At 44.7% G+C, this 554,116-nt stretch overlaps 3 protein-coding genes across 4 annotated transcripts; 1 reads left to right on the plus strand and 2 right to left on the minus strand.

Annotated features, from left to right (window-relative positions):
- Positions 1–239,311: 239,311 nt before the first annotated feature.
- On the plus strand, positions 239,312–423,773 carry PTPRZ1 (protein tyrosine phosphatase receptor type Z1). The gene is made up of 30 exons (XM_074984108.1): positions 239,312–239,393; positions 286,185–286,250; positions 331,990–332,169; positions 334,728–334,876; positions 336,375–336,470; positions 336,722–336,788; positions 339,926–340,083; positions 343,784–343,934; positions 356,010–356,194; positions 357,152–357,278; positions 365,718–365,761; positions 367,866–371,424; positions 381,786–381,930; positions 391,128–391,219; positions 395,289–395,374; positions 400,164–400,184; positions 400,343–400,439; positions 401,657–401,739; positions 402,948–403,082; positions 405,989–406,123; positions 407,341–407,504; positions 409,910–410,045; positions 413,545–413,691; positions 414,866–414,959; positions 415,461–415,534; positions 416,706–416,834; positions 418,127–418,273; positions 420,257–420,399; positions 421,688–421,823; positions 422,763–423,773. Exons 1-30 carry the CDS (start codon positions 239,336–239,338, stop codon positions 422,901–422,903), a joined length of 6,945 nt encoding a protein of 2,314 aa, XP_074840209.1. The 5' UTR covers positions 239,312–239,335; the 3' UTR covers positions 422,904–423,773.
- Positions 423,774–435,578: 11,805 nt separating this feature from the next.
- On the minus strand, positions 435,579–486,288 carry AASS (aminoadipate-semialdehyde synthase). 2 transcript variants are annotated; one of them, XM_074984109.1, is made up of 25 exons: positions 486,231–486,288; positions 483,242–483,463; positions 475,918–476,094; positions 474,388–474,472; positions 473,342–473,409; positions 473,094–473,240; positions 471,148–471,226; positions 470,929–471,056; positions 470,584–470,732; positions 467,995–468,117; positions 467,740–467,851; positions 467,242–467,301; positions 467,076–467,143; positions 462,784–462,902; positions 453,973–454,002; positions 452,173–452,302; positions 451,123–451,233; positions 450,637–450,745; positions 448,816–448,956; positions 445,257–445,424; positions 443,140–443,235; positions 440,727–440,842; positions 439,684–439,772; positions 438,296–438,472; positions 435,579–436,768 (listed from the first exon to the last, which is right to left on the minus strand). In XM_074984109.1, exons 2-25 carry the CDS (start codon positions 483,452–483,454, stop codon positions 436,650–436,652), a joined length of 2,814 nt encoding a protein of 937 aa, XP_074840210.1. In that variant the 5' UTR covers positions 483,455–483,463; positions 486,231–486,288; the 3' UTR covers positions 435,579–436,649. The 2 variants fall into 2 exon arrangements, with proteins under 2 accessions (XP_074840210.1, XP_074840212.1); XM_074984111.1 differs by lacking the exon at positions 453,973–454,002.
- Positions 486,289–546,143: 59,855 nt separating this feature from the next.
- Positions 546,144–548,711, minus strand: FEZF1 (FEZ family zinc finger 1). Its single transcript, XM_075005433.1, has 4 exons — positions 547,932–548,711; positions 547,686–547,820; positions 547,339–547,471; positions 546,144–546,448 (listed from the first exon to the last, which is right to left on the minus strand). The coding sequence occupies exons 1-4, from the start codon at positions 548,709–548,711 to the stop codon at positions 546,144–546,146; spliced, it is 1,353 nt and encodes a 450-aa protein (XP_074861534.1).
- Between the last annotated feature and the right edge of the window lie 5,405 nt (positions 548,712–554,116).

Raw genomic sequence — 554,116 nt, forward strand, 5'->3', positions numbered from 1 at the left:
GCCATGTCTACACACGCCCCTCCCTTTTGGAAGGGGCATTTAAATGACATGGATCAGAACTGGTTAATGAGGTGCTGATATGAATATTCAGCACCTCATGAGCATAACAGCAGCCAGTTGCACTTCAGAAGTGCTGCTTTCGAAATGCAAACTGGCAGTGTAGACATGGGCACTTCAAAATAAACCCCACACTTTGAAATTCCCTTATTCCCAAAACCAAATTGGGGATAAGGTAATTTCGAAGTCCAGGGTTATTTCCAAGTGCCTGAATCTACATGGCCAGTTTGCATTTTAAAAGCAGCACTTTCAGAGCGCAACTGGCTGCAGTTATGTTCATGAGGTGCTGAATATTCATACCAGCACCACATAAACCAGTTCTGATCCATGTCACTTAAAAGCCCCTTTCGAAAGGGAAGGACATGGGCAGACATGGCCATGCTGTCTAATGCACAAGTCCCTCTCTATTGAGAAGCTCACAGCCTGCGTTAATATGCTTGCAAAATGTTCTCTGGAGGTTTATCTTCTCATCTATATGGAAAATGATTATATTGGTAACTCTTATTAGTAATAGATACATGACTTATCTTTTTTCAGTATATTATATTGCTATAGTGGGCTTTCAAGCAAAAATGTAAAGTTGAAGAGCCTGTATATGATTACTACATTAACCCTGGCTGGGTCCACACAAGCCCCTTCCTTTAGAAAGGGGCATGTTAATGGATGGGTTCGAAAGATGCTAATGAGGCACTAAAATGAATATGCAGCACCTCATTAGCATAATGGCAGCCACAGCGATTTGAAAGTGCAGCTTTTCAAATCATGCGCTGCCCATGGAGATGGGACCTTCCAAAAGGACCCCCCAGTTTTCGAAAGCCCTTCTTCCTATCTGGTGTTAGGAAGAAGGGCTTTCGAAAACTGGGGGGTCTTTTCAGAAGGTCCCGTCTCCACAGGCGGTGCACGATTCGAAAAGCTGCACTTTCAAATCGCTGTGGTGGATGTTATGCTAATGAGGTGCTGCATATTCATGGCAGCGCCTCATTAACATCTTTCAAACCCGCTCATTAACACGCCCCTTCCGAAAGGAAGGGGCTCGTGTAGACCCAGCCCAGTTGTAGTGCAATAACATCCAGCAGCCTTAATTAGATCTGTGCTGGTCAATGTACATATAAACACAGAGCAAGAGACAATTCCAGCCCCAGTGTTTGCAAACAAAAGTGTTTGCAAACAAAGGTAAAACAGGACAGAGTATGGGAGCCAAATAATTATGTGGAAGGAATGGGAGGAGGAGGACAAACCTGGCCACACAGAAGATCTCTGAACATGCCGGAGGTCTGGAGTAGGGCTGGTTGGAACATTTTTGAATAAACAGTATTTCATCAAAGTTGAGACATTTTACTGGGAAGGCTTTTTGGTGAGCAAAAGCAAATTAGATAGACCCTATAGGCTGGTGCATAGGGCACAGGTTAGGACTGGGTAAGAAACAGGTTCAAGTCCTTACTCTAAATCAGAGGTGAGCAAACTATTGACATGAGGTCCCAGTTTTGTCCCTGCCATTAGCAGGGGTTCTGGGCCTGTGTAATATAATCCAACCTGATAGAAATTTTGTTTGCTCATATGGGGAAAAAAACCCCAACTTTCAGCACATGTAAGAAAATAAGTATGTGGGATGTAAAACTTTATTAATCGGTATATAAACGTGAATACACGTGCATAAAAACAGAAATATATGTCAATATTTTTAATGAGAGAGATGAACCTGAGACCCAGCAGACAATTGCGCTGTGCTCCCACTTATGAAATTTCATGCCCCTCCCAGAAGTCCCACCATTCACTTTGCTCACTCCTGCTCTAAATGCAGTAGAGTGATTTAGTATGAAAAATTCTGCCTTCATTTAGGCTAAGTAGTAACTATAATGCATGCTTCCCATTCCTCAGACCACTGCCCTAGCCCCTCTGCCCCTGGATACATACCCATTCCTAATAAAAAAGCAAAAGTTTTTATCTTAATTCAGACATTTTGATGTCATTTTGTTTTCACAAAAACATTGAAAAGGTTTTGGTTTTGTTCCACTTCAGAACAAAAATAAAAATGTCAAAAGTTGCTGCACAATACAGCTGTCATCCTTTGTCCAACTCTAGTTCGGATCTTTTATAAATAAAATAAAAATTAGAAATAAACAGGAGCTATTTATGATATCAGTAATTCCACTGGTCATCTTGGCTGCGTCTACACGTGCACGCTACTTCGAAGTAGCGGCAGTAACTTCGAAATAGCGCCCATCACGTCTACACGTGTTGGGCGCTATTTCGAAGTTGAAATCGACGTTAGGCGGCGAGACGTCGAAGTCGCTAACCCCATGAGCGGATGGGAATAGCGCCCTACTTCGACGTTCAACATCGAAGTAGGGACGTGTAGACGATCTGCGTCCCGCAACATCGAAATAGCGGGGTCCTCCATGGCGGCCATCAGCTGGGGGGTTGAGAGATACTCTCTCTCCAGCCCTTGCGGGGCTCTGTGGTCACCGTGGGCAGCAGCCCTTAGCCCAGGGCTTCTGGCTGCTGCTGCTGCAGCTGGGGGTCCGTGCTGCATATACAGGGTCTGCAACTAGTTGTTGGCTCTGTGTATCTTGCACTGTTTAATGAAAGTGTGTCTGGGAGGGGCCCTTTAAGGGAGCGGCTTGCTGTTGAGTCCGCCCCGTGACCCTGTCTGCAGCTGTGCCTGGCTCCCTTATTTCGATGTGTGCTACTTTGGCGTGTAGACGTTCCCTCGCTGTGCCTATTTCGATGTTGGGCTGAGCAACGTCGAAGTTGAACATCGACGTTGCCAGCCCTGGAGGACGTGTAGACGTTATTCATCGAAATAGCCTATTTCGATGTCGCAACATCGAAATAAGCTATTTCGAAGTTGGGTGCACGTGTAGACGTAGCCCTTGTGTGCAAGGCATGGAAGGTACCAGCGTCTAAAATAAGCAATAGTTGTTTTACTTCTGCTAGCCCTGAGTAAATGTGACAGTGAGGAGGATGTTCATGTCATAAACTTTCTGTGAGATACTGTGCAGATTAGATGAGAAAAATGTGCTGGAAGTTTAAAAGACACCACCAATCTCCTCTGAGATCAGTCAAATACCAGTGACTGGTCAGGGTCACAGCAGTAGTGATAGCAAGCTGTGGAAGAGCAAGAATTTACCTGATACTCATGAATCTTCCACTTACTTCCATCTGCCAGATCAATTTATGAGGGAAGTAAAGCCTTGACCTAAATTTATGTTGAACATTAAGAGAAAGCAAGCTTGGGGCATTCTTTTGTTTGCTAAAATGTTTGCCAAGAAATGAACACAATGATGCCATCGATCACAGTATGGTTTTAGAAAGACCTCTTTTGGCAAAGACGTTATTTTATATATATATATATATATATATATATATATATATATATATAAAACATACACACACACATTTGGAACAACAGCTAGTTACATTGCAGATACGATTTATTTTCACAGCATTTTCTTTACTGTGAATATTTGAATACAGAAAATACTGGGGCTGGAATATGCAGCGAAAGTTCAGAAACAGATGGAAGTGTAGTTTCAGATAAGTTGGCAAATCTCTGCAAGGTGCAGGTGATAGAATTAAATGCTGTAAGTCTTATATAATCTAGTTAGTAAATCAATGCAAAGGCTAAGAGCAGGGGGCTAGGTTTGTGCAAGCTTGGATTCATTGTTGCTGTTAGCCTTCCACATAACAGCCATGACTAGAAATGGCTTCTTGGAATGCTGTAGACTGCACATCTTTTCTCTCGCATGTGGTCCTAACCAGGAAGTATGACCTCCAGCCTGGAATTCTGCATTATATTCTGGCCTTTGGATGATCATGAAGGCCACCAGGAAAAGGAAATGAGAATTAGCGTCCTGCTTCTTAAATGAGACAGCCTTGAGACAATATATCATGCCAGTGATTTGTGCTCTATATTGGCTCCAATTCCAAATCTGTCTTAGGATGCTGCTCCTGATCTTTAAAGCCCTCTGAGGGTTATGCCAGGTTCTCAGAGAGACTGCCTCCATGTCCCTGAGAAGCAACTGTACAGTAAATGATTCTGGGGGATACTGATTGCCTCTTGCTCCCAAAGCCAGCAAATGATCACTTACAAGTGCTACTGTGGTGCACTTTAAGAACATAAGAATGGCCATATAGGATCAGACCAAAGGTCCATCTAGCCCAGTATCCTGTCTTCCAACAGTGGTCAATGTCATATTCCTCAAAGACAATGAACAGAACAGGTTATCATCAACTGAACACTCACCTGTCACCCGCTCCCCACTCTGACAAACTGAAGCTAGGGACACCATCCCTGCCCATCCTGGCTCGTAGCTATTGATGGATCTGTCTCTCTTCTGAAACCTGTTAAAGTCTTGGTTGTCACATGGGCACAGCAAAGCGTACCCTATAGTACATCTCACCTAGGAGGAATCTGGCTCTAGCCAGCAGAATTCTTGTAGCATATATAAGCAGGACAATGGTCTCTTTATTGTGAGGAACTTTTCTGGTTTATAAAGTACCCCAGTGAAGTAGGCGAGTAAAAGAATCTGAGTCCTTGCTCCTACTTTCTTTACCCAGAGGTCTCTCTGAACACGAGGGCTTCCTTTCCACTCTTCTGTGTGGCAGAGTCCTTGTAACCCTAACAAGCATGGGGTCAGGATTCTTGGGGACTCAGCCCCCAACTTTGTCATGGCCACTTAGGTTAGGGGCTAGGGTGTCCCCATTCTGTGGTGCTCTCACCACATTGGATGCTTCCCTGAACCACTGATGGTTACATACAGTTCAAAGCAAAAACAATTCATTAAACAGTGATCACTTTAAAAATAAGGAAAAAGTGGGAAAGGTCAAAAGGAAATTTATAGCCCCTCTCTAGGCATAGGGACATTTCCATCAGCCATCTCTGGAATGTAATGGCAGGTCACAGCCCATTCCTCACACATTGAAGGCCTCATTTTCAGGCCCTGCATGTGTAGCAGGATTTTGTGGGCTGGACACTTGCTCTGGCAGTGGTCACACACTTTCAGGCTGTAGAGCCATTTCTACACAGGCAAGATCTTCCAGAGGAATGGTGCCTTCTTCCGGATGATCTAAGGAGCATCTACACATGCAAGGCGCTCTTCCAGAAGAAATCCAGAAGAAGGCGCCCTACCTTCCGGATTCTGTACTCTGCTGCAGAATCAGGAAGAGGGCCCTCTTCCTGAAGATTCTTCTGGAAGAAGGCATGTGTAGATGCTCTGGGACTGTTTCTTCCCAAAGAAGTGGTCGGCCATGGCGGCAGCCCACCGGAGAATGGGGACTCCCTAGGCGACCCCAGCGGGCCTCTATGGTCTCCAGGTCCTGCAGCTTTTAAACTGCAAGGACCCAGAGACCCTATGGCAGGAAGCTGAGAGTGTGAGACAGACAGCATGTGGAGGGCTGCCTGCCACACTCCCCTGGGTCCCCACAGTGCCCAGCGAGCCTCAACCCACAGAAATGGGCAGCAGGCCAGCACCCCACACTGCTCAGGGGAGCCCCAGGAACCCAAGAGGGCAGCCAAGCCAAAATGGAGGTCCCCCTCCTGCACTGAGCCAGAGCTCCAGGACCTCTGGGGGCTCTGGTGTGATGAGGAGGTCCTTTGGGACACCAGTGGGCACCAGAGGAATGCCTCAGCCTTCGCCTGCATCGCCCAGGACCTGGCTGCCCATGGCCACCCCTCCCGGACACCAGAGCAAGCCAGGTGTAAGGTGAAGGAGCTGCAGCAGGGGTACATGTGGGCCCAGGACAGCACCTGCACATCTGGCTGTGTGCCCGCCAGCTGCGCCTTCTACCAGGAACTTCGGGACCTCCTGGCTGCGGATGATGCCTCTCCACCCCGTGTCACTGTGGAGACAGCCGCACCCGAGCCCCCTGATGCACCGGAGGAGGAGGAGGGACCCACCACCGTGGATGTCCCATCTGATGGGGAGTCCACAGACAGGTCCCTCAACATCGCGCTGCCCTCCACCTCCCGCAGTCAGGCCCCCTCCAGTCGGGCATCACCCGACATATATGAGGCCATCTCGGAAAAGTGCTCACCATGACAAAGCCCCGTAGGGGAAGTGGGACACCCGGGCCCCAGCCCTGGGCCCCAAAACCCCATAGCCTGTCTCTGGGTTGGGGCCAGGCTGCACCCATGCCTGTGAGCAGCACCCGGCTCCCTCCCCCAGAGAGTGCCCCCTGAGCATGCCGAGGGCCCCTCAGGCAGTGCGGCTGCACCCAGACCCCTCCCCCCATGGCTTTGCCCCCCCCCAGCCCGCAGGCCCATTGCCAGGGTGAACCACCATGGATAGCGCTCCAGCCCCAGCACTATGCCCCAGGGGCCACCGTGGCGAGTGCACGCAGGCCCGCATGGTGACATCCCCTGGCACATGGCTGTCCCATGGGTCTGGGGAGGGGGCAACCACCCAGGGCAACTGGGGCCATGCCACCCAGGTTCCGGATGTGGCACTGACTCCCCCATCTCCCACCACCCTCTCTCTCTTACAGCAGCAGCATCTGAGAGCCGGGGCAGCTGGATGAGGAGACCAGGGCCTGCCAGCCCCATCCAGGCCAGAGGACCCAGCAGCCCACTGGCTGGGTCTGGACCAGCCCCCACAGCACAGCGGCCATGGGTGCGCTGGACCAGGTGCAGCCACCACAAGGATGAGGTTGCCGCCTACGCCGCAGCCCTCTGCCACCAGAATGCTCTTACTGAGAGGCAGCTGGCCGTCAATGAGGCTGAGCTGCAGTGGAGGCAGGACACAAAATGGGAGGTGGTGGGGATGCTCCGCACCATGTGCCCCGCTTCCCCTTTCACCCAATCCCTCCCCACCAGGCCCCCTCCAGTGGTGGCCATGTGGTATCCCCTCTGGGCTAGGTCTCCCCAGCCCCCAGCCCGGTCCCCTCCAAATTGGCCCCTGGGGTCCCCTGAGCCTTCCAGCTCCCTCCCTCCATCCCCCCCAGTGTGGCTGGGCCCAGACCTGAGGTGGGGCTTACCTGGAGGGCAACAGCCCTGACGGTGGATGTGCCCACCCTGAACTGCTGCCCAATGGACTGGTAGTTGTCTGGGGTGGGCAATTTCCAGATGGCGATGGCCAGGCGCTTCTCTGGGGAGAGGGCCAGCTTCACCCAGGTATGCTGGCGTCGTAGCATGGGGGGCGAGCCAGCTGCAGATCTCGAGGAAGGTCTCTTTCTTCATCCGCATGTTCTGCAGCCAGCGGTCATTGTCCCACTCCCCCATGACAACCCTGTCCCACCAGTCCGTGCTGGACCTGTTGGAGGGGGCCTGGCAGGGGCAGTGGGGGTTCAGGCCTGGGCCTCTGTCTCCACAGGAGGCTGAGGAGGGTGGCCAGGAGGATGGCTAGCTTGTGGATGAGGGCAAGCTTGCTGTCTTGCAGCTGCTGGGGGTCCATGCCTGCTGGTCGGTGAGTGCTGGAAGGGGACCTGGGTCTGGCTTGCTGTGCACAGACATGGCTGGCCTCAGAAGCGTTTGCAGGAAGGGGCTCTTTGGGTGCAGCCCTTTAAGGGGCCATTTGGCCAGCAGCCCCGGAAGGGCTCCCTGGCTATGTGACCCCGTCCACGTCGTTTCCTGCCTTGTTCTTCCAGAAGAGCACCAGTGCATGTGTAGATGCGCTCTTCCGAAAGAAGGGGTGGCTCTTTCAGGGGCCTGTTTGCTGTGCAGATGCACTCTTCTGGAAGAGGATCTGCTGGAAGACATCTTCCAGAGGATCATCTTCGAGAAAAAGTGCCATGTGTAGAAACGGCCTAGGTGACAGGACCCTTCTTCCCAGCATCAGCCCCATCCCCCTTCGAATCCCCCACTGGGATTACAATACCCCTCTAAGTCTGGCCTGCAAAGCTTCTTGGTTGTGGGCAACTCCCTGTACTGTACCTGCTGCCCAAGGTCTCCCCTTGCTCTCCCCAGCTGCTCACTGTGCCTGGCTCCAGACTGCTAAAGCTCCACCTCGACTCCAGCCCCAGCATTGTTGCTATGCTGCCTTCAGCCCTTAGAGCTGTTTTCCACCTTTTGCCTGGCTCTGGTTGCTGCAGTTCTCCTCCCAGCACAGAGCTGCTCTCTGGGCTTCTTCTGTAGCTGTATGATAAAACAGAAAACAGTTGGTTTACACATGGCAATTTTAGCAACATTAAGACCTAGTGGAATTAACCCATCTAAAGCAGTTAAACTCTCTAATTGGCTGCAACAGGTTGCAAGTTAATCAAATCAGCTAAGGTGAAACCATTATTACTTGGGTGCTGCAGATTCTCTTGGCTGGCTCACAGGAAAGACAGCGTTTAAGAAAACATTCCCTCCATCAGCAAATTCATTAAGCTCAGCCATATGGAGTTTGCTTGCTCTGAGAAATGATCAGGTTGTCTGTTATGCAGCACCTCTGTGATTTCTTTCTCATAAATGAAATTCTAACCCCCTTCTCTCGACTCTCACGTAGACATCTTCGAGGTTTACAGTCTGCATCTCCAAGCCACAAATATTAGTAAATTATGAACAAAACTACAATCTCTTGCATTCATGGCAAGACTGGGAAGCCTTCTGTTCAAGGACAGCAAAATGTTAGGGAGGAAGGGAATAAATCAGCTGGGATCTTGGAATCCTTTCTGTGTATCTACTCTGGGGTGATTCTTTAAGCATTCAATGTAGAACTTTCATTTAATTGAAAAGGAAAGGTTTCCAGAGGCCTGCTCAAGGACACCCTTCCAAGAGCATTAGAACTCAGCCTAATGCCATGTTGCCAGAGCAGAGATCAGCCAGAAGACCGGCACCCTTTCATGTAATGCCTCCCATCTCAGCACAGGAGATAGTTATCTTTGCCCGGACTCTGAGAGTTGTGGCACTGGGGGGGCATGGCCTCCTGAATCTGTAGTCCTTCACACTTTCTTCCCACCATAGATGAAACCCATCTTCCATCCCCTCATTTTTTTCCTGCAGGATCAAGCCGTCAGGCTTGTTTAGACCATAAATCCCATTTAGATTGTGAACTCCTAGGGGTAGGCACTGCCTTGTACATGACTAAATAACTTGTTACCATTTAACAAATAGATACATTATTAACAATGTGGCTGTAAAATAAGATTATATTATGCAATTAGGATGGAAAAATATTAGATAATATATTTAATAGAAGAGACATTATCCATTTTTCTTTCAATGGCCTGATTACAAATATGGGTGCTAAAGAAGGAAGGCTGAAAAACCTAGGACCTGTGAGAACCTGGTTGGAAAAGTTATGCCTTTCAAAGAATGCTAATTAATCTGAGCAATTTGGATGACCTCACTGAAGGATGACTTAATAAAATATAAGATGACACAAAAGATGCATCTCTCACCGAATCATTGTAAGAAAAAAAATAACCAATTTAAAAAAATAAAATACTTTGTTCTTTGCTGCATTTCCTTCCCGGTCTTGGTGTTCTTGTGGCCTTTGCCTACAAATGTATGGATCTGTAAGTTCAGAAAGGACCAAAGTGGCCACATAGTCTGACCTCTGGCATAGCTATGGGCTCCCATCTTTTAATTCTTGACTTGAATTAATTCTGTTGTACAGCCCAGTTGCATTTGGCTGACAGAAAGAGAACGAGTTCTCCTGGTTAAGATATTCACATCCTAGAATTTTTCTTCGTGAATTGGAACCACTGATTCTATACTCTCTGAAGGCCCAGAGCATGATCCAGTGTCCATTGTAGTCAATAGAAATACTACCGCTGACTTTAATTGGCTCTGAGTCAGGCCCTCAGGAGGACCTTGAGATGCAGGCCCGCTTCTGAATGGTTTGATGTGCTGGGACTGTTGCTTATTGAACTGTGGCTGGTTGTGTCTCTGGTTCCCCTGAATGTTTGTAGTGTATATGACCTTTGACTCACAAGTTAGTCCCGAGCCATCGTTTTTTGTCACCCAGAAGTCACCATGCAATCTGTAATCTCTGCTCAGACATGTAGCTCTTTAGACTGAAACACCAGGCCCCTCTTTGCTCCACCCTGTCAGTGGGCCTGTGTTTAAGAGGCCTGGAGCTCTGGTTGCCACTGCTGCTACTTTGGCAGTGTCAGTGGTTGGGGCGCTGGGCCCCTTTGAATTGCTGGGGCAGAGCTGCTGAGATGCTGCATGTAGCTGTGAGGAAGTGCAGGGGCCCAGTGTCATGGTCCAGGTGGCACAGAGGGATGAAAGCCCCTGGCCCCACCCCTTCTGGGATGAGAAGCCAGATGACCCAAGGTCCTTGACAACCGTTGGCCCTGTTGGATAGATGTGATGAGTGAGGCACAGTTGAGCAAGTTATGCTCACTTCTGGCCCACGCAATCAGGTTTTTATGAGAAATAAAAGTCATTTAGGTATAACCTTACTTCCATAGCTGGAAGCTCTGGAGCTGTGGAGGGAGCACCTGACACCCATCCAAAGCCAATTAAAATTAGTGGCAAGTCTCCCATTGACTATGGGCAGTGATTCAGACTTGCAGTTCTTTAGCAGCTCTTATTGGCCAAGGTAGCAGCAATTTTCACAGGTAATCACAAGCCAAAAAAACACACACACAAAAAAAACAAAACAGATGGTCCACCTCATCACTACTTTCTGAGTGGTTTTATGAGCCTATTACAAAAGAAAGTGTGGCAGGTATTCTCCCTGGCCAGCAATCAGAGCAGAGGTAAAACAGGCTCTGCACTGTTGTAATGGATGAAATACGTTTAGTTATGTGCACAAAGGCATATGAAATGGGTACCACCAACAGAAACACACGCTGCCCCCTAGGTGGCTGTGGCCCCCAGTGCTCACTTTACAGAGAAGGCTGCCTGTGACCCCTGGAACTGCTTTTAAAACATGTTCCTTGGTTAGATTCCTGCTGCTGAGCAATTCATTTTATATTTTAATAAAGAGTGATATGGGATACACAATTGAATATCATTATAATTCAATCTACAGAGTTCCTGTTGATCTCTTTAACAGGGAATTCTGTTTGAGTACTTTGTGAATGACAGCAAGCCCCTGGCACTAATTTATCAGAGAGCACAAGTATTCAGTCATGAACCCTTTCTTGTTACTTATAGCCAGGAGAGGAAATCTGAACCACAGTCGTATAAAATGTGAATTCTGCCACATAGTGTAAAGCCAGTAAATAGCAGTGGAAATACCAGAACAGGTAAAACCGCTGCAGTTTCATTAAAAATAAAAATCAAGGTTAAATGGGATTTCATTTTAGTCCCTTGATCTGTTCTACTTTGAAGGGGTTTTTGTAACAGATATCTGTAACGCACAACTCAAGATTTACTGTACAGTACAGCTGAAGGAAGGTTTCTTCATGGCAGAGATGGGAGCTGAGACTGCCTTGGCAGCAGCTGTGTTCTGGTATCTGATGGAAAAGTAGGATTATATTTGATAGAATATAAAAGAAGGATTTACAGTGCATCAGACAGAGGAGGGGGTTTACAGGAAAATTATTTGCCAGGGATTACAGGGGCCATAATCCTTTAATATACCCAGTAAATGTTGCTTTTGAAGGGAAGATAAATAAAACATCTATTAACAAATTGCAACCTTTTGGAGTGTGGGTTTGTGTGTGTTAGTTCCCATAACAGCTTACATGATTTCCAGTTAGTCTTTGTTAAAAAGACACGACAGCCCTGTCAAAATACGCATTGTAGGGAGAGCATGGCACAAGCACAAAAATCTCAGTTGCACTTCACGGAGAGGGAAACAATGGAAAATGTTCAAGTTCTTTATCTAGCGGAGTATTGACAGACACTCCCTGCCAGGAAGTCATAGCTGTAAAGTCATTGCCTCCACTTTGGCCAACATATGAGATTGTTCAGAGAGTTTGAACTCAAGGTTCCACAGTCTTCGGACATGCGTGCTGGATTTCATTTGTGACATAACTTGGCAGAATGCATTGATAATATAGTGATGCTTCATAACTTCTGTTTATTAATTAAAAAGTAATACAAAAGTGTATAATGCCATCTTCTGCTTCCCAATCACATCTAGCCTTTCCTGCCTATCTCAGAAGTTCGTGTTGGAGGAGCAGCGGGACTGACAGAATTGTCAGGTCCCTGGACAAGGTGTGTGTGTGGGTGACTGACTCTGTGCCTGCAGAAGAGGCAAGGCTAGGAGCTAGTATCCCTTGGGCAGCCCTCAGCAGCAGCCAGAGGAAGCTGCACAGTTCTCTAGTGGTAATGTTAAGGGCCTGGAGCTCTGGCTGGGAGCCCTGGCAAATAACAGGGCCCCAATGCAGGTACCCCACTTCTGCCTCCCTGCCCCCATCAATGGGCTTGTGCAGGAATACAAAAGGTTACAGACCCATTCAGTTTTGGAGTAAGGCATTGCAAACCCCCCTGAAATCCTACAGTGTATCCTCCAACAAAGGATATTTCCTCCCATTTACAGCCGCTGCCAGGGAGCGTTGGCACGCATGATGTGGAAGTCTGCCTAGGCAAGAGATGGAATTCTGGATTCTCTTTGGCTCCCACACATTCATGGCAAATTTTGCATTGATTTATGCTAATGAATTTGATTCCAGCTTACATATATTAAACTCATAGGTAAAACCAGACTGGAAATTCAGAGATGTGGCTGATTTAATGTGCCCTTCTGTAATAAGACAATTCATAAAATACTGTACAAGAACTCTTATAGTAATATATGGTGATGCACATCTCATAGAACTGGAAGGGACCTCTGGGCTGTGTCTACACGTGCACGCTACTTCAAAGTAGCGGCACTAACTTCAAAATAGCACCCGTCGCGGCTACACGCGTCGGGCGCTATTTCGAAGTTAACTTCAACGTTAGGCGGCGAGACGTCGAAGTCGCTAACCTCATCAGGGGATCGGAATAGCGCCCTACTTCGATGTTCAACGTCGAAGTAGGGACCGTGTAGACGATCCGCGTCCCGCAACGTCGAAATTGTGGGGTCCTCCATGGCAGCCATCAGCTGGAGGGTTGAGAGACGCTGTCTCTCCAGCCCGTGCGGGGCTCTATGGTCACCGTGTGCAGCAGCCTTTAGCCCAGGGCTTCTGGCTGCTGCTGCTGCAGCGGGGGATTCATGCTGCATGCACAGGGTCTGCAACTCGTTGTCGGCTCTGTGGATCTTGTGCTGTTTAGTGCAAGTGTGTCTGGGAGGGGCCCTTTAAGGGAGCGGCTTGCTGTTGAGTCCGCCCTGTGACCCTGTCTGCAGCTGTGCCTGGCACCCTTATTTCGATGTGTGCTACTGTGGCATGTAGACGTTCCCTCGCAGTGCCTATTTCGATGTGGTGCTGCGCAACGTCGATGTTGAACATCGACGTTGCCAGCCCTGGAGGACGTGTAGACGTTATTCATCGAAATAGCCTATTTCGATGTCGCCACATCGAAATAGGCTACTTCGATGTAGGCTTCACGTGTAGACGTAGCCCTGGAGGCCATTAGATCCAGTCTCCTGCCCTCTTGGAACGACAAAGCACCATCCCTGACAGATTTTTTTTTTATCTATTTGCCCCAGATCCCTAAATGGTCCCCTAAAGGAGTGAACTCACAGCCGTGGGTTTAGCGGGCCAATGATCAAACCAATCTTGGCCCAGTGAAGACAATGGGAGCTTTGTCACTGACTTTAAGAGAGCCAAAATCTCACCGTGCAGTTTCTGTTATAAGAGAGGAATTATGCCCCATAGAACGCTAAGGAAAATGTTTGAGGTGTAACGTGAGGGTCCCCTTCGTCCAACTTGTCCCTGTTTATCCCTCCATGAACAGAAGTCAACACCACACCATTCCATTTTATTCTGAGAACTTTCTTTCCATTTCTGGACAAAGAGTTTATTGTGGGATTGGCCCAGTGTGTTTTCAGTCTTTCCAGGGGTTGTGTGTGATCTCTATGGATCCCAGCCAGTGATGTGAGTTAACGTGTCAGCTCAATTACCAAAGAGAAGAAAGATCTCTACTGGAGCTACGGCAACTGTCTTAGGAAACTAACACCGGCAAAGATCTTCTAGTCTATCAGATATAGCTGAGCTATAGCCTGTATTTGGACAATACTGAAATTACATTGTTTACCCTATCGGACAGTTTTCTTTTAATTTTTCAGGAGAAAGCACTGCTCATGAAAGGAAGGGACTAACATTACTCACTCGATCTAGGCAGGACATGGACAGACCTGTGCAAACGTCCACACAAATCTGATCAGTCTGAAACTACTGTATTCCCAGGCTACTCCCCTCATTGGCCAGCATAAACAGAAGTTGTCCAGCTTGTTGTGTTTGCTGGTGGATTCATTTTGTGTGGAAAATGTCCTCTGCAGAATGACCACCAATTGTATTATGGACCTGGTGGTGTAAAGTGCTGAATATTTTCTGTAAAGGACTTTGTGCCCTTGAATCCCACTGAAGTTAATGAAAGATGAGAACAGGCAGGATCTAATCTAAACTCCAGCTGAACTCTAGTCTCCATGGGTCTAGCTACATAGCAACTGAACACCTGCAGCTGGCCTGGATCAGCTGACTCAGGCTCATGGGGCTCAGGCTGCAGGCCATTAAAACTGATATGTATACATTAGGGTGCTGGCTGATGCCTGAGCTCTGGGTCCCTAAGAAGGGAGAATATCTCAGAGCCCAGGCTCTGGGAACTCAGTGCAATTTTTTTTTCCATGTAGATGTATCTTTTTGCTTTCTCTCACTTCCACTGCAGTCAGAGCTGGCCCAGTGGGGTTCAGCTGGTGGATGGGGCCCAAGGGGGCACATTGACCACAGGGTCCACCAGTGAGTGGTGAATGCTATAGTCAACTGAAGCATGGGGCCTGACGGCATGGGGCCCAAGGCAACTGTCTTGCTGGCCTTGTCCTGTGGCTGAGCCTGACTAGTAGCAGTAGTGAGCCTCTTCCACTCCTACATCTTGGAGCATAGGACATTGACAAGCATTCACCAGCAAAATTCCTATCAACTTCAATCAGAGCAGATCAGGTTTGACCCATTTTTCCATGTTTGGCAGTGTTTAGCATTAGTATTCAGCAGGGAAGCTGGAGCACATGTGGGACTGATTGTCACTGCTGCTATTTAAAGTTTTCCATCTGATCAATCAGAAATTTAGCTTTGACATGCATTTCCCCAGTGAATTAATCTGCCACATGAAAAGGTCTTCAGATCTTAAAGATGCTTGTGTGGATATTTTCAATGTGTGAAGCCAAAGAATTGAAACTGAGCTTAAATTTGTAAGGCAAAATTTCATCCTGGAGTGAATTTTCACAACAGTGGGAAAGAAGTTGCAAAAATCTGAGTATAGTGTATCCAGTTTTCACAACAGAAGCACAAGGGGCATCGGGTGTCACTTGCTCGATCCAGCAATGTGAGTATAAACAGGTTTGATTTATAAAGAGAAGTTACATTTGTTTCCTGTAGAAAAAATATCCCTGGGTTATTATAATGGTGGTCTGTATCATGTGGTAAAACGAAAAGTTTCATCTTATATTACAGTCACGGGCAGTGAGTATAATAGGCCAGCAGTGTAGTGCTGTTACAGTCACCGGACTCCTGGCGTGGAGGGTTGGGGTGAAATTTTTGCTTTATTTTGCCCTATGCAGGTTCTGGGGTGGCTGAGGAGGCTGTATGTGGTATTCAGCTTCCTGGGTTCACCAGTAATCTCTATGGGCTGCACCACCCCTCCGCCACTGTGGAACCAGCATGGGGCATAGCAAAAGCATCTGTGAAGAAATGCCTTTCCCCAGGGTGGCTTGGACCTGCAGAGGAGAGGCATGGCTGCAGCTGGCTCAGAGCTCCTCCAGGCAGGTGGAGGGAGCTTGGGACTTTGGTCAGCCTGGGGCATCTCCAAAATGGGTGCGTGTGGCTCTGGCTGTGTGGGGACAGGGCATGTCGGGGCTCTGGCTGCAGAGGTGGATGCATAGGAGGAAGGGCTAGAGAAAAGGGCCTCCACCAGCTGCATGTGATTGCTGTGAAACAATTGTCCATGGTGAACTAGACTCAGAAAACTTTTCTCCATGCTCACTCAGGCACACTCTGCCTTTTGCCTGTAACCAGTGGGACATTTCCTTGTCCTTGGCGTGTAACCAGTTTGAAGAATTTTTACATAGCAATTCATTGGAATTAACATGGGTGACAGGTGAGCTCTGTCTCAGGGACACTAGCCTTCAGCCCAGCCTCTATGGCCCAGGCCCCACGCATCCAGCCCTCTGCTGCCCCCCCTCACAGTGCTGCCTGAGCACCTCCAGTCCCAGAGCACCTGGTTCCCTGATTACAGTGCGATGCCCATCCATGTTCCACACTGAGGCCCCCTCCAGTTTGCTGCTTCCCCCTTGGACCCAGCCCAGGCAGACTGCTCCTAGGGCATCAAGCCAGTGGTTGTGCTTTGGGGTGGACGGGGCTGCCCAGCAATGGAAGGTGGTGGGTACTGGTACCATGCTACCATCACTCCTGGTCTGGGGGCAATGGGGACACTCTCCCAGTGCTCGAGCCTCCCAGCAGTAGGGCTGTGATGCTCAGTACTCTGGGGCTGGGAGCGTGCAAGGCTGTTTGGGAAAGCCTCGCCTTCACCAGCCAAAAATACGCACTGCTCATGTGGATTAATGGATGACTGGAAGTTTCTGCATCCTTTTAGAGCCCTGCAAATATTTGAAATCCCTTCCTCTGGTTGTCTAGTTTGGCAAGCACGAGCACCCCTCCATTGTTGTGGTCACTTGACTCTCCTGGCTCCACACTCTAGAGGCACTCTGCCCTGTGCTAGTAAAGAGATGTTGGAACTCTTGGGCTTGTGGTTGGACAAGGCTGGACGAACACAGCAATGAGCCTGTCATACTAGCATGGCCCTCTATGAGCAGATTGCATGGGAGATGCCTGAGATGGGATATGGCAGTTATTAGCAGTGGTGCCATCTGGAAACCCAGGTACTGTTGCAGGCATACCAGAAAGCCAGGGAGACTAGCAGCCAATCTGTTGCCAAGCTGCAGACCCACCCCTTTTGCGAAGAGCTGCATGCTGTATCAGTGGAGACCCCACCATCACCCTGAAGCCCCTCACAGCAACTTCCAAGAAGCCTGAATCACAGGCTTCTGGTGTCAACAGTGAGGATGACACAATGGTGGAGAAATAAGAGCCAGGGGATGGGGGGGACATGTGACTAGGACACCTCCTGCTATGCTGCAACCAAGGACCTGTTTGAGACTCCTCTACAGTCCAGTCAGTGCTGGTAGTTTGAACATGGATGAACCCGATGAAGGTGAAGGAACCTCGCATAAGTGTGGGAATTTATTTCCCAGCACAATGATGGCAGCCCCAAATCAGTGGGACACAGCTATTGACTTTCCATTAATTTACTCTGACTAGAGGCAGTAGCAGGACAACAAAGAGAGGTCAAGTCGTTATCTGCTTTTCATTCCCCTGTAGAGTGGGCTGGGAGCGCACATGATGAAGAGCAGTTTGTTTGTGTGTGCAGGGATTCTTTTGAATTCTTTTTTAATTCTTTTGAGAGAATACGATGAAACTTCCATGGAGCTGCTCTGCAGTCATCTCCAAAAGGTTTCTAGGGATGGCTGCCTTATTTCTTCCTCTGTGGCACAACACATCCCCATGCCCTTCAGTGATACCTTCAGCCAGCACCGTTGCAGCACGTGGGCTGGCAGTGTACGGATTTGGCAGCCTTAAGGATGCCAGTGGCAGCTGTGCTCTCTCTGCCATTATTACCCTGAGGTGTGAGGTACCAGATAAAATCACCACCACTTGCAGAAAATGGTGCCAGTTTGCAGAGCCATCACCCTATCTGCAGAGTTCCATGCAACTGAACAATTCCCTCCTGTTCCCTCTCCTCCGGCAGCCAAGGTCAGCATGGCTGGTGCTGTCATTCACAAGCACTCCCAAGCTGAAGCATCAATAAGCATGTCTTATTGGAAGCTTAAGGGGATCCAAGAAGTGAGTCCTGCATCTTAACTTTTGCCTTCCATTGTGCTTTGTCAGACAATGGCACCTCTGGGGTTTTGTCTGTAGCCATGGCCATTGCAATCATATGGGGTCCCCGCTCCTCAGAGTGCCTGAGCCAGATGAGGAGAAAGAAGGGGATTTGGAATGACATGTTAGTGAAATTATGCATGTCAGAGGCCTACTGGGTAAATATTGCAGACTGCATGGAGAAAGACAAAGCAGAGAGCAGTAAGGCATGAGAAAAGGAGAGGGAGATGCACCGGACGTAATGGTCTTGTCTGTCACAAATGAAAATGCTGCAGACTCTTGTGGGTTTACAGACTCAACAGTCACAGGCTCAGCTCTCTTTGTAGTCTATGGAGAATGCTTTCAACGGCTCTCTCAATGCCGAGCCACTCCTATGTCCATTTTTCCCTCTTTGCTACAAAGATATTACGTAGGCCAAAGGAGGTAGCTATAATTATCGTTCTCTCCCTTACCGAGATCCTGTCTGGTCACTACACACCATCATTGTCCCTTCAGTCTACCCAGAGCGCACTCAGCTGTCATTCTGTACCTGTTGAGCCAGTAGATGAACCTTTACTTGGTGCTATTGAGGTGTTTAGTGTACAGCTTCATAAGCAACACTGCAATTTAGTTCCGGAGGTCACAGCAGTCACAAATTCCTTACTGTTACCAGGCTTCTTCAGCTGTAGCTCTTGGTGGCTAAAGCTATGGTTGAAGGTAGGACTGTGCACCCCTGCCCCAGCTTACAGTGCGAGCTGCCGCCGGGGCTGTGCCCTTGTGCCTCACAACTGAGGCTGCAACAGAGGCCAAACACCCCCCGTTTAGCTTCTAAGGACTGAGTACCCTTATCTTGCAGCTGCATGCAGCTGTGGAGCAGGTGTTGTATGGCCCACCTGTGGCTGTGCACCCTTGCTATGGCTGGGCTGTATGACCACTGCTGTGGCTGCAAGTGCTGGAGCCAGGTCTATGGCCCCTCCAGGGCAGTGGGGGCTCATCCTGGTAGGACCCCTCCCCCCCAGACTCCAGCTGTCATTCCTCCTCTGTTACTAGCCCTTGCCCCTCCCCCCTGTTATTTTTAGCAAAGACACAGACAGGTCACAGACTCCCATGAATTTTTGTTTATTGCATCCATGACTTTTACTAAGAATAACCATGACAAAGTTGTAGCCTTATTCATAAGGCAGGGGAGCAAGGGGTAGGGTAGGTCCCCTAGGATCATTTTTGACATTTCAACATCCCCATTGGTGATCACTGCTTAGGAAAGAAAGACTGTGCTTGCATGTTTCTAAACAATCCTTGTTTCTTAGATACTAGTGTCATTCACCTTCCCCGATCAGCTGACAATGATTTCAGCAGAGTGTCCACCAACAGTTGCGTAACCATAGCAAAGTAACCCTTTCTGCTCATGTATTCTGCGGCAAGATAGTCTGGTCCCAAAATGGGGATGTTCATGTCATCTGTCGCTTCACTGCAGTCTGGGAACCCCATTGCTGCAAATCCATCCCTAATGCCCTGCACTTTGGCCAGATGATAAATGGCTCTGCACACTGGCTTGACAATGACCCCCTCCACAAATTTTCCAACTTTCAACTGATTTCCCAGTGCTCACAGTGTAAACACAGGTTCTTTGCCACTGATAGGAAAGCTCTCATTCTGGTGGCTTGCACTTGAGGGCTGGAGTGAGCTTGTCACCCAGGTCCAGGAATGTGGCCATGCACATCCAAAAGTTCTGCAACCAGTACTTATTACGCCTAACCTGCCTTATGCTGTGATCCCACCAGTCGGTGAGTGTTTCTCAGGCCCAGAAGTGGCACTCAGCTTCTTGCAACTGTTCTATGAATGCGAACGATAGCCTTGAATTCTGTCTTGCTACATCTAACAGCAACCTCTCTTCCACGAAACTGTCACGTTTCTTTCTGAGTTTGTCCTGCTTGCCCCTTTACAAACACCTGAGGACTGTGGCTTGTGCTTGCAAAGCTTACAATAGCGTGGAACTGTGCAGGCTCCATGTTTCTGCTGGAGATGGCGGACAGTGAGGAGGGCTGCATGTGTTTGTGGGATTTTTAAAAGAAGTGCAAAGATTATGGGATGTGGATTACATTATAGGATGGAAACCATGGGTGGTGGGTGAAGACTCAGCTGGGGAAGGCTAGCTTCAGCCCTGACCCTCCCACTGGAGGGTCCACCCCTTCCACAACACTCTACCCACCCCGTAGAGCCAACCCCCAGCCCTGCAAAGCCTCAGGCCACATAGTATAACCCCTGCCAGTTGTGGCATGGCCCCACACTTCCCACCCAGCCATACCCTGGCAGCTGGAGACTTGAGCAGCTGCACGGCAGCCCCTACCCTCTTGGGCAGTCTGGGAGTCTTGCCTACGTTACCTGCTGCCCGTGAGGGAGATAGCTGTACACTGTAAAGCTGCTCCCTTGCTCCTAGTCAGCCCTGCATGATATGTTTCTGCCTCAGCATGTGTAACCCACACACCTTTGTATGGTTCACTGTCCCATGTAGTGGCACCTAGACCACTTCAGAGAGAAAAACTGAGCATCCTCAGCGGAAAGCCAGCTGCCTTTTAGCTCAAACTGTAGAGGTGTGTGCACTAAGCTCAAGAAGCCGCAGGTTTGAGTCTGAGTAGCCCAAAACTTCCCAACAGGCAGTGCCCTGGAGAGTGGTGGATGCACACGGGGATACCTCTCCATGGTACAGTGCATTGAGCATGTACTCAAGCACTCAAGGTGAATGCATGCAGGGCAGAGCAAGGAGGCAAGTATCAGTTCTGTGGGAATTCTGCAATTTTACTAAGCTCCAAATACAATAGCAGAATTCCCCCACAACTAAAGCAGGCATGCACATAAGTGATATACTAACCAGGGCAGCTGTAGCTGAGGCTTTGCTTTTGCACTGGTTTCCAGTCTACCTGGAAACATATTGGTATTTTTGAAAAACCTGGAACCTGCTTATTAGTACCGCTAGTTTCCCTACAAGACTGGGTAATCAGGCCCACAGTTCCTACTGACTTGGCTGAGCGTAGGTAGTCCATCGTGTCCGACAATGACGTCTTGAGCTTGCACAGGCTCATCGGTTGTGGACTCGCATGTGGCTGAGGAGTCCAAGCTTTGAACGGCATGGGCGTTCACAGTGGGGACGAGGGAATTGTCCTGGCTCTGTTAGGGAAGCTGCTGCTGTTGCTTTCTTCCTCTCACGAGCCTCAATGAGGCGTATGCGTCACTGCTCTTCAAAGTTGTCTTATGAGTGTCGTACGAGAGCACGCCAGCCTGTTCGGTCTTTTGCATGCTGCCCTAGCTGATCTGGTTTTAAACCAGCATGAGCAATGTTGGCCTTCCTGAGGTCTTTATACCTCTTGCGAGGCCCACCTTGATTCCTTTTGCCCTGGGAGAGTTCACCGGAGAGGAGTTGCTTAGGGATTCTTGACTCCGCCGTTTGTATGACGTGCCCTGTCCAGCGAAGCTGGGCTTTCAGAATCATGGCTTTGATGCTCGCGGTTTCTGCTGTGTCCAGGACTTCCAGGTTCGGAACTCTGTCCTGCCATCGAATGTGCAGTATTGACCTCAGGCTGCGTGTGTGGAAGTGCTCCAGCAGTTTTATATGTTTTTTGTACAAGGTCCAGGTTTCACAGCCATACAGGAGACTGGTCAGGACTACAGCCTTGTACACTTTCAGTTTAGTGGACTGACTTGGTTAATACAGCTGTTAAAGCTGTTAACCATGAGCCACACACATACAGTTTTTAATCTTAGCCATGCTGCTGTGCGGCGTGCATCCACCAGGTGGAGCAGCTCTGCTAATTCAGCCAGGCCTATGCTTTTGGTTGCTATTTTGTCTCCTCTTGCAGGGACTTTGCTAAATTCTACATAAAGAATGCAGTCAGTCCATTTGCTGATGTTCGTCTAGTTTGCAGTGGATAAAATGTTAAAGGAAATTGTGCATGGGATTTCTCCAATGCGCTTTTCGACTCTAATTGCTGCTTCTGAGCAGTTTTTTGCTCTAATGGCATTTTACAATTAGGAATCATGATACCAAAGCCAGAGTTCAGGAAGCATTTGCACTGAACTGGCTTAGTAGATAAAAGACCAAAAGAAGCCCTGGAGTAAGAAGAAGAATGCCAAAATAGAGCCTGGGAATTGCAGGTCAAGTCCCTAAGATTACTAGGTTGGACCGATCTGTGTGCAATCGGCACTACAATACAGAGGCTGGCTACTGTAATATAAGCCTACAGCTTGATCAGCAATTTTCTCAGCCGTGAGTGTGACCAGACTTTAGCAGCAATATCCAAATTATTGCTGTCTTTACTGATACAAATACAGATGTGAGCAATTTGCTCTCCCAGAGGAGGAGAAGAAGCTGGCCCCATCTGCCTGCTCCTTGTGTTCTGTGAAGGGTCTCCAGTTGTAGGGATGAAGAAACGGAGAGCTATCAGAAATTCCCGTGTTCATGTGAGGGATGGAATAAGCAAAGTGGCTAGCCTGAGGGTGGGTGAAAAATGTGCCCGATGTCCTGCCTGTGACGAGTTCAATGCTCTCTGCATTCTAGTGCACCAGGCCCTTATTCCAAGGTAAATTAAATAATGGGCTAAATCTGCCTTTTACAGATGTGTGATTACCTGCAAATTGTACCCCTCTACCTGGCACTCTGAATAGCCAGCTAAAAGGAGGAGTTACAGATATCAGCACTGAAGGATATGCCTGCAATCCAATGCTCAGGAAAAAATGGCTACATTAAACCCCATAAAGCACGGGAAGAGAAACAACATCACGCTTTGAAAAGTAGAAAAATCACAGTGTCAGTGACATAAAAATGCTGGATTTTACTCTTATTTAGAGCTCCAGGCAAATCAAGATTACCATTATTGAGGTCAATGAACAAACCTCCCTCTCAAAAAGAAATAATTTAGCTTTGTGGTAAGACAGACCCATCTGCAATGTTCACCCATTGCTAAGGGTGGTGCCATAAATAAATGCCAGGGCTACATTGAAATAGCAGAGGGTCATAGCTCCCGGAATATTTCTTTGTGGAGACAGAATTTGCTTATTCTTTCCAGAGATGTCCTAACCCTTTAACGCAAGATGAGAAAATGACTACTATCCTAGGCTTTACAGGGCTTACATGCAAATAAGCACACCCATGCACACAGCCACGCCCCCCCACTTGAATGTGCTATTTTAAAATAGGGTATTCAAAGGAAGGTTCCCTTAGAAATATTACAGAAAAAACAATGTATTTGGAAAGTACTTTAGCCATTGGGTAAGACGTGCTGGGTTGCTAATAGGTAAATGGGACATACTAGAGTCCTTTCATTAAAGTCACATTACAAATCACAAAGGACATGCAGCAGGGAATGCTGTATTTTATATTCGAAAGATATCAGTGAAGATCAAGACAGAAACATAGAAAAGTGAGAACTAAGGCCCAAACTGTTTATTTGGAAAGTGGTAAATCTCATTGCACGAGGAATAGCACCAATTTTGGAATAGGGGAGGTTTGGACAAGGAATAGTGCCTATTTCGAAATAAGCCATAGTGTGCCCAGGGGCTGTCTTTTGAAATATGTTCTATCTGTGTGGATGCTGTGGCTGCGTCTACACCAGCAAATTCTTTCAAAAGATTTTTCGAAAGAAGGGGGCTCTTTTGAAAGATCCCCTGGAGTGTCTGCACACAAAGGCTGTGGCCATGCTAACAGCTCATTTGGAAAATTATTTCGAAATGAGGGGCAATTTCGAAATGCGCAGGAGAGCGGCTACGCAGCAACTGCTCATTTCAAAATTAAAAGGCGTTCATTTCGCAATGGTTATTCCACTCCCGTGTTGGGAATAACGCCTTCTTTCAATGTTAATTTTGAAATGAAATGTGCATAGCCTCTCCCTGGCTGCCATTTCAAAATGAAAGTCCTCCACAGAGCCGGCCCCTGCCGCCAGCAGCCAAAGCTCTATGGCTGTCAGCTGCAGAAACCCCGTGCAGGAAGCTGGGAGTGCTGGCAGCCATAGGAGCACGAGGTGGCCAGACGACACTCCCAAGCACCCTCAGAAAGCAACACCCCACCGTGGCCGGACTGATGGCCAGCAGCCAAGACCCCCAGGATCCCCGTGGAGCCAAGGGGTCCAGGCGGCAGGGCTCTCAGGGCTCTGGGCAGCCCCCAATGAGGAGGGGGGTCCTCTGGCTGGAAGCTGAAGTCCAGGACCTGCTGGCTGTCTGGGGGGACAAGGACACCCTGCTCAATTCAGAGGGATGGAAGAGAAATGCAGACACCTTCGTCCATCTGGCCAGCAACCTCGCTGCATGGGCCACCCCCTCCAGACCTCCGACCAGGTCTCCTGCAAAGTGAAGGAGCTGCAGCAGGGCTATGCCTGAGCGAGGGACACAGAAGGCAATTGGGCAGTGTCAGCTACCTGCCCCTACTTCAGGGAGCTCCACCAGCTGCTGGGACCCAGGGAGGCTGCACCACCCAAGGAGACCCTGGACATGGAAGAGCTGGAGGGGCAGGGCAAGGAGCCCCAGCCAGGACCCTCGATGGCACCCCCTCCTGTAGGCCCCAAAGCACCTGATGGCACCTGGGACAGCAACAGTGGGAGTGAGGGACTGCTGTGCACTGCTGAGCCCTCTGAGGGCCCTAGCCAGGCTACCTCCACCTGGGCCTCCCCAAACCACCCAAGGAACACTCAGGTAGGACCAGGGTTTGGGTTCCCTGGTCATGTGGGGGAGGGAGCAGTCCCCGACGCAGCCAGTATGGCCTGGGCACACAGCCACGGACCAGGGACCCGGGGATGGCTGCCATCGCTGCCAGGTGGGGCCCACACAGGGCCATGGGCTGCCATGAGGGTCAGAAGCCCAGGACAGCTGGGGCAGTCACTCTAATGGCCCCACATTGACAGACCCCACGGGAGACAGGCCACCACAGAACCCCTCCCCACAAACAGGGTGACACGGCGGTGGGGACAAGGCCATGGGCCCACGGTACCCAGGCTCATGACTGATGGGGCGCCACCCTCTCGCCTTATGTCTTCACAGCCTCAGCATCTGCCAGCCACCCCAGCCCCCTGGACATGCCTGGGAGCCCTGCAGCAGCAGAGGAGGGTGAGGGGGCGACGTCTTCCCAGACCGGGCGCCGTGGTGGGAGGAGCCGCCACCGCAGCCAGGCAGATGGTCTGGCAGCAGCCCACATGGCTGCATGGCAGGGGCAGAACCACTTGCTGTGGGAATGGCTCTCCATGAAGCAGGCGACCTGGGACTGGGTGGCCGGGTATTTCGACACCCTGACCCAGGCCGTTGCCAACAGCCTGGCCCAGCCGCCCGCCCCATGGATGGCCTTTCCCACAGCACCCGCCTCTGCCCCAGCCCCCACTTCCTCCCCGGTCTACTTCTCTTCCCCGGCCCCCCCATGCCCCTTCCGCCCCCCCTGCCCTGGCTGCTCTGCTCCCAGCCGACATGACCCGGCCAAGTGGAGGGAGCTGGCACGCTGGCTGTGGCCAGGTGAGCCCTGCCCATCTGTGGCTCCCTCCCCTCCTCCCTGTGAGTCTGAGCCGTGAGATACCCCGGTCCAGCCCTATCTCCCTGTTCCACCTGCCCCATCCTGGCCCTGCCATGGTTCTTGGACCTGGGGCGGTCGTGGCTCCAGGGGTCGTCGTGGCTCCTGACCAGCCACTCCAATGGAGGACTGAGGGCCCCCCACATATATGTAGTTAACCTGAACCCCTACCCCCCCCATAAAAAGTCACATGTTCTTTGTGTTCTTAAAATAGCAGTGGACTTTATTTAACTGTGCTGTGTCCTGCCTCGGGTGGGGATGGCAAGGGGGGTGCTGGTGGGACAGGGGTGAGAACGAGGGTTGGGGGTTGCATGGCGTGAGCCAGGCCAGGTCACGGGGGGTCCCAGGCAAAGGTCTCCCGGAGGGCCTCCCACATGTGCACCCCATCCCGGTGCACCTGGTAACACAGGACTGCACCTGGCTGCTCATAGTGCAGCATGGCCTCAGCTGCCCAGTGTGCCACAAAGATCTCCTGCTTGCTGTCCACGAGGTCGTGCAGTGCACAGCAGGCGCCCATGACTGTGGGCACGCTGGGCAGCGCTACCTCCAGGCACGTCAGGAGGCACCTGAAACGCGCTTTCAGATGGCCGAATGCCCCCTCCACGGTGTTCCTGGCCTGGTTGAGGTGGGCATTGAAAAGGTCCTGGCTCTCATTGGTGTGTCCCGTGTAGCGGTTCATTAGCCAGGCCTGGAGTGGGTAGGCAGCATCGGCGACAATGCAGGGGTGCATGGTCATGTCCCCCACAGGCAGCTCCCATGGGGGGATGTAGGTACCCTCTGCCATCCTGCGGCAGAGCCAAGAGTTCCACAGGACATGGGCATCATGGGCCCTGCCCGGCCAGCCCACACAAATGTCCGTGAAACGTCCTTGGGCATCCACGAGGGCCTGGAGGACGACAGAGTGGTAGCCCTTTCGGTTGATGTACCGTCCCCGGCTGTGTGGTGGAGCCCATATGGCGATGTGAGTGTTGTCCAATGCACTGATGCAGTTGGGGAATTGCAGCTGCTGGAAGCCGGCCATGGCAGCGTCCACGTCTGCAAGGCGGATCAGGTGGCACAGGAGAATCCTGTTGATGGCAGTGACAACCTGTAGGCGATAGAGGGCACAGGTGCCTGTGAGTGTGTGATAGCATATGGGAGACCCCCCTCGCCAGGACCCCACTCCCCAGGGCCCCTGGGACCCCCCTCCCCGGGATCCCACTCCATGGGGCCCCGCTCCTTGGGACCCACCTCTCCCCAGGATCCCACCATGGAAGTGTGGCCCCATGTGCCTTACCTCAAGGAGGACAACCCCAATGGTGGCCTTTCCCACCCCAGATTGGTGGCCAACTGAGTGGTTGCTGTCCGGGGTGGCCAGCTTCCACTGGGCAATGGCTACTTATTTCTCCAGGGGGAAAGTGGGCCACTTGCGGGTGTCCTGGTGGCAAAGTGCTGGTGCCAGCCAAGGGCACAGCTCCATGAAAGTGGCCCGAGTCATCCAGAAGTTGTGGAGCCACTGGTCATCATCCCACTCTCCTAGGACAATGTCATCCCACCATTCCCTGCTGGTGGGGTACTGCCAGAGGCAATGGCGGGGCTGGAACAGGGGGTGCTCTGGATGCACCATGGGGGGAGCCTGCAGCAGGTCGGCCACATGTCGGGCAGCACGTAGCCTCATACGGCATGCTGTCAGGACGGCCATCAGGATGGCCATGACGTCCAAGGTGTCCCCATCAGTGAAGTGCTGCGGGTCCATAGCAGGCAGTGGTGTGGTGGCTAACCAAGGCTCTGCCGAGTGCTGTGCTGGGGGTTGCATGCTGCAAGCAGCCAGGGTCCTCAGCATGTGCAAGGGAGGGAAGTGTGTTTAGGCAGGGCCCCTTAGTAGGGTGGCTGGCCCATGCTCCAGGAAAGGCTTGTCGGCCATTTGACCCTGCTCTTGCCATTTCCTGTCCCATTATTTCGAAGTGAAGCTGTGGCTGTGTAGCTGCTCCATTTTGAAATTACTGGGAGTCTTTTCGATATTGCGGATCGCAACACTGATCTGCATTTCATGTGTAGTCGCTCCATAGCACTTATTTCCAAATAGCTTATTTCGAAATAACGGATAGGGATAAGCCATTTCGATGTCACTCCCTAGTGTGGCCACGGCCAAAGTGTTCTTTGAAAGTAAATCAAAAGAATGAGGCTCTCCTTTTGAAATCACTCTTCCTTTCCTGTTTCAGGAAGAGCACTCCCTTTTGAAAGTTTCTTTCAAAAGAAAATGTGTGTAGATGCTCTGCAGGCCCTTTCCTTCAAAAGAACAATCTTCATGTGGCCCGATTTTCTGACCCTTGACCCGTTCTTTTGAAAGAGCAGTGGCTGTGTGGACACTCTCTTTTGAAAGAGCAGATCACTCTTTTGATCCCCTTTTTTGTGTGTGGATGCACCCTTTCAAAACAAATTTTTTTGAAAGAGAGATTCCAGAAGGGCTTCTTTCAAAGAATCTCTGTAATGTAGACATAGCCTGTATGTATAACTAAAGGCTATTTCAAAATGCATTCAGTGTGTAGCAGCATTAATTCAAAATAAGCTATTCGGCCATTTCTACACATGCCACTTTCCCACGCCTCATTAGCATCAGGTCACGTGATTTGGAGTCTGGAAGACGTTCTTCCGGACTCCAAAATGCTGTTTAGAAGCATGGCCCCTGGGGGGTGGTCTTCTGGAAGGAAGTCCTTCTTCCAGAGGCCCCTTCTTCCTGAAAATTTTTGGGAATAAGGGATCTCTAGAAGAAGAACATCCTTTCAGAAGACCCCCCCCAGGGGCCGTGCTTCTAAATGGCATTTTGACGTCCGGAAGAACGTCTTCTGGACTCCAAATCACGTGACCTGATGCTAATGAGGCGTGGGAAATTTGCATCCGTACCTCATTAGCACATTTTGGGCCGTTTATTAGCATGTGTAGAAATGGCCTTCCAGAATAGCTCTTCCTGAATAACTTATTTCAAAATGAAGCTGCTGTATAACTATACTCTTAGGCTACATCTACACTGAAGAGTTTTTTCGAAAAAGCCGTGGCTCTTTGGAAAAACCCTGTGGCGTGCGTACACACAACACGCATTCTTTCAATATTAAATTGGAAGAACGCAGCACTTTTTCTGGCAGCCCACTTCCTCTCCCAGGTGAGGAAGAGCACCTCTTTCTGAAAGAGTCTTTTGGGGAAAAAAAGGTGTGACGACACCCTGTGAGCCCTTTTTAAAAGAGAGCAGTCCTCACAGCACTGAATTTCCCATCCCTGGCCGGTTCTTTTGAAAGAGCGAAGGGTTGTGTGGGTGCTGTCTATTGAAAGAATGGATCAGTTTTTTTGATCTGCTTTTTCTGTATGTGGACACGCTCCTTCGAAAGAAATTTTTTCCAAAGAGATCTTCCAGGAGAACTTCTTTCAAAGGATTGCTGTAGTGTAGACATAGCTTTAAAGTGCTCGATGGAGCAACAAAAATTAGCTACTGCTTTTACTGCTCCAGCCAGCAATGAAATATCTGTCTCGCTTTGTGAGAAGGCTATACTAGCCTTTCACCTGTCAACAGAGATCTCTATTTGCTTCCACAGTCTTTGCTGAAGGACTTAATGTATTTCTACACTGCAATTAAACAGCTGTGCCTGCTCTGTGTCAGCTGAAGAGGGTTCAAAATGCAGGACTGCAAAACTATGGTGTAGAACAGTGGTGAGCAAACCTGCAGCCTTAGTGCCAGATGCCTCCCAATGGGGTTCCACCTACTATGGGGCTGCTCACCTCCCCCTCCCCTCCCCCACACCTCTCACACACTGGGGCACCAGAGCTCCACACTTACCTTCTCCTCCTGCTCCCTCACAGCACTTTCAAAGAAGCCGGAATCACTGATTCACACTCTGTCCCAGATCCTCGCCTGCCCTCCCAGAGCTGGAATGCCACCAATCAGCTGACTGCAGTGTTCCAGTTCTGGGAGGGTGGGGCAGGAGTGGGGACGGAGTGGAAATCAGGCAATTTGCATGCTCCAAAAGTGCTGGAAGATAGGGAGGTGAAGGAGGATCACTCATACGGCCCACCTTCTCCTTGTGGTTGCCCGTCCCTGGTATAGATTTTTGAGCTTGGGCTGGAAACTGGGCTCTGGGACCTTCCCTTCACTCTTCCTCTGTGCCCATTCCATCCGTCCCCCTTCCTTTATTCTGATTCTCCTTATATTGCTTCTCTCTTTTGCCATCTCCTGTCTCTCCCATCCCCCGTCACTAAAAGATTTTAATTTATTTTTCAATCCTCTTATTGTAATAATTCCTCCTGCCTATCGCCCTCTGGCTTTTCAACCTCCTGTACTACCCATTGAAACAGAGCTCTTTGGGGAAGCTGCGCTTCATGCCAATGATTGATAGAATGTATTGCTGTCAGCAGGAACAATTCAGCACAGTTGGGATCAAAGGATTTCTTTTCAAATATTACTGGGGTGGGGGGGTGCGTTGAGATATCATAACAAAGAGTCTGGAGGGGTGTATTAAAACTGCTTCATGTTTAAAGAAGAGATGGAAAGTAGAAAAGACTGGGAAAGGCCCCAAAAATGGGAAATGATGGGGTTCCTGCTCAGATGAGTTTCTAGGGGACCAGTTCTTACCACTCAGTTATTAGAACCAGGCTTAGACCTAGCTCTTGGTCCTTCCTCAGGACCTCAGTTCTACCAAGAGTAGATTCCTCTGCTGTTAACCCAGACATTTTTTTCTAAGCGGTTCCCCCGCAGCCCCCACATTTGTTACACACCAAGGTTATGGCCACACAGACAAGTTATTTCGAGACAATAGCCGTTATTTTAAAATAACTTTGCTGTCATGTACACCAGTGGTTCCCAACCTTTTCACTTACTGTGGCACACTACAATGAGACAAACAGTTCCATGGCACACCCACTCTTTTCAGCTGAATCTATTGCTCATAAACACTATCCCTCCCCTAAGCCTGTTGGAGCTGTGAAGTGGCATTTAAACCATATCCCAGTTCCAACAGGCTCCTGGCCTCCCTCACGCTCCTCTTGCCCCAGCAGGGGTAGGTGGAGTGTACTCCCCTCCAATCCGTTCAGCCAGGAAGCAGCATTTTCCCTCATGGTGGCTCTGCAAAGAGCCACTGTGGGGGGAAAGTATCAGAGGGGTAGCCGTGTTATTCTGGATCTGTAGCAGCAACGAAGGGTCCTGTGGCACCTTATAGACTAACAGAAAAGTTTAGAGCATGAGCTTTCGTGAGTTAACTCACTTCTTCAGATGCTGGTCCTGGAAATCTGCAAGGCCAGGTATAAATAGGCCAGAGCAAGGCTGGGGATAACGAGGTTAGCTCAGTCAGGCAGGCTGAGTTGTATTGTCATCAGTAGATCTGGAGGTGTGAACTCCAAGAGAGGGGAAGCTGCTTTTGTATTTAGCCAGCCATTCACAGTCTTTGTTTAATCCTGAGCTGAGGGTATTGAATTTGCAGATGAATTGTAGCTCAGCAATTTCTCTTTGGAGTCTGGTCTTGAAATTTCTTTGCTGCAGGATAGCTACTTTTAAATCTGCTACTGTGTGTCCTGGGAGATTGAAGTGCTCTCCTATGGGTTTTTGTATATTGCCATTTCTGATGTCTGATAAATTGCATTGTAGCCTCCTGCTACAGGACAAGCCCAAGAGAGAAACCAACAGAACACCACTAGCCATCACCTACAGTCCTCAGCTAAAACCTCTGCAGCGCATCATCAGGGATCTACAACCCATCCTGGACAATGATCCCACACTTGCACAGGCCTTGGGAGGCAGACCTATCATTGCTCACAGACAACCTGCCAACCTAAAACAAATCCTAACAAGCAACTATACACCGCACCACAGTCACTCTATCTCAGGGACCCATCCATGCAACAAACCTCGTTGCCAGCTCTGCCCACATATACACACCAGCAACATCATTACAGGACCTAACCAGATCAGCCACACCATCGTGGGTTCATTCAGCTGCACATCTACCAATGTAATTTATGCCATCATGTGCCAGTATATGCCCCTCTGCCATATACGTCAGACAAACTGGACAGTCTCTACGTAAAAGAATAAATGCACACAAATCAGACATCAGAAATGGCAATATACAAAAACCCATAGGAGAGCACTTCAATCTCCCAGGACACACAGTAGCAGATTTAAAAGTAGCTATCCTGCAGCAAAGAAATTTCAAGACCAGACTCCAAAGAGAAATTGCTGAGCTACAATTTGTCTGCAAATTCAATACCCTCAGCTCAGGATTAAACAAAGACTGTGAATGGCTGGCTAAATACAAAAGCAGCTTCCCCTCTCTTGGAGTTCACACCTCCAGATCTACGGATGACAATACAACTCAGCGTTCCTGACTGAGCTAACCTCGTTATCCCCAGCCTTGCTCTGGCCTATTTATACCTGGCCTTGCAGATTTCCAGGACCAGCATCTGAAGAAGTGAGTTAACTCACGAAAGCTCATGCTCTAAACTTTTCTGTTAGTCTATAAGGTGCCACAGGACCCTTCGTTGCTGTGGGGGGAAACTGACCAACCCCCCCACCAGTTGGGACACAGGCAGCCTTGATTCTTGAGCGCCAGCTGTCATGGGGTCATCAGCTTCCCCGCACAGTGGCTCTGCAAAAGCTGCAGCAAGGGTAAATTGATGAAATCTTATGGCACACTAGGACGGCTTTCATGGCACACCAGTGTGTTGCGGCACATCACTTGAAAACCACTGGTCTACACTATGCACACACTATTCTGAAATAAATTCAAAATAGCATGTGCGTTATTTCAAAACTGGTAAACCTTATTGCAGGAGGAATAGTGCCTATTTCAAAATGGGTGTTCTTTAAACACAGAATAACGTTTATTTCACAATAGCTATATCGCGATTTCAGAATAGCTATTGGCCACGTCTACACTAGCTCCTTCCTTTTGGAAGGGGCATGGTAATAAGTAAGTTGGGAAGATGTTAATGAGGCGCTGCCATGGATACGCAGTACCTCATTAGCATAATGGCATCTGTGCATGATTCAAAAATGCCACTTTTGAATGGCATGCCACCCCTGTAGATGGGGGCCTTCCGAAAGAACTCCCTGGACTTCAAAAGCCCCTTCTTCCTAAAACCAAATAGGAAGAAGGGGCTTTCAAAGTCTGGGTGGGGGTCCTTTCAAAAGGCCCCTTGCTGCACAGGTGGTGCGTGAGGCTGCCATTATGCTAATGAGGCACTGCATACTCATGGGAGCACCTCATGAGCATCTTCCCAACTCTCTCATTACCATGCCCCTTCCGAAAGTAAGGGACTAGTGCAGACGTAGCCATTGTGGAATAGCTTATTTCAAAATAGGGCTGCTGTGTAGCCGTAGCCCAACAGGCCCAGCCTTAGGAAAAGGTGAGCAAGGTGGCTGCCTTGGGCCGCACACCTTCAGGGCCCTGCACTCCAATTGACTATAGCATTCACCACCCACTGGGTGGGCCTTGCTACCAGTGTGCCACCTTTGGCCCCACCTATCAGCCGGGGTCTGGTGGACCAGCTCTGCACACCAGAGTTAAGACTGTTCCCATTATTAATAGGCAATGCACACTGACTCTAACTTTGTCAATTTCAGTGAGCTTGCCTGGCTTATATCAGGGCTAAATTTGCAGTATGGAGTTTTCTAGATTGCTGGTTGCACAGTTACATACAATACTAAAGTAAATATTTAACTAATTTAATTAGTGTATTTAGATTTTTAATTTACACCTCTCCAGAGCGTAAAGCACATACACAATTCAAATTAATGAAAAGCCAAAAGCATACATCTAATAAACCTAATGGCACAATTAACAGTCCTTTCTACTCCTTTCCTGCAATCCACTCACCCACACAGATCTACTCAGTGCTTCCTGGCTGTCTCATTGAAAACCCTGGAAAACACATGGGCCTTTGCAGCATGCCTGAAGAGTTAACAACTTCAGACTCTTTAAGGTGTGTCTACACAGCAAAGTTATTCAGAATAATGCCCCCTATTCCGAAATAAATTTGTGAGGATCTACGCAATGCACCTGCTATTTTGAAATTATTTCAAAATTGTGGACAGTTTCTTTGGAATTTGGTAAACCTCATTTTATGAGGAATAGTATCTATTTTGAAATTGACTGACTCTAACTTTGTCAATTTCAGTGAGCTTGCCTGGCTTATATCAGGGCTAAATTTGCAGTATGGAGTTTTCTAGATTGCTGGTTGCACAGTTACATACAATACTAAAGTAAATATTTAACTAATTTAATTAGTGTATTTAGATTTTTAATTTACACCTCTCCAGAGCGTAAAGCACATACACAATTCAAATTAATGAAAAGCCAAAAGCATACATCTAATAAACCTAATGGCACAATTAACAGTCCTTTCTACTCCTTTCCTGCAATCCACTCACCCACACAGATCTACTCAGTGCACTCTGGCTGTCTCATTGAAAACCCTGGAAAACACATGGGCCTTTGCAGCATGCCTGAAGGGTTAACAACTTCAGACTCTTTAAGGTGTGTCTACACAGCAAAGTTATTCAAAATAATGCCCCCTATTCCGAAATAAATTTGTGAGGATCTACGCAATGCACCTGCTATTTTGAAATTATTTCAAAATTGTGGACAGTTTCTTTGGAATTTGGTAAACCTCATTTTATGAGGAATAGTATCTATTTTGAAATTGATATTTTGGAATAGTGGCTGGGTAGACGTGGAATACGGGTTATTTCAAAATAAGTTATAGCGTGTTCTAGGGCTCTAATCCAAAATAGGCTCTATTGTGTCTGGATGCTCTATTTTTAAATAGATGAGCACTATTTCAATATGCATTTTGGCTGTGGCCACACTAGCCACTCATTTCAAAAACAATTTCAAAATGAGGGGCAATTTTGAAATGAGCAGGAGAGCGACTACACAGAAATTGCTCATTTTGAAATCAACTTCGAAACTAAAAGGCCTTCATTTCTAAGTCATTATTCCACTCCTGTGTTGGGAATAATGCCTCCTTTTGATGTTGATTTCAAAATGAAATGTGTGTAGCTGCTCCCCAGCTGCCATTTCAAAATGAAAAGTCCTCCACACAGCCGGCCCTTCCCCAGAGCACAGAGACACCCTGGCTGGCAGCCAGAGCTCTGTGGCTGTCAGGTATGGGTGCCTTAAAGCTGCAGACACAGAAGCCCTGTGCAAGAAGCTGAGAGTGTGCTGGCAGACGTAGGAGCACGAGGTGGCCAGACATCACTCCCAAGCACCCCCAGAAAGTGACACCCTGCCATGGCTGGACAGATGGGCAGCAGCCAAGACCCCAGGATCCCCGTGGAGCCAAGGGGTCTGGGTGGCGGGGCTCCAACAGCTCTGGGCAGCCCCCAAAGCGGAGGGGGACCCTTTGGCTGGAAGCTGAAGTCCAGGACCTGCTGGCTGTCTGGGGGGATAAGAACATCCTGATCAGGACGGAGGGGCCAAAGAGAAACGCAGATGCCTTCGCCCACCTCGCCAGCAATCTCACCGCAAGAGGCCACCCCCTCCAGACCTCCGACTAGGTCTGCTCCAAAGTGAAGGAGCTGCAGCAGGGCTATGCCTGAGCAAGGGACTCAGCCAGGCAGTCAGGGCAGCGCCGGCTACCTGCCCCTACTTCAGGGAGCTCCACCAGCTGCTGGGACCCAGGGAAGCTGCACCACCCAAGGAGACCATGGACATGGCAGAGCTGGAGGGGCAGGGCGAGGAGCCCCAGCCAGGACCCTTGATGGCACCCCTTCCTGCAGGCCCCGAAGCACCTGCTGGCACCAGGGACAGTGACAGTGGGAGTGAGGGACTGCTGTGCATTGCTGAGCCCTCCAAGGGCCCTAGCCGAGCTACCTCCACCCGGGCCTTGCCTGAACCACCCAAGGAACCCTCAGGTAGGACCAGGGTTGGGGTGCCCTGGTCATGTGGCATGGGGGGCAGTCCCTGACACAGCTGGCATGGGCCCAGGACCGGGCATGTGGCTACAGGCCAGGGACCCAGGGATGGCTGTCGTCGCTGCTGGGGGTACCCGCATGGGGCCATGGGCTGCCACGAGGGTCAGAAGTCTGGGAGGGTTGGGACAACCACAATAATGGCCCCATGTTGACAGACCCCACAGCAGACGGGCCACCCCAGAACCCCTCACCACAAGCGGGGTGGGATGGCGGTGGGGACAAGGCCGCTGGCCCACAGTACCCGGGCTCGTGACTGATGGGGCACCACCCTCTCCCCTTATGTCTTCACAGCCTCGACATCTGCCAGCCACCCCAGCCCCGGACATGCCTGGGAGCGCTGCAGCAGCAGAGGAGGGTGAAGGGGCGATGCCTCCTCAGACCAAGCGCCGTGGTGGGAGGAGCTGCCGCCGCAGCCGGGCAGATGATCTGGCAGCAGCCCACACAGCTGCATGGCGGGAGCAAAACTGCTTGCTGCAAGAATGGCTCTACATGGAGTGGGTGGCCTGGGACCGAATGGCTGGGTATCTCAACACCCTGACCCAGGTCATCACCAACCACCTGGCCCAGCTGCCCGCCCCATGGATGGCCTTTCCCGCAGCCCCCACCTCTGCCCCAGCCCCCACTTCCTCCCCGGTCCCGTTCTCTGCCCAGGCCCCCCCTCTGCCCCAGCTTCCCCGTGTTCCCCAGCCCCCCGTGTCCCTTTCACCCCTCCTACCCTTGCTGCTCTGCTCCCAGCCGACATGACCCCCACTGAGTGGTGGGAGCTGGCTGTGGCCAGGTGAGCCCCGCCCATCCGTGGCTCCCTCCCCTCCTCCCCGCGAGTCCGAGCCCCCAGATACTCTGGTCCAGCCCTACCTCCCCGTTCCACCTGCCCCATCCCGGTCCTGCTGTGGTCCCCGGACCCAGGGTGATTGAGGCTTCAGGGGCCATGATGGCTCCTGACCAGCCACTCCAATGGAGGATTGAGCCTCCCCACGTATATAGTTCACCCCCGTTGCCTCTATGTAAATTGTTCACCCCCGTCACCTCTATGTAAATTGTTCACCCCGCCCCCTCTATATAAACAGTCCCATGTTCCTTGTTTTCCAAAAATAGCAGTTGAGTTTATTTAACAGTGATATGTGTCCTGCCTTGGGTGGGGATGGCAAGGGGGGTGCTGGTGGGATGGGGGTGAGAACGGGACGGGGGGGTTGCGTTGAGTGAGCCAGGCCAGGTCATGGGGGTCCCTGGGCAAAGGCCTCCTGGAGGTCCTCTCGCATGTGCACCCCATCCCAGTGCATCTGGTGACACGAACTGCACCTGGCTGCTCATAATGCGGCATGGCCTCAGCTGCCCAGTTGCCACAGACAGCTCCTGCTTGCTCTCCACAAGGTTTTGGAGAGCATAGCAGGTGCCCATGACTCTGGGCACGCTGGGCAGGCCCACGTCCAGGCACAACAGAAGGCACCTGAAACATGCCTTCAGATGACTGAATGCCCCCTCCACGGTGTTCCTGGCCTGGTTGAGGCAGGAGTTGAAGAGGTCCCGGCTCTCATTTTTGTGTACTGCATAGGGGTGCATTAGCCAGGCCTGGAGTGGGTAGGCAGCATCAACGACAATGCACAGGGGCATAGTCACGTCCTCCACCGGCAGCTCCCATGGGGGGATGTAGGTGCCGTTTGCCATCCTGTGGCCAAGCCATGAGTTCCACAGGACATAGGCATCATGGTCCCTGCCAGGTCAGCCCACACAAATGTCCATGAAACGTCCTCGGGCATCCATGAGGGCCTGGAGGACGACAGAGTGGTTGATGTACCATCCCCGGCTGTGTGGTGGGGCCTGGATGGCAATGTGGGTGCTGTCCAATGCACCAATGCTGTTGGGGAATCCCAGCTGTTGTAAACTGGCCATGGCAGCGTCCATGTCTCCAAGGTGGATCAAGTGGTGCAGGAGGATCCCGTTGATGGCGGCAATGATCTGTAGTGGGTAGAAGGCACAGGCGCCCGTGAGTGTGTGGTAGCATAAGGGGGGTCGCCTCCCTGGGACCCCACTCCCCCAGGACCTCACTCCCTGGAACCCCTCCCCCCCACAGGGACACCACTCCCCAGGGCCAGGGTGGTCAGCTTCCACAGGGCAATGGCTACTCATTTCTTCAGGGGGAACGTGGGCTGCATACAGGTGTCCTGGTGGTGAAGTGCTGGTGCCAGCCAATGGCACAACTCCATGAAGGTGGCCCGAGTCATCCAGAAGTTGCAGAGCCACTGGTCTTCGTCCCACTGTCCAAGGACGATGTCATCCCCACTGGTGGGGTACCGCCAGAGGCGATGGCGGGGCTGGAACAGGGGGTGCTCCGGATGCACCATAGAGGGAGCCTGCAGGAGGTTGGCCACATGTCGGGCAGCACATAGCCTCATACGGCATGCTGTCAGGATGGCCATGATGTCCAGGGTGTCCCCATCAGTGAAGTGCTGCGGGTCCATAGCAGGCAGTGGTGTAGTGGCTAACCAAGGCTCTGCTGAGTGCTGTGCTGAAGGTCGCATGCTGTAAGCAGCCAGAGTCCTCAGCATGTGCACGGGGGATGTGTTTGGGAGGGGCCCCTTCGTAGGTGGCTGGCCCCTGCTCCAGGAAGGGCTTGCTGGCCATTCGACCCTGCCCACGCCATTTCCTGTCCCATTATTTCAAAATGAAGCTGTGGCTGTGTATTCGCTCCATTTTGAAATGACTGGGCCTCTTTTCAATGTTGTGGATTGCAACGTCAATCCGCATTTTGTGTGTAGTCGCTTCCTTTTGAAGCGGCTCACTTCAAAGTGACGGAGAGGGATTACCCCCTTTGACGTCACTTCCTAGTGTTGCCGCAGCCTTTGTGTGTAGATGCACTATTTTGAAATAAGCTATTCAAATAAATCTCTGCAGCTGTGTCTACACTTGCTCAAAGTTTTGACATGGCCATGGTAATGGCCAATTCAGAGAACACTAATGAGGCACTGAAATGAATATTCAGTGCCTCGTTTGCATGCTGCCAGCTGCGGCACTTTCACTAGCACGCAGCTTGTCTACAAGGGGATCCTTTTTGAAAGGGCCCTGCAAATGTTGACTTTTGACGTTTGCAGGGTCCTTTCCAAAAGGACGCCCATGTAGATGAGCCATGCACGAGTGAAACATGGTACTCTGAAAGTGCCGCGGGTGGCAGCATGCCAATGAGGCACTGAAATGAATATTAGTATTCTCCAATTTGGCTATTAGCATGGCCATTTCGAAGTTTTGGCCAAGTGTAGACATAGGCTACAGGAATAGCTTATTTTGAAATAACACTGCTGTGTAGACATAGCCTCAGAGACACAGTGAGTGAGGGAATACCTTTTATTGGACCAAATTCCATTGGTGAGAGCAACAAACTTTGGATAGGTAGAATTAGGGCTCTGTCAGGCCATTCCAAGATGTCCTTAGCTGTAATCACCTCTCTGTTAAAGCTTGAAGATGCAGCTGCCTACAACTGCAGCAGGAACTCACAGTGGAAGAGGAGGCTTTATTGGTACCCAGGACTCAAAGCATTTAGGGCTTTCCTGGTTAAAACTAACTCTCTGAATTACACAAAGAAATTAATTTGAAATCTGGTGTGGCTAACAGCCAATCTGTGATGTGTAGATGAGTTACAAATCTTATACAAACACTGAATTTTGCAATTCCTGACAAGTAGTTAGGGTATGTCCACACTACAATAAAACATCTGGGGCTGGCTTGGGTCAGTTATTCAAGTTCTCAGAGCTCAGGCTGTGGGGCTTTAAAACTGCCAGGTGGAACGTGGGTTGGATCTTTGGCACTGTGACTCTCTTTCCTTGCAAGGTGTCAGATCCTGCAATGCCATCTGAGCCTGAACACCTACCTGCAATTTTGTAGCCTCTCAGCTGAGCTTGTGAGCTCAATCATCTGAGCTGGACCATTGGCAGGTGCTTTATTACAGTGTCAATATAGCCTGAGGTAACCTCCAGGTGAGTATTTTCTAGCTAATGGCAGATTACGAGCCAGGGTAAGTGCCGGAAGGCATTACAAATGAACTGTACTGTAGCATTAATGAAGTTGTTTGTGGACTATTTGAAACAGACAATTAACTTGATTTTGACAGAGATATTTAGCTGCATCACAAAGGTGCTCCAGGTTTACAGATTCTGCCAGTGTACATCAATTTATTAAGTCATGGTCTAAAATCACTTTGATCATTGCTTATCATTTGCCATAGTGAACACAGAAGACTGAAAATAATGTGTGCTTATCAGTGTTGGATCCCATTAAAATGGCAGTTAAGTTAGAGATGTTTGAGCCAGGAAATCTAGAACTCAGAATATTGTAGGTACCTGCCGTCTTCTTCCCCCCACCAAGAGACTCTGAGGAAAGTTTCAATAGCATAGGTAAAATGCCATTTATAGCCTAACTATAGTTATGCTGATATAATTGCACTGGGGAGAGGCGTAGCTCAGGGGTTTGAGCATTGCCTTGTTACAGCTAGGGTTGTAAGCCCAGCCCTTGAGGGGGTTATTTGGGGGTCTGGAGCAAATAGATGGCAGGATGGTGCTTGGTCCTCCCAGGAGGGCAGGAGACTGGACTGGGTGACTTCCTAAGGCCTCTTCCAGCTCTGTGTGATGTGAAGCTTTGAGTGTTTGCTCACCATAAGCCAAAGCTTTACAGCCTTGACTTCAGCAGAAATTTGCTCTGAACAGCAACCAAAGTATTCATCCTCTTCAATGTTCATTTCTGAGAATAGGTGCCTGTTTTTAAATGAATAGTTATGCTATTTTGATTAATATAAGATTCTTGTTATCTTCACATGATATTGGGGTCCAACTTTGCTCCCAGAGAAATCAATGATAAAATGCTCATTGGCTTCTGTGGGGAAAAGATTAGGCTAATATAGACTTGAAGTGAACTCTTGGCTTCACTGAGGTCACTGGAAGACTTGACACTGGGGGCAGCAGGACCAAGAATTCACACTTAGATCCTTCATTTTTGTTACACACACACACACACACACACACACACACACAAATATTCAATGGCCTTCACCTGTCAGGAGAGCTTCTGCCCAACAAAAGACATTTTAAGGCTCCAGGGCTGAAGCTTGGTACCATTACACGACCAATGCACATGTCATTCCTGAAAAAAAAGAGTTAAAACAATCTCAGCTCTGAGTGAGAAAACTGGGAGCATTGAGGTAGCATTATTATATTGACCAACACTAGAGGACTGAAGGGTCTGACTATTTCTCCTGTACAGTTTTGATATACTGAAGCTTCTGCTGATCTCTCTGCATCAGCAACTAAATAAATATCAGACTTAGGGTGACCATCCTGGGACAGTCCCTTATTTAAACTGTCTCACAGGCATCCCGACTTTTTTTAAAAAATGGACAAACTGTCCCATATTTTGTGGGGCTCCTGTTCCCCGACACCTGGTGTCTCAGGGCAGCAGCCTCTGCTGCAGACAGCTGCCCAGTTCTGTGGTGCCCTGGGCCTTGGGGTGGCAGCTCCTGCTGCAGGGGAGCTCCTCTGTGGGGCAGCTGCCCCATTCCCCAGCACACCATGACAGCAGCCCCCTCTGCCAGTGAGCTCTGACACAGGGTGGCTACCTCATTCGTTACACTCTGGTGCCTTGGGGAGGCAGCTCCTGCTACAGAGAAGCTCCTCTGTGAGGCAGCTGTCCTGTTCCCCAGTGTGGCAGCCCCTGCTGCCAGGGATTCTTGCTTCAGGGCAGCTGCTGCATTCCTGCCCCACTCCTCCCATCAGGAGGCTGTAGAGCCCCTATTTTCAACACTCACCTTCGGCCAGGAGCATCCTCCGCTCCCTCACATGGGAAGGCTTCAGAGTCCCCATCTCCAGTGCCTCACCATGGGGCAGTAGCCCCCATCACCAAGGATCCCTGACATAGGACTGGAGCCCTCCATCCTCAGGGGCTGGTGTCCCGCATGTGCCATAGAACAATGTGATCATCCTAATCAGAATTCTTAGGTGACTTAGCTCACTTTCCATGTGGGAATTGGCCTCTTGCGGCTTTGTTTCACATGCCAAGAACACTCGTTAATCAGGGGCTTTAAAGGGAAGTTCATGTTAAAGATCCAGTCTATAGGGGCAAACAAGCTACAAGCCAGTTTAAAAAGAGCCAATCTAAGTGAGTTAGCAAAGCAAACTAACTGGAAAGGGGAACTTTTTTCTTACTCAGAGCTGTGCTCCGATGGTGATTACCAGCACTGGGATTCTACGCTGGCACCGGGTTGTTCTTCATTATAGATGCCTTCTTAATTTCCTTCTTCCACTCCTGCTCTGCATCTTCCCTGCATTCTCTAGGCACAAAATACCTTCCAAACCACTGCTTACTTAGCTACCTCCTCCTTTTTCCTGAGCGTTTGAGCCAATGCCCTCTGACATCTATGGGAGACTTTGTATCGTTTTCAGGGTGCATTGAATTAGCAACTTAATTCTTAATTAAGTCTCACGCATCTGATGAAGTGGGTCTTTGCCCACGAAAGCTTATGCTCCAAAATATCTGTTCGTCTATAAGGTGCCACAAGGCTTCTTGGTGTTCTTGAAGCTACAGACTAACACGGCTACCTCTCTGATACTTGCAACTTAATTCTATTCCTAGAACTTCTTCAATGGCGTTGACTTGAAATACACACATGCTGCACACACAGTTACCAGAGTCATCAAAGTATGCACAAGGCTAAGCTAACTGCAAAGTGTATACAAAACTAAGCTGAACGTTGCCGCAACCCATTCTTTTTATTTGTCACCTTCATTCGCATCACATCTTGACTCCCACCTTCCACCCCTCTGCTCTCTGATTTGCTCACCTTGATAATTTTTTTCTGATTTGTCAACCTTGATTACTGTTTTTGGTTCTCTGTGCCTTAAATATTGAGTCTGTTGTGGCTATGGTCTGGCTATGGTCTGCAGAAGTGGGTCTGTCCCACGAAAGGTCATCACCTAATAAATTATTTTGTTAGTCTTTAAAGTGCTACTTGACTGCTTTTTGTTTTGTTAGTGTATAGACTAGCACAGCTCCCTCTCTGTTACTATCTAGAATTTAGATTTTAAAGTGCTTTGAGTGTGAAGTGGGAGCAGGTGGAGCTGCTGTGATACATCTCCTGTGGAGCCAGGTATGACACTGCAGGCAGGGCCAATCAGATGGGGTAGCGGGGTAGGTGGGCCTTGGCCGCAAGCTCAAAAAAGGCCTCAAATTTAGACACTTGTTAATATCCCTAAGTAATTAGTGCATTTGCACAGAAAAAGTCTAGAAGAGCATTTGTTAAATTAAAAAAATATTCCATTTATGTCTCACTCTTTTTTAGTGCCTTATTTTATTTTCATGCATCATCATTTTTAATTTTTATTATGTCTAGGGGCCTCAGAAGATGGAAGTGACCTGGCCTCTCTAGACCTCTGTGAGGACCTGGTTGCAGGCAATTCCTCCTTAGTCTGCATGGTCAGCGTAGGAGAGCCCACAAAGTTAGCTCAGTTGTCACTCTCTAAACAGAAAACTAAGGACAGCACACTGTGTGCCTTTAAATAAACAAAACCAACTTCAGAGGTAAATGTTTAGTTGCACTGTTTGAAGGCAAGGCCTTGCCCTGGCCTGAGATTCTATGCTGGTACTTAGGCGCAGCTCCTCCTCTGTGCTCCGTCTAACCTAGCTCTCCCCTGAGAAGAAGCATCAAAGCCTTCTTAGCTAACCTCATGGATGCTAAGTCGTCAGGTTCTGCTCCTGTTCCTTTTAGGCCCGTGGAAGAATAAGTCTTAATGGTCACCCAGCCAGAGCAGGATGGTGTTAGGATATCAATGCCTCCAGCTGTAGGTAAACAGCCCCCGAGAGACTACATCACAAGGAGCCTTGTCTTTTTCTCTAAATTACCAAGCATTCCTTTGGGCTGTGGAAAAAAAAAAAGCCCTAATAAGTTGCAGAACTGATGTGAAAATATCAAATATTTTCCAAAAAATTTTTTTTTCTTTTTGAAAAGCTCCCTAGAAAGTGTCAGTTGAACAGTAATTTGTGTGTGGGTGTGGGCTGGGAAAGGGAGGTGGATGTTTTGACAAAATAAATGTCAATAAACTATAACTAGTTATAAACTGGAAAAAAACAAAACTGTTTTGCACTTTGGGTGTAAAGACACTGATATTTGGACATAATTCTGGGCAATTACTTGTAAAAACTCATACATCATCCTTGATTTTGTGTGACTGAATTCAGCAATATCAAAGAGAAAGGGCATGGGGACTTTATTCAGAAAAGAATATTAAAATCCTCATTTGGTTTATATAATTTGTTATATAACACATGAGAGAATAATTCCATCATTGTGAAAGGCCACTTTGACCTTGAGAGATAAAAATAACAGAATTATCAGACACAGATATAAATTCAATGTATTGAGGGATGAGTTAACACACCTTTTGTAAAGGAAAATCTTGCTTCACCAATCTCTTAGGGCTTGTCTACACTACCACCCTCCTTCGATGGAAGGATGGTAATTAGGGTGTTGGGAGTTTACTAATGAAGTGCTGCGCTGCATACGCAGCACTTCATTAAGCAAATTCCACCCCCCCCCCGACGGCAACTTCGAAGTTTGAAACTTCAAAGTACTGGCTCGAGTCTAGCTGCGGCTCACCCACCTGTACTTCAAAGTGCTGGGGCAACTTCGAAGTCCCTTTACTCCCAAAATTTTGAGGTGTAAAGGGAATTTGAAGTTGCCCCAGGACTTCGAAGTGCCGGCGGGTGATCAGTACCAAATGAGAAAATTTTCTGGCACATGGGAGGCCAATATTGTCTCTCAGCACTACCAATCCTTTCACTGCTTACTGGGCTCTTAGAATACATTTAGGGATAAATTACAGCTAAATAACAAAATAGAACACTGAGAGCCAGGACTGGTGGTTGTAAACAGACTTTAGGGAACTACAGGAAACTTGGTACTCCCATAATAGGTGGGGTCCTGGCTAACTAAAATCATGCCAGATTATAGATGTTGCTGGACCAGAAAGTGCTGGACTAGGCAGATTCAACCTGTAACAAATTCACGGCCATGAAAAATACATCATGGACAATGAAATCTGGTCTCCCCTTTTGAAATATGATCTTTTGTGTGCTTTTAACCTATACTGTACAGATTTCATGGTGGAGACCAGAGTTTCTCAAACTGAGGATCCTGACCCAAAAGGAAGCGGCAGGGGAGACAAAAAATTATTTTAGGAGTGTCATGGTATTTCCACACTCAGTTCTGTCCTGCCTTCAGAGCTAGGTGGATGGAGAATGACAGCTATTGGCCAGGTTCCCAGCTGTGAAGCTGACACTCTGCCAGCAGAAGCAGAGAAGTAAGGCTTGTAGTACCATTCCATACCACCCTTACTTCTGTATTGCTGCCTTCAGAACTGGGCATCTGGAGAATAACAACAGCTTGCTCGGGGCCCAACTCGGCAGGCTGCAGCACAGAATTAAGGGTAATAATACCATACCATGCCAGCCTAACTTCTGAGCTGCTGCTGGCAGCACCACTGCTTTCACAGCTGGGCTCCCTGCCACCAGTCACCTCTCTCCAGCTGCCAAACTCTGAAGGTAATGCCACTGCCAATAGTAGCACAGAAATAAGCACTGTAACCCCCTCCCCCTGACACACAATCATATTGTGACCCCTCCTCCCACAACTCCTTTATGGGTCAGGACCTCTTCAGCATGAACATTTCAGAATTAAGTAGCTGAAATCATGACATTTACAGTTTTTGAAATCCTATGGCTGTGAAATTGACCAACATTTGGTAGAGGCCTAGTCACAGGATAAGAGGAAAGGTCCTTTTATGAATCAGTAGCAGTTAAAATATGGAAATCAAAGTCGGAATGAATGGGCAGTTTTCACAATCGAGAGAGGTAAATAGCAATGTCCCCCAAGGATCAGTACTGGGACCTGTGCTCTTCAATATATTCATAAAAGACCTTGAAAAGGTGTGACCAAAGAAGTGGCAAAATTTGCTGCTGATATAAAATTGCTTAAAATAATTAAGTCCATAGATAGCTGTGTAGTGTTACAAAAGGATCTCACAAAACTGAGTGACTGAGATAACAAAATGGGAGGTACAATTCAATGCTGATAAGTGCAAGTAATTCACATTAGAAAAAATTCCAACTATACATATGTAGGATCTGAATGAATTCTTTCCTGACAGCTAGCTGGGGAGTATCTCCAAGAGCACATTTATTTATGTGAACATACAGTGAAAGACACAGGCCAGTGGGCTGCAGTAGTCTGATAGAAGGAAAATATATTGGCAAGTGTATGAACAGTTTTCTGTTCCCTGAATAATCCAGATCTGTCAGGAACTAGTCAGAATCAATCAGGGCAGTCAGGCCAACTAAGGCACCTGACTAGGCCCACTCATGCATCTGACAAAGCACATCTTTGCCCACGAAAGCTTATGCTCCAAATTATCTGTTAGTCTATAAGGTGCCACAGGACTTCCTGTTGTTTTTTAAGACACCTGTAGTTAACTAGGAGGCTTTCCAGAATCAGCTAAAGCAGGCTAATCAGAACACCTGGAGTCAACGATGAACTAGTTGAGTGGTTAAAATGGGCTACCCTTAGTGTACTGTGTGAGGAATTGGGAATAAGGTGGTATGCTGTGGAAGACATCAGGTACCATGAGGAAGGCACTGGAAGGGGCTGTTTGGGGAAGTAGCCTAGAACAGGACTATAACTTAGGTAGTGAAGGAAAAACTACCTGTTGATGCTGCCATTAGGGGTCCTGGGCTAGAACCCGGAGCAAAGGGTGGGCCACAGTTCCCATCAACCCTCCCCATGCCACCACAGAGATACTCCCTGACAGGGACCACTAGGACTAATGGGGAGGTCTCATATCAAATCCATAGCATGGCCTATGATGAAGTTGGTTCAGGAAGCTGTGACCCTTGCCTCACAAAAGGGACAGTGGCTATGTTGAAGGCCTCAGTGAGCTTCTGAGGCACCACCTAACTGCTTAGAAGTGCAGGACCCAAAAGGCAAAGCCAGAGCTCTCCCGTAACACCTACTCTGGTTAGAACACAAGAATGGTAATACTGGGTCAGACCAAAGATCCACCTAGCCTAGTATTCTGTCTTCTGACAGTGGGCAATGCCAGGTGCCCCAGAAGGAATGAAAAGAACAAGTAATCATCAAGTGATCCCTCCCCTGCCGCCCATGCCCAGCTGCTACAAACAGAGGGTAAAGACACCATCTCTGCCCATTGTGGCTGATAGCCACAGATATACTTATCCTCCATTAATTTATTTAGCTCTTTTTTGAATCCTGTTATAGTCTTGGCCTTCACAACATTGTCTGGCAAGAATGTTCTCTACATGAAGAAATATTTCCTTTTGTTTGTTTCATACCTGCTACCAATCAATTTCATTGGGTGACCCTTAGTTCCTGTGTTCTGGAAAGGAGTAAATGATTCTTCTTTATTCACTTTCTCCACATCAGTCATGATTTTTTAGCAGGCAGTGAGGTTGCCCTGCAGATAGGAGCAATGGATGGCAAGACAGCCAGAACAGCCATCCAAAACCATTGCTCAAATGGTGGAGCTAACAAGGTGCCTTCTTCCCCAGGTTGGAAGTGAACTCACACAGAGGCACCTTTGAACCCAGGGTCCTTACTGACCCAGGACAACCACTGTGCCTGGGATATGATGAGGAAGCAGAGTGGGCACAGGAAAGGAAATTTTGGATGTGGAACTCAGGAACATGAGGTACAAGGTACTGCCCCATGCACTCTGGTGTAGGTGTGTCCTGCTTATGGCTTTGTGATTATGAATCTTGTGGGTGGCATTTTACCTAATTAATATTGCGTGGCTTCCCTACTGCCATTAAAAATTTCTTTTCTACACTCACACTCTGTGAGTGGGGAAGTATTACTTCATGGCAGTACCCAGGGATGAAGTGCAATTTTCCCAGGTTACTGGGTGGGAGCTTGAGCCAGTTCTGTGTTGTATTGTTGAGAAAGAACCTCTAGACATGAACCTGGTCCTGAGTGCTGCCATCTCCACCTGGTAGAAGGGTTACACATACAATATGATGAAGCCTAGATTAGGTGTTACAGAAATCTTAGAGTCATTATGGTCTGAAGAAGTGGGTCTGTCCCATGAAAACTCATCACCTAATAAAATATTTTGTTAGTCTTTAAAGTACTGCAGGACTGCTTTTTTGTTTTCTGAAGATACAGACTAGTTGTGACTATTCGTTGTGGATACTTCTCGGAAAACAATATGCAGCAGCAATTTAAAAAGTTAATAGAATGTTAGCAAGTATTAGGAAAGAGATAGATGATGAAAGAAAAAAATATCATAAGGCCAGTATATAAATCCATGGTGTGCCCCATACCTTGAATACTGCATGAGGTACTGGTCTCCCCTTATGAAAAAGGTATCAGAATTGGAAAAGGTACAGAGAAGGGCAATGACAATTATTAGGGATATGGAGCAGCTTCCATTTGGGAGGGATTGAAAAAAAAAACCCTGGGATTGTTCCTTTTAGAATATAGATGGCTATGTGCCAGATGTCTATAAAATCATGAACAGTACAGAGAAAGCAAATAGGGAAGTCTTATTTGTCCCTTCACTTGACATGAAAACTAGGTATTGTATAAAGCCTCTGCTCAGTCTAGTAACTTTCATTCATTGCTGGTTTTACCCTTGTAAGTTCCTGTAAGCTTTGTTTTATAGATGTAGCTTTGTTCTGTGTGATTGTGTTTTGTTTCATCAGCCAGTTTCTTCCCCTGAAGTGAGCTTTCCTTTGTGTGAGTAAGGAAGGTGCAACTGTGGTGTGTGTGCAATGGAATCAATCCCTGATGTCAGCCTGTCTGGACAACCAGCTGCTAGGAGTGCCTGGACGGCCAGAGAATAATGAGAGCTGCAAAAGAATCCACCCAAGAAAAAAGAGAGACTTGTAGAATCCAAGGGCAGGAAGGGACTTGGGGAGGTCACTGAGGCCCCATCAAGTGAAGACCAAAGTCCCATCTGCTGTTAGCTGATGGCTCATGGTCATAGAGAGTCCATGGAAATTGGGACTGGACTGAAGCATATAAAAGAAGGGTGCAAAACTATAGGAGCTCTCTTTGTTCTGCTTCTTGCCATCAACTCTCTGCAGGAGTTAGACTTGGCTGGCTGGGGAGGCAGGAGGAGGCCCAGGGCCCTGGCCTCAGGCCCCTCCCTGTCTCTCCGGGATGGATAGTACTGACTGCTTCTGAGTACGACACTGACAAGAAAGAGAGCAAACAGACAAAGGGGTTAAACAATCAGCTCATGGCCCTGGACTCATGACTGCAGCCAGACACACTGGACCCCCTATGCCTTGGCTTCCTCCACTGTCCCTATGCAGCTCTTCACCTGTGTAAGTTCCCCTGTGTAAGAGTATGAGTGGGCGTGGGTGTGTGCTTGAAAGCTAGTTCCTCTTTTTCCTTTAATCCATCAGTAACATTTAGTAAAATACTTGTAAGTGTAACACTGGGGTGGTGTCTAGTGGAAAATTAGGGTAACACTAGGGACACTCAAGGAAATAAATTGGCAGCAGGTTTAAAACAAACCAAAGGAAGAATTTCTTCATACAAAGGGAACCAGGGAAAACTATAGTTGTGGGATATTCTGAAGGCCAAAAGAAGATAAGTTCATGGGGGGTAGGTCAATCAATGGCTATTAACCAACATGACCAGTGACCCAACCCAACTTCAGGTGCCTGTAAACCTCCAACTGTCAGAAGCTGGGGTTGTGCGAGAGAGGATGGAGATTGCCCTGTCCTGCTAATTCCCTCTGAAGCAGCTGACACAAGCCTCTCTCAGACACAGGATACTGGGCTGGGTAGACATTTGATCCAGCATGGCCATTCTTATGTAGCCTTGGCAGGGTAGGGAATCATTTATCCCAGAGTAGTTTTTTGTTTGCTTTAAACCAGAAAATTGGGATTAATTTTTGAAACACATATGCAAATAACTTTCATAGTGCAGCCTCATTATTAGTTACATCAAAATTCAATACCTGACTAAACAATCCTAGCTGGATGTTGGCACAATAAAAGCAGAAATAAATTATTCATATGTGTTAGTGCAAAGCTTCGCATAAGGGATTAAACTGGAGTGACTCATTTTCAAGCTCTCTTCCTGATTATAGGCATTTCAATCATTCAATCAGGGAGGAGACATTAAGGTAATAAGGGTAGCTCAGGTGCCCCATAAGGACCAAAGTTAGAAAACCCTGTCAAAGAAACTAATTGGAAAAGCAGTTTATATCTGAAATAGTGTTGTGCTGGAAGGTTTTCATGTCTGCCATCAGGTGATTCTGTAATTTATAGACAGTCACATGTCTGCTTACAATTCAGGCAAGCACCCTAAGCACCCTTCTCTGACTCAATGGAAGAAGTGCTTAAGCCCAAGGAACAGGGGAAGCCTGATCACTAGCTAATGAGTTATCTACACTTCACATTCTACCATGGTACAGATATATCACTGCAGGCTGTGCTGTGACAGCACTTTGGCATAGATGCTTCCTATATCGATGGGGGGCTATCCTGTCAGAAGAACACAGGCATTTCACTGAATGTCTGCCCCATCAACTTTCGTTGGTACTTCCTGCACCTACAGGTAACGGGGAACCAGGTGTTAATTACAGAGAGGGAGCCTGAGAAACACCTGCCACATTGAACTGAGTACACTTTAAATCCTTTAGCAAGGATCCATTGGAGGGCAAGTCTGGCACCTGCTTCTGGGTGCTTGATGCTCTTAAGCCTGCCCTCGAATATTAGGTGCCGAGGGAGACTTCCCCCACTAGTTGCTAGTGCCCAAATATCTCAGCCACCAGAGACTTTCCCCAGGTGGCTGCCAGCCCCCGAATATCTTAGCTGCTGAGGGAGAGCTCCCCCAGGTGGCTCCAGGACCCTAACCACATGAAAGCTTCCTGGCAGCGTGTTCAGCATGTCCTTCTATTGGTTCAGGGTCAAGCCAAGTGATATGAGTGAGGGAAAAGTTCCAGCCTGCGTGGCACCTCTCAGTGAGGGAAGGGAAGGGATGCGGGGGTCAGGACAAAATGTGAACGTCTGAAAAGAAGTTTCTCTTCCTGTCATACAAGCACGAACCCCACCCACAGCCTAGCTGCCACATGGTGCAGGGGCAGGGTGGGGCAGGCAGTGGCTGGTGCCAGGCAGCCAAGAAAAAAAAGATAGCTAGCAGAGGTAGACACAGAACCACAGACCCCACAGCCATGGTACTAGGAAAGAAAGAAAAAAGATTTTTCAGCCTCTTATACAAGCATGACCCTATAGGTGCCAAATTGAAATGGTCTTCCTGTTGCCTAATTCCTGCACACCTGAGAGCAGAAGAGGTGGAAGAGGCCGGAGTGGAGAACTGTGGGGCACTGTAGGGCACACATGGGACATCTCTGGAGGCTAATGAACTCGAATTAAAGACATGGTGCTTCCTTACTCCCCTTAATTTGGAATTTTAGATTTGACCTGAATGCTACACCTGTCAGGTTCCGATGGTATTATAATATTGATATTATGTCAACTTAAGTGCTCCATAAGTCGAGCTAATGGAATTTACAGTGAAGAGAGGCACTTGGTAAAATTGGGCTAAATGCCTTAAAATTGATATTATCTCATAGTGTAGATATAGCCATATTCTTTTGGTGTAGACCAGGCCTAAGTCATATGGTCTGAGGTTTTCCCTGACTGCACTTGTGAGGGCAAGAGAGGATCATTTAGCAAATTCTGTGTTAGTGGCAGAAAGGCTGGCAAAAAGCCAGCAGATTCTGAGAGAAGCAATTGTGAGTAAGATGGAATAGAGGCAGCTATCCTTGCAGTGTAGAACTGCTTGGGAAGGCAGATGTGTACATTGTGAGCCAAGAAATTGCTTGCTGTTTGTTTGTATGGTGTTCAGGGAAATAGGACTTTGTGTAGGTTCTTTGTAAGCAGATGGTAGTGCACCAAAGAAATACCTGATGTGTATCATGCCTTGCTCCTCCTAATGGCAGCGCCTCTGTAATGCCCCAAATATTAGTTAACAATTCAGATGAAATGGACACTGGTGTATTTAGACACAAAATGCTTTAGGGGAGAAGAGAGAAGTCCTGCCTTACAGTACTGAAAGGATTATAAGACAAATTTAACCATCCTCAGTAAAAGAAGGTGTGAAAAGTGACCATCTATCCCATATTGAGTGGGACGGTCCCATATTTGGGATGCCAAAGGGTGTCCTGACTTATTTTTTAAAAGGGACTAATTGTCTCATATTTGGGCTGCCTCCCCACCTCCCTGCACCTCAGTGAAGCAGGGGGAGCATGGGCACCTGCCGCTTCCCTGAGGCTCCAGGGGATCGCTGACAGCTGCCGCCTCCTTCCCGGCTCCCCAGGTCTTGGAGAAGATGCCCCTTCCCCCCTGACATCGCCCTGTCCCATTTGTGGGACCGGGAGGTATGGTCTCCCTAGAGATTTCTCATAGGCTTTGCGGAGACAGTATTTTAAAGAAGAATTTGAATGACCATATGTGTGGTCCACTGAGAAAACATTTCTGGAATGTAGGTCAGTATACAAGAAAATATGAAGAGGAGAATAGGAGAAGGATTAACAGGAGCAAAAGGTTTAATTTACGCAGTTTAAACCCTTGTGCTCCAGATGGAGAATAGGTCATCTGTAAGTCTCCTCCACTTCATTTGGGTGGAATAAAATTTCCAGTAAACTGGTCTAAGTTCTGATGCATCTTAAAGCACTGATTTTAAAGGAATTTCTCACTAAAATTGACAAATCGTTCTCAGCTACACTGCAGTATTTCTTCAAGATTACAATTGTTGCTCTGTGAACATGTCTGAGCATCTCTGGCCCCCTGAAGGGTTCAGGGGCCCAAATCTACCTTCAGGTTGTCACCATTCTAATGGCTGGTAACTGGACTCTAGAGGCCCCACCCCCTGTACTGCCTCTTCCCCCAAATACCACCTGATTTACTTCTTCCCTTGAGGCCCACTCTGTTCTCTGCCTGTCTCCTTGAGATGCAAAAGTATAGTTCTGTGAATTGAATAGGTACACTTTCCCACAAGGATGGCAATGTTAGAAGCATGATAGATGGATACTTCTGTGTTTTTGGGCTTGATGTACTTACATAGAGCAAAATTGTCTCTTCTGATCATTTCATTTTATGTTTCCACTCATTGTAGTGTTCCCCACATGAGAAAGGAGGACTACTGAAGGCTAGATCTTGGTGTCGATTGGAGAACAGAAATTTGCCAATCATTTGCAAGCAACCCTCTGAAACTAATCTAAAAAGAGTACACAGTGGCAGAGGATTAGGGTACTTGCTTATCTTTTACAAGAGCTACATACCTTTACACAATAGTGCCTTGCTGCAATTTTATCAGAAAATTGTTTTCAGCACTTGAAGAGCAGCATTTTATCTTCCCAGCTCCACAGTTAAACTGCAACAATAACTAATTTAACACTCCTGTCATACAATGAGGGTGGGGGGAGAGGAAGGGGAAAACAACCTCACATCTTGCCTTTCACACAAAGTATTTGCTAACAAGTGATTCTGTTGTGTTTGCAATTTGAGGTAGCGAAACAAAAGCTGGCCTCCCTTACAGCTGGGCTCACCCATCCATGAAAGCTTCAATACTGTCTTCATTAAAGTTGTAGCTGCAAGCATAATCTAAAAGAAAACATTATGTCTTTACCTGTCTTAATCAGCATCACTCTGCTGATGATGCCAAGTGACATCAGCTGAGAAGCTGGCCTAGGATTTCATGAGTAAAGGTATTTCTCAGGAATACATTCTTTTCTTTCCTAATTTCTTGTTTAAAATCAAATTGATCAACTACCTAAGACAAAATAAATACCAATTTAGTAGATCAGTTTTATAGATTCAGAGGTTTGTAAAAATGTGTGATCCCATAGGTTGAGTTCACTGTGCATAGGTAATTCAAATGGGTATCCAAATCTTTCAGCATCAGACATTTTACAAAAAGATTTTACTTCTGCTGCTCTTTCAGGTGCATCTCCTGTCTTTTAAAGTATGTGTATTACAGATGATTCAAGCGATCCACACTCCAACACTGCATCTCTTGTTAGAGGTGCTGAAATACTGGAAAAAAGGAAAAAAAACCAGCCTAGAGATGTTCCATTGATTATGGTGCTTCATGATTGACAACTACCAAGACAGAATCAGGACGAATGGAAAAGGCTTCTTATTTCATTCATGCAAATCAGGATATTGCATGCATGTTGAGAGAGGAAAACTATAAATAGAAGGCTGCACATTTTGCCTCTTACATGTTGATGTTCTGAGCAACTGTCTGTTTTTGATCTGCCCTGTAAAACTAGCAAACTGGAAGAGAGAGAGAGAGCATGTTACAAGTGTAAATCTGTGGGTGAGTATTGTGTCTGATCACTTTGTGATGAGATATGCTCATTGTATATATGCGGGAAGGCGAAGAAAAACCTTCACTTGTCAATGTCTCCGAACACTGTGTTCAGCTTTTCCCTGCAGTAGAAGTGCACCCACACAAAAGGTAATAACCTGTGCTCAGTCATCTGTCTCATTATTATTTATGCCGCATGGATCTAAACAACATGGAATTGTTTAGGCGTCATATACCGTGAGGGGGAGTGGAACTGTGTAACCCATATTAGGCTGCAAAAGTCAAATTCTCCCTGCAGTTACTCTGGTACAGGGGTCAACAACCAAAATAGCAAGAAGAGCCATTTCTCTGTGTGTGTGTGTGTGTGTGTGGTAGCAAACAAAATAATCTCTTTGTATCCTATTAGCAATCAGAAATATCAGGTCTCAGTCTTTAAAAAAAAAAAACAACCTGAAAACCTCTCCAGCATACTGGAGAACTGAAATGGGAGATTTCTCAGCCCTCAGTTGAAGCATGGTGTAATGGGGTGGCTACCCTACTCCTGCAAAGAGGAGTTATTGGAGGCCAGAGGGAGCCTGCACAGCAGCCTTATCCAATTAGGGGAGGGCTTAGAACCAGCCAATCATAGGGCAGGTTGCTGGTGCAGCCCTGCATACAAGAAGCTGCTCCTGCAGCTCTGCATCAGTTGGCTCCTCTCCAGGGGGAATTGCAGGATTCTCTCTCAGCAGGAGCCAGCACTTACTTAGGGGAGCTGGGGAGAGGCTCCAGCCTGATACCTGCCAGCCTGTTGGCCCTGATGCAGAGATCCGGAAGGTGCAAGAGGTTACAGAGGAAGTGGTCCAGGGAGAGATACAGTAAAGGGGAGAGAGGAGGAGGAGGAGGACAGGACAAGGCTGCCACCAGAGTGCCCCCGGGCCGGGATCCAGAGCAGTGTACCACACCTAGCCACACACCAGCGTGGCCATTATGGGCTGTAGTTTGCCCCTGATTTCCCTGAGGTTGACTAGACTGAGGCAGGAGCTGGCCACAGTGGTGGATTCCCTGAGACAGAACTGCTGAGTCTCCTGGAAGTGGGTAAGAGCCTAATAGAGTGGGCATTGCTGGAGGGCCGTGCCTTGAAGGGGATGCTGCATCTAGGGAGCGACACAGGTCCAGAGAGGAAATTGTGAGGCCAGAGTGGCAATGAATGTCACAGCAGCCAGAGGGAGGCGCTGTGCTGGAGAGCAAGCAAATTCCCAAAGTGACCAGCATGAGGCACTGTGGTGGTGAGTTCACTCTGTGGCAGGGGGAATTGTGGAATTTTTTTCACTAAACAGCCCAGAATTTTCAGTGAAATGTGTGTCACAAGCTGGGGAAACTTTAAAAACTTAAGAGAATTAATTAAGGAAGTGGACTGGACCAAAGTGCTCAAGGATCTGAGTATGGCAGAGGTTTGGAATTACTTTAAGTCAGAGGTGCAGAAGCCAATCTGAAATCTGCATCCCAGGCAATGGGCGGAGGGGCTATTGCAGAGAAGATTGCAGATCAAACTGGCTAAGCAAACATATCAAGCAGGTTAAGAGAAAGCAGAAAGCTGACAAATAATGGAAGGCTCAGCAAGGATAACTATTTTCTTCGGCTATGGTTACGCTGAGCCCAACTGCCGGCAGCAGCATGCAAATAGGAGGTCTCAAAAATGCAAATAGCTGCTCATTTGCATATTCGTTCACTGGCAGATGCGGCCACTGGCACAAAAGAAGCTGTGTAAACATGGTTTTGCTGGTGAAACTCCCACTTTGTTGGCAGCCTCTTATGCCTATAAAAAATCAGGTATAGGTAAAAATAGTGGCCAGTGGGCTTCTGTAGTAGAGTGTAGTATGTGACCACTTGGAATGGTCCAGGAGGAGTTACCGTTGGGAATTGTTGAAATCACTGTGGAATTATTCAAAGGTCTCCTATGGGTTCCTATGATGGAGATGTCACCAATGTAGCATAAATAGAGGAGGGGTGCTAGGGCATGGAGCTTCAGTTCTCTCTTTCTCAGGAGATAACAGAGTTTCTATTCAGTGTCTCCATTTCCTCTCTTTCAGCTAAGTTCTCCCCTTTCTCCTGATACTGAAACCCTGCAATGTGTCTAGGTTTACCAGCTTCCCCAACTGGACAGACCGGGTGCCATCCATGGCAATGCTGTCTAATCCATCTCATCAGAATAGTTGGCAACCCTAATTGTGTCATGCAGGTCTGTGTGTGTCCTCTTTTGAACTTCTTTCTCTAATTGGCTACGTCTACACGTGAAGCCAACATCGAAATAGGCTATTTCGATGAATAATGTCTACCCGTCCTCCAGGGCTGGCAACGTCGATGTTCAACTTCGACGTTGCGTGGCACCACATCGAAATAGGCGCTGCGAGGGTACGTCTACACGCCAAAGTAGCACACATCGAAATAAGGGTGCCAGGCACAGCTGCAGACAGGGTCACAGGGAGGACTCAACAGCAAGCCGCTCCCTTAAAGGGCCCCTCCCAGACACAGTTGCACTAAACAACACAAGGTACACAGAGCTGACAACTGGTTGCAGACCCTGTGCCTGCAGCATGGATCCCCAGCTGCCACAGAAGCAGCCAGAAGCCCTGGGCTAAGGGCTGCTGCCCACGGTGACCATAGAGCCCCGCAGGGGCTGGAGAGAGAGCATCTCTCAACCCCCCAGCTGATGGCCGCCATGGAGGACCCAGCAATTTCGACGTTGCGGGACGCGGATCATCTACACGGTCCCTACTTCGACGTTCAACGCCGAAGTAGGGCGCTATTCCGATCCCCTCATGAGGTTAGCGACTTCGACGTCTCGCCGCCTAACGTCGAAGTTAACTTCGAAATAGCGCCCGACGCGTGTAGCCGCGACGGGCGCTATTTCGAAGTTAGTGTCGCTACTTCGAAGTAGCGTGCACGTGTAGACACAGCTTTTATCTCCTTGTTCTGGCTTCTTTTCTATACATCCCTTCTGTTCCATCCCTTGTGTCCTTCCTAAGTGGCTGCTCATTTGCATATTCACTCAAGGGCAGATGCTGCCTCCAGCTTCCATCCAAAATGTATCACATGATCCACTGTCTATAGCCAAGCTCCAGGATACAACCATATCTGCACCAGTCCCACCAACTGAGACAAAAACCTACAAGCTCTTTATCAAGCATTCTTAAAACTTAATTATCCACTTGGGAAAGTAAAGAAGCAGATTGACTGAACCAGACAAGTATCCGGAAGTCGCCTACTTCATCATATCCCCAACAAGGAAAATAACAGAACACCACTTTTCATCACCTATGGCCCCCAGCTTGAACCCCTCATTGACAACCTACAGCCTAAACTGGAACATGATCCATCAATCTCACAGGTGTTGGGTGACAAACTAGTCCTCTCCTTCAGATAGTGGCCCAACTTCAAGAAAATACTTAGCAGCAGCCACGCACCATACCACAGAAGCCCTAACCCAGGACCATAACCCTGCAACAAACCCTGTTGCCAGATTTGTCCACTTATCTATACAAGTGACACCATCACAGGATCTAACCACGTCAGCCACACCTTCAGGGGCTCATACACCTGCACATCCACTAATGTGATCTATATTTTCATGTGCCAGCAGTGCCCCTCTGCCATGTAAATTAACCAGCCTGGCCAGTCTCTGTGCCAAAGTATGAATGGACATAAACCTGACACCAGAGGTTGGAATACACATAAACCTACAGAGGAACACTTTATCCTTCCTGGACATTCAGTAATGGATTTAAAAGTAGCCATTCTCATTCTAAAGAATTTTACCACAAGATTGCAGAGGGAAATATCCAGACTGGAATTCATTTGCAGATTTGACACGTTTAACCTAGGCCTCAACAGAGATCTTAGCTATCTTATGCATTATAAGGGCAAACTCATCAACCTTTAATATGCACAAGAATGGGACACATCCTACAAGTGACAGGTCACCCTTCCCTTTTTTTTTCACTCCTTCCTTCCCACCTTTCTTCCCTGCTGTACAAACCCTGGATTCTATCTGTCTACTCCAATCGGCTGAAGAAGTGGGTCTTACGCACAAAAGCTCATGACCTAATAAATTTGTTAGTCTCTAAGAAGCTACAGGACGACTTGTTATTTCTGGAGCTACAGACTAACACCTCCCTGAGACTATTTCTCGTGCTGCTTCTGTGAGCCTGGGCTATAGCTTGCCCTACAAAGACATGTGACTAGGCCACCTGATGCTGGAAACCATTCTGGATGCTGTGCTTTTCTACTCCATGGGAAAGTTAACACAATGTGAGTTGGTAGATACCTCTCAGGGGTGTCCAAATGTTTTAAACCTAATAAAGGGAGGAAACATCTCAAGAGGTCACTGTGTAAACTTTCTGCATAGTAAGACAGATTTATCTGAGGCTTTGGTCCACTGAGGCTGTGTGCTGGGTCAAATCCCTTTGACTGAGCGTTCCCAGGGCTGAGTGGATCTCAGTGTCTATGTGTCTGTGTTGCTCTGCTGAGAGCTGTGACCCCGACTCCGTGCCAATGCTGGAGGAGACCAGAAGATCTGGCTCAGCAGGGCACCCCAGAGCCAGAGCAGGGGTTTGTTTAATTTTTGGTGGTGCTCAGAATAATACCAAGTCCTGACACCAGCTCCTGCCTACCTTGTAAGTGCATATATATATATATATAAATAACAAACAGTCCCTCTCCCCTTCCCCCCAATACACAACACCAGGGCTCCCTACACTTGGGTCACTACCCCTTTAACTTGTGCTGAGGTATCAACAGCTGGGTTCTCCCTTTATTTGTGACCCTGTGGCCTGCTTGAGGTGAAGGAGCTGCAGTCCAGTGTAGGAGGAAGCAGCAATGAGAGGTGGGTCAGTTCCCCCACATGATTGCAGGAGCTAGGGGTGAAGGAGGTGCCGGGGGTAAGAATGAAGGGGCACAGTAAAGCAGGCACAGTGCTGGGGCTGGGGCGCAGGAGGCAGATGCAGGCACTGGGAGAAAGCAGGCATAGTACAGGGAGAGAGATGCAAGGAATGGGGGGAGTGGAGCGTAGAGATCCTATGGGGGACTAGGGACAATGGGGGGTGCCATGACCTGCCACAGGCACCAAAATGCAAATTTTCTTGTGCAAGATACTCACCCAAGAAGCCCCCTCAGGCAGCTGGTCGTGTGCAAGTTCTATCCTCTCCTCTCGCTGTCCTCAGGGGAAGGCAGGGGAGTTCGGAGGTGGGGTTGCCAACCGTGTCACCCCCCCTCCCCTCTTTTCTCCCCTTCTTGCACACAAGTACAGAAGCCAGGGATCACCTGCTGTGAGCCTGCTGCCTTAGGTACCAATCAATCGTTTGCTAGCCCTTTGCAGCTCCGCATGAAGCAGCTCTCAAACCCTGAGAGACCTTGGCCTGGGAATATTGCAGGAACTAAGCACTGAGCCATGAATCTTCATGGGGCTGGGACACAAGCAGCCCATATAACTGGCTGCTTGTGCCCCACAGGGCAGGTAGGCAGACTCAGGATATGGGTATAATCGGCACATCATGTGATAGACTCAAGGGGATCTCTCTGACTGAACCCATTAAAATGCAGTCTTCATAAATGTGAATACGCTTTTAAACCTCTGGGTGGTTATCCAGGCCTCACGGTGGCTGAGGCCCTGAATAAATACCTTCTTATTCAAATTAGCCTAAAATGCTCCAGAATTTACATGTAACGGGGGGCCTTGCACCCAGCCCTACTGGCCTTAGGCCCCTGGCTTCTATGGAGAGTTGTCCCTGCCAACAATGTAAAATTGTTGGCAACTCTGAATGCCCCCACATGGCAATCACCTTCTTAACACCCTTTTCTTGTTCAGGCTCTTGCTTTGTAGTTTCTCTAGTGCCTCAGAAGAACCTTCACATTCACACAGAGAGGGCTCACTGGAGCCAGTGCCCTTTGGCTTAAAGCCACTCATCACAGTGGAGCCAATTTTTGCCTTTCACTTCAGTATTGTATAATGTTTATCCGCTGGTGTCTGGAAAACCTCGAAAGTTTGGACCTAGCTGTCGAATGCTATTGGGAAGGAGACAGCTGACAAAAACATTTTGGCAGCCACTATGTTTCTACCACCAGGATTACACTGAAAAAGGAAGTGATAGACAGCAGTATTCACAGTAGGTTCATGAGGGATGGGGAAATAGGAATAGACACAGATATGTAACATTCACATGCACTGGATGAGCCTGAGTCTCTGGGAAAAGGAAGGTTAAACGTGTATTTGTTCTCGGCTTACAATACTTGCTATGGGTTGGGTGTTTGAACACTGGCCTCTTTTATTTTTATTTACTTATTTATTTATTTATTTGTGGTGCAATGTACTGGTGACTCCAACCATTTGTGCCTCCAGTTTTATGGAAACATGGCCACGGCTGCGCTGAAAACTTGGTGACATATGCACTGCGTTGCTACATGGGAGAAAAATGTATATTTAAGTGTGCAACATACAAAGATCCTTTTTGCCACATCAGTATGAGGAATGAGACTGTATAAGCTCAACAGCATTAGCTCTTTTTACACCAGTTGAAATGTCCTTGCTTTTGTCACTTGCTAGGGCTTTTTTGTATTATATCCCCTTGTCAGAATAAAATAGCTGTTATAAAACCACATGTATCATTTTGCCATTTGAGTCTCTCCTTTTTTTCCTTTTAGATTTCTAATTCCTTGGGTGGAGGATAGTGGGAGGATTAGGTACTGAAAAAAAATCCAGCAGTGCCCACATCTGATCCAACCTCCTTGACAACAGCAGAAGTGTTATTGTCAAACTTTGCTGCTCTAGATTCTCACCAGCCAAATATGTCTTTAGCAAGATCATTTTCTCTGATGGCTGAAGAGGCTTTAAGTGTTTGACTATCATATCATCCATTTGAACTTCATTTCTCTGTGTTGTGGAAGTGAAGTGTCCTGCTCAGAGCAATGTAGGGAGAGATTGTCGGAGTCTGTGTTAATGAGCAGGGAGTTGGAAGCACAGTATAGCAGGCACATTTATGGATTTGCAGGAGCCATACGTTAAGAAAGCTATGAACCAGTGACAGGTGGCAGCAAATAAAGGTGCAATTAAAGACATGGAATTTAAGATGAGGAGCATTATAGCAAACCAAGGCAGAGGAGTTGATCAGTTCCCCAACTTCAAGCAACAGCATCAGTAAATAATTTATCAGAGTCACAGAATACTAGAACTGGAAGAGACCTCAAGAGGGCATTGAGTCCAGTCCCCTGCACTCATGGCAGTATCAAGCACCACCTAGATCATCCTAGACAGGTGTTAAGCTAACCTGTTCTTAAATATGTCTAATGATGGAGATTCCATAAGCTCCCTAAGCAAATTATCCCAGGGCTTAACCATCCTAACAGGAAGTTTTCCTAATGTCCAGCCTAAATCTCCCTGGCTGCAATTTAAACCCTTTGCATTTTGTCTTATCATCAGATGTTAGGAAGAATATTTTTTCCCTTCACCTTGTAGCACCCTTTTAAATACTTGAAAGCTGTTATAATGTCTCCTCTCTAATGTGTACAGAGTTCTGAAAACAGATGCTGAAGTGCTAAGTATTATTAACCTTTATTTTATTATCAGAACCATGGTGAACTTATGAAATCTATCTAGTGTTGTGGCACTGGCCTTTTGTTTGGGCAGTTCTCATATGCATGCTGGGAAAATTAGTTCTCAGAACTAGGGAAAAGGAATGTCTCAGTGGATGCTGTTATTGACTCTTTCAACACATCTTTTAAATGATAATTATAATAAGGGAAATGAAGACCAAAGAGAACGGTATTAAAATGTGATTAGGGAGTTAGAAATGCAAGTGTCAATAGTTTAATTATTTTTCCCCAAGAGATGGCAACTAAGAAGAATTAAAAGATTGCAGTATAATACCCAAATACTATGATTTTTAAATTCTGTTGTTCAGTTAGGGTAGATTGGTTTCCTAATAAAGTCACTGAATATTCCAGTGATTCCATCAGTACAGTCATTCAGAATCTTAACTGGACAGTGTTATTTTAATTACTTATTTCATTACTAAAACTGGTCCATAAATTTCACATCAAAAGTGAATGTTTACCATTTTTTTTCAGCCAGTTCTGTTTATTGTCTGGATCCTGCAAAGAGATTCCTGTGGGCATATGAATCTGCAGGACAGAGAACAAAAGTTGTTGTGAAAGGCCTGACCAAAGCATATATCAGCAGGGATCCATGATCTGTATGTTTTAAGTTTTATTTAGTACTTAAAACAAATGCAGCACAATAGTCTGTGCCTTAGGATGCACCATTCTGTCAACGTGTCCCCGCCTCCCCACAATGCACACACACATTTAGCAATAATGCCACTGAAAACTGTGAAATGGTGCAGTTACAGAAAAGAGAATTTACTCTATGGAGTTAGATTTGACATACAGAGTCACTAGCTATTTACACTGAGCACTGATTGCCAAGAAGTAACAAGTGGCTCTAACATGAATTGTGTATTATAAGTAGGTCACCCTCATGACTGGATGATAAAATAAAATAAAATTTGAATTTCACCCCAGGAGGCTTCAGATAGAATACTGCTTGGGCATATTGTCAGTTTAGTTATCTAGTATTTACATAGGTTTGATGTGTGTTTTTAATTATAAGCATATGGTGAATGTTTTTTGTAGAATATAGTTGCATTCTGCTATGTGTATTTTGAAGAAGCTTGACTTTGAATAGTACTAGTTAAAAAAAAAGCTCCAGTAGTGCAGAATAACTACTAGCACAACTAATCATAGATTCATAGAATTCTAGAACTGGAAGTGACCTCAAGAGGTCATCAAATCCAGTTCCCTGTCCTCATGGCGGGACCAAGCACTATCTGTATAATCCCTGTTAGATATTTATCTAACCTGTTCTTAAATATCTCCAGTGATGGTCAAGGCAATTCATTCCAGTAATTAACCACCCTGACAGGAAGTTTTTCTTAATGCCCAGCCTAAACCTCCTTTGTTTTAATTTAAGCCGAATCTTCTACACGCATTGCTTACAAATCTTCTCTCAAATTTATTCTTCACCTGACTAATGGTTATCATCATGCTTGGGCTCCTCATCCTCACTGGACCACGAACTAACTAGATCTGTAACATCTGTGTCTAGATTCCTTGTCATCACTAAACTATAAATTGATTGGGTCTGCTCTATCTACGCTTGATTGCTGCAGCTCTTCTGTAGACTCAGGGTTATGTCTACACTACAGAGGCACAGCTAGGCTGCATGTACGCTAGCAAGTTCCTTCGAAAGGACGGCTTTCGAAGCGAAATGTTGAAAGACGGCCTTTCGACAAGGAGCGTCCACGCTGCAAACAGGGCCCGAAGGCCTGACCCGCTGTTTCAAAAGGCCCCACTGCACTTTCGAAGGAGAGCGTCCATACACCCCAGGGTGTTCTTTTGAAAGTACAAGGCCAGGAAATGCCGCAGGCAGGGTCACAGGGCGCCAAAGCCCTTCTGGGGCCATCGCCAGCCACCCCTTAAAAGCTCCTCTCTCCCCCAATCCCGGAGCCTCAGCCTGCCCATGCTGAGGACTGGCTAGCTGTCCCCAGGCAGGCAGGCAGAGAGGGAGTGAGTGGAGAAGGCGCCCTGGGCTCCAGTGGACCCCCGATCAGCTCCCCCCTCCCCTGCATTGAGGCCAGGGCCAGCATGCTGACTGTGGTGCTGGTTGCAGTGCTCCATACCACAGTGGCCACCCGCCCAATACCCCCCACCTGGTTCCCTGGGTCATCCGCCGCTTGTGGGGCTTCCCTACAAACAGCGACTCATGGGACCGGCTGGTGCTGGAGGACTGAGGCAGTGACCGGTGGCTGCAGAACTTCAGAAAGACCAAGGGGACATTCCTGGAGCTGTGCCACTGGCTCGCCCCAGCCCTCCAGCACTGTGGCACCTGCATGAGGCCAGCGATCCTGCTCCAGAAAAGGGTGGCAATCGCCCTGTGGAAACTGGCCACCTTGGACAGACACTGATCCATCGGGCACCCATTGGGGGTGGGCAAGGCCACTGTCAGGGCCATCCTGAGTGAGGTAATCCATGCTTAGATCACATTCCCACCACAGGTGTGGGGCAGGGGCAGAGGGGACACCCCAGCATGGGGCACCGTTGGGAACCAGGAGATGGTCCCTGCTGGAGAGGAAGGCGGGGATGGGGCAGCAGGGATGGGGATGGAGACGGGTGGGCATTCAGGGGGCGAGGGGATGGTGCCCCAGGGAGGTGGGGACAGGCAGCCACGCTGCTTTCCAGCCCACACTCACGAGTATGTTCTCCCCTCACATCCTGCACATTGTCCGGGCCATCAGCAAGGCCTTCCTGAGGCAACTGATCCACACTGGGGACCTGGACGACACCATCCGTTGCTGTGACGAGTTGGGATTCCCTAACTGATTTGGGGCGCTCGACAGCATACACATTACCATCCAGGCCCTGGAACACAGCAGCAGGGCCTGCATGAATCGAAAGGGCTACTACTCCGTTGTCCTGCAGGCACTCGTGGATGCGAGGGGATGGTGCCAGGGTGCCAGGGTGTTCCACGATGCCAGCGTGTTCGGGAACTTGGGGCTGGGCTGCCAGATGGCTGAGGGTAACTTCATGTGCTGGCAGGAGCTCCCTGTCAGGGACACCACGATGCCACCCTGCATCATGGTGGGTGCAGCCTACATGCTGCAAGCCTGGCTCGTGAGGCTGTATACGGGACGCACCCAGCCAAGCCAGGATGTTTACAACAGGTGGCTGAACCATGCCCCCAAGACAGTTGAGTGGGCATTCAGCTGCTTAAAGGGGCATTTCAGATGTCTCCTCACCAGGCTGGAGGTGGGCCTCCCCAGTGTCTCAGCAGTAGCTGGGGCCTGCTGCACACTGCATAATCTGGTGGAGGCTAAGCAAAAGCCCTTTGTGCACAGGTGGGCCACTGAGGCAGGGCCCGTATACGAGCAGCCACCTGCATCCCCCTGCCACGAGGCCCAGCAGGACGGGGTGCAGATCTGGGAGGCTCTGAACCAGGCCTTTGCCTGGGGGCCACAGCGACACCCCCCACCTTCACCCCACCACCGCCCCTAAGCACACACCCCCCACCACCGCCTCCAAGCACTCCCCCCACCACTCCCACACATGCACAGGGGACACAGGGTTAAACACATCTAAACAATAAACAGTTTACTGTTCACTGTACACTGGTCTGTGCCTCTCTGTAACCATGGGAACTAGGTACAGGTGAGTTGGGGGAACCACAAACTGGGGGCTGGAGGAACTGCAAACTGGGAGCTGGGGGCGGAAATATGGACGGGTGGTGCAGCCCAGGGAAGCTGGACTGCAATGCCCTGGGAGGGCTGAGGGTTGGGGCAGGTGGCCTTACTTGTCCACTGGGGTTGTGGGATGAAATCTCCATTGCCCACACCTGCTTCTAACCCCCTGTGTCCTGGGGCACCATCAGGGCAGGGCCAGGGCTGGGGAGGTAGGGGCGAGGCTGGGACGTGAGTCCTGTGGCCTCGCTGGGGTCAACGTGGGGAGAGTGGGGGTGGAGTGCCATCTCCTCATGGCCTGCTGTGGCCAGCAGCATGTGGGACAGCTGTATGTGTCCGGCTGCGGGGAGGTGGGGTTGGGACCAGGGCAGCAAGGTCAGGCTCATGGGAGCGGCAGCGTGGGGAGGGAGGTTGCGGGACTTGAGCTGGTGGGCAAGTTGGAGGGAGGAGGACAACAGGAGGACTGGAACTGGGGAAAGGTCGGAGGGGAACTGGGTGATGTGGGGAATGGGGGACAAGTGGAGGTGGGAGGAGCAGGGACAGGAGTGGCTCACAAGGGGAAGGCAGCTGGGGCCAGGTGGCCGGTCACGGTGTCTCCCAACCTGTCCCAGGCCCACCGCGCCACATCAAGCCACTCCTGCAGCATGTCTATGAGGTCCTGCAGGGTTGTGGTGTCGGCGGGGTCCCCCACCTCCTCCTCCTCAGTCTGGTGATACTGGCAGATGGCCCAGCAGCACCCCGTGCTGTCCCTGGTCAGGGTGTAGGCTGCTTCCCATTGCCATTGGTAGTCGGGCTCCCTGGCTTATGGATGGGGCTCAGCTGGCTGCCAGAACTGTGGAAACAGAAGAGGAGAGGAAATGTGCTGTTAGTCCCTTGTTCTGGCCCCTGTGTCCCCACCCCTTCCTGTCCCAGGGTTCCTGCAATGACCGCATCCCATGGTTCTCCACATGGGTGGCATGGGTGTGGGCTCCCCTCTGGTCCCTCTATGGCCTTGTGGCCCATAGTGCTGTCCTGGCGGCGTGGTGCTGAGTGCTTATGCATCAGTCCCCCAGGGCCCAGGGGGCATGGCCGGCTGGGTTCCACATGCACCTGGGCCAGCGGCAGTGTAGGTGGGCTGCGGCCACACCAGGTGGGACCGAGCACCCCCTCCTCAGGCCCTGGGGTGACCGGTAGACATGACACCTACCTGTGGGTCCCTCTGGCAACTTGGGTGAGGCATGGGTGGAGGGGGCCTGGCTGGACAGCCCAGATGGGACGTTGATGACGAGGGCCCCCTCGCTTAAGCCCTCGTCATTGCTCAGGGTCTCCAGTCGGCATACCGGCTGCAGGCACCTGGTGCCGGCCACCGGTCCCAGGCAGTCCTTGCCCTCTGTTGCCGTCTCTGGCTCAGTCTCCAGATCGTCTGTGTCAAGCATGAACGCCAGGGGTCCTGCCTCCTTGGGCTCGAGGAGGTGGTCCAATTCTTTAAAGTACAGGCAGCTGGTGGGTGCTGCCCCCAACCGTCCAGCCACATCCCCGGCCTTGCAGTAGCCCTCATGTAGCTCTTTTACTTTAGATCTCACCTGATCCAGGGTGTGGGTGGGCTGGCCCTAGCTGATGAGGCCCTTTGAAAGCCACTCAAAGGCCATGGTGTTGCAGCTCTGGACCCCTATCTGGTGGAGGACCTCCTCATCTTCCCAGACGGAGAGGAGGTCCTGGAGCTTGGCCTCCATTCAGGAGTGGGGCCAGTGCTTCGGGGTCTGGCTCACCTCCTGGGAGGATGCCCTGGTCTCCATGGGGAACCCCTGGGGTGGGTGAGGGTCTGGCTGGCTAGCCATGGAGCTGAGGAGCACAGCAGACTAGCAGAGGCATCGTCGCCGGGAGTGGGCTCTACAGCAGCGTGGGCTCCCTGCTGCCTGCACACTCTCTGCTTCCTGCCTGGGATTTTGCAGGGGCCTGCATCTTTAAACGCAGGCAGGTGCTGGAGCCATAGAGCTCCAATTGTGCTGTGAGCGGCGCTGCTGCCTGCCAGCTGATCGGAGCCATGGAGGACTCCCTTTTTCGACATAGCCATCTGCAGAGCGTCCACACTTGCTTACTTCTGAAAGAGTCTTTTGAAAGGCGGTGCTCTTCTCACTGGGGGAACAGAGGACCAACTTTAACGGAACAACCCCATTCGTTCAAAGTTAAGTTTGAAAGAGCTTGTTGTGTTTGTAGACGCTCTGTGGGCAATTTTGAAAGGCGGCCTTCCTTCCACGTTACTTTCGAATGTACTTGCTAGTGTAGACATGGCCCTAGGGCGTTGCAGCTATGCTGCTGTAGCACAAAAAAAACAAAAACGAAAAACAAAAACAAACCCAAGCACTCCTTGCAAGGTGACAAGTATCAGAGAGGTAGCCATGTTAGTCTGTAGCTTTGAGAACAACAAGAAGTCTTGTGGCACCTTATAGACTAACAGATATTTTGGAGTGTAAGCTTTTGTGGGCAAAGACATGCCCCATCAGACGCACGAGTGGGAGGATGGCCCCCGAGTCTATAAGGTGCCACAAGACTTCTTGTTGTTCTCCAAGCAGTTCTGTAGCACCTTAAAGACTAACAATTTTATTTATTAGACAATGAGCTTCTGTGGGTAAGATCCACTTCACAGTAGTGCTGACACTTGCTACAGCAACAAAAGGAGTTCTTTCATTGACGTAACAGTGTCTGCAGAGAGGCTTACGTCTGCTTAACTATGTCTCTGACAGTGGTGAATTTTAGCGATGTAGCTAAGTCAATTTAAGGCTATAGGTGTTGACCAGGACTGAATGAAGTTTCAGTTTACAAGAATGTGCTGAAGGGTCTTCCCTTGAATAGGACCCAGAAGGTTTGGAGAAATAAAGGCTAGACAGGAAAAGGTTGATCCTTGTTCAATTTCACTGACATTTGCTTTTTGGATTCATACCCAAGCAAAATTGTAAATGAGTTTCCAGGTTTTCCAGACTGGATTACTGCACTGTGCTCTATGTGGAGCTATACTCGAAGACTATTCATAAATTTCAGCTTTTTCAGAATGCAGCTCCCTGTTTTCTTGGCAATTTCATATATATATATATATGGAGCATATTACATGAGTGGTCCATAAACTTCACTGGAGATCAGGGTTTATTTTAGCTGTCACTCAATGTATTTATTTTAATGTGTAAAGCAACATATGTTTTTGTTCTTGGCTGTCTTAGGCCTGATTCTACTGAAGTCAATGCAGACCTCATTGGTGCAGAGACTTTGGGAGGGTTTTTAAACGTGCCTGAGTAGGATCGTGTCTCACTGAAACTCAGTGGTCTTGGGCTTATCTGAAAAATCCCATCTGTCTCTTCATGTTCTTTCCCAGCTGTTAAGATCAGCCACAATTCTTGAGTTAACACATCCTGGACTTAGATTGTTAAACGTGCAGGCTCCTAGCATGGGATTCTCAGCTAAGTGCTCTTGATGGGAACTTGACTTTCCTGCTTACAAAATACAGCCTGAATCTGTTAGGTTTCTCAGACTGCTCTGAAAGCTCTCTCTCTTCATGGGCTTTAAACTTGTATTGGCTAGGAGGAACAGAGTAATAAACTACTTGGAGAAAGTTGTTTTCTTTCTAAGTTTGACATTATGTTACCTCTGTGTGTGATTGATCAATATCGTTCTGTATTTTTCTGGTTTGGACTCAAGGGATAGGAGGTGCAATTTCATGAACTGGAAATAAAATTAATAACAGTCAGCATGAATGATCAGTGTGTAGGATACCTAATTAATCACAACTGAGTTGCATTTTCAAAGAGAGACACATGCATTCAGATGAACAACTCCTGTTAAAGTCAAAGCAAGAAATGCCTTAGGGTAAGTCTACACCCTGCCTCAAGCCAACCCGCCTTCCATCCACACACAAATCTGACTAATCCAGGGCTTGGGCACAAGGTCCCAGGATCCTGTGGAGCTTCAGGTGCTGAGCCCAACTTAAGATTTAACCCAGGGTCTGAGTCCTGTTGTTTTACAGTATAGATGCAGTACCACTTGACTCAGATCCTAGAAGTCCTCCAAAACTATCCCACAATTCCAAGGGTCAACTTTTTTGTCCTCTGTATCCCAAGAATCTTGAATCTGCTGTATGGTTGTGTCTATACTACCCCCTTCCTTCGAAGGAAGGATGGTAATTAGGGTGTTGGGAGTTTATTAATGAAGTGCTGCGGTGCATATGCAGCACTTCATCAAGCAAATTCCCCCCTGCGGCAGCTCTGAAGTGTTAAACTTCGAAGTGCTGGCTCCTGAGTAGCCGTGGCTCACCCGCCGGTACTTCGAAGTCCCTTTAGTCCTCAAAATTTTGAGGAGTAAAGGGCCTTCAAAGTACCCTGGGCACTTCGAAGTACCGGCAGGTGAGCCGCAGCTACATGCGAGCAGACACTTTGAAGTTTAACACTTCAGAGTTGCCACAGGGCAGAATTTGCTTAATGAAGTGCTGCATATGCACCGCAGCACTTCATTAATAGACTCCCAACACCCTACTTACCATGCTCCCTTCAAAGTAGGGAGCTAGTGTAGACAAGCCCTATATAAAGCATAAACAATTACCCAAAGCAGTTCAAATAGCCTATTCAAGGCAGCGTGGATAGACAAGTTTACCTATAGGGCACCATGGTCAAAGGATTACAGCAGCTAGGTTTCAAGTAGGCATAAGGGAGCCTGGGATATTGTTGGTTTGACTCAGGACTGCATGTTGCAATGTAGATGTTAGAGATCCACATTTGGAGGCTGGGTTAGAAAAATTTTAATCTAGGATGAACAATCAGTGCAGATGCTCAGGCCCTGAGTTCTCCAATGAAGGGTCAGCTCACTAAAGTCCCACTAACCCTTGTCTCACATTAAAGTGTGAATAGTAACAGAGAGGGAGCTGTGCTAGTCTATATACTATCAAAACAAAAAAGCAGTCAAGTAGCACTTTAAAGACTAACAAAATAATTTATTAGGTGAGCTTTTGTGGGACAGACCCACTTCTGTCATTACTGTTTTTGGTTCTTTGTGCCTTAAATATTGAGTCTGTTCTGGTCTGGCTATGGTCTGAAGAAGTGGGTCTGTCCCACGAAAGCTCACCTCATAAATTATTTTGTTAGTCTTTAAAGTGCAACTTGACTGTTTTATTACAGTGTGAATGTAGGCGACGGCTCCAACCCTGTCCGTACTTCTGTACAATGTCAGGGGATTCTCTGGCAGGGTCAGGATTTAAAGCCTACACATCCATTTGAAAGTGTTACAAATCAGTTAGTTTTTTAAGCATGGAGGTGCAGATATATAATAAGTGGCAGAAATCAGTTAAAAATCGTGTGATAATGCAGGAAGGGAAACTGTTTAATACTAAACAGAATTGGTTTATTTTAAACTGTATCACATTAGCACATGAAAGTGATTCTAGTCAGGCTTTTGAGGAATTTTGTGCACTATTTACTTCACACAGAAGGTGAATGGTTTTAATGATGTAACACCCGTCTTGTGTAACATATAACACTGTTTAACAAGTAAGAGAGATAAGGAGGACTTGTGGGAGAGGAACGGTTATGGCGAAGACGTATCAGCATTTTGTCTGTTGCTATGTTCAGCCAGCTAGGTTTCAACAATAAGGTGCTCAAATCTGAAGATAAAATATATGTTCATAGGGAGAATATGTGGCTTTTAACCTATTCTTTGGGGGTGCTCGGATATTCCTGTGATAGGTAGTGCTGCAAAGCTCAGTTTTGAGATTAATATTAATGACTTGCTTTACACATTCTTGTGCACCTAATTAGACTGAGATCAAATGAAGTCATAGGTGCCTGGGGATGAAGTGAAAAATCTTATAGCATAGTGTAATTTGTTCAGACAATGAATGTCTGTTAGGGGAGTTTTAAGCAGATGCAATGTTTAATTGGTTATTTTTAAATTTAATGTGCAGAGTTTTTCCAGCTTGACAATTATTGTCATGCCAACTGCCTGACTCCACAGCAAAAATATATGGTTGTATAGGAGTGGTGCAGCAGTGAAATAAAGAAATTACAATTTTACATACATGTGGGAAGAATGTCATTAAAAATGTCACATGCCAGCTTTATTGTGAGATTAATATGTAGCTGTAGTCAGTGGAGAGAGTCTAAGTGTGCACTTCCAAAATCTAGAGCAGTGGTCCCCAGCCTTTGTGCACCCAGGATTGCTTTTTGAACATAAGGACAACATGGGAACTACCCTACCCCTTCCCCAAGGTCCCACCCCTTCTTCAAACCACCTTCCCGCTCACTCTGCCTACCTTCTCTCCCTTGTGTGTCTGCCCCCACCCTCACTCACTTTCAGCAGGCTGGGGCATGGAGTTGGGGGATTCTGGGAGTGAGGGGTTTGGGTTCAGGAGAAGGTGAGGGGTGCAAGCTTGGGGGATTAGGTACAGGAGAGGCTCTGGGCTGGGCAGAGTGTTGGACCCAAGAAGGGGTACAATTTGCTGGCTCTGGTGTGGATCAGCCTGAGGGAGATGTGAGGGGGGGCTGTCTCTGAGAGGAGGGTCTGGTCTGGGGTGGAGGGTTATGGGAATATGTAGTGCTAGGTCTGTAAGGGGGTTGGAGGTTGTGGGCAGTACTTACAAGAGGCTGCTACCACCAGTTGAAGCAGAGCTAAGACAGCCGTCCTGCCTGCCTTAGCCCTATGCTGCACCTGGAAGGGGCCAACTTGCCCATTTGGCTGCTGGGGCTAGGCTGCAGAGGGCACGTGGTTCTGCATACTCCCCCCAACTTGAGGCTGATGCAAGGACTTGTAGGTTAAGTGGCACCAAACCAGCCTGGTGGGGCCCTGGGTTAGTACCTAGTGGAATGGGTGGGCGTGGATTCCCCTATCTGCCCCGAATGGTATCTTCTAGCTGGGGTTGCCCTGCTGAGTTACACCCATTGGGATAACTGCCATTTTGGGCACAAACCACTAGTTGGGAGACTTTCCCTTCTGACCACAACCTCCCAGCTACTTTTGTCCAATGAATTCATCCCTTCCATCCCTATTTCAATGACCCAAAACACAATAATAACCTTTGCTGTTTGCATAGTTCTTCCATTTTTGTCAGCTGTGGTGACTAGACTCTCAAACAGTGGACCAACTGCTGCTGATTGTAGTACTGGGATGTCTCCACCATCAGCTGAAGCAGGAACCAAACATCAATTGCCTGGTACAGTTTTACTGTATTTGTGAGACATGTCATCAGAGACAACTCAGGTCTTTTTCTGTGCATAACTTTGAAACTCCGAGACCATTCTTTCTGCACATCCTGGTCTGATGACTTTCAATGGCTCCATTGTTCTGAAGCTAGCAACAATGTATTTTGTTTCTACTGTTTCACAGTGTTAGGGCACAAACTATTTTTCACTAAGCCCACAGATGAAGCTTTCACACTGCCCAGATTCTCTAATTAGAAAAAGGCTCGAGAAAAATTTGAGCCATACTAAGCCTCTTTCTGTCACACAAAAGCATCTGACATTTTCCAAAGACAAAAGAGAACACTGATGATGTGCTAGCTTTTCAATACACTCAGATAAAACAAAGAAAAGAGGAACAGCCTAATCAAAGTTCTAAATACTATATGTTCTCTTGACAGACAAGGACTCGTGCTGTGAGGCCATTATACCAAACAAGGTGAAAATCTGCTTTCAAGTGGACAGGTTGACTTTATTCAACAGCTTTGTTTCCAGGCAAAATCTGATCTTAATGTTTTAAATGACTGAAAAAAATTCAAGAAATTCACAATCCAGTTATCCAAAATGAGATAATGGGAATCATGGCTCTTAAAATTGTGAGGGATACTCATGGAAAGGGTTATGCAATTATGGAAGATAAACCAGACTATTTAAGCAAAGAGCACATAGCTTCACATCTGTGATATGGGGCCGATGACATGAAGGCTGCATCTACACCAGCAAGTTCTTTTGAAAGGTTTTTCAAAAGAAGGGATCTCTTTTGAAAGGTCCCACAGAATGTCAACACACAGAAGAGCATTCTTTCAAAAGTAAATGGAAAGAATGTGGCGCTCCTTTTGAAACTGCTCTTTCTTTCCCGTTTCAGGAAGAGCGCCCCCTTTCAAAAGTTTCTTTCAAAAGAAAACATGTGTAGACACTCCACAGGCCCTTTTTTCCCTCGAAAGAGCAGTCCTTATGGGACTTGATGTTTTGATCCCTGGCCCGTTCTTTCAAAAGCTGGGGCGGGGGCTGGGGGAGAGCTGTGTAGACGCTCTCTTTCGAAAGAGCAGATCACTCTTTTGATCTGCTTTTGTGTGTGTGTGGATGCTCTCTTTTGAAAGTTCTTTCAGAAGAGATATTCAGGAAAGGCTTCTTTTGAAAGATCTCTGTAGTGTAGACATAGACGAAGAGTTCATTGGATGGTACGATGCAGCCTGCACATCAGTAGATATAATCATATCCATAATTAATAACATATTATTGAGTTTGAATCTGCAGGTCGAGAACTGTTATGGACAATGATATGACAGTTCCATCAACATGTCATGCTTAGTATCTGGGTTAGCAACCAGATTGCAAGAGGAGGATCTGCAGGTGACATATACTCATTGCTACAAGTGTGCTTTGCTTTTGACATGCCAGGGAGCTATTTAAAATACAACTGTAGGAGATACTAATGAATATTTTTACAAACAATTCAGAGTTAATTAAAAATATCACTCAAACAAGATACTATATTTCAGGACATAAAGTCTGAGGTATTAAGTACATCACCAAGCATCCATGTCCTCTCTCCGACAAGATGGACTTCCTGTGCCAAACTACTTTGTTTCTGAGAACTACTTTGTTCTGTATGCAGCCTGGGAGGTTGTTTTGGGAGAAACAAGAGTTCTTGAAATGAGAGCTGAAGTTGGTGACATATTAGCTCAAAAATTATAACTTCCTCACTGGAATTTAGCTAGTTTAAATGTGGTAGGACATCTGTCCAAAACAGCAAAGTTCATATGTTTCAGCAGTAAAAGACCAATCTCTTCTGAAAAATAGCATAACAGTCACTTCAGTCCGTGTAATTGGATGAAAACTACAATTTATTCTGGGAACAAATTCACCAGAACAGTTAGAGATAGCTGGAATGCCTGAGCTTCCAAGGTAGGGGAGAACTCCCAACAAAGTGCAAATGGCAGCAGATGAATTTAGCTACCTAAATGCAGCAAAGGAATTTTATAAGTACTTCTTCAAATAAATTGATTTACATGTCCAATATTCAATATTTGAATAGAAATCCTATACAATTGTTCAAAATCTCAAAACGCTCATAATTCCAAGTTTAACATGTAATTTCAAGACATGTTTCAGTTATATGGCTCTGATTTCAATCATGAGCTAGGGATTACTCAGTTTATCAGTTACAAGCCAGCTGTTAGTTTACAGAAATATTTTTGAAGGCAGTTCAAAAGTATCCAAAGTGGTAAAGTTGACAAAAATGATTTGGGTGGAACAAGCAACCAGTGCTATCTAATCTGGTCTAAGGGCTGAGCCCTAGAGCTGGTGTGGAGACAATATTGCAGTGAAAAACAGTGCAGCAGAACCAATGAAATTTCCCCTTTCCCAGTGAAATCACTATGATCTGGGCTAATGATGGAACCTCAGGACAAAGCATAGCAGTTAAAGGCAGAAGTGGTGCCAGCAATGAGCAGAAACAGGCAATAATGGCAAGCAACAGTCAACAGAGGTGCTGGCACTGTTTACTGCACCCACCCTGTGCAAACTGTGATATATGGCCTTTCACTTCTAGTTTCTGGCTTCATGTGATTATGTGGGAATATCCATTTTTCTTGTGTTTTTAAATTAATGTCTGTAGCTTCAAAGTTGCGGAGAAAAGCTTGAAAACATGAATCCAAGGCTATGACACTACAACAGAGTAAAAGAAACCCACATGGACAGTGTTCTTTTTAAATAATGATTTTCTTGCGAGGTTTTATGACCCAGTCTATGATTTATGAATGCTTTTTGACAATACTGTTTATGTGTGATTAACTTGATGTCAGTGGACTATTTGCATGCTTAAAATTAAATCTCTCTCTCTCTCTCGAAAGTTGGCACATTTGGGCCAAAATGAGATTTAGATGGAAAGAACCCTCTGCTGATAATGAGAACTTGGGTGCCACTTTTGGATAAACTAGATGATTTTTAAGTGCCTGATTCTGCAAACCCTTATCTATATGCTTCACTTTATGCCCCTGAATTAGGACTTGTCTTCACTACTGGCCAGATTGATGGGGCAGCGACTAGTATAGACACAATAAATCAACCGCCTGTTGCTCTCCTGTCAGTTCTGGTATTCCACCTCAATGAAAAGCAGAAGGGGAGTCAATGGAAGAGCACATCCTGTTAACACACTGCAGTGAAGACAGCATGATAAGTAAATCTAAGTACATCAACTTTCACTACACTATTCATAACAGCAACGAAGGGTCCTGTGGCACCTTATAGACTAACAGAAAAGTTTTGAGCATGAGCTTTCGTGAGCACAGACTCACTTCATCAGATGCAGCATCTGATGAAGTGAGTCTGTGCTCATGAAAGCTCATGCTCAAAACTTTTCTGTTAGTCTATAAGGTGCCACAGGACCCTTCGTTGCTGTTACAGATCCAGACTGACACGGCTACCCCTCTGATACTTCACACTATTCATGTAACTGAAGTTGTGTAAGTTAGATCAATCTCCCCCTGTGGTGTAGATCTGCCCTTAGATATGATCAATAGCCCTAGCAGTGCTTTCTTTGTGCAGTATTTGCCGGTACAAAGTACCGACACCTTGGCAGCCCCAGCTGTGGGACTGGCTGGGAAGAGGGATTGGGGAGATGGCTGAATACCGACTCCTTTTTTTTAAAAAAATAAAAAAAATACTGTGTGCAAGTATTTGAAAGTTTGGGCCAACATTTACAATGGTTATTGCACGTCTATTCTTAATTCTAATTGAATTGGTTGATAAACTGCAAATTCTGTGCTTAGTCCCTACAGCTGCGTCTACACGTGCACGCTACTTCGAAGTAGCGGCACTAACTTCGAAATAGCGCCCGTCGCGTCTACACGCGTCGGGCGCTATTTCGAAGTTAACTTCGACGTTAGGCAGCGAGACGTCGAAGTCGCTAACCTCATGAGGAGATAGGAATAGCGCCCTACTTCGATGTTGAACGTCGAAGTAGGGACCATGTAGACGATCCGTGTCCCGCAACGTCGAAATTGCTGGGTCCTCCATGGCAGCCATCAGCTGGGGGGTTGAGAGATGCTCTCTCTCCAGCCCCTGCGGGGCTCTATGGTCACCGTGGGCAGCAGCCCTTAGCCCAGGGCTTCTGGCTGCTTCTGCGGCAGCTGGGGATCTATGCTGCAGGCACAGAGTCTGCAACCAGTTGTCAGCTCTGTGTATCTTGTGTTGTTTAGTGCAACTGTGTCTGGGAGGGGCCCTTTAAGGGAGTGGCTTGCTGTTGAGTCCGCCCTGTGACCCTGTCTGCAGCTGTGCCTGGCATCCCTATTTCGATGTGTGCTACTTTGACGTGTAAGCTGCGTCTACACGTGCACGCTACTTCGAAGTAGCGGCACTAACTTCGAAATAGCGCCCGTCACGTCTACACGCGTCGGGCGCTATTTCGAAGTTGAAATCGACGTTAGGCGGCGAGACGTCGAAGTCGCTAACCCCATGAGGGGATGGGAATAGCGCCCTACTTCGACGTTCAACATCGAAGTAGGGACGTGTAGACGATCCGCGTCCCGCAACATCGAAATAGCGGGGTCCTCCATGGCGGCCATCAGCTGGGGGGTTGAGAGATACTCTCTCTCCAGCCCTTGCTGGGCTCTGTGGTCACCGTGGGCAGCAGCCCTTAGCCCAGGGCTTCTGGCTGCTGCTGCTGCAGCTGGGGGTCCGTGCTGCGTATACAGGGTCTGCAACTAGTTGTTGGCTCTGTGTATCTTGCACTGTTTAATGAAAGTGTGTCTGGGAGGGGCCCTTTAAGGGAGCGACTTGCTGTTGAGTCCGCCCCGTGACCCTGTCTGCAGCTGTGCCTGGCTTCCTTATTTCGATGTGTGCTACTTTGGCGTGTAGACGTTCCCTCGCTGTGCCTATTTCGATGTTGGGCTGAGCAACGTCGAAGTTGAACATCGACGTTGCCAGCCCTGGAGGACGTGTAGACGTTATTCGTCGAAATAGCCTATTTCGATGTCGCAACATCGAAATAAGCTATTTCGAAGTTGGGTGCACGTGTAGACGTAGCCGTAGACGTTCCCTCGCTGCTCCTATTTCGATGTTGGGCTGAGCAACGTCGAAGTTGAACATCGACGTTGCCGGCCCTGGAGGACGTGTAGACGTTATTCATCGAAATAGACTATTTCGATGTCGCAACATCGAAATAAGCTATTTCGAAGTTGGGTGCACGTGTAGACGTAGCCTACATTCTTTATGGGTAGCATTTCAGATGTCAGCTCAATTATCTGTTAGCTCAGTTGCTTTGGTCAGTTGTCTCCACTGATTTGAAAATTGCAATTTTCTTTAATCTGTGGTTCATTAAATATACTTTCCATAAATATCTGTCATGTGATACACCTCTGAGACACCTCCCTGCAATATCTGGTCTGTAATTTGAAATGTTTTCTAAGCCATTGTGGAGTGATCTGCAATATGAATCCACCAAATACTTTAAAAATGAAGGTTTTCCTTCATGCTTGCCTGCTTTCAGAATCATTGTTTTCCCAAGACAATTAACCTGAATCATTTGAATCCAGGTTCCTTCACGTTAATATTATTTTTATTTTGTGTCCTCATAATTTCATTAGCATTTTGCGATGGCTTCATGTCCTCGTGTAGGTGCCAATATCTCTTCTACAGACCCTCTGAGGTTGAACAAATTGAAAGCTGTTCAAAATAAAATTTTTTTTCTCTCAAAATATTCTTATCTGCTAACTATATCAAACTTCGTTTTTTAAAAACCCAGAAAAGTCCTGAATATAATACAAATGGCATGGCATTTTGCTTATGGCTTGTACAAATCTCTTCCCTACAGGTTATTTTGTCATTTCATGGTTATAGTTTTTCTGATTGGATGAAAAGAAAACAGCACCTAATGACATATGAATAATATAGGTCTATGTGGAGAGTTAGCATGTGGCATTTTCAAACTGCAGTAAGTCAAAATGCACCATGGAGCCTCAAGTGTGTGACAGATGGGATTTGCACTCCTGTTTGCCATGCATTAGCTCTCTGTGTTGACAACTGCTGAGAAACAAGGAGGTTGTTTTCATTCATACAGATTTAGACCTGGAAGAAGGACTAGCCGGCATTAACCATCATAGAAAGAAATGACTGTTCTGTAAGGTAAGAGGCATAATCATAATTTGGGACTTGGTGACAGAGAACTGGTCAGTGTCATGTAACACACGCCAACAGACCTGTATGCAGGCCTAGAGGCCTTGAAAAACAGCCTGCAGATGTGAGAGAGCAAGAGCAGGCACTTCTATTCCTGTGGCACAACCAAGTTCCCCTCCCTATGTTACAGCCTTGAACCCCACAACCATAAACACTAGCTAGCCACAACAGCCCCTAACACCTGCGTTTAGATGTGGGAACCAGAGAGAACCAGTAAGCAGGGCAACTTTGGCTTCAGCCCCTTGAGAACATTCAAAGTGGCGTTGAGCCAGTATGTGCACACCAGTAAACAGCTAAGGGATAAAATCACTGAAAGGTCCCACCCCTAGCTGAGTTTTGACCAGGGACTGAGCCTCAGGCGCACCCTGGACCTTTTCCCCAGCTGGGGCAATGTCTGCTGCAGCCCTGATGTGAGGTACTTTGGAATCAGAATTCCCCATGGCAGAAAGGGATGTAAGCATGCCAAATAGCCTCATATATATATATATATATATATATTCCTGCTGTACTTCAATTACCAATATGTACCTTGTGAATAATTTGCTGTAACTTGGAGTAGATAAGATTAATAAAGTACTATTATCTCTAATCCCTTTGCACATAGTGGCACCAATTTGTGTACTAAATGGGCCAAATGAGGTGTTTAATGGAGGCTGGTAATGCCCTGAATATGTTTATGTTACTTGTATGTCTGTGCCATGTTTGTATGTGGAGTTATAGATATTGGCTCTGTAGCTGTATTAGAAATATTTTAGAGCCAAGAGTACACAATGGGAGGCGTGATCTCCACCCCAGCCCAGGTGATGGGTTACACAAAGGAACAGATTCCCGGACATCCAATACACATCTCAGGAATATGGGACTGCCATCTGAAATGCATTCGATGACAGAGTGCCACAGCAGCCTACCTGGCTCAGGTGACCCTGATACTCAAGGGCCTATGGGAAGAAGAAAGGACTGTGTGGAGTTGGTGAAATAGGATTTAGGAACCTCTGGCCTGAGTAAGGGGGTGTTGATGTGGGCAGTTTGGATTAGCTGGGAAATCTGTGGGTTTGCTTGTGTAGCTTCTGGCTGGCCAGTAGGGCTGGCAGAAGTACTTTTGTGGCTGGTTTGATTTGCCTTAGTGAAAAGAAAGTCACAGTCTGGGCTCTAAGTGGCCCAGATTTAAGCAATTTACCCTCAGTTGATTTCCTTAGCTGTGCCCAGAACCCCTGTCATATTACAACTTGATATCTTGAAAAGACATTGCTCTTTCTTCTAAAGACACACTGCTCTTTCAGCTCTGCCCCTCGCCCTCTTAAATCATTCCCCACACACCATCCCTTCCTTTGCAACAAACGTTTAAGGTAAAGAGAGGGTCTCTGAATTCTTGGCCATTCTCCTCTATGGCCATTTGCAACTTAACATCTTGCAGTCTAGAGCTGCGTCAACATTACTTTACTGTTTTCACAAGTATGAATAGTCTGCAGTGAGACTTGGCAATGTGGGGTGCAGCACAAGACAGGCCGGGTAATATTATCTAGCATATAAACAGCAATTTTAATCTTCAAAGCATTTCACAGGCAGTAACTCATTAATCCCCTAAAGATACCCATGAGGCAGGCCAGTGAGTGTTATCCCCTCTTACAGAGAAGTGCAGAGACAGAGTCACTGTCAGTGCCAGAATTGTAACTCCTTCATGCTCAGCTTTCTGATTGGTGCTTGAGTATCTAGACCAGAGGTTCTCAGCTTATTGGACTGCACTCCCTTTCTCTGTGTCAGTACGTTTATGCCCCCCACCTTGCCCCACAAGTATATATACTGACATATAGTATAGAGGAGCGTCACTTGAAGGAGTTTCTGAATCTTTTGTCTTTCACTTGAATTAAATTTGATATTTGTTGCACAAATGAGCCAACAATCTGTTGTAATAAGGGCAAAAGCAAAGCTGCAATTTTGATCTGCCCTTCTGAGAGGAAAGCAGGAGGACAGTCTGTGCTGCCCCCATGACCCAGGCAGCTCTCATTGGCTGGAAACTGGCCAATGGGAGCTGCAAAGCTGTGCTGGGCTTGGGGGCAGCATGTGACTCCCTCCACACGGAGTCTTGTGGCATTCACAGAAGCATGTCCTCCACAGCCAGATGCTTTGAGAGATGTGCGAAGGTGTGGAAGATGGGAGCCTGCCCAAGGCTACTTCTGGGCTGCAGGATGGTGGTAGGCTGAATCCGGCTGTTTGGTGGGACCAATGGTTTTTTCTTAGGAAAAAAGGTGCTGGAACTCTGCCCCCCCACAGGATTAACCCCTCCCCATGGCCCCAATCTGCCACCATGCTTAACCGCCCCCCCCGACCCTCAGCCCCAGCTCGCCACAGCCTTAATCCCTCACCCCCCAGCCCAATCCCCTGCCAGGCTTTAGCCTCCTGCCCTCCCCCACTGCAGCCCCAACCCACTGCATCCTTAACCCCCAACTCCCTGCTGCCAGCCTTAACTCCAGCCCCAACCCCCCCCCAGCTTTTAACTCCACTCCAGCTGCCCCCAAAAAACCCAGGATTCACTTACATTTCAGAAGGAGCACCACACAATGCTGCTCCTTTGCCAGCTGCCATGTTCCCTTCCGCATGGCTGTGCAGCTCACCAAAAACCCTGGCTACCCCACATACAGAGCAGCAGGGGCAACTCCCTAACCTGCTGTGCTGAAAGAGTAGGACTCAATTTAATTTAATGGCTGGCGCCATCCATTAAACCAATTAAATTGAGTTCTGCTCTTTCATCGGCAGGCAGGAAGCTGGAGGCTGAGTGGTGGGAGCCACAAGTAGCTGCTCAAGGAGTCACATGAGGCTCAGAGCTGCCTAGCCTCCTTTTAATGGCATTCTGCTGTGTTTCACCAGAAAAAAAAGCCCTGGATGGGACCGATCCAACCTGTGAGCTGTATTTTGCCCACGTCTGCTTTGTATAAAGATACACAAGAGTAAGAGAAATCCATCAAAATGCACAGCGCCATCTAGAGACAAATGCACAGCACCATCCGAAGACCTGAGATATCTGCAGGAGTAAGACTTGCTAGTATGTATTCACCGCTGTGAGTAAAATGCACACAGTAAGATTTTTCTCCCTAAAGCTTCTCCAACCTACTCCAGAATGCATTCTCTGCCCCCTCTTCAAGTTTGAGAACCTTTGCTCCAGACCACTGTTTTTATTTCTTTTATACCCCTCCATTGATATTACACCCAGCCAAATCCTGTTTGTTTTTCCTGTTCAGTATACCTCTGGACTAACAAAACCTTTGTTCATACTTGATGATCTGTTACCTTGACTACAGCAACTGCCTCCTCTCTGGGTCCCTGATTCACATTGCTCCCACCCACTATTTCCAAAATGTTCCTGAAGAAAGTCACCTTCCCTCCCAGTGCTGCAAACTCCCCAATCTCATGTCTTCTGTGGCTCTCTACCTCTTTCCTTATTGTGCATAAACTCCTTGTAAGAGAAACTTCTAGGTTCTTCACATGTGGGCTCTGTTCTATTTACCCCTCTTCATGCACCCTTTGATCCAATAACTTGACTTTCTTGTTCACTTACCCTCTTCCCATTCATGACGCCTCCCTTCACATTGCTATCCACAGCTTCATTCCTCTAACACACTTGGAAACATGGCCTCCTTCCTCTTCAAACCTCACTACTTTTCCTTCTCTGACCCTGTCCATCCCCATCGTGTTGCCCATTGACACTCTCATGCCCAGGTGTATTCGGAGAACACCATCTACCTCCTCACTCTCTGAAAAGCAAAATTCACCCAGCAAATTAATGGAACTAATCAACATGAATGACTGCACCTGAGCCAATGTTCCAAGATTCCCACCAGCCTTTGCTTCTTTTCCTTTTTAACTCATTAGCCGCTCCCTCCCTTCCCATACTCAGCATTCCTGGGTGATTTCTATCTTGACTTGTTGGATCAGTCACCTCTCTGGAAGTTGGATGGTTGGCTGCTCAGAGTGGACTTCTTATCTTATTTCCATTAATTACCTTTACACAGAAATAGATAACACAAAGGCAATCATTGCCAATATATTATTGTTTAACATTCTTACTATAGTAGTGTCCAGAAGCCTCCCGCAAGTGGCGTCCCCTTATGCTAGGGGTGGTCAAACATACCTCAAAAGTCCAGTCCCTGTCTCTAATGAGCTAATCGAGCACACCTGAATCTCACAAAAAGCTTCTCAAGAAATAGACTTCTTTGTGGTTGCACACAATCAGTTGTTCCAGTAAGGAAGTTGTGAGTGTTGTCTCAGCTACTTGCATGGCCTGAGGACATCAGTGAAACTGCACACTTATTGTAGTGTAGAAATATGCATCTTGCTTTTTATTTTGTTCATCTTTTATTTAACTTACCCCAGAAACCCTGTTGAACAAAGGGAAGGGAGAGACAAATTGAGATCAAAGAACAAAATCAATTATTGAATTTCTGCCTTAGGAGACAAGGTTTTTTTTAAAAAAAAATCTGCTACTTTACTCCTGGGGTGATGAAGATCATCCTTGCTTGGAAAGTTAAACTTATCTCTGTTTTCAAGAAACAGTGGGGTTCTTCTGTGACAGCAAAATGTGAGCCCCTGGGGTGCAGGACACACTCCATTCTGCCAGTGGTGTGCTTTATTCTCATGCATTTCCCATACTAGAGCAGTTCACCCTCTAAGGACCAGTCAAACCCATCTAAATGCTTGTAAAATATTCTGCAGACACACTTGTGCCAGCCAATTTAAAGTGCCAGCTCCTTAGCTGGTGGAAATCAGCTTAGCACTATCACCTTCAGTTGGATTATTTCAGTTCACACCAGCTGAGGATCTGATCCCTTGAGAGATCCAGATGCTATCCGTCTCCATATTAGATTTTCCAAGAACTGCTTCCTTGTGAACTATGTTAGGCTGGACAAACCCCTCTCCCACTGCTGTAAAACAGTATGCTAATAGTCATTTAAAATCTCCCAGAATCCATTGCTTTTTGGGAGCTCTGCTAGGAATTGTAAGGTAGGTATCCAGAAAGCTTTGCCGTTGAAATGGTTTAGAAAAGCACTAGAGTGGATGCAGGGCAAAAGTACAAGGGTTCTTAACTAAATCAGCATGACTAACGGGGACAGTTTATTCCATCCAGTCAGTTCAACTACAAGTTGTTTAATTCCCTGGTGTACAGACAGCGTCTCTGTTTCACTACACTCTGAACAAGAGAAATGTTCTGCTCTGTTTGTAAGGGGCAGGTTTGCATTGCTCCTTGTCTTGTAATATTACAAACCAGGCTATTCCTCAAGTGCTGATTTTTACTAGTATGTTTAATGGGGACCCATGGACCTTACTCTCTTTGCCTGCAGCTCCTTTATAGGGTAAACCCTGTGCTTCTTTCTCTTTTATAGGGCTATAAAAACGTCTCACTAGGTCGCAGCTCGTTGGAGTTACGGTTTTCTAACTGCAGACAAAGCTAGACTTGTTCAGAGTGCTGGCCAAATTTAATTTATTGGGGTATTTTCTTTTTTCTGAAAGATGAAAAAAATTAAATGGTCATAAAATAATTTATCATATTTAATACATGAAAACTGTTAATTATGTCTATGCTTCATTAGATCTTCCTGGTCCCTGGCAGCCTTCTAGCTTACATCATGTGTCATATGTTCTGCCAGAATAATGCAACATTCAAAAGAATTCTCCTCCTAACACTATTAGGGAGCCAACAGGGTCAGCACTTTAGATAGCACCAGTCCTGTCACATCTGAGCACACATCTATACTTACCAGAAGATAGACCCAGCCTGGGTCAATCGTCCAGAGTTCAAATTAGTGCACCTACTGGGAATGTGCAAAATTGAACCATCAGGGCTCAACAGCCAACCCTGGTATTCCTCCTTCTCGCTAGGAGTAAGGGAGGTCGATGGAAGCATTTCTCCTTTTAACATCCCTCTGTGAGGATGGCCTGATAAATTGATCTAAGATATGTTGATTCCAGCTATGCAAATGTAGCTGGAATTGCATATCTAGGGTCTACGTTCAGGCCTAGTGTAGACCTGCCCTGAGTCACCACCACCTGAGTCTTAGATTTCCTTCTCCAGGACTAATCGAGGCAGGCAGATAGCATCGTTTAGTCAGCGAGGCCTACATGTTCAGCCCCTCTTGAAAAGGGAGAGCAGGCCTTGCATTGGTCTCTGGACAGCCCCTCCAGCACTTGTAACTTGGTCTATATCAGCAGTGTCCAATAGGAATTCAAAGATCACCACACTTGTGGTTGTTGTCTTTCCACATTCGCCACAGCCTCCACCCCACAACTCTAACTGAATGCCCTCTCCCAGAGCCAGGTAGTCACAGCCTCCCATCTAAATAAATTCCCTCTCCCTCCCCTAGAGCCAGACACGCCTCAGCCTCCTCCACTCTAACTGAATATCCAACCCCAGAGCCAGGAAACCCCAGTCCCTCGATTCTAAATACCAGTGATTCAGCAGAGCCATCAGGGCTACCACTGGAGCTGCCTCTGGGATCACTGCTGGAGATGCCACCATGTGCTCGCCCCACCAAGCAGTGGGGGGTAGGGGTGGATGGCACTCCCTGCATGCTGCTCTCAGGAGCTGACTTACTGTGTTGTGGTGAATGTGGCTGTTGAGCCACAAGTGGCTCTTGGAGCCTTTAAAATGTAAAGGCTCGAGAGCTGTATTTGCCACAATGCGATGTCCTATTTGCCACGTGCAGTACGTGGTAATAGTACTGGAGACTGTGGCTCCACATGGATAACTAGCCTAGTTTGGATGGTCTGGAAATGCCCATAATGTAGGACACATGGCAGAAGGAAACTAGATGGGATCTGAGAGCTGTGTCCCACAATCCAGGCGTGAAAACTTTCCTCAGGAAGCCCAGAACTGTAAACAATTGTTTACATTCTGCCACAGCAAGAGAGCTTTACTGGGGGAAGTTAAATTGGCCACGCCCTGCCGTCCCAGTTTGTCTGCCTCACTGACACTCAAACTCCATGAGACACTGACAGTCTACACCTTGCTATAATGGTAACATTCAGTGCACATGAGTTCCTGCATTCACCAGAGGCACTTCTCTGCAGTGTCCAGCCCCTGTCACTGGACAGTTTCAGGAATTATGAAATATGCTGCCTCCAAAGAGACAGTGCACACCCCAGCCCATTCTTTAGCTGAGGACCCACCCTTCATTTTACTGTACAGCATGGCAATGATTTTGTGGTAAAAGCAAAAATGCGTTCATAACTAAAGGCGACTTCTACGTGAAAGTAAGCAAGGGCAATGGAAACAGAGCTGGGTACAAATAAAACACACTTTCTAGTGTCAAAAAATTAATAGAGTAGAGTCCATGTCTCAGGAAATTTCTCACTTCTCAGCATCCCTTACCCACTTAGCCAGGGATCTACCTTTCATAGATTCTAAGGGTGCTGGCCTCTTTGTCCCTTATGCAAAGGGTAAATAAGGGGTTCTCTCTCCTTCTTATATTCAGTAAACCTTCAAAATATATTCCTTTAAAGTGCACCATAGAAAGATTTTCTTCCCTGATGGTTGTGCTCAAGGAAGCTGATGCCATGCTGTGTTCCCATCCTGATACCTGGTGTTTACCTCAGCTGGAAATGTCCGTTGTCTCTGGCTTACAAAGCCAGCTCCATGCAGATTGGTTAATCTGCATGCCTTTGTTGGGGACAAACCCTGTTGATCTGCTCTACTTAGATTGCTTGGTTTGGACATATTTTAGGAACATATTTCCAGTACATTTTATACCCTAACTATACACATATCACACAGTTAATGACCAGTTTTCATGTGATGCCTTTTGGGATATATTTTGGATAACTATTATGAAAACTCTATTAAGTGAGGTGAATTTATCAGGCCTGGGAGCAGCTGTAGTTATAGAACAGTGAACTCTTTGCTGGGGGGCATGGAGGGGCTCAAGAGCTCACACTTGGACTTGATTTTCAGATTCTGCTCCAGCTGGTTTGCACAGAGAGGGATGGCTAAGAATGGGGACTCCTGAGTGCCCTAATACTCTAGCAGCCTCTATTTGATGGATCAGCCAGGTGGGGGGGAGCTGAAGGTGGATTGGCAAGGTTACTTTAAGCCACATGCACACCCCTGACTCTGGGGCCATTTAGAACCTGCCATAAGCTTTCATCAAGTGGGCTTTAATTTATGACAGAAGCCTAACTGGTCCTCAAGCCAAAGAATGCATATGGCTTAAAGCAGCCTTTGCTTTCCAACCTCAGTCCCCTGCCATTTCTAGGCTGAGCACAGCTTGGCCATACCAAAAGATACAAGTCACTGTTACAAAATATGGGTTAAATTTATGTAGGCAGGAACCTACATACAATGTATAATCCCTCCCCTGCAATGCTGACAACCTACTCTCAGGGATGCCACAAGTAGTAGGACAAATATGCAGTAACGGAGGAGGACGTACAAGGGATCTCTAATATGATCTCATGGTTATTCAGTTACGATGGTTGATGGTTCCATTAAAGATGTCTTTTTTTATACATAAATGGTGAAAATTAATTCACTTCTTGCAGGCAGAGTGCAAGCACCGTTTGGCATATGTTACCTTGCTTTTTATTGCTAGATCTGTTTCACTGTGCAAGAAAATGAGACTGCTCATGACTCATTAATGTGTCAAATCACATTAAGGCACACAGCAATTCGAAGTGTGGCTGCAGTCACAGCGACACACCAGTAGATTATTATTTATCATTTTGATCTACAGAGCTCTTTTGATGTTCTTGGCACAAAGAAATAGAGACAGTCCCTTCCCCATCGAGCCTACAATCCAAGGGCTTTCTTTTTTACACATAGTGCTGTGTTAGGACCAGGGCAGGGCTGCATTGTCTGAGAGAGATGCAAAGCGAGCACACCAACACTTTCAGAGGGTAATACAGTATACACACACTGGCATGCCAGGCCAACTCTGTCTTGTCCCACCATCTATGGGGCAATGCCCTTCCTCAGGGCTCCACATGGACATGCCAATGGGTCATCAAGCCGGGTGAGTGAGGAGGCTTCTTGTGGGCTTGCTGCACCTGGGCAGCTCTGTCCAGTTGTTCAGTCTTGTAGTTTATACACAGGATAGCTAAACTATGGTCCTACCTCAAAGCAGAGCTGATCTCAGTTTTCTTAGTAAATGTTGTATCTGAGATCTGTTGTTCAGGGGATTATTGCTACAAAAGTGTTTCCAGAGTAAGAATATGGATATTGAGAGGGTCGCTGCCAGCCCGGCAGAACATTCAAACGTAGCAGGCGCCATGGGAGAAGGTGGGAGGAGAAGATCGAGAAGGTGGTTTGGAGTTTGGGTAACATGAGGTTACAGAGGGGGAAATGAAAGCTGAGATGGAGGTAAGGACAAAGCACATAGATCTTTCTAGATGAAGTTCAGAAGCTTGAGTTTCAATTGAAGGGCAGTGAGAAGTCAGTGAAGGACTTCAAAGTGTGTGTGTGTGTGTGTGTGAGAGAGAGAGAGAGAGAGAGAGAGAGAGAGAGAGAGAGAGTGAGATGGCCAGAACTGAAGCAAGGGAGGACGTAGTGGAGGGGCATGGCATCACTGTGCCTTGCTCCAGCTGCTGAGGCAGTGAAGAGCACAGAAGAAACAGAGATGGGTTAGGCCACAAAGAAGGTGAATAAATTATTTTAATATTGCTCCTGCATAAAATGCACCAATTCACCCTATTCCATGCTGCTGTCATTTTTATACCAGAGGAGCAAGAATGTATCATGTCCTACTTTCCTAGACAGCAGGCTGAAGAGTTCCATTACTCTCTGGAGCAAGCTTGGAAGCAAGGGTCAGAGTGCAGGGAGGAAATGGCTGAGAGCAGTGGAACTTCTACTGTCTCCCCAGTGCAGAAGGGGGCAGTGTCTGCAAGCCAGGGTGTAGAACAGTCAGAAACTTGGCACTGCTTCCTGTGCGCACAAGGTGTCTGCTCCTGGTATGTTGCCAATCACATGTGGTATCTGCTATACTCACAGCAAATCATTTCCCTCCTGGAACAAGAAGGAACAGGGGAGGGAGTTGTGACACAGAGTCCCCTTCTCCTTTTGGCCGTACAAACTGATGCATGACACATCTCACTACTGTATTGCTTCACTCATATTTAAATGTGTTGATCCAATATGATACAGCATAATATAAATTGCCAATGTTTTGATATTCAGAGGCCTCACTCTCACCAATTAGTGGTGAATAAACAATTCACAATGAGCTATGGATTCAATTACGAGCTGTAGGCAGCCATGCCTAGTGCTCAGCAGGAACACGAGTCCAGCATCAGAATGAGTCTGAGGCCAGGGTCAAAGACTGGAGTCAGAATCCAGAGCCCAGGGTCAGAACAGGTTACCTGGAATTAGGTGAGACAAAAGCAGTACTAGGAACAAGTGCTATCTCAGCCTTGAGCAAATGTCATGAGCTGCTATAGCTGCAGCTGGGCTTAACAACCAGTCCACTGACTCCTTCAGCTAAAAACTTCCTACCTGGCAGGGTGGTTAAACACTGGAATAAACTACATAGGGAGGTTGTGGAATCTCCATCCCTGGAGATATTTACGAGCAGGTTAGACATCTATTAAGGATGGTCTAGACGGTGCTTGGTCCTGCTGTGAGGGCAGGAGACTGAACTGGATGACCTCTCGAGGTCTCTTCCAGTTCTAATGTTCTGTGACTCTATGATGCTATAATCCAGCAGTGTAGCCAATTAGATAGCCTGCTACAGGCAGCTGCACTTGTTATCTTGCCTGGAGATGGGCTTTGGTGCAGCCATGATTCTTGACTCACAATGAATTTAGGTCATGACTTTCAAAAGCAGTTAATAATTCTGAGTCCCTTAACTTAAGATACATTAAACAGGTCAGATTTTAAGAGGTGTCTCAATGACAGCAGGTGAAAATGAAGGCATTCCAAATCTCTAACCACAGTTGAAAATCTTGGCCTTAATCTCTTTGTCCACTTGCAGAACATCTGAGCAGATCACATTTTATTCCAGCTTATTCATCATTTCAAAATTAGTCATTTTTAACTATGACTCACTATTTGGTTTGATTGTGATTATAGTTCACTCATGTATTCAACATGTGGCATTGGAAATCCAAGTTGAGTTATTAAGCTGGGATTGCTCGGGGTCCTGATAAGACTCCAGTCTAATGCCCACTGAAGTTAGTGGGAGTCTTTTGCTTCAGTGAATGCTGGGCCATGCCCTTGATGAGAATAACTTCTGTGATCAGGAGAAGGTCTTGATGCAGTAATTGTTCTTTGACACTCTCAGGGAGTCAAAGAAATTCATAGCAAAGAAGTAGATAAGCAGGATCAAAAATCTCTAGGATATTTAAAACCATTTTCTTCCTGAACCACACGGGTTTTTCGCAAAGCTTCACTTCTCACAACGCGATGACTATAAAATGTATTAGCTTGGGGAAAAGTGTAAATTTACTTTTGTCTTATCACGTTTACACAATGTGATTGTGTGTATGAGCACATATGAGCCTAGCTGTGAAGGGTAAGTTTCAAATCCTTGTTTGATTTGCTCAATTCGCTCTGCACTAGGCCTCTATAAATGGGTTTTGGGAAACCTGTCTCCCTGCTGAGTGAAGCTGTATCAGTTCTCTTGCAAAATAAACCATGTCTTGTGAAAATGCTTCTCATTACATTAATGACACAATGTAGAACAGTAGCCTCAGACTCCCAGATGGTAGGCCATCCCTGGCCAGAGCAGTTTCACAATCTGACCTGGGAGTATCATTGGGCAGGAGGGGTCCTGTCTGCTCCCATTGCCCAAGCCCCACCCCTTCCTGACAATGCCTCGCCGTCTCCCCACATAGCAGCCCATCCCCCAACAGCACAGCCGCAGAGGTAATGGGGAGGGGGTAGCACAGGGCAGCAGTTGTAGTCCCTGAAGTGGTGGGAACTGCAGGGAAGTGGAGCACTCTTTCTTCTTCGTCTTCATTCCAGGCCCCCTCCTCAGTAGCTGCTCGGGCTACGTTCTTCAGGGGACAGGGTGCCACGGGGAAGAGGGCGGGGCAGGGGAAGGAAGGGGTGGCACTTGGGCAATGGGAACAGACAAACACAAGGATTAAGGAATGTCATTGGAAGGAGCCCTCCCATTGACATTCTGCAGGGGAGACAGGAACCAATGTCAACAGCTGCAAAATTGATTTTAGGTATGCAACTGGCATACCTAAAATTGCATAGCAGCCCTTCACATTCCCGGTAAGCGTAGATGTAGCCTACGCCTGCTAATATCATCCGTGGGTATATAAGAAATGGGAATGTCAAATAGGACTAGGGAGGTGGTATTATTTCTATATACAGCATTAGTGAGACCAGTACTGGAATACTGTGTCCAGTTCTAGTGTCCACACTTTTAAAAGGGTGTTGAAATTCTGGAAAGAACACAGTAAAAGAACTAAAGAAAGACTTAAGGCTTGAAAAACTTGCCCTGGAGTGAAAAACTAAAGGAACTCTAACTTATCTGAGTCTAGCATTGACTTGATCACAATCTACAGCCCTCAACAGAATGGGAAGATTTCTGATAATAAAGGACTCTGAGGCTGCATCTGCACTAGCAAGTTTTTTTGGAAAAGCCAAGCCTTTCTTGAAAAAACCAGAGTGTCTACACACAAGATGTGCTCTTGCAATCTGAAATTGAAAGAACATGGACTTTTTTCTGGCACTCTTTCAAAGGAAGTTTTTTTGGAAGATCTCTTCCGGAAGAACTTCTTTCAAAGGCTCACTGTAGTATAGATGTAGCCTAATAGCATAGAGAAAGGTATAACAAGATTTATTGGCTAGAAGCTGATGGTTGACAAATTCAAGCTAGAAGTAAAGTCAAGTTTTAAACTGTCAGAGTAATTAACCACTGGAACAATTTATCTAGGGTTGCAGTAGATAAGAACATTAGAACATAAGAACTGCCATAGTGGGTCAGACCAAAATTCCATTTAGCCCAGTATCCTCTCTTTGAACAGTGGCCAGTGCCAGGTGCTCCAGAGGGAGTGAACGGAACAGGTGGGCATCCAGTGATCCTCTCTCATTTCAAGTCTTTAAATGAAGACTGATATTTCTAAAAATCTGTTCCAGCTCAGTTATTCATTATAGGCCTGAACCAGGAATTACTTGATGCAATTTTATGGTGTTATGCAGCAGGTCAGCGTTTCTCAAATGTTTTGTATCAGAGATCAGCTGGCTGCCTCTCTAAACCATGTCTGGGAGAGCTCAGGAATCAGCACTGTACCAGATCCTTGAGAAGCATTGGCCTGCATGCTCATAATAGCCTCTTCTGAACTTAAATACAGTAAAATTCCTTTGACCTGGCATGTCTGGGATCAGACAGGTGCCGGATTACCAAATTTTCTGGACTATTGGACATCATCACCCCGCAGTCCTGCAGCTTCTTCACCACCCTCATGCCCAGCTGCAGCTCACCACCCCCATGCGCCCCCAGCTTCTTCACCACCCCTGCACTCCTCCAGTTTCTTCAGTCCTGCATGTCTCCAGCTTCACCACCCCTGCATGCCCGGCTCCAACATCCACATGCCCCAGCTCAACTCTACCCTCCTGACCTAACCCACCCCAGGCTTAACCTCCCTGCCCCCTCTCATGGCCCCAACCCACCACCCAATCCCCTGGACGTACATTAATTTCAAGGTATGCGAGGGTTGCATTCCATGCAACCCTCATGCATCTCAGGGAATTACTGTATGCTGGACCATCAAATTTTGCCAGATTATCTCCATATATGGCACTTTTTTTGCAAGATGCTGGGCCATTAGGATTTCCTAATCATCAGAGGCTAGATTAAAGGAATTTTACTGTATAATAATTTATTAATATTTAAAAGTGTAAACCTAAAACTCCTTTTCGGTGAGCATTTGAGCAAGAAAAATTCAGTATAAACTGGGCTCATTTGAAAAAATGAACAATTTGATTAGATTTTTTTTGTTATTGTTTGGTTGGTTTCTGTTTTCCCAAGAAAAAGTTTAAAATAGAATTTTGCAGAGAAATATTTTTAAAAAATCATTTTGAATTTTTGTTCCATCCCTCTTTCCTTTCACTTTTTAGCCTCCTCCCTCCTTTCCCAGTAAGCAGGAGGAAGAATATACAAAAAGAATAAAAAGAAAGAGTGAGTGGGAGAAAACAAAATATTTTCTCTCACTTTTAAAACTTTTCTTCATCATTTTATATTGGGAGAAAGGTAAAAGAATGAAGGATATTTCCCCCTCCCTATCTTTTCAAACTAAAATTTTTAAAAATATATTAGATCTTCTTTGTTCAAAGTGGCATATGCCCCCAAATATTTCTATAACAATAAGGTTTTTCTCTGAAAAGTTGCATTGACACTGAAACTCTCTTTTGGGATGAAAATTTTTTTAGTAACTATGATTTTCACATACCTGTGATTCTGAATTTCTCCCTTCTTTCTTAGTAGTTAGATGAACATCAGGGTTTAAAAATGATTAAAACTCATGTTGGTGAACAAGCACAAAATGATTAATGATACACAATATGAAATGCTGGTGACCACTTGAGTTATCTCACTAGTCTTATAATATGCCTTCTTTGGTTTGATTAGGTTTTTTTTCTTTTCTTTTTTTTTGAGATATTTAAAAATATCCAGCGAGATTCTTCTGCTGAATGGTGTTCAAGCATGAACCATGCCACTCTTATCCTCTTTAAATGTGCTTATTTTTTTGCATAGAAGCATGCACCAGTTCCCCATACCAATTTCCTTCCAATGGAAATTTTGCCTTAACACACATTTCAGGATCTTTGAAGTTTATAACTAGGTGCCATGCTGAACTACAATGTAATTCTTTTCAAATATTGGCACTCCAAATTCATGTTGTTCCTGACTGGCTAAGACTTGCTTCGCTGTTTCAGAAATGTTCCAAGTACCCTGGTGATGTACTTTGTGACAGTCATTCTGAGAACCTTAACACTGCAGCAGTAATCCAACACTTTCCCCAGCAACCTCTTACTCACTAAAGGCATGACTGATAGCTTTCATACACAGAACTACTTCAGCATCAGTCTGCTTGGGTGTCCACTAGTGCCCTGTACATTGAGCCCTTAAAGAGGAATATATATGTTCTGCACAATATTAAAGGTTCCTAGTCAGAGTTGCAGGCACTTTTTAGAAATATGTAAAACACAGTCCAATAAACCTACCATCATGGGCACAGGCAGCAAAGATCAAAGCAATCCTCAGCAACCTCCACTCGCATGCCTTTCCTCATTGCATTCCTCCCACCCCTAAATGCAGTCAAGGAGAAGACTTGTGCAGCATGCCGATGTAGGGAATGTGGCAGAAGGAATGCAGTGCTGCTGAAGGCTGGGAGGAATGAGTCTCCCAGAGGTCATCTGCATGAGAATGCAAAAGGTGTGCATGGGTAATACCTTCTCAGGCAAAGCCTAATGGGTAGCAAGTAAGCCATGAAATTTGGTCTATTATAAACATGTAGTTGTAAAATCACAATTTAAGCTGACACTTAATGCGGGAGTTGTAAGATCTCACCAATGCTCTGGGTTGTTGTGGGGGACAGGGCAGTTGCCTTAGCTGTGTAAGACATTGATTACACAGGGTTTCCTGGTTTAAAGCATTGTGAGAGAGAAGGGGAAGGGTACTGGTTGAGCTAGCTTGCTGAGTGCCTTGGCCCTGCCTATGCGTTGGCCATATAGCTATAAGCCTGGCTTGACTACCCCTCCCCACCTGTTGAAAGATAGAGCTGGATACTAGGGTGTTTGTGAAACCCCATGCTAAAGGTACCAAGAGCTGAAATCACAGAGTGGCAGCTGAGGCCACACAGAGCTGAAATCACTGGGTTCTGCCTTAGGGCAGTCCCAAGCAGTGGGGTTGGGACCGGCGGACAACAGCAGGACCAGCGAGTGGCTGGTAGGAGCGGCAGCGACCACTGGGCGGCCGGTAGGAGCGGCGGCGGACGACGGCGACCGCTGGGCGGCCGGTAGGAGCGGCCGCAGACGACGGCGACTGGCAGACGGCTGGTGACAGCAAGCGGAGGCTACAGACAAGTGGACAGCTAGTATTGCCCTGGTGACGTATCTGTGGGCTTTGAGTTTGGAACTGCACCGCAGAGGGTACACCCTGTAACTGTGTGTGGAAAAGGGCCAAGAGCCCCAGGAAGAGACTGGGTTCTACTGCATATGGGGATGGTATTTGGGTAAAAGGGGTTTTGTCTCTTCTGTGCTGAGATATACTGCATCTGTCGTTGTAACCTTGGGGTAGGTTACGGTCATTAAACAAGCCATTTCTATCTCAGACTCTGTGCTTGCGAGTGGGGGGGAGAACCGCCTTACAGGCACCCAGCACAGGGGTGAAATTGTCCCAGGCCACTGGGTGGGGGCTCGAGCTGGTTGGTTGCATCCTTAATAGGAAAATCCCACAAAAGTTGAACCCGGCCCTTCTGGCAGGCATCTGGCTTTAACAGAAGGGTTACATAAGTGGGGGCTCGTCCGGGATCTCTTTTGCTGGGTAGTACCCCTCGCAAGCACACATATATATATAACATTGTAAGAAGCAGTTGTTGTTGCGGGATAAGTTAGAGTTTATACCATGGCTGGCCGTATGCTAGAAGAGTGGTGTGAGGAGTTGGGTATTGACCCTAGAAATTGTCTATTAGTTTTAGGGATACCTGAGGGTATGGAAGATGGCCCAATTGAAGCCCTTTTAACAAAAGCCATTGATTCTCTAATGAGGTGTCGCATACGGGAGCATAGACCTCAAGTAGACGACAAAGCATTTGTGGTGCTATGTGAATTGCCAGTAGCTGTGAACTCTTTGCAGATCCCAAGTGAGATAAAGATTCCCACTGGCACTTTGCAACAGGCCCTGCTTCACATGCTGTATTTGAGGAGAAGATGACAGCCTTTTTGGCACAGGAAGGAAAGACTATGGCTGACGTGTCAAGTCTACTGAGTGCTGAACCATCGGCCCCTGGCCCTTCTATGGATGTATGGGCCAAAGCTTTGGGACAAGCATTGGAGAAGGTCCTGCAACCTCATCATGAATCTAGTTCATACTGTAAGTTACGCTTATTTTCAGGTGGTGCGGTCCCAATACCCGGGGAAGAAGCATTTGAACCCTGGTTAGAACATACCACTGAAATGCTCCGAGAGTGGGCAGTACCTGAAGCTGAGAAGAGAAGGCGACTGATAGAGAGTCTCCGGGGTCCCGCGCTGGATGTCATTCGCACGTTGAAGCTGGGTAATCTGGAGGCTAGTGCAAATGACTGCTTAGAAGCTCTCAATCATGCCTTTGGGAGGACTGAAAATTCAGAGGAAGTTTATTGCAAATTCTTGAGCACCAGACAACAGAGAGGCGAAAAATTATCAACCTATGTTCAGAGGTTGGAGAAACTACTGCAGAGAGTTGTCTTGCATGAAGCCATCACAGCGGAGCAAATGGATCGAACTCAAGTGTCCCAAATTGTGAGGGAAGCGCAATACCAGCACCCAATCCTATTCCACCTTCGGTTAAGGGAACGACTGGCGGCCCCACCCAGCTATTCGCAATTAATTAAAGAGATCTGAAAAGAGGAAGAAAGGCAGGCCACCAGTGAGAGCGGGGGCACTCAACCATCCAAACATGGCAGCACAGCCCCCTCGCAACTCTCCAAAACATTGATGGTGAACGGTGGAGAGGAGCTTGCCCAAAGAGTGCAAGACCTGATGGTGCAGGTGGACGAACTGAGGGGTGCTGTAGGTTCAGCCCGGGCACCAGGGAGTGGTGAACAGCTAGCAGCAGCGGTCCATAAGACTGAGCTCAGGACAGCTACTTCTGCAGGCCGGCCAAATATAGGATCCTTCTTCTGCTACAAATGTGGTCAGGAAGGACACACTGCAGCAAGATGTCGAAATAAGGACAATCCAACACTGGTGTACCAAAAGCTGAGGGCCACCTGGGAAAAGTCGGGAAACGGCTACAGGGTCTGGGAAAGGAGCCGCCCACACCCTCGGGAAGCAAGGGCTCCCCTAGAAGAGACAGACCCACGGCTTTCCCACGAGGACTAATAGGACCTAGAGCAGAAGTCAATGTGAAAATAGAAGGGGTGGAATGTACAGCCGTCCTTGATACAGGGTCTCAAGTGACGATCATATTCCAGTCATTCTATCAACAAAGGCTTGGGCACCTGCCTATCCAGCCATTGACAGGTCTTGGCCTGTGTGGACTCAGCCTGAATGAATACCCTTATGCGGGGTATATCATCGTGCACCTAGAGTTCCCAGAAGATGTGGCGGGAGTAAGAGAGGAGGTGGACACAGTTGCCTTAATATGCCCTGACCCCAAGGGGATCTCTGACGTGTCGGTGCTCATAGGGACCAACTCCAGTCTCTTTAAAGTACTGGCAGAATATTGCAGACGACGGGCTGGGGACCAATACCTGAGCACCCTAATGATTCATGCACTTTGTGCTGAAGCCTACAAAAAATTTGAGGATTCTAAACAGGAGTCGTCTGAACTACCAATGGGTACCCTGAGGTATGTGGGCACAACTCCCATAGTAGTGCCTGCAAGGACAGAGCAAGAGGTACTCACTAGGAGTACCTGGCTAAAGAGCAGCGGAGGGACTCTAGCTATGGTAGAGCAAGCAGCTCATGGAGGCCTTCCTGAAGGAGTGCTGATTCCCAGTGGAGTTATAGCCTTACCCGCTGAAGCCCAGGAAGAGGTGACTATACTAATTGCTAATGAGACGAGTCGTAATATTGTTGTAAAGCGAGGGCAAAAAATAGCAGACCTTTTTGAGCCCGATGCAGTGGTAAAGCCCCAGTGTGGTACTCCGGCCCCAACGATAGATCCAGAAAAATTCGACTTTGAAGATTCACCACTGTCTGAGGAATGGAAGACGCGGTTAAGGGAAAAGCTTTGCAAGAGAACAAAGGTATTCTCACTGCATGAGTGGGATGTGGGATGTGCAAAAGGGGTTGAACATAACATCAGGCTGCATGATTCTCGACCCTTCCGGGAGAGATCTAGGAAGATCGCCCTTTCTGAGATGAAAGATGTGCGACAGCATCTTCAAGAGCTGGCAGAGAATGGCATCATTACAGAGTCCTGCAGCCCATATGCTTCACCCATTGTTGTGGTCCGTAAAAAGAATGGAAAAATCCGGATGTGTATTAATTACCGCACCCTAAACAGCCGTACGGTGACTGACCAGTACACTATGCCTCGGATCCAAGATGCCTTAGACTGCCTGCTAGAAAGCCAGTGGTTCTCAGTTTTAGACGTTCGAAGTGGATACTATCAGATTCCTTTGGGGGCAGAAGATAAAGAGAAGACAGCCTTCATCTGCCCATTAGGGTTCTACCAGTTCGAACGCATGCCGCAAGGGATTTCCGGGGCACCAGCCACATTCCAGCGTCTTATGGAGAAAGTTGTAGGAGACATGAACCTACTGCAAGTCTTGGTTTACTTGGATGACCTGATCGTATTCGGAAGAACATTGGAGGAGCATGAAGAAAGACTTCTTAAGGTCTTCAACTGGTTGGAGGCCTATGGGTTGAAACTTTCTATTAACAAATGCCAGTTTTGTAGAACATCGGTGAAGTATGTGGGTCACATTGTGTCCCAGGAAGGTGTGAGTACTGATCCAGACAAAATAGAGGCACTGGTCACATGGCCACGTCCCAACAATTACTGAGAGCTTAAAACCTTTCTTGGATTTAGTGGATATTACCGTAGATTTGTGGAACATTATGCGTCCATTATCAAGCCTTTGAATAATCTCACTCGTGAATATACGCTCAACAAGAGCAAGGCTAAGACCAAGGGTAAGGGGGGGCCCTCAAGACTGCCAGGGCAAAAGTGCAGTGGCCCTCTAGAGCCTTTTGGATCACAATGGGATGAGAGGTGTGAGAAAGCTTTCCAAGAGATCATTAACTGCCTAACTCATGCTCCAGTCCTCGTGTTTGCTGACCCAAACAAACCCTTTATCTTGCATACAGATGCCAGTTTGGAAGGGTTAGGGGCGGTGTTATACCAAGACGTGGACGGCAAACATAGGCCTGTGGCCTTCGCTAGCCGAGGATTGTCTAACAGTGAGACCCGTTACCCGATCCACAAGCTGGAGTTCTTGGCCTTGAAGTGGGCCATCACTGAGAAGTTTCGTGACTACCTATATGGTGCTAAGTTCCAAGTATGGACAGACAACAATCCATTGACATATGTATTGACAAGTGCTAAGCTGGACGCCACTGGGCAGAGATGGGTGGCTGCCTTGGCCAGCTACAAGTTCAGCCTACAGTACCGATCGGGCAAAAGCAACATTGACGCCGATGCATTGTCACGACGCCCACAGCCACCAGAGATTGCTGAGATTCCTCTAGATGGAGTAAGAGCCATTTGCAATGGAAGTTATCACAAGTCCCAGGCCCCTGAGGCTACGTCTACACGTGAAGCCAACATCGAAATAGCTTATTTCGATGTAGCAACATCGAAATAGGCTATTTCGATGAATAACGTCTACACGTCCTCCAGGGCTGGCAACGTCGATGTTCAACTTCGACGTTGCGCGGCACCACATCGAAATAGGCGCTGCGAGGGTACGTCTACACGCCAAAGTAGCACACATCGAAATAAGGGTGCCAGGCACAGCTGCAGACAGGGTCACAGGGTGGACTCAACAGCAAGCCGCTCCCTTAAAGGGCCCCTCCCAGACACAGTTGCACTAAACAACACAAGATCCACAGAGCCGACAACTGGTTGCAGACCCTGTGCCTGCAGCATGGATCCCCAGCTGCCGCAGCAGCAGCCAGAAGCCCTGGGCTAAGGGCTGCTGCCCACGGTGACCATAGAGCCCCACAGGGGCTGGAGAGAGAGCATCTCTCAACCCCCCAGCTGATGGCCGCCATGGAGGACAGGGCAATTTCGACGTTGCAGGATGCGGATCGTCTACACGGTCCCTACTTCGATGTTGAACGTCGACGTAGGGCGCTATTCCGATCCCCTCATGAGGTTAGCGACTTCGACGTCTCGCCGCCTAACATCGAAGTTAACTTCGAAATAGCGCCCGACGCATGTAGCCGCGACGGGCGCTATTTCGAAGTTAGTGCCACTACTTCGAAGTAGCGTCCACGTGTAGACACAGCTTGAGAGTTGCATTGCTGAAACTCTAGGTTTACCACCCGAGAGTGTGCCGTCGGCCTCTGTGAACTATATTGCCTTGGATCAATCGCCATTGCCTAGGCTCAATGCAGCGGACTGGCAAAAAGCCCAGTTGCAAGATGCCGACATCCATGACACCCTACTCGCAAAAAGAGAGGGGCAAGACCCTCGAACCATTGTTCCCTCCACTCCGGGAAGTAAAATACTACTAAGGGAGTGGAACAAACTGAGACTGATACAAGGTGTGCTGCAGCGGGTCACCGTAGATCCATTGCAAAATCGACGAACACAACTGGTACTACCGACCCAGTACAGGGTTCTGGCCATAAGGGCTCTGCATGATGATTTCAGACATTTGGGTATGGAAAGAACACTTAAGCTTCTCCGTAATAGGTTCTATTGGCCCTGGATGGCTGAGGATGTACGCAGAAAATGTGAGACGTGTGCTCGATGTGTTCAACGCAAAACTCTGCCCACTAGAGCAGCCTATCTGCAGAGCATCACGACCAGCAAACCCTTGGAACTGGTATGCATTGACTTCTTGTCTCTGGAGCTGGATAGGAAGAATATTGGAAACATGTTAGTGGTAACTAATCACTTTACCCGATATGCTCAGGCCTACCCCACATGGGACCAGAGAGCCACCACTGTGGCACAGGTATTGTGGGAAAAGTACTTCTCAGTGTTTGGACTCCCAACTCGAATACACTCTGACCAAGGGCGAGACTTTGAAAGTCAACTCTTAAAGGAGGTGCTAAGAGTGGCAGGAATAAAGAAGTCCAGGACAACCCCTTACCACCCGCAAGGGGACCCTCAGCCAGAACGGTTTAACCGAACCTTATTGGATATGCTGGGGACATTGCGCCCGGAGCAAAAAGCGGCCTGAAGTCAACATGTTGCTTTTTTGGTGCATGCCTACAATGCCACAAAGAATGATGCTACGGGAACCACCCCGTATTTGCTAATGTTTGGACGAGAGCCCAGACTACCAATAGACTTATGTTTCGGGGTGTCAGGGGATGGGGAAGGCTATAAGACACATTTGCAGTATGTTTCCCAACTAAAGGAAAAGCTGCGGGATGCCTACCGTTTGGCTATGGCAGCTGCCCGCAGGAACACCAATCGTAACAAACACCGGTATGATGCAAGAGTGCGCTCTCAGGAGCTCCAACCTGGTGACCGAGTTCTCCTGCGAAATCTAGGGGTTGCTGGTAAACACAAGATTGCTAATAGATGGAAGGCAACACCCTACCTGGTGGTAGAAAGACTTAAGGACCTACCTGTTTACAAAATTAAACCTGAGAGCGAATCAGGGCCAATGAAGACCGTACATAGGAATCTCCTACTGCCTGTGGGAGAGTTGGTTGGTGCATCTGCAGAGATGGACTATGACATACGACCAGGTGCAAGGTCACATCCATTACCCAACACAGGCAGTGGGTGCAGTGGAGATGATCTTCCCTTATACAGCACCTTCGAGAGTAATTCTGAAGAGGATAAAATTCCCATGGAACACCCTAAAGTGGAAACCAGATCCCAGAGTCTATTGCATGAACCTGGGGAAAGGACAACACCTTTGGCACTAAATCCCAGAGCAGAAGTGTTTAGGCCCCGGCCTGGGGACCCTTCTTCCACAACAAGACTAGTCTGGGATGATAAACCTGCCCCAACTGCCAACAGTTTGGAGGAGAACCAGGCATGTGCAAATACACCCCCATTAGCTGATGGAGATGTTTTTGTCCAGGATATCCCAGTCTGTGAGCAAGAGACACAAGGACCAACGCGAGTGGAGGGGGAGTCCGCGGGTGGATACCCCTTCCCCCTGCTGCCAGAGGAGGACACTGTCCCTGTTATCCCCATCCTCAATAGGCGAAATAAAGCCATAAAGCCCATAAACAAACTAACTTATGAGGCACCTGAAGTAGTTGGGGAAAATGTAATACATCTGGCACACAAACTTGTAAAAGCCATAGTAAGCTTTCTCAGGCCATTAAAGGGGAATTCATGTGGATGTTATAATCAAAACAGTGTTTTGCCGGGACGTCAGATTCTCAGCTGGGGGTAGGATGTAGGGAATGTGGCAGAAGGAATGCAGTGCTGCTGAAGGCTGGGAGGAATGAGTCTCCCAGAGGTCATCTGCATGAGAATGCAAAAGGTGTGCATGGGTAATACCTTTTCAGGCAAAGCCTAATGGGTAGCAAGTAAGTCATGAAATTTGGTCTATTGTAAGGTGTGCATGTGTGATACCTTTTCAGGCAAAGCCTAATGGGTAGCAAGTAAGCCATGAAATTTGGTCTGTTGTAAACATGTAGTTGTAAAATCACAATTTAAGCTGACACTTAATGTGGGAGTTGTAAGATCCCACCAATGCTCTGGGTTGTTGTGGGGGACAGGGCAGTCGCCTTAGCTGTGTAAGACATTGATTACACAGGGCTCCCTAGTTTAAAGCATTGTGAGAGAGAAGGGGAGGGGTACTGGTTGAGTCAGCTTGCTGAGTGTCTTGGCCCTGCCTATGCCTTGGCCATATAGCTATAAGCCTGGCTTGACTAACCCTCCCCACCTGTTGAAAGGTAGAGCTGGATACTAGGGTGTTTGTGAAACCCCACGCTAGAGATACCAAGAGCTGAAATCACAGAGTAGCAGCTGAGGCCACACAGAGCTGAAATCACTGGGTTCTGCCTTAGGGCAGTCCCAAGCAGTGGGGTTGGGACCAGCGGTGGCTGGTAGGAGCAACGACGGCGACTGGCAGGTGGCTGGTGACAGCAAGGGGAGGCTACAGACAAGTGGACAGCTAGTATTGCCCTGGTGACATATCTGTGGGCTTTGAGTTTGGGACTGCACCGCAGAGGGTACACCCTGTAACTGTGTGTGGAAAAGGGCCAAGAGCCCCAGCAAGAGACTGGGTTCTACTGCATATGGGGATGGTATCTGGGTAAAAGGGGTTTTGTCTCTTCTGTGCTGAGATATACTGCATCTGTCGCTGTAACCTTGGGATAGGTTACGGTCATTAAACAAGCCATTTCTATCTCAGACTCTGTGCTTGCGAGGCGGGGGGAGAACCGCCTTACAGGCATCCAGCACGGGGGTGAAATTGTCCCAGGCCACTGGGTGGGGGCTCGAGCCGGTTGGTTGCATCCTTAATAGGAAAACCCCACAAAAGTTGAACCTGGCCCTTCTGGCAGGCATCTGGCGTTAACAGAAGGGTTACACCTAAAAGTCAGTAGATCTGACTTTTCTATGCCAGTAGAACCATGGGAGCAAATTCCTGTCAACAGCCTCTAATAAGGAGAGGCCTGGCAGTAGCCCTTTTAAACTGAGTTGGCTCCAGTTTGAGTGACTGCACCAGTCACAGTGGGGACAAAATTGTGGGGGGGACAAGGTGATGTCATAAAGGTGGAAAACAACACCCTGGGCTCTGCTTGGAAAACCAAAGGTAGTAATACAGCTCATGAGGCATTGGTGTGATGTACTTGCAGCAAGATATCCTTCTTTGCTTTCCAATGGATTTAAGGTATAATCTCATGTAGAACATACTTCATGAGTCTGATTTTGAGGTGATCAGAGCTGGGAAAGGTGGTAGCAATGTCCACATCAGAAAGGAATGGGACAAAGTTAGAGACACGACAATAGATCCATGGTGTCCAATGTGGTCACCACTCACCACATGTGGCGAACAGGACACTGCATTGTGGCAAATATGACTTTCAAGCCACATGTGGCTTGAGAGTCATATTCTCCACAGTGCAGTAATGCAGCTTCTCCTGAGAGCCACACACAGGGACTGCTCCCACTCCACGCATGAGCCCCACTGCTGGGAGAAGCACATGGTGGCAGCGCCGGTGGCTCTAGTGAGTTGCTTTTAGAACTGACACTGTGGGTTCCTGGCTTTGGGGGGCGTTCAGTTAGAGCATCAGGGGGCAGGAAAGGGTGGAGGATGCCTGCTTCTAGGGAAGGGCATTCAGTTAGAGAGGGGAAGCCTGGCTCTGGGGAAGGGGGAGGGCTGGTAGTGCCTGACTCGGGGTAAGGCCATTCAGTTAGAGTGGGAGGTGGGGGGCGCGCTATGGCAAATATGGAAGATAACAGCCACAAGTGTGGTGATCTTTGGATTTCTATTGGATACTCCTAGAATAGATGCAAAACAGCTATGTTGACCACTGCAGCTGGTTAATTATCCAACAAAACCAAGGGATCTAAATCACTCCCTCAAATTGCAAACTCAGTTCATAGACTGTGCAGATATTAGCATATCTTCAGGTTGCTTCCTCTAACCTGTTATAATTACTTTCATCTTATCTGGACTAATACCCAGTTAGCTCAACCTCATCCACTTCTGCCATCAGCGTTCTGCTGCTCCGTGATGGGAAATAATGCCTTTGTTGACAGTTTTTCTTGAAGAAAAAGCCATGTAGATGCTGTGGGGGTGGAGGGCCAGCTCTTAACAGACTGGGCTTCCGGTTCACTGGGCAGCCCCGTTTGCTGAGCTTCTGATTGACCGTCCTGTTGAGAGAGCAGTTGGGCAGTCTGACCGCTCTCTGTCAACAGAGCGGATCGCTCTTTCGATCTGCTTTTGTGTGTGATCTCTTCCGACAGTAACTTCTGTCAACAGATTGCTGTAGTGTAGGCATAGCCCTAGTGTTTCCCCCTAATTACAGTCAAGCTGTGTCTTATTTACCCCATTCATCTCCTAACGTTCTATAGAATATTCACAAAGCAACCACTGAACTTCTTAAGCACAGGGCTCAACTCAAGGGTTCCCAAAGTGCTGTTTCATAAACAGGCATGCTAGGAATCCATTTTATCTGCCTTTTGGTTCCTTGGCTATCCCTTTCCTTCCCCTTCTTGGTATGATTCTACCAGCCTTGTGATTTTCAGTGGCCTTTTACGCAATGAATTTGCTTCATCTACAGTGTTTTGAAGATTCCAGTCACAAGTCAGAATATGAAACTTGTGTCTTGATTCATTAAAATTTCCCAGGGCGTTTTAGCTCTGAAAAGCTTTTCTAATAAGTCTGGCACAATATGCTAACCATCCATTTATTTCAACGCTGTTGCCTTTGGATACTGCATAGCATGGTCACAGAAAGACTAAAAGGTATGGGAGTGAAAATGCACTAATTAGATCACTGACTATTCAGGGAACTAGATCTTTCATCTCTGGCAATGCAATGCAATTAGGTGAGGTCCCCCACAGTACACCACAGGCACAGTCAGCTGATACTAATAGTTTTTGTGCAGTAATTGAGTAAACAACTGACCATCACAGTGACATTAAAATTCTTCCATTTGCACACTTTCTTCCAGAAGTCATGCTCTATAATACGGTGTTATGTGTACAGTTGTCACAGCTTGTTCATTCTACTCTGTCCCAATCTTATTTGCTTTTCTTACAGCTTGGCACAGGCTCTGTAAACGCGGACTCTGATCTTGTTTACGCAGGTTTTACATCTATTCACATCAATTGCAGTTATTCCTGATTTCCAAGCCAGAAGTGAATGTGTAAGATCAGGGTGTATATTACACATCCTGAACACTTGTGCCCAGCCTACAAAAGATGTGAGCTTGTTATAGCCAGCAGCTATACAGACTCATGCTTTCAGCTCTGGAAGTCCCTGGTGTTGGCGAAGATGGTGACTGTCACAAATGGAATTTTTTGACAGCTTATTATACAGTAGAGTAATCCTTTTTTGAACTAATGACACCCTCTATATAATGATCTCTAAGCACTCTGTAGATAACTAACTTTGTCTCATTGTACCCCTGAATCTTAACAGTAACAAAATAAAAAATCAAATTATGTAAAATGGATACAGAGCACTTTTATTTCAAAATGAGATCAATCATACCTAATTTACCCCCCAGTAACTAAAGGTATGAAGTTAAACCAATTCAGTTATATCAATTCCATCTTGAGCATAGACAAGGCCTAAAGCTATAAACTGAGGTAATTTGCACACACAACATACTCCTGAGTTCAGATACACTACTGTAAGTCTGGTGTAATATAGTACGAGTGTAAACGAGAGCGCAGTTATGAAAAGAAGGGCTAAAAGAAGGCACAAATAAAACACTAAAGGTGGTCAGAAAAAAATGGGCAGAACCAAGTCAAAAACCAAACTGTTGACTCAAAATGGTATTTTTTCTGGAATTTTCCTTTGTGGAGAATTTCAAATATTTGGGATTTTGTTCCAATTCAGAATGAAGCCCAATTCTGAAAATTTGAAATTGTCCACAAAACAGAGTTTCTATCTTCTGCACAGCTGTATTAAACAATCTTGTGTTACCTCAGACTGTACCTCATATGTGGCCCAGAGAATAAGCTGAACCAATTCCAGATCTAGGTTTTCCACATGACAACTTTATGGAAGAATAAAAGTCTAACATATCTTCAAAAATCAATTTAATCTAATCTGGGACCAGAAAAGTGAAAACAACCTACTCCTATGTTTATTGAGTGATATCACTATGGCTGAGGTGTATTGTTTGGATTTCTCAGCTGAGCATTTCCACACTTTAACACAGCAAGATTTGTTTAAATGTAGCCTTTAATTTGAATTTCCTGGTTTTGTAATGCTTGCTTTAGGGATTTTTATAATTTGCTGTAATGTCCTTCCCAATTTACTGGTATATCCTCTCAACCTTAATGTCATTTTAGTGTTCATTTTCTTTTGGACTATGTGTACATACACAGACAATATTAAAATCAGTTTAACTGCCTTTGTTTGTATCAAAAGTAATTGGCTTTCATATACTTGGTTTTGTAAAGGGTTTATCTACATGTGAGTTATTCCAGAGTGATTCCACACATGGAAGCTCTCATTCCAGAACAACAATGCCTTTTTCCAAGTTAGCTTAATCCGTTTCGGAAGGCACTTCTGTTGTAAAGTAAAGGTGTCTGTGCCTGGCATTATTCCACAGCAGCCACTCTACTTGAATTTTACAACCTGTCTCACTCCAGAATAATTTTCATTTCTAGAAAAGAGTGTAAGTTACAGTTGCCCAGTTAAACTTACATAAGAAACAAAACAAAACAAAAGAAAATAAAAAGCCCTTGCCCTTATTACGTGTTTTTTCTAGCCCAACCTTTTCTTCCTGGGTTAACCTAATCCTCTCTAAGCAGCCTGCCAAAAAAATGGTATTTAACATTCTGAAAGATCCATCATGCAACAAGGAACAGGTATGGGCGCAAAAGAATGTATTAATACTTGCCAAGTAAAAGTACATTCCCGATAATGGAGCAGTAGAACCTGTATGATTACTAGGGTTGCCAAATTTCTAATTACACAGAACTGAACTCCCTAGCTCTGGCTCCTCCCAGAGGCCCAGATCCTCCTTACTAAATTCCTAAATTCCTCCCACTCTCAGTGGCTCACTCTGACTCACTTTCACTGAGGTAAGACAGGGGTGCTTGGGTGTGGGAGGGATGAGGCCTCTCAGGGAGACAGGCCCCAGGCTGGGGCCAAAAATGAGGAGTTCATGCAGGAGAGGGTTCCTGCTTGGGAAGAGGGTTGGTGTTCAGGATGGGGAGAAGTAGGGATGTAGCCTCTAGGGTGGGACAGGGGATGAGAGTTTGGGTTCCAGAAGGGGGTTCCAGATGGAGGTCTGGGGCCAAGGAATTTGGCATGCAGGAGAAGGCTGTAGGCTGAGGTGAGGAATGGGGTGAAGGGCTCTGGGCTGGGGGTGTGGGCTCTGGAGGGGACCAGGGAAGAGGATCAGGATGTGGGAGAGGGCTCTGGGTTAAGGCAGGGATTTGGGGTGCACAGGGTTGATTCAGCTGGAGGTGCAGGCTCTAGGTGGGAATGGAGATAATAGGTTTGGGGTACAGGAGGGGGCTGTGAGTTTTGGGGGGCTCAAGGCTAGGGCAGGGGGTTGGGTCATGGATTTACATTGGGCATCTCCAAAGAAGTAATTCAGTGAGGCTAAGGCTGACTCCCTTCCATCCTGTCTCCACACTTCATCCTGGAAGCAGACAGAAAGTCTGGCTTCTAGGTGGCAGTGGGAAGGTGGCTTCATGTGCTGCTCTTGCCTGCAGGCACCATGGTTCCTAGCCAATGGGAGTGTGGAGCTGGTGTTCAGGGAAGGGGCAGCAAGCACTGCCTCCTCACCTCCCCCATCCTCATAGGAGCCTAAGCTGCAGGCAACTTCTGGGGTATAGTATGGAGCCAGAATAGGTAGGTACTAGTCAGCCTTTGTCCTGAAGCACCACTGACCAGAATTTTTAGGGCCCAGTTAATAGTACTGACCAGAGTCATCAAGATCCCTTTTCAACCAGGCATTCTGGATAACCAGCTTCTCTATACTTCACAAAGAGGTGCTTCAAAAACCACAGGAAAATAAAGGAAAAAGGGTTGTAAAGATGCAGCCTGGTTTTGTTACTCCACTTTTGGCACATCTGCTAAGCTATTGTTTTATATCAGTCTGTTCCTAAAATCATTTAATACTTATTTTTATTAAAGCCGCACACAAAACAAAATGGACTGCCTATGTCTTTAACCACAGAAATAGTAAGGAAGGGTTGTCCAGTAGTTAGGCTGCTAGCCTAGGTATTGGGAGTCCTAGATTCAAGTCTTATCTCACCATACGCTTCCTATGTGACTTTGACTAGATGAAATCCATGAAGCCTCTTAGCTAGCTAACTCTCCCACTGTGATCCAGAAAACTCCTGTGGAAATTTTTGTCAGTCTGCAAGCAAGAATACCAACCTTAGGGCAGACTGGTAGGAACCAGGGCATAAACCCCAAATTAGATGAGAGATTTGTATTTAGATTTTACCAACCACTTATCTCATATAAACTCCTCAGGCACTAGAATGGCCTAAAAATGGAGTCATAGGTGGTACCCTTAGATATTCTGACTTATTTTGACACACAGACAAGCATACCTTTGTGATAAATGAACATAAGAACATAAGAACGGCCATACTGGGTCAGACCAAATGTCCATCTAGCCCAGTATCGTGTCTGGAAAAGAAAACAAAAAATATTTATTTGAAGGGTAAAGCAGATCAACATAGATACACAAATGAGTTACAACCTTACATTTCAAAAACAGCAGGTTCTATAATGAGCTAGTTGTATTTGACCTTTATCGTTAGCTCAGGATCCATTGCTTATGCTTCATAAATCTTATTTTCCAGAGTCTAAGCAGCACAGATATCCACTTCCTTTTTCTTGGACATTTATGTCCTTTCCTGCACTTGTGCTCTCAGCAGCATATTCAGCTGACAGGAGCAATTCAGTTGCATGACTCATCTTCCTGGGGGGTTGGAGAGAGGACAAAGCAAGAAACATGCCTTGTTCTCTGTATCAGATGTAACTCCCTCTGTTAGAGGTCAACACTTCCCACTACTTTATGTTATTTTACTGTCTGGTAATTTACATGGTCACAGATTACCCTAATGACATGGAATATCTCCAAGAGCTGGAAGGAACCTTGGGAAACCAGCTGGTTCAGCCGCCTGCCCTCTTGCCAGGGCCAAGCACCATCCCTGGCATCTATTTGTCCCCCTACTTAAATGGCCTTCTCAAGGATTGAGCTCACAACCCTTGCTTTAGCAGGCTAATGCTCAAACCACTAAGCGATCCCAGGGATACACGTTGGCTGTGGAACTAACTCATGGCCATAATTCACAAGCATTCACAAAAGTCTAAACACATTCATATACAGTAACCTCCTGTTTAACCGGTATTTGAGTAACCGGCACTCTCAAATCACCTGCATAACTCCTGTGCTCTCTCTGTCCAGGTCAGGTCCCCTTGCGGTGGCTACAAAATACTCTGTAATAAGCTGGCACCAATACAATCTCATTGGTTTAGGTGGAAGTAGCTCTCCTAGAGGGACATTTAGATGGTAACTGACAAACCTCAGGTCTTGGCAACCTGTTCCCTAAAGAAATTAACAAGACCTGCTTAATCTAGCCCCATTAATCATGTAGTTATCTAACAAATTAAATAGACAACAGACACTACCTCTCTCCTCTGAACCCCACTCCTGCCTGATGCCAGTGTGGGGAGCTGCCTGCTCTTAAAGGGGAAAGCTGGCAGCCCAGGGGAGACCCACTCTGGAGCCAGCTGCCACACTTTCTCCCCTGCTGTGGGACTCCACCTTGGAGGGCTTTGCAGAGCTCTGGGTTGGGAGATGGCAGCTGCAAACCTGCCTCCTCCTGTCCAGGCTCATGGGTGTCCTACAGCAGAGCACACAGCCGGGAAGAAATGAACAGGGAGCGGGAGGTGGGTTTGTGTACAGCCCTGCCCTTCGGGGGGTGGGAGGGCGTCCCATTCAGCACACCCTGCATCTTTCCATGCTGTGTGTGAGTGCAGATGGCAGGCTTCTCTGTACTCCTACCCAGGGTGAGTACTGAACTCTCTTATCCAGAATACTTGATTATGTGGCAATCCCCTGGTCCCGTGGCTGCCGGTTGAGTTTACTGTAGTATTCATACTTATTTTACCAGTGCTAACACACAAGTGAACCAGACAGATTCCAGCTATAGATGTGTCAGTGCTCAGCTAAGCCCTAAGGACCTTGCCATGTGCTTGGACCTGTTCTGCCAGTCACACCATAAACTCACTCAATGCCTAAGTTCCTCAAAATAAAGATTTTCTAGGGCCTATGTCCCTGCTTTTGGCACGTCTAAACCCCAGGGCAATTTATGAACTTGGGAAAGACAGGCTTTCAGCTGCCCAAGAGGGCTGATCTAGTAGGTGCTCCCTGCATGTGCCTGTTGAATTGGGCTCTATCAAAAACAGGATGGAGGAGGAGGTGGTGCTCCTATTATACTTATGCCCACTTACGATAAATGAACAGGCTGGGAAATGAGCTAAAGGAAATAACTGTGTAGCCTGGGAATTGGGGCAGCCAACTAGGGGGCAGGAGACCCTGGCTTCAGTCCCCTGCTACAGTCACTCTTTCAGTATTCATACAGAATGGAGTAAATTCAAGAGGACAGAATGAGCATCCCATCAGAATAGCTCATCACTCACTAAGTAAAGCACTCTCCTGAGAGCTCAGTGCCTCTTAGTCAAATCAGTTCTTCCCCTTTCCCCCTGGCAGAGAGGAACTGACTCTGGGTCTTCCACATCCCTGGCAACTGCTCTATCCACTGAGCCAAAAGCTATAAGGTGGACTTTGCCTCCCTCAAGGCATTTTGTGTGGAGTGAGACAGGTGCCTAACTCATTCCCTCAAGATACTGCAGCTTAGATTCTGGTGCCTATCTAGCAAAAAAGGTGGGACTTAACACATAGACATCTCCCATTGACGAGCTTAGGCTTGGGTACAATGTAGCATATTACTTTTGGTGTATTAAATCTTTAGGCACCTGTCTCTGCCTGTTCATTGTTTGGGAGCCTAACCTGGTTTTGTGGATCACAGTGTTGCCTAGGTGCCTAAAATTTTCTAGGTGCCTAAAAGTTAAACACTGTGATGACGGGCATTGCAACCGCTAAGTCCCTTCATGGAGACCCCCCTCTGTGACTCAGTTTCCTATCTGTAAAATGGAGATAATGGCAGTGCCCTACTGCAGAGAGCTATTGTGAGAACAAATACATGGAAAGGTGTGAAGTATCATATACATTGTTAATTCAGCCCCTTTAAACACCTTAACTAGCTAGGTTTTAAGTACAGGTGTGAAGTTCATACTATGTCTTCATGGGATAAAATGAAATATTGGCAGAGGAAAATATTGATTAAGAATATGACATAGAGAGTATGTGTTCATGCTGAGAGATGTAGAGTAGTCACCATTGAGAACAGTCTCTCTCTATCCTCTTTAGAGCTCCCTTTCAGAAAGCTGAAGACTGATTTCAAATTGCCCCTCAGTCTTCTCTTCTTCAGACTAAATAAGCTCAGATCTCTCAGCCTCTCCTCACAGGTCATGTGCTCCAGCCCCCTAATCATTTTCACTGCCCTCCGCTGAACCCTCTCCAATGCGTCCACATCCTTTTTATACTGGCAGTGGGGCCCAGAACTGGACGCAATACTCCTCACCAGTGCTGAGCAGAGGGGAGTAATAACTTCTCTAGATCTGCTGGAAATGCTTCAGTATTTGTTGTATATAACTGAGTAAGCATGCAAATTTCATTCAGTACTATATGAAGGAAACTTACATAAGTAAAAAGGGTATCTTCCCAGGCTACATAAATTGCTAATGTATCACATGATTTACTGCAAGACCTCGTGATAACTCTGTTCAATGGGTAATAAGGAGTGTCACATGCAATTCCCAAAGTTCTCACAATAAACCATACATCATCTTGCACAATAATAAGCATGCCATTATTGATGGCCACCCATGTGCATGTTATGTGCTTTCATGCTCTATGTTAGATCCTATAAAATAGATCCCTTGTGATACTTTATCTGTGAAGAGCATACACCATGGAGAAGCTCACACATAGGGGAAAATAAAAGCATTTTACAGAGGAACAGATTATTAATGGGTCTGGAGACTGTTTCCTGTTTCATTAGTACTTGACAGAGTGAATTGCAAGGTCAATATGATTTTTAAAAGAGATACTAATTGAGAAGACCATTACATGAGTTTAGTAACTCCCATGAGTTACTAATTTCTACATGTCATGTAGTGCACATGTAATTAACCTGAAAAGACCTTTGAGAAGCCAGTTTAGGGACCATGAGAACTGAATTTCTGCAAAGAATTGGCAATTCTATGCAAATATGCACTAATATGAATAAAACAAAAAGCAGTCAAGTAGCACTTTAAAGACAAGCAAAATAATCTGTTAGGTGAGCTTTCGTGGGACAGACCCACTTCTGCAGACCATAGCCAGACCAGAACAGACTCAATATTTAAAGCACAGAGAGCCAAAAACAGTAATCAAGGAGGACAAATCAGAAAAAAATGATCAAGATGAGCAAATCAGAGAGTGGAGGGGCGGTGGAGGGAAGGTCAAGAATTAGATTAAGCCAAGTATGCAGATGAGCCCCTATAGTGACTCAGAAAATTCCCATTCCGGTTCAAACCACGTGTAAATGTGCCAAATTTGAAAATAAAAGACAGCTCGGCTGTTTCTCTTTGAATAGCGGTGCAAAAATTGTTTTTCAGTAACACACATATTCTTCAGTCATCAACAGAATGGCCCATTCCATTAAAATGTTGACTAACTGGTTTGTGGATCTGGAGTGTTTTGATGTCTGTTTTGTGCCCATTAATCCTTTGTCTAAGGGAGTTAGAAGTCTGTCCAATATACAAAGCATCTGGGTATTGTTGGCACATGATGGCATGTATGATGTTAGTACAGGAGCATGAGAAAGTGCCCGTGATTCTGTGAATAACCTGGTTAGGTCCAGTGATGGTATTTCCAGAGAAGATACGTGGACAAAGCTGGCAGCGGGCTTTGTTGCAAGGAAAGGTTCCAGGACTGGTATTCCTGGGGTATAGACTGTGGCTGTTGGTGAGGATCTTCATAAGGTTGGGAGGTTGTCTGTAGGAGAGAACAGGCATGTCACTTTAGCCTTCTGGAGTGTGGCATCCTGATTGAGGATAGGTTGTAGGTCTTTAATAATTTGTTGCAGTGGTTTGAGTTGGGGGCTGTAGGTGATGACCAGTGGTGTTCTGTTCTTGGCTTTTTTGGGCCGATCTTGGAGTAGCTGGTCTCTGGGTATTCATCTGGCCCTGTTGATTTGTTTTTTTACTTCTCCTGGTGGGTAATTCAGGTTTATGAATATTTGGTAAAGATCTTGTAGTTTTTGGTCTCTGTCAGTTGGATCAGAGCAAATGCGATTGTATCTAAGAGCTTGACTGTAAACAATGGATCTAGTTATGTGTGCAGGATAGAAGCTAGAAGGGTGTAGATAAGTATAGCAATCAGTTGGTTTTTGGTACAGTGTGATAATAATCAGGCCATCCTTGATTAGTGCTGTAGTGTCCAGGAAATGTATCTCTTGCATGGAGTAATCAAGGCATAAGTTGATGGTGTAGTGTAGATTGTTAAAGTCTCTGTGGAATTCTTCTAGAGTCTCCACACCATGGGTCCAAATATGAATCAGTATTTCATTGTACAGTGAGCAGCAAACATACCTGAAAAAATTATGGAATCATAGAACCCCAGGGCTAGAAAAGACGTCAGGAGGTCATCGAGTCCAGACCCCTGCCTACAGCAGGATCAGCCCTAACTGAATCATCCCACCTAGGACTTTGTCAAGCTGGGACTTAAAAACCTCTAGGGATAGAAGTTCCATCACCTCTCTAACACATTCCAGTAATACATTCCAGTGCTTCGCCACCCTTGTAGTGAAGTAGTTTTTCCTAATTTCCAACTTACACCTCCCGCTCTGTAACTTGAAACCATGGCTCCTTTTTCTGCCATCCATCGCTACTGAGAACGGGCTCTCTCCATCCTTTTTGGAGCCTGGCTTCAGGAAGTTGAAGGCTGCTATCGAATCACCCCTCACTCTTCTTGTCTGCACACTAAATAAGTCCAAATCCCTCAGCCTCTCCTAATAGGTAATGTGCTCCAGCCCCTAATCATTTTTGTTGCCCTCTGCTGGACCTGTTCCAATGCATTCACAACCTTTCTGTATTTGGGGGGACAGAACTGGACACAATACTCCAGATGTGGCCTCAGTAGTACTGAACAAAGGGGAATAATAACTTCACTAGATCTGCTGGAAATGCTCCTCTTAATGGACCCCAATATGCTATTAGCCTTCTTGGCTACAAGGACACACTGTTGACTTGTATCCAGACTCTCAGCCACTGTAATCCCCAGGTCCTTTTCTGCTGCACTGCTACTTAGCCAGTCGGTCCCCAGCCTGTAACAATGCCTGAGATTCTTTATCCCAAGTGCAGGAATCTGCACTTGTCTTTGCTGAACCTCATCAGGTTACTTTTGGCCTAATCCTACAATTTGTCTAGGTCACTCTGGACCCTATCACCACCCTCCAATGTATCTACCTGTCCCCCTAGCTTAGTATCATCTGCAAATTTGCTGAGGGTGCAATCCATCCACTCATTAGGTCATTAATAAAGATGTTGAACAGTACTGGCCCTAGAACTAACCCTTGGGTCACTCCACTTGAAACCAACCACCAACAAGATATGGACCCATTGATTATTACCCATTGGGCCTGACTGTCTGGCCAGTTTTCTATTCACCTGACAGTCCATATATCCCATCCATACTTCCTGAACTTATGGGCAAGAATATTGTGGGAAACTGTACCAAAAGCTTTGCTAAAGTCAAGGCTGATCATATCCATTGTCTTCTCCATGTCCACAGAGCTAGTTACCTCATTGTAGAAGCTAATCAGATTGGTCAGGCATGACTTGCCCTTGGTGAATCCATGTTGACTGCTCTTGATCACATTCCCCTCTTCCAAGGGCTTCAAAATGTATTCCTTAAGGATTCTCTCCATGATTTTTTGAGGGACTGAGGTAAGACTGACCAGTCTATAGTTCCCGGGATTATCCTTCTTTCCTTTTTGCCTTTTTCCAATGACCCAGGGCCTCTGAAAAAGTAGATCATCTTTATATCTTTCAGCATAATTCTCTGAGATTTCAAACTATGGATAGGCATTTGTCTGTTTAACCTGCTGTCAGATATGCATGCTAAGATCCTTGTGCTGAAAATTGTTAATTCCCCTTGTCTTTCTTGTTGTGGGGTGTGAAACCCTACTCCTGTGGCAGTCAATAGGAAAGATTGTTTCCTTCAATAAGTCCAGAATGTCACTCTTACTCTTGTCACGTATTTTAAATGGACTCTTTGGGCAGGACTTTAAGGCTACGTCTACACGTGCCCCAAACTTCGAAATGGCCATGCAAATGGCCATTTCGAAGTTTACTAATGAAGCTCTGAAATGCATATTCAGCGCTTCATTAGCATGCGGGCGGCAGCAGCGCTTTGAAATTGATGTGCCTTGCCGCCGCGCGGCGCGTCCAGACGGGGCTCCTTTTCGAAAGGAAGCCACCTACTTCGAAGTCCCCTTATTCCCATGAGCTCATGGGAATAAGGGGACTTCGAAATAGGTGGGGCCCTTTCAAAAAGGAGCCCTGTCTGGACGCGCCGCGCGGTGGCAAGGCACATCAATTTCAAAGCGCTGCTGCCGCCCGCATGCTAATGAAGCGCTGAATATGCATTTCAGAGCTTCATTAGTAAACTTCGAAATGGCCATTTGCATGGCCATTTCGAAGTTTGGGGCACGTGTAGACACGGCCTAAAAGATACTTAGGTTCCTAACACCCACTGATTTAGAAACCTGAGTGTCTTAAAATCCTGGCCTTTTGTGTATACTTATATTTTCATTTTCCAACATTTGGGTGGGAAAATTCTCTGTTTGACTTATCCCAGTTAAAAAAAATGGAATGGACCATCATATTTTTTGTAAACACCAAAATTAAGCAACTACATGCTTAATAACTGTAACCTTGTTCTTCAATAAATGTTTCCATTGTTGGTTACCCTTAATCATCACAATAATTATAGTGTAGTTGGATGGCAAGTTCTTTGAGGCAGGGACAATGTCATGAAGATTTAATTGTTCTGTAAAGAAAGTAGGCTCATTTTTGGACACTACGGCTACGTCTACACTAGCACACTACATTGAAGTAGCCTGTTTCGACATAAGAACATCAAAATAGGCTACTTCAACGCGTATCATCTACACATCCTCCAGGGCTGGTGCCATCAATGTTCAATGTCAAAGTAGCAACAGAGAACGTCGAAAGGAGCCGCCCCGGAAGGAAATGTGGAGCATCCACACACACAAGTGCTTCCCGTCAAAATAAGGGGCCAGCAAAGCCCAAAGCCACTCCCTTAAAGGGCCCCTCCCAGACACACTCGACCTGCACAGCATGAGATCCACAGAGCCGACAACCGGTTGCAGACCCTGTGAACGCAGTATGGACCCCCAGCTGCAGCAGCAGCCAGAAGCTCTGGGCTAAAGGCTGCTGTGCACGGTGACCGTAGAGTCCCACAGGGGCTGGACAGAGCGTCTCTCAACCCCTCAGCTGATGGCCGCCATGGAGGACCCCACTATTTTGAAGTAGCGGGATGTGGATCATCTACACACGCCCTACTTCGACGTTGAATGGGAATAGCAATTTCAATGTCTAGCCGCCTATCGTTGATTTCAATGTCGAAATAGCACACAGCGCGTGTAGACACGACACGTGCTATTTCGACGTTGTGCTGGCTACTTCGAAGTAGCTGGTTAGTGTAGGCGCACCTTATAAAATACAGATTATATTTCATTTCTAATACTTTAGCATAGTGTGAAAGGTGACATTCCTTTTCCGAAAGATTGTATTTATTGCTTGTCCATGGCTTTTATCTAGTTTTAAAACTGTTTTCTTTATTAATGGATATTAAAGGTAATTTTATTTTTACAGCCAACTTATTCTTCCACTTCAAAACTGAGGCAAGAGTAAGAACTATGAGAATACAAGTTTTCTCACATGAAAGATTTAAAGAATTACGTCTCGTCACTTACTAAAAGGAGGCAATTTCCACATGTTGAAAAATGATGTGCAACTCTTTTCCACAAATGAGCAGGCCTCGTGCATGCGATGAGAGGAAGTCTGGCTTTCAAAATCACATTCTAGGGAAATGGTTCAGCTGTGTCTTGCCTTCACACTGTTCAAAACATGATTTTGCATATGTCTTTGTGAAGAAGTGAGGAGTCCCTTTGACTCAAAAGTACATTAAAGAACCATTTCATTCATACAATGATGATGCACGAACTACTTCATTTTACACTTCTTGGGTTTGCAGCCCAGGAAGTGTTACCAGCAAACAGCAATTATTCAATGGCTTGATCTAAAGTACAATGAGTTTAAGGAAAAAAACACATTGACTTCACTGAGTTTAGGAAGCCCAAGTGTAGAACTGGATGCATACCTAAATACTGTGCACTTCTGCAGACAGTCATGACTAAATACCACCACCAGCACCAAAGATATGTACTTATTTTACCTGACTCTTTTTGTATTCACTTCCAATGAATATGCTAAACTCTTTTCAGGCAGGAATACTAACCAAAACTTTAAAGTTTAAGTGAATCTTAGACAATAAAGTGAAACAAATTTTCATCTTGCAAGCACCAGAAAGCTGATTCCAATTTACGCTCCACAAAGTAGGGAACAGAAACAATATCATGTCATCAGTATCTTCAGTCAAAACCAATCAGCACAGTTCACATTTTGAATACCTTCAATTAGATGCTCTTGCATAATTTACAGATAACAAATAATTCATATAAGTCATCAGATCAATAATTTTGAATCACAAAAGTCAAAGGATTTTTTTTGGAAAATAAAAGAAAAAAGTATGTTTTCTTCAAAAGATAGTGTTTTTCAAAAATATTACTATTATTTTTATTTCAGATTTCTTAAAATGTTTGTTTAATTTTTATTAATATATTTAAAAATAATTCTATCAAGTGTATTTTTCTTCATCCTTATAAATTCTCATTTTTCTCTGTGTTTTAACACAAAAAGGCTATAGTCAACTTGGTTCCCAACATTTTCTTCAAGTGAATTATAAGGATGATTATTTTGTAAGGAAATTAAAAGTTTATTATGAACATAAAATAATTATTTAAAATAATGTTTGAAGAGGTGAACCTCCCAATTCAGTTGCCCATTAATTGATGACTCATCTGCATCTTTGCCTCAGGCTGTGTTACACTCACAGGTTTTACACCCTAAATCTACTGCAACAATTTTCTCCACTTGTTTTAAAAAGGCAAGTAAGCAGATTTTTTGAGGGCTGGGCTTCTTGTCAACTAGCATTTTGTTGGCAAAACTCGCAGAGTGTTCACATTACAAAGGCTTCTGTTGACCTTAAATCAACAGAATGTGGCACTTTTGTTGACAGCGTTCTGCCATTCCCAAATGAAGCAGAATGCCTTTCTCAACAGATCTCTGCTGACAGAAAGCCAGTGTGGAGGTTCCGGGGGGCCTTCTGTCCACAAAAAAGTCCTCCATGGCACCAGCCAGCTGCCCTATCCATGGCAATCCCAGCTCTACGGTCCCTGCCTCTGGTCCTTCTTAAACGTACAGGGAGCCCTGGCAGGAAGCTGAGTGTTTGGCAGCAGCAGAGGCACAGTCTCCACTCCCACGCAGCCTTGCAGCCACTCCTGATGATGAAGCCTGCACAGATGGCCAAAAGCCAGCCACCCCGCAACTCCCCAGGGTCCTCTGGGGACCAGCCAGAGGGGTCCCAGGACTTACCCTGGAGCATAAAATGCCTGGCCCCCTCCTGAACCCAGCTTGAGATAGGGGACCTCCTGGCCATGTTGGCTGAGGAAGATGCCCTCCTGGACTGCGTATGCCTGGCCAGGCAACACCTGGCTTCATGGGACCACCTGGATCACACCATGGAGCAGGTGCGAGCAAAGATGAAGGAGCTGGCTGGGGGTACACTCAGGTCCACAATGCACAGTGGAGATCAGAGCAAGACTGGCAAGCTGCCCCTACTACAGGGAGCTCCATGGTGACACCTCCTCCCAACTGCCACCATGAACACAGCAGAGGAGACCTGCACCAGCCAGAGCCTGAGGAGGAGCCAGAGGCAGAAATGGTGTCCAAGGACAGCGGGAGCATACTGATTATTGCCCTGGACTTGGGTCCCTACAGCCAAGCCACCTCTGGGGAGTCCCCAGACCTGTTTGAGGGACACTCCGGTAAATGCCTTGCACATCATACACCCCAGAATGTAGGGGCCGGGCACAGATGGTGCATGCTGCAAGCCTTGCCAGGCCAGCTCAGGAGGGACCTTGTGCTGGGGGCCTAGCATATGGAACCATGGAAGTTTCTCCCACCCAGACCCAGCAAGTAGCCCCCAGACACAGGTGCTAGCCTGCTGCCAACCTCTCAGGAGGCTAGATGAGCCCCAGGCTCCAGGGAAGGCAGGGCCCACCAACCCCTGCTGTGGCTGGAAGTGGGCTAGCCACACAGGTGCTGGCCTGACCCCAGACACACTGTCGAATGTGGCTTCCAGCACACAGGTATGCCCGCAGGTGAGAGGCAGCATCCATTCACGCAGACAGTGGTGTGAGCCCCATATGTGTTTGGGCCCTGGAGAGGGCCAGGCTGTGCCCAGATCACCCACCACCCATGCAGGGATCCCTCTGTGGCCAGACACACCTCTTGACTGCTGGCCCCTCAAGTGGGCGGGAGGTGGGGCACAAGAGTCAGTCAGTTCCCAGAGGCACTGTGCAGTCCTTATGTGGCAGGGCCTGCTGTGCAAGCCACACATGCCAGTGTTCCCAGGACATCCTCATCCCATAACCCGAGAGGTGTTGGTTGCTGCTCATAGTGGGGGTAGGGCCTTAGGGCTTATGCTGCATGTATGACTCACTGTCTCCCCTCCTTGTTTTCCTTAAAGCTGGACCCACACCAAGTGAGGGCTGAGCCAGCTCCACCTCCCCACCAGGGCATCAAGCCCCAAGGCAGCATCAAAACAAGCTGTCTCCTCCCCTCCCACTGAGAGGGCAGGCCTGTGGTCGGAGGGGATGTTGTCAGGCAGAAAAGGACCTCCAGAGAGCCCACATTGCTACCTGCTGGAGGATGACTGACCTCCTCGAGTGGCAGCTGTGGGACAATCAGCAGTGGTGGTCACAGACCTGGGACCAACTGATGTCCCACTTTCACATCACCACTGGTGTCCGGTGGGACCTGCTGGCCCAGCCACATGTGGCTGCCACCCACACTCCTCCCGCCACTGTCACTCCCCGACCAGCCACCCACAGGCTGTCCTGGACCTACTCCAGTGGGCAATGGCCAGGGCTACACTCCTGATCCGAGGCCCTCCCTGCTTCCCCTGCCAACCCAGACCCTGTCGCAGTCCCACTGCCCCTATATCCCTCTGTGTTCCCAGCCCCAACGGGAACCCTGAAACAGTGGCCACCACCCTCTTTTTGGACTGGTCCTCCTCATGCCCAGTCTCAAGCCCTCCCATCCAAATTTTGATGCCCCCACGCCCTGTCCCAAGCCCTCCCACTGTATATGCTAACCTTTATTGCACTGTGTACATAGTTTTTCATGGCAATATTTATTTTACACACTTTTATCTATGATTCAGTAAAAAGTTACTTGTTCAACCCCTACACATCCCTCTTTATTGTGGGGGCTAGAGAGGGGTGAGGGGGAAAAGGGAGGGGTTGTGGTGGGGACAGGGTAGGCCTGTGGGCCCAAGGCCCCTGGCAGGGGTGCTCTGGGGAGGGAGGGTCATTGGGCACTGCAAGAGGTCTCCCTTAGGGACTGCCAGATCTGCAGCCCATCCCAATGGGCTTAGCGGACTGGAACTGTGACCAGCTGTTCATAGCCATGGCCGGCATCTGCCCCCCACTCTGGGAGGAAGGCCTCTATCTTCCCCTCCACCTTGTTGTGCAGGGCACAACATGCAGTCATGATTTGGGGGTTGTTGTGCTCCCCCACATCCAGATGGGTGAAGAGGAACCTGAAATGTGCCTTTAGGCAGCTGAAGGCACACTAGGTCTGTATCCATGCCTGGTTGAGCCAGGCACTAAACAGTTCCTACCTCAGGTCCAGCAGCCCAGTGTAGGGCTTCGTGAGCCAGGCCATGAGGGTTAGGTGGCATCCCCCACAATGCAGAGTGGCATGTTCACATCCCCGACTGACAGCTTCTGACAGGGGATGAAGATGTCCTCCTCCACCCTCTGGCACAGGCCAGAGTTGTGGAACACCCATGTTGTGTACCCAGCCCAACCACATGATGTACCTGTCAAGGAACTGTCCCTGGTGGTTGACCAGGGCCTGCAGAATGATGGAGTAATATCCTTTTTGGGTTGATGAACCTGGCCACACTGTGGTGCTGGGCATGGATCAGCATGTGGGTCCTGTCAATCTCCCTTGGGTAGCTGGGGAACCCCAGGGTGGCGAATCTGTCTGCAACCACATCCACATCTGTGAGATTGATGATCCTCCACAGCAGGATGGTGTTGACGACCATCATGACCTGCAAGGGGAGGAAACCAAACACACACATCAGGGACTGAGGGAGGGAGCCCCCTGCCATCTCCTCCCCCCAGGCTCCCTGTGTGAGTGTGTGTGGGGGGAGTCACATAGTTTTTAGATAGGGTGTGTGTGGGCATGATGCTGCCTTCAGACCTCAGCAGTTGGAGGGCAGTGTATGTTGGCTGGGAGCCCAGCTCTGAATGCAGGCCCATTGTCAACAGCAGCGAAGAAGTAACGATGGCATAGTGTGGCATTGCTATCCTTTCTTCTCCACTATTGCCTGCAGAGCTGGGTGCTCAGCACCCACGTGCTGTAGCCATCCAGCTCTGAAGGCTGTAACACAGAAGTAAAGATGGGTTTGGATGGTCTTGCCATCCTTACTTTTGTGCTACCCTGTTTGCTGAACTTCCAGTTGGCCTTTCCATAGCCAGAGCAGCCCAGCAGTCTGGCTGCTCTCTGTCAACAGAGTGCATTGCTCTTTCAATCCACTTTTGTGTGTGGACATGATCTGTCAACAGAAGTTTTGCCAGATAATCTCTTCTGACAGTAACTTCTATCGACAGAAGTGTATAGATGTAGCCCCAGTGATTTGTTTGCATCAGTTGCAGATCAAGGCTTTCATTATGAGGAAAAGACCTAGAAACATAATAAAAACTACCCAAACAAGCTGACAGGGTCCTCCTTTACACCTCTGTAGTCCTGAAATGGAGAGACAGGAGAAAGGGAAAACTTCCATGGGCCTGCAAAGACCGATTCCAACCTCATTCTCAAAATGAACGATACACGCAAGAAAAATTACTCATTTATTTAAAGCTTACGAACCTGTGCAAGGCATGTTGGAATGAAATGCTGGATACAACAAAAGGAAATATCTGCTTTGAATCATTATACACAAGAATGAATCACAAGGTCAAAACATGAGATTTTCACAGAGGATTTGTTCAGTGGGGTATTATGCTGCTCTTCATGCCTTCCACAAGGAATAAAACAAAATGTGTTGTATAGTTAATATCATCCATATAAAGCATGTGCTCGGTGTAGCCTTGCACACGCCTTGTCCCAATTATCATCCTTTAGTGCATTTATTGCCCCCATGCTAATAAGATTTTTAACAGTGAAGAGAAAAAGTAGAAAAGTATGAACTAGTTAGTGGAATTAGGAAATGGTATCAATTTAAAGCACCAAAATGTATTTTCCCTTTCTGCAACACACATTCAATTATTCTCAAGAATAGGGAAGAGTAGGGAGAGATGACACGTTGGAGGCTGTTTCTTTTTGAAAGTACTTTCAAGTAGGTTAAATCTCATATGATTTGGCAGAATCATTTACTTTTCTCTTTACTTAGTGGGTAAAGGAAGAAATTAAATACTCCAGTTGTATAAAATTCACAGTAGGCTACAGAAAGTAGGTTAGAGCAACACTGGGACTGTAGGATTTCATCCACCTTCTTTTTTCCAATTAATTTTCAAAGCTTTTCAATACCACTTGCTGCCTTGTAAATTCTTGTTCTAGCTCTTGTTAGTTCCTCATGCCCTCTCCATTATATAACTTTCTCATCTACTCCTACATGCTGGGCTTGAATTTCTGATTTCATTTAAATTAGTTTTATGCCAAGGTAACAGCTGAATATTGTAATAACAATAGCTTGCATTTATGCAGCATTTTCCATTCCGTGAAGGATCTCAAAGTGCTATACAATTACTAACATATTAAAAATCATCAGACTCCTGTAGTGTATTATCATCCCCATTTTACACATTGGGAAACTGAGGCACAACACTTAAGAAATAGCTATTTCCACATTGGTGCTTTACTATGGACCCTCAAATTTGAACACTTTGGCCTGAGTGACTTGCCCTAGGTGACAGAGGAAATCTGATGCAGAGCTGTGAATACAGTTCAGGTCTCCTGACTCCCAGGTCTGTGCTTTAGCCACAAGATCATCTTAAAACAAAAACAAAAACAGGAAATTCCATCACAGTGGATCAGCAGATATAGATCAACTCTACCTATCTATCTAGCTAGCTAGCTAATTGTACTCTTTAGCCTCAAACTTTTTTCATTGCAGTTTTAAAGCTTTCACAAACAGAAGAATTACGAATACTTGGCACTTCCACCTACAGAACAGTTTTATTGACACAAGGGCCAAGCATTTCAAATACAACTAGTGATTTTTGGGAGATGTGTCAAATAAAGATACTTAAGCACAGGGGCCAGCTTCCTCCCTCCTTCACCTCAGCCCTTCCCCGCCACCCTCACCCTTGCTCCATCTCACCCACCTCTGATCCGTCCCAGCTCCCTTCCCTCCCTACTCCCACCACACTTTTTACCGCCCTTTACCTCTTGCCATTCCACACCATGGCTTTATCTCTTGCCATTCCACACCACCCCTGCCCTGCCCCTTACTACCCAGTTCTATGCCTTCACCTGAACACACCCCATCCAGCTGATCCCCAGCTGCAGAATAGCTGATCACAACAGACAAGCGGCTCTAGGAGGAAGTGGGAGGAGCTGATCAGCAGGGCTGCCAATGAATGGGAAGGCCTGGGAGGAAGGGGAAAGCAGGCTGCCACTGGTTGCTAAGCACCCAATATTTATTTTATTGTGCTCCAACCTTGAAGACACTCATGGAGTCAGTGCCTGTGATTTGAGGGGTGACTTTAAGGGGTTGGGTGCTCAGTACTATCTGAAAATTGAGCCACTTTAAGATGTCTCAGGCTGGCACCCAAACAAGGAAGCTTTCAACAACATTACAAAACTTTTGCCTAAGTCACTGAAAGTCAGTCGTATCTACACTGTAGAAGGGGTGCATAGGATAAAGCATGTACATTACTTTTCTAAGGTCACATTGGGGAGTTGGTGTCAGGTCTGGGAGTAGAACATAGTTCACTGCCTCTCAGGCCTGTGCTTGGATCACTCTTATGATCAACACTTAAACAATATGGTTGTTCAAAACAAAGTAACCAGGAAGGGCTGCATTCCATAGGCATTCTGAGCCCCCGGTGATAAGATGCCGAATGTTATCTGATTTCCACAGCTTTGTACCTGAATAGATGTAAGAAACTATTATTATTAATTGACTGCTGACTCTGCTCTTGGCATGTGCTAACATAAATATAAATCCCTGCCTCAGGGATCAGGTCGTGCACACAAACAGTTCAGACATGCATAGAATGGAGATATGACTGTGAAGAGGACTAGGAGATACTGTTTCTAAGGTTTCATGGACAAAGTGTGCTCTGAGGGGTTATCTGAAGGCGGAAATGAGCATCAATTGGTGCATAAGAAAGGACTGGCTTCCATGTATGAAAGCCAGGAAAGAAGTAGGACTGTAGATGAGTAAAAGGCAACTAGAACTAAGGGAGAAGGATATAAAACTGAAGTCCTGACTGCTTGTGGTAATTCAGGAGGGCACTGCAATTTTCAAAGGCAAAGGCAGGATGTTAGCCTTGTGAGCCTGCCCAGTTCTGATTTGGCTGGTTGCAATTTCCTGCTATTTCAGTTACAAAAAATGCAAATGAACAAGGCAGCACATTGCTGGGCACTGTATTAATCTACATAGCAACAGCTAGCAAACAGAGGGCTCTACAGTCCTTCCACTCAGGAAAGAGACACACCACCATAGATCAGAGGGAGCATGAGGCCATGGGGTGACTGGTGCAGCAGGCAGGAGGTTGGAGCCTGGTGGGGAGTAGATTGCAGAGAAAAAGCTGAGTAGCTTGGATGCTTGAACTGAGAAGCTGAGACTCAGACTAAAGGCTTGCCTACACTTACCCAGAGATTGATGCTCCAAAGGTGGATCTCCCAGAGGTTGATTTAGCGCGCTAGTAGGAATGCACTAAATCAACCGCTCAGCATTGTTTCGTCGACTCAGTAATCAGAACAAATGGGTATTTTGGAGTGGTCCTGCAAACAGAAGAGTCAGGTCTGAGCTAATCAGGCAGGACTGGGCTCTGGATGGGGTCTTCCATGCCAGTGCCTGCAGAAGAGTGTTAGCCTGGACTGAGTACTTTTGGCACCAGGCTGTAGGGGCCCAAAGATACTAGACAGCAAGTTAGGGAATGTTGGTTTATCTTGTCAACACATAAGACTGAAAATGGTACAACCCCTTGGTGTGAACGAAGTTGTGCTGGTATAAACGTGCATATACCAGCACAGCATTCTCCTATATCCCTTTGTACTGATATGCCTACACTAGGGCTTATGCTGGGATAAATATAGCAGAGTTAAAACTGCTCTCCTAGCTGACATAGTTATAGTGTGGAAACTAGTCTATAAAGCAATAATTAATTATACCACTTATAGGCTACGTCTACACGTGAAGCCTACATCGAAGTAGCCTATTTCGATGTGGCGACATCGAAATAGGATATTTCGATGAATAACGTCTACACGTCCTCCAGGGCTCGCAACGTCGATGTTCAACATCGACGTTGCGCAGCACCACATCGAAATAGGCGCAGCGAGGGAACGTCTACACGCCACAGTAGCACACATCGAAATAAGGGTGCCAGGCACAGCTGCAGACAGGGTCACAGGGCGGACTCAACAGCAAGCCGCTCCCTTAAAGGGCCCCTCCCAGACACACTTGCACTAAACAGCACAAGATACACAGAACCGACAACGAGTTGCAGACCCTGTGCATGCAGCATGAATCCCCCGCTGCAGCAGCAGCAGCCAGAAGCCTTGGGCTAAGGGCTGCTGCACACGGTGACCATAGAGCCCCGCACGGGCTGGAGAGACAGCGTCTCTCAACCCCCCAGCTGATGGCTGCCATGGAGGACCCGGCAATTTCGACGTTGCGGGACGCGGATCGTCTACACTGTCCCTACTTCGACGTTGAACGTCGAAGTAGGGCGCTATTCCTATCTCCTCATGAGGTTAGTGACTTCGACGTCTCGCCGCCTAACGTCGAAGTTAACTTCGAAATAGCGTGCACGTGTAGACGCAGCTATAGCTGGCAGCCACAGTAAAGCATGCGTTACTATTTGCCAGGTTCTGTATTTGTGGGAAAATCCCAAGGGCTAGAGACTGAAGGGCTCAGTGCTTGGAATTCTTGCAGCCCTTTTCTCTGAGCATGTAGTTCACCCAGCACACTGCTAGCCACTCACAGGACCGGTGTACTGCAGCACTCAGAGCGACTTGATTGCAACACAGCTTCATTTCCTGTCCTGCTGTGTAACGTTGTACTGTGGTAAACAGTTGGCACAAGCCATCCTAGAGGTGGATGTATTTCAGCAATGGGTGAAATAATTCATGTATTTCATATAAAATACCTTGTGTTTTGGGAGGACAAAAGGCGTAAGACTATTAATGTGTCTCTCTTTTGCCATTGCCATCCGCTTTCCCGTAATGTAGCTCTTGTTACAATAGTTAGCCTTTTTGACACCAGCAGTTAGCCAAAACACAGTATCCTACAGGTTGCTTCACTTAGGAGAAGTTGATGATGGAGCTACTCATCTTTCACACAACTCTGTTTATTGACAAAGAATATAGAACATGCTGTTTTCTTGAATGCAGGAGAAATCGAACAGGAGGAAAACGTTTTCTGCTCACAGTTCCAAGCCACTTTCCAGGCAGCACTTCGCCCAAATCTCTCTTTGCCCAGCCTTTTCTCAGATGCTCATCCCCAGTGTTGCATCTGAGCAAGTCCTTAGTTCTCTGCTGAGTTTCTCTCCCCTTCTCTGATGTTTCCCTGGCTTTTGTTTCTCACTCTCAGACACACAACTCTTCTAAAATAATACCCAGTGAAGTGCATTTCCCATCAGTTTCTTTCATATGCTTTCATTTTCTGGAAACACATGCCTGTGTTATGAATGAAGGATTCCTGGCTTCATAAAAGAGCTTAATTTAGAGATCCCCAAACTGGGGCATGCTTCTGGTGCGGGGGTTGGGGGGGGAGGCAGCTGGTCCTGGGCCAGCCCCAATGTGGGACGGGGAGGAAGCATCATCCAGCTGCACTACATCCCAACTCTGCTCTAGCCCAGCCATGGTCCTGGTTTCCATCTCCACCCCTAGTCTCAGGGCCTGACCGTGGCCTTGCCACAGCTCTGTACCAACCCTGGCCCCATCCCCACCTTTAGCCCCATCCTTGGCCTCCCTTACCTCTCTCCATGTTCTCCTTCCAGGCTCTGGCCCCAGCTCTGGAGGGGGCACAGAAGAGGTAAGTGAGGACATGATGCTGAAAAGCTTGTCAACCACTGGCTTAATTGTTTCTTACTTTTTTCCCAAATGAGGTTTGGCTGTTACATCCATGGGAGCAAGCAGCCTTGCTGAGCCCCTGGGCAAGTGGGGGAGCCCAGCTTGGGACTCCTGGAAGAGGCAAGGCCTTGGGTGGCAGAGGCAGGCTGGGGAGACCAGCCCTCAGTGTCGCCCAGGGAACGTCCCCACCAGGAAGCTCTCAGAGGTGTTCTGGTGGCAATTTAAAGGGCCTAGGGCTTGGACCACTGTCACTGCTGTGGTAGTGGCTGTGGCAGCAATGGTCACAGCTCTGGGCCACTTTGAATTACCAGGGCAATTGTCTCCCCTGCCCTCCCCGCTCTGTTGGCAGACCCAGTTACATCCACCAGCTTCAAGGAGATTTAACCCAACTCATAATAATACCAAAGGATCAAGAAAGTCTCATGACATAAAGATGAGAGCTCTCTTGAGCAAAACTGTGGAAAGCTAGTTACCGCAGAAGCTGTGAATCACCTGAAGCCATAGTCGTTTTGAAAAGTTAAAAATGACAAAGTGTGCTTCATTGTAACCCAGGTACTTCTGGAAGTCGGACAGCTGCAATGAACTGGGCTGACCATCTGTGGATGACCAGTGGGAGATTACTTTTGCATTTATTTGAAGTAACATACTACAGTGAGTTGTTTTTGTCTCTCTTCTGCTGAGAGGAAGTTCACATGTGGGAAGGAGGTTTCAGTGCCATTGCCAAAATTTACAGCTCTTTTGTATCTTCCTGGGCCTTGTGCAGCACAGAAGGCCTGAGGCCTTTTCTGACATTAAGAGGCTAAAATATGTAAAGACTCTGTATGCTACAGTGGCTTCTGGGAATGGTTTCAGCACTTTGTATTCTCTACGTATTTTGTGCCTGTTCATCAAAGGGTAAACATTTCAAGCTAAATTATTCAGAAGGGATTTAGCTTGTGTTTCCCTCGTGTTCTGATGAATACAAATGTGAAGAGAGAGAAAAATATTCTGTGTCCCACTTTGTGTGTTTCTATTTACTGGTTAAATTGAATTTTTTTTGTGGAAGGGGACCATCCAGCTGGATGGCTTTGCCTGCTTTCTTCACCACCGCAACAGAATCTCCTGCCCACCTCCTTCTCCACTGCAACAGGATCTTCACAGAGGCTACTGTTACTTTGATTTGGAGAGGCTACCTCAGGGATGGAAATGAGAAATATGAAGAGGATCTGGAGCCACATTAAAATCACTGGTGGCTTCACTACTAAGCCTGCTATATTGGTGATGTTTCATCAACAATGGTGGGGCAAAAAGTAATATTTACGATATGGTGGAAAGAAACAAAGTGGTGCAGCTGGGGAGTAGTTTCCCAGCATCATAATACAGAATACAGACTAAACTCTTAGTAATAATCACTCCTTTGAAAGAAATGTTCCACAGGAGGTACTCCAAAGGAAATTGCTCCTGGAAATTTATTCTATAGGCTTTTTCAATAGTGTGATTTAAATCTTTTAGATACCACTGGTTCTACCACTGGTTTTGGTATTGCTTCTGTGTGCACAGTCCATATCTTTCCCCACGCCCCCACACAATTAGAAAAACTTCACTACTTTCTGGAACTCTGAAAAACTAAGAGAAACCCCAAGACAGACTTCCTAATTCGTAGACTGCACATCCAAAGCACCTGGCCTGCTTAGCCCCATTAGTGAGATGCCTGGAATTCCATGTTCCCCATAAGTTCCTTCCTGCAGTGCTACCAGGATAGTCACTTCCAGTACACCCAGACCCTTTGCACCACCAGGACTCCAAGAATGGGCTCCTGAAGGGTCATGCATTCACTTGTTTCTTCCAGGGGACCACCCATCTCATCCTGCCTGTTTCACTGCATTATAAAGGTTCAAAATCTAATATATGTGAGGTCTTCCAGGTTGCTTATTCCTAAGGGAGGTGAATAGGAAAGGTGCAGAGTCACCTCTTTACAGCTTAGAAACGCATCAAGAAAATTATGCGCTTCTTGTGGCTCTGCATAGGTTCATAAATGAGAGTAAAGTTCTTGGGTCTTGGGGCAGGGAGGGTTAAGTGAATGCCATATACCACTTCCTTCATCCCAAAAGCAGGTGAGCAAGGAAAAGGTAGAGCCCTGGACTCCATTTTCCCTTCATGTACTCACAAATGGAGACAAGGTACAGGCTATAAACCAGCAACCAAGAAGGACTCTCTGGAATGTTCCCATCCTTTTTAATAGAGTATGCCCTAAGCTGTGACACAATCTATCTTTAGGGGTTTATAAGAAAAACTGGGTCAGACTGTTGCACCATTCTGACACAATTTAACCTCTATCAAAACAAAAAGCAGTCAAGTAGCACATTAAAGACTAGCAAAATAGTTTATTAGGTGAGCTTTCGTGGGACAGACCCACTTCTTCAGACCAACTGGTCTGAAGAAGTGGGTCTGTCCCACGAAAGCTCACCTAATAAACTATTTTGCTAGTCTTTAAAGCGCTACTTGACTGCTTTTTGTTTTGATAGTGTATAGACTAGCACGGCTTCCTCTCTGTTACAATTTAACCTCTGATTTTGTTTCCATTGACTGCTAACTTACTTTAGGCCCCAGTTCAGCAAGGCACTGAGAACATGCCTACCTTTAAGCAGATCAGTAAGCTATTGACTTCAGTGGATCTACTCATTAGAGCTGGTTGGAGGACAATAATTCTGTTCTGTGGCTGCTGTTGAGGGTTTGAAAGTTATCTTAGTTCCATGCTGGAACAAAACCAAAACCGTTTGAACATTTTCATGAAAATTGGATTGCATCAGAATCTCTGGTTTTGGCTCAAAACCAACAGTGACAGCTCTATTCATACAACCTGCTAGCCCCTTTTCTACAGTGAAACAAATCTCAAGTTTGAATCAGGTAGAGAGGGGACCAATGCTCTATCAGGCTACAGAATCTCTTTAAAATGTCTTGACAAAAATCTCTGCGAAATGCTTCAGCAAAATCTCTTTTAATCCAAAAATTTCTGACCAGCTGTATTGCTTGTGCTTAAAGTTAGGCACATGTTTAAGTACCTTGCTAAATTGGGACCTTTAAAATCAAAATGCCACAACTTTCTCTGAGTGTATGCCTAAGTGAAAAATTGTAATTATACATTAACAAACTCTTTTTGTGGAATCCTAAAAGTGGAAGGAACCTCTAGAGGTCATCATATCCAGCCCCCTGAAATCATGGCAGGACTTAGCACCATCTGGATCACCCCAACAGGTGTGCATTATGGGAGATTTTTAAGAGCAGGTCAAGAGGAGCTTCCCCAAGCTCCCTAGGCAATTTATTTTAGTGCTTACAATGAGGAAGATTTTTCTAACGTCCAGCCTAAGCCTCCCTTGCTGTAATTTTCAACCCATTGCTTCCTGCCATATCATCAGAGGCTAAGGAAAGTATTTTTTTCTCCCTCCTCCTTGTAACAACCTTTTTAGGTACTTGAAAGCCGTTATGTCCCATTTCAGTCTTCTCTCTTCCAGACTAAACAACCCCACTTTTTTCAACTTTCCCTCACCGTTCACGTTTTCTATGCCTAAGTCAATGTGGTTCCAAGCTACAGGAGCAGAATATAGGCCATTTACTGTAAATAGATACATTTTTTGTAATAAGCAGAGCTTTATGCTTGGATACTGCAATGCCTGGAACTATGTCATACAAGATACAGAAAATAGATAGACCTCCTTCTACTTTCTCGGGATAAAATTGGACATACTGTTCATTCACTACTTTTTCCTCCAGGACACCATCATTCAGAAGCATATGTTACAAAGAAACGTGCTCATGTAAAACAGGTTTCTTTTCATAACTATAGGAGAAGTGCTGTTTTTCATCTCAGATAATTAACTTGTAATCACAGAACACTGGGTTCTGCTATGTGTTTCTTGTAATGTAAACAGATGAGTCCAAATTAAACACAACATACAGCGTTACCAAATATCACAATCTACCTGGCCATAGGTAACATGAAAAACAATATTTTAACAGTTTGTGGTAGCTGGTATTATAAAAGCAAGAAATTATTATTTTTAGGAGACTAGTTTTGAGAATTACTTTAAACATTTGTGTAAAGTCATTTTTTTCTGGTATTTTGCTCTTCTGTTGTTAACTATGAAAGGGTGTATCTACACAGTGGCCTTATTTTGAAATAAGATATTCTAGAAGAGCTATTCCAAGATAACTTGTTTCAAAATAACACTGCTACACACAAAAACACATTCAAAATATCACTTAGCTATTTTGAAATGCAGTAATCCCTTGAATACCTTGAATTTCACATAAGTCTGGAAGGGCTTGTGGGGATGGGTTGGGGCCTTGGGAGGAGGCAGGGGAGTTAAGCCTGGGGTGGGTTAGGGCTGCAGATGGGGTAGGAGGGTGCAGCTGAGCTGAGGCATGCAGTGGGTTGGACCCGGGCAGCAGGGGTTAGGGTGGGGCTTCAATCCAGCCAGGGGGCTGGAGCTGGGGTCGCGGGGGTCGTGGTAGTGGGGTTGGAGCTGGAGCCCTGCATACACATACACCAGGGGTTGGGAGCCCTGGGCACAGGCTGAAGCCAGAGTCCCGCGTGCTGGGGGTGTGTGAGCTGGGGCTGTGGGGGATTGAGGTGGTGTTGAATGGGGTGAAGCGGCCCCGGGGGAAATAGCTGGGGGTGGGTGGGTAGAGCCTCATGTGCCTGCAGCATCTGACAGCTGGAGCCCTGCATGCACTGGTGGCTGATGGCCCAGTGCATGCTGCTGAGGTGAGCTGGGGAAGGGGGGATTGAGCTGGGTGGAGGCGGGATTGAATGGGGGCGAAGCAGGGTGGGTGTGGGTTGAACTGGCAGGGGGCTTAGAGCTGCTATGCATGCCGCCGGCAGCTGACAGCTGCAGCCACACATACAGGGGAGGGTGAGCTGGGGCTGCAAAGGAGAGGAGTTGATCTGGGTGAAAGGGGTTAAACGGGGAGTGCACCAGGGTGGGGTGGTTGAGTCGGGGGGGGGGGGTTGGAGCCCCATGCAGTGCACTGGGGGCTGGGAGCCAGATCCGCATGTGTGAGTTGAAGCCAGAGCCCCACACGTGGAGGTGTGAGCTGGGGCCGTGGGGGGAGGGCGGGGTTGAGCTGGTGGGGCATTTTACAGGGGTGAGCTAGTGCACCTGTCAAGTGGTGCTGCTCTGGGAAGCAGGAGGAAGGAGGTTTTAGCCCGCCTGGCTGCCCACAGGGGCAGGCAGCTAGACAGGCTAAAAGCCTTCCCCCTACGTTCCCAGAGCAGTGCCTAGGGCCACTCTAGGAAGGAAGGCTGAGAGCTCAGCAGCTTCACGTTGTGCTAAACTCACATTAAACCAAGTTCCGCACAACGTGAAGCTGCTTAAAGCAAGGGATCACTGTACCAATCAGGGGGCCAGCTGAGTAACAGCGGGGTCATGTACTCTGGATTCGCATACTCTGAGACCTTACTGTACAGCATTTACACACATAGGCTACATCTACACTAGAAGCACCTGTCTGCAGAAGTTACTGTCAGAAGAGATGTTCCAAGAAAACTTCTGTCAACAGGTTGGGTCTACACATAAAAGTGGATCAATCTTTAGATCCTCTCTGTCAATGAAAGGTCCCCCTGGAGCATCTACACAGCTTTTTTGTCCACAGTTTCTGTCAACAAAACACATTTTGTGTGAAGATGCTCTGTGAGTTTTGTCTGCGAAACTCTCCAGTGTAGACGAAGCCATAGGCTATATCTAAACTCCAGGCTTCTATCAGGACCAGAGTTCTCTTGGTAGAAGTCTGCGGAGTTGGAAGTGTTCTGCCAACATCCCTGTCTTCTTCATTGCACCAGGAAGAAGGGATGTCTCAGCAGAGGGAGTTTTCCCTGACATTCGTCCCCATGTGAATGGGCCAAATGTCGGGAAGGCCTCTCCTGACACAGTTGTCAGCAAGAGGTATGCAAATGTGGTGCACAATTTGTCTGTCTTTTGCCAAGAGTTCTTGGCTTCCTAGACACAGCCATATAGCCTATTTTGAAATAGAGCCATTGGGTGCACTATGCTTTATTTCGAAAAAGGCTTCCTTCCCTGTCTACATAGCACCTATTTCATAATAGTGACTGCTTTTCTTGAAAGAAAAAAAAAAAAGAGGTGCCAGTACTCAGCCATCTCCCTGCCTTGCCCCCAGCCAATTCCTTGGTTGGGGCTGCCAAGGTACCAGTACTCAGTACCAGCAAGTACCGGCAAGCATGTACACACACGCACACGCACAACTGGAATTACCTATTTCATAATAAACGCAATACCCCATAGAATAAAGATTACCAATTTCAAAATAAGCTAATGTCGCATTGTGAAGATGATAGGACAGTTATTTCAAAATAACTTTGCGGTGTAGACCTGAATTATTTAAGCAAAACATTTGAAAAGAGGAGGTAGTATAATCTGTACTTGTGTTTCTCTATGAAATACAAGATTTCATAATGAATTACTGTCACAAATGCTTGTAAGAACTGTTTAATCCTACCTAACATGAGATATTGTGTCCACCATTCAAGCTGAAATGAAAAGATCTTTACACAAGTTAGAAATCTACTTTTGCTGCAAACTAGATAATTAGAGGTCTTTATTATCATTGTTAGATTTAAAAAAAAAAAACTATAGTAACAGAAACATTATGGGAAGGGATCCAATGTCATACTCAATAGCTCTTGGCATTCCTAAATCCTTTACAAAACTTATATCTTGCTCTACAAGGAAAATAAACAAGATTTTAGTGGGGCGGAGCAGCCACCCCACTACCCAAAAGGGGAAGAACCCTTCTGGGAGCCATTTTGTAGTGAGCCTCACCCCTCCAGTCACCTGACCGGAAGTCAGGAGGTAGGGCCAGGGCTCTAAAAGCCCAGCCTGAGGACTCAGTCGGGCTGAGCCTCCAGGGGAGCCAGAGGATGGTTCTGGGCTCTCTGCCTGGGAGGCTGAGGGCTGGATTGGGCTGCTGGGGCACCAGCTGGTCCAGGCAACCCACAGATCCCAGCAGGACCTGCTTGAGGAAGACCAGCTGGAGCTACAGGACCAATCTGAGTACTGGCCTCAGCCTGCACCCCAAGCCACCCTGATGCAGCAGAACTGAGAGGCCACACAGGCTGGGATCAGGCTATCTAGACCCCATATGGACCTAGAACCCTGTGAGCCCTGAGAAGTTGGCAGGACACTGGGTATGTGCTAAAGGGAGACCGGGGAATGGCCAGGGGGTAAGAGGACCATTAAAGGGCCTCGGGTCAGCATGTTGCAGTTTAGATTCTCCACTAACCTGAGCAGCAGCTCATGCTGCTGTGACCAGGGTGGGGTCACATCTCCCCTGCCACCCTCCTGCCGGTTGGCAGTCTCCCCCACTTCCAGTCAGTACAGGCAGTGTCTGTGCCCTGTGGGAACTGTGGGAACTGGTTGGTTGCCCTGCCCTGAGCCAGGGCTGGGGTTCTCCTGAGTGAGGAGGCAACCTGGGTGTGTTACTGTCCTGCCCTGAGCTAGGGCCTGGAGACTTCATCGAGACTATTGTTTGCTGCCCAGCCCTGGGCTAGCGCCTGGGCTGCCCATGAGTTGTTTGGTTTGTTGTCCCACCCCACCTCAGGGCCAGGGCTGTTTTGGTTGTTTGCTGCCCCACTCTGAGCTAGGGCCTGGGCTTTCTAAGACCATTTGTTTGTTTCGCTGCCCTGCCCTGCACCAGGCCTGAGCTTCCCTCACTTTGCAGCAAGGCTTGGGCTCTTTTGGTTCATCGCCCCACCCTGAGCTAGGGCCTGGGCCTTTAGCGAACTGTACGTTGGTGGCCCTGTCCTGAGCTAGAGGCTGGGCCTGCTGTGAACTGTGTCTGCTGCCCCACCCTGCACCAGGGCTTGGGCTCTTGAGGACCTGTGGTGGTGGTCCACCCTGAGCTAGGGCTTGGGCCTGCCTCCTTGATACGGGAGCTAATTTTCCCAATGCCCACCTGAAGCAAGGCGGGGCTTTTGGAACTAACACCTCGAACCCACCTGAGGCAAGGCGGAAATCAAGAACTATTGATTTGGGGGTTGTTGTAGTATCCGTGGCAGTGGGGTGGAGTGACCCCAAAGGAAAAGAACCTTTCCGGGAGTGCGAACTGGCTACAGAAATGTACAAAATAAGAGCATGTTTCCTTGCAAAGAACTGAGGGGGCTGGTGCTGAGTATATAACACCTCGTTAAGGATATGTTAAAATAGAAACATCAACAGTAAATTTTCTTTGTACCTGTCAGTAATATCAGACATTTCCACTTGGGATAAACTGAGGCCACATGTCACAGAAGTATCAAAATAGGAACAACCCAGAGTGTTTTTTTATTTTTTATATTGTGGATTTCTACTCACGTACTCTTGTGTTGCCAGCTCAATAAATTGTTTAAGCAAACATTTTTAAAAAAGAGGTGGCATAAAAAAATGGGTACACTGTCTAGTGAAATAATGAACTGCTATTGCCACTGTAGATCATTCAGTCAATTCTATTCTGCAGTGCCAATGCTGGAAGCACCTCATATATTTTCAGTAATGATAAACAAAAACTAGATTTCAAACAGAATAAAAGTAAGTACAAAGAAAACAAATGAGTGAAACCATGGTCTTGTTTTTAGAGAGTTAAGGACACTTCCAAGTGCTAATGGGAAGTAATTTCATAGATGGGAAATACAAGAAGTGAAAAGAGAGTATGAAATGACAGTCCCAGTGGATAGTAGTTGCGCAGGACCCTTTTACGCAGAAGGACAAATATTTATCAAGGACAAATATTACTAGCAAGTTACTCAAAGAACCTGGAGAAGGGCAACGCAACTGATCAAACATTAAATAAATATGTATCAGACTGGTAGCCATGTCAGTCTGTAGCTTCGAGAACAACAAGAAGTCTTGTGGCACCTTATAGACTAATAGATATTTTGGAGCGTAAGCTTTCATGGGCTTATGCTCCAAAATATCTCTTAGTCTATAAGGTGCCACAAGACTTCTTGTTGTAAATCAATATGCTGTCAAACCAGCAGTGAGTCAGGTTAGCTCATAAAATTTAAAAGATTTTTTTAAAACAGAATCTAAATTGCATTCACAATATCGGCGTATGCCACTAGATAATTGCACACAGAGTAAGTGCATACTCACTGAAATTAGGTAATTTTGTATACAGAAAATCCCCTCTTGGTATCTGCACATAGCATGGGAGCTAGGTAGGCCCCTTCTATTTAAAAGTGTGGCCCAAAAGAAAGAGCTTAGATATCGTGTGTTGCTAGTAGTTGAAAAAGGTGCATTGAAGCTTGCCTAACTGAAGCAGAAGGAGTCACACAGATACCTGCAAAAACAAAAAGCAGTCAAGTAGCACTTTAAAGACGAGCAAAATAATTTATTAGGTGAGCTTTCGTGGGACAGACCCACTTCTTCAGACCATAGCCAGACCAGAACAGACTCAATATTTAAGGCACAGAGAACCAAAAACAGTAATCAAGGAGGACAAATCAGAAAAAAATGATCAAGGTGAGCAAATCAGAGTGGAGGGGTAGGGGAGGAAGGTCAAGAATTAGATTAAGCCAACTATGCAGACGAGCCCCTGTAGTGACTCAGAAAGTTCACATCCCAGTTCAAACCATGTGTTAATGTGCCAAATTTGAATATAAAAGCCAGCTCGGCTGCTTCTTTTTGAATAGCAGTGTAAAAGTTTTTTTTTTCAGTAACACACATACCTTTAGGTCATTGACAGAATGCCCCATTCCATTAAAATGTTGACTAACTGGTTTGTGAATCTGAAGTGTTTTGATGTCTGTTTTGTGCCCATTGACCCTTTGTCTAAGGGAGTTAGAAGTCTGTCCAATATACAAAGCATCTGGGCATGTTGGCACATGATGGCATATATGATGTTAGTAGAGGAGCATGAGAAAGTGCCTGTGATTCTGTGGGTAACCTGGTTAGGTCCAGTGATGGTATTTCCAGAGAAGATATGTGGACAAAGCTGGCAGCGGGCTTTGTTGCAAGGAAAGGTTCCAGGACTGGTATTCCTGGGGTATCGACTGTGGCTGTTGGTGAGATCCTCATAGGGTTGGGAGGTTGTCTGTAGGAGAGAACAGGCCTGTCACCTCTGGCCTTCTGGAGTGTGGCATCCTGATTAAGGATAGGTTGTAGGCCTTTAATAATTTGTTGCAGTGCCTGCAAGCAACCCAGAACAACAAGTGAGAACACTGAATTGTGAAGAATAGTCCAAAGTTATCTTTCTAAATCTCTGATTCTTGATATACTGATGCAAGTACAGCTGCCATGCTCTGGATAACAGAATTGCTCTACTAATATGAAATTACAAGGCCAAATACCGTCCACCCATAAACTGAGCAATGGCTCTCAAGGATAAGGCCCTGATTCAGCAAAACAGTCAAACATATACCGAGTCTACAGGAGCCCTTTTCTTTCGGAAGGAGCATGTTAATGAGTGGGTTCGAAAGACGCTAATGAGGTGCTGCCATGAATAAGCAGTGCCTCTTTAGCATAATGGCAGCCACAGCAATTCGAAAGTACAGCTTTTGAATTGTGCACTGCCCATGGAGATGGGGACCTTTCAAAAGGACTCCCACCAGTTTTCAAAAGCCCCTTCTTCCTAACAGCAGATAGGAAGAAGGGGCTTTCAAAAACTGGGGGTGGGGGCTTTCAAAATGTCCCGTCTCCACAGGCGGCATACAATTCAAAAGCCGCACTTTCAAATTGCCATGGCCACGATTATGCTAATAAGGCGCTGCTTATTCATGGCAGCACCTTATTAGCATATTTCAAACCCGCTTATTAACATGCCCCTTCTGAAAGGAAGGGGCTCGTGTAGACCCAGCCATGATGAAGTACATTTTAAGCGCCTTGCTGAAACAGAGGCTAAAAGGGCAGAATTTGTAGTTTATTGCTGGGAACCTTTTAATTTTTGAAACTGAGTTAATATAGTTTCAAATAACCCTGCACCAGAGCCCCTGTGCCAATATTTGACTTCAGTTCAAAGAGATACACTTTACTATTTACTCAAATCCAGGCCAGCGTCTGATGACTATTGGATGGCCTGTGTGACTCGTGGAGAAAGGAGAAATGATGGATTATTTCTGTTAGAAATGTTTGTGGTATCTGGAAGGACTGCTGCATCAGGCACCTGAAGATCAGCCCCGCGCAACAAGAGACAGAGGAGAGAGAGAGAATTGTTATTGATACTAAGTACAGCAGTAGGAAAAATAAAAAAACCCAAAACCCTCTGTTATGTAATGGTGCTGAAAGTCATCTGAACCAGTTTGAAGAAAATCAAACCACTTTGCAGCTCCACCTTGAATTTTCCTACAAAAATAGAAGGCAGGTTTTCCTGGGGAAAACTGTAGGGGTTATCATGAAGAGCTGTGGCTTGCTGCCAGAACCTGTTGGGGCATCGAGGTGGGTGAGGTAATATCTTTTATTGGACCAAATTTTGTTGGTGAAGAAGACAAGCTTGCAAGCTCACACAGCTCTTCAGGTCTGGAAAATGTACCTGGGAGAAGGGTGTGGGGGGATGGTGGGATGTCCCATTAATTTGCATGATACTTTTCAGAAATAAGAAGGCATTAGCCCTGCAACGAGGGCTTTGTAAACTAACAGCTGATCTTGTTGTCAGGCCTGAGAACATAAACATCAACATGTTGCCAGCTCTCAAAGAAAGTGGTAGAGAAGGGAAACCCAAGGACTAAAATAATAAACAAAGCTGTGAGTCATAGGCTATGTATACACCAAAGAGATCTTTCAAAGAAGCTGTTCCAGAAGATCTCTTCTGAGAGAACTTCTTTTGAAAGTGTGCGTCCACACACAAAAAAGCACATCAAAAGAGAGATCTGCTCTTTTGAAAGACAGCATCCACACAGCCCCTGCTCTTTCAAAGGAACGGGCAAGGGATTGAAAAATCAGGTACCACGAGGACTGTTCTTTTGAGAGAAGGGCCATGTGGAGCGTCCATACACATTTTCATTCAAAGAGAAGCTTTTGAAAGAAGGTGTTCTCCCTGAAACAGGAGTGGAAGAATGCTTTCAAAAGGAGAGCAGCGCCCTTTCAATTCGCTTTTTGTGTGTAGATGCCCCACAGGGTCTTGGGGAAGAGCCCCCTTCTTTCAAAAAATCTTTTGAAAGAACTTGCTAGTGTAGACGCAGCCATAGGATATTGTTCCGGAAGCTCTGATATTTGTGTCAGAGCGTACAGCGACTTTAGCCGCAAACTGGACAAACGGCTTCTGGGGATTTCCAGGGCAGTGGATGCCAGATTAATTGTTGTTGAGGGAACACTGGGGTCAGGTTCAGAACCTAGTGCTGAACTTGCACCCTGCTACACTAGTTTATGGGTCCATACAGTAGTGATGTCACTTGCCCAACCATCCACAGACTCTGCAGAACGTCCCAGAGCTGACTCAGTGGCTACCGCCAAGGGCCTGAAGTACCTGCTATACCCCCTGCTGGGGGGGGGGGGATAGTCAGCCCTTTGCTGAAGCAGCAGGAAGAATCAGAAGGTCAAGCACCCTCTCATACTTGGGAGAAATTGGTAAAAATATACTAAAATCTTCTGGGGGAAAAAAGCCTTTTCACATCAGTAAAAACCCGAGACAAGGCTACAGTGATGTAAGAGAGTTAACAGGAGGATTAATAATGAAAAAGAAGAGACAACTTAATGGGGAAATGCTGAAAGATAAATTTCTCAGGAGAACTGGAGGAGAAAGATGCTTTGAAAAGACATCAACCTTCCCCAGGACTGACTGGTCAGGGAAAAGAGAAGGTATTCTTGTTCTAAAATATGTTGTCTAAAAGTAAGAACCTGTTCATTTTATAACAGTGGGAACAAATTTGAAATGTGTAAAGTTATTGCCACTGTGCCGCCTGCTCTCTAAGGCTGTGCCTACACTAGCAAGCTTTTTCAGAAAAGCCAGGCCTTTTTCGAAAACCTCCACAGAGCATCTACACACAAAATGCGCTCTTTCAATCTGAAATTGAAAGAACATGGCCCTTTTTCCGGTGGCCCTCTTCCTTTCACGGATGAGAGAGAGCACCTTTTTCTGAAAGGTTCTTTCGGAAAAAAAAAACATGTGTAGACGCTCCACAGGCCCTTCTGTTGAAAGTGCAGTCCTCCTGGTGCTGGATTTTTTGATCCCTGGCCTGTTTTTTTCAAATGAGCAGGGCCTGTGCGGACACTCTCAATTGAAAGAGTGGATCAATCTTTCAATATGCTCTTTTGGTGTGTGGATGCAATCTTTCGAAAGAATTTTTTCCGGAAGATCTCTTCCAGAAGAACTTCTTTCAAAGGATCACTGTAGTGTAGACACATCCTAAGGGTATGTCCACACAGCAGTCTTATTTCAAAATAAGCTATTCTGGAAGAGCTATTCCGGAAGAGCTTATTTTAAAATAAGGCTGCTACACACAAAAATGCATTGCGAAATAGCCCTTAGCTCTTTCAAAATACAATGTTCACACACTCAGAGCCTGCTTAGAAATAGAGCCATTGGACATGCTGTGGCTTATTTCAAAATAGGATCTACTCCTCATAGAATGAGGTTTACCAATTTCAAAATAGTGGTTGTGTCATGTAGACACTAGGATAGCGGCTGCTTTGTGGTGTAGACTTCAGAGACCCCAGACTCCAGTTCAGCAGAGGGCCTATGCATTTGCTTACCTTTAAGGATATTCAACTCAGCTCTCATTTGCACACTTTTCCCTCTTCCCCATACCCCTTTTCTTTCCATTTAGTAAAACCCCTCTGAAGCAAACCCATCCTCCCATAATAGAAAAAGTGGAACCAAGGTATCATTTTCTGCCAACACACTGTTTCCTCTGTTTCTGTGTTCTTCCCCTTCCTGCAACCTGCGGCCTGTCTTGTCTGTTTAGATTGTAAGTTTTCCTGGTAGGCACTAACTACTGCTCTGTTTCGATAGTGCCTAGCACAACAGGGCCCTGTTCTTAGCTAGCCTTTCAGCACAACTGTAATAAATACATTAAATAATAAAAGTAATAACATGCTTAAGTCCCATGAAGTCAATAGGACTTAAAATCTTGACTAAAGTTAAGCATGTGTTTTAGAGCTTTGCCGGACAGGGATGGACTGCTGAATTGAAACCTAATGGGCCTCATGCTGTTTCTAGTAAAGGCAAAGAAAAGGTTCTCATTGATCTAAATGGAAGATGCACCTGTCCTCACTCTAGTCTAGCTCAGCTCCAGCTATTGCCTGTTCTAGGGTGCATTTTTCAAACCCAACTCTGCCACCACTACAGGTCATGCTGTTAGTTTTATGTAAGATACTACAGGGGGCAATGTCATCTCTCTGTCTGTTCTGTCATTGGAATTAGTCCATGTTTGTAAAATAAGTCAGTTTGCAGAGTTCTTCCTTTAATATTTGTGCAAATGTGAAGGCAGGCGGAGTGTGAGCAGGAGACTTTCCCATATACTATAAAATGATCTATATACTATCTAGTGTCAAAACTCACCCTCTGCCTCAGGTTTGATATTATTACTAAACAATGAATAGGAAATCATCCTCCAGCTCAACCCTTCTTCCAGCCATGACTCCTTCCAGCTCTTCCACCCATTCCCTAGGACCAGTCTGCCGAAGGATCAATGAACCACATCAAGAACTGTTATAAATCCACATGGCTCCATGGATTCAATAGAGTTACATTCATTGACTTATTAGGGTCTGACCCACTTTTATCCTTTCCCAGTAGCTCATCTGTGAAGTCTGTGTCCTTCCTGGAGGACCTGCCCCCAAGTTTCATATTGCTGACAGTGGCTATGGGGCAGATGTAGTTCCTGTCTCTAGGACGGGGCATTAGCCCCCTATTGCCCATGTCTATTATGAAATGTCCACTCTTCTGACACAGATTACATGAAAAAGTAATTCCATGTCTTTACCTCTGATGTTGTGATTTACCTCAGGACAAGTAACAGCGATTTGGGATGTTCAGTAGCAATCTGTTACATGAGTATACGTGAAATTGTGGGGAGAGGGGAGGTGCCAACATTATTGTTCCTCAACTGAATGTGACTGAAAATTGATATGCAGCATTAAGCTACAATTTAACATTGTTGTTCAATGTTAAACTGCCACCTAATGCTTACAAAATAAAAGAGGGGGTAATAGAAAGTGCTGGAAAACTCACAGGAGCCTTAACTGAGGAAGGATAGTACTTTCTTTCACAGGAAAATAAAAATACAGTGAAATTGTTTCAATATCTCTAAATCTGTGAGTTTTGTGTTCATACTGGGGTGAAAGTGATACTCAGCAGGCAATCTGACATACTGATTGCCCTCATGACATTATCTTCAGTATCATTCCTCTCCCACCCATTGTCAGTTCTGGTCACCTAAGCCAGTGTATCCCAGACTTCAAACATTCGCACACTCCTTTTGGTACATCAGACTTCTCAGTGTACCCACTCTCCCAGTGCTGTCCCAGAGCTTATCTCCTGATTTCTAGCAATGTTATTTCTGCCTTTCGCATAACACTAGTGGTATGCATGCCACCCTTTGGGAAACACCAAGCCATTCCTCACCGTTTAAATCCCTCCTTCAGATTCACTTCTTCCACAATACACTCAACTGAGTCACCCAATATATGCACAGACGAGGCTACATTTAACCAACCTATCTAGGAGTACATACACTTAAATGAAGGAACCATGGCATCTCATTGCTTCAACACTTGCCCTTCCTTTCCTTCCGTATGTTATCCCACCTAATCTCATCAGTGTTAAAATGAGTTTGTGAGCCCTTTTGGGACAGACACCTAGCATGTTCATTTGGGCTACGTCTACACGTGCAGCCAACATCGAAATAGTTTATTTCGATGTTGTGACATCGAAATAGGCTATTTCGATGAATAACGTCTACACGTCCTCCAGGGCCGGCAACGTCGATGTTCAACTTCGACGTTGCTCAGCCCAACATCGAAATAGGCACAGCGAGGGAACGTCTACACTTCAAAGTAGCACACATCGAAATAGGGATGCCAGGCACAGCTGCAGACGGGGTCACAGGGCGGACTCAACAGCAAGCCGCTCCCTTAAAGGGCCCCTCCCAGACACAGTTGCACTAAACAACACAAGATACACAGAGCTGACAACTGGTTGCAGACCCTGTGCCTGCAGCATAGATCCCCAGCTGCCGCAGAAGCAGCCAGAAGCCCTGGGCTAAGGGCTGCTGCCCACAGTGACCATAGAGCCCCGCAGGGGCTGGAGAGAGAGCATCTCTCAACCCCCCAGCTGATGGCCGCCATGGAGGACCCAGCAATTTCGACGTTGCGGGACGCGGATCGTCTACACTGTCCCTACTTCAACGTTGAACGTCGAAGTAGGGCGCTATTCCTATCTCCTCATGAGGTTAGCGGCTTCGATGTCTCGCCGCCTAACGTCGAAGTTAACTTCAAAATAGCGCCCGACGCGTGTAGACGTGACGGGCGCTATTTCGAAGTTGGTGCCGCTACTTCGAAGTAGCGTGCACGTGTAGACGCAGCCTTGGTCTCTGAAATGCCTAGCAAAATTTTGCTCACTATAGCTGTGTCTACACGTGCACGCTACTTCGAAGTAGCGGCACTAACTTCGAAATAGCGCCCGTCGCGGCTACACGCGTCGGGCGCTATTTCGAAGTTAACTTCGACGTTAGGTGGCGAGACGTCAAAGTCGCTAACCTCATGAGGGGATCAGAATAGCTCCCTACTTCGACGTTCAACGTCGAAGTAGGGACCGTGTAGACGATCCACGTCCCGCAACATCGAAATTGCCGTGTCCTCCATGGCGGCCATCAGCTGGGGGGTTGAGAGCTGCTCTCTCTCCAGCCCCTGCGGGGCTCTATGGTCACCGTGTACAGCAGCCCTTAGCCCAGGGCTTCTGGCTGCTGCTGCGACAGCTGGGGATCCATGCTGCAGGCACAGGGTCTGCAACCAGTTGTCGGCTCTGTGTATCTTGTGTTGTTTAGTGCAACTGTGTCTGGGAGGGGCCCTTTAAGGGAGCGGCTTGCTGTTGAGTCCGCCCTGTGACCCTGTCTGCAGCTGTGCCTGGCACCCTTATTTCGATGTGTGCTACTTTGGCGTGTAGACGTACCCTCGCAGCGCCTATTTCGATGTGGTGCCGTGCAACATTGAAGTTGAACATCGACGTTGCCAGCCCTGGAGGACGTGTAGACGTTATTCATCGAAATAGCCTATTTCGATGTCACTACATCGAAATAAGCTATTTCGATGTTGGCTTCACGTGTAGACGTAGCCTATGATAACACGAATAGTTCTGCTTCAGTGGTGGATTCAGCTGCTTGCACATTGTTTTATGTCAGGATCTGCTGGACCAATCTGTTCCACACCCTAGAATTACTCTTACTGGGAAACCCAGTTTAAAATTTCCCCTCCAACGTTTGCTGACATACTGAGTACAATTCTGTGCCACTTCCATTCAGCAAGGATTTTATGTAGCCCATTGAGAGGTTCAGGACCCCACTCTACAAGCTCTAGTTGAGACAAATTCCTAACATAGCAGTTTCCATCAGAAAATGCTGATTGGATAAAGTTAAGACTTTTGCAGGAATGTATCAGTTTCTTCAAAATAATTTAAATGGTTCGTGTCAATAAAGTTGAAATATTTTGTTTCAACTTTATCATTTCTATTTATAGCCTGGCTCCATCTTCTTTGGAAGCACCCTTCAGGCAGGTGAAAGCTGCTAACAAATCCTTCCTGCACTCCCACCATTCTTCTCTTTTGCAGACGAAATAAGCCCAGTACCTTCAGCGTCTCCCCAAAAGGTATGGTACCCAGTTCCCTAATCATTTTTTTCTTGTCTTCTGCTGGACTTTCTCCAATTTGTCCACATCCTTTTTGAACTAGGGGTGAGGGTCAAAACTGGATGCAATAGACCAAACATGGGTCAGCAATGCCAAAAGGAGGGAAATAATCATATCCCTCAATTTGCTGACAATGCTCCTTCTGATGCTGTTAGCTTTCTCATAATATGTTGTGAGCCTTCTTTTAACAAGAGCACACTGACTCATATCCAGCTTCTGGATACATGATACAGCTTCTGCTGTAATCCCCCAGCCCTTTCCTGTGCAACTACTGCCTAGCCGACCAGTCCCCAGCCTCTAGCACTGTGCTGTCCATATTGTCCTCCTTCTAGGAACCTCTTCAGATGTTCTATTTACTGCTCACAGAACCCTAGAAGGCGCAAAAGCTCTATGAGAGCTTCCCTCTGTTTGCTGATGACTCAGTTTGCAAATGGCTGCTTTTTTACAAGGCTACATGATCAAAGCTTTCCCTCCAATCAAGCGCTCAAAGTCTGAGACAAAGCACTCCCAATTAGCACTTTTCAAACAAGCAAACCAAAAGTCAAACAGCCCCTGCAACTAACTCCAGTCAATCAAATGGTGACAGAAGACAGACACAGCTATTTTGCCCCAGCAGCTCACACAACAGCTCCTCTAGGGTGTGTCTACACTAGCCAGCTACTTCGAAGTAGCTGGCACAACGTCAAAATAGTACACGTCACGTCTACGTGTGCCATGCGCTATTTCGACGTTGAAATCAACGTTAGGCAGTGAGACATCAAAATCGCTATTCCTATCCGAAGATGAGAATAGCGCCCTACTTTGACATTCAACGTCGAGATAAGGCGTGTGTAGACGATCTGCATCTTGCTATGTGAAAATAGCGGGGTCCTCTATGGCGGCCATCAGCTGAGGGGTTGAGAGACGCTCTGTCCAGCCCCTGCAGGGCTCTATGGTCGCCGCGTGCAGCAGCCCTTAGCCCAGGGTTTCTGGCAGCTGCTGCTGCATCTGGGGGTCCATGCTGCGTGCACGGGGTCTGCGCCTGGTTGCCAGCTCTGTGGATCTCGTGCTGTGCAGGCCAAGTGTGTCTGGAAGGGGCCCTTTAAGGGAGCGTCTTGGGGCTTTGCTGGCCCCTTATTTCAACGGGGAGCGCTTGTGTGTGTGGACGCTCCGCATTTCCTTCTGGGGCAGCTCCTTTCAACGTTCTCCATTGCTACTTCAACATTGAACATCGATGGCACCAGCCCTGGAGGACGTGTAGACGATACAGGTCGAAGTAGCCTATTTTGATGTTCTTACGTCAAAATAGGCTACTTCGACGTAGTGTGCTAGTGTAGACGTGGCCCTAATGTAATATAATAGATGTTGAAAGAGTTTGAAAAAGTCATCATGAAATATTTCAGAATATTTTGTTTTGCAAAAGACTGTGTGGCTGACTTTTTGTCTCACCTCCAAACAAAACCAAATTTCAAAACCTTGACATTTCAAGGGGGAAAAGAATTCTATTTTCCACAAAGATCTTGTCTCAACAGATTGTGGAAATTTGAAGAAGAAAGTAATGTTATGCAACTCTAAAAAGTGCACATTCTCCAGATTTAGTAATAGCCATTCACATGTATGAAAAGCTATTTATTCTAAAACGTTACTTATTTTGTTCTGGTATAATTGAAGCATGAAAAGATTACACAAGAGTCAATCTTTTAATGATTATTACTGAGAGCAAATAAAATTTTTATGGTTCAGACCCAGCAATGTAAATCAACAGTTGCAGATTTATTTATATTTAACATTGCAAATGAGCTATCTGTGATATGGGGCAAGTTAACAACTCAGCACTCCCAAGAATCAGGACCCTGACTGGTATTTCTATTACTATTAGCAAATGTTAACAACAGCAATAAAAAAATATTAAACCAGGGGGTACAATTTTTTCCATCGGGGAACATCAAATTTCTATGTGTTCCAGGTGGCTGAAAACAAAATAGCCCCAAACCCCACCCCTGCTTAAACCCCTCACAGTGCCAAACTGCTCCCCCACCCCCAGGCTTAGACTGCTCCCTTGCAGCCCCAAATCAACCTCAGCCTTAGACCCCCTGCAGCTTCAAACTGCTCCCAGCCTACAGCCTTAAACTCCCCACAGCCCCAACCTGTCCTCTGCCCAGCCCCAGTCTTAACCCCCACTTGCATCCCCAAACTGCTCTGCTGCTGGCCCTGTGCCCCACTAGGAGCTTTGCCCCCAGGGCCGGTGGTTGCTTGGCATTCTGGCTGCAGGGGCTGTGCCGCAAGCCCAGGACGCAAGCCAGCTCCGTGCCCTAGCTGCCAGGGCTCTATGGCAGCTGGCCCCACAGCAGCCAGCTCCACAGAAGCTGGTCCCACCACAGCAGTCAGCTCCATGGTCCAGATAAAAAGGTTCCATGGGCCAGATTCTGGCCTGCAGGATGCCTGTTGGACACCCCTGGATTAAACTGAAGGACCAAGGACAAAGATCCTAACCTCCTCGCAGGTCTCCATTGACAAGAGACAGAAGAGCATTCAGTTCCAGCAATGATAAGCATAGCAGATACCCCTTTACTAAGATCACTTGAAACCAGTATACGCACATAAACTCTTTGCTACTGAAGAGAGCTCACTTCTTTCTCAGTGGCATAGAAGCACAGATGTGCAACCAGGGAAAAGCAGTATGAGAAAAAATAAAAGAAATGTAATAATTCCTTTAGAACTCTTCTCACTGATGTTCCTTGGGGTTCCCTGACTTATCTCAACAGATTTTTAGTCTTATTGTCATATCAAGCTCAGCCACAGCGTCTCCCTGCAGAGTACCACATCCATTCTGGATGAAAAGACCAGCAGACGACTGCAGTGCCTGTTATAAAGCAAACCCACCAAGCTTGCTAGCAACTCAGGACTTTTGTTTTCAGACTTTTGTAGTTTTCCTCAGTCATAGGCAAGCACGCATCGGGGCAAAGGGACATGTAGAGTGAAGGAAAAAAATATGACAAGAGGAATACAAATTGGAGCCGGCAGTGCAGCTCATGGTGAAAAGTGTGCATTAGTAAATAATGGGTAGAATTGGGCAGAGCATTTTTGACTAAAAGGAATTTCTTCAAAAGATGCTGTTTCACCAAAGCTAGTGTTCGGTGGAGATATATCTGTTTTATGGCATTTGCTTTGGGTTGGAGGGAGGCAAAGAAATTCTGTGGCCTGCTGGTTCTGGTACTGGCATAGCAGATCCACATTCAGGTACCTGCCCTGCCTGATTTGGAGTATCAGGAAAAACAAAACAAAACAAAACCAAAACCCAAAACAACAAAAAGCCCCAGTCCACTCTAAATCTGCAAGAACTTAAACAGGGAGACTTCCATACACAAGGCCAGTGCTATAAATGGCCCTCCCTCCACTTCCTCAGCTGACAAGCTCAGGTTTTTGTCTAAAAGCCCAATGGCCCCGCTTTGAACTGACAGACAACCTCATTAACCAATGAAGTCAGGAGTAAGCCACTGGTGGGCCATTCAGAGACTTGCCAATGACATCCCAGCAGCCAATCATCTGGGGCAAGAGAAGATCCTGGCTTGGGTCCAGGCCCATTTTTCTACTCACTGGGGTCCACAGTAAGGTGGAGGATTATTGTAACTTGTGTCCCAGGTGTCAGCTCATGGCTCCCCAGGAGTGCAAAAGTCCCACGGGTCCTTTACCTGTAGTCAGGATCCCCTTTGAGTGATTCACTCTGGAGCTGGTATGTCTCCTCCCAGAGTAATGCTGGCTACTGTTGGTCTGATTCTGATGGATTATGCCATGCGTTTTGCTGAGGCCATCCCCTTGTGAAACACCAGTGCTTGCACCATTGCAGCAGAGCTTGAGAAGCTTTTCATCCTTGGGGATTTCCCTGCCAGAGTCTCACTGACCACTAATTTCTTCTCCAGGGACCCGAAAAACGATGCTCAGTGTGCCTCCCCTTTGGGAGCTACACCATTAGAACCTACCAATTCCACTGTTGGGAGCAGCTATTAAGGACGTGTCCCAGGCATCCATGAAGTTTTTATCCTTTGAATTACTATATGGCTGACAAACCCATGGGCTGTTAGACATAATGAAGGTGGCCAAAGAGCACACCCCATTGATGACTCAGAGACTCTTTCCGTATGTCATGCAGTTACAGGAGCACATAGTCCAGGTAGGAGACCTCACAAAGGAGAATGTGTGGGCTGCCCAATGAGTACAAGAACATATCTATTACTGGGGATTCTGGGATTGTATCTTTGAGCCCAGTGACTGGGTACTCCATCTATTCCCTGGGGAGGCGTGGAAGCGCCTCACCTGCTGGCAGTACCCTTACAAAGTAATCCACTAGAAGAAGAAAGAAATCTACCATATGACTTCCTGAAGCTCTGGTGGGAATGTAAGAGGCTGCTGAGCATTCTGTATGCCCCTGCACTGGTGTTAGGTCCACTGGTCCCTGAGGCCACAGACTCTGAGCAGTCACAGTTGACAGAGCAGTGGAAACAAATCCACATCCTGCTAAAAGCCTTCCCCACACCCTTCACTACAGACCCCAAGCTAGATCTCCCTTGTCCAGCACACTGTCCTGACAAACTCTGGGGAGGTCATCTGAGAAGCTTTCCAGCCCTTCCTGTGGTGGGCGTGGGAAGTCATGGAGAATGAAGCGCAGGCAATTGTACAGCTACGAGTTGTAGAACAATTGCAGAACAGTTGGCACAGCCCCATTCTGCTGATTCTGAAGCCTAATGGGGCCCACTGGTTCTGTATTGATTTCCAGAGCGTGAATGTGATCATGAAATTTGATGTTTACCTAATGACCTAGATTGATGAACTCCTTGCCTGGCTCAGGGAATCCCAGTACATCACATTCATATCCCTTGCTCTCATGAAGGACTACTGGAAAATCCCCCGGACTCGCACTCCCAGGAGAATACAGCTTTTGCCACCCTGACAGGACCCCATCACTTTCCTCAGGTGCCCTTCAGTCTTCGTTGCGTTCCAGCCATCTTGAATCCACTGATGGACTATGTCTTACAGCCCCATATGGCATATGCTGCAGCCTGCTTGGATGACGCATTTGTGCATAGCTGGCATTGGGAGGGCCAAGTGACAGCCATCTTTTGCACCCTGCAAACTGACAGGCTAACGGCAACTCCCCCAGAAGGTGACATGAAACCACGTGCTTTGGCTACGCCCTGCAGGGGAGTATGCACACTCTCCTGTGAGGAAGGTCGAAGTGCTGCAGACCTATGCAGCCCCAGCCACAAAGATGGGTGGCAGTTCCTGGGGCTGGCCAGGTATTACCAATGGTTCATGCCCCAGTCTGCTTTGGTTGCAGCCTCCTCAATGATCTCCTTACTGAGGACTGCCCCCTTCAAGTTTTCTGGACAGCAGAGTGCAATGACACCTTTCTGGACTCTCATGATTACAGACAGTGGTACAATAAAAACAGGTGGCATCTCATTTGAGCATCTTCCCTTTGAACCTCTTGCTGTCATAACACTTACGAGGGCTCCATTGTACTATAATGCACCAATGACAGGTTTTGAATTAGAAAAAGATTAGGTCAGTTATCATCAATTTACTAGGTTTTGAGTACATTTTTATAGGCCGTTTCAGTGTTACAGGTACTCACCTCACACAGGGCTGCAATATGCCACTTAGCATTATCTCTAACTAAATAATTCTTCCAGCATTCACACATTTATTCAGCTTTCCACAGCTCAAATTCCACATTCTTTACCTGACAATAAAATAACCACCTTAATGATGATTGGATTATGCTGTAACACAATAGGAACAACTGTGCATTTATGCATGCTGAGGCTAATTACATCTATAATAAATAACCAGCCACTGTGAATTACATGGTTCTAATACTACTGAGGAGTCTTAGTAATGTCAGAAGCCACGAGACGAAAGCTCAAGTGGTTTGTGCAGTTACCTGAGCTTTTAAACAGAATTATAGCACTCCTAATTCAAAATAGGTTTAAGTATTTCATACAGCGCACGGATCTGAGTCAGGACTCATGCCGTGAACCATCTGCCTGTCTCCCAGCCTCCACAGACTGTTTCCATCTCTCCTCTCCCACCAAGCTCCTTGGGGGGCGTCTCCTGCATCCCTCCCCTGCATCAAATCCCAGGGCTTCTCTAGTCCTATTAATGCCTCCCCCTCACACACTACTACACCATCTTCCCCTGCTCCCTCTCAGCCTGTTTTCTTCCCCCACAGTGGTTTCACCATAGCTAGAATAGCTGCACCTTCTCCTGAGGGGTTTGGTTTGCTCTCTTGCTCTACCAACTATTGCTACTTCAGCAGGCAGCTTCTGAATCTATTACTGTAGTCCATGCTACCGTAACCCTGCCTTTTCAATAGAACCGTTTTACTCAGGCATACAAATGCCTCAGGTTAGATTCTCCACTGTTACACGAGTGCGAACTCATTGAAGAAAGTGAGGTTGTCTTCATGCAGTGGAGAGGCGAATAGGACCAATATGTTAAATGTAAGCATCCTCTTCATTATAAGGATGGGCAATGTGTGCACATGCCTATGCAGAAGGGCTAGTCACTATTTAGCATGTCAAAAGACAGAAGTCACACTATGTATTTGATCTTAAATATTTAATGCCATGAACCTTGACTCACCTTTAAAGTTGCATCACTGTGGGAAGCTTAAATCAGAAACTGTTCTCTCACTGAAGATTTTGACACAGCATGGGTGTTGCCTATAAAGCAAAAGGAGGTGGCAAAGAAAGAACAACATTTGCTACTAATTTATATAGAGGATTCTGTCACAGAGAGCCAACTGTATCTTACAGTAACAATGTGATATTCAGAGGTACTGATCACCCATATTTAAATCAATATCAGCTGTGAGTGCTAAGCCTCTTTGAAAATCAGATCCTATTGGCTTGTTTATGCACACATTGATGTTAATGTCAAAAACCCCCATTGACATCAGTGGAGCAGGAACAAGACCTTTATGGTTGACTTTTATAGCTTCAAGTTTCCAAATGTAAAGCTGTTTGAAGTTACAGATAAAAGAAATGACAGCATTTGAAACTTTACGAATAAGAACTGCATTTATTAATCACACTGGAAGATTTGCCCAACGTTGCTTGGGTCCTTAAGTCAATTATTTTGTGTTTCTCTTCATTTAAATCATTGATCTGGGGTTGTGCTGGGGATGAGGGGTTCAGTGCGCAAGCTGCCCCAGGGACAGAGGACAACCCCAGCCCTCTCTCACCGCAGCAGCTTGGGGCCAGGTGAGGAGTGTCTCTTCATGGCTGCTCCAGCTGCAGTGGGCATAGCAGGAGAGGGTTGTATGTCCCCTGGCTGGGACAGACAGACAAACAGACACTCAAACAGACAAACTCTCTGAATCATATCGTATATAACTGTCCATTTCTCCACCCCGGCCCCCTACGGCCTCATGGGACTATAGTTGGATGGTCCTCATGTCTGGTCCCTCTATGGTCATTCTACAGTATAACTCTCTCTTACCAGAATCATCATATTTTTCCATTTTATGAGAAACAGTCAAATTCCAAGCACATCCCATTATTTTGGCACAACCAAATTCTTAGCTTGATTTTTAAGTAATGATAAGAGGAACCTGTGTACCAAATTTGATGGTCCTAGCTCCTACCATTTAGGAGTAGCTCTTGAACAAATAGACTCACAGATGGACAGACAGAATGATGGATGGACACATATTCCTACAATATATAGTAATTATTCCCCCTTAGGAAAGTGAACATGTTAGAGCACCTTTGGTTTTTCTAATTGTGGTTGCTCAATGACCCCTTTTAGGCATTTTATGCAACATTCTCTGATTCTTTCCATTAAAGGACCCACCCTTTCAAAAACAAAATAAATGTGGAGTATAGGTGCACTTGATATTTTAATTCATTGACAAGTGGGATTTTTGGAGTGGCTGCATTGTGATGCAGAGTGTGATATGTTTTAAAGTTAGATGGGATGATCAGCTAGTCTGACCTTCTGCACAGCACAGACCATAGGATTTTACTCAGTGGTTGCTGTATCAAACTCATAACTAGACTTAGTAGATGATACAGATAATTTTTAAGGGCAGGATAGAGATGTCACCTGCACAGTGAAGCAGCAGAGTGAGCTAGGCATGGCCACAGCAACAGGGGGAAACTAATGTGTGGAGGGAAGGAGTCAGTCCTGGAAGCTGAGAAGAGTGTAGAAACAAAAGGGAAATCTCATTCCATACTGTGCAATAAGCCCTGGCTTTAATTTAGGTTTGAGCCCAAGCTCCCCTTCCATCCACACACAAATCAGTCTGAGGCCTGGTCTACACCAGGGAACAAAGCTGATCCCAGATATGCAATTCTAGCAATGCCATTAGTGTAGATAAAATTGACCTAGCAGGATTGACTTTGTTCCCTGTTGTAGGTTGGAGCTCTTCTGGCTCATGCCAGTGTTCCTCATTCCATGTGACAGTGTGGAGTACCAGGGTTGACAGCTGAGCCCAGAGAGATCAGCTTTGCCCCATGTTCACAGACACAGCAAAATCAAACTCCAGAGGATCAGTCACAGCATTGTGTTGTAAGTATAGGCATACCCTACCAGTCAGCAAGCACTAGGAGCCCAAGTCCTATGACTCTGCTAGAGAGGGTGTGTCAGAGCCTGGCTACGTCTACACTACAGAGATCTTTTGAAAGAGAGCATACACACAGCCCCTGCTCTTTCAAAAGAATGGGCTAGGGATTGCAAATGAAGATTGTTCTTTCAAAAGAAGGGCCCAATGGAGCATCTATATGTTTTCTTTCGAAAGAAGCTTCAAAAGGAAGCGTGCTTCCTGAAATGGGAAAGGAAGAGTGATTTCGAAAGCAGCACTACATTCTTTTGATTTACTTTCATAAGAATGCGTTTTGTGGGTAGATGTTCTATGGGATCTTTCAAAAGAGCCCCCTTCTTTCAAAAAATCTTTCAAAAGCACTGGCTAGTGTAGAGGCAGCCCCGAGTCCTGCTGTGACTCAGGTGAGAGCCCTATCATTTCGCAATGTGGATGCAGGTAAAAAGGCACAACTACACATGGTATGAATGTTATATTTTTGGAATAGGTAGAATTTAAATTGGCTAGAATTGCAGTAAAGAGCTGTAGTGTCTGGAGTCCAGGGTGTGGCTGGACAATTGGTGGGCTGTGGCAGTTTATTGTTTCACTATTTACCTAGTCCTCCCTCCATTTGTTTCATTCATCTGTTGTGCCTCCTGATAGTCGTAGACTTCCAGACAAGAACTGTCCTTTTATTATGTATGCACAATGTCCAGCACTGTGTAGTTCTGATCCCCAGTTGGGGCTCCCTAGATGTAACTGTAAGACAAATAAACAGCAATGCCACTCATAAGGGATGTGTTCTCAGAGCAGAATGCAGGGAGTGATATGTACAATCTAGTGCCAGGCAAACCTTCCACAATTCAGCTCAGCACCCAGAAATGTGAATGCTTGTCAAATCGAATGGCAGAGACAGAAACACAGAATTGTATGGATTGATGGATTTATAGATTTTAACGCCAGATGAGACCAATGTATTATCTAACTCAAGGGTGAGCAAAGTAGGGGGATGATATTTTGTAAGGGGATCACAGCACGATCGGCTGCTGGGTCTCAGGCTCATCCATCTCATTAAAAATATTGAAATATGTTACGGTTTTTATGTATGTGTATTCACATTTATATACCGATTTATAAAGATTTTACACTGTACACGCCTATTTTCTTACACTTGCAGAAAGGGTTTTTTTCTTTTGTTTTGTTTTTTTCCATATGAACATAACAGAAATTTTCATGAGTTCGGATTACATTAGAGTGGTTGGGGGTGGGGGTGGGGGCTGCTAAATGCAGGGACAAAATGTGAGCCCCAGCGTAAGAAGGTTGCTCACCCCTGGTCGAAGCTGACCTCCTGTATGATATAGCCCATAGAAGCCATTTGGTCTTGTAGTGAGCCCAGTAATTTGAGTTTGACTAAACCACATCACCCAGAAAAACTTTCCAGCATGATTTGAACACTTCATGAAATGGAATACCAAGAACCTCCCTTGCTAGTTAGTTACTGTGGTTAATCACCCTCCCTGTTCAGAATGTATGCCTTCTTTTTCATTTCAACTTTTCTGGGCTTCTAGCCATCGATTCCTGTTATGCCATTTTCTGCAGGAGCCCTTTAGTAACTAGTACTTTCTGAAGGTACTTATATACCATAATTATGTCATCTCTTGATCTTCTTTTAGAAAAGCTAAATAGATTGAATTGGTTAAGTCTCTTGGTGTGAAGTACAAACATATAATAATTTTTGTTGCCTTCTAGGGAACTTTCTGATAATGCGGTGACAAATGTGATCTACCCTGGTATGTGCTGAAACTATTAGGTGCTGTGAGTTAAAGGGTAAGGACTGAATTCCAGCATTCTATTTTATTTTCAGTAAAAACATTTCAGCAACTAACTACCAGTGCAATGTCTATTGTGACTAAATTTCACAAAAGAAGCACCATAGCAAGAGACAAGACCAGAGAAAGGATAACCAGCTAATATTTCTCAGAGCCATAGGACCTGTCAATAAAAACCCGTCTCACAGCCAAAGTTCTAATAAATGCTGTGTAAAATGGCTTTTTGCAGACTTAGGACCTATCCAGAGTGAAAGGCAAGAGCTTCACTTCTGTTGGGAGTTCTGTCAGATGCCCCTTGAATCCAGAACATTCCTGTTGGAGGCTGGGCTCCTGGACTTAGGGCAAGCAGTTTTCCTGGTTTCTGAGAAAGTGCTGGTTAATCCCATGTTAGCCAACTGCTGGGTGGGGTCTATGCATGTCAGTTCAAATGCGTTTCCCAATGAGAGCTGTAGATTTGTACAACCTCTTACGGGAAAAAAGCAGTTTTTATGCTTAAGAAACAACCAGATGATAATGTGCACTGCCTTTGTCACACTGTTTCAGTTACCATGGAGTTTGAAGGGATGTTGATATTTCTTCTGCCTTCTGTGTGTTTGCCTAGAATTCAGAATTTCTGCCACATCCCTTCATACTAAAAAAAACGGTAAGTTGTGATTTGTCAAGTTTCAATTGGTGGAATAGAGCATATATAGAAGAGAGCATATTAATATATATTGATGTCCTTCTTTGATGCATTGTCTTTTGTCCCTTCTTTCCACAAGATTCTATAGTACATTTTTCCCTGTTATATAAGCTTTTCACTACAGAAAATAACATGTAGCTAACCATATCTCAGCAGAAACCTAAACCATACATCAACTCATGGGTGCCTCGCCTTGTCTTGTTGACTCATCCAGCTTTGTCCTTGCAGATTGTTTACTGAGCATTGCTTGTGATTGCTCATATTCTAAGGTCTGAAATTTGCAATCAGTTACAGGGTATGCACGGATATTCAGATTTTATCTGTATTTCTTACAGGTGAAGAACAAGTTATTACTCTTGTACATTAATTGCCCTTGGGTTGATTTCATATTGAAAAAGAACTTCTACCCAAATTAGTCGTAGACCTCAAATACCACAGTGATTAGCATGTTATAAGAACCTAGGACAGATAACTGGATTTAAGGCCAGAAGGACCTATTATGCTTATGTAGACAATGTAGGCTCCTAAGACCAGTTTTCAGAAGTCACTTAGAAATTCATAAGCATAAGTCATATTGAGAGTTATTGGATCTGAAGCACCTAAATTCCCAAGTCACTTTTGAAACTATCACTTTGTCTCCTAAGTCACTTAGACATTTCTGAAAATATTAGCCCAGTCCAATCTCCTGCATAAGATGGACCATTGAATTTCACCCAGTAATTCTGCATGAAGGCCATAATTTCTCATTGAATGGCTGGCTGGCTGGCTGGCTGGCTGGACTTTCCATATGTAGCAATAGAAAAGTGTATGCTTTCCTACCTTTAGAAAAATTTCCTGCTATTCTCCTGGTTCTTTTCTTTCCTCTCCTTTTCTTTTCTCGTAACAAGAAGCTTTGATAGGTAAGTGCCCTCTTTTTGCATCTGTGTGCATAAAACCAAATAAATACATTGTTTAAAATTTCAGTTTTGAATTGTCTGGATTCCTTGTAACTCCAGGTTTACATCCCAGCAAAAACAACTCATCCTTTCATTGTATGGGACAAATACATTATGCACTTTATTCTTTTCTGCCAAACTTTTGAAAACCTGGGGTTCACTATGTTCATTAAAGATGGTGGTAGTATCTTGGACCAATGTTCCCGTCAATCTTTTCCATCCCATAATAATTTTTCTATGTGCACTGAGCCATGTGCAAATGTGCACTATCAATGGAAACAAAGCCTAGCAAAGGGCGCTCTGCTAATCAGCTAGCTAGCATTTGAATCTCTCCTGAGAAGCCACGCAAGTACACATCTCACAGCGAACACAGTCTTGGGATCTCATCCATTCCTGCCTTCTTGTGCAATGTATTGCATCTTGGCTGTCTTCCATCTCTATAACCAAGAGGTTCCTACAATCAGTGGTGCTCAATCTAAATAGTTGCAGAGTTCTTTGGAATTCTTTCTGATCTTAATTATAAATGTAAAATGAAGGATAGAAAGGTAGAGAAATGGTTACAATTTATCCCAATATCTTTCTGAGTGGATCATAGTCTAAAGCTTTCCTAGCACTCGGCAAGAACACCAGTCATGACTGTGTGACCCAAACCTTAGCAATGAATCACTGTTAGTCCCTGCAGGAAATAGTTGTAACAGTTCCTCCATAAATTGAAGGAAAGAAAGATTAAGTTCATAGCACAGAGCCATACCCTGAACAACCATTTCTTCACAAACAAAACTGTGATCAGAATATAACTTAGTAGTAGCATCCTTCAGTCTACATAGACTATGGATCGTGCCCTTCGTAGTTCCGTTTGGCATCCTCATTTGCAGCATCAGCTGTGACTGTGAAGACCCACACAAGAGTGACAGTCCTTGCTGCATCTGTTGCATATGTAATGGGTGTCTGGCAGGTCCTTGCTGTGCTTTCTGTGGGCTCGCTTCTCCTTTGCTAGCTGTCTGATCCTCAACTCACCCTTCTGAAGGCCCTTGTATAGTTCCTGCCTCCATCTGCTGCGATCGTCTGCCAGCTTCTCCCAGCTGTCTGGCTTGAAGTCTACTTCCCTGAGGTCTCTCTTGCAAACATCTTTGTAGCGCAGCTGGGGGCGTCTGGGAGGTCTTTCGCCAGAGGCTAGCTCGCCATACAAGATGTCTTTTGGGATCCTTCCATCATTCATCCTGTGGACGTGGCCAAGCCAGCGGAGCCGCCGCTGCCTGAGGAGGGTGTGCATGGTTGGGATTCCAGCTTGCTCAAGGACGATAGTGTTGGACACTCTGTCCTTCCACGATATTCCAAGGATGCACCTGAGGCAGCATAAGTGGAAGACGTTCAGCCTCTTTTCCTGGCGGGCATACAGGGTCCAAGTCTCGCTGCCATAAAGGAGGGTGCTGAGGATGCAGGCTCTGTAGACCTGCATTTTGGTGTGAGTGTACAGCTTGTTGTTATTCCACACTCTCTTGCTGAGTCTGGACAGAGTTGTGGCTGCTTTACCAAGCCTCCTGTTTAGCTCAGTGTCCAAGGACAGGGAGTCAGTGATGGTGGACCCGAGGTAAACGAACTCGTGGACGACCTCTAACGTATAGTTGTCAATGCTAAATGATGGAGAAACAGCGACGTCCTGAGCAAGTACATTTGTCTTCTTTAGGCTGATGGAGAGCCCAAAGTCCTTGCATGCTTTGGAGAACCGATCCAGAAGGCTTCTGAAGCTGGTCTTCTGTGTGTGACACGACAGCAGCGTCATCTGAGAACAGCATATCTCTGATGAGGACTTCCCGCACCTTAGGTTTAGCTTTCAGCCTTGCAAGATTAAACAGTTTCCCATCAGATCTTGTGTGCAAAAAGATGCCCTCTGTTGAAGATCCAAAGGCGTGTTTAAGGAGGAGTGTGAAGAAGAGCCCGAACAGTGTCGGAGCAAGGACGCATCCTTGTTTGACGCCGCTCCTGATGCCGAAACATCCAATAATGTGCCATCATATTGGACGGTTCCTCTCATGTCTTTGTGGAAAGACTGGATCATCTTGAGTAACCGTGGCAGACATCCTATCTTGTGGAGCAGTTTGAACAGTCCATTCCTGCTGACCAAGTCGAAGGCCTTGGTTAGGTCGATGAAAGCAATATAGAGTGGCTTCCTCTGCTCCCTGCATTTCTCCTGCAGCTGCCTCAGAGAGAAGACCATGTCGATGGTAGCTCTCTCTGTGCGGAATCCGCACTGTGATTCAGGATACACCCTCTCAGCAATCTTCTGGAGTCTGCCGAGGATGACGCGAGCGAACAGTTTACTAGTGATGCTTAGGAGGGAGATTCCACGGTAATTGTTGCAGTCGCTTCTGTCTCCTTTGTTCTTATACAAGGTTATGATGTTAGCGTCGCGCATGTCCTGTGGAACCTCTCCCTCTCTCCAGCACAGGCACAGTAGCTCATGTAGGGGTTCCAGGAGAGTGTCTGTGGCACACTTGATTACCTCTGGTAGTATACCATCCTGGCCAGGGGCCTTTCCTACTGCAATGTTGTCAATGGCTTTCTTCAGTTCATCCACAGTTGGTTCCTGATCCAGTTTGTCCATTACTGGTAGGAGTTCGACAGCATTGAGGGCTGAGTCGACCACAATGTTCTCGCATGAGTACAGCTCGGAGTAGTGCTCGACCCAGCGCTCCATCTATTTGGCTTTGTCAGTGATGACATCACCAGACTTGGATTTCAGAGGTGCCATCTTGTTCTGGGTGGGTCCTAATGCCTTCTTGATGCTCTCGTACATTCCCCTGAGCTTACCAAAGTCAGCACTGGTCTGGATGCTGCTGCATAGCTCAAGCCAGTAGTTGCTGACACAGCGCCTGGCCATCTGCTGTACTGTTTTTCTGGCTGCTCTGAGCGCTTGCAGGGTATTCTGGCTCGGCAAACGTTTGTACTCCAGGAGCGCAGCACGCTTTTTTCCGATGGCTGGAATCATCTCATCAGAGTTAGCTTCAAACCAGTCATTTGTGTTTCTAGCTCTTCTTCCAAACACCGACAAGGCCGTGTTGTACATTGTATCCCTCAGATACTGCCATCTGGATGTCACATCAGCACCCCCAGGGTTGCTGTGCAGATTCTCCTCGAGGGTCGCTTTGAACTTTTCAGCTCTCTCTGAGTTAACCGTCTTTCTGGCATCGATGTGGGGCCTTCCAGTGGGTTTAGAGCAGTGCAGCTTCTTGGGAATTACCTTGAGTTTGGAGCAAACTAACGAGTGATCTGTATCACAGTCAGCACTATGATAGCTGCGTCAGAAGGACGTTTTTGAGGTTATCACGTCTAGAGATGACCACGTCTAGTTGATGCCAGTGTTTTGAGCGTGGGTGTCTCCATGACACTCTGTGCTGTGGCTTGGTTTGGAAAAATGTGTTTGTGATGCACAGATTGTGGTACATGAAAAGTTCGAAAAGACGTTGACCATTTTCATTCATTTTTCCCACACCGAAGTGGCCTAAGCAGGAAGGCCACGAGTCACAATCGGCTCCAACTCTTGCATTGAAGTCACCCAGAATGTACAGTTGTTCGTGAGCAGGTATTTGCGCTATGGCAGCACTAAGCACATCATAAAACTTGTCTTTTACTTCCAGTGCGGCGTCCAGGGTTGGGGCGTAAGCGCTGATCAGGTGGACAGGACTGGCGTGAGTTTGAAGTATGACCTGAAGGAGTCTTTCTGATCCACCCATGACTAATTCCACCATTTGTAGAAGGGTGTTTCTGATGGCAAAGCCAACGCCATGCTCCCTGGGTTCTTCACGGGCTTTACCCTGCCAGAAAAAGGTGTAGTCCTTTTCCTTTAGAGATCCCGAATCTGCAAGACGTATCTCTTGCAGAGCAGCAATGTCAGCTTGGAGCCTCTTCAGTTCCTCATGGATGACAGCAGTCTTTCAGGTGTCGCTGATGTCCTGAAGATCTTCAGTCAGACCTGTCAGCATGGTCCGCACATTCCAGCAAGCAAGCTTAAAACTTTGATGTTTTCCTTTTCTTGTTGATTTTCTTATTGGTTTGCCTGGTGCTCAGCTCTCAGGTCACTTGTCAGGTTTGGGAACCTTAAGCCTCACGCACCCAGTGAGGCAGGTGAACTGTGGCGGGACAGTACCCTATTGGCTGGGGGCTGCCCAGCTTGAGGCGGGCGGTGACTGTCCAGTGAGATGCGATGATCTCTCCCACCGTCAGAGGCAACCCCTGGCACTTGTTCTATACACCAATCAAGCAAGAGCTTATAACCGGTATCTGTTACCTCCCGTGTTGGTTCAACGCTGTTAGCGATGCTGGAGTACCTCTCCAGGCACGAGCTTGGGCGATTATTGGGACGCTGGGCTGCCCAGATGGCAGTGTTCCCCTCTCAGCTTTACTGATGTAGTCCAAAGGAGAGGATAACCTCCATGTCTGGTACCAGCTCAGCTGCAGGAGTTGCCGGGTCAATGCCAGAAGTTGGCACAGAACCGCCTTAGGACTCCCCTCTGGATTTTCTGTCAGGGTTTACTCCTTCAGCCTTGCTCCCTTCCAGGATAACCCACAAGGCAGTGGGGCTCAGAATATAACTATACCCAAGTTAAATCTACAAATCACAGCCAGTGTCCAAGAAAAAGACATACTAGCTGAATGATCATCCTTATAAATCAACATATGGGCTGTTAAATAATTCATTTGGAATATAGATCACCTCACCCACACAGTGAGGTATTATGGAATATACAGAGTTGCTTTCCTGTTTGAAAACAAAACCAAGACTCTTTCTAGGCACCTATTAGGTATTAAAAACGCAATGGGAGAAATTCTGTCCAGAGATACGCGGTCAAAGCTCTCACTGTGTTGCAACAGCAGCCTAGCACAATTTGATCCTAGTTCATGACAAGACCTTCTAGGCACGATGGTACTACAAATAAATAATAATGCTCCCCCAACATGTCAAGGGATGCTAAGTATCTTGGTGTAGAATTTGGTTCAAAGTGACCTGGAGAAGCACAGAAACTGTTACATATTTAAAGCAGCCATTGGCATCATGTGTAGTGACTTAGCTTGATCTTGTATAGTATTACATATTTCTTTTGAATATGTAACAATTAGGAGTCTGTGATATGTTTGTATTTAATCAAAGCAAAAGTACAGCAGAATTATTACTTTGATTGTAGGAATACAATATAATTTAGGATATAATGGACATTAAGGTAAAGTTTTTCACAAACAGGATGAACTTTCCTATGATATGATCTGCAAGAGGATACTCTGCATTACTAAGGAGTGTACTCTCCTCTCATTACAGTACTTAATTGTTTTCAAGCCACAGGTCTTGGATAACAAAAGCTTATGAATTCTTTATAGACACATTAAAATTATCAGTCAAACATGCTTGAAAGATGTTGTGAGTTGTTATTCTTCAGATAAATAAATATCACACATTCCATGAGAAATGAGGGTCTGTAGAATTCTATTTTCTCACACACACTTCCCAAACATTTTCATCCTACGCTGCTTGCACTTCATTTTTAATGTAGTACAGTCACCGTTGCTGACAACTTTTCAATTAGGCCAACATTCTGCTCTTGGCTGCAAATACTAACCCTAGTGTCTAGTCTTCTTTGCTGGGCTGGATGCAGACAAATGTGCAGAGAACAAGGAAAGACTCTCATCCCAAATCCAGGGAATGGTTTCACAGTGGTTCATTGGCCTGTTGGCTAAAAAACCACAGCCATACTTAAAAGGAAAAAAGCAGCCCAGTAGCACTTTAAAGATTAACAAAATAATTTATTAGGTGATGAGCTTTCATGGGATAGACCGACTTCTTCACATCATAGCCTTACCAGAACAGACTCAATATTTAAGGCACAGGGAAACAAAACTAGTAAAAATAGTAATAAAATATATTATATTATATTATATTATATTATATTAAAAATAGTAATAGTAAAGGTCCTGCCCTTCCCTGCAGTCTGCCCATTCTCCTATGTCGCTCTTGCCTCCGTGGATGAATGTTCAGAAAGTTCCTGTGAAACTGAATTCTGCACTACTCAGCAAGAGCCACTTAAACCCTGCACTTGGTTCAGTGAGCTGCACCACAGACCTCATTCAAAGCCCACTTAATTCACTAGGAGTCTGTAAGAGTCCCGAGACGCCCAGCCCTTGGCGTAGGGCGGGCGGCACCCAAAAAGGGTTAGGACACCAGCCCCGCACTCAGTTCGGGGCGGTCAGCAGTTCACTGTTACAATACAATACAGGCCCAGCCCTCAGTCTAGGGCAGGGCAGCAGTTCACAATCGCAATACAGTACCGGCCCAGCCCTCAGTCCAGGGTGGGGCAGCAGTTCACAGTTGCAACAAAATCCCGGCCCAGCCCTCAGTCCAGGGCGGCCAGTCGCTCATGTCAATATCATTGGGATAGTCGGGAGGCGGTAGCACGGTGGGCCTGAGGCGATCCTGGGCCTGAGGGCTGTAGGGATCCGCCGGGACTCTGGGGCAGGCCGCTCCTGGGGCTTCTTCCCAGGCGGGGGGTCTCCGCCGGCGTGAGGGTCCTGGCAGGTCTGGGAAGTCCGGGTAGTCCCCCTGGGGCATCTGAATCCGGGATTGTTCAGAGATGCTGGGGGCTTGCTCCTCCGGCCTGACCGGGCGGTGACAGGCCCTCTGCCCTTGGCGCTGGGGAGCTCATGCAGGCGCCTCCTCCCTGCCCGGAGGCCCAGGCTTTCATGGGTCCCGAGCCCTGCCCTTGGCTCTTCTAGCCCTGGGCCCCGCCCTCTGAGGAGCGGGCCTCTGGTGTTCTGGCTCCAGGCCCGCCCACCAGGGCCTCTGCGCAGCCTCCTGTGCCTCTGAGTCAGCAGGAGGCCATACTGACTCACTAGAGTCCTTCCACTGACTTCATAGGACTTTGGGGGCAACTCTACAGCGTCAAGGGGTGTGTTTACATGGGGATAAAAGCCCCATAGCACAACTAGGGATGGCCTGGGTCAGCTGATTTTGGCTTGTGGGGCCTGGACTGAGGGGCTAAAAATTGCAGCATAGACAGTCAAGTTCAGGCTGGAGCCTCAGCTCTGGGACCCTCCACCCTCACAGTGCCCCGGAGCTCCAGCATGAACAAATTTCTATTTGAGCCTCACAGCCTGAGTCCCACAAGCCCAAGTCAGCTGAGCTGGGCCAGCTGTGCGATTGTTGTGTCCATGTAGCTATATCCCTAGGTAAGGGCTGGATTTACTCTTGAGTTGTTTTAGTAAAAGCCCATCAAGTTAAATGAAATTGCACTGGTATAATGAGAAGCACTCTGACCCATTACAATGGGTGGAAGATTGCACAGTTGTACTCACTGTAAACATTGCACTATGTAATTCAAATGAAAAGCATATGGTAACTTAAGATCTTGTGATGTGTCTCTGTATATATGAAAACTGTGTAGATCTATACATAACCTCTTGATAGCCTATGATTATGAGCTGATTTATTATTTTTTAATTCTAAGCCCTCCAACCCCATCCAAGCTCCTTCCCATCTTGTTCCAGTATAAAGAACAAGTCTGACTTTGTGAAATGTTCTCATTTTTCTCATCCTGTGGAGTTACAGTATGTTGTCTTTATAATGAGTATATGATGCAACTGGCAAGTGTTAAATAGACGGCCACCTACTGTGTGATAATGGGGGTGGTAGTAAAAGTGCAGTAAAAGTCCATCAAATAAGGGACCAGATTCCTTAGGCAACAGTAGAAATCCCAGGGATGAGGCAGTCGAGCATCATTTCCTGCTTAAGATAAATAGCATTAGTATCCAATCAAAACAGTCTGGAACCACAGGGGAAAAAATGTAGACCAGGTTCTGAGACCTAAATGTGAAGGGACCCTATTAGCTGCACTTGTTAAATGTCCACAAAACAATGCATAAATCTGAAGAGCAAGCTGCTTGGAAAAATAAAAGCACTATATAAACCAGTTTATAATTTTTACAGTTCCTCATTGCAGTTGGCAATTACGGACATAGATGATCTCATAGTCTGCTGTGTGCCTGCCAGATAGCTAGCATGCAGTTAGATGCCTTTGTGCTCCAGACCATAGAAACCTGCATAAAATTGGCCTTCTTTCCTTAACAGAGCTGCATGAACAAAGCTGAGTTTGTTGCTGACCAAGAACTGAAAGCTTTGTTTTGTAAGACTCACTGAATGTATCACACTTTGCCAAAGGAGAAGGTCCTCATCAAGAAAGAAAGAAAGAAAGAAAGAAAGAAAAGCGGAAACCCAACAACAAATCAAAGTGCATACCCTTCTGGTGGATATTAGTGTATAAAGTGGGCTGAAACTTTTTTGAATACTAGTCACCTTTCACAAGCTGAATAAAAATGAAAGAAAAAGGAGCTTTAATTAATGGGATGCCTTTTGATTTGTAGAGCAAAACTGCCAGAGCAGATGTACCAGCAAAGAGGATTAGATTGTTCCTTCTCTGATGCACTAAAAATTCCTTTTTCCCCATTGAGGAGAGGCTGCCTTTAGTGTCTGAGTTTCAGCACTGCCAAAGAAACTGTTGTATTAGGGTACAATGGGCAGCTCTCACAAGACCAGACAGAATATGTGAGGAGAGAGCTAATATTCCTTTAAAGCTAAGGTTGATTCCACTTTAGTATTTAAAAGAGGTCCAACTAAAAAAAGAATTTCTGAGTCTGAATGCACACAAAGCCCATCAAATATGCATTAAAGAGAATCCTGAAACACTCATAAATAATGTTCATCTTTTTGAAAAGCTCATGTGGCATAAGTCTATTAAAAATTTACTCCTAATTTTGTTTGACTTATATATTTTAATTTAGTCAGTTCACTTTTTTCTAAGCACTTCATCTGCAGTTGTAATTCTCCATTAATTAGATTACAATAATGAACTGCACATTTCAATGATTAATTTCGGTTGGAAAAATCAGAATGATTAACAAATCACATGACTATTTCAGTGCTAAAGCATTTAACATATTTTAACCTCTACTTTGACAGACAATCATTAGAACGCAGTTAGGATTTGATGTCACTGAAGACATTCTTGGTCATCTCTGTGGTGCTCACTTGGAAGATTACACATTAAAACAAGCCAGATTTATCCAGGAGAAGGCTGACCTGCTGCTGAAATTAAATAAAAGTTCCATTTCCATGTTTATGAGCTGTTTCCATGGTAAGTGTGTGTACATGAAGGCAGGGAAGGAAAGAGCATTTTGCTGACTGCCCTAAACCATTAGGTTTTGTTCTGAAGGAATGAGAAGAAATGGACCTTCAGGCCACAATGTTTATTTCCTTCTTTCCTGTAGCTGTCCTCTGAAACAGAGCTGTCAGCTAAGGCTACTTGTACAAAACACTTCCCTTACAAGGAAGGTAACTTGGACCTCACTTTTCTCTTGCCATAGTCAGCAAAAGGCCTACCCTGATCTCAAATTCCCTGATAACATTACAAAGGGCTTGGACATATGTGGTGGTTGAGCTGATAATGTCACAACATTCATCCTGGTTAGAAGCCTGCAGGTGCTGGAGTGGGAATGGCCTTTTCTAAGACCAGTGGGCCGGTAAGTATGAAAGCTTTTTCCTTGTATCCTAAAGCTGTGCAAAATTGGTGACACTCCCTCAGCACACTGCTAATGCATTTCTATAGGTTTCAGCTACAGCTACAAGGAGAAAGCGTAGCCTTACTGTATTAAAGATAGAAATTCCATGTAAGAGATCCAGGCACAAGTAAACAATTTTGGGCTTCAGTCATATACCACACCCAAGGTCTACACAAATAACATTCTGAGAGGTGAATATGGCAACATTACTAAATTCAGTTTTGCTTCTGTACGGATTTTTGTTTTTTGCTTCTTTTTTTTTCTTGTAGTGCCCTAATGAAAAGATAGGGAACATCTCTGGAAGCAATAGGATCATTCACAATAATAGAGCTCCACAGTTGTTTTGTACCTATCCAACCCTCCTCCTTTATCTGGGCTTGGGACTGGCACGGAATCCCCAGAAGCTTCATGGCACAGTTGAAAGGGCCATGCCCTGTCCTAAAAGGAGCTGGAGAGGTAAGACCTCCAAATGGTCCAGAAAGACTGTGTAAGGCTCAATAAACCAGGGAGAAAATACGAGGAGCAACCAATGAGGGCCCAGATAACTCACATACAAGAAGGTGCAGAGCTAGAGTGGGTCAGTTGCTGCTGGGAGCTCAGGGAGTAAGGAGTGTCCCCGGAGGGTTGAGAGAACTGTAAGTGTCCTATACAGAGCGGCTTCTACCAGGACCATAGAAGCCGGAGGAGCTCCTTGGCTGGCAGTGGAGCTGAGCAGCTGAGGGCCAGGTAATGAGGGCAAAGAAGGTGCTGCGCCCATGTGGAAGTGTTGCGAGGAAATATAGCAAAATTGGTGGAAGTTAAAGTGGCAAAGCAGGAGGCTGCTGTCTACACAGTCCCTAAGTGGGACCTGAAATAGTGGGTGGGCCTGGGTCCTTGCCACCTGTCATTGAGGAAGTAACTGGACGGCAGGACTGTGATATGTTCCTTCCCCCTCCCAGAAGCGGGAAGCAGACAGTGATGTGATTGGAGGTTCTGAGTCACAAAGAGGACACAGCAGTTCTAGAAGATGAGAAAAAGGCTGTAGGCAGAAGTGATGGTGTGTTGACTGTGGACAGGAGTGTCAGCCTTGAGCCAATCCCCAATGCAAGCAGGAGGGGGTGCCAGTCTGGCAGGGAGGGATGTACCAATGGCAGATACATAAAGGACATCAATATCCTCTCTTGAGAGAACTACAGCTAGATATTGAGGAGGCCATAAACTCATTCTTTTTTAAGCAGCAGAACTGAGTCATTTGGGGGTCAAACTCTACTCTTTCACATTTGTAACCCTGCTGCACCTTGGATAAAATCTAGCTGGCTGAGGTTTAATTCAGCAAGGTGAAGAATGCTTGTGGTTTGGGAAAAAGCACTGGTGTGAGAGTAGAATTTAGCCCTACAAATATAAATCCAAATATATGACTTCTATCTCAAGTGTAATGAAATTCATTCCCACAGATTTCCCATGAGTTTTGTGTTTTCAAAAAATCTAATGAAACAAAATGCAAATAAATGAATTGGTTTTTTTTGTTTGGTTGGGGTTTTTTTACAAAAAGCTTGGCCATAATTTTCTTAATGCTGTTCTTAGTCTTTCTAGTCAGTCATCTGCCAGATACAATTGCTAAGTGTTGTTTGCGGTGATGTAGGGGTTTCATGTTGACAGGGTTCTTTTTCACCACTGCATCCTCACAAGCTGAGCTAACATAATCCAGCTATTAGTATCACGGTTGGGGGCTGTAAACTGGCATCGATAGCACCTGCTGTTTCAATCTTGAAAAGATCTGTATTTACTAGGAGTATGCAGACAGTTGTCCAGAGGTCAGAGCTCTGCCTTAGTCAAGTCTAGAGACAAACCTTTAAATAGAAGCGACATAGTCAATCTACAGTGGTCATTCTTGAAAAATAAAGTCAATAAATTCTGTATCAAGGTATTATGCAGTAAATGCAGAAGGCAAGTGGCAAACACCAGCAATTTGGTTAACTCGGGAGCCATGTCTACACTGTGTCTACTTCTTCGAAGGGGGCATGGTAATCAGCCAGAGCGGAGAATACTAATGCAGTTCTGCAATGAATATGCAGCACCTCATTAGGCTAATTCTCCCCATGGCAACTTCAAATTTGCAAACATCGAAGAGCCAGCATGCCATGTAGCCATGGACTCTTCGAAGTACCCTCACAACTTTGAAGTGCCCTGTGGTGAGTAAGGGAACTTCAAAGTTGTGCAGTACTTTGAAATTCCTGCAGCTACATGGCATGCCACACTTCTCAGTTTGCAACTTCGAAGTTGCCGTGGGGAGAATTAGCCTAATGAGATGCTGCGTATTCATCGCTGCATGTCATTAGTATTCTCCGCTCTGGCTGATTATCATGCTCCTTTCGAAGAAGGGGGCTAGTGTAGACCCAGCCTCAGTATAATTTCTTTCTCTACACACATGCACAAACACACCCGCACCCACCCACACAACACACCATCCATCATTTGAAAGCAATTTATGTCTATTTTAAGATCAAGCATGAGATGGAGCTATCAAATGATGCCGTTACCATAGAAACAGTAATAATCAACAATATCATCAACACATTAAAATGACCAATTTGAAATAGTTTCATTTGTTTCTGTTAGCTTAACAGTTTTATGTTTTATTTCAATACATAAAATTTGATTTTTGTGACCACAAAGCATTGCAAGAACAGTCTAACAATAAATTTGTATAGGTATTATAGAAATGGAATAGCACTAGTGATATCATCATTATGTTGGTGTCAACATCATCTTGTTCATCACTGTGATTCTCTTTAAAGTGCATGAGCTGTCACGGTCTTCATTACCTTATCTTACGAGGGTACATCTGACAAGGGTTGGCTTCTTTATGGTCAGTCCTACAATCCCCCTGCTGCCTTTTGAGTGTTTGATGACAGTTTTCTCTGTTCCAGTGACACTCCAAGTTCTATTGAAAGAACCAAAAATCTGATGCACAGCAAATTGCCCACATTCAAAGCTATTGTGTACCTCTTCAAGGTGAATTAACACATCAAGAATATAGATCAATATCCAGCTGGCAAAACTGGATCTGTCTGCAGTAAAGAAGTATGAATACATGGCAGACTGTGTGTATGCGAAGCTTCTTATCAGCTTTTTGCACTACAAAGACATTTAGAAGTTAGTATCTGCACAACCTGGAGAAAATTAATGCCAAGACTTAAAAGCAGGAGACTGGGCATAGATCCATGTCTGAAAAATCTCCAGTATTGGTACCATATGCTCAGTTACAGCATTGTGAAGCTCTTTTAATGATATGCTGCAAGGACTCAATATTAACAGACTTAAATACCTTTTAAATTTTCAGTGCTGGAATTACATGTGTACTTCTTCCTTGTTCACCCTGTTTAACAAATGGATAACATTTCATAGCACTCAGGGCCTCACCTGTTAGTGGAGTCACATAGGGCATGGATGAATTACTTACCAACAAGCACTTTTTCTGTCATAAACAGAATTACCAAGGAAGTCTAGCAATCTCGCCTTTACCCAACCCTTCCAAATATGTTCAGTAAAGCAGCGCAGGTTGTGAAAACCACCCAGGCAAATCAGGTTAATTTGGGAGAGTCCATTTCCCTTGCTGAGCAACAGCATCTGTGGTTTCAGTGGCAGGCTGATGTCCTAGGCATTTCCTTACAAATCAGCACCATGAGACAGGCTGTGATTATGTCAATTGGTATGACATCCACAACCAAGCTTCCACACAAACTGCCACATGGCAGAACTTTGTAAACACAAGACAAACTATTTACAATGCTCATTTCACCTCCATACAGAAGAAAAAGGACAATAAACTATCTAAACTCCTTTATGCCACAGGGAGTTACAATTATGGTACCCTCAACTCACCAGAAAAATTAATCTTTCCAACCACAGACTTAGCCCAGAAAAAGAATCTGTCCTATCTTTGGGACTCTCTTTCTGCCTGACCACCCCTATGAACATGATACAGTTTTGTGGCTACCTGGAAGACTATTTTTGCCATCTCTGTCTGAAGGAATACTTCCAACACACCAATGAACATTGCACTGACCCACAATATCCCTCCTACCAAGATTACAAGAAGACTTGCTTTATATGGACTCCTCCTGGCAATCTTAATGACAGTCTGGACTTCTACACTGACTGCTGCTGCAAACATGCACAGGATGACATTGTCAACAACAAAAAATCATGTGACACATAACCTCATCTGTGTAGAATGTAATGCTGTCCACAGCCTCAAACACAACTGTGACATGATAATCAAAAATGCCGTCAAAGTGGGTGTTGTAGTCACCATAAATAGGTCAGACTATGAAAAGGAATGCAATTCACCAATATTACATTTTACATACTTCTTTCCTCTGATCCCACTGAGAAATATACCAAAAGACACTATACCATCTGCTCAAGAAACTCCCTGCTTCAGCTCAGGACCAAATCCACAAAGACTTGCCTCCAGTACCCTAACCAGGAGTATTCTATCTGATCCTCAGCATCCATAAACCCCATACATCCTATCATTTCAGGAATAAGCACCCTTACAGCAGGATTATCTTGCTGTGTTGACTCTCTTCTTACACTACCAAAACAAAAAAGCAGTCAAGTAGCACTTTAAAGACTAACGAAATAATTTATTAGGTGAGCTTTCGTGGGACGGACCCACTTCTTCAGACCATAGCCAGACCAGAACAGACTCAATATTTAAGGCACAGAGAACCAAAAACAGTAATCAAGGTGAGCAAATCAGAAAAAAATTGATCAAGGTGAGCAAATCAGAAAGTAGAGGGGTAGAAGTGGGTGGGGGAGGTCAAGAATTAGACTGAGTTAAGTATGCAGACGAGCCCCCATAGTGACTCAGAAAGTTCACATCACGATTTAAACCATGTGTTAATGTTCCGAATTTGAATATAAATGTCAGTTCGTCCACTTCCCTTCTACAAAGGAGCGATAATTTCTTTTCAGTAACACACATACCTTCAGGTCATTGACAGAATGCCCCATTCCATTAAAATGTTGACTGACTGGTTTGTGGATCTGGAGTGTTTTGATGTCTGACACCAGATCCACAAACCAGTCAGTCAACATTTTAATGGAATGGAGCATTCTGTCAATGACCCCAAGGTATGTGTGTTACTGAAAAGAAATTATCGCTCCTTTGTAGAAAGGGAAGTGGACGAACTGACATTTATATTCAAATTCGGAACATTAACACATGGTTTAAGTCAGGATGTGAACTTTCTGAGTCACTATAGGGGCTCGTCTGCATACTTAACTCAGTCTAATTCTTGATCTTCCCCCCCACCCCTCCACTCTCTGATTTGCTCACCTTGATTATCTTTTTCTGATTTGTCCTCCTTGCTTACTGTTTTTGGTTCTCTGTGTCTTAAATATTGAGTCAGTTCTGGTCTGGATATGGTCTGAAGAAGTGGGTCTGTCCCACGAAAGCTCACCTAATAAACCCTGTTGTGCTGTTTCTCTTTGTGAGGGGCTGGGACTTATGCCTCTGGGAAGGATGAGCTACCAACCCTTGGCCCTGGTGTTGGGTCCCCTTGTCCTTCATCAACACTGTGACCGAGCTTGTGCTGGTGCACTCTGCACTGAGAAGAATACGCTTGGCCCTGTGGATGGGGACATCTCTGGTAGAAGCGCTGCTTCCTTTAACAAAACCTTGAGGCATTGAGCTCTATCTTTCAGGGTCATTGGCTTGATGCTTTTGCAAAGTGGGCAGCGATCCTGCTGATGACTGTCGCTCAGGCACTTCAAACAAGTTGAGTGAAGATCACTCTTTGGCACCTTGATTATCTTTTTCTGATTTGTCCTCCTTGCTTACTGTTTTTGGTTCTCTATGTCTTAAATATTGAGTCTGCTCTGGTCTGGATATGGTCTGAAGAAGTGGGTCTGTCCCACGAAAGCTCACCTAATAAACTATTCTGCTAGTCTTTAAAGTGCTACTTGACTGCTTTTTGTTTTGATAGTGTATAGACTAGCATGGCTTACTCTCTGTTACCAGCACAGCAGGGGTCATTCTCCCACTGCTCCTAAATGCATGGAGACTTCTCAGGAGGTTCAGGGGGTGGTGCAACTGCCTTGAGTGCTGGAACCATTCTGGGTGGCACAGGGTCTTCTTCAGGTTACGGTGCCAATGAATCCACTCCCAAGGCAGGTACCTATTTGTCGCCCCCCTCAGCGCAAACCTTCCATGCCGGCATCTCTGCCTACACCTATGGTGCTGTCAGAAACCACAGTACTGTTGCCAGCATCGTCCTGTCTGGTGTTCCTGCAGGTGCCATCAGGACTGACACTGCCTTGGTCTTCAGCCTCGGAGGCCTTGGGTTCAAGTCTGATTCATACCACTAGTAGGAGAGTGAGGGAGCTCAGGGCAATCAGGTTGGCTTGCAAGATGGTTTGGGAGCCCCTAGCAGGGCATTGCATGTCAGTGAATAGAGATAACAAGACAGCAGTGTATTATATCAACAGACAGTGAGTTGCATGCTCCTCTCCCCTGTGTCACAAGGCCATCAGGTAATGGGAGTTCTGCCTTCATCATGAAATTCTCCTGCTGACCCCCAACTTACCCAGAGTCCACAGTACCATAGCAGATCACCTCAGCAGTCCTTCATGAACCATTCACCTGGACTTTTCTGAGTTTGGGGCTATCCCTGGAGGACCTGTTTGCCATTCACCTCACCTCAAAGTGCTGCAAGTTTTGTTTTTACTGGAACTGGAGTCCTGGGTCCTTGGTGGATGCGTTCAACATGTCCTGGATAGGCCCTCTGTGGTATGCGTTTCCTCTGTTTCCCCTCATCCACAAGGTCCTCCTCAAAATTTGAGCAGACCAGGCCTCATTAACCCTGATGGCACCAGTGTGGGCCGGGCAGCATTGGTACACAGTTCTGCTGGATCTGTCAGCGTGCAACCAGATAACACTCCCGTTACGCCCAGACATGTTGACACAGGAGGAGAGGTGGCCTGCTGTCCCTTCACCTCACAGCATGGAAGCTTCATGGAACTTTCCTGTTTGGATCCAGTGAGGGAGGTTATCTTAAATAGTAGAAAACCCCCTATGAGGGCCACTTGCTTGTCAAAGTAGAAAAGATTTGTGGTTTGGCCATGCTAGAAGGGGTTGTCTCCCTTGCAGGCCACAATTCCCTCAATTCTGGATTATCTGTAGTACCTAAGCCAGTAGGGGCTGTCCCTGTCCTTCATCAAGATACATCTGGCAGCTATTTCCACCTTTTACCTTGGTCCAGCTCTTTCATTGGTTTTCTTAGACCCCTGTGGTCATGAAAGGCCTGGAGAAGGTAAGGCTGCCAGTGTAGGACCCCTTAACCTGCCTGGGACCTCAATTTGGTTTTGACCAAGCTTATCAGCCTTCTTTTCGAACCTCTTGCTTCCTGCTCCCCTGCTGTTTCTAAGTTACAAGAAACCCTTTTTGATGGCCATCCCATCAGTCATCAGGGTGTCTCAGTTGAGGGCCTTCACAGTAGACCCACTCTATATGGTGTTTCACAAGGACAAGGTTAGATTGAGACCTCATCTGGCCCTCCTGCCAAAGGTGATCTCCTCTTTCCATGTCAATCAGGATAGCTCCCTACCTGTTTTTTACCCCAAACCTCATGCTACACCAAGGCTGCGTCTACACGTGCACGCTACTTCGAAGTAGCGGCAGTAACTTCGAAATAGCGCCCGTCACGTCTACACGTGTTGGGCGCTATTTCGAAGTTGAAATCGACGTTAGGCGGCGAGACGTCGAAGTCGCTAACCCCATGAGCGGATGGGAATAGCGCCCTACTTCGACGTTCAACATCGAAGTAGGGACGTGTAGACGATCCGCGTCCCGCAACATCGAAATAGCGGGGTCCTCCATGGCGGCCATCAGCTGGGGGGTTGAGAGATACTCTCTCTCCAGCCCTTGCGGGGCTCTGTGGTCACCGTGGGCAGCAGCCCTTAGCCCAGGGCTTCTGGCTGCTGCTGCTGCAGCTGGGGGTCCGTGCTGCATATACAGGGTCTGCAACTAGTTGTTGGCTCTGTGTATCTTGCACTGTTTAATGAAAGTGTGTCTGGGAGGGGCCCTTTAAGGGAGCGGCTTGCTGTTGAGTCCGCCCCGTGACCCTGTCTGCAGCTGTGCCTGGCTCCCTTATTTCGATGTGTGCTACTTTGCCGTGTAGACGTTCCCTCGTTGTGCCTATTTCGATGTTGGGCTGAGCAACGTCGAAGTTGAACATCGACGTTGCCAGCCCTGGAGGACGTGTAGACGTTATTCATCGAAATAGCCTATTTCGATGTCGCAACATCGAAATAAGCTATTTCGAAGTTGGGTGCACGTGTAGACGTAGCCCAAGGGAGCAGAGCTTACACCCCTTAGACATCTGTACAGCCTTAGCTTTTTACATGGACAGGACCAAACCATTCAGGAAGTTGCAGCAGCTCTTTGTGGCTGTGGCAGACAGAATGAAAGGCCTCCCTGTCTCATCCCCAGAGAATTCTTCCTGGGTGGTGGCTTGTATTAAGGAATGCTGTAAGCTGGCAGGCATTCCCCCTCTTCTGATCAGGGCTCACTCTACGAGGGTGCAGGCCTTTTCAGCAGCATTCTAAGCCCATGTCCCTATTCAGGACTGGTCTTCCATACATACATGCTCAGCCCATTACATGATCATGCAGCATGCTAGGGAGGATGCTACAGTGGTCAGGGTGGTATTACAGTCATCCAAGGGCTCCAATCACATCTCCTGACGTCAGCTTGCATTCACCTACATTGGAATGAACACGAACAATCACTCAAAGAAGAAAAGGCAGTTACTTACCTGCATAACTGGTGTTCTTTGAGATGTGTTGCTTATGTCCATTCCAAAACCCTCCTGCCTTTCCCCACAGTTGGAGTAGCAAGAAAAAAAAGAACTGAGTGGGGTGCAGGTCAGGCAGTGCCTATATCAGGTGCCATAACAGCATCACTTGAAGGGGGTGCTGCTGTGACCCAACAGCTACTGGCTAGGGGAAAAATTTTCCTGCAACTGAGTAAACTTCCGCATGCACACCTACGTTGGAATGGACCTGAACAACACATCTCTAAGAACACCAGTTATGGAAGTAGTAATTGTTGTATCTTCCTGAAAACAACATCCTCACAACCATAGATGTAGAAGCTCTTTACACTAATATGCCACGTAAGGATGGACTACAAGCTGTTAGGAACACCATCCCCAATGGCAGATCTGATGGCTGAACTATGTGACTTCATTTCCACTCATAACTATTTCCAATTTGGGGACCTGAAGCTGTTTTGGAGAGGCCTTGCTTGGGGCAGTGGCCACTTGAAGCCTGTTGTTGGGGTTCTCTGGGCACTGTCCAAGCTCTGGGGACTGTACCCTGCCTCCAGTGCCCCTTGAGCCCTACAGGCTGTTGGGGTATGAGCTTTGGAGGCTGCCCTGGCCTGCAGTGCCCGCCACGCCCTGCCAGCTGTCTGAGGGGGGCAGCCTCTTGGGATTGCTTCGTCCATCTGGCCCAACTCCAGCATCTACTCTGTATGGCATGCCAGCTGCCTGGGGGGGCGGGGGGTCAGGCACTGGGGGCTTCCCCATCCTCCAACATTCCCACACCCCATGCCCTGCAGGCTCTCCAGGGTGGAGGGCAGGCTCTGGGTTAGGGGCCGAGAGGTACTTACCCTGTCTGGTGGCAGGCAAGATGGCAGAGTCCCAGCCCTGGTGGCCTCTCTTGGTGCTGCAGCTGCCCTTACTGGCCACTCTCAGTAAATAACACATACCTCCTTTCTGTGTCCTGCCCTTTCATGTCCCTCCTCTCTCTACCCCATCCCTTCCCATGTTATGGGAAACAGCTACATTCCTGGTGCTTCCCATTTTCCAGTCACAGCTGAATATGACCTCGTTTTCTAAAAGATGAGCTTACAAAATTGCATAGCCATATTGTGGACATCTTTATTTTTTAATTGTAATGAGAAAGGAATGCCACGTTCATCCTCTTTTCTGCATAACTTTACAGTGAGTTTATAGGTACAACCATGTCGGAAAACGGGTTTCAAACTGGAAGATAGCTATGAAATTGTGCTTTTATTTATCAATTTTATTTTAAGGATATTTGCTTTTTAACTGCAAAATGTTGAAAGAGCAACAGAACGCACCCTTCTTAAAAATGGCTTTCCAATATCTTCAATAACAAAATGTAAACCTAATATTTTGGATTTGTGATGGAAACTGTATTTATAATACAATACGTTGTGAAATAAGTTTATCAAAGTTGCATTTCTATAGCATTACAAGCACTTCACTTTCATTTACTATTTCATCAGATCTATGTATCAGATGTTTTGTTTACTTATGGTTTACCTTGACTCTGTTGTCTATTCTGTGGCAGTGTTAAGATTGTGCTTATTCTTTCAATGCTTAGTTTGTGAAGTGCTATAACTCTCAATTCCCAAAATGTTTAATGTTATTTTATTTTTTACGTTCTTGAAAGGCAATATATACTCAAATCAGTCTTCTTGTACTGCAACCCTAACTTTATCTTAATGAAACTTTTAGTCTGAGATTTAATATTCCAGAGTTTTCCCTTGGGCTTAAAATAGGAAATTACTATGGTGATATGATGACCTGATAATTGATAATTGATGTTTGACATTGAAAGGCAGCCGCAGCCTGTCCCACTTGTTGTGTCTTACTTCGAGTTATATCCTCTATTCTTGTTGGGTTCTTCCTGAATAAGCACTATAATATCTTAATATAATATATAATGTATATAATATAATATATAATGTGCTCACAAAAGCTCATGCTCAAAACTTTTCTGTTAGTCTATAAGGTGCCACAGGACCCTTCATTGTTATAATATCTTTGAACTTCTTCAGCTATCCACTTCTTTGCTTTCTTCCTACCCACAATGTTCCTTGAAGTATTGCTGATATACTTTGGTTGACTTCATGTTGTCTTTGCAAATACAGCTTTTCAGCTCCTAACATCATAGTTTTCAACTATGTAGAAGACACCCAACACACAAAACAAACACTGTACAAAATCTCTACTTGCTTCAGTAAAACTTTAAAAGCCAACTGAAATAAACCTGTTTGCTTCTACAATAGTTTTTGCCTTTCAGAACTCTTCAGGTACAACCTTGAACTCAGGACCTAAGAAATTTGAAGGCAAGCCTTTATCCAGTAAGGTACATACTTCTTCCACCTCTAACACTTTCCTTACCACCAGAAACATCACCTCAGGGCATAGTGCCCTTGCTTCCTTATCATCTTTAAAGTACAGTGAAAAGCGGCCATACCTATGAGTCATCCCATTACCCAATATCAGAGAGATAGCCATGTTAGCCTGTATCTTTGAGAACAACAAGAAGTCCTGTGGCACCTTATAGACTAACATATATTTTGGATAGTAACAGAGAGGAAGCCGTGCTAGTCTATACACTATCAAAACAAAAAGCAGTCAAGTAGCACTTTAAAGACTAGCAAAACAGTTTGTTATATTTTGGAGCATAAGCTTTTGTGGGCAAGGTCTTTGCCCATGAGAACTGATGCTCCAAAATATCTGTTAGTCTATAAGGTGCCACAGGACTTCTTGTTGTTCCTGTTACCCAATGTTTTCAGAACCCACGGCAGATGCAATGTAACTATTTCACTTCAGATGGTGTCAGAAGTAAATCACTAGGAACACAGTAATTCTGTTTGCTCAAGAATTAAATTAAAGTTAGCGTGCTCTTGTCTACCACTGCAGTTTATTAGATTTAAGCACACACAGACATAAACAAAAGATTTAGAACATTCCAGATATTTACCTAACATCTGGATTGTTGCTGCATAATTAACAGCAGGTTCACAGTGACCAGTTGCTCACCAGCCAGGGAGAAAAAGTGTCAAAGATATCTTTCAAGATGGCTTCGGAGGACTGCTCCAAAGTAGACAGTATTAACTTGTCTTTGGTAACTAACTTCTACAAAACACATCATAATGACCCCTACTGAATCCTCACTTTTCTAGCTTTTAATATCAGAGATATCTAGATTCAAGGTTTCCCATCCACTCAGCTTTTCAGTCTCACTTGTTTACAGCCTGCCAGTCCCCTCCTACCATTCTGATCCAATGCTATCCCTACTTTTTTTGTTATTAGTTCTGTAAAAACAATTGCACGTCACAAAAACAGGGTATCAGGCATTTGTCATATCCTGAACAATAACAGAAATAGCCATACCTTTTTATGGTGTGCTGTTCAATGAAGGCATATCTCTGTGGGAGAAAGAAACAAGCAATATGTGCAATGTGAAAGAGGGGTAGGTAATGGACAAATTTCTTCCTGTATGGATGAAAGCAGCTGTGGAAGTAATGAACAAGGGAATGAAAAGTTTTGCAGCAGGAAAGATGAGACAAGTAATTCAGAGTGAACAACATCAGACATCTACCTCTTTTCTCAGTTAATACATGAAATGTGTTAAGCCACAATGTTTATTAAATTTGTTTTTTGGAATCTGTGTCTTTGAACTTTGTTTTTGTTCATTTTCTAATTAAAACCATAGAGAGAAAATTGCTAGAAATACTTCTGCACAAATTGTTGATCTTGCAGACATGAACATTTTTTCAGGAATTGTGATTGGATGAAAAGTTCCTTAGTATTAGGTGCATCCACCCTCAAAACTATTTTACTCTCCATATTATATCATAAATGATAAATGGGGAGTCCCAAGCCTACTGACTTGGGAGATACAAGGAGCAGTTGCCTTGGGGCCCAGCAATTCAGAGGGGTTTGGAGCTCCTGCCATCTTTAAATCACTGCTGGAGCACTACAATGTGCTCTCTGGGTTATGCTAAGGGCAGGAGAAAAGCCATGTTGTATGCTCTGGGCAGTGCTGAGGGCTGGCTGGCTTTGGCCCTGCCCCTTCCACCCTCAGCCCCACCCCTTCTGTGAGCATGGAGCCAAGCCCCACCATCACCTTGCCCCGGGGGCCTGCAGAGACTGTCAGCTCGCTTGAGGAAACCAGAATGTCTCACTATTTTCAGATGAGGTCTCACCTTAGTACCTTGAACAACAGTAACAATACTTCCCTATCTCTACTAGAAATACCTTGCCTGATGCATCATAGGCTCTTACTAGCCTTTTCCACAGCTGCAGTGTCTGCAGATTAAACCGATCTACTGCATTTCTTTTGTCTAGAAAATTGGTTATCTTCTTAAAGAAAAAGGTCAGGTTGGTTTGGCAGAATCTACCCTTTGAAAAAAAAACATGTATTTTATCCCAAATAGCATTTCCCTCTATGTCTTTAATTACTCGCTCTTTCAAAATTTGTTCTAACACCTAGTCTGTAATTGAGGCCAAATTAACAAGCCTGTATTTTCCCACATCATTTTCCTCCACCCCACTGTTTTAAAATATAGGTGCCCTATTTGCAATTCTCCAGGCAGAAGGTATGACTCCAAGTTTATGAGGTCAATAAAAATCCTTGCTGTTGGGCTTACGGTTCCATATGCCATGTGGTTTAAAATTTGTGGCTGGAGATTATGCCACCCTGCTGATTTGGTTCAGGTAAGCCAGTGGTAGGCAACTTGTGAGACATCAGGGTTCTATGTGTTGACCACAAGACATTTTGTTTACTGTGGTCCATGCAAAGGGTTGCCAGAGACTGTTGGTTTCCATCCATATTATTTTTAGCTACTGGCATTACTAAAATGACATGCACATAAAGCAAGGGCATGTGAAGTGAGATCTGTGCTGATTGCACACAACATTGGCTGTAAGAGCTTTGTGCACTCCCTCTGCAGCCAATCAAAGTGCTGCTATGGTTCAGTTGGAACATCCTGCAAATTACTGGTATGCAAGCACAGTTAGAAAAAGTGCCCTGTCCTAGGAGACCATCCCGGTTACAAGAATCTTGGTGTCCGTTGAGATGAAGGAGGGCCACTCATGCAGCCAACTCACTAATCTAGGATGCCCATCACTGTGCTAAAATGCTTGAGTTTACACATGGTAATCTCTACTTCCATTTACTCAGACCCACTAGCCACACTGCCACTACCCCCAAGTTTCTCATTACCCTTGTTCAAAATTTAGACAAAAGATAATCGTTTAGGTGTTGGGCCATACCATTAATCTGTATCCCATTCTCAGTGCCAAATAGTCCTAGTTCTTCATCCCTCATTTTCTTTTTCTTTATATCACTAAAGAGCCTGTAAATATTGTTTTTATTTCCTTTGCAAGGTCCAGCTCTGTTTGGCTGTTGACAGCACTCACTTTTTCCCCTGCACTTTCTGTGTCCGAGAGGTAGCTTTCCTTGCTGATGCATACTTTCTTCCATTCCTTGTAGGTATCCTGCTTTCTCCTGATATGCTGTTTTGGCTACTTGTGCGTCCATGTGGTCTGCAACCCTTCCCTGCAAGTTTTTTCACCTTGCTTGTGAGAAAATATTGGTCATTACAGAACTTTAGTTTCTAACTGTTTAAACACATTCTCACAGCCTGGTTGGAGGCCACTGCATAAAAAGAGTGGCGAGGGAATGAAAGAAAACCCTAGATAATAGAACTGGACAGTAAACAGTTTTCCCATCACATGGGATTTTAAATAAGTCTTCCCTTCCCAAATTAGGCAAAAAATTCAAAATGGACAAATTGTTTACAATCCAAAATACAAACAGATACATCAGTTTGGGTCAGGCAAAAAAATTTACATCAATTTAGACCATTTTTATTTTATTTTATTTTTACTATTGTTTCAGCTTTAAAAGAAAAATTGTGTCCACTCAGAAAACTGGGATTTTTCATCTAGAAAATGTTGAACTAAAACAGACAATTCTGAAATGTTTTTTCCAAAAAACAATCAGAGCCAATATTTCCATGAAACATTTGTTTAGAGGAATCAGCAGTTTCTGATGAAAAAATTTCCAACCTGCTTTACTATACAAATGGTGAATGATTTGGACATAGGTAGACCAGTACATCTGTCCCTGAAGTCTAGATATCTTAGATTTCAAACAGGAGACAAACATGTGCCAATGGATTTTGAAAAACCAAGCTAGTATTGTGTTACATGAAAGGTTATCTTGCTGTATAGGAAGAAAAATGAAAACCGGCTGTCTTGTTTCCCCATCTATGAATAAATCTCTCCTGATATTTATCTGGTGTATATTTTTTTAAAAGTATGTGTTGGGAGACCTCATCTCTGGAAGGTCTTCTCATTGTGTCAGCTTCACAGAGCTTTGTAGAGCAGGTAAGGATGAATGTGCAAAAAAAGGGGGAAAAATCCCAAATATAGCAGAAAAATAGTGTGGATTTGGAATTAGGGAATTCAGACCTAAACTGCGCTGACATCATCTTAGTGACGTCTTATAGGGCTTCTGTATAAAAATCCAATACAGTAAGGCTATGGCTACACTAGAGAGTTTTGTAGAGAAAACTGGAATTCTTGCCAACAAAACTCAGAGCATCTAAACATAAAATGAGTTTTGTCTACAGAAACTGTAGACAAAAAAGTTGTGTAGGTGGTCTGGGGGCCCTTTTGTTGACAGAGCGGATCAAAAGATCGATCCGCTTTCATGTGTAGATGTGATCTGTTGACAGAAGTTTTATCGAAAATCTGCTCTGATAGTAACTTCTGTAGACAGATGCTTCTAGTATAGTAGTAGCCTAAAAGCTGTGTTACCTGGCCCGGGATCAACAGGAAAGCCCTGTAAACCAGCATTTCTAATTTTCATGGAAACTCTAGTTCATCGTTCAGTTGCCATGGCACCAGCAGGATCCCTACCTGACTCCATGTGGCTGGAATCAGCAACATGTGCCGCCTGCTCCTAGGTGGAGGGACAGACACAAAGGGTTCAGAGTGTGAGAGAAGATGTGGGGCATGGGCTGTGGGAGACAGATGAGGTGCAGAAAGGGGCTTAGGACATGAGGTGAGGTTGCAGGGGGGGACTTTGGGAGGTGCTCACCTCAGCAGCTTCCCACAAGCATCAACCTGTCCAAGCTGTTCCCAATGGCGGCTCAGCTAGGTAACTCTTCAAGCTCCCATGCCTCACCATGCCCTCAGCGCTGGCTCCACAGCTCTCATTGGCTGGGAACAACAGCTAATGGGAGTAGTAGGGGTGACACCTGGGAGCTGAAGCAATGTGCAGAGCCACCTAGTCATGCCTGTGCAGGGAGTAGCAGGGGACAGGTTGCTGCTTGCAGGGAGGCACCCGAGGTAAGCACAACCTCCCCAGATCCACCCCCCAAAAAAAAAATCCCTCCTGCGTCCAACCCCCTGCTCTGATCCCCTTCTCTTATCCAAAGTCCATTCTACAGCCTGCATCTCACACCCTCTCCCTCAGCCAAACTCCTGCTCTTAGAGTTAACTGGAATTTTCACTTATTGGTACCCTTCATTCGCCCAACATGCTGCATAAACAAGTTTTTCCTGTATCTGGATTCATGATTAATAAATGAAATGCCTGGGTGCATTCCTGACTGGGATAAGGGGGGCTGAGACTTGGCATGTAGCTCCCTTGTACTATCCTGTCTGGCACAAAGGAGCCATAGAGCAAGTATGAATCTGGCTTCCAAGCCTTAAAGTGCACTCTTTTCCCATGCAGTATGAATTTGTGTCATGTACCAAGACAAAATGAGACACATGCAGATTAAAGAGAACTCTTTTAGCAGTAGCTCCTGCTTATCTCAGTTCCTGTATTATAATTATAGAAAAAAGCTGCGGTACTTCCAATATCATAGATCAGTGGTTCCCAACCTTTTCACTAGTGCTGACCTCCAATCATGCCCCCAAACCATTAGTGGGCCCCCATCAAAGCTAATTCTAACTGCTATGTACACTTCATTAAATGAGAAAGGAAACCACACCATAGATTTTTAGGCAGCATTTAATAACATTATTGGAAAATATTTAATTTAAAAATAATAATTGATTGTAACTTTGCAATTTATTTAAAACTTATTTTCTATGATTACTCTTATTTATCTTTTTTTTTTCATGGACCTCCTGCAATACCCTGGCGGACCCCCAGGAGTCTGCAGACATCGGGTTGGGAACCACTTATAGGGCCAGAAGCTACTATTGTGATCCTCTGTTCTGACCACTTGCATAGTCATCTCTTCCAGAAGGTAGTTCTGTTTGAATTAGCAGATCTCTTTTAAGAAAATAAAAAATCCAATCTTGATTTCAAAATTTCCAGTGTTGGAAAATCCTCCACAATCCTTGGTAAATTGTTTGAGTGGTCTATTGTCCCCAGCATGATGTGGTAACCATTGGTAAATAATTGCCTTTTAACAGTAATCTCTCTACATAGCTTGGAGTTACTAACTACATTAAGTCAGGACCCTTCAAGTAGGACACACCTCAGTAACACTAATGCTCAGTAAACTTCCTTATTAATGTGGCTGTCCCATCCTAGCAGCTCTGTCCTGTCCTGTCCTGTGCCTTAGAAGGGGCCAGTTTGAATAGTCTCTGGGATTATCATTAATGGAAATAGTTTCTGAGAAGGGGGGTGGGAGGAGCATTTACAGAAGGCCAACCTGCAAGCAAGAGAGAAGAACCAGTTCTGCTGGCCATTAAAGAAAAGAGAAGGAGGCTGTAAGGTATCTAGCCTTACAGCCAAGGTAGCCAAGTTAGTCTGTATCTTCAGTAACAAAAAGAAGTCCTGTGGCACATGATAGACTAACAAATGTTTTAGAGCATAAGCTTTCATGGGCAAAGACCCACTTCTTTAATGGCCAGCAAAACTGTCTGTCCTCCCTTGCTTGCAGGCTGGTCTTCTGTAAATGCTCCCTCTCACCCCACATCTTTGAAACTATTTCCATTAATGCTAATCCCAGTGACTTCAAAGCAGGTTTTTGCCCACGAAAGTTTATGCTCCAAAATATGTTCGTCTGTAAGGCGCTGCAGGACTTCTTGCTGTTTTGCAAGGTATCTGTTTCTCCTTCATATCTCCAAGTACCTCATTCACACTGAAAAAGCTAATGTCCCCGTTAGCTGTGTCTATGAGTCTTCTATGCGGCATCACTGATCTAGAGACATGTTGCCTTTTGGGCATCCATGGGCATCCCTCATGGAAAAAATACTGAGAGGTGCCAGGTGCCTGATCTCCATGGAGCAAATTAAGTTTATAATTAAATGTTTAGTTTCATTCTGGAATCCCTTATTTACGCTGGAAGTATTAAGGCTTTATCTTGAATTGGCATTTTAATTATTACATAATGATAGCTGTTATAAAACAGGGAATTTGAACCTGAATCTATTACCAAGCACAATTTGCAAGGCTGCCAACAAAACACATGAAAAGGGAGATTGTCATTGTAGCTTGTTCTTTGACAGTCATTCATGTCTCTAAATTTCTCATGTCTCGTTATTCTTGCACAATGCACAGAATTGTTAGTCAGGTTTGGGGTGCCCAGTGAACCACAATTAAATGTATAGAGGAAACATAAACAGGCAAGTCATGCAGTGTTCATTCTTGAGTGCAACGTGTAGACAAAATGCAAGCTGAAGAAAAATCCTTTTCTGCTGCCACATTACTGGTTGTAAGAAAGCTATTTATTCGGTGATAGCCTATCCTTGGCCCATTTACCAACACTAGGGGCACATCTCCACACTGGGGAAGATTGGCACTGCCATGGTCAATCTTCCAGAGTTTGATTTAGTGGGCCTGGTAGGGATGTGCTAAATCAAACTCATAGGGTGCCCCTGTCAGCGCTGCTACTGCTGCTCCTTCCCCCACCCCAAGGGAGTTGACAGAAGTGTTCACTCCCATTGACCTTCCACAGCGGAGATGGCATTAACGCTGGAGCTAAGGTACATTAACTCCAGCTACATAATTAGCATAGCTGGAGTAGCATAACTTAATTTGACCTTCCCCTTCAGTGTAGACCTAGCCTAGGTCAAGGGTAGTTTCAGCACACCCTGCACACTAACTATGGCTGGTGGATTTGTCACTTTGCTCCAAGTACAGTAACACCCCAAACTATGTGGGGGTTGTGTTCCTCAGAACCCTGTGTAACTCAAATTTCAAGTAAGTTGGGGGAAGGGATCCCTCCCTCCTCCTCCAAGCCCCTGGGAGCCTGGAGCTAGGCACAGCAGCACATGGTCACTTTCCAGGCACCTACTCAGCCCTGGGGAACTGGGAGCCAAGTGCAGCAGCGCTTGGTCAGTTTCCTGGCTCCCACAAGCAGCCAGGAACCAGGAACCTGACCAAGTGCTACTGCACCTGGCTCCCAGCTCCCTGGGGCTAAGGAGCTTCCCCTCTCCTTCTTCCCTCTCATCCCAGTAGCGGTGTCCCCCTGGGGAGGAAGTCAGGGGGAAGCTGTGCCCCCCCCCAGGCTCCAGCCATCCGCTTCCGCCAGCTGGGGCAAGTGGGCAGCTGGAGCCCGGGTTTTCGAAATTTGCATTAATATGATTAACATGTATGTCAAAATCATGTAAAGCAGGGGTTTACTGTAGCTCATAAGGGAAAAAGAAGAAAAATGCTGGGATGTAAGTAACGTATTTATTGGTCTATGACCCAATAAAAAGAAGGAAAGATGAGGATCTAATAAAGGTGAAGAGGGATGGGTTTGTGGTTAACACACTACCCAGGAAGTCAGAATATCTCTTCCACATGTTTTATCTGTGACCATCCTGTGGCACTCTGTACCTCAAAACAGAAACCTGGAACTCCTATGGTCTCCACTGTCACAAAATTATAATATGTTTTATACAGAAGTAATCCTAGCGGCATCGAGACCTCTATCAGCCAAGGCTGTAGAGCAGAGGATTCCCTCTCACTTCTCTCCTCTTCTTAGTGGTCTCAGTGCCTCTTAGGTTACACCAAGTATGCGTTATGAGGTATCATTTAAACAATCCTGATCTGTTGAACATTAATATTCTGTTGGATTCTATGTACTGTCATTGCATGTGAAGCTATCATGTTTTGCTATATGTGTGTTACTCAAACATGATGTAAGGTTAGGAACACCCATGGCCCACCTTTCACGTACAACAGTGGAGTAGCCAGACATACTGATGGCCCATTAAAAAGAAGCCACTATCCCAGAAAGTAGATGCAATGGAGACTTCTCAGTTATAGCATATAGGGGATGGAGAATGTTTGACCAATGTGGGTGAAACCCCATCTCACAAGTAAAGATTTTCCAGCAAGATGGAAGAAACTATAAAAGAGGGCAAAGATTTTGAACTGAGGAGCAGGGCTGCCTGGTGCCTGCAGGGTAAGGGGGCACAAGGAGGGACACCCAGAGGGGCAGAGATAGAGCATTTTAGCAATTAACATTTTGGCAGAGGTATAAGGTGGCAATGCTACCACAAATCACCTCTGCAGGGGAGAGTGATCCCAGGCTGAAGGAGAATTCCAGCTTGTACATTGAAGAGCTCTGACCTATTTAGGATGAGATGCTGCTTGACTAGGATGACCATCCATCTCATTTTCTCCAAGACACTCCTGTATTTTAGACACACACACACACACACACACTGATGAGCTTCCCTTTCCCTGAGTCTGTGCAGCTGCAGCTACAGGTAAAATCAATCAGGAGCTGGCCACATAGTGTGTGCAGAACATACTTACCGGCCAGTATAGGCAGCAGCAGGAGAGGGAGCCAGGGGCCCTGCCACAGAGGTCAGGCAGGGTACATTTGGGGGTAGGTGAGTGTGTTTTGTGCCCCCCCTCTAATATTTCAAGGGGGACCTGATGCTCCAGCAGTACTGGGCAGTCCCTCTGTGAGGCAGCTGCCCCTGTAGCTGGGGAGACTGCTGAGGGCAGGTAACCCAATCCCCACCTCAGGGCAGCTTCCTATGTAGCTGCCTCCTCAGCTAGGGAGTCCCCACAGCCAGGGAGTTCTTCCTTGAGGCAGCAGCACCATTGCCAGTCCCGCAAGGCATGGGGCAGCCACAGCAGCCCCACTGTCAGTGCCCCAAGGTGTGGGGTATCCAGGGAAGTCCCCCTTCAGGGTGGCAGCCCCATAGCTGGTGTCCTGAGGTGTGGGGCAGCCAGGATCCACAGCCACCCCTCACAGTCAGGGAGTGACCCCCGCATCCCTCCCCACAGGGTGGCAGCCCCCTCAGGAAGCCACCGCTGGAGCCAGGGAGCATCCCGGCAGCATCCCCAGAGCCTGGCAGCATGGGACAGCTGGCAAACCTCCCCCCAACATCTGCAGGGCAACTATCCCATGGGGCGGCAGCTCCCTTCCAGTGCCCTGCAGCATGGGGCAGCCAGAGAGCTGCATTTTTTTGGCAGCTACAGCTGGGAAGCTGCACCCCCACCCCTGGGAGTCCCGTATTTGGCCTAGGGAAATAGGGTCACCCTATGCTTGACTCAGATCCTCTTAGTTTGTAGAACTCAGACAGTTAATTTATTCTAATGCTTAGATAACCATCTTTGAGCTCTAGGCTTTCTACTTACAACCTTTCTTGCTATCATTACGCAATCTGTTTTACATTTTACCTAAAACAGAGTGTTTTGGTCGCAGGGCTGGGAACAGCAGCTCAGGTGACAAAGGCGGAGGCACACCCAATTTCCTTTGTAGATGTAACACAGAGAGGATCTGAAGAAGTGGGTCTGTCCCATGAAAGCTCATCGCCTAATAAATCATTTTGTTAGGCTATAAAGTGCTGCCTGACTGCTAGTTTGTTTTTGTAGATGTGATGGACTTAGGGCTGGTCTTCACTGCGGGCTAAATCAGCACCCCTGCAATCAATGCAGCAGGGTGAATTTAGCAGGTCTAGTGAAGATGCGAGGAGTCAATGGGGGGCACTCTCCCATCACCTTCAGAACTCCATTGACTTACCCTATCACATAGACAAGGTCTTAATGAACTGACACTGGTCAGGCTTTTGACTAGTGCAAGATGGTACATTTCTGGAGTACAAAACCAGGGAGTCTGGGACAAATGGCTGGAGCCTCCCCGGTGTTGGCTCATGAGTGGCTGGGAGAGGATTCCTGTAACACCGATGGAGGTGTCTCTGCCAGTGGATGCCTGCGCAAGAGCTGTGCTGGACAGAGGTTTGTGGCTTCACAATAGTGCCACAGTGTGAGAGAGAGCCCCGGCTGCTGGGACAGCGGGACCGGCAATCCGTTAGATCAGGGTGCACCTGAGGAATGCCCATCACGCACACATAAGACACACTTTTCTCTCTGTTTCAGTTTCCCCTCTGTGAAATGGGGACAATGATGCCCTTCACTTGCAGGGAGGTGGTGAAGCACTGAGGTGCTATGGTGATGAGTTCCATGGAAATACCTATAAATAAAGTAGCCTGAATGCTTAAAATAGCAGATCAGAATTATAAGCATTGACATTCATCAATCGCCAGCTCCTTGCTGATATCAGTTAATCAGCTGAATGTCATGTTTAGATTGAAATAGATGTTAAGTTGTGAAATACCCATCCTTTCCACCCTACTCCAGAGCTGAACATAGGTGTTCTGGGTATTGTAAAGAAACCTGCTGCTCTGACGGCTTTTGTATAGATCATGAGAGACCCCCATCCATGGTGGAGTAGCCATTGGTGTGCAATCTCTCATTTATTGGGAAAGTGTTAATGCTACTTTGCAGACAATATTACTCTTCCTCTGCAATGGGGGATAGATATATTGGAGTAGATTCAAGCAGGACTTCTTTTATGTCAGATAGTGAAATGTAATTTGCGCATATGCACGCACACACACACACACACACACATGCTCCAATGTTACAGAATTAGGCCCACTCCCTGGTGTTATATGGATGGGATGGACCTTATAAGGACACAGACATCCATAGTTAATTGATGCTCATCTTAGTGAGGTAAGTTAGTAATTATGATATTCTCAGTTCACAGATGGGAAATAGGCAGGGACATCAGAGCTGCGTCTACACGTGCACGCTACTTCGAAGTAGCGGCACCAACTTCGACGTTAGGCGGCGAGACGTCGAAGTCGCTAACCTCATGAGGAGATAGGAATAGCACCCTACTTCGACGTTCAACGTCGAAGTAGGACCGTGTAGACGATCCGCGTCCCGCAACGTCGAAATTGCTGGGTCCTCCATGGCGGCCATCAGCTGGGGGGTTGAGAGATGCTCTCTCTCCAGCCCCTGCGGGGCTCTATGGTCACCGTGGGCAGCAGCCCTTAGCCCAGGGCTTCTGGCTGCTTCTGCGGCAGCTGGGGATCTATGCTGCAGGCACAGGGTCTGCAACCAGTTGTCAGCTCTGTGTATCTTGTGTTGTTTAGTGCAACTGTGTCTGAGAGGGGCCCTTTAAGGGAGCGGCTGGCTGTTGAGTCCGCCCTGTGACCCTGTCTGCAGCTGTGCCTGGCATCCCTATTTCGATGTGTGCTACTTTGACGTGTAGACGTTCCCTCGCTGTGCCTATTTCGATGTTGGGCTGAGCAAAGTCGAAGTTGAACATCGACGTTGCCGGCCCTGGAGGACGTGTAGACGTTATTCATCGAAATAGACTATTTCGATGTCGCAACATCGAAATAAGCTATTTTGATGTTGGCTGCACGTGTAGATGTAGCCCAGGTGTCTTTCCCAAAGCCATAAAGGGAATCATTTTCAGAAACAGAATTTAAGTGTAGAATTTCCTTTACATAGCTCATTAGATCAGGCTTTTCTCTTCTGTAGTCTGAAATCCTCTGACCCCACTGTCCACCCCACCCCCCGCCCATCCTTATAAAAGCTTTTGGACTTTTGATTCTTGAAAAGCTATTTATTCATTCTGTGAAAAATGCCTTAGAATGACCGTTGTTTGGCTTCCCTGTGTGCAAATCCTCTAAGTAGATGTTTGCCCACTGAGCTGGCCTGTTAGAGGCCCACAGAGCTGGACTGGTGGTGAAGAATGGAGCTTTGAGCTGATTCCCAGTTACTCAGGAGCTTCAGTCGCAGGACAGGGAGAATGAGTGGAACTGAGAGCAGAACTCCTACCTGCAGAGGGACAGTCATCTCACCTATTTCTAGATCTGCAGGGCAATGAAAAGTTGGTTGTGGCCTCTCAGCCAGACAAGATTGAGGGAAGTAGTGTCCTTTCTGCTTAAGGTCTGTGGGTTGGTAAAAAGTCTCTCTTGATGCCTGCCCAGATATGTTATAAGCCTGCCAGAGCCCATCAACCACAGTGCACAAATTGACTACAATTTTCTCTTTAAAAATTATTTCCAAATACAATAATGCAATTTCATGGGGGCTTATGTGACATTCTGCTTGCTGCTCGTGGATATCCATTTGAAGTCAGCAGGAGTTCTGTGTATGGAGGAACTACGCTCTTAGGTTTATACACTGTGTATTTATTTGTGGTTGCCATTCCCCTCCCTGGTTTATATATGTTTTTGTTTTCACAGTTCACTGTTTAGAAAAAAAGACACATTTTAGTTATTATACCCAAAAGGCTTTCAACCATTCTCCAAAGACTAAGTACAAGCAATGGCCCTTCATTTGAGCTCATTCCCAAGAGTCTTCCCTTGCTCTGTCTGTATTTGCATTTGTACTAATTCTCAAAGAAAGCCTTTTGCTAAAGTATTTTCCTGTAAAATCTCTCAGAATCAGCAATCATAATTCCAGTGATGTCAGGATTTAATATATAAATGTACCTGGGTCCTGAGGTGCATATTTCCAAGACTGCTGGGATTGCACTCCTTATGTGTGCGCTTTGATCAGTCTGAACGGTGTGCTTGTGAACCTAAGATACACGTGACAAGTAACTGCATAATTCCCTTTTATTCAATACACAGAGAGGTACATTCACCCGAAACACACACACACACACACACACACACACACAGAGAGCAAAGGAAAAGTACACCAGCCCAATTTATTTGAATATTAACATTTAAGAGACGCACTTGGTCCATTAAATATCACAGATTTCAGTCAGTTTAATAAAAGCACTTGAAACAAACATCCTTGTAATGCCCATAAGCGACCACCTGGCCCACTGACACGGGTGGGGCGGAGCTGGCACAACCGGAGCAATTGTAGTCTGGGGCCTCGCATTTCAAAGCGGTGGGGAGCTGTAGGCCCCTTTGAAGTGACAGCAGCGCTGCTCTGCTGCTCCATACAGTGGAGGGGACAGCACTGCTGATTTGCATAGTCCCTGCCCCTTCCACCCTTCCAGGATGTGTAGCTGGGCCCTCCTCCCACCTTGCCCCTGGGGCCTACAGTGGCTGTCAGTCCTGCTGATGTTCTCTCTGTACTATGGTAAAACCCCGTTAATTCAAAAGATTTGATTAACTATATTGCAGCATAATGTTTCTCTAAACAGAAGTTCGCTCTTGTATTTATTATTTTATTTTGGACATTTACAAGGCAATGATCTATAAACCTGTTAATACTTCCCAAATAGTTTTTTTCTGTTAAAAAGGACCTACCAATAGACTTGATTCTACAAAGCCTCACATGTAACTTTGTTCACATAAGTATTCCTATTAAATTCACTCATTGATAGGCCTAAGTCTCTGAAGGATCAGGAACTTAAAATGTATAGTATACAATGTGGAAATATAATCTTTGACAGCATATAAACTCTGCTAGCAATTTTACCTGTAGTGAAAAAATGTATTTCCACCTAATCTTCTCATATTCTTAATGCTAACTCCACAAAATTTGCAACCTCCAGCTCTAACAAATGAGGAAAAGATGATGGAGAAAAGCACAGTTCTATTCTTTTGTTCTATTGTTCTATGTGTTCTATTTAAGTTCTATTGTTGCCATATTCTACTATTTGGAACACACGTTTGTTTTCCTTTAATGGACCTTCCTACCATGCCACATATCGGGTACATCTACACTAGCTGGCTACTTCAAAGTAGCCAGCACAACGTTGAAATTGCATGTGTTGCATCTACATGCACTGTGCGCTATTTCGATGTTGAAATTGATGTTAGGCGGCAAGATGTCGAAATCACTATTAGTGCCCTACTTCGACGTTAAACGTCAAAATAGGGCGTGTGTAGACGATCCGCGTCCTGCTACTTCGAAATAGCGGGGTCCTCCATGGCGGCCATCAGCTGAGAGGTTGAGACATGCTGTCTAGCTCCTGCGGAGTTCTATGATCACTGCGCACACCTGGATTTCCTGTTGCAGGAAGCTGAGAGCGTGCAGGCAGCAGCACACACACGTGCTAGCCCTGCACACTTTCCAGAGGCCCCGAACCATGCATCCTGCACCATGGCATCCAGCCAGCCCCCAGAGCACCCCCAGGGCTACCCCCGAGGGGACCCAGGGCCCCCCAGCAGCCAAATGGGGGTCCAAAAGTGGGGGCCTTTCCTGGTCAGAAGCCGAGCTCCGAGAGCTGCTGGGGCGCTGGTGTGAAGAGGAGGTGCTCCATGTGACGGGGAGCAAGCAGTGGAATGCAGAAGCATTTGCCTGACTGGCCGAGGGCCTGGCCACCCAGGGTCATGCTGCCTGTAGTCCAGATCATGTCCACAGCAAGGTGAAGGAGTTGTGGTAGGGTAACACCCAGGCCTGGGACTCAGCCAGCCGGTCTGAGGCTGACCCCGCCACTTGTCCCTGTTACAGGGAGCTCAGGGCCATCCTGGGCCCCTGGGACACCTCCTCCCCCCAGCCCACACTGGACACCACATCTGAGCAGTCCCAGCAGGCCTTGGAGCCAGAGTCCAGGCTGGAGGCCAGCCCCCCACCTTGGGGCCCACCCAAGGAGCCACCTCTCAGGACGGCAGAGGAGGGGTCCAGCAGCAAGGAGGGGGATGCTTCTCATAGACCTCCCCTCTCAAAGCACCAGCCAGGCATCCACCCACTGGGGTTCCCCCGACCACAGCAGTGGACGGTCAGGTACATACCCCACAGGGCACACACCCTCGGGCCATGGGGCGAGGGCCCCAGACATGACCGGGGTCCCCACACACCCCCAGCAGACCCCGACCCGCAACTGCCCAGCCACAGCATGGTCCCAGGATGGCGGCATGGCCATCAGCACCTGTCAACACCCGTACCCATGGACAGCACTGTGCCCTAACCCCAGGGACAGGGGGACCATCCAATGGGGCCACCCAACAGGGACACCACACTCACCGATGGGGGATGGAGACCCAGCACCAAAGGGGGGGAAGGTGGGCATGGGCCATGGGCCAGGGCACAGTACCAACAGCCTTCCCCTCCCTCTTTCCCTCTCCGCAGCTGCACCATCTAGGCTCCAGGCAGCCAGACACCCTCCATGGTCCCCGAGAGCCCTCCAGAGATCAGGCACCACCAGCACCCGGGGACACCGCCGAGGCCAGGATGGGCACACCACCGCCAGACCCAAGGGATGGCCCCTGTGGACCCCCAGCTTCATGGCAGCAGGTGGCTGTGGCTGAGGAGAGGCTGCGGTTTGACTGCAAGGAGTCCACCTGGTGCCAAGCAGTGTGGCAGGAGTTCATGGGCATATTCTAGGACATAGCCGGGTTGCTCCAAGAGGCCGTCACCTGGCTCCTGCTCCCCATTGCCTCCCTCCCGCCACTCTCCCTACTGCTCCACCCAGTGCCCCTCAACTTGCCTCACCCACCGCCCCACCTGCCTCACCCACCCCACCTGCCACCCCACCTGCTGCCCTGCCTGCCAGCCCCCCAAGACTGGAGCCCACTGGGGCTGAAGACCAGCCAATGGAGGCATCCCAGCCATACCTGCTGGTCCTCCCAGCCCCCAGTCTGCCACTCCAGGGACCAGAGACAAGGGGGAGCCCATGACCCATACCCACCGGGGTCATGCCCCTCTATGCCCACCCCAGATTGATGGGCCGATGGCTGAGCCATCCACTGGCCCCCCATTTGTATATAGTTGCTCCCCTTGTATATAGTTGTCCCCATTTGTATACTGGTTCCAGTTTTTGTTGCACACATACTAAACAGTTCTACCAGATTCAATAATCAACAGTTTTATTTTCCAAAGAACCTGAGACATGTGCTTGTTGGGTGGGGATAGTGTGTGGGCATTGGGGGCTGTGTGCGGGTAGTGGGGGCAGTGTGTGGGAGGCCCACTGGGAATGGCCAGGGGCATGCTCAAGGGTCCCCCTGATCAAAATGGGACTGCAGGGCCTCACAGATCTGTACCCCTCATGGTGGGCCTGGTGACTGGGTGCAGCGGCTGGCTGGGGGAAGCCCATGCCGGCATCGACTGCCCACCCCTGGCTAAAGGCCTCTCCCTTGCTCTCGACAATGTTGTGGAGCATCCAGCATGCACCCACAACCTGGGGGATGTTCTGGAGGCCAACATGCAGGCAGGTGAGGAGGCACCACCACCGGCCCTTCAGGCAGCCAAAGGTCCTCTCCACCACCTGGCAGACGTGGTTCAGTTAGGCTTTCTAGCACTCCTGGCTGGAGGTGATGTGCTTGGTGTACAGGTGCATGAGCTAGGGCCGGAGGGGGTAGGCCACATCCACCATGAGGCAGAGGGGCACTGTGGTGTTCCCCAGGGGGATCTCCCTCTGGGGGATGTAGGTTCCCACCTCCAGCCGGCGGCACAGACCCAAGTTCCGGAAGACGCGGGCATCATGTGTACAGCCGAGCCAGCCCATGTACACATCCTGGAAGCGGCCCCAGCTGTCCACCATGGCCTGCAGGACCACGGAGTGGTAGCCCCTCCAGTTTATGTATCTTCACCCACTGTGGTCCAGGGCTTGGATGGGGATGTGGGTCCCGTCTAGGGCCCCAAAGCAGTTTGGGAACCCCATGGCAGCAAATCCAGCGACGGCTGCATCCAGGTTCCCAGGTCCTCTGTAGCAGCATGGCACTGAGCGCAAGGTCCACCTGTGGGGAGGGGACATAAGTGCCCATGAGCTTGTGCAGCCTCCCGTGCAGCACTTAGCAGGGCGCTTGCTCCCTGGGTGACAACTTGGAAGGCTTACAGGTGCTGCTGCTGCTGCTGCTGAGGGTCCATGGCTGCTGTGCATCGGTCTAGAAGAGGTGGCTAGTGCTGTGCAGACCTCATGCTGTGCAGGCCGTGTGTGTCTGGGAGAGGCTTTTTAAAGGAGCAGCTTGCTGTTGCCCCAGAAGGGCTAGTCCGCTTTCCTGGCCCCTTATTTCGATGGGGAGAGCTTTTGTGTGTAGACGCTCTGCTTTTCCTTCTGGGGTGGCTCCTTTCAATGTTCCCCATCACTACTTCAGTGTTGAACATCGATGGCACCAGCCTTGGAGGATGTGTGGACAATACGCATCAAAGTAGCCTATTTTGATGTTGTTACTTCGAAACAGGCTATTTCGCCATAGTGTCCTAGCGTAGACGTAGCCATTATGTCCTCATTTACAGAATAACGCCACCATTTGGCACTTCTGGCAGAGAAGTTTCTGAACATAACTATTGCTCATTGACACAGAAATTGTGAAGCAAAATGCTACCAAAATAACATGATTGTCAAATAATATCTATATTACATGTATATTACAAGCCTTAACTGCTTAATGTTTAAACCTTTGTACTTCGGGTGGAGCAGAGGTCATCTACTAGCCTCCTCCACTTCAATCTGTCTAGGGACAAAACTTTTAGACGATCCCAGAAGTATCCCTGTTGTTGTCATTCAGTCTCAGTAGATCCTTTCCGTGTTGTCTGAGGTCTTCCTCTTTTGCATTTTCCTTCTGGGTTCCATTTGAGAGCTTGATGAACCATGCTGGATGATGGTTTTCTGTGACTGTGAACTAATCATCCCCACTTTCCTCTCTTGATTTGAAGGTCAAGTGGCTCTTGTCCTGCTCTGTTCCAAAGCTCCTCCTTTGTGACCACGTCTTGCCATTTGATACAAAGGATTTACCTCAGGCGTCTGCAGTCTAATAATAATATGGAACACAATATGAAGAATATAGGAAAATTCAAACATTTTCCCTTGATGTTGAAAGAAACTGCTGCTTTTTCAAGTTAAAATACTTTTTTTGTTGTTTCAAAAAAGTATTTCGCTTCTATACATATTGAAGACATTGTTAAAGAACAGTCCCTAGCCATGCACACATAGAGATTATCCCTGTAATGTTGCCAAGGTCAGTGCCTGAATGGATGATTTGCCAAGTAAGTGCCAGTTGTGTAATATATACTGTAGCAGGCATGGAAGCAGATTTCATTTCACACCCGCCTTCTGAATTGGGATTCTTTACTTCTTTTGTGCCAGTATTGATCTCTTTCCCATTCTGTGCTCTTTCTTTTCACTTTCATGCCCTCACCCTGAACATGTCAGCTGAATGTTTCATTGTTTGCTAAAAACTAGAGTTGCTGAATGTGGATTTCATGGAAGTTTCACAAGAGAGACAAACTACAAAATCTCAGTGTGCTCTATATCCAAAGTAATATTATCTATGCTTCAACAAGGTCCTTAACATATTATTTTAAATCCTAGGTCAGTTAACTTGCATATCTTACAAAAAACAGCAAAAAAAAAAACCCAAAAAACAAACAAAAAAAAAAGCCCTCTCGGGAGGTACTTTCCTCCTTTTTCTTAACTATTTCTATCTTTTATTTTCTCCTTGTGTCTAACTTTCTCTTTATCCTCTCTCCTCTAACCGTGCACTTTAGTTTGCGATCTTTTTCTTCTTTAGTGTCTCAAATTTCTATGCTGTTTTATGTCAATATTTTCATCCTTTCCTGATCTTTGTTTCAGAGAGGCCTCTCTCTGGTCTTGACATGGGCGTACACAACCTTGTACCTGCCTTTTGCAAACATCTGACTCTATGTTACAACTGATGTGTGCCTTCTGAACAGCCTTCACAGAAGACTCTTAAAAGTGCACACAAGTGTTAGTAGTAACAGAGAGGGAGCAGTGCTAGTCTATATACTATCAAAACAAAAAAGCAGTCAACTAGCACATTAAAGACTTAAAAAATAATTTATTAGGTGAACTTTCGTGGGACAGACCCAGTTCTTCAGCCCATAGCCAGACCAGAACAGACTCAATATTTAAGGCACAGAGAACCAAAAACAGTAATCAAAGTTGACAAATCAGAAAAAATGATCAAGGTGGGCAAATCAGAGAGCAGACGGGCAGGGAGGGAGGGGGAAGTCAAGAATTAGATTAAGCCAAGTATGCAAAAGAGCCCCTATAGTGCCCCAGAAAATTTGCATCCTGGTTCAAACCACATGTTAATGTGTTGAATTTGAATATGACAAAGAGTTCAGCAGTTTCTCTTTCCAAAGCAGAGTGAAAATTCTTTTTCAATAAGACGCAAGCTCTTAAGTCATTAACAGAATGGCCTGCTCCATTAAAATGTTGACTAACTGGTTTGTGGATCAGGAATGTTTTATGTCTGTTTTGTGCCCATTAACTCCCTATCTGAGAGAGTTTGAAGTCTGTCCAATATACAAAGCATCTGGGCATTGTCACATGATGGCAAATATGATGTTAGTTGAGGAACATGAGAATGCACCCATGATTCTGTGAATAACCTGGTTAGGTCCAGTGATGGTATCGCCAGAATAGATATGTGGACAAAGCTGGTAGGGGGCTTTGTTGCAAGAAAAAGTCCCAGAACTGGTATTCCTGTGGTATAGACTGTGGGTATTGGTTAGAATCCTCATAAATTTGGGAGTTTGTCTGTAGGAGAGAACAGGCCTGTCACCTAAGGCCTTCTGGAGTGTGGCATCCTGACTAAGGATAGGTTGTAGGTCTTTAATAATTCATTGCAGTGGTTTGAGTTGGGGGCTGTAGGTGATGACCAGTGGTGTTCTGTTCTTGGCTTTTTTGGGCCGATCTTGGACTAGGTGGTCTCTGGGTATTCATCTGGCCCTGTCGATTTGTTTTTTTATTTCTCCCGGTGGGTAATTCAAGTTTATGAATATTTGGTAGAGATCTTGTAGTTTTTGGTCTCGGTCAGTTGGATCAGAGCAAATGCGATTGTACCTGAGGGCTTGACTGTAAACAATGGATCTAGTTATGTGTTCAGGGTGGAAGCTAGAAGGGTGTAGGTAAGTATAGCGATCAGTGGGTTTCCGGTACAGTGTGGTACCAATCAGGCCATCCTTGATTTGTACTATAGTGTCCAGGAAATGCATCTCTTGTGTGGAGTAATCGAGGCATAAGTTGATGGTGGGGTGCAGATTGTTAAAGTCTCTGTGGAATTATTCTAGATTCTTGATACCATGGGTCCAAATCATAAAGATGTCATCAATGTATCTTAAGTAGAGGAGGCGTAATCGGGGACGAGAGCTGAGGAATCATTGTTCCAGGTCAGCCATAAATATATTAGCATATTGTGGAGCCATGCAGGGGCCCATAGCAGTTCCACTAATCTGGAGTTATAAATTCTCCCCAAATCAGAAATAATTGTGGGTGAGAACAAAGTTACCGAGGTCAGACACCAGATTGGCTTTGGTGACATCAGGGATGGTATTCCGTCTTTGTGTGGAATATTAGTGTACAGAGCCTCTACATCCATTGTGGCAAGGATGGCGTTGTTAGGAACTTTTCCAATGTTTTGTAATTTCCTCAGGAAGTCGGTGGAATCTCTCAGATAGCTGGGAGTGTTGGTGGCATAGGGTTTGAGGAGGGAGTCAACGTAACTGGATAGTCCGGTGATAAGGGTGCCAATACCCAAAATGATAGGGCGTCCGGGGTTTCCAGGTTTGTGGATTTGGGAAAGTAAATAGAATAATCGAGGCTGGGGCTCAGATGGTGTGTCTGAGTGAATAAGGTCCCAAATAGCAGCAGGGAGTTCCTTAAGTAGTTATTGTAATTTCCTTTGGAATACCAAAGTGGGATCAGCAGAGAGAGGTCTGTAAAATGTGGTGTTGGAGAGTGTTAGTAGCTACTTGGATTTTGTAACTCTGTTGTTCAAATGCAGATGTGTGTTAGCCCACTGTCAAGGGCTGGAAGTACAGGAAGTCTCTGAGAGTAAAAGCGTATCTTTGTATTTGACTGAGCTAGGGAGTAAAATTCCTGTTACGCAGCTTACACACAGAGAAGTTAGGTAAAAATGTAAATATCTTGCTGGAAAGCAGGAGTGTAACACTGCTGTATTTCTTAGAACTAAGAAGGATAACACACCAGAACTCAGAAACGCAACGCAACAAAGCAGTCTGTTTCCTAAGGCAGAGGCATGCCCTGATTGAGGGATTCATCCTCAGCTGAACTGCACAGGCCAAGCAGGAGTTCCAATGCCCTGTGGAGATGAGAGAGAGAAAGAACAGGTTTGTTCCTGGTGGTGTGAGCTTTGCCTAAGGGTCCTCGACATCATTTGACCTTCTCCCCACCTAACGAAAAGGCTGAGAAGGACTCAACTGAGAGTCTTTTATTGAGGCTCACTGGAGTAGAACTCACTGATAACCAGGCCCGAGCGTTAGTCCTGCTGTGTCCCAGTGTCCCTGAGGAAAGAAACTGCCTTATTGCATTAGCAGTGAGTGCCCCACCTCCCCACTAACAGCTGAAATCACTAAGAGCTGTGCTAAGTGTTAGGACCTCAAGACATCCCAGAGGCTGCAGCAGATGGGACAATGATGGAGTGAACAAAGAGAGAGCAGAGTGAATGGCAGCAGTAGGCCGCTACCTAGAGTAAAGAGTGCAGCAGCAGAGGCATTGCTTAGCAGAACTCATGTGCTGACCAAGGCCCACAACTGCAAGTGGGGTATTGTGGAGGGAGATGGGAGTGGTAAGTTAAAGGGACATTTTTCGTCAGACTTTTGCTCTACAGGATGAGAGACTGAGCAAAAGGACGCTGTTCAACATACTCTGCGGTCAGTGACTTGCTCAGTCGTGTTTTTGAATTGTGCATGTACAAGTTCTCTTTTCCATACACATTCTCATTGCTTGTGAGAGGGAAATTGTGGCTTCTTAGAGGTGGGCAAGGTGGTGTGTAATTTCCTAGGCTATTGGGTGGGGGTTTGAGCCAGTTCTGTGTTGTATTGTCATAAGGAACCTCTTGATATTGAATCTGGTCCTGGTTGCCACAACGCCACCAGACAGAAGGGTTACATAGATACCATATGGTCCACATTTAACCATAGATTTTGTTTGATCTTATTTCTAAAACTTAGATTATTCTGGGTAATTTTCATGTTTTTCTAACTTTCCTACTGCCTAGTTTTGTATAACAAGCAATTTTGTAAATTGCTGTGTAACTCCCCTCTTTGTATTTTTTAAACAACAGGAGGTAATAAAACCCAACCAATGAAATGTCAGGAAATGAAGAGTCAAGTAAGCCAAAGAGTTACCCCGCCATATGATCCATCACCTTGTCATACCTGACTTGTCTGGATACCATTGAAACATACATCATATGTACATCTTTTAAGCAGATACTCCAATGCTTTTCCTGAACGAGGTATTGCTTTTGGAGTAATGCAGGAAACAATGTGACCACTACTTAATGCGGAACTGGGCCTTTGCCCCACTCCTATAAATTCTTGTCCCTTTCAAGGATCCATTAAAATAATTTAATACCCACCTATCAGACCCACTTTTTGGATTCTGTGCCATTTTTTTTTAAGCTGACTGAGGCTGAATACTTTCTGGGTAGGTCACATTTTATCTATTCTTCCTTTCCCCAGCTGCATTACTGTGCACACGTAGTCTCTGGGCCAGATTCTTATATGCTGTTTATCTCTTTGTGCACCTCTTCCATTGGCATTTGATTGAATAATCTGGCCTGGGATCTCATCTCACCTCTGTATAGAAAGATTCTGCAGTGATATAAATTCCAGCTTCCTGCACCATTCCTCCTCTCCAGTACTAGCTCACAGGGCATGGCCAGGACACAGAAGGCCTAACTTCCCTATGCCATGCCATTCGCCATTTGCTGTTTTGGCTTTTGCCAGTTAACATCTGGCATAAATAGCAGCAGTTTGAAGTCTGCTCTAATTTATGGAGAGAGATAGAAAAACATAGAGCTGGGGTAAGAACAGGATGTAGTAACTTGCACAAAACTTTAGAGGGAGGCTGTAAAGGCAAGACTGTCCCCTTCAGGGTAGTAAGTACCAGTGGTCAGCCAGCTCCTCTTCCATGGTATGTCCCTTTAAGTGCTGGGTGTTTGAAAGAAGGAGAAAACCTAGGGGTTGGGAGAGAGGAAAATGGTCCCACAGGAACAGTCAAGGCTTGGAGAAAAGCCTGGATACTGTTTCTGTAAAGGCCTGGGGCCAGGAACCCTGAAAAGTGCACATCTCTGACTGCAGAGCGGGGAGAGCTTTGGGTGCTACCTGCACCCCTGTGAAAATCTCTCAACTCTAATTGGTTGGTTTCTAGCCAATAGGGGACAGTGGGGATGGGGACAGTGCAGCACAATTTCTCAGCTCCCATTCGCCTGTTTCCAGAGCTCAGAGATTTTGCTGGAGGCAAGGGTGGTACAGCACAGTTTCTCAGCTCCCATTGGCTGGATTCCAGGCAACAGCAGCTGGAGGCAGGGGCAGCACATTGAAAGGGAACAGAGATTTTGCTGGCGGGGGAGGGGACAGGAGCAGTGCAGCACAATTTCTCAGCTCCTGTTGACCAGTTTCTGGCTAATAGGAGCTGAAAGATTTTGCTGGGGGCAGAAGCAGCACACAAAGCAAGAAAGGAGCATGGAACCACCAGCAGGCTGGGGCTGCTGGCAGGCAGGGAAGCCTGCCTGAGAGTGCTGCTAGGCAAGAGCTGCTCAGCTAGGTGTCTCCCCAGACAGAGTCTGCCTCTGGCACCTCACCCCACACTGCACTCCAGCTTCCTCCCAAACCCTGCACCACCTTCCATGCCCCTTCCCCAGGCCAGAGTCCTGTCCTGCACCCATATCTACTCCTCGACCCTGCACCCCAATCCCCTGCCTGTGGTCACCACCTAGACCCTCTGCTCCCCCTCCCCCTAACCCCAGGTTACAACTCATTCTCAGACCTTGCACTTGCTCCTGCATCCTTTTCCCAGGTCAGAATCCTCTCCTGCCCCCATGCCTTTTCCCCATACCCTGCCCCAGCTCACAACCCCCCCTGCTTCAACCAAACTCCTTCTCAGATCTCACACCCTATCCTACACCCCAGTCCCATACCCCAATTCCCTTCTACACCCAGCCTCCATCCCAGCCCTCACACCACTCTATAGAAAAGTGAAGCCCTTGACCACTTTCCAACATCTCGGAGTGGACCTCTATCAAAAATTATTGCCCACCCCTGCCCTAGTTCCCTGTTCTGACCTGGCTTTGACACGGAGCTCTGGCATTTGACTTCTGTCTACATGCATGACCAGCTTGAGCATTGGCCTGTTATACTTAGTGTTGTGAGCTCAGTCCTTGAGGAGGGCATTTAGGGGCCTGGGGTAAATAGGTTTAAAAAAATGGGATGGTGCTTGGTCCTGCCAAGAAGGCAGAGGACTGGACTCCAAGACCTCCTGAGGTCCCTTCCAGTTCTATGAGACGTGTATCTCCATATATTATTATTACCCATGGTCTGGTCCCCTGACACCCTGCAGGAAAGTAAACTGCTGCAAGGAGCTGCAGAGCCATGCTTAGCCAGCAGGGAGTGCTGCAGGGCAGTCATGCCCTTTTACAAAGCAGTGCAAATTTCAGAAGGGATGAGTAACTCTTAGAGGCAGCGTGAGGAAGTTAGCCTTTGTGCACATGGCTTGAATGCTGGTTGCAGTTGCAGCATCTCTGAAAAAAGCTCTCTCAGTAAGGAGCCAGTTTCATTTTACAAGACTGAACTCCTTTTGTGTTATTAGCCAGAACATGGTACACAGAACACTGGGGAGTGCAAAATCTGAGGTGAGGAACTTCCCTGTTTTGTTGCTTGAATTAATTGTACTAGAATGTGATGTGGTGTCTCGTTGCTTTCTGAATTCCTTCTGAATCATTCAGCGGTATGGTGTACTCCTGATTACAGATTCAGAAATGGTTATTTGTGTTAGAGTCCTATGAAAGTGAATTTTTAGCATCAGAAAATCCATCATAAAATGGCCCAGAGAACCACTGTAGCCTGAAGAGATCAACTTTCCACCTCTCCTTCATTTACCCAACGGTATCTCTCACTATTCTCTCCCCTCTCACTCAAGCCCAAGGCTTCCCCCCTCCTTTTTCTTTTCATCATCACTCACCCATCTTTTTCTGCTTCTCATTCAGGCCATTGAGGCTCCTTTCAGTTTCTGCCCCTTCGGCCGTTTCTCACCCTGTCTGTGACTTGTTAGGTACAATAGATCTCACTCTGCTTTTATTTCTCTGAGTGATTTGAATAATCACTCCTCCTTTACTACCTCATAGGCATCTTAATGGGGCTTGCTACTCAAAAGGTGAGATTTCCCAAAGAGCTGCTCCACTCCAGAATGGGGCAAAGTTCCTTGTGAAGTTCAGTGACCCCTTCTAAATGAAGGCCCTGACTGAATTTATGGGCACTATGCATTTCTCTATTGTATGAGAATGTTAAAGTTGTTAGTGAACATTTTATCTGATGAGCACATTACATTCTGTGTTATACTTAAATTTACTTCACTTGGTCTATTCTGCCACCGTGATTCATTCTGGGCAATTCTTGATTGATTCTTAAGTAACATTTCATTGCTACAAGGGACCATGTGGTAGGCTTTGATGAAAACTGTCATGCAGCATAATGGCTAACTATGTGCATTTAAAACAAAAAAGCAGTCAAGTAGACTAACAAAATAATTTATTAGGTGAAGTTTTGTGAGACAGACCCACTTCTTCAGACCATAGCCATACCAGAACAGACTCAATATTTAAGGCACAGAGAATGTAAAACAGTAATCAAGGTGGACAAATCAGAAAAAAAAAAGTATCAAGGTGAGCAAATCAAAGAGAAGAGGGGCAGAAGGTGGGGGGGAGCCAAGAATTAGATTAAGCCAAGTATGCAAACGAGCCCCTATAGTGACCCAGAAAATTCCAATCTTGGTTCAAACCATATGTTAATGTGTCTAATTTGAGTATGAAAGAGAGTTCAGCAGTATGTCTTTGAAGCGTGTTGTGAAAATTTCTCTTCAGTAACACGCAAACTTTTAAGTCATTAACAGAATGGCCCACGCCATTAATATGCCAACTAACAGGTTTGTGGATCAGGAGTGACCACAGCTTTCTCTCTCTTCTGTTCTACATGCATTTAAAAGCACAAACCAGTAACACAAACAAAAAAGACATACAACTGGGTGAGCCAAATTTTCAAAAAGAGACCTTTCATATTGTATCTGCAGCATGTGAGTGTACAACTTCAGCATGCAATAATGAAGCTTCCAATTACCCACTTTGTGTGGATATATAGTTCTCACCTGCTGTTTGATTATGTAATGGGTCAAACAAAAACCCTAGCCTGATCAGTCCCTAAAGTTTAGTGGGGTCATTATGGCTGTTAATGGTGTCATTCAAATACATTCCTAGTGAGTATAAACATGACAATTTATGGCAAAATAAACAAAGGAATGCTTTTCAAGCTCTATAGGAAAAGACAACTTCCTTCTTTTCAGATATGTGAAACCAGGCAGTAGGGAATGGACAGGCTTACTTTATATAAAGTAGCATTGAATATGCACCACAAATCCAGCAGTTTCAGATCTGAATGTTCTGAAAGTTCAGTAGGATGTCAAATATTCCATTGGCCTGGGTCTTACCGTAAGGTCATAAATCATGGCATACAGGCTGGTAATTGCAGTTTCTATTTAGATGGCTTGGTCATTCAGGCCAGTGAATCATCTGGCATTTTCCAGTCCCCACCTCTGTACTGTCCAATGTCACCAGGGTTCAGATGAACATTAACAAATTAAATCTAATAAGGAAGCACATAGTTAATTCTGACTGTCATATTGCTAAAATTGTTAATGTTTTTGATCAATACTCGAGATTGCTCTGATGCCAGTCTCTTGCAGAACTATGTCTATTTCTGTTAGGATCTGAGCAGGGGTGTTGAGTGAATAGTGAATCTATTTTTGGTTCATTATATTTCCATTTGATACAGATATGGATCACTGGAAGGTACCTTTAAAGAGCAGAAAGTCATATTCTATTCTTTACCCATGACCTGATCATGAACCCACTAAAGTGGATTGCAAAAATTCCTTTGACTGAAAATGAGCAGGATCCAGTTCTATAAAGTCAGCCTCTTTTTCTTCATCCTTTACTTTTACTTCCCCACTTTCTCATACTTCTTTTTCTCCTGCATTTACCTGTATTAGTGCTAAATTATGCTGAGACCAGGTACTCTAGTGCTTCCTATTAGGAGAGAGGCAGCTTTGGGGGCATTTTTGTGTACCAGACACGCCCCATCCCATTTTTTCTAGGACCATATAAGATAAGCCATCTAGTTACTTAAAGTGACTTTGATTCTTAATAGATGAGTAACATCTGACTCATGGCTCTACTTTTCTGAGTGTTTGTCTGGACAAAAATCAGGCCAAATTCTTTTCTCATTTACACTGGTGAATCCTATCAGTGTCAGTAACCATGTCTAAAAAAAGTCTCAGAGGGGCAGCTGTGTTAGTCTGTGTCTGCAAAAGTAGAGAAGAGTACTGTGGCACCTTAAAGACTAAGGGTATATCTACACAGTAAATTTATTTTGAAATAACAGGCATTATTTTGAAATAACTTTCCTAGCGTCAACACACCACAACCGCTACTTTTAAATCATTTTGCAATAGTGGCTTATTTTGAAGTTGGAAAACATCATTCCGACTGCATCTACAGTACTTGTCCCTTTCAGAAGGGGAATGTAAATGTAGCCTATTGAAAATGCAAATGAGGTGCTAATTTGTATATTCAGTGCCTCATTTGAATAATAGCAGCCACTTGCTGTCCCAGAAGAGCTGCTTTTGAAATGCAAAATGGCCATGTAGATGGGGTTCCTTCAAAAGGAAGCCCTGCTTTTGAAAGTAGCCTTCTTCCTAATTTTTTCTATTTCAAAGGAACATCACCTAGTGCAGTAGCTTGGGCATTAGCCTGCTAAATACAGGGTTGTAACCTCAATCCTTGAGGAGGCCATTTAGAGATCTGGGGCACATAGACTTTTTTTTTTTTTTAAAGATAAAAATATCTGTCAGGGGTGGTGCTTGGCCTTGCCAAAAGGGAAGGGGACTGGGCTCAATGACCATCTGAAGTCCCTTCCAGCTCTATGAGGTGCATGTCTCCCTATACACAGAAGTTTTTTGCATTTCAAAAGCAGGTCTTCTGAAATGGTGAGTGAATAGCATTATGAAAATGAGGTGCTAAATATGTACATTAGCACCTAATTTGCATTTTCAATCAGCTGCCTTTACATGCCCCTTCTGAAAGAGAGGGGTAGTGTAGACACAACCTTTATGAGAAATAGTGCCTATTTCTAATAGAGAATCCAATGGCTCTATTTTGAAATAGGCTGTATGCAGGCAGATGATGTATTTCAAAATAGCTATGTGTTAATTCAAAAATAATTTTTGTGTGTAGTTGTTATTTCGGAATAGCTCTGCCAGAATAGCTCATTTCGAAATAAGACTGCTGTGCGGACATACCTTACAGATTTATTTGGGCATAAGCTTTTGTGGGTAAAACCCACTTCAGCAGATGAATTGGAATGGAAATAGAGAGGCGGGGATCTGATATGTCTGATGAAGTAGGTATTACCTATGAAAGCGTGTACTCAAATAAATCAGTTAGTCTTTAAGGTACCACAGGACCCCTCGTTATTTCTCTGAACATTGTTAATACATGGATACCTTCTCCCACAGACTTTTATTTGCAATATTCCTTCAAAACAGTATGAAAATGTCCAAAATATTGAAAGTATAAAGAGTAAAAAAAACTGTGCAGTAATAATCAGTGCCGATACTTATCTTCAAGTCCAAATGTCTTAAAGCACTGGCATCAGAAATGTGATTTTTTTTTCTTTGAAAGACACAGAAATTGTGGCTGTATTTAATCTGCCAGTGAACCCATGACAGTTTTGAATTTGCTCCCATTGACTTTAATGGAAGCAAGATCAGGCCCATTTCCTCCCCGCCTCATCTCCTTCTACTCCCCCACAGTATATTTACTTGTATCACATACATTGTTTCACAAACAAGTTATTTTGGGTAAATGCAGATCACATCGATCAACAGCCATCTCTGTTCTGCATTTGGATTCCACTAGTGTGCATAATTTTGCTAGTCTTTAAAGTGCTACTGGACTGCCTTTTTGTTTTGATAGTACATAGACTAGCACGGCTATCTCTCTGTTACTTATCTCTTTAGGGATTCTTACTAAAAGTGACAGTGGACTGGAAATCTCTCTCACTCCAGCTTCCCAAGCCGTAGACTCCATCTGTTGTCATGGCACTGAACCTAGTGGTGAATAGCAGCAGGCTTAGCTTTTGATGTTCATAGGATCAGTAGAAATGGCTGATGCTATTGTGGAGAACTTAGTCATATGACTAAATCTACCTGAGCTTTATGCAAATAAACAGCTGATGCATGTTTAGTTGGTAAAATAATAGCTCACCACATCCCTATATAAATGCCACATTCTGGGAAGGGTGGAGGGAGGGAATTCACCAGGACTCTTCAAGTTTTTGTATTTCTGTGATGGTTTGAATCGAGTGCGTGCAATTAATTTAAACTGTTCAGAGCCAGACCAAGTCTGGGCAGTATGTAATGTGATACAGTAACAAAAATAAAAGTAACATAGTGGCTGAAATACAGTGGAGAGTCCATAATAGTTTTCACAGGCGTATGTTTCCCTGAAACATGATTAGTACAACCTTATTTATAAGGCCATCTAATCAAAACACTTCAGAATTTAAAATACTATTCCACAGACAAAATTGTGAAGCCTTTACTGACACCTTTTTCAGGCAAAATTCACATTGGAGCTAATTTTGAGAGGTCATGAGTACTTAGTAATTACACGTACTCGTGAATGCTAATCACGTATAAAGACAAAGCTCTGAACAAACATCAATTAAGCTTCACAACAGCCCTTTTACTGGAGTGAACATTGTTTGCCGATAAAGATATATGTAACCATTCAAAGGAAATGAGCCAGGGCCTGACAGCAGATGCATAAGGGGACAACAAATATTGATATTCTGGCTAGCTTTTTCTAGTTGCTTCATCTTTCTAAGCCGCACCCCATAGGATTTATACAGGCCCCTTTTACTATAAAGGGCATTATTTTTTCCAAAATTAATTCTTCTCCTAGAAAAATCATTGTATATTTCTCATAGGAAATCACTATGAAATCACTATGAAAAAGTGTTGTGATCTGACACTTGCTTAAAACTGGTGCCTTGTCATGGGCAGTATCTTCAAGCAAAGAAATTCAGCAGCCAGTTTTAGTGGCATTTTCCCATCAATTTTTCTGGCATTATTCCAGATTGCCATTGGTGTAAAAGAGCCCTTCTTTTTATGAATGCCTGTAGCATTCCTTGTAGCTGAATTAATAAGTGATTCAATTAATTAATCTCTGCTTAGAAATGGCATGTGAATGCAGAGCCCAGTTTTGCTGCCCTTCGGGTCAGCCTGCAAGGGTTCTGGCCCAGAGTTCTCCCAGAGAACAGAGGTGAGGGTGCCACAGCTCATTGGCTCTGGAACAGACTGAGGGAAGAAGTCATCTTGCTGTGTGTTGGTGGGGCTTTTTTCTGGGCTTTTAGTGGTAAGCTAGAATATCTGAGGCTGATTTACACCTGTGCTACTTTAGGTGTAGCTCTGTGACAGTTGTTACACTGGGGTATGACCCTGTGGTAATGAAAAGGTCCTGCTTCACCACTGCTTTAGGTTTTTTAGTGTTTATTTTATTCAAACTGTATAAATTAGATGATATTCTTGGTCTGGGACAGCCCATCAAAAATTAGAAGTTCATGCTTTTAAAAAAGTTACCCTGGGCCAGTTAGATCACTGTCCTTTTGCCTCTGCCTGACTTCTTCCTCCAAACTTTCAGCTCATAGTGTTGAGTACATCAGGGTCAGCAACCCCTGGCATGGGTGTCAAGAGCATCAGGAGAGCTGATTTTCATCAGCACACAAGGAGGGAGCTCAGCCCTGCCCCTCCTCCCCCATGCAGCTGGGAGTTGCTCAAAGCCATGCTGCCTGTGGATCAAGAAAAGGCCAGCTAATGCAACCAACCACCACCTAAACAGTAAAGCTCTGCATCTTAACGTATCTATTAAGGAAGCTGTTGTAAGTAGGACTATCAGTGACGTTAAAAAGTATCACTGGCACTCAGACCATACATGGAGGTCAAAAGGTCAAATTTCAGCACTCTGCCTTAGAAAGGTTGCTGACCCCTGGAGTAATGTTTCCTCTGTAATAAAGCTATCCGTGTGTGTGCATAGCACGCCCAAGCCTTGCAAGTGTTACTGAAATGGTGCGGGATAAAGCATCTGCTGTTGAACTTTGTCTATCAAGTTACTTGGTTCATGATAAAGCTGCGTAGGATCAGGAAAAGGAAACAGCCATGCTGTCTGCATCTGATGACAGGTTTAGGAGGTATTCCTACCGAAGACCAGGGGTACGCATGAAGAGGGGAGCATGCATGGGCTAGGCCCCAACAATAATGAGCAGGGTCAGAGGACTCTTCTGGCCCTGGGGCCTTAGCAGAGGCAGAGAGCTTCTCTGGCTTCAGGGTTCTGGCAGGGGTGTATAACATATCCCCCAAAAGTGACCAAATTGAAATTCCTGCATGTGCCCCTTCAAAGACAAATTGATTTGGGTGGCTCTGACTATCTGACTATTCTTAGTGGTCTAGAAACCACCGGGGCACTTCATATCTCTCTTCAACACTCAGTTCTAAGTGGGACTTCAAGTTCCTGGAGGAGGAGCAGGAGGGTGTGACTACAGGGATTGCTCTGCATGAGTGGGATGTTAATCAGCACCACAGCATGCTGGGCCAGGAAGGGGTATGTGCTCCCTCAAATTCCATAGGTTAGAGGGGCAGGGGGCAGCCAGCAGGGCCAGAGCCTCTCAGTATCTGGAGGGACTAGGAGGGGGCAGAGTGGACAGACACCCACAGCAGAGGTCAGCCCCCCCATTCAGAAGCAGTGGTGGGAGAAGTGGACAGACACAGCCCACTCTGCATGGAGGGGCAGGACCACCCCTGCACTCATTGCCCAAAAGCAGAGTGATGTAGCTGGGGCAGCAGAGCAGGCTGAGACTGTGTTGCTATGTTTCTCCTGCCACTACCAATGAGGGTGGGAGGAGCAGACCTCCACCGCTGGTCCCACTCCACTAGTCCCCCAGGCTGCATCACTCAGAGAAGGGGCTAGGGGAACAGGTGGGGCAGGGTGCAGCAAGAGTGGAGAGGAGGAGAGAAGAGGGTGGAGGGGCAGAGCATGGGCCTGAAGAAGTAGGGCCTGAGGTTGAGTGGGTGGTTGTCCTGGCCCTTCCTCAGCTAAGGTGGGTAACATGGCTGGTGGCCCCCATGTTGTCCCTCAGCAGTCACCTATGTATTAGCTTATAAGCCCCTCAGGGTGGTAGCTGCGGCATGGTTCTTCTCTCACTAATCTTGCACTGATGTGACATTGTGGAATTCAGGGCTGCTCTAATTTGGACCAAGTAGCTCCAGTTCATGTTGTGGGAACCAGGGATCAGCATGCTATGAAAACAATGAGAAGTCCTGGGGCACCTTATAGACTAACATGTTTTGGAGCATAAGCTTTCGTGGGCAAAGACCCGCTTCATCAGATGGATCTGATGAAGTGGGTCTTTCCCCATGAAAGCTTATGCTCCAAAATATCTGTCTATAAGGTGCCACAGGACTTCTTGTTGTTCTCAAAGATACGGACTAACACGGCTACCTCTCTGATACTTTTGCTGTGGTTCTTTTTACCTTTTTACCAGGTGTCTACTGGTGCTCAGGGCAGTAGAAGTGTGGCATGTGGCAATACAACAGAGGTCTGCAAAATGGTGAATGGCATGAAGAAAGTGGAAGAGGAGGTGTCATTTACTCTTTCTCTTAACACAAAAACTAGGGGTTACTCCATGAAGTTAATAGGCATCAGGCTTAAAACAAACTAAAGAATACTTCACACAATCCTCAGTCAACCCGCGGAACTCATTGACAGGGGATGTTATGACAGCCAAAAGTATAATAGTGTTCAAAGTATTTATGTTCATGGAGGATAGGAATGTCAGTAGCTGCTAGCTACGATAGCTACGCCTCTGACTGCCAGAAGCTAGGACTGGATGATGGGGATGGATCACTCTGTAACTACCCTGTTCATTCCATCTGAAACATCTGTCATTAGCCAGTGTCAGAAAACACAATACTAGCTTAGATGGACCAACGGTCTGACCCAGCATGGTCATTCTTATGTTACATAAAACTGTCTGCAACAACTGTACATGACCAATGATTGCCCCACTCCTGAGGTACAAAGACCACAAAGCTGTATTATTGATCCAGCTGAAGATCAGCACAGTGTGAGTCAAAGAGGCCAGGCCAGGCCCTTGCCAAAGAGCTGAACCTCACATGTTGTGTGGCTTGAACCTGATAATGGAGAAGGGAAATTTTCAGTAAGACTATGAAATCCTTCAACCTCTGCACTAAGTATTAGCCCAGAGTTTACAAATGGAAATGTGAATTATGTGTATTTTATAAAATCAGATAACACTCTTACATTTTACATTATAGAACACATCCATCATAAACACTTACTGCATGCGTACACTATTATCTGAAAACTGTTTGCTTAGCAGGAATGTGTATGTTACAGAAGCAGGCTACGTCAGAGAAATTACATTCGCTTTTCATTGCCTTGGTTCTGAGTGCCACATTTTTTTCCATTCATTACATGGAGTAGTTCCTTGCCCCAGAGTAATTCCATTGGTTTCAATGTAGCATCTCATCCAATAAGGTGCTACATAAAATGTGGGCTGGGAGAGGAGCAATGATAAAGGGCTAGATGCCAGTGTTTTATTGATATTCATTTTCTATGGTAATTACAGTATGAGCCACTTCGTATCGAACACCATCAGGTAGGAGGATCTGGCCCCAGGGTAAAATGAATGCAGCAATATTATTGTGTCTAGAACATCTTTCCTTTGGTATTAATGTGTCATTCAAGTTGCTATATCCTGTAGCTATCTTGACAATATGGCTCTCTGCATCATTAGAAGCAGCTTTGCCAATCAGCATAAAATAAAATATAAAATACGGAGTCAATAGCAATGAAATATGTGCCACTAAAATATTCTTCTAGAATTGCCTGGAAACCTAATTTGCTCTCAACTGGTAAACATTTGGGTAGCTAATGGAGAATTTTTAAAAATTGGATTGATCCAGACAAATGCATTTAGGTTCACATTGTGGATTTCATACTCATGTTGGTGAGCACTTACATGACAAATTCCATTGACTTCAGCTATTCATCAGTAAGAGAAAGAGGATCAGAGTCTGGCTCTGTAGTGAGATGGTAAATTTAAAAAAAAGTGTAGCTGATGCATCTCAGTGACACACATTCTGTTCAGGCTGCCAGTCTAAAACAAACTGATGTGCTTGCATTGCTTGCCTGGGGTTTTGGTCTGCACCTCAAGTGAAATCCCATTCACCTTAGAGGTGGTAATTTGTTGAAAGGATTGGACTCCAATGGATTTTCTTCAGGGTATGTTGAAATAATCATCTGTGCAACTCCATTTAGGTAAGATATTGCCACCTGCACTTGTCATTTACTTATTTGTTATTACTCTGATCTGTATTAGTATAGGCCTGAGAAGCCCTAATCATGAGGGAAACAGCCTTATTTGGGACAGGCACTGTACAAATGCAGTAAAAAGAGATGATCCCAGCTTAAGGAGTTTATAGTTCAATATGAATGCCAATTTCAAATGTGAACAAAAACATTCCACCTATTTTAACTTATAAAGAAACTGTTGTAGTTTTAGTGCTAGCTGAATACTTTAGGAAATTTTGCCTTTGGTGAGGTTTCATTGGCGATAACGGAAAGTGAAATTGGTCCCGTTGCATTAAAATAAACTACAGATAGAAAGTTTTCTTCACTCAGTCTTACACAAAATTGAATGGTTTCCCAGTTTAGAGTAGCTTTTAATACAGACGTTCTGCAGTGGTGTTTATCACAAGGGTCCCAATACTACCACAATGTTGGAAGTAAAGAAAATGTGCTCTTGTGTTTACATTCGGCCCCAGGAGTTTAGAAAATAGGGCTCTGAATGAAGATAAAGGGAAACGCATGTTAGGGCAAAATTTGGCCCTTAACTCTTAGGTGATTTGGGACATGTCAACATGACTCAAAACAATTTTGTCTTTTGAGGATTTAAGTAATTGTTTGGGAAGGTCACTGAGCAGTTCCGCTGTTCTTTCATACTTCTGCCTGGAAAGAAAATCAAATGGATCAAACAAAATAAAACAGCTTTAGATCAAAATAGTTTTTAGCTGTCTTGAAGCATATTGATGGACCCTACAGAAAAAAAAATACATACCATGGCTGTGTCTACACGTGCCACTTCTTCCAGAAGTGGCACAATAATAAGCTATCTGGAAGATACTAATGAGGTGTGGATGCAAATTTTCTGTGCCTCATTAAAATATTGGCACATGATTTGGAGTCTGGAAGAAGCTCTTCCGGACTCCAAAGTACACGTGCAAATGCGTAACAGCAGCGAAGGGTCCTGTGGCACCTTATAGACTAACAAAAGTTTTGAGCATGAGCTTTCGTGAGCACAGACTCACTTCATCAGATGCTGATCTTGGAAATCTGCAGGGCCAGGTATAAATAAGCCAGAGCAAGGGTGGGGATAACAAGGTTAGCTCAGTCAGCAAGGGTGGGGCTTACTACCAGCAGTTGATCTGGAGGTGTGAACACCAAGGGAGGGGAAGCTGCTTTAGTATTTAGCCAGCCATTCACAGTCTTTGTTTAAGCCTGAGCTGAGGGCGTCAAATTTGCAGATGAATTGTAGCTCAGAAATTTCTCTTTGGAGTCTGGTCCTGAAATTTCTTTGCTGTAGGATAGCTGCTTTTAAGTCTGCTACTGTGTGGCCTGGGAGAGTGAAGTGCTCTCCTATGGGTTTTTGTATATTGCCATTTCTGATATCTGATTTGTGTAGATTTATTCTTTTACATAGAGACTGTCCAGTTTGTCCGATGTATATAGCAGAGGGGCATTGCTGGCACATGATGGCATAAATTATATTGGTAGATGTGCAGCTGAATGAACCCACGATGGTGTGGCTGATCTGGTTAGGTCCTGTAATGGTGCTGCTGGTGTAGATATGTGGGCAGAGCTGGCAACAAGGTTTGTTGCATGGATGGGTCCCTGAGTTAGAGAGACTATGGTGCGGTGTATAGTTGCTGGTTAGGATTTGCTTCAGGTTGGCAGGTTGTCTGTGGGCAAGGACTGGTCTGCCTCCCAAGACCTGTGAAAGTGGAGGATCATTGTCCAGGATGGGTTGTAAATCCCTGATGATGCGCTGTAGAGATTTTAGCTGAGGACTGTAGGTGATGGCTAGTGGCGTTCTGTTGGTTTCTCTCTTGGGCTTGTCCTGTAGTAAGAAGCTTCGTGGCACACATCTGGCTCTGTTGATCTGTTTTTTCATTTCCTCAGGTGGGTATTGCAGTTTCAAGAATGCTTGGTAGAGATCCTGTAAGTGTTTGTCTCTGTCGGAGGGGTTGGAGCAAATGCGGTTATATCTTAGTGCTTGGCTGTAGATCGTAGCTGTGTCTACACGTGCACGCTACTTCGAAGTAGCGGCACTAACTTCGAAATAGCGCCCGTCGCAGCTACATGCGTCAGGCGCTATTTCGAAGTTACCTTCGACGTTAGGCGGCGAGACGTCGAAGTCGCTAACCTCATGAGGGGATTGGAATAGCGCCCTACTTCGACGTTCAACGTCGAAGTAGGGACCGTGTAGACGATCCGCGTCCCGCAACGTCGAAATTGTGGGGTCCTCCATGGCAGCCATCAGCTGGGGGTTTGAGAGACGCTGTCTCTCCAGCCCGTGCGGGGCTCTATGGTCACCGTGTGCAGCAGCCCTTAGCCCAGGGCTTCTGGCTGCTGCTGCTGCAGCGGGGGATTCATGCTGCATGCACAGGGTCTGCAACTCGTTGTCGGCTCTGTGTATCTTGTGCTGTTTAGTGCAAGTGTGTCTGGGTGGGGCCCTTTAAGGGAGCGGCTGGCTGTTGAGTCCGCCCTGTGACCCTGTCTGCAGCTGTGCCTGGCACCCTTATTTCGATGTGTGCTACTGTGGCGTGTAGACGTTCCCTCGCTGCACCTATTTCGATGTGGTGCTGCGCAACGTCGATGTTGAATATCGACGTTGGCAGCCCTGGAGGATGTGTAGACGTTATTCATCGAAATAGCCTATTTCGATGTCGCCACATCGAAATAGGCTACTTCGATGTAGGCTTCACGTGTAGACGTAGCCCGTGTGATGTGTCTGGGATGGAAGCTGGAGGCATGAAGGTAGGCATAGCGGTTAGTGGGCTTACGGTACAGGGTGGTATTGATGTGGCCATTGTGTATTAGCACCATGGTGTCCAGGAAGTGGATCTCCTGTGTGGACTGTGCCAGGCAGAGGTTGATGTTGGGGTGAAAGTTGTTGAAGTCCCGGTGGAATTCCTCCAGAGTCTCCTTCCCATGGGTCCAGATGATGAAGATGTCATCAATGTAGCGTGAGTAGAGACAGGGTGTTAGTGGACGAGAGCTAAAGAAGCGCTGTTCCAGGTCAGCCATGAAAATATTGGCATATTGAGGGGCCATGTGGGTACCCATAGCTGTGCCGCTGATTTGAAGGTATATATTGTCACCAAATCTGAAATAGTTGTGTGTGAGGATAAAGTTACAGAGCTCAGCCATCAGACGTGCTGTAGTATCATCAGGGATACTGTTCCGGACAGCATTTATTCCATCTTTGTGTGGGATGTTGGTATAGAGAGCATCTACATCCATGGTGGCTAGGATAGTGTTTTCTGGTAGGTCATCAATGTACTGCAGTTTTCTCATGAAGTCAGTGGTGTCTTGGAGATAGCTGGGAGTGCTGGTGGCATAGGGTCTGAGGAGAGAGTCCACATAACCAGACAGTCCTTCAGTGAGAGTGCCAATGCCCGAGATGATGGGGCATCCAGGATTTCCAGGTTTGTGGATCTTGCGTGGTAGGTAGAATAGTCCCAGACAGGGCTCTAGAAGTGTGTTGGTATAAACCTGTTCTTGTGCAAATGCGTGGCATGCGGGGATCTTCCAGAAGGAAGCCCGCCTTCCGGAAGCCCCTTGTTCCCCAAAATTTTGAGGAAGAAGGGGCTTCCAGAAAGAGGGTTTCCTTCCAGAAGATCACTGCAGGCCACCCATCCGCATGTGTACTTTGGAGTCTGGAAGAGCTTCTTCCGGAATCCGAACCACATGCTGACATGCTAATGCTGTGCGGAAAATTTGCATCCGCACCTCATTAGCATCTTCCGGATAGCTTATTGCCGTGCTGCTTCTGGAAGAAGCAGCATGTGTAGACACAGCCAATGAATGTAACAGGCACCCTTTTTGATGTGAGCATAATGGGAAAGGGAGATATGGGGTATTTTATTCTTAGCGTTTTCTCCATTCAGACTTCACTACTTTATTGCTGCTATGTAAGTTTCAATGAAAGATACACTTCAACAGGCACATACTCACTTCCCTCCAATCTTTCCATGGAGATGTTTTCTCCATGTCACCAAAAGTGGAATCCTCATAATGTGATGGGGTGGTTCCCCAGCACTGGCAGACAGCGGGTTAAAAACACCCCAGGAGAGGGCTGAGGCTGGAAGCCAATCACAACTGGGCCTGAGGCAGCCAATCAAAGCCTGGCTGGGCAGTGTGAAAAAAAAAAAATCTTCGGACAGAGATGACCACAGCTGCCTGTTAGGGACAGTATCTTGGACAGAGCAGTGCTGGGGAAAGTCAGGGGAGTCAGGGAAGCACTAGCCTGTCCCACTCCCCAGCTGAAAGCCTGATACAGGAGCCTGAGCTGGTGCTAGGGCTGCAGAGGTGCAGCCAGGGCAGAAAGAGGCAGCAGGGCCAGCCACCCTTGCCAATGGTGAGTGGCCAGTTCAGACTGCAGCTAGTCCCTGAGTGAAGGTGCTAGATGAAGAACAGCAGTGGCTCACTGAGACAAGGTGGGCTTAGGAGTGATTGGTTTCCTGGGAGGGGAGGACCACAGAACATCGGAACAGCTGTGGAGCAGTACCTAGGGGCAGGGGCACCGCAGCCTGGGAGGGACGTGGGCATGGATGCAACATGGTAGCAAAGAGGGGAAAAGACAGATAACACCAAATGAGACACTGGCCAAAAAAAGGGGCCCTGCAGCCAAAAGAGTTAATTTCCAGATTGACTGGCAGGAGGTGACGTGGCCGTGAGTCCGACCCTGTTATGCAGAACCAGAGGAGAAGAGCAAGAGTGGGCAGCAGTTTAGCATAATCAGATAAACCCCTTGAAATATAAACATTACATAAGATGCTGTGTTTTGAAGGCAAGTACATTTTTGTTCAAGGTGTCCCATAATGAGAGCATGGTGATTTTTGGTTAACTAGGAAATTCATTAAAAAATGCAGTTCTGGGGTAAATTCAGCCAATATCGGGCAGGTAGGAGGAATTGGAAAAATCAGAATGGTTCACTGCAACATTTTCTAAACAAGCCAATTTGACATTTTTATAAATACCTTGAAATATTTAAATATACATTTAATTTCAAAATGAACCTTTTCGTTTTGAAATGGCATTTCAAGTTGACATTCAATGCATTCATGATGGAGCTGGGTTTTTCCATTTCAGCAAGAAACTAATTCAGTCTCAGTTCAGAATGAGCTGCTCTTTGGGGGATTTGTCAGTTCTGCCACCAAACCAAAATATCAGCTGTACCTCCTAATGTGTATATTCCACACTAGGACCTCAGTGAAGGCAACTAGAGTTTTGTGATTGATTTCAGTGGAGCCAGGATTTTCCCCATTATGTCTACTCTGCCTCACAACACACAAATTAAACTATATATTATGTACAGTGAGTCAGCATCCAATTGAATTATCCTCCCACATGGGAAGTATATTCAGTTTTGCCCCACTATGCTTTCTGCTTTCCTGTTGAAAGGAAACTAAATAAGGCGTATTTGGGGTGTGGAGAAGTAGGGCTGCAGCGTGTTTAATGCCTTCCCTGATATGTTCCAGAAACATAGGGCGATCATATCTCTCTCTCCCAAATACAGGACAGGGACGTTGAGGGTGAGGGGAGGCTCATCCAACCCCCAGGGAGCTGGGAAGGAGGTGGCAGCTGCCGGTGCTCCCTGGGAGCCCGGGAAAGCAGCAGCTGCCATCCCTCTCCCAGAGCCCTGGGGAAGCAGCAGCTGCCCACACTCCCCCTGCTTCCCGAAGGCTCAGGGAAGTGAGTCCTGCCAGCAGCTTTGGCAGAAAAGGTCAGTGTGGGGAGGGCCCAGATACGGGACAATGAGTCCCTTTTAAAAAATAACTTGGGACACCTTTTTGGTGTCCCAAATATGGGACCATCCCGCCCGATACAGGATGGACGGTCAACCTACAAAAACACCACTATAGCTATAGGCAGGGCTAGGCTCTATGGTTTGGTCAGAGCTGCATGGGGTGGGAGAGGAACAGGAACCACAATATAGCTGCTTCCCATGCCACTGCTCCCCCAAAGTCTCTGCAGACAAATAATGCTTTAAGATAACAATATAAGCAATATCAGGGACAGAAAAGGCCACCCAGGTTTCTTTTTAGAGAGATAATAGCTCCTACTTACTCCAGGGCTGATCCCCTTACAGTTTGGGTTAATGCTCTTCAGCCTAATGTAACAGCTGTTGTTTAGTAGCATTCATTCCATGCCTGTGCATGTTAAGCAGGGAAGGGAGAAAGAGGACAGAGGTGTTTGGATCCCAAACTTTACTGTTCACTTTATTGATCAGGTCCCTCCTCCTTTAGACACATTCTGCATGGTACTTGACATCATTTAGCGCTAGCCCTGCTATAATCTGTTACTTTACTTTTGTTGTCCACCCTACATGAGGATTTAATATTTTTGGGGGGCAGGGGGGGTAAGAGGAGTAGTACGGAACCAGCACCAAATATCCACCAGCAAATGATACATCGAAATCACGCTATTTGCTTTACATTATTCTGATACAATGCTTTTGCCCTCATTTGACCCAAGCAGCTAGTCAAATTTTGAGGTCCTGATGATATTTCAGTTGAAAGTGGAAATGGATGGAGTCTGTATTTAGTCTGATGGAATCGTCTGTGTGCATTGCTTGTAATAAAGCGCCATGTCTTTGAAAGCAGCCTGAACCAGGAACCAAAGGAGCAGTTTCTCAATTTACAGCCGCTTCAACCCAAGCCACGTCAGCTAACATCAGTGCTGTGCTGTGCTTCCTGGCAGTGTGAGAGATAGGCACTGACTCCAAGGATGCACCAATTCTAACCTAACCCTGGAGAACCCATGCCACAGGACAAAAATGGCAGGTGTTGAGCATCCCCCTCAACCAGAACCTTCCCCCCTACCCCCCAGCACCTTCCACCTGCTTGTGGGCCTCACCAGTCAACACCTCTTGCTGTCTCTCAGTACCTACCACCTATTGTGGATCAACTATTTCAGGGAGTCAAGAGGCAGTGGTGGGAAGGGGAAAGGAGCGAAGACGCAGCACGCTCGAGGGAAGAAGCACAAGTGGTCAGGGAAGAGGTGTGGCAGGGATGAAGCAGTGGTAGGAAGAAGTCAGGTGGGAGTTGGGCCTTGAGAGAAGGGGTGGAGAAGGGGCAGTGGCAGGAGAGTCGCCAAATGGAAACATCCCCTGGCAGTTTAGAAACTCAGCACTTACATTAGTGGATTGCTGCGTGTGCCCACAGGGGCCACAGCCAACGTATAGCCCCTTCAGGGACTCCGGTCAGTTTGGGGCCCACAGAAAAAATCTACCACCATAGCAGCACCTGGTCTGAAAGAGCTCCTCTTCCTGTCACAGCCCCAGGGCTGTGGAGGACCTCTGAGCCAAGGCTCAGAGCTTCTTTGGGTTTTGGGACTGCAATGGCTCCTTTAGTGAACAGAGGCCCCACAGAAGAGGAGAGGAGAGAGCAGAATGGGCATGGCCATAGGTAGAACAGGGTGGGGCTACAGGGAACGGGGTGGCACAAGACATCAGAATGGAATGGAGTGGGTCCATGGGTGGGGCTGCAGGCAGAAGGGTTGGAATGGAGGCAGGACTGGAGGCAGAAGGAGTGGCACCACCCCTTGCTCTGACCCAGGAGATCTTAATTCAACTTTGCTTACAGGCTCCTGCTTGCCTGGCACTACACTCACTCTTTTCTCTCTACCCCAAATAATATTCAACTTCCTGGAAAGTTAGCATACACCTTTTGTCTTTCGTGGGGGCTGATGCTTAAAGTTATGTTAATTGAAGGGTAAGTTCACACCTCTCAACCTTAACCGGGTTTTAACTCAAACAGGGTTTCACTCTGCATAAAGTATCCTTCCTGCCACATTGCACTTCTGCTGTGCAATGAACTTCAATTTATTTATCTATTTATTTTTGGTCAGAATAACCTTTACTATATCAACCTGCTGCATCATTGTTATATTAAGCATACATCTCAATTTGATCATTGCTCCCAGACTAAGTATTTTTCAATGTACACTCATATTATGCACTATAACTGATTGAGCAAAGAAAAATATGCCTTTCTACATATGCTGCAACTAAATAAACAGCTATTTAAAGTGCATTATTTAATCTATTTTCTAAGAACAGGCTATTAAAGATTAAAACCAACCAACCAGTAGCCATTCAGGTACTTGCCTTCCAAAGTATTTCTGCATGTTACGGCTCACTGAACCAGATTCTTTATTGCCTTGCAGAAGTGTAGTCATTTGAACATGTGCTAAGTGGTATAAAATGTTATCCTCCTGATCTAGTAACGTTTGGCACTCACATTGTACTGGTGTACTTTAACTGGCTACATGAAGTACAAAGAATCAAGGTCTAAAGATTTTAGACAAATATTTCCTATATTTACCATATTCAACAAGAAACTTTACAAGTATTATTAGAGAAACAAGTACAAGATATTTTATTGCTACTGCATGTTTCTTTTTCCTAACAGTTGAACCATAACAAGATTTGTATTATGAAAATTATTGCTCTCAAGATAAGCAAGCTTGCCAGAACTTAAGTAGCATAACATTGCTTGTGAAATTTAGCTTCATTTGAATAAAACAATGAGAATGTGTGAAACTGTTCTCTGACATGTTTGAGCACATTGGTGTATACTCTGGCAAATTTAGCTACTCTGACTGGTTGGTAGTTGGATATGTAATCATATGTAACTACAAGATTTACTCCTGTTTTTTAATGTGTGACCTAGACATGTGGCCAAGAACCTTTTTTTTTATATAAATTCCTTGTCTACCAATTCTAGTAACAGAATCTGTCTCATCTTTTGAGGTGACAAGTTTCTCAGGGCTACTGTCATCTTTGGACCTGTAAACCAGAGAGAGAGAGAGAGAGAGAGAGAGAGAGAGAGAGAGAGAGAGAGAGAGAGAGAGAGAGAGAGAGAGAGATGGGTCTGCCTCACAGCTCACAACCCTTCTGGAAGAACAGAAGCCTAATCGAAATTCATGGTAGCCAAGGTAGCAATACAAAGGTGCAAATCCTCACCCTGTTTTTTTTTTTAAGGATTTTTCCATAATCCAGAATATTTTCAATACCCACACATGAGTTGGTTGGAGATTAAAAGGTGAACACAAAATCCAGATGTTACTGCTAACATGCACTATACCAAAGAACTAGAGAGAGCAATTCCTTGATTGGTAATAGCTATCTTGGAGGTGCCAAATATTCAAACCTAGAACCATCTGTAAACTGAGGGAAGGAACAACCCATTTGTTCCAAATGATGAAGGGGTAGACCATTACAATCTGTGAACTGTTCATGTACATGTAATGTCTATTCTTCAGTAATACCTATTAGCAAATCTTCCTGCCTCTCATTAATAACAGTTTAGCTAAATGTATTATGTCACAACTAACTAATTCATAATTGTATGCACACCCACATAGTAGCTGTAGGTGTATGTTACTTGCTGAAAAACTTGATAATGATTTTGCATCTTAAAGGTCTTTCGCCTAAATCATTCTTGGTACTTTACAAGCTTTGCTAGCTATTGTACAAATGCTACCTTAAATATTTATCAGGCCTCTATTACTGCAGTATCCAAGCTCCTCAGTCCTTAATGTGTTTATCCTCACAACATCCCTGTGCCATAGAAAGGTGCTATCATCTCAATTTTGCAGATGAACAAATGAATCTCAAAAATACTAAGTGACTTGCCAAAGATGACACAGGAAGACTGTGGTGGACCAGAGAACTAATGGGGATTCTCCAGATCCTGTGCTAGTACACAAGCCCCTGGAACATATTTCCTCCCCCAAAGAGAAAGAAATCATGTTTCTATCATATATTTCACATGAACATTACCTCTATGCAAGAGTTTAAAACAGTAGAAGAAGAAAAGATAAGTACTCACAGTGTTGTTGGCAGATCAGTGAAATAAGGTACTGGCATGAATTTTGGTAGAAAAAAGAAAATCACCTGCACACGTCAATGGGAGCTTTAAGAGGGTAGTATAAACTTAGCTCTTTCCCATATTTTGGATTTGTTTGTTTGCAAAAGCCAGTAATGTTCATGAAAGTCATATAATTGGGCTGGATGGAGCTGAATGAAAAATTGACAATGGACCAGTCTTCCATCACAAAACTCAGATTTGATAGAACTCCTTCAGCTGAACAGTTCCCTGGCTGCCCTATATTTCGAGGCAAAAATCAATTTCAATTGTCCTGAAATCAAATGGAATTCTTTTAATAATTCTGTGTCATGGAAAATTTCATATTTCTAACTTACACCAATTTGGAATGAAATCATTTGAAAAGTGAATATTTTTGTGAAGTAAAAAATGCTGGTTTCTGCCCAGCTCTAATAATGAAATTGATACATTTGACAAAAGCATAATTTAACGCCAACTCAGTAAACTGAAGAGGAAACACATTAACATTTGGAGATGCTTTAGAGAGGAATTATTGATGTTACTAAAGATGAAAGGGCACTACCTTTTCCATTTTAGTGATCACTTTGCTATGTATCATCTCTATTAAGCAACTTAAATTCTCACAGGATTTTTTAAAAAAATTCTTTTTGTGGACCAAAGGCTGGCAAGGTCTATTGCTTAACTGACCAAGATAAAAATCTGCCAAAGTTTTCAAGTACAATTTTGTCCAACCATAACTGAAAGCTCACATCTTGTTGGCAACTGATCTTTGCTGACCCTGTGAGTCATTGCCTGGGAAAGGTTGGTCTGACTATTTTTAGATGCTAGAGAAGAATATTTTTTGTATCTGATTTGTGTTTTTTCCTATTTGACAACTTTAGCAATTGGTTTTTTTTAAATCCATCAGAAGTTATTTTTCTATCTGTGTACAAGTATCATGGTCATATTAGCAGAAATGAGCACATATGTGAATATTCCAATAGGAGCATATCTTGAATACATCTAATGATGGCTATTATTAAGGGGAGTTCATGAAAATCAGGAGGCCCTTACTGTTTGCTTTTCTTTCCCCATTGGCTGGCCAGTGGATTTCAGGAAAAAAATGAACATTTCAGATCAATGAGATTTCTTTCTGGAATAGCTGCAGTTAAATATTAAATCAGTTTATGTTTGAATTTTCAATTTAAAACTAATACATAAAATCTAAAATCAATCTATATACAACTGCAGAAGAAAAGTTTAAAAAATATTTCATTTAGCAACAGTAAATGGCCTCTAAAAGTTAGTCTTATCTAAAAAGTCTCCTGTGAAGAATGATCAACAGTATTACCCAACCATAAGTATAACAAATTATTTCAGGAATTTAACATCTGCTGTGTTTTGTAGAGTTGTGATCTGTGTGTGTGTGTACACTGAGCTGTTGATGGACAGATCTCAACTTCTAAGATGCCTTTGATGAGCAACTAAACCAATCCTTGATCCACAGAGCCAACTACAGATGTCACATAAAAATCTGCCAACTGCGGGTGTTGTACATTCTTTTCAGAGCTCATGTTTTTCCTGTAATGCCTGAATACCTTGACTCTGGAAACACTTGAGAGCTTGTACAACGGTTTGCCACTGGGACAAAATCTGTCCTGACCTAGAATTTCTAGATCACAGTCATATGCTGTTGGCCTTTAAGGTGTCTTTATAGCACTTGTACTGACCACCAAGAGTACTTTCCAGAAGGAAGCTGGCCACAGAAGACCGTCTTTGGTATCTGTATTATCCATCCTCATAACATGACCAATCCAGTCAAATTGTTTGTTCATAAGCACTGCTTCCATGCCCCTGACATCACACAATTTAAGATCCTCTGTATTAGGCATTTTGCCCTACCAATTCACATGGGCAGTCTTCCTTAGATAGTGGATATGGAACTGACCAAGTTTCAAAACTAGTAGCAATATATTGTCCATGACTTGAGCCATGCAGCAGGATATTCAGGGCAACTGCCTGGTAAACTGCTACCTTAGTATGGAGTTTAATGCCACAATTATTCCACAGGCATTTGGAATTCAGTCTTCTGAAGCCAGTGCTTTCTTTGTCTAATCAACCAGATACATCCTCCTCCACATTTATACTAGAGGACAGTACACTTCCGAGGTAGTGGAACTTGTCAACAGCCTTTAGGACAGTAGTGGCAGCAGTGATCAATGGAGTACTGGACTCTTTCCGAACAGGCTGAGGCATAAATTCTGTGATCCTTGTAATAAAAAGGTCACAACATCTACAAATTAAAGAGATAAAAATTTGGAAAACATGGAGTCAGTCAAGAAATATTTGATTAGATTTGTGACACAGCCAAAACAATTTGCTCTTGAATGGAACTTGACCTATTAGATCTTAGTTTTTAAGACCTGTTGTTTTGTTTCTTTTACTGAGTTAAAAATATGGATACCGTTGAAGAGAGTGGTATTTTGTTTGTCTTTGAGGTATGTATATGTGCTTTTAGTATGTACTTTAAGCAAGCATTGAAGATTTCTAGTTTTCTTCCTTGTAAATACACGTTGTAGTGACTTGCATTAATGAGTATACATTTTAAAAATAATTGAAGCTTGTAATAATATTCGGACTTTTGTTTTTGTGGGTGCATAACTCAAACATTCCATAACTTCTTTTTCAAAGGGCAACGTAACAAGCTGTTAGTCAACAAATGGCTATATGCTAACTGTTCTCTATTGTGTAGTGTCACAGAAAACATTCTCTAGTAACACAGCTCCAAGTTCTGAAGTCTGTCCTTACTGGAAGTTCATATACGTACTAGCTGGGTCTACATGTACACATCCCTTCGAAAGGGTGAAAATTGAAAGAGGGCATTCGAAAGCATGGCTTTCGAAAGGGAGCTACCACACATTAACAGCGGATTGACGGCTTGATGCGCCCTTTCAAAGGGCTGCTATGTTTTTTCAAAAGGGAGCACCCACACACCTCCAGGCACTCTTTCGAAAAAAGGGGGCAGGAAACGCCACGGAAGGTGTCCCGTGGCCAACGAGCTCTTCCGGAGCCACAGCCAGCCACTCCCTTAAAGGGCCCCTCCCTCCACTCTCCACCCCGCATGAGCTGAGGGCTGCCCAGCTGTCCCCAGCCAAGCAGAGCCCACTTGTGCTCCAGGATGCAGTTCCAGCAGCAGCTTCTGTATGAGGACACACTCATCCTGGACACCCTCCTGGCAGTGCTCTGCGATGTCATAAGAACATAAGAACATAAGAATGGCCATACTGGGTCAGACCAAAGGTCCATCAAGCCCAGCATCCCATCTGCCGACGGTGGCCAATGCCAGGCGCCCCAGAGAAGGAGAACAGAAGACAAGTGATTTATCTCCTGCCATCCATCTCCTGCCCTTGTTATGAAGGCTAGGGCACCATACTTTATCCCTGGCTAATAGCCATTTATGGACCTGACCTGCAAAAATTTATCAAGCTCTTTTTTAAACCCTAATAGAGTCCTGGCCTTCACAGCCGCCTCGGGCAAGGAGTTCCACAGGTTGACTGTGCGCTGTGTGAAGAAAAATTTCCTTTTATTAGTTTTGAACCCACTACCCATCAATTTCATTTGGTGTCCCCTAGTTCTTGTATTATGGGAAAAGGTAAATAATTTTTCTATATTCACTTTCTCCACACCATTCATGATTTTATATACCTCTATCATATCGCCCCTCAATCGCCTCTTTTCCAAACTGAAAAGTCCCAGTCTCTCTAGCCTCTCCCCATATGGGACCCTTTCCAAGCCCCTAATCATCTTAGTCGCCCTTTTCTGAACCTTTTCTAATGCCAATATATCTTTTTTGAGGTGAGGAGACCACATCTGCACGCAGTACTCGAGATGTGGGCGTACCATAGTTTTATATAGGGGAAGTATGATATCTTTTGTCTTATTATCGATCCCTTTTTTAATAATTCCTAACATCCTATTTGCCTTACTAACTGCCGCTGCACACTGCGTGGATGTCTTCAGAGAACTATCCACTATAACTCCAAGATCCCTTTCCTGATCTGTCGTAGCTAAATTTGACCCCATCATGTAGTACGTGTAATTTGGGTTACTCTTGGACTGTGTGGCCGCTCTGCACAGGACACGGCCAGCCTCCGCCGCCCCCACAGGTGCCCTGGCCCCTCTGGAAGCACCCCAGCAGCACCGAATGATGGGAGTGCCTGACCCTGGGGTAGTGGGATGACGCAATGTGGCTCAGGAACTTCCAAATGTCCAGGCAGACCTTCGACAAGATCTGCCACTGGCTCACCCCTGCACTCTGGCACCAGGACACCTACATGCGGCCTGCTCTCACCCTGGAGAAGCAGGTTGCAATTGCTATTTGGAAACTGGCCACCCTGGACTCCTACCGCTCCATGGGGCAACAGTTTGGGGTAAGAAGGCCACCATCAGGGCCGTACTCATGGAGGTTATCTGGGCCCAGGTCACATGCCCCCCATGCAGGCATACACAGGCCACCTTGACACCACCCAGCAGGCATTCAACCTCAGCCTCAAACACACCTGAAATGATGTGCAGTGAGCTTTCAGGCACCTTATGGGGTATGGAAGTTCCTCCCCAGGAGGTTGAAGGTTGGGGTCCTCAATGTGCTCCAGGTGACAGATGCCTGCTATGTCTTCCACAATGTTGTAGAGGGAAAGGGCAATGCTTATGTTTGGGGGGAGGGGCAGTTGGGTTGTTGCCAGCTATGCACAGGTGGGAGCTGCGCCCATCCACAAGGCCCACTGGGACAGACTCCAAATTAGGGAGGCCTTCAGGCAGGCCTTTGCTGCCGGCCACCTGTGACCCACACCCACATCCATCCCCCATGCACGTCCTTCCCTCAACATCCCCCCCGCCACCACCACCAGCACCTCACCTGCACATCCGCCACCCACCATCCTTCCCCAAAGAGCACAGAACATGGGGTTGTAAGCAATTAAACATTTATGAACACTATGGAAAGTAACTTGAAACTGTGTACAAGGGGCAACAATGGTGTACCAGGGGTCAGGAGGTCTCTTAACCTGGAGAAAGGCAGGAGGGTTCCTAACCTGGAAGAGGCCTGGTGGGGTTCAGTCCAGGGCTGGGGTGGTAGGCTGCGAGCCCCATTGGCCCTGGGCTCCCCTGCAACCCTGGGTGCAGGGTCCTCAGTGGGGAGGGGAGGGGTGGGGAGCAGCAGCAGGTAAGGCCATGGGAGGGGCTTGGTGGGGGGACAGCAGCAAGCATGGTGAGGGGTCAGCAGGGGGGGCGAGGAGGTGGGCCATATTGGTTGTGTGCTCCCAGAGCATGATGCTGATGCCCCCCAGGGTGGTCAGGAGCCTGTCCCATGCTCCCCTCCACCGCTCCAGATCAGCCTCGGTGAGCTGGAGGTGCAACTCGACCACCTTGGCCTGGTGGCGGCTGGCCGGGCCCTCCTCCTCTTGCTGAGGGGCCCTCCAGCTGTGGACCCGAAGGCATGCCATGAGGGCGGGGCCTGGGTGCCCACAACATCTGCTGGGGGGCTCTCTGGGACCAGAGACAGCTCAGGGCTCTCCCAGCCCCTGGATGGTGTAGCTGTATGTGGAGAGGGACAGCGTGTTGGTACCATATGATGGCTGAGGGGGGAGCAACCGTGGGATGGCACCCCCTTTCAGGGCACCTGTCCTCCTCCCAGGCTGGCATCACCCCCTCAGGGCACCTGCCCCGCTCCCAGGGCTGGCATCCCCTGCCGCGGGGCACCCATCCCCACTCCCAGAGCTGGCACCTCCCCTTGGGGCACCTACCCCCTTCCTGGGGCTGGCATCCCATCCAATGTTCCAGCAGCTGGGGGGTGTATCTTGGGCACATGGGGGTTCCCAGCCTGTTTTGAGTGGTCCCTGGGAGCTGTTCATCCCCGACTGCCTGCCGCCCTGAATGTGGCTTGCAGCACTGTCCACCAGTGGCGGGTGCTGGTCATCACCTGCAGACCATCACGGGTTGCCGTTTACCACACTGGGCTGGGAAGTGTGTCCTGTGCACAGCTAGCTGGCTGCTGCGTCACCCCCATCCCAAGGACAGGGGTGCATGCCTCACTATGTATGTACTTGAGGTTCCCTCGGTGACATCTGGGGATGCCCGGCTCCCAGTCACCTGGCTGGAAGAGTGGGAGAGGATTTAGATCATGAGGTTCCCCTCCTCATTCGACCACTCAGTGGTCACGTCAGCCTCCTGGGTCTCTGGTCTGGGCTGCTCCTCCGTCTCCAGCTGCAGCTTGTCAGCTGGTGTAGACTTCAGTATTTGACCCATGCCGGTTTGGCCTTTTTAATAAAATAACGCACCCTTTATCCCTCGACCCATTAATTTCATGTTTGGTGCTTACTCATATCTTTACCAGTAGTACCACACTGTCCCCCTAACTCACTAACTTGTGAGTAAATAGGCAATTGAAAATCATGGCAATAACTATGCCAGTGCTCATGTTTAGACTAACCTAGGGTGAATTTCACCTTTCTGTGCCTCCGTGTTCACAACTCTAAAGCAGAGATAATGAATGATGTTTGGAAAATGTGAAAAGGGAGTTACAGTTAGGGTGGTATCATTTTGTAACATGGCAAGTCCCTCAATGAATCGAAAGACAGAGCTTAGCAGGTAAATCACAGTGGAACAGAAATTAGATGGTATGTATTTAATGTCACAGATATTCTTGATATGGCCAAATATTACTAATCTAAGTGGAGAGTATTGCAGCTTGGTAAAACATGCTGCAATACTGTGTGAATACGTATAAATTGTGACTGGAACAGTTACATGAAGCTATGCTGTTCAGAGTGTACAGTTTCAGCCAAAGATTGCTTATTCCTTAATACAGTAATCTTTGTATTTGTTCTGATCAGTAAAGAAGGGGGTAGAAAGTTTTTTTTTGGACTGAATATTTGTCAAGAGGTGATTAAAACATAGTTAAAGGTATCAGCTAGATACCATATGGCTATTTGAATTCCTTCCCATAGCCAAATACAGACACACAGCTGCCAAAAGAGAGCCATGTGATGTGTAAGTTGTGCTGGCCTTGGAACTGTAATGCTATCTCAAATTTTAAAGTATTTTCTCCTGAGACTTAACATATTAAATGTATAGTATCAGAAGAGTGTGTCTAACTCTTTTGGGAACTAATAGCACTTTTCAGCACATGATGACAACTCTGTTATCAAGACCTGTAATTCTGTCTTCTATCAGAAATGAAAACTGACAAGACCTTTTGTTGGATGTAGTAATCAAAAGTCATTCAGTTGGATCTAGCATTTTTGAAAGGAAAAAAGTCCACTTTCAATGTTGATTTCCCTCACTATTTTTTGTTTCCCTTTTAATATACCTTGGGACAAATGAATTCAAGCTACGTTGGGAAACATTACTAAGTAAACCATGACAATGATTTAACATCATATTAAGTACGAAACTGTAGCTCTCATATAATATGAAGCCATATTTACTCAAGTCAGCTGAGATAATAGAATGAATTTATGACCGTTATAAAACTCTAGCAACATATTGAATCAAAAGAGAGAGATAAACTTCACTGACACTTTCAATTTCATATCTTAATTAAAAAGGCAGTTAAAATTTGCTACTTAATGTTGATACACCTTAAAAGACTTGATGGTGTTATAGAATCATAGAACACTAGAGCTGGTAGGGACCTCAAGAGGTCATCCAGTCGAATCACCTGCCATCACGACAGGACCAAGCAACATCTCTGGACCATCCCCAATATATGTCCAACTAACCTGCTCTTAAATATCTGATATAGTTATCATTGAGGAAGATGAGGAGAAGCTAGTGAAAATGGTACAGGTGTTAAATGAAGAAGGGAAGCAGTAGGGACTGATTATGAGCATCGATAAAAACAAAAACAATGGTATTTGGACATAAGGAAATAGGAAGGAAGATTAGTGTTGATGGCACTGAACTAGAAGATGTAGAGAAGCAACAAAACGTATGATCTAGACCGTAAGAAGGAAATAGCAACTAGAATAGCGAAAGCAAGAGTGAGTTTGAAGGCGATGGATAAGATCTGGAAAAGCAAAGCAATTAGCTTAAGAACGAAGCTGAGTGTCTTGAAAACGTGTGTATTCAGCAGCATGTTGTACGGATGTGAGACATGGGCGATAATAAAAGATTCGAAGAGAAGAATATGGCATTGGAAAGGAGCTGTTATAGAAAGATTCCAAGAATAGGATGGATGCAGAAGGTCACCAGTGAGGAAGTATATAGAAAGATACAGCCGAAAAAGAACCTGCTGCAGAAGGTTATAAAATGGAAGCTACAACTATTTGGGCATATTTGCAGAATGAACAACGAACGATAAATCAAGACCCTGGTATTCAGCATAATGGATGGTTTGAATAGGAGAGGCAGACCTCCCCCCCAGAGAATGGATAGATGATATACTAGATTGGTGTGAAGCTAGTCTACAGAAACTGAGCCACTCTGCACTGGACAGGGAAAGATGGAAGGAAATAGTGAGTGAGGCATCAGACACCAACGGGCGCTGAGCCCACAGTTATTGATGATGATGATGATGATGATGGAGATTCAACAACATCTCTAGGTAGTTTATTCCCGTGTTTAACCACCCTGGCAGTTAGGAAGTTTTTCCTCATGTCCAACCTAAACCCTCCTTGCTGCAGTTTAAGCCCATTGCTCCTTGTCCTATCCTCAGAGGCCAAGTAGAATGATTTTGCTCCCTCCTCCTTGTAACCTCTTTTAGGTACTTGAAAACTGCTATCATGTACTCTCTGAGTCTTCTCTTTTCTAAATCAAACAAGCCCAATTCTTTCAGTCTTCCCTCATAGCTCATGCTCTCTAGACCTTTAATCATTCTTGTTGCTCTTCTCTGGACTTTCTCCAATTTCTCCACAACAAATATATTTAGAATTAAATGCAGGGCATAGTGAGGCTGTATTTGACTATTTTATTATATTGATAGATAATATTCTTATTCATTGAAAGTTTAATTATTGGGACAAAGTCTGTGAATGGACAGCTTTATATGTTAAGTAATATTTTCTATAAATTAGAAACTAAAACATAACTTTCAGCAAGGTTTGTCATCTTTTAGCCTATTTGTAAGAGATGCTGAAGAGAAGACTTCTTGATACAGGAAAGAAAAGAGTAACCTTATGTAAACAAAAAAGGACTTTGTAAAAATCAGTAACGGTGCTGAAAATCAAAGGATTCACTGCAAAGAAAGCAAAAAGATTAGCACAACACAAAATTTGATATGATTATGGAAAAGATAACCACTCAAAACAAGTTTCAGGAAAGGTGAACATGAAAATAGTTCGCTCCAAGGGGGAAAAATGGAATGCAACAATAAAAAGTAGTGTGTCAACAGTGAAAAGGACTCATTTAGATTAAGGACTAACATAATTTTGGATTAAATATTCAACATCAAACCAAGAGGGTAAAAAATGGCTCAAGATTAGACAAAGCAAATACAACAATGAAAAGGGGAGGGTTCAGTAGAAAATTAAAAAAGAAAAGGATGCCATGTTCTGGTTAACCTGGAATAAAAAGGGCATATTGCCTTACCAAAAATATACCAATGCAGATAAAAGAGGGAAAATGGAGGGAACTCTGACACAAAAGGGGCTCAGCACAAACACAGGGCTTTTTAAAGTAAAGTGCTAAAAGATATGTTTCTAACCATAAACTCAGTCTCTTCAAGTGTTACTCCTGCCTCAAGCTGTGGTTTTGTCTCATCTTCTCTATAGCAGGAGAGAGGAACAACTGAAACTGGGGTAACTATAATTATTGTATCAGTTGATTAGCAAACTTCTGTAGCAGATATTTTAGCAAAGTTCAGGCTATGTCTATGCATAGACACCACACACACACACAAAAAAAACCCGTAACAAAAAAAAAAACAGTAAATAAGCACTACACAAAGCTGCAGAACTCAAAACTGTTTAAATATGAGGAACGTGGTGGGCTGTTCAGGAATGTGGTCTATTGTCTAGTTGTACTTTGTCTAACTATGTAGACCTGTGCAAAGTGGATATGAAATACTATCAGGATTGTATATGTCCTCTTACCAGATGGGCACTTTAATCATGTTTTTAAACTAGAAGTGACAGTTATGATTTTATTTTACCTTCTACACAATGCAGGCTGCAGACTCTGTAATAATTCCTGTGTCAGCTGTCATAAGCTGACAGAGATGTCAATAATTTTCAGTTGAATTAGAGTGCATCATAGCGAGACTTTAAGTTTAATTAAAAGACTTCAGGGGAGGAATATCTGTGTGAAGGGGCAGACTGGGTCCTGAAGTCCCCTGCTGGAGGCTCACAGCCTTGCCACACCCTGTTCCAGCAATCATAAAGGAGTCCTCTAAAGGAAGCTAGAAAGTCAGATGAGGGAAGTGGACAATCAAGGGCCAGGAATGCCCTATAAAAAGGGCTAAAGCACCAGAGCCAGCTCCTTGTGGTGGAAGTTCTCCAGGCGTGAGGACCTATTGGACTGGCTGCTGGAGTGGAAGCAGGACCTTGGAGAGCTCAGTGTGCAAGGGTGATGAGACTTGTAATGCTATAGAAAAAATTGATGGACTGATGGTAGAGCCCTAACCTGAGGGTGAAGGCTTTTGCCTCCAGGAAGGGAAGCCCTGGGGGCATCACTCCCTTCTCAAGATGGGCATGGATTGTGGTGGACCTTTGGTGAGGGCACCATGATAGGTCCCTGTTCAAGGGATACCCTGGAAGGGGATTGTTGCTATCTTCCTGCATGAATCCTCCAGAGGGCTGAGAGGTCTAAGAGATTTTGAGGAAGTGCAACTGTGCAGACCTGCAGAGTTGACCAAAGAGGGAGCACCCCGTGTTCCCTTGAATTTTTTCTTTCAACTTCTCTCCTCTCAGTTGATATTCCCCTATTTATATCTCCAAATACTGTAGTAAGATCTCATGGGCTCTTGGTCACATGATCCTTAAGTTGTTTACAGAGAGCCTGATTCCCAAGCTCCAGTTCCCCATTCTGTAGGTAAAGTCTATATATTCTTTTTTTCTGGATCTATGACCTTGTTTTTGTCTGAATTAAAGTTACTAGACCAGGTGTAAACCAGTGAAGATTCAGGCCTGGACTATGTGTTCTCTGATCCTGTGGTATCCTTTAAGCACAGGCTTCTTCAGAGATTCCTTATCATGATAATAGAAGTGATCATGAAGATGAGAAGTATTGTACAGATATAGTGTTATTGAACAGAATTATTATTCCTTCTCTGAGTACAAATTTTCCAGAGACGATGTGTATGGAAGGTGAGGTGTTTTTGGTCACTATACACATTAACTCTACTTTTGTACCATTTATGCACGCATGTCCGGGGCCCATTAGACCGGGCGACTGCCAGAAAATGCACTTCTTTGAGTAACACAGAAATCAGGTGATGGAAGATGTTGAAGATTTTCACTTAGAAATATCTTGAAATACCATCATTTGATGGGAAAGCTTATCACATGAACAATAAATTATATATAATAAATTATTCTGGTAACAAGACTGGGGCTGTATGGTAATATCTTTTATTGGACTTGCCAGTCCTGCTGATGAGGTGGGGGCAATGAGGTAACTGCCACTGGGCCCTGCATTTCAAGTGGGCCAAAGTATCTGTGGTGGCCACTGGACTCCTGGCCCCTTTGAAATGCTATGCCAATGCCCTGCATGCAACTCTGAGGAAGCACGGGGTGGAGGGCAGGGCTGACTGCCCTAAACCCTACCCCATGGTGGGGAGATCAGCCCCCCCTCCCACCTTGCCCCCAGCCACTGTCAGCTCTGCTGGGACTAGCTTGCCTTAAGTCTCCAATATCCTGATTCCAACAACACCTCCTTAACAAGACTGTCATACAAAGCAAATCTTTCTCCTAATGAACCAGCCTCTGCTCTTATGTGTATTAGTAACAGAGGGAGCTGTGCTAGTATATATACTATCGAAACAAAAAGCAGTCAAGTAGCACTTTAAAGGCTACGTCTACACGTGAACGCTACATCGAAATAGCTTATTTCGATGTAGTGACTTTCGATGAATAACGTCTACACATCCTCCAGGGCTGGCAACGTCGACGTTCAACATTGACGTTGCGCAGCACCACATCAAAATAGGCGCTGCGAGGGAACGTCTACATGCCACAGTAGCACACATCGAAATAAGGGTGCCAGGCACAGCTGCAGACAAGGTCACAGGGCGGACTCAACAGCAAGCCGCTCCCTTAAAGGGCCCCTCCCAGACACAGTTGCACTAAACAACACAAGATCCACAGAGCCAACAACTGGTTGCAGACCCTGTGCATGCAGCATGGATCCCCAGCTGCCGCAGCAGCAGCCAGAAGCCCTGGGCTAAGGGCTGCTGCACACGGTGACCATAGAGCCCCGCAGGGGCTGGAGAGGAGCGTCTCTCAACCCCTCAGCTGATGGCCGCCATGGAGGACCCCGCAATTTCGATGTTGCGGGACGCGCAACGACTACATGGTCCCTACTTCGATGTTGAACGTCAAAGTAGGGCACTATTCCTATCCCCTCATGGGGTTAGTGGCTTCGACGTCTCGCCACTTAACGTCGATGTTAACATCGAAATAGCGCCCAATACACGTAGCCATGACGGGCGCTATTTTGAAGTTAGTGCCGCTACTTTGAAGTAGCATGCACGTGTAGACACGGCTAAAGATGAGCAAAATAATTTATTAGGTGAGCTTTTGTGGGACAGACCCACTTCTTCAGACCATAGCCATACCAGAACAGACTCAATATTTAAGGCACAGAGAACCAAAAACAGTAATCAAGGAGGACAAATCAGAAAACAAATGAACAAGGTGAGCAAATCAGAGAGTGGAGGGGTGGGGGAAAGGTCAAGAATTAGATTAAGCCAAGTATGCAGACGACCCTCTATAGCGACTCAGAAAATTCCCATCCTGGTTCAAACCACGTGTTAATGTGCCATACATTGTTTAACATGCTGGAAGATACTGAACCTGCACAATAAGACATATCAGCAGTCTGCCGCTTAACCCAGGCAACATGTCCTACATTTCTAAATATTAATGATCATTCCTTGTGTGGCTTTTGTTTCCTCAGAAGTTCAGAACTCTCCAATGTGCTTTGTGTGAAGCCAGCTTGTAATGCCCAGACAACCAGGTGCTGGAATTGTCAGCAGCCAGAAAACTGAAATGAAAAGCTGACACAGGAATTTTTATTGTGTGTGTGTGTGTGTGTGTGTGTGTGTGTGTGTGTGTGTGTGTGTGTGTGTGTGTGTGTGTGTGTGTGTGTGTGTGTGTGTGTAAGTAGACAGGAGAATATGCTACCTGCACATGAGGAATAAGAACTATAAAGCATGAAGTGAAATTACACTTCAGTCTCTTCAGCCATTAAAAGTCATGTCACATACCAACTAAGTGGGTGGTTCAGCTCAGATGGGAACAGTATTGCAAACAAAAATGTATTAAAATAACAAGTTGTATTATCTTCCATTTCTTGGGATTTGGTATAGTGTGGTGTATGATATGAACTCCTTATCATATGAAGGACAGGATTATGATTCCATCTTCTAAGCAGGAGCTATTGAGCACTTTATTACAAAACACCATTTTGGAAACCAAGGCATCATAGCTGCAACAGACTAAGCTTCTTTCAACATATTTTTGTTGTGTGGCTAGCTGATGGCTATGAACATTTGCAGTCCCAGAATTGTCCTTTCATCCTGAAATCAGTGCTATTTATATATGCCTATTCTGTAACAGATTTTCAACATACGATGCTGATTTCACACAAATGCTGAAACTCAGAATACTAATATTTTTCTTACAGGGTCTTACTTTCTGGAGCATACTATCAGTGAGGTTATTCAGTCAGAAGATCATCGATCAGGCAGTCACAGTCCAGAAAACTGGTATAAGGGAGTCCAATACGGTCATCCCTTTGCTGAGAAGAAACTGACACATAGAGCACCAAAATTACATGCTTTGAAGGAGGCTACAGTTTCCTCATGAAAAACTGCAACAAATGCTCATTAAATATTAAGTGGTTCATCTTACAGGAGAATCTTGTAGCCTGACCATATTGTCATAGTTCATCACAGTCTGTGACCTCATTCCCTTCATCCCCTTTCACCCACTTCAAATATATTCAGTATTCTTTAATGCTTCCTGTCATAAAGCAGGGAGAAAGGTTAGAGCAGGGATTACGGTGCTGGCTTGGGACAGGGGAAATGGGGTTCATGCCCTTCTTGTGTGATCTTGGGAAAGTCACCTAGCCTTTCTGTGTCTCAGTTTCTGATCTGTAAAATGGGAGTAACACTTCCCTGCTTCAGAGGGGTGGTGTAAGGATAAATACCTTAAAGACTGGGAAGTGCTTTGGGAAATAGGCAATAGCATACAACACTATAGTGCTTACACTGAAACTACTAGGCTTAATCATACTATTATGTTCACAGGATCCCTACAAGTGTGGGTGATAGGCAGTGCTTAATTTGTTATGAAAGCAATGCCTGGGCGGAAACAATTATTGCACTTTCAGAACTGATGGCAGCAAGCCCACAGATGCTGGGGCTACGAAATACCAAACTCAGAGGTGCCTTGGCTCAGCCCTTGCAATCCTGGGCACAAATTAAGCACAGTTGACAGGCAGACCCCACCAAGGGAGCAAAGAGGGAAATTCCAGTGGAGCCTGGAGTTCTGGCTGTTGTTGCCCTGTGGCCAGAGCTCTAGCCCCTTGGAAGTGCTGTGGCAATGCTGCTCTGCCATTATGTGGCTCTGGGGAGATGCAACTGTGACCAGAGCGGCACTAAGTGCTGACTGCCTTAGACCCCACCCCTTCTGCCCTTGGCCCTGCCTATTCTGTGGGTAGAGAGCTCTGCCACCCTCCCACCCTGCTCAGGGGTGTGGTACCTATGGGCCCTAGAGCGGCAGTGTCGGACAGTTGTTCGAAATAGCACCCTGTATGGGCCACGTGACCATCCGCCCCATATTAGGCGGGACAGCCTTGTATTTCTGGAACCCAATTTATCTTAACAAAGGAGCTAATTTGCCGTGCGCAGGCGCGGCCGCTGGCCAAAAGGCACGTATTCACACGCTCTCCTACCATGCTGAAGGGCAAGCCAGCCGGGCACCCTGCTCTTCGGGAGCTCCTGCTACCTGATTCTCAGCTGCCCCGCAGAGGTGGCAGCCCTGTTCCGGGTGCCCCGAGCAGCCAAGGGGGTCTTCCGCAGGGGCGGGAGCCCTGTTCTCGGTGCCCCGAGGCATGGGGCAGCCGCACCCCCTCCCCTCCCGGCAGTCCGGTATTTGGGGTCGGGAAATATGGTCACCCTACTTATGGGGCACAGGAGCGATGTGTACAGGAGGAGCGCTAAGGGCTACTCAGCCAACGCGTAAGCCCGGCATGCAAAGGGGAACCGCAGCAGCAGCAGGCCTGCTTGCAGCACCCCTGAAGGTGCCTAACCCAGGTGGAGGCGGGCAGGCGGCAAGGCTGGGTGGGGTGCACACTTAGGCGGGTACCGCCTGGAGCTGGCCCTGCTGGGCCGCCACCGCACTGGCTCGCTCAGTTTTCGGCGCGCCCTTCCCTGGCCCGAAGGGACTAAGTCCCACCCGCAGACGTACAGCGGGGGCCCTCGGCACGCTCCGCTGGCTGCAGCGCTAGGACCCCGCGCGCCCCTCTCGCTCTCCTCCCCCTCCTCCGCACGGGCGCGCGCGCCGCGGCGGGTGGGCGCCTCGCCCCTGCTGCTTCTGCACGGCTGGGCGCGCGCCTTCCCTCGCCTTTTCTCCCGCACGCCCGGCAGGCAGCTCCGCCGCGGCCGGCTGAATGGGAGCAGCAGGCTGGGGAGCGCGAGCCAACGTCCCGGGGATGCAACACGGAGCCTGGCCCCGCTAGGCTCCCGCCCCGCCCCCTCCTCTCCTCGCGCGGGGAGCGCTTAAAAGGCGAGGCGGGAGGCTGCCGAGCCAGTCCCGCCGCTGGGAGAGCGGCCGCGGAGAGCCACCGCCAGGCGCGGGGCGAGGACGCGTTGGAAATGCTCCTTCTAGCGCGCTGGCTCGCGGGCGTCCAGCTCCTCTGTGTGCTCCGAGCGGGTGAGTGGGCTTCGCGCGCCGCAAGCGCGGGGTGGACCAACTTGGCGCCTCCGCGCTCTCGGGCGGGGCGCTGCCTGCGGCCGGTCCGTGCCGGCGCCTTGGTTCCTGGCCCTCCACGGATGGGCATGGGGCTTCGCTCCCGCCTCACCTGAGCCTCTAGCTGCTACAGGCATACCCCCTCGGCCTCCCTCAGCGGCTCGCTCCCGCTCCCACCACGCCCTAGCCTGAAAAGTGGGATTGCACCCCCAGAGCAATTGCTGGTAGCCCAGGAGCCGGGCTCAGCCTCTTCCGAGGCCGCTCTGTTCCAGCTCTTGGCACCCCCGACGCGGCACGCTGAGCTCCCACGAACCTTTCTTGTAAAGGAAATGAGAGCGAGCCCTAATTCAAGGCAACAGCGACAACAAGCAACAGCTTGTCCCGACAGTCCATTAGCTCTTCCGTATTAGTTTAGCCAGCTTTCTCTTTAGGCAGTTACCATTGTAAAGCATATCAGCGAGGACTACCCCCTCTAGTCTAGAAAGAAGGTAGTTACCCACTTGCTGATTAATTCGGTCATTGCCCGAAACAGAAGGGGATACTGATGGCTTTAGAAGCAAAAATGCATTAGCCCACATACTCCTGTTTCACTCCTACTGCATGCAGTATTGGCTGTCTGACTTTAGCAGGACCACTTACATAACCAGATTAATTTTGAACACATTCAGATTAATGCACAATGCATCATGAGAATCCTGAAAGTTGATTTGTAATTCAAAAGCAGGTATTAAATTAATAGTTAGCTGTTATAATAGCTATCTTAAATACTTTGTCATAGATACTGAAATAAGTGTTTATATATATAATTTGTTATGATGATGTTAGGTCCTGCTAGAACATATTGGTTAAATTTCACATACTTATGTAAAAATAAGGTCTTCTGTCATTGTCATCTGTCTGCAAAACCAGTTTTATAGTAGAGCTCTCATGTTAAAGTAGACATTAACCTACATTTTTTCATCCAATAGGCGGTGCTGCTTCTGGTACAGTGAATTTTTATAAACAAAGATCAGTGTCACATGTTAACAGTGCAATCTATTTCACTACTGTAGGAGAAGTTCTACTATAATTATATTTTATGATCTGACATATGAAGAAGCTAATTTGAACTGCTTTCAAAAAGCTTATTCTAAGTGGATTATTTGTAAATTTGACAGGTGCATCTGACCTTTAAAGTATTTTACTTATTTGAAGGCATTCTTAACTTTTCATAGGCCCTAATCACATTGTTAATTCTAAAAAAGCAGTTATTCTAAAATAAAATAAGTCAATAGACCATTACACTTTTTCAGTAAGCTATAGCAACATCTGAACTGCCAAAATATACTTGTTGTTTTAGTTCATCTCTCATATTCCTAACTCTTTTCCAAAGAGTAATGAAAATTCCTATTTTAAAAAACAAAATTAAGACTTAAGCAGATTTAAGTGTGTATGCTGTTATAACCCTGTGTATGATATAGAATCATAATTAAATTTGACAGAAAAGCAACGTTATTGGAGTGTCTGTCTTGCAGGCTAATGTAATCATGCTATATTCTAAACGGTGGAAAGGTGCTCAGTAGAATTTAACTCTGTTGGGTAGGGTAATAGATTTTTTTCCCCTTAAATGTTTGTTCTTTATGTCTCAGTGTTTTTAATAATGTAACTTTCTAATGCTAAGTATACTTGAGTGAGTATGCTATATTCTTCAATACAAAAGCTCTGCCAGTAAGTAGAAACCAACATTTTTTTTTAATTCACACATCAGGTATAATGCCAGATGCTACTTCATTTTTTTCTCTCCTGACAGATTCACCATTGTTTCCAAATTTGGCTTGAAAGGGTCACCCTTCTTAGAGGTGATGGATGATTTGGTCTCAGTGGTGGTTCATTCTGAGGACTGATGAGCCAGACTGCATAACATGTTGAATGATGTGATTGTTCCCATGAATGGATACACTGTACAGGTTATAAAACTGATTATAATTAGATTTCATTTGACTATCTTCCCTCTGTCTGCAACTCAGACTATTTTTAAGATGGTGCTTGTAAGATTAACTTTTTTAGTTTTTTTTTTAAATATAATTTAATTTTGCTTTTTCACAGTAAAGATTTGTTTGAATGATTGGGTTAAGTAAATTTTATGGGTCCTAGGGCTTTTTTGTATTGGATGAGCAGCTGCTATTCATTCAGTTATCCAGCAGCAGTGTCAGCTTATTTTCTGAGTGGAATGTTGGTGATGAGCGTGGTAGAGTCTAGCTTCATTATGAAGGCAGTGAGTATGTTTTCAAGAATCTCTCTCATCTTATCCTCATTGGGAGATAGAGAACTTCCTTGAAAACTTAGTGTGTTTATATATGAAATTACAAGCAAATCGGGAACATAGCAAATATGTGTGTGTGTGTGTGTGTTTGTAATGTGGGCACTCGTATCTTACAGTTAAAATCCTCATGTGTCAGGAAAGTGAGCTCTGGGATTCACTTCTACTTCAGAGTTTTGCCATGGACTTCAATGGCAGCAGTATGCGATGCTTAATCTATGAAAAATACATAAGGACTGGCTCATTGCACCCATGAGTAAAACTATAGAATGGGAACAGGAGTGTGATGGGTTGCAGTCACAGAAGATGCCTTGAGATATTCTCCTGGTGCGCTGTATATGCCATCCACCTTTTTGCTCTCTGAGGATCCTTGCCACCCTGGTTTGCTGAGTCAGATCCTCTTGTTTCCCCAGCCAAGGCACAGGCCTGGAGTTTTCCTCCCGCCCCCTCTCAGAGCAATGCTGGCACTGTTTCACCACATCTCTAGGTGTATGCCATTCTAGGGCACAGCACCCAGGAAATACACCCCCTGAAGGGATCAAATCACCAGATAAATCAGTCTCTCTGTACAAAAGATTTGTGCAGGGAGAAAACATTAGGTAAGTGCCCGTTATCTGTGAAAGGGAGATATTCACAGTGGTAGTCCTTACCATGTAACAACAATTTACTCTGGCCTTTATTGCAAACAACTGAGTTTTTATTAAGGAAAACAGTAGGGTTTAAGTGGTTGTAGAGAAGGTACCAAATCAGAAAACACATAGCTAATTTTATTCTTGTGAGTTCTTACCTCAGACAGCTGCCTTTATAGCAGGTGAAATCTTCAGGGTCTGAAATGGTCCAATCTTGACTTGGCTCCCCCCATAAAGTTCTCTGTTTTTTCTCAGGGTGTCTAAGGCAATTTCCAAGGCAGGCTGAAGACAAAAGATGGAGGAGCGCTAGGGACCTCTTTATGCCTGAGAGTGAAATCACCTGTACCTGTCCTTTTTAGGCAATTGGCCATTGCCTACCAACTGGTTTGAACATAGACAGCAAAGTTCTTCTGATGTGGATTGGCTCCCATTAAAGGCCCTTTGTTGGCTAAGTACTTCTATCGTCTCACAAGCCATATGCTCGCTATAGGGCATATACGTCTCCTGTGGGGGTCTTCACAGAGGCACACATTTGGAACACAAATATGTAAACATAACTTCAATTACAAAATGATACAAGCACACAAGTAGAATTTACAGATTCAGCAGCTTATGCCATTGAAAGTGATAGGTCACAAGACAAGTTTTGTCCAAAACATCTCTGAACCCTGCATATTTATATTCTTAACCCATTTTGTGCAAAGCCTGAGGATGTGGCGTCTATCACAAGGAGGAAGAAAGCTCTTTTTTGTTCCTTTGGTAGTGAGTAGAAGGCATGGGTTTCCTCTGCTGTACTATTGGACAAATTTATAATGCCTGTATTGATACCTGTACAGTAAACCATCAAGAAGCATGATTTTAATTTTCACTTAACTTGCATTAACACAAGTGAAGTGCAAATCGAATCTGCTGCCCCATCCCCCTCAGCCCCAGCTCTGTGAGAGCCCAGTGGGCACACAGCTGCTTGCGGGTGGCTTCTTCCAGCTGGGAGAAACCACAGCGCAAGTAGCTGTGTGCCCCCCACCTGGAAGAAGTTGGGGGCTGTGTGGCTAACCCCTCAGCTGTCCGCTCCCCTAGTCAGCCCCCCACCCAATTTATGCAAAATTTGATTTACGTGGAGGTTACCCAGGACGTAACCGCTACATAAATCAAGGGATTACTGTACTAGGGATAAATAAGACATTAGCCGTGTCTACACGTGCATGCTACTTCGAAGTAGTGGCACTAACTTCGAAATAGCGCCCGTCATGGCTACATGCGCCGGGCGCTATTTCGAAGTTAACTTCGCTAACCCCACGAGGGGATAGGAATAGCGCCCTACTTCGACGTTCAACGTCGAAGTAGGGACCGTGTAGTCGTTGCGCATCCCGCAACTTTGAAATAGCGGGGTCCGCCATGGCGGCCATCAGCTGACGGGTTGAGAGATGCTCTGTCTCCAGCCCCTGCGTGGCTCTATGGTCACCGTGGGCAGCAGCCCTTAGCCCAGGGTTTCTGGCTGCTGCTGCGGCAGCTGGGGATCCATGCTGCAGGCACAGAGTCTGCAACCAGTTGTCGGCTCTGTGTATCTTGTGGTGTTTAGTGCAACTGTGTCTGGGAGGGGCCCTTTAAGGGAGCGGTTTGCTGTTGAGTCCGCCCTGTGACCCTGTCTGCAGCTGTGCCTGGCACCCTTATTTCGATGCGTGCTACTTTGGCATGTAGACGTTCCCTTGCAGCGCCTATTTCGATGTGGTGCCGCGCAACATCGAAGTTGAACATCGACGTTGCCAGCCCTGGAGGACGTGTAGACGTTACTCATCGAAATAGCCTATTTCGATGTTGCTACATCGAAATAAGCTATTTTGATGTTGGCTTCACGTGTAGACGTAGCCATTGTCCCACTGAAGTCAGTTAAAGAACTCAGATCACTGTGACTCCTGATGCAGTGAAGTTTTATTTGGATAGTACCAATTACTGTACTTCAGTTCTTCAATGACACTACCTGTGGAGTATGATGCTGTTCCTCCAGGATCCATACAAGTATCAGGATCTGACATTATGTAATTATGTGCAGGCATTATTCTATAATCAGAATAAAAATGTCTTATTATAAAAGCAAATAAAAAGGATCACTACCCATCATTCAGCACTGTTTGTGGTATTTTTTTTTTTTTTACCATGAACAAGAAATCATTGACACGAATTGCATTTACTCATCTAATTCACTCTCATTTTACATTCACGGTGACTTACTGACTTGTATGTAAATCAGTTAGCTGTCAGATTTTGCAGAATTTGTTTGTGTCTATCTTATGGTGAAATCATATTGTGGCTTCCAGAATTTAGCTAGAGATAACTGAAGAAGTATTTTTAAAAATCAGAAACACATTTTTAACACATTGTATTACGAAGAATGATTTTTGAGTTAAAGCATCTTTAATATTGCGTTTATCTGAACATGCTTCATATTGTTTTGTGATTCTCTGTGCCCTCCTTTTCTGAAAATTTACATATTTCCCTAATGAATATTAAAAAAACAAATCACCTGGAATATAGCTCATCTGTACTTTGCCATTGTTAAATTCCACCCTCATGCCCTTTAAAACCCAATAGGGAAATCTTCCAATTAGTAAATGATACTTTTGTTTTCATCATGTGAAATGCATTGCTTAGTTTTAATTCAGTATGTAGCATGAGTGCAACAAGCTATTATCAGTACAGAAAATAGCTGGGTTATTAAAATAATTCATTTTGTGTTTTTTTTCTAATGACTTCAAAGTGTTTATTTCCAAAGCTGAGTGATGGAGGTGCAGTATAAGCAATGATCTCATTACAAATCCAGTAAACTCTTTCATAGCCAGCATTGTATCTTCTGAAATCTTAACCGGCATTTTAAACATTGAAAATTTTACTTTTTCCATATTTACAGTGTAGTGAAAGTAAATACAGCAAACACAGTATAGCTATGTCTACACTACAGAGATCTTTTGAAAGAAGCCCTTCTGGAAGATTTGTTCAGAAATAACTTATTTTTAAAGAGCGTGGCTACGCACAAAAATGCAGATCAAAAGAGTGATCTGCTCTTTTGAAAGAGAGCATCTACACAGCCACCATTCTTTCAAAAGAACGGCCCAGGGATCGAAAAATCAGGCCATATGAGGACTGCCCTTTCAAAAAAAGGGCCTTCAGAGCTTCTACGTGTTTTCTTTTGAAAGAGAGGGTGCTCTTCCTGAAAGCAATTTTGAAAGGAGCACCACAGTCTTTTGATTTACTTTTGAAAGAACGCTTTTTGTGTGTGGAAAGAATCCCCTTCTATCAAAAAAAATCTTTCGAAAGAACTTGCTAGTGTAAGTGCAGCCTATAATTTTACAGCGTACGGTACTACAGTTGTTGGTAAATAAAGTATTCGGCATATGTTTTATGTTTGTTTCTTAATATCTAATCTTGTTTTTCTTTAGCATTATTTATTGCTAGGTATACCTCTCTGTTACCCAGAATATTTAACTGTCTGGCAACCTCCTGGTCCTGGTGCTGCTGATATGAAAGAGTTTACTGTAAGAAACTTTGTGAATGTATTTGCTGCATTGTACTTTGATATGTACCCCTAATACTTAGCAATTCATGGGTGTGCAGATGTGAAAGCCTTGTTCAAGTATGTTTTTATGATCATTATGGACCCTATAATATATTATGTGCATATTCACAACCTCATTTGGATTCAGTATGACTTGAACTATGTAAAGAATTCAGAGTCAGGCTTTATTGCCTGGTGTACATTTCTTATTTGAAACAAAAATATCAATATATTAATGTTGATGTATTTTATATTAGATGATATCAGAGTGGAGAGCTTTTATTATCTCTGCTTTTTTACTTAAGATGACACGCTTATCTTATTACATGTTCTCTATGGATATATTTAGCTAAGTAGAATAAAAAAAAAAGCATAAACATGAATTTCAAGGAAATTTCAACAATTTCATCTGTTTGCGGCTATATTACATTTGATTTTATGTACAAAAAGACTCCATACAAGTACATTCACATTTCAAAGTTGCTATATAGAGAGTGTTGTTTGTATGTGAGTATATCTGGAAAATTTTGCAGAAGTTACTGAGAGTGTTTATGAAACTTTAAATGGCTTAAATGCAAATCAGTATTTATGCTGTATACAATTCTGGGTGTGATACAGGTAGAAACTCTCTTGTCTGGCAACATCCCTTGGCCTACAGGATCACAGATGTTGGTGGACCAGAAGCACCTGGAGAAATTGAGGGCAGGGAGTCCCACTGTGGGAAGCCCAACTAGGGTCAGGGAGCCCTGCCAGGAGCCCCATGGTGGAGAGTTGTCAGGAAGCCCAGCTAGGCTATGGTGCCCCACCAGCAGCCCCCACAGTAGTTGGCATCCCAGACGGGGCTGAGGGGGCCTAGCAGCCCTGCGGCAGGAAGCCTGGTGGGAGTGGAGCATCCCCTCCCACCACCAGGCAGCCTCAGTGCAGGCAGACTGCCGTGGCCAGAAGGGGAGCCCGGCCAGCAGGCTAACGGTTCCCCTGCGGGGCAGCCAGGAAGCCTGACCCCCCGCCCTCGTCCAGCACCACTCAGGTGCCCAGGGTGCCAGATGAGGGAGGTATAACCTGTGTATATAAAGTAGCTAGCACAGTCATTTTTTTCCATTTTTAATGTGATGTAAAAGTAAAGTTTTCAAAGCAAGCTATGCAGCGCTACTTAAGCTTGTTTAAATGTATTTTTGCACTTAGTTCCTGAAGACAAAACCTAATTTTATATAAAATTATGTCAAAATAGTTTGAATATTCTGTTTTATAATACAGCTATGAATTAACAAGCAATCTTGTAGTACCTTAAGACTAATAAATTACCCACAAAAGCTCTTGAAATATTAACAAATTTATTTATTAGGTAATGTGCTTTCGTGGGTAATTTGTTAGTCTTTAAGGTGCTACAGGTCTGCTTGTTTTTGTGAAGCTGTAGACTAACACGGTTATCTCTCTGAGAAAATTATGAATTAGTATATTAATATGCAACTATGTATTGCCTATTCTCCAATTAAGGCTATTTTCTTCATTTCATGCACTCATTTAAGTGGTCATTTCCCAGTATGACTTTTCTAATTAGGAATTTAAGGGTGAGCAGATTCTGTTGTTTTGCTGGCAGTTTTAATTCCTCATCAAATGGGCGGTGCTCCTCAATATTTCCCCAGTTTTCCTCTAGAGGCAGCCTGAACTAAGGAACTTTCAAGTTTTTTTGAAGGCTAAAGCACATTTAAGAGAAATTGTAGTCTTTAAAATCATTCCTTGGAGAGGCTTGATTCTGTACCTATACCACATGCAAAATTTCCATGATTTCAGTGCATGTTCAAAGCTAAAAGCAGTATTGGACTGGGTGCTGGATTGAATACTACACAATTAGTGGAAAAACAGGTGATTATAGATTCTCCTAAAATTAATTAATGCAGTCTGTCTTTTAAAAGTGCACAATATCTTTTTCATTTCCAGACTCATCCCCAAATTAGCTATGTTTAATTCCAGCCATTTTGAAAACTTCTGTTCTATGCATTTTCTCCCCACATATGGTATGTTGATATGTGCTTTGCAAATAACGCAGAAGTGTCCTTGGGTACCTTTTTGGTGTAATTTACTTTGAAGTTTGGATTTTTATTGCATGTTCTAATATTATGGTGTTTGTCTTGTACAATTAAACCCAGGGAGCCTGATTGCTTCTCGTCTCCCTTGTTACTTTGTTGACTTTACTGAAGTTACTACAGGTTGAACCTCTCTAGTCGGACACTCTTTTGTCTGGCAAAATCCATGGTCCAGCATTATTTTAGTTAGCTGGATGTCCACGTATTATGAGTGTGGCCAAGTTTCCCGTAGTCTCAAAGTTTGTTTATAGCCACTAGTCTGGCTCTCAGTGTTCTGTGCTGTTACTTAGCTCTAATTTACCCCTAAATGCCTTTTAAGAGCCAGGAAACAGGGGAAGTCTTGGTAATGCTGGTAGGCAATACTGACCTCCTATAGTTCATTAAATTCTCATGTTCAGCGCTGGCCAAGTGCTGAGGGTGCTGGATTAGAGAGGTTCAACCTATTGTAATTATTTTTATAAAATAACTGAAGGAAGAATTATGCCCACAATGAGCATAGTTGATCTGACTAAGTATGGCCATTCTTGCGTACTCAGCTTTCTCACCAAAGGTTTATCTAGCCCACAGTGTTGTCTTCTGACAGTGGCCAATGCCATGTGTTCCAAAGGAATGTACAGGACAGGTAATTATCAAGTGATCCTTCCCCTGTCCCCCAACTCCAGCTTCTGACAAAAATAATAATAAATTGAGCATTTCAAGTAGAAAAGGATGCTGCTCTGTTTGTGTCTGCAATCACATATCCAGAAAAGCCGTCCTTCACTTTGAAGGGAGGGAATGCAGACTGGATCCATGGCCACGTTCATAGCAGCTCTGTTGATATTCAGTATTTCCAAACCAAAATATTTAAAAATCATGAGATTGTAAAATATGTTTTGGGGCACTTTTTGTTTTCTCTTTTTTGAAGTGATTAGCATCTACTGTTTCAAGCAGGGTTTACTCCACAACCGGGAGGGCTAGAAAATTATTCATATTTTGAAAAGGTTACGTTTTTAACTAATCATGAAAGTAATTGTGTGATGCCAGGAACTGTGGCTGTAAATAAAACCCCAAATATTACAAGACCTATAATAGCATTGCAAGAGTTGGCAACATTATCTGCTTCTCATGCTGGGGGAAGGATTCCTCATTTCCTGCCCCTAACCATTGTGGAGAATCTTCCCATGTAACCCAAGCTGTTCACATGAATGAAAAGTTGCCCTGAATGGAAGAAACAGACTCTTTAGATAATACACTTTATACTAGGTCTGTGTAGGTCATTCATACGTTCCCTGACCTCATCCACAAAGCCGCTACCTCATCCACATGTAAGTTTTTTTTTTTTTTTTTTTTTTCTAAAGACTTACTTCTTCTGTGTTAATTTATAGTGAATCAAGTGCAGGATGATACCCACATATGCAGAGTCTCATCAGGAAATTTTGCAAGGTTCCTCCATACAGGGTTTTCAGACCCCCTCCTACATGTATTTCCACAGAAAAGAGCAATTGTCTCCTCTTTTTCTTCTATATTGTTCTTCATATAGTTGGCATTGGGCTTTATCCCTTTCTATATTCCTTATTTAGTTTTGTGTTTCTTATTTTACTTTTGTTTTAATACTGAACTTCATCTACATATAATGGTAACTTAATCATAATCAATAGCAGTTTTTGTTACAAGGACTGGGTAAAAGGAAAACATAGGTTTCCTGTTTTTGTTTCTGTGAGTTTTATTTTCTGCACCATTTTCTTATCATTTTGTATGGGGGTGTACAGTGTTTGGCATCTGTAGATGAGAGGAACAAAGCACACTGGAACACAGATTAGTCGGTATTATACACAGGAGCATTCATTCAAGTGCAGATAAGAATACATTTAAGCAAAGAATCATTCTCCTCATCCATTAGTGATAAATAGACATACAAAAACGATTTTGGGAGGCTACCCAATTCCTTAGCTCTGAATAGTTTTGTATCTTTCCTGAATTGTGCTGTCAGCTGTGGGATTTGAATTGTGCAAACTGGCAGAGAAAATGCACTTCCATCTAACAGTATTCTTCACTGACGAGGTGGGGAGCACTGCCTTTTTTATGTGAGGTGATCTCACTGTGACACACAATCCACTAGGCATGGTCTGAGTGGTTTGACTACCAATTAGAAAACTCACTAAATATATGCAGCCAGGAAAGATGGATATATACTTCCCTTTGGGAATGTGTGCACATCTTAAATGATGTGACTAACATTCTCATCTGTTTAAACGTTTACTATGGGGAAAGAGATTCATAATGTGAAAAAATTACTAGGCCAATTTATGTACATTTAAGCTTCATCTAGTCTTGCTGAATGAAAGAAGAGTGTCAGATAAATCAGATAGCAATGATAATGCAGTGGTACATAATGGAATGTTTCAGGTTACATAGTTTGAAAGAAATAGAAACAATACAAGAGGACTTGTGTTTTTTGTTTCTGGTAAATAATACGTAAGTTAATGAGTTGACTGAAATAGGATCTACAAATTTTATCCTTAATAGAGATACATGTTGAACCTCTCTAATCTGGCACTCTCAGGGCCTGACCAGTGCCGAATGAGAGAAGTTGCCAGACCATGGGAGGTCAATCTCATCTAGCCCCATCACCAAGACTTCCACTGCTTACAGAATATTGAGAGCTGGGACCATGGGAAACTAGGACATACCCATCAGAAGTGGTTGTCTGGGAAACTCAAATCATGCCAGATTACAGATGTTGCTTCATGAGAGAGTGCTGAATTAGAGAGGTTCAACCCCTGCTTGCTGATATAACTTTATCATAGACTTTTTGTGGTAAAGCTGTACTTATAGACACTGTTTTGTTTTGTTTTTTTTAAACAAATGAATGAGCTCTGTCGTTGACATAAATAAGAAGAGGATTTCAACCACACACTCTACTCAAAGGAATTTGCAGTCTGTGAGCCAAGTTATAGCTTTTTTCTCCTTAAGTATGTAGTAGAGAAAATGGACGAAAGAAGTATCCCAACTTCTTCCCCATGGGGAAGAAAGGTAACAGTGAATGAAGTCTCTTCTACCATCCTCACTCAGGATATACTTGCCTTGCAAGCCATCCAACAACCTTTGAACATAGTATATGGGTGAAATAGCCTTACAGAAAATATCATCTTCAGACTAGCTGTGAAAAAGTAGAATTTATGGCCTTCTGGATTTAGTGGGCTCCATTCTTCGTTACACTTAACGATGATCCAGAATGCCAGTGGAATCTTCCACTTGGACATACGTGCTGGGTTCTGCAATTTGCTTGCTTACTTGCATGTTTTGGTGCATATGAAGTCAGTTCATCTCCCATTGAAGCCAATGGAAACATTTCTGCTGATTGCAATGGATCTTGGATCAGGGCTCCATAGCAAGAATTTGGCCCAAAGACTTTATTTTACTCTTGACAGTAAATTACAAATACACAGTGTATTTTGTGAATGTCACTTTCTTAATGTTGTTATTGGGGTAGTGATGCTAACCTAGTGTTCTAGTTAAAAAGAAGGGAAAAAGTTGAATGAATGAATAAACTACCCTAATAACAGTTTCATATAAACAGTCATCCAGGCCAAATGGGTCTCTTGTGTAGCACTACAACTATTACAGTGCTGTTTTTTTTTGTGAGTACTGGCATCTCTGGCTGGGAATGGAGAGCTGGCTGATTACTGGCTCCTTTTAAATTAAAAAAAAAAAGGGGGGGGCAGGGGGCACTGTTTCATTGAAGCAGTACAACCTGTGGAAGCAGCCATGTGATGGCACAGTCAGTTTTGTGTGGTTACCTAAGCCTGTTATTTCTCAGAACTGGAGATAAAGATTCTGCTCAGTAGAAATGCCACAAAGAAGATTTTAAAAGGGCTCTGCCCCCAAAAGACTGAGACTGCACCACAGTATGACAGCTACCAGGGATGTAGAAATTAATTAATTATGACAGTGTTTTCCAGTCTGAGGGTCCCCACTAGTAATAGTGACTCCAGGACTCCTGTCCAGATAAGCTCTTTGCAATAGGGTCCATGCTATTTTATGTACTTGTATGGTACAATGGGATCATGAATCCAAGATTTTGATTGAGCCTTAGGGTGTTACTGTAATATAAATAAGTGGAAATACTCAGGATGGGAAAGCCCTTTGGTTCCTCAAACACAGTTTGTTCATTGAACTAAATATAATCACTGGAACCTGTTTTCTCTTTTGAATGGGTCTGTGTAGTTTATAGGTATCATTAATATAGTTAATTTTTTCTCATCATCATTAATGATATCACTGTCTTCTGAAGCAGTATCACATCTCCTTGCTGCAGAGCTGCTTGAGAGCATCTCTCTCATTCTTGCTTGTTTGTCATTTTGTAGCTTGGTCTATGGTGCAGAATTTACCCCTGTATAAATCAGGCCGCTGTACATCAGGCATGTGAAGCTTTGTGGAAATTGGGCAGTCTCCTAGGGATTGCATATCCCAGAAGTCCATGCACATTTCAGTCCTGGCAGATCTCCATTTCTCTGTATCAGAAACAGAGTTGGTCTGACGAAAAAGCGTATGCTGCACCCTTTAAGGGTGCAGTTGTGTAACTGTTACTAATTTGCATCCCTGTGTTGGGAACTCTGTATTGCACCATCCCAGCAACAGATCCAAGATACATTTTGCTTCTGGGCAGATATAATACCTCCCAAGTTCACAGAGCATGCAGCAGCTGCACCAGCCTTAAGGCGAGTAGAACATGTGCTCCTTTTCACAGTGAGCCAGTACCACTGAATGAAGTCCCCACTCAGTCACTTAGCTTCTCTGCTACAAAATAAGAGTTTCCATTGACTCACACCATTCCATGTCTATCACCACCCCAAATGCAGGGTAAAACCTTAACGGCTCAGTCAAATGCCTTAATTAGTTTGTGCAACTCTGAGCAGAGATGAAGCATTAGATAAGTCCCAAGAGTTATGATTATTTGACACTTACGAAACATTTCTCAATAATCTTTTGAAATGGGCAGTTATAACTTGTTTAAGATTGAAGAACTTTTCATTAGTCGAGAACAGGAAGTAACTATTCAACTTACACTGGTGAGAGAGGTTTATGGAACAACTACTAGTGCATGACAAAAAGGCAGAAACACAGATTTATTATTGCTATCTCCAAAACTAGATGTGCAACCTCTCAGGTGTTAGTGGCAAGGTCTTAGGGTATATGTAGTTACATGTATTTATGATTTGAGGAAAGATAAGATAATATGAAGATTTTTACTTTCATGTCGTCTTACAGAATGTTTTTTAACTCACATGTACATAACTACAGGGTTACAGTCAAACAGCGTTATTAAAAAAGGGCAATATGAGTGTGCCTAAAGTGTCCAGATAGTAAATATGAAAAATCAAGATGGGGTGAGGGGTAATAAATGCCAATATAATAAAAAGCCCTAATAACAGGACTGACCCTATAAAATTGGGATATTTAGTCACTGTGGGCATGCTTTGCCTTTCTTTGGAGAGTGAATGCATCTATTGCATGAAAAAGCTGTATTAATGTGCACCCATGTTCTGCTTTTAGCTGGGCTAGTTCATCACCTTAAAGAGCGGGGGAGAATTTTGCAAGGAGACTGCACATTGAGGCCTGAGGTCAGTCAGGCATGAGTAAATACTGTATGTGTTTAAAATTCATGCTGCCCTCCTGATCCCTAGTTTGTGTCTTGTTGAGCTCCTGAATGTTGGTGTTGCTGTGATATTTTTCCAAAAGCAAAATCTTAGGGGGCCATCTTCTGCTCTGTATGGCTTGTGATGGATGTGTTCTTGCTGGTTGTAGGCTCAGAAACAGCATCTGCCAAAATATATCCTCCTACTATTAATTTTTCATGAGACTATCAAAATTAAGGAGAAGAATACTAAAGGCTCTCGGGTATAAAGCCGTGCAGTATTTGCTTGTAGTTGCTCTATACTTAAGGCCTATTTATGGATATATATTTAAGTACAATTAAAATAAAGGCATTACAGAAAAGCATTTAATTTTAAAGTTGTATGGATACCTTTTAGCTATTATACTCATATATCCCATGCCAAACAAAGTGTTCCCAGGCAAAGAATATTCAAATACATTGTTTACTTTTATAAATTGCTTAATAGTTTCTTAACATTTGAATAAGTGAAAAATAATCTTCAATATTGCTCCTTAGGGAAACAAACATTATGGTAATGTTTTTACATAAAAATAAATTATTAGCAGTTTTCCTCCATGTCACTTGTGGACATACATAAACTCAAGAGGTAGTGTATGAACACTAGTTGATTTTCACACTTCATTTAAACAACAAAATGATCTACAAATACAGGTAGAGTCTCTTTAAAGACATCATCATCATCATCATCATCATCATCAACAACCATGCGCTCAGCTCCCGTTGGTGTCTGATGCCTCTGTTGCTATTTTCTTCCATCTTTCCCTGTCCAGTGCCAAGTGGCTTAGTTTCTGTAGACTGACTCCTCACCAATCTTCTATATCATCTACCTATCGAGGATGCGAGTGACGTATGAATAAATTTGAATATTGATTAGGTCAAGTCAATCACACCAGAGCAATGGACTGGACTAAAACTGAGTCCTTACCAATGCTCCCAGGATTTTACCCCACGACCCTGCTCGCCGTCTACGGTGGGTCTAATCACAACGGGGTTTCAGGGTGTGTGAACTGCGCTGCTGCGGTGTGTTTACCCAAGGAAGAAAATACAAACAAGATGTCAGGTTCAAACAGGGAGATAGGGTTTATTTTATAACTCAAAAGTATGAATTTTGGTAAGCTAAGTTGCACAAAATGTATAAGCCCTTGTTTTTGTGGAGTAGACACAGGACTTGAATACTATGGGTTATAGCCTTAAACAATAGGTAACTGCTGTAACAGCACTGCTATCTAATCCCTCAGCTACTTACTGTGCTTCTGGGACGGACCGTGCAGCCTTCGATGCGTGCTGTAAAATGGAAAGATTAACTTCAGAGCTGAGTTGTATTTATTTATTTATTCCTGGATCTTCCTGAGGTTCACCAGGTCGCTCAACCCTTGGCCGACTACCGCGGGGAGCAGATCCCTCCTACATCTTTCTTGATCTTGTCCATCGCTCTCTAGATGAACAAGGAAGATGCTGGGTGATATAGGATCTCCTTGTCTCGTACCTCTATTCATTCTAAACCAACTTCCCAGCTCACCGCACGTTCTCACCGTAGCCTCCGAATTGTCATTGATATCCTCCTTCAACAACCATCTGAGTCTATCCACTCCATACAACTCCAATGCTGCCCAAGTCGCTTTCTGATCCATACTGTCAAATGCCTTCTGAAAACCAACAAAGCAAGTGTAGATGTTCTTGTTCTGTTGTCAAGCTTTCTCCACTATCAATCTTAGTGCCAATATCTGCTGTATGGTACTTCTATCTTTCCTGAACTGTGCTTGCTCATCGGCTAGATGTTCTATCTGCGCTTCACAGACATGCAGGATTTTTAAAGCTGAAATGTTATTACTATACTTAGTGATGTATTACCTCTGTTTTACAATTATTCTTGTGTTTTTGAGAAATATAACTATTTTACGTACTAGAAGGAGATTTTCATTCCATAGACTTTGGCTAAGGTCTACACAATGCATAAGCACCTGAGTTCTCATCCTGGCCTCTGCAGTCACTGGCAAGTTATATAAACGTTCTTAACGTTTGTAGTGTACTTTCAAAAGGAAGATGCTATATTAGCGTTTATGTAGCATGATGATGATCAAAATTCTACTGCCAGGAAATGATATAGACTCCTGCTCCAGAGTCAGTGGAGATACACAGTGTATGTACAGAGAAGCAGACTTCCCTTTAAATGGCAGGCACAGTAGTTCCTATATTTGTATTCCCTTTACACATTGTCAGTATTTTAACCAAAAGCTAACATTACGTTTGGAGTTAATTTGGAGGGGGGGCGGGGCGGAATGCAGTCTGACCTAGTGATTCACACATCAGACTTAAAGACATGAGACCTGGTTCTGACTGCCACTGGCTTACTGTGCAGTCTTGTGCATGTCACTTTCCTCTATTATACAGACTATAGGATAACTGCCCAACATTTTTAAAACTACTTGGGGATGACAAGTGTGATATAACTGCAAAGGAGTAGGGTTACTATTACAAGTGTTCCTGCTTGTGCTGACAAACAGCCCTTACATCCCTTTCCTTTTCATCTCAATGTAGTGGTTTCAATTTACATGAGTACATTTAAAAGTCATAGTTATGTTTATGCTGGGTCAAGCCAAGTGGTCTGAAATCTTATTCCCAATATATTATCTCTAAGAATGTTTTCTATGAATATTAGAACATCTAGGCCAAATAATTTTAAATGCTATGTTATTGATATCATCAAGCACTAGGTACTTTTAAGAAGTAATCAGATTCTGAATGGAAGCAGTAAGTGAACACTTCGTGGCATGTTGCATCCAAGACAGCTAAGTGAAAACAATATGACCAACTTGATGTTCATTTGTGATGTCAACCATGCCACAACATAGCTGTAGTTTGTAAAGGGACAACTTAAGTTCAGTGGGACATTGATAAAACAGGTGTGTCTTTCTCCTTTCATTTAATGACGATGCATGCTCAAAAAGGCTTTTGGAACACATTTAAGGCTTAGGGAATTCTGGTTTTCCCTCGTGTGGCATTCAACAATGGCATTCATAGTCACTGTTTGGCTCCTCGTAAGGGTAATATTTGGAGAAAACAATAGGACCCAGATGAGTTTTACATTCAGCTCTGAAACATGCAAAACAAGGATACATCTTTCCTTAGCTGCCGTTTCAGTTCTGCGTGGTCCTGGAACACATGTTCCAAAGTATCATCTTCCTACTTTCTGATCTGGTGTGCTAATGTTTTGTTTTGTGACCTCTACACTACAAATCAGAAGATATATTGGTCACCATTCAAAATTTGACATTTTACCAATGGTTTTTATAGGGCAGTGTCCCAAGATATCACTACTAGTTCCCAGTCTAACTGTGTGTGTGTGTGTGTGTGAGAGAGAGAGAGAGAGAGAGAGTGTGAGTGTTACCAAGAGTTAAAACGCAGTGGTAAACATTGACTTTGTGACAATAACCCTTGCTGCTATACTCAGCATATATTCTGCTCTATTTATGGCAATCCTGCACATCAGCCAGAAAAAGCTGCAGTCCTAGTATTCCCTCAAGTGCAGAGATTTGGTTCTTCCTGCTTCCCATGTACATACAGGAAAGGGATTTGTCTGTGCATGAGGATATATGAAGTAGGGTGTGCTTAGGTGAACACCCTGTCATTACTCTATGGAGATGAGGTGGTCTCCGTTCACACAGGGCAGGAAACTGATTATCTGAGAAGAGGGAGATGGTGGAGGAACAGAGGCAGGCATAAAAGAGGGAGAGAGAGAGAAACCGAGTCTGAGGACAAAATGAGATAAATAGGAGCAGAGTACAAGAGTGTTCCCAGGGATGGAGGGAAACCAGGGCTGAGCAAGAAGTAGCGTAAGTGGAGAGGCTGAGACTGAGCAGAACAGACAATGTACAGGAGAGGGTCCAATCAGCTGGAAGCTGGTCAAGCAAGTTTTTGTTTAGTGGTGTGTTCTTGTATGTTCCTGATCAGTGGTTCTGGTCACATCCTGTCGTCCATTTATGCTGTCCAGAAATTTGAAACAGGAAAACCAATGGTACATCAGATCCCTGCGGTCTGGCCTAATGTGCGCCCTTGCAAGCAAGAATCACTGGAGTCCAGGAAGTCATGAGTGTCAAAGGCTGGGGCTTAGAAACCACCAAGTAAGATACTTTTGGAACTACAAGAATAACCTAAAAGAGGACAATGTATTCATAGATATAGGTCTAGTCATTTATTTAGACGGTTTCATTTAGTTAAGTACACTTAGCAATCATAGGGCTGGAAGGGACCTCAGGAGGTCATCTAGTCCAGCCCCTGCTTCAAGCAGGATCAACCCCCACTAAGTCATCCCAGCCAGGACCTTGTCCAGCCGGGATTTAAAAACCTCAAGGGATGGAGAATCCACCACCTCTCTAGGCGACGCATTCCAATGCTTCACCACCCTCCTGGTGAAGTAGTTTATTCCTGATATCTAAGCTACACCTCTCCCTCTTCAACTTCAGACCATTACTCCTTGTTCTGCCATCTGACACCACTGAACAGTTTCTCACCCTCCTCTTTAGAGCTGCCCTTCAGTAAGTTGAAGGCTGCTGTTAAATCACCCGTAAGTCTTCTCTTCTATAAACGAAAAAAGCCCAAATCCCTCAGCCTATCCTCATAGGTCTTGTGCTCTAGCCCCTTAGTCATTTTTGTTGCCCTCTGCTGAACCTGCTCCAACAAATCCACATCCTTTTTATACTGGGAGGCCCAAAACTGGACACAATATTCAAGATGTGGCCTCACCAGTGCCGAATAGAGGGGAATAACTACTTCTCCAGATCTGCTTGAAATGCTCCTCCTAATGCACCCTAGTATGCTGTTAGCCTTCGTGGCTACAAGGGCACACTGGTGACTCAGATCCAGCCTTTCATCCACCATAACCCCTAGGTCCCTTTCCATCGTACTGCTGCAGAGCCAGTCAGTTCCCAACCTGTAACAGTGCTTGGGATTCTTCCACCCCAGGTGCAGGACTCTACACTTCTCCTTGTTGAACTGCATCAGATTTCTTTTGGCCCAGTCCTCCAATTTATCTAGGTCACTTTGGATTCTCTCTCTACCCTCCAACGTATCTACCTCTCCCCCTAGTTTTGCGTCATCTGCAAACTTGCTGAGGGTGCAATCCAGTCCCTCATCCAGGTCATTAATAAAGATGTTGAATAACACTGGCCCCAGAACGGAGCATTGCAGCACTTCACTTGAAACCAACCGCCATCCAGATATTGAGCCATTGACCACTACCCGTTGGGCCCGACCATCAAGCCTGCTTTCTATCCCTTTTATAGTCCAAGGATCCAATCCATATTTCCTTAACTTATGGACAAGAATGTTGTGGGAGACTGTATCAAGGTATATCGCATCCACTGACTTCCCCATGTCCACAGAGCTTGTTACCTCTTCATAAAAGCTAATCAGATGGGTCAAACAGGACTTGCCCCTGGTGAATCCATTTTGGCTACTTTTGATCACTTTCCCCTCTTCCAAGTGCTCCAAAATGGATTCCTTGAGGATTCCCTCCATTATTTTCCCAGGGATTGAGGTAAGGCTGACCGGTCTGTAGGTCCCTGGATTGTCCTTTCCTTTTTTAAAGATGGGCACTACGTTTGACTTCTTCCAGTCATCTGGTATCTCCCCTGATCTCCAAGAGTCTTCAAGGATAATGGCCAAAGGGTCAGCAATGATCTCTGCCAATTCCCTCAGTACCCTTGGGTGCATTAAAGCCAGACCCATGGACTTGTGCACATCTGGTTTTTCTAGACAGCTCAGAACTTGTTCCGTCCCCACAGATGGCTGCCCTCCACCTTCCCATACGGCATTGTCCAGGACTGTCATATGGAAGTTGACTTTGTCCGTGAAGACTGAGGCAAAAAAAGCATTGAGTACTTCAGCTTTTCCTACATCATCTGTTACTAGGTTACCTCCTTCATCCAGTAACGGCCCCACACCTTCTCTGATAACCCATTTATTGTTAACACACCTTCTTGTTACTCTTCGCATCCCTTGCCAGCTGCAGTTCCAATTGTGTTTTCGCTTTCCTGATTACTGCCCGGTATTCTCCAGTTGTATGTTTATACTCCTCCTTAGTTAACTGTCCATGTTTCCATTTCTTGTATGCATCCTTTTTGAATTTAAGCTGACTAAGGATTTCCTCATTAAGCCAAGCTGGTTGCCTACTGTGTTTTTGCATTTCTTAGTATGCAGCGGGATGGCTTGTTCCTGTGCCTTCAGTAAGACAACTTTTAAAATACTGCCAGTTCTCTTGAACTCTTTCCCCTTCATCTTCATTTTCCAAGGGATCCTGCTCATCAGTTTTCTCAGGGCATCAAAGTCTGCTCTCCTGAAATCAAGGGTCTGTATGTTACTGCTCACCTTTTGTCCAGATCCTGAAATCTACAATTTCATGGTCACTGCAGGCCAGGTTTCCTCCCACTTCTATTTCTTCTTCTAGTTCTTCCCTGTTTTGTGAGCAGCAGGTCAGGTTGCATACGGCCCCTGCTCAGTTTCTTCAGCACTAGTATCAAAAAATTATCCCCAACATTCTCCAAAAACTTCCTGGATTGTCTGTGTGCTGATGTATTGGTCTCACAACAAATGTCCAGATGATTAAAGTCTCCCATGAGAACCAGGGCCTGTGATTTGGAAGCTTCACTTAGCCTCATCTGTCTCATCTCCTGATCTGGCGGTCTACAGCAGACACCAACTACAACATCACCTCTGTTACTTCCACCTCTGTTTAACCCAAAGACATTCGACTGGATTTTCTCCTTCCTCATACTGGAGCTCTGAACAATCATACCTCTCGTAACATAGAGTGCAACTCCTCCTCCTTTTCTCCCCGTCTGTCCTTCCTAAACAGTTTATAACTTTCCATGACCATGCTGCAGTTATGTGAATTGTCCCACCAAGTCTCCATTATTCCAACCACCTCAGACTTGTTTGACTGTGCCAGAGCCTCTAATTCTTCCTGTTTGTTCCCTAGGCTTCTGGCATTAGTGTACAAACATCTTAGAGAAGGGGCCGATTGGTCCACTTTTCCCTCTTCACCCAGGAAACCCACTTGATTGTTCCCTCCTCATTCCCCACTTAACCTTAGGGCTTGTGTCACCTTCCCCCGAAGAACCTAGTTTAAAGCCCTCCTCACTTGGTTTGCAAGCCTGCCCGCAAAGATGCTCTTTCCTCTCTTTGTGAGGCGGATCCCATCTCTTCCCAGCAATCCCTGTTCACAAAAAAGAATCCCATGGTCAAAGAAACCAAATCCTTCCCTCCTACACCACCTACGCAACCACACATTTACCTCTGTGATTCAACGATCCCTATGCGGACCCTTTCCTTCCACGGGGAGGATAGATGAGAACACCACTTGTGCACCATATTCCTTGATCTTCCTTCCTAAATTTACGTAATCTGCCATGATCTCATCAAAGTTTCTCTTAGCTGTATCGTTGGCTCCTACACGGAGAAGTTAGGAAGAGGTAGTAGTCTGCAGGTTTAAGCTACCAAATGTTTATGTGTAAATACACATTTTTCTAATTCTCTTATTAATTGTCTTATTATTCTGTTGTTATTCTTCATCTGTTAATTTTGTATGTAGGTCAAATTCAGTTCCATTTTTTCTAGAGTTTAAATAAAATCCCTGTTACTTTTTTTGTTTTACCATTTTTATTATCTTTGCTTCCATTTAAATGACACCATCCCACCCCTAGCTCTCTGCTGCTGAGTAAATTGTACCTCCACTGTGATAAAACAAAGAAAGCAGTCCTGTAGAACTTTAAAGACAAATAATAATATTAGGTGATGACCTTTTGTGGGACAGACCCATTTCTTCAGATCTGGAGAATAAATGAGGGGGAAGAAACTTGAGGAATCTGCTAAATGGTGGGAAGAAAGGAGGCAGGAAAAAACCCTCTGCAAGTGTCCATTAAGTGGGACGTCTGCCATCGATGTAAATTTCAAAGGTGGGGAATTGCCCTTGTAATGCATAAGATAATTGAGATCTTTAAGTCCACAGTGACAGGTATCAGACTTAAAAATGAATTCTAATTCAGCTGTATCCCTTTGTAATCTGGTCTTAAAATCACTTTGTTGTAAAATGCAGCACACAGTCATCAATAATCATCAAAGCTAAAATGTTCACGGGCAGGTTAAAGTGTATTCAGATCCCTAATGTCTCATTTGTGTCCATTCATTCTTTGGTGCAATGATTGGCCAGTTTGTCCAATGTACGTGGCAGAGAGGCATTGCTGGCATATGATGGCATATATTGCATTAGTGGAAGTGTGGGAATCTGAGCCCCTGATCGTGTGACTGACATAGTTAGGTCCAGTGATTGGTATCTGTAATGTAAATATGGAGACATATTTACACTGTGGTGGCACGCTACTAAATCTTGGTCAGTAGTTTAGGGATGTGGTGACCCTCGGATGTATTTTGAATTATAACACAATACCACTAGTCTCAGAGATCTCTTTGCATCTATATGGTCACTGGTCACCCCAAAAGTGGCAGGGAAGAGCCATAACTATGGCCCTGACCATTCTACAGCGATCAGTGAAGCCAGCTGTGAAAGCAGACAAGGTGCTGTAGGAAATAAGTTTTATTCCCCCAAGCACCAGGTAGCTTCAAGAGACAATGAGACTCTCTGAAGAGCAGTGACTTTCGCTGCACTGCTGGGATTGTGCCTGTCTTCAACAACACTTTCACAGAGCCCAGTTCAATTGATCCTGAATATATTTAAATAGTACAAATTGCAAGTAAAGCTCTAAAACAGGCCATGAATGAGAGCACTGTTGTGCCCAAAGGTTTTAAATTATTCACGGGCGTGTTGAATGAAAACATACCTACCTTTATGTCTTAAGTAAGGAGACCCTTATCAGAAAACATACAAAACACCTACTAAAGGGAGATTTTTCCAGTGTGTTTAATGCCCTCTGATAAATGAGTAATTTTGTAAGGAAATTCTGGGCAATTGGGCAAGGAACATCATTAACTATACTTCCTAGAAGCCTCTATAATGGTTAGTAGAAAATTTCAGAAATTTTGCAAATCAGAGCAACAGTTCCTACAAAACTCCAAATGCCCATTTAGCTAAATGAGAGGAGCTGTAAAGAGATTTGCTCACCAAAGTCCTATTAAAGGACAAGGAATTCATAAAGATTTCAGTAGTAACGGTTAAAACAGTATAATCTACTGTTAAAATAGGAGCTCCTGTCTGAAAGAGCAGCGTCAGAAAGAGGGTAAATCCAGATTATGTAGTTTGTGACAACAGTAATTTTCTTTTATTCTATGTCCTTGAGGAAGATGTTATCCTTCAATTTATATTTGTATTGCATTCCATCCCATGGGAGCTGTAATATGATGGGGTTTCTAGCACAGCTGAAGAAATCAATCCAGGGTATCTTTGCTTAAATCTGGGCCACTTACAGCCCCTGGCTGGGATTTTCTTCTCACTAAGTCATATCCAATCAGCCACAAAAGCACCTCTACCAGCCCCACTGGCTAGCTAGAAGTCACACAAGCAAACCTCCAGACTTCCCAGCTGCTATACTAGCCCAGACCAACAGCCCCCAACTCAGGTGAGAGGTTATTAAACCTATTTCACCAACACACACAGATTCTCCCAGGCCTCAATGGGTCCAGCCACAGTCGCCGGTCAATATATACTTGGATCTTACCCAAAAACAACACCCTTTCCCGAATCCTTTAGATCTAAACATCTAAAGGTTTACTTATGAAGCAAGAAACAACAGGGTTAGAGAGAAAAATTGTTAGTGATACTTTGCATACATCAATTACAGTTACTGATGCAGGCCAGCGATGTTCTATGCTTATTCTTGAAAAATCTCTGAAAGTCCATCTCATAAGGGGCATGATTCCAGGTTACAGAGTCTTATTTAGTGGAGAATTGGAGACCTGGTGAACTGGAGCCAGCATGCTAGAACATGGAACCTTGGAACAGGAACACAAAGACAGAAGACTTCCCAAGATGGACACTGCTAGGCCCCTTACATAGTTTTTCCTGTGGAGGGGGAAAGACCTGTCTTCCCATCGGCCATTGGAGAGTCCAAACCACCTGACTCAGGTAGGCTGTTCTGGCAGACGCCATTGGATGAATTCCAGGAGAGAGCTCCAAATTCCTGATATGTGTATTGGCTATCTAGTCCATTATCCTGACTGGGGCTGAGTTCACATTTTTTACTGTGAATCTTAGACCTAGAATATTTCTAGCACAGGTACAGAGCTAAAATCTATAACTTTACATACAAACATGGCATAGACATATAAGTAGCATACGTAGATTCAGGGCATCCTCAGCTTTCGTTAGACACCTCACACTGCTCCCCTGCCAAAATACTAGGTGGCAGTAGACACAATGGACATACAGATTTGGCTTCCATATCAAATATAAAAATCCAGTCACATGACAGGAGCCAAATCTAGTCAGCAAATATAGTCAATAAATAATAGCAGTTAATAAAGAGACTGAGACCATCATGATCATTATAAACTGGTAAACATCAAAAAATGTAGTCTTGTTTTGTTCTAATGTATAAAGGTGGTGTTTGAAACACAATTGGGGGAAAAACCGTATGGTGTGTTAGCATGTTATATTTACTCATTTAAAAAAACATACCAGTGGCCTGACATTGTCCTACTCTGTAAAAAACCAAGGCCCATGTTCTATTCCAAAACGAGACTTTCATTACCCAAGCCAGCAGAGGCTGGTCATCTGAGGATGCTATAGGGTGTATTCTGAGCATTACAGATTGAGGGACATTGCTGGTTTTCTAAAGTAGTAGTAGCTAGTCTCTAGTCCTAGTATGTTTTGTAATTGGCACATAGAATGAATATGAATATCTGAAGAAAGGGGAAAAACTTAAGACTGGGGCTGAGAAGACCTTTGGTGTTAATGTGAGAGTGGAAAAAAGCTAGTGCCAAAAAAGAAGGGAAGATTGTATTTGTGCTCAGAGAGGACATATTCAGAAATAGGTTTAAACTATATTTCAGCATGATTTTAATTGGACACAACATCCCTAAGGGCTTTCTGATGCAATATATATTATAAAATGTACTATTTTAGGAATTCACTGAGGGCTGTAGTTGTAAAGAAATATATGCTTGGCTGGGTCACATTCGTTCTCAATAATAAAGATGATGTGTGTTCTACTTTGTGTTCTGAAGGGAAAATCCCCAATTTTTTTCAAATCCAGAATTTAGTTATGGCCATGAGCAACATATTTACAAAAACAAGGTTTGTGACAAAAGATATAATTTCATATATCCTAAACTGCTCTGCAAGAAATTGGTGGAGAAAATGTTTTCATATTAATGATGTGTAAATTGAAACGTTCATGTGCAGTTATAATCCGTCATGGGCTATACTATTGTCCGTTGTGTAGCAAAAACATAGTAAGACTGAGGCATCTATAGTAGAGCTCAAGTCATTTATTTAATATCAGTTATTGGTTTGCTTGCCATCAGCTAATGGACTACCAGAAGACGGACTACACTGGCTAATTTGCATATTTGTGGCAGAACTCAAGCCATGTAGATGTATTTCTGCCAGCAGAAAAACCCTTTGTTGGCAGCCCTTTATGCCTGGAAAAAATCAGGCATAAGGGACTACCAGTAAAGGGGGTTTTTGCTGGTAGAACCACGTCTGCACAGCTTGTTCTGTTGCAGATGTGCAAATTAGACTCATAAATGTACACGTTACCTACATGAATATACGAGTCACTATTTTGCATTTTCAAGACTGCTTATTTACATTACACTGAGCCCTAGTGCCGACAGTTTGGACACAGCCTAAGACAACCTATATCCTGGAACTTGTACACTAGAATTCTGCAAGTCCTTGGCAGCACGAACAAAAGCTTTAATTTTAATGCAGTGTTTCATGAAGAATTTGAAGGAATGGGAAGTATCATGATCAGATTAAAGAGCAAGGAAAAGAGTAGTAGCAGCTAAATATGTCCTAGTCAGTTTAGGAGAAACAAAAGCTAGCTACGAATACAGGTTCAAATTAGGACGACAAGATATCAGGACCATAATTTATAATGCCCCCTCTGTGGTTCATGTCAGGACACTTATAGCGCTGCCTCTTCAAAATATTTTGGACACTTGGAATGATAGTAGTCACCTTTTATCTTCTAGTTGTGGGTTTCAGCTGTGCACCCCTGCACAGAACTAACCAAAATTTAGGCCATCTTTTTCTTAAATTGTGATAATTTACATTTCTTTCTGCTCTGATGAATGCTATGTGTTTGGGATTAGTAATATAAACTCTATAAATTGCACAAAATGGGACTGAAGATGCTATTGCTAACTTCTAACATTTCATGTATTAAGCTTTTTGTTTATTACATCAGCCATTTGAGATGTTCTGGTAAAGTGGTGTTTAGTATTATTGTTTTTGTTGAGGTAAAAAGCCACAGAAGAAAGAAGTTAGATCAGTGTTAAGGGTAATGATAAGCAAAGGGGAAAACACTATCTATTTGAGAAGGTGGGTTTTTCCTGGGCTGCTCTCTGAATGCCACCAAGGTAAGAAATACTGAAGCTTTAAAGAGGAAAGGAAGTTCTGTCTGCAGAGTTTGGGTATTTGGAAAACCACCTCCTTCAACAAGGTCTGCCCCGGGAACTTAATGTAAGTCCATTATATTTTTCCATTCAGTAGTTTCAGTGGAGAAGGAATAGCAAATCATCTTTGAGACTTACCCTCTAGTTCTCTTGTACATAGAACTGCTCTTTGTTTTCACTGATTTGCATATTCAGAACGTAATTAGATGTTGGTACTAATACATATGGTTTTTAAAATGGAGCAACTGAAGTGAGGAAGAGTATCCTAGAATATCTATATGCCTGGGGTTTATTCAGTTTATCTCTAGGGTGCAGTCAAAAAAATGGACATAGGACGTGGATGTTAGAACATGACAGTCCGAATCTACTGGTATTTAACAACAGTAAATCTAATAACCACATACTGTAACAACCAAAGAGAAAAGTAAAACTGAAATAAGGTGTAATGGTGTATAAGTAGCATCCTGACTGAGACAGAATTAAGCTGTATTAGCCCCACCTTGTCACACGCAGAGGGTGTTTCAGGCTCAGGGAGCATGTTTAAATGAAGATGTTCAGTGCAACTGGTGGACGAGATTCCTGGCAAGGGGTGACTTGTAGGTCCCTCTGTGGTAGAAGGCCTGCAACAGACAAGGTGAAGAGAGAACTATGGGAAAACTCCAGGAATGGAATTTGCTCCTGTCCTGTGTTGGGGCCCTAGGAAAGGTGCAAGATGGTAGAGATGTAGCCCCATGGGTTAGTCTCTGTTGAAGGATGAAGGACTGGGAAGAACCTAATATGGACAAAAAAACTCAAGCCTGGAATGTGTGGAAGTTGCATAGTTTGTGTTGTGTCTAGATTTTGTGTTTTGCTAAGGGACTGCAGAGGAAGTTCTGTGAACTGTTTGTGGAATAAGAGAGTGAGCTGAAGAGGAGTCCAGGATGAGGGGAAGATGATGTGTTAACTCCCAAGAAGATGGACACTATTTATTTTGCTTACTGATACCTGGGGAGGGATGGAACTATAGTGTGACATGGGTGAGAGGCCTGGATCACAGAAGCCCTGAGGAAGAGGGTATGGCAGAGTTAATGAGTTGCTGCATCCTCCTAGGAAGTGGCTCTCTGGCATGGAAAAAACTACGAAGCAAGGCAATAAAACACACCAGTACTCTACCCAAGCCCACTATGGAATACATAACAGAGCAGATATCTCTTAATGAATGAATGAGACTCTTAATCCTCTATTTAATAAACTGGTTCACTGCCAGTATGTGAGCTGAGAGTCCATTCATCCAACCGAGAATTTGGAAATAATCCAAGTTACTGTAGGTTAAATTTGAATGCAGCCTCTCTGTTTCAGCCTGATTTTGCATTTAATTGATGCTAGCGAAAGCAAGGAACATAACATTAGAAAACTAATGTAGAATGTGATTTCTTTTAATTAATACAACATTCTAATCCCTCTTTTATGATGCACCTCACTAAGAGACTGACTTTCCCTGAGAGGAATCACTGTCTATAAAAGTTATATCATACTGTCAGTTTACAAAGCACTTAAACTTAAATAAGACCTTTTCCTTTTATGTGTCTAATTATGAAAAAATAAACACAAGATACAGGGCATCTATTAAGGAGAAGGAGGGTGTGGTCATGAATAAAGATGAGAAATAGGGAGAATAGATTTGTCCTTGCTGATTAGAACAGGGAGACTCCACACAGGGGGCTGAGGAATGAAATCGAGATTGAAAAAAGGTAGCAAGGACAAGAAAGTAGATGAAAGTCAAGAGTTTAAAATGCAAGAGTGAAAAAAGGAGAATTTGGAATGGAAGGAGGTGGGAGCTTGGTGGATGTTGTTTTGCTTTTCAAAGAAATTGAAAAGGTCTCGGAAAGATAAGGCATCTGGAAAAAAGAATGTAAGAAGGAGATTGAAAATCTATGGCCTATTCTGGGCCTTTTCATTGGATGAGCAGAAGTTTCTTCAGAATACTGTCTTCATTTTGATGATAACTTCTGCACACAAATGTAATATATTTGATCACTTTTTAGTTTACTTCATCCAAAGTGAAATTCACCCTTGTGCAAGGGGGAAACACACAACCTATGCACAGTCCCAGCCCCATTTGGAGAGTGGGAACTTTTGGCTGGGCCTACTACTGGTCTACACGGGTGAATTGCATCTCCTGCTAAAGTGGGTGTGGCTGTCATCCTGTCTCATTTGATGCAATAATATTGTATTTCAAGTAGCCATTCTGACTTTTCCCACATAATGATCAAATAATACTTCCTGAAATACCAGATTAGTACTTGGTGAATGCTACTTCAAGGATAAACTGATGGAGTTTACTGAGTGATTGATAGAACAACATTAAACCTGATGTCTGTGTTGCCAAACATTGAGACCAGATAATTGGAATTTCTGCCCTACATTAAGAATGTCCTATATTTCCAAATTAATTTCTGTTGGTAGTTGAAGGATGTTCTGCCATAATTTAAAACAATATCTCCTTACACTGAACTAAACTTTCCTTGCAATATTTTTTTCCACTAAAGCATGCTGTTTTGTTCATATTCTAAAGTTACTCAAGTCTTTTATTTATTAATGTTTATAAAATGTGTTCTGAAACATAGGGAGGTAGAACAGGGAAACATTTAGAGTAAAATTTATTTTTGAGTGTGTGTCAGGGATTACAGGGAGAACAAAGAATATGAGATGCTTATGTCCTATTTTGAGGATTTATGTGGGACTTAATGCCATGTAGGACTTCTGCTTGCCATTTGCAGAGGAGTAGATTTTTCCCATTAGAGAATTTTAAAGGGTCGGATATTCTCCCCTTGTGGAAGCCTGTGATTCACCACAAGGAGTCTCTTCTGCATGTTGTGCTCAAAAGGGTGGATTCAGGCATCTGTGCAGGGGCGATCACATAAGATGTGAAGCCCTATGGGCTTCCAGGAAGCCAGGATTCATCTTTCTAGATCACAGGTCACTTGCAAGAGCCCCATGTTAGTGCTTTCCATTCTCTGTGTCTGGTAGCATGAAGCTTAACAGCTGTGCTGCCATTCGTTCACCCTATTCTCTGCCTCCAGGAAGAAGCCATGGTAAGGTGTTGGTGCTGACCCAGTTCTGAGGAAGTTCTTTCCAATCTTTGACAATAAGTTTTAACAATAAAGGAGCCTGTAATATTCTTTGTTCATTGGATTAATACCATTTCTTTCTAATATTTCCTGGACCCTGACACATTTATTTATGCAACAGAGGATTCAAATAGTAGTATTATAGTATGACTGCTACATCTGCTAGTCTTGACAGTGAATCAGAAGCTACAGTTAGTGCAGAATACAACAGACATGGCCATATTATGTCAGTACTCCGAAAATGGCACTGGCTTCTTGCTTACCCCCGACCTGTAGTTCTGCATGCTGATTTCAGATTTTCAAAGGTGTATACTTATTTGGGCTCAATTTTTCTCAAATGACATCTCTCTTTATGCACTATTGCAATAGATGAGATCAGCTGTTATGCTTGTGCTTGCAAGTTTGAACAACAGAGCATTTTTCATTATTGCTAATGAAACATACTGTATATCATCAAACAATCATTGCTCATCACTTGCAAAGATGTATTGTTTTTTCTATGGGACACTCTGCTTTACTATTAATAAATATAATTGGCCTTACTCACAATTGATGTTCAGGGAAGTCAGGATCAGGCATTCTGATTAGAGCTTTAAACAATCTTTGCATAACTTGTCACAGAAACTAATAATTAACCCTGAACATAGTACATTTCCAGCCTTAAATATCAAAAAGAAGTATGTTCAGTTTGTAATTATTTTATGGGCTATAGAAATAGACTCAGATGCAGAAAATAAGAGTTCCTTGTATTAAAACACAGGGTGCTTTGTTAAACAAAAAGGACTTTAAAATAGGATTGGTGGTATAGGGCTTTGTTAAGAAAGCAAGCAACATTTTTGTTACAAGATAACACTGGAAGTATTAGAGAGGTAGCCATGTTAGTCTGTAGCTTCGAGAACAAGGAGTCTTGGGGCATTTTATCGACTAACAGATATTTTGGAGCATAAGCTTTCGTGGGGAAACACCCGCTTTGTCAGATGCATGAGTCTTTGCCCATGAAAGCTTATGCTCCAAAATATCTGTTAGTCTGTAAGATGCCACAAGACTTCTTGTACTGGAAGTATTTTGACAGTACTAATGTAGTGAGAGATACAAGGAGGCTGCCTCTAGATGGCAGAAGCTGCAGAGAAGATGATTTTTGAGTCCAACAGTGGCAGGACTGTGAAGGGGGCAGACAGGAAGTTAATTTCTAAATGAGGTGTGGGAGGGGTATAAGGCAGGTGGAGGCTGGTAGGCAGGAGCAGGTCTTGCACATCTCTCATTTAGGTTCAGATAGTGCTACCCTTACTTGTATTGTGTAGTACCAAAACCACACCATTTGTGAGTTTTTTGTTGTTTTTTTTTTTAAGTACCTATGGGATTTAGGAGCACAAGTCCCAATGGGAGAGTTGGATTTGGGAGACTGGAATTCCTTAGGTGCATTGGAAAAAATCTTCCTTAATAGAATATGTAAATACAGGTTCAATAAATGCTGTAGCTGTCCTGCACTCTGTCGAACTCCTGCGAAACTTCTACTGAACTCAGAATTGACAGTGATATGGCTGTTCATGGACATGGTGCATAGCATAGTGGCAGCCAAGGTCCTTACCTGAGGGCTTGTTGCTGTACTTGTGTGTCTGTAATTGTTTGGGGCACATCACAGGTGACGAACACGAGTGCTCATGTTCAAGGTGAACACAGTGCTCATGAGAAGTAACACAGACTGGAGCACCCTATTCATACACCCTCTGCCAACTCTGGGGAGTACAGCTCAGTGTCCGATTCTGCATCTGAACTCTGCCACCCAGGACTGTCTCTCATGCAGGTGATGTGCTAGCTTGACTGGAAGCCTTGAGTTACACCATAGAGGCTACAGGAAAAAAAATTCAATGGGTACAAATGTAAGGTGTTACACTTAGGGAACAAAAAACAAATGCAGCAGTACAGAATGGAGGATAACTGGCTTACCAGCAGCATTGCTAAGAGGAATCTGGGATTTCTAGTAAATAATAATCTCCACATGGGTCAACAATGTGATGCTGTTGCAAAAAATTCAGTTCAGTTTTTAGCTTCCTGTGGGTCTGAGTGCTCACCTCCAGCCCTACCCCACCTCCTCCTCACATCTTTCTGTTTCTTCTTCCAGAGTTTCCTACATGCCCTAAAACAGGTGATTGCAGTGAGTGGGCATCATTGAGAGGAAAGGGGAAGAATTACTTGAGGTGGCCACCTGCAGGTGATAAGCACTGAGTGGGAAGCAGAGTGCTGGCTGCCAGCAGGCCACTCTTTGGTGGGTGCTCCAGCCCCAGAGCACCTATTGAATGAATGTGGAGAAACTGGAGAGGATCCAGAGGTGATCAACCAAGACAATCAAGGAGATGAAATGCAAGCTCTATGTTCCAAAGGCTGAAGCAACTGAGTAACTAGTTTGAAAAAGACGAGATTATGGGGATGTGATAGTGGTCGTCAACTACTTGGAAGGTTGTCATAAAAAAGATAAGGGAGAATTGTTCTCTCTTGATGCCAAAGGTAGGACAAGACGCAATAAGTTCAAACTACAGCATAGCGGATATAAATTAAGTTTCAAGAAAAACTTCCAACCTGTAAAAACAGTAGGACGACAGAAAAAACTGCCTTGCAAAGTCAAAGAAACTGCTTCACTGGAAGCCTTTTTAAAAAGTCCGGCTAGCAATCTACCTTGGAAGGCTTAGAGAGAACATATCCTGCATCTTTACCAGGGTTTAGACTAGATGATTGTTGTGGCCACTTTCAGTTCCATGATTCTGTATTGATCAGCAAGCCAAAACTGAGTTTTATTCATTGCTTGAATAAAGATTGCTTGACTGAGCCCAGAATGACTTAGAAACAATGAATATTTTGTGTTGGGAGGATCGGTACACCAGTTACAGCAAGAAACATGTTATGTCAAAAGGGGGCTGGTTTAAAAACCAGACTGTACTAAGTACCAGAGAAGTAGCCATGTTACTCTGAATCTTCAAAAACAGTAAGAAGTCCTGTGGCACCTTATAGGCTAACAGATATTTTGGAGCATAAGCTCTCATGGGCAAATACCCGCTTCGTCAGATGCACGACTCAGATGCATCTGTTAGTACAGTCTATCCTATGGCATTTTATAGGCTAAGGACAACCCTTTGACCAAGCTGGGAGGGCCGACATATATGCATGTTTGTCAGCTGTTTCCCTGTTGCAATGACATCATGAAAAGAACCTTTTGTGGTATTTGCAGAAAAAAAGTTGTTTTTGTCTGGGGCTGACCATTTCTAAACTGTTTGTTTGCTTTCACAATTGGTCATGAGTTTAATATGGTTAGATATTGTTTGCATAGTAAATATTTGATACAACTATCTCTAAAAAAAAAAAAAAAAAAAAAGTAAAACTTTATTTCTCTCCCCACATTAGCTAATCTGAATCATGAGTTCTGAATTAAGTTTTCTGAGACAAAAATATGCATTGTTTGACAATTTCAACACAAGCCCCTAGCCAGTAAAGGCTTGGCTTCCTGGTCTCTCTGCAGACTTAGGTAAACTTCCAGAGACTTATGTGAATGGAAGGAGTCTGAATCTGTGTCCATGGCAATCTGTTCAATGTGTGGAGGAAGTTACAATGGTGTTAAGCCATTAAAAGGATCAGTTATTTTCATGGAAAGCAGTCAAGACATGCTTTGCATTCAGATAGCCAAGTTAATCTGAGCTCGACATCATTTATTAAGGGTTTCTCTTTGAAAGAGCTTAATGCCACTCACCTGCTACACTGGAAAGATGCCACTTATAATATGAGCATAAACAACAGTTAACATAAACAGTTAATAGAAAAGTAGGAGAACAAATACATCTCAAAACCAAATAAATCTCATAAGTATGTAACTTCCACTGTGAAAATAGAAGCATATCTACAGTAAACGCTCTTTCATCCAGTATTCATTCAACCAGAGCTCTGATATCCAGCACAAACATGCTGTTTTCTGCCCCAGTCCCGGCCAGCTTCCAGGGGCTGGAACTCCTGGCTCCCCTGGTCCTGGAGCAGCCAGCTTTCTGGCCCCAGAGCTGCGGCGTTCTCAAGGCACAAGAGCTGCAAGCTTCGCAGCCCCAAAGTGGCTGACGTTCCCCCATGGTCCGGTCAGCTTCCAGCACTGGGGCCAGTGGAAGAGCCCTACTCCCTGCAGCTGCCTATGTGTGGTTAATTGTCCCATGTAGTGGTGCCTAGACCACATCACAGAGGAAGAATAAGTGTCCTTTACAGTCTAAGCTGAGAGCCAGCTGGCCTTTAGCTTATGCTGTAGAGGTGTCTGCACTAAGCTCCAGAGGTCAAAGGTTCAGGTCTACCTGTGGGCAGTTAAACCAGCGTTCCTCTGTGCCCCAGAGCTCCCCCGTGCTCCAGCCCACTGATGTTTCCCCCATACCCTGGCCTGCCAACATTCTCTGTCCCAGCCCCGTGCCCCAGGGTTGCTGGCAGAGCCCCACACCTCAGACCCACCTACACTCCCCCACACCAGCCAGCTCCCAGGCCTGCTGTCAGAGCCCCACATCCCAGGGCCTGCCAGCAGAGCCCAGGGCCTCCGGCAGAGTCCTGCTCCCCAAGGCCACCGGCACAGCCCTGTGCTCCAGGGTTGCCCGAGTTCCCCCTGCCCCGGCTGGCTCCCAGCCGTGGGGCTGCTGGCAGAGCTCCACACCCTGGCAGAGTTCCCCAAACCTGGTGCCCCAGCCTCTCTGGGGCTGGAGCTGCTGTTGGCGCTCCGCACACCAGCCAGCTCCCAGTTGTTGGGCTGGCGGGGACCCCTGCCGTCCTGCCAGGGATCCCACAGCTGCTTCTCCATTAAGTGGCATATCTGGCAACCTCCCAGTCCCAGGGTTGCCAGATATTAAAGTGTTTACTATATGTTATAAAGGCCCAGATTCATTGCTTAGTTTCTGCCAGTGAAAGTTGACTGATGCCAAGCTGTGAGCCCCTAGCAGCTGGAAATCTACAGCACAAGGCCCTCCATTCCCATTCCACCATTGAGGAGGGTGGGGATGGGATTGCCCATATATACCATCAGATAGTCACGGGAGGGCCCGGGGCAGCCAGAAGAGATTTAGAATCTCCCATGGAGCATCCACCAGGGCATACCCTGGTCAAAGGGCATAACTGCTTCCACATACCCTGCCTTGTGCCAGGTCTGAATGCTTCCAGTGGCATAACTGCTCCGGTGAGAACGGAATGGCTCAAACTGCATCCGCATCTTCCCTTGGAGGAAAACTTAGTCCCATAGGCATCATTTTGGAGGTTGTTTTTTTTTTTTTTTTTGGTAATGTTTAATAATTGCATTAAAACAGAGAGCAAGAAGTATCAGCTGCATGGATTGTTTTTAGTAACCTTGTTATCATGAAATAGCTCCATAATGTAAACATAGCCTAACAGATTTATTTGGTTATAAGCTTTTGTAGACAAAACCCCCTTTCGTCATATATGTGTTGATGAAGTGGGGTTTGACCCATGAAAGTTTATGCCCAAATCCAGTTTGATACTGGAGCTTTGAGCAATCCTACTGCTCCTTTAAATACAAGGGTGCAGCTCCTCCACCTTTTTCTCTCTTCACTTGTCTTTCTTCATGGTGTATACCAATGTACAATAGCGTTCCAGTCATATGAATTACCCCACCAAGCCTCTGTTATTTCAATCACATTCTAATTCCTTGACTGTGCCAAGACTTCCAATTATTCCTGTTTGCATTACAGGCTTCTTGCATTCATGTGCAGGCACCTAAAATAACTAGCCAATTGCCCTGCTTTTTCAATATGATTCAGGAGGCTTCCTCCATTTCATCCTGCTCCTTGTGTTTCCTCTCATTATTCTCATTAGGTCACTATCCCCCATAGAACCTTGTTTAAAACCCTCCTTGCTAGGTTAGCAAACCTGCCTGTGAAGACGGTCTTCATTAGTTGGATCTCATCTTTCCTGGCAGTCGTTGTTGCTGCAGTAATGTCCCATGGTTGAAGAATCCAAAGCCCTCTCTCTGACATTACCTGCACAGCCACTCATTTACCTCCACTGTTTTGGTGGTTGCTACCTGGGTTAACTTTTCTTCAACAGGCAGGATGGACAAGCACATGACTTCCATCTCAAACTCCTTTATTATTCTTCCCCAGACCATGTAATCTGAAGTTACCTGCTCAGTTTCATTCATGGCTTTATCATTGATACCCACATGGACAAATAGGAAGGGGTAGAGTTCTGATGGCTTGATCAGCCTTAGCAAATGTTCCATCACATCCTGAATTCTAGCACCAGGCAAACAGCAGACTTTTCAAGTTTTCTGATCTGGACAGCAGATGGATAGGTCCAACTGTTTACATTCCCGATGATCTATTTCTCAGTCTCCACCTTTGAAAATAGTTTTAGTATAAGCTCTTGCACCACATAACCCTGAGTAACTATCTTCACTGCTTAGTACCCAGCTGTAGATCGGAATAATGAACAGGAATCCACTGAAACATAAAGCTTGCATACATGCTGAGTTTCCGAAGGTAAATAAATTAGACTTGGGCTCCAATAATTATTTGGATTTTGATTAAGAACTTTTTTACCTTTGGAAAAATGTTGTGTATGAACAGGATTTGTTGTATACAGGTTGGCCTATATCAGAGGTCAGCAACCCCCCGCAGCATGTTGTTAAGAATGCCACATGAGTCAGTGTTCCTCAGTCTGTGAGGCAGCTCAGTCCTGCCCCTCTTCGTCCATGCAGCTGGGAGCTTGCTCAAAGCCATGCTGCTTATAGATTAACAAAAGACCAGCGAATGCTACCAACCACCACCTAAACAGTAAAGCTCTGCATCTTTGTTAATGAAGCTCTTGTAAGTAGGACTATTAGTGACACTTAAAACTATCATGTTGAATAGTAACAGAGAGGGAGCCATGCTAGTCTATATACTATCAAAACAAAAAAGCAGTCAAGTAGCACTTTAAAGACTAACAAAATAATTTATTAAGTGAACTTATGGTCTGAAGAAGTGGGTCTGTCCCACAAAAGGTCACCTGATAAATTATTTTGTTAGTCTTTAAAGTGCTACTTGACTGCTTTTTTTGTTTTAAAACTATCACTGTCACTGGTATTACATAGAGGTCAAAGGTCAAATTCTGGCACTCCATCTTGGAAAGCTTTCTGACCCCTGAACTAGATTCTGATCTGTTGTCAAATACCCTGGATTCAAACTAGTGTGTCTAGAAGCAGAATTAAATCCCATATCCTTAAAGTAATATAAACAAGTGCTGCCAAGTATGTTTTTTTCAGAAGGTCAATTGCAACTTGACATGTCCTGCTGATGAGAGAAAATGGAAGTGTCATTGACCAGGTTCCTACTGGTCAAATAGTACCTGAAGAGCACAAGGATATTAATATGTCCTAGAGATGTATTATTGCAATGTTTTAATTTTTTTCCAAAGAAAAAATTACAAGTAAAAGTATTACTGGATTATCCAAAGAAAGCAGAGGTGTGGAAACTGGGGCTCAAATCATTTAAATAAGTTTCCTCTAAAGTCTGAAGAGACAAAAACTTCAGTTTCTCTTTTCATAACACATGATCCTAAGGCCATGGAAATCAGCTGGAGTTTATATACTGAGTTCCTTGATCTTTGGATGAGATTTATGAGGTAATGTTTTCAAAAGATCTAAACATGTTAGGCTTCTAAATTCTGTTTTCAAAGGGGATGTAACTGTGTAGGAGCATAATACCATTTAATTTATAAGAGATTTATACTCCCAAGTAGAGCTGTGTAAATAACAGGGTTTTTTTATTGTCAGTTCTGAAATATTAAAAACAACAAGTTTTGAATTGATCCAAAATTATTTTTTTTAGACTTTTAGCAAATAAAAAAGTTGGTTTAAACATGGTGTGGGTTAAACAGCATATTTTGTTTAGCCAAAAATGATTATATTTCATTTTATTTTTTGAGCTTTTGCTACCTTATTACTATTTAAACAAAAATCAAAGGACATTTTGAATTAAATTATTTCACATAATCATTATAGCTCATTATGCATCTTCTGAAAACTATTTATAGTATATACTGCCCAAATCCTTTCCTACTGCCCCTTCCCCCCCGCACATCCCCATGAAGCCTGGCTGAAAGTCATTGGAAGTACAGTAATTTTTATTATTATTATTATTATTGTTTTGCTTTCCTGGGTGACCAAGAGCAAATGACTGTAAATAAATAATGGCTATGAAATGCCTAGTTTTGTGTTACAGTGTTGAGACCATGCCTTGTTCTCAGACTTTATCTAGTTTTTGTTGAAAATATTTAATTTCCTTGCACTAGAAAGTCAGAGAAAGAGAGCCAAGATCTGTTTGCACTTGGTTAGAGAGCTTTGACAGCTGAATGGCATGATATGTGAACCTTCATTTACATAGAAACTAATTTGAAACCTATGAGAGACGAGCTGAGGTGAAGTTTCCAGTTTAGTGTTGCAGACTGCTAGATGGCAAGTAGGAAAAGGTCATAACAAGCATTTTGTGGCTCAGGAGACAAACTGAGACATGGTACAACAACACTTCACAAGAATTGATGAAGGGCCATTTTATTATCACAAGGTTGGATTATAGGGGGGATAGTGATTGCAAAAAGGTAATCTTTCATAAATTCTGTAGTTGATTAAACACTGAATCTTTGCTGAGAAAAATTAAGTTTAGTTAGGTTGTAGCCCATCGTCCTGAAAGGCTGTTCTTTCAGCATTTTGGGAAAACTTGACTCTAATTGTAAAAGTTTAACTGAATTCAAAAGACATTTAGGGAGAGAAAATATTAAGTGTTTTCTGAAATTAGCTGAATTTTGTCTCTCTTCAGGTTTAGCTGAAATGTGCGCAAATCGGCTTTGCTCTTTTTTTAGTATTTTGTACCATTTTCTGTTTGGTCACATGGGTTTGCACAACTCCTGAAGAGCTTCTCCTTCAAGTTTCTCCAAGGGCAAATGCATAATACTATGTGCAAATATATGCAAAGTTTAACGCATGATTCCTTAGCCCCACAGGAAGGCTCTTATGCAGCTCTTGTAAATTCAAAAAGGGACAGCGAAGTAGAGTTTCAGAGAACCAGGGTGAGTGAAAGATTATGTCTGAGTTCCTCTCATAGATTCTTTTTCTCTCACATATGCATATCTAGGGGAGCCAGCATTTGGTGCTAAAAATATGCCAGATTGTAACAGTAATATAAATAGCAGTACGCTAAAATGAAGAATTGAAAGTGAGTCCAGTAGAAGAAATATCAGGAGCATATATTTAAGAATTGCTGTTATCTCATTATCTGCAGTATTCATTACACTCAGACTTTACTAACACAGGGAAAATTGCAAGTTCTGAGGTCCTGGTTGTAGCTTTCTAAGGTCAGTGAACCCTCTAAGTACAACCAGTGTACAACTCACGAACATGTTTACAGGCGTTTAGAAAGGTAATGAAGCTTTATTGTATAGAATTGTGCAGCACATTAATTTATTACTGATGTAAAAACATCAAGCCCTTATTGGGCTGAGGACCAGGTGGCTGCTGTCCTACAGAAGTTAGGAAGTGAGAGCCTTGTTAATATCCGTGCAGGATCTAATTGCCTGAAATGGGAAAGACAAGGCCATGATCTCATGCAGTGGGGCCAAGTGGGCCCCGAAGGTGGGAGGAGAGCCTGGCTGTGCATCCCCAGGAGGAGGCAGGGCCAATGGCAGTCAGCTTTTAGTGCAGCTCAGACAGCAGCACTGGCCCTCACCCCTTCCCTCAGCCACGTGGAGCTGCAGAGCAGTACTGCTGCAACACTCCAAAGAGAGCCTGAGCTCCGGGCCTCTTTGATGTGTGAGCCCTGGGGCAACTGCTTCCTTTGCCCCTCTGTCCCCTAAGTCAGCAGGCCTGATCTAATGTTCCCCTATGTTGGCTAGTGAGCTGGCTGGAAATAGAGGGGAGTGTGTGTGTTTTACCCTCTCCAATGAAGCTGTCCCTAGGAGCTTTGACATAGCCAGTTTTACTCCTGCAAACTTAAGAGTGTCTCCTTTGTGGATTCTCTAATTCATCTGTGCTTTCAAGAGGTGGATTCTAGCCATTGCTGAGAATAGGGAGTTGGACTCTATACAATCTGCTTCCCCTAGCCTACTTTACTAAGGATATTGACAGATTAAAAATAGTGCAGGCTGCTAGTAAATTGCATAACGATTTTAGCAATGCATTCATTATGATAAATGTTTTCCCCCAATCATGTTAATTGCTTGTTATTTTTTTAATAAGTCAGTAAAGGCTAAATGAAACCTCAGGAAATGTGGATGTGCATTCAGTCTGTAGGCTGGGAAAAATGTGAGACCATCTGCACCAATGATTCCCAATCTTTTTCAGCAACACAGCGCACTTCAATGAGACAAACAATTCAGCAGCACACCCACTTTTTTCAGCTGAATTGATTGTTCATAAGCATCACATTTACTCTCATTTAGTATGGTTATGGTCTTTGTAGAGAGATTTGCAACACAGTAGTGCATACAACAGGCTGAAAAAGGATCAAATGCATTACTGCATTTCAAATTCAACATAAAATACAACATTTTATAGACACATTTTCAAAATCTGCTCAACAGCATATTTGGGATGTTGAGTAAACAAGTGTCCACTGAAAGGCGGCTCTGCTCCCCACCAGCCCTTTGGAGCTTGGAGGGGGCTGATTTTATAAATATTATAAGCCTTGTGCCATACATCCAGTCTCTCACTGGCAACAGCCTAAAGAAAAATCATTAAATTCAATAACAGAAATTTGGGGAAAGTGATGCCAAGGATGGCCTAGAAAGTAGCCAAGAAAAATGATAAATTACATCCGGAAAATACAATAACAATGTAATAGTTTGCACCCTCTTGGGCACACCGGTGCTTATGAACTCATTAACTGTATGTTTCCAGGCTTCTCTTGAATCCATGTGTCTGTTTCTTATTGACAACATGTTTTAATGTACAGCTGCAAAGTAGAGCTTACAATGGAATACTTTTAAGTCTATACAAAACTTGATCATGTCCCTACTGGCTGGGTGCACAGAAGAAAGCAGATAGGCAGGCATTATTCCAGTCTGCTTTGTGACGGAAGATAAACCCGTGAAAACGCTGCTGTGGGACACTTAAATACAAGCCTTGTCTAGACTCTGAACCTGATCTTGCTCTCCTTAAAATCGATGGGTTTTGCCTATTTCAGTTTCACTGGGACCAGAATGCAGTTCTCTAAGAGCTATTAATCATAACACTGCTAGTTTGACTGAATTGTTTTCTGTGGGAGTTTAAAAGTTATTTTAATTTTCTAAAGTGTTCTTCATGCAATCTCTTGACATATATGCAGATCAGTATTAAAACCACACAAATGAATATGGCTTGGTAGAGGTGATATTTACAATAAGGTATAATATTACTAAGCACTAATATATTTTTAAAACTTCCAAAGGCCAGACAGATGTGCCTGCTAACGCGTAAGCATAATTACATGACATTGTGTTTATAGTACATGTGTTAATGAAACTACAGTGCTGAAATGTCTTGTTTGTTTGGATAGGGAAACCTAAAAGTTTTTATACTGGGAATGCGTTCAGATACAAAGATTAAAACGCAATGCACTCCTTTGTTTTGCTTACAGTCAATATTTTTCTACCTATACTTTCCTAAGTACTGAATTGTAATGAATGCAGATGTGGTTTTCAGTTTGCCCGATGGAACACTAGTGAAGCCAATGAGGATTTCATGGCTATAACTAAGATCGAAATTTGTCTCGTCATTTTTTTTCATAAAATCCATTTCTGTCTTAGTCCACTTTTTCCTAAGTGCATGAAATCAGGAGGACTTATCAAAACAGTAATTATTTAGTATTTTGGGCGGGGGGGGGGTTCTTCATATTCTTTATGGAACCTTGAGAATTTCCATCATTTTCCCTGCCTTTTCCATTATAGAGCCACGTCTGGTCCCATTAAACTCAGTGGTAGAACTCCCATTGACTAATGGTAGCAACGTCAGTCTCCGTATCTCCATCAAAGATGGGCTCTAAAGTAAGTCCAGCCCATCTTTAGTGCTTTTTAAATTAGATTTTGGAATTACAGGAAAATATCAAGAGACTTGAGATTTCCCAGAATCAAAACACTTTTACAATTTGAAAAATAAACTTCTACTCTGTGTGTACAGAACATCAGCCCTACAGTTATTTTCAGATCACTCCAGAAATGCACAAATGAGATGTTCTCTAAACATGTCCAGGTTCTATAAATAAGTTATTTGATGACCAATTCATATTTAAGGGGAAATGCTATCCTAGGCTTGTTAGACATGGACCAGAAACTGCAGTCCATGAGAAAAGGTTTTTTAACTCTGGGCGCTGCTGATTCTGGTAGTGGGAGTGGTTCCCAGTATAACTAAGCCCTAAAGGCCTGTGTATGATACAGGACCCTCCTGACAGTGTCCTCTTGGCAGCAATCTGTGCAGTACTATGTGCTTTGGCCATACCCCAACAGGCCTCCCCTGCCCTGAGCAATGCCTCCTCTCTTGCAGCTTGTAAGGAGGATCCCCAGAAGCTGAGACCTGAAGCTATCCACTTCAGTTTCTGTACCATGGTTGGATCTGAGATATGATGCCACTCTGGACCCTTTGTCCAATGTCAGTAATATAAAGGGGCCAAAACAAATGAGGGTCACAGGCATAGAAATCACAAAACAAAACAGCAGTCCTGTAGCACTTCAAAGACTAAAAAAAAAAGTATTAGGTAATGAGATTTTGTGGGACAGACCCACTTCCCACAAAAGCTCATCACCTAATAAATTATTTTGTTTGTCTTTAAAGTGCTACAGGACTGCTGTTTTGTTTTGTAAAGATACAGACCAACACAGCTACCTCTTTGTGACTAAGCATAGGAATGTTTGCTCTTAGTTGCAGAATTATTCATTATTTACTTTTGAAGTTTAATAAAATTTTGGGTCTGAATCTCTCTTACTTATCAGAAGTAAATTAAGAGTAACTTCACTAAGGTAAATGAAGCTGGGCTGGTAGTTTAACTCATGAAGTAAATGGGGGTGGGGAAGGGTAAACTAATGTAAGTGATAAGAGAATCTGGCTAGTTTTATACCTATAGTTGTGAAATTAACTATCAGATCTTATCATTCTCAGCCCTGCACTTTTAACCAGAAAACCATCTTCCTGTATTTTCTCCTCATGACTATGGAATGAAATGCGCAACAATGTCAACAATAAATGAGTCAACCTGGTAGTTATCCATTTTGATCAATGTAGCCCCTTGCCAGAAATGTCCCTATGGAAATGCAACATGTTTGTTCAGAAATAAAATTATTTTCACAGTCACAAAAGGAAATTATTGGCTTCCTTGAAGGGTTGGAATAGGGAAACAAAAAACTTTTGTTATTTTTTGCTCCTGTCTGCCTTTCATAGTAAGGTAGTCATGCAACTGGCTAAAACATGGTCCTGTGACTCATCCAGATAGCTGTATGAATAAATCAACAAGCTGTGGAAACATGTTCTGCACCTTGAAGCAGTCATAAATACACATACAATATTTTTGTTTTAAAACTTCCAGGTATAGAGTTCAGACTGTTTTTAGCTATTGGCCGAAATACTGTAGGATAATTTTACAAAAGCCGCATCAATGTCCAATTTTTAAAATTAAGCATTAGGTCCATACGTTTGGTTGATGATGATGCAGATTATACTAACTTTTTTCTTTTAATGTTGTTTTCTTCCACTCAATTTAAAACAAATCTTTGCATTAATCACAAGAAAATATTGTATTTGTCTGCGCGCGTGCGCACACACACAGTTTTCTCTGACTCCCTTCCTCTCCCATGCATTATTTCCATCAACTCCTCCTTCCCCAAAAGCAGTTCTCCGTCTCTCACTTTTTTATATATATAACATTTGCAATTTTCAGTTTATTAACTTTTTCTATTGCTTTCTTTCCCACATTTGCAGTTGTTAAAATGGAAAGTGTAGTATTTGTAAATCAGTTTTCTGTGAGCATTTTGTAAAGAGTACAATAGGTGAATAGCAGAGTAAAGAAGGTGTATGAACTTAGAAAGTCCTTTGGCATTTATACAGGCTTACCACAAGATTTACTCAGTCTAAAAGTGTATAATGCACAAAAAAAAGTGAATCCTTCTCCTTTTTTTCTTGTTCATTGAAGCTATTACTCCCTGTCTATCAGACCTCTGTATGGAATTTAAAAAGTGTTGGTACTCTCTCACGCCCAAACTCTGCTTCATTAGCATATGAATGCCCAATAGATTGTTTGAAGTAACAGTTACCAGCACAATAGATAAAGGAGGAAATTAGAGCCGGCAACTAACACCTGGGAATCAGGGCTTAAACAGCTTTCTTTTACAGATTGATTAAAAGAAAACAATAACAAATGAATGTTGACTGAAAACTGGTACGGAATAAGTGTTTATGTACATAATGCATGGCTTGGCTGTCACTTTCAGTTATTCTATCCATGCAGCTCATTACCACTTGGCATCATAAGGGACTGATCCTGCTATCTTTGTGCACACCAAATTCTTGTTGACTAGAATGGATGTTAGACTTGTATAAAGGTTGCAAGATTTCAGGAAAAATAAAGGAGTTGGAGTCATGTAGATGATACAAATATCAGAGAGGTAGCAGAGTTAGTCTGTATCTTCAAAAACAACAAGAAGTCCTGTGGCACCTTGTAGACTAAAGTACATGCTGACAAAAATTAGCCACATGTATCTACTCCAGGGAAACAACTGGAGAAAATATTGCAATATATGTAAAGTAAATATTCTTGCCAGGAATCCATAATAAATGTGTTCTATAATCAACAATATATGACTGTGTTTTCCTAAGAATTCTTGTGACCTTGCTGAGCTAACATCTTCGTTTTTGTAAAATTTTTATCTATGGCATAATATGACTAGGTCTGTACTAGAATCGTCTGACAGAGTGCATCTGCACAAAAAAGCAGATCGACAGAGCAGTCCACTCTGACAGAGAGCAGCCAGACTGCCCCGACCTCTGTTGACATAAAGGCTGACCGGAAGCTCTGCAAACAGGGCTTCCCAGTGAACTGGAATCCCTTTCTGTCTACAGAAGTGTCTACACTACACTTCTGTTGACAAAACTCTGACCAAGTGTTACGCTCCAAATTTTTGAGGGATAACACTGTCAAAACAAATGCGGAGTTTTGTTGACAGAACACTTTGTGTGTGTGTGTAGACACCCTGTGAGTTATGTTGATAGAAGGCCCTTCTGTTGACAAAACTCGCTAGTGTAGACACAGCCTATAAGCAGAATCTTACAGCATCTTACAGCATTTTTCCCAAAGAAGACAATCCATACACACCCTTGATTTGCTTACATAGTTAATTGTTACTGCAGTAAGTTGTAGCACGGGTTGAACATATTTCCCAAAGGAGAAATGGGATACCTCGTGGAGCTAGTCCGAGCCTTCCTTAACTGCACCAGCAAGGGCTGGCCTGAGCCTCCCTCCTGCAGAGGGCTGGGCATCACTGTATCACCTGAGTCTAGTCTGTTCCACCCCACCGCAAAAGGGGTCTGGGCTGGTGTCACTGGTCGCTTGAACCCTGCCTACCTTGATTTTGCATCCCCCACAGCAAGGGGCTGCCAATGCTACTCCCCTGCTGAGCACATTCCTCTGCTCCCCACATTTTACAAAAGTAGGTATTTGTCCCATTTGCTTTCACCAACTAATCAATACTTTCCTGCCTATTTTGCCTCCCAGGCAAACTGGACTGAGGAATAAGTGACATTTTGTCACAAAAACTAAATATTTAGGTTGGTTCCCTGCCCCAAGAGACCAGTCAATTACCCCAGATCAGATGGAACCCTAGATTTTTCACCAAAAATATTGTGGGAGCCAGTTCTATAATAAACTAACTGAAGGTAGGGTGACCCTCTGTCTTGTATTGGGTGGGATGGTCCCGTATTTGGGATGCCAAAAAGGCATCCCAGCTTTCTTTTTAAAGGGACTCTTTGTCCCATAGTTGCCCCTGCCTCCACAGCCTTGAAGAAGCGGGGGGAGTGCCAGCAGCTGCGGCTTCCCTGGGGCTCCTAGGGAGTGTGGGAAGCTCCTTGAGCTTGGAAGAGCTGCCCCTCCCCCTATATTTCCCTGTCCCATATTTGGGACAGGGAGATATGTTCGGCCTGAGTAAAGGTTTTAGATGAAACAACGAAATGAGTTATTTGAGAGGTTCAGGCATAGACAAAGGTGAGTTACAGTATGTAACTCCAAATGGTGGCAGTGATGTACTAAACTGATACTTCTCCAAAAGCCCTTTCCAGGATACCCAGAAGAGGTCTGAGGATCTCTGCTTTGCATCTGGTACTCTTCCTGGTAAGAGTTCAAACAGTCCAGAGATCCAGGATCTTTTCTTGAATCCATACTTACAACTGCTTCTCACAGCAAACCAGCTAAGACTGTCACTACCCATATGGGTTCTTCCATTGATAACAGAGTGCAGAACATGTTTTGAGCCTTTGACCTCTGATCCTCTCACACAAAGACTGCTTGCTTTGAAGTTGGCACCTTTTTGTTAAAATTCTCCATTTGCAGTCCACAAGGCTTCTCTTTTGATTGGCCGTTTAGTTATAGGGCCATTCATAATATAAATGTTTACTACAACGAATACAGGTAAGTAACTACAATGCAAGTTACAACCTACTAGTTTTCAAGACATTTGAACACCAAACAAGCTTGCATACATTTTACAGTTGCTTTGATCTACTAACAAACAGGTCTGGGGCTCAGGAATGAGCAGATACTTAATCTGTCAGAGTCGCAACTAGTTTGTGGATTCATCCTATTTTCTTGTTAGTGATGCTCTCCTATTTTTTTTTTTTTTTTGTAGATTTGGTTTATGGATACTATAGACAGCAGAGAAAAATGATTGAAGAGGTTGACTGGTCCTATACAGGTAAATGCATTATGTGACTGAAGAGAATACTTTGATTTGAAACTTCATCTTTGCTATTATAAATCCTGGACCCTGGCAATCTAGCTATAGCTAAAATTGAAGTGGGCACTGAGTTATACATACAGAATGAAATTAAGTCTGGAAAGTTTCAGGAACAAGTTCTGAGTCAGCTACTATAGAGCAGACTAGATTCTTTGTTTTCATTGAATTTGTTACCATAAAAAAGGTATGGCCCTTATTAAGCAAAATGGTTTTAAGATGCAACTACCTCTAAGACTTGAGTAGTCCCTTTCTATTGTTAGTCACTCTTTCACTTCACCTCTATGTTATATGTTGGGGTCTGTGCAAGACAGACAGACAGACCACAACTAGTGAGGTCTTAGTGCAGATAAGTTTGCTAACGCTCAACTATGTCCACTGGGATTCTGTAGGATTCAGCTTTGAAGCAGCTGTGAGTCTCTTTTTCCACACCAGCTATCTCACTGGTTTAACCATCCTGAGGATCACTATCTGGCACAGAGCTCTTGCTTGTGGGAAGAAAGGACCTTAGTACTGCTTGCGACTTACCCATTTGTATTTAGTATAGAATATAGAACTTCAGGATTTGGCTCCTCTATTTTGATAAAAGAATAGTCATCTTTGAGACATATTGAAATGATGATTTTGTTCTAGAATATTACTTACATCTTACTCTGAAGCAATTTAAAAAAAATGCCAAGTAACTTACTGTAGCTGTCCATAGCCACCAACTTTTTGTATGGCTTTAAGTTCTTTAGTCACATTCAAAAGGCAGCAGTTTATATCATTTTGCCAGGAATCTGGCAAATTTCAACTTTTAATATCTTCAGTACTATAACTTTTTAGATTTTTCTATATCTAAAAATAGAGCTGAACTGACTGTACTGTCTGTCTCTCAGTTTGTAAAACAACCTTTTTTTCCCCCAGGGTAAAATATGTCTAAGAAGTTTGAGCCAAGAGAGACTAGAGGCAGTCAAGTCGTAAACCCTTTAACATTGAGTTCATAGTGGAAACACCTAGGCTATGTCTACACTAACCAAAAACCTCGAAATGGCCATGCAAATGCAAAGTTTACTAATGAAGCGCTGAAATACATATTCAGCACCTCATTAGCATGCGGGAGGCCGCAGCACTTCAAAATTGATGCGGCTCATCCAGACAGCTTCTTTTCGAAGGGACCCTGGCTACTTCGAATTCCCCTTATTCCTATGAGCAGATAGGAATAAGGGGACTTCGAAGTAGCCGGGGTCCTTTCGAAAAGAATCCCTGTCTGGACGAGCCATGCAGCGGCGAGCCGCATCAATTTTTGAAGTGCCGCGGCCGCCCGCATGCTAATGAGGCGCTGAATGTGTATTTCAGCGCTTCATTAGTAAACTTTGAAATGGCCATTTGCATGGCCATTTCGAAGTTTTTTGGCTAGTGTAGACACGGCCCTACTCAGACGTATTGTGCTACGGTCTCCAGGGGTGAGATCAACCAGCAATGACATTCCTTATTCAGAATCCTTCTTGGTCTTTTGTAAACATTGCTCTGTATAAAAGACGTAGGGTTGATCACAACAATTACATGAACTCAGAGGTCAAATACTGATCTCGATGGAAAGAGCTACAGGTTGAATCTTTCTAGTCCATAACACTCTCATTCAGGAACATCCGTAATCTGGCGTGATTTTAGTTAGCCAGATGGCCACTGATTACAGGTATGGCCAAGTTTCCCCCGGTCACATATGATTTGTTTATAGCCACCAGCCCTGGCTCTCCATGTTCTGTGCTGTTACTTAGGTGTAATTTACTCCTAGATGTCATCTAACAGCTCAGTAAGCAATGGAAGTGTTGGTAATGCTGCTTGACAATGCTGACTTCCTATGGTCCTGCAAATTCTCTCATTCTGTACTGGTTAGGTCCAGAGGGTACCAGACAAGAGAGGTTCAACCTGTAGTATTGCAGTGGGAAACAATATAGGATTCAGGGAAGTACAGAACCTCCCCTCAGGCCACAAAACACCATTAGAAGTGTTTTCCAGCTGCTACAGCTCCCTCAGGAATAACATCTCCAATCCGTAACAAGAAGTCCTGTGCCACCTTATAGACTAGCAGATATTTTGGAGCATAAGCTTACATGGACAAAGACCCACTTCGGCGAATAAACTCAGTGCCTCATTAGCATGTGGGCTGCTGCAGCACTTTGAAATTGAGGCGGCTCGTCCAGACGGGGCTCCTTTTCGAAAGGACCCCGGCTACTTCGAAGTCCCCTTGTTCCTATCTGCTCGTAGGAATAAGGGGACTTCGAAGAAGCTGGGGCTCTTTTGAAAAGGGGCTCAGTCTGGACGAGCCGCGTCAATTACGAAGTGATGCGGCCGCCTGCATGCTAATGAGGCACTGAATATGTATTTCAGCGCTTCATTAGTAAACTTCAAAATGGCCATTTTGAAGTTTTTGGCTAGTATAGACACGGCCAAAGTTTTTGTTTTGTTAAAACTCAGCATTTTTAAGCTGGTCACATGAATTGTTGAAGCCTGACTCATGATTTTTTGAATGCTCGGGTTGGCAGTTCTAGGTACTTACATATGCACTCGCCTGTCTGTATGTGGAAACTAGGATATTAGCAAATACACTTGCATTCACAGGTTTGAATGCACAGCCCAAGCTGAAAAAAATATACTTTGTTCAGACACAAATTATGCTTGGATTTGGTACTCTTGAGCCCTGAGCACTAAGGGGTCTAAGAAATTAGCATCTGTGGCTACTACTTGGTGAGTAGAGTTGCCAACTATCTATTCAAACAGTCTAAACACCCCGCCTTGCCCCTTCCCCGAGGTTCCACTCCCAGCTCAGGCCATCTCCCCTCTATCACTTGCTCTCTTTCACAAGGCTTGGATGGGGTTGGGTACAGGTGCGGGTGCAGAGTCGGGCCTGAGGCTGAAGGGTTTGTAGTCAGGGTGGAGCTCCAGGCTGAGCCTGGAGCAGAGAGTTGAGTTGCAGGAAGAGGCAAAAGCACCAGGAAGGAGTTTGAAAGCAAGAGGGGACTCGGGGCTAGGACAGGGGATTGAGATACAGTGGTGCTGGATATATTTTTGGAGTAGGGGTGCTGATCTTCTGATATCAGACTTAGACCTGTTGATATCAGGTTGTCAGCTCTTCTGCACTGGATGGCTCAAACTCCATTGTTGTAAATCGCTTCTAGCCTATCCATTCTAGGAGAGCTGACAACCACAACCACCTCATTCTAGGGTCACAGCTGAGGTTTGCTGCAGAGCCCTGTACTGGCCGTGAGACCCTGGGGCCTCAAGAGCCAATGGCACACCCAGCAGGGTGGGTGGATAACAGGACTCCCAGGTGAGCCGGAGGAGCCTGCAACAGAGCCAGTGGGGCTCGGGGGTTGGAGTGGCAGAGCCTGTGGCAGGGCTGGTGGGACCCAGGGAGTTGTGGTGGCAGAGCCCACAGGAAGGCCAGCAGGACCCTGGGGAAGCTGACTGAAGATGGGTGCAAACCTGGGGCTGCCGCAGCACCCTCAAACTCTTACTTCCTGTGCCTATAATGAGGTGCAAGGGGGGTGAGGGATGCAGGCTTCACGTGGGTGGCACTTGCTTCAGATGGCTCCCAGAAGTGGCCGGCATGTCCAGCTTCTATGTTCTTGTCTGTTCATGTGACTCTGTGCCTGGTTGCCGGCACCAATCCACCCACAGCTTAGCCAGTGGGAGCTGCAGACTCATAGCTTAGGCCGGGACAGTGCACAGGCCACCTCTACATCTAGGAGCTAGACGTATCAGTCACTTCTGGGAGCCGCTTGGGACCCAGGCTGGTGGTGAGCCTGCGTTAGCCCTCCTGTGCTGGCATCTGGACTTTGTGTTTGAGGCTGATTCCAGGAGACTCCTGGCCAATCCATGAGGACTGAAAACTCTATCTGTGAGAGTTCTATGGGCCTTTTGGGCTCTCCAGTCACTGAGTTTATCAGCATGAGATAGAAGAATTCCCTCTCGTGCAGTTGCATAATTCACTTTAGGAAGCCTATGCAAAAATAGGAGTCTGTAAGTCTGTTCTGCTGGGTTTGGACAAATGCCACAGTTGTTTGTCTAGGCTAGGGTTGCTGTATTTCAGGCTGTTGAAAAGAGGACACCCCCTGGAAGGAGGGGAGGGAGCTAAATGGGAAGAAGGGGTGAGTAGCAGGGTGCTAGAGGGGATGTCTGTGGTGGGGATGCTTACTGGAGGTGGTAGAGGGGATATCTGTGGTGTGGTGGGGTTACTTACTGGAGGTGGGAGGCAGTGTAATACTGGCAGGACAGCAGGCACAGTTCCAGGACACAGTGACAGCTGTCAATTATCACCTTCTTGTAGGGGCCTGGGTGGGATCTGGTTGCTTTGGGTTGCAGGAAAATGGACTGATCCGTAAGTGGACCCATCAGGGCTCTTTCTGAGTTACAGCGTCCCTACTGTGCAGAAGCCATGGACATTTCAGGTTGTTTGAAAAATCCACCTGGAAAAAGAAAGGAAGCTCGAAAAAGAGGCTGTATCGCAGGAAACCAGACATATGGTAATCTTATATCTAGTCACAACCTTTAATACAGTTCTGGAAGGTGCTCATCTATTAGTGTTGATTGTGGTAAATAAAAAGATATAGAATAAGATAGATAAAAGAGTAATTTTAAAACTCCCTTCCAAAATTTCTGAAAATAACATTTAATAATAAACCACCTTCATGTACCATGGTTTTGTTCACATGTTTCAAATTAGGCTCTTAATAGTAGTTAAATTATATTGTAATGGCATACATGTTTGTTGAAAACACTTTGTAATTCTTATTAGGACCCGATATTCAGTTGTGCACTAAACTATGTATTTGCATGCACAGATCTATAAATCTGGTTTGAATATTTGTGTTGAATTTTGGAGGCTCAAGAAATGTAAGAGCATTTTGCAGCCGTATCTGTAATGCATGAAGAAGAAAACAGTTATGTTATTGAGTAAATATTATTTTAGTTGGATTCATAATTGACCATTAAAATATCAGATGAAATGACTTTGTACAGTGTGCAACATTTCTAAAATAGTGACCTACATTAAGGAATAATCAAACTGATAATCTTTCAGAAGAAAGTATTTCAAGCAACTACATTTGCTGAAATTGGTTATTTGGTGGACTATGAACATTTATGCATATGTTCGATGTGCAGTACTATTGCTAAGATTGGCCAATCCTATATTACTTCAATGTGTAAAACAAGCAACATGTTTCAATTATTTTGGTGGCATCCACATCAAAGCTTTTTATGGATGCTATGTTTCAATCCATAATCCACGACTGGAAGATTTCTAGTGCGATTTGTTGTCTATTAAATTGTGCTTAGATTACAATTTTTAAATACCGTTTCCAATAGAATGGTTTCCCCAGCAAAAGTCCGGTGAAGAAGAAGGAATTTATTAGTTGACTAAGAGAGATGGCAGGGTGTTGACACATGGGAAACCTAGGGTCAAGAGCAGCCAACAGCATTCCAACATTCCAGCATTATAGAGTCAATACATCCAGACTCCAAGGAGAGGGTGCAGGTCATGTCATTTTTGTATTTCTTCCTGCTGGTTAGCTACCATAGCAGTACTGGTATAATGTCATCAGACCTGATATTTTTGTCACTTTATAGGAAATTAATCAGTGTGATTGTATCCACATAGTTTAATAATAAATGACCTGATAAATCAGTGCTGTAAGTTGCAAAGAAAAACCTATGCTGCTGTGCTTTGGAGGGTCCCACTGTAATGAAAGATAGAGCATAGGAGACACACAAAAAAAAGTATGGATGATTGGATTAGCTGATTTAAAAATGACTAAGCGTAGACTGTCTTCATTTTTTCAAGTAGGCTGTTCGCTCATCCAAATGCTTCTTGCATGAGAGCTCAGACCATATTTTTATGTCAGTGGCCAGTGTTGTCACTGATAGCGCCAACTTTTTGTCAGTCAGTTCAGTGGCTCATTAATTATAAAGGCTAGTACATTAGTCTGTTGATTGGGCAGACTCATGATTCAGACACAGAAATTACATTACGCGTTTCCAGTGCATCAGAAGGCTGGGGTTTTCTCTAGTATGCAATTATGTGCAAACATTACTGGCCAGGGAGAAAACACCATTTTAAATCTCTAGATGGACTGTGTCAATGAGAAACCAAGAAAAAACATTGGTTAAACAAATGAGAAAATAACTGTATTTATGGTCAAATATCTCTGGCCCTTATGTTCCTATAAAACCTATGGTTCTAAAGAGCCTGTCAAATGAAATCTGCCTCTTTTGTTACAGTAGAATCAGTCACTGAGTGCAAAAAGGAAGGCTCATAACAGCAAATTACAGCTTATTTAACTTTGATCTAATCAACAGTTTTTAGTATTAATTGGGTGGAAAACCAAGTACATGATGCACATATTGTTCATAAATTGGGCTGTTGGGTCTTTATAAATTGGGCACATGGCCTTTCAGTCTTGGCTGCTTGTAGTAGATTAAAGCAACAAAGATACAAAGTGTGACCTATGAATAGCTTAATCTCATTTTTGACCCCAGTTTGGTAATGTTTTATAAATTTCTGCCCTCGGATGATTTGCAGTTAATACTGCCAGGGCCCATCCCTACCAACACACAAACTATACAACTGTGTGGGTTACCACAAAATTGCCCCAAATTTCATGCTGCCCTAGCAGCTGCATGGTGCACATCAGCTTTGGTGGTCAGACCAATCCCCCAAGTGACCCCCACATGGGCTGTGCGCAGCCTCCACTCGCAAGATGGCCATGAGTGACATGAGCCTATGGGCTAGAGGACTCAGGAGGAGCAATGGGTAAGGAAAATCAGTGGTTTCCCCTTTAATGGCTTAATTTGTGCATTGTTGAACATCATAGTCCTGGGAACTCAGAACCCATTCTGTCCACCTTACTCATGCTCACAGGAGCATCTTAACCCAGTGGGATTGCTCATGGAGTGTGTCTGGTTATGAACTTATTTTGGTGTCTGCTTTCATGAGAAAAGGCAATCTTGTTAGCTACAGTGAGAGTACTTGTTACTTGTATAAATCTTTACACCACGAAGAAGAGCCACACAGTTGATGCAGTCTTTAATTCAGTGGCAAGTGTTACATCTCTCAGAACAGATCATGGCACAGATAAGACACAGTGGCCCTGTCAGCTTTCCCTTATCCCCAAGATAAGTGGTATAATCAGGGACTTTAGGCCAGGTACATCCCCTGTGTAGGTGGGTGGAGAGTAGGCAGATAGTGGGAGGAGCACAGACAGGGCATAGCATGATTTAATATTGCACAGTTTAGAGCTTTATAAACCTCAAAGGAACACACGTGCATTTTCCCCTTTTATTTTTGTCCTGTTTGATAGGATCCAGTTTGAGGCAGCTGAACAACTGTTTAGAGTCATATAAGAGAGGGGAAGCATAGAACATTCCCTGTTGATGAAAATTGCTGTCTTTGTTTATTTCTGAGCATCCTTAAGGATTTGCTGCATCTGATGCACATATTTTGGGCTTGTGTGACAGTGATGTGCAGCTGTGCGGGGCCGGAGGACAGTGCATGGAAGCACTTGTACCTCTAAAAATCAAAATTACCCCCTGCCCCCATGTTTCCTTGTTGCTACAGTGAGGTGATAATTTGCTGCTGCCCTATACCAGCATCAAAAGACAATACTTCACCACAACCTCATCTGTTCTGGCCAAAGTGCTAGTGGGTGTATAGCCTTGGCTCTGCTCCTCCAACCAAATCTTCCTCTGTGGGTGTCTTGCTCCCTTCCATGTCCCATTACAGGCACTCAGGCTAAGGGATAATTGTACCTATAGAAGATATTTTAAAGACTTCTTCAGAACACATTCACCTGACTTCCCCTTTTTTTAAAAAACAAGCAAACATAGATTGTATGTTTTGTCCTCTTTATTTCAGTACAGTGTGAGAAACTCTATATATGAGAAGCTATATCTTTTTATATTTTCTTGCACATCCAAGTATCTTGCCCACCTCAAAATTTTAATTCTTAATTTGTTCCTAGGTACATGGGTTTAAAGTGCAATGTTATACTGAATATTGAGAGTATGAAAATGAAAGTTTTGTACTCAACAGCTCTGCTTCTGTGCATATTCAGAGTCACAGATGCTCATTTTGGTGTCAGAATAAAGTGTTTACTGCTCATGCTCCAGTTAGGTCTTCAGATCCAATACAGTGAACAAGAAATGAGCTGGCTTCTATTCCTCTTTCCTGAGCATTAAGAACAGAATTGTTTACTGTGTTCTGTATAGTGAAGCCTGTGGAAAAAGTGTCCACACTGGTGGAGTTATCAGCATGCTAGTAATGACTTGGTTTGGTTTGCAGACCAAGGTTGGGCTGTTCCAGATCAGCAGAAGTCTCTTCTACTGATTTTAAAAACAAACAAATGCCTACCCTAATTTATTAGTGTAAAAGATAAAAAGGGCACTAACTATTACTGCAGTATTTCAATGTCACATAGGGTGGTTGGAGTTGCTCCAGGTATTTACAAATTATTTTGTAATGTTTCAAGTAACTAAGGCTTTTTAGAAACTACTTTTAAAGTTTCTGACCACTCTTCCATGCGTACGTACAGTGAAGACAGATAAAAGTTTTAAGGTGTTGGTTGGGTGAATTCTCTACCTTAGTTTTTTTTCTTTTTTTTTTTTAAAGCAAGTAAAAATGCCATTAGTGTCCAAGACAGTATCCCTTAGGTTCTCAGGAAGGATAGAGTTCTGTTTGGAATATGTTATTTGTGAAGTGAGCCTTGGAATTCTGAGTAGAGCAATCTCTAGGAATTAAATATGTGACACAGATTCCCAAACTCTTTTTTGATCTGTCACATTACCAGGCTTCAGAATATTCAAGACAGGGTGAAGAAGGTGTCCTAAAATTGCATACACTGTCTATGTACTAGGAAGGTTGAATCAGATGTGAGAGGTGGTACAGGACAGGAAAGCTGGGGCAAGGAGAAGGAAAAGACAGAGACAGTGGTGAGATGCTTTTCATGAAGAGAAACAAGGACATGAGACGGAACCAGAATGCAGCATAAAAAAGCAGTAGCTGGGAGAGTTCTTTCAAATGTCCCATTCAGGCCAGCATTAGATGTTGAGGAAACGGGATTTGGAGGAAACGCTTTGGAGCATCAGGAAAAGCAGATAGGGAGTTGAAACCTACTGCTGCTGGCCTCTTGTGTGGATAAGGCAGTGCAGAATTTTGGGCCTAGAGGCTGAACCCCTAACGCATGATGGGGAATCTGGAGAACTGGGTAATGTTCCCTTGTTTGCCGCAGACATGCAATGTAATAAGCTACTTTTACATATTATGCCCCATCTTGAGACAAAATCTATAAAATGGGGCTAGTAGTACTATACTTCTGCATGAGAGGCAGGGTCTGTCCTCTGGAGATTTGTTAGTTGGTATTTCTATGATATGTTACAAATGTATTTGTTCAGTATTATGAGCTGTGCCTCAGCTCCTCCTCGTGAGTTAGACTGGGGTTTAGAGCAGCGCTTGAGCGTGTATATATGAGCTTTTTAAACTCAGTGCCTGAGGTTTCTCGAGCCACACCTTTCATTGTATCATCCCTCCCCAGCATTTACACTGGTGACTCTGTATCAGAGAGCCATGTTAGTCTGTATCTGCAAAAACAGTGAAGACCTGTGGTACCGTATAGATAGATGGATGCTTCTGATGAAGTGGGTCTTTGTCCACAAAAGCGTATGCTCCAATCAGTCTATTAGTCTGTAAGGTGCCACAGGACGTCTTGTTGTTTATACTAGTGACTCTGTACACACTGTTTGACTCCTTCTACTGTGAAAACAACCAGTATTTTTAAAAGCATCACTTGCTTTGCTTTTTTTCCCATGAAGCTGATGTCTCTTTTCCCTATATTAAATTATCTCTGCCTGGCTCTGTGGTGTCTTCCTGCCAAGTCCTTCTGTCTACATACTCGTGATAAAATGAAAAGCAGTCAAGTAGCACTTTAAAGACTAGCAAAATGGTTTATTAGGTGAGCTTTCGTGGGACAGACCCATTTCTTCAGACCTGGCTATGGTCTGAAAAAGTGGGTCTGTCCCACGAAAGCTCACCTAATAAACCATTTTGCTAGTCTTTAAAGTGCTACTTGACTGCTTTTTGTTTTGATAGTGTATAGACTAGCACGGCTTCCTCTTTGTGATAAAATGACTGTCACTTTGCTACTTCCTGCAGACTGTATTCTAGGGAGAAATGCTTTCCAATAACAAGCAGCAACTTAGGTACTGGAGAAGGAGACAGATGACTGTTTCCTTGGCTATCCTGGTGTTCACTCTCTCCCCAGCTGCCTTTCCCAAAATGTCACAGACACTCTCCAGCATGGTTACCATGGTGCTTTCTGTTGGAATGTCTGCAAGAATTCATACAACCCACCAGCAGATCAGTAACACGTTTTAAAAGGTCATATAAGGATTCCAGCCATTTACTTACTCCATGACAATTTAAAGGACATTATAGTAGGTGCTTTTTGGAGTTCCTTTAACATTGGGGTTACCTGTCTAGTACCTCAGACTCTTCTTACTATTTTCCCCCTCATTGTGTATATAATCTATAAACTACATGTGAGCTTTTCAAATCAGCTGATCAGTTTATAAATATTGGCACTGCTGCAGAATAGTCAAATCCAACTGCTCCTTTTGCTCATTATCTTCAAAGCATGTCCTCACCACTCTTCTGTCTACGGTGGTGGTGGTGGTGGTGGTGGTTGTTTTTTGTTTTTGTTTTTTTTTTTTTTTAATTCATTTTCATTGAACAGGTCTTTATCCCCTAATTTTCACAGTCAGACATGATTTGGCTACCTTACAGTGGGTATAATATCTTGGTGATATATTTCAATTGATTTTCTTGTATACTGAAATACAAAAAACATATTAGTGTACTGAGCCCTCCATTAAAGAAATTGTGAATTGAGCTATTTATCGTCTAGTGCTCTTACTTAGTCCTATACTTTTTTCCCAAAGGGTACAGCGGGGATGGAAAAATCCTCATAATTGATTTTCTCTAACCTTTTTCTGAATCTGGGATGCTGTGATTGCTAGAAGCATGAGCTGTTGCATGTAGTTTGGTGACCTGAATGTTAGTACATCTATGGGGGTATTTACATTTTCCAAGAAAGTTGTAGGGGATTTTTAGCTGTACACAAACTCTAAATTGTGTTTAAGGTCCTATATACCTCTTTGAAAATCTAGCTCTGCTCTTCTTTCCTCACCATGCAGTATGGTGTAATTTTAAATAGGAGGAGAATGTAACTCAAATGCCTAAAATGGAGTAGGTAAAGCCTGTTTTGTGGAACTCTAGATAGATCCATATTGGCCTCCCCCTCTGCCTTCAGTGGTGTTGCTGGTCAGAGAGTCCTTTTGGCACCTGAAGCTCACAGGTACTGGAACAATTTGCCTAATGAAGGTGTTTGGAGCCATTGAAGCAAACTGTAAATCCTTGATATAATAGAAATTGCTTCAAACCAAGGGGTGTGTGGCAGCGCCCCTTGCACCATTAGGTGCAGCACCCTTGCTGGTGCTTGCACCTCTTTCAGGAGTTCCTAACGTTACTTCATCCAGGCCCATTTGGCATTCAGAAGTGGCTGCAGGGGACCTAGCAGTGTTAGATGTCAATCCAGTGTGGGCTAATGACTGGTAAAGTGGACTGGGGGGGGGGAGGGCGTGGCACTGCCTGAATCTCCTGACCTCACAACCACAACTCCTGTACCAAAGGAAGTCCAGTGTTTTATCCAATATACCTAATGCCAACTTTCATTGTTTTAGTAATCTAGTAGTGATACTTTAGTAATGGTAATTACTAAATTGATGTAGGTTTTACCTTTTACTATAGGAACATGAAAATCAGACTCCAAAAATCTTTTTTCCTTCTGTTGTTCTGTCATCTATGGGCAGGTCTACACTGGACCTGAAAGTTGATCCTAGATATACAGTTGCAGCTAAGACAATTGCGCAGCTGCAATCTACTTACCTAGGATCAACTTATCTGGTCATCCTCTCTGAGGGAGGTTGACAGAAGAAACTCTACTGTTAGCCTTCCTTACTCTTTACAATATTGAGGAGTACAGGGGTTGACTGTCAAGCCTTGATAAATCGATCTCCATGCGTCCCCACAAAGACTACTGTTACTGAATGTGATTAATGAAGGAAAAGTCTGATGTTTCGGTTTGTTTTTGCTGGTCATTTAACAATACTTGTTTGTACAATCATTTTCCATTCTCCCTAAGTAGTAAGCTAGTTTCCTTTTGTGTTCATGAGGGCCACTTGCAAAGCAATGCAGAGGAGATTGGAAATGTAATCAGTAAACTTCCGTGATTGACAGGATTACTCAGAAGGAGGTGTAATACCTGAAACTATGTTCATCTAATTTTTTAAAAACTGACTGATTTTGGATTGACAGTGTCCTTTTAAATCTGTACTGGATATGAATACTGCAATTTAACAGTGAAAAAGCTTCAATGTAAATGCAGTTCATATAGATACAATGCTCCCTAAAAACCAATTTATAAATCCTTTTCATGGTTTTCATTAAGCAACGTCAAAAACAAACACTTTTTGTATTAAGCAACTCAAGTAACAGGCAGTTTGCAGAGTTATTAATTAAAAATTAATACTGTCATCCCATAGGACGTACTGTTTGTGCCATCACAGATGCAGATTACATTTCAGATCAATGGAGCAAATTTTTGTCCAAAGAAGCCTTTGAAAAAAAAACCCTCTGAAACAGCAGTTGGTTACAGTTGTCCACAATGGTTAAATCATGAAGCAAATTAGGAATTATGTGTCAGTATTCATTATTTTAATAGGGGTTTAGCAAGGTTTTCAAACAATGTAAGTAGATGCCAGGCTTGCAAAGCAATGACCCTCTTTGAAACAATACCTCCAGCAGAGACCAGAAAACAAAAAATTCAGTTGACTTATGCATGGTTGTCAAGTCAATACTTCATAAATATCCAAAATACAAATCACATTTCTTGAGTGGAAGCTTTGTCTTTTCTTTGGCTCCCTCATAAGGTGCCCTTTATGTGCTCATTAGACCATCACAGTTGAAAATTTGTAAATTAATTTTCAAGGCCCGCTACAACAAGCATTTCTAACAAAGGACATGACTTATTGCTTATGTCAACTTGTTTACAGCATCGTTGTGAAATAAAATTTTGCTTTTCAAGACCCATTAAAAGATAGGGAACTTAAATTTATTTACATCATGTTGAATGAACTTTCTTCACATCCTAATAAGTGAAACACAACACATTATACTGGCAACCCATCAACCTTAATGTTTGTTTCACTGTAACGTCTGAAGATTTACAACTGCAAATTTTTGAGCAATCAGCAGCAGCATGATTAGCTAGGGAATCATAGTGGTTTGAGTGATCGCCATATTTATTGTACACAGCTAAGCAGTTTGTCTTGGTACAGAATTAAATTGCATACCTATTTAAAGACAAGACCAGGTATTACATCTTGCTTGCTCTTTACTCCTTAGGCATGGGGATGTAGCGGTGGAGCATATATTTTATGAAATGGCCAGGTATTTCTTGAAACTAATTTAAATTCAATTGTTGTCAATTATAAAAGTAACAGAATATTGACAAGAGTTGGAGTGAACAAAAAGAAAATCACATTTTGCTGTGAGACTGAATTTTCCTCTTCGTGCCATTGTCCCGGGTTTTTGCACTGCTTGCTGCATTCACGGAGACAGGAGTGGGACAGTATCTAGTGATGCAAACATCCATCAGAAACGATCTAGTGAGAAGAAATCCTCCTCGGGCTCCCCCTCACTGAAAGTCTGCTGCTGGGGAGGGGCAACTTACCAACCCACAGGACAGTCTGTGTGACTCATCCCCATGCCCTGTGAGCACCATTAAGCAGGAGAACCAGACTAGATGCTCTGTGATTCCACAGATGAACTGGCTGCACGTGCTCCATGAATGTGAAACTCCAATGAAGCTGAGCTACTGGTGACATTCTCTGGTCTTGGCTGCTCCTAGACAATCTATGTTGCTTGTTTATAAGGAAAAAACCTCCATGGGATGCCACAGGAGAATGATGCTCTTTGCCTCTGGTTCCACTCCTGGTCTGCTCTCTTCTTCCCTTCTCTCCTTCTTCTTCTTCTCTATTCACGCCTTCTGTTTGGACTCCTAAATCAGTCGTCACAACTCTGCACAACACAGGGATCTTGCAGATTGAGAGGGGGCAGGGCTGAGGAAGACTGCATGAACTTAACATAAGAACATAAGAATGGCCATACTGGGTCAGACCAAAGGTCCATCCAGCCCAGCATCCCATCTGCCGACGGTGGCCAATGCCAGGTGCCCCAGAGAAGGAGAACAGAAGACAATGATCAAGTGATTTATCACCTGCCATCCATTTCCTGCCCTTGTTCTGAAGGCTAGGGCACCATACTTTATCTCTGGCTAATAGCCATTTATGGACCTAACCTGCAAAAATTTATCAAGCTCTTTTTTTAAACCCTAATAGAGTCCTGGCCTTCACAGCCTCCTCGGGCAAGGAGTTCCACAGGTTGACTGTGCGCTGTGTGAAGAAAAATTTCCTTTTATTAGTTTTGAACCTACTACCCATCAATTTCATTTGGTGTCCCCTAGTTCTTGTATTATGGGAAAAGGTAAATAATTTTTCTATATTCACTTTCTCCACACCATTCATGATTTTATATACCTCTATCATATCGCCCCTCAATCGCCTCTTTTCCAAACTGAAAAGTCCCAGTCTCTCTAGCCTCTCCCCATATGGGACCCGTTCCAAGCCCCTAATCATCTTAGTCGCCCTTTTCTGAACCTTTTCTAATGCCAATATATCTTTTTTGAGGTGAGGAGACCACATCTGCACGCAGTACTCAAGATGTGGGCGTACCATAGTTTTATATAGGGGAAGTATGATATCTTTTGTCTTATTATCGATCCCTTTTTTAATAATTCCTAACATCCTAGTTGCCTTACTAACTGCCGCTGCACACTGCGTGGATGTCTTCAGAGAACTATCCACTATAACTCCAAGATCCCTTTCCTGATCTGTCGTAGCTAAATTTGACCCCATCATGTAGTATGTGTAATTTGGGTTACTTTTTCCAACATGCATTACCTTACACTTACCCACATTAAATTTCATTTGCCATTTTGCTGCCCAATCACTCAGTTTGCTGAGATCTTTTTGTAGTTCTTCACAATCTGTTTTGGTTTTGACTGTCCTGAACAACTTGGTGTCATCTGCAAACTTTGCCACCTCACTGCTTACCTCATTTTCTAGATCATTGATGAACAAGTTGAACAGGATCGGTCCCAGGACTGACCCCTGGGGAACACCACTAGTTACCCTCCTCCATTGTGAAAATTTACCATTTATTCCCACCCTTTGTTTTCTGTCTTTTAACCAATTCCCGATCCGTGAAAGGATCTTTCCTCCTATCCCATGACCACCTAATTTACATAAAAGCCTTTGGTGTGGGACTGTGTCAAAGGCTTTCTGGAAATCTAGGTATATTATGTCCACTGGGTGCCCCTTGTCCGCATGTTTATTAACCCCTTCAAAGAATTCTAATAGATTAGTTAGACACGACTTCCCTCTGCAGAAACCATGCTGACTTTTGCCCAACAATTCGTGCTCTTCTACATGCCTTGCAATTTTATTCTTTACTAGTGTTTCTACTAATTTGCCTGGTACTGATGTTAAACTTATCGGTCTATAATTGCCAAGGTCTCCTCTAGAGCCTTTTTTAAATATTGGCGTTATATTGGCCGTCTTCCAGTCATTTGGTACCAAAGTGGATTTAAAGGATAGGTTACAAACCACTGTTAATAACTCCGCAATTTCACATTTGAGTTCTTTCAGAACCCTTGGGTGAATGCCGTCTGGTCCTGGAGACTTGTTACTATTCAGCTTATCAATTAACTCCAAAACCTCCTCTAATGTCACTTCAATCTGAGTGAGTTCCTCAGATTTGTCACCTAAAAAGGCTGGCTCAGATTTAGGAACCTCTGTAACATCCTCAGCCGTGAAGACTGAAGCAAAGAAAGTACTTTCAGGACAAAGAGGTGTCAGTTAGAATGGATTGAATGTCCTAGCTGTGCAACTAGAGCTGGACAATCAGCAGATTTTATTGGTGTGCAGATAATGGTGGGGGCAAAAATTGTTTCAAGTCAAAGTGAACACAATTGAAAAAAATTATCGGGGGAGGAGGAATCAAATTTTGTTCAGCTCAAGAGAATGTTTTATTTGTATTTTGAGCATTTGCTTACATATTGCTTTTTAAAAGTAAAATTAAAGAAAATTTTGGAATGAAAAATAATTTTGAATCAAAAAAACAAAGTCCTTTTATTTTGAAAATATATTGAAAAAGGAATTTAACTTAACCCAAGTAATTCTGTTTTTTTACTTTTATTGCATCCAAGATATACAGTGGAGTTGACCCTAATTAATACAATGTTTTAGTGCTTCCAAGCTTGCATTTTTTACTGGAAAAATATTTTGCTTAAAAATTTTGCGCATTTGTATGTGCATTAGCTACAGAGAGGGAGGGATCTGGGAACAACCACCACCAAAGATGGAGGGGCAGGAGTGCAAGTCCCTAGGGGAGCTGTGTTGTGAAGAGCTGGCAGTAAAGCTGGGAGCTGAGGGGGGCATGTGGACAAGAGACAGACATCTGAAGATGTACAATTGATAGTTGTAGATCTTCAGATGTTCCTCCTAGCAGACCCCCTGAGCTGCACATATAGGAGGCAGATCCCATGGGAACACCCTGGATTTTATTCAAAGACAAGGTTGATGCAAAAGAACTGATGCTGAAGAAGTCATTTTTGTTCCTTTTACTCTACAGAAATTATTCTAAACAGGTCACATTATCTGCAAGTATTGCCGCGTTCTGTTTAAAATCAGTTTAAAAAGGCTTTTCATCACCTCTTTCGCACCAAAATTCCTATGAGTGTTGTGCAAATTGTACAGGAATAAGCCCTTAATCTTGCATCTTCAAAGTTATACTGAAAGGTGTATCTACTACTTGTGCCTATGTGTAAAAAGAGAATTTTACTCTTGTTAATTACTCTGGTCTTTCATACACAAATACTAAAAGAAAAATAAATAAAAAAATACACTCACTTTGTCCTCTCGATCCCTGGGTGTCACATTGTAACCCATCTTATCTGTGTCCTCCTTTTAGGCCAGGTGTGCTCTACCACTTACGTTGGCAAAACTTATGTTGCTCAGGAGTGTGAAAAAAAACACACTGAGCTATGTGTGTTACTCAGACACAAATGGTAGTGTGCATAGTGTTGGTGGGACATAGCCCCACAGACATAATAAAATTACCTCTGTTAGCAGCAGCTATGTCTAGACTAGAGGGTTTTGTCGGAAGAAGATTTTGTCAGACGATGTCTTCCGACAAAATTTCCATTGAAAGATCGTGGGCGGACCCCATGGCAGATCAAAACAGTGATCCATTCTGTAGACAGAGAGCAGCTGGAATGCCCGGCTGCTCTATCAGCAAAAACAGTCAATGGGAAACACAGCAGACAGGGTTTCCCGAACGCCCTTTCTGTCAACAGAATGCCCCCCACCATCACTGAACATCCAAACAGGCTTCTTATCGAGAGATCTCTGACAGAGGAGCTCTTCCTTGTGGCAAGTGGGGTACAGCTCTGGACAAAAGTGCTGCATTCTGTTGACCAAACACCCTTGGGAATCTGGACGCTTGGTTTTGTTGACAAAACAGCTGTTTTGCTGACAAGACCCTCTACTCTAGATGTAGCCCGAGAGAGCTACTACAGGAGAGATCTTGCGGCAGTGTGGCTGCATCATTGCAGCTGTGCTACGGTAAGTAAGCCCTTTCATACAGACACGCCTCAAGCTTTAATGTTTTCCAGAGAAGAAAATGCCGCAAACATTGGTGCTAAACACATAATGAATAAATATGTATATTGAAATCAAATTTTGCCCTCATGTACACACGCATAGATGCACTGATGTTAATGTAAACCTGCTCATCTGACTTCCTGGCTAGGTCTGCATTCTAAAATAGTGTTGAAAGAGAGCATAAAGTGAGGCATCTCTAAATGTAGGTGTTTAGTTAGAGCTGAATTTCCCAAAGATTTACTGCTTGTGACCTTCTAATTTCCTGTGTGAGTTTTGTTTGGTTTTGCTCCTCTACATTTTTAAGAGGAAATTTTGTAATCTCTGTTGGACAATCTCTCTGAAATTTTCCCGGGGCAATCCTACCTTATATTAATGGTCAGGATCTCCAGAACATTGCTTATGTAGGCATCTTTGGTAGAGAAGTGAAACTCGGCTAAAGATGGGGCAACAGACAGTGTTCGGATTTCTAGTCAGTGTTCATGTTATAAGTGAAAATGTACATGCTGTGCCCACAAACCTGATTTTTTGGATTTGTGTCAAGTCTGTGGGGGAGTGTGTATGGTGCCTTAGCCCTAATGTTTTCTGCATATTAATATTATATGCTTGGCTCATTATGGGTTATTGTGGTTTGGGGCTTCATCTATTTTCCCTTGGTTTTTTTCTGAATAACTTTTATATTACTAAAAACACTGAGTTCTGTGTTTGATAGTCCAGAAATTATATACAATCTGTTGATACAGAAATTACTCAGTCAGTATTAAGTTGCATCGGAGGTCTCGTAGCACATGCACAGCATACTGTTTGGAGTTAAGTGATGTAAAACAAGTAATAACTATATTAAATATTTTACATTGGATACTCATGTTATCTTTCAATTATATTTAAAACTGTATTTCCTTGATAATGTTAAACTCTGAGAGTGGCATAGAAACATGTTATATTTTGTGATTAATGGCATGTGAAGTGCTCTGCAGACGACAAGGTAAATTCTGTGGCCTGAATTCTCACTTCAGTGGGTCTGCTTCTGGGGGTTTGAGTGCAAGATTGGGGCCCAGATCACACTGAGGACTAATATTATAGAGAATGATTACTGTAGAGTTAGATTATGATTTAATTTGAGTTTCTGAAAAGAAACACTTTAAACTGTCATATTTTAATTATTTTCCTGTATATGCGCAGTAGCAAAGATAATGGAGATCTCTTAGGGCCTGGTTTCTTTGAGATCTTCACAATGTTTTGTGGAGTAATGAAGATGTCCTTAATATATTGTGAATTCTCTCAAATCCCTGTTACTTTTTAATTATTTGTGCAGTACACAGCTGTAAAAGGTAATCTGCACAGATACTTGATGATATTTCTTGGCAATTCTGCTTTTTTTGGTAGTAAAATAGTTGTTAGGGTTACCCACAAGCTTATGACAAGGGGCCTAGAAGGTTCTATTTTTGGTAGCCGATAATAATTTAGTTCAAGAAATTCTACCTGTCAATATTTTAGCTCTTAGAGGCCAGTACTCAACAGTATGAACAGAGAAGATGGTTGTCAGGAAGATTTTCAAGAGCTTAATTCTGCCACAGGACAGTTTTATTATATAAATGTGTTACTGAGGACAATTTGTTTTTAAAATAAGTACATAAAGGTATAGAGACCCACAGGAAACAAGAGAAGGGAAGCATAGATAAAAGCAACAGAACTATAACAAGTTATCAGAAATCTGCTACAGAAGCCCTCCAGAGACAGGCAGCACAGTTGGAGTTTTCTGAATGCAGAGGAAGGGGAGCAGGGAAGCATCTCTGTGCAGCATATCTTCTTTAGGGCCTGATTTATATCTAAAAGGCAATAATTGTGCTGCTCCAGAAAGCATTGACTCTCCTGTGCATCTTGTGCTTGGGGACAGAAATACTGAAGGTGCATATGCAGGGGAGGGAGCAGTATATGCTCATCTATTACGTGTCTGCCACTCTCCTAGCTTCCTCTTTAAAACTGGTAAGTCTCCTATTCAAATATAATAGTCCTCACCTTGAAATAGCTCAGCTAGAGAAAAAATTTTAGGAATGTTGCTGCAATATTTATTTTTGATCCTTGGATGGTAGGGTGGGGAAAGAAAATAACATTTGCTGCTCCTGATTCTCTGCTATTCTTCTGCTACCTAAAATGAAGGAAGAATCAGTGAGAAATATTTTTCTTTGCTCAAGTGTAAAATGAGATAAAAACAAATCTTTCGCTATGTTGGTCATATTAGGAATAAAAAAATATGAGGTTACCATAGAAAATTGATAAGAAGGATTGGAATCTTTGTGACAGAACTTTGCTAAAGCTTTTATGAAATTAGAACACAAAGACCATTCAAAATAAAACTGTGTTTCCGCAGAAACTTATTACACAGGTGCCAAGGGATGCATTTATTCAGTGCATCATGACTGCAATTAAACTGTCCTTTACTACTGCAAGCATAAATTCCTTTGAAAGGCAGCAATAGAAACGCCCTGGGTAAGCCTGCCCTTGGGGCAGAGTGGGTTGCCCAAGGCTATGTCTACACCAGAGGATTTTTGTTGACAAAAATGGCATTTTGTTGACAAAACCCGTGGAGCGTTCAGATTCCCAAGGCGTTCTGTTGACAGTAAATCAGTAGAATGCAGCACGTTTGTTGACAGTCTTATGCCACTTGCCACGAGGAAGAAGGACCTCTGTCAACATAGGCTGTCAACAGAAAGTCGGTCTGGAAGTTCTGGGGGAGCAACTTCTGTCGGCAGTAGAAGCATGCAGGATACTGTGCAGGTTGCCCTGGGGGACACCCTGTCCACAGTAATTGGCACTCTATGGTTCCTGCTGCCAGCTCCTCTTAAAGGCGCAGTGAGCCCTGGGAAACCCTGTGGCAAGAAGCTGAGGGTCTGGAAGCAGCAGAATTTCCATCTGCGGCCCCCCCGTGCCCTTTCATCCACTCCTTTCATCTGATCCTTCCCAGATGGCAGACAGTCACTCCAAAACCCCTGGAACCTTGACGGAGGAGACCAAGGGGGTCTCAGCAACCATCCCATAGCACCAAGTAGCAGGCACCTTCTGGACCAGGCCCAAGGTACAGGCCCTCCTGGACTTATGGGGCAAGGAGGAGACCCTCCTTTACCCCAAGGTGAAGTGCCACAATGTCCTTGCCCATGCCCAGATGGCTGTCACCCCACCCACAGCATGGAGCAGGTCCAGGCAAAGGTGAAAAACTTTGCCAAGGTCTATGCACAGGCCTCCCTGATCCACACCCATCCTGATAGGCCTGATGAATTGGAGTTGTGCCTGGCTGCTCAGACCCAAAGCTGGCATCCACCCCTCACCCCAGGAGGAAGGCTGTGTTGAGCAGGGCACAACACCTGGCTACAACTTGTGGGATGTTGTGCTCTTTCACATCCAGGTGAGTGAGCAGGCACTGAAAGCCTGCTTTGAGGGGGATGAAGGTGCACTCCAAGCTGCATCCAGCTCTGTTGAGGCAGGTATTAGTGTCTGGCTGGGGTCCAGCTGACTGGTGTAAGGCTTCATGAGCCAGGCTGTGAGGGAGTAGGCCTTGTCCCCCACAATGCAGAGTGGCACCTGCAACTCTGTGACTGCCAGCTCCTGGCAGGGGACGAATGTGCCTGCCTCCATCCTCTGACACAGGCTACAGATGTCCTCTGGTCTGAGCATCTCACATAAACGTCAGTGAATTGTCCATGGTGGTTGACCAGGGCCTGCAGCACCATGGAGAAGTAGCTCTTGCAGTGGATATGCTTGGCTGTGCTGGGCTCTGGGGCATGAATGGGGATGTGGCCCTGATGCAGTTCAGGAACCGTAGGGCAGCAAATGCGGTCACGACAGCACCCACATCTCTCATACAGATGTTCCTCCATAGCAGGATGGCTGTCATGGCCTGCAAAGGGAGGGGATCGAACACGTGACAGGGACTGGGGGAGGGATGCCCTGGGGGGGTTCCATGTCCCCTCTGACCCTTTTCCCCTGAGCTGTCTGGAGTCCCCAGCTGTGAGATTGCCCCCTGGGTAGCAGGTCTATGCGAGGGTGGGATGGCACGGTCCTCCCCAGGGATGGGGTTCTCCCCTCTTCACACCCTTGCCCACTTCTCCATGGGGATGACAGGCCTCAGCAAGGTGTCCTGTCTCGGGGGGGTAGGAGCGAGCCAGGCACTGAGCTCCAGGAAGGTGGCCTTCTGCATGCAGAAGTTCTGGAGCCACTGCTGATTGTCCCACTGCCCCATGACCAGCCAGTCGCACCAGAGAGAACTGGTGCAGTGCCTCCAGAGCCACTTGCGCACCCAGGGGTGCAGGCACAGGTGTAAACATCTGGCAGCCTGGAGGAGTTCCTTGAATGTGGTATTGGGCCACCCTCCACGAGGAAGAGGAGGATGACCATCAGGAGATGCAGCAGGAGCTGAAGCATCTTTGGATGGGACCAGTGCAAGCTTAGGGGCTGCTCTGGCACCATGGCTCACTGGAAAGAGCTGTCTTCCAGGAAGCATCGAAGCCCTGCTCCAGTGGCTGTGCTGTCCCCCGTGGAGACATGGGTAGAGAATGGGCAGCTGGTGGGGACCCTTTAAGGGTGCATGTCACCAGGGCTCCTGAAAGGGATTGCTGGCCAGATGACCATGTCTGCCAGTGTTCCGGGTGGCCATTTTGTCAAGAGAGTGTCCAGACAATCCAGCCACTCTGTCAACAGTGCAGATTGAAAGAGCGATCCACTTCGCAGTCTGGACGTGATCTGTCAACAGAAGTTTTGTCAGAAGGTATCTTCCAAAAAAACCTCATTAATAGCTTGCTCTAATCTAAACATAGCCCAGGAGAGGTGAGTTTATCCATCTGATTGATTGATTGTCAAAAATGTATAACTAAGTATAATTTCTCCACATTGGCGATTGGTATGAAAGCTCTTAGTTCAGAAAGCAGATTCTTTAAAAGTGAGCATAATCCTTTTTATAGAACTGCAGAAGAACAAAAGATATTCAAACAAAATTTTAAACTAGGAAAAAGTTTTTGGGTTTGTATAGCAGCTATTATGTAATTTACAAAATGTTATCATGTCAAGGCAGAGGAAAATTCTATTCAGTGGAACATTTGTAAGGAGTGTTTTTTGAAGCCTGATAGTCTCAGTGACCGAATAATCACATAACAGAGCTATTGAAATATGACACAATTTTGGAAAAAGAATCTTTTATACTTCCATTGAAATTGATGTCACAATTCTAAAGGAGCCATTATAACTTCAATGGGAAAAATGGGAAAATAATGGTTCAACTGAAATTACACTGGGTCCAAATAAAATAATGCCATTTCAGTTCAAAAGGCTTGTATGACATTTTTTGGGCTTTCTTCTCTTTGCTTATAACCTATTTTTATATATTTTCAGCATGTGAAAGGTGAACTCCCATCCCCCTGAAGGAAATCAAGTAAAAATGGATAAAGATAAGGGCATTATTTTTTTACAACACAAAAGTTGCATGCTGGGCCGGAACAGTGGTGCATGTAGTCCCACATGCTGCCTCCATCTGAGTCCAATTACAACTGAATTGGAAGAGTGGACAAAAACACCTAAAATGGGTTCATCTAACATCTGCAGTTGTTAACTTATGTCCTCAAGCATGCAAACTTAAATTGCTTGTACTTTTTTATCCTACCTAAAATAAGAATAGATGCTCTTATTAATTATAAAGCTTCAATCTCTTTTTCACATTCTGTTTGTGAGAGGTTGTTGCTCCTGTGGTGCAGTCTGGGAGCTGTGGGAACTGTCATACCTCTCTAAGACACATAGCTGAGCTAGGAACACAGCCAGCCTTACCAGAGGCATTATCATCAACCACAACAAGAGTAGGTGCTGTCACCCAGATTGAGCTACCTGAGTGCAAACGGCAAACACCAGCTAATTTCCCTGCTCCTCAGGCATTCAGACACACATCTCCACTGGAGTATAAACCCAAAATCACACCATCTTGCACTGCACAGGGATCTGTACATTAATCTGTAAGAGCATTAATCAAGTTTGGCCTGTGCTCAGTTTGAAAAGGACAATGCACACATGCATTAATCTGGCTGAGATTTTTCCCCAGACACATTAGTTTGGGTTAAAACAAGTTCATTAACTACAAAGAGAGAGATAACAGACAGCAAACAGATCAACACGTATTACTCAGCAAATGAACAAAAACACAAACTAAGCTTAAAATACTAGAAAGATTGGATATGAATTAGCAGTCTCTCACTCTGGCTGATGATAGGCTTGCAATTTCTTGTGGTGCAAGTTTCCTTGTGTTGAAGCTTGGGATCCCCACTGCGTTTCCAAGTTCTTATCCTTTAGCGCTTCTGTCAGGTGCTCAATTAAGAGGGAGTGAAGAACAACAGATGGTGTCACTCCCTTCTTTAGTATGTGGTGGGATCCCTTTGCTCCAAAAGCAGTCCCCAGACCCGTTTGTGGAAAATTACAGCTATCCAAAATGGAGTCCAGAGTTATATAGGCTGGTCTCAAGCCACGTCAGAGTGAGCTCAGCCATTATCCATAGGCTGTCTGGAATGTTCTCTGGAAGGCTCACCATGTGAGGGTGGGTGGGGGCGGGAATAAGCTTCTGCTAAGGCCCATTGTTTTCTGTAAGGGCAATTTACCCTGCATGGGCCCTTCACAACCAGCTATCTAAACTGGAAGAATCTTGCCTAGTGTGATTCTGATGTGACTGCATTTGAAATACAGCTACAAAATCAATACATATAACTTCAGATACCAACATGGTCCATGCATACAAATAGGATATTCAGCAATTCATAACTTCTCCAGTGACACTTTATATCTTGTACAAAATGCATCATACTTATTCCCTAATTCGGTGTGGGCGTGTGTTATAATAATAATACCACTGAAGAATATACAGCATGGGCAGTAAAATTTCTAGAACCTAGAATTTGTGATAAAATCAGTTTTATTTCTGTCAGGTCCTTGCATTTCAACTGTTTTTAAGTTACACCTGAAGCTTGAGGATGTCCTTTTTTTAGTCAAGGGTAAATCTTGACCTTTTTCATCACTATTTGTGAAATTATGACATACTAGACCCCTCTGCTGTAATTTACTGTTGTGAGGTGTTTTTTTTTTTGTTGCTTGCTTGTTTGTTTGTTTGAAAGCACTATAATAATGGCCTATATGCAGAGCCCACTGAGTTCATTAATTAATACCCCTCTGAGTGAGGGCAAAATTATAATTACTAGCTTTAGTGATATGCAAGCCATAATAATGTAACCTACCTGATAAATTGAAGAAGTTTTTTTGAAGAAGGAGTTTTTGAGTGAGAATAATGTTTGTATGGAACTTACGCAAATTAGTGTTTCATTAACATTCAGCACAACTGTCTTAAAGAGTAAATAAGCACCATAATAAGAGTAAGGGAAATAAAATGAATGTGCTCAGGGATGAAAATATGTTATAACTGACCGGGAGAGAGTCTGTGAAGGAGAAGGAAAATGACAGGGAGTGGACTATTTTTTTTTTTTAGGTAAATCATTGCAAAGATCTGGATCTGTACCAGAAGCAAGAATAGTGCCACCTTAAAAACCTTTTCTAAATACTGTAGACTCTACCATGTAATAATATGGACTAAAAATATGAAATTGCTGTGGTGAATTTCTATAGACTTCCTCTCTTTTGACCATGAACTCAATTCTGTTTATAGTTGCTTTTATGCCTATGAAGATGAGTCATGTGCTAACCCTGGAATATATCAACCATTGCTTATTGAGGCAAAGCTAAATACTGCATTTCGAAGCCAGTGATCATTTTCCCCCCTCCTCCTTTGCTTCTGCTGATCAGAAGAAGAGTGAGAACAAGTTGCTCCTACTTTGTGGGAGAAGGGGTACATCCTGGGCTGCCAGTCTTCTTGCATCTGTTCTGCACTAGGAGGGGAGAGGTCATCAAGTCCGGTCCCATGCACTCAGAGTGGGACCTATCACCACCTTGAGAGGTTTTTATTTTTTTTTAAAAAAAGAATTGATTTACCTCAGATCCCTGTGTCCTCAAGGACTGAGCTCACAACCCTGTGTTTAGCAGGCTAATTCTCAAACCACTCACCTGTCCCTCTCCTCCCAGAAAGTCTAGGCCAGGAGTGGTATTTGAACCCATGTCTCCCTTCAGAGGGCAGAACACCTACAAGGAGAGCAGCCTCTTAAGTTTGGCACCTTAGACCACTCGTCCTTCCTGACATTGAGCTCTACTCACAAGCTCTGCTCTTCACTTCTCTCATCTTCTACTCGCACAGGTGCTAATTACCTGGGTACTCCAGGGCTGGAGCAATCCTGGAAAATTTTGTGGGTGCTCAGGAATGCTCCCCCTCATTTTTTCCCATGCATGCGCATAATGAATTTTGTTGTGTGCACCAATATGGAGCTGATGTACGGCTGGGATGGGGCCAAGGGGTTTGGTACATGGGAGAGGTGAGAGCTCCAGCTGGTTGTTCAGGCAATGGGAAGCAGGGATGAGGGGTTCAGGATGTGGGAGGGGGATCAGGGCTGAAATAGAGGGTTGTGGTGCAAGGGCTGAAGGCTCCGGCTGGATGTGCTGGCTTGGGGATGGGGCAAGGCATGAGATGTTTAGGATGCAGGCTGCTCCAGGGCTTGAGATGGGAGAGGGGACTCATTGCAGCCTTCTCCCTGCCATGGCAGCTCTGGGGCTGGGGAAGAGGCATCTCTCCCCATGGCAGCCTTAGCACCTGTGCAGCCCTTGATAAGTTGTTGTGTGGCTACATGGTCACATGCAGCATAGAGGGCACTTAGATGCTCAATAGTCACCAGCCTCAGCTGCTCAGTGATACTGCTGCCAACCAGCTGTTTGGCGGTGCCCTGCAGTCAATTTGGGGCACTGTCAAGCAGCTGATTGGTAGGTTGGAGCAGGGTGAAGAGCAGCAAGCAGGGGAAGTGGAGGAGCTGGAGGCAGGAAGAGACAGAGTGAGAATACCATCACATTGGAGGGAGGTGGCGGGGGATGGAACAGATTAAGCAAAGGCCCTTGGGGAAGGGGCCTCAAGGAGGAGCAGGGGAAGGCGAAGGCACCCTTGGGCAGTACTGTGGGTGGGTACCTATGCCTGATAGCTTTGTGGCTTTGTCTTCAGTGGTTTTCTCTGTATATTTCAGATGGTTTTCAGCTTTCCCATCTATCGTTGCGGTTGCAACGCAAGAGCACACACCAAAAGGATTTTAATAGTAACCGATTGTTCCTTTAAACTCTCTCTGTCGCGGCCTAATTTAGAGTTGACGCATGCTTTGATTTCACTTTTTCTCTTATCTAGCCATTGCTCATTTCCAAGTACGTCATGACTGTGCAAGGATGTAAAGGGGAAATGACCTTTCAGTGACCCTCCCGCCCACCTCGGAAACAATATGCAGCCACTTATTCCCTTCCCAGAGCAGGGGGGTGGAGAGGGAGCTGGGAATAGGTCATGGCTTATTTGTACCTTTGTTGCTCCCATGAGCTGACAGAGGGAATGCCATAATTCATTGCTGGTACTGGTGACTGGCTGCTCGTAGGTATGAGGAGAGAGTACAGAGGTCTCAGAAGGCCATCCCAAATTGTGCCTTAGATGGGCATCCCAAATTATCCCTTGCTCAGGGCTGGGTCTAACACCACAGTCTAGCCCTAAGGATGATATAGGGGATTATTCAGGCCTTGGCTGGGCTGTACCTCCTTTGTGGAGAGGCAAACTGTACATTGGCAATAAACTTAATTTTAAACTTCATAAAGAAATGTGGCAGGAACCATAATATTATAGAAAATAAACTAACATTGAATATTTGCTTAGGAAAATAAACTGTAAATTGCAGTCACAATAAGGATTATTTTTTTCCACAAATGCTGTCTCACCAAGGAAGAGGGAATCAATTTCTCCTCTCCCTAGCTGCAGTGTCCGGCTTCACCTTGGCTGTCCTGCCATCTTCTCACTCCTGCTTGTGATGCTTCCTTGCTTTGATACTGTGTGGTTGCTTCTCTTTCCAACAGGTCCAACCTCTTTCCCACGCACTCGAACTGTACAGAAAGTCCCCATCTTACAAACAGGTTGTGCTCCAAAAGTTCATTGATAAACTGGTTATTTGGAATTTGGAACAAATTTTCCCATAGAAACAATATTATGAATGGTGATTAGGTTCCCAGCCCATCACCCCACAAAAGCCTGTTTACCCCCGTAGTGTAGCTGAAATAGTGTATATTTACAATGAACATTTGTAGAAAATAGTACTGATGCAATGCTAGTAATTAAGCAAAGTATAAAAACAATAAGATAAATTTAAAAAACTGTTTTAGTTAACCTTGAATGCAAGTACTTGAGGAAAGGCAGGTTTCATTAGAGGAGAATGAGAAGGTAGGTGGAGATTTGGAAGGGGACTTCTGGGCCTCTCCCACCTGCTGGCTCAGTACCAGCACCAGCTCTGGCAGCCTCCAGCCCTCTCCTGTGGCAATCCCACCATGTGTTCTGTGCTGGTTCCTACAACCCCCAGCCCAATCGCCATCAAGAGCCACTTCTCACTGGCTGCTCTGGAGTCCTGCAGCCCACACTCATGCCTCTCACTGCCTCCTGTTGAGCAGGGGCGGATGGGGTTGTTTACGTTCCTCCAGCCCGCACTCACACCAGTCACCACCACCTGGGCCTCTTGCCTGCTCCCGGACACTGCAGGTGAGTGCTCGTCTGTGTGGGTATTCATAACTCAGGGAGTGCCCGCAAACATGATTCTGGGATGCATTAACGGGTGTGTTGTGAACAAGACAGGAGAAGTCATTCTTCTGCTCTGCTCTGCGCTGGTTAGGCCTCAGCTGGAGTATTGTGTTCAGTTCTGGGCACCGCAGTTCAAGAAAGATGCGCAGAAATTAGAGAGGGTCCAGAAAAGAGCGACAAGAATGATTAAAGGTCTAGAGAATGTGACGTATGAAGAAAGGCTTAAAAATCAGGCTTGTTTAGTTTGGAAAAGAGAAGATTGAGGGCAACATGATAGCAGTTTTCAGGTATCTAAAAGGGTGTCATAAGGAGGAGGGAGAAAACTTGTTCTTTTTGGCCTCTGAGGATAGAACAAGAGGCAATGGGCTTAAACTGCAGCAAGGGAGGTTTAGGTTGGACATTAGGAAAAAGTTCCTAACTGTTAGGGTGGTCAAACAGTTGTCTATCAGGGATGATTTAGACAGTACTTGGTCCTGCCATGAGGGTAGGGGGCTGGACTCGATGGCCTCTCGAGGTCCCTTCCAGTCCTAGTATTCTATGATTCATTTTGTCAGTGTCCTGGGGTCAGCCTCACCATCACATGCCCTGTGCCCTGCCCAGCCCTGCTCTTTGCACATGGCCTTCATGCTGTAAGTTATTCTAGCACAGCTTGCGCTGCCCACTTGCCTTTCTTCCACCCCAACACTGCCACTTTTTGCGTCATTCTTTAACCACCTTCCAGCTGCCATCTCGACAGCTCAGGCTCTCCTTTCATTGACTCTCTCTCTCTCTCTCTCTCTCTCTCCAGGACATCATTTGATGCTACTGCATCACATGATAATACCGGGGCCAGAGCTTCCATGACTCTTCCCTGTACATTCAGATTCTATTTGCAACTTCATAGCCTTGGTTATCTGTGTTGTTAGAATGCTCCACATCACTTGTGAAATCCTGTTAGTGGTTTGCAAACACACCTAGCTGTGCATCTGTGGGTTAAAGGAAATCGTTTCCTTAAAATGTTAGTTCATCAGAAACATGAGTCACTGAAACATAACTAGTTTTCAACGTAATATGCATATCTGCAAAATTAAACAAATACCATCAGAGGAGAGAATGCATTTTCTGTCTCTCTTTTCATATTTCTATGTCACAAAATTATAACTTGCTAATTAACTGAAAAAATAAAGTCTATATGTTAGGGCTAAAAATGAATTACCTTAAATACCTGGCAAGTGTGGTGGATCATGTCCTGCCCTGTTGCCCATTAGCATCACTCATGTAAAGGTTCAGAGGAAACAGGAGAGTAGTTTGATCAACTTTCTCTAATGATCTCCCTCCTAAGCTAACCACTTATCCTACTAAATGCATCACTAACGTGACAACAATCTCCTGTGTGTTTCTGGTGTACAAGTGTTTGATTATATTCTAGCTTCCTGGCCAGCAATAGCCAGACTTGGAAGGATATGAAGGAAGGGGAGGAGGATGAGCTAGCTACTTGTTGTTAAATTAAAATAAAGTTATCCACAGGAATTTTTCTTCCCACATATTTGACTCAGTATTTTCCTCACTGCTGTGTCCCAGGAAGGAAGACTTCCAGGCCAGCAGTAATATCATAATGCTGAAGGTTGCAGTGCTGCTTTTTATCTCTGTATTTGTACTCAGGACTTCAGCATTTTATCCAGTGTGGTGGTGCAGAGGAGAAAGTTGTTTCTTGGCTTTGCCCAGCAGCGTCAGTAATTTTTTGTTTTTTTTGTTCTGCTGTGCCATATCTCTGTAGCAGTAGACAGGCTGGTGCACAGGATGATTTTTTGGGGGGGAGATGGGGATGAGGGGAAAGGAAGAGACGGGGCTGCTTTTTTTGTAAACGTGGACCACAATTATTGTTAATATAAAGGAGTTCAAAATAGTTGTGCAATGAGTGTACATAAGAGTGTAATTTAAAAATTGAGTGGAAACAGTAGTTGGTAAAATTATTTTGTTAAAGCATACTAAAAATGTATACAGTAATAAAGGTTTCATAGAAATTACCTTCCATGGTCTTGCTATGATATAAGTGAAAAACAATTTTCTCTTGTCTCCCCCCATTTCCCCCCGTTTCATGTTGCTAGTTGCCAAGGACATGCTGGGGAATATAGTCCCTTCCCTGCTACAGGACCAGTTCTCTAGGACTTGCTCCCAGAATAACTTCGGTTCTGCCATCATGCCCTGCAGGCTCCCCCTCACAACACATCAAGGAGGAAGAGAGAAAATCAGGACATGTAGTGGTGCATTCACACCCTTCACACCCATGTACGCACTCACACACACACACACACATGTGCAGGCCTGCTAGGCATAGTGCAGGTGATGATTACGTAGCTTTATCTAGTACTGAAGCGTCCTTAGAAATTTACAGAAAAGTAAGATGACAAGACTTCTGCCCTGAAGAACTAACAAACATACTTTTTCTATGGTTGTGTTTAGGCTAGAGAGTTGCACTGGTTTGACTAGCACTGTACAATTAAAACTGTACATGCTCCCATATTGTGGACACAATTATATATGTATAAATGTACTTTATTCTGGTCTAGTAATTTCTATATGGGAAGGGAAATAATCTATTCTTGTGTATAGCACCTTTACGTTAATGTATGTATATCCACTAAGAGTGTTTTACCAATATATTAATTAAAACAATTCCTCCAATCTATTAGTATACTAGTGAAAAACCTGTGTATAAGCCTACGTTCGTGGTACAGAACTTCCAGGGCTTATAGGAGCTAACTTTCTTACAATGACTACAGCTATTTTGTATGTTGTTATTTTAAAGATTTTCTTCCAAACTGATAGTTTAGAAATTTGGATCTCCAACCTCCTCTCTTAATGTGCAACACCTCATTTCCTAATTCTTTAGAGCATATTTCTCCTGGTGACCATTACATTCAATCTGTGATGTTATATCAAAGATATGGCTTTGACCCTGCGCTCTTCTCAGAAGCCATGCTTTCTGGGGGTAGCAGGGGAGGAAGGGAGAGCTTCTGCTTCAGAAACACCATAGAAAGCATGGCTGCCTAACACAGCGAAAGTACTAAATTTTGTGTGATTTGGAGATGACAAATGGCCCCTGTAGAATTTCCCAGGCTTATTGACACCTTGAACTAGATGTCACTCAAGGGTAGAAGATCATACATACCCTTATATTCTGATGGCAGAGGTTGAGCTTATTAACTTGTTTGTGTTGGGTCATCCAGCACATGTCATTTACTCAAGGCAACCAATGATCATAGTGTAGTTACAAGTCTTTATTTGTACAGCACTTACTGGTTTGTGGCCAGAGGTTGGAGTGCGTGTGCGTACAATACAAATAAACTGATATGAAAACATGAAAGTATAAATAAACAGCTAAAATATGTACCAGACTATCTTTTCCACGTGGCTTGTCCTGATTGCATCAGGGACCAGCAGTTGGCAGCCACCAGACTGAAGGATGCCTACTAGGGGATTTTGTTTGTTTGTTTCATTTTAAATACACCATCCTGTGTTATCAGCAAAAAATACACCAATTGCCCTGCCTTTTATATTTATACACACACCAAAATAAATTCATAATATGACTTAGTACAACTCAATAATATTTATAATTGCAGACTTCAGTAAGAATTGGACCTGCTCATATGAGGACTGAACTTGCCTTTATACACGTTACATGTTAAACCTCTAAAATCTATGACTCACTGGTCCAGCAACATCTGTGGTTTGGTATGACCATGGACGTTGCTGGCCCAGAGAGCCACAGAGCCCTGAGAATGGTGGCTGGAAGATGGGGGTACAGTAGCATCTGTCCATGGCTCCCAGACCATGGTGCAGGCCACTGCTTTCTTAGCCCCAGCTGTGGGCTACAGCTCCCTTGACCTGACTGCAGTCCACTCATCTCCAGCTCCAGCAGGTCTGGAGAGCATCATCCAGTGGCAGGGGTGAGGGGGAAGTGGTGGTTCTGCATCCAGGGCTGGGGCACAGCTGCCCACAGCAGGGCTGAGGAGCTGCAGCTGTGGCGAGAGAGCTGCAGCCTATGGCTGGAGCCAGAGAACAGCAGCCTGCAGCAGGGCTGGGAAGCCATGACCAGGACCAGAGAGTAGTGCTCTGCAGAGGGACCAGAGGACCAAGGACCGTTAAGAGCCATGGCCAAGGCTGGGTAGCAGTGGCCCTGGGCGAAGGCAGGGAGCAGAGGCCAAGACCAGGAAGTGGCCAGCGGATGGGAGGAGAGCCTGAGTGTGTGGCTGGAGGCCAGCAGGGGATTAACCTCCATGGGCAAGCAAAATGGCTGGTCCAGGAACACTCAGGTCCCAAGTGTGCCAGACCAGAGATGTGGAACCTATACAATGTTATTGAAGTTTTCCCCAGTGGTCAGACAGTTGGTCTTCCATATTATTGCACCTGACAAAGCACTACTAGCTACTTCTGGTTTTGAACTCTTGACCTAATCATGGGGAACCAATTGGTAAAACCACAAGAAATGAGACAGTTGCAAGAAAGATAATGTCACTATTTTAGTCCAAAATGAGGCATCAAGAACTCCTTCATTCTATTTCTGGTTCTGACCTGACTCTCTCTCTCTCTCTCTGGTTTTTATAAGTCACTCAGCTATTTAATACTAAATTTTTTTTCTTTATTTTTTTTTTGTCTAAAGCGGTGAAGATAACCTTAAGTTAGGGGGTAATGAAGCTGGGTGATGGACGGGGGGATTTGTAAGTGGTGGTAGGGAGAACCACAGCAGGAGGACAGATCTGTGGCGGGGAGTAGAGGAGAGCCCTTGTCTGCTGAAGGAAATGTAGGACAGGCGTCCATTAGTGAGGTGAAAAAAGAAGGGATGTGGACAGTAACTGGAGCTAGTGCTAGAGAAATGAACACCATAGAGTGGAAGCAGCCTTGGAGCAGGAAATGCAGCCCAGTAATAGCTAGACCGTGGGTTCCCAAACGGGGAGGTGTGCCCATCCTGGGAGGGCATGAAGAAATTCTGGGGGGGCCACGAGGTGACCCAGCTCTCCCATGATTCCACCCACCTAAAGAAAGAGCCAGCATTTGCTTCCAGCTCTCGGTCCTGCCATTTTATGTGGGTGACTCGGTGCAGCCGGTATAAAAAGAAGGCTGCTGGTGAAGACCCACGTACAAAGGTAGGTGAGTGAGTGTGCATTGGGGAGGAGGAGGATGGGGTTAGATGAGGGGCTGAGGGTGCCTGGTTTGGGAGAGGGGGATGTAAGAGTCAGGGGCTGATGGTGCCTGGCTTTGTGGGAGGGGAGGGGCTTGGGCGGTCAGTCAGCTTGTGGGACTTACAGGGCTCAGGCAGCTGCACCCAGCATTGAAGGGCTCAAGCAGCTCGGGTGTGCAGCTGGACCCAGAATTGTGGGACTCAGGTGGCTCAGACTGGTGGGTGGGTGGCTGGCCCTAGCAGCATGGGGCTTGGGTGCTGGATAGCATGTGAGCGTCTGGTCCCGGAGGTCCCATGAGTGTCTGGCTCTGGCGGTGTGGGGCTCAGGCAGGCAGCTCTGGCAGTGCAGGTCTCAGGTGAGCAAGCGGCTAGCACAGGCAACTCTGGTGAGTAGCATGGGGCTCAGGCAGCTGACCAGCTGGGGCTGCACCAGGCACCCACAAGGGCCAAGAAAACTAGTTGTGCTTATTTTTAATTTTAAATAACTTTTATATCAAGTTTTTGTGGTTTTTTTTTAAATTACGAATTGAATATTTTGTTAAAGTGGAGGTTGGATGATGGTAAAAAAGAGGTGGCGGGGTAAGGGTTTCTCAAAAATCAAAAGGGGAGTGTGATGCCGAAAATTTTGGGAACCCCTGAGCTAGGGGAAAGTGTAAAAGAGACGTCCAAACAGGGGAGATGGTCTTAGTGGGAAAAAGAAGCTTAAACAGCAGCATAGTATTGGATAAATCTCAATTTATGCAACGATGTTGCAGTTTTTCTAGTCCCAGGATATTAGAGAAACAAGGTGAATGGGGTAAAATCTTTTATGGGCGCAACTTCTGATGATGAGAGACAAGCTTCTGCTCAATGCTAGTTTTAGTCTTAGAACGTAAGAACCATCCTGGATCAGACCAAATGTCAGCCTGGCCATGATCCTGTCTTTCGACAGCAGCCATTACCATGTGTCCCAGAAGAAAAGAACAGAGCAGGTGATTACTAAGTTATCTACCCCTGTCACCCATTCCCAGCTGCTGTCAATCAAAGGTTAGAGACACCATCCCTGTCCATCCTGGCTAATACCCATTGATGGATCTAAACTCCATGAATATATTTAGTTCTTTTTTGAAACCGGTTATCAGTCTTGGCCTTCACACCATCCTCTGGGAAAGAGTTCCAAAGGTTGACTGCCCATTCTTGGCACCAATAGGTAGAATTATTCTACTCTGATAGAATTGTTTAAGGTCACTTACTTTAAAAGTAACAATATTAAGATATTTTAGCTAAGGTAGTTCCAGTATTATTTGTTGCGTACAATGCACATGCTTAATGTCCCATACATTTGCAGTATACATTACTAGAAATAAGGGAAGAAGAAGAGATGGAAAGGAAAGGAGAAAACCAGGCTGAAAGGAATGAAAAGAAAAGAAAACCTCCATATCGCTTCTTTATTGTCTTTCAGCTATAATTCAGCTTTAAAAACAAGTTTTCTTGGGTTCCATTTCTTAGATAATGGGGATGGGGTGCTCAAGAAAACCTAAAGTAGTTTCAAGTGCCTCTTCCATGACTCTTTTTCTGCACTCCTGTTCCACTCATGAGCTACATCTACACGTGAAGCCTACATCAAAGTAGCCTATTTCGATGTGGAGACATCGAAATAGGCTATTTCGATGAATAACGTCTACACGTCCTCCAGGGCTGGCAACGTCGATGTTCAACATCGACATTGCACAGCACCACATCGAAATAAGCGCAGCGAGGGAACGTCTACACGCCAAAGTAGCACACATCGAAATAAGGGTGCCAGGCACAGCTGCTGACAGGGTCACAGGGCAGACTCAACAGCAAGCCGCTCCCTTAAAGGGCCCCTCCCAGACACACTTGCACTAAACAGCACAAGATCCACAGAGCCGACAACTGGTTGGAGACCCTGTGCATGCAGCACGGACCCCCAGCTGCAGCAGTAGCAGCCAGAGGCCCTGGGCTAAGGGCTGCTGTACACGGTGACCGTAGATCCCCACAGGGGCTGGAGAGAGAGTGTCTCTCAACCCCTCAGCTGATGGCCGCCATGGAGGACCCCGCAATTTCAATGTTGCGGGATGCGCAACGACTACACGTTCCCTACGATGTTGAACGTCGAAGTAGGGCGCTATTCCCATCCCCTCATGGGGTTAGCGACTTCGACATCTCGCCGCCTAACGTCGATGTTAACATCGAAATAGCGCCCAACACATGTAGCCGTGACAGGCGCTATTTCAAAGTTAATGCCACTACTTCGAAGTAGCGTGCACGTGTAGACACGGCTATGCTGTGCTGCCTACTCCAGAAGCAATATTTCATGTGACCGATGAGGGATGGTTCAGTTTGGGAATAGAGTCAAACTTGTTATTTTGCATGACCTATTTCTCCCATCCTTAATCCCTGCAACTGTGACTCTAATCTTATAGGCTGTGTCTACATGTGTCAGATCTTCTGGAAGAACAATGGCTTCCTCCAGAAGATCTGGGGAGTGTCCACATGTACAAGGTGCTCTTCTGGAAGGAATCCGGCAGAACACGCTGCTTCTTCCAGATCCCTAACACTGGTTTCATAAGGGGAATAGTGCCTTCTTCCAGAAGAAAGTATGTGTGGACGCTCATGGACTGCTTCTTCCAGAAGATGTGATCCGCCATGGCAGCTCCTCATGGAGCCTTGAGACAGTCCATCAAGCCCCTGGGGGCTTTATGGTGCCTGGTTCTAGCAGTGGTTAAAGCTGCAAGGACCCAGAAGCCCTGGAGCTGGAAGCCGGGGCTGTGAGGCTGGCAGCACGTGCTGGGCTGCAGCAACTAGTCTACTGCCACCGCAGAAGTGACAGCCAGCAGCCAGATGGTCAGCAGCCAGCCCCCCCGCGCCCCCTCCAGATGACTCAGATGATGGCAGCTCTGAATGGGAGCAGCCATGGAAAAGGAGGGCTCTTCGCATTCTGGCACGAGAAAGATGTCCTGAGGGACACATCGAGGCTCCATGGAAATATGCCCTCTTGGCCACAGCTCTGACTTCCCTTGGCCAACCTGCCCGGACCGCAGATCAGGTCCGGTGCAAGATTAAAGAATTGCGCCAGGGATACGTGTGGGTCAGGGACAGCAGCCACCACTCCGGGGGCAGCCCAGCCAGGTGTTCTTACTATAGAGAGCTGCGGGACATGCTGTAGGGGATGACGCCTTGCCACCTCGTGGACACGGCAACCACAGACACCTCTTCCACACTGAAGGGAGAGGACGGGGGCTCCTCCAAAGAGGTTGGGGAGGAGGGCGAGCCATGGGCTGCCCACCACTAGCTCCCTGTGCTCCCCACCCCATTGGGGCCCAGATGGGGATCACACACCTGGGGTGGGAGAGGCAGCTGTGGGCGCTGGGGCTTACGGCCCTCTACCCCATCCCTAGAGTAGTGACCCCTCCCCTCCCATCCTCTCCCCACCCAGCTTGTTATGCCCCCATTGCCCAGCTGCCCCCTTGTAAATAGTTGACTCCACTCTCTTGTTTTATATCAAACCTAGTTTTATTGTTCATAGAGTACGTTACCTATAGTTCACTATGTGTGTGTGTGTGTGTGTGTGTGTGTGTATGTGTATATATATATATATATATATATATATATATATATATATATATATATATATATATATATATATATATATATATATATATATATATATATATACAGTTTTTGTTGGTACATCTGTGTCCCTTTTCATTTGGTGGTGGAGGAGCAGCTGTGTTGGGGGCCCAGATCAGAGGTCCCTGCTGCAGAGCTGCCAGGCGGGGGCCACAGGTGGCTGTTCATACACTTGCAGCAGCAGGGCCAGCCTGCCCTGGTGCTGTGTCCTCTCATGTGCCTTGATGAGGTTGTGGAGAGCATACCAGGAGGCCATGAGCTGCGGGATGTTCTCCACACCGCATATCGAGGCACATGAGGAGGCATCTGAACCTTGCCTTTGGGTGCCCAAAGGCACACTCCACGGTGTTCTGGCACATCCCAGGCAGGTGTTGAAGAGCTCCTGGGATGGGATCAAGTGCCTTGTGTAGGGTGCCGCAGCCACAGCTGCAGGGGGCATGAATGGAGGTATGTATCCCCTCAGAGGGTGCAAGAAGTGTTCTTGTTAGCAGCAGCTACTAATGGAGAAATGCTTTGCAAATATGTCAAGGTGAAGAGGCCACTCTCACTTCACAAGCAACCATAGTGCCCATCTTTAAAAAAGAAAAGAAGGACAATCCAGGGAACTATAGACCAGTCAGCCTTACTTCCATCCCTGGGAAAATAATGGAGGGGATCCTCAAGGAATCCATTTTGGAGCACTTGGAAGAGGGGAAAGTGATCAAAAGTAGCCAACATGGATTCTCCAGGGGCAAGTCCTGTGCGACCAATCTGATTAGCTTCTATGACGAGGTAATAGGCTCTCTGAACATGGGGAAGTCGGTGGATGTGATATACCTTGACGTCAGCAAAGCTTTTGATACAGTCTCCCACAACATTCTTGCCCATAATTTAAGGAAATATGGATAGGATCCTTTCACTATAAGATGGATAGAAAGCTGGCTTGATGGTTGGGCCCAATGGTTCGTGGTCAATGGCTCAGTATCTGGATGGCAGTCAGTTTCAAGCAGAGTGCCGCAAGGCTCGGTTCTGGGGCTGGTGTTTTTTAACGTCTTTATTAATGATCTGGATGAGGAACTGGATTGCACCATCAGCAAGTTTGCGGATGATACAAAACTAGGGGGAGAGGTAGATATGTTGGAGGGTAAAGAGAGAATCCAGAGTGACCTGGATAAATTGGAGAAGTGTAGAGTCCTGCACCTGGGGTGGAAGAATCCCAAACATTGTTATAGGCTGGGGACTAACTAGCTAAGCAGCAGTACAGTGGAAGGGGACCTAGGGGTTGTGATGGATGAAAGGCTGGATATGAGTCAACAGTGTGCCCTTGTAGCCAAGAAGGCTAACAGCATACTAGGGTGCATTAGGAGGAGCATTTCGAGCAGATCTAGCGAAGTAGTTATTCCCCTCTATTCAGCACTGGTGAGGCCACATCTTGAATATTGTGTCCAGTTTTGGGCTCCCCAGTATAAAAAGGATGTGGATGTGCTGGAGCAGGTTCAGCGGATGGCAACAAAAATGATTAAGGGCCTGGAGCACAAGACCTATGAGGATAAGCTGAGTGATTTGGGCTTTTTTCGTTTATAGAAGAGAAGACTTAGGGGTGATTTAATAGCAGCCTTTAGCTTCCTGAAGGGGAGCTCTAAAGAGGAGGGTGAGAAACTGTTCTCAGTGGTGTCAGATGGCAGAACAAGGAGTAATGGTCTGAAGTTGAAGAGGGAGAGGTGTAGCTTAGATATTAGGAAAAACTACTTCACCAGGAGGGTGGTGAAGCATTGGAATATGTTGCCTAGAGAGGTGGTGGATTCTCCGTCCCTTGAGGTTTTTAAGTCCTGGTTTGACAAGGCCCTGGCTGGGATGACTTAGTGGGGGTTGATCCTGCTTGAAGCAGGGGGCTAGACTAGATGACCTCCTGAGGTCCCTTCCAGCCCTATGAGTCTATGAAACCAAAGCATCCCAACCTCCTGTCCTTTTTTTAATAGTGAGCTGAAGTAATTTACAGTACTTGCTCCTTGTTTCAGAACCACTTTCCTTTGGTTTCCGATTTGAGACTGAAATTCTTCATACATCATGTTTCACAGGGAGTATCGGTACGTGGTAAATGAACCACATGTTGTACACCATCACTGAGTACATGAGAATACAATGTACATAGAAATGGTTTACAAGCACTCTCTATTTGTGCATGACAGTGCATCAACCCTCGGAAAAGAACCTCTTTTGTAGTATTGCAGCGGATATCATAGCTTGTCTTTGGAACACAAGCATGTGTCATGCATCTGACGAAGCGGGTCTTAGCCCACGAAAGCTCATGCTCCAGTATATCTGTTAGTCTATAAGGTGCCACAGGACTTCTTGTTGTTTTTGAAGATACAGACTAACACGGCTACTTCTCTGATAGCTTTTCTTTGAAATCTTAACGCACCTTTTTACCTATCTCGATGTATTATGTACTATCATATGACAGCTATTTTTCTTCTCGTATTTTAACACAAGACAAAAATGATTTTGGGGGTGGGGAGTGGTCTGCTGAGAAATATTGTATGATGGGGCATATTTCAAAAGGTCATAGAAGACAAGAGTAGATCACAGGGTCAGTATCTACAGCTATGAGTGGAGGGATGCCTCCCCTAAGCGTAGAACTGCTTGGGAATTTTTATGACTTTTTTTCCCCCAAGACAAATACTGATTCATCAGTTCCTAAACTTTTCCTGGAAACTTACTGGTTTTGATTAAACTTCCCTTGGGAAGTTTCTCAGGTCTAGGATGGAATTGAGAAGTTGAAGTGGGCACATGGGGTATGTGAGAACCAAGTTTAAATTTCCCTGTGCATCACTCAGAGCAGGGACTTGAACTTTTCAGATTCCCTGTAACTGACCTAACCACCACTGCTATTAGCTGTTCTGCAAGTGAATTTTTTTGTGAAAAAAGTTAAAAAGGCCTTGTCGTTCAGCACCAAAACAAAAACAAGTGTCAAAATCTCAAAATTTGTCACAAAATGGAATTCCTGCATTCCTGCCAGCTCTAAATGGGAAGAGGGAAGGAGAAAAGTTAAATTTGAGAATCAGCCAGAGAGAGAGACTGAAAGTCAGCTCTGTAGACTTTTTTTCTCCCAGAACAAGATGAATAATTTTACTGTTATAGGCTACTTTTTTTGTAGTTTCTTACCTGTTGTGTTCATTCTCATTCTGATTCATTGTGAAGATTCAGATTGCCTTCAGATTACAGTTTTTATTCCTTAGTTTGACAACAAAGACTGTTAGCAGAGAGGTAGCCATATTAGTCTGTATTCCAGCTCACCAGGGCTGCGTCTACACGTGCACGCTACTTCGAAGTAGCGGCAGTAACTTCGAAATAGCGCCCGTCACGTCTACACGTGTTGGGCGCTATTTCGAAGTTGAAATCGGCGTTAGGCGGCGAGACGTCGAAGTCGCTAACCCCATGAGCGGATGGGAATAGCGCCCTACTTCGACGTTCAACATCGAAGTAGGGACGTGTAGACGATCCGCGTCCCGCAACATCGAAATAGCGGGGTCCTCCATGGCGGCCATCAGCTGGGGGGTTGAGAGATACTCTCTCTCCAGCCCTTGCGGGGCTCTGTGGTCACCGTGGGCAGCAGCCCTTAGCCCAGGGCTTCTGGCTGCTGCTGCTGCAGCTGGGGGTCCGTGCTGCATATACAGGGTCTGCAACTAGTTGTTGGCTCTGTGTATCTTGCACTGTTTAATGAAAGTGTGTCTGGGAGGGGCCCTTTAAGGGAGCGACTTGCTGTTGAGTCCGCCCCGTGACCCTGTCTGCAGCTGTGCCTGGCTCCCTTATTTCGATGTGTGCTACTTTGGCGTGTAGACGTTCCCTCGCTGTGCCTATTTCGATGTTGGGCTGAGCAACGTCGAAGTTGAACATCGACGTTGCCAGCCCTGGAGGACGTGTAGACGTTATTCATCGAAATAGCCTATTTCGATGTCGCAACATCGAAATAAGCTATTTCGACGTTGGGTGCACGTGTAGACGTAGCCCAGTTGTCACTTTTGACATCTACGACAATACTTGCATGTGCTGTCTCTCAGGCATAAAGATATGAATTGGACTATCAAGTTTGAACTCCAGTTCCCTTTGAAGTTTGCCTGTGACTTGCTGTATATTTAACTACTATTGCTGTTTGATCAACTATATAAATTCTCTGTAGTTGCTTATCTGTGCTTTCAGGCCAGAACATGAAATCAGCATAACCAATGTCCCTACTTATTCCTATGTTCAAATAATATTCCTCATATTGCTCTTTTTTTTTAAGAGCAGTATACATCAAACTTTGCAAACTATTTTGCCAATTTTGTCTTCCTCTGGCTCAATATCAGTTGCTTGTGATTCTGCAGTTGTAAGCAGTGATAATACTCTTTGTATGTCTAGCTTTTCAGTTGCAGCAACTGCTGGAATATAGGGAAGAAAAGTCTGCTTCAAAGTTTTCCAGTTATTGTTCATACTTCCTACCATGTATAGTGAATGTAGCGGGTAATTAGTTGATCTTACTTGGGAGTCTTATCTCTTCTTCAATTGCACTTTTGAAAATGCCTTTTCTTTCATTCTTCACGGATTTCAGTTAACATTCAGGACACCATAGAAAGATCAGTAATTTTTTTCTCAACTAGAGAGCAACAGAAAAACTCTGTTTTTTCCTTTATTCACAACAGGAAGGAGATCATCCTGTTACAGTAACTATGTGTAATATACCATTGGAAAGGTCTCACAATTCGGTGACTTTCTCCCAGGATATCAGAGTTTGCACGTGCAGTAGACTTTTGGTAACTGAAAGTGGGTAGGCAGTAAACCTGGTTGGGGAAATGAAAGTCACAGTTACCTTTCTTGCAAAATTCGTGCCAGTTTTGGATATTTATTTTTAAAAATGTAATTCTTTCCCCCCCTCCCCAAACCAGATATACAGCTGTACTGGGGCTTTACTGGGCTGGTGAGGGGAAAACCAAACATGTGCTTCCTTTCTCTCTTGTGCCCACACATCCTTACTTACTCAGACCTTCCCAAGTGCCTGGGCTTTTTCTCTCCCACACTTTCTCCAACCTTACTCCCTCCTTGCCTACCCAAGCAAGAAGCTGTCATTCCTTCCTGTGCCCCAGCCTTCTCTCCTCTCTTTTGCCAGTCGCACTTCCTCTCTTTTCATTCCACCAGCCTCTGTCCTTTTCTGTTTACTTCAAGTGTCTCCCCCTTACCTTAGGACTGGAGGGTCTAGCTACTTGGCCTTAGCCATACTGCATTACTTGTGCCCAGCTTTCTATATAGCTGCACTAACTCAGGGCAGCGTGGAGGAATTATAATGGTCCTGTGCTTCCTGGGATACTCTAGGGCAGGTGTAAAGAAAGTCAGCCTAAGATACGCTACTCCAGTTATAAGAATAGTGTAACTGTAGTCAATGTAGCTAAAGTTGACTTTCTCCGCTCTCCCCACAGTGGGGGTCAATGGGAGAAACTCTCCCTTTGACTTCCCCTAATCCTTGAATGCAAAGAGTACTGGGGTCGATGGGGACGCCTTCAGTGTTCAATTTCGCACTAAATTGAACCCCAGAAGCCTGTTCTCCGCAGCATTGACACTGTGGTAAGTGTAGATGTACTCAAAGAAGGCAGTTGAGAAGAGGAGGAGCTACAAGAGGAGGGGAAGCAGCGGTTTGGCCAGCCAGTCAGTTAAATTGAATTTGGGATAAACTTGAACTCAGAAATGTCATCTAGGAATTTTGTACTGTTCCTAAAAACTGGAACAATTTTAGTAAAGTGCATAGTCAGTTCTTCATAGCTATATAACCAGTACAGTATTGAGGAATACAGAGTGGACTTGAAGATATCTGAGTTAACTTTCTTTGTTATAAAATGCAGTCACCTTGGACACTCCTAGTAAGTACTAATATGCATTGTGTGGCCTCTTGAACTCACTTCCAGCCCCACATTTCTCTGCTTCTATGTGCAGATGGTATTTTGAATTCCTCTAGTCACTGTTTTAGCATGAAAAATGTTTTACTATGCCCAGAATCCTTTGGGGGAGGTCTTAAGAGTGGAATATTAGCTCCATGCCACATGTTCTGGTTTTTTTTTCGTACAGAAATCCCACAAGAATGCAAGATATTACCTTGCAATAGGAAATCTTGTCAAAGTTCACAATTAGTCATTTCAGACATTGTCCACTATAATGGGTGTATACGTGTTTGGATAGGGCTGGAAGTTTAGATAGGCTGGCAGCCTCCAGTTGTCTGGTATTTAGTAAGAAGCTATATTCCACACCCCTGGAAATCTCAGCATTGAATCTAAAATTCCATTGTGAGCTCTGTTTAGTTTGCTTATATATTGGAGCTGACAGTTTCATCTATCAAAATTTCAAATTCATGCCCACATTACTTATGCACAGTTAGATGACATTGGTGTCCTATTTAACTCGTTTCCTGAATTATTTAGCTGAAGCTTGGTCTAGCTGTCTGTTAATCTGTCTAATTGTAGGGTTTCATACCCTGAACCCCGCTGTTTCCATGGCTATAAGACTACTGGACCTCTGACCCCTTTCTCTGGCCACTCAGTATACTACTCTGTACTGTACAGCCTTGTGCCTTTACTTCCTTGGGGGGAAAATCACACATCTTACACCTGATTTTAGACTACGATCTACAGATGAACAAAGCTTACCCTCCGCGGGTCATACTGGGCGTAGTACCTGCAGCTCTTCACTTTAGAAACTTTTGGCCAGCACTGAACAGGGATCACAAACTGCCTTCTTAAAACAAAGTGTGTTTAATCTTAACAGCAAGGCCAAAGTATAACAGCACAGGTCTTTTAAACACTAAAACAGTCTATACACATGCCTAAATGTTGAGGCAAGCCAATCTTACCCCAAATGGTTGGCCTCTGGGGCTCAGTCTGTCTCTCCAACAGACATTCTGTGCCATGTCTTTGAGGGCCTGTCTTTTTCTTAGTTCCTTGTCCTGATATTTATGTGCTTGGATCCACTTGCGGTCACAAGCTGGGACTCCATTACCGTTTTGTCAAGCTAGACTATTAGACACAGAACTTAAAAATGAATGGCCCTGCATTGTTGCATATATGTAAGTAAGGTGACTATCTGAAGCCATTGTGCTTTTTCTAGCTTATGACCAGACAACCCCTGCTTGAATTCCCCTTGTATTCATATAGTAACTACCACTTACCTCAATCAGATAAACAGAAAGACCATGTGTAATATTCCTCAATATGAATACTCACCACCAAATCCCCTAGTCATTGCCATGTTATCTGAATGCCTTCCATTTATTCTAATAGTAATATCTAAGTCATCAACAGACTTTGTGTATTGATAAATTCTCTGCCACTTCTCCCTTTGAATGATGAAAATTCTGATTAGGGTGAAGATTTTGTTTTTGGTCTTTTAGATTTAATTAATTTTTTTTCTTTCAGTGTCTTGGTTGGCAGGGTGTTTTTTTGTGTTTTGGTACAAAGAAGCAGCATCATTGTGTCAGCCTTATAGGCTGTGTCTCCACGTGCTGCTTCTTCCAGAAACAGCACGCTAATGAGCTATCTGGAAGATAATAATGAGGCGCAGATGCAAATTTTCTGCTCCTGATTAGCATATCAGCACATGGTTTGGAGTCCAGAAGAAGCTCTTCCGTATTTCGAAGTACCTGTGCAGACACGTGGCCCACGGGGATCTTTGGGGAAGAGGAGCTTCCGGAAGGAGGGTTTCCTTCCAGAAGATGCCCTCAGGCCACGTGTCTGCACGTGTACTTCGGAGTCCAGACGAGCTTCTTCTGGACTCCAAACCATGTGCCGATATGCTAATGAGGGGTGGAAAATTTGCATCTGCACCTCATTAGCATCTTCCAGTTAGCTCCTCAGCGTGCCGCTTCTGGAAGAGGCAGCACGTGGAGACACAGCCTATAAGACTAACACAATGATGCTGCTTCTTTGTACCAAAACACAAAAAGCATTTGCAGCATTTTCCAAAAGATGATCAGACTCTAGATTTGCTTCACTTCCTCTGAGTGTTTGTTCCATTTCTATAGTACATATTTTAGCCTATAGTTGGTGTGCATGAGTGTGTGTGATCTGCTTTGTCACCAGCCAGAGATTATTTCATCGTAGTTTTTGTACATGATTTTTTTAGGTGGCCTAAAAAGAAGATTCTCTGTGTCTAATATTTAGGATGTAAGTCATATTCATGCATATTATAATATAAATGAAGATTAAAAAGGACAAGTTTTCTGCTAGGCTATTCCATTCTATATTTTACCTTTTCCACATGCAAAAGGTAAGAGTATTGGCTTGCAAATTAATGTTTGCCTGTTATGTTTTGATATTTAGGAACTTTGAACCAAAAGAACTGGTGGAAGAAATATTCAGCATGCAATGGTGCCAAACAGTCTCCTATTAATATTGATGAAGATCTTACACAAGTAAATGTAAATCTCAAAAAGCTTAAATTCCAAGGCTGGGAAAAGGAAAGTTCAGAAGACACTTTCATTCACAATACTGGCAAAACAGGTAAAATGTCTGATTTCATGTTTTGAGTTAATTAGGGATCATGAAAATGAAATGTGGTGAATAGCTGATGTTTTTAAATTGTATGTTTTTTCTTATAGCCTTTGCCTGACAGATTTTAGCGTTTAGGAAAAAGGCCAGGTGGTGAAAGCAACCAAGCATAAAAGAAAGCCACTAAAAATAAAGTAAACAAATGGAAATTATGTGCACGGTTAGAAATAGCCAGAGTAACCTCATCATTAGCATCCCATAATGAGTACTTATTTTGAAGCTAAATAATAATTTAGCATTTGCACAAGATAATAATTACTAATACACTCATCCTTCATTGAACGGGTACTTTACTTACAAGTACTCGCTTAAACTCGAGACAGGTTCACTTACCTTTGTTCACTCTACAAGTGAACTCTCCCCCGCTAATACGAGCCTTACCCCAGCCCCGCGGCTCCAACCCTCCACAGCCTGACCATCCCCACCGGCCCCACAGCCCCAAACTGCCACAACGCGACCCTCCACCCACCCCACAATGCCCACCCGCAGCACCTACCCTCCCCCCCAGCCCCACGGCAGCCTGACCCCCCTGCCCTCCGCTGGCCTGCGGCAGCCTGACCCCGCCCCATCAGCCCGTGGCAGCCTGCCCCATACCTCTGCTGGTCCTGTAGCAGCCTGATCCCCTCACCCTCTGGCGGCCCCATGGCAGCCTGACACCCCTCTGTTTTCTGGCAGCCTGCGGCAGCCTGACCCTGCACCTCTGCCAGCCCATGGCAGCCTGACACCCTCTGCCGGCCGATGGCAGCCTGACACCCCGCCTCCCCTCCCCACCAGCCCGGTAGATCTAACCTGTGGCAGCCTGACACCTCAGCCCCCCCCAACCACACACCCAACCTTCAGTAGCCTGAACCCCCCACCCACCCCATGGATCCAACCGGCCACCAGGTTTTAATCCTCCCTCCCATTCATGGCTCCAAACTGCCCCCAGCCTTTAACCTTTTCCAACCCCTCAACCCAAGGTTCACTTACCTTTCAAAAGCAGCGTCACCTGCTGCCACTCCTTCCCCAAACTCAAGGAACCAATCAGAAACTTTTATTGTATTTTAATGAGAATTTAGTGTCCCTCTTAGGAGTTTCTGCCTACAAGCACAAAGTTGGGAACCAGTTGTGCTCATAGAGCGAGGGATGAGTGTAATACCTGTTCTGGAAGATGCAGTTAAGATACAAAAATCATTTTTTAACATATCATGAATAATCACCTAATCCGTCGTAAGTAGTTGATAGAATTTGTTACTGAGCCAAGGCCGCTATTTGGATCTAACATTGTGGCGTTCATAAGCTGTTTCCCTTTTGGAGAGGGGAGATGGTCATTTGTTTAGGCACAGGAGCTGGAGTAAGGACATTTAGATTCTATGCCATACATGCCCTGTGTAATCCTGGGCAGGATATTTAATTCCCCTGTGCTACCATTTCCATATCTTTAAATGAGATGAATGGCTCTTCCCTACCTTACCAGGAGTGTTGTAATGGCAGATTCTTTAATGTTCTTCAAAGGGAATTCAGGTCCTGCACCACTGCAGAAGTTGAAAATATTTGAGGGGAGGAACTTGGCATTCCAGCCAGACCTCCTTCAGCTTTCTTCATGGCTCTGAGGGAGGAAATTTAGGAAACTGAGAATCCATAACTTATGTGTGAAGCGAAAAAAAAAGAGTACAGTGCAGATAATCTAGTCCAGCCCTCTGCCAGTCTAGCGTTTGTTCTCCACAACCTATTGGTATTCAGCTTTTTGCCCAGTTAATTATAGTTAGCAGGGACAGAGCTTCCACCACTTCCTAGGGAGACTATTGTACAACCTTATATAGCTCATAGTCAGGAAATTCTTCGTGGAATCTAGCCTACATTTTCCTTTTCTTTGGCTTCATCTGCATGGAAAATTCAAGCACCTTAACCACCCCACCCTCCATCCAACACCATGTCATTAAGGAGTAAAGTGTCCTTAATCTGTTGTCACATCAGCCTCTTCCAGGAAGTGTCCCATGTCCTAGTGTAGACAAGCCCTAAGTGTTATATCCCTGTTCCTAGTTAAACCCCTTCTGTCATGCTCAATAATTTCTTAATCTGTTCCCGTTTGCATTATCAACACATCCTCTCCCAGGAAGTTTTTATATCCTAGGTTTGCAAGGATAGGACATTAGGGTTTTGTTTTATTAGAAGCAGGACTTCACTGGTAGGCCAGCTTTCTTGAGCTTTTGTTTACTGTAAGACTATGACAGGTTTCAGATGGATTATAAAACATTGGTTTAGAAGGGTACATAAAAATAATTCAGCTCGCAGTATGGCTGTTTTAGGAATCACAGTTTGAAATAAAGTAAAATACATTTCATTTTGTTACTAGTGGTTACGATGCTCCCAGCTGGTTTTCTTTCTTAGTTGAATAATCCACATTCTGTCAAGCTACTTATGAAATGTAAGGCGACCCAACATATGTTTACCTTTTAGCTAGTAATGGTGATGTATTTGAATCGCAAAGGCACAGACATGCTCATTGACCATTCTTTTGTTCTCTTTAGTGGAAATTAATTTGACAAATGATTACTATGTCAGCGGAGGCGGCTTAGAAACAGTATTTAAAGCAAGCAAGATAACTTTTCACTGGGGAAAATGCAATATATCAGATGGATCTGAACATAGTTTAGAAGGACAAAAATTTCCTCTGGAGGTAATGAATTGTAATTGACTCAATACTATATAGTCGTGCAAATAATCAAGTTACTTTTAAAGATGTTAATTTATCATTTGATTATGGTGCATTGTGTGTATATAATCATCCTTCAAATCCAAATGAGTAAAATTTAAATTTTATTAATGCAAATATGAATCAAGATCTTGTGTGAAGCACCTGGAAGTTCTTGCCACTGACTACAGGTCTTTCAGTATACAACTGTACAGTAAACTCAAGTGTGCATGTTCACATTCAGAATTGTTCAGGAGAGATGAGTACAAATCTTGGTATCAAAAACAGGGGCTAGTCCTGCAAACTGAATATAGGCCAAATTACCAGAGATGATCAAATACGTGAGGGTTACACAGGGTCCATGAGCCCATTCATAGTCTATTTTAGTAAGTAACAGGGCAGTATGTATCTCTGTGGGGGACAAATGAGGGGATGCAGTTCTCCAGGCTCACTCTTCTCCTCCCAGTTGCATGGGAAATCTTTAGTAACAAACTTCTAAGGTGAGTAGTATGGTCCATTCAGTCTTTTGGACTGCATGACCCATTTGGACTTTCCATTCAAGCTCCTACCTTATGTCTTCCATCCTGCCAGGACACCGGGGGTGGAGCTTCTTCAGAAATCACCCCATGGCAGAACCGTGGAGTCACAAACTCTTCCCAAAAGTTGGGGCCCAGAGTATAGTTGGTCATGGAGCTGTCCATGAGTGAAGGTACAAGGATATAGAGCCTGAATCAAGCATACAGTTCCATCTGACTCCGGGCTGCAGACGAGACAGGATCAAAGATCTCGTTGCATTACCTATACAACTCTACTTTCAGTTGAGGATGGATATAGTGGGATAAATTCTGCTCTCCTGAAGTCAATAGGGCTGCATCTACACTATAGTCCCCTTTCAAAAGGGAATGCAAATAAGGCAAATCAGAAATACAAATGAAGCACCAGTTTATTTATCTCACTTCATTTACATAATCACATTTTCAAAAAAGTATCTTTCGAAAGAAAAACAGCAGTGTAGATGGTGTTCTTTTAGAATAAAACCTTGTTTTCGAAAGCATCCTTCTTCCTGAAAAAAATTAGGAAGAAGGATGCTTTCAACACAGGGCTTTTGTTTCGAAAGAACCTTGTCTACACTGCCGTTTTTCCTTCAAAAGACTCTTTCAAAACTGTGATTATGCAATGAAGCATGAAATATGTAAATCAGCTTTCCATTTGTATTTCTGATTTGTCTCATTTTCATTCCCCTTTCGAAAGTGGACTGTAGTGTAGATGCAGCCTGCAAGTTTTGCCATTGGCTTCTCCAAGTAAGATTGCAGACAAGCAATGAGAGAAATATTGAAGATGCATTTATTAGAATCAAAGTTTGTCATTGCTTCAAGATTTTTCTCAGAGTAGGAATAGCTGAAATAAAGAATTGTTCAGAGTCCTTTAAAGATTTTTTCTATTACGCTTCTGGAAATTGAAGATCTAATCTTTATATTTACAGATGCAAATCTACTGCTATGATGCAAATCAGTTTACAAATTTAGAGGAGGCAATTAAAGGAAATGGGAAGTTACGAGCTTTATCAATTTTATTTGAGGTAACCATTTTGTATATCTGTGACATTAATTTTGCTTTGAAATATAGTAACTAGTATGAAGTTAAATGATTCTGATATATATTAAGATAATGAAAATATGTGCATATTTTTCTAATTTATTTTCCACAAAAACAGTTTGGCAGATAAGTTTGATTATTCTTTAAATCTCTGTTACCTGTTCAGATAACTTATAATTTTCATCTTTTTAAATTAAACCATGTTTTTAATGAAATATGCAATTTCTTTAACAGCTTGGCCTGGAAGATAATGTGGATTATACTGCAATCATTGAAGGAGTAAATAGTGTTAGCCGGTTTGGTGAGTTTATCTCCTTGCTTGGTTGGTTATCGATTCTGAACATAAATGCAAAACCTATTGAAGCTATTGGGAACCACGAACTTCCCAAAGCTGGATTTGGTCACTTTTGTTAAAACCAAATAAAAAATGTCACAAATTTCTTATTTCCCAAAAACTGATTACCTGAGGAAAAAACAATGTTGCAGCAACTTTAGTGTAGACAGTTCCTCAGCCTGCCTCCTCAATTCCTTTGTCTATTAAATGAGACTAAAAATACCTACCTTTTATAAAAAGTCCTCTGAAATATATGGATTTAAAATCTAAAGTATTGATTTTTATCATGAGTAGTTATTATAGAATATGAATATATGTCATAAAACATTTAGCCCCCAGCATGGAAGCAGATGTCTGTCTCCAAACACAAAACAAAGTGATGAACTGCGTAGCTTATAAAGACAAGGTGCATTGTATAAATCAGCTAGGATTCATTATTATAGATTGTTCTTAGCCTTTCAGGATAGGATAAGAAGCGCTGGTCTTAAACTGCAGCAAGAAAGGGTTAGGTTGGACATTAGGTAAAACTTCCTAACTGTCAGGATGGTTATACACTGGAATAAATTGCCCAGGGAGGTTGTGGAATCTTCATCACTGGTGATATTTATGAGCAAGTTAGACACCTATCAGAGATGGTCTAGACAGTGCTTAGTCCTGCTGTGAGGGCAGGGGACTGGACTTGGTGACCTCTCAAGATCCCTTCCAGTTCTGGTGTTCTATGATTCTCTGGTAAAACTCAACTGAAATTTCTCAGAAATGAAATAATATTTTGAAATTTGTTTTTTCTTTTTCTGAAATGAACCAAAAGTAAATTTTCGAACCGTCACAAACCAGAAATTGGGTGGGAAGGAGATACTCTTGTTTAGAAAACATTTTCCATGGTGGTTCTCAAAGGAAATACGCACCCATGGACATAGAATCATAGAACACTAGGACTGGAAGGGACCTCAAGAGGACATCAAGTCCAGCCCCCTGCCCCAGTGACAGGACCAAGTACTGTCTAAACCATCCCTGATACACATCTATCTAACCTGTTCTTAAATATCTCCAGCGATGGAGATTCCATAACCTCCCTTGGCAATTTATTCCAGTGTTTGACCACCCTGACAGTTAGGAACTTTTTCCTAATGTCCAGCCTAAGCATCCCTTGCTGCAGTTTAAGTTCATTGCCTGTTGTTCTATCCTTAGAGGTCAAAAAGAACAAGTTTTCTCCCTCCTCCTTATGACACCCTTTTAGATACCGAAAAACCGCTATCATGTCGCCCCTCAATCTTCTCTTTTCCAGACTAAACAAGCCCAATTCTTTAAGCCTTTCTTCATAGGTCACATTCTCTAAACCTTTAATCATTCTTGTTGCTCTTTTCTGGACCCTCTCTAATTTCTGCACATATTTCTTGAACTGTGCTGCCCAGAACTGGACACAATACTCCAGCTGAGGCCTAACCAGCGCAGAGTAGAGCAGAAGAATGACTTCTCATGTCTTGTTCACAACACACCTGTTAATGCCTCCCAGAATCATGTTTGGTTTTTTTGCAACAGCATCACACTGTTGACTCATATTTAGCTTGTGGTCCACTATAACCCCTAGATCCCTTTCTGCTGTACTCATTCCTAGACAGTCTCTCCCCATTCTGTATGTGTGAAACTGATTGTTCCTTCCCAAGTGGAGCACTTTGCATTGTCCTTATTAAACTTCAACTTAAACTTCATGTAGCTACTGAGTGAAATTAACATTCTTGTCAGTTCCAGTCAGCACCTTCTTATGATCCCAGGATCTGCAAATCCAGGCCCAGAGACCCCAGAACTTCCAGACACATCTCATAGAACTGGAAGGGACCTCGGGAGGTCATTGAGTCCAGTCCCCTGCCCTCTTGGCAGGACCAAACACTATTCCCACCCACCCCCTTTTTTTTTAATCTATTTGCCCCAGATCCCTAGATGACCACCTCAAGGACTGAATTCACAACTGTGAGTTTAGCAGGCCAATGCTCAAACCACTGCTCTTTCAAAAGAACAGGCCAGAGATTGAAAAATCTGGTTCCATGAGGACAGCACTTTCAAAAGAAGGATCCACAGATCATCTACACATGCTTTTTGTAGAAAGGATCTTTGGGAAAAAGGCGCTCTTCCTCACCTAAGCGGCTATATCTACGCTACATCAGTCCTTCAAAAGAAGTTCTTTTGGAAGATCTCTTCTGAAAAAATTTCTTTCAAAAGAGCATGACCACACACAAAAAAGTGGATCGAAAAATTAGTCTGCTCTTTCGATAGAGTGGCCATACCTCTCAATGGACGACTGCTCTTTTGAAAAAAGGGAACTCAGGGCATCTACGTATTTGTTTGTTTTTTTTTTCTGAAAGAAAAATCTTTTGGAAAAAGGTGCTCTTCTTCATCCGGAAGCAGAAGAGGGCTGCTGGAAGAAGTGCCTCATTCTTCCAATTAAATGTCAAAAGAACACAATTTGTGTGGAGATGCTCCATGGGATTTTTCAGAAGAGCCCTGACTTTTTTGAAAAAACTCACCAGTGTGCACAAAGCCAGAGGGGGAAGAGAGCCACTGGAAGAAGGGCCACATTCTTTAAATTTCAGATCAAAAGAGTGCATTTTGTGTGTATATGCTCTGTGGGTTTTTTTGAAAAAGGCCTGGCTTTTTGAAAAAAATTGCTATCATAGATGCAGCCAGAGACTGAGAGGTACTGTGAATGTGAAGTATGGAGCAATATTGTCTCTGAGTTTAGTAGTGGTGTAAGTCATTCAGCACCTCTAGGGAGCCCCAGGTTTAAATACCAAAGAAATAACACTTTTCAAGCTTATTGCTGTGATGAAAATGGAAGTTCTGAGTTTACAGCTGAACTACAGCCTCCCATAAAGTAGTTCATTAGAAGCTTCAGCTGACCCAGTAGTATTTTTGCTTTAAACATTTTTGTTAAACCTGAAGTGCAAAGGGTCCAACCTTTCATAGGCTGAAGCCCCATTGAAATCTGGTTCCAAAGTCCTCAAACACTCCTTTGTTTTACTGAAAGTAATTTCCATTGCGCAGCTCTTCTTTTGTTTTATTCCACTTGTATTTTTAATCTTCACAATTTGAGTATAAATGTTTTGCAGGAAAACAGGCAGCCTTACAGCCATTTGTTTTGCTGAACCTTTTGCCGAACTCAACAGACAAATATTACACTTATAATGGGTCTTTGTCGACACCTCCCTGCTCAGAGACAGTTGAATGGATTGTATTTAAAGATACCATTAGCATTTCTGAAAACCAGGTAAATCATTTCATCTGTGTAAGAGAAATAATTGTTCTCATTTGCAAGAAAGAACAGTTTTCACATATGGGGTAAAAGGGCATGACATTAATTTCTAGCCTAATAACCTACCGTTTCTTGTGTTCAGCTTTTCATGTGTATGTGTTTAAATTAAAATCTGTTTGTGTGGGTAATCTCTCCTCCCTGCCTCTTTTTTTTTTTTTCATCCATAGCTAGATTCTGATTATATGCCTGTAGAAAGGCAAACTCCTCCCTCAAAGTAAGCAAGCAAGAGGCACTGGAGGAATGGTGACTTGGGGTAACATCTGTAATTAAAAACCCATGGGAGGCCCATGACAGCTGACCTGGGCAACTGGGGATCAGGCTGAGGGCTGTTTAATTGTGGTGTAGGCATTCATTTGTGGGCTGGAGCCCAGGCTGTAGGACTTTGTGAGGTGGGAGGGTCCTAGATCTTGCATTGCAGCCCAAGCTCAAATATCTGTGTTGCCGTTAGACAACCCCTTAGAATGGCAGAAGGGAACCTACAGCCCCCAGTCTGGATACAGCCCATGGTTTGCTTTGCTCTGGCCTGTGAGGCTTGGGGCTCCCTCACCACAGGAGCTGGTGCTGGTACACTAGACCAGGGATCAGCAACCTTTCTGAGGTGGAGTGCCAAAATGTGACCTTTTAACCTCCACATATGGTCTGAGTGCCAGTGACGCTTTTTAAAGTTACTAATAGTTTTACTTACAACAGCTTCTATAGCTGCCAATTCCAGCAATGAATATAGTAGTTGTATGTAGAGCCCATGCCCCTTGCCCCTTTGAGTCTGCCGACAAGACTATGGATTTAGACATTTTTCCTCAGTTGGACCTGAAGGGAAACCAGCAATTTGTTGCATGTCTTCAACTGCTGTGACACAAATTAATTGTTGCCAAACCTAAAAATGAGAGGAACAGGCTGTCCAGTTGCAAGCTCTAATGTAGTTTTTTTTTTTTAAATTAGATCTTGTATTACTTATCTTTAATGTCCGTTGTGAACCTTCCTCTGAGCCCCCACAGAGATATGTGGTAATTCACATTTCCCAATGAGCTACCTCAAGATCCATTTCAGCCAAAACTGAAAGAAATTACTATACAGGTATCCCCGTAAGAACACAAATATTTTCTGTACAAAGAGAACGACAACTGATCACAAAGCATTCATTGTCTGTCACTACAGAAAGGCCTGGACGGTCTGGCTGGTCTGCTAGCGCTTGCTAAGCCAGTAATGAGTGCTAACCCTCTTGCTCCTGAGGTGAACACACTCTTCAGCTGGCAGAAATGAAAGGCTGTGTCTGTGTCCTCTCTTTGTGCTTACCTTTTACAGCTGTAGGCATCTTGGACTAGAGCTGGACAGGAAAAAGGCAGCGGGTGAGAAGGGTCAATGCCAAGGCTTAAAGTGGGACACATGGCAGGACTGCTGGCCAGAACTCCTCTCCCAGCTCTGCCCGTACACCTCCCCACTGCCCTGCAGCTCTGTGCAGCACAGGGGGAAAGGGGAGCCAGCAGCTATGCCCACTTAGCAAGACGCACTGGGGAAGGGGCCCATCAAAAGCCAGTCTGGTGCATGATGCTCATCTGGGCAGGTGTCAGGGAGGAAATAACACCCCATGTCCCCTGAAGATAGTGGGGGTGGGGCGTGTAGCCCAGGACCCGGTCCTGCCCCCAGCTGTTCAAGGAGTAGTGATGGGTCCTACTATGGGACACCCTGTGGGATAAGCCACCTGTCTGCTACTGAGCAGGATAAGGGCTTTCCCTGTGTATTGTGGCGGTGAGGGCACGCCAACTCAGCCTGGTATTGCTAGAAGTGCTGGCACTACTCACGTGACCCCAACCCATGAGAGCCTTCCCAGTGGGGTTCTGGGGCTAAAATCCAGGTGTCCTGACTCCCCCTCCTGCTGCCTAGGCCTTGGACTTGTGGTCTCCTCCAGGCTGAGTAGCCAAGCGGAGACAATGAAAGCTGCAAGTGACTTGTGAAGGCCTCAACTGCAGTCAGGCAAATCGGGCCTGGATCCAGCCCCCAGCTTGGGCAGTGCTTTGTGCTGGTGGTGGGGACATGGATGGTTGCCTAGTACTGTGGTTGATCCAGCCCCACATGCAGCAGGGCAGCACAGCCTAGGCAGGGACAAGGCAGGATGGAGATGCTCCTACCAGGAGGAGCCAACCCCAGCCACCTGGTTTGCCTCGGTGGGGAGGCTCTGAGCTTCCCATGGCAGAGAGGGGCTCTGAGGCTGGTATGGCTGGGTGGGTGGTGCTGCAGCCCTTGCTGCAGGGTGGGTGTGACTGGAGACCCAGCTCTGCTGCCAAGCTTGGAGCCCTGGCAGAGCGGCTGGGAAGATGGCTCTGGGGGCTGAGGGTGGAGTTTGTGCATTCCCCTGGCAGCTCTGCGTGCCGTAGTGTGCGCCCATGCTGCATGGGGGAAGATGGATGGGGCTGAGCGTCTGCCTCGTGTGCCAAGCAAAACTGGCTCACGTGCCACTCTTGGCCCACCTGTGCCGGGGATTGCGGACCCCTGCACTAGCCACATGCAGGGGTACTGAATCCCTGTGCAGCCACAGCGCCAGTGCAGCTCCCCTCCACCCCCCAACCTGCCCTGCTGCTAGGGGCAGCCCTGAGCCTTGCAGGCCAGATCGAAGCAAGCTGCGGGCTGCATCCAACCCATGGGCTCTGTGCTGGAGGGGCGATGCAGGGAAGCTGTGCCCACTGTACTGCTTGCAGCTGTACCTTGTCACTCCCATTGGCCATGAATCTGGGCCAAAGGGAGTAGTGTGGGAATAGTTCCTGCCTCCGGCTGGGGGCACAAAGCCATCTGTGCTCCTTTTGCTCCTGCAGCTGTGCCAGGTAGGCACCTCTGTCCCCTGACACCTCCCATGTCTCCACCCTGCCCAGGCCTCCCCCTCCCACTCCTTCCACTCAGACCTCTCCACCTGCTCCTGCACCCCACCTTCTGCCCAGACCCCCACCTCTACACAAGCCCACTCCTGTATCCACCTGTCCAGCCTCTCCGCATGCTCCTACACTTGACCTCCTGCCCATACCCAACACCCATACCCACTCCTGCACTCTACCTACCATGCTGCCCCCTCCCACACACTGAACCCCTCATTTTGGGCCTCACCCTAGGAGCTGGGGGAGGCCCACAAAACCTACTTGCCCTGGGACCTCAGAAGAATTAATCTGGCCCTGGGGAGGGGCCCTGAGCCGTGGTGTCCTCTCCTACCCATGGGGCTGGAGTTTGAGGGAAAACCTGGAACCCTGAGTTGCACTGAGATAAGTTAATGCCTTTTTTTTTTATTTCTGCTTATCAATCAGGGGCCACATCCGTGAGATTTTTGTGGGGGTTTTATGTATTGTTGTATTTTCTTATTTATTTTCGGCTTCTCACTTGCATGTGACCCTTGACTGATTTTTTTCAATGGGTCATTGGCCCCGACCCAAAAATGTTCCCCACTCCTACCTACCCCTGACCCTCAAAAGCCAAGTCAGCTGGCATGGGCCAGAAAAGTGTCTAGTGTCTAACTTCAATGTGGAGATACCATCATACGTGTGTCTGAATCATAGTGTTTGCTGCAGTTACTCTTGAGATAAGAAAAACTACATGCCTCTTTCTGCAGAATTGTACACCAGAATCCTGTTAATTTTTATGGCTGAAAGGATGTGTGCTGTCTTTTCTTTTTCAGTTGGCTGTGTTTTGTGAAGTCCTTACAATGCAGCAGACTGGGTATGTCATGCTGATGGATTACCTGCAAAACAACTTTCGGGAACAACAGTATAAATTCTTTGGACAGGTGTTTTCCTCATACACTGGCCATGAAGAAATTAATGAAGCAGGTATTTACGGAATAGTTACTACTGCAGGCTTCACAGATTATAAAGCAGTTTTCATTATAACTATTGATCCCAGTAATAGGACTGGTCTTAACTTGAAGAAGAAAAGAGCTTACTAGCACATAGGTTTAAGAGACAAATTAGTACTCATAAAAAAAGTGCCAAATTAAATGAAGTGGAAAATGAAATTCTTGCATCTACAGAATACATGTAGTGAAGAGGACATCGGTCCAAGTATCCCCAGGCAGTCCTTTTAGTTGCTTCAATGCTGCTCAAAGCCGCCATCTTGAGGATCACACAATGTTGTTGTAGTCATGTCAGCTCAAGGATTTTAGAGGGACAGTGTGGGAGAGGTAATATCTTTTATTGGACCAACTTCTGTTAGTGTGAGACATTCGAGCTCGTGAGCTACACAGAGTGCTTCTTCGGGTCTGGGAAAGGTCCTCAGTGTGTAAATACTTGGTGAAACAGAAAAACAATGTCATGTATCATCTTAGACCAGGGGTCTGGAACTGAAATAAAGAGAAGAGCCATTTTTTCAGTTACAAAGTTAATACTTCAGGAGCTGCAATGCACATGAATACGAGACAGTCCTTAATAAATAACATCAAACTGTACTTTTTGTCACACCTAATTTAAGAACAGCATATACACAATGATTTGTACCACTTAGACGGTTGTTACCCCAACCTCCAGACTTTTGTCTGCCTCAACCCCCAAAGCCACTCCCCCATCCCCAAGTTTAACCTGCCTCAGCTGCCCTGCCCCAGCTTTCCCACTGAACCCAGATACTTGGCTACCCTCCCCTGACCCATGTGCTCTGGGTTCCCCCCAGACTTTTCAGGCCAAAACGTGCCTGCAGTGTTCCCAGCTGCCCCCCACCCAGTGGCACTGGTGCTCTACTTACCAGTTCTCAGGGCCAGGAGTGGAGCGGGGCTGGGTTTTTGGGGAGCTGAGGTTTTGCCACAGTATACGAGTCCAAGCTGCTGCGGAGTGAGGAGGAGCTGGAGGTTGCCATGCTGCCAAGGAGGAGGTGCAGGCATCGCGGGAGAGAGAAGCTACACTTGCAGGAGGCTGCTGCATGGCTCCGGCAGGGCAGGCACGGCTGCCCCTGCTCACTTCCCCCACATTCAGTGTGGGTGGCTCCCTGCACTGCCCCTGCTGAAAATAATGGAACAAAATGAATTGGTTTATTTCAGCAGGGGCAGCGCAGGGAGCCACAAGAGGGGGTCAGCAGTGGCAGCGCTCGGAGCCGCAGGTTGCCAACCTCTGCCTTAGATTAACAATTTTATTAATTAAATAATAAGCTTTCATGGGTAAGACCCACTTCTTGTTTAAGGTAAGTAGTTAGCACATATTCTAAGAGGGATCATTCAAAGTAAAGTGGCCCATTAACACCCCTGCAGTCAGAGGAGAGAAAGACTCCTTCATTTTCCACACTAGTTCTAGTCTCTCTTGCGTGTCCAGTAGCATCTCAGAGGAGACCATCAAATTCATTTAATTCCTAACCAACTGCAAAGAGAGAAGCTAGGTCTAATCAGCCATAATGCAGCCGCTGTGAGTCATTTTCTGTAAATATATATAGCATCCAAGATCAAATTGTGCTCTCCATTGTACATACAGACTCTCACTTAAATCATTAGAAACTACATTGGTATAGTATGTGGGAGCAAAATTTGGCACTAAATCTGTAAATTATGGATTTATAATCACAATCACAAAATTATATCTAAAAAGTTGAGGGAGAGGAGGAGTGGTAATTTTTACCTGCTCTGATTCCGTGAACATTTCCCACTGGTTCTGATACTTAGCAGGACTTTGTGTGTGGAATTTGCAGGGAAGTCAGTAGATGCTCTGAACTAAGAACTCTTACAAGATTGGCCCTTACGTATGATGCCTATATATGTGATGTTATTTACGTGAAAATGCTTCTACATGGGAAAGATTTATAGCCTCTTTGCTATAATTAGTGAAAATGACACTTCAGTTTTGAGCCCATCCTTTCAACCTCTTACAAACTTCTCGGGTTTCTCATAGTTTGGTCTCAGTCAATAAGTGATTCTGTGAGGGGACAAGCTTAATAAAAAGATGCTGTGCTTTATCTCAATTTTTCAAATGGAGGAACAGGAAGGGGTGAAGAGTGGAAAGCATTTAATAGTAGTTAGAGTTGAGGTGCAGTAGTGACCCATACTGCTGTTTTAAGGCATCACACTTTTCATATGCATTAACACTTTTGTTTGAAAAATATACATACATTATGGAGAATAACTATGAGCATGTTGACACTACAGCTCTGGGTCAACCTAAGCTAGGCCATCTTTCAGTCAGTGTAGTAATTACTGTGGTGGCTGATACCCATGCTACCTTCCTTCTGTCAGTAGTGCCTTTAGTTGCATTATTTCAGTGATGGCAGGGCAGGCAGCTGGAGGAGTCAGCAGCAGCAATGTTCAGAGCTGCAAGTGGCTCCAGAGCCACAGATCTTCAGCTTCATGGACCAGATGTAAAGGCTTCCTGGGCAGGATTCTGACCCCCAGGACACGTATTGGCTACCACTGGTGTGGATCTTGGTTATAACCCTTTTCTCACAGGGAACGTGAAATCAGTTCATAGGTGTCTCTGTTCCTCTATTTCCCACACAGCTGGGAAAAACCTGACTTCTCACCCCATGTGTTCAGGAGGTCCAGCAGTTCTGCATGGATCAATAGCCACCGCGGGAAGACTGATCTGCAGAAGCCATGAAGGCAGAGAAAACTGAGAAAGCCAACAGGCATTCAGCAAGGGATAAGAAGCCCAGCCAAGTGGGTGGGGGCGGGGGAGACAGGCAATGCCTTTTTAAATTCCTGGGGCTTGTGGGAAGGTGGTGCAGGTGGTTTCTGCCCACAGCAATGGCTACCTGCGGGAATGGTTTCCCAAATTCTTGGGGCTTGGAGAGAGTGATGGGCAATCCTTCCCCTGAGTGGGTTAGCCTATGGTGAGAAAGAAAAAGGCAAAGCTTACAGCACTGACTACCTTTTCAAATTCCTGGGGTTTGTGGGGGAAGGGGAGATGTCTTGGTGCCTTGGGAAAAAGGGAGCAGAGCTTACAGCACTGACTAGAGTGACTCCCTATCTGTGAATGACGGGAAGCCTTCCTGGAGGTCAATAAAGTCAACAATACCTCTGCCTCCTACTCAAACACTCAATTTTGACCTTGAAGCGGGGGGGAGCTGAGTGAAAGTCATTCATTTATTCATTTGGCTGGAGTAATTATTTCAAGGTAAAAGCCCTCTTATCCCAGATTGTCAAGCTTGGTTGTGTGAACACTTCGGGGAGGGTGGGGGAAGGTTCAGAAAAAGGGTTTTCTTAATTCAAAAAAAAAAATAAAAACAAGTGTAGACAAAGCCTCAAAAATGTGTGGATTTGCTCAATGAACTGCAGAGGTATATTTGTACCTAGTTACTTCCTGTCTGCACTGCCAGGCAACGTTCTATTACAAAAATGCCCTTCCATTACGCACATGGGGAGAGGCTATCTAAAGTTAGTCAGTCAGTCACAGTACATGTATGTAGGAAGTAACCTCAATCCACTACTGAATAAATATTATGTACTCAGTATCCAAAATGCTTGACAGTTGTACAATTAAAGCTTCGTATTTAACATTGCATGACTAGATTTTGACTTTTCTGTAGCTTCCAGTTTCAGACTAGTACAGTAGATATTTTCACCCATGATTCATACACTTCCATAACAGGATATTTTTTCATTGCAATAAAAAACCTCCTGCACCTGAGGTCAGCTGACTTGGGTTCTAAGGCCTCAGGCTTTGGGGCTAAAATTGCAGAATAAAAACTCAGGATGGGGTGAGAGCCCAGCAAAGTGGGAAATGGTCTCAGAACCCAAGCTAAATCATCTACACTGCAATTTTTAGCTTTACAGGCTGACCCTAGTGAGCCTGGGACAGCTCCCCCAGACCATCTGTGGCTGACATCTAGGGCTTTGGTTGCAATGTAGATGTACAGACACAGAACAAAGTGTTTTCCACCTATTGAGTTTCCCATCTATTGAGCTTACAAAATAAATTTGTTCAGCTCTTCATGTAATTTGTTCTGAAATAGCCAATTAGAAATTTAAAGTTGCTAATTGTAGGTTAAGCATTCTGCTCTGCACAGAGGCAAAATGGAGGACTAGGTATGGGTAATGAAAGGTCCAGATATTCCTTATTGTGTGCACATATTTCATAGTTCCACTGTAAGGAGGGGAAAGGATGGTTACTCTTGATGTGAATACACATAGCTTCCTCTAATAATTACATCAGCTATGTATCAGAGCAATATTTATCTAAAATGTGCTCATTTAAGTACTTGAATCTGCAGCATTTGAGGAGCAGTTGCTTGCGGATTGTTCTGAAAGGATCTTGAGGAAGTTTGAAATGCTGAAATATAAAGATTAAAACATGAATGTCTAACTTCAGTAACAAACAGACTGATATGTCATTTATCTTCTATGTCCAAGAGAAACCACAGCTGATATTGTCATTCACAGAAGTAGAATCTCTGACTTCCCTTCAATTAACACAAGAGAAAATGCAACATGAGCCTTATTCAAGTGCCCATTTAAAAAGTTCAAATTATTAAAAAAAGTATATTGGGGCTGTATTAGTCTGTAGCTTCACAAAACACAAGCAAACAAAAATCGAAGCAGTGCTGTAGCACCTTAAAGACTAACAACTTTATTTATTAGGTAATGAGCTTTTGTTGGTAAGGCCCACTTCATTGTTTTATATTTTCTTTAGAACTAGAGCTCTGTGAACCTCAGCAATTTGCCTTTAACAGACTTCTTGCAGATACTGTGTCAGAGCCTCAAGCCTAGTTATGGCAATTTAGCACAACTGAGGTGGCCTAAAGGAGACATAACTCAGCCACGAATCTCCAGTGGAGAATTGTCGTGCAAGAGTTTTGCAATTCGGCCTGTTGCATTTTGGGACACGTGACATGCATCCTAGTCCAGCAAAAGGCATCACAAATTAGCTTTCCAACATAGGTGCCAACTCCTTGGGTGGCTCAAGCACTCACCAACAAAAAAAATAAAGGGTACTCAGTACCTTCAGGGCCAGACTAGCCTTGTGCAGACCCCAGTGCCCAGACAATGGCCCTGCCTCACACTCTGCCCTGAGACCCTCTCCCCCTCCCACCACACACACTTTGCCTCTTTTCCCTGAGGCCCTGCCTGCCACTCACATGGGGAAGGAGGTAGAGGAGTACTCATCAGCAAAAACAGTCAGCCCCTGTGCTTTCGGGTAATGACACATCACTAAAGCTGAAGCGTGTCACATGACCTGCCATGGATTTCATACTTTGCAAAAGCCATATCCATCCAGCTGTGTTAGTCTGGAAAGAAAACACTTAGCTTTTTTTGCATACCAAATAACATGCATTGAATCATAAATAGATTAATTATGCAGGAAGAACAATTATAAATGTACATAGGTAGCTGAAAGTCTCCAGAACTTTAGAATGTGTCCACAGTGTCCCTAGGGCTGGGTTTTGTGTACACAGCTCAAAGTTAAATGTATAAGGTAACATCATTATTTTTTAGCATCTGTCAAGAGATAAAACCCGTCAGAGTTAGACAGCCCCTGCTCCCAAGACCTTAGCTCGACAAAGAGAAGATACTGGGCAGTCCAAAGAGGGAACACTTTATGTTTTACTATTTATTTTATAATAAACTTGCGTTTTGAGACACATTTTTATGATCTAGATGAGTGAGGGAAGAACGGTGGCTCATTGGGACAGGGAAGTCATTTCACACAAAAGAGGCGTAGCATCAAGAAAGGAAGAGAAGACCTGATCCAGAGCCCACTCGTGCCAATAGGAGGACATTTTCCATAGATTTCAACATCTACTAGTTTAGACCCAGAGTGAGTGTGGAGAAAGCAATGAATTGTGGCAGTAAAGTTGGTATTATGAGCAGAATGTAGTTGGCCTGGGAGGCAATAAGTGACTTTATTATTTTAAAACTGCATGAATGTCATTTGGGAAAAGTACTTGAGGGATATTTTTCACGTAGGCTAGCAAAGTCCTCAGGCTAGCAGCTGCCTGCAACCCTTGTCCCACTGGTTTTTTTGTTGGCGTTGTATTATATGAAGATGTTTCTGTTACTTTATTTGATGCTCATGGCTCTGCCTAGCTCCTTCTCCTACACAAACCCCGTTACTCTGAGCCCTATGATCGGGTAGTCTTCTCATTCCCCCTGCCTTAATCTTCACACCCTCCAAACTGCTGGACTACTCTTGTCCAGCAATTCTCCCTGCCGCTGCTCTCTTCCTCTGGCTCACTTTCTCCCATTCAGCTGCTAGAATGCTGGAGCACTCCCTCTGCACCCTCTGGGCTCTGTATCTGCTGTGACATCTCTGACCCATATCCCCAGCAGCTCTTAGGGCAGTTTTCCTGTGTCAGCTGCCAGCTTCTGCTTCTCCCTTCTGTGTCTCCTGTCCTTCCCAGTCTGCTTAGGCTTCTGCTTGTGGCTCACTTCTCTGAGTCACAGAGGCCAGGCTCCTGGCCCCATCCATCTGATCTCCTTGGCCAGCTTAGATTGGGTTTGATTTCCTATCCTGGGGGAACCTACAGCTCTCAGGGTTCCTGCTTGTGCAGAAGGGAAGGGACCTGCTGGTTGGCTGAACTGAGCACTATATTTGATTATTTAAATTTTATCATCCTTATCGGCATTGTTCATGGATAGGAATGCTACAGCTACAACTTTCAGTAGAGATGACTAAAAATATAGTCACCTGATAATACATAGGAGTTTCACTCCACTTTCAATTTCAACCTCCCCCTTTCACCATGGAAGGACTCTGAATTCCCATGGGAAGAGCCAGTTGCTTCCCAGTTCAACAGAGCCATTTCAGGCAGTTGGACAGAACACTGAGCAGAGGTTTGTGTCCAACCTGTTTACAGCATCCCTTTTCACAGGCCTTGGGTGTGCTGCTCCTCCTGCCCCAGCCTGAAGTGGTGTTTGAAGTGGTTTTTGGTGAGCCACGTTTAAAATTTAGTTCAGTAGACTCAGTGCCTCCACTGTACAGAGTTCCAGTGTCTGTCCCTCATGATTGGTTACCATTGAAAAGCCAAACCTCCTCTCATTATTAGTATTGATTGCCTTGTGCCATCTAGCGGGCAAGAATGATAATGGCAGTTGGAGTAATTTAATGTAAGTGTAAGTGGTTTGAAAAGACAATTCATTATTTTATTAGTCACATTTTCTCATACTACACCTAAAGGAATTCACTATAATGAAGACATTAACACAGCTGCACTGTACATCCAAAATATGAAAATATGCACAGCTGTAGCTTTTAGAATAAGTTATAAAAATCATCAGTGTGTCCTACTGAGGAAATAATAAAAACATGCTCATTCACGTTCATTGGTTTATTTGCTCATAAAAAAAAAAAAGAATGTGTAGGACTTCCCCCAAGTCTGTTGTGGAGAAATGTGCTTGTGGCAAACAATATTTAGTTGTGAAGGCCCTTCTCTGGCAAGTAGAAAAGATCGTGAAAAGTTTTAAATTACCTCTATTGCAAACCTTCACAAGGTTTGTCCTCATGGAATCTTTGAGGAATTTAGCTACTAAAATCTAAGAATTCCCTACTGAGAATGTGTGAAACATGAATTTTCAAAAGCTTTTATAACTTGCCCAAAAGGTATATGTTAAATTGTAGGTATCTTGGTCCCGGGAGATTAGAGAAAGGAGGCGAGTGAGGTCACCTTTCATTGGATCAACCTCTGTTGGAAAGAAAGACAAGCTTCCAAGCTTACACTGGTACACCAAAGCCACGACCCAATGAATTTTAGATCACTGTTCCAAAGAGGTAATACCATCCCCTCACCTTACAGAGGTGTAAAGACAAATTAATTAATGTTTATGACATACTCAGATACCATAGTGATGAGCACTAGAATAAAGCCCACGAGGAAATTTATTTTTGTCTGCAAATTTATTTTTGTCTGTTTACATAGAGTACCTTAAATAAGATGTGAGGGCACACATTGAACGGTCAGGTTAAAACAAAAATTGAATACCTGCACCAATAAAATCTTAACAGATGACTTTACAATGCTGTTGTTTCATGGTTACAGCATAGGACTGGAGGGCCAGAAGTGTATATCCCTAACCAACTTGACCTCTTGAACTTTATTTTTGTTTCTTTTATATACATACAAACAAAGCATATCTAAAATAATGCACATGATGGAAACAGTATATAAATAACAAAATTCAATGCCTATTAGTTTCAAAATCTGGGGGGAAAAACGAAAAAACCCTGAAACCCTCGAGATCATGCAGGGCATCAGTTATTAATGATTAAATAGGTCAGTAGGTAAGAACATAACCTATCAGTATCAGAGACTACCAGATACTAACTTGCAAAAGTATGGAAGTTTCATGCACAACCAGACATCCTCATATATTTTTTCCAATAATTTCTATTACAGTCATGTTTTCCATTAATGTAGTAGGCTGCTTGCTAAGCCAGTCTGCGTATAAGGGAGACATTTCAGATTTCTACTGTCTCAATTTAACTCTCTTAGTCATGAAAATAGTTATTTGCAATCCATTTCTTAATGTTAACAGGTCACACTAAATCATCCAGCACCCATAAAATATACTCACTTGGAGAAAGAAAGACAGCAACACTTTTGAAAGTTTTTGGGAGAGCATATTTAAACACATGCATTTCTGATAGGTAAAGAACGTGTCCAAATTTGGCCAGTGGCTCTTTGCATCTCCAACATTAACTGTGTGTTGCCAACTGCAGCAAATGTTCTGTCCAGTAGTACCAGTTTAATATCTCATTCTGAAAGAATTGCAAGAATAAAGAGCTTGAAATATCTTTCACATTAAGCCAGAGAGTCTCCCAGGTTTCTGTTGTGACTGTGAAATTAAGTATTACCCCCATTTTCCTTAGAAATTGAAATTGCAGTAGTAGGGCAAAGCATTGTCACCTGTAAAATTCCTGTAAAATGACTTTTGTTTCCATATTTCTTAACATGTTCTTCTAGAAGTGAAAAAGTTGAAACAGACCAGTTGTCTGTCCCCTCTCCTGACATGAATCCTTGAGCATAGCTGCTTCTAGAAGAAATTGTGAGACAAAGATAGCTGATACTCATTATACATACATGAAGGAAGCCCCTTGGTCATCTTGTATGATACTTTTAATGTTTAGGGGTTTTTTTCCTGTCCAAAATGTCTTAAGTGTGGACTAGACCTGGATCCTGAGGCGTGGTTATCTCCTACTGATCCAAGAAGTGAATTAGGAAGGTTCCGTGCTGTAATCCTCTTACAGGAAGTTGCAGGATGTCCCTTGTAGATGCAAAGACTGAACTTTTCCTTTTCCATTTTAAGTGTTCTGGCAAGTAGTTTACTTGCTTTATCTCTGCACTCACAATATCTTCATTTGACCGTGTTGACTCCAAATTAAACATGGCTGGAAAAGCATTCATTATATTTCTCTTTGCTATTGATTAGAGAATGTTGGATATTTTCATAATACATGTCAGTCAGTCGCTTGCGTTCTCTGCAACTCATCTATTTCCTTGTTCTGTAATTCAAATTTATTTTTCTTCTTTTGGGACACGTACTTCATGCAGGTACATCTAGCAGTAGCTTTTAAGCTTCCCAAAAGATGGTATCTGAGCTTATCTTCTTGTGTGAAGTTAGAAATGCCACAATCTGAAATTAATTCTGTAAATAGCTGCTCCTAGGGATACTGGAATTAGTTCAGAACAAAGCACTGCCAGGCATCCAGTTTTCAAGGGAAATGACTGGTCTAAAAGTGTCCGTAGCAGCTCTCATCAGCACTGTCAATCCAGCTGCTAAAAGTTCAGACAGTGATGCAGTGGGGGCCTGGGGCTAAGGCAGGCTGCGCATGTCTTGTCTCTATGTGGCTCACAGAACTGTCTACCAGTTTCCTGCAGTCCTTAGGCTCAGGGAGGTTCCATGCACTGTCTGTGCTCCAAGTTCTGGCTCTGAAGCTCCCATTGGCTGGGAACCATGACCAATGGGAGTTGTGGGGGTGGCTCCTACAGGGCTAAGGGCAACATGTGGAGCTCCTCAGGCTGCAGGGACCTGGTGGACCTGGCAACTGCAATATAGCCCTGTTCTCCTCCTTCAGCTGCTAAGGTGATTTATACTTGTGTCTTTTGTTAACTCTCACTTTTTACTTGGAGTCCATATTCAATAGTTTGAAGTTTATCCAGGAGCATAACTGAAACATTTGTGACAGAAACTGACTTCTAATTTGCTAGGAAAGTAAATATCAAAGACAAATTGATATGTGGAGAATAGGTGGTTTGCACCTAAGCAGCCATCTTCCTTATGGGTACCACCATATCACTCCTGACACTTGGCCTTTGAGTAAGTGGCCATCGTCCAGATTTTTATAAGTGACCACAAGTTGGTCCAGATTTTTAAAAGGGACCACAAGTGTCAGTGCTAGACACCTAGCCTAAAAATATTAAGGAACCTAAAATTATACTTCACATTTGAAGACCTAAAGGCAAAATCTTAGCTTCACTGAAGTCAACAACAAAACCGTCCACTGACCTCATTAGAAATAAGATGTCACCCTAGGTATTTTATGTGTACACTACAGCATAAATTTGAATCTAAGGCGCTTAGCTCAATTTTAAATTGTGACTGTTCACACGTCAAATACCATTATTTTGAATGTAGAGGGCACTACCACCGATATTCTTACTCCGACAACCTGAGTGGAATTAAGATTGTGAGGGGCTAGCTCTCACCAGGGGGAAGTCTCCTGAAAAAATGGTCATTTGCTTTCCACAGGAGGGGAAAGAGGGTAATGCAACCTGGGAAGGTGACATCACATACCCACAACCACTTGCAGGGCATTTTTTTCCTGTACTGCAACAGTGAAAAAAAAACAGAATGCTATGGGGCTGTGGGAACTATGGGATAGATTCCCACAGTGCACTGCTGCAACAGCCAATGTTTGGCTGTTTAGAGTGGCAGCACTTACTTGACTTTGTCAGGACTTTTTGGGGAGGTGAGGATACTCAGATTCGAATGTCTCAACCCCAACATTACAAAATTGATTTTAATAAAATTGAATTTATCTCGTAGTAAAGACGTAAGCTTATGAAAGTTTGTCGTTAGTTGCCCACTATGTACAATGAGCACAATATTTTATTTTATAGATTATTTTGTTAGCCTTTAAAGTGCTACTGGACTGCTTTTTTTGTTTTGATAGTATCTCAGCAAGTGTGTTGTGAGGATTAATCAGTTACTGCTGGGAGTTAGGAATTGTTTCATCCTTTGATGAAAACTGCTATGAAAGTGGAAGATATTGTTGGCGTGAATTTTAAAAGGAACCAGAGCAAGACAGGCACCGATATTCCCATTGTGCCTTGTGGGATTTGAACACATCACAGTGCTAGGCTCCTTTGAAGATCTCAGCCATTATTATTCATGTCCTTTACTGTTAAGTAGTATGCTCATAATAATTGGTCAGATACGCTGTTGATTGTTAAATAGCTATTACAAAACGTCAAAAAGTGCAGATATTTCACTAGAGTCCATATGTCCTCCAACTCGAATGGCTTCCTCTTTCACAGATTCATGAAAGCATAGAACAAAAACGAATTTTTTCCTGAGAATTATACATAAGAATCTTTACACTTCCATTTTTGTCACTTGTGTGTTACAAAGAAGTAAAATGTATCCTTTGGACATAACAGTATTTTATGACCTATAGGCAGTTCTATCACAACTCAATTATAAAGAGCGTTATTCTCTAATTTTTATGGGAATTAATATGCCCCTTTGTCAAAAGAACTCAAAATATACCAAGAGCTCTTCATTCTCTTAGATAATATCACTTAAAAGAAAGTAAAAAAATCCACTTCAGGGTGACATAAGTAGATCATTAATAGTTTAGATTTCAATGATTTAGAATTTCAGGGACCATTCCAACTCCCATGGAAATCAGTGCAACGAGTTATACTAAATTCCCTGGGAATTAGATCACACACTCAGTGCTCTGAGTCCATTATGCTGTTTATAAATATGATGCTATTTTTAGTTTGCAGCTCAGAACCAGAAAATGTCCAAGCTGATCCAAAGAACTATACCAGTCTTCTTGTTACATGGGAAAGACCTCGTGTTGTTTATGATGCCATGATTGAGAAATTTGCTGTCTTTTATCAACAATTGGATGGAGAAGACCAAACTAAACATGAGTTTCTGACAGATGGGTATCAGGACTTGGTAACTAAACTCTTCAAGTTTCGTACAAAAGTGGTGGTGGTGGTGGAGCACTAACAAAGAATTACTCAAAGGGATTATGTCAGGGAGCTGATCCAGAAAGAATGTCTTTGGCTGCTACTCATAGAGCCACTGAGACAAATTTACAATAAAACGAAACAAACTAAAAACTATATGGGAGAGAGAGAGAGCTACTGTAACCTGCAGTGCTGACTTTCTAAAATTGCTTTTCCTCTTTCTCTGTAATACCTTAGAATAACTATTACTGTGGTGTTAAAGTCCAATCTTATTAAGTCACAAGACACTTTTTTTTATTCAGTAAGAGTCACTACCCCAAAGATCATGGAAGTATAGGATGTGGTACACACATAACTAATGGAAAATTCAGCATTTGAATAATGACCCATCTGTGACGACTATAAATATTGATTCTCTGATTTATTAATTTGATGGTTCTTTGCCAAAAAAACAGTTATGTTTACCCCCTTTTAAGCTGCATAAGCTTCATAAGGAATATTAAAATCTAAGTCTAACATTTTGTCACTAGGGCATTTCACAAAACTAATTGATTAAAGTTCATGCTTATTTTTTGGTCATCAAATGTAAAAATTATATATTAATATGTTTCATGTGAGAAACCAATACATCCTATAGTTGTTTGAAGTGTTGTTGTAGCTGTGTTTGTCCTAGAATATTACAGAAACAAGGTGTGGTGTGGTAATATCTTGTACTGGACCAAATTTTTGTCAGTGCAAGATACAAGTTTTTTGAGCTACATGGAGCTTATAAGAGATCAACAAGCTTGTCTCTTTCACCAACAAAAGTTGGTCTAATAAAAGGTGTCACATCACCCTCCTTATGTCTCCTATCAGAAGACACTGTTCTGAAAATAAAATACTGTTTTCAAAAAATATGCCAAGGTTTCACATTTATGTGATTAAATATGATTTTTCTTTTTAGGGAGCGATTCTAAATCATCTGCTGCCCAATACAAGTTATGTTCTGCAGATAGTTGCAGTTTGCACTAATGGTCTATATGGAAAATACAGTGACCAAGTCATTGTAGATATGCCTTTAGATGATCCAGGTAAGTGTTCTTTTGAGCACAGTAGTGATTTTTAGCTAAAAAGATGTGTTCAGAAAAATAGTTTCCTTGCAAACCAGTTAAAATGCTTGACTATCAAAGTACACTAAAATGGAATTTCAAAATCATGGTAGTTCATTCGAATGTGTTTAATTTGATTACTTTTATTCTGTGTCACTCATTTTCTGTAATGTGTTCCTTTATACACAAACATGTTCAGGTTGATTTTTAATTATAAAAATATATTGAAACAAATGCATATTATTCCGAATCATACAAATGATTTTGAACAATAAACTTTTAGAATGCAAACCCATTTTGGAATTATTTCACTGATTCCAGCATCCTTCTGCCTCCTAAAATTAATCCACATGATACAAAGGTAAAGCAAACAAAATAAAGTACCAAATATAAATTTAAAATGTGTATCTCAGTTGATTTTGAAATTTTATTGCATATGAGTACTTGAAGTTTGATTTCAAAGCATACATGGTGATGGAATTCCCTTGCTTCTTAATGTTGGATTGCAAAAATCAGAAGGGCTAAGAATCAATCTTACTGATTTCAAAGCCAGATTTAACTCCTTTATCTGTCATGGAAGATTTAGGGTTTGATCCAATTTCCAAAGTGTTCTGGGGAATCTTCCATTGACTTTAGCAGGTGTTGGATTGGATTCTGTGTGTCTTGATTGGCGGATCAATTCATAATGGTCTTTAACACACTCAGACACCCCAGTTTTACTTATCCTATAGATCAGGCTGTTGTTTTTTAATTCTGAGTTTGAAGGTTAGAATTCTGCCCTCATTTACATCTACTGAAGTCAGTGGAGCTATAAAGATGTAACTGAGAGCCCAGTTTGGCCCATAATTTTGATAACCATGTTTTTTTCCACTACTGATATAGAAAATAAGTATTTTCCTTTTTCTGCTTGTTACCATGAATTGTGTGAAAGTAATGATATTTGTGTGAAAGATATGATATATGATAATATGTTGGTTTATGTTGGGACATTTTTGGTTAAAATACAAGAAATTTCAAGGCGCATCTATCCTGTCTTGCAAAGACAGTCTTTAAAGTGCTACTTGACTGCTTTTTTGTTTTGATAGTATATAGACTGCCACAGCTCCCTCTCTGTTACCATTCAACATAAGAAAAGAATGTGTTTCCTATGTCACCTTATGTTAATATTTTTGGTTAAAATACAAAAAATTTCAAGGCACATCTATCCTGTTTTGCAAAGACAGCATATTAAAAGAATGTGTTTCCTATGTCACCTTATGTTAATATTTACCAAAGCCTTTGTACTCTCTTTCTCTGAATCTCCATAGAAGGAACAATTAGTGGTTCTGTCAATGTAATTGGCATTTCACTTGAGTTTGTATGCTATCTTTAATTCCTTGATATTGGACTTCCTTATTTCTGTCAAGCAGATATTTCCCGAATGTGCTTCAAAAATCACATGAAAGGGGACTCCATCCTTAGACACCCACTCAAAATCTAGACCCAGCTGTACCTGCTTGTAACTTGAAAAAAGTATGAGCCCCAATTGTGCAAAGAATCCACAAGCACAGACCCTTTTTCCTGTTCAGTCCCATTGGACTTAAGCAAGGCATCTCATTTTGCAATAACCTTTTAAAGGATCAGGGCCTTGATACATATACCTTGGCTTTAGCAAAGCTTTTGATACAGTCTCTCACAGTATTCTTGCCAGCAAGTTAAAGAAGTATATATTGGATACATGGACTGTCAGCTGGATAGCTAGCTAGCTAGATCCTTGGGCCCACAGGTACTACTTAACAGCTTAATGTCTGGTTGGTGACTGGTATCAAGTGGAGTGTCTCAAGGGTCGATTCTGGGGCTGATTTTGTTCAGCATCTTCTTTAATCATCTGGATGAGGGGATAGATTGCACCTACAGCAAGTTTGTGGATGACACTAAACTAGCAGGAGGGTAACGATAGAGTCCAAAATGACCTAGACAAATTGGAGGATTGGCCCAAAAGAAATCTGATGAGGTTCAACAAGGCCAAGTGCAGAGATGGAAGAATCCCAAGGACTGCCACATGTTGGGGACCAACTGGCTAAGTAGCAGTTCAGTAGAAAAGGACCAGGGGATTACAGTAGATGAGTAACTGGATACGAGTCAACAGTGTGACCTTGTAGCCAAGAAAGCTAACAGCATATTGGGATGCATTAGTAAGAATATTGCCAGCAAATCTAGGCACCGGTGAGACTACGTCTGGAGTATTGCATCCAGTTCTGGGAGCCCCTTTAGAATATCATCATATACAACAATCCATCTATCTCTCAAATGGAACCCACAAGGAAAACACAAAAGAGGAACACCTTGGACAACGTGCAGAAGATCTACTGAGACTGAGGGACAACAACAGGGCTACTTCTGGAGACAGCGAGAAGTTTTGTCCCAAGACAGAGTGAAGTGGAAGAGACTTGTAGATGACCTATGCTCCACTCAGAGTACAAGGTCTTAAGTAAGTAAGCCATTACCAAAAGGATGTGAATGCATTGGAGTCCAGCGGAGGCAACAAAAATAATTAGGGGGGTGGCACATATGACTTATGAGGAATTCAGGGTCTGCTTCATAGGTAGAAATGTAAAAGGCACACCCATGTGTAATATGAACGATGTTATTACAGGATGAACCTTTCTTATCTGGCGCCCTCAAGAACTGACCAGTGTTGGACTAGAGAATTTTCTGGCTCATTGGAGGTCAATTTTGTCTAGCACATTACCAGCACTTTTACTGCTTACTGGGCTCTTAGAAGACATTTTTGAGGTAAATTACTGCGAAATAGTAGCATACAACACTTGAGAGCTAGAACTGGTGACTGTACACCAGCTTTATGGGACCATGGGAAACTTAGTCACACCCATAATAAGTGGTCGTCTGGCTAACTGAAATCATGCTGGATTATGCATGTTGCCAGATGAGAGAATTCCGGATGAGAGAGGTTCAACCCACGTACAAACTTGATTTGTGCATTTTATTACTTTGTCTTTAAAAATCGTAACCTTAAAATTCATTAAAATGAATATAAAGTTATCATTTCCTCATTTTAAAAGAAAAAATGATGAGATTAAAGCAATTTTTACTTTTCACTTTGTAGTTCCACAGTTTCGTATGCAAAAATTATTGAATTCTGAAATGCTACAATAAAACAGTGCAATATCCTTCATACAGAGTATCATTAATATGAATTTACATTATTCCCTCGATTTATAAATTTCATCTTACACAAATACAGAGAGGGAACATGCTGACGTGCTACAAAATGTTAATTGACTTGTAAAGTTATTTTATTTATTTTGTTGCATTTGAATGACTTGTGCTGAATATATTAAATAATATAGACATGAGAAGAGCTATATCATTTTAATTAGTCAGAGAAAGAGAAGTATTCATTCAAACATTTACATTCCAAATATAATGCCAAAGGTAGTTTTGAGATCTGCTTTATAGAGGATTGAGTTCATGGGGTATTAAGATCAAAATATTTTCCAGAACTCCTGCTTGTGAATATAGGAAAAAGTTATCTTTACTTATGCAACTCTGAAGCAAAATTGACTCAAATTTCATTATAATAACTTTTATGTTCAAGAATTATTCTGCGTACATCAGCCCATTTAGGATGGAAATTCCTTGCAATGCCATCTGGACAAATTAAATTTCATGTGAAAAGCTTAAGTAGATCTTAAGTGATGCAAAGGCTTTGCATGGGCCCTCTTCTTGGGGTTGAATTTCACCCTTGGACTGCATATGTTTAATATAAGTGCTGCTTTATTACCTCTGTGCTATATATATTAGATGTACTCAACCGTTTCTGCCACTTGTTTGTTCTTAGTTTTCCATTATATTGGTCACTGTGTACAAAAGAGACACTTTCATGGCTTGCCACTACCCTTTCAAAACTTCATTCTGGGAGTCACCAGTCAGGGATCCATAGACCAGAATTAAACCTCTGCCATGGGACAGGTCCTATTCCAACTTTAGTCTCACATTAGAGTATTTCTTAGATCCACTGCTGGCCCACGTGCCATCGTGAGAACAACTGCACTAGTCTGTTATATTTGTGAGAAGAACTGTACCATTTTCTCTTTGCTTTTTCCTGTATTGTTTTTGTTCAGAACTGTAGAATTTTAAAAGCCCTGAGACAGGCGTGTACGCGTGCATATCTGTCTATCTATCTATTGCTTTTTTTGTTTTTAACAAAAAAAAGAGCCAGTATGGTTCCTCACCTCCTCCCCATCCCCTGCCAAGTTCCCATGGTTGGGATGCTGGAGAGGTAGTGGGCAGGGGCTCTCAGCCCCACTCTGCCATGGGGGCTTTGCCTCCCAGCCCCACGGCAGCGACCTGGACCTGCTCTGCCACAGGGCTCTGCGGCTGTTGCTCCTGACCCATGCTGCTGTAGGCTGGAAGGGGCTCCCAGTCCACTGTTCTTGCAATCATTGTAGAACTGAAGATAATTTACTCTATGAAAATTATTTACTGTATGAAAATTATTTTAAAATTACATTATATTTAGGGAAATATTTTGTTATCACATTTTCCTTTTGTCCATAGTCTGTCATTTCACACCTTGTTTGTTAACCTACGTCTGAGGTTTAGCTCTGTGTTGGGAAGTGGTACCAAATGGCTTTATATATCATTGGTTCAAAAACACACTTGTAGGAGCAGCAAAATCACTATAGCTGATTGATTAAATTTTGCTGGCAAATAGATGTATTTTGTTACTGTATAATCCAGAGGGTTTCTGTGGGTACAGCCAAATGAAATAGTAGTTTTATTTTGGTTGAAACAGAGGACATTGAAACCTTTTACAGTTTTCCTTGTGGTGAATAAAATTTATGGAGGTCTGTTTGTATAATCACTGTTTTGTTTTTTCTTCATGATAAAGTTCAAAAGAACATAGACACTGTAGATAACATGAAATCTAAAATGAATTATTTTTATTGTTTATAGACAAAATTAATCCCAACACAAAAATAAGCATATTTCTCTTTAATGAAAGGTTGTTTGTAAGAGTCTGTTGACCGCATAATGCATGTTACCAGGCTTCAGTATATTAAATATTGTGAAATCACTATCTAAAAATTGAAACAGAAACCATTGAGAAGCCAGGGAATATCATCATCTTTTTCCCCTCTAGCCTTCTAGCCTTCCAAAAGACACAGGTAAGATAACTTTTCTATGTTTTGTTAATATGCCAAGTATTTAATTCAATAGTTGCTATTTATAAAATGCTTTCATGAAGGCTGTGTCTAGATTCAAGCCAGCTGCTGGCAGCATGATGCTTATGAGAGGTCACAAAATTGCAAATTGTCACTTATTGGCATATTCATGTGGCTCATTTGCATATTTGCGGCAGAAAACAAGCGGTGTAGATGTGGTTCTGCTGGCAAAAAAAGCCCCTCTGTCGCCAGCCTGCTATCTCTGAAAAAAAATCAAGAATAAGGGGCTGGAGACAGAGGAGGGTTTTGCTGGCAGAGCCACGTCTACACTGCCTCTTTTCTGCTGCCAGCATGCAAATCAGCCACATGAATATGCAAATGAGTGTTCATTTGCAAGTTCATGAGTCTTTATTTGCGTCATGCTGCCAGTAGCCGGACTGAATCTATATGCAGCTGAGGAGTTGTTCATGCCATTTTTTACATTGTACAGCTTATTGAAAAAATGTTCGCTTGTTAGTGTGATGGAACACCAATGAATAATCAAATAGCCATTAGGCCAGAAAAAGAGTCTGAATTGGTGGCCCAGTGTTCAGGACACTCACATGGGATGTGGAAAACCTAGTTCAAGTTTCTGCTCCAATTAATATTTAATTATTTCTTCAAAGTAGGATGGGGTAGTTAGAGTGGTGACTGGGAACACAAGGGCAGATTAATTTTAATGTTTATAAATGCAAAGTAATGCATAGTGGACAACATAATCCCAAATATATATATAAAATTATGGGGACTAAATTATCTAGTACCACTCAAGAAAGAGATCTTGGAGTCATTGTGGACAGTTCTGTGAAAACATGCACTCAATGTGCAGCATCAGTCACAAGGCAAATAGGAGGGATAGAGCATACGATAGAGAATATCTTATTACCTCTATATAAATCCAGGGTATGCCCACACATACTGCATACAGATATCTTGGCATTGGAAAAAGTGGAGAAAAGGGCAAAAATATGTATTAGAGGTTTGGAATGGCTGCCATATGAGGGGAGGTTAAAAAACACTGGACTTCTCATTTTAGAAAAGAAGAAACTAACGGGGGGAGGAGGTGAGAGAGGTCTATAAAATCATGATGTGTTGAGAAAGTGAGTAAGGAAAAGTTATATACATATTTCCATTACACAAGAAGTAGGGGGTTTCAAATGAAACTAATACGTAGTGGGTTTAAAACAAACAGAAGGAAGTATTTCTTCATACAATACATAATCAACCTGTAAAACTCCTTGCCAGAGGATGTCATGAATGCCAGGACTTTTAGAGGGTTCAAAAAGAAAGCTATATATATTCATGGAGGATAGCTCATGACTGGCTATGAGCCATGATGTGAAGGAATGGTGTCTCTAGCCTCTTTCTGTCAGAGTGTGAGAATAGGTGGTAGGGGAGGGATCACTTGATGATTACTTGTCTTGTTCATTTATCTGGGATATGTACTATTGGCCACTGTTGGAAGACAGGATACAGGGCTAGATGGACTTTTGATATGACCCAGTATGGCCATTCGTATGTTCTTATCTGCCCCAGAGTAGCCAGTTATCTACAGCACTTGTCTAAAATGTGGGTTCAAGTCCCTGTTTCAAACCAGGGAGAGCAGGGATTTGAACCTGCATCTCTCACATAAATGCTGTGAACACTGGGCTATTATGTGATCTTGTTTGCCTTGTTTTTTCATAAGAAAGGTCTGAATTTTTGAATACTAGGTTATGCCCTGGCTTGGGCAACTAACTCTAAAAGAGAATTAGTGTCTGAGAGTCCTGAATGGAGGGAGATGTCTATCTCTGGCCCAAAGTGAGGCATCGAAGGTCCAGATCAATAGAAGTTTGACACTGATACCATTGAAAATCTGCCCTAAGCCACACCCTAAGCCCCTACCTTCTACTCCAAGATAGTTTAGGCAGCTCCCACTCAGCTACTTGTTTCCGAGAGTCCTCTTCTCAGGAAAATAAAACTCTCCATTGGGAGCCTGGGTGTCTAAATCAAGACTTAGGATCCTATGAGACACTTTGGAGTCAGGTGTTTCAACACTTATCAGACTGATCCCTAAATACCTTTGTGGATCTGGCCATTAGACTCTTCTGAAAATAGAACCTATTCTGTATGCTATTTAGATATTTTTGAAAAAAATTACCCTTAGTCTAATCAGGAGTGGCCACTTGAACAGGCAGGAGTGCAAAATAGACACACGTAACTGGTTCATAGAGACATATAACTGGCTCTAATCTATTCCTTCTGCTGTCAGTGGCCATTTACCTAAATGGGATCAGTGTACCAGCACTGAGCACCATTGAAAATGTCACCTTTAGCTTACCTTATTTTGGGGGGTAGGAAGAAAGTTGCAGGTAATTATTGTGTAATATGGAATAATAAAATATTAATGCAGGCAAAATATTTCAGTTAAGAATGTCCTATTATTGCAGATGCACAATAACTGCTTTTCAGAAGGAGACATTTAATTACAGATGCATAATACCTAATGCCTATATCTATTCATACGAACTTGAAACACATCTTTTAATGCCTTCATAGGGTCCATTATAGTTTACACTTGCAGAGCCAAATCATGATCCATTGAAATCAACTGTAATTTTTCAACAGAAGGCCTGCAAAGTTGTTGAGTCACATTGTTTACCTCATAGAGGTTGTTACATCTCTGTGCAGCTATTTGGCAGCATCTGCAAATAGTAGGACTCTCCAAAATCATCTCAGCCTACATCTACACTTACTGCAGAAGATCAGCCTCTCAGGTTCAATCTTCTGGGGTGCTGTTTCACACAGGTGCAAAATGGTGCATTCTGGCATCAACGTCAACCCCGGAACTCTTTGCAAGCAAGGAGAAGGGAGGTCGATGGGCGGAGCTCTCATCGACTTGCTGCCATGAAAACATCCACCAAAATTGATGGCTGAAAAGTCAATTTTAGGTACACAACTGGTGTACCTAAAATTATATATCAGCTGTTGACTTTTCACGTGAGCATAGACACAACCTTAGACTTCAATCTAAAGGGTTTATTGGTTAGTGCAGCCCTGGTTAGAAAATGGTTATAAGATTGTGATGGCCAGTGATTGTAAAGCAGTTTAAATAACATCTTTTGGTCTATTATTTCTAAACTAACCATGAAAATTATACCATTGTGTCTTGCAAAATCAATAATTATTTGAGGTTAAAACACTGCATAATGCAATGTACATTTTTGTTTCATAGAAATTGAACTCTTTCCTGAACCAGATGAAACTGAAGAATATGAGGTACTGTAAAGTTCAGTCATTTCATACTTTCATTTTCACATAAGGGTTTGAAAATAATATCTCACACACTCCACTGTGATAATTTGCAGAGATGAATTTAAAATATACTTTTAACCATGTCACCTTCACTTTCCCTAGTAATACCTACCCCTTGGGAATTACTCTACATTGAAGACAAAATCCACCTGACAAAAGAAATGCTTTTTCTTCTTCCCCAAAATGTGGGATTGCTTCTCCTCCCCCAAAACAGCCTCCTCAGGCTAGATTCAGCTTTGGGATAGTGATAGGTTCTCTGTATATAAAAATGTTGATTTTGAAGTTTAATGCCTTGCTTCTCTATAATATTAGAAAGGGCTTTTTTATATTATTGAGAATGAGATTTATTCTTAGCTTCCTTAAGGAACCCAACACTTATCTAGTGTATTAACCACATTTTATAATAATGTAATGATGTTTTATATAATTTTAGATGCCTTCATAACTCCATATCTGACACAGTTGTATTTTTGGCAGCTAAGGTAGCTGGCATAAAAGCAGAGAAATACAATTTCCCAATGCAATTTTAATGGAGTATAAAATATTTCAGTAATGTTGCCAATAGGTAGTATTAAATGATCGTTCAAAATATCTGTTTTACTGTTTCATAATATGTTCACATTATCACCAAGGAGCAAATCCTAATCAATTAAATAGATAGCTGTCTTTCCCACACATCTTTCCATCCCCGTACCTATCTACCTAATTACCCGTTTGTTAAATCCATTTATCTACATTTATGTAATTCCTTTATCTAAGTACTTATGTTTCACCCATCAACATGGTATCTAGATGTTAGTTAACTATTGTTCAGATTTTGCCTGATTTAGAGCTGAATTAAGACTGCAAGACTTGATCTTGAGAAAACAGATCTTCAGAACTTAATGCAAAGCCCTAACGTACATTTCTGCAGAAGTACTTTCCAATGTGTTCAGTAAACAGTAAGATGACTGCAAAAGAAATTTTAGTATGTGGTTTGTGAGATATTGCCCATAAATTAAGCTTCTAATGTCCCAGGTCACGTTGACATTTGGCATCCTAAACATCCTGTGTGGAGAAACTATGAAGATTAAATTATTTGAAAGCAGAATAAAAAGATATTAAAATATTTTCTGATGTATTGGATGACCCTTTCAATTGTCATGGGCAGAAGATGACCCAGGGGGTGCAAAGACTCGGTACATGTACTTATTATCAACACACTTGAGAAACATCAGTTTGCACACTAGCCAGGCATACATTCAAAAGCTTTGAAAGAAATGTCTAAAACTCATTTCTCAATAGGGAAATGGCAAGACAGAAGGTCTTCTGTTGTGTTTCAATGACACTTGTACTGATGTCAAAGGATATTAATGCACATCTTTGAGATTCTTTCAAACAATAATACTCTACGGTGAAAACATAGTGGCTGTGTCTACACTGCACTCCCCTCAGTGCTGCTGCCAGCAGAGCTATGCAAAATGAGCTTCTTGGGATTGCAAATAGCGTGCCATTTGCTTAATCCTGAAACTCATTACCATAGCCCTGCAAGATTTCGGCATGGGCAGAAGGAGGTGCTGGCACTGCAGAGGCCATGTGGGCGTGCCTTTGCCAGCTAAACCCGCCCTCTGTCACCCGTCCCTTATGCCTCAATCGTTTGTAACGGGGCTATGGTAATGAGCTTCAGGAGTATGCAAATGACATGCCATTTGCAATCCCAAGAAGCTCATTTTGCACAGCTCTGCCAGCAGCGACACTGTGGAGAGCACCATGTAAACCCAGCCAGTAAAAAGTTATGTCCCTTTACCAGTCACCAGCAGCAGGCATACAATGTTAAGGAAGTAGAGGTGGGTTTTTTTTTTGTTTGTTTGGGGTTTTTTTGTTGGGGGAAAAAAAGGAGATGATTTTTTTTTTATTTAAAACCATTTTATTATTAAATTCAGTATCCATTTCAAAGGCTACCTGTCTTTTTGTCTGTTATAATTTCTGGATACAGACAAATGTGGTGCAGTATATGTCTTGAGTTTTCCTGTTTTATCCATAAACTCTGCTAATAAACATTTACTATGTTGTTTTCTTTCCAAAGGAGGAAGTTGAAGAGAAGGAAGCAGAGGAAGATGAAGAAATGGTGGTGGTTCCTAGCAGTGATAGTGCTGTAAACCAAATAAAGAAAAAAGAATTCCAAGTGACTACATCTAGCTATAGTCAAGAGAAAATGGGGACAAAATTCAATGAAGCTAAAACAAACAGATACTTAACAAGAGAGCAAGGATCACATGGAAAGGAGGATGTTTTCAAAGCCATCTTTTACCCTACTTCCCAACCTGTTATTGAAACATCAGATGTAAAAGAAGAATCTGAAACTATTATTGGAATCCCGCCACAAGTCACTGACTCCATCCACGGTCTTGACGAAGAATACATTTACATTTCTTCTGGCACTAAACCTACAAGCATAGCTGCTCCTGGTGGTAGTGAGGAAGATATTTTGTCAACTTTTAAAACTCATCAAGTTGCAGACAACTCTTGGGGTTCCATTCCTACCACATCTACCAAGCAATTTGTCATTGAGGAAACATCCCTGGAGGACATCCTTCATTCAGGAAGCCAAGAAGTAAACAAATATGATGTTGATTCAGAAAGCTATGTAAGAAATATTTCAGAATATGTACCGCTGTCAGGTACTGAAGAATCTGCAGAGAGTACTCCTTCTGTTGATGGAAAGTTGTGGTTTCAAAATGCAACAGATTTGGCATCTAAATCTGATGTCCCATTGGATAATGAGCTGTTATTTCAGACTAGTTATACTGATGCATATGTTGAGGGCTCAAAGCCACCTACAATGCCCTATTCCAGTGGTCCAGTGATGTCACAAGATACTTCAGATGTTGATATAGAATTGCTACATTATTCTAATTTTGCTTTCTCCCCTACTGAGTTATCACCTCATTCTTTCTCTTCAAGCTCTGGAGAATATGGCTCTGCTTCTGTTGCCAGTGAGGTACTCTCTCAGACAACTCAACCAGTATATAATGGTGAGATACCTCTTCAACCTTCCTACAGTAGTGAAGTGTTTCCTCTAGTCACCCCTTTATTGTTTGACACTCAGATGCTCAACACTACCCCTGCTACATCAGGTAGTGATGTGACCTTGCATGCTACACCTGTATTTCCCGGTGTTGAGGTGTCATTTGAACCCACCCTGTCTTCCTATGGTGATGTACCTTTGCTTACATTTTCCTCTGCTTCCTTCAGTAGTAAAATGTTTCACCATCTGTATACAGTTTCTCAAATGTTTCCACAAGTTACTCCAGCTGGTACAAGTGATAAGGTGTCCCTGCATGCTTCTTTGACATTGGCTGAGGGTGATATTTTCATACAGCCAAGCCTTGCTCAATATTCTGATGTGATGTCACATCAGACTACTCATGCTGCTTCAGAGACATTGATATTTGGTCATAATAGAACTCACATGTTTTCTCAAGTTGAACCATCCAGCAGTGATTTAAATATGCATGCACTATCTACAATGTCTGAACTTACTCATGCTTTGTCTAGTAATGTGGGCTCCATACAAACTTTTACTGTTACTTATGACTCTGCAGAATATGCACATGATTCTGTTGGCGTATTTCAACAGTATCCCTTATTTAGCAGCTATAACAATGTACTGGTGCATAAGCCTTCTTCTGTAATAGCACAACCTGATACTTTGCTGCTGCCTACCCGTTCTCTATCTAGTGATATGGATTGGTCTGAACCGTACTCTGGTAGTGAGTCCCTTTTGCCTGACACAGATGCTTTGACCATACTTAAAGTTCCTTCCTCTGATTCTGTAGGTGAATTTACATATGCAACATCTGTGTTTAGTGATGTTAATGAGACACTTCACAAAAGTGATGTAATATATGGAGATGAGAAAGAACTGCAAATTTCTTCCTTCAGTGAAGTTGCTTCCCATGCTGAAAGTACAGTGATGCCTGAACTTCGTACATCTGTTTCTAACAATGATGTAATTAAGCAGACTGTGTCTTTGCAAGAAACCCCACTTCCTGTTTCTAGCACAAAGGGAGTCCTTCCAGTCTCTCTTGCTTTTCCCTCTACTAAGATATTTGATTATGATATTAGTAAACTTTCTGAAAATTACTTTTCTGTTCAGCCTTTGCATGTTACATCTCCAGCCTTTGATGATACTTTGCTTATGCCTATGCATAGTGCAATCTCAGATCAAGCTGTCTCTGTCCCTACTTCTAGCGAAATATTGTCTCCTTCAACACATCAGTACTTTTATGAGACCTCAGCTACATTAAATAATGAAGCATTATTACAAACGTCCTTTCAATCTTCTGATGATGGCACTCTGCTTAAAGCAGCTGCAACTGTGCCTAGTGATCCATTATTGGTTGAACACTCCAGGGTTTATAAGGATAGTTCTACGTTTGACCCGATATTCTCTCAGATGGCACCAGATTCTGCTTCAAATAAAACAATGTTGCATTCTACACCTGCGCCTTCAGTTGCTGACATGTTCTCACACACCTTCAGTAAGCCCACAACATCACTTCAAGGTTTAACTGGTTCCTATGGAAGTGAGGAATATGTTTTATCCAGTTTGTTTAACAATGAAGATGATCACCAGGTTGCTCCTTCATTGTACAGTAACGATGTTTCATTCCAGTCAACCAGTTTAGGAAATGCTAATGCTTTGCCCCCCAAAGTAGACAGCAGAATGGCTACTCCTGCCTTAACAATTGACATATTACCAAATATCCCTACTTTTCTAAAAAGTCATATTTCTTCAAGTGTTTATCAAAAAAATGACGTTCCCATTGTTTTCTCAAGTTCTACTATTGCTGACGTTTCTGTTCATGTGCCTGCAGTTGTTTCTGATTCTCATGTATCTGTTCATCATGCCCTTCCTTTACCAGATGTGTATGTTTCTGTCATGGCTGTTTCTCCCAGTAGTGAGGGCCTTAGAACCCTAACCAGATTGCTGGTTCCCTCTCAGACATCCTCTGGGTTATTCCCTAGTGCCAATTCACATACTAATTTGTGGCCTCCTGTAATTGATGTTGAGTATGATGAGTATAAGGATGGCTCACCTGTAAGTAACTGCGTCACATGCACTTCCCATAGAGAAACTCAGAAAAAGATAGTAGATGAGCATAATACCCACATAAACAATATAAAGGATCAGAATAACCTAATGATCAATTCACATTCTGAGAAATCTGAAGACGAAAAGAAAATTATACCTGCTGCATCAGACAGTCAGCTAACCCATGTCACGGACAGACATAACAATCCATCAGTACCAACATTGGCAGCATTGATACCTAAGAACCACAACAATCCAACAATGTGGGAAAACCATATTCAGACTCTTAGTATCCCATTGCAAAAAACACCAGAGTCTAAATCTTGGGCTATTTTTACAAGTGATGAAGAAAGTGGCTCTGGTCAAGGTACCTCAGATAGCCTTAATGATAATGAGACTTCAACAGATTTCAGTTTTCCTGACCTTAATGAGAGAGACGCTGAGGGGGCCATTGAAGCAGGTAACTCAGAATTATCTCCTGGATCATCACTGTCATCAGCACCATCTGTAACTAGTGATCACTCACCCGCATTCAACAGTTCTGAGGCAGGTTAGTTGTGGGTCAGTCTAATGCATTATATATGTAGCTGTGACATTTTTCTGCCACTGAAAATGAAAAAAAACTTAGCACAGATATATATATATATATATATATATATATATATATATATATATATATATATATGAGGCTAATGAGAATTTCTACATATATTTCAGTGATGGAAAAACTTAATAGGGCAGTTGGCTTGAATAAGGAAACACTGGAACAGGGAGAATGTTGAAGAATCTCTGTTTAAAAGCAACTTTTGATTGCTTGCAATTACAAATGTAAAACCCTGTAATATTAAGTCCAAATACTGTCCTTGGGTATGTTCATACAGTCAATGTGAGTTATACATAGGGGGTCTTTTTGTTCTTTAAAGGTTAAGTGGGACTTAGGACATTTGTAAGGTGTAACTATTGCCCTTTCAGAAGAAAGCTTGCTGCAGAAGTCTAAAGTTCTATATGAAAGGATCCTAAAATTATGCTTTTATTATGGAAATACTTTTTTTATTTTGCACAGTTAAAGATGAACTCAGCAAGATGAAAGATGTTGCAACCTAATTCTGATTGGTTTTAGCTTGTATAAAATTGTTTTCATTTTTATTGCTGCTCTCATATTTAAATTTCAGGAAGTTGCAGAAACTTCCTCCTAGACTTGCTCATTTCTAAAATCACAAAGAGCTAGATTCTACCATGCTTTCCTTGTTCTTTATTGGTTCTACTGAATCCAGCTTAGCTATTTGCCATGTACACTATTAGCATCCAAGTAAGTAGTCATGCAGTTACTCAAGGTACCTGCCCAAGGACCCTGCTCTACCCTTGGCCCCAGTCTAGCCTAGCCTCCGGTCTTCCATGGATGTGGGAGGGATAGCTGAAGCCAGCACCAGACTGAACCTGCTGCAGCTGAACCATCTCTCCTTCAGCCTGAACCCAGCCAGAGCCAGAGGTGTCCGACCCCTGAACTGTCTCCATATTGGGGCTCATATTAGAATTAATTCTACTTGGGGATGGGAGAAATTAGAGGCATCACTATTTAGCCTGGGTATGGGTGGCAAAATTGGACCACACTTTTATAATACCTTTAATCTTAAGTTTAAAATTTAAAGCAAATGCTTTAAAAAGTTCTGTTGTGAAAAACTTGAAGTGGGCAAAAAATTAACTTGTATTGCCTATTTGTCATATTTGTTGAAAACTAAGTGTCAGATCAGAACCAGCAATATCTGTACTAATTTGAACCATTCAAGATTAATTTGATAATGTACAAACACGTTAGATATTGAACTTCCCTCACATTTCCATAGCCTCCCTAGAGGGCAGTGTCATCCAACTAATGGTATCTGTATAGTAAGCAAAAGTCTTAAATCCAATCTTGCAAATACACAATCAGATAACTTTGTTAGTAACTTTATGCACAAAAGCATTCCCAGCAGCCAGCATAGACCAAGGTATCGTAGCATGAATAATCATGACCCTATTTGCTCAACAGGAGTTTTACCTGAGCAAGCAATTGAGTCAGTAGATGGGTTAATAGTTCTGATGTTTCCTAAGGGAAATTATGTAAAACAGACATGAAATAAATTCAGTTCCTTTAAATGGCAGCAAAAAAGAAAAGTAGAATAATTACTCTAAGCAGATTTTATACCAGCTAATGACATGGAGGTTATCGTAAATTATATATAGTTTGCTGTAATTAACTTAAAATGCCTCATTTTTGATTAACCATGAGTCTGAGTCTTGACAGTACTTCAGAAGGATGGAATAACATATGGCTGAACTAATAACGTAAATTTACAATTTAGCTTCCAGTCATCACAGTTATTAAAGAATTTGCCTATGCATTAGTTTCTTCCAACAAATTCTGTCTTCTGTTGTCCTTTAATAAAATAGCAATTAAATTGAAGCAAATTTCTCATATGAGGTCTCCTGCTGATCAGAAATAACTGCTTAGTTACACCTCAGTATTAATTTAAAAACAATAAGAAAAGAACCTTGTGATACATGAATATCTGTATTAATTTAAATCTAAAGTATTACAGTGCATTCCTCAGTAGTTACATAATTCAGATCTTTTGTTGAGACATTGTGTGAGTTTAAAAATATTGTTAACTAATGTGTTGTTTAATAGTAAATTGTATTCTTATTTATTAATTAGTGGTGTTGGTAATATGAAATGCATTTATAAAATCCGCATCACTGAAAAATTGCTTCATCAGTTAATAATCATCTTGTCAAGCTTTCCTATTGAACCATTTATCTGAGAGGAATTTCAAGTCATTCATATTTTAAAATTGCTATAGCAGGTGGATTGCAATGGATTGTAATATCGAAGAGAAAAGGATGATGCAGAATTTATGGCTGACTGTCTCACACATCTGAAGGTGTGTCCAAAATTAAGGAGGAACTAGCTTTTAGGTAAAAACAAAATTACACAGGACCTAATCCATAACCCAGTGAATCCAGGGGAAGATTTCCTGTTGACTTTTGCGGTCAATAGATCAGGTTCACAGTGTTTGCTCCTATACGTTGAAATCAATAAGAGTAATGTCACTTACTGCACAGGGATTCAAATCAGGAAACTGGAGAAGTTAAATGTTAAGAGGGCTCTCTGATTTTTCTATTAATGACTGCAGAGAACCGTGCAGCTGTATCACCCCATACATAAATTGTAAGTATTAATGCTAATGCTTGTTGCTGTTGTAAAAGAGAAAAACTGATGTTTTTGTTAGGAATGTTTGGGGTTTTTTTAGTATCCCTGCATGGAGTTAGTGTGAATTTAGATATCACCCATGCCCAATTAGAAGATTGTGATTATGTGTGATATTTTAGATTCTGGCCCTTACTTAACTCTATTAGCAAAGGTTGCTATTCCTTCTAAAAGTGGCAGCTTATAAACTCAGGAAGAGTTGAGCTTTGAGAAACTAATATGTGCTCGTATTTCAGAATAGCACCAGCTACACTGAATAGAAATATAAATGTCTAATTTTAAGAAATAGTTGATTAAACACAAAGCCCATATCCTGGCCTGGTGAAAAAAGAAGCAAATGTGAGATCTGGCCACTCCTCATGACTGTAGGGCTGTATTTGTACATATTGTGAGACAGAATCCAAATGAGAGTTTTCTGCAATACCAGCTACATGACCACCAAACTTGTTCCACTTGTAGTCCTGTGTCAGGAAAGGCCCTGACAACCCAGTCATGGAGAGAAGAGCAGCTTCCGCCCTGGTTGTAAATTACCCATGGAATGGAGAGTCAGTTGGCTGCCTGGAGGAAAAAGTTCTCCCAAAAACAAGCTGAAGATGTAACCCAGGAAGATGAGAGGGTCCCAGGGATGCTAAGAACATTCTTCTCTGGAAATTGAAGAAGGGTTATGTGCAGACAGGTCTCCCTTCAATGTCAAAAATACACAAGCAATGCTAATCATTGGTCAGGGTTTTTGCAGCTTCACAAAAACTTTGCCAACACAATTTGATGCGAAGGACAGAACCTTATGAACAATGTTACCCTATGCAGCAGCCTTCCGCCCCTTGTGCACTAAGCTAGATTTTGTCTAAGAATCAATCAGACCTCTATAATATGCTATTTACTTCCATTTTACTATGAACCAGAGTTTGGTGCCTAGTGAAATCAGTAATCAAATAATAATATAGGTTATTTTCGTAAGTGTTTGTTTGATAATAATCTATTTAAACTACTGTGTAAAAAGCTAGCTGCTTATTTGTATTGAAATTTGTTAGCTTACTTCACAATATACTGTCACTGAAGTTTTTCTGATGACCTTTTGACTGGGAGGTTGGAGGGGATAGGAATGGGCCAAAATATGCCACAGACTCTGAAGGCGAACTACAGGAAACCTGCGCTACTTCAATGAGCACGATATAGCATATAGCATAAATGCTGTCTTTTAATAGTGTGACAAGGAAGCATCTCTCTATTATAAAATACCACATGGATGCTTCCAGGTCCATGCTAGTGGGTTCACATATGAAATAACATTTGTATTTTAGCTGTGCAGCATGAGTATATGCCCATAATGCATAGCTAAAATATACATGATATATCAAGGCCATTGGGCTTGTCTACACTTTCCCCCAACTTCGAAGGGGGCATGTTAATCAGGGTGATTGGAGTTTACTAACGAAGTGCTGTGGTGAATATGCAGCACTTCATTAGACTAATTCTCCCCTGCGGCAACTTCAAAGTGTTAAACTTTGAAGTGCCAGCATGTATGTAGCCGCGGGCACTTCGAAGTGCCTTTACTCCCAAAATTTTGAGGAGTAAAGGCACTTCGAAATAGCCCTGATTAACATTCCCCCTACGAAGTTGGGGGCAAGTGTAGACAAGCCTTTTATATCTAATACTGCCCTTGTAATGTACTTAGTAGGATTTAGCATTTGGAATGGCTAAGTTAATGGCAAAGAGCTACCTGATAGGGCTGAAAGGTTGCATTCTTTTCATTCTCCTAATTTAAATCACTAAAATATGGTGCATTTTTAAGCTACCTTGTTGCTAAAAATATAAGATAATGTTTTTCATTGGGAGTACCTCCCTAGTTGAATAAGTGCAGTTTACTCAATGGGCCACCTCTTAATCATTCATCCACAGAAATAGTCCCCATTTAAATCGGTTTGAGATGCCTGAGTGCATCCCATATCTTATTCACCAGAAATTTGGGCCCTGTTTTTTAAAAACAGCTGCCAACACTGTGGCCGTTTCTACACAGGCCACTTCCTTCAGAAGTGGCATGCTAATACATGGAGCGAAAGATGCTAATGAGGCACAGATGCAAATTCTCCCCATGTCATTAGCATAACGTCACGTGATTTGGAGTCCGGAAGACCGTTCTTCTGGACTCCAAAACACCATGCAGAAGCGCAACCCTGAGGGCGGGGGTGCTTCTGGAAGGAAGTCCTTCTTCCAGAGGCCCCTTCTTCCCAAAAATTTTTGGGAAGAAGGGGCCTCCGGAAGAAGGACTGCCTTCCAGAAGCCTCCCCGGGACCATGCTTCTACATGGCATTTTAGAGTCCAGAAGAACGGTCTTCCAGACTCCAAATCATGTGACGTTAGGCTAATGACACGGGGGGAATTTGCATCCATGCCTCATTAGCATATTTTGCTCCATGTATTAGCATGCCACTTCTGAAGGAAGTGGCCTGTGTAGAAATGACCAGTGAGTACAATTCTGCACATTCAATTAATGTGTGACCACAACTGATAACACTTGTACTTTTAACTAGCCAATTTACAGGAAGTGATTTACTTAGATGTTTAAATGCTATAAATTAGCAAAAATTGTGCCATACAGAATCAAGAACTATGTTGAGGTCTATCTATAAAGGAAACTCGTGATCCTGAAAACCTGATAGTAGCCTGCTAATTACCTTCCCACTGAATTATTTTAATCACTTTGCTAATGCTGATAGGTTTCAGAGAACAATTCAGTCAATGTTTGTCCTTTACAGATTCCATCTGGTGTTCTGTATGGCTGTGCACAAAATAGAAATTACATTTGAAAAAATAAATTGAGATTTCAAAATTTTGTTTAATCCCAAATTAAGACAAAAACCAGTATTTTGACTCATTTGCTAAATGAAATATCAATTGAATTCCATTTTGCCTCAACTGAAGTGATTCATGTATTAGATGTTTGCAAAGTCCACGTGTTATTTGTATTTTATGTTTTCTAAATGAGTGCTGGTTTAGTAATGTTAAGGGTTAGATTCTACCAGTCTTGAAATTAGTGGGACTAGTTGAGGAGTAAGGATTAGAAAATATGATTTATAGGCAGAATGCAAGTGTAGACACAGCCATAGTGAAAGACTCAAGGAGCTCATCTATTTAGCTTAATAAATTCGATTACTCTTTCTAACTATTTACAAGAGGAACAAATATTGGATAATGGGCCTCTTCAGTTTAGAAGAGAAAAGTATAAAAATTAGAAAGGCCAATGCACAAAATGAGATAAAACTAGATAGAGACATAAAGCCTGGGTCTACACGGAGCTCTGCCCAGTGCCACTGCAGGCAGAGCTGTGCAAAGTGAGCTTCTCAGGATTGCAAATGGAAGCCTATTTGCATTCTCCCAGAGCTTATTACCATAGCCATGCAGTAGTTCGGTGCTGGCAGAAGCGGGTGCTGGCACTGCAGAGGCTGTGTGGACATTCCTCTAATAGCTAAACCCCCCTCTGTCGCCAGTCCCTTATGCCTAAAATGTTTGAGGCATAAGGAACTGGTGGCAGAGGAGGGGTTAGCCAGCAGAGGCATGTCCATGTGGCTTCTGCAGTGCCAGCACCCCCTTCTGCCAGCACCAAACTCTTGCATGGCTATAGTAATGAGCTTCAGGAATATGCAAACGGACAGCCATTTGCAATCCCAAGAAGCGCACTTTGCATAGCTCTGCAGGCAGTGGCGCTGGGCAGATCTCCATGTAGACTTAGCCAAAGCGTAAAAGGAAAACCTTCTGCAAATACATTGTAAACAAGAGAGAGATCAAAGACAGGATAAGCCAGTAATTCAGTGAGGCGGGGAAAACAAAAACAGAAAATGTGGAACCACAGTAATGTTAACTACTCTTTTTAGCCACGTCTACACGAACCAGCTACTTCGAAGTAGCCATGCCTATCAGCAGATAGGAATAAGGGGGTTTTGGTATCGGCAGGGTTCTTTTGAAAAGGACCCCGTGTAGCCGAGCCGTGGGCGAGCAAAGTGCCAGTGGTGTGCTAATGAGGTGCTGAATATTCATTAGCATGGCCATTTCAAGGTTTTTTGTAAGTGTAGACATAGCCATAGTGAATGTCAGTGAAAATGATGTAGGATCAGAGACCAAAATATGGAAATAGGATAAAAATGACCTAGACAAGTTAGATGTCATCAAGTCACCAAGGCCTTAATGAAATACATCCTAGAATACTCAAGCAGCTGATTAAGGAGAAATCAGAGTCATTAGCAATTATCTTCAAGAAGTCATGGAAGACAGACTGTAGAGGACTGAAAAAAAGGAAATACAGTGCCCATCTGTAGAAAAAAATAAAGAGATGAGGACAACCAAGAGATTACAGACCAGTAATCTTAACTTTAGTATCAAGAAAGCAATCAGTTGCCAAATATCTAAAAAAGAATAAGGTGGTAAGTAATAGCATGAATTTATAAAGAACAAATCTCGTCAAACTAACCTAATAGCTTTTTTGGGATAATAAGATTGGTGAATAGTGAGGGATGTTGTAGCTGTGGTATGTCTTGACTTTAGAAAGGCTTTTGATAATGTCTTGCATGAGCTTCACATAAATAAACTAGGAAATTTTACCTAGATGGAACTAGTAGAAGGTGGGTGCATAACTGGTTTGAAAACCAATCCCAGAGAGTAATCAGTTGTTCACAGTCAAGCTGGAAGGACGTATTGGGCAAGGTCCCATAGGATTTAGTTCTGGCTTTGATTCTGTTCAATATCGTCATCAGTGATTTAGATGATGGTACAGGAAGCACCCTTACAAAGTTTGCATATGGTACCAAGCATGGAGGGATTGCAAGTGCTCTGGAAGATATCATTAAAATTCAAAATGATCTGGACAAATTGGTGAAATTATTTGCAGTAAGCAGGATGAAATTCAATGAAAATAAATGCCAGATATTCCACTTCGGTAGGGACAATCAGTTGCATACCTGCAAAAAGGGAGGAATACTGCAGAAAGGGATCTGGGGGTCATATTGGGTTACAAGCCAAATGCAACTGGATAGTGTAATACTGTTGTAAAAGAGGCAAACATCATTCTGGCATGTATTAGGGGGAGTGTTGTAGTTGGGACACGAGAAGTAATTTTTCCACTCTACTGTGCACTGATTAGGCCGCAACTGGATTACTGGGGCTGCTGCTACGCTGCCATTCTCCCTCGGAGGTGCCATGGTAATGAGGCAATTTGAAGCAGGCTAATGAAATGCTAATGTGCACATTCAGTGCCTCGTTAGCATAATGGTGACTGCGTGAACAGACTTCCAATTGCAGATGGACTGTGAGGATGTGGGTAGCTTCGAAATAATTGCCCCATTTCGACATTCCCTTACTCCCACAGAACTAGATCGGAGTAAGGGAATATCACAGTGGGGAACTTATTTTTGAGCTGCCCCCATCTTCACTGTCACTCTGCAGTTGAAAATCTGTTCATGCGGTTGATATTATGCTAATGAAGTGCTGAATGTGCACGTTAGCATCTCATTAACCTGCTTGAAATTGCTTCATTACCAGGGCACCTCCAACAGGAAAATGGTAGTGTAGCTGCAGCCTCAGTTAGGTTCTGGGTGTCACCTTTCAGGAAAGATGTGGAAAATTTGGAGAAGGTCCAGAGAAGAGCAACAATAATGGTTAAAGCTCTAGAAAGCATGACCTGTGAGAGAAGCCTGAAAAAAATGGATTTGTTAGTCTGGAGAAGAGTAGACTTGGGGGTGAGAGGGCATGATAACAGTTTTTAAATATATAAAGATTTTTACAAGGAGGAAGATAAATTTATTTCACCTCTGGGAATAGGAAAAGAAACAATGGGCTGAAATTACAGCCTGGTAGTTTAAGTTGGAAATCAGGAGAAGCTTCCTTTCAGAGTACTTAACTACTGAATGAAATAGCCTAGAGACATTGTGAAATCTCCATCATTGGAGACTTTGAGGTGCAGGTTTGAAAAACACCTGTCAAGGTTGACCCAGATTATAGTTACTCCTGCCATGAGTGCATGGAACTGGACTACATGACCCCTCAAGATGCCTTCAATTCTGTGATTTTATAATACATTGCAGTGTCTGGAAGCAAGACAAATTCAGACTGAAATAGGGCATGAATTTTTAATGGTGAGAGAATTAAGCATCAGAACAATTTACAAAGGGCTGTGGTGGATTCTCCAGGACTGGTAATTTTTAAATTGAGGTTGCTTTTTTTTTTTAAAAATTATGCTCTAAGAATTACTTTGGGGAAATTCTATGGCCTGTGCTATGCAGGGAGTCAGACAAGATGATTCAAATGGTCTCCAGGGCCTTAGAAACTATTGAAATTTTGCAAAGTTTCAATTTGACCTTTTTAATTATTTCAATATATTTTAAAATAAAAAAAAAAAGTTTTAAAAAGAAAAATCAGAACTTGCTCATACACTGAGGTAGATTTTTTCCCCAAGTTTAAACAAAACTGTGTAAAAATCAAGATTCTGAAAAAAGTTGCAGATTCTGAGACAGACCATTTTTCAGTGGAAAACTCTTGCACTGACATTTTTTCCCAGCAGTTCTAATATTGTGTATTTGAGGAAGTAGGGCTTGCGCCTGCCATCCTTACCAGGACAAAAATCCCATTAAACTTTCATCAGAGGGCAATTTTGTTCAAGTAGAACTGTAGAATTGATCGCTTAGGCCCCAAACCTACCAGTGACTCCACGCAGGCAGATTCCTGCACCCACAAAAAGGCCCATTGATTTGGGATTGTCCATGGGTACAGGGGGCTTTGTCTTTGAAATATTGAGGCTATAATTCCAACAACTCTGAAATACTTTTTGATTTGCAGTGATAATAATATGAAGGTCATACACATTCATATGGGTGAACTACAGTCACTAGAAAAACTGCCATTTGGGGCAAAATCCATAACGCTAAGTATTGTGAGACAGCCTTTTGACTCTAAGTTTAAGGGCTGACATGAGAAGGGGTTGCCAGGCTAGTTCTCTTTGCTGTGTTCTTTCATTTTAATATATTTTGAAATCCTAATATATTTCTGGGCCTGAGCACTTGAGGAATCTGGTAATATGAGGCTAACAGAAAAGTGAAGTTAATAATAAAATAGATCTATTTATGTGGAAATATATAAATATATATATATATATATTTCACTCCTTATTTGGCTTTCTGCAGAGAATTATATATATATTTAGCTCAAATGAATTCTTCCAAATTTACAGAATTGGCAAAATATTAAACTATTGCAATTTCAGTTGCAATTTAGCCGTCATTTAGCTATTTGCTGTATTAAGAGCATTGTCCACTTATACTTAATGAAAAGCACATTTTTGCATTATAAGTAAAATATAATATTAAAGCTATTTTTATGGACTTCAATATTATATATTCAGATTCCTCAAAGCACTGAGTGTCTGCTCATTGAAATTTAACTTCTTTTACAAAGTTCTCCACTGCTGGGATGATGTGTTGCACAGATGCTAATACTTTGCTATACTTTCTGCCTGCTTATTTCTTTAAACTGGTTTGCATATATGTATATTTTCTGCAGTACACAATAAAATTAGAAAGGTAAGTGACATTACCTAGGGCTGCTATAAACACGTTCAGTTATGCTCTGCTTTTTGTCCACATTTAAATATGGATTATTTCAATTTTCTCTGACTACAGAGGCAAGTAATAGTAGCCATGAGTCTCGTATTGGTCTAGCTGAGAGTCTGGAATCAGAGAAGAAGACAGTTATACCACTTGTGGTCGTATCAGCTCTGACTTTTATCTGTCTAGTGATTCTTGTGGGTATTCTCATATACTGGAGGTAAGTTGCTTATTTTTGCAGTTCTACAAAGCTCAGATTTTGTCCTGATTAGACAAATGTAATTGGTACTACTGAGCAGATTTTAAAGAGATCGAACTAGACCCTGATGCTCCAACAGCTGTTATACTTATTATTTATTTGTATGTCGTTACTCTCTATTTTTAGGAAACTATTAAAATGTTCACTTGCATATCAAGAGATTTTAAAAAACATATCGTTGATATGATTGTTTGTTTACCTTTAGGAATTAAGTGATACAGAGAAAACAAAATTAAATGCCAGAGTTTCATTGGCACATGTACCAGAAATGTATTGGTAGGGTGACTTACAAATTTAGTCCCCATTCCTGCTGTTCTTAACCCATTACAACACAGTGGAGATGAGTGTGTGTGTGTGTGTGTGTGTAAAATTTTACATGCCTATTTCCTGTTACTCAGAGCACCATCAGCATAGGATATGTACAGAGCAGATGAAGTTGGAGGTCCTAATTCAAGGGTTTTACATAATAGATCCTAAATTAGGCCAGCAGTACAACAGGTGATCAGGGATGGAACATTTTCTCTGTCTCACACAGACAGACGTACACACATTTCCACCATTCCATACAGGGGACCGACAGCCACTATGGCACAGAGGCAAGCAATAGTAGCCACGAGTCTCATATTGGGCCACCTCTCAGTCCTTTCTTCATCAGCTGAGGTCTCTGCTCAGTTTCACTGATGGTAGCTTCAATCTATGAGTTGTGGGAAGTCCTGTTGTCTCTAGACACTTCGTTGGTCTGGGTCAGTTTCAGCCACTTCCTTAAAAACTCTGTACATTACGCCCAGACAAGGAGATGGCACACAGACCTGTGTTTGTTATCTGCCCTGAGAGTAAACTCAATCATTTCCCCGACTGCGTAGCATGCAAAATATGGGGAAAACTAAGGTACAAACAGAATTCATTAAAAATATTACAGAAAATTCCTATTTTGTCATAGGCCTTGTTCCAGTAGATTCCATGGAAATATATTAAACAGCAGAGTAGAAAAAGAGCAGTCAAGTAGCACTTTAAAGACTAACAAAATAATTTATTGGGTGAGCTTTCGTGAGACAGATCCACTTCTTCAGACCATAGCCAGGCCAGAACAGACTCAATATTTAAGGCACAGAGGACCAAAAATAGTAATCAAGATTGACAAATCAGAAAAAAATTATCAAGGTGAGCAAATCAGAAAGTAGAGGGGCAGAAGGGCAGGGAGTCAAGAATTAGATTAAGCCAAGTATGCAAAAGGGCCCCTATAGTGACCCAGAAGAATGGCACAGTAGAGGAGGAGAGCTGCGTAAAAAATGTAAGCAATTTTGAAAGAATTCACCAAGCAGGTTTGCATTGTTGAACTTTTAAAAAACTCAAGCCATTCTTCCAACTGGCCAGATAACTGCAAAACAAACAAAAAACTTTCCATTTTTTGTTGACATTTCAAAAACACTTGAGGATGTTTACCAGCTTTGTGCAGGAGGTCCAGATGTGAGCAAATGGAAATATTGGGCCAGTTTGTCCAGTTACAGCCATTGCATCTGGGATCGCAGTCCCTCCCCAGGTGAAGGAAACATGCCTTTCCCTGGAGGCTTTTACTGGCAGAATACAATTCCTGATTCTAGTGGGACCTCATGGTTGCCCTGCAAGTGTATCTGCTGGTCCTCCTCAACATGAGGTCTCTCCAGCCACTACCAGCCACTCTGGGCTTTCTAGCAGAGGGGGAGCTACAGGCACCATGTACTATTCCAATCCCTCCACCCCCTTCCAGATGAATTTTCTGCCACCAAAGAACTGTCTAAGTAGCCCAGTCTTGAATCAGCCACTTGTGTGTTCTGGAAGGTGGGTGAGCTTTTTCTTGAAATGTATATCTTGTATTATCATTTATATGCATCTGGAAAAAGCAAGTCAAAAGGAGGGACTTCAGTGGAGTGAAGGGAAAATGTTAGAAGTACACAGGAGATGGCAAGAGTTCCAGGGCTGGCACATTGTCAGTGTAACAGTTTTTTTGAAAAAAAAATAATGTGACTCCAGAGAAATTTAAACTATTGGGGCCAAATTCAGAAGTGAAGTAAATAATATGTGTAAGTTACACTTGGGTAGATCAGCACAGAGGCGTGCAAGTGGTCATACATTATATACCAAGCCTGTGGGGCTGTAACCACAGCTGAGAGGGAATATAAAGCGTCATGCAAAGCATAGGGGGCCTGCTACATTTTACAACTTAGTTCACTTCCTTGTTGGTTCTTTTCCTACAGCCAGCCTCTTCGACCTAGTATGCACGTGAGTTATACGTGTTTTCATCACGTACACACCACTAGTTAAGCCAGTTCCAACATCTCTTGATAAAGGCATAAAGTCATAGTATTAGACTGAGTCGTGTCAAAATAACACTCAACAAAGAAGCAGCATGACAAGTGTAAAACAAATGCAAAATGGACAAACTCAGGAATGACAATCTATTATCTATTTATCCATCTTAGAAATTTATATAACCTGCATCACTGTTGTATCTCAGCATCTTATAGTTTTCAATAAACTGAGCTTCACAATGTTGGTGTGAGGTAGGGTAGTGCTAGTATTGCCATTTTACAGTAAGGAATGGAGGCATAGAGAGACTGTGTGAATTGCGTGAGGTTCCACAGGAAATCTTCAGTAGAGCACAGAATTGAACTCAAGCCCCAACCTACTGTAGTAACTAGCAGACCAGCCTTTGATAATAGTAGAGCTGCTGTATAAAAAATGTATTTAAAATATTTCATCTTCATAATGAGTCTTGGAAAGGAATCAGTTAATGTCTGGAAGAATTGCATGACTCAGTTCTTAGATTGCTTCTACACAGTTGATTATGAATTCTACCACAGGGATTTATGGTTAACTCTCCTTTTATTGACAGCCTTCTCTTCAGTTTCACATTGTCCAACATGAATGTTCATATGCATCTTCCAAAAGACTTTATCTTTAAAGCTAAATGGTATTTGAAATCCTTCCTGTTTACAAAAGAAAACAATGCCATACACTTTAAGATCCGGATTGCATGGTGTAGTTTTAGTAATCCGACACGTTATGAGCTTGTTCTTGCCAAATGACATTGTGTTCATTTTGTGTTCTTTCTTTGAGAATGCAGTTTTGAAATCTAGTCTTTCAAAATATAACAAAAATCCCATTAGCAGTAATATCTTCTAGATGTTTAATTTAATCCTTTGTGTATTTTCTTGTATTACAAAGTAAAATATGGAGCTCTTTTTTGTTAATCTTCAAGATAAAATTTTGTTGATATTATGCTAAAGCTAGTAACATTTGTTAAAGGAATGAAATCTCAATACCATATATGGTAGCTGGGACTTTGTGGCCTGATTTTCAAAGGCACTGAGCAGCCACAGCTCTTTTTAGAGTAAATAGAAAATTAGGACATTAGCTTTCTAGGGCAATTTTATTTTCTTTGTACTTGCATTCCATAGGAAAACCTGAATAATAGATACTGTACTGTAACAGAGCAGTTTCCATGTTCAGGCTTAGTTGGTTTTAAGTTGATATTTAATATCATATATGAGCCTTTATTTTATTATTATTCACATTAATTGCTCACCAAATACAAACTTACAGGAAACTGATCTCCATGTCCTTATTGACAACAGAGTTCACAAGAATGATGGTAGTATAGTGACAGCAGCTTCATGGAAAGAAGAGTTAACTATATCCATCAACCTCTGCTTAGTGCAGCTCTTTGGTCTGAAGATGAGTCAAAAAGAATTGTCCCTGGCAAAGCTGGCAAATACCTGTTTTTCAGATTCATGGAGAAATGTAGAAATTATTTTGCCATCTACTCAGATTCTTTGTAAAAACAAACAGCAGTTGCACCCAGTAGAGAACTAACTTTGTGGTTGTTCTTTGTAAAGAATTATTGAGCTTCCACCTGGAGGAATACACCAAAGCTCTTGAGTATTTCATGAGGCAGAATTTTACTCTTTACATGGTGAAATGCTCCCTTCACTTGCAGAAATGGCAGCTTTTAACACCTATGTTTTCTGGGTGTATTGTGTTCAGATTCCATATATTAAATTAAAATGTATAATTTTGCCCTGCTCTAGTTTGATGGTTCAAGAACTCTAATACCTCAGGTAATGAGTTTCCAAGCACATAATTTTTTTCTCTTTGAGAGTCTAGGTTTACAGTGATGTAGGCAAAGAGATCCGTATATTCATTTCACAGCCTTGTCCCCTTGGATACATTGTTTTGTACAGTCTTTGGAAGGATTATTCACCCAAAACCAGAACCCACGAAACCAAAGAAAACAGATAGATGATTTAGTCCTCCTAATAGAGTTTTACCAGGAACGCCTGAAGCTCCTAGTTCCATCGATTTCATGTCTGGTGCTCTGGATCCAACTTTCATTAGTGTTGCTTCTCTACTCTGGTGAATTGACTTTGTACGATAAGGTCACTGAGTGAAAAAAAAATCCCAATTCTGAAAAATGAAATTTTCCCTGTCCTATAGTAGCAGCAAATCACTCTATTCTACATGCCAACTGACTGAGCTACATCAACCAGCCTGATGTGGGTAAGAGCCAAGGCTATGCCCACTGCCTGCCCTCAGGGGAACAGAGGGAATAACAGAAACAGACCACCTGCTTATTCTTGCGTGGCCAGAGCCCAGGTCTACATGGCCTACACAAGAGTGGGCTGAAGGACTGTTACACCTCCATAAGCCTCAGTGTTGATAAATAGTCCAAGTCATAGTCTTGCCCTAAACTACCTTTTTAAATTATTCGCTCAGTTCTAATTTCCTTCATGGCAGTTTAACATGCTGCTATTTGTCTGACACTACTGCTGTAGCCTCTTTAATTATTGCAACATCTTTGATACTGTCTCAGGTTTCAGATGAGTGTTCTAAGAAGTGCGATGTCTGAATTATGAATTCCACAGTTTTAGGTTTGGGATTGAAATACTGCGGCAAAAAGGTGTAAATTAAATAATGAGGTTAACGTTGATTGATGGGACTTTTGTCTTTAAGTTTAAAACAGTCATCACTTTTTTCATTGAAGATGAGTGATAATTAGCAAACGACATGGCTATCAACACTTAGCTTAGTCATGAAGGCTTTCGCTGCTGACGAAGAACAGATGGAATACTTAGTATGATCTTGTTCTAGATTAAATAGTATTCGTTGAATTTTTTTTCTCCCAGATGTTTTAGGGTATAATTTACTTGAGGCTTCAAGGGATAATTAACACACAGTATGTTACTAGAATGCTTTAAAGCACTCTTTCGATGTGAAAATCATTACACAAATCTTTTTCCGTTTAAAATCTTTCTTGCAGAAATAGGACAAAATGCTGTAATGTGACTGCATATATTTAATGGAACAAGATCTTCTGGAATAATTATATCAAGCAATTTTCTTGATTTTCTTTTTGTTGTTTTTATTTACTCATCTATGTTTTAAAAAGTACATCCTGCTAAAAAGGCAGGATGCACTGTGCATTGGGATAGAGTTTTTAAAAGCAACTAATGATTTTTGGTGCCTTATTTTTTGGGTGCTGTACTTGAGACACCTTAAATGAGCCTGATTTGCAGTAGGTGCTGAATACCAACATTTGGGCTTACCTGACAGACCACATCTCTCACCCTGATAAACTGATGGAGTTACACTCAGGCTACTTCTACACGTGCACGCTACATTGAAATAGTCTATTTCGATGAATAACGTCTACACGTCCTCCAGGGCTGGCAACGTCGACATTCAACTTCGACGTTGGGCAGCACCACATCGAAATAGGCGCTGCGAGGGAACGTCTACACACCAAAGTAGCACACATCGAAATAAGGGTGCCAGGAACAGCTGCAGACAGGGTCACAGGGCGGACTCCACAGCAAGCCGCTCCCTTAAAGGGCCCCTCCCAGACACAGTTGCACTAAACAACACAAGATCCACAGAGCCGACAACTGGTTGCAGACCCTGTGCATGCAGCATGGATCCCCAGCTGCCGCAGCAGCAGCCAGAAGCCCTGGGCTAAGGGCTGCTGCACACGATGACCATAGAGCCCCACAGGGGCTGGAGAGAGAGCGTCTCTCAACCCGTCAGCTGATGGCCGCCATGGCGGACCCCACTATTTCGATGTTGCGGGACGCAGATCGTCTACACGTGCCCTACTTCGACGTTCAACTTTGAAGTAGGACGCTATTCCCATCCCCTCATGGGGTTAGCGACTTCGACGTCTCGCCACCTAACGTTGATTTCAACTTCGAAATAGCGCCCAACACGTGTAGCCGTGACGGGTGCTATTTCGAAGTTGGCGCCGCTACTTCGAAGTAGCGTGCACATGTAGACGCAGCCTCAATGAGCATCCTGGTGCAGAGGTGGCCACCAGGGTGTTCTCCAGCTGGCTATGGAACACCCTATTGATGATGGTTCAAAATAGCCCTGATTAGTTGACTGTCATACTGCAGCACCTATATTTTTTACCTAGCCTCAAAAGAAAGATGGAGGATTGAATTATCAGCAGTGGAGGGAGTGTTAGCATTTGATTTAGAGCTGCTTGTTGGTAGAAAAGAAATTGAAATTTATTTTTCATTTTATAATTTAAAGTTATTGGCAGGAAGTCTAGAGCCTGGCTGTGGCTGTTTTTTCCATTTTTCTAAATGAGAATAAGTGCATACAGAATGGATAGTCCCTGCTCAAGACTGCTGTAGATGGCTAAGACTCTTCCAAATATTGCTGAAGGGAAAATTCTTTCTTGGCCCAAGTTTAAATCTCCTTTCTGTAGCTTCAACCTCCATTAATACTCCATGATTTTGTGTTCAAATTACTATACTTTACCCCCTTACAATCATACTAAGGGGAATCTACCAGGACCTATTGAGATTTCAGACACTGATTATGGTCTGATGAGACAAAAAATGCTATCATTTTAGGATTGTCTGCATATTTCCCACATGCTTAGGGGTTGAAACAATTCCCACCCACATCTCTGTGATCTACATTTATGTTTTCCTAGGGAGCGCTAACATCTCCGTAGCCTCTTCTTCTCTGCACTGAATAGTCTTATGTTCTTCACCTTTTCATCATAAATAAGGTCCTGCATAGCTTTGTTCACCAGGGATTCCTCAACTCTGCACTTACGCTGTTTTCAGAATGGACCAGGGAGGTTGTTCCAGAAATAGGGAGCAGCATGAAGAGAAAAGAACAGAGAAGAAACTTAGAGAGGTGTGCAAAGTGTAGAGCAGTTGGGGCAATGGGTGCATCTTCATGAAATAAGAATAAATCCATTCACCAGGTTGGAGGTGTAGTGGAGTGGAAGCCAAGATGTTCACAGGGACCCCTGTTTGGACAGCTGTGAAGGTGAGATGAAGGAGTTTGAAATTATTGAGGAATGAGGTCGAAAAATAATGGAGGAATTTGGGAACTGAAGCAAAAGGAAGCGTTACACAATCAGTGTGGCAGGAAAAGTTGATAATTATCCGCCATATCATGACTGGGCCAGAGAGAAAAGAGATGACAGAGGGCTACATCTACACTTCAGTCCAAACTACTGCTGTGGTCAACACACTGACAGTTCATTTAGAAAGCTTGGTGAAAACCTGCCAAATTGACTGCAAATTGCTCTGCAGTCAACTCATACTCTGTCCCAGACAAGAAGTGCAAGGAAAGTCTATGCGAGAGTTTCTCCCTTTGGCCCCCACAATGTAGACCATGTGGAAACTTGATGGAAGATATGTCAGCTATGTTATTCACATTGCTAGAATTGTTTCACCTCAGTCAACTTTCTATTCTAGTGTAGATGTAGTGAAGAAGAAGTAGCCTTTTTCCCTGGCAGAGGTCTCAGAACCCACTGGAGAATCTGCTGTCTTCACCCCAGTTCGTTTGCCCACTGCTTCACCTTAAATCTACCCCGTGTGAAGCCAAAGTTTTCTTTCTTAATTTTTTTTAAAGGTTTCATAAAATTGGATGAGTGTGGGAGTGACTGAATCCTGAAAAGTGAAGAGCCCCAGTTTTAAATTACGAAAGCTGGATGTAACTCTTTATTAGTGTAACATTACACAGATTAATTATAAGGTGTATTTTTGTGTACACTGCTATTAATTCAGAGAGGCAAGTGTAAGGAAATTTAGAATAACAGTAAGCTCACAAAATGCCAAAAAGAGCCTAAAACCATTTTTAGCCAGTGACTTTCAGTGAATGGAAATTCATAAATCTAAAATGAGATTAATATTTTCCTTGAAATACGTATATCTTTTTAAAGTTAACCGCTTGTGAATAATGTTCCAAATAGATTAAATGACCCATAGCAAAGAATGTTACTGGCACGTTTAATTATCTGTTGAGTTTTTTTAATTAAGGAGAGTGTACAATGCTTAAAGCAGCAGTTGGTTATTTACTCCCTTGAATAGCTTGTTTTATGCTCTGACCAGATGCTGCTCATATTATCTTCACAGCTGGGGTATGGAAATAGACTCAAGTATCAGTGTGGGCCATAGTTAAGGTTGGTTCCATTAGTATTCATCCTTAAACCTTTCTTCAACACAGCTAGCATCTGCTGGAATCGTAAACTTCCCCTGCTTTCAGCTATCTGCATCATGATGACTTCCTTTGGTTAAGATGTGCTCAGTGTAATGGCTACATTAAGAAGCAACCTTTTCCCCCCAGTTACAATAGCTGTGTGAGCCTCCGTTTGGTTTTCTACACAGTGTCTTGCCTTTTATTGATTTCAATACCTGTGACAGGAAAGGTCTCTCAGGAAAACAATATCATACTCAAGTCCAGCTTTGGAGTAGTATAGTACCTAAAAAACGGAAGGCGGAGTAGAATCAGGTGGATCTGGATGGGTGAATAGGGTACTGGAGTTGCATTTCACTTGAAAGTACTGTACAGTGGTTCCAGGTGCAGATTCACACTTGGCTTTCACTATGGCTGATGTCTGCTCTATCTTCTGCGTCTGCTACAGGTAAAAATAATAAATTATTTGATCTTCTGGGCTAATCTGCAGCTATGTGGTGTCGTAAATTGAGGGCATAATGTTGTTATTGCAATACAGTGAATGTTTATATTGCAACAGATGTGTTTTGATGTTCCTTAGATGAGGTTCTCAGATGTTTGATTTTTTATCATCCTATTGTCAATATTCCAAGAAGATCTCTCAGAAAATATATTATATTTGCCATATTTACATATTATTTCTTTAGGAAATGCTTCCAGACTGCTCACTTTTATTTAGAAGACAACACATCACCCAGAGTGATTGCCACTCCCTCAGCACCACTCTTCCCAGTTTTAGGTAACTTGTTTTGTGATATTTTGTAAATTATTGGTTGTCGTTGAAAAAATGTGGTGAATATTAAAGTGTACTGTCATTAAACGGAATGATGTGGCACATGACTTTTGGGTCAATAACCATTCTTCATACACAGTCTGCAAGTCATAAACATGGTTTGATTCTCCACTACAAAATGTAAGAGTTTGAGGCACACCCTTGTATGCATGAAGACAGTTGTACCTGAGAGGGAAGGTCACCTCCTCAGGGGAGTCAGACAGTACTAGCAGGGAGTCATACAATACTAGTAGGCTCTCCTGAATGCTTTGTAGGAATAAAGCATCTTTAACTTACAGCCAGGGCTCTTTAAGACTCCCTGTGATAGAGGCTACTTGGAAGATATCCTGAATGAAGCTTTCCACACAAAGTCTGTGAGCCATTTTCTCAATGTCATTCTATAAGGAGTGCTATTGCAAACAATATTATCACTCATGGAGTAAGAGATTACTTAGAGTGAGTAAGGAGGAGAAAATTCTATTTATTAAATCTAAAGTATTTGATTCCTTTTTGTAACTGAAAAGTTGATACTTTTAACGTGTTCCCTCTAAGGCCAGCATCATCTATGAATGTGAGGATCATATTGTTTTAAATGGTTACTTACAAAAGTCAAGAAAGTCAAACAATTCTCTAACATGATCTTAGAATTAGTCATGCAGTAGTTCCATTTTTGTTTGTAGCTGCTGTCCTGTCTTGTTAGTGTAGTTCATTATGTGTTGTTTCTGTTTCAAGTCAGTAACTGTATTGCAGTGTTTTTGTGCCATTTATTTTTACAATTTATACTTATCAGTTCAGCACAGGAAATATAATGTTCACCTGTCCTGTGAGGGAATTGCATCTACAGTTATTATTGTGTAATTCATAAATGTTTTTTGATATTGGGGATTTTCTACTAAATGCAGTAGTGAATATTCATTTAAAACAGGTGAAAAGAACATTTTAAAGTGACAAAAAGATACAGAATTTTCTGTTGGAAACTTCCAAACAGTGTAGAAATAATCCTGACCTACCTTGTTACATGACAGATTTTAAATGAGAAAGTTTTGGATTTCCCACTCCACATGTTTTTAAGCATTGTATTTGTATGTGCTTCACAAAATTAGAACTATTGCCATGTTGTGTAAGGTTACTCAGTACACAGTGTGAGTATGGGAGAGGCTCAGAGTAATGTAGGTAAAAGTGGTTTGAGCAGGAAAAGCACTATTCAGATGCTAAATATTATTTTTATTACAACTGAATGCAAACACACACCATGCATTTCTACTATATGTTCTGTGTGCATTCTCAATGGCATCCATAGGAGTTCCATATTCCAGAGACACAGAGACTGTGCCCTGTGTGGCATGAGTCCAGCAACTGTGCATTATTGAGGTGGTATCTGGAGATTAATCCAGTCATTTTGACAGTGCTGATGGCACCTGTCAATTAATGAAAAAGGTCTGTTACTGGAGTCAGAACTAGCTAGAGGGGCAACCCTGCCCATAGAAACAAGAGTGTGCAACCTCCTTTTTCCTTTATTGTCTATGCCTCCGTTACTGCCCTGCATCCTCCATCCATTATGCATCTATAGGTAAAGCAGTCCTGATGGAAAGGTATCACAGGGGCAGTGGGGACTGACTTGTTTGTTTCCAAGCCTGCTTTGTTTTAAGATCAAGAGGCTGGCAAACTCCAGGAATACTGCAAATATTTGTTTACATGCAATAGATAGGAAGCCTGGTTGGCATTTGCCAGTCTTGTTATGACTTCAAATATGCCATTCTTCCTACCTCGTAGTCTCTGTGGTCATGGTCATAAATTGGTAATGTTTTTCTTATAAGATTTGCTCCATTGCTCATTGTAGCATGGGAGTTTTGATACTAAATTCAATTCATATGTAGTCCTACCTTATCTGAAGGAAGTTTTAACAGTAGTGTGTGTGTGCGCGCACGCGCGCACGCTCACACACACGCTTTTTTCTGTGTTCTCAGCTCATTGGAAAACATGGTTTATGTCAGAATCCTTCTCCTAGGTGTGAAGGTGTTATTTTTCTTAGGCTCAACTGCCTAATTCAATTTTAGTATTCATGTCCATTCATGTAAAGGAAAGAGCAGATGGATCTCAATACAAATCAGCAAATTCCTTGGTAACTGAAGCCTAAAAATATTACGTGTCCTAAATGATGAACATCTGTTAATGTAAATAACCATTCTGTATGCAGTATAATTAATGTTTCTTTGTCATATAACACAGTTATGAAATAGCATGTTGTGAAATGGTCATATGTTTAATCCATGGAAGGCTTTCCATGGGAAAAAATCTCTCCCTTTTAGAGCCAAAACTAGTTAAAATAATTTGTCCCATTAACAGTTAATTAACAGAACAGATGATTTTATTGACAAAGCATATTTCTTTGGAGACCTGCACACTAAAACTCCTGAAGGTGTGTTACATGATCCTCAATGAATATTCTGCATACTAATGTTTTTCTGTATTTACATAAAGGAAGAAAGAGAGGCTCTCAAAAACATCAGCCTGAAAATACTAATTAAAGCATGTTAAATGCAAACTGAAAAATCCAGCAATATCAATTTATCATATTTATGTGTAAAGACAGTGTAAATATTTTATTTGGGGAATCCAGAACACTTCCCCTGATGTAGTTCCTATTAATGATAATAAGAGCTTCCTCTGAGAAAAAAAGTCTTGCAGAAGAATTCCATTATAAGTCCTTGATCTTGAGAATTTACAGATATCAACAATGCTTGGGATGAACAACAAAATTATTGCCAATAATTACAGCCCCAGAAACTTATAAGGGTACAAACACTACAGAAAACTTTCTTGCACAGTCTGAAGAAGTGGTTCTGCACCTAAAAATTATTTTGTTAGTCTTTAAAGTGCTACATGCCTGCTCTTTTGTTTTGTGAATATACAAACTAACACAGCTACCGTTCTGTGGCTACTCATCCAGGAATGAAAGAGAGAGTTACCTTTGATGCTGGTCCTGATACATATGCCTATGCCTTAATTAGCACAGTCTTGTGAGCATGAGACTGTCTTAATTTTCTAATCTAGGATCCGTACACCGGGCCCCACATGCCAGTACAGTAAACCCTCGATATGCACAATTTTGAGTTGCGCTTAACTCACATGAACTCAAATTAAGCACAACTCAAAATCTTGCATATCAAGGGTTTACTGTGCTGGCATGTGGGGCCAGGTGTACGGATCCTGGCCGTAGCTTAATCTGCCTCAGTTCAAACCCCTCCCCCCCACCAGCAGCTCTGGCTTGCCACCCCCATGCCTGGCTCTGGTTCACCACCCCGCATGTGGCTCTAGCTCAGCCCTCTGCCCCAGTTCAATCCCACCACCACCCTGATTCAAACCCCTCCCCCAGCCCCCGTGCAGCTCTGGCTCAACTCCACCTCCCCACCCCTGCTGCAGTCCTAACCCACCCCAGGCTTAACCCTCCCTGCCCGCTACTGGGGAAAATAGCTGACCCCCAGCTTGCGCAAAATTCGAGTTATGCATAACTCAAGGGACTACTGCATAACATCCCTCAAGGCAAAACGTTCTGACTCCAGAACCTCGTCGTTCCTTCTCTGCTCTCCTCCAGCATTACAAAGAACTCAGCTCCTGCTGCCTCAGTTTGAACCAGCTCCAGCAACTCGCTGAAAATCTCAACTGTTTCGCTTCAGTGAGAGTTGAGAGTGTTCTTCAATTTCTAGGCTCAGCAATTCGCAGGATCAGCCCAGTGATTGTGAAGAGACTGTGGGTATGCAGGCATGGGTTAAAAAAGAGAATCTTCAAAGATGGGGGTAGAGCTGGATGAGGAAGTTGTATGCCTTATTTTATAGCACAACTTGGTGAAACCCCCATTATTGTGCATCAAGGGTTATGACGTTAAGAGGATGACAAGTACCTGAAGTTCCTATACATGCTGCAGGTTTTATTTTAGAATTTTGTACAGTTTGCCTAAATATAAAGCTCTTTATATGTCACTTTGTCTTGTTATCCTTCACAAATGTCTTTTTCCCCCTTTTTTTGTACCGCTAAGATGACGTTGGAGCAATTCCAATAAAGCATTTTCCAAAACATGTTGCAGACTTACATGCAAGTAACGGTTTTACTGAAGAATTTGAGGTATGACTCGGTCTTCTTTTTTTAAGAAAAGCTACAAATAATGTCAGATTAAAATTAATTTGAAGACAAAGAATTAGGCATTCTTTAAGGCTAGATGGGATCCTGATTCTGGGACAAATCCTGTAAATATTTATGGATGTGCTTACCTTGAACACAGTGAACTGCACGTGTATAAAGCTAAGAGCATATGTAAGTGTTGGCAAATTAGGAATAGCTATATCTACTTAGACTGATATTTAGCAAGTGATCTGGTGCACAGTCTTGGTATATGATATTAAGACTTTTCAGATTAATCCCATAGCACATATAATTCATTATGTTTTCCACAAAATTGAAAAAAAATTAACTTCATCACATAATTCATTAATTTTACCCTATGTAACTAATGATTTCAGGGCATGATAAAATCACATGTACTTTATGAAATACCTTTTGATTAATCATATATCCTTTATCTAGTTTAAAAATTATAAAATTGAAATAGTCAGTCTCAGTTCTATCAGCAAAGATGTATTGTTAAAAATCTTGTATGTATTTCCAAACAAAACAGTTTTGTGAAGACATGGTTAAGGTTGTCATTAGATTGTCTGTGTTTATTAGAAATATTATTAGAATGTTGTAAATGCATCAAAAAGTTTGAAAATGTGGACATTCATTATTAAAGACCCTTCACTTTGTTGTATTTTCCCTGCCCATTCACAATGTATAGGGGAAAAACCTTCCTACACTCACCTAATCTACTCCATGGCTGTGTCTACACTAGCCAAAAACTTCAACATGGCCATGCAAATGGCCATTTTGAAGTTTACTAATGAATCGCTGAAATACATATTCAGCGCCTCATTAGCATGCGGGCGGCTGCGGCACTTCGGAATTGATGCGGCTTGCCGCCGCGTGTCTCGTCCAGACGGGGCTCCTTTTCGAAAGGACCCTGGCTACTTTGAAGTCCCCTTATTCCTATGAGCAGATGGGAATAAGGGGACTTCGAAGTAGGCAGGGTCCTTTCGAAAAGGAGCCCCGTCTGGACAAGTCGCGCGGCGGCAAGCCTCATCAATTTCTAAGTGCTGCGGCCGCCTGCATGCTAATGAGGCGTTGAATATGTATTTCAGCGTTTCATTAGTAAACTTCGAAATGGCCATTTGCATGGCCATTTCGAAGTTTTTGGCTAGTTTAGATGTAGCCCATAACTCTACTCTGTAGGGGCGACAAAACAACACGCAATACATATGCTCATAGATAGATTTGTCAGAATTCAACTTCCTGGCCAAGTGTTTGGTTTGTATCTTACCACAAATAGGAAGACCATGTGCAAACCAGACCCCTGACCATTCATCATTTCTATTTCACACTATCATCCAGACACCACAATACAAGGCATTTTGTTTGGAATGTATAGTCCTAAAATACCATTTTTACTCATAACACAGTTCTAGATAGAAGTGAGACCCTAATCTATGTATCTGTTCTCCTGGGTTTATAAAATGCCCCAGAATATGTGCCCTGACTTTCTCTTACTGGAGAAATGACAAAATATGTAAGACTGTGTAAACTAATCTTTGCTTTGGTGACAGAAGTTTAGCTTCTTCAATTTTTAATTCCTATTACTATAAAACAAATGCTATTTAAAATCACATTTACCAGGGCATTAGTCTAACCATGACTAGTGACCATTTCTCTTACTTTTAATTTTTGAAAGCCTAAAAGGAAGAAGTTTTAGCCATAAATTAAGTTGCAGAACATTACATGTAAGATGACTGAGATGAATGGGACATTTTTAAATAAATGGAATTTATTTCCTGTTTAACATGGTGCCCTTTGTTGAAGATTGAATTTCCTGTTTAATTGGAGCATTGCATAAAATGAAAATTTTAATTAAATGCTGAAAATAGTGCTATAGGTTGTTAAGGGGCTGCTCATATTACCCTTACCCATTCAGGTAGTCCTTACACATGCAGTAAGCTCAGTGAGACTATTTGTATGAATAAGGGTTGTAGTTTAGAGCCCAAAACTGGCAAAATATAGTCACACGAAGATGTAAATATGTACAGTCATACTCCCATGTAAATTAGTTGAGGTTTTGCAGTAGACTTCAATGGCAGAAAGAAAAGGTCTGTAAAATAAAGCTCAGTTCATGGACCAGTAATTAAAGGCCTCTGTCCTGTCAATGGCTACATCTACACTAGACAGTTTTGTTAATAAAACCTGCAGAACGTCCACACATAAAATGCATTCTGTTGACATACTGTCAACAAAACTCAACAGAAAAGCCATGTGGACACTCTGGGGGCCCCACTGTCGACAGACAGGGCTTTCAGTTCATCGGGCAGCCCTGTTTGCTGAGCTTCCTGTTGGTCATTCTGTACAGAGAGCGGTCGGGCAGTGTGACCACTTTCTGTCGACAGAGCAGATGGCTTTTTTGATCTACTTTTGTGTGTGGATGCAATCTGTCAACACAAGTTTTGTCAGAAGATCTCTTCTGACAGTAACTTCAGCCAATAGATTGCTCTAGTGTCATAGCGAATGAGACTACTCAAAGGGTTGCCGTATTTGAACTTTCAAAAAAAGAGGATGCCTCTGGGAGGAAGTGTATCTGTACCAGTATCTGCCATCTCACATTGTATTAATGTGTTATAGTATATATCAGGGGTTGGCAACCCACTCCTGGCACGCGAGCCGATTTTAGGTGGCAAGCGGTGGAAGCTCAGCCGCACCCCTCATCCCTGCAGCTCAGGAGAGGGCCAGAGGAAAGGGATGGAGCTGAGCCCCTGCTGTGGAGGACCCTATGCAGCATGCCCCTGCTGCAGAGTCCCCTGCGGTGGCATGGGGCTATGGTTCCTGCTGTGGAAGCTCCCACCACAGTGTGCCCCTGCTGCGGAGGCTCCTGCTGCAGTGCGCCCCTGGCGCAAAGGCCATTGTAGCAGCACAGGGCTGGAAGCTGGAGGCTGGAGCCCCTGCTGTGGAGGCTCCTGCCAGAGCACCCGCCATGGGGCTGGGTCCCGAGCCCCCACCACAGCATGGAGCAAGGTCTGGAGACCCTGCATCGGTGCGGGGCTGGGGCCAGAGTCCCCAGTGAAGCCCCTGCCACTGTGAGGATTGAATTAAAAGACTGACTCAGAAGTGCATTTTTCTCGGGAACTGTGGCAATAAGAACTAGATTTATGTATGTGTGCAGTGTGTACATGGAGGATTATGGGGATTTTTTGTTTTAAATTTTTTTTAATTTTTCTTTTTTGTGATTTTGTCTATTTTCAGGGGGCTTGCTCATGTGACCTCTTATCTGGGGTGTGGCTGGGGCCAAGCCCCTGCCATGGCACATGGCTGGGGCCAAAATTGGAGCCCCCACCAACCCCTCTGCACAATAGCTGGGCCTAAATCACGGACTGAAGTTCTTGGGAACTAGAACAACGTTGCCCCAGCTTGGCAGCGTTGCTCCTTCTAGTGAGAACTGAGCTGTCCTTATGCTGAGGGAGTATCAGTGATATCAGTGACTACTTCAGACTTAGGTGACATATTTCTTTGTTCTGGTACATAGAGCCCTGCAAATAGGCAAGTTCCGCATCTTTATTTATTTATGAATGAAGCTGTTGTAAATAGGACTATTAGGCTACGTCTACACGTGAACGCTACGTCGAAATAGCTTATTTCGATGTAGCGACATCGAAATAAGCTATTTCGATGAATAACGTCTACACGTCCTCCAGGGCTGGCAACGTCGACGTTCAACATCGAAGTTGCGCAGCACCACATCGAAATAGGCGCTGCGAGGGAACATCTACACACCACAGTAGCACACATCGAAATAAGGGTGCCAGCCACAGCTGCAGACAGGGTCACAGGGCGGACTCCACAGCAAGCCGCTCCCTTAAAGGGCCCCTCCCAGACACAGTTGCACTAAACAACACAAGATCCACAGAGCCAACAACTGGTTGCAGACCCTGTGCATGCAGCATGGATCCCCAGCTGCCGCAGCAGCAGCCAGAAGCCCTGGGCTAAGGGCTGCTGCACATGGTGACCATAGAGCCCCGCAGGGGCTGGAGAGAGAGCGTCTCTCAACCCCTCAGCTGATGGCCGCCATGGCGGACCCCGCTATTTCGAAGTTGCAGGACGTGCAACGACTACACGTTCCCTACTTCGACGTTGAACATCGAAGTAGGGCGCTATTCCCATCCCCTCATGGGGTTAGCGGCTTCGACGTCTCACCGCCTAACGTCGATGTTAACATCGAAATAGCGCCCAACACGTGTAGCCATGACGGGCGCTATTTCGAAGTTAGTGCCGCTACTTCGAAGTAGCGTGCACGTGTAGACACGGCTTTAGTGACTTTAAAAAGTATCACTGGCAATCAGGCCACACATAGATGTCAAAAGGTCAAATTTCAGCACTCCACCCCATAAAGGTTGCTGACCCCTGATATGTATAATACACTAACACAATCTGAGTTGGTAGCTACTGATACAGATACACTCCCTCTCAGGAGTGTCCTCTTTTTTGAAAGTTCATATATGGTAACCCTACTTACGCATAAGTATTTGCAAATCCAAAGTCTGAGACTGAGACAAAGTCACTAAGATACATACAGAGTCCAGTGTTTGTTTCAAGGTCAGGATTTCTCTTTTCTTTTATTTGCATGCATTTTATCAAAAATATTCAATGTTGTTGCTATATTATAAACACATATATCGCATGACCATAATTGTTTTCCATTGTAAATGTATAAGCACTTCTGTCCATTTGTTATGTGTCATGGAATTTGATTTCTTTACTTTTTTTGCATTCATTCTCTCATTAGACACTGAAAGAGTTTTACCAGGTAAGGCATATTTCACTGCATTTTTTTAACAAAGAACTAGTTGTAAGATTTCATAGATTGGTATATAGTTGTGATTTTTCATGTTGATTTTTTACATTTTAAGATATTGCATGTAAGTTATTGTTTAATAAAATAGAATATGCCAATTTTCTTTTCAGGAAATCCAGAGCTGTACTGTAGATCTTGGCATTACTTCAGACAGCTCTAATCATCCAGACAACAAGAATAAGAATCGATATATAAATATTGTTGCATGTAAGTAAATGCACTTGATTGTGTGTTTTAGTGGTCAACATAGAGAAGTGTATGCTTTTATATTATCACAGCAGGAAGAAATCACTCTGGTATGAAAAGTATTGTTCTGTTTAGTTGAAGTGCTCTGTGAGTTGCAGAACAGACTTTCATATCTTTTCAAGGTATACCTCTGAAATTTTGCTGCCCTTCTGAATTTTTGATAGCAGAACCTGTGTAGGCGTTCTGTGACAAAAGGGAAGGAACTGGAGATTTCATTACAACACTATTATAAAGCCAAAGAACCTGTGTTTTGATTGTCAAAGTTAATCCATCTTTGAACTGGAATAATAATGATTTATCCTCTTTAGCCCGTCTTCAGAATCCCAAGATCTCTAGTGTCTGCACACACAGAAATACAGATTTATCATATTTTTTTAGAATGCAAGCATCCAGTCACCGAATATAAATTAGTTTCATTAGCTGGGACATATTTCCACTCTGCATCAAGCTAGTAATTCTTAAATTACTTGTCTATATTTAGCTATTTTAATCTTTCTTTAACGTCAGTCCTTTCAGCCACTGTATCATATTTGCGACTATTTTTATGAACTGTTTCTGATCTATCCATATTTTTCTGGTAACAAGGCATTCAGAGTTAAATACAGCATTCCAAGTGCGGTGGCAGCAGAGCTGTGTAGCTAAGTGGACCAATTCAGCCTATTTGGCAACAGGAGGTATAAATTTCACCCCAGAACAAATCAGGTTCACTTAACCTTTCCTTGGTTAAGGTGAATCCTCAGTTAGGTGATAGTAGCACTACATATTTGATTTTGGTTATTTCCTGAGATCTGCTCAGATATTATACTGATGTGTGTGCTATGAGAACCCAAACAGACAGGCCACTGGTGATGATACATTCTCTAACCACCTAGCCATACATCCTTCCACTGGCTTCAAAGGTGGTTGCACATGTGCATCTGAGAGGGTGATCAACCTTCTGCCTTCTCTGGAACAAATGTTTATCTGATTATTTCCCAAGCCATGTCCCAGATGTATCAGCTTGTATTTCTACAGCTGAAATTTTGAATCTGATTCATATTTAAGTACAGAATGATGATGTATTTCCCGTATAAACATTCTAAAATTCAATTAATATTTTTGTCTATTAAAGGTTTCTTAAAATAAAAATAGCCATGCTTGTTAGGGTGTTGTGTTTATTTTTATTTGTTTTATTGCAGATGACCATAGTAGAGTTAAACTTGCACAACTTGCAGAAAAGGATGGAAAGCTGACTGATTACATTAATGCCAACTATGTTGATGTATGTACCTTCTATATCAGTTAATCTGGCCAGGTATCCCTAACACATCGGAAGCACTGAGTCATCTAGGTTTCATAAAAATGAATTAATTCTTAAATATGTATGCACAAAACAATATAAAAAGCTGCTTTAGTAGGAGCTTCTTTAAGGATCTGACTTAAATCCGCAAACCAACAACAGGAATATAAATCTCTGACTTGAACACATGTTCTTGTGTTCTGTTCAGTTATTACAGAGGCTTCAGAACAGCTGATGATTTTGTATACCATAAAGTATGTGGAGAGAGTAATTCAGTTCTGAATTTCTGTACTTTTATATATTTGTAGTAAATGCTTAACTCTTCTATTGAGGATAATCTCACGGGATATGTATGCCATTCAGATGAGTGTCTCAGGGGACAATATTTTTCATTTTTAGTTACCTCAGTTTTTAAACCTGTTATATGTGAACTAATACTGCTTTATTTCTTACACTAATATCATCACAGATCTTTTTGTCGATGGTCTGCCAAAACATACAGTAATCTAATTCACAGTAAGGTGTTATTCCCTTTGTTGGAATTTTGAACATTAATGCTACATCTACACTACATTCCGCTTTTGGAAGCAGAAGTCAAATGAGTGAGATTGAAACTGCAAATGATGCACGGATTTGCATATTCTGTGCCTCATTTGCATATTCCCACACAGTCATGCTTCCAGAAGAAGCTTTTCTGGAAGAAAAACCAGCAGTGTAGACAGGGTTCCTTCAAAAACAAATCACGTTTTTGAAAGAACCCTTCTTCCAATTTTGTTTCTGGAAGAAGGGTTCTTTTGATTACGGGGTTTGTTTTCAAAGAAACCCCTATCTACATGGCTGTTTTTGCTTCTGGAAAAGCTTCTTCCACAAGCATGATTGTGTGAAAATATGCAAATGTGGTGTGAGATATGCAAATCCACACTTCATTTGCATTTTCGATCTCACTCATTTGTATTCTGCTTCTGAAAGTGGAATTCAGTGTAGACATAGCCTAACATATTAATTCCATTCACATTTATCTGTTACCATGGGTTTTATGTGGATGAAATCATTACAAATAAAAAATACCTGAAGTTGTATGAAGCATTCTATTGTATCCCTATATCATGTACTGTCATGTACTCTACCCAACTGCTTTTTTTCATACTAACTGTAAATTAACAAGTGTCACTTGTTATATTTTAATGTAGGGCTACAACAAGCCAAAAGCCTACATTGCTGCTCAAGGACCATTAAAATCAACAGCAGAAGATTTCTGGAGAATGATTTGGGAGCATAATGTAGAAGTCATTGTGATGATAACTAATCTTGTTGAGAAAGGAAGGGTATGAATGCATTCCTTCATATTATCTATACCAACTGGTTCCTACATATACAGCTTATGTACATTTACAACTTGTGATACAAACAAGAAGTTACAACAACATTTATATACATCTTTCTAAATATAGTATGAAAGAAAATAGTACAGAACATAAATAGAAAATAGAAGTCATAAAGTAATAAATATGATTTCATGGATAACAAGGTGTCATCTTCTTTGACACTTCAATAATTGACAGAAAGAAGAGATTTCCCAGGATTTCTTTAATAATCATAAACATTTCATTTTATCAGAAAAGCAACAAAAACCATAAACATGTGAGATATTATCTCCAATTGTTAGGTGTATGAAAGTAATTATAAATATCTCTTCAAATTCAGTTATGGCACAGCAAAGTAATAACCTAAAATTATAAAAATACTTAATTAGTAACTATTTTGGTATTTGGTAACAACTGTTTAGGTTTGTTCTCTCCAGGCTTCGCAGCTACCCTGACTGTAAAGGGTACAAATCAAAATCATCACTGATAAAGTTTGCAGCTGACACAAAATTTGGGGGCCTAGTAAATAATGTTGAGGGCAGATCACTTATATAGACCAATCTGGATCATTTGTTAAACTCGGCACAAGAGAACAAAATGTGTTTTAATACACCTAGGGAAAAAGAATGTAGACCATAAGTACAGGTTGGGGATCTCTATACTGGGAGTCAGTGACTCTGAAAAAAAATATTAGGGAGGGGTCATGGTAGATAATCAGCTGATTACAAGCTCCTATATGACACTGTGGCCAAAAAAGTTAGTCTATACATAGTATCAATAAATAGGGCAATCCTGTGTATGAACAGAGTGCTTATTTTATAAGTGCATTTGCTGCTGGAATAATGTGTACAGTTCTCGTGCTCATGAGTCAAGAAGGATGTTGATACATTTAAGAGGGTTGAGTGCAGAGGCATGAAAATGGTTAAAGGACTGTAAAACATCATTGGCAAGGCATAGGATACACAGGGGGCCACATGCACCCCTGCGTCACTTCCTCCCATACTCATCATGAGCGCCACACCATTTGCAATGTGTGTGAAGCAGACCCACCCCTTCACCACAGCAGCACAGCTGAAAGTGCTACTTCTGGGCCACTCCAGGGAAAGGGTGGGGGCCTAAGCCTGCTGACACTGGAAGTGGTGTGGTGCTTATGTGGGAAGACGTGGATGGGGGCAGACATGGAGCAGGCATAGTGCAGGGCATGAGCAGAGCAGGGGTGGGAAGAGGCCAGGCAGGGGCATTTGGCTGGTGTCCCCCAACCCAGAATCCCCTCACCTGTTGCCTCTGGAAAACATGCCTTAGGAAAACATACCTTATAGAAGGTTAAGGGGTGACTTGATTACAGCTCCTAAATATCTACATGGGGGGAAAATATTCAATAATGGCACTTCAGTCTAGCAGTCAAGGTATAATGTGGCCCTATGTCTGGAAGCTGAAACTAGACAAATTCACACTGGAAATAAGATGTAAAATTTTAACACTGTGTGTAATGAACCATTGGAACAATTTACTAAAGGTTGTCGTAGATTTTTAAATCAAGACCATTTTTGAATCCCAGTTGAATGTTGTTGTTTTTTTAAAGTTATACTCCTGGAATTATTTTAGGGAAGTTCTGTGGACTGTGTTAAACAAGAGTCAGAGTAGATAATTACTCTATAAAGCTACACATAGAGCCACATGAAGGGCAAAGCATGCTCCTCAGGTAAAGCAGGTTAAATTCAGTGACAGTTTGCCACTGTGAATTCACCACTGGTCAGACCACTGTTAATTTCCCCTAGTGCATAATTGTGGTAGAGGCACCAGTAGCAGAGGTGACATGGCAGTGGCAATGCTGCCAGGAAGCCCCTTGCGATTGATACAGAGGGTTTCATCCTCCCTTGGCATCTTCTCAGGGACCTGACCTATTCTGTAATTGTAGACTCCATTTCTCAGAGAGACAGCCATCCTCACACAACAGAAGGAAGAAATGTAAGAGAGGCAACCACAAATATGCCTTCCCTTTCTACAGTGTCTCCTATGTCAGGGGTGATCTGGGACCACGAGTTCTGTGTAGTTAATACTTAACAGGCTATTTCTGTAGTTTCCAGTACATTTGCCACTTACCACATATGGCAGATAGGATACTGCATTGTGGCAAATACGGGGGAAGGCCAACCTGTGGCTCTTGGAGCCTTTAAATGTGGCTCCTCCTGAGAGCCGCATGCAAGGTGTGTGGTGCACCTACTCCGCACACTCACCCTCCTGTTTGGTGGGAGAAGCACATGACAGTAGCAGTAGCAGCCCCAGGAGTGGCCTCGGCAGCGGCCCTATAAACAGTCTCAGCAGTGGCCCCAATATCCGCCCTGGCCACGACTGCAGCAGCAGCTCTGGCAGCATCCCTGGCAAGTCTGGTTAGTCACCAACGTTGAAATAGAATGGAGGGGCTGGGGGAGCCTGGCTCTGGGGAGGAGGACAGCATTTATTTAGAGTGCAGAGGAATGCTGGGAGGGCATTTATTTAAACAAATATTTATTTAATAATATAATGTGGTGAATATGGAAAGACGACAACCACAAGTGTGGCGATCCTTAAATTCCTGTTGGACACTGCTGTGCTATTTGGTCAATGATTGTCCTAAGGTTTCCTTTTTACAACATTCTTGCTTCTGAAAAAAATGTGAAGCCCAACTTGGAGATTCAAAATAAACACAAAGATAGTTACTTGCTGTGATAAGGTGATAGCAGAGTTGCCCAGGCACACAGTAAAGGCCAAATTCTACCCTTTGTTGTGTGTCCACAGACTTCCCATTGACTTTGGTAGATTATAGTTCCCTGATATTTGCTCATTCTAACTCTTTAGTTTGACACTGTGTTATTTTTCTTTGGCAGAGAAAGTGTGACCAGTACTGGCCTGCTGATGGTAGTGAAGAATATGGAAACTTTTTGGTCACTCAGAAGAGTGTTCATGTGCTTGCTTATTATACTGTGAGGAACTTTACTGTTAGAAACACCAAGGTCAAAAAGGTTAGTGAAATCTCACAAGCATGTCCTGGACTCAGAGATGTTTTATGATTTTTCAGAACCCTTACAAACATTGTGATGTCAACTGTTGTTGATACAAACTTAGGACTGAATCCATCAGGCACTCCCCCAGCAAAATTCCCATTGTTTTCACGGCAAGTTTTACCTGAGAGCTCTCTGGATGCAGAGCTGATGGCCTCACAACTGTATAACCACTATCTAATGCCCAGTTAAACATATAATGAAATAGCTACTGTAGCCACATGTTGTGCCGTTAAGGAGCAAGTTGGGTGCAGTAGAAACGCCACTTTTAAGAGAAGGACTGTGGATGACACTATGCAGATTCAACAAGAAGTCCTGTGGCACCTTATAGACTAACAGATATTTTGGAGCATGAGCTTTCTTGGGCAAAGACCCTATGCAGATTGACACTCCGGAGGTCAATCTTCCAGGGTTTGCTTTAGTGCGCCTAGTAGTGAAGTGCTAAATTGAATGTTCAGAGTGTCCCTGTCACCTCTGGTATTTCTCACAGTCACGAGGAGTGAAGGAAGTTGATGGGAGTGTTTCTCCCATTGACCTCCCTCTGTGGGGACAGCACCAAAGTTCAGATCAAGGTGCATCAACTCTAGCTACTCAATTAATGTAGCTGGAATTGTGTATCTTAGTTTGAACTTATCCCCTAGTGTAGACCTAGCCTTAGACCAGAGGTCGGGAGGAATTCTAAGAATGAAAAAGGCTAACGAAAAAGAAGTAGGCTGATTGAAAGAATCTTGTTCAATGATGATTACTCCATCTCTAGGGCTGGATGATTCAGTTTAACAGGCAGAGCTGCTCTAGGGAGAGAGAGGAACTATGTTTGTCTGAGCAGTTTATTGAAAATACAAGCTTGATACACACTTAGGTCAGTATAAATCAGGAACATTCCTAATGAAGGCAAAGAGATCAAAGCCTGCCTCACTGAAGTCAAAGACAGCTTGAATATCAACACAGTAAAGTCAGTGAAAAGACCCCTTGTATTCTTAATAATGAAGACACAGTTTGGCATTATAGTACATACAGCTGTGATTCACTACAAGTATTGCTAGGGTCTGGCATACTTTATATTGAGTAGTGACCAAGTTAATTCAATTGCAAAATAGGATATTAAACACGTGAAGAAAACAGATGATGATCTTTCCTTGACCTGGCCTATTTACATCTATAACTGTTTTCTGTTTCAGGGTTCCCAGAAAGGAAGGTCTAGTGGACGTGTCGTTACTCAATACCATTATACCCAGTGGCCTGATATGGGTGTTCCAGAATATACTCTGCCTGTCCTCACATTTGTGCGAAAGGCATCATATGCTAAGCGCCATGCTGTGGGGCCAGTTGTGGTTCATTGCAGGTGTGGTTTTTACTGCAGTAAAATTCACTCTGATTTTCATCTTATTTCTTGTTTGCTCAAAAATAATTTTCAATGGCGTTCTAGGCAAAATTTCACAGGACATTTAATAGTTACTGATGAAAGAACACTGCTTCTTTTATCTAATAGCTGTAGCTATTGTAAGGCTGTATAATCAGTGACTGGAAACAGTGTGATGCTGCCCTCTGCAACATTTTTTCTTTCTTTCTTTCTTTTTTTCTTTTACATTTATATTCCTATTTGGGTAGCTTAGGACTTTTCTGATACATATATTGCAGCAATTGTTTCAGTTCTGCAAAATATATGTATTATCAGTTTTTCATCTCATATGTGCAGGGATGCACTGTAGTTCTAAAAGAGGATTTTGCGAGAAAAGAAGACTGAATATGTATCTCTGTTGTTTGTATCATTATTCTGTGCTCTAGTAGTGGTTTGGAAGGAGGAGAGTACAATGGAAACCACTTGAGTTCTGACAGTGCTGCAAGTTTTAGGCAGAGGTGTTGGTAATGCCTAAAACAGAATTAATCCAGGGGAAGTTGGTTTAAAACAGTTTACAGGATCTGGGATTACTTCACAGTACTCATGAAGGATGAGGCTGCTGGAAAATATATAAGCAGGTTCTGGTTTTCCAATATAGTACCTCATCTTTGATGGAACATTCAAAAAGGGAACTTCCTCATGATTTCTGTCCTTCTGTAATTGAGACTGATGAAGCCAACAGATAAAGTTATCATAGAAATGCTGCAAATTGAAGATATTGTGGTTTGGGCTGATCTAATTCTACTGAAACATTCTTTTACTTGAAAAATTATCAAGTTTTTTTCACTATGCTGTTATCTTCACCACGGATTGTGCATCTGAAGTCCAAAATTGAAGCTTTCCAGAAATAATGAGATATATTCCAAGGGTTTGCAGAGAGATCAGCAGTGTGATAGCCCTCAATTTTTCAACAATGCGAAGTTGCATGGCTTCATTCAGACCAGGGTTATCTTTGCAAATAGTTTCGTAAACCTGTTTGTTTGTTTCATTGTTCATTCGTTTGCTTCTGGGCTGTATAAAGTTTAAAAGGAAACTCATGATATGGGACTAACTTCTCTTGTTAATTTTTCAGGTTACACTGAGAAGAAAGAATTTTTTTTATAAAATTTTGCGTTTTCTTATTTCAGTGCTTTTTGGTTCATGTTTGTCATATCTAACAAAGATCTGTGGTGCCTAGTAATCTGTATTTGTATTTTAATATGTCTAATCATGTGCTGCTAACTTGGACATGTCAATTTTACAGTTCCAGTTTGGTGCCCAGTTCTGCACTTTTACATACATACAATTCCAGTTGACATAATTGGAATTGTGAATCTATAACAAAGGGCAGAATATTGACTTCACAGCTCTAACCCAAGCTATTGCTGCAATGCCTAAACTAACTGTTTAGGTATAGAAGTTTTTCTGCCTCACTCATTACTGTGGAATCTGAGACTGTGTTAAATAACTGGACTGTGTTTTATAATCCAGAGATAAAAATACAAACTGTTTTTGTTTTGTGTTTTGTTTGTTTTTGTTTTTTAGTTTTTCATGAAAAGTTTTGGTTAGGTTTATAGGCATAGGGACAAATTTTGCCATTGATATATTCGTGCTTCATTGAATGGGATTTGGACATATTGGGTGCATTACAGCAAAATTTAATGTTAACATCAGACTATAGCAGTATCAGCAATCCTAAAATACTTGCACACCAATGACCTTCTTATACAATCAGCAGGACTTTTATAAACTGTTGCTCAGCTGACCATTGACTAAACTAGGTAGACTCCCTTTCCTCTCCCTGTTAATTTAGGAAGGCCTCAAACTTTGCTTGCTTTTCTGTGCTATGTCTGAAGAGCAGTAAGATTTCCATTTGCTAGTGTATTTGCACAGTTCTGATGCTTCCTTGGATCTTCCTTAGTGCAGTATCTCCTTTGAAAGATCACAGGCTGAATTTGAAAGGTGTGGTAAATATAGCCTCTCCTCTGAAGTGTCCCATGTATCAGCTGAGGGAATTCTGGGCATATCAAAGCTCTGAAGTCCTGGTATATGCTGCATCTTCTTTGAAATACCTTGATTCCTGCTTCAAAGGATACCTGGAGCACTCGAGGCCTGAAAGCTGCAAAGCAACAGAAAATCACAAATCTTATTTAAACTGGGATATAGGGAGAATGGCCGAAGAAAGCGAAAAATAAGTCTTCCCCTTTTAAAGAAGATGAATAGCGAGGAAGGAGAGAAATTCCTCTTCATTGTTTTCCTTCCATGAAACATGTAACAGAATATGGCATATGTCTCTAAGAAGCAATGATTCACCACGGATGAGTTCTTTCACCCTGTGTCAGATTCAGGGACATTTCTTTGTTTTACAGTGCTGGCGTTGGGAGAACTGGCACATACATAGTGTTAGACAGCATGCTGCAGCAAATTCAGCAAGAAGGGACGGTCAACATATTTGGATTCTTAAAACACATACGTACACAAAGGAACTACCTGGTGCAGACTGAGGTAAGAAGAGAATATGCATTATGATAAGTCAGGTGAGCTGACAACTTCACTGGGCCCCTAGGTAAGGTGGGAGCCATGACCATGCCAGTCCTGTGCTCCTGGAAGGGGCAGAGCCTCAGGCAGAAAGAGTAGGGCCAGGGGGTCTGCAGCGTACCACACAGGGCTCCAGCAGTGATTTGAAGGCCCAGGGCTCCAGCTGACACCACTGCCGCAATAGCAGCAGCAATGGCCAGGAGTGCTGGGTCTCTTTGGATAGCAGGGACCTGGGACAACTGCCCTTCCCCTCATCCCTTTCAGCAGGCCTGTGGTAAGTAAACTAAAGCCATCTTCTGTGACTCAGTTGACGACAGTATAGACACTGGGTGGTTCCTCCTCATTGGCTGTGACGGGCAGGATAGTTTCCAATCACCTTTTAGGATTTTCCTGCTGGTTTGGGTTCCCTCTTTGCCTTTTCAGTTTTTCCTGGCTCTCTTAAGCAATGAGCAGGACAGTGACCTCTGCAGCTGGCAGTATTTGTCTCTTAACCAGAGAAAATTAAAGGGGCAGGGAAAGGGGGAATCCATTTCAACCATGTCTCTTACAAGAGCACTTTTCTCTGAGGGATTTTACCGGAACTCATTTATAAAATTGTCAATAGTTCAGTAATCTGGATTGAAGCATTAAAGGGTACTCATAAAAAGACTATTGTACCGGTAACGCACAGAGAAAAACAGGCAGAATCGTGTTACATCAAAGAGAAACAATGTGTATAAGTAGGACGGGGACAAGTCTTTTTCAGTCCTAAGGAGCTGGAGTCAGGTGCTGTTTGTGGTTAAATGCCTTGGAAATACAGCCACAAATAAAAGAACCAAGTGTTAAAATGGTTTGAGAGAGGGAATGCATTGAAGAAAAGAGCTTTATTGTGAGGAAGAGCTAAATCGGGCAAAGTAAGAGGGTGCTTGGAAAATTCTCCCCAAGGCTATTATTCCATTCTTAATCCATCCTATGAATTATAGGCTTCACAGAATAGATGGGGAGATGATATGAAACCAGCCTTGCATAGCATAGGTGCATGACATTCCGGGCTGCAATGCAGACTAGTGAGGGGCTATCTCATATCTGGCCTGCAAATTTGGGTGCCTCATAATGCTTTGCTGCTTAGTTCTCATCTGGCCCATTCACCATCTGCCAGCATGCAAGTCACACTGTAGAGACACTTTCCCGATCCAGCAGCTCTGATCCCAGCAGCCTTGGTTACCATTTGTAGGGGAACCCCAATGTTCTTCCAGTCCCATATTCTCCCCTGAAAAATGTGTGTTCTGCATTTGTCCAGCCCTCTCCTGGACAGTCCAGATACATTAGGGCCCTGGCCCTTCTAAAGTGATCAAGATAGAACAGTCTGCTGCACCAAATGGAGTTACTAATAGAGTTCAAAACACTGGATTAGTTTTGATTAAAAATAAAACAAGTTTATTTAACTATATAACCTCAGTGGTTCCCAACCTTGTCACTAGTGTGGACCCTCAATCATACCCCTCCAACTGTTCATGTCCCGCCATCAAAGCCAATTCTAGTCACACAAAGGCACCACAGCGTAGAATTTCAGACAGCAATTAATAACATTATTGGAAATATTTCATTTAAAAATAATAGCTGATTGCAACTTTGCAATTTATTTAAAACTTATTTTCTATGATAATTTTTATTTATCTTTTATTTTTTCACTGACCCCCTGCAGTGCCCTCACAGACCCCAGAGGCCTGTGAACCCCAGGTTGGGAACCATTGACGTAAAGATTTTAAGTGAGTACAAGAATGAGAAGTTAAAATCAGAAACAGTTATAAGAGAAATAAAGATAAGTGCTTCATAGTACTAAATTTAATAAACTAAGCTTATTTCAAGGTCAGCTTTTTACCACTGTTTTCCCATAACGTTGCTGACCAAATTTCAGATCCAGATCTGCTTCCAAAGTGCAAAAGTTGTTTGTTTCATGCTCTTAGGTGAAAAAGAGAGAGATGAATAGGGAAAAAAAACTTGAAGTGTTTTTGCCCATCATTTTTATAGATCATCACCCTTTGAAATCCATTTCCCCCAGGGTTACCCCTAGTTAAAGTTTATTCAAAAAATTAAAAAGGAGACATGGTGTCTGGTGATAAGAGGTTGCACAGTTTTTCTTCTCACCTCTGTTTGCTGAAATGCGAATTTTCCTTGTCTCCTGTCTTCCCCCTCTTGCTGTCTGAGGATCCTGTTTACAACTTATATGTAAACTGAGGTAAACAAACATTCTTTTGTTTAAGACCTGCTTGACCATTGCTGCCTCATTGGGGCTACATGGGTTTAAACATGTGCCGCCAGCATCATTTAGATGGAATTCATAACTTTACATATAATGTTGCTAAAAACATTTCATAATTATATTATTGACCACTGAGTTATTAATTTTCAAATGATACCTCCAGGGCATATTTTGTACAAAGCACAGTAGAGTTAGGGCTTGAGTACAGGTTGAATTCAGTTATACTTCCCCCTTCTAAAGCTGCAAGAGGGTTAGCCACTCTCCACCAAGAGGCAAGAGGTCACAGCTCTCTTTCCTGGACAGTACATCTGCCACCATGTTTTTGTTTTGGTTTATATGTAATATTTCCATATCATATTCACAGAGAATGAACTGCTTTGCAACAGTGTAGAATTGGAACCTTTCATTTTGTGTGACCAGACTGATAAAGAATAATCAGTTAGTAATATTAACTTTCTGTTAAAAAGAGAGAGCCATACATTCCATATCTACCTCCACAGGGTCAGATTTAACAAACTTCAACAGAGGACCAGCCAGTACCTTTTGCAGTGCTGTGTTAAGAACAGTTGTATTACTGTTTTATGCAAAGTTATTCTGATACTGTGTAAGGTTTGGCTATAGGGATTCCAATGTGATTTTATTGGACATCTAGTTTTTAATATGTGTTCCAGAATAAAGGGGCACTTTCTGTTGGTGGTCACATCTAAGAAGCCTCCTCCTTCAGGAGCTCATACAGTGTACATGTGATATATTTTTGGAAATCCGGGCTTTGCTGCAGCCATTCAAACAATTTAAAAGATGCATGACTTCCTGATTTTCTTTAACTACACTGATCACCATTAGCCAACAGATATTACAGTTACCACTGTTATTCCAGCTCTAACTAAAGAGAAGATCTGTGGTACATTGTACTCTACTGTGTGGCAAAGGCGGATCTGTTTTTAATGGTACCCAGTTAATGGAGAGTCATTGGCACAGCTAGCATCAGTTAGGGGGAATTTCTCCCTCGCGGACCCCATCTGAAGAAGATTTTGGCACCTCTTTAGCTGGAGTTCTCTTCAGTTGTGTAATTAAGTAATATTTCAACTAACTAAGTCATAGCAGTAAGATGGGAAGAATTGATAATCAAACAGAAAGGTTGCTGTGACCCAACAGTGGCAGTTTAAGCAAAGAAGGTATTCATGACAATTATTAGAGCTAAGATGTTTGTTGCTCTTTTCCTAGGAACAGTATGTCTTTATTCATGATGCATTGGTTGAAGCCATACTCAGTAAAGAAACAGAAGTTCCTGACAGTCACATTCATGCCTATGTTAATGTTCTCCTAATACCTGGACCAACGGGAAAGACAAAGCTTGAGAAACAGTTCAAGGTGAGCTTTCTTGGATGTCAAAATGAAAAGTGTCAGGACAGTGTCATTTTCATACTCCAACGCATCATAGTAAACAATGGGCTTGGAAAATCTGAGACTAGGTGAAATCATTCATTGTACCACAGCTTTCCATTACTTTTCTGTGTTCATAACTGCTGAGATTAGATGTGGAACAGCATGAAAGTTCGCTTGGTATGTGGGTCAGAAAGACCTAATCATGAACTCTACTCCAAACCAGCCAAGGTTCTGGAAAACCTGGGCTGGAAATAGTTTTTATTTATTAAAAGTGTCCTGCAAGAGGCACCTCAGTGGTGGAAGGACGGCCTGGAAGGAGTTGTATGTAGTGGCACAAAATGCCTGCAGTCTGCTTTGCAGGGTAGGCAGAGCCAGCCAACACAGCTCCAAAATTATGCAGCTCTGGCTGCGCAGGAGTAGTGGCATGGAGAAAATGGAGGGTGTACTGATTCAACACGTCCATGTGGCAACAGCTGTAGTGCTGCTGGCTGGCACAGGTAAATATGGTTTGCTAGTGGAGGCAAACCTGATCTCTAAAGAGAGTGCTGTGCCTTACCAAATGAATTGTCATTTAGGAAAATTAATCCCACCTTCATGCTTGCTTGATTGTATGACAGAACTGAATTTCTGCTCTAATTTATTAGCAAATGGTACTCACACATGCATAGTACTAGCATTTCTTACGTAATTATCTTTTGAGTAGGAATGAACTACACTTCATAATAGTAATCCATAGTTTGCCACTCTGTTGGATAGGATGAGCTTGTACTGATGCACAGTCACTCTCTGGGGAAAAGTAAAATCTCGTATTGCTCAACAGTGACTCTTTCAGAGAAGTTAAGAGTTGGTGAGCTCAGAAGGGAATCTCCTAACGGTGTTGCATAGCTGCAAATACATGGCAGGCCACATCCCTAGTGTAAATGGGAGGGAACCTTGAAGGTTTAAATTCTAACAAAACCAATAGTATCAGAGTATGGGTGTTTCCCTAACTCCTCCTTTCCCTTGAAAACCAACATTATTAGAATACTATTATTAAACATGTTAATGACTTTAACTAATTAAGACATTCCTTAAACTGATTTTAATATAACCAACTATATAGTTCATCTATATTTTCTTCATTATACAGTAACATGATTCATTTACTGTATTGTTTCAGCTACTGAGCCAATCTAATATACAGCAGTGTGATTATTCTACTGCACTGAAACAGTGCAACAGAGAAAAGAACAGAACTTCATCAATCATTCCTGGTAAGCTTGTTCAAATCAGTTGCTTTTGATGGCAGTGATTTTGTATACATTGTGCAAAGTTACATCTTCCTTTAACAAGATTGGGAGGTAAACGCACTGGAGTAGGGCAGAGGATGCAAGATTACGTTGGCATGTCAGGTGAAGACGCTATAAGCCGATGGCATAGAGCTCACCTCTTGACATAGTTATGCTAGTTCTATGAAAGGCAGAAGTTACGTGGGTAGGTAAGTGTCTCCCGTTGCCATGGCACCACCCAGTATGCACAGTGCTTGCGTCGCTGGAACTTGCAGTCACTCGGTGGAGTGGCCTGTTCATACCCCTGCATGAAGTAAGTTATGTCAACATAGGCGGTAATGTAGACGTGCTCTACGTAGCCACAGTTAGAAGAAGTTAGACATCTGGGTGAAGTTTTATCCTGTTTCGTGCATCTTCATTTTAATTTCTATCATGTATGAGCCAGACAGTACCACATACAGACTAGTTCACAACTTCCTTTTACAGTGGAAAGATCTAGAGTGAGTATCTCATCGCTGTCTGGTGAAGGTACAGATTACATCAATGCCTCCTATATTATGGTAAGTTAAATGACCTGTTCTGCTGAAAAATACCCTATATTGCTATATATTAGAGCTGAGAAATACGTGCATATAGTGGCACAGTCTTGATTTTGAGGGGACTCCCTGGTGTTTCTTTTATTTTTTCACACTTTCCACTCTTCCACGATTTTAGGTCCAATTACAGTTTGATTAACCATACAGCAGAAACACACAACACCTTTTAAAACACTACAGTTTAGCACCAAGTAATAGGCACCCTTCCATGGTTAGTTAAAGCTACCAAGATTTTCCAGGCCACAGTGAATCTTTCCTCCAAAAACAGTATCTTGAGTGTTGTTGGAGGGAAACACTAGCCTTCTTTTCTTCCTGGCCTTGTACGGGAACCAGTAAAAGTTTTTAGTGTCTGTACAGGAAATACAAAATGTCATCTCCCACCTTCTGACTTTCTCTGGAATCTGTTTTTGTTTTGGATTTCTTTGTGACCCTCTTGTTGTCTACCTCAAACCCCAGCCATCTCCTGAGAGTGGAATGTGTTGCTGTTCAGAGCTAGGAATCTGGTGAGCTGACCACCTATTCCTTCCCTTTTCCTGTCTCCCTGAGCTGCACTGAAAACAGTGAGTGGAGGAGAAAGCCTTCCCTATATAATTGGAAGCTCCAGGAGCAGGCTCACTGCCAGGCATAAATAAGAGTGACAGCAGAAGCTGTCACTCCTGATGAGTGACATTTAGCAGGTATATCAGCTTTCTCTCATAAAACAGGGAAGTGCTAGAGGATTTCACCGAGAGGAAAAATAATTATTTTAGGAAATTGAATTTATTCTTTTTCCCCATGCCCTCCAGTCCCTTCAGAAGCCTAGCTAGGCCAGACCAATCAGTACGTATGTCTGAGCTGGTGTACAGTTTTACTATGAGTTGGGAGTTCCCGTTAATTCTCTGTTGATTGCTGTACAATAGAGCAGGAAAGCTTGAACATTAATTTTTATTGTTTTATATTGGTTTTCTATTTGACATGCATTAATTTCTATTCCCAAGTCACATGAAATACTGGTCAACCTAGCTCAGTTTTTTAGATTTTCATCTGTGTATGGTAAAATGTTTCCTTTAAATATATATATATATATATATATATATATATATATATATATATATTGTTGGACATCAGTTCTCAGATTGATATTTTTGCTTTTCAGGGTTATTATCAAAGTAATGAGTTCATTATCACCCAGCATCCCCTGTTACATACCATCAGGGATTTCTGGAGAATGATATGGGATCATAATGCTCAGCTAATAGTCATGCTTCCTGATGGTCAGAACATGGTAAGATTCATGGGTAATTGTAGTTTGGTTCAACATAGGCTATAATACTATTCTAACTTGAAAACAAACAGGTCAACACAAACTTGGGTATGAAGTCTAGGATTCTACTAAACACATTTTTTTTAAAGTATGATAGTACTGATCTAAAACACAGGAAATCAACTTGTGTTACTCACTGTAGGCCAAATCTTAAGGTCCTTATTCAGGCAAATAGACAGTAACCGCAACTGAAGTCAACAGTAGTTTATCTGAGCAAAAACAGAGAGAAGCTCAAGTGTTTGGAGCTGCCTGTATACTTGAAGAATAAGCTAATGCACTCCTCAGTGATTAATGGCATATATTATAGGAACTCCTCTGTGGACTTATTTTTATGATTTTGGATAAGTGAGGAAATGGGAAGAGAACAATGTGTGAGTGTGCATTTTGGAGGACTTGAGAGATACTTCAGTGATCTGAGAAATAGCTGTGAACTGGAAAAGCTACAGTCTCACTTTCTCTGGAAACATTTCAAAAAGAATATTGTTTTCATAAATGGGAGACACTTTTAACTTAGTCTCAGTGATCAAGACAACTTCTAAGAACTGGTAAATGGCACCTAATATACAAGCAAGAAAAGTAGCAGAAAGGTAGCCATGTTAGTCTGTAGCTTCGAGAACAACAAGAAGTCTTGTGGCACCTTATAGACTAACAGATATTTTGGAGCATAAGCTTTCTTGGGCAAAGACCTGCTTCATCAGATGCATGAGTGAGGGGGTGGTTTCAGAGGGGTATTTAAGGAGTGGGTTCCCAGTAAGAGGGAGGGCCAGAGCTGACAAGGTCTATTCAGCAAGGTGGAAATGACCTAGTATCAACAGTACAAAGGCTCACATCCCCCTGTCTGATCTGACTTGTTTTTTCCTCTTTTGGTAAGTACTGTTGATACTGGGCCATTTCCACCTTGCTGAATAGACCTTGTTAGCTCTGGCCCTCCCTCTTACTGGGACCTCACTCTTTAAATACCCATCTGAAACCACCCACCCCACTCATGCATCTGATGAAGTGGGTCTTTGCCCACGAATGCTTATGCTCCAAAATATCTGTTAGTCTATAAGGTGCCACAAGACTTCTTGCTGTTTTCACAAGCAAGAAAATACATTTTTAATCCGGACAAATTTAAATTCATAAATTGAATTTTAAGACTGTCGCTTATATACATTTTGTGTTATTTTCTGCCAAAGCAGCCATGTTGGATTGTTTAATTTTGAGAACTCTAAGGAAGATGAGCTAAATTTGTGTGGGTTTTTTCTTTCTAGGCTGAGGATGAATTTGTTTACTGGCCAAACAAAGATGAGCCTATAAATTGTGACAGCTTTAAGGTTACTATGATTGCTGAAGAACATACATGTCTGTCTAATGAGGAAAAGCTTATAATTCAAGACTTTATTCTAGAAGCTACACAGGTAACATCATTGAGGTGGTAAACTCATGGGGATTTGATTGGTTAAAGTTAAGTTTTAAAGGTTTTAACATTTAAAAAGAAGATAATATGAGGTTCATTAATCAAACAGGCCAAGATCCACACAGCACTTGGGTACTGCACCCCTGAGCTTCACATCAATGAACTTTTGGGTGACTAGAAAACACTGAATGAATTGTGATCCACAAAACCTTAATTGGGACCATCTGCTCCCTATACTTCACATGGAAGGAGAGAGATCTTTAGAGTACAAAAGCTAGCCCACTAGGGCCATGTCCACAGTATCCCAGAACTTCAAAATGGCCATGCAAATGGCCATTTCAAAGTTTACTAATGAAGCGCTGAAATACATATTCAGCGGCTCATTAGAATGCCAGCAGCTGCGGCACTTCGAAATTGACGCGGCTCACCGCCACGCAGCTCGTCCACATGGGGCTCCTTTTCGAAAGGACCCTGGCTATTTCGAAATACCCTTATTCCTATCTGTTGTTAGGAATAAGGGGATTTCAAAGTTGCTGGGGTCCTTTCGAAAGGAAGCCCCATCTGGACGAGCCACGCGGTGGTCAGCCGTGTCAATTTTGAAGTGCCGCAGCTGCCGGCATCCTAATGAGGCACTGAATATGTATTTCAGCGCTTTATTAGTAAACTTCAAAATGGCCATTTGCATGGCCATTTCAAAGTTTTGGGCTGGTGTAGACACGGGCTAGGTGAGGAAACTTTTAGTTATATGCTGCAAGAGGAGTTAGCCTAAGCTTCATCCCTCTCACAAAAATGGATGCTGAATTTCAGGGAGAAGGGAGGAGCCTGTCTCTGGCAGGAAATAGGCAGGCCGGTACAAACCTAATCTGCATGCTCAAAGGCTGCTTAGCTATGCAAAGCAGCTAAGTAGGGTGGAGAATAATCTAGTTAGAAAGATTGAGGGAGACCCACATTAGAATAATCCATAGACCAGTGACCAGGTCACTCCCCTAACAGGTACTTAAACTTCACATTCCTTCATCAGGTCTTGCTCTCCCACAGCCCTGGTGAGTTCCCTGACCACTGGGCTAAAGTAAGTAAGGGCATCCTAATAACCAGCTGTTTTATGCAGCACCCATCCAGTCTCCAAATATGCCTATCAAACAGGTGTGTGAATGTGCATTTCCTCCTGTTTGTGGATCACATGGAGGCTTAAGTGGAGCAAGGTGTCAAGAGGCACAGAATAAGGGCTGGTGTACACTTCAGCATAGTTATCCTCACAGGGGTTTAAATCTGGGAATTAGGCACCTCCTTGCCTGTTGCGGATTCAGGACACAGATTGTAAACTTTTGCAAAGAAACCATGTGTTTCAGTGTGTGTGTAAAGTAAAGAGCTTTTGCTCCCATTAGGGCCTCTGCATAGTATAACGAAAGGTAATACAAATAATAATTGCATGAATTAAATGCGATAACATCAAGAAAATGAACAATGACTACACACATAGAAACAACAAAAATGCCTTTGTATTTTACTCATACAAATGCCCAATTGATTTTTATAGAAACATCATAGAAATTCTAGGCTAAATGTGGTTGCATTACCAAATTAACCCCAGAAATCTAAGAGATTAGTCCTAAAGTTACTAAGCACCCTAACCTAATACATTGAATTCAAGCTACTCACTTTTCATTTTGAGCATGTATATAAGTGTTTTGTGGAGCAAGAGGTCAATACCTTGCAAGACGCAGCTCTGGGGGTTTAAAACTTAATCTACTGGCCTTGAAAAAACAAGCTACCATTTTGCTAAGTTATTTGTGGAGCATCTGGTAGCTCATAAGTAACCCCAGTTTCCTGTTTGTAATAAAGTAAAGAGAATTGTAGACATTATTTTATGTGTTTTAGGCACTGACAGTGTGTGCAGCTGTCCACAAGCTATCGTGCAAGGGCAATCTACTCTTAAAAGAGCTAGATTTATGCAAAACTATTAATCATGCCATTTTCTTTTTAGGATGACTACGTACTTGAAGTGAGGCATTTTCAGTGTCCAAAATGGCCAAATCCTGATAGCCCTATTAGTAAAACATTTGAACTTATAAATATCATAAAAGAAGAAAGTTCCAACAGAGATGGACCCATGATAGTGCATGATGAGTAAGCATCGTAACTTTCACTTGGCTTTGGATACCATGTACATGGGCATTATCCTACCACACTCATGCTTAATCCTCATAAAGAATCCACTGAATTCAGGCCTCAGGCCACTAGAGAGAAAAAATAACAGAAGCAGGAGAACTAGCCTGTTATTTCAGTGCTATCAGCAAGAGAAACACCTGACTCAACATCAAGAACGTTCCCTTTGGGTCTTTGTGATTTGATAATGCGCAAGATGAACCAGTTTCCATATCATGAAGATTAAGTAACTTTGGCAACATCTACACTAGCCCAAAACTTGGAAATGGCCATGCAAACGGCCATTTCAAAGACTACTAATGAAGCACTGAAATACATATTCAGCTCCTCATTAGTCTGTAGGCAGCCATGGCACTTTTGAAATTGCCGTGGCTTGCTTCGCGCAGCTCGTCCAAACGGGTCCTTTTTGAAAGGACCCCACCAACTTCGAAATCAGCAGATAGGAATAAGGGGATTTCGAAGTTGGTGGGATCCTTTCAAAAAGGACCCCTGTCTGGACAAGTCGCGCAGCAGTGAGCCGCGGCAATTTTGAAGTGCTGTGGCCGCCTGCATGCTAGTGAGGCGCTGAACATGTATTTCAGTGCTTCATTAGTAATCTTCGAAATGGCCATTTGCATGGCCATTTCAAAGTTTTGGGCTAGTGTAGACATGGCCTTTGTGTCATTCTTTTATTATAGTGAGATGCAAATAAACTATTTAGCCACTGGTCTTTTGGAATTACTGTGGGTGAGATCCTCAGCCCTTCTCTGGCCCCTTTACCTAGGCAAAAGTGCTAGAGCAGCATGAAGGAGCACTAAAACACTCTGGTTCAAGCTGTGGGCGGATTCTCTCAGTGGAAGCACTGTAGAGATAACCCTTGAGGACTGGACTACCTCACCAGCCCTGGAGTAGAGGGTTGGCAGGGGGAGGGGTAGGAGCAAAATCAGCGAGATGCCTTGGAGCTGTGTTTTGTCAGTGCTGCTGAAATTCTTAGTTGTGTTGTTGCCCTCAGAGCAGACCAGGAAGGCTGCCATAACTTAGACAGGGGGCTTTTAATTACACTGGTAGCCCTGATGCAGCCAAAGATCAGAGGGATGCAAAAGCGGTATAATGTCACCAGTGGCCACTCTCCCTGTATGCTGTGCCCCCTAGCAGTACGGTGCAGAGTGTCACCCCCATACACTTGGAAGGCTTCTGCATCTTCTCCAGTTGGGGGAATATGATCAAGTTCATACAAATGTTTCTTTTGTGTGTTTCTGCCTTTCAAAAGGCATGGAGGAGTGACAGCAGGTACGTTCTGTGCGCTAACAACACTTATGCATCAGCTGGAAAATGAAAGCTCCATGGATGTTTACCAGGTAGCTAAGATGATCAATTTGATGAGACCAGGAGTCTTCACAGACATTGTAAGTAAATTAGTCAAATATGTTTATTTATGTGTAACCTGTATGGCAAAATTAGGTGTTCAAGCAGCAAAGTTATATTTTTCAGTGTGAAGCTCTTCAGTACTTAAAGCAACACTGTGTTCCAAAACAAAGTGTTTCATATGACGAGCTAAATATACTAAGCCTGCTTAATAGAATATTATTTAATAATTGTCAGTCAGAAAGTGCAATCCTTCCTATACCATTACAAAGTTTGCACTATAATTTGTGAATTATGGTTTGATTTCTCCAAGGAATAAATGCACTCTCCTAGACATTACAAGTGGCTCTAAGTGATCACCTGGATTTTTTCAGTATGATTAGGATGAAAGTTTTGTAAATGCATACTACTACTGCCACTAGGGCCCTGATCTTTGTTGACCGACTGAGCGATTGCTTCTGATTGATCTTATTGTATTAGAAACTGCAAACTTGAAAACAGAATTAGATTAGAAGGAATAAATACAGATTCTTTGCAGAGATGACAGTTGTGTGCTGAATTCAGCTGTTGGTTACACCAATGCAAACCATGAGGAAGTTCAGTCCTATTACTCCAGTGTTACACTGTTGTGAGAAAGGGAATATTTCACATTATGGGTGAAATCCTGGCCATGTTGGAATCAATAAAAACTTTATCTCTGCCTTTAGTGAGGCCAGAATTTCAAACCCTTGTTAAAAAAGAATACGAGAAAATATTCTCCCCTGGAGCATATGCACAAAAGACAGTTTGCAGATGGGGACTATTTCTCACAGAATTAATGCATCAGTTAATGAATTATACACAGTAGACTGCAGGGGGCTGTATGGCGACAGATTGACTCATCATCATTTGCTACATTATTATTGAGTAAAAGTATTACAAAACAATCCAGCACTATTTGTTAGATTACCTTACTGAATGTATCCTCTTTCCTTCTGTAGGAGCAGTACCAGTTTCTGTACAAAGCTATACTCAGTCTTGTTAGCACACGGCAAGAAGAAAATCCTTCTGCATCCATGGACAGTAATGGCACAGCTTTACCTGATGGAAATGCAGCAGAAAGCTTAGAATCTTTAGTTTAACTAAGACACACATGCACAACCGAGTCATCCTGAAATTTAGCATTGTTATTTTCATTTTTAAATTATGCAGGAAGAAATCAGACCAGTTATTACATGATCTGTTCCCTTCCCTTCTTCAAACAGTGGTTATTTTTGTGACATATGATTTTGCTTCCAAACTCACATCCTTAATAACGTGTGCCTTTTTTTGAAAGATTACTTGTATTACATTTGTTATGTCTGAACTAACTTGACTGAATTTTACAGTGTTTCTAAGAATGAAATTGTGGTATGTTTTCCAGTATTAGTTTTCAGTTTATCTGGCTTTATTTTTAACTTAAAATTTATCATATATATAGATGGTAGAAGTGTTCTCAACTAAAGATAAACATGTTTTTAGTATCCGATTACTTGCTGTATTTATAGCAATCCATGCATTTGCTAGAAATGTAACTTTTAATATAGTAGAATGTAAATAAAATACTGTTCTCTATAATATTCAACATTTTAAGGCTGCAGTAGATACTTGGAATAGTAACCTGATACTTACTGTAAATACTTCAATAGTGATTCCATGGACCAAATTTATATTTATAATTGTAGAGTTTTATATTTTACTACAGAGTCAGTTTTCTAGTTCTGTGTAATTGCATTGTTATAATGATGTAGCTCAGTATCTGTTTTTATTTTAACAAAGTCTTCTGATATACTATTGTGGCTCTTTGGTGATTAACCTTCATATATGTGCATGGGATTTTAACTTTTTGTGGGAAATATAAATTCAGTTGTTTTGAAATGAGAAGTTTTTATGGGAATAACATCTGTATTTGGCATTGTTTTAATTGTTTTTACCTAAGGCATTGAAAAAATAAACATAAATATTTCAATCTTTGCCTGTTAACAAGCCTAGCTCCATGAGAAATCTTCACCATCAGACCGAAGATATTTGACTTTTAAATACAATGCTACTGGCTAAAGGGCAAGTTAGAAAAACCCACCATGTGAAGTTCATCAGTGCTAAATTCTGGCCTGCTTCCTCCAGGATGTTTTGGCCCAATCTTGTTGCCTTCACCTGCTACTCAACTCTTTGCTGCCTCCTTCTGAGACCTGGCAGAAGCAACACAAGAAGCAGTGATGTCTAAGTAGAAGACTAAGCTTTGTCCCCAAGCTTCTTCAACCCTTTGAATTTATAACCTTAGGCACTGAGGCTGTAAAATGAAATCAGATCTGCTAGGTCCATGAGGATAGTAGAGAATATCTTGGGGAGAAAAAAGTGGTAAATTAGGCAGCAATAAGTCACAAGGACCAGATGGTATTCACCAGGCGAAGGCGAGTGAGGTACTCATCTTGGTCGCAGGGCTGAGGGGTGGAAGGATGCTGTTTGGGGTGCCCGAGGAGTTCCTGCCATTCGAGGTGAGTGCCTTACTCACCTCCCCGTTGTTTACGCCTGCCTCAGGCTGTGCCAGGTTATGAGACTGAGCAACGGGATGGGGAAGCGGAGCTGGGCCAGGCCAGAGGCAAGCAGTGGACGTGTCACAGCTTGAGCCCTGCACTTGCTCAGAGCCTGTGCCAGGCAGCCACACACTGTCGAGCTGTGCACCAGCCCTCCTGCCCCTGGCTGCCATGCACAGGAGAGCCACACAAGAGGTGCCCATCCCACCACTCCGCACATGCACCCCACCACATGGTGGGACAAGTGTGTGGCGGCAGCGGCGGTAACAGCAGCCCCTGTTGCCGCTGTTTTTGTGGCACAGCCCCTGCAGCCGATGCTGCCTGGATGGCTGTGGCCCAGCCCGGCACCTTTGTGCCCAGCTCCAGCAGTAGCGGCTCTGGTAAGACACCGGAATATAGAGCTGGGGGGGAGGGAAGCTGCAAGCACCTGGCTCTGGGGGAGGGAAGGGGGCTGGGGTTAGAACAGGCACCTGAGGGTGCCTGGCTCTGGGCGAGGGGGAGGGGGCTAGTGTGGGAACCTGGGGGTGCACAACACCACTCACACTCCGTGTTCCTGTCCCTGCTTACAGTGCCACCTCCACACACCCTGCCCCCAAACACAGCACCACCCACCCTCACTCCCCCTGTGCAGAGCACCACACACACCATCCCCTGCACACAGCACCACTTACACACCCCGATCACACACACACACCCCTCCAAACACCCTGCCCCGTGCACAGCACCACACTCACCTCTGCCCCTGCACACAGATCCGCTGCCCCCAGAACACCCTGTACACAGCATTAGAAGTGCTTAAACACACACATACGCCGCCCCTACACACAGCACCACTACACACACCTGTCCTGACACACAGTGCCACCAGCACACCCTGCCCCTGCCCATCACCCCACTTCCACACACCCCGCCCCTGCACACTTCCTGTGCGGCCCTGCCACAGTACTCCATGAGTGGCCTCTGGGGGCATGGGCCCACTGAGGTGGGAGAGACAGGGTCCTGGGAGGTCCACCACACACATCTCCCTCCCCCTCTGCCAGCAAGCCCAAGGGGAACCAAACACCGTGCCCCCCCTGCCACCAGCCAGCATAAGCAGTGTGTGTAGTTGTTGTTGTTTATGTATCTTCCCTTTGTCTGTAATATAACTACTATAAATATATGTGGGGGGGTTGCAATTTTATATTCTTGCCTCAGGCACAAATTTAGCTAGTTATGGCACTGGTGTTCACCCAACAGTTCTGAAGGAACTCAAACGTGAAATTGCAGAACTGCTAACTGTGGTAAGTAATACATCACTAAAGTGCCATTCTGTACCAGCGGACTGGAGAATAGCTAATGTGGCAACATTTTTTTTTAAAAAGCTCCAAAGGTGATCCTGGCAATTATAGGTCAGTAAGCCCAAAGTCTGTACCAGGCAATTCAAATATAAGTGTAGTAAAGAATGAATTATCAGACACAGAGACGAACACGTCTTTGGAAAGGTAAATCATGCTGCCGCAATCTATTACAATGCTTTGAGCAGGACAATATGCATGAATAAGGTGCATTCAGTTGATATAATGTACTTTTATGTTCAGAAAACCTTTGACAGTGTCCGTCACCAGCGGCTCTTAAGCAAAGTCAGCAGTCATGGAATAAAAGGAGAGAAATCGATGTTCAGTTTTCAGAATGGAGAAAATAATGATGTTTCCCAGGGGTTCAGACTGAGACCAGTGCTATTCCACACAGTCATAAATGATCAGAAAACGGGGTAAAGGGTGAGGCTGGCAAAACTGGCAGATCATAAAAATATAACTTAAACTAGTTAAACATAAGGCAGGCTGCCGAGTTACAGAAGGATCTCACAGAACTGAGTGACTGGGCAAAAAGATGGCAGTTGAAGTTCAGTGCTGATAAATGCAAAAGAATACACAAATAGAAACTATCTCAACCATACACACAAAATGATGGGATCTAATTTAGCTGTTACCGCTCGAGACAGGTTCTTGGCGTCACTGTTTCAGAAAACACCTGCTCAGTATGTAGCAGCAATGGTCAAAGCTAACTGCACGTTAGGAAAGAGAGAAATTGTAAAGCAGGCTTTCTGGGCTTTAGAATTCAAAGCTGTGAGAGCCAGGACTGTGACATGCAACATAGCTTGTCTGTGGAACTTCACATGGGGACCATTTATAACATTTTGTCTTCAGCGTCTCCAATTTATTTTCTACAATCCCAGAGCCTTAATATGGCTTCAGTCCTCCAGCAACAGAGCATCCTTTTATAGGAATTCACTTTGAAAGGGCTGTCTATTGAAACATGCCACATAACTGAGTGCACAGTAGCTAGCAGGGTCCACATGGCCAGCTGGAGTGCAGGTACTTAGGGTTATACCCCAACGTGCTGCATATAACTGACCGTGCAGACAAGCCCTAAGTAAAATGGATTTGCCTAAGAAATTAGGCAAATGTGTTCATTTTGCTGTGTTACATATAGATGAAATCTCAGATATGAGTGGACTGACCTGAATCAGTCAAAACAAGACATGGCATAATTTGTCTTCTAAAATTGTGCCAATGTGTTTATTCTATTAAATCCTATTTTCCACTTGATCTCCTCTGCTTCCATAGTTATGCAGCCTCCTGCCTCCCTTGCTCAAAGAGTCCACCAATTTCACAAGTAACTCATATGAAAAGGAAGGAGATGATCTTTGTGAATGAGGTCATTCACTGCTAAGGTTGTTCTAGTTCTCTTTTGCTTTTACTTGTCATTTTTGTATCATGCTAATTCCTGCTTAGGTAGGAAATATAGCTTCATGGGGTATCTTGTGCGTGAGCATATCATGAAGTATTGCTTACATGGGCTCAACCACGCTGAATAGCAGAGAAGGTTTGAATTTGCTTTTTAGCACATATGTTTGCACAGATACTCTGTAGTTTGTTCACCATTTCACTTCATTTGATAACCTGGAAGAGAGTTTTATATATATTATACCTGCTGATACCCACAAAAATACATGTTAATTTATAGCATTGTGAGACTTCATATATTGCATCTTTGCAAACCTCAACTGAGCTAAATTTTAAATAAAGGATTTTTCTTCCTTGCCAGAAGATTTCTTCCTCTAAGGGCCTTGGAACCAGCTTCTTCTCTAGCAATGCACTAAATTGCTTGAAACATTTGCATAAGTAGTTCAATAGGGCAGCTGTGGAATTTAAGGCCCTCTTCTTCCATCCAACAACAGAGAACATAAACAGACAAAATAATTTTTTTTCTCTTAATCCCACGGGGTGCAAGTGCCAGGGAGGTTAATTTTGATCTTATGGCTGTTTCCTTAACCTCATTCCCTAAGCCTCTTACTTTATATTTCCTCTCCTTACCATAATATTGGCACACAGTATGATTCAAAGCAACAGTACAAGTAATCCTAAAGCTCTTGTCTGCTCCAGCTTTTGTGCTGGGAAAACTGGCCTATAGCCCAGTACAATGTCATGCTTTTTATCCCGTGACAACTTCTAGTGTATTCACCTTCCTTCTTTCAACTGAAAATAGTTTTATATAAAATCAATGTACACAAAATGGTTTATAGGCAACTAAATTCTTCTGTAGCTTTTAAAACACTCAACCCAACTGCAAAGCCAAATGGTCCCATTTTGAAACTTCACCCTTGAAAGCACTATTTCTTTGAAACTACAACACTCTTTTGCCCACGTTTTACAATGATAATCTAAGGAATCCAGAGGTGTTCCAAGATTTCTTCCGCCAATGTCTGCCATCACATTCATCATCATAGCATGCCTGACAAGTTATTTAAAATGTAAATCCTTAGGATAATCTCTTTAGCAACACATACTTGTTTTGAGCTGGAAAAAAATTAAGAATCCTAAGACATCTCCCCTAATCTTCAACCTGTAATGGATTACTGATTTTAATAAACGTGTGTTGGTTCCCAAATAGAGCTGGCAAGTAATTCTCAGACAAAGGCCATTTAATTATTTTTTTCTTATAATCCAAGCTACAACCTCAAAATACATAGAGCCTGTCTTTTTAAACTGGGTCAAGTATGGAAAAGATTTTAGATATGCCCTGCTAGTCAGTCATCAACTAACTCTTAATAAACCATGTCAATTTAGGGATTTAAAAAAACAAACAAACCTGTGTTGTGTTATGTTAACAGATTTCCTGCTAAACACAGCCACATAAATGTACCAAATAAACAGATACTTACCAGTAATACATCCACCCCCTGAAAACACATTTGTTCTTGTGAATGCATACATGAAAACATTTACAGAAGTCATTGAGCTGTCACCTGCAACTGCTCTAATGACACCATAAGCCTTGCGAGCAGCAAGGGCTTTCACCCATGCTTAATGGTGCTGAAGTTTAAATTGTTACTTAAATTATCGTTCGCATGGGCTGGTAGCAATACTCCTGGTTACAGCTGTCTGCCAGTGAAGCCCCTGGCTTCAATTGTCTATAATGCTGCCATAGTGTAGCTATTTAGGCTGATGTTTTGTCAGCTGGAACGTGTCCATCACAAGAATTGGTTTGGGAAGCATTTCGCTGAAAGTGCCCAGCTAATCCTGTGAGTAAGCTGGCCAGGGGAAGAACTGCATGGAACAGAGAGGGAAGAGTGTTTTGCTCATGTTCAAAAAAATAAATAAATAACTCTTCCTCATTTTTCTTAAGGAAGCTAGCACCTCCCAGCTTTGACACAAGGGCTTGATCGTGAACAGCGTTGTGGCATGGCTAGGCCGCCAGCCAGCTGCATAAAACATCACCCAACTTTGGCCACACTGTTCACGCGCAACATGGTCGCACACTAAGCGACCTTGTTAACGTCCAACAGTTAAATGCACAGACGATTCCTGTGGCATGTTCCTGCCGGGGCAGAAACGGACATCCCAGTGATGGGGGCTGCAGTGGTGCAAAGTACAGGAGCTGACAACAGGGCTATGCTGTGCGCTCAGGGTCATTGTTCCTGCAAGCCCCAGCAACCTGGCGATGGTAAACTGGAAAGCAGCAGTTTGAGGAGTGCCAGGCACAGGATCCAGGGGCATAAGGAAAAATCATAGACTGCTAGGAGTGGAAGGGCCCTTGACAGGTCATCAAGTCCAGCCCCCTGCCCTCATGGCAGGACCAAGTACTGTCTAGAGCATCCCTGATAGACACTTAGCTAACCTGTTCTTAAATATCTCCAGAGATGGAGATTCCACAACCTCCCTAGGCAATTTATATCACTGTTTGACCACCCTGACAGAAAGATTTTCCCTAATTTCCAACCTAAACCTCTCTAGCTGCAGTTTAGGCCCATTGCTTCTTGTTCTAGCCTCAGGGGCCAAGAAGAACAAGTATTCGCTCTCCTCCTTATGACACCCTTGTAGATACTTGGAAAACTGCTATCATGTCTCCACCACCACCCCCCTGCCCCCGCCACCAGCCACCAATCATCTTTTTTCCAGACTAAACAAGCCCAATTCTTTCAGCCTTTCTTCATAGGTCATGTTCTCTAGACCTTTGCTCATTCTTGTTGCTCTTTTCTGGACCCTTTCCAATTTCTCCACATCATTCTTGAAATGCGGTGCCCAAACCTGGACATAATACTCCAACTGAAGGCTAACCAGAGCCAGGTAGAGTAGAAGAATGACTTCTCATGTTTTGGTCACAACACATCTGTAAATGCAGCCCAGAACCATGTTTGGTTTTTTTTGTTTTTTTTTTTTTGGCAGCATCACACTGTTGACACATATTTAGCTTGTGGTCCACTATAACCCCAGATCCCTTTCCACCATACTCCTTCCTAGACAGTCGCTTCCCAGTCTGTTTGTGTGAAACTGATTGTTCCTTCCTAAATGGAGCACTTTGCATTTGTCTTTATTAAACTTCATCCTGGTTACCTCAGACCATTTCTCCAATTTGTCTAGATCATTTTGAATTGTGACCCTACCTTCGAAAGCAGTTGCACCCACCCCTCCTAGCTTGGTATCCTCTGCAAACTTAATAAGTGTAGGTGCTATGCCAATATCTAACGTGTTGATGAAGCTACTGCAGAGAACTGGTCCCAAAACACACACACACACACACACACACACACACACACACACACACACACCCCACCCCCCCACCCCCTGGGGAACCCCACTTGTTCTACCTTTCTAGCAGGATTGAGAACCATTAATAACTAGTCTCCGAGTAGGGTTATCCTGCCAGTTTTGGACCCACCTTATAGTAGCCCCATCTAAGTTGTATTGGCCTAGTTGATTGATAAGAATATCATGTGAGACTGTACCAAATGCCTTACTAAAATCTAGCGAAACCACAGCCACCTTGTCCCCCTTATCCACAAGGCTCGTTATCCTATCAAAGAAAGCTATCAGCTTGGTTTGAGGTGATTTGTTCTTTACAAATCCATGCTGGCTCTTCCCGAGCACCTTATCACCTTCCAAGTGTTTGCAGCTGATTTCTTTAATTGCTTTTTCCATTATCTTTCCTGGCACAGAAGTTAAACTGACCAGTCTGTAGTTTGCTGCGTTGTTTTTATTCCCCATTTGATAGATGGGCACTATATTTGCTTTTTTTTCCAGTCTGCTGGCATTTCTCCTGTCACCCATGATTTTCCAAAGATGATAGCTAAAGGCTCAGATACCTCCTCTATCAGTTCCTTGAGTATTCTAGGATGCATTTCATCAGACCCTTGTGACTTGCAGATATCCACCTTTTCCAAGCGATTGTTAACTTGCTCTTTAGTTTATCTTCTAACCCTACCCCTTTCCCACTAGCATTCACTCTGTTAGGCATTCCTTCTCCCCCCTTCTAGGTGAAGACCAAAACAAAGAAATCTTTAAGCATCTCCGCCATTTCCAAGTTTCCCATTACTGTTTCTCCCTCCTCATTAAGCAATGGGCCTACCCTGTCCTTGGTCTGCCTCTTGCTTCTAATGTATTTATAAAAAGTCTTCTTGTTTCCCGTTGCGCCCATAGCTAGCTTGAGCTCATTTTTGTGCCTTTGCCTGTCTAATCTTGCCCCTACATTCCTGTGTTGTTTGCCTATATTCATCCTTTGTAATGTCTTTTTTTCCATTTTTATATGATTCCTTTTTTTAATTTGGTTAAGCCAAGGCAGTCTTTTGCCATATTTTCTATCTTTCCTACACAGCGGGATAGCTTGCTTTTGGGCCCTTAATAAAGTCCCTTTGAAAAACTGCCAACTCTCCTCTGTTGTTTTTCCCCTCAGTCTTGCTCCCCATGGGACCTTACCTACCAGCCCTCTGAGTTTACCAAAATCTGCCTTCCTGAAATCCATTGTCTCTATTTTGCTGTTCTCCCTTCTACCCTCCCTTAAAATTGTGAACTCTATGATTTCATGATCACTTTTACCCACAGAGGCGTCTGCACAAGTTTTGAATGGAAGAGTAAGGAAACTGGGCAGGTGGGTAGATGCAGAGAGCACAGGTCCCTGCAATTTTTTCCACCCCTGGGACGAAGAAATTCTGTTACATGCGCCAAGGAACATGGGGCTGGTCACCAGCAGTAGAAACGTGCTGCTAGCTGCAGATGTGCTGCCAATTTGTGGGGGTGAGGTGGCCCCTGACTCTCTCCTGGGTGGCCACCCAAGTGCTCTGCTGACAGGGAACAGTGGGGCAGATGTGGCGTGCTGGGGCAAGAGCCAGAAAGAAAGGATTGGTGGTAGAGAAGGGCAGACGGTGTGTTTTGAGAGGTGCGCGGGGGGGAGCTAGAAAGGGTGGGTGGGAGCAGAAGTGGCAGGCGGCAGTCTGGGGGAAGGCTAGGGATTCATTAATCCAAAGAGGAAGGGGGAAAGCACCCAGGGGCTGGGGGTAGCTAGATGCAAAAGGGGAAGAAAGTAGATATAAATTCATTTTCAAAACAAGTTTCTTGTGTACAGAAGACATCACAGCAGACATCCTGGACATCTAGCAACTCCACCTGTAGAAATCCACACAGTACAGTAATCCCTCAAGATACACACGGGTTGTGTTCCACTCAAGCCTCACGTACTCTGAAATTCATGTAAGTCAGGGGCTTGGGCAGCGGGGGGGTGGGGTGGGGGGGGGTGGGGGGTTAAGCATACAGTAGGTTAGGGCTGCAGGAGGGGATGGGGGTGGAGTTGAGCCAGGTTCATGGGGGTTGGAGCTGGGTCTGTGGGGCTTGGGGCCGGGGCGCGTGGCGGTGGCTGGAGTCAGAGCGCACAGTGGTAGCTGGAGCTGGGGCTGCACTGGAGGCTGGAGCTGCGGCATGCGGCAGTGGCAAGAGCACCCCACCACCACCCTCCCCAGCAGCACTCGAGGGAAGAGCTGGCTGCTGCAAGCTCTGTTTCCCTCTGCCAGGAGGATCTCCTCCTCACCCCACACCTGCGCACATCTGGAGGGTTTACTCCATAAAGTATGAATCAGGGGTCAGCCCCGTAAACTGACTTTGCGTACTCTGAGACATTACTGTATATTTCATAATCCAACATCAGATGTTCCCACATTAAAAAAAAAGACAAAAAACAAAACCCACAAGCTATTGTCACACGCCTCAAAATCATATTTTAATTCCTAAACAAACCTCATCAAAGGGGTTTATGTAAACCCAGAATTTTTTTTTTGCTTTAAGCACAATGCATCAGCTGATGCAACATTCAGCACACTCCATATGTTACTTTAAGGAGAAATTTGTAGTCTTCAGAAAACATTTCCGTGGCTTTTTAGTTTCAGAAATGGCCGAGCAAAACAGATACAGGCCCCATGCTAGGCAATAACATTACATTCTCTCCTGTCCTGTCAAGAGGTAGAGGTAGTTCCTGAAGGGATGCCAAAGTGGTGCCTCCTCACCCATTCTGAAATCAGTATTTAAAAAAACAAAAAAAAACAAAAACAAAAACAAAAACAAAAACAAAAACAAAAACACAAAAAAAACAAAAACAAAAACACAAAAAAAACACAAAAAAAACACAAAAACTTAGTGCACTTTTGTCACGGCAGGAAACAAATGCACGGTAGTGGGTGGAAGGTTCTAGATGAAGTTACTGTGGGAAATTCCACACCCATTGAAGCCAAGGGGAGTTTTTCCAGTGACTTCATTGTGGCCAGGCTTTTCCTCATTATCCAAATGGACATGGTAGCCTAAGAGAATCAAGCAGCTGGGATCATGATGCATTTCCATGACTAAATCATTCCTAGACACTTCTCTATTTATCCCTATGACTTTGCCTACCATCCCTCACTTTCTGCTTCTCCCCCTCCCACCTTCCATTCTCAGCTTTGTAGTAACCACCATCTCATTGAATGCTTTCGCACCTAGAACATCTAACTCCTGGGACAACACAGGTTGAACCTCCCTCATCCAGCACCCTTGGGACCTGACCAGTGCCCGATGAGAGAATTTGCTGGACCACAGGAGGTCAATGTCATCTAGCACATTACCAACACTTCCACTGCTTACTCAGCTCTTAAACATTTATAGGTAAATTGCAGCTAAATAATAGCACAGAACACTGAGAGCCGCTACTGGTGGCTATAAACAAACTTTATGGGACCACGGGAAACTTAGCCATACCTATGATAAGTGGACATCCAGCTAACAACAATCATGATGAATTACAGTTATTGGCAGACTAGAGAGTTCCTGGATTAGAGAGATTAAACCTGTAATTTATTTTCACCTCTAATTTTGACCTTCATCTATGATTGCAGCTGATAACTGCTGAACTAACTGCCTACTACCAGAACCAAAAATTACATCTGGCAGCGCAACCTCTCAGGATTCTGACATAAACTAGGTTGAAGGGTACAGTGGGGTGGAACCAAGAATGAATGCAGGCTGACTCGTAGAGTTACAAGAGGGAAGGGCAGCTTTCCAGGCCAAATGTGTGGAAGTCATAGCCAATGAACATATTGGATGAATGTGTTCACACTGTGTTCCCTGGCAAGGCAGAGAGGAAGGAGACACTCACAGACCACAATGAAAACATTAGTACATCTGGATTTATACTGCTCTGCTGTTAATATCTTAAGGCTTTGCACAACACTATTTCTTTTACACTTGTGTTAATGTTGGCTGGCAGAGTAATGTAAACTGGAAAGAGTAATTCAAAAAATGAAATATTTAAAATGTCATTTGGAGAACCTTTTAACTTGGCTAGATCTACATCCCCAATGCCCTTGCTAACCTCAAGCATAGAGTACTTTTTTATGCCATTGCATGCCCTTTAACTGGGAAAAGAAAAAAAATGCTGTCATCATTAATGCAATGTATAATAAGCTTGCATTTAGTAACTAGAAATGTGGGGTTTGGTATTTTTAGCCCTCTCAACCTGTATATTTATTCCAATTTGTAGATTTTTATATTTAAAGCCTGTAAAATTCCCATTTCAAGCTTTCGGCCGATTTAATACACTAGCAAACTAATTTCTGAAACTATAATTTCTTTCACATTAGTCTAAGTTGTACAAAAATATTCAATTTATTTTACATGATAAGTATTTTCATGGTAATAAAATGCAAAGTCAGTATTTAGGGCTGCTTCTGGAGATGACTGATATACGTTGGGTCAGAGTCATTGACCAAGACAATGCAAAGTTAATTACTGGTTGGAACTCAAACAGACTTACTGCCAGCCTACAAAGAGGCACGTAAGGGGTAGGTCCGCAAAAAGGACTAAGATGTTAAGCACCATCACGCTTCAGACACCCTGCTGCCCAGCAGATTCCATAGCAATGCTTTGTGCTCAATGCGTGGGAGAGTTAGGTGCCTGAGAATGGAATCCACAGAAGCCAGAGTGGGGATTTTAGCCAATAGGAAATGATAATGAGGGGGCGCAGCTGCACCCCTGTCCCACAAAGGGAATTGGGTGGCTAACTCCAGGCACCTCTCTGCTACAGCTACATACCTCAGCCCTCACTTGCTGCAAGCAGGAAGAAGGGGGAAAAAACCCCACAATTATTCAAAAAGAGGGTAAGGCCTTGAACGTTGTTCTCCTTAGTCCCAGGAGAGTGGCCTAGCCGGTGGGCTGGGGGTGTTCTGCTATGACTACTCTTACTTTCTCCTGTTGAGGGGTGTATGCAGAAATTTAACTTTTATCCTCAGAGAAGGGTGGGGGCACAACATGCATGTGTACACTCAGTTCCCCATTCCACTCCCCCCCCCCAAAAAAAAACGTGCTCCCTCTTCCCTCCGTTCCCAGCCCATTACAAAGGATGCTCCTTCCCACCCCCACCATCCCTATACCCTCCCCCTCAGCCAAATCTAATTTTTCCCCCCTTCCTTCTCAGCTAGGCTCCAGCAGGAGCTCACTATCACCACTGCAGCCCTGGGAGTGAAGGATTTCTGTGTGCACCCCAATCACTGCTTTCTCCCCGCACCCCCTGCCCAGCCCTGCTCCGGAGAAAACTGTTCCGGTGAGTCTAAACAAAATATCCACTGGGCCGAAGAGCACGCTTCTGAAAACGGCTCCCATAACGGGCTCTGGAGGTGCAACAGTGGAGGGATTATCTAATCTGAAGCTGCCACTGGGATTCAGGTGTGAGCAAAGCTCTGGGGCACCTACACTAAGGCAGCTGTTTGCTCACTGACACATTCTAGGCCCCATGAGAACTTCATCAGTAGAATTCCAGGCACCAACAGCTTCAGGTGGCAGCAATGCGGGAATCTGAATATCTAAATTCTGGATTTAGGCACCTAAAATGGCACTTATGGCCCTCAATCCTTTAGCCCTAAGACTCTGCCCCACAATCGAGTTCCATGCTTCCGCCAGTAATACAAACTCCTGTCCTATCAATATATACTGTACAAGGAGTCCTGGAGCAACTTAAAGGCTAACACATGTATTTATTTCATCTTACCCTCAAAAGCTCATTACCTAATAAATACATTTGTTAATCTCTAAGGTGCTACAGGACTGCTGTTTTTTGTGAAGCTACACACTAACATGGCTACCTCTCAAGAGTATATACTGTGTATCAACTCTTAGACCTCTTCATTAGGAAAATTATCACCAATGCATCATTAGTGTATTATACTGTGTATATTATTCATTGCAAGGTATGCTGATGAGAAAAGACTTTGGGCATTCTGTGATGTGACCCCGTTTAATAAATTATTTGGATCTGACCAGCGTAAACAGACCCCTGAACTCTGAAGAGAAAAAACAGTTACACCCTTCACACATTAAAAGACTCACTGGGCTCACACAAAGGCAGATTGATAGTCTTATAAAGAGCACCATCTGCGCGTCAGACTATTTGCCCACTAATAAGCATGCCTAAAATTGTTGCCATATAAACTGGATGCAAAATTAGATACTAAAAAACCCCACAAACTCAGTCTCTTGGTTGCAGTTATTGTCTGATAACACTTTTGGTACAATATGTAATGCCTTCTGCTCGAATGCGCTCCAGTATTGGTGCATAGATATTCTTTGTCAATGGAACGACCATGCCTTTGGCATCAATTTCACCTGAAAGATTAAAAAAAATAAAGAAATTATGTGACATTTAGACTAATGTGCACATACCTAATTTTTGCTGCAGTACACATTCAGATTTATTGACTTGTTAGGTAAAGTATTGATGCTGCCCAGAGATGAAAGCAAAGTTAATCTTTAGTAAAAGAGACCCTGAAAAGGGAACTTGTATGTTTAGTTATGCACATGTTGAATGGATCCAATAAGATATGAGGAAGACTTTCCATTTTGCTCAGAAGTGTAACAATTCTTCCCTTTTGAACTAAAGAGCAAGGTGAAATCAGACTCTGAAAATTTTTCTCTATTTCCCATTAGCCAATAAAGGAACTGAATTCTCGGTGTCAGGAATGGCACAGAAGGTAGTTGCAAGCCATCAGCTCATCTACATTTACAGTCTGGTGAATGCAAACCTCACAAAGTTAAATCATTCAGAGGGTGCAGATGAGAGCAACAAGCTGTGTCTGCCTTTAGCTTGTTGGGAGTCAGGATCTCTGCTGCATGCAACAGACATTTATTTGCCATTTCAAAGGCCTCTCTTTCCTGGCAAAAATGGGCATTTAGTAACAGTCAAAATCCTTTAGGATGGTTAAAATTTTGCCAGTGAGCTGAAGTCTCCAAATACCTTGGGTCAGGCTCTGCAACCCTTAGTCATGCTGAGTAGCTTCTACTCACATGACTAGTCCCACTGATTGACAATGCTATTCATAGGAGTAAACGCAGAATTTGGCCCTTTGGGATTCAGCAATCTCCATGTAAGCCACAGAATGAATTGGATCTCAGTCTTGAGAGAGGTCAATGTAATTCTTAGATCACAGGGGAGGTAAAAATAGATCACAACTGTTGCAAGATGCTCGTGTCTTCTCTGCGTGCAGATAATTGCACTGGAAAGCAGTGACGGAGCACAAATATGGTAACTTGTTGTTTCCATGACTTTGGGGTAAGATTGCAGATATAGAGAAAGAGCAGCTCCCATTCCTCATAATAATCTAATATCATTCCCCTCCTCTATCATGATCCCTGAAATGCAATCAGGAATCGGTCAGCTTGGCTAGAGTGTTATTTTAGTTGGTACATAGTTACTCTGGGGTTTCAGCTGTGGGATCTAAAGCCAAGCATCATAAAGTTTGAGGAGACCAAAATCATGGAGTTTTCACTCTTAACCCATACTTCGTAGTTAATTTAGTAGAAAAAACACTCTGGAATCTTTGGACAGAAGCTTCTACTTGTATGTTAGTCAATAAGTATGATTTCTATGCCTTTGGTACAGTTTAGATTTTAAAAAATAATCAGTAACAAAAGAGATTTTTTAAAAAAGTCACTAACACATTCATGATCTAAAAATGGAAATTAAATTGGATTTAAAGATTTTTTTAGGCACAATCCAAGACTTTGTAAAAAGTTGCTCATATAAAACTTGTGGGAATTCCAAATTTTCTGGAGGTAGCAGAACACAGAGAGAGGGGTGAAAATTCCCTAAAGCAACAGTTGTATATTCATAATGCAGGATGAACAGGCACTTACCATCTAGAACCATTCTAGCAGCAATAGCTGTGGGGTATCCTACAGTTTTAGCCATTGCAGAAAATCCTTTATCATCCCCATATACGACCAGATTGATGAATTTATCTTCCAAATGGCCAGATGGGTGCCTGATACCTATTTCATTTCTCAGGACGATCATATCTCGTTCTCCAGCACCTAGAGAGAAAGACAAGCCTAAATTATGATCTATCATGTGTATTATAGCAAGACAGGGCTCAGTTGTGCTAAGCTAAGGAGCTTACAAGCCAAATGTGTGCTCTTCTTTACTCTCTAATAAAACTAAACAGTCACTTGTCAGTGCTAACTGCTTGATCCTGAGGGTTTCATTTATAAAATAAACCAGGAAACAGTTTTGTAATACAGAGTTATGAAGCATGGGTCCTACTGAACTCACTTAGATTTCAGTGGAAATTTTCCTTATTCACATCAGTACAACTGAGATGAAAATTATGACCTGCGCTGAACGGTCAAGTAACAAAGGCTATGTCTAGGCTAGAGGAATTTGTCAGAAGAAATCTCCCAACAAAACTTCTGCTGACAGATTGTGACCAGACTACAGGGTGGATGGAAAAAGCAATCCACTCTGTCAATAGAGGACAGCCAGACCACCCAGCCACTCTATCGGCATAATGGCCAACAGGAACCACAGCAGACAGCACTGCCCAGTGTCCCAGAAGCCCTTTCTGCAGGCAGAAGGCCTGCCCCCCACCCCACTCCACCCCAGAACGTCCAGACTGGCTTTCTGTCAGCAGATCTTTGTCAAGAGCAGCATTATTCCTCATGGCAAGGGAGGCACAGCTCTCAAGAAAAGTGCTGTGTTTTGTTGACTTACTGTTGACAGAACGCCCTTGGGAATGTGGATGCTCCATGGGTTTGTCCACAAGATGGCCATTTTGCCGACAAAACCCTCTAGTGCAGACATAGCCAAAGGTAGCTACAAAGTAGGCTTAACGCGGTTTAATTTTGAGTAAGAGCCTGTCTACCCTTAAAACGTTGCAGAAGCACAGCTGAATTGCTGCAACATTTCAGTTAAGACTCTGCCTCCATTGGCATAGATAATCCATCTCCCTAAAAGGTGGTAGCTAGGTTAGAAGAATTCTCCTGTCAACCTAACATTGTCTACCCCAATGATTAGGCTGGTTTAACCACATCACTGATGAGTTCAGAATGTTGATGCCCATGAATGAGAGCATTACAATCAACCCAACATCCTACTGAAAACCAGGCCCAAGATCAGCCACACAGAGTGTTTGATTCAATTTAACAAATCCGCTTTAAAGGCACACTTTTTTTCATTCCAATTAATTTTCTTAAGTGTACATAGGCAAGTTCTCTGTTCAAATGCGAAATAAAGCAGGCTCGTGTACCAAAGGTCAGCTTCAGCTCCATGTGCTTTGCAAGACCTCCGACAATACAGTCTGCTTTAGGAACTGATTCGTCTCCAAGTAATCCTAACCTGGTGAGAGAAAGAAGACAGGAAAATTGTAACTTTGAGAGAAAAGCAATGTTCTACAATCCATAAATTTAGGGATACCTTCCGTGGAATTGAGACCCTGTATCTGTGTGACTGAACGTGCATCAGAGTGGATAAAAAAAAAAATGATTTAAACTAAATTTCACTTTTTTTCCTTTTGAAAAATGAGTCTGTTTAAAATGATAACAATTCACGTTAAGGCCTATACTACCATAACATATTAAAATAATTTAAAATAGTCTGCATTGGTGAGTCCTCAAAATTTTAATAAGTTAAAGGGTGGTACTAGTTTAAATTTGAGAGAATCAGAGGGGGGAAAAATTAACTTTTGAGGTCAACTCAAGCTATATTACAGTGCATAAAATTGGCATAATGGAAACTGTGGCACTTCGAAAGTGCCACTTCTGATCACACACGTCTCGTCTACACACGGTCCTTTTCAAAAAGACCCTGCACAGTTCGAAATCCCCTTATTCCAATTTGTCTTTCGAAAGGGGAGGGGGCTAGTGGAGACACAGCCTATATGTTTTTTTATTTAAATGCATCCTTGTTGCTTTAGAAAAATAGCATTGTTGGGGGTAGAGGGCAAGAAAAAAATCATCTCTGTGTCAATTAACAATTCAGCGAAGTGCAATGCAAAAAATCCAAAAGAATGTTCTAAAATATGTGACAGATGTCTAAGGCCAAACTTCTCAGTTTTCTAGTTGTTTATTAAAGGGGACTCCATTCCGCTATCCTCTCAGCACTATGGGCACACATGCAAGATCAGCCTTGCCAAACATTTGTCAATCATCACCACACAGATTTAAAAGCAAAGTTTATAGCAAAGCTCTGAAGGACTGTTTAGAAAACTGTAACGCTCACATTCTAGGCCATATACTTGGGTTCTGGAACGGCTTGCTTACAACAAAGTGAAAAGTCACTGGAATCTCCTACCATTCCACTGTTTCCAGCTGACTGTTGTCCTTTTCCAGTTTGGTGTAGATTGCTTCTTTAAGGACATCAGAATTGGCAGAAGGGCTGAGTCCAAGCAGCTTACACATCAGCTCTTTCTAGTTACAAAGAAGTTCAAATACAAGTTACCACCTGCAGGCCAGAAGCCTGTCCTCATACCCCTGGGGTGAAGTTTTAGAAGCTAGCTAATTGAAAGGGGCAGCTGAGGAAAAGCTAATTTCTAGGGTTAGAGGGAGAGAAGAGAGGATTGGCTGTTCTTCCAGTGAAGCCAGAGTAGGCCAGAATTCGTGAGTGCGGTGAGAGCTAAAAGCCCCTGCTCCTCCATGCTGCAGGCAGTGTGTGGGACGGGACCGGGACGGGGGGAGAAGAGCTGCACATGTGTATGCATGCACAGTCTCTCACGCCAGCTCTCTGTGCGTATGACTCATCTCTCCTGCTGCCTTCTTCAGCAAGGGAAGTGGAGCATGGGAATGTTAACAAGCAAAACATTGAAATTTAAAAAACAGCAGGGAGAGCAACACCAAAGCCAAAACTGCTTTATGCTGAAGAGATGGCAGAAACCAACTGCCAAAGCAGCAGGAGGTTCTCTGCCCACTGGTGAGGGGAGGAGGGATAATCTTAGAACAGCTTGAGAGACAGCTGAGGGAAATCCCTCTCGAAGAAGGGAGGAAAACAGACCGGTGAGGTGAGCAAGACCACCTGTTGGAATACAGCTCATCAGAAGACCAGAACGATGCATCGAGTGCCCAAGGAAAAGAGAGCTCCATTTACAAACACAAAGGAAAAACGACCAAATGGTGGCAACCTTCCAACGTTCACCCCAAAGTCCCTTCCTGTCATTTATATACATCCCTCAGGGACCTGACTAGCCTTCAGTAACACTACTTATTGCTTGTGCCACAGTCTTCCAGAAAACTTGAGGGCAGCTGTAAAACAGGGTTGCATAGATGAACCAAGTGTCAGCTGGCAGTTAAAGAGAGGAGGAGGAGACTGTACCAGAGAAAATGAAATAAAGGACAATGCTTGAGAACTCCAAGGAGAGGACAGCTCTGCCATTATCAATACGCAGGGATAACATTTAAATAGAAAGGGCAGTGTTATCATTTTCAGGGTATTGTGAGTCCTAGGACTGTTGGTTTAATTGTAGTACAGAACCTTTGGCTCAGGCTGCAGACTGAGTTAAGACCCTCTCACCTCACAGGGTCCTAACGCCTAAGCTTCAGCCCCAACCCAAATGTCTACACAAAAATCCAACAGCCCCTGAGCTTGAGCCCCAATCAGGTGGCATAGGCAAGTCTCAGCTTTATAACTGCCATGCAGACAAACTCTCAGCAGGTCAGGCTCCTAATTGTGCCCTTCTTAGCTACCCCATCTCCAGTTGACTCTGTCCTGCTTGGCAGCCCTGAAAAATGGAAACTCTGTAAACCAGTGCTTCAGCTACAGTAGTCAGCTTAATCCTTGTGACCTCAGTGGGGCTATGGTGATTCACACAAGCTGAATTTAACCCCTGGGTGGCACTTTGTAGCAGACTATCATCAGCAGAAGCATCTAGGAGACAGGCCACATGGGAATTTAGGAACAAATGAAAAAAACGGCAAAACTTGTGGAAAGGGAGACAGGAGGAGGAGGAGGTGGTGGTAGGACTGCAAAATACCTGCCATGGAGATTTAAAAAACCGCACAATGATATACAGCATAGCAATTTTCCTGTGTTTATATAAACAACCTGAATCATGACCAGGGGTCCTGAGGAAACAAATTACATGCTGAGAAGCCTGAATTATGGCTTTTGAGGGGTTAATTATGAGAAATAGAAAGCCACTAAGACTTTGCCTCCTTACAAACACACAGGCTGTGTCTGCACTACGGCGACCCTTTGAAAGTTCTTCCAGAAGACACCTTGTGAGAAAAACTTCTTTTGAAAGATCACATCCACACACAAAAAAGCGGATCAAAAGATCGATCCACTCTTTTGATAGAGAGCATCCACAAAGCCCCTACTCTTTTGAAAGAACGGGCCAGGGACAGAATAATCCAGGGCTATGAGGACTTCTCTTGTAAAAGAAGGCCCACAGAGTGTGTCTACACCTACTTTTTTTGAAAGACTCTTTTAAAAAAATAAAAAAGGCACTCTTCCTCCCCTGGGAGACGAAGAGGGCCACAATGCTGCCATTTCAGATCAGAAGAGCGCATTTTGCGTGTCACACTCCACAGGTTTTTTTTGAAAAAGGCCCAGCTTTTCTGGGGCAGGGGGGCAGAAAGAAAAAACCACCTTGCTAGGGTAGATGCAGCCACTCAAAAGAACACAGTCTTCCCAGGGAAAGCAGATCCCAAACCTGACAAAGATTAATGGAATGAAGGAAAGCAGAAAGCCAAGTAAAATCCAATGTACTTACCCAGGTTATGTGTGGTGATGTGGAGCTAAGCAAAGGACATGGATCAGAGTTTATTAATCCTAATTTTACAAAGCTTCCCATGGCTTTCGAAAACCCCTAAAATAAAACAAAGGGGACTATAAATGCAGCAGAGCATAAGCAGATCCTCAGGTGAATATTTACATACTTCCCACAATAGTTGACAAAGGACAAAGCCATGGTTAAGATTATGCATGCGGGAAGACTGCAACAGTCAGATGTGATGCCAAAGGGGGGTTAACCTCACTGTCTTACCCATTATCTCACTCCTTTCAATATGTTGTTTCACTGCAGAGCTGTTTCACTCCCTACTGCAGTGAGTAGCATTGATTCAAACAGGATGGGGGGGGAAATCCCAAAACCAAGAGCTACATTTTTGAATACTAAATAAAATACTTAGTTTCTCATTTAAAATTAAATCTCCTTACAAACATGCTACATATACACTTACTGACTCAAAAATGAATTAATAGCTTTCTTGTACAGCCTAACTGCTAGTTCCTGTGTCTTGAAAGTTTTGGGCTCTCAATTTCTGTTTCTCAGTAAACTAAGTAAAAAGTAAACAAATAAATAAAAAGTAACATATGCAAAGAAACAAGTTGGATGGGATTTTTTTTTTTGTTCTGTGCTTATGTGGTGGTGGACTACGGCCAAGCATGGCAAATAATTTTAAGACATTGACTTACAGCTAGAAAGAAAAAATACTAGAAAGGACAGAGGCAGCTTAGAAAGGAACAGTGGAGTGGACTGGAAAGAAAAAAGGGAAGACATTATTCAGCACACACACAGCTTCCTATATTCCCCCACATTTTTGCCTCAGAGAAAGTGTCATGGCTTCTGGGAATAAGAGACCCCCTATCTGAGAATACTGTGAAGAGATTTGTTCCCTGGGTTAAAAAGGAAAATGTGTTAACTGTAAGGAGTACATGAAGAGGACAGGGGGCCTCGCTGCAAGAATGAAACATAAGCAAAATTGCTTATTGGGAAAAAATGTAGATGAAGATACAAACATAGCTGAGTGGATCAACTGGTTACTAACAAATGAAGAATGATGCATTGCAAAATGAATTAAGACTCTCTCTGTGCCTTTTAGCGTAAGTGTGGTTGGACAGGTAAATTCCCAAGCTGTTTGCTGTGTTGGATGTTGCTAGGAAAAAAGCTTCATTTTAGCTAATCTTTATGGCTTGTTTAATTAGTTAACTAGGTTTAGAATCTAATCACTCAAGACAGAAAGCTGCAGTAAGAGAAATCTAGAGTTGCCATTGTCATTTTCTTATTTTACATTACATAATATAATAAACACCCCTCAGTTTTGGAACATCATGGCTACAGACCATAACAGAGATGCCAGAAATCTAATCCTATTTTACTTCAGCATAACTCAGCTTTCCCATGCCAACCCCATTCTATACTTGTTTTCTCAAAAAACAGAGGGACCAGGGAGTTCAATGGGGCTTACTCCAAAATTAAGTGAACTCTAAGCAGTCAGTCTTAGCTTTTTTTGGTCATTTCATTTAAATCAATGATTTAAATCAATCCACCCTGGATTCAACAGATCAAAGGGCTCAGCTGACTGGTTCCTTTCCAAAGGAAAGCTTGTCACTAAACCAATGGTCACAATTGTTCAGATGGTCAATAGCTAACTTAAAGACAAAGAACCCAATTCTGAGCTCACTTCCCCAACCCCTCTCAATTTTGCATTAGTACATGCACTGACATCAGCAGAATAACTTCTGGTTTGCACTGCAGTAAGATCCGACTTGGGCTCAGAATGCCTAAAGTACAAACTATCAGTCCTCCACCAGAAATCAGAGCTGGAAAAAAGCATGGAAGTGGAATGCATCTAAGATACACTCCAGGGAAACAGGGAAAAATTATTTTTGTTTCTTTGATACAAAGTGTAGTCAAATCCACAAAATATAAACAAAACAATTTTTGCTCTATTTTAGCTATAGCAATCACAGGTATTATTGCTTGTAACTTTTTCACCTGCTATAGTGATCAATAAAAATGTGATCAGTTGAGAGTATCCCTTCAATTTGCACTATTAAAAAGTTGTCTGATTTGAACACAATTAAAAAAAAAGAAGAAGAACTTACCTTATATCTTAAAGTGCCTCTTATCACGGTATGAGCTGACTGAATACCATATGATTCAACATATTTTGTGCTGTCCCTGTTGGGAAAACCTTCTAAATTTAATCCTGGGAAAAAATCCATGACAGCAACAGAACCAAGCAAAGCTCCTCCAGCTGGAACATTAATAATCTAAGGATTATAAAAACACAGAACAAAAAACCAAGAGCCAGGTAAGTGCACTGCATTTTCAGTTGCTCCTTCAAAACAACATTTCTATTTTCAATGCTTATTACAGTTTACTGCTTTACAGTTTGTGCTCAGTAACTAGGGCCCTAATTCTGATCTCACACTGGTTGGAATCTGGAATAACTCCATTGATTTACAGCAGTGTAAATAACACAAGATCTGGCTCTGGACTTGCTTGCCTTTTGAAAATGGAGAGGGTTTTTTTTTTGCGGGGAGTGGGAAAGAGATTGGTTTGTGCTAAAATGTCAGTAATCACTCTCCATCCATGCACTGGATACAGAGTCTGCCCTCATGAACATCTCCAGCTCTCACTGAAAATCAAGCAAATGCAAAGAACAAATTGTTGCAGAAGAAGAGAATACAGGGATGACTTGCTCTACCGTCAATGCTGTCTAAAACCTTGAACCTGGCTTTTTTTCCCCAAGCAGCTTAAACGTGGATCTGCTATGCTGAATCCATTCCACTTCCTTTAGAGGCTTCTGAGCAAGCGGCTGATATTTCCTTCTCAAAGGCCATCTGGAGGGGCGAAGCCTACAGCTGTGCCACAGGATCATATTGTGTGTGCTGCTTAAGACAAGCGTGGAGGAAGCCCTCACAACCGTCACAGAACTTGAGATTTGGAGGGAGGAGAACTGCTGTATTGACCAAGAGACCCATATCAAATCCTTGACATTCATGATCTAACTCCAGTCAGCAATGGGTGACCCACCACAGAGTCAGGAAGCATTTTTTCCCCACCTACCCACATGCCCTTCATTTGAAATTTGGACAGATTTGTTCCCCCCCCCCCCCCCCGCCCCACACACAGCTACCACATTTCCCCCAACTCCCAAACACACATAAAAATCCTGTTAGCAATTCACACTCCCCAATCCTCTCATGTTGCATGTTAGCTGGAACAGGCATGTCATGAAAAAGCCTCTTTGGAGATCTGATGGGTGTGGATAATCATCCAGACTCTGGGATGTTTACACAGAACCTCGAGTCACTTCATAGTGCACCCATCAGAAGTTTATCAGAGCCAAGTGGAGTAAGCCAGAGGAACAAGCACAGGCTTGGAAACCAGAAGCTCCAGTTTCTAAAGCTGGCAATGACATTGTGACTCATCCTAGGCCACATGGGAAAGCCAATGTTGTGCTGTTTCCTTCTACCTGTAATATGGCCAGAGACATAGAAACTAAGCGATTAGTGCCACTGACATGATATGAAGGTTGGTCTTTTACTATGGTAAGGGAGAAAGACAGGCCTTGTGTACCACCCAATGAGAGGTGACAACCCCCAGTTTCAGTTATTATCATTTAGCATCAGGATTAGGGGACCACCCAGGCGCTCTCCCGCCCAAAGGAGATTAGGAAATGTTCTAGCCCAGGGACGGGGAACCCTTTTTGGGGTCCAGGGCCAGTGGCCGACAGAAAAACTAAGTCAGGGGCCACACAAGTAAGAAGCAAAAAGAAAACCAAAATTAAAAACACACAACAACTCACTGACATGGTCCCTGACCGAAAAATAACCCAAAACCCCACAACCCATTCACCTCACTCTCCCTTGCATGCCAGGCCCAGACTTCATAGATTTCGTGGGACCCCTTAGGATTTGGGACAAAAATGAGGGGTTCACTGTGGGACGGGGCTGTCAGGAAGAGGGCTTCGGTGTGGAGTCTGGGCAGGAGGCGGGTACAGGAGCAGACTAGGAGCGCAGGGTCTTGGGCAACAGGAGACACCTGGCACCGCTCCCTGGGGACACACTTGGTTCCATATCCCCTGCAGCTCCCAGGCACCACCCCTGCCCCCCGCTGCTCTGACTGGCCATTATTCTGGTCAATCAGAGCAGCAGGGAAAACCCTCCAGGCGGTTATTCTGGGTGCTGCCATTCTCCCAGGTGGAGGAAGGGGGAGCAGCAGCAGCAGTGGAGGCAGCAGGGATACATGAAGCCACTTCTCCCCCTCCAGGCAGAGCTTGTGGGCCAGATCTGGCCCCAGCTTGCCTAACGCCAGCCTGTGAGGCTTGGGGCTCCACATGCCCCATTCCGCAGCAGATCAGATGCTGGAGGGAGGAAGCTTTAGGGGCCCAATCCAGGCAAGCTGTGGGCTAGATCTGGCCCACAAGCCATAGGTTCCCAGTTCTGTTTTAAGCACTGTACAGAGTAAAAGGCAGCCCCTGCATGTGTAGGATTCACAGCCCAAACAGATGCAAGACACAAAAACTGGAGAAAGGAATCTTCTGCATCTTTTACAGCATGGGAGGGCGGGGACTAGGCCCCAGGAGATCAAGTGATGTAAAACACACATGACAGGACTAGGACCTGAACCCAGATTTCCATCCCAGTCTAGTGTCTTAATTGCAAACCATCTCTCCTCACTGCCCTCAGACCTCTACAAATATGACCTCGGTGGCAGCAAGGAGGCATGTCACTCAAAGCATACAGACAATAGGTGAGAGTGTGACAATCGCATACTCAGGCTACATCCACACTATGAGACAAATTTGAATTTATTCATATTGATTTTGTAACACTGGATTTTATAAATTTGATTTTGACCATGTTTTTTCTATAGCTGAATTATCAAGGATTTTATAAAAATCAACTGGCCATCCATTGACTGTCCCCACTCCTGTGATTGCATCCGATCCCTGAAAATAAGACAGAGGGAGGTGCGCAAATGTAAGCCGCTGAGAAGTAGTTTCTCGGCCTCTTGTGCAAACCCAACCCCCACAACAGCCTTGCTGCCACATGATGCATCGAGGTAGGGGCTGGTGCCAGGCAGTGCAGAAAAAAATACCAAGTGTAGAGACAGAACAGCGAACGCTCTGCCTATTTGAGATGGGTAGATGAGCTCACACCACTAATAGCAAAGAAATACAGACATTTCTCAGGCTGTCATATGACCATGACCCCACAGGCACAGGCTTCCTGGTCCCGATTTGCAATTCACGGTCTTCCTGTTACATAATTCCTGTGCACCTAGAGAGCAGTGGCCGTTAGTGGAGCACTGAGGGTTACATATAGGACACCTCTGAAGGTGAATAAATTCACTTTTAAGACGTGGTGCTTCCACACTGGCCTTTATTCAAACTTTTAAATTCAAACTTGATGCTACACCCAGCAGGTACTGACAATATTAAGATATGTATATTAGTGCTCCCTAGTGAAGACAGTCACATGGTAACATCGAGCTAACCGCCTCAAATTCAAATTTATCTCAGTGTAGACACAGCCTCAGTTTATGCAACTTTCAGTGGCTTACAAAGAATGCAACAGCTGACACATCTCTGCTCTTTGGCCTAATACCATCTATTTAAATACAAGGAGGGAAGAAGTGTTGGATTTACTTCACCTTGCCATCTTTTAAATATGAGGCAGCCCAAATGGTATTCAACAGTACGCCCTGTGGGCTCCAGCTGAACTTGTATCGCAGAGGATTATCCGAATGTTCGGGAGCTGGCAGGCCGCCGCAGAAGGAAGTGTATGATAGGACCTGCACATAGAAATTAAAAATCCCAATCTACAAATTGCAAATGATCCGAAAGCAAAAACAGTTTAAAGTTGCACAGCAACGTCATCATCCAACTAGCTACAAGGAAACAATCACTGTTGACTTCCCTGCAATATACAGTCACCTGTGTTTAGTGAATCTCTTTTCCCATTATTCCCTGGACGGCCTCAATTAGGCTGCAAAAAAACTAAGCCTATTTTCTGCCAACCATGCCAAAAATATATAAGATTTTCACATGTAAGGCTACACAGTGAATTTATTCATTGAACTTTGATCACAAGATGTGCTGGAGCAGAACCACAGTTGGTGTAAATGGTCATGGCTCCACTGACACTAACTACTTGAATTGTCAATTTATACCAACTGAGGGTTTGTCCCCTCAGCTCCCATCTGGAAGAGATCACAGGAGAACAAACCAATAGAAATCCCATACAGCCTATTCATATCAATGAACAATAGTATTGGTTAGTTATTTAGCAGAATTCCTCACAAGATTTGTTAGCTTAGCAATAGAAATATTACTGAGACCACTGCCTGCAGCATCCTGGTGGTAAACTGGAGACAACATGCCAAAAAAGCGATTTGACCTGGTGACCTATTACCCTTTGCTACCTACCCCTTGAGGCAGGTTAGCAGGGCTGCGTGAGACCATTTGGAAGGCCTTTGTTTATGAGGTGCCTACACAACGGTAGAGGAAATCAGCCAGCAACAGTGCCAGTCTTGCACATTTCACAAGCATTTACAGATAAGAAAAACATTTAGGACACACCCTTGCAGACAATCGAGTTTAGCTGATCTGCACAATTGCAGTTTTATTATGAAAGGGTACTCATGACACCCGCACAAGTGGCCTAAAGAGGACTACCCATGCTGCCATGCCGGGCGGAATGCTGGGACAATGGTGAGTCAGCATGCTCAGCCTGAGGAGGAGCAGCTCACTTCATTCAGCATGGACTTCCCCAGCCGACAAAAAGGACTGGCTTTAGCCGACTCAGTCTTCCTGAGTCCTCAACTTAAAGGACCAGACGTGAATTTAACCAGCCTATAGCTCCAGCAGAGAGGAAGCTGTGTAGCATTTCCCAGGTGATTCATGGCTCCTGTGTTCAGAAAAACTGGTTTACATTTAAAATGGAAAAAACAAGATTCACTCATGATGCAAATGGCAGCTGTTCTCTAGGAAGCATTTCCTCCAAAACAAGTGGCTCACAGGCTTCCATCTGAGCTCCCCATGAACAAGTGGCTGAGTCCTTTCCAAAATAACACCTGTAACCACTTCAGAGCTTACAGTAAATGGCACAATGTTAAATGCTGTTGGTCTGAGGCAACATAATGAAGTCATATTTAGTCCAGTCATTTCAAAATGTAAAATTTTTTGCTAGCATTGGACCTTCTCGCTTAAAGCGCAGCTCTGACGCTATTGTATAACCTGTGATGTCATTCACTTTAACCTTTCGTGCAGACGTATCCTCTGGGGAGCGCCACTGTACTTTGCAGAGGCATTCAGCCTCAGCACATAAGCCAAACCCTGGGTATCACTGATTGAAGGCCTCCAGAGACTAAGTTAACAAATAGTAGCAAAGACAGGTCCTTGCTGAAGGCGTAACAGTTTCGTTAAAACAGCCTTGGCAAAACAATGCACGTGCAACTCATCTGCCACCTTACCGTAGCCCCTACTTCGTTTGCCTTATCAATACACTCCATCGCCAACATGTGATCCAGGCCAGGATCCAAACCTACTTCACTGACGACCGTAATACCAGCAGCTTCTACACTAAAATAATAAAAATACAGGATTGTCAGAATATTGCACAACATTCCTGAAGTTTAACTTGAAAAGCAATATAGCCCCAGGATAGTCATGGTCAGCCATGGACAAAGTACAAGCACTGGTATAGATTCTGTGCCAAGCCTGGGAAATGGGAGCGCATGTCTTTAGTGTATCTTTCAATGGGTGTTAGGGGCCTAAATATCTGAAGATCTGGGCCTTCACCTCCGGTTCAGCCCCATCTGTAGAATGCAGATAATAATGAGTCAGGAGATATTTAATATAGTTATGCTCTGTTGCGAGGCACTTGAATAGTACAGTAAACAGACACATTTAGGTAACTAAGAAAGAAGTCACATCTCACTAACAATCTCTTGACCTACCTTTTCTGGAGTTCTTTCATAGCTGGTGTTAGGTAGCTGGCTGTCACTAAGTTTACTTTACTGTCAATGCATTTCTTGGCAACTAAAGGATGTGCTGAATAAGGCAGCAAGCTACAAGCAAAATAAGAATTGCACATCAAAAATGGTTATTCTTTGGAAGGCAATTTTGCAAAATAGTTTATCTGCATCTAGATGAGGTCATTAACACAAGGGACCCTTAGTCATTGATCCTTACACAATTTTTACACTGATGAAGGAGGAGTAATTTCCTATTGAATTAGAATGGCACTGCTTCACATGCACTTAGCTCTGTTGCAAATGACTGCCCAAAGTGCAGGGCAGCAGAGGAGTGAGTTCAAATTCTCCTGACCTTTTGCAAGCCCTAGTTTTAAGAGTCATCTATGTGGAAACAGAACTGGGCTCTTTTTTCTCAATACTACATTCAACTTGGGTGTAACGTTTAAGGGATTCAAAGTAGAAAGCTTCTTTCAACAGAGTGATCATTAAAAGTTTATGTGAACCATCCCCAGAAGGGTATAGGCTATCTGAAAAGGACATGTTCTATCTCTACTTAAAATGGTGGCTTTAACACTCAGAAAGAGAACTTTTTACTCTTCAAATATTTAACAGCAATGGCCAAGTTTTCAGAACTTGGGCCCTATATACATGCATGCAATTTCAGCAAGCACCTGCACGTGTTCCTGAACCATGTAACTTGCACATACAGGGGACGGTTGTGTCTGATGTGTGTGTGTGAGCTCTGTCTCTCAAGTAGGCACAAATGTTTGTGCCATTAAAGCTGTGTGCTCACACGCTCACAAAGAGGCTACATCTGAAAGCCATTTGAAAATTTTGCCCCAAACATTGCCATACTTTCTTCAACAATAAAGAGGAGCATTTACATCCCCACCATAATTGCTGGTACCTTAGTGGAATCCCCAGGTAGTTAATTAAGACATCTACATGGGCAACTTGTGCCCCTGAAGAAATGTAAAGAAGCACTAGCAAATCTTAGGGCTGAGCCCTCTGTGTTTTAATCATAATTCTGACCTGATTACAAGGTTGTGTTTCTTAATCAAGGATGACAGCATATCCTCATCCTGAATGATGTCCACATGAACAGAAGTAACACTGTTGTAGTACTTGGTCATCTGGTCAAGTTGCTCCTTCATGATCGATGCTGTTTTAAAAAAAAAAAAGTATCAGTGTCAGCTGTTACACAACCACATTAATTCCTACTTCCTCCTCAAACAACTCCCTCAAGTATCAAGGTAAAAACACCCAACTGTGCCCTCCACCCTGTTTCAGAAGGGCAAAACAAGCTAGTCATCATGCATCAAGTGCCATTCACTGGCACTTGCGTGTTCCCTTGCAAACATGTAGCTACACTCCGCATCCATCTTTCTTTCCAAAGTAGGCAGCTGTATAGAAAGTAGAAATAAAAGGAATACACCTGAAGGCTAAGCAGGTGTAACTGTCTCATGTCGGAAGAAAAAAAAGTCAACTTTCTATCCTGTTGCTCCGATCAAGCTACAGCCGCTGTCACTATCATCCAGGAGATGGGTATATTGAGAAAGAGAGTGATCCACTACTAAGGGAAGCTGCAGAATGAGAACAGGAAATGAACAGCTCTTCTGAGAAGAGCTTTATTCCTTTCTATTTTTTTATTTTTGTCCCCCTTCTCTTCTAAGCCACCTTACTTCCTCTCAAGTACCTACCATCAAACAGGTTACTGTAGCAATCAGGAGAGACTGGAGGTCTCTCCCTGCACCATCATGGGGCACCAACCTTAGCTAATAGAGCACCTCATTATGCTAAATAAAAACTGCCACCCTTCTGCCACACCTAGTCAGTGTCTCTATAACCAGCGATACTCTGGGTTCTAATCACACAAAACACAGTTAATAACTGTGGCTGTTAATGGTATTTCACCCTCACCACCAGCCTAGACAAGCACACATCTATCTATCTAACTTATCACTGCATATGAAACAGTCTACAACACTGGTCTGGTCAGCCCTCCTTTTTCCTCTATGCAGCAGAATATCCTGGATTTGCTGCCTCACATCCACCAGGCACAGCGTCCTCTGCTTAGGTATTAGAGAAGGATGCACTGTTACAAACACCACTAGAAGTGTGGTAGATGCAGAACACAAACACATAGTTAAATTGTAAGAAAAGGCTGCTGTGTGCACAGAATTCAATTTTTTGTTTTTGTCACAGCTGTGTCAGACAAAAGTGACAAAGAGGTTACAATGCTAAACACAGTTGTAGCTATGGGGTAGACAGGGCAGGAAACCAGCTCCAAGCATGCTGTGGGATGTCTAATTAGTCCCTCACAGAGGGGTGGGGGAGTAGATTGAAATGTTATTTAAGATATGGTCCCCGTGAAGGGGGATAGAGCCTCAAATCTCCCAAATGAGCAGCACACAAAATACGTTTACTAGGTGTCTTTTTCGAAAACCACTGAAAATTTAAAAAAAAAATCAGAGAGTGAGTGAACTAATACAAGGACACGGCTCTTTTCCTTCATCATTAAAGGATATGTGCTGGAATTAGATGGAAAAGATGATCCACTAGACAAAAATGTCCTTTTCCTTAGGATGCAAGGAAAACGCCGTAGGCAGGGAGAAATAGAGTGTGGATACTCAGGAATGAGAAAATCTTGGTCACAGTGCACAAGAGAAACAGTGAGGGAGTCCCAAAAAGTGCATTTCCCCTGCAATATTAATCCCGACACAAAACTATCAGACGTGAGCTGGGAGGAATACAATAAAAGGGTATTGCCAGAAAATATGCCAGCAGTTAGTTATCCTACTACCAGCCACGAACTCAAGCACAAAACAGTACCTGTTCTGAGACAAAGAGTCAGTGGAGAAACTGTTGGGGAAAAAGGTCAAGAGAATCAAAACACAGAAGCACCTAAAAGAAGAGGTTCCAGGTGGACGAAGCACTCTGCATCACCACGGCCAACAGAGGCTCAGATACAGTACCTAGAACTATGCAAACCACTGGACAGCAATTTTGCTTCTTGTAAAGTTAGTGGACAACATCACCAGAAAATTAGTTTAATATTGTCATCTGGGGCTAGTTATACAACCCTTACCCACGTGAGTAGGCCTACGGCCATCACCAGATTCATAGGCCAGAAAAGTAAGCAGAAATGCCAGGATATGGACTCAGAGTTATGTTTCTCCTGCCACAGATGATGGGAATCAGGGTGCTACAATCATTACAGAACTTTAGGCATTTGTAGTCTCATCAACTTGCAGGGAAAACATTTATACCCACAGCTTGACAGTAAAAAAAAAAAAAAAATCCATACATGTTTTAAAAAATAGATTTGTAAGTTTAGCCCTGGGCCTACTAGACAAATCAGGAATTTGAACAGGTGGAGCTTTCTAGTTGTCATTATTTGTACAGCCTTATACACTCATTCCTCACTATATGAGCACAATTGGTTCCCAAATTTCTGCTCGTAAGCGAAAACTCATAAGAGCGAAACTAAATTCCTATTAAAATACATGTAAAAGTCTCCAATTTGTTCCAAGGGCTTGTAACGTGACATAAACTAGTTGAGTTTAGGTACTTTTCTGATGTATTTGAATAGTTTGGCACCAGAAATAGAATGCAGTGTATGTATGTAGAGCAGGGATTTCCAACCTATGGGTCGGGACCCAAACATGGGTCCCATTAGATTTGTTAAAGGTCACCAACTGGGCAATTTCCAGCTGCATGTGGCTGTTAAAGAAGCTATTTGCAGTTTCTTAACGCTTCTGCATCAGGCAGATAGCTATCAATAGCGATAGCTGCTGGAGATGGCAGCTACCTCGATCACTAGGGATAGCAATTATGTTATGCCTAGGTGTTGAAACCTTAACACTTCAGCTAATTGTTGGGAGCAGGAGGGCTGGGGGAGCCACCCAGCCTAGCAGCCCTGGTGAAGAGGCTGAGGGAGAAGGAGTGTCTAAGGCTGGGGTTGTTGAGGGATGCGGGGAGGTCTAAGACTGGGGGAAGTTTGGGGCTGCAGGGAGAGTCTAATGTTGGGGTGGTATGGGGCTGCTTGGGGGGCTCTGAGGCTGGGGTTTGGGGCTGCTGGGGGGGTTTAAGGCTGGAGGCAGTTTGGGACCGTGGGGGGAGGGGGTGCAGTTTAAAACCTGGCCAAGGGTGAAGGTCTGCAGGGGGGGGGGGGTGTGCCTAATACAGTAAATCCTGGAGTTACCCAGGGGTTGTTCCTGCAACTCCTGCATAACTCGAATTTTCCTGCAAGGAGAGTGGAGCCAGGAACCACCAGAGCTAGTCAGTTTCCTGGCTCCCAGAGCGGCAGGAGCTGGGAACCAGGGGCAGGCTGGTTCCAGTCTCCTCATGGCTTGTGGGGCCAGGAAACTGATCAGCTCATGGCTCGTCAGTTTCATGTTCCTTCCAGCTCAGGGGAAGGAACCAGGCTAGGAGTCTTCTTCTCTTTCCCCAGCCACAGGGCTGTCAGACAGCTGCACGTCCGAGGAAAGGAGGGAAAAGGCTCCAGCTGCGGGTCTCCCTGCTCCCAGCCATGGACACTGCTCATATACACAGGGTAAGTTCACTCATACAGTGAATAAAGGTAGGTATATAGGCTCCTCATTTTAGCAAGTACTCATAAATAAAGTACTCATTAAGCGAGGGATGGGTGTACCATATGCACCGTCTTTTCCCAATTAATAAAGTGACGGGTCCTTGCACCAAAGAGTTTGTTGTATAAAACAGACAACAAAAGAAAAGTAGCACAATTCACCTGGTAGGGATATGGGACTATGCTATGTCTATACTACAGCATAACGTCAATTTTAAGATTTTACAACGTGACTGTCTTCCCTACAAATACCATTAGATTGATTCTAGGGGGCACCAAGGTCGATTTTTTTCCCCCACCCCTCTGATGCAGAGTAACATCAAGTTCGAATTTACTAGGTCAATTCAGTGCTAGTGTGGAATCAGTGTTAATTTAAAATCGATTTGATCGGTCCCCAGAGGTATCCCACAATGCCCTGAATCTTTCCGTTCTGGCCACTTTCACCTACGCTGCTCTCCAGGGTGCAGAAGTAGGAAACAGGAAGCCTGGGAATTAGAATTCATTTTCTTTCTGGCCACTGTGGTGACTGCATCTAGCCATGATTTCTCAGGGTGGCAAAAGAGCCCCAGAATGGAGCCATCAGGAGTTTTAGACCACATGTTTCAGATAAGCTACAAATAGTGATAATTTAGAGCTCAAAATCCAAAGTGGTGGACACTGATTCTCTATTAGAATATATCAAAGATGAAAGACAGAGACTGTGTCTGCATGGCGGGGGCTATTTTGAAACATTGCAGTATACCGAAATAGCTGTCTCACTTCTATGCAATGCACTCATCATTTCAAAATACTTTTTCGAATTAATGGACACTCTATTCCGGAATCCCTGTGCTCCTCATTGCAGGAGGAATAAGGGCTGCTTTGAAATAACATTTTATTTCAACCCGTGGTGCCTTTTAGGCAACATCACATGACGAAATAGCTCATTTCAAAATGGACTTTGAAATAAACTACAGAATAAGCTACGCATAACTCATTTGGAGTTTAGGCTGTTGTGTAGACATAGCGGGTGCATCTACACTAGCCGGCTACTTCGAAGTAGCCGGCACAACATCGAAATAGCACGCGTCGCGTCTGCATGCGCTGTGTGCTATTTCGACATTGAAATCGACTAGACATCGAAATCGCTATTCCCATCAAACATGGGAATAGCGCCCTACTTCAACGTCGAAGTAGGGTGTGTGTAGATGATCCACGTCCCACTACTTCAAAATAGTGGGGTCCTCCGTGGCGGCCATCAGCTGAGGGGTTGAGAGACGCTCTGTCCAGCCCCTGTGGGGCTCTATGGTCACCACGCGCAGCAGCCCTTGGCCCAGGGCTTCTGGCTGCTGCTGCTGCAGCTGGTGGTCCATGCTGCATTCACAGGGTCTGCAACCGGTTGTCGGCTCTGTGGATCTCGTGCTGTACAGGCCGAGTGTGTCTGGGAGGGGCCCTTTAAGGGAGTGGCTTGGGGCTTTGCTGGCCCCTTATTTCAACGGGAAGCGCTTGTGTGTGTGTGTGGATGCTCTGCATTTCCTTCCAGGGCGGCTGCTTTCAACGTTCTCCGTCGCTACTCCAACGTTGAACATTGACGGTACCAGCCCTGGAGGACATGTAGACGATACGTGTCGAAGTAGCCTGTTTCGATGTTCTTACGTTGAAATAGGCTACTTCAATGGAGTGTGCTAGTGTAGACGTAGCCAGCCAGACTGAACTGACCAAAAACAGAAAAGAGATGGGTGAAAAATTCAGTAAGTGACAGCCCAACTCATTCCAGAATACCTGCAGGGAGGCTGGAGGAGGAGCAGCCTGAGTGACAGGCTAAACTGATTAGCTGGGCAGTTGCCACCCTCATCAGGAGGAGCAGGAGAGGCTATGCTAGTCCCAGCCTGAAAAGTCAACTAATCAGAGGAGGCCAGAAACTGAATATGAGGAGGCTTTGAAAGGCTACTGTGGGTGGGTCTGTGAGAGTGGACGAGACCAGGAAAAGTTCAAGAGCAGCAGAGAACACAACCAGGCAGAAGCAGCAGCAAGAGAGGAGAAAAGACAGAAGCAAAAACAGACAGAGCATAAGACCTGAGACTATAGAGAGGAATTGGTGAAGGAGTGTAAGGATAGGTCTACACTACCAAGTTTTGTTCACCAATGATTTAGACACTGGCGTAGAGAGTACGCTTAATTTTGGAGACGACACCAAACTGGGAGGGGTTGCAACTGCTTTGGAGGATAGGGTCATAATTCAAAATGATCTGGGCAAACTGGAGAAACAGTCTGAGGTAAATAGGATGAAGTTTAGTAAGAGCAAATGCAAAGTACTGCACTCAGGAAGGACTAATCAGCTTCACGCATACAGAATGGGAAGCAACTATCTAGGAAGGAGTACTGTGGAAAAGGATTTAGGGGTCAGTGGACCACAAGCTAAACATGAGTCAGTGTGATGCTGTTGCAAAAAAAACAAACATGATTCTGGGATGCATTAACAGGAGTGTCGTGAGCAAGACACAAGAAGTCATTTTTCCGCTCTGCTCAGCACTCATTAGGCCTCAACTGGAGTATTGCCTCCAGTTCTGGGCACTACGTTTCAAGAACAAGGGAGAAATTAGAGAAGGTCCAGAAAAGAGCAACAAGAATGATTAAAGGTCTAGACAACATGAGCTATGAGAGAAGAGACTGAAAGAACTAGACTTGTTTAGTTTAGAAAAGAGAAGACTTAGAGGGGACATGATAGCAGTTTTCAAGTACCTAAAACAGAGTTACAAGGAGGAGGGAGAAAAATTGTTCTCGTGGGCCTCTGAGGATAGGACAAGGAGCAATGGGCTTAAACTGCAGCAAGGGAGGCTTAGATTAGACATTAAGAAAAACTTCCTAACTGTCAGGGTGGTTAAACACTGGAATAAACTACCTAGGGAGGTTGTGGAATCTCCATCACTGGAGATATTTAAGAGCAGGTTGAACAGACATCTATCAGGGATGGTCTAGATGGTGGTTGGTCCTTCTGTGAGGGCAGGGGACTGGACTATTATCTCTCAAGGTCCCTTTCAGTGCTGGTGTTCTATGATTTATTGATAAAACCCATGTCAGCACCCAAAAGTTGACTAAACAAAACCCATCAGAGAATGTTCACACTTGCTCCTTCTGTTGAGAGATCATGTCCACATCGCAGGCACCATCAACAACAGTCTGAGCCTTGCCTTATGGATATGTATCCCACAGCACTGTACTGTGGGAAGGTAGAGCTGACCCCTGGGCATTTTGGGATTCTCTCTGAGTTCACTCACAGCCTCCTCAGCTGCTGAATGTGGCACAATGAGTAGCTCTCAGGTCTTCAGGCTGAGCAATGTCAAAGCTGCACAGCAGCCTACGCCAGCAGCCTGCCTGCCCCTATGTTCCTAGTGCAGGGCAGAACAGGAGCAGTCCAACTATTTGGGGGAGCTCACTCGGCTGTCCGATACATGCCAGAACTTTGGAAGGGGAAGGGTGCATGCCTGTAGCACAGCCATCAAGGTAAGCATTGTGGGATACTGGCAGAAGCCAGTTCTATCAACATAACAAACAGCAGGGTCTCCATTGACCCTCTGTGAACAATAACTGAGAGGCGGAGGTTGGGGGGGGGGGGGGGGGGGGGGGGGGGGAGTCTCTCAGTAGAAGTGGAATTATTTTGTTGCTGAAACTGGGTGTTTTTCTCAACAAAAGTTTTACTGCAGTGTGAACGCTCACTGCTTTGTTACCAAAAGGCACTTTCTGGCAACAAAACTTAAGCGCACAGACAAAAAGTCTGATATCTAACAGCTTGTGTGTGCCTGCTAAAAAAGCTGGGCATCTACAGTTCAGTGGGATCCATCCCACCCTGTAGTTGGCCAACGTTCACATAATGTCATCATTAAGAAGCAGATGTTTTTAAGATTTAATATTGTGATGTATAATAACCATACGTATGCAGTTCCGGGCGTTTTATCACTGAGTTCAATGTTCTAAGCGACATCTATACTAGCTCCCCCCTTTCGAAAGGGGGACGCTAATGAGACTTCAGGATATGCTCTTGAGGTGCTTCAATGAATATGCAGTGCCTCATTAGCATAATGGCAGCCATGGCACTTTGAAAGCGACGCTTCAATCATGCGCGGCTCATCTACACGGGGTCGTTTTCTAAAGGACCACACACACTTCAAAATCCCCGTATTCCTATTTGGTTATAGGGATAAGGGGATTTCAATGTCTGAGGGGTCCTTTTCGAAACGTGTAAACGAGCCGTGCGCATCATCAAAAGCGGCACTTTCAAAGTGCCATGGCCACCATTATGCTAATGAGGCACTGTCATTGCAGCACCTCAATAGCATATCCTGAAGTCTCATTAGCGTCCCCCTTTTGAAAGGAGAGTGCTAGTGTAGACATGGTCCTACTGTAACCTATTGAAAGCCCTATCCATACCTATGAGAAGTTTACACAGAGCAAGACAGTGGTTTATTGTAACACTGAGGTTTCACCTGTGGCCCATGCACCCCTTTTACCTCACTCCCCCACGTGCTTGTAGTGCACATGGGGCAGTGGAGCCCCACATTTGCTACTCTTCCACCTCCATCTCACCACTGTCGGAGCACCACAAGTCACCTGATTCGCACCCTGGGAAGGACAGGAAGGAGCAGAGAGACAGCACAAATCAGGTAATCTGCAATGCTCCGAAAGGTGCTGAGAGGGAAGAGGGAGTGAAGTAGAAAATGCAGGGCTTCGGTGCCCCAGTGTGTGAGTGGCATGGGGAGCAGAAACAGGTAGCAGGTGGAACCCAGTGGGCCATAGATCTGCCCGTGCAGCCCACTGAGACAAAGGAGGACACTCAAAACTATGTCTATTCATTCCATTATGCTATGCTGCTTACTTTTTTAGAGTTACACTGTAATACGGTTTTGTACATATGCATGACGAATTTTTATGTTATCTGTTAAACAGTCCAATGTTAGATCACTGAGGGTCTTCTGAATTTTTATAAAGGGTCAACGTGTACCAATATTGCAACATTCTATGTATTCTACTCCACTGCCAGAATGTATAATCTCCAAGTACAACATTGTGTCTTACTATCTATTACACTGGGTAAGTCTCTCTTTTCTGTTTTGTTAAATATGCTGTTATCTGCCTATTTCTTTTCAACACAGAAGACTCTTTATGCAAAACAACTGCTTGTTTGTCAATTCTTTGAGGGCAAGGTTGTATCTGTGTCTTTCCAATGCTTAGAAGAATTAGCCTGCTCTAGGGAGTCACCTGTGGAGCAGAGACAAAACCGTGGTAATATCCTGGAAATTCCTATAGGGTGAGTAATTAGCAGACAAACTTTTACCCATTTGGGATGACTAATCAGCAAGCTAGCACTGAAGTGCCTGGGTCCAAATTTTAGGGTAAAAACTTCCTTTCCCTGCACCCGATTCAGCTTTCACCCTTTATCTGTGGTCTACTGAAACTGGAAGCTCTTAAGAGCAAGGGCCATCTCTCACTAGCTACGTCTACACGGGGATGCTACATCGAAATAGCTTATTTCGATGTAGCGAAATCGAAATAAGCTATTTCGATGAATAGCGTCTACACGTCCTCCAGGGCTGGTGCCATCAACGTTCAATGTCGACGTTGGGCAGCACCACATTGAAGTAGGCGCTGCAGGGGAGCGTCTACATGCCAAAGCGGCCCACATCGAAATAAGGGTGCCAGGAACAGCTGCAGACAGGTTCACAGGGTGGACTAACACTTTCCGGGCAACAGGAAGCCGCTCCCTTAAAGGGCCCCTCCCAGACACACTCAGCCTGCACTGCACGCTGTCTGCAGAGCCACAAGCCCGCACACCCCATGGAAGCGCTATGGACCGCCAGCAGCAGCAGCAGCCAGAAGCCCTGGGCTAAGGGCTGCTGCACACGGCAACCACAGAGCCCTGCAGGGGCTGGGCAGAGCGTCTCTCAACCCCTCAGCTGATGGCCGCCATGGCGGACCCCGCTATTTCAATGTTTCTGGATGCGGATCGTCTACACATGCCCTACTTCGATGTTCAACATCGAAGTAGGGCGCTATTCCCATCTCCTGTTGGGGATAGCGACTTCGACGTCTTGCCGCCTTACATCGATTTCAACTTCGAAATAGCGCTCACCACGTGTAGACATGGCGGGCGCTATTTCAAAGTTGGCACAGCTACTTCAAAGTAGCTGGCTCGTGTAGACGCGCCTACTGTGTATCTGCACAATGTCTACTGCAATAGTCACCATCTCAACTGGGCTTCCTACAGGTGACTGTAATGAAAACAGCACCACAAAAGCAGACAAACAGAATTGGCAAAGAAAAATCATAAGAGATGCTTATTATATGTGAATATTATTTTAGATACATACTTCAAGAGGAGCTAAAGAGAGGGAAGTCAACTATAAATTTAAGTGGACTAATTTCAAGAGAACCCGTTTCCTGATGGAACACCTCTCACGAGCACATTGTAACTTAAAAAAAAATCTCATTCCCCTGGTGGTGACCGGAAGGTTCTTTTGGGCATGCCTCACAGCAAATACCCGGTGACCAAATTTCCTCCTGCTTTCCCCCTAAGGTCTGTATCTATGTCCGATTGCTGATTAAACAGTTTCTTTCATGAACTGTTTCATCTTCTCTACAATCCTCTACCCCAGAGAAGCACATAAAAGTGGTGTCATCCTGCTTTTGTAAGAGACAGAAAATGCAGCTGTCCAAGATAGACTGGAACTAACCATGCACAGAGTACTGTCAGATGCAGGAAGCAAACAAGCTGAAAAGATGGAAAAATGGTGGTGGTGGTCTCTTTGTAGGCACTATCTGCAGTAAGTAATAAGTAAAATATTTTCAGCTAGCAATGTGATTTTCAAGTTGGTGTTCTTACAAGCTACAAAATAATTTTTGAACAAAGTGTCCAATAGTTGCAAATGTAGAATATAACTTCAGTGTTCCCACAGCTCACTTCATACGCTTTTAAAGTGTTTAGTGTGTTGCCATGCTGACACAAAATAAAAGATTTTAGTACACGACACATGGATCTTAATATAGTTTTTGAATAAAGCAAATAAGACCTTACATACCTGCTGTGATTTCCACATTTGGATCCCTAGTGAGATATTCTATCACAGGGCCAGAAACATAGCCAGATCCAAGTAACAAGACTCTCTTCTTATCCTTTATCAGTGACCGTGAGTATTCCCTAAAGGAGTTACGGTCAAAAATAAAAACATACAGAATAAGCAAACGGCTGAAGCCAATTTCAAGTTAGTATGTTTTAGTAAGTTTACAAACCAAGAGCTCATGTCAGGAAGCAGTTTAAGTCTGGATTATGTCACTTGCTTAATATTTGTCTGAATTTCTATTGCACAACTTCTGTATCAGGGAAAGTGGACAAAAATATCTAAATCCAACCCCAAAAAGGTCACACCACTTGATCCCTATTCCATAGCTCTCTAGCAGCTGTGACCTCTCATTCTTCCTTGGAAGTCATTGCATTTTACTCAACAGCTGAGCTACCCTAATTTCATAAACAGGGATCTACCAAATTTATCGCCATGAAAAACGCATTCACAGACCATGAATGATCTTTGGTGTGCTTTTACCTTGCACTATACAGATTTCATGGGCAAGACCAGCATTTCTCAAATTGTGAATCCTGACCCAAAAGGGAGTTGCAAGGTGGAAAGGTGGCAGTGGGGGTTACTTGCAGTGTTATTTTGGTTTGGATTGCCTCCCTTATTTCTGCATTGTCTACAGAGCTGGGTAGCCAGAGAGTAGCAGTTGCTGAGGGCCCAGCTCTATGGGCAGCAGCTCAGAAGGGTGACAATACCATACCATCCTAACTTCTGCACTAGTTCGGGCAGCACTATTGCTCCCAGCCGGCAGCCACCACTCCCCAGCTCTGGGGGCAGTGCTACCACCAGCAGCAGCGCAGAAATGACGGTACAATTGCCACTCCTCCACAAGTCCTTTTTGGGTCAGAATTACAAACACTAACATTTCAGATTTAAATTGCCAAAATCATGAAATTTACAATTTTTAAGATCCTTTGACCATGAAATTGATCAACATAGACCATGAATTTCCTAGGGCCTGATTGATAACACAAAGACTTTAAAGCCAAAAAGGATCATCACGATTAATAACGAACTCTTGCACATTGCAAATCATAGAACCTCACCTATCCAATCCTGTTACTAAAGTTCTACTGCTTTTCCCTCCCATTATCCACCAGACTTATAAACTAGATGTTTGCAAATGGATTCCTTAATTATTTGCTCTGTTATCTTTTCTGCTATAGAAGTTAAGCTGACTGGTCTGTAGCATCATGGATTGTCCTTATTTCCCTTTTTAAAGATGGGCATGATAATTACCCTTTTCCAGTCTTCTGGACTCTCCCCTGACTTTTCAAAGATGATAGCTAAAGGCTCAGCTAATGGACAGACTGTACCAGAGTCAGTCACTTTAGGACACTGGGGGAGCCTATACAGACAGGTAGCTTCAGACAGTACCTACATAATAAAACCTGCTTGTCAAATCTGGGACCACCTGTACAACAATCCCAGCACAACTTCATCAACTAGTAACACAGGCAGAATATCACAAGATGGGATCTTTTGGCATGGTAGGACAAAATCTTTCCTCCAACAGTCCCACATCAGCTCTGATATAGGATACTCCTCACCCAAGATACTACTCCAAAACTCTTCCCCACCACATCCCAGGCCTATACCAGATGTGTACACAGAGACGTATAAAGAGGGGTAAAGTAGATTGCATCATCAATCCTGGAACAGAGGAAAGACTCCTTGCAGAAGAGATGGCTTATACAATAGCCCTAGTTTTAATTGTCCAGTGGACAGAGTTTAACTACACTGGGATTGGCTGATCGCTGCCTCGGCATGTACTTGTGTTATAAACTGCCAAGAGACATTTTTGGTACATCAGTAATTGCAAAGTTTTTATATTACAAAAAAAGAATGCATGAACTACTTCTGTAAATCAAACTCCCATGTTAATTAAATTCTGGACAGCACTTTGACAGTAACACCTAAATGTTCAAAGAGATGTGCCAAAGCAACATGTAACCAGCACAAGCTATGCAAAGTGGTGAAGAAATTATGGTGAAGATTTGATAGCTTACTATATCCAGCTCTCCTCTTTGGCTAAACCTTTACATTTTAAACTTTAGGTTCATTTGCATTAGTTCCAAAGAAATACAAAGGGAAGACATCAGAGAATAGACTCTGACATTGGCTAGTAGCACTCTTCCTTTAACTAAATGGCTGTGTCTACATGTGCCTCAAACTTTGAAATGGCCATGCAAATGGCCATTTCGAAGTTTACTAATGAAGCGCTGAAATGCATATTCAGCGCTTCATTAGCATGCGGGCGGCAGCGGCGCTTCGAAATTGACGAGCCTTGCCGCCGTGCGGCGCGTCCAGACGGGGCTCCTTTTCGAAAGGACGCCACCTTCTTCGAAGTCCCCTTATTCCCATGAGCTCACGGGAATAAGGGGACTTCAAAGTAGGCAGGGCCCTTTCAAAAAGGAGCCCCGTCTGGACGCGCCGCGCGGCGGCAAGGCTCGTCAATTTCGAAGCGCCGCTGCCGCCCGCATGCTAATGAAGTGCTGAATATGCATTTCAGCGCTTCATTAGTAAACTTTGAAATGGCCATTTGCATGGCCATTTCGAAGTTTGGGGCACGTGTAGACACAGCCAATGAGTTACATGGAGGACAGGAGGAGGAAGTCATTCAATATGCTGTTCTGCAGAAAGACCAGATATTGACCCTTTACAAAGGGGTTAACAGATTCTTTTGTAACCTCCTGCACGGCTCGTGTGAGCTAAGAAGGGTGCCAAAAATGCTGCACCAAAAATAAGAAGGTAGGTGAGTGAAGACAAACAGCTAAGGCAGTCAACCATAACATACACCAGAACCGCTGTAATGAGCGGTGGGTCTTCACAAAGCAAGTGACTTTCTGCACTCCTGAAAACAGGGTAAGACCAATAAATAATTATTCTTCATTCAAAATGGATTTTTAGTGTCCTCAGAAGGATTCACCATTAATTACTTGCAGTATTACTTAACATCTGGGCTACAGAAATTTAATATAAATAAGAAAATTGACATATTGCATTGTTTTCAAATTTTCCTTAATGTGCCCTCATTCTTAAATCCATATTTCACTTCTGTTCTGCCTATTTTCTTTCGAGTTGCATGAACTCCAGGCATAAAATCACCCAAAACAAAACACTAAAACACATCACTGCTAAAACAAGGCTGCTCTGTAAAAAGTATAAAAAAAACGTGGATTGATTACTAGCAATAAGGGAGGTGCGAGGAACTGTATGTTAAGTAAATGAAGCTAACGCCATCTACTTAATTTTTTTTTCCTTCATCATTGCAAGATAAAATAGACGTGGACAAAATAGAATGGTACCTCAAGCAATTGGTATAGCACAAGTGTGATAGAAAGTCAGAGGCCTTTACACAGAATCCTGAATATAGCCAGTCAGTGGTGCAAGAGGCACAACTCTTTCTGAGGACAAGAGCTGCAGGTCCAAAGCATTAAAAACAGGACATTTGCAAAATTATATTTCATGTTCTCAGAGCTCAGGCATCCCTCAACAATAAGCTAAGAAAGTGCTGCATATTTGGAAGATGCAAGGATGGAATAATACTGTAGCATGTAATTCACTTGTCTGAGAAATCCTGATAATTAACATGGCACACATTTGTCACCTATTTTTTTCCCCTCAGGTACAGCATTGCATTAATAACATATGCTAATGGAGTTACGTACATTGGCCGCATCTACAGTAGCAAATTTTTTTTGGAAAATCAGGCTCTTTTTCCGAAAGAGCACAAAAACCGAAAGAACATGGCTCTTCTTCTAGAAGCCACCTTCCACTCCTGAAATCAGGAAAAGCACCTCCTTTCAAAAGCTCCTTTCAAAATAAAAGCATGTGTGGATGCTCTGCAGACCCTTCTTTCAAAAGAGCAGTCTTCATAGTGCCAGAGTATTTGATCCCTGGCATGTTCTTTCAAGAGAGCAAAGGCTATCTAGATCTTTATCGAAAGAGCAAATTGATTTTTTGATCCACTTGTGTGTGTGTGGATGCACTCTTTCTAAAGAAGGTTTTTCAGAAGAGATCTTCCAGAAGAGCTTTTTCCCCAAAGATTGCTGTAGTGTAGATGTAGCCATTAGGGAGATTCACCACAGCATAAATTTAACCACACAAATTAACGTAGATGAATTCCACAAATGTTTAAATAAATGCAAGAAGACAGGTAAAAGGCAAGCATGAATACTTAAAACCTGAGTCACAGAATCAAGGCAATGAAAAAATTAGACCACACTATACATTACCTGCTCTCCCTCAATTTCTGGATATATTTATACTTAGCAGTCAATGAACCATTGGATGCAATCACTGCCTACAAAGCATATGAAACATACAATTACTTTTCCTATGTCTGAATTTTAAATAGCTGGGTCAGAAGAGGAGGGGACAGAACTTGAATCTTACACTTACATCTTGCACAACAGGTGAATAATTCTGGCTTTCAAGAGGCTGCGAGGCATCAGATAATAGCTGGGGAGATGAAGGATTTCAGAGCATTTTATTTCCCACCTTATTTTCAGAGATAAATTCTCTTTGGGAAAAATTTGTTTAATTAAAAGGGAAGTTGTCAAGATTTTAAATTGTATGAAAATACAGGAATTCCACATTAAATAGCTTTTAAAGCCTGAAATTCTCCTGACTCACACAATTGTTTCAAGTGACATTCAACTCTTTTTGAAATCAACAGAAACAAGCTCTTACTTGCCAAAGTTATTTTTGAAAATGGGACTTCAGTGCCTTTAAAAATTTTACCTCAGGCACTGTAGAAAGGTAATTTTTCACACTGATTCAGTTCTGTTCCAGAGCAGAATTTTTTAACCTATATATGATGGGCCAGAAGAGCCACAAAACACAATCAAGGTTTAAGTTTAAACCTTCTACTAGGTCTCTAAGTACACAAGGCCTTACCATTTCTTCAATGTAAGTGAAGAGCATGTCTCCAAAGTATTCTGTTGCTTCTATAGGAAGCTGTGCTGGTAAGTTGTCAATGGTACACATCAGAATCCCAGAGCCTTCCACACTGGAAGAAACAACACTGATTTCACATCACATTTTCTTTGTTGCATTTTTAGAGACGTATTCAAAAGCATGACTTCATGCAGCAGTTGGAGTAGAATACGATACGGAAATACAAAATACAGCACAAATTAAAGGTTGTCCCACCTGCCATGAATAATATGCTGGTCAGCATCGTACATACAAAATGGACTGTCAATTGTTGTGCATTCTGTCATAAATTCTATAGATCCTCCAGTGTCTGCTGAAATGTCACATATTGCCAGAAGTCTAAAGTAGTTAAATAAAAACAATTAATAAAATCGTCCTAACACAAACAAGAATTGTTATAAGAGATCAGAGGATTGTTCTTTACAACAGTTTCAACCAGACCGAAATTAATGCAGTATGTTGAGGAAAAAAAAAGAGTTAAAATGGCTGTTCTACCGGGAAATCACGTCTCAACAATCCAATACAACACGGGTCCAGGCGGCTATTTAAGGAGTCATTTGCGGCTCTGGACTCTGCTGCTGCTGAACCCTCTTGCAGCTCTCTGGCTCACCGCCACTGAAACAGTAGAACCAAATGTAATTGGTTCAAACAACCGGCAGGAGGGATCCGGCCATTAAACTAATCAAATCCAGTTCCAGTATCTCATCAGCGGCAGGGTAGGAAACCTTCCTTCTGTTGGGTGTACATGGCCATCAGGCATAGGCTCCCCACCATCCAAGCACCCTCATCCCCACCAGCTACACCGGAAAGGCTGGAGCCAGATGTGTTGTGCCCCTTCCCAGCTGTAACTCGGGCAAGGAGCACAGCCCCCAAGAGCCAGCTCCAGTCGTACCCTTCCCCATGCACTGCGACCCATTTGCTCTCCAACACAGGGGTAAAAGTAACTTAAACTTTCTAACTGGTACAAATCATTGTGGGCATGCTGTTTTTAAAATAGGGTTTAAAATAAGTACAGTTTGATGTTATTTATTAACATCTCGTATTCACACACATTGCGGCTCTTGCAGTATTGTTTTTGTAACTGCTTTTGAAAAAAATAGATCTTCTCGCTATTTTGGTTGTAGACCCCTGTACTAAAACGTTTGGAGTGGGTCAACAAGCACATGGGTGATCCCCTGGATATAGTGCACTTGAACTTTCAGAAAGCTTTTGACAAATTTCCTCATCAAAGGCTCTTATGCAAACTCAGTGATCATGGAAGAAGAAGAAGAAAGGTCCTCTTGTGGCTCAGTTACAAAGGGTAGGAATAAATGATCCAATTTCACAATTAAAAGAGGTCAATAACAGGGTTCCCCAAGGATCTGTACTAGGGCCTACATAGCTCAATACATTCATAAACAAATGAACAATTGCATGGCAAGATTTATCATTGACAATACAAAAGTTCTCAATAGGCAGTCTGCTTTGGCTTTAATTATGAGTTACAAATAGATCCCCCTGACTAGGTAAGGGGACAACACCATGGCAATGAAATCAAATGTTGATAAATGCAAAGTAATGCACATTGACAAACAATCCCAACCATACATACAAAATGACTGGATTTAAGTTAGCTGTTGCCACGCAAGAGAGACTGTGGCTGCATCTACGCTACAGCAATCCTTTGAAAGAAGAAGTTCTTCTGGAAGAGATCCTCTGAAAAAAACTTCTTTCGAAAGATCACGTCCCGACAGGATACTGGGCTAAATGGGCCAGTGGTCTGAATCAATATGGTCATTATGTCCAGAAAGGAAGCATTTGAAACAGCAGATGTTTTCTGCAATCAATATAATCTATTGATATTATTATTCCTGATAAGATTAAAACAATAACTTGATTAAAGAATTTATTTCAAAGCTACACAATTAATGAATAGTTGAACAAATAACTTTAGCTTGTCAATTGCATAAACCAGACACCATGAAATGCAGAGCATGGTCAATAGTTTATCCTTTCCGTGAGCATACACAAACTATATAAAGAAATCCCTGCTATTATAGGTGTATGTTGTAATGGACTAAGTGGTGTCATTAGACTGGGAGAGGCGCATAAATGTTCCATAACTGACAAAATGGAAGAGAACAATCGGGCAGTGCAGAAATTTTCTATAATTAAGCTATCAGCAAAATATTAAAAGTATAGATTAAAGTTGATGCCTCAAGAACTAGTTGTGGTTACAGATTGCCCTAGTAATAAGTTAGTTGCAAATATCACTGGTTCATTGATTCATAAATAAAGTCAAGCAAGAAAAAGGGATTTTTTTCTTTGTTCTGAAGAGACTGATAAGAGATGAGTTTTAGGGAATAAGTCACACATGACCTTGGGTAGGTGGCCACACTTCACTACTCTCAGATTTGCAATGTATGTTTCCTTTTCTGTTTAGCACTCTGTTAAGTGTGTGTTGTGGTCTTACCTAATTCAGCTGAAGTATTTCAAATCAAGACCCATTAAACTTGCACACACATTGGTCACATTTATTCTCTCATCCTCTTCCACAGAGAGAAGCACGTGCAGGGTTAACTTAGTTTACACATGTGATTTGTCACTAGTACAATGCCATTCATAAGTGCGACATACAAATTCCAGAAGAAACAGAAAGATGTGGAAATGCACATGAGGTGAGATGGGTGAGGTGGATGTTCTGCTCCCAAGTTTCTCTCGTGTACTGTAAAAGTGTTTATTACATGCTGTGTGGAAACCATTGATCTGTACTGCTCAGTTCGAATGAGACAAAATAATTATTACTACCAGACAAAGGTGCCTTACTTGTGTGGTAATTCTGGGCAACCCTCAGTTGCAGCAGTGGTAGGTTTAACTGGAGCCAGCAACCTTTTTGCATCGTGTCGATTTAACAAGCGAGGGGTATGTTGCTCCCAGTAGATTCCATTAATCAAACAAGTAGTGTATGGCGCTAGCTGGAAAGAAAAAACAAACAAAAAAAAATTACAAATTCCAGAAGATCTCTTGTGGATGTTATTGACAGTTGTGAACGGGATCTAGCCCTTTAGGTAAACAATACTAGAATAAACATACTACAGAAAATATGGAACAGTATTTGCTATTGACTTTATTGGGAAAAGCTTATACTGAGAGAACAGTGGCAATGCTCACATCGGTATTAAAACGAGAAGTGTAGAGTTCTGGATATTTGTCATATTCCTCCGGATCATAAATCCCATCACTCTTCCTTACAAGATGATGGTGACGACTTAACACTGTCCCATATACCTTCCTAAGGTCTGCAATAAAGAGGAAAATAGTCTATTTTAAGAAATAATACATTTGGTCAAAAAGACGCTAAAGCTTATCACACCTGCGTCATAGCATTACCTCCAGATTTGGAAACCTCCTTCAGTTCATGTGGCTCCACAAACTCAAAAGGGAGTTCACCGAACACTTCTTGGGCACCCTGCAGATAAAAATAGGACACAGGATCATGCGGCCATCTCCAAAAAGTATGGGATATTGAAAAGTTGCAGAAAGAAAATTGTGACTGTTTTGTGAATGGAAAATTTAGCAAGTGCTCATTTTCAATAGGTTTCACCAGTCCTGCCAGATTATCTATCTCTATAGGGACAATGTACCAATCCACCTGTGCCAAAAACCCATCTGATATGGAGAGCTGCCCAAAGTCTGGGCCACTGTGAAACATGAGCAAGTGTTCATTCTAGCTTCGTGAACTAAAACAAAGCCATCAGATTTCATGTAGTCCACTACCACGGAATGTGTTTGGGGTGGGGCGGGGAAGAGAACAAGACATCTGACAATTCGACGCAGAGTTGTGATCCAGAATCCCAGCTTCGACTGGATACTAATCAACTGTCATTTTAGGCCTCGTGGCTGAGGAAAATTTTCCAAACATAACCTAAATTAGTCACTTGGACCATATTTTCCAAACACTGTGAACTGAAATTGTAACTCTAATATCACTTCTAACAATTCCCATCCACACACAACAATCTCTAGCTTGAGCTAAGTGGCGCTTTGAATTCCAGCTAGCTAGCCTGTTGGGAGTGGAACGCTAAGGAGTGGGGTCTGTTGACATCCCAATGCTGCTGGGTTGATCTAGCAAGGCAGTGAAGATGCAGCAGCTTCAGTTATATATCAGCAACTGTTAATCCAATCACTCTCAAGGTTTTATTTTGAAATGTAGTTGTTCTCAGCCCTAGGGTCTCTAGTCTGCTTACTGCCCTCGCTGAAGTCTGTTCCACCACTTCTACATTCTTACTAGCTAGATTAAAGCTGTCTAAAGTCTTCATCCATAAGGTTGTTTGCCATCCCCATAGGCCTTGCATCAAGACTGTTTGATTGGATTTCCATCAAATAATCAAGTTTAACTTACCCTCAATCTATAGCAAATGGCCTAAAACCAACATTGGAAATCTACAGCCATCTATTGCAAAAGACTTCAACTGGAATTCTGTGTCTGGAAAAAGATTTCCTTTATAGCATTTATTGTCAACTTACTACTAGTACTGTAGTGTGCAAAGCTCTGGATACAGAGAATAACCTGTGACTGTTAAATAATTCTTTACAGTAAGGTCTCACTTTTCTTCTGTTTCATGGAGAATTGCCTGTAGAGTTATTATGCCTCAGAGGCCTGACTGACCCCCAGAACGGTGTTTTCACAGCTGATTCTGAGCTGTCATTCCACTTTAGCATATCTTCATTGGCTTCTCCGCACAGACCATTGCCCAGGTTCCACATCATTTGCTCACGGCACCCAACAGCAGGTTGGTGGTCTCCTGACTTAGTATGTATGCTCAAGAAGTGTGTGAATGTAAAGGTGATGACACCCTGCCACCACCCAGCCCTGAAAGGCAAAGAGCCTCTGCAGGTGACTGCAACTCTCAGGGGGTAGTTGAGAGTGTAACCTTTCCATCCAACCAGCCGTTCATCCATTAGGTACAGACTGGTCAAGTCTTACACTGCAAACCTTCTTTCAGGAATTATACAGACAGATAAAGCAAACAAGTTCTTCAGCATCACCCTTATTCATTCTATAGCATTTACAGGAGGTGATGAGCAGCTTTCCTTGAGAGTGCACCCCAGTTTTTATAATCCATGACTTGTAGTAACCAGTACTGTAGCTCCTCTAAAAGCACAAGTCTGGGGTAACTAGGAATTCATACCTAGCCATGTCAAAAAAATCTTGAAGTCCAAGTGTAATATGCAAATTAATTCCATCTTGAAATCTGATGTGTATGTGATGCCGTTTTAGGTAAAAAGATAAATAAAAAAATAAATATTGCACTAGTTGCGGGAGGGCTTCTTACCTTAGAAACATTACCAGTGCCTGTAAACACAAACGTTAAGGGTCCAATTGACTTTGGCATCAAACCCAGAGAGATTTCATAGCCAGCATCCCTCACTGCTTGCACAGCTTGGCTGCTGTTCCTGTAGTTATGGGCCATACCAATATGCTGAAATCAGATGCAAGGTGCTCTTGTCAGTATGTTTGCCAGATCCAACGACTTTTTATTTTTAATTAAAATGTCCAAATGACATTATATAATAATCTTACCATGAAAGGAGTGTGATGTCCTAAGGCAAGAAATCGTAATCCCATTCCATGTAAAATATTGATCATTCCTATTTCAGAATTACATATTTAACATAAATTAACAATGCTGAATAGTAACAGAGAGGTAGACATGTTACTCTGTATCTTAGCAAAACAAAAAAGCAGTCACGTAGCACTTTAAAGACTAACTAAATAATTTATTAGGTGATGAGCTGTCGTGGGGCAGACTCACTTCTCCAGGTCTGGACATAGTGCTGTACTGGAAATAGCAACACAGTACTAACCCAAACATGAAGAAGTGGGTCTGCCTCACACAAGCTCATCACCTAATAAATCATTTTGTTAGTCTTTAAAGTGCTACCTGACTGCTTTATAATTAACAGTGGAAGTATCACGATCTAGAGTGATTGATAACTAAGACCTTCCTGGACTCAGGATAAAATGGGCTCAGTAGCAAACTTGGCTCTCAGTCCTCATTTGGTTCTCTCAAACATGCCAGTATTTGGAGGATGGAAGGAGAAACCATGTGAGGAGAAGAAAAGAAAGAAGAAGTAGCTCACACCACTAAATTCCACTGGGAAAATAGTGAGGGACAGGGGAAAGACAAGAAATACTTTAATACAAAGCTATCAGCGCTAGACCACCCAACGAAAGGGATCATGTGTTGTAGCTGCACTGTACATTTTGGCTGATGGTGAGGGTGACAGACATTTCTTTCTAGCACAGACACTCTATTGGACTACAGTCACTGGTTCTGCTTCCAGAGAGGATGAACGTCTACTCTGCTGGCAAGAGAAATACTGGTTCTGCATAGACAGATGGGAATTTCTGCAAAATAAAATAATGGAGTTGGGGAGAATCCTTAGGACGCTGACTATACAGAGTGCTAGGAACTATCCATAGGCTAGAAAGGATCTCAAGAGCTGCACAGAGACTACAAAAAGCACCACGAATCTGGATTCTCATGAAGTTCATGTAAACCAAAAAGATGTAAATATTGGTGGACAGTTATTGATCCTAGACCAGCTTAGCTTTAAGCACTGTACCTGCTACACCGGCCCACTGTCCGAAGGCTACCACTCGCATACCTCTGCGATCAACCATTTTCTCATAGTCAATTAATCGAATTTCCTGAAAATACATAAAAAGTTGCTTGTATGTTTTCAGTAAAAGTTGAATTTTAACAGCAAAATAAATACATAAATAAATAAATAAAATTAAGGGTACATTGCTTCTCTGGGAACTGCTTTTCCACGAACCATCTGAGCACCACATGGTGCAGATGCACTTTGCAGACAGTTTTCAGCTATGGATTTGTTTAAGAACAGGTTTGCTTGGTTTATAACCAGTCTCCATAACTTTTTTTAAATGAAGAAATAAAATGTTAGCACTGCAAGCACTAGAACAAAAACGCAACCATCTTCGAGGAATGTAGAGGGACAGATCTTCATCTTGTGTAGTTCAGTAAGGGAAATACACTGGCTGACATGGATGAGGATCTGACCCAGAAGTTATAACAAACAGACTGTATCCTGACGGGATGGCAGGGTGACTCAATCCTAGTGTGCCTTTTGCTGCACACTCTTTGGCAAGCTCACAAGTGAGACTAGAGTAAAAGTTGCAGAGATACTGGAATCAGAGGTACCCTCTCCTCAGTGGGGCTGAAAGATCAGGACTGTGGCTTCTTGGAGACACTTGGTGCCCATGCCCTTCGTAGGAGGAGGACTTCTGGTGTCAGGAACAGCTAGCTGCTCAGAACACTACATTGCATAAACAGAGGATGGAATCTTGGCCCCACTGATGCAGGTGGCAAGAACTTCAGTAACAGGATTTTACCCATTATTATGAAACACATAAAAGGCCAAATCTTACAGTTCAATTACATAGAACTGGATTCTTTGGGATAGTTAACGCCGTAAGGACAGTACACTGGACTCTTTGGACCTCATAATAATATCATGTAAGCTACTGCAACTGCAATGACTTCAATATTTTTTTCTCCCTCCAATTTTCTCTGGCAAGAGAGAGGTCACACCGCCTATATACTCCAACCATGAGGCAATGTCTTGTAGGCAAGCATGTGCGCCACTTAAGTACATTATATGCAAGACTACCAGCTTCAAATGGAACACTCTGCACATATGAACAAATGGAGAGAGACAATTAAATTCCTGACCAAGGACAGACAGCCTAGAATGAATGCTGAAAGCCTAGCTATAATATCAAAATAGACACCTAGAATATAAATGCTGAGACGCAACTACATGTTCTAACCCACTGCTAAGTGATGTATTATAGATAACCTATATCTCGGGTATACAATAGTCTCTTGACTTTCAATGTTTATAGCTTACCTACAGATGTGTAGAGAATCAATATAAGCAGCTTAAAAAAAATTAAATGCATCCCTTAAAACAAACCAACCACTGTGGATAGATGCAGAATTTATGTTAATGTACCAAAAAGAAAGCTTAGGATCTTTGAATGCTTAACTTTTTTCCCATTCCACTTGCATGTTTAATCTTGTTTTTCACTTTGTGTTAACAGAAGCTGATCTTTCTTAATATAATATTTACCCTTCTCAGAATCTCATCCAGTAGAGGCATGTTTGCTTCTTGGGCTTTAATAGTGTGAGAGAAGAACGCATAGCTCTTCTTGGGAATTAATTTACCCTCTGGAGGTCTCTTCACTCCCACGATTAGAGATGCCTCAGAAATGTCTTCCTGAATAATACCCCCTGCTTTTATATAGTCCTGTAAATGAGAGCATAAAAATCACTTTTATTCTTAGATATTAATGAAGAAAACACAAGAGGGTTTAAACCGACTTGGCAAGCAGAAAGATACAAGAAACAAGGTAAGGCCAGATACTAAAAATTATTATTAAAGAGTTTCAGAGCTTGGATTTGTATAGTAATTTTTCAAAGGATCAGAATTAATATTTTAATATCAATTTTGGTGTAGAACAAGAGGGGTGACAAAAAAGTCACACAACAGTTAACAGGTTCCCTTAAAGTTATTTCCTCTCAGAACAACTCTGCAGACTGCTTACATTCAGAAAGCATCATTTTAACACATCACGTTTGTATCACTACAGTATGCCTTTATCCTTCTGTTGATTATGCTTCTCCTGGACTTTAGCCATTTAAAAAAAAATCAGATCAGTCCAGACAAGGTTTGTCACTAAACAGCTGCAGAGTTGAGACTTCATCTGAATTGTAACTGAATAAAAGTTAGATTTTTCAGGTCAGACTTCTCTTGGATTTACTATAATCAAAAAAACAGCTTCAAATTTAAACCTTAAATGTAGCATGTGATAGACTCCTAAGAGGGCAACATTTTGATTTTTGAAAGAGGATGAAGTTTAAACAGATGAGAGACATGGTTCACAGTCATGCTGGAGGGGGACTTTACAAGCAGGGTTCTGCAGGGATCAGTTTTGGGACCAGTTCTGTATCTCTGTTAACAATTTAGATAGTGGCATAGAGAGTACACTTATAAAATTTGCAGATGATACCACATTGTGAGGGATTGCAAGTGCTTGGAGTACAGGATTATAATTCCAAATGATCTGGACAAACTGGAGAAATGGTCTGAGGTAAATAGGCTGAAATTCAACAAGGACAAATGCAACCTACTCCATCTAGGAAGGAACAATCACTTTCACGCATACAAATGGGAAATAAGGAGTACTGGAGAAAGGATTCAAGGATCATAGCGGACCACAAGCAAAATCTGAGTCAACAGTGTGACACTGTTACAAAAAAGCAAACATAATTCTGGGACGTATTAACATGAGTGTTGTAAGCAAGACACAAGTAGTAATTCTGTCACTCTGCTCTGTGCTGATTTGTCCTAAAACTGGAGTACTGTGCACCATATTTCAGAAACAAACATGGACAAGTTGTAGAAGGTGCAGAGAAGAGCAATAAAAATTATTAAAGGTCTAGAAACTATGACATAGGAAGCAAGATTGAAAGAATTGGGCTTGTTTAGTCTTTAGAAGAAAAGACTACAAGGAGATATGAACAGCTTGTTACGAGTAGGAGAGCGAAAAATTATTCTATCATCAATGGTTAAGGAGGACAAGAAGCAATGGGCTCAAAGGTTTAGGTTGGAGATTGGGAAAAACTTGCTGTCACGGTAGATAAGCACTGGAATAAATTGCCCAGGGAGATGGGGAATCTGTCATTCTCTCACCTGCTCTTAAAAATCTCCAAACATCTGTCAGGGATGGTCTAGAAAGATCAGAGAATCACAGGGCTGGAAAGAACCTCAGGAGGTCATCTAGTACAGCTCCCTGCTTCAAGCAGCACCAACCCCAACTAAGTCACCCCAGCCAGGACTTTGTTCAAACCAGGACTTAAAAACTTCGAGGGATGGAGAATCCACCACCTCTCTAGGCAATGCATCCCAGTGCCTCACCACAATCCTTGTGAAGTAGCTTTTCCTAATACCCAACCTACTCCTTTCCTTCTGTAACTTCAGAGCATTGCTCCTTGCTCTGCCATCTGTCACCACTGAGAACACTTTCTCTACATTCTCTTTAGAGCTCCCCTTCAGGAAGTTGAAGGCTGTTATTAAATCACCCCTCATACTTCTCTTCTGTAAGCTAAACAAGCCCAAATCCCTCAGCCTCTCCTCACAGGTAACATGCTCCAGCCCCTTAATCATATTTGTTGCCCTCCGTTGAACCTGTGCCAGCACATGCATATACTTTTTATATCAGGGGGCCCAAAACTCGGCACAATATTGCAGATGTGGCCTCACCAGTGCTGAATAGAGCAGAACCACCACTTCTCTAGATCTGCTTGCAATGCTCCTCCTAATGCACCCTAGTATGCCATTAGCCTTCTTGGCTACAAGTGCGCACTGTTGACTCATATCCAGCCTTCCATCCACCATAACGCCTAGGTCCCTTTCCGCTGTACTGCTGCTGAGCCAGGCAGTCCCCAGCCTATAACAATGCTTGGGATTCTTCTGTCCCAAGTGCAGGACTCTACACTTCTCCTTGTTGTACTGCATCAGATTTCTTTTGGCCCAATCTTCCAATTTATTCAGGTCACTAAGGATCCTCTCTCTGCCCTCCAACTTATCTACCTCTCCCCATAGCTTAGTGTCATATGTAAGCTTGCTGAGGGTGCAATCCAGTCCCTCACCCAGGTCATTAATAAAGATGTTGAACTACACCTCCCCAGAACCGAGCCTTGGGGTACCCCGCTTGAAACCAATCACCATCCAGATATTGAGCTGTTGACCACCACCCATTGGGCCCAACCGTCAAGCCAGCTTTCTATCCATCTTACTTGCTCAACTTGGCTACGTCTACACGTGCACGCTACATCGAAATAGCTTATTTCGATGTCGCGACAAATAATGTCTACACGTCCTCCAGGGCTGGCAACGTCAATGTTCAACTTCGACGTTGGGCAGCACCACATCGAAATAGGAGCTGCGAGGGAATGTCTACACGCCAGAGTAGCACACATCGAAATAAGGGTGCCAGGAACAGCTGCAGACAGGGTCACAGGGCGGACTCAACAGCAAGCCGCTCCCTTAAAGGGCCCCTCCCAGACACAATTGCACTAAACAACACAAGATCCACAGAGCCGACAACTGGTTGCAGACCCTGTGCATGCAGCATGGATCCCCAGCTGCCGCAGCAGCAGCCAGAAGCCCTGGGCTAAGGGCTGCTGCACACGATGACCATAGAGCCCCACAGGGGCTGGAGAGAGAGAGTCTCTCAACCCCTCAGCTGATGGCTGCCATGGCGGACCCCGCTATTTCGATGTTGCGGGATGCAGATCGTCTACACGTGCCCTACTTCGACGTTCAACTTCGAAGTAGGGCGCTATTCCCATCCCCTCATGGGGTTAGCGACTTCAACGTCTCGCCACCTAACGTTGATTTCAACTTTGAAATAGCGCCCAACACGTGTAGCCGTGACGGGCGCTATTTCGAAGTTGGTGCCGCTACTTCGAAGTAGCGTGCACGTATAGACGCGGCCCTTATGGGCAAGAATGTTGTGGGAGACTGTATCAAAAGCTTTGCTGAAGTCAAGGTATATCACATCCACTGACTTCCTCATGTCCACAGAGCCTGTTACCTCATCATACAAGGTAATCAGATTAGTCAGGCACGACTTGCCCTTGGTGAGCCCATGTTGATCGCTCTTGATCACTTTCCCCTCTTCCTAGTGCTCCAAAATGGATTCCTTGAGGATCTCCGCCACTATTTTCCCAGGAATAGAGGTAAGGCTGACTCGTCTATAGTTCTGTGGATCGCCCTTCCTTCTTTTTTTACAGATGGGCACTACATTTGCCTTTTTCCAGTCATCTGGGATCTCTCCTGATCTCCAAGAGTCTTCAAAGATAATGACCAAAGGCTCAGCAATGACATCTGCCAATTCCCTGAGGACCCTTGGGTGCATTAGATCCAGACCCAGGGATTTGTATACATCTAGAGTTCTTCTAGGTTGCTCTTAACTCATTCTTTCCCCACTGAGGGCTGCCCTCCACCTTTCCTTACTGAATTGTCTAGCACTGTAGTGTGGGAGCTGTCCTTGTCCATGAAGACTGAGGCAAAAAAAGCATTGAGTACTTCAGCTTTTCCTACATCATCTGTCACTAGGTTACCTCTCTCATCCAGTAACAGCCCCCCACCTTCTCTGATAACCCTCTTATTGTTGACATGCCTGTAGAAACCCTTCTTGTTACCCTTCACATCCCTTGGCAGCTGCAGTTCCATTTGTGCTTTCACTTTCCTGCTTATTGCCTGGCATTCTCCAGCCATATATTTATACTCTTCCTTAGTCAACTGTTCAAGTTTCCATTTCTTATATGCATCCTTGTTGAGTTTAAGCTGACCAAGGATTTCCCTGTTAAGCGAAGCTGGTTGCCTACCATATATGCATTTCTTACTATGCAGCAGGATGGTTCTTTCTTGTGCCTTCAGTAAGACTTCTTTAAAATACTGCCAGTTCTCTTGAACTCTTCCCTTTCATCTTCATTTCCCAAGGGATCCTGCTCATCAGTTCTCTCAGGGAGTCAAAGTCTGCTCTCCTGAAATCAAGGGTCTGTATATTACTGCTCACCCTTCTTCCTTTTGTCAGGATCCTGAAATGTACTACCTCATGCCACTGCAGCCCACATTTCCTACTAGTGCTTCCCTGTTTGTGAGCAGCAGGTCAAGTTGTGCACGGTGGCGCCTAGTTCTGCCATGAGTGCAGAGGGCTGGATGTGATGACCTCTTGAGGTTCTATCCAGTTCTATCATTAGCCTAAGTCCTAATTTACACTAATAAAATAAATTACTAGCGAAATTTAGATTAATTAAATCGATGTCTCTTAGATCAGTTTATGCTATGTGGTGGAAGTCCCTCCCCAGTGACACAGCTTCTGACTCTCAGGGAGGAGCACCAAAGTGGATGGGAGAGCACTCTGCCTTTGATTTATCATGTCTTTGTCACACGCTCTAAAAAATATAAAAAAGAAATGATAATTGCTGCATCAATTATAATAGCACCAATTTAACCCACAGTGAAACAAGCCCTAATCTTTTATCTGTTAGGAAAAAAATCAGCATTTTCCCCCCAAATAGAAATGGTACATGCGCATACTCTGTGATTATACAACATAGCTTGCGAGGGCACAAGAGTGCACCTGGCTGAAGAATTCAGACCATCTTATTACTAGCAAAAAGTATGAAAGTATCACTAATACCATTCTAAGGTGAGAAAACTAAAATACAGAAACTGGGTGATTTATCCATGGTAGTACAGTGGGCCCACAGTTATACAGGAGCTAGGGCATCTATTCCTACCTTGGTCCCATACTTACTCAACCACACTCGCATGCTGTTTCCACTGATGTGGATGGCAAAACTCCCATTGGCTTCAATAACCACAGTATAACAAAATTCAATTAACTTACACAAAGTGAGTTATCTTTGGTGTAAATGTGGTTGCTACTTAAGACATCTGCTTAAAGCACAATTCATTGAAGACTAGACATTTGTGTTCGGCTTTTTTTCCCCTCCCCCCCACATAATCCTCTCTCTGTTAGGCTACATCTAGACTATAGTTGCTATTTGGGGATACAAATGTATCTTGAAATAGCAATTCCAGGGCTATGCCCTGCACTTGAAATAGTGCTGTTGTTTGGAGCACAGAATTCTGTTTCCACTACCCCTCTTTGTAAGAGGGCTAGCAGGAACCTCAAAATAAGGTAACTCCAAATAATTTACACAATTTGCATTGCACAGATTGCATAAGTTATTCCAAGTTAGGGCTACAGTCTAGGCATGGCCTGAGACCCTGACTTGATAAACAAAAAGGATGCATTTTTTAATTGCATTAGCTTAATACAAAAACACCTCATGAAGGTCGAAGCTAGCATGGTTCAATATGTCCGGCTAACAAGGCTCCAGACTTTTCAACCCAACTCAAACAAACTAACAGGATTTGGCCTGGGGGGTGGGCAGGCAACGCTGTCACCACTACGCACAGAATTGGATAAAATAATTCTTCCTGAATTCAGGCAGCAGCAGGGGGGCCAACAGAATTGCTAGGGACTTGGTCACAGGTAGGGGCAGCTCCATGCTGCTGGAAAGGGCAGGAGACTAGGGTTCGTCTCCCACCCCCACCCCACCAGCCCTTCAGCACCATCCGGCTGCTGCTGCACAAACGGTAGCAGTAGCAGTGGCCAAGAGCCCTAGGCCCTTTTGAATGCCTGGGCCCTGCAGCAATTGCCCACTTTTGCTCTCCCTGCCCCCACAGTTGGCCAGCCTGGGTGGCAAGACAAAAGGCAAACAAACAGTTATGTAAGACATTACACGTTACGTAAAACTCCAAAGTTCCAATGCAACGAATTGTTAAGAGTTTAGACAATGGAATGCATGGAGGCCAGGGAGAGCAGGAGAGATCAAAAAACAAAAAAACTAGGACTATGGATACACAAGAAGCCTCTGTCGACAGAAGTCACCATTGGATGGAATTTCCCAGCAAAAGTTCTGTATACAGATTGTGTCTACACATAAATGCCGATCGAAAGAGCAATCCACTCTGCGGACAGAAAGCAGACAGACTGCCTGGCCCTCTCTCGACAGAATGGCCAACTGGAAGCTCTGCGAACAGGGCTGCCAGGTGAACCAGAAGCCCTGTCTGTCAACGAAAGGGCTATGGAATGTCTACATGGCTCTTTTGTTCATAGGAAACTGTTGAGAAAGGTGTTATACCTGAATGGGGAGAGGTATAATGCTGCCAGCAGACGTGTCTGGTTTGGTCAACAAACTGTCGACAAAGTGCTTTTTGTATGTAGACACTCTGTGGTTTTCCCCTGACAAAAGCCCAGTTTTGCCAGGAAAAGCCTCTCGTGAAGAAGTAGCCTATGTAAAAAGGCCTCAATGCTGAATTACAGATCTAGTCAACAATTCCATTGCTTTTTCCCCACGGTAAAGAATGATCCTCTATTGTAGTACATAACACAATAGCTAATAATATATGTCATCCATTGTCCATATCCTTTAGATCCAAGGTGGGCAATAAAACACTCACTGACCAGACACAGTCTGCCAGGGTTAGCCCCATGCCAGAGCTTCATTTACCTGAGCGTCTGCAGATATCTCCACTCGCAGCTCCTAGTGGCCTGGCCCATTCTGCTTCCCACAGCTCCCATTGGCCAGGAACAGCGAACCACAGACAACAGGAGCTGTGAGCTGCTGAACCAGTGGATACTCAGGTAACTAAAGCTCCTGGCCACCTGCCAGGACCTAACCCTGGAGAACCACATCCAACCTGCGGGCTGCTTGTTGCCCACCCCTGCTTTAAATCCTCTAATGCTGCTGCCTCAAATTAACCAAAGTTAAATCTTGTTCACCTAAATGGGATCCCCAGCAAAACTTACCTTTTCATGGATGGCTCTCCGGTTCGATGGTTGGACTAAGACTTTATACCCCATATTGGTCAGCTCTTTAACGTGTTTTGGTGCAAGAGGTGCTCTTCTTTCCCAAGCACTAATGTCTTCCCTCCTGATTGCCAATACAGATTTATGATGGTGACGGCACCGTACATGGTGGACCCGAACCTTAACATTTGTGTTTGTGAATGCTCGGAACATGATAAATACCTGTTGGTGCCAAAGACAAAACAGTTAAACAATATAAGACTCGTAAAGGTGTTTAGAAGCTCTTGTGGTTGTGCAAAACAGTTCTGGTCTCTTTAGAAATCTACTAGTAATACTACCATGGTGTTCTGATTAACACCACTAATACACTCAGCTTTCTTGTCTAAGTGAAACCTGAATTCACTATCAAAACAAAAAAGCGGTCATGTAGCACTTTACAGACTAAAAAAATAACGTATGAGGTGATGAGCTTTTGTGGGACAGACCCATTTCTTCAGATCTCCAGCCCTACCAGAACAGACTCAATATATAAAGCACAGAAGTCCAAAAATTGTTATCAAGGTTGACAAATCAGAAAAATTGTTGTCATTGTTGGCAAATCAGACAGAAGCATAAGAACTGGGGGAGGGATGGGGAAGTAAGTGTTAGATCAAATATCTAGCTGTGTCAGGAACAGAATCTGCCTCAGAGGGCTGCTGGCTGTAAGTTCCTCCCAGCTAGAGCCTGCCTCTAGCACCCCAGCCCTTCCCTCCCCCTGACTCCCTGCCCCAGATCCCTTTCCAAGCCCTCTGCACCCCACATCCCCCCAGGTCACAACTCCCTCCCAGACCCTGTGCCCCTTCCTACACCTCTCTCCCCAGGCCAGAATTCTCTCCTGCAGCCATATCTCCTCCCAGACTCTGCATCCCAAGCCTCTTCCCCAGATCACAATCCTCTTGTTCACCCAAACTCCCTCTCAGATCCCCTCTCTCCCTGCATCCCAGTTGCCTACCCCAAACTCCCTTCCGCACCCTACCTCCTTCCCAGAGCCCACACCCTCTCTATAGCAAAATGCTACTTTTGACCACTCAACAAACTCTTGGCGTGCCCTGCCCCCAGCACTGCCCACCCCTGCTGTAAGGGTACTTGGATGCCTGAATATATTTGATGATCTCAGTCTAGGTGCCCGTCTGCATTTAAACATCTTCTGCTCCAGTTTTGCAAAGACCTATACACATACCTAACTAGGCATACAAAGACTTTAAATTCAGTGGTGCTGCTCATGGACTTCAAGCTAGGACTGTCCATACACCTTTAAAAGATCAGAGCTATAGCAAGATACATAGTAAGTATCAGGAAACTACTCTGAAATTCCAAGTGTAACGATCTTTTAATTCTCATTTACATTCTTCCACAGAACCCTTTTCTGAGAGCAACTGACTAGGTGTTTATGGATCACCTGAGGGCAAGGTGTTGTTCACTTGTTTGGGTGAACCTGGGGAGAGAGAAGTTAGTGTGCAAACTTCTGAAACATATCAGAAGCCTCTCATGTTTGTTCAGTGCTTTGTACTTCCAACATCTGGTCTATTAAAGGGACACTGTCACCTTAAACTTGGCCTGAAAACAAGATTTTTACAAAACCTAAGACCAAAGGCAAACATTGTGGAAACCTGAGTTCCACTAAAAATAGATTTTTTAACCAAACATTCCCAGAAGCCTCTGAAGCCCAAATACTTTGAAAGTAAATCTTAGAGTGCAACTGACCTCATTGATTTTCATTGGCCTTATTGAAAGAAGTGTACAGGTGATATAAAGAGAGGCAACATGGATTTTCAAAGTAGCTGCATTACATTAAATTAAGTATTATATTTACAACATGAATTTTAAATTGACTCCTACTCTTAAGGTACACTGAACATATGGTTGAATAGTACCAGAGAGAGAGCCGTGCCAGTCTATATACTATCAAAACAAAAAAGCAGTCAGGTAGTTAGTTGTTAGTTTTTAAAGTGCTGCTTGACTGGTTTTTTGTTTGGAGCATATGGTTATGTGTCTGCAAGAGCCACAAACTGATGGCATTACCATGAGTTTAAATAATCATTTTAAAATGTTAAAGCCTTGAGTATGGAAATTAAACCATCTCATGCATCAATACCTTCCTGAATCCTCCTACCAAGTTGTTTTTCCAGCTCTATCTTATTTTTAAAGATAAGTGAAGAGACACAGCCAGAATTCAGTCAGACACCCAATGCAAATTGTAGATGAAGAAAAAATCCCCACTCCCCACCAACAAGCTTTACACTTAACTGGTACTTGGAGCAAGAATAGTTCAAAGAGGTCCCCCCCACACACACACCCGTCTCAACTGACATCCGAGGATGTTAAGTCAGTGGTGACTTTCAGATCGACAGACACCTCTAGGGGTCACGAACAGAGCTCCCCTAACAGACATCTGTGAGCCAAGATTGTTTCCTCCAGGTTAGGACAGGGCAACTAATAACCCGCTCTGGAGCTGCCGCTAAGGAGCACGTAATCTCCACGGCAGCTTTCCCTGTGAAGGGATCTGTCCCTGGCAGGCTAAGTTACTGGCCAAAGGCGCCGCCCGCTGAAGTCAGGCTGGCTGCAGGGGAGCCCAACTAGAGACGAACGTGGCCGCTTTGTTGCTAACGGGAAGGTGCAAACCTGTCCCCACGGGCTCGGCAGAGCGCGGGAGAAGCGCGGGAGCTGAGCGCCAGGATGCTCTGCCCGACTCAGCGGCAGGACAGCACCGCCCGGGCTCGGAGGCTGAGACATCCCCAACGCGAGCAGCTGGTACCCGAGGGCCCGGCCGCCCGCCCGGGGTGCAGAGCCGTGGTCCAGCTCAGGCCTCAGAGGAACAGCTGCTCCACGTGTCACGCGGGTGCCTGGGCCCGCAGGGAGGGCTCTGCGCTCCCCGCTGCAGGAGCTACAGCAGAGCCTGGCTCCCGCCCGCCCGCCCGCGGCTCCCCTCTGCCCACGGCGCGGCCCCTACCTGGCAGCGCACTGCGCGGTTGCCCGGGGACAGCAGAGCCGCCGGCGTCGAGAGGGACCAAAAGAGCCCAGCCCAGCGAGTCACAGAATCTGGGAGGAAAAGAGCCTGCCGCCCCCGCCAGCAGCCAATCGACTGTGCGCTCCGGGGCACAACCTTCCCTTTCCTCCAATCACAAAAGAGCGACGGGCGTGACGGAATCAGTGACGTCTAGACCCGCCCCTACATACACACCCCCGCCGCTCCTCTCTTACTAATGCTCTCGGTTGGGCGAGTCATTTGCGGGCCTAGGTGCCAGTGCCTGCGAGTGGTGGGCTGGCGGGGATTGCACCGCACCCGCAGTGCTGCTGGGATCAGCCAAAAGCGCCCATCGCCAGTAGTGGCAGGCCGGGCTGAGAGCCCAGCCCCTTTCCCAGAGATGACTCGGAGATAGCTGGCATATTTGAGCCGCTGGGAAAACACGGTGGGGCTTTGGGAGACTAGGAACACATGAATAAAAGGGGTGTGAACATTGTATTTTAACGCGAATTGTATGGTAACGGGGGAGGGGAGGCAAGGATCAGCCTCCCCTGCCTGTGATAAACCTCCTAGTCTCTCCCTGCCGCCCACAAAATATTTGGGCATCTCTCACCTCTGGGGTGACAAGTAAACTCAGAGTTCTCTAATCTCCCCTTTTCCCCACCCACTTTGCTCTGTACGTGGGGGGTGCACAAAGTGGGAAGAGCTTGGGGGATGTAAAATTTCTTAAGGGAGTTACAGCTCAATTGGCTGCCTGGTCTCAGGCACATCCATCTCATTAAAATGTTGAAATATGTTCCTATGTTTACTTATGTGTATTCACATTTATATACTGATTAATAAGGTTTTTGCATTCTACAGACTTAGTTTCTTACATATGCCAAAAGGGCTGGGGTTGTTGGTTTTCTGTTTCTTTGTTTGGCTTTTGTACTGGGTTTTTTTTTAATTGTTTGTTTGTTTTCCCATAGGAACCTATCCAAAATGTCCATTGGTTTGGATTACATTACACAGGCTGACGAGGCCCTGCTAACTGCATGAACAAAAAGTGAGGCCCAGGGAAAAAGGTTTACTCACCCCAGCTCTACACATTAGTAACATGGGGGAACCACACAATGGGATTCCAAATAACAGTGTCAATTAACGATATACAAATGCACAGGTATGCATTTTAACAGTGTGCATTTAAGGTGTGCATTTTAACAGTGACCAAAAGTAATCATTAAAACAATTAATAAACAATTTCCCAAGGGTTGTAGTGGATTTTCCAACAGTGGCAAATTTAAAAAAAAAGAAAAACAATCTTGATTTAAAGGTGTAATCCTTCTGCCAAGTAAAGCCAGCAGCAGCCAGGTCCAGGTACAATTTCTAGAGGGTTCCTCTCTGTCTATCTATCCATCTATCCAACACAGAACTGGCTCAAGCCCCCACCCAGTAACCTGAGAAATTCATGTGCCACCCCGGGCAGCATTGAGGCAATGCTTCCCCACGCACAAGCACAGAGTCGGAGTGTAGAACAAAACTTTTAATAAAAGGCAGGAAAGTATCTTGGCATTAATTTGGGAAAACCCCACAAACAGGGTTCATAAACAAAACCATGAATAAAAGTCCCTCCCCAAGTAGGTTGGCCAATGTCCTCTTCCTCTCAGGTTCTTAGACCCAGCAGTCCAAATGTCCTCTTCTCCTGCTCAAGCTTTCTCTGCACCTCTCTCACGATTGCTGCTCTTAGGGCAGACCCAGAGTTCACGGCTTCCTCTGCAGGGTTCATTTCCCATGCTAAGTATTGCAGGTTAAGCAGCATCTTACTCATGCCTCTGGTCACTCACCATCCACCTGCTCACTGCTCTCCACAGCCACCCTGCTGGCCACTCATTGTTCCACCCCTACTGCTCCTCCCGCTGGGCAACTGCTCACTACTTCCACCAACCTGTGGTAGAGTTGGCTGTGGGCAAAGCTCAGCGATTTCAGCTCTTGACCCAAAGCACCGTCCATCCACAAGAAGTGTCCTCTCAGGGAGCCTGTTTTAGTTCTGTCAGGCTGCATCTAAACCATGAGATAAAATCAAATTGGAGGCATTCAGCTTGATTGTACCACGTGCCTGTCTTCACTGTAAATACGATTAGCTCGATTTATGGAGCACTAAAAGCAATATAGTATCAATACCATAATATCGTTGGAACCTGACAGGTGTTGCGTTCAGATCAAATCTAAAGTTCCGGATGAAGGCTAGTGAGGAAGCACCATGTCTTTAAATCAAATTTATTAGCCTCCAGAGAGGTCTCGTATGTGCCCTACAATGCCCCACAGTTCTCTGCTCTGGCCTCTTCCATCTCTACTGCTCTCAGGTGCGCAGGAATTAGGCAACAGGAATACCAACTCAGTTCTGCACCTGGAAGCCCATGGCTGTAGTGTCATGCTTGTATGACAGGCTGAACAAACTTCTCTCTTTCTTTGCTATCAGTGCCACTGTGGGGTCTTTGGTTCAGTGTCTACCTCTGCTAGCTGTCTTTTTTTCCCGTGCTGCCAGACACCAGCTGCTGCCCCCTCCCTCACCCCTGTGCACCAGGTGGCAGCTAAGTTGTGGGTGGGAGTTGTGCTTCTATCATAGGATGAGAAACTTCTTTTCAGCCAATTTTGTCCTGACCCCCACATCCCCTCCCTTATGAAAAGCTTTGAAAATACTCTCCAAAGGGAAGAGAAAAACTTCATCGCTAGAGTGGCTGGCCTTTGACAGCAAAGGAGCCATAACTGTTTTAATGAGCTATTCGCATTTTCCATGTAACACACATTCACTGGCCTTCGAGAGAAAATTTTTGTTCTCAGGATCTTTGCCAGGACGGCTAAATCCAGATCCAAAGGCCGCTGAAGTCAACGTACTAGCTCTGCAATCACCACAGTTAGCCAAGAAAGGCTTGTAGCATCCAAAGGAACCATAGCACTTGTAATGAGCCATTCACATTTTCTGCGTAATGCCTGTGTGTACCGGCCTTTGACAGAAAATTATTGTTCTGAGGATCTTCTCTGTCAGGAGGTCTAACTCCAGATCCAAGCCTTAATCTTACACAGCTGTTGCTTAGATCTGCCCTAAGTCACAGTTCATTCTCCAGGTTGCACACAGAGCAGAAAAGCTATAAGCTATCTCCCATTCAGCACAGATGCCATATAGCCACACAAATTTCTGTCTTCAGCCCCTACACTTTGGCATATGTGCCAGTGCTTTTGCACCCTATTTTGGAAACCTGTTGGTTGGGAAGCCCAACCTCTCTTCCCCCAGCCATTTCTCCCCATCAGCTTTCTTCATTGAATCCAGCCCCCTGCACTCACAGCAGGACCTATCACCGTGCTACACAGATTTTCATTTAAATCTATTCACCCCGTATCCCTAAACAGCCCAACCAGGGATTGGGCTTGCAGCCCTGGGATCAGCAAGTGAATGCTCTAACCACTTTGCTAGCCCTCCCTTCATTTCCAAGAAGCAAATCACTTAGTTAAGCAAGATTCCGCCTCGAAAAAGGGATGTTTGCTTAACACAGCAGAGGAATGACAGAAATGAAATGTAGGAAGATGTCATCAGATACCCACAACCACTTGCGGGACATTTTTTTCCCATGCTGCATGTGTGAAAATAACCAGAATCTACGGGGCTCAGGGAACTGTAGGATAGGCTCCCGTAATACACTGCTGCACCAGTTGATGTTTGAGGCCTTGTGTGTGGCAGCAATCAGTCGAATTTGTGGGGAGCCTCTGGGAAGAGGAGGACGCTCAGATTTGAATTTATAAAACCCAGCGTTAAAAAAATTATTTTAATAAAGTCAATTTTAGCTTGTGGTGTAGACTCCGACCACATCTACACTATGAGAGAAATCTGATTTTTAATAAATTCGATTTTTAACCTCGTTCTTATGAATTTGAATTTAAGTGTCCACAAACCTTCTTGAAATTCGACCCATCATTTTTCTGTGTCGAGTTTCCATGTCCCCATTGACCTATGCAAGTTTGACTGTATGAGCAGTGCATTGTGGGTACCTATGCCACTGTGCCTTATCCCTGGTTGCTTGTGGGTGTTTCATGTTAGAATCCCAGAATGCAAAGCGCTGTCCTCAAATTCAGAGCACCCAGTAACAGAATACAGACCTCCCCCAAACCTGCCTGGGTTCCCTGTGTAGCGCGTCCTCTGTGGATGTTGGCGTAGCGGCGGGCAGCTGTGCTATCAGCCCAATCCAGCCCTACTTGGGTCCGTCAGCCAGACCCTTGCCTCCTTTGAAGCCATGCCCCTCCGGGTGCTTCGCCGGCTCTGGAGCTACCCCACCAGCTCAGACTGGTGGGAGCACCCAGTCTTGGGGGAGTGGGACGATGACTGGTGGCTCCCTAATTTCCAGATGTGGTGGCAGACCTTTCTGGAGCTCTGCCAGAGGCTGTCTCCTGTGCTGAGACATGAGGACATACAGATGCAGCATGACCTGCCCATGGAGAAGAGGGTTGCAATCACTGTCTGCAAGCTGACCACTCCAGACAGATACCACTCCATTGGACACCAATTTGGTGTGGGCAAGGCCATGGTCAGCGCCATCATTATGGAGGTGAGGAGGGCCAGGACACACACCCACTGGGAGGCTGGGGTGCCCCAGGACTGGGGCCCCGGGGTGGGGCTGGGGTGGGGCCTGGCACATGCTGGACACCCTCACAGGTGCATGTCTCCCCCCTGCAGGTGGTGTGCGCATTCAATGCAATGATCCTCCAGAGGGTGGTCCACATCAGGGACTTGGACACAGTCATCACGGGCTTCGCTGCATTCAGGTTTCCAAATTGCTTCAGGGCCCTCAACAGGACTCATATACCCAGCCACACCCCAGAGCACAACAGAGGACAATATGTAAACAGGAAAGGCTACCACTCCACGGTCCTGCAGGCCATGGTGGACAGCCGGAGCCAGGTCCAGGACATCTACATGGGCTGGCCCAGCTGTGCCCATGACATGTGCATATTCTGCAATTCAGGCCTGTGCCGCCAGCTGAAGGCAGGGACCTACATTCCTCAGAGGGAGATCCTGCTGGGGGACACCACAGTGCCCCTCTGCTTGGTGGCCGAAGTGGCATACATGTTCCAGCCCTGGTTCATGTGCCCTATATGGGCCACACCACCCCCAGCCAGGACCAGTTCAACACCCACCTCAACCGCACCCACAATGTGGCGGAGCGCACCTTTGGCCATCTCAAAGCCCAATGGCACCGCCTCCTAGCACACCTGGAGATGGGCATCCTGTTGCGCATCCAGGTCGTGGGCACTTGTTGTGCACTCCATAATATTGTGGAGAGCAAGGGGGATGTCTTTGTACAGGGGTGGGTGGCTGAAGCCAGCACAGGCTACCCTCAGCTGGTTGCCACCCCCAGCCTCCACGCCCGCCAGGATGGAGTCCGTGTCTGGAAGGCCCTGCACCAATACTTTGACTGGGGACCCTGGTGAGCCCCATCCAAGCTACCCTTAGCAGGTGCACCATTCACAATCCCCCACCCTGTGTCCCCCCGTCACCACCTCCTACCTGCAACCCCCCCATATCCTCCCGTGCAACCCCCCAACCTCCCACATGCCACCCTCCCCAATGGGCATACTGCACACAGGGATATGGTTGAAATAAACTGTTATTGTTCAACACAATGAACGAATTCTCTCAAACGTTATCATACACCTATGTACGGGTGGGAGGGGGCAAACTATTTCAAGGTGGGAGAGAGGTGGAGGGGGACATGGGTGGCCTGCATGGGGGGCGGCCCTTACTGTGGGGCAGGGGTGGAGGGCCTCGACCTATGCTGGCCCCAGGACCTGCACTCCCCCACCCCCTGATCTGGGGTCCCCGATGGGGCGGGATGGGGAGGTAGGGCCAGGGATCCACCCCAGATGGGTGATCAGGCCTAGCAGGGGCCTCTCCAGGGAAGCTGATGGGTAGGGACCCAGCAGGAGGGGCTGTGGTGGAGGGACAACAGGGGGAGCTGCAGGAGCACAGCAGGAGGGGGCATCTGGGTCAGCAGCTCCCTGAAGGTGCCTGCCACATCCCTCAGGGTGCTCATCAGTTCGCCTCAGGCTGCCAGGCACCAGGTGACTTTGCCCACCTCAAGGCGGAGTTGTCACTCTGCCACCTCAACCTGCTGGCGGATGGACCATAGAGCCCCACAGGTACCAGATGGCAGCTTTCCACCTAACAGCTGATTGCCCCCATGGCAGACCCTGCTGTTTTGAAACAGCAGGTCACAGAACATCTACACACGCCTTCTTTCGAAATAAGCTCTTGAAAAGGGGTGGCTTTTCCTATTTCATGTTTGGAAGAGCGATTTTGGATACTGGATCGCGTTCCTTTGATTCTGTTTTTGAAAGAAGGCACGACATGGGTAGACGCACTGCGCCCTCTTTCAAAAGAGGGCCCAGGCTTTTGGAAATAATGCCTGGTGTAGACCCTGCTCTGGAGGCTAATAAATTCGAATCAAAGGCATGGTGCTTCCACACTAGCCTTTAGCTGAAATTTTAAATTCAACATGATGCTATGCCCATCCCATAATATCCGCTTTTTGTCATCGGTATTAGGGCTCACTAATTCGAGCTAATGGTATGTACAATGAAGTCAGTGACAGTTCAACACTGAGCTAATTCCTTTAAATTTGATTTTATCTCATAGGCTATGTCTACACTAGCTCCTTCTTTTTGCAAGGGGCATGGTAATGAGCGAGGTCAGAAGATGCTAATGAGGCATTACCATGAATATACAGCACCTCGTTAGCACGATAGCAGCCACGGCCCTTTTGCCACTTTCAAATCCCACACTGCCCATGTAGACAAGGGCCTTTCAAAAGGACTCCCCAGTCTTCAAAAGTCCCTTATTCCTATTTGGTTTGAGGAATAAGAGGCTTTCAAAGACTGGGCGGGGTCCTTTCGAAAGGACTCCCTCTATACAGACAAAAGCAGTACTTCCACATTGCCACAGCTGCTATTTTGCTAGTGAGACACCACATATTCATGAGACCACCTAGTGTAGACATAGCCATAGTGGAGGTGCAGTTGCAGTTTCAATAAACAGTGGGGAGAAAGAATTTGAACCAGTCACGCAACTCATCTCTAGCAGGCACATGGCCTGCTGAGTCAGAGTTCTACCCTCCCCCTTCTCTTGACACACAGTGTTCTGGCGAGAGTCCCTTGTCTGTCCAAGGTTGTTTAAATTCACAGTGTCTCTCTCCTTACGCAACATGGTAGAACACATTCTGTCTTTTCTGTATTCCCACCATAACTGCAAGTATTGGTGATTGCATTTCACAATTCCCGTGTTTAACATTACGTAGTTTGTGCTCTTACAATAACCAAATTTGTCACAATAGGAAACTTACCACTGTATCTGTTGAATAACTGGCAGATCTAAGCACACAGGAGCAAACTGTATTTACACACATGCACCCAGGGTTTCTCCCCCATTCCAGCCAGTTGCAATGGAAGCATGCCTTCATGCCCTGATTACACAAATACGCTCTGGAATTATTCTGGGGAAGTTTTATGGCCGGTGCTATACAGGAAGTGGGATCAGAGGATCAGAAGGGTTCTTCTGCCTTGGAATCTCTGACTTTACAAGGATTGGCAGACTTTTGGCCTGAGGACTACATCAGATTTGGAAATTGTACGGCGGGCTGGGCAGGGAAGCTGTGCCTCCTCAAGCAGCCAGGCGTAGCACAGTCTCTCTCCAATTCCTCTCCCACTGCCCAGCGGTCTTCTGGACTCCAAATCATGTGACATTATGCTAATGAGGCGTGGGAAATTTGCATCCGCACCTCATTAGCATCTTTCACTCTATTTATTAGCTTGCCGCTTCCAAAGGAAGTGGCCTGCATAGAAACGGCCAAAATGTGTTCTTTCAATATTAAATTGGAAGAACACAGCCCTTTTTCCAGTGGCCTTCTTCCTCTCCCACATGAAGAAGAGTGCCTTTTTCTGAAAGATTACTTCAGAAAAAAATTTGTATAGAGGCTCCGGGGGCCCATTTTTTCCTGGCAGATGTACCCCCCACCACAAGGAAGATCTCCTCTGTCAATGGAGCTCCGTCGCCAAAACCCCAGTCTGCACATTCTGGGGGGATATTCTGTCGACAGAAAAGGCTTCTGGGACACCACACAACCCTCTCTCTGCTCTGCTTCTGGGTGGCTATTTTGCTGATAGAGTGGCCAGGTAGTCTGTCCACTCTCTGTCAACAGAATGGATTGCTCTTTTGATCTGCTTTTGTGGTGTGGCTGTGATCTGTCAGCAGAGGTTTTGTAGCAAGAGATCTTCCGACAAATTGTCTGCTGACAAATCACTCTAATCTAGACATAGCCTATGTGTGGAGAGTATTTTAGAGACTTATGCAGCTCTAAGAGATCTTGGTATAAAGAAAACCCTTGTTTTAGGGTGAGGGATTGGTTTGCAGCCTTTGTCATATCTGGGTTTGATGGAGAGACAGTGAGAACAGTCCTGTTACATTATAGTGCTGAGTTATTCCAAGAGCAGTAGTCAAGACATGATGTTCAGGAGAATCTGGATATTTAACACACTTGAACTTGGAAACTATTGTCTATCATTACATGACTGTGATTAATTCAATCTGATCGTCTAAAACCAGATGGGATGTTGTTTACTACGGATTATCAAACTGACTGGAGTAGCAGCAAGAAGCTGTAAAGGGAGGAGAAGTGGTAACCCCTAGATATAAGGTTACTTAGTAGTATAATCCTTCTGCCAATATGGAGTCAGCAGCAGCAGCCAGGGCCAAGTTCAATATCTCGGGGTTCCTCTGCACCCATCCAACACAGAACAGGGTCGAGTCCCCACCCATTAACCTGGTAAATTCATGCACCACTGCTGGGTGCCTCTGGGAGCCAATGCTTCCCACTCACAAACACGGAGTCAGTGTAGAAAAAAAATTAAATTAAAAAAGGGAGCAACTTGGCACTAACTTGGAAAAACACCATAAACAGGTTTGAAAGACATGCACCATGAGTAAAAGTCTCACCCCACATAGGCTGGACAGCATTCTTTTCTTCTCAGGTTTTTAATTCCAGCAACCTAAATGTCCCCTTCCCATGTCCAACCCTTCTCTACACCTCACTCACAGTTGCTGTCCTGGGCAGTGCAAACCCAAAGTTCAGAGGTGCAGCCTCAGAGTTCCGCTCCTGTCCTGGGTGAGGGGAGGTAAAAGGCATCTTACTCACTCCTCTGGTCACTTGCCATTCACCTGCTCTCTGCTTTCCACCAATGCCTTGATGGCTGCTTGTTGTACCTCTCCACTGTCACTCTGTCAGCCACTGATAGCACCTCTCCACCACATTCTGCTGTCAGTCACCATCTGCTATCATCCACCTCGTGGCTCTGACTTCTGCCCATCAGTCTCAAGTGATGTCAGCTCCCAGGTATTTAATTTCTTAGCAAGCAGAGCAGAAGAAACACAGCTACGACACAACTGACATGCGAAAGGGGCTCTTGATGCTTATTTAGCTCTGTTCTTTGTAGGGAGTGGGTGCAGGGAGAACAGCTCACATTAGGCCAGGCAAGGTTGGCTGGCCACACCTCTGATCTCATAGGCTGGGTCTACACAGAGGGGCAGTGCCAGCATGCTAATGAGCAGTCTCGCAATTGCAAATGGCCACTCATTAGCATAATCACACAGCTAATTAGAATAGTTGCGCAAGATCTCACCGCTGGCAGCAGCAAACAGATCGCGTAGACATGCCTCTGCTGGCAAAAACCAGCTTAGTTGGCAGACAAAAATTCAGGCATAAGGGGCTGGCGACAGAGGTGGGTTTTGCCTGCAGGGGCACGTCTCCATGGCCTGTTTACTGCCAGCAGCAACTTCTGCTAGCAGCGAGATCTTGTGTGGCTATGCTAATTAGCCACTTGATTATGCTAATGAGCAGCCATTTGCAATTGTGAGACTGCTCATTAGCACGAAGCTGCCATCAATACCCCTCCACGTAGACCCAGCCATAGAGTGCTGAAAGTCAAGTCCCTCTTTAGCAAGTTTCTTTCTGCTTAACTGCAAACCCTTTCCTTTGGAACAATTTAGCACACTCTTATTTTTCTGTATTCTCACAAAATTACAAACATTGGCAACTACACTTTAGCTATCCCTGCATTTGATACAGAGCTGGCATTGGCACACGAATTAAGTTAATTAAATTGAGGAAAACTCCACTCCTGCTGAATATCTAACAAGTCCAAGCAGATCAGGAGCAAACTATATTTACATAGACATGTCCATGGTCTCTTCCTCTTCTGCCCAGCTGTAAAGGAAGCAGTCTTTCACATCCTGCTTACAATATATTATTCAGCCACTGGAAGGCTGGAGGCATTACGGAGTTTTAGCCAGAGAGGATGTGGTCCCTGGGAAACAAAGGAGACAGACAGAATTCAGGCTTTGAGGGAGCCTGCTCGTGCGTAACTGTAGCTGTCTTCTGTGAGATACCACCTGACCAAAATGGACCATGGCTCCATCTATCAGGAAACGTGGTGTAGCTGAATCCCAGTTAGGTGGCATACACTTGACCGTAAAGCTGTACTCAAAGTCCTGGGCGACCTGTCCTGTTCAACATTTTCATTAATGACTTGGGTAGCAGATTTTAGCAGCAGGGCTAACAACCACCATGAGCCCAGGGGTGAGGAGGCTCCATGTCCCCAGAAGGGGCAGGGCTAAGGACACTCATCCATTAGCACTGCCCAGAGCATAGTGCTTGGCCCTCCCCAGCCACATAGAGTGATGGCCCTGCCACATTTCAAAGGGGCCCAGTGTAACTGCTTTGCAAGCAGACTCAAACCTGGGACCTCCAGAGGTTAGTACAGGTGCCTCGGCAGTGTGAGCTGAAGGCCAGCTGGCTCTCAGCTTAGGCTTTAGAGGACACTCATTCTCTCTCTGTGAGGTGGTCTATGTACCACCACATGGGACAGTTAACCTCACCTACAGCTGTGGGTTATGTAAGCACTCCCAGCAACTGCCAATGTGGCAGCAGTGGCAACTGAGGGAAAGGCTGGGCCCCTAGCAGTTATTCCCCTTTCTCCCCCCACTCGGCAATCTGGTGAAGAGTATGTCTCAGGGATATGGCCCTGCAACTGCACTTGCTCAGTCTTCTGATGGCCTACCAAGCCCAGTGAGGCTGCATCATTTGCTTATGTGACAGAGCACCCCATCTGATTGGCAGAGGAAGCTATCAAGCTTGATCTTCAGCTCAGGAGCAGCCATAACTTGCTGGCTGCTCAGTGCACGTGCCCAAGGATTCTCTGCTTCCCTGTGTTCGCCTTGCTCCAAACTCTACTCCCAGCCTCATTCAAGGCCCATCTCAGCCTCACACCTGCCTCCCGTCTGAACCCACAAACCAAGAATGCTGTTCTAGCCTGGTATTTCTTCCTGTAACAATCCAAGGACGTAATGAGTACAGTCTGGCAAACCCTGGATTCCTGACCCATTAGAGGACACCTCCAGTACTGGTTGACTGAGAGAGTTATGGATTATCATAGAATCATAGAATCATAGGGCTGGAAGGGACCTCAGGAGGCCATCTAGTCCAGCCTCCTGCTTCAAGCAGGATCAACCTTCACTAAGTCATCCCAGCCAGGGCCAGGATTGGATGAGCAGTCCTGGGAACTGATGAATCACTTCCATGCTCCAGATCTGTTGTGGGTCTTTACAGAGACCAGTCCAAGAAACTGGACCTTGAGCAATAAGCGCCCGCAGTCATAGGCACCAACTCTGTGGGTGTTGCAGGGCAGGAACACTCATGGAAAAAAATAACAGGTGCTTAGGACTCACTGGCAGCCAGTTCTTACCACTTTCCTCAACATCCTCCATCTGCCAGCAACCTCACCAAGGAATTCTTTCTGTTCCCTCCCACTGTTTCCCACCCACCCCAGCCAGTTGTTTCTCAGTGAGCGGGAGGCTTTGAGAGAGAGGGGAGGAGCATGGACAGGGCATGCTCCTGGGAGAGGGTGGGAACAGAGAGGGAATAGAGGGAAGGGTAGAGTGGAGGCAGGGTCGGGAGGCCAGGCAGGGGGTGAAGACTTAGAGGAAGGAGTTGGTTGGGGGCAGGACCTGGGGGGCAGAGCAGCTGGAATACCTCCTTGAGCCCCGAAGAAGCTAGTACCTATGCCGGCAGTTGTCCCTGCTCAGTCTCTTGATGGCCTAAACTGAGCTGCATCAGCTACACCACCTGCTGGACTGCCTGGCCTCACTGGCTGAGGGAGCTAGCAGGCCTGTTCCTAAGTTTATCAGCAACTCACTGGCTCTTCATCACACGCACAACCACATGGATTCTCTGCCCCTCTGCGCTACCTCACTCCAAGCTGAACTCCTGTTTCACTTCTGCTTTGCTCTAGCCTAGGCCCTGTCCTGCATCTGGCCTTGTTCCAGTTCTTTCCTAGCCTCACTCCTGCCTTGGAACCACCCCCATTCTGGCACTCCTATGAAAAGGCTGGGCAGGGGGAGGGGTAGCTCAGTGGTTTGAGCATTGACCTGCTAAACCCAGGGTTGTGAACTCAAGCATTGAGGAGGCCATTTAGGGACCTGGAGCAAACAGGTTTAACAAAGGGGGGATGGTGCTTGGCCCTGTCAAGAGGGCAGGGGATTGGACTCATTGACCTCCTGGGGCCCTTTCCATTTCTGTGAGGTGCATCTCTCCATATTTAAGTCACAAGAGTTATTTTGTTTCCTTTACTCAGCACTGGTGGAGTATGGGGCCGAGTTTTGGCACCACACTTTAAGAAAAATTTGGCTAAATTGGAAGGGGTCCAGAGGAGAGCAACAAGACTGACAAGAGAGTTAATAAAGATCATTTTTAATCTTGAGAAAAGAAGACCAAGGGAGAACTCAATAAAAGTCATCAGCTATGTTAAGGACAGTGATCAATTGTTCTCCATGTCCCCTGAAGACAGAGCAAGCAGTTGTCAGGGTTACATGTATCGAAGGAGATTTAGGCTAGATACCGGTTGAACCTCTCTCATCTGGCACCCTTGGGACCTGACCAGATAAGAGAATTTTCCAGACCATGAGAGGTCAATATTGTCTAGCACAGGGGTTCCCAATCTTTTCAGCATCACACCCCTTTTTGATTTTTGAGAAACCCTCACACCCCCCACCTCTTATTTACCATCACATAACCCCCTTAAAACAAAAATTCAATTCATAATTTAAAATAAACACAAAAACTTGATATAAAATATTTAAAATTAAAAATAAGCACAAATAATTTTTCTTAGTCCCTTGTGGGTGCCTGGTCCCCTATGTTGGTGCCAGCCTCTAGAGCTGCCTGTGCCAGCTGCTCACCCACCCAAGCCCTATGCTACCAGAGCCACCTGCCTGATCTGACTGAGCCCTGTGCTGCTGGAGCCAGCTGCCTGCCAGCTGCCAGGACCAGCCACCCACTCACCTGCCAGCCTGAGCTGCCGGAGCCCTACGCTGCCAAGGCCAGCCAGCTGCCCACCAGCCCGAGTCGCCTGAGCCCTGTGATGCTGGGGCCAGCTGCCCAAGTCCCATGAGCTGCCCACCTGAGCTCCACAAGCTGCCTACCTGAGCCCCTCCTCTCTCCCAAAGCCAGGCACCACCCCCCCACTCTTACCTCCTCCCCTGAGCCAGGTACCCCCAGCCCTTCCTCCAATCCCATCCTACTCCTCCCCCTGCAACCCACACTCACTCACCTTTGCAGGAGGCAGATAGTTCCACATGGGTCTGCACCAGCTGCCTGCTCTTTATAGTGGCTGTGCTGGGTTGCCCACCTAAAATGGCAGGGGCTGAGAGCAGGAAGCAAAGGCTGGCTCTTTCTTCAGGTGGGGGAATGATGGGGCTCGGTCACCTCACACCCCACCTGGAAGTTCTTCACACCCCTCAGGGGTGCATGCCACCCATTTTGGAAAACCATGGGCTAGAGGCATTACCAACACTTCCACTGTTTACTGGGCTCTTAGAAACATTTAGGGGTAAATTACAGCTAAATAACAGCACAGAACCCTAAATGCCCAGGTTGGTGTCAGTAAACTAACTTTATGGGACCATGGGAAACTTGTCCACACCCAAAATAAGTGATCATCCAGCTAACTAAAATCATGCCAGTTTACAGAAGTTGCCAGATAAGAGAATTCTGGATTAGAGAGGTTCAGTCTGTATTTGGAAAGCTTTCTTATTACAAGGGTAGTTGAATACTAGTTACCAAGAGAGGTTGTAAAACCCCCATCACTGGAGACAAATTAGATGAGCATCTGTCGTGGATGTTCTAGGTCAGGGGTCAGCAAGCAAAATAGCGAGAAAAATCAATTTTTTCAAATTCAGTTAAAAAAAACAATAATTCTAGAGCCACATTGCATGTGAACATGAGATCATCCTTAATAAGTAACATCAAACCATACTTTTTGTAACTCTTATTTTAAGAACAGCATGTACACCATAATTTGTAATATAATACATGTTTATTGAAGGAATATTTTAAATATTCTCCTTTCTCACGCTACGTGTGTGTTGGTACCACTTTGATCTTGTCAACTTTCACTCCCAAATCCACTTTAATTATGTCTGTTTTACTTCACATTTAATTTCCGTTTTCTTTCTTAAAATGTGTGTTGCCCTTCACAGTAAAAATGCCACAAGCTTCCTTTTCCTTTTCAAAAATCAAGACTTTATTAGCAACACCATCAAAACACAGATACAGTATCATATTCCACAATGCACTGCACATATTAAAAGGGGAGTTATCCAACATTTTGAGATCATATATCATTTGGTGTTTAGATATGAGTTGTTCACTGTTGGGCTTTTAGACATTCACTGTCTATCAACTATATCAGGAGGGATTTTTATTTATTTATGTATTTGTTTGGCAATTGTAGCATTCATAGAATCATAGAACAGTAGGACTGGAAGGGACCTCGAGAGGCCATCGAGTCCAGCCCCCTGCCCTCATGGCAGGACCAAGCACTTTCTAGACCGTCCCTGAAAGCCATCTATCTAACCTCTTCTTAAATATCTCCAGTGATGGAGATTCTACCACCTCCCTTGGCAATTTGTTCCAGTGTTTGATCACCCTGACAGTTAGGAACTTTTTCCTAATGTCCAACCTGAACCTCCCCTGCTGCAATTTCAGTCCATTGCCTCTTGTTCTATCCTCAGAGGCAAGGAAGAACAAGTTCTCTCCCTCTGCCTTATGACACCCTTTTAGATACCTGAAAACTGCTATCATGTCCCCCCTCAATCTTCTCTTTTCTAAACTAAACAAGCCCAATTCTTTCAGCCTTTCTTCATAGGTCACGTTCTCTAGACCTTTGATCATTCTCGTTGCTCTCCTCTGGACCCTCTCCAATTTCTCCACATCCTTCCTGAACTGCGGTGCCCAGAACTGGACACAATACTCCAGCTGAGGCCTAACCAGCGCAGAGTAGAGAGGGAGAATGACTTCTCGTGTCTTGTTCACAACACACCTGTTAATGCATCCTAGAATCATGTTTGCCTTTTTCGCAACAGCATCACACTGTTGACTCATATTTAACCTGTGGTCCACTATAACCCCTAGATCCCTTTCTGCTGTACTCATTCCTAGGCAGTCCTTTCCCATTCTGTATGCATGACACTGATTGTTCCTTCCTAAGTGGAGCACTTTGCATTTGTCCTTATTAAACTTCATTCTGTTTACCTCAGCCCATTTCTCCAGTTTATCCAGATCCTTTTGAATTATGACCCTATCCTCCAAAGAAGTTGCAACCCCTCCCAGCTTGGTATCATCTGCAAAGTTAATAAGCGTACTTTCTATGTCACTATCTAAATCGTTAATGAAGATATTGAACAGAACTGGTCCTAAAACAGACCCCTGTGGAACCCCACTAGTTATACTTTTCCAGCAGGATTGAAAACCATTAATAACTACCCTTTGGGTATGGTTATCCAGCCAGTTGTTCACCCACCTTATAGTAGCCCCATCTAAGTTGTATTTGCGTGGTTTATTGATAAGTATATTATGTGAGACCGTGTCAAATGCTTTACTGAAGTCTAGGTATACCACATCCACCACTTCTCCCTTATCCACAAGACTCGTTATTCTATCAAAGAAAGCTATTAGATTGGTTTGACATGATCTGTTTTTAACAAAACCATGCTGGCTGTTCCCTAGCACCTTACCACCTTCCAATTGCTTGCAGATGATTTCTTTAATTACCTGCTCCATTATCTTTCCTGGCTCAGAAGTTAAGCTGACTGGCCTGTAGTTTCCCGGGTTATTCTTGTTCCCCTTTTTATAAATGGGTACTATATTTGCCCTTTTCCAGTCTTCTGGAATCTCTCCCGTCTCCCACGATTTACCAAAAATGATTGCTAAAGGCTCAGATACCTCTACTATCAGCTCCTTGAGGATTCTAGGATGCATTTCATCAGGCCCTGGTGATTTGCAGACATCTAATTTCTCTAAGTAAATTTTAATGTGTTCTTTTCTTATTTCAACTTCTCAGCCTAACCCTTTTTCACTAGCATTCTCTATGTCAGGCATTCCTTGAGATTTCTCAGTGAAGACGGAAACAAAGAAATCATTAAACATCTCTGCCATTTCCAAATTCCCTGTTACTGTTCCTCCCTCTTCACTGACCAATGGCCCTACCCTCTCCTTAGTCTTCCTCTTGTTATCAATGTATTTGTAAAAAGCCTTCTTGTTTCCCTTTATGCTTGTAGCTAGTTTGAGCTCATTTTGTGCCTTAGCCTTTCTAATCTTGCTCCTGCATGCTCGTGTTGTTTGCCTATATTCATCCTTTGTAATTTGTCCTCTTTTCCATTTCTTATACGATTCCTTTTTTATTTTGAGATCATGCGAGATCTCCTGGTTAAGCCAAGGCAGTGTTTTGCCATGTTTTCTGTCTTTCCTACACAGCGGGATAGCTTGCTTTTGGGCCCTTAATAATGTCCCTTTGAAAAACTGCCAACTCTCCTCAGCCGTTTTTCCCCTCAGTTTAGCTTCCCATGGGACCATACCTACCAGCTGTCTGAGTTTACCAAAATCTGCCTTCCTGAAATCCATTATCTCTATTGTACTGTTTTCCCTTCTACCCTTCCTTAGAATTGTGAACTCTATGATTTCATGATCACTTTCACCCAAGCATCCTTCCACTTTCAAATTCTCAATAATTTCCTCCCTATTTGTTAAAATTAAATCTAGAACAGCTTCCCCTCTGGTAGCTTTTTCAACCTTTTGGAATAAAAAGTTGTCTACAATGCAATCCAAGAATTTATTGGACAGTCTGTCCCCTGCTGTATTAGTTTCCCAACATATACCTGGATAGTTGAAGTCCCCCATCACCACCAAATTCTGGGTCCTGGATGATTTTGTTAACTGTTTAAAGAAAGCCTCATCCACCTCTTCCACCTGGCTAGGGGGCCTGTAGTAGACTCCTGGTAGGACCTCATCCTTGTTTTTTACTCCTCTGAGTCTAACCCAGAGACTTTCAACCTGTCCATCTCCTATGTCCATCTCCACCTCTGTCCAAGTGTGTACATTTTTAATATACAAGGCAACACCTCCTCCCTTCTTTCCCTGCCTGTCCTTCCTAAGCAGGCTATACCCTTCAATACCAACATTCCAATCATGAGTATTTATCCCACCAAGTTTCTGTGATGCCAACGATATCATAGTTGTATTCATTTATTAGTACTTCCAATTGGGAGCATTGGGAGCCACAAAGAAGTCCGTAAAGAGCCCCAGGCTACAGACCCCTGCTTTCAATTTACTTAACCTGGAGGGAGAAGGAGTGCATAAAGGAAATGCCTTCTGGATGTGCCTTCCAGATACATTTTTATCATTCAATGACTAACCTGAACCATAAGGATTAATTCTCAGCCAAATGGAGTGCTTTTAACTCAGTATTAATGGGGCAGTGCTGGCATCTGTTACATTAATGTTCAGCTCCCCTGAACATCCTGTAAGTGTTAGACTTAGCAGATTTTCTACTTCAAAATCAAAGGTGAATTCTTGTCCCACTGACATCTATGGCAAAATTCCTATTGGCCTTAATAGAACCAAGATGTCACCCTGTGTCTGAAATGAACAGAATAATCAACATCCTGAAAAGACTTTTCTGCAGAATATCTCTTTACGAAGCAGATTTTATTTTCCACTTTAATTCTGGCTTGGTTCTGCAAAGATCAAGTGGCTTCCACAAAGCTTTGGGGACTTTAATCAGAAAGAGGTTATTGAAAAATATGACATTTTATTTCAAAGCAACTACCTGTAGCGACTATTGACCACCACTGTAAATTCAGAGTTCACATCAGAACAGTAGTCATCAGTGAATAAACAGAACACATTGCTAGTCTGGTAGGAAATCTCTAATACAGTGCATTGTCTTGCCTAAGAGAGGAAAGCAGGATCTGCAGGGTTTCAGGTACCGTCAAAAATAATGTCACCCTTCAGTAATAGCCACTAAACTAACAGTTAGCATGGATCTAGTTGCACTTGTACATACTGAATATTACTGTAGCAATATGTACATCCATGCTTATAAAAATGCACATCAGGTTGTTTGTAGCATCTTCTCCAAAAATGCGTCTCTTTGGAATTCTATTTTAATTTGTACCATTAAATACTAAAATCTTTCCAAAATAAGTTTAAATTGCAATGTAAATGATTTTAATTGAAAATTGTAACCTGTGAAATAATTAAATCCAATTAACAAATTGGCTCATGTTAAAAATATAGCACTTAGATCATTGAAAGCCATGACAGCTCTTTATGGATACAAATTATCCTCATTTGTGCAAATTAAACAGTTTTCAGGGCCTCCATTCTGACAATAATTTTGTCCTATATCTCACACAACACAACTCTCCAGACACAAAATCAGCTTGCTGTGTAACAAAACAATCTGGCAGTGCAAAGGACAAGAAAGAGATCTGGCAGTTCCAAAAAAGGCTTCATTAACTGAATCCCATCTATGGTTAATAAACAGCAATCTTTCCTGTTTACTGTAGATTTACAACACCTACGCACTCTGGCATATTACAGTAGTAAGGATCAGTGGATGAGCCTTATGGCTGTGAGAAGTATATGTGCAATGCGAATCTTTTCTGACTTCTAAGAATTAGGCTTGCTCATATTCACATTAGTAGGCTTCTTGAGTCAATACTAATCTTCTATTATGTATTGATCCTTACTGTGAATATAAACAAAACCTTGGCTTTTCTCTGAAAGAATAAGGATTTAGAGCTTAAAGAGTCCATTAAGCAATTAGGCCATAGATGCATTAAAACTGCCACCTTACCTAGGAAGCTGTTTCAATAAATAATGGTTCTCCCTGCCTTATCTCAGCCAATTGCCACATCTCAGTCAGAAGTCAGTGATCTCCCACAGAAAAACCCAAAGAAAAACAACTTATTTTCACTTATTTGCCACTTTCCATTTTCAAATCACTGACATTATTGGCGAACAACTTATTTTCCTAACAACATTGTGATGAGAATTGTGTATTATCTCCATTTTGCAAATGGTAAAATTGAGACATAAGACTACCAGAACCATTGTACTGGGTCAGACCAAAGGTCCGTCCAGCCCCGTATCCTGTCATCTGATAAAAACAACAAGAAGTCCTGTGGCACCTACAGGCTAAAAAGTTTATTGGAGCATAAGCTTTTGTGGGCAAAGACCCGCTTCGTCAGATGTATCTTTTGACAGTGGCCAATGCCAGGTTCCCCGGAGGGAATGACCAGAACAGATAATCATCATGGGATCCATCTTCAGTCATCCATTCCCAGAAAAAATGAAACTTGCCTAAAATCACACAGTAAATCACAGTCAAAACCACAGCTAAAGTTTATACCTTCCTCTCAGTCTCTTGCTCAGTCCTACACTGGATTTCTGAAAGTGAGATTTTTTTGGAAACCTCCAAAATCATGGGTGATTTAAAGGTGATTATAAAATAAAAATAACAATGGGATTAGATATGTATTACTTTTCCTGATAGACACTACACTAACCAAGCTCAGGGCAGTTGATCAGGAACAGAACTAAATTTTAACAAATTTATATACGTATATATCTCTAAATTTATTTTCCCTGCTTAGTAAAATCTTCTTTGTATCACTTTGTTCTCTGATGATAAGCCTGACTGCACAATTGTGGGGCCCACTATGGCCCTGGTTGCCATTATCTGTTCACAACGTGACTTTTAAGGTCCACAATAGGACATTCTGGGATATCTTTCTGTAGCTACATTACCTTCCTAGCCAAGACAGAGTCCACTTTGCAGGTGGTTCTGGTCAAAAAATAGCATGTGCACCAATCTATCAGGGAAACTATCTTGGATCTGATTGCTGTGTGGGGAGAAGAATCTGTGCAGGTAGAACTCTGAAGCAGTTGAAGAATGGCTTATATCTATGCCAAGATCACACAGGGCATGGTAGGAAAAGGATACAGCAGCTCCCCCTTCCATCCCCCAACCCCCACTTGCAGAGTCACTCCCAAACACAGACCCCACCTTTCCAAATGAAGACACCTAAAGTTAGCTGGGAGGGTTGCACTTTGCAAGCACTCTGGCACACGTTTTCAAAGTGGAAGCAAAAGAGCAAGAACCCCAGCCTGTTGCTTACCAAGCCTGCTGTTAAGCCCAGCTGCTCCACATTGTCCTGTGTCTCCTACCTGCCTGTTAGGTGCTTAAATGATACATGTGGACTCATACATATCACTTGCCTCTTGTGCAGAACACGACTTAATTTCTTGTAGCATAAACCTTCTGTGTTTTATAAGGTATCTTCTCTAACGTTTACCCTTGTTCTTTTTCCCCAGCGCAGCTGCAACAGTTGTTCTGATACACATTCCCTGAAACCTCCATTGCTTCAGCTATCACAGATCAGAAAGTGAAAGAAAACTATGTGGGATGCAATGTTTGATGAGCAAATGCAATCCACACACATTGGCAGGACATAACTGAATGCACAGAGAAGAATGATGTTACAGATCAAGGGAAGAGAAGAGCTTGTCGGGAACAAAAGCATGAAACAGAGGATGGGCTGTTGACGCTCACCGGGGGGGAGGAGCAAACAGAGTTGATGAGATACCTGGTAGAGATACAGGAAAAAGCATATGGAGCACATAGCCCCATTGCATCCTCTGACAAACTGCCCACCATCCTCACCAAGTTCCATGGCCTCCTCTTTCAGGTGCCCTAGAATGTGGGAGAGGAAGTCACAGACAGCCTTTCACTTAACGCCCAGGGAGTTTCCTAGAAAAGGCAGCTGACATTCCCTAGGCTTTGATTGCTACACAGTGGAATTGTAAGAAGCCGCTTTCTCTTGAACCCCCACCTCTGCCCAACAACCCCCATCAGAGCTCATGGCATAATTTTTTTTCTGTCTTTGTTCCTTATGTTTCCCAAATAAAAATTCATGACTTCAGAACAACAGGGTCTTTATTGTTTGTGTGAACTCTGTTTGGGGAGGGGGGCAGTCTGCAGGCCAATACACCTAATGTAGGGGCCACCTTGTTAAAACAACATACATGACTATCACATTATTGTCTGAACATTCATGAAACTGGTTTTCAAAGCCTCTCTGATTTGCAGTGCCCCTCACTGTGCTCTCCTTATTGCCCGGGGTTCTGGTTGCTCAGAATTAGTGTCTGGGCAATTTGCCTGAACTCCTGCCCCTACCCTGCCAGAAATCTTTTCCTCAGATAGTATGGGGCACACAGCAAGCAGCTACAACAATGGAAATACTGCTTTTGCCTGCATCTAACATAGTCAATAGACTCCAAAAGCATGCCTTTAAATGTCCAAAGGCACATTCTACTAACATTCTGCACTTGCTCAGCCAGCTGTTGAACTGCTCAACTGTTCAAGCAGCTTGTATATGGCTTCATGGGAACAAGGGGTAGGCTGGGTCTCCAGGGATAGCTACTGGCATTTCAATGCCCCTCATGGTAATTTTCTGGTGTGAGAAGAAAGTTCCATTTTGCAGCTTTCTAAAGACACCAGAGTTCCTAAAGAAGTGCACACCATGCACCTTTCCTGACCATACCACTTTGATATCAATGAAATGGCCCTTACAATCCACCAGTGCCTCCAAAAACAGCAACCATCCCTTGTAGCTTATGTGTTCTTTGGCAAGGTGGTCTGGTGCCAAGATGGGGATATGGATTCTATTTATCTTCCCACCACAGATAGAGAACTCTGTCATAACAAACCCATCCACTATGCCCTGCATGTTTCCCAGAGTCACTATCTTTCCCAGCACAAGGGTTTTGATTGCCATGGTTAGTTGGACCACAGTAGCCCCACTGTAGATTTACCACTCCGAACTGATTCCAGGCTGACCAGTAGCAGTCTGTGGTTGCAAGCTTCCACAGAGCTATTGCCACTCACTTCTTAACTATCAGAACAGGTCACATTCTGGTATTGCTGAGCACTTCAGGGTGGGGGAAGCAATTTGCAGAAGTTCCATGAAAGTGACCTTACTCAAGTGAAAGTTTTGCAGCCATCGGTCATTGTCCCATAACTGCATAACTATGCAGTCCCTTCAGTCTGTGCTTTTCTCATGGGACCAGAATCATCATTTTGTTGTGCCTACAGGACAAGCTAATGCCAGCATATGCCCATTGCTCCACTCAATGGGTTCCTGCATGTTTGTATTCATGGCCTCCTTATAGTCTTCCTTGCTCAGGCAGCTGCTAGCTAGGCTCTGGAGAAATCACAGCATAATCCATGAGGTGTTTGCAATGCTTGCCACTGAAGAAGGTCCTTGCTTGCCATATGATGGCATCTACTCAGAGGGAAAAGCAAGCCATTGCTTTCGAGCAAGGAGATAGGGAGAAGATAAGGGCATTATGGGAGGCTGATGACATGTACCCAGAAACACTCACTGCAATGTTTTGGTTCTACCAGGCACTAGGAGCTTAACCCAGAATGGAAATGGGTGGCAGAAACTATGAGATGGCTACCCACAGTTCATCCCTTTTAATGTCAACAGCAACAATGCTACTGGGGACACACTCCTTTGATCTTATGAGCCCAGTAAGGACAGGAATCTTTGACTTTGTACATTTGGATGGTATAAGGTCAGCCTTTGACATTTGGCCTATTCTTCTCATGTAGACATGCCCTAAGTTTGAGAACTTGTAGCTCTTCCTTTCAGAAGTCTGTTACCAGTGGCATACAGTGATCATGCAGAGATTGACTCCTGAAACAAAAGTATTAATTGTTGTACTAATAGGAACAAAACATTTGGAGAGAAAGTATTTTAAACACCCAACTGCCTACACGTCTGTCTTACCTATCCCTGACAATAACCTAACTCACCTTAATTTCTTCTGGCACGTCCATCCAGGGCCATCCTTAGAGGGGCACAGGGCCGGAGCTAACTCCCTCAGTGTCCCAGATGTGGGGCCCATGGCAACCCCCCTCTGCAGACTCCACCGCACCCCGCTCCCCACTCCATCAAGCCTCACCCCTCCCCTTCATCCCTTCCTCTAATTCCCACTCCTGTTCCACACCCCTTTATGATCCTACCCCATGCAATATGAGCCAGGGGATTACGAGGGCCTGGCACAGGATGTGGATTACCCCCCACTCCTGCACTCATGGCGACAGTGGGAATCAGAGCGAGCCAGCAGCCTACTCCACTCTGTCCCGCCATCCTCTCCCAGCATGCTGTTCCCCGCTGCTCTGCAGCAGCTGGAAGCAGAGCATCCTGGAGCCATGGCACTCTGCTTCCCACTGCCATCGTAAAGTCAAGCACAGCAGGCTAAGACAGAGAGGTGGGGCAGAGCAGAACAGGCTGCCGAGCTGCTCTTGGTCCCACTGTCATAGCGAGTACAGGAAGTGGGGACAAATCGTGCTGCCGCCCCACACCAGACTCCTCCGCTCAGGTAATCCCCTGGGCCACTCTGGGATGGGGACCAATTCATAGGATATTGAGGCAGCTGCCACAGGGCCCCCCCAAAGTGTGGAGCTTGGGAAAGGCGCCCCAAACCTTCCTATGGACAGGAAGGCACTGCCTCTGTTGGAATCAAGAGTCCTGTATTTGTCTGTTCCTTCAGAACCACTGTCTCTTGAGTGTACCTTAATAAGATGTCAGAATCTTCTGTCCTGTGCTCACAGGCTCTTGCTGTCCTAGCACAACTGGTTTTGTAGGTTGGTTGGAGAAAAGGGAAAATATTCAAAGCTAATAATTCTGGCATTATCCTGGGACAACTATTTAGTGTTTGCTGAGGGAGGCTTAGCCCAAACCAGTCTTCTTCCTGCCTATTTTTCCAGAGTCCTGTGGAGTTAAACCAATACAGTCACGCCCAAAACCCCCAAGCAACCAGGCCAATATGCCGCAGTCATAGGCAGTTCCAAATCTGTGACCATAGCAATAGAGAAAAATATGAATCCTAAAATGTGATGCCATTTATACATTACAGTGAGAATATTAATATCCCTGTAACTGGGGAAAAAGGTGTGTGTGTTTATGTAGAATGTACACACATACATGATATTTTAAAGTATTATAATGAAAGAATGTGCTTAAAAGTACCTACCATGGATATTTGTTGAATAAAGATTTTTCTACAAATTACAAATCTATTTGAATTATCCAGAAGAATTGCAAGGATTAAAGACATAGTATTATGTTAATGAAATCAAATCTTTGTGTCCATGGGTTGTGCATCACGTTATAAGATAATGAACAATGCCATAGCAACAAAAGAGTAGAACTAAACCATTACCTTGATTTTGCTTCCTGAAGAGAAGAAATAATAAGACAGAAGACAATAAAACCACAAATACCGATCCTGAGCTTCAGATGGTAGTAGTGAGTTGAACAGGGTGTTTTTCCAGATTTTTTTTTAATCAGAAAAATATTTATCAATTTTTTTATAAAAGGAAATGTCATCTAAGGAGAATTTTAGAAAAGTTCTCCTTGTACTTACAAATAAATGTATTAGTTAATTATAAAGACATCATCATCTAACCAAGTTTCTTAATTGTGGGAGTCTGCGAAATTCAACTTAGTTATAGTTCTGACAAGACTCAACAAAACACAGGGATTTGTTCGTCTTTAAGGTGCTACAGGACTACCGGTTTTTTTGTGAAACATAGGGAAGTGGCCAGCTATGAAGAAGTTTCTGAGACAGAGAAAACTCTGCAACTTAAAAACTAATATAATGACCAATAAAACAATAAAAGAGATGCTTATGAAATGTAAGACTCAGTATAACTAATAGCTTAATAACAGCCAATAAGGAACTAAAAGTCTCTCATTTTATTCAGAGTAACTATGAATTAGAGCAGCCCTTGAGGTTTCTGTAACTGACACCTGAAATGAGCCCCAGAACACAACTGAGAGCTTCAGCATTAGAACCCTAGTCTGCTGAACAGCCAGCACGTCTCCCCAGCAACTATGATAGGGCCACATTTACTGACACATAGACCCTTTGGAGATGAATGCCGCAAGAAGTACCACCTGGGAAGGCTGGGCTGACAGGTTGCCTCATGGTCCAGGTGTCCTGTTTAAGCCCCAGAAAGGAACTCTAGGAACTGTCTGTGTAGCGAGGTGGACTTGCCTGCTAGCTGTACAGCAAGCCTAACTCCCATCTTTCAATCTCAGTGCAGATCCTCAACTTCTACCCGTGGGTTGTGACTGAAATCCTGATCACTGGCTCCGGTACTTGGATTCTGTCTCTGGCTTTGACCACAGTCTTTGGGGCTTGAACTCAGACTATAGCGTTGACCACAGGCTTCAGCATTTGCACTCTGATGTTGGCTAAGGACTCTGGTTTTGCCCCCAGAAATCTGGTTCTGTTCCTGTCCCCTAACATCACTACTCAGACCCTGATCCCAGTTCACCCTACTGCTCTTAAACACTGTCCCTGGTTCTACCCAAGTTCTAGGCCCTGGACTTTGACATTTGGACTAAGTCCAAGTCATGACAGCACAAAGGTGGCTTGAAGATATCTTTGCCTTTCACCTGCTAACATGTGTTAAGGAACATAGAAGACTTGTGGTAGCACTCAGCATATGCACTGCCTCCCTATGCATGCACCAAAACTTTAATTGTTAAATTGACCTAATTTAATTGCCTTCTCATGCCCCTCCGTGTTTCTCTCTGTGGCTCTCCTTGCTCTCCCCTTGGTTCCAAGTCAAGCTATATTATACATATCAGCAACAAAGCTGTTTAAAGAACTAGACATGCACATTTTCATGTTTCTATCCAGGAAGTGAAAAAAAAGCATTTGTATAGTTCAGGACTCTACCAATGCACACAGGTGTTATGATGTTTGTATAGGAAGGAATCTGAATTCCAGTTAAAGTGGATGTTATTGCTGTTTTCACTTGATTTTCTTGATTTTTTGTAATGATTTTATTGTCAGGAAATACACGTGTAACCTTAACTATAATTTGATACAGATTGTTGAGCTATTAACTATAATGGAGGGGCTAAAATTGAGAATGGGAAAATTTAGTCTAAAAGTGTCCTGAAAATGATGTAAATGAGATTATCAAATTGTTTCTCAAGTGAAGGAGTGAAAATGCCATCTCTCAGGATATTTAAAACTGGATTGACCAACAAACAAGACAACGTATTGTAGGAAACAAATCTAATAGGTCTTTTCTGACTGTGACTCTGTTTCCAGACAAAAGCAAGGTTAAAATAGAGTTAAACTAGACAGTACACATCAGCAATTTCTGAGTGTAGTATAAACCCTCCTGGTTCACCCTACTGATAACAGAGTGTTTCTGCCTGATAAAGCATTTCACACACAGCAATATAAAGAAAATCAATTTCTGCACTGCAAAACTAGAACTAGATCATTAAACACCGGTAAATGCTCACTGTTTTTGGAAATTTGGAGAAATCTCTAAAAACACAGTAACAACATTCTGCCATGGAGTATAATCTAGCAATAGATTAGTGATTATGGAAAATACTGTAGTGTTACCTAATGAAAAAATTACACTACAGTGGAAAGGCATTTTCTCCTTCCAATGACTACAATACACGTGCCTGTCCAACAAACAGTGATGGAAAAAGAGGACATACTTTTTGCCCTGTATAAAATCTGTGAACAGGTGGGAATTTCTCTCTCTCTCTCTCTCTCTCTCTCTCTCTGTTTCTCTCTCTCTCTCTCGGAAGGGGCTATGAGGTAAGCTTCAGAAGAAGAAAATATTCACAGTGCAACGTTTTTAAGTGCCAATATGTTTGCTCCGAACTTGTGTCCTGCCACTTGGGCCACTTCTGCCCAGCAGTACAGAATGCTTCCACTTGATGGCACCAAATTTTATTTTTTAAACCTGAACTCAAAACAATGGCTGAGAAGCAATCCAATTTGAAGAAACTGCTACTGAATAAACACTGTATTTAAATGTCAGGAGTTCATTGCACAGTTCATTATATACTTCATTATAATTTAATCCATTACAGTGGCTTTACACTGTCCTGTTTGGCCATGACCCAGTAAATGTATGTTTTGGCGCATGTGTGCGCAGACACATGCTCACTTTTTTTTTTTTTGCATTGATTGAACTGTGTCTCAATTCCACAAAATATTAATTTTGTATTATTACTCCATAGTGAGACTCAGCATATTGGGATAAATTCTAACCCCAGTAACCTGGCTGCAACATTCACTGACATTAGAATAAACAGTATCTATGTAAATAGGGACAAAGAGGTAGGCAATCTGTTAAAGGTTATACATCAGTCCTTTTCTATTGATCAGTTTTTAAATTACTAGTCAAAGGTATACTGCTCTCTCAGTAGCCTTTTGATGCAATCCATTAAACTCAGTGTTTGTAGAGTGAACATATTATTTAGTAGAGATCTTTATTTCCATGAATGTTTCACTATTAATTATATTCAATGTATTCTAAGCATGAAGGCTCTGATGAAGTGAAAATCAGTTTCCCATCTACACAGGCCAGTTAATATAATTCTTGGAAATTTTTCATTCCTCAGAAATCTGAATCACTTTCTGCAAAATATTTCAAATACCTCATGCTGGTGAATAATGTGTGAACATTCTGAGCTTGTAAAATGTAATTGGCTCTTTATTAAGATAATTATCTACAGAGATGCTACAACTGTAGCTAGCTTTCTAACCAGGTGCAAACAGTGGGAGTTCCTGGGGCCTTCTCTCAGCTCCTCCCTCCATGCAAGTTGCTACAGTGACTCACATCCCAATGGTGTAATTTTGCTGTCTATCCAACTGTTACTCTCTTTCCTCTAAACAAAGCAAGCAGTCCTGTAGCACCTTAATGATTAACAATATAATTTATAAGGTAATGAATTTTCATGGGTAAGACCATTTCTTCAGATTACGGAGAGGACCATCCTATCGAGCTTAGGAAATTATGTAAAATATCTGCCAGAGTTGCCAATTTACCAAAAGCATCTCCAAACCCTGATCTTCTGTTCCTGTGACCACACGTTTTTTGTGGTAGTCACACAGTTCAGGAAATGTGCTTGCCTCAAACTCAAAACTTCTCATCTGCCAAGCACAGTCTCAAAAGCAGCACTCACTAATACTTGCACAGTCCATTATCTGTAAATATTTCCATTTCAAATCTCATGCTCCCAGGCTTAGGTCTGTACATTCATTTTAAGGTGAAGGATGGCACGCAAATAATTCAAACTTTCCAAATTAAAGGAAACAAACATTTCAAAATGTATATAGAAAAAAACTTTTGTAAAATGCTGTAATGTAATTCCTTTAGCCCATAATGTGGTTGTACACGTTTATGTGCACATGTTATCCTTGTACCAGGTGGAGTCAGCAGCAGCCTGGCTCAGATTCAATACCTAGGTTCCTTTTCCATTGATACAGCACAGATCTAAATCAATCCTCAACCCAGTAACACACTGCGAAATTCACACATACCCCAGGGAACTTCCGAGAGGCAATATTTCGCACTGCCAAGTCTGGAGCCTCAATGTAGACAAGAAACTTTTAATAAAAGGAGAGAAAACACTGCAGACAGGATTCATCTACATCAATTGTGAGAAAAAGACCCACCCCCAAGCGGGTTGGGCAGTGTCTTTTTATCCTCAGGGTCTTAGGCCATCAACCCCAAAGTCCTTTTCACATGCTTGACCCTACTCTGTACCTCACTCAAAGTGGTCATGCTTGGTCAGTACAGACTTGAAGTTCTGAGGTGCACCTGCAGAGTTCACCTCCCACCAACAATGGAGGTTGGGATAAAAAGCCACCTTACTTGCTCTGCTACTCACCCTCCTGCTCTGCCAGCCACCCTGCCAGTTACTCACCTGCTCATGCTCACTACACCAGCTGCCCTGCTGGCCAATAGTAGGTTTCAGTTCTTTGTAGGCTGGTCAGAAACACTGCCCCATCTCAAGTACTTTCAGTTCTCACTGGTTTTTAACTCAGCAGACAGAGCAGAAACACAGTCCTGCCTCAATGGAATTCAGCTCTGACTGAGCATTTAACATAACAAAGGGCTCCTAACAAAGCCTATTCAGCTTTTTCTTTAAATAGTGTGGGTGAGCAGGTTAAAATAGTCCAGGGAGGACCTTTGGAAAGATCTGCAGCCTTCTGGCAGGCACACCAGTCCCCACCAGAGTTCCCTGTAAGCTGAGCACATGTGTAGCTACTGAGAAGAGATTCAAATGCTTCTGAGCTTATTAGCAGTGTTCCCAGCTAGCTTTTTTGTTTCCTGTGGTGGTTCACATTCTCACCTGCCTCAGTGGGCATAAAATCTTATTCTGCAGATGCATGGAAAACATTGTCCCATGGCAGGACAAGACTGGGGGAACGTTGGCCCCTAGCCGTCCTACTTTCACAGGGCTGGAACTTTTAAGCTCCTGGCTTTAGGAGGCTCCTCCAGCTGAGGGTGCTCCCTCATTGCAGTCAGGTCAAGCACAGTTCTGCTTCCCTGGAGAGGTGACCAAAGGGGGCATCAACCATTGTACCTCCCCAGGTGATACCCCCAGCTCACCCCTCACATGACTCATCCTCATCCCACCTTCAGTCTGGGGTCCTTGTATTCTCCCCATCCCAACCCTTCCCCATCCCACTATATCTGCGGTTGGGGGTGTCTCTGTGCTGTGGCACTGCACTGGGCAGCTAGTCGCATTGCAGCCAGTGTGGCTGGAGGTTGCCTGGGAGAGTGCAGCTGCCCCAGTCCCTCCTCCCCTCCCCATCCCACATTATGTGGTGCAGGGTGTGTCTCTGCCCTGCAGTGCTGACCATGCTGGGCAGCATTCCCTCCGAAGCAGCAAGGCCTGAGGCTGCCTGGGACTTGGGACAGTGCTGCCACCCCATCCACTCTCCTCCCCGTCCCAGCATGCAGGGGCAACCAGTGAAGGAGGAAAGAGGGGGCCACTGGCCACATGAGGCACCCTCCAGCCTGGGGAAGGGCTGAGACGACCCCCCCTGCACCAGTACCCACTCTCCCTGCTCCCACCCTGCCTCTTCTCCCAACCCCCTACAAGGTGCAATGCAGCCCAGGAGACTAGTGGGATGTGGGGACCAGCACCAGCAGCAGGGTCTGTGCCCCTCCCCCCTGCATTCTGAACCTGGGCCACATTGCTTCACTTCCTGCTGGTGAGTGTGGGGATGATCCTACCGTCTCCCCTGAGCAACATGGCAGGAGCACAGCAAGCTGGGCCGCGTTGCTCCACTTGCCTTGCCACCCCCAGCAAGTGCAAGGTGTGGCCAAACCCCTGCTGTGGGCATCGCACGTCCTGCTATTCCTCCCACCAGACATTGGCCAGCCCCTGGCCCCTCCCACCCACAGTGTTTGGGGTCATGCGTCGCCTATGCCAGCATGTTTACTTGATGGGGTGCTGTTTTCCAGTGGACCCTCCCCGAGACAAAGTGCCCACAGGCTGTCTGGGAGCATGGCCAGAAGAGAGGCCTGCCTCTTTCCCTCCAGCTGTGCCCTTGCTGGCAATTGACCCACCTTATGGCCTTTGGGGAGGATCATATGACCCTTTGGACCCCTCCCACTTGTTGCCCTTATGTCCTCTGCATTCAGTACTAAGGTAATTTGTAACCCAGCAACAGTCAAAGCTGACCACTTTGACATTGTCTATCTGCTGAATATGTAAGATGCTCAGGAGCAAATGGTATTTACATAAACACACCCAAAGTCTCTCCCCTCCCTGCAATCTGTCAAGGAAGCATTCATTTACACAAGCAGGCATGGTCAATGTCTTAATCAGGACTGCAGGTGTGTCTGCAATTCAAACTGGAAGTGTAAGTTCCAGCTTAATATCCATAGCCATGCTAGTTCAACTGAGCTAGCACAGGCATGGGGCCTTGAGCTGGAAATTACACATTTCAGTCCAAAGTACAGACATGCCTAAAGGAAATTATTGCTTAACTGGGCAACAGATTTAGTGATGTTGTTCTGACAAGTATGTGTCTAGAAGTTTTCCGTGATGGGTGCTGGTTGCACTCAGGAGAGATGGTAGACATCTAAAGCTGAAAAGAGTACTGACCTTCATGTCTCATAATATTCCTGGATCACCTGGCCAGCCTTCTCCACAGAGGCAACAGACACTCACTTCTAAACTGAGCAAAACTTTTCTTTCTTCAAATAGATTTTTCCAAATGTAACACCTCTTCAGTTCTTGGCCTGGCTAACAGCGAAGAGCTATCTGTTCCTTCCAGAGGAGAGTCAGATTGGCATCTTTACTGTTCTGGCCTTTTCTTTGTGGCCTAATGCTTTGAGTAAGGCCTCTCCTCAAAAGCTTCTTAAAAGACTCCTGGCTGTTTGCCAGGTCAGGACTAAAGATGTCCTACTCACTGGCAGCCCACTTCTCTTCCAGGTAAAGAGTCAGATTTCAGAAGAACTCGCCTCCCAAGTAGGCATTCAGAAGGTCCTGATGACAGTAGGAAGGATTGTGAGTGGCTGACCAGGTTTTTTTTCAAAGTTTGGCCCCGTATGACTTGCCCAAGGTGACAGAGGAAATCTATAGGAGAACCAGAAACTGAGCTCATCTCTTGATGCTTAGGACACTGCCATATGCATGAAACTGTCCACCAGGGCAAAAACATCCATTCTTATCAGCACTCATCATTAGGAACCCACAGCCATGCTTTTACCAGAGAAAGAGAGATAACAGTTGAGGACATTTCCCTATTTCTCACATAAACCAAGGAAACTCAGAGCATCACAGCTTCCTCCCAAGCCCTTCCTAACTTGTTGCTTTTTACACCCATTCAAGAGACTTAACACTTTGATTGAGCCTGGCATGGTGCCTGTTTCCGCATTCATAGGTGCTCTGTCAATACAGCTCATCCCCAGCCTCCACACCACCCCTGTTGTTCTGCCCAGAGATTACCAATGGTACTGAAGGGATTTATATCATAAACCGACTTCCCATAGGAGCTAGGCTGTGACAATCAAGCTCATTTTTTATTTGTGAGCTAATCTCATTGGAATCCAGGCTAATACGTGGTATAATTTAGCCCTGGCTTTTTTATTCAAAATAAAAATTAAACCACGTGTATCGCTAATCTTAGAGAGCCAGCTTTCGGTTATGTCATCACAGTAATGACTTTTCCTAGGAATAAACAATCTGGTAGCATATTAAAAACTAACAATTTTATTTATTAAATAATGTGCTTTTGTGGGAAAGACCCATTTCATCAGACTTTGTGTAATACTGAGATACAGTAGTACTATAGTAGGTTATACACTATTTTTATAAAGTTCATTCCCCCTAACCCTTAAGTAATAGCTCCTGCTGTCACCAAAGATATTATGACAGGTCGAGTGAACATACCTCTCAAATTGCCTACATTCCATGAGGTCAGCAATCAAGTTAGTCCCAAAGCTATCTTTGTTCCACACTCATTTGGTGCCCCTTCCCAATTTATTTGATGAAAGTGATTTACATCACTAATAAAGAATTGTCAGACTGAAGTTATGCAAAGAATCGCCACAAAGGAATGAATCTCCTACAGTCTCTGAATTGCTGCCTGACTAAATGTTTATGTCCTTTCTTTTTTGGCTCTTTGTTATATATTGAATCCCACATTTGCAGTTTCTCTTTGCCACTATTTAGGGAATCTTGACCTCTAAACCTGATCATCTGTCTTGGTTCCAAATCAGTTGAAACCAAAGTGAAATATAGCAAACAAAAGGAAATTTGCATAAGTATATTAGTTATGGCTTGGGTTACACTAGGCACATAAGTCGATGCTGGATACGCAATTCTAGCTACGGCAGTTGCATACCTAGAATTGACTTATCTGCAATCGACTTACCTGGCCGTCTTCACAGAGGGAGGTTGATGGGAGAAATTCTCCTGTCGACACCCTTACTCCTCAGAATATCCAGGAATACAGGAGTGATTGCCAATCCCGGATAGTTTGTTTTGGTGCATCTCTACCAGGCACTTGAGATCGACCCATGTAAGATTGACCCTGATAGATCAATCTTCTGCATAGTCTAGATGTACCTTAAGAGGACTTGGCTACACAGGGAAAGAGCCCAGAGTACCTAAGGCAGAATAGATAGTGATGACTAACTAGTCCTACCTTGTGGAAGTGTATTAAGCTGAAGTGCACAAAGACAATACCAGTCTATATTACAGACAACTGGCGCTGAGCCCACGGTTATTGACGATGATGATGATGATGATGATGAAGTCAACTTAAGTCACATCAACAATCACATGCTGCTTTAATTATATCAGCTGGGCTCATCAATGCAACATGCCTTGTGTGAGTGGCATGCATCCACTGTTAGTGCTCTTGCATTGACAGAGACAAAGGTGCATGATGGGTAGCTATGCTACTGTGGACCTCACCACCCTCTGTCACTGGAAGATATGGGAATGGATTATAGTAGGTTGGTCTTGCTTCAAGCAGGGGGATGGAGTAGATGACCTCCTGAGTTGTCTTCCAACCCTAATCTTCTATAAATCTATGAATTTTCTAGAGGGTCGGGGCCTTGGATTATAGACTTTTCAGGACAGGGAACATGCTTTGTATGTGTGTTTTTACAGTGTTCATGTGGAAATTCAAGAAGCTACAACAACAAAAAGTCAACACATATTCACAGCCCTTTTGCACATGTGAATCAGATATTTATGCAAACACAAGAAAGAAAAGCAAGCAAGTTTCTAATCTTGGATTTTCCCACTAAATTTGAATAGTTTGCCTCCTGTTTACCTGTCACAGGCAATAATTGCTCACTGTATCAGATTTCTTGCAGACAGCAGAATCTGTGAATGACTTTTACAATCAAGATTTTCCCCTTTGTCTGGTTTTCTGCACCAAGTTTCTCTGTATTGGGCTGAGGCCTTAGCCATGATCAGTATAATTCCATTGCAAAAGTCTAACACATTCAGATTGCTTCTTATATAAAGGGAGTGATCTGATACATGTTAGCAGCATTACATCTAAATCCAGTGCCCAAATCTCTCATTATCCAATGCAAGAAGTATGTCCTTTTTAATTAAAAGAGTATAATTTAAAGGGCATCTTGTTATGACCCACTTTTGTTTTTAATATGATCACATGCAAGAAAATGGAATTAGTAGTCAGATTTGGATTTTAAAAACCTACAATGCTGCATTTCATCTGTTCTCCTTGCCAACAGCTGTGTCTACACGTGCACGCTACTTCGAAGTAGCGGCACTAACTTCGAAATAGCGCCCGTCGCGGCTACACGCTTCGGGCGCTATTTCGAAGTTAACTTCAACGTTAGGCGGCGAGACGTCGAAGTCGCTAACCTCATGAGGGGATAGGAATAGCGCCCTACTTCGACGTTCAACGTCGAAGTAGGGACCGTGTAGACGATCCGTGTCCCGCAACGTCGAAATTGCTGGGTCCTCCATGGCGGCCATCAGCTGGGGGGTTGAGAGATGCTCTCTCTCCAGCCCCTGCGGGGCTCTATGGTCACCGTGGGCAGCAGCCCTTAGCCCAGGGCTTCTGGCTGCTTCTGCGGCAGCTGGGGATCCATTCTGCAGGCACAGGGTCTGCAACCAGTTGTCAGCTCTGTGTATCTTGTGTTGTTTAGTGCAACTGTGTCTGGGAGGGGCCCTTTAAGGGAGCGGCTGGCTGTTGAGTCCGCCCTGTGACCCTGTCTGCAGCTGTGCCTGGCACCCTTATTTCGATGTGTGCTACTTTGGCGTGTAGACGTACCCTCGCAGCGCCTATTTCGATGTGGTGCCGCGCAACGTCGAAGTTGAACATCGACGTTGCCAACCCTGGAGGACGTGTAGACGTTATTCATCGAAATAGCCTATTTCGATGTTGCTACATCGAAATAAGCTATTTCGATGTTGGCTTCACGTGTAGACGTAGCCAACAACTCCCTACACTGGTGTGAAGAAGATTTCAAGACTGAAATAACCAATATCATAATACATTCTAGGCTATTAGGTGAATAGACTGAACATTTAAATGTTTCATATTTGAGATTAAGAAGATCACATCCAGATTTGAGAAAACAGAAAAAAAAGAACCCACATCCAGAGTTCTAAGCGAACTTTGAGCTGTACCTTGAATAGTATACAGCAACAGAGATGAACACTGACCTATTTCTCTGAAAGGATTTGAAAATGAAGGTGCTTGAGTTAACACTGGAATCCTAGACCACATAAAAAGTCTCATTTTTAACCTGTTTCTCAGACTAAATAATAGGCTGTGTGATATATTATAATTTCATTAACAACCTTTTTACAGTGCTACTAGTGCTAATAGCTAATGACCCATAAAAGCAACACTCAGCTTCTTCAGATGGATTCATTTTAAATTTAGCTTTGATTTGTTTAGACCTGAATGAGAAGCTGCTACCTTAGTTCTGTACTACAGCTGTTGCAATTAACAGAAATATCACACAGTGCATACATGGCTGATTGCATGGTATATATATCCAGAGATCATTTCAACTGCATAGCTATTCATCACACAACGTTCAATCATTTCATGAGTATAATAATGTCCTGACCCTGCAAAATACTTGTTGACTATATAGCGTCAGCACTGGCTGTATGTGACAGATTCAGGGAAAAATTCTGAAAAGGGACCCCAAGCATTTGCAAATGTAAAACTGCAACTGTAATTTTGGAGACTGGGTGTGAATATTTGGCCTCCAATGTACTTGTTTCCTCATTTCAAATTTTGCTTAATTGAATTTAGCATGTCACTTTTTTCACGTGATTGTGTATTAGGTATACCTACTTATCCACCAGGATATTAATCTTTTGATAAATACTTACTATTCCTTTACAAAAATACATATGGTTTCACCCAATTTTGCCCCTGCTGAAGTCAGCAGCAAAATTTCACGGCTAATTCCTCACTAAAAGTCATCCACATAATAAAACACTCAAATTATTTATTATTTGCTCATCTCTTAAAAATGTGACTGGAAACTTTACATATAAGTAATACAGCAATTTTATTTATACTGCATATTGATTCTCCACTACTGCAAAGAAATAGTAAATAGTACTTGTATAACTCAGATTACAACAATAAAGAAAAAGTAAAAGTTAGTCATATGGAAGGTAAGGGAAAGGAGAGATCCAAGATGTTTGGGGTGTATTGTTTCAAACTGCTGCAGATCCATAAGGAATAAAAATGCATTAGATAAAGGACCATAAACCTGTTTCCCTTTCACAGCTGTCTTGTAAAGTAGACTAAATTACCTATCCCCAAAAGCATCTGGTTCACCTGTCTAGTCCAGCTTGTATTCAAGTCAATAGACGTTCGTCCATTGACTTTAATGGGAGTAAAAAGAATGCTGTCTTTATACCTACTAAAACTTCTGATCAAATAAATTATAATGTTACAGGAATATCACTCTCTTTACACCAGGTTTTAAATGCTCCAACCAGCCTGACCCACAGCTATCGCCAGCTTCAAAGAAAACTTAGACTGCCTTTGTCTGCCATTCTAGCTGCGATGCACAAGAGTTCGGTGTCTCTGAGATCAGGATTCAGCCTACTGTCGTTATGGAGAGTCAGCTCGGAATGGCTGGAATCTGTGTTACGGTTATGATCCTGTTTAATGCGCAGCATTACTGAACATTTGTTACTGAATGTGTGTGGATCAAATATGTCCACTTGCTGCACGTTTGCCATATGAGACACAGGTCAGTCACAGTGGATGTAACATTTGTGCAGGGAAGGTGCTCTGCTCTACAGCAGTCAAGGAAAAACTCCACAGAAGTGATGTTTGTGCTCTGCTGTGCACACTCACATGGGAGTCAACCAAGCAGCACCTCTGTTAAACCTTGGCTTTAGTTCAGCTGTTACAAACTCTATTATCTTTTCCTGAGCCATTCTTGTGCTGTCTGTCTGCTTTGGCTGCCATCATCAGCTGCTCCACCCTCTGAGCTGCCTGTGTACTGGAGCTCTTCCATAGCTGATCCTATTAAAGTTAAAGTAGTGTGCAGTGGCTGTATTTGCAACATTGGACTAAATGCTGCTGCTTCTTTCCCCAGAGCCCACGCCCTCAGTGAAATCCCTTTCTCATGTTTCTGCCTATAGAACAAGTTTGCACAGAGCAATTGGGATAAGTGGGTGAAATGGTACTGAAAAAGAGGAAGACTTAACCCACATATCTAGTATCATTAGTGGTCTCTTTAGATGTTTAGTTTGCCCCATTATCATCAAAGTTTCTTTCTTTGATTCGAGTATTTGCTGAAGCCATAAAGCCAATGGCATCTGCCAAGAAGCAACTTCAAAATAAGACCTAATCAGTACTAATTCTCTGGCATTACCACACTTTTGACAGTGTTAGCCTCAGTGAATATCAATGGTTGGCACATTTATTCAAGAGCAAATAAAAATGTTGATCAAATTCTTCTCTCTACGTCCCTAACAATTCCATTTGCTGTAATGGGCTGCATGGACACGACTAAAGAAGCAGGTTGTTAATTTTGGATTTGTTGATTCTGTAGTTCAATGAAAATAGTCAAAATTTCTACATTTTATTTTATGTGCAGATTATTTCGTTTTTGATAAACAATAATCCTTTTAGAAAACCTCACAAGACATCTGCCCGGTTATTTACCCACCTGCTATGTAATTTCTTTACAGCATCCATGTAAAAGCTAAAAATTTGCCTCCCACTAAACTGCTAACTGTTAACTGTAAGGGGAGGCAAGCAAGGGGTTTGCTTGCTTATTTTCTCTGATTAAACCTAAGGAAAAGCAATTGCTATTGAGGGTGATTATACAACCTAAGTAAATTATAAGTATTCTAGGTTTCCATCTTGTTTTGTTTTCTTACAACATTTTTAGCACAGAGTTCTTTGTGCATGAATGCCTTTGAACAGTTTTATTTAGAGAATGTTTATTATTGTTGTTGTTTGAGAATACTTCTTCCAAGTCCCCAGAAGGCTTCTATGGCTATGTCTACACTAGAATGCATACTTGTGTATTGGGCCAGGTACATGCTTGCACGTTTCCCATGAGTGTCCACATATGCTATATGCTAGGGGTATAATGCAAGCTAAAAGCCACAGCCACATTAGACAGTTTTACACAACAGCAGCACTACCATTTCAGAGGTGGTATCCCAAGTTTCCACACCATAGAAATACACTTAAGGAACCATTTTGCTCTGTGTTGTTTGCTCTGTTCCCTGCCTTTCACACCTGCTGTCAGTGGTGATTCCTACTCACTTTTTTCCCTACCAAACTGCATGGAAGACATAATATAAGTGAGCGATTATCTGATTTCGCTCTTCTCCCTCCTGCAGAACATCCAGTTACATGGTGGCCAAGATGAGAGATGAGGCTGCAGGATGGACTTTGGGTACCACCTTCTGCTATGACAAAGAGAGGAGACCTTGAGGAAGGATTGATGGTTCATTCATGTCCCAAGATGCATATCCAGTAAACCCTCAATTTAATGGACTCAGATATAATGGACTTTGGAAATAATGGACTCTGTCTGCCATCTCCCCTGCTCCCCGCTAAATAAATGCTGGAGATTCAATAAAGCTGCTGCCAGGGCTTGAGCAGCTGCTGGAGCAGCTGGGGCTGCTGGGGCTAGAGAGGTCACTGCCACAGCTGGGACCTCTGGGGCCAGAGAAGCTAAGCAAGGGGGTGAGGCGGGGCTGCGGTGGGGTGCAGGAGCTCTCCTCCCGCAGCCCCATGTGCATGGAGCTTGTCGGTGCTTGGCTGCCACTGTCTGCAGTGGCGCTGAGCAGCAGCCATGGTGTGGGAGGCTGCTGCCTGCTGGCAGGCTGGGGGCAGCCACACTTTAACTTTGCGCAGGCGGCTCGGAGCCAGGGGCCTGGAGGAGCCGCAGCACTGAAAGTGGCAAGAGGAGGAAGGAGCCAAGGAAGCATTCAGCTCCTCTCCTGGTAACTGGAGGAGGTGATGGGGGTGTGAGGGAAGAATAAGGCAAGGGAAGTGGGTGCAGAGGACAGGAGTGAGTGATGGGCTGGGAAGGGCAGTGCATTATCACACAGTGTAACCATTCGGATATAACGGATTTCTGACATTAATGGACACCCCTTCCCCCCATCAGTCCATTAAATCAAGGGTTTACTGCATGGTGAATGCTGGTGTCCCAGCTGGACTGTTGCTTCTAATGCAGAAGAACCAAAACATCACTTTGGAAACCTGGAATGACCAGCGATGACTTCAGCACTTCCCAGTGAGGAAACAACCCTTCGTGGAGCTTTGTGAGGAGCTTGCCCTAGTCCTCCAAAGCCAGAACAGCCCCTTCCATAAACATGAGAAAGTGCGTGATGCCAGTCTGTGGAAGTGGGCCATATAATACAGTTATTAGCCCAGAGCAAACTTTTTGTTGTTGGCCAGTCCACTGTTAGGGGTATATTTGTGATGCAATTAGCACTGTGATCTACCCACAAGTGGCAGTCATAAGAAAAGGGCTGGAAAGAATAAATTTGAGAGGATGGGCTTTCCAAACTCTTCAGGGTCTACAGACAGCAGCCACAGCCCAATATTTTGCCCATCCAAAGGAGAAAGTAAATATATGACCCAAAAAGGTGACCATCCACTGTTCCTGCAAAGTAGTCAGCGGCAGATCCAGGCAGCTCAACAGCAGAAACTAGAGTGTATCATGATGCCAAGGTGTTGAGGCAATTGGGATTGTGCTTCAAGGGGGAAGAAAGAAATTTATTTCCCATTGATGATATGGTGCTTTATAGTATGTCTGTGCTGGCTGTTATTTTGAGGGGTCCCTATAAACCCCCTCCTAACTTGACCCATAAAACAGGGGAAAAAAGAGTGAATTCAGTTACAAACTCAATCTCTGCAGAATAGTTGTGGAAAACGCATCTAGAAGGCTCCAAAGTTGTTGGTGCTGCCTACAGAGTAGTCTGGATGCAAAAGTGGTCATAGTCATTCTTAAAATTATTGCCTGCTGCACAGTCCATAATGTTTGTGAAGGTCAACAGACTACTTCAGTCCAGAGTGGGCACAGAATAAGTCTTGTTTCCTGACATTGTACAGACAGCTGGATTCCATGAACAGGCATGGCTGCGTAATGGAGACGAGAGCTCAGGGCTACCATATGTGTATGCCTCTTGCAACAGGAGGGTGGCATAGCTCATAGCTGTTTGTGTTGAGGAATAACATCACACCTTTGGCCCTTGGTTTGAAAAAAAAGAAAAAACAGTTGTAGGACACCCATGTCGGACAGTCAGAGGAAGAGATTGAGCTATTTTATAAAGACTTGACAAAGACGGTGGAGGAGATACCGAAGAAAGATGTGTTGATCATCAGAGGAGATTGGAATGCGAAGGTTGGAACAGATAATGAAGGTTCGGAGAGAGTCATGGGAAGGTTTGGATATGGAGAAAGAAACGAACGAGGTAAGAAACTGTTAGTTTGCTACAGAGCATGAGATGGTGATTTGCAACATGAGATTCCAACAAAAGGACTGTAGGAAGTGGACGTGGCGATCGAATGATGGGAAGTCCAAGAACATGATAGATACAATTTTGATAAGAAGATGGATAACATCAGTACAGCAGTGCCGAACTTTCCAAGGAGCGGATATAGACTCAGACCACAGTCTAGTGATCGCAAACATCAAGATAAAACTCAAAAGAAAATGTAAGACACCATTTAAGAAAAGAAGAGACGTGGCGAGGCTATGTGAGGAAGAAACAGGGAATGCATACAGAACAGTGCTCGAAGAGAAGATTAAGAATATTGCCACAGAGAAAGACCTAGATAAGAGAGTTGCAGGGATAGCCATCGCTATAGAAAAGGCAATTGAGCAGACTGTTCCAGAAGAAGAAAAGATCAATAAGAAGTGGATTACCCAGAAGACACTGAAGTTTGTGCAAGAGCAAAGAGCATTGAAGATCAGAAGAGATGTTTCTAAGATGGCAGAACAGCAATATAGGATGAAATGCATTGAGGTAAGAAAAACAGCCAGAAAAGATAAGAAGAAATGGTTAGAGGAGCAATGTGAAGATATTGAGAGGTATTATGGCGAATATAAGACCAGGAAGGTGTAGAAGACAATAAGGAATATTAATAGGAAACGGCAACCGAAGCAGATGACGATCAAAGATGAGAAAGAAGTGCTCATGAACAGGGAGAAGACTGTGCAGCGATGGGTGAGATATTTCACCCATTTATACAAAGCACAGTGGGACCCAAGTGTCACAGAGAGACTGACTGAAGAATTGAAAGAGGTATCTCCCCCGAACATCGAGCGTGAGACTGATATTTCAAAGAAGGAACTAGAAAAAGCAGTGAAACAACTAAAGAGCAATAAGAGCCCTGAAAATGATAAGATCACAGGAGAAATGATCAAAGATGGCAGAGAAAGCATGATTCAGGAAATACACCAACTATGTAATATAACAGGGAAAGAAGGGAAGGCACCTAAGGAGTGGAAAAGATCTGTGCTAGTGACAATACCCAAGGAAGGAAGTACATTGGAGTGCAAGAACTACAGAATGATTGGCCTAACGAGTCATCTAGGTCAGGTGCTGATGATGATACTGACTGAGAGATTAAGATCGCAGATAGAAGAACATATAGCAGATGAGCAAACAGGGTTCAGAAAAGATAGAAATACCATACAGCAGATATTGGCACTAAGACTGATAGTGGAAAAAGTTTGACAAAAGAACAAAAGCATATACACTTGCTTCATCGATTTTCAAAAGGGATTTGACAGTAAAGATCAGAAAGTGACTTGGGCAGTGTTGGAGTCATACAGAGTGGATAGTAGGCTAATACGGTTGTTAAAAGATATCAATGATAATGCGGAGGCAGCAGTGAGAACATGTGGGAAGTTGGTTTAAAACAAGTAGAGGTACGAGACAAGGAGATCCAATATCTCCAAGTATCTTCATCACACATCTGGAGAGAGTGATGGACAAGATCAAGGAAGAGGTAGAAGGGATATCTGTGCATGGGAAAAGAATTAACAACTTGAGGTTTGCGGATGATATAGTTATCATTGAGGAAGATGAGGAGAAGCTGGAGAAAACGGTGTGGGTGTTAAACAAAGAAGGGAAGCAGTACAGACCAATTATGAACATCGATAAAACAAAAACAATGGTATTTGGAGATAAGAAAATAGGAAGGAAGATTGGTGTGGATGGTATTGAACTAGAAAATGTATAGAAGTTCACATATCTGGCGAGCAACATAACGTATGATCTAGACTGTAAGAAGGAAATGGTGACTAGAATAGCGAAAGCAAGAACAAGTTTGAAGGCAATGGATAAGATCTGGAAAGCAAATCAATTAGCTTAAGAATGAAGCTGGGCGTTGAAAACGTGTGTATTCAGCAGGACGTTGTACGAATGTGAGACGGGTGAAAACGAAAGATTTGAAAAGAAGAATATTGGTCTTCGAAAGAAGTTGCTATAGAAAGATTCTGAGAATAGGATGGATGCAGAGGGTCACCAATGAGGAACTACATAGGAAGATAGAGATGAAAGAGAACCTGCTGCAGAAGGTTATAAAACGGAAGCTAGAACTGTTTGGACATATTTGCAGAATGAAGAAAGAACAAAAAATCAAGACCCTAGTATTCAGCAGAATGGATGGTTCGCATAGGAAAGGCAGACCCCACAGAGAATGGATAGGTGATGTAGTAGATTGGTGCAGAGCTAGTCTACAGAAACTAAGCCATTCTGCACTGGATAGGGAAAGATGGAAGGAAATAGTGAGAGAGGCATCAGACACCAATGAGCGCTGAGCCCATGGTTATTGATGATGATGATGACTTGTAGGACAACATAGCATTGTAGGAGAAACTAGCACATTTATTAAAACTACTATAGCAAAATATTTTGGGGACCAAATAGATTAAAGGGGACAGCAAACCAATCAAACATAGGGAAATGAATCTGTGAACCATGGCCAAATGTTAATGACCTTGAACCTGTCTTGTTGCCTGTTCCTCCTCCTAAGGGACAAGGATGGTGGAAAATTGCCTTGGGGGACAATTGCGGATGTCTCCTGTGTAGGATTGGAAAGCAGGCACTTGGCGGGGTTCAGGGACTACAGCAGGCTCATTATTTCCCTCCTGGATACTCAGGAAGATCCCCCTCTAAAGGGTTTCAGATGACAGTACAGGATGTGGCCCCAGGAGTCCTGCAGGTTCCTTCCAACTGATCAAGGCTTGGGTTGTCCACCCTGGGCAGGAGATAGCGGTCATGCATTGGTAGGTGCAACGTGCACGGCAGAAGACAGACCCCAAACATATTCAGCCACCAGTTCTATGGGCTGCTCCATTAGGGCTTGCTCCAATTCCTTAAGGTTATGTCTCATTCTTTATGACATGCTCCTGTGTCAAGAACCAGTTCATCAGCATCAATTCCTTCTAAGAAGCCCAATCCTCCCACAACCCTGAAGGACTCAAACTGCTTTTGGTTCCTCCTGTCCATATCTGTGGGCAGCTCCTCCATGATTAGCCTCCATTCTTCTCTGCTGTCTCTGGGGTGATGCTCCTGCCTTCCTCATGGAATGCTACGAGAGAGCTCCTTTGGAAGAAACTGAGAAATGTCCACACACAGCACAATTGAGCCATAATTCTGACACTTTTCAGTATTCCTGTGACCGTGAGACTATCATTGGTTCTCAGACAACTTTCACAGCCCATGAGGAAGGAGCAGATGGTTTTAAAATTTTAAAAAGTTTTAGGAAAAATAGTTTTAAACATTTAAAATTTCCATAGTGACACAGGCATTGATGGTGGTTGCGTGTGGCAGAGAGCTATTGCTGCTAATGGTCACCCCCGCTACGTAATGCTGAATGGAACAATTTGATCAGCTATGAAGGTTTTCATTGTTGTTGAACCTCAAGACCCAACTGGAGTTCCTGGTACAGTTACAATGCTTATAGGACTGGGAGGCATTTCAACTGGACATTAACTTGTTCTTAGCTAGCATATACTATTTCCATACAAAGGAAGATGAGAAACATGTACCCACACCCGTCTCCTCTCTGAATGACTAGAAATTCCTGTCTTTGTGCCTGTCTGACATCAGTGGAAAGGGGGTCATCACTACTCAGAGTCTGTGAAACTATGTGCCAACATTCCGACTTTCCTCTCTGCATCTCTAGTCCATCAGATTCAGGTGCTCTCAGAATGGCAAGCTCAATATGGATAAGATGGAGATGATGCTGTTTGGCCGGGAGGAGCATTCTGATGATCCACCAGATATAATTGTTCCTTCAGCTACAGACATCCGCCCACTCTTTCAAAGTTGTTCATGATCTAAAATATTTGGTAACGTTGCTGCTACTGAGGGGCTCCAGTGACACTTTTAAGTGTTGGGTGCCTAAGAAATTATGTCCTTTCCTCTCATAGGCAGATTTCACTTGGATCATAGTTCCTTTTATACCTAAGATGCTACCTAAGATTAACCTTGCAGGCCAGAAGCTTCAGGTAATTCTGAGCAGGCCAACTGGCAAAAGCATATGACACCTAGTCTTTGTCTTCAGCGACACAAAGTTCTGTTTATTATCTCACGCTAAAATATGGAATAGGACTGGGGACGTAGCATTTATGCCACAGTAGATCCAATGCAACAGGCCTTGTTCATGTGTGACTCTCATCCCCTAGTTTATCTTATCATAAAACTTATGTGCCTGGTCTCCACTATGACTTTACAGCCAGACAGCTAATGCATGTGAGTTATCTCATGGTAAATCATGCATCTTTAGTCAGTAAAAATATAGCACTTGGCTCTGCATAGGCTGTAGGCTATTTGTAGGGGAAAGGCAAAATGTTGCCTACAGCTTATAAATCTCTAGATGTTTTATGGCCAGCCACCTCATAGACAGCCTTTGCTTCTCTCACCCACCTCTACTAGTCTATTCATCCTGAAGGAATAAACTGAGCGTCACGAGGCATGAGGGAACCAGGGTGGGTTGCACCTGTTGGCAAGACCTTCCCAGTGGAACAGCACTGCACTAGAAGGTGTATATCATCCTATTCCAGGGTTCCTAGCACCCTTGTGAGCTTATGTCCCTCTCAGACTTGGTTCTTAGTGGGAGAACTTGTCTATCCATCATTCAGGAGTTATCCAGAAGTCTTTCAGGAAGTTTTAACCTACCAACACCTTCAGCCGATCCATTTTCTGCCACATACTCCCTGCAGTGGGCGCCATCAGCATGGATCCCAACCACCAAAACATGCAACACAATAAACGAACTCAGTACCAAAATAGTGAAAGGTTCTTGTTCCCAAATGGCATATCCTGCTATTGCTGGGTGTCCCTATCACTCTGTTCTCCTGGGCCTTTCTAGTGTGCTTTGCAAGTGTAGGCCACTGCTGGATTGGAATAGCTGAATGCACAGGGTTCATTTGTGTTAGTGTCCCTTGCTTGTGACATGGTCAGAACACTTTCTGGATTGTCCAAAGAGTGCATTGTCTGCAGGATGTGATAGCACAAAGGGAACTCAACACACGCAAGAGCTGCAGATGTTAGTGCACCTTGCAGTCTGGTAGCCATAAGCACAAGTAGTTGCTCCATTGGGTCCTTCTATTGCATGCCCTCATCCTGCAGTCATGCTCCATGAATCTGTCTAGCACTTCTCATACTGTGCAGCCTATGTCTCGCTTGCCATTCTTATTCTTCTGAGGAGCCATTTGAGCCTTCTGAAACTCTATCTGCTGATTTGTTTTAGCTAGGGTCTCTCTATCGGCTAACCTTGGACTCACTTTCTCTTTGCATATGGTTGGGTGGCTCTGCTCCCCCAGTAGTTTTCCTGCAGAGGTCAAAGGGAAGGAAAACAAAGGAGCACATTATTGTCTGACCATGGTTTAAAAAAAATAACATTTCCCACTCTATCCAAGGGGCTGCTTTAATTCAAGGTCAAAATATGATACTTTTTAATCAGTGGGCTACAGTTAGTCACACAAAATCCAGTGGCCACTTCAGAAACCTTTGGGAGCAGCATTGAAAGCCCACACATACAACAGGGCTACACATGCTAATTCAATTGAAAAGCATTCTGTCCACCCTTCATTTTTTCAGGGGGAGAGAGACCTGTGCATGATTTTGCCACCAGATACAAGTTGGGTTTTTTTTCAGTCCTTTCAGGCTGAGCAAGCGCTGGAGAACATTGAAATTCTGGCAATCTCAGCATGCAGACCTGAACCACTATGCGAGGTCCGCAAAGGACAGCCACCAATGTGTGCTAAGGGGTCTCCCGAACAGACACATCTTTGAATGCAGGGTGCTTGTGGGTTACAAAGGCAGCCCTATTAATTATGCCCTGCCATACGTAACTGACCAGCCTGTGTTTCTGGTCCATGAGAAGTACACTTTGCAGCCTACCAGTAATGGTTGAAAATTCATGGCATAATCTACGTGGTGCTGGTGTAGCACAGAAACATAGTGCAGCTTCTTTACAAACACCCAACATCCAGGCACACACCCGACTGACCTGTAGCACAGACTGCCACGGCAACCCTACTTTGGCCTCATTTACTAAAGCCGTACATGGACCAAGCACACACTGTGGCTTTGTTTTGCCTGATCACAGCCAGGCTTTGGGGGAGACAGTTCACTAGCAGCCTGGAACAGTGCACACATGGCAGATTCATGAGGTGCACTGGGTTCTATGAAAGGGTGGGCGAGGATGTGAATGTGGAACTCCAGTCCATACTTATAACAATCAGTGAGTAGCTGGCATGACTCACAATCACTGTCTGTTTAACCACTTTCCCCTTTTCAGTGTCCATTTTGAACCCCATATGTGCAAAGGGAGAAGTCATGAGGTTTTGCCCTGAAAAGAACTAAACTAAAACTCCAGCTTGTGTTTACAGCTTAGTAGGGCCATAAGCCAGAAGTCTCTCCCATTCATTAATAACCACAAACATCACAGCTAAAACTCACAAGCTTTGGCACTTACACTGATGCCATTTCTGCTGCCAACTATTTCCCACGGCTCTCCCTAAATAGTATCTCTGAGTATGGCCCTGGAAAGTGTGAAGCTGCTTAGCCCTTTGATTATCAGTAGCAGCGTCACTTCTGGTCCATCAGCTGGTGGCTGGCTGTTCTGTGGAGGTGCTAGTGTCTGAGGAATAACAAAGGGTCCATCCCCACTCAGCAGTACCAGTGCTATTCCAGTGCTGTGCCATGTACCAGTTCAGTGCTGACTGAATCTCCCAGTACCTGGTGCTATTCCTCGTACTAGAGGCAAGAAGAGGGAGAGTTCCCAGAGGTTCTATCAGCACCCATGACTTTGCAATAGTACGTCTTCAGCTGCTTGATTCGCTGTCTATTTTGGTCTGCTATTTGATTGGTTCCCGCTGGTAGTGGCTGCTTGGTTATAGCTTTGTGGATATGATCATTTCTTGTGCTCTTGCCAAAGCTGAACATCTTCCCCACCTTACACCAGGGGTTGTCCAGAATCCGGCTGTGCTCCCTTGGCTGGCTAGCAGGACACTTGATGCAGGATTTCTCCTGAGCACTGGCCATAGCTAATCCACCTGTGCGTTGACTGTGTTTCTAGATGACCAGCACATGTGGAAGTAAAGGGTTAAATGCTGAGCAGGCTGCATGTGAACCAGAAGGTTGCTTCTGTTTCCTGGAAAGTATTGGGATAGAAAGCACGAGCCCAAGACATGTGGGGGTAGAGTTGGCAGATTCTCTGGACCTGAATCTCCTGACTTGGACTTGAGCTGCACCTACAATGGCTGAGCTTTTATTTACATCACAACAAGACTTGGGCTCTGACCCCCTCAAGATCAGAGCAGTTCCTGTAGGCCCAAGTCCAGAGTGGATTCGTGGCCCAACTCAGACTGATTCTGTGTGGATAGAAGTAGGGGCTTGGGTTTAACCCTAAGCCAGAGCCCAGGTTCAATGAACTGGGTAGATGTGTTGTTAACACTGCCACCACCATGTCATGGTTCCTTCCCTGCTCTAGCAAGATAAATGCAGAAGTGGGGGCAGCAAAAGTACCTTCACAACCTTATTTTCCAGGTTTTGGTATAAACTTCTCCCCAAAATCCTAAAAACCTTAGATTTTGGGGATAAAATTTGCTGCCACCACCCAAGTAATAATAAGGAAACCAGGGAGAGACTACTTTGGAAATTTTAGCCCCAAAAGTAAAAACCAGGACACAAACATTAACCAATGCCAGGTTAATAAAAAGAAAAAGAGAGAACTTTTATTATAACAACATTTGTGTTGCAAGCCTTATAACTAGATGGAAGAGTCACAAAGTAAAATACATGGGGAGTCTCCACCATGGACCTAGAGCTTAGTTACAAGGAGAGTAAAAGAACATTTTTAAAAAGTGCACAGACATTAGATCCCACTTCCCAAACCATAAAATAATAAAGCCTAACGGATTTATCTAAATTTTACCCTACTTACAGAAGATTAAAGGGCCTGTTCTTGGAGGAAAATATTCTGTGTTTCTCTCCCTTATGGCTGGAAAAAAGAAACAAAAATAAAGAACAGAAGAGGGAGGATCCAAAATTTAATTCTTACCTACATTCCTATAGGCCAACCCCACCTGGCTAAGGAGGTTAACCCTTTTACTCCCAGGCTGCTGGCTAACCCTCATAATCATAACATGTGTGCACAGAGGCTATGGTGAGTTCTGCCTCTTGTGCCTAGGAAGTGTTTTTGCTGGCAACCTAGCCGGTGAGGCCCACCATATGACTTTATGGCATAAATAATAAATAATATAAATATGGCGTCACACTTTACAGACTCCACAGTCTCTGCACTCAAGGGAGCTGGTCTTTAGAGCCCTGAGCAGATACAAAAAGGGAGCTCTGTATCTGGTCCACCTCTGCCAGGCTCAACCCCTCACCCAATCCGCAATCTGATTTTACTTGCGTCTGCACAACCAATCATCCAGAGGGGAGGTGGGAGGGAGCACAGATGAGCAAGGAGGGGGTAGAGTTGGGCAGAGAAGAGGATGGTGATACAAAAGCAGGGACTGGGGATAAGGGGCAGCAGCAGCCTGCAGATTGGGCTGTACAGCTGAGTGTTCACCAGGTATGGTGGGAAGGAAGCCTGGCAGGGCCAGCACTAGGCCTTTCCTGCAGGAAGATGTAGGGCAGAACTTCTTGCATCCTTTCCCTGCCAGCAATAGAGCAGCATGCCCTGGCACCCCCCCACCCCACCCCTCCATGGCATCTAGGCTGAGAAGCAGGAGACTGCATGGATATCTGCTCCACTATCTGCAGATATCCACAGATATTCAAGGCACTACTGATATTTGGACATCAGAGCTTCTGTGTGAGCCTGTATCTCCTGAGATGCCTGCAATACTTCATCTATTCTGGTCCATAAATACAGACACAGGTTTCTCATCTCCCACCAGGTAGGGATGGAGCAGCTTACCCTAGAACCCACAAAGGGAAAGGCAATTCATCATTTATTCCTAAATGTAGCAGAGGAGCCTGTCCAAGCCATGACTCTAGCTCAACTGCTTGGGAATAGAAACCACAATACAGTTAAACTGAACATTTGTGTAGAGAGGAAACTGCCAAAGAAAGCCACCATGGGAGCATTTGTATTTCAAAAGTGGAACAATGCAAAACTGAGAAAGTTAGTGAAACAAAAAGTAAGAGGAACAGTCACAAAGGTTAAATGCCTGCAAACTGTATGGAGACTATTAGAAATATCTTAATAAAGCTCAAACCCCCAATTACAAATCCAGTATGAGAACAAAAACTAAATGCCAACAATGGATTAAAAGAGGTGATTAGAGGCAAAAAGGCATTGTTGAGACATTGGACGTCAAATCTTAGTAAGGAAAAGAGAAAGGAGCATAAACACTGGCAAGGCAAGTGTAAAGTATAATTGGGGGGCCAATCAAGAATCTGAAGAGCAACTAGCTAAAGACGCAAGCACAGCAATTCTTTGTAAGCACAACAAAGGCAGTAAGCTTTCCAAACAGTCAGGGGAGCACTGGACACTCAAGGTCTGAAAGAGCACTCCTGGAAAACAAGACCATTTCAAAGAAGCTCTATGAATTCTTTGTACCAGTTTTCACAGTCGATCGTGTATTTTCAAACTTTTCAGGCCGTCAGCCCCTTTCCAGAGTGCAATGTCAATAGAGGAGGGTTCGGAACAAATTGATAAATTAAACTATAATAAGTTGCTAGCTGGTATTCACTCAAGAGAACGTAAACGTGAAATTGCAGAACTACTAACTATGGCAGATAACCTATAGCTTAACTCAGCCTCAGGACCAGCTGACTGGAGCATAGCTAATGCAAAGCCTGTTTTTAGAAGATGTTTCAGAGGCCATCCTGGCCATTACAGGCCAGTCAGCCTAACTGTAGTACCAGACAAACTGGCTGAAGCTATAGTAAAGACAGAATAATTGGCACATAAATGAACACAGTGTGTTGGGGAAGGATCAATGCAGCTTTTTGAAAGTGAAATCATGCCTCACAATCACCTAGAATTCTTTATCAACAAGCACATTGGCAAGGGTGACTCAGTAGTTATAACATACTTGGACTAGGGCCTTCCCTATGGGTTTCAGGGCCCACAACTACCCCCCTTCACCATAACCTCCACCCCTGCCCTGCTTCTTACCACCCCTTTCTGCACCTCCCTCCCATTGTAGCCTCCCTCACCAAGCTCCCACCCCCACCTTGGTTCATTCCGTCTTCCAACCCCGCCTCCCAAGCAATACTGAGAGCCAGACAGGCAGACAGAGTAGAGTGGGGCAGGCTGTGGCTGGATCACACACTACTGCTAGCCCCAGGCTGACTACTGAAGTCCCAAACCGTCCAAGACCCTGCATCCTCCTGACATGCACAGCCGTCTCTCCCCCTCTAAAAAAAAAAGCACAGGACCATACTTGAAACAGGACAGCTCTGACTTGGACTTTCAGAAAGCCTTTAACAAGCCATCAAAGGCTCATAAGCAAAGTAAGCAGTCCTGGGAAGGACATCTCATGACTCAGCAACTGGTTAAAGGAGAGGAAACAGAGGATAGGCATAAATGGTCAGTTTTCACATTGGAGAGAACGAAACAGAGGTGAGGTGTCCAAGGATTCCTACAGGGACCTGTGCGAGTCAACGTGTTCAGAAGTGATCTGGGGAAGTGAGTGAACAGGGAAATAGAAAAAATATTGCCAAGGACACATAATTACTCAAGACCAAAGTTAACTGAGAATTATAAAGGGATCTTGTTCAGCCAGGTGATTGGTTCACCAAATGCCAGGTGTAATTCAGTGATGATATTTGCACAGCATGATAATCTCAAGTAAATATACAAAATGCTGGAGGTCTAAGCTGTGATGACTCAAGAGCAAATTTTTGGCATCCTTGTGAACAGGCCTCTGAAAATGTTCATTCAATGTGCAGGAGCACTCAACAAAGCTACTGCACATTCAGAAGCATTAGGAAAGGAATACAAATAAAACAAAAATAGCATAATGATTATATAAATCTATGGTATGGCTACACTTTCAGTGCTGCATGCAGTTCTGGTTGCGCCATCTAAAAAAAGTTGCAAAGAAGACCAAAAGGGGTTAAAAGGCATGGAACAGTTTTCACGTAAGGAGAGATTTAAGTAAAAAGGTGACTGTTCAGAAAAGAGGTGCCCATGAGCTGGTATGGTCAAAGGCTATTAAATCATGAATGGCAGGGTACAAATTGCTAGTGGCATGTTCTTTACCCTCTTTGTGCAATTCGAGAACTCCAATATTGCAATCAATAGGCAGCAGGCTCTAAACAAACAAAAGGAAGTACTTCACACAATGCACAGTAAGCCAATATTACTGGCTGCCGAGGGTAGTTAAATTCATGAAGGATCGGTCCATAAATGGCTGTTAGCCAATATGGTCGGGAACATAATCCTTGTAATGGGGTTCAGGGGTCCCCGAGCACTGCCCCCCCATCTGCAGGCAGGAGTGACTCTCACTCAGCAGGTAGAACAGGAAGTTTATTAGTCAACAGAGACACAGCGCAGTGCAGAGGTATCAGTACAGCAGGCAGAGACAGTCGTTCTCTTGGGGAGAGGAGGCCTGAGGGGTGTCTCATCTGGGGGGGGCTAGCCTCCCCTCAGCACAGGTATCTGCCTTCCCACTCTCCCCATATCTTCCTACTGCCACCTCTGATTCAAACACAGCTGGGCTCCTCCCTGCTAACTGTTCAGGGACAGAGGTGTTACCTGCCAGCTTAAGTTACAGACAGCGGGGTGGGGGGCGGGAGGGGTGTCCTCAGCTTGTGAGCTGCTCAGCCTGTCACACACAACGCCCACTACATCACAATCCTATGTTCTTGGTATCCCTAAACCTCCAACTGCCGGAAGCTGAGACTGGTTGACCGAGGATGGATCACTTGACAACACCCTGTAACAGTCCATTCCCTCAGAAACAACTGGCACTTGCTAAGGTCAGAAGACAGGGTACTGGTCTAGATGGCCCATTGGTTTGATTTAGTGTCACCCTTCTTATGTTATCTTAGGCAAATTAAGGTAAAAACCAGTTTCTAACCCCCCAGAGGGATGATGCTGTAAAGAAGGCTTCCGAATGGGGGCGGGGACTTAACTAGTTTTAAGATGGCGTTTAACACATCCAATTATTAACAGGAGTATATGATTAAGTTGCCTGCAGTAGCACAGCACTGGAAGTGATGACCCATGAGGTCCTTTTCTGTTCCAAAGCCATTTAATAACTCAGTGCCTCAGCTTACCCATTGCAAAATAGGCCTAATAGTACTTTTCCTACCTCCCAAGGGAGCCAGAAGGCTAAATACATTGAAGAGACACAGCACTGGGCAACTGTAATGATGGGCTCCCAGAGATGGCCAGCTGGACAGGTAGAGGGATGGATCAGCTAGTCTGGATTTTGGGCTGGTTTTACTCTTCTGCACGCACTGTGCTGTTCTTCTTCTTGCTGATGACTCACTGGCTTCCACACCACAAAGTTCGCTTTCTCACACAGGTACCAGGGCTAGCGGCGAAAGAGTGGGAATCAGCAGAGAAACTGGAGTTAAAAATCAGCTTCTGACTCACCTGCTTTGCTGGCCATGAATTTTAGTGAATTAAGTGGCTGCATTTTAATTTCTGGGAATGACTTTGGTTGTGCTTTTCAGTGAGGTTAGGGTGCCCAGCTGTCATGTGGCTCAGGGGTCCCCAAGTTCTGCACCCCATCTGCAGGCAGGAATGACTGACACTCAGCAGGAGACCAGCAGGTCTGGTAGCCAGCAGGGACACAGCATCATACAGAGGAGTAAGACCAGCAATCAGCGCCTGGCCGTTCAGTCCATTTTGGGGTGAGCAGGCCCCGAGGTGAGCCCCCTGAGCTGGGACCTTGCCCCCTCCTTTGTCTGTCTGTCTGTCTGTCTGTCTCTCTCTCTCTCAGCCCAGACCAACTGCTTTCCAACACCTTAGCTCCAATTCAAAACCCTGAGGCTCCACCTCTCACTTTGTCTGCAGCACAGAAGTGTCACCTGGTCGCCAAGGTTACCCGCAGCAGGAACCTCACACCCACTGCAAGCCACACACACATACACACGTATCCCCCACTACATCACACTCGCGCCTATGGAAAGGCACATGGCCAAAATCCTGATCTTGTTGAAATCACAGGCCATAACTGCCCACAAGTGGAGTTGTACAAACAGGCCGTGTCAGTCTGTATTCTATCAAAACAAAAAAGCAGTGAAGCAGCACTTTAAAGACTAACAAAATGATTTATTCGGTGTTGAGCTTTCATGGGACAGACCCACTTCCTCAGATCACAGCCATACCAGAGCAGACTCACGATCTATAAGAGGTCCAAAAATTGTTATCAAGGTTGACAAATCAGAAAAATTGTTATCAAGATTGGCAAATCAGAAGAGCAGAGGGGCAGCAAGAGGGGGTGTGGGGTGGGGAAGTTAAGAGTTAGATTAAAAAAAAGTGTGTAAAAGAGTCCTTGTAATGGGCCAGGTAATTGCTGTCCCAGTTCAAACCACATGTTAATGTGTCAAATTTGAATATAAATGACAGTTCTGAGGACTCCCTCTGTGAACTATTGTTAAGGTTCCTCTTCAGTAAAACACAGACTGTAAGGCATCATTGAAGACCTACAACCTATCCTAAATCAGGATGCCACACTCCAGAAGACCCTAGGTGAGACGCCTGTTCTCTCGTTTCAACAACCTTCCAGACTTATGAGGATTCTCACTAGCAAACACAGGCAATAACACAATAATACCAATCCTAGAACTTTTCCTTGTAACAAGCCCTGTTGCCAACTTTGTCCACATATCTATTCTGCAGATACCATCAGTGGACCTAACCAGGTTATTCACGGAATCACGGGCACATTATCCTGTTCCTCAACTAACATCATATATGCCCTCATGTGCCAGCAATGCCCACACACTACGTATATAGGACAGCCTGCAAGCACTCTTTGACAAAGAATGAATGGACACAAAACAGACCTAAAAAAACCTCCTGATTCACAAATCTGTCAGCCAGCACTTTAATGGCGTGGGCCATTCTGTTAATGACCTAAAAGGTTGTGTTTTACTGAAAAGGAACTTTAAGAATAGTTTGAAGGGGGAATCCTCAGAACTCTCATTTACAGTCAAATTTGACACATTAACATGTGGTTTGAACCAGGACAGAAATTACCTGGCCCATTAGAAGGATTCTTTTAAATACATTGTTTTAGCTAACTCTTAACTTCTGCACCCCACATCCCCCTCCTGCTGATCTTCTGATTTGCCAACCTTGATAACAATTTTTCTGACTTGTCACCCTTTATAAAACTTTTTGATCTCTCTGCTTTATATGTTGAGTCTGTTCTGGTATGGCTAGGATCTGAAAAAGTGGGTCCGTCCCATGAATGTTCATCACCAAATACATTATTTTGTTAGTCTTTAAAGTGCTACTTGACTGCTTTTTTGTTTTGATCAGTCTGAAAGCAACCCAAAGGGGCTAGCCCCAGGGCAGTTGCTCCTCTGCCAACTGCAGCAGCACTGACAACTTCTCAGCACTTTCTCCAGAGAGCCTTCTTGGGTGGGTAGGATTTGTCTAACGAGCAGCCTTGGGGCAACTTTGAGTGTGCACTAGCTGCAGTCTGAAAACAGCCCTGCCCCAGAGCTGGCTTAGTGCAGTCAGGCTGGGCCTGGTGGCCCACTTCAAACCACTGTGACACTGCTCTGTGTCAGCCCAGGGCCCAGAGAGGGTGAAACAACTGTGGTGACTTTGGCATATGCAGGTCTGTTGAAGCTGTTGGCTGCAGGGCTGGCTATTAGAAAGACAGGTGAGGAGTGAGGTAATAGCTTGTATTGGCCCAATTCCTGTTGCAGGAAGAGACAAGCTTTGGCTCTTTTTCTGGAAAATTTTCCCCCAGCTGAAGAAGAGCTCTGTGTAAACTTCCCAGCTGGGGTTCTCCCCAACAGATGTTGGACCATAAACTATATTACCTCACCCACCTGGTCTCTCTAGTGACTGGGGTGAAGCCCAGTCAAGGGACACTTTAGAAGTTGGCTGCCAAGATCATTGATGGTGTGCTCTGACAGAGGCAGGGGAGAGCATCATACGACATCTGTCACTGAGGTCAAGCCGGGGCATCACTTCTGGTTTGCTGGACCACAAGTGATGGGCCTCCGCACCCTCCCACATCCCAGCTGTAAGTTGGCCCTGCTGAACCCTAAGTGCGTCACAGCCTGGAGCAACCTGGGACTCTTCCGAGAGCTGCGTGGTGTCCAGGTTTCCGGGGCTTCCTCACTTAGCTCCTTCCTAACAGTTTGTTGGGGTTCAATTCCTCCATAGTTTCCTTGTCAGCTCCAGGGGCGTGGGCTGGGTTTGCTGGTTCTGCATTGCCCTCTGGTAGTTAACTACCCCTGGGGACGCAGAGGCCAGGCTACAAGTAAGGGTCACCCAGGTAAGTTGCTGAGGGATGTGTGGACAATGCTGGGTCCAGAGAGGGACACTAGCGGCCTTAGCTATCACCTCTGGGGAGCTGGGTTGGCTCCAGAGGTGGGAGAACCTCGCCCCTAGTATCCAGGCTGAAGCTGGGTGGCTTCATTTTGCCCTCCTGGTCGTTTGTAGCACACACAAAGCCGACAGTGGGGCCGAGTCACACCCCATGGGAGGACACATAAATGCGGGGAGGAAGCTGTCACCCTCCCCCCCATCAAAAGTCCCTCGGGAGGCTGCGTGCGTGGTCCCCTCTTCCTGGGCCCTAGTCCCCGGAGGGAAGTAGACGTTTGGAAAGCTAAGCCAGCAGCGGGCAAAGCTTTGCGGGGCGAACCCGCCACACTAGGCCCTGTTTAATATCGGCCTTTGCCTACATGTCCCCAGTCAGCTCTGCCGCTCCTGCGGCGGGCTGAGCCTCCCAGACCCTGCTCAGCGTGCGCTGGACGAGCGGGGCTCCGGACTCAGGGCGCTCTGGCTGAGCCTGGAGCGGAAGGGGGTCGGCGCGCCTGGCACCGGCGCTGGAGAACAGGTGTGGACGCGGAACGTCGCTACTCTCGGGTGGCGGCTGATCTCTCCAGTTCTTCCGCGCGGGCCGCGGCTGAGCCGGCTGCCACTGCCCGCCCCGTGCGCTGGCTGCCGGGACCAGGCAATGGCCAAGGCTGCCTGGGCGGGACACGGGAGCGGTGGCCCCAGGCGAGGAGGCGACAGAAGGCAGCCGGGGGCAGAGTGCGCAGCTCCCCGCTGGCACCTGCCGCGCCGCCACTGGGGTCCTGTGCTGCCCCGGGGGCAGGCCCGGCAAAGGGAAAGCGCGGGGCCCTGCAGAGAGGCTGAGCACCAGGCCTCTCCCCCGCTCAGCAGCAGCCTCGTGGGTTGGCGGGAACTGGGGCACAGGCACTGGAAGTGGTTTCCAGCACCCAGCGCGGTGAGTTTGGCTCCAGGGCTCTCAGCGCCCCACTGGTCCGGCGCCTCTTCACTGGGGGTCGCGGCCCCGCCCCCGCAGCCTGCAGGGGCTTGGGTCCGACAGCTCCCCAGGCCAGAGCCCACGTGCGCGCCCCCCGCCATACGCACGGGGACGCCCCGGGGTCCGCGCCCTCCCCGCTGCCTTGTCGGGCTGCAACCATCAAATGTCCCGGCAGACTTCACCCGGCTGCACTTGTTAGCCCGGTCTCTCTCCTTTGCCTGCCCTGCGTCCCCAGCCGCACCCCGGGCCGATGGAGCAGTCCCCGGGCTCCCCGTTCCTACCAGCCCCCCATAGTACCGGTACGGCGGGGAGCCAAGAAGTCGGTCTGGGCTGGGGGAAGGGAATCCAGCAGCACCCCGGCCAGCTGGTGGGCTGTGGGGGGAGGAGCTTTGGGGGGGCGCTTGGAAAGCGATGCTGCCAGCAGCCTTAGCAGCCCGCCCAGCTGCGCTCGGCCGCCAGTGGCTGGTCATTGAAGGCACCGACTCTTCCCCTAAGCAGGCCGCGCTGGCCTGGCAGGGGCGTGGGAAAGGAAGGCTCCGTCGGGGAACGCGCTCTCCAGCGGGTGCTGGGCCTGAGCCCGGCAGGCTAGAGCCGGCGCCCAGCGGCTCAGTTAGAAATGCTCCAACTGCGCTCCAGTCCGCTCCGACAGACGCTCCCCGCCGCGGGGCCGACGCGTTTAACCTGCCCCGCTCGGCCTGTTCCGCCAGCCGGCTCCGGCCCCTTCCTCCAGAGCCTGGAAACGCAGGAAAGATCTGAGCTCCCCGGGCCTCCAGCGAGCCCCGGGAGCACTGGGCCGCCAGCCCGGCTGAGCTGCGCGCCTGGGCCACGCCGCCGGGGGTCCCCGCAGCCCCGAAAGGCCCCAGATCTGCGCTCGTGACAACCCTCCCCCCATCGCGGGGAGCCGTGTACAAGCGCCACGCGTGGGCCCTCCCCAAGAGCCGGTCGTTTGCCAGGGATCGCTTTATCCCAGGCGATCCCTGACTTCCCCCGCCGGGGCCTGCGGCCGCACAGCCCTGGGGCTCGGGCTGCTTGCAGGCGCCCGGCCATTGCTCTCTACTGCCGGCTTCCCTCCCGGAGGGGACCCGCCCTGGTGGTGCTCTGCTCCCGCTGACTGGCCGCCCCCAGTACAGCGTCTCCCCGCTTGCTGCTCCGCCGCGGCGCACGGCGCGGCACACGGGCTGGAGAGCTCAGCTCGGCCCCTCTGGGTGGGGGAGAAGCGCAGCGCCGCGCCCATCCCCGGAACTACACCCCGGCTCCAGACTGAGGTGCGGAGAGGGCTCCTCGCCCCTTGGAGCCGGGAGCGCAAAGCGGCCGCTCCGCGGCTGGTCCCTCCCCGCGGCCTGGCCCGCATCCCTGCGGCCTCCCGCGGGGCTGCGGTTCCCGGCGCGCTCGTCTATTTCAGGCCCAAGCCCGTGCGCCGCCCGAGCGCCCCGCGCGCCCCCCTCTGGGGCAGCCGGCCTGGGAGCGCCGCGGACTGCGCCGGCACTGCGGGGAAGGGGCGAGGACACAATAGCAAATAAGCCCCTTGGCCCGCCGGCTTGTGCGCCTGGCCGGGACCGCAGCCGGTGGGGGCGGGGCCCGGGGGGCGCTTTGCTTTTGCGGCGGGAAGGGTTTAAAACAAACACACAAAATAAGCTCTTCCCAGGCTCGCCCCTGCTTCCTCCCGGCTTTCTACCCAGGCGTAACCCGTTAGCTGGGAGCGTGCTTGGGTTTTAAGGCTGGATTGGATTGGCAGCTTCCACTGAGCAGCTAATGGTATAACAACCCGGCTTTGATAAATGCGAGCTAATTACCCCCTCTTAATTAAAGTCTTTAGCAGTTGTTTCAGTGTTTTGGCAAGAAAGCAGGGGAGGTTTGCAGTTCGGAAGCAGCGGAGCCTCAGCTCACAGCAGAGCTGCTGATTAACACTCAAGGACCTGGCAACAGGCCGTTTTGATTTCCCAGCCGTCCCCCCCTCCTGGAGGGCAATACACACACACACACACACACACTCTCTCTCTCTCTCTCTCTCTCTCTCTCCCCCCCCCCCACACCCATCAATACATTAGGAATCGGCATGGTGGGGTCACAGCTCTTTAATAGGCTCCTCAGTCTCGTAACTGAATAATTTAAATCCCTAACGCGCCCTTGACGAGTCAGTGAATCACCTGCTCCAAGTGTTTATTTCCACCAGGGCCACCAATTCAGCTTTCCACGTGCAAAGAAAGAGCCAAAGTGAAAGTCAAATCCGTACAGGGCGGCTGGGCGCTGGCCAGCCAGAGGCGCTATTCGGGGAGCGGGTGACGGAGGGGAACTAGCAAGCAGGATGGGAGACAGGGCAGGACCAACACACGTACCTACACACATCGAAATAATTACGTGGCGCAGCATTCCCGGCTGGGCTAATACAGCTCCCAATAAATACAGCGGAGATCGGCTCGGGGCTGGGGCGGGGGTTGACCCCTCTCTAACCCTGAGATGGCAAAAAGACGGAGTCTCGAAGGAGAGCGGAACAAAACGACCCCACCACCCCCCCGGGAGGGAACGGCCCGACCCGCAGCTGCAGCGGCCGGACAGAGCGTAAGACACGAAACCGCTTCACAGGCGCATGCAAAAGACCCGGCGGCGGCGGCGGCTGCAGGGCTCCGGGCGGCTGTGCCCGCTGGCGGGCTCGGAGCTCCGGGCTCACGGCCGGTGAGGCGGCGGCGGCGGTAGCGGCGCAGCCGGAGGCTGCAGCGCCTGCTCCGCGCCCGGCTCGGCGGCGGCTCGCGGCAGTCCCAGGGCGCTGTCGTGGAGCTTCCGCACGTGCTTCTTGAGATCAAAGTTCCTGCAGAAGCCCTTGCCGCAGGTGGGGCAGGTGAAGGGCTTCTTGTCGTTGTGGGTGTGCATGTGGAAGGTCAGGTTGTACACCTGGTGGAAAGCCTTGTTGCAGATATTGCACTTGAATTGCTTCTCGCCGCTGTGGGTCAGCTTGTGGTTTTTGTAATTACCTGGGAGCAGACAAGTCAAAGGTCACAGGCGCCGCGGGGGGAGGGGACCTTCCTCCGTCCCCAGCCCCGAGCGAGAGACGAAAGCGTGAAGCGATCGTGTTAAACCAACACCCGGCACAAGCCACCCCCGGCCCCCGCCCCGCTCCTGGCCGGGCGCGCACTGCGAGAACCCACCCGGAACGCGCCGGGCTTATCACAGGCACCAACGGTATTGGGAGCAGCAAGGAGTCCTGCGGCACCCAGTAGCCTAACCGCTGGGTTGGAGCGTGAGCTCTGGCGGGCAAAGCCCCGCTTGGGCAGCTGCGGCTGCAGGCTCCGGCTCTGGGTATTCGCACTCTGCGCCAGACTAGGGTGCTGCTTGGGGGTCCAGGATTAAGAGTAAACCCAGGCGCTTAGAGCCGAGCAAAAAGGCGAGCCCTGAAACTTGCAGCCGGCGCGGGGGAATGAAATCGCTCGCAAGCTGGATCTTGCGCTGTGAAATAAAAGCCGGAATTTCCCTTTTTCTCCCCTTCCCTCCTCTGCCAGTTTAAATCGCGACACAGACTGTTCAACACAGCGACAGGGGGGCAGCCCCGTCACTCCGTGCCCCATCGAAACAAACAAGCGGTCCTGTCGCGATTTAAAGGCTAACAAAATCCTCTATTCGCTGATGCGCTTGCCTGGCACGGAGCCACTTCTTCAGCTCACAGCCTCACCCGAACAGACGCCGCATACCCGGCCCAGAGGGCCAACCTAAAGCCGATCTCTGGGTGAGGAACTAGCCCGGGGTGCCAAACGAACGGGATAAATGGCAATAACGAATGATGAGCGCCGCAGAGCCCCGGCCGCTGTTCGGCTTGTTAAGTTTCTGGGGAAGGAGGGAGGCGAAGGGGGACGGTTCGGACTTGTACCTTTCTGATGAAATCCTTTGCCGCAGAACTCGCAAACAAAAGGTTTGTAGCCTGCGTGGATGCGCGTGTGCGTGTTTAAGGTGGAGCTGCGGTTGAACGCTTTCCCACACTGGGTGCACTTGTGCGGCTTTTCCTAGAAGGAAACAAAAGCAAACGTTGGAGACCGCGCGCGGCCGCGCTCGGAAAGCGGTGCCGCGCCAGCCCGCTAGGAAGTCCGTTCACAACCCCCAGGAAAACACCGGCCGACGCCTCCCCACCGAGCGAGCCCGTGGGAACGGTTTTCCGTGGGCTCGGAGGAGCAAAGGCCGGCGGAAATCCGCCGCGCCCCGGGCGCGAGAGCCGGTCACCTGGGTGTGGATGATCTTGTGCCGGCAGAGCGTGCTCGCTTGGCGGAAGCCCTTGCCGCAAACTTTGCAGACAAAGGGCCGGGCTCCCGTGTGCACTGGCATGTGGCGAGTCAAATTGTAATGTGCGTTAAAGACCTTGAAGGGAAAAGACAAACGATTAGGGCCGGGAAGCGAGCGCGGCGGGGGCCGCTGGCGCGGGGGCCGGGCGGGCGACTCTCCCGCAAGCGAAGGACGCGGGTTACTTGCCTTGCCACAAACTTCACACGTGAAAACTTTGGGCTTGCTGCTGGGCGAGCTCCGGCTGAACTCCGAGCTCTTGAAGGCGAGTTTTTCCGAGAGGATCTGGGCGCTTTCTTTCATGTACTGCTGCAGCTGCGCCTGCGACAAGTCCTTGAAGGCCACCCCGGCCGGGTACTTGTCCCCGGCCGGGAGCACCAGCTTGTTCCTCTCCGCCAGGTACGCCTTGGGCGGCGGGTGCAAGGGGGAGCTGAGGAAGTAGGAAGCCACCGGGTGGATGTTGACGCCGGCGGCCGGGTGGCAGGGGCCGTCGCCGCGGTTCAGGTAGCAGAGCGCTCCCATGGCGTGGAAGGAGGAGTGGTTGACCACGCGCGGCCGCACCAGCTTGTACTGCGGCAGGGGCAGCGCGTCGCGGGGGAAGTCGCCCTTCAGGCTCAGGGCGCAGTTCAAGAGCTCGCCGCAGCTGAAGGCGGAGGCGGAGGAGTCCAGGGGAGCCTTCCTGGCCTCCGCCTTGGGCAGGGGGTCGTACGGCACCGGCACGAAGGGGATCATGCAGGGGATGGAGGGGCTGAGGTGCAGGGCGTGCTTGGGCTCTCCTTTGGGCCCGGCTCCCGGCGGGAAGGGCGGCCCCGGCACGGCCTTGGGCTCCGGAGTCCTGGCCATGATGCGCTCGATGGAGAAGGCCAGCGGCTTGGAGGCGCCGATCATGCTGCTGCGGGCGGCCAGGCTCTCCCCGGCCGGCGAAGGCGCCAGGAGTTTGGTGGCCGCGCGGTGGCTGCCGCTGTCCATGGCTGCCGGAGACGCCTCTTCCCCCCCCCCCCCACGCCCCTGGGGCGGCTCACTGCGCGCCGAGGAGGGCGCCCCGCGCCGCCGCTGCCGCCGCCGCCGGAGGAGGAGGAGGAGGCAGCCCGCCCGGCGCGGCGGCCTCGTGCCGGCCCATCGCAGCCGGGACCGGAGGCCGCTCCGCTGCGGCGAGGCGAAGTGTTGTGTCAATGCCGCCGCTCGCGCGCTGCCGCGGGGGGAAGGTAAACTAGATCATTGCTCAGTTCGCTTCCGACGGGAGAGCCCCCCCCCGGCCCCCGCCAGCGGGTACTTCTCATTGGAGCCGCCGCCTCCCCTCCCCCTCCCTGGGAGGGAGGGGTCTCCCCTCCCCCCCCCGCGCCCTTCCCCCCCCAGCCCCAGCCCCGCCAATGATCCGCAATCTGCTCCGCCGGGCTGGAGGCCGGGCCCTGGCGGCAGCATCCGCGCTCGTGAGCCGCGGAGGGGCCGGGAGCGCGGCGAAAGAGGCGGCCCTGGGGGAAGCGGGGGGTTCCCTGGCCGCTTCCCAGCCTCGGCTCTGGTGAGGGCAAAGGGGGGCGGAATGGGGGGCGTCGAAGACCGACCCCCCCCCCCGCCTGGCAGAGCTTTGCCCTGCGGAGGAGGCAGCCCCCAAATGGCCGAGTGCGGCCGCAGCTCCCCTCGCTCCCCCAGTGCCAGGGCAGCCAGAAACCGCCGGGCCGGGCCCCCAGCGCCGAAGGCCGGGCTGGAGGAAGGGCGCAGGCAGAGCCAGCCCGTCCCCACCCCGCCAGCGCCCAGGGGCCGGCACCCCGGCGCGGAATCCCTGCGCTGGGTCCCGCGCCCGGGCCAGGAGGGAGCCGGCGGGGCGCGCTGCGGGCGCTGCTTACAGCTCCGCTGCGGTCAGCTGCTCCCGTCCCGGCCGGGCTCTGCGGGCGGCAGCCAAGCACCGGGCTGCAGGGGCGCCGGGCCGGGGTCCCCCGCTGCACTGCGGCCCCTGCAGGGCAGGTCCCCGCCCCGGCTGCGGGGCTGCTGACCGCGGCGCTTTGGTGGGCTGGAGGTGGGGAGCAGCCGCCGTCCCTTTGGCACCGCCCGGCGGTGCCTGTTGCGCGCGCCTGCCAGCGGCTCTCGGCCCGGCTGCTCAGCGGGGCGGTGGCGCGCGGGGCGGGGAGGAAGAGCCCAGCCGGACCCCGCGGCCGGAGGGTCGCTCCCTCTTGTCTCTGCAACTGGGCAGCTGGGAGGACCGAAACCCGCCCACCACGCCGGCTCCCCGCGGCCGCTGCGAGCCCAGCTCTAGGCCGCGGCAGCTGGGAGCTGGCCACAGGGCCCGGGCGAGGCCCGGGGCTGGTGCGGAGGAAAACCCCGGGGGCATCCAAGTGAGGAGGCCGAAATGGGGCCCAGGCCGCCCCGCGCTCACCTGGCACCGGTCGAAGACCCCGCGGCGGCGCACCCGGAGCCGGCCCCGACGGCCTCCCCTGCGCTCTGCAGGGCCCGGAGGAGAAGCCGGCCGAGGGCTGACTCGCCGCCGCCTCCAGGGCAGAGACGGGTGGATCCTCCTCTCCCAGCGGAGCAGACCCCTGGGGAGCCAGGTACCAGGACCCCTCTCCCCTGTGAGCCCGCGGCGGGGCCGGGAGGTGATGCGGGCCGCGGCGGGATACTGGCCGGGGAGGCGCCCCTGCCCCGGGTGGCTGGAGCCCCAGCTGTTTGACTTCCCCCACTGCATGGGGCGTGTGGGCTCTCCCGGGGCCGTGGGGCGGGCAGCCGGCAGCCGGATCCAGCGCGCAGCTCCCAGCTTGCTGGAGAGCTCCTGGGGTGCGGGGTCCCCTCCCTCGCGGCCGCACTAGCATGGTCCTGCTGCCCAGAGCACAGCGAGGGGTGCCATGAACAACTGCCCCGCAGCGCGAGGTCGGGGCCCCTCTGGTGGGGACAGAAACCCCCCGGCCTCCGAGCCCGGGGCTGACACGCGGGGCTGGGCTCGCGTGGGGCGGCAGAAGCGTGGCGAGATGCTGCGGGCGGAGCAGAGGCACGTGGGAGCTGGGATGGGACTGGGCCAACCAGGGGCAGGAGCAGGCGGCTGGGGCGACCCAGCGCTGGGAGTGCCCGGCGCTGCTCCCCTTTCTGCGGGGCGCAGCCAAAGCGCCAGCGGGGCGAGGCGGGGTCCCGGGGGCGGCGGCTGGAGCGCGCCCGGGGCAGATGGGTCGCGGTTAAGACTTTAATTGCAGCCTTTGAGCGCCGATCGGGTTCCCCAGGCGGGGCCCTGGGCTCACCGGCTGCTTCCTGCCTCTGCCCCGGGGCCGCCTCCAGCTACGATAAAGGCGCGCCCGAGCAGCAGCGAGCCCCGCGGCTGAACGGGCGAGACGGGGGCAACAATACGCTCAGCTCAGCTTGTCCCGCTGCCGTGCGGTGCGGCGATGCGGGGGGGGGGGGGGGGGGGGGGGGGGAAGGGGATATTCCCTTCCCAGGTGTATCTCTCCCGCCCCGTCTGCGGGAACTTCTCGCCGGCACCAAGGGCTGGGCATCGAACCCGGACAGATCTGCTCCGAGCTGCGGGGGAGCAGAGCGCTTGCCGCGGGGGGCCGAGCTGCCTCAAGCCCCTGCCCTCAGCGGGCGGGCGGAACGGGTCTTTGGGGCTGGCTTTTTCTGGAGCTTCTCCCGCGCCGTGTGAACGCCCCGCAGCAGCGCTGCCCGCCGGCCCCAGGCCACCTGCAGCCTTCTGCGCGCCGCAGCGGGAGGCGGGGGGCGGGCGAGCCGAGTGCCCGGCCAGCCAGCCGGGGCTCTCCGGGAGCTGGGCTCCGGGCGGAGAGCGGGGGGTAGCTCAGGCAGCCCTGGCGGCCGCAGCACGGGTGGTTCCTCGCTCAGGCTCAGGCTCTGCAGCCTGCGGTGGCGGGGAGCTGCCGGGCAGGGCCCGGACTCGCTGGGGTAGAAGTGGTGCGGGTTGTTCCCCGCGGCGTCCTCGGGGAGCGGCTCCGTTCGTTCGCCCTTCCTCCTGCCAGGTCCGGTGCCTCTCCCCAGCCGGGCTCGGGGCACGGCCTGTCCTGTCCTGTCCCAGGCGGGGGCTGGGGCCTACCTCCTGCAGCAGCAAACCTCAGTGACCTCTGCCGGGTTAACCCGCCCGGGGAATCCAGGGCCGAGGCTCCCGAGCCGCACAACCGTTGTCCCCTCTCGGGAGAGCCGCTGCTCCCTTCCCCCGGCGCGGCTCCCAAACGCCGGCCCTAACGTTGCTCACTCGCCTTCTCCCCAGGCCCGGGCATCCCTCCGCTCCGCGCCCCAGCCGGCCGCCGCCCAACGCGCGACGCTTCGGCTCTGCCTGCGCCCGGGAGCGGCGCGACTCGTTGCCTTCCAGGTCAGAACTGAAGCGCTCGGGCCCAATCGCTCCGCCGGCTTCTCCCGCGGGCAGCGCTCGGGACCTTTCACGCCCGCCGCGGGCCCCCGGAGCCGGCTGGAGACCACCCGCTTCTGCGCCTGAGCCGCCGGAGGCGAAGGCGGCGAAATCCAGAGGGCGCCTGGGCGAGAAGGGCCCCGGCGGCTTCCTCCGGGCCCGGTTCTCGTTGGCGTTCGTCTCCAGCGGCTGCTTTGCGCGCCCCGATCTCCGGGCTCCCACCTTGCCACGGCACTTGTCAAAGGGCCCGCAAAGAGCAGCCAGGAAACCAGCGCTCAGACTGGCCCCTCCCCGGCTCCTCGTCCCCACCGTGCAGCGGGACGTACCTGGCCTCAGGGGAGCCGTGGCTTCTGCAGTAGGGGGTTTGGCCCCGCTTGGTGTCCTCGCGGTAGCGTATGAGGCTCACTTGGGAGGGGAACGTGCCTCTCGCACCCCGAGGAGAAAGGGCTACAAAGGGGGCAGAGAGGGAGGCGGAGGAGGGCAGGGGCCTTTGGCCCCAGGAGCCAGGGTGGTTTTAATGGAGCGGGTTCGGCTGCAACTGCTCCCAGCCAGCGCCTTCCGGCAGGACTCTAGTGGCTCCCTCGCTCCGCAGCGCATGGGGGCTCCGCCGGTGCCCTGCGCCGGAGGAGTGAGCCTGGCGGGCAGCGCCGTAGCTCCTGGGCCAGGCGCACCGTGAATGGCGCAGTGGGGGCTGAGGCTAGCCCCCTAAGTCCTGCGGAGCTCGGCAGTCTCCGCGCGGTGCCGGAGGCATTGCGATGCAGGCCTGTTTGGTGGCGGGGGCACCGCGATGTCCTTAGATGCCAGCCCCCGGCGAGGCTGCTGCGTGATGCGTTCACGGGAAACCGCCTGGCTGGGGAATCCCCCCCGCAAAAGCAGGGGCGCTGGCCCCAGGGTGTTCCCTGCTCTCTTTCACACTCGTGCCCAGCCCGGGCTGCCTCAGTCTGGGCGCGGAGCCGAACTCCTCCCGTCTAAAGCCTTTACTCGCCCAGCCCTGACATGAGGAGTGACACGGGAGCCGCTCTCCCCGCGCGCCCTGGCACCGCGCGCAAGCGGCCGCCGCGCGCAAACCCCGGCAAGCGCCTCTAATCTAATCAGTCCGCCTGCGAGGGGCCCGGCGGTGTCAGCAGCTCCAAAGGGCCCTCGGAGGAAGGGGCTGGGAGGGGCCAGCGGCAGCCGGGCGGTGACTGACACCTTCCCACTTGTTCCTTTCCAGTTCGCCACATGGCGAGCCCAATCCCCGGCGCCTGGACGCGGCGGGATCCGCGCGCCCGAGTGCGTTTGGTGTGGAGACGGGCTGGCTGAGCGCGTAACGCTGAGCACATTGCTCTGGCCCCGCTGCCGGGGGCCGCGGGAACGGGACCCAGGCCGCGGCAAAGGCCGGCTTCTCTTCCTCACAGCCCCCCGACGGCTCCACGCTACTCGTCCGGGCACCCCGGCGGGGCAGCCCGCAGCCCGGGGCCGTGCGCCAAGGGGAGGCCAGGCGAGGCTGCGCCATGGCCACGCTGGCGGCTGACCCATCGGACCGGGCAGAGTTTGCCAGGCTGGCTCCGTGCGTCGGCCGGCCCGGAGCGCAGGCTGCGGGAGTCGCGAACCAAAGCAGCAAAGCCTGCGGAAAGCAAAGGTCCGCGGCCGTGGGGGCGACACTGCCCGACGCCGCCTGCGAGCGGGGCCGGCCAAGCGCTCTGCACCGCGCCCTGTCCTTGCCTGGAGAGCGAGTCACCCCAGAAGGGGCTTCCCCTCCGCGCGCCGCCCGAAATCGCTGCCCTGGTTTTCCCTCCTTCGGGCTGAGCCGCGGGTTTCCAGTTGCCCAGGAAGCTTTTGCCGAGAGTCGGTGGCTTGGGCTAGAGATTGGCTGGGGCTAAGGGGGGCGCTGCTCCGACCCCCGCCCGGGGGTGTTTGGCACAGACCGGTCGGCAGCATCGTCTGGTCCCTCTGCCTGGCTGTGCTTGCCTTGGCTTTGGGGACATGTGGGTTAGAGATCGGGCTGTGGAGTGTCCGTCGAGAATTGGCTTTGCTGGAGTGCGTTAAAATCACACCCTTT

The sequence above is a fragment of the Carettochelys insculpta genome, chromosome 1 (assembly GCF_033958435.1).
Source record: "Carettochelys insculpta isolate YL-2023 chromosome 1, ASM3395843v1, whole genome shotgun sequence".
NCBI classification, from domain to species: Eukaryota; Metazoa; Chordata; order Testudines; family Carettochelyidae; genus Carettochelys; species Carettochelys insculpta.

Coding starts and splice junctions, on each gene's coding strand:
- PTPRZ1 (XM_074984108.1), top strand. CDS start 239,336: ATGCTCCTTCTAGCGCGCTGGCTCGCGGGCGTCCAGCTCCTCTGTGTG. Junction 410,046..413,544: donor ACTACCTGGTGCAGACTGAG/GTAAGAAGAGAA, acceptor CTCTTTTCCTAG/GAACAGTATGTCTTTATTCA. Junction 421,824..422,762: donor CAGGAGTCTTCACAGACATT/GTAAGTAAATTA, acceptor TTCCTTCTGTAG/GAGCAGTACCAGTTTCTGTA.
- AASS (XM_074984109.1), bottom strand. CDS start 483,454: ATGTTCCGAGCATTCACAAACACAAATGTTAAGGTTCGGGTCCACCAT. Junction 473,410..474,387: donor ACAGTGGGCCGGTGTAGCAG/GTACAGTGCTTA, acceptor ATTCTGAAATAG/GAATGATCAATATTTTACAT. Junction 450,746..451,122: donor ATGAAAGAACTCCAGAAAAG/GTAGGTCAAGAG, acceptor TTATTATTTTAG/TGTAGAAGCTGCTGGTATTA.
- FEZF1 (XM_075005433.1), bottom strand. CDS start 548,711: ATGGACAGCGGCAGCCACCGCGCGGCCACCAAACTCCTGGCGCCTTCG. Junction 547,821..547,931: donor CGTGTGAAGTTTGTGGCAAG/GCAAGTAACCCG, acceptor TTTCCCTTCAAG/GTCTTTAACGCACATTACAA. Junction 547,472..547,685: donor ACAAGATCATCCACACCCAG/GTGACCGGCTCT, acceptor GTTTCCTTCTAG/GAAAAGCCGCACAAGTGCAC.